This window comes from Carassius carassius, chromosome 17 (assembly GCF_963082965.1).
Source record: "Carassius carassius chromosome 17, fCarCar2.1, whole genome shotgun sequence".
Classification (NCBI taxonomy): domain Eukaryota; kingdom Metazoa; phylum Chordata; class Actinopteri; order Cypriniformes; family Cyprinidae; genus Carassius; species Carassius carassius.
The window spans coordinates 5,968,007-6,518,110 of NC_081771.1; the positions used below are offsets into that span (position 1 = coordinate 5,968,007).

At 37.5% G+C, this 550,104-nt stretch overlaps 18 protein-coding genes, 2 long non-coding RNA genes and 1 pseudogene across 32 annotated transcripts; 12 read left to right on the forward strand and 9 right to left on the reverse strand.

Moving 5' to 3' along the window:
• Positions 1-4,479: 4,479 nt before the first annotated feature.
• Positions 4,480-189,378, forward strand: LOC132160860 (metabotropic glutamate receptor 4-like). Of its 2 annotated transcripts, XM_059570572.1 has the most exons (12): positions 4,480-4,884; positions 47,389-48,282; positions 102,231-102,447; positions 113,619-113,754; positions 114,996-115,150; positions 115,817-115,957; positions 135,220-135,420; positions 141,235-141,371; positions 142,134-143,069; positions 155,271-155,520; positions 185,919-185,951; positions 188,094-189,378. In XM_059570572.1, exons 2-11 carry the CDS (start codon positions 47,755-47,757, stop codon positions 185,936-185,938), a joined length of 2,721 nt encoding a protein of 906 aa, XP_059426555.1. In that variant the 5' UTR covers positions 4,480-4,884; positions 47,389-47,754; the 3' UTR covers positions 185,939-185,951; positions 188,094-189,378. The 2 variants fall into 2 exon arrangements, with proteins under 2 accessions (XP_059426555.1, XP_059426554.1); XM_059570571.1 differs by lacking the exon at positions 185,919-185,951.
• On the reverse strand, positions 162,357-163,376 carry LOC132160859 (uncharacterized). Its single transcript, XR_009438079.1, has 2 exons — positions 162,921-163,376; positions 162,357-162,489 (listed from the first exon to the last, which is right to left on the reverse strand). It is a non-coding gene; the product is annotated as an uncharacterized LOC132160859 (long non-coding RNA).
• A 13,118-nt stretch (positions 189,379-202,496) lies between the features above and the next one.
• LOC132160861 (immunoglobulin-like and fibronectin type III domain-containing protein 1) lies at positions 202,497-232,246 on the forward strand. 4 transcript variants are annotated; one of them, XM_059570573.1, is made up of 27 exons: positions 202,497-202,619; positions 208,230-208,317; positions 212,053-212,082; positions 213,169-213,288; positions 214,162-214,301; positions 214,747-214,846; positions 214,964-215,005; positions 215,156-215,201; positions 215,400-215,583; positions 215,697-215,810; positions 216,578-216,746; positions 217,289-217,561; positions 218,605-219,507; positions 220,363-220,467; positions 221,746-222,120; positions 223,893-224,017; positions 224,101-224,245; positions 224,342-224,635; positions 224,733-225,029; positions 225,134-225,313; positions 225,394-225,522; positions 225,771-226,079; positions 226,160-226,245; positions 227,105-227,297; positions 228,135-228,431; positions 230,119-230,445; positions 231,670-232,246. In XM_059570573.1, exons 2-27 carry the CDS (start codon positions 208,269-208,271, stop codon positions 231,672-231,674), a joined length of 5,037 nt encoding a protein of 1,678 aa, XP_059426556.1. In that variant the 5' UTR covers positions 202,497-202,619; positions 208,230-208,268; the 3' UTR covers positions 231,675-232,246. The 4 variants fall into 4 exon arrangements, with proteins under 4 accessions (XP_059426556.1, XP_059426558.1, XP_059426557.1 ...); XM_059570575.1 differs by lacking the exon at positions 220,363-220,467; XM_059570574.1 differs by lacking the exon at positions 212,053-212,082.
• A 926-nt stretch (positions 232,247-233,172) lies between these two features.
• Positions 233,173-245,279, forward strand: igfn1.3 (immunoglobulin like and fibronectin type III domain containing 1, tandem duplicate 3). The gene is made up of 24 exons (XM_059570577.1): positions 233,173-233,324; positions 236,174-236,252; positions 236,338-236,460; positions 236,567-236,706; positions 236,802-236,901; positions 237,018-237,059; positions 237,174-237,222; positions 237,381-237,561; positions 237,842-237,955; positions 238,052-238,214; positions 238,804-239,076; positions 239,539-239,991; positions 240,442-240,566; positions 240,691-240,832; positions 240,925-241,218; positions 241,582-241,878; positions 241,989-242,168; positions 242,292-242,420; positions 242,584-242,892; positions 243,077-243,162; positions 243,256-243,448; positions 243,732-244,028; positions 244,136-244,462; positions 245,047-245,279. The coding sequence occupies exons 2-24, from the start codon at positions 236,204-236,206 to the stop codon at positions 245,049-245,051; spliced, it is 4,071 nt and encodes a 1,356-aa protein (XP_059426560.1). The 5' UTR covers positions 233,173-233,324; positions 236,174-236,203; the 3' UTR covers positions 245,052-245,279.
• Positions 245,280-267,468: 22,189 nt separating this feature from the next.
• Positions 267,469-269,677, forward strand: LOC132160864 (uncharacterized). The gene is made up of 3 exons (XR_009438080.1): positions 267,469-267,650; positions 268,247-268,537; positions 268,959-269,677. It is a non-coding gene; the product is annotated as an uncharacterized LOC132160864 (long non-coding RNA).
• Positions 269,678-270,882: 1,205 nt separating this feature from the next.
• Positions 270,883-274,729, forward strand: LOC132091021 (immunoglobulin-like and fibronectin type III domain-containing protein 1; annotated as a pseudogene).
• A 5,669-nt stretch (positions 274,730-280,398) lies between these two features.
• Positions 280,399-287,487, forward strand: igfn1.4 (immunoglobulin like and fibronectin type III domain containing 1, tandem duplicate 4). The gene is made up of 21 exons (XM_059497805.1): positions 280,399-280,510; positions 280,801-280,940; positions 281,074-281,173; positions 281,343-281,381; positions 281,480-281,531; positions 281,639-281,828; positions 282,091-282,204; positions 282,288-282,456; positions 282,543-282,815; positions 282,928-283,509; positions 283,640-283,764; positions 283,858-283,999; positions 284,109-284,402; positions 284,484-284,783; positions 284,870-285,049; positions 285,215-285,343; positions 285,417-285,496; positions 285,586-285,778; positions 286,041-286,334; positions 286,424-286,744; positions 287,483-287,487. Exons 1-21 carry the CDS (start codon positions 280,423-280,425, stop codon positions 287,485-287,487), a joined length of 3,810 nt encoding a protein of 1,269 aa, XP_059353788.1. The 5' UTR covers positions 280,399-280,422.
• A 3,526-nt stretch (positions 287,488-291,013) lies between these two features.
• On the forward strand, positions 291,014-299,231 carry LOC132091024 (immunoglobulin-like and fibronectin type III domain-containing protein 1). The gene is given in 20 exon segments (XM_059497806.1): positions 291,014-291,099; positions 291,192-291,310; positions 291,502-291,631; positions 291,853-291,962; positions 292,065-292,088; positions 292,202-292,247; positions 292,376-292,562; positions 292,662-292,775; positions 292,857-293,025; positions 293,239-293,511; positions 294,006-294,755; positions 295,381-295,677; positions 295,794-295,973; positions 296,102-296,476; positions 296,588-296,673; positions 296,794-296,986; positions 297,222-297,351; positions 297,353-297,516; positions 298,751-299,070; positions 299,187-299,231. Coding segments are annotated over 20 exon segments (3,798 nt in total).
• A 665-nt stretch (positions 299,232-299,896) lies between these two features.
• On the forward strand, positions 299,897-304,575 carry LOC132160865 (probable serine/threonine-protein kinase kinX). The gene is made up of 4 exons (XM_059570578.1): positions 299,897-300,322; positions 302,159-302,637; positions 302,769-302,916; positions 302,997-304,575. The coding sequence occupies exons 1-4, from the start codon at positions 300,059-300,061 to the stop codon at positions 304,215-304,217; spliced, it is 2,112 nt and encodes a 703-aa protein (XP_059426561.1). The 5' UTR covers positions 299,897-300,058; the 3' UTR covers positions 304,218-304,575.
• Positions 304,576-305,270: 695 nt separating this feature from the next.
• tarbp2 (TAR (HIV) RNA binding protein 2) lies at positions 305,271-310,666 on the forward strand. 2 transcript variants are annotated; one of them, XM_059570580.1, is made up of 8 exons: positions 305,271-305,507; positions 307,140-307,451; positions 307,549-307,618; positions 308,027-308,144; positions 308,231-308,358; positions 308,435-308,627; positions 309,603-309,754; positions 309,815-310,666. In XM_059570580.1, exons 1-8 carry the CDS (start codon positions 305,455-305,457, stop codon positions 309,818-309,820), a joined length of 1,032 nt encoding a protein of 343 aa, XP_059426563.1. In that variant the 5' UTR covers positions 305,271-305,454; the 3' UTR covers positions 309,821-310,666. The 2 variants fall into 2 exon arrangements, with proteins under 2 accessions (XP_059426563.1, XP_059426562.1); XM_059570579.1 differs by having other exon boundaries at positions 305,273-305,507; positions 309,603-310,666.
• A 323-nt stretch (positions 310,667-310,989) lies between these two features.
• On the reverse strand, positions 310,990-322,798 carry tespa1 (thymocyte expressed, positive selection associated 1). Of its 2 annotated transcripts, none has more exons than XM_059570582.1 (11): positions 322,568-322,798; positions 320,933-321,086; positions 320,148-320,190; positions 319,404-319,444; positions 318,683-318,736; positions 317,695-317,734; positions 317,496-317,594; positions 315,342-315,550; positions 314,299-315,251; positions 311,822-311,906; positions 310,990-311,425 (listed from the first exon to the last, which is right to left on the reverse strand). In XM_059570582.1, the coding sequence occupies exons 2-11, from the start codon at positions 321,072-321,074 to the stop codon at positions 311,355-311,357; spliced, it is 1,737 nt and encodes a 578-aa protein (XP_059426565.1). In that variant the 5' UTR covers positions 321,075-321,086; positions 322,568-322,798; the 3' UTR covers positions 310,990-311,354. The 2 variants fall into 2 exon arrangements, with proteins under 2 accessions (XP_059426565.1, XP_059426564.1); XM_059570581.1 differs by having other exon boundaries at positions 311,822-311,924.
• A 3,036-nt stretch (positions 322,799-325,834) lies between these two features.
• On the reverse strand, positions 325,835-330,393 carry oxtrb (oxytocin receptor b). The gene is made up of 3 exons (XM_059570583.1): positions 330,098-330,393; positions 328,537-329,607; positions 325,835-326,734 (listed from the first exon to the last, which is right to left on the reverse strand). The coding sequence occupies exons 2-3, from the start codon at positions 329,456-329,458 to the stop codon at positions 326,508-326,510; spliced, it is 1,149 nt and encodes a 382-aa protein (XP_059426566.1). The 5' UTR covers positions 329,459-329,607; positions 330,098-330,393; the 3' UTR covers positions 325,835-326,507.
• Positions 330,394-370,485: 40,092 nt separating this feature from the next.
• On the forward strand, positions 370,486-380,321 carry ptgis (prostaglandin I2 (prostacyclin) synthase). The gene is made up of 10 exons (XM_059570584.1): positions 370,486-370,642; positions 370,757-370,880; positions 372,695-372,870; positions 374,178-374,324; positions 375,034-375,158; positions 375,300-375,481; positions 377,468-377,606; positions 377,839-378,020; positions 379,380-379,531; positions 380,081-380,321. The coding sequence occupies exons 1-10, from the start codon at positions 370,578-370,580 to the stop codon at positions 380,223-380,225; spliced, it is 1,437 nt and encodes a 478-aa protein (XP_059426567.1). The 5' UTR covers positions 370,486-370,577; the 3' UTR covers positions 380,226-380,321.
• An 820-nt stretch (positions 380,322-381,141) lies between these two features.
• On the forward strand, positions 381,142-419,408 carry kcnb1 (potassium voltage-gated channel, Shab-related subfamily, member 1). 3 transcript variants are annotated; one of them, XM_059570586.1, is made up of 4 exons: positions 381,142-381,605; positions 382,215-382,264; positions 384,105-384,760; positions 416,946-419,408. In XM_059570586.1, exons 3-4 carry the CDS (start codon positions 384,185-384,187, stop codon positions 418,872-418,874), a joined length of 2,505 nt encoding a protein of 834 aa, XP_059426569.1. In that variant the 5' UTR covers positions 381,142-381,605; positions 382,215-382,264; positions 384,105-384,184; the 3' UTR covers positions 418,875-419,408. The 3 variants fall into 3 exon arrangements, with proteins under 3 accessions (XP_059426569.1, XP_059426568.1, XP_059426570.1); XM_059570585.1 differs by lacking the exon at positions 382,215-382,264; XM_059570587.1 differs by lacking the exon at positions 382,215-382,264 and having other exon boundaries at positions 384,108-384,760.
• A 3,571-nt stretch (positions 419,409-422,979) lies between these two features.
• On the reverse strand, positions 422,980-428,432 carry si:dkey-7k24.5 (somatomedin-B and thrombospondin type-1 domain-containing protein). Its single transcript, XM_059570156.1, has 5 exons — positions 427,868-428,432; positions 426,441-426,632; positions 425,881-425,956; positions 425,145-425,327; positions 422,980-424,268 (listed from the first exon to the last, which is right to left on the reverse strand). Exons 1-5 carry the CDS (start codon positions 428,148-428,150, stop codon positions 424,151-424,153), a joined length of 852 nt encoding a protein of 283 aa, XP_059426139.1. The 5' UTR covers positions 428,151-428,432; the 3' UTR covers positions 422,980-424,150.
• A 2,886-nt stretch (positions 428,433-431,318) lies between these two features.
• Positions 431,319-444,698, reverse strand: stau1 (staufen double-stranded RNA binding protein 1). Of its 3 annotated transcripts, none has more exons than XM_059570592.1 (15): positions 444,502-444,698; positions 443,055-443,395; positions 441,692-441,813; positions 441,450-441,606; positions 438,829-438,979; positions 438,525-438,696; positions 438,295-438,390; positions 437,972-438,184; positions 436,685-436,828; positions 436,341-436,487; positions 435,389-435,464; positions 434,970-435,292; positions 434,765-434,887; positions 432,397-432,476; positions 431,319-432,200 (listed from the first exon to the last, which is right to left on the reverse strand). In XM_059570592.1, exons 2-15 carry the CDS (start codon positions 443,242-443,244, stop codon positions 432,113-432,115), a joined length of 2,082 nt encoding a protein of 693 aa, XP_059426575.1. In that variant the 5' UTR covers positions 443,245-443,395; positions 444,502-444,698; the 3' UTR covers positions 431,319-432,112. The 3 variants fall into 3 exon arrangements, with proteins under 3 accessions (XP_059426575.1, XP_059426574.1, XP_059426573.1); XM_059570591.1 differs by having other exon boundaries at positions 434,970-435,295; positions 444,502-444,697; XM_059570590.1 differs by having other exon boundaries at positions 434,970-435,295; positions 441,426-441,606; positions 444,502-444,697.
• Positions 444,699-444,928: 230 nt separating this feature from the next.
• On the reverse strand, positions 444,929-461,520 carry pbrm1l (polybromo 1, like). Of its 2 annotated transcripts, none has more exons than XM_059570589.1 (30): positions 461,189-461,520; positions 460,456-460,592; positions 460,263-460,360; positions 459,729-459,876; positions 459,372-459,518; positions 459,150-459,266; positions 458,990-459,058; positions 458,376-458,474; positions 458,202-458,287; positions 458,037-458,128; positions 457,693-457,900; positions 457,453-457,594; positions 457,161-457,243; positions 456,774-457,053; positions 455,879-455,984; positions 455,091-455,754; positions 452,208-452,419; positions 451,860-452,054; positions 451,599-451,756; positions 451,142-451,384; positions 450,907-451,052; positions 450,663-450,820; positions 449,920-450,103; positions 449,556-449,763; positions 449,077-449,275; positions 448,171-448,251; positions 447,479-447,643; positions 446,917-446,984; positions 446,628-446,832; positions 444,929-445,735 (listed from the first exon to the last, which is right to left on the reverse strand). In XM_059570589.1, the coding sequence occupies exons 2-30, from the start codon at positions 460,579-460,581 to the stop codon at positions 445,572-445,574; spliced, it is 4,851 nt and encodes a 1,616-aa protein (XP_059426572.1). In that variant the 5' UTR covers positions 460,582-460,592; positions 461,189-461,520; the 3' UTR covers positions 444,929-445,571. The 2 variants fall into 2 exon arrangements, with proteins under 2 accessions (XP_059426572.1, XP_059426571.1); XM_059570588.1 differs by having other exon boundaries at positions 448,087-448,251.
• Positions 461,521-462,374: 854 nt separating this feature from the next.
• On the forward strand, positions 462,375-479,365 carry camk1a (calcium/calmodulin-dependent protein kinase Ia). The gene is made up of 12 exons (XM_059570157.1): positions 462,375-462,491; positions 464,463-464,573; positions 471,572-471,703; positions 473,306-473,380; positions 473,527-473,665; positions 474,120-474,246; positions 474,473-474,548; positions 475,417-475,529; positions 475,800-475,878; positions 476,003-476,090; positions 477,121-477,292; positions 478,013-479,365. Exons 2-12 carry the CDS (start codon positions 464,488-464,490, stop codon positions 478,102-478,104), a joined length of 1,179 nt encoding a protein of 392 aa, XP_059426140.1. The 5' UTR covers positions 462,375-462,491; positions 464,463-464,487; the 3' UTR covers positions 478,105-479,365.
• Positions 479,366-481,732: 2,367 nt separating this feature from the next.
• Positions 481,733-486,541, reverse strand: LOC132160875 (protein FAM107B). Of its 2 annotated transcripts, none has more exons than XM_059570594.1 (5): positions 486,319-486,541; positions 484,861-484,918; positions 483,767-483,965; positions 482,932-483,079; positions 481,733-482,681 (listed from the first exon to the last, which is right to left on the reverse strand). In XM_059570594.1, exons 1-5 carry the CDS (start codon positions 486,340-486,342, stop codon positions 482,565-482,567), a joined length of 546 nt encoding a protein of 181 aa, XP_059426577.1. In that variant the 5' UTR covers positions 486,343-486,541; the 3' UTR covers positions 481,733-482,564. The 2 variants fall into 2 exon arrangements, with proteins under 2 accessions (XP_059426577.1, XP_059426576.1); XM_059570593.1 differs by having other exon boundaries at positions 484,852-484,918; positions 486,319-486,539.
• A 435-nt stretch (positions 486,542-486,976) lies between these two features.
• si:dkeyp-67f1.2 (uncharacterized protein LOC556106 homolog) lies at positions 486,977-489,514 on the reverse strand. The gene is given in 7 exon segments (XM_059570158.1): positions 486,977-487,069; positions 487,199-487,328; positions 487,433-487,455; positions 487,457-487,510; positions 487,608-487,657; positions 487,821-487,879; positions 489,231-489,514. Coding segments are annotated over 7 exon segments (603 nt in total). The 5' UTR covers positions 489,425-489,514.
• Positions 489,515-497,385: 7,871 nt separating this feature from the next.
• On the reverse strand, positions 497,386-515,274 carry cfap20dc (CFAP20 domain containing). The gene is given in 18 exon segments (XM_059497807.1): positions 497,386-497,414; positions 497,602-497,693; positions 499,243-499,283; positions 499,286-499,306; positions 500,275-500,344; positions 500,865-501,037; positions 502,948-503,045; positions 503,048-503,282; positions 506,649-506,728; positions 506,731-506,895; positions 510,453-510,543; positions 510,545-510,585; positions 511,280-511,395; positions 511,545-511,722; positions 513,337-513,474; positions 514,278-514,399; positions 514,555-514,670; positions 515,050-515,274. Coding segments are annotated over 16 exon segments (1,602 nt in total). The 5' UTR covers positions 514,312-514,399; positions 514,555-514,670; positions 515,050-515,274.
• Between the last annotated feature and the right edge of the window lie 34,830 nt (positions 515,275-550,104).

Below are 550,104 nucleotides of genomic sequence, written 5' to 3' on the forward strand. Positions count from 1 at the left end.
ATGTGTGGCACCATCTGTAACGAATAACATAATACACTGGCCGTAAATGAACTGTGGACATCATACAACAAACCCGGAGTATACATTTTGGTGAAAGTATCTACACCTCCTGTTTCTGTTCTGTTTAGAAATGGGTGTTCTGTGGAGCATAAAAAAACAATTACTAAAGATTGTTTATCATTGTGCGCTATGTTATTATGAGAAGCTTGGGTGGACATAATGGAGATTGGTGGCAGAATTTTGAGATAAAACTCACAGGTTGAAAGCTATGCAACTATTGACTATCCTTCAAGAATAGTGGTAAATTACAGATTTAAATACTCATTATATATATAATGTTTTCACCTATTATGGCCAAAATGTTATCTCATTACCAGCAGTGTTTGCTGCACAGGATGATGGGAAAATATCTAAAAATCAGTATGATATAATTTATGATTCCATTGGTTTTAATGTAGTCATTTAATGAGCATGAGACCAAATTGAATCCACTATGAATCTGCCAACAATCTGAATGTATTTAAATGATTATTGATGATGATCTGCTGTATGGCTAAGGCTATAGTACACATTTTCTAGCTGTTATCTAACCAATGCACCGCATTAAGGGTTATGTGTAGACACAAATAACAGTAGAAAACCAATTTACTTAGGAGCTGGTCACAATTTCAGCCCTGCAGTTCACCCCAAGTTATTTAATGGAGTAATTTCTTACAGCCACTGTACTGCATGTTGTTCTTTCTTTGTCAATTAATTGTGCAGAAGTAGTTTGTTAATTAAAGTATACACTTTTGCAATAGACACTGATCAGATGCTGTCCCTCTGGGATTTAGAATTTTACTCTAGGATGTAAGGGATCAATTAGTTCAATATCACCAGCAACGATAGGCTTTTTTTTTTTTGCATTAGACTGATGTCACTATGATTATCGATTACTTACTAATAGATGATTATTGTGCTGGCAAGTCATTTGTGCAGCATTAAATTAAAGATTTGCCGTGTGTAATAGATGTATGTGTGTGCTCGAGAAAGAAATTGCTGAAACTGATTTGCATGAACCAGTCTGCCCTAGCCTCATCCTTCCTTTCTGTAGTTTGTGCCATTTGTTTTATTTATCCCCTCCTAGTGTGCTTGGTGATGTATAGGTTAACATAATATTAGCAAGGGACATTTAAATGTCAGTTAATAATTGTAGTCGACAATGAGCTCTGCTAAGTGTGAATTATTCCCTCTGAAGGGTCCTCACTATGATTCATCTTCTGGCTGTATATCTTTCTGTGCTGCCTGTCAAATATTCCCCTAAATCCAAGGCTTGTTTAAATGTCACAAAAAATGTAAGCCCACCGAACAACATCAAGTCTGGATATTTCTTTTATTTTAGTCCTACTTCAAGCATGTTGGAAAACAATATATAACTGTATTTAGTCTTTGCTTATCTTTTTTTCTCCATTCCCTCCTTCTGCTGCTTTATCTTCGGGCTTTGATTTGCAGTTGGTGCAAAGAGTACAGTTTTAAAAAGTTACTGTGAAAATGCTGAGAAAATCTTTTACGGTTTAAAGGGAGACTTTGTAAACTATAAAGTGAAAACTAAAAACTGTAAAAACTGAAACTGAAAGGGCCTTCCTCTCATGAATGCGGGAAAGTGTTGGGCCCTTAGTGCACATCACATCATTTTTTTGTGGATGCTCTTCTGACTGGAGCTTGTCAAGCTACTTGTTATTTAAAGTAGATCAATGGCATTTTTCAAAAACAACAAACTTTATCAGGATGACAGCATTTGAACGGATCAGTTCACTCTAAATACCATCAATACATTACGGAACAACTGAATTTGCACAGCTGAAAACAGCCAGACAGACAGCCATACAGATATACAGATAGATAGATAGATAGATAGAAAGATAATACTAGCTCTGTGCTAAAAGTGGTTGTGTTGCCAAGATGAGTAGAGACTCTGGCAGCACAGTAATTTGCCACCTTGAGGAGTTTATCAGTAATGTGCTGGCCAATGTTCCTACAGTGGCTTGGCAGCTTGGCTTCTGAGCAGTAAAGCTGCTTGGCTAGACACCAAAGAAGCATGGGCTCTGTCCGACAGGGACAAAACGCTGCTGCCGGGCTCTACTAAATCTAGCTCTGTTTGTGATACTTTGGTACTGATGATTTTTAAGACTGCTTAGGAGGAATAGACAGTAGGTGGAAAGATACTGCATGGATTTTACAAACCACCACCCACCAAGATTATTGGTGACTCATCATATTATATTCAGTGCAGTCACAGATTCGATTTGACCCCGCCCCCCCAGTTTTGTGTGTTTATAAATGTGTGTTTGTGCTACACATACATACCATTGATTTATTTATTTATTTATGAAAAAATAAAAATAAAGGGGAGAACAGATGCTTGCCATTTAGGTATGTGTAAATAGCAGTAAAAAAGACTCTGTTGTCCACAAGTAAGCATTTCTCTCCACTAGGGGGTAATATCGTACTATTTACAAAGTGCACTTATTTCTGCGATTTCCCAAAACACCAATAAAGCTCAGAATTTTTGGATGGTATAAAACCTAATTGGAGAATTAGCATTGACTGTGTCTGGTAATAAACTGTCTAAGCTTACTCCTGGAACATTCAATTATATCTGAATGGCACAAGAGGTAATGCCAAATGACCTCAGTAAAAAAAATAAACTAAAAAAATATTTATACTAATTAGCAGAATTAAATGCAGATGCAAGGAGCAATATAGTGATAAGAATGAAAAAGAAAAATATGATATATATATATATATATATATATATATATATACTGTTTATTGCTGTAAAAGATATACAATGAATATAATTTTGTCTCACCAGACTGGTCTGCAACTCCTCTGTGTCCACTGTTAGACTTTTAGAAATGACTTTACATCAGTTTTAGTAAATAAATTGAAAAATAAAAAATTGTCAGCAAACAACTGATATGTAGTACTTGTGAAGGGGGTTTAACCTACAATGTCGTTCTGCTTTTTTTAAGAATAGCATGAGCAACAAACTGTATAGGTTAATACTAGGAAGATACCAGTGTATTGTTCACACTACATTAGTAATCTTGTTATCATAATCCCCTGGGGAAATGGTTTGGAAGACACTGAAGTTGGAGACATGGATGTGAATAAATTAGAACTAAGAATTCATAATGAAATATCATGAGAGAACGCTCAAATATTACACTACCATCCAAATGTAGATGTTGCCTACCTTTTATTCAAGCCCAGATTTGTAGTGACGTGCTTTGTGACTAAATGTGTCCTCAAAAACAGCAACATATAAATGGGTATATTTAGCATTCCAAAAAAGTGTCCTTCAGGACATTCTGTATTTTTAAATCCTCTTTTGCTCACTGCATCGTGGTTATCAATGCCCTGAATCTTTATACTTTATATTTTACAACTTGCATGTACAAGATGTACAATTGTCTCCAGGACATTTACACTGCTTTTAAAAACATATTCAACTAATTTCCTTTCCAAAGTGAAGAATAAAGTAGATAAAAAAGCAATCCTAATGGGATCAAACAACACTGCTTTAAAAAAAGAAAAAATCCTACTGGATAAACTGAAGTGCTTTTTTCTTCTCAATATTATTGTTTGTTCAGTAGTAGTGGTTCTTTTATTTACAGTAAATGGTAAAATAGCAACTATGATTGCTGTTATTTAACTGTAAAACAATTACAGTGACAACATTTATAGGCATTACGGAATTCTTTGTGATTGTATATTTGATATAATTGTATATATTATATAATTTTACTATACCAATTTATCTGACCTGAAATACATTTGTTGTCCTTCAGGGTATAGTGGGAATGTTGATTTCTCCATAAATTATGATATTTAAATAATTAAAAATAAATAAATCATTACTCTGTGAGATATAAACATTGTATTGTTAAATATAATATTTGTATTAATAATTTAGAAGGATTTTTATAAAAATTTTTACATCTAAAAAATATTTTTTTATAGGGTACTCATTACCATATATTGGATTTATTTGCATTTCATGTAAATTACAGTGATTTATTTTATTGAATTTTAAAATATAAACCTTTACCATATATTGTAATGTAATATTCAGTCAACAATTAATAATTTATTCTGTAGCATTTTTCAATTTAATTTAATTAATTATTATTACATTTTTTTCTCATAATGTTTATCTCCAGCATTTTTGCACTAGTATCTCATCAATGTTGCTTAAATAATTATAAATGTAATTCTATAAGAATTCCTGCATGATTTTTCTTGAAGGAATTTCCTGTAGCCTTTATTAAAACATCCTTATGTGCTTTTAACTCCGTACATATGCAGATATACTGTAATAGAGAGATCAATCATTTATTTGTAGCTGCACAAAAGCTCTTTCATCAGTCAGTGTGTTTTCTGCGTTGTGTGAGTGTGTATGTGTGTGTGATCAAATAGAGTGGGCTATGTGGGCGTTGAACGCACTGCTTCGACTGAAGAGCACTGCCTACATCTCAGCACGGCTCTTCTCTCCAGTTAGGCTCAGTGCAGTAGCATCTCTTCAGGTATGAGCTCCTCACACAAGACGAACAGTATTTGTCAATATTGAATTAATGGACACGGAGACTTGGAGAAATGGAAAGTACTTCGTCTCCGAGAGCGTTTCAGCACCACTTTCACTGGACAGCGCAACAGCTTTTCCCACTTGGTATCACGCTTGGGGAGATTTGCGTGTGATTTCCGTACGTGGGGAATTGAGTTTGTCGTATTGGGGGCCATCGTACCTCAAGTGATTAACGAGATACCCAAAAATCTGCAGTCGACTGTGTTAAGGTGATCGTACTGGAGGTGTTTGACTACAGCGGCGGCAGACAGAAGAAGGTAAGTGCATGGAAATGGGTCAACTTTGAACATCTCTCATGGATTCCTCACGGTAAAGCGTCGCTCGATTCATTTCGTCGATGTTGATATCGTAGCGATTTTTTTTTGGTTTCCACGAAATAATAGCAGTAGGCACGATGTTTGTGAGACATTTAGAAGAGAATGTCTTCAACATATATAATGATCAGTGGTGCAGCACTTTGGCGAAATAGACTTTTCTTTGATCGTATTGCGCTTTTCTGCATTGCTCTGTGAATACAGCAGACGGAAGTTCTGCCCATCACTTTGTTCTAAACAACAGGTTTTACTGCTATGCATCAACGCCTCTTAGAGTGAATGCATATCACTGATTCAGGATTGAATGCTTTTATTAAGGTTAATTGGAGAAAATTTCTTTACAAGTTGGATAGGTGAGCTGCCTCACAATGAGAATATTTCAATGGGGAGTAATATTTCAGTCTGTCTGACATATTGAATCTCTTGGTCACTTGCCGCTACAAAAGTGAGATATTAAAAGATCGGTCAATGACATAATTATGTACGAGATAATGAGGAGAAATCTTTAAAAATGTCATTTAAATGCATGTGACAAGTCCATCAAATTAAATAAAAAATGCTGTTAAACCCTAAAAAAATACACACACACACACACACACACACACACACACACACACACACACACACACACACACACACACACACACACACACACACATATTTAATACGTTTTTAAAAGGTATGCATGTTTCTTTGCATATATACACACACACACATTTGTATATAGAAACATTTTTTTTTCGTTTTTTTCATATAAATTACAAATCGCCATGTCCAACACCTTAGCATTTTTACTTTAAGCACCACAGATTATCATGAATTGAGGATTTGAAGCCATATCTATTTTAAAAAATATTTTTGTGTGTTTTGCATTTAAATGTATCATTTAATAGATGCATTATGTCATTGACCCAGATATTGCCTGTGGAGGTCTGGAGGAAGCTCAGAGTTTTATCAGCCTTGCAGATGTCAATCCTTGAGGCCATCTGGACCAGATGGGCTAGTTTAGAAAGCATGTTAGATGGGTTTGTATAAACTTCTTCACATTCGTTAATACCATTAATGGATGTTTTGGCCATAGCTTTAGTCTTTGCTATCTAAATGTGTCCGTAATTGGCACTGGAAATTGCCAGAGACAAGTTAAATAAAACACCTGTAAGAAATAATGAGTTGGGAAGTGTCAGGCAGAAGGCTGCACGGATGTCTCGATGCCTTGACTTGTAACTTTGTACCACAATACTGCATGGCATTGTCAGATCTAATGAGTCAACTATGTAATACAAAAGCATACACCTACATGATGTGCTATAACAATGTGTGATGGAGTGCAGTGACTTTTGTAGTATGGAGAGGCTGTCGCAGCAATGACTCACTCCCTGGGTCTTTGTGAGAGCGCTACAAACCCATTGATCTTAAAGCACAGAGTACTGCATTTTCTTGTTTTGGCAGTGTTAAAAGAGTTTTCTGTGGCCGCTGGTTGGACAACATGAGGAGCTGCTGTGGAGACCGGGCGTATGATAGAGAAGCATGGCTCTCAGTGTATGCATAGCCAAGTGCGGTTTGAAGTCACTTCTCCAGACTTCATTAATCTAGAGAAGCTTTTAAAGCAATGGAAAGAGCTTTTGCTTGGAACGCTAAGGTCTGGCGATTTCAGGCTCCGCCAAGATGGCTCTATTACATAATTGAATGAGCTAATGAACTTTTCCATCACAGCGATAGGGAAGTCAGGAAAACTGGCGTGGTGCCAACTTGTAAACTTTTGGCCTGTGACAAATTTTGTACTTCTCTCTGGTCACTCGATGACATCAATTGATGAATTGTACATTTGCGCTCCTTATGAGTCTGATCACGCACCATGTAAGTTCTGCGCAGTAGAAACAACAGTAGGATTTATACATTATTCATAGGTTTTCTTAGGACTCTTGCTCTGTAAATGCCATTTGACCCTGAGTTTCCTCTGGGTTGAGAGTCTGTATCGGTTAACGTTGTTTACCTCTCTCGAGAGCGGCGGACAACTCAAGCAGTCTGAATTAACTAAATAAGTCATAATGCTCGTGCTTCACCTGTTGTCACCTCTCTGGTGTATAGGCAAGGGATTTCTGTAAGGGAAATGTATTTTGAATATCTGTTTATGTCAATGTTTGTCATTATTTGCAGCTGAATATAGTAACCAACTGCTGACAGATGGCCGAAAGCTGCTTGTTAGCACCTAAATAACTCAATTAACAGTTTCTGTTTTCTAAAGTCCTTGTATTGGGAACAATTCGTGACATTTTGGTGGTGTGAAATAGACTGGCAGACACCCATAAAGCTCTGCTCTTATTTGAGTTTACTTTTGAGTAATGGTGATGAGCTATAACCGATAATGACACTGCAATTAGATTCAGATTAAATGTAATTCAGATTGACCACTGATGTTAGAGGTTTGGCACAACACAACCTGAAATGATTATAATGACGCTTCTTTTTGGACTGGAACTCTTACTTGATAAAGAAATAGAGGATACTGCATTTGATGTGAAATGATAATGAGTATATTTTTTAACATTGCTGAGGGTGGTTAATGGAAGGCCTACTTTATACCAATGCACCAGTCAGGGGATCATGCTGTGATGTTATATGATGTGGGAATTCTGTCTTTGCGTTATCACTGTTGCTAGGAATGTTGTATTTTTAAAATCTGTTTCCTGCTGTTCAGGGCCAGAGCGTTGAATATCACAGTTTGGATAGGGGAAAATGTGACATGCATGTGAATAAGATTATTGTAATGTCTGGTTTCAGCTTTTGTGCGTGTGTTAAAGTCGCTATCGCCGGCTGGCAAATAAAATGGTCCTTTTTAAGATCAAAAACAGTAGCTTGAGGAAGTTCGACTGATATCACAACTTAATTACTTAAACCAACTGACTAAGCATAAAACCACATTCTGACTCAATTTAGTCATGTGTCAAAGGCTCTTGCTTATAGATTTTTTGTGCACATTATCTGATGACACCCTCTGGCACAGAGGGCTAGAAGAGGAGACAGTCTATTGAGTGTAGTGTGATAGCCTATACCAGGTCATCGCCTACATCTGTTTTTCACATCAGTACAGTTCAGAGTGGCATGACTTTATCAGATACAGACTCTCCCTCTCCTTTTCTTGCGCTATCTCTCGCCTCTATTTCTTGCCTTCACCTTCACAGGCCAGGTAAATAAAAAACGTGTGTGATGCAGACTTGCGACATGGAATTATTTAAATTAAGATCATTACCCAAATATTAACAAGCCTTGCATATTTAAAGCGAAGTAAGCTGCGGCATGACAGCTCAAGTCAGAAGTGTGTTAGCGGTGAAGATTCACAGCAAAAATTGCTGTCAGAAAAATATAAATAATCAAAATAGTGAGATTCATGGGTTATTAAAATCTAAATGTACCCTCTTGACACGTTTCTGGTCTTATTAGACACGATTTACCAGCGCACATTTTCCTAAAGAAAAGAATGTGTTTTTCGTAATCTTTAATTTACATGAATTTAATCAGCAGATTTTTTTATCTAATATGAATTACAAATACGGAATACAATGATTTGGCTTCAGGAGGAGATCCCACAAGAAGTGTTAGCAATGACATTTTCAAACATTGTTCAGAATAGCACAAGCAAGTTTTTTTGCTCTTTTTTTTATTTAAGTCGGCAGGATGCAGTTAAGCATGGAAACCAGTTTCTACGACAGAATATAAAAATAAAAAGGCTATTTGTGACTTCCACATATTGGACTTTTTTTCTTAAAATTCTTACTTTATATTTCACAGTTCTGACTTTTGTTCTCAGAACTGTGATTGCCATTTAACATCCCAGTTTATATCTCACAATTCTGTGTTTATATCGCATAATTCTAAGTGGATATTTTGCAATTCTGAAATTTTCTCTCAAGTTTCAGTAGTTGCTTGAAAATTGTCAGCATTCGGCTCTCTGTATGGGGTTAGTAAGATCATTCCGCCAGGAACAGTGATAGGAAATGTTCTTGAAATTGAATGAGCTAATTAAAATAAATATTTTCAGTTTCTGAAACTACTCATATAGGCTTTTGGTTAATGTTAACTGATAGCCAAATTGATTTTTTCTCCATCCTGGTATGAATTGTTCTCAACAGTCTAGTAATTTCCCAGAAGATAACATCAAATTTCAATCGTAAATATGTGACATTATGGACACAAAATAGGTTTGCGATTGAATGCCTTTTCATATTGAGTTTAAGACAAGCAATTTTCTTCTCAGTTAGATTCATCTTGGCTTAATGATGTTTAGGTACTTTTACATAACAGCAAGACCTACTGTAGATATTCATTAAGAAAGAGACCTCGCAGCCTATTTAAATAGAAAATAGTTCACTGCTTCGGTATATGATTGTGTAAATGTGTAATGAGACATATTAGGTCATATTGAGTGTCTTCATTCCAGACCATCTGCTTTAGGAGACCCTGGCCAACTGCTTGAAGACTGGGGGAGCACAGCACTAGTTGTCGCTGTCACCGACAGTGTTTCTCAATCCTCAGCATACACAGCAAAAACATTCCTGTGTGCTCTATTACCGCAAATGGGCCGTGTAGTGTTTTGGGTAAGAGGATCTGTGGCACAAGATCGTACCCCCCCAGAGGAACTCAATGGACTGTATGAAACAGAGAAGTCAGTAGTTTGGCTTGCGCTCTGCATCGGTTCATTTCAGAGCGATGGTTGCAGGGTATTGTCCACCTCTCTGGTGAGAGCCAACTCATTAGGCCGATTCTGCATGGGTGTCTGGATGCAAGGCACGTGCGTGTCTTCAGAACGCTCCTCTTTTTTTCCAAAATTTTCTTTTAAATCGTCTTTGTTTGCTTGACTGCACTCAGAGCTTGATTTAGGACTTGCTTGAAAAGCAAAAAAAAAAAAAAAGATATTTTTGGTACCTACAGTGATAAATGATGTGTAAATGGTCATAAGTCATTTGGCAGAACAGTGAGTTATGAAAAAAATAATGACGGGCAAATTAAGAAGAGGCAATAAATCATATGCTACAGTTTAAATATTTAAAATTGTCTGCATATAAATAGTGTATAAAGTATAATCTGTAAAAACAAATTTTTTTAAAGATGTCAAATGCGTACTGAAGCAAATTAATGTGTATATATATATATATATATATATATATATATATATATATATATAGTGGCTCCAAGTCTAATCCGAAAACATATAAAAATCTTAGAGTTTTATTACTTAAGCCTGAAAAGTTTTAGGGTTTTAATAAAATTAAAGCAAAGAAAATTAAAAAGAGGAAACATTTTCTTAGATACTGTACTGTTTCTGGATCAATAATCAAATCATGTAATATTTGAGTTTTTAACTTTGATCATGTGACCTTTTCAACCTTTTTCTTCCTTTCGCATTCAGAATATTTTTAGATCATGCTAGACAACATGGATCATTTGCACAGACCTGTAAATTGCATGTCAGCTTGAGTTCTGCTGTTGTTAAAGGAATATTTCACCCCCCAAAAAGAACTTGAAGAATTTGCTGAAAGTGTAATTTCAGCATTACATATCTTCCTCAACAATGGATCCTCTGCAATGAATGGGTGCCGTCAGAATAACAGTCAAAACAGCTGATAAAAGAACAAACAAATAAACAAACAAACAAACAAACAAAAAAAAAAACATCAGTGTCTCTCACTTCAAAGTCCACCAATATGATTGTTTGCACTTGTAAATGTAAATGGTGCTTGGTCTGTGCACATTTGTCTCCCGATTCAGGCAAGACAGGTTTTTTTTTTTTTCCACTGGAAAAAGCAATATTATGTCTAGAGGGCTCGTATTTTAGCTGGAAGCAACGGTTTTATAAAACACGCAGCTTCCCACTTTACAAGATGTTGACTGATGGACTGGAGTGGTGTGGATTACTTGTGGCTGTTTAAAATCTCGTTCTGACAGCACCCATTCACTGCAGAGGATTCACTGATACGCAAGTGATGTAATGCTTAATTTCTCAAAGTTTTTTCTGACTCATCTACGTCTTGTATGTCTTTTAAATTTTCAGCAAATATTCATTTTTGGGTGAACTGTTCCTTTAGCGGTAAGGTTGGCCATACTAAACATTAAGATATTTATAAAGATATTCTGAAAATCAAGTTAAATGCTCCTTTTTACCCTAATTTCTGCTCATAATACAATTTGTAATGCAAAAATTGGATTTCATCATAAAAGACTGCAAAATATAAGAATTATTCAGTCAATAGCAGTTTTTTACAACAATTTATCATCATCTGATTGATTGTATGCTGTAATTTTGCCTCTGGAGGGAAACTCACCATTAATCCACCTGAGGAGATTCTGTGCTGTTGTATTGATCTTTGCCCTTGCTACCCACATAGCACGAATTACCCTGATCAAAGATCTCTGTTAGCCCAGCCCACAAGAATCCCGCGGCATGATTTCAATTTTCCATATCCCTTCAAGATATTCAACAAAGCAATGCAACAGTGCAAAGTCATGCTGAGACTTTGTGTCCCCTATGTCACGTTAACGACGACCCCCGTATGAGCACCTCATGTGAAATGGTGTGTGAAATTAGCACATTTAACTAGCCCACCAGCATCATGCTCAGTCCTGGGCTGGGGCAGACTTACAGCCAAAGACTCTGTGTTCTGACACTGCCAATTGGATCATATTCTCCCTCCTATCTCACACCCCCAGATTATGTGTTTCCTTTTAGTCTCTGACTCCAGGGGCGAGGGGCCGCATGTAAAGGTTAAATGAAAATGATCAGCTCCTTGCCCACCATTTGAAGTGAATCTACGGTGACTGGGAACACGGACATCACTGGACGCTTTTATAGAGCAAGCAAGCTCCATTCACATTTGTGCTTTGAAAGCTGTAACTGAACTGTTGTGATAAGTGATTTTTTCCACATAACTTATTTGATGCATCTTCCCTTAAATGGAAGAAAAAGGTCTGTGACCACAAAGTGTGACCGTTATGAAATCACTGACCTACCTAGCAGAACACGACTAGTTCTGGCATTTGTGCTTATAGCCTTGAATAATTTTTCTTTTATGTATATATACTGCAGCAATTTTAATAGCAAGTTGATTAAATATCCATTGGCAGTATTTTAATTCCCTGTTTACAGTGCAAGTGAGCGGCACGACTCACTGCTAAAGTGAAGAATTCTGAGGGCAGGCAGTGAGTGAGTGTTTTTTCTTTCTCTTGCCAATGTTGTTTTTAATATCAACAAATTACTCACTTTGTATATATCACGGTTTATGCAAAATTCATGATGATTTTTGGACGTATTTCATTTCATTAGTGTGAATCCGATTTTTGTGAAAAAAAGCTCCAAAGCTGCAGTATAGGCTTTCAAACCTTTTATTTTTCAAAGATTTAAAAACTTAAATCTTGTCAAACTTTGCTCTTATGGTTTAAAGTTTTAGTTATAAGAATTTCTTTGAATTTCGGTTCGTTTTCATTTACTTCCCTACATTTAGATTTAATTGTACTTTGTTGCCTCATTTCAAATTCAGTTGCTGAATTGAAATTTAAAATTCATATATTTATATAATGTTATATTATATATAAACCAGCCAAATTTAATATAGGACTAAAAACACACCTAGAACGTGATTTAACAATACTTAAAAAAATAAATAAATAAAAAATCTTGGGTTAAATACAACCCAGTGCTGGGTAAAATATGGACAAACCCAGCAATTGGGTTGTTTTTTGACCCAGAGGTTGGGTTACTACCCAGAAGTTTGGGTTAAACATTTAACAACAACACAAACAACAAAACAAAACAACCCAATTCCTAGGTTTATCCATGTTTCACCCAGCACTGGGCTGTATGTAACTCAGCATTTTTAAGGATAGAGTATAGGGTAGTCAAGTCATGTTATATCTCTGATGTCTAAAATGGAATATGGGCTCGGCCCCTATTGTTCAGACTAGTCATGCCGCTGACCAACAACTAATTTCTTTGCATTCCCTCAATCTTCTTGAATTGAGCAACAGAGGCTGAGTCAGTCTCTCAAATTTGCCAGATGTAACAGAATGGCAGAAGCTGGGACAAAAATAATGAATGCAGCCCTTGAATGCGAGCCCAGCCCTGATGGTGTACAGTTTGTTCCCTTTCCCCCTCTGATTTTGCAGTACAGAACCTCAGTTGGGGAGGAGTTGACTCTTTCAAACCTAACATCTCTAACAATGCGAAATGGGCCAGCTTAGAGGCTCATTAAGGAAATAGAGAGGACATGCCTCCATACTAGAAACCCAAGCTTTGATAATGAGATGTAATTATTTACTTTGAGCTGCCCCAATTAATAATGCATGGTCTGCAACTTAGAGAGAAGGGCTGCGCTATAATGCTCCACCAGAGCTGTGTTATGAAGCCTGTTAATTGTCATGAGTGTACTAGAGGAAAAAGGCTTCTCTGTTAATGAATCCCTGAGTTTTTGTCTAGGCCTCCCCCTCTGCATGTGTGTGCACATCTGTAGACCTTAGTCAGGGTAGATGCCGTTTTTAATTTCACGCAATAGAAACCAAAATTGTGAGGGATAGATGTAGAGTCTCTTAAACAGGTTCTGCTGTATTAAGATTCTAAGGTTCTAAAGTAAATTCTTTGGAAAGATTTATTTTGCATGTAGTGCCAGTTGAATGTCAGCACTTGGATATGCAAGAGTACAAGCCGCTGAACACGCTGTACATCAGTGTTCCCTCTAAGCTGCGTGCATGTTTCTCCCATGCAAATCCACAGAAGGCAGGCTCAAAAATATGTGGGAAAAAGCAAGAGATTTCTTGAATCAGAGCTAAATGAATGGGCAGCATTTCAATTGGAGCACATCCGAATGTCCATTGATTTTTTTATTTTTTTTCTCCAACTGAAACTGGAGCTGTGAAAATGTCTGTATCCACAAACAGTACGAGAGATTCGAAGTGGTACATACGGAAGCTTGAAAAGGCATAATTTCCATCAATTAGTTATACTAATAATAAAAATTATTTTATTATTAGAATTTTTAATACAGAATAATTACGAACAGAATAATTTTTATTGATGTCAGGTAAGTTATTTTTTAATTTTCAGTATCTATTCTATTTTAAAGGGGTCATATGATGATTTCCTTTCTCTTTGGAGTGTTACAAGCTCTTGGTGCATAAAGAAGATCTGTAAAGTTGCAAAGATGCAAAGACTAAAGTCTCAAATCCGAAGAATTTAAAACTCTGCCATGCCCACTAAAACATCTCTACGTCACTTTGCATGAAAAATTATTTGTGTAATGCTGCCCAAATGTTCATGCAAAGAAGGTGTGGTTTCGGCAAATGCAGTTAGTGTTGAAGCATGTCAGGGAGATGCTGTGTGTATCTTGGCAAAAGCAAAAGCACTCTATTATAAAGTAGATGCATTTAGGAATCTTTAAGATTACTTACAGTTCAACAGAACAGCAATCCATTTTATGGATGATCAGAGGTGAGAGAGAGAGAGAGAGAGAGAGAGAGAGAGGGAGAGAGAGAAAGGGTCACAGTGGAGTCAGCTGTCTTAACCATCCGTGGCTTGTGTACTGCAAACACATACGAGCTTCATCACTGTGTCTGTCACGTGACTCTGTTCCCTGGACTTGGACTGATGGTAAAACTAAGGACATTATTAACTGTCTGTATATTTATTTTGAAAGATGAAGCTCGCGATTATGAAAAGGGGCGTTACATTTCCGACGAGTGTTGCGGTGATCGGCCAATCACAATGCACTGGGTCAGGTGGCCAATCAGAGCAGACTGCTCTTGTCGGAAGGAGGGACTTTTGTTTAAAACGATGTGTTTGAGAGAGACGGGGCATAGAGGACCTACAATAATGTACAATATTTGAGCAATTATGTGATTTTTGAACATTAAAGCATGTAAACCTATTCTGTAACACCAAATACAATGATCTTTAAAAAAAGCATCATATGAACCCTTTAAATAGCTTCCACAATAGTATGTGATGTACAGTATATCAATTTTATTGGTTTGAATTTGGACAGGTGCACTGACATGCTAATAGCAGCTTTACATGTAAGTTTTATTTATAATATTATCTTTATTCAGAAGAAACTAGTAAAGATTTAAAAGTAACATATGGTATCATGGCTGATTTTGTGAAAGGCTCTATAAGAAGCGGCAAAATAACCTCATTATTTTATGAAAAAGACTGTTTAGTTGCTGGCCCATTTCATCTACCCCAGGCATAAAGTTCAGTATCTCATATTTATATTTTATGAATGCAGTACCCATAGATTTGCGCATATCCACATAACCAGCACACAGCATATTCAAACACAAGAATCACTATTTTTATTACAGCAGTTACTAGTTAAAAATAACAATGGCACATAAAAACAATGGTGAAGACTGGATATCAGGAATGTTACATATTAAAATGCTCACTGTTCTCTCTCTCTCTCTCTCTCTCTCTCTCTCTCTCTCTCTCTCTCTCTCTCTCTCTCTCGCTCTCCCTCACACACACACACACACACACACACACACACACACACACACACACTCCAGGTCTCTTTCAAATCAATCTCCTCCAACACATTTTTGTGTGTGTGTATGTGTGTAATGGATGCTATACAGTACAATAAATTAGACATAATTAGACATAATACATTTTTAAAGAGCGTGGTTCTTTTTTCCACAATACTATACTATACTATACTATACTACATACTGTAATTCATTTTCCTATTTCATAGTGAACACAATTGTTTGTATTGTCTAAATATATAATACATACTAGATAGACATATAGATAGCATAGTGTATATATAAATTAATTTAGATTAATATTATTAATTAATATTAGGTTGTGCAGAGCAAAAACAAAAATTAGACGAATGTTGTTGCTGTACAGTGCATCATTCTGAGACACGTTTTAATTTGTCAAATTAAAGTTCATGTCTAACCAAGATCTATTGGGTCCCTTCCAAGGAAACTGAAGGAACATATATTTCATCATTATTAATATATTTAATTAATTTAATTATATTTCAAGATATATGGCTGTTGCATCCATGGGGCGTCATCCCATCACTGCATATATTACTCAACTCTTGCTTTGTTTATCAGTGTTTCTGTAGAAGCACAGCTTCAGGGGCTGTTCTCTGATCTTTTCCTGGCCCAAGAAGTACGTCAGACCTGTGTTTAGGGAGTCGTGGCGCTGTAGGTGAGGCCAGGTTGAGCATAATACTCTCACCTCCAGTGCATTCTGCTGGCGTCATCACACCTTTCTTACAAAAGCAAGCAATATATGACTATTCCATTCTTGCAGCCAGGCCTTGGTCCACACGGTATGAGAATCTAATGAAACATAAGGAGACATAAGAATGGAAAAACTCTTTTCGTTACTTCAAATATATTTTACACTCTTTCAGTCACAAATAGATAGAACCAGAAGAATACAAATTACCTGAGGAGCTGCACAACCAAAAGCAATAAAACAGAAAGAGATAAATCTGAGAGAATTTCAAAATCCTTATAAACCAAAAAAATACACCACTGTTCCTGCTCTGCATATCTAACAAAACCCAGGAGGAAATACCCCAAAATAAAAGGAAAATAAATGCTATCAGACTTCTTACCGGAGTCATTTTGTGTGGATTATTATATAGTTTAGCATTAGCAGTAATACTGTTAAAAAGGGCATTGATACAGCTAAATGCTGCTGTTCATCATCATGATAGTTTAAGTTAATAAATGATGGTATTTTCTAGTTTTATTGGCATTTTTGTGTTTTCTAATCTAATAATATATAATGCTGTCATTCTAATTGACATCCTTCTTGTTTTTTGTGCCAGAAAAATACTCTGATTCCATGTGTAGTGTTATGACCCTGTCTGTATATTTTTATACATGAGGAAAAAAAATCACAGCCAGCCAGTAAAGCACATGTTGACTACAGAATGTATTTTCCAAGAGATCCTGGTTGTTATTCACTGATCCTCATCTACTGTATATATTAATAAAATCAGGGTCGTAACACTACCCACATGCATTACAGTAAAACGGTAAACAAGTGCTTTACTCCCAGTCATCTTAAAAGCATGCATGCATTTCTGTTGAAGACAATGCACTCTGAATTAAAGAAACGCACTTGATGGAATGTAAATCAGAGCTAACAAATCGGAAAATCCTCAAGTCATTTACCATGTTAATGCATTTTTGTCGTATTTCAGAACATGGCTTACTCATTTGGTATTCAGCTCCCCCAGCTGCATGCTATCTAACAGTGATAATGGTAAAATGGCAAATTCCCCAAGGATATTAGATAGACATGCACACACGTTCCACACACACACACACACACACACACACTGGAGGAGAGGCAGTAAAATGAGTGATGTTTGAAAGCGTATGGCTTCACAACGTGGGTGTTTTCTCTTTGTCTTTCCCACGGGGGATGCTCTTGTTGTGTTGCGGGGGTAGCTTTAGCTCTTAGATGATTGAAAAGCACCATCTTAATCCATAAAAACCTTCTCTTTCACTTTCCCTCCCGTCAGGATATGCATACCAGTGGTTTGCCAGTGTCTTTGGCTTCTGAGCCATCGTGTGTACAGAGTCACAACTTAAAATGGCTGCAGGCACTTTGCTTCCTCCTGCTCCGAGGAATCCTTTCACATTTGTCACTGACAAACGGATTTGGCGGCACTTGTTGCGCAATGGGAAAAAAACCCAGAATATAATGTACAGCATGCCAGAGATATCCAGGCATAAACACTCAGTGGGATTCCAAACAAGGTTGACCACTGACTGAGTTAACTATGTGCTGTGAAACATCGGCAAGGCGGCAGTCTGACGCCTCTTGAATATGCAATTTATAACTATTACTTGGTCAAATGTCAGGGAAATGCTCGAGCTCATTGTGTTAGATAAGGATGTGAATGAAATCATTGTGCCATGGCTCCAGTGCAAAGTGAGACAGTCTATGTACATTTATTCTTATATTTGAAGCAATATACTCTGAAGCTGTTTAAAAGTAAATTATGTAATTTCTCTACCACAAAACTTTTTGCTCAAATTGTGTTATGTGAGCAAGTTGGATGCCTGTAAGATGCTGTGCTTTTGTGCCTATCAGCCTGCAATGGGTGCTCAAAGTGAGGGGTCAAGTTTTGGCTTGTTTACATGACCTCATTAGCCCCTGGTGGTAGATGCTGTACCTACACCATCTGCTTCCAAAAGGCTTTTTCCTTTATTCTGACTGAATACATTTATTTGTCCGGCTATATAGGGTAAGCTGTCTCAATAGAACCATAATATAGTTTTACAGCTATATTTATAGAGTAAAGAGTTTTAAAGGCAACATAAATGTAATAAACTATTGTTTTGTCCAAAAAATATTATTATAAATAAATTGTATAAATTGACTTTGTCACCTTTGAACTATAAGGTTCTGTCTACATTCTGAGTGGTTTTGAGAGTTTGAACTTCAAAGTTTTTGCACTCATTTTTCAACAATTTCAAATTAAGCTTGAAAAATGTCTGACAAATTTCCTTATCTGACATCTACTGAGAACAATTCATTAGCTGACTTAAAAAAAATACTGTTAAAGAACTATTGTGTACTATTGTAGTACTTCTTGCTATTTTGAATTTCTTTTTATAATTTCAGTTTTCATAAAATCTTTAGTTTGCCAATAATAATAATTTTATTATAATAATTGTATTATTATCATTTAAATTTTTATTAGATTTTTTTTATATATAGCTTTAATAATAATGATAATAATAATAATCATTAATATTTTTTAATTGTAATTTTAGAACTTTAACTCAAAGATGATTTTAGCTACTTTCCAAGGCAGAATTTTTAAATAAAATACTAAATATAAATATTACATGAAAAACTTCATTCAAATTTTTCATGCAGTATTTATATTTATTATTTTAATTATGGAAAACAGTTACCACAAATTTTTATTATTTTAATTAATTTTTGAATTATTTTGTAACTTTTAGTTGACAATTATAACACTCATATAAATGTGATTGTGTTTATCCAACATATAGATACATGCATAGATACACACCAAATTTATGATAAGTGTCCTAATTTGAGGAATTTTATGTTTGAAACCAAAATGCTAAATCGCAGTTAGACAAAAATATCTTTTGATCACAGAACCTCAGATATAGCCGTGACAACAGCCCTCATATATTGTGTTGTAGTACATGTTTCACCAGTGCCTGATCGTTTTTGGAGAGCTCTTAAAAGCATAAAATCGAGTTACATTTTTCCTGTCACAGCTGAGGATGGCTGCTAATGAAGGGCTTGGAACTGCATGTGTTCATTCTTGTTGTGCCATCAGACAATCATGATGTCAGCTTCATATCAGATTTCATACTTTCATAACTGCTGTTGAAATCAAAGGAAATGGTAACGGATAGCTTTTCTCCAGGTATTGAAGATGTCATGAGCTTAAACAAACTGATTGCAATGCCATGTGATTCTACTAGTAGCACAAAAATGCCACACTTAAACTTTAAATAATACTAAATGAGAGTCAAGTTTATGGAGGGTATGAAAACTTTTCTGAGGGCTTAGCAACACTTACGTGGTCACATGCTTTTATCAGAAAATGTATTCAGTCAAACAATATTTTTCTGTTTGAGTTTATTTGCATCTTGTAGCTGATTATTTTAGTGCCTGGGAGAAACAAGATAGATATTCTGCTCTAACCAAGTTGCATCACGCTTGTGGATTTCATTGTGCATATACTGCACAAAAACAAAGAGGCTGTCAGTGGAAGTTCTGCATCAGCTTTCTGAAAGTACAGTGAAACTGGGAAAAATAAAACATGGATAGAAAATTCATCTTTCTGTTCAGGTCAGTGGGAAATGTGTCATGGATGTCATTTAATTAAAACAAAGAGCCATATTGCCTGCGTTTAGCATTCACAGGTTTTTTTTGTTGCATTTTTCTGAGCATGTGCTTTTGTCCACTTTGGATATTTCTGGCTCTTGCAGAAGCTGAAATTAAGTGGACACCCAAAAGTTGCTGTGGGTGGCATTTTCTTTATCTCACTTTTCCAGATAATACGAGCTATAGAATACAGTTTACAGGTTTTAGGGTGGCGAGCAGAACAGCAACATTAATGCTGCGTGAACTTACTTTTTGAATTTATCTGTGAGAGGTTTTTTAAGAGACTCTTCTATAGTTAGGTTGTCAAATATCTTTAAATTCAGGGGCTCCATGCACCCATTTTTTTCTCAAGGCGGCACCAGTGGGAGTTTTGACTCACTTTGGTGCCTTAGGCGAGATAAGTCATCATTAAAACACTTTTTAACACTTTAATATGTCTTTTTTTAAGATTAAGATGTCTTGGAATCTTTTTTATTAGCTTGCAAGGGAGTTGTTGTGTATTGCAAGAGCAGGTTTGACCTAACTTATTCACTAGGAAAAAAGTCTCATCTTTTTGAACTTGAATATGAATTCTGAATTCTGAAGAGTTGGTAGACGATGACTGAAGGAAATGCAAATGATGCAGATGAAAAGTACTCAGTTGAAAACATTCAGAAAATGTATGCTTTCTGCATGTAAATTTTAGACAGACATATAGAATAACCATTCAACTTAAATGAATAGTTTACCAAAAATAAAAAAAAAGATAATTAGCTGAAAATGTACTCATCTTTGGGCCATCCAAGATGTAGAGGAGTTTATTTCCACATCAAAGTGAAATGACATACAGCCAAATATGGTGACCCATACTCAGAATTCGTGCTCTGCATTTAACGCATCCAAAGTGCACACACACAGCACTGAACACACACACACACACTGTGAACACACACCCGGAGCAGTGGGCAGCCTTTTATGCTGCGGTGCTCGGGGAGCAGTTGGGGTTTCGGTGCCTTGCTCAAGGGCACCTCAGTCGTGGTATTTAGTTTAGTTTAAATTTAAAAAATTTAGTGAAAAGGTCCATCCCCTGTTTTCCTCTCACATCAGTTTGATTGTTTTCATCTAAACATTGCTTAATCTGTGCATATTTCACTTCTAAATCAGACGAGACTGGGGTGGACTTGTGTCTTATAAATGCAAAACTTTTTATTTCACAAAATGTTATTTGATGGACTGGAGTTGTATAGATTATTTGAGGATTATTGTGATGCCTTGATCAGCTGTTGGAATCTCATTCTGACGGCACCCATTCATCATCCATTGATAAGCAAGTGATATAATGCTACATTTTTCCAAATCTGCTCTGATAAAGAAAAAAAATAACTCATCTACGTCTTGGACAGCCTGAAGGTGAGTCCATTTTCAGCAAATGTAAATTTGTGTGAACTGTTCCTTTAACCACTTGTTTAATAAATGTGAATGGTTGTGACATATTCTAATTTAGATTAATAACAAAAACAAGCTAAATATGCCTATTTGATGATTCTAGAAACGCTGTACACTTTAGTGATTCTGTCCATTTACTTTTGACATAATTTTTTATACAACCCATGCTGGTGTTGGCTTGATCAGAACTGTAGATCTATCCTGAACTCGGCAGCATTATTTTAAAATCCTCAGGTTTTTTTTTTTTTAGATCTGAGCTAGAGCCCTGCACGGGACTGTTTTCTTAAACCCCGCACCCGCACCCGCACCCGCCCGCTCCCGCTAAATGTATGTCCACTCCCGCCCGCACCCGCAATGTTTGTGTCCACTCCTGCCTGCTCCAGTGGACTTTATCTCAGAGCTTGTGGAAAATGTACACAAATAGGTACTCAGACTAAGTATTCGTTCAAGTTAACATCCAGAATAACAGATTTGAAACATAATTTAGTTTAAATAAAATGAAGTAACTGATGCTAAACCAAAGCACCACACATGACAAAAACATACGTTTTTTCTTTTTATTAGTGTTTTAAAACATCAACCATTAAAACAAAACCGCAACTAACGGCACCTCAGTTTTTAAACGCAGGCTAGGCCTACTGCATACATGCACCAAACGATTAACTAGGAAATAACTGTACCATTAAATAAGTAAACACAGAGGACTTTGAAAATACGCTAGATATAATTTTAACAAAAAATACAAAACAAAATAAAACAAAATAGAATGCTTTAAAAAAAATCTCACTGATTTCACATTCACAATAGCTTGCTTAACAGGCTATTGCAAAAAAGAAAATTAATAATCCCAGATTTGTGTGTTTTTCTTCCAAGATCTGCCCATACACACTGAATGCCCTCTCTGACAGCGCACTAGATGTGGGAATGCTCAAAGTAAAACGTGTGAATTTTGAGAGGACAGGAAATCGCTCTTCCCATTTTTTTTCAGTGACAAATGAGAATTGTTTCCAGATGTCTGACTTGCCTTGCTTTGCTTTTGTCAAGTAAACAGCAGCTTTAATTTTCTTCTCAACTTCTTGTGTTGATGCCATTTCTGCTACACACCACCGTTCCCCGCGTGTCTCCCGCGAAATTTTCTGACCGCTCACTTCCATTTACAGCAAAGGTAAAACCACCCACTCCCGCGAGATTTGCAGACCTCTGCAGCCCTCTAATCTGAGCCACAATAGACAATACAATAGCAGAGCAGCAACTGTGAACAGTTGAGAGCCTGCAGACAGGAAAGGCTGCAAGTAACCACAGTAAACAGTATCACAAGGCCAGGAGATGTCAGCTTATCAGCACTGTTCATGCACACTATCATGGTCCACTGACAGTAAAAGTTACGTCAACATTGCAGAAACTGCAGTGTTGAACTAACCATTTAAACCTGCAATGGCCTCCAAAAGTACACTTTTTGGACACTTACCTGTAGGTTTTACTTAAAAATTACAACCAAATATCAACCAAAGCAGCATCTGCAAGCACATGCAGCTAGAACTATTTTCAGATACATTTTTGCTGTTATTTTTAACCAGCTGGTCTCAAGGTGATTATTTTTAGATATATGAAATCAGTTCCCCACAGATTCACACTGTTTAGATTACTTAGCACTTAGCAGTGTAATCACAGGTGCAGGTAATGACATTAACTCTGAATATGACTCACATCTTTTTTAAACAACGTTATTTTTTTTCAAATACTATTTAATGTTGTTATTTATTTTGATAGCAGGCTTATATGACTCATCTAGTATGATAGGAGAATATGAAGCTAACACTCAAGTAGGAAAGAGAAAAAAAAAACATAAATTTTATTCAGAGGCCCCCAAAAATGTGCAATGTGATGCAGATATTATTTAAATTGTCAAAAAGTAAAATGAAATTCTGTTAACTCTGATACATAATATTTTACATATCAAAATGTTTATATTTTAAGTTTTCACTCTGTATCTCCCAATGTGTGTGTAATTGTGGGAAGCAACAGATACTTGAAATGCAATACAATAATTAATAAAATTCCATAAATTTTTCTCAAAAGCCTGTTGCATCATATTTGATACATTTTAATATGATTATGATCAAACATTTTATAATGCTCCAATTGAGTAAGTGTTCATCTTGAAAGGTTACTAACAATATAAAAATTATTCTTATGTTTACTTAATTATAATCATTAAAGATTTTGCAAAAGACATGCACCACACATTCCAAAATTGTACTAAAAGGCCTTTTGCTTACTTAAAGATATGATACAATGAAAATGAAACAATATGTTTTTATTATTTTATTTTAATATCTTAAAATGCTGTACTGTTAAATGCATACTGTACATTTTCAAGTGTAGCTTAAAGTTTCAAATGGAGGCCACTGTACTTTCTGAGAATTTTTATCTTTTTTTTTTTCTGAAATATTTAATAATTAAAGCTGCGGTCATGCTAGGCTTAGAGCATGCAAAGTGACTTGGACCCTGCAATGCTGTAAATCATGTAGCTTGCAAGTGTCTTCATTAAATTGAGACCACAGATTAATCTGTCATGTTTTGTATTGTTTTAGTTTTCTTTGCAAAAAAATCCTGTCTAAAGAGTCTGTGCTATGTTGGGCTGGTCAGCACTTTCAGATAAATAACACAATGTTTACACACTGCCACAAAGATGGTGTTTACTCTTGCTTTCATATTAATGTGCAATATTTTAACATTGCAAGATGTGCACACTCAGCTTTAAAAACCGAAGGTTATGCTACACCATCAGCTGCAGAGAATACTAAACAGACCAGCATAATCATCATTAAAGATGATTAAATATCTATTGATTCCTGCTGTATTTAACGCAGATGACAGCGACTGCTTAAAGCGATAGGAGCGCATGAGTCACCAGGTGTAACTGCAGAAGCCGTCGCGTATCAAGAATTCGGCCAAGCTTCCATTGTTCCAGCCCTGCCATGTCAGCACTTTTGGCCATTTCTAAGGCTTGCATTCATCACCAAACATTTCTCCAGGCTTTTAAAAGACTTGTAAAGGTCCCGACAAGAGAGAGAGCACGCGCCCTCCTCCTCCTTCCCCATATACTCCCAACAATCACATGCTTGTCAGAATGTCAGCTGGCATTATAGTAACCCCCTCATTCAGGCCTGTAGGAGCAAGACAGCCAGGGAACTGGAGCGAAACGGAGGCAGTCACTGGCACAGCTAGAATGGGAGCAGTTGTCTTCAGAGGCCCGACCTTTGATGGCCTCAGAGGGCTCGAGGAACAGGCCCTGCGTGGGCGGCAACACCGTGGTACAGGAAAATTTCTGTCACCAACGATGTGCGCCACAAAGGCTGATGGGAGTTGAGGGTTTGGACTGCGCAACGAGCAAATTCTAAGTCAGTTTGACTAGAAACAGAGCTGGACTTGATTTCAATCAACCCATCATTAAAATTTAATTAGATTTCGGATTTCTTAGCGAGGATGCATAATACTGCTGCTTCACCTTGGCAGTTGCTTTCATTTTTTGAGCATTTTTATTGGCTTATGAAATATTAACTCATGAAACATGCTTCAGAATGATGAAATCTTTCGACTTTTAATCTGTGGTGATCATCGCCATTGACCTGTGAATTTAACAAAATAGTAGTGTAGAGAAGCCTTAGAGGCATAGTTTACCTCAAAATGAATCATTGACTCTCCCTCATGTTGATTTAATTCCTTGTTTGGAACACAGAAGGACGATTAAGATTTTGAAGAAATCGTTCACGATAATGACAGCTGTTTGCATAGCTTCTCTGTGAACTACGGCTCTGTGTAGTAAATGCTGCTCCATCTGAAAGCACATGAAAATACCTAATTTGATAACGTTTTTACTCCAAACGTAGCCAAGTGTTTGAAATAAATCCTTCTGTGAGATAATGTGGCGTCTTACTCAGAATAAAGCACACAACATATTTCATAGTATTCTAAGTATGTCGATTAGCATTGCATTATAGATATACTTTATTATAATTAAAATTATAATAATAAGAACTCCGATAAACCATATATTGCCATAGCCGTGTGTATATTAGTCACGATGAATCAATGAAAGCATTTAAATCTGTTTATTCAGCAACCGCTATGGACCCTTTTCACAAGACTGTGATAAAGCGTTTAACAGTCATCAGCATTGTAAATCCTCGAAAGTTTTTTTTTAATGTATGTAAGTATTTTACATTATTCTTTGTTTTACATTACCCTTGCATCAAATCACAAAAAAACTAGTTTATGCTAATGTGTGATTTTTTCTAATGCAGCGTCTATGGGTGGGATGATAAATTGGACATCGTTCTCTCTTCTGTCTGCCATTATCAGTCTCTTTCAGTTTTTCCCTTCGAATGGAGATTTACTACTGATCACAGAACTGTGCTTCAATGAAAGATACACATGACAATCGCAGCTTCTGCCTAATCGCAATTTCATTTGGATTGGGTCCATTTTCATATTTTTCCCCATCACCTTCCTTCAATAAAACTTTGTTCTTTTGCAAAAATATTGTGTTTTTTTCTGCTAAATCTGTGGCATGCATTTCTTATGCAGGTGAACGCAAATGGTTTGTGCGAGAACACATTGTTCCTTCAAGAACTGGGGTTTGAAGTTTCCACTTCAAGCACTGGGGAAACGCATTCTTTGCAAAATTTTGTGAGTTTTGTGACCAAATGCAATGTTGCTCAGAGGAACGATAATTTTTTGAGAAAATGCAAATGCAAACAAATTAAAATACAAGTTTTCCTCCCATCTAACCCCCCCCCATCACCATGTTTGTTTAGTTGCTCCATATGAAGATGAGTAAATGACAGAATTTTCATTTATGAGAAAACTATCCCTTTTATTTGACTAGCTCAGTAAGAGGAGCATCGGTCAGCTCCAGTGTGCCCTGACCACCCACAAAAAAGCCTTTGCCATCTCAGTCACATTTCCCCTGACAAGGTGATGATGTTCCGAGTTACACCTCTCACTCTTCATCTGGACTCATGGCTTCCTCAGGGGTGGTTCTCTGAATGAAGTGCTGGGGAGTCGGGAAGATTAAAAACAGCAACTGAAAAGCCTGGCAGAATTCTTTGACACACAGGCTCTTGCAGGGGAGAATTTTCCTTTGTCCTATTCCCTTATTTATATTGTGTAAGCCCTGTTCAATTCTTGGAACACGTTTCGAAAGGCCTGATGTATGAATTTGTATGGAATAAACCCTTGGCAATGTGGTGCTGCCAAAGGCTTAGCTGTAGAAACTGTTGACTGGTTTCACCATTGCCAAAATTATTATTTTGATGAAAACAATCTCTTTGTGTGTGACATTTAAAGGATCAGCTGTTTCACAGTAGATGGCAACTTTGTGGTGAATCAGTGAAACATGGTGCTTGTTCATCATATTGTAGGTCCGGCTTAATCATATTCATTAATTCAGTTTCAACTTTCAGTTCCTCACATTATTATATATTACATATATACAATCTAAACTTTTAAATGGTAGTGTAATTCTGGTTTTAAAAACAGCTGAAATGTTAAAAGATATCCATCCATCCATCGTCATTTAATCAGTGATAAGGCCACTCTAATCTTGCTTTAAAAAACAAACAGATTAAAAATTGATTACAAATGATCACTTCAATTACTTCTAACTTGTACAACATAATACATCCATTGCATAAAGAAAAAAAACATTACACTTTTATTTTTACATTGACACTGTATATGGACCACCACTGTCTATACAGCAAATGTCTTCTGTGCAAACTTTAGGAAACGGCTCAAACTTTTCATTCTAGTATTGATTTGCTTGTTCTACTTTTCTAAATCGTTTTCTTGTTTTAGATTCACATTGTTCCTTGATTTTGCTCTCATTATTCTAAACACACAAGTGAAAACCTTCATGTATTTTTATATAATGTATGCACTTCAAAGTGTTTCAAAGCCTTTTTTTTCCTTCTTTAAATCCTGTCATCTCTATAGAGTACATTCTGCTCATGTTCATACATAATATAATATGTAATACATGTTTTATGATAACTTTAAAATCCTCATACCCATTTCTTGTTTTAGACAAAATACTTTTTCACTGAAATTGTATTTAGCTTAATCAGTATTGTCTGCATTTTCAGTTTTGGGCTGCTGCATTTGACAGCATCTGTATGCATGTTTTCATACAGTGTTCATGGAAGGATTTGCACTGTCAGTTCACATAACATGCATGGCTCCACATAAAACTCAACCACGTACGTTCTAACACGCGCTATTTCTATGAGCAATTTTGACACTTAAAACATTTTATGAAAAAATAAAAACATATGGACTAAATGTCGTTTTCATCATATATCAGAATGTGTTTAATAACATTCTGTGATGGAAATGATACTTGAAACACTTTTTGTCTTGCATAGCTAGTAGTAGTTGGTTTACATGTAGACTAACTTCTGAAAATAAATGCAATTGAATATTCCCAAAATAGCAAGTGTAAGTAGCATTGTTTATAATTAGACTTGATATGTAATTAAATGACACCACATGGCAGGCTTTCTCCAGCCTTCCTGGTAATGCCTATAAATGCTCATTTCAAATGAAAATTTTTTTCAGATGTGTTCTATCTTGCATCCATCTGATTTGAATATAGCTTAGATTATGTTAAATGAGTCATAGTGTCTTCATCAGCTGCTCTTCAAATAAAAATAATTTAGATAATTTGTACCTGTGTCCTAAAAGATCTATGAGTGATAGACCTTATTTTCTCTCTCCAGGGAGCTTGTGCAAATAAGATTTCTGAGAATCTCGCATTTAGAAGGCACTCATTTTCTCTCTCTCACCACTCCCTAATGCAATAGATTGATACGGTATGAAGACTTTGGATATCTATCATATCTGATAGAAAAATCGATGTATTCCTGTGGACAGTTGACACATTAAATGTTGATAAATCCCTGACATATCTCTAAACCGAGGCAACACGCTCTCTCTTATTTATTAATTTTTCTCCACACTTTGAGTCCACATGTTGGGAACAGAAAAACAACATCAAAGAAAATCAATGAATATTGCATATGTTTGTCGGGAATTTCACTTTCTACAAAAGTACATATCGCATCTGCCTTTTTTCCCCCCACACCCATTGTTCAAATGACATCAGACAGAAAAATCGCTCGCATCAGAGGCCACGAGCACATACATCATATTCATTGTAAATGTTTGTGGATGAGAGAGCATAATCCTGTTTTGTGCACCATTTCTGACAAGCCGCCATGAAACGCTGACTTGTCTACCATTCATACCCATCTCCATGACAACCAGAGACCTGAGTCTAGCATTGTGATCCATCACCCTGATATATATCCCCTCATTTCACTGAAATATAAGACCCATATAGTGGCGCAACGAACATAAAATGAATTATGCATCCAATAGACCGTAAGGACCAAACGTTTACAGTGAACACAAAAAAGAATGCGCAACCTGAATACGGTATCTTTCAGCATCAGGACCGAGAGAGAAAAATGAACAGGGAAATTAGCTAAACAGTGTCGCTTCAGAAACACAAGAAAACAAAGCACTCGTCAAGAAAACAAAGATCGTTTGCAGCGAAAACCCACGATTTTGCATTGGCACGCTTATTATTCAGAGCTTGTAAGAGGGTTTAGCTGCTGATAAAAATGAGAGCACTGTCAATTCCTCTTCACATGAGGCCATTTCCACAGAGGCGACACTCCAGACATTAAACTAGACCAAACGGGTTTATCTGACAATTTAGTCCCTTGATTAGTCATTCATTAGACATGTTATACGGTTCCTTGAGGGGTTTTTCCAGAGAAACAATCCCCATAAGGGACTCTGGAGTCATATTTTAATTAGCGGCTGATTAAGTAGAAAATTGTACCATCTGAGAGGGGAAATAATGAAAGACACGCAAGGTAAAGGTTTGTGGCAGAGGGCAGGTTACGGTTGGAGTCGCTAAGCTGCGCACAGAGCGATATCTAGATACTAAAATGGTTCCACATCAAAGGTTTTACACGATGAGTTGTTTTATGTGGATGAAGGGACTAAATCAAGGTCCGACCTAGCAAATGGAAAGGTTCGTTAAGAGGATAAGAACAAAGATTTTGGACGGGGACTCGAGTGGGATGCTGATTGGGTTGTGGAAGCACGTTGATTGAGGCAATCAGACCTGCTACAACAGTGAAAGCCTTTTTTTTGTCCCTCTCTGTTGTAGGCCGTATTTTCTAAGCAACCTTGGGTGAAAGATTGGATGAAACATGGTTGACCTCTACACAATCCCTTTTTTGTTTGCGTCAACATGCTGTGAAGTTCTGCAGTGATCGAGCCAGTTTTATTTCAGCTGTTAAGATTAGTGCGCTGATAGTGCTGCCAGATTTGTCCTCCTGTTTGGAACGTCACTTTGCTCACTGTTTGCAATAAAGACACAAAGTCTGTAGGTGCTTTGATGAGTGTGATACGATCTGTAAACCTGACAAGCAGTGTAAGCTCATCTATATATAGTCTCCACAGCTGTGACGGTGCAAATGACAGATGACAGCTGCTTCTATATTCGGAAGCACCAGCCAGGATACAGATGAAGGTCCCAAAACATTGACTAACAGCTAATAATTGTAAATAAACTCATAATTAACAATTTAATTATGTATAGTAGTGCTGTTTGGGTTGGAAACGATTAATTTTTTTTAATGAGTCACTCTCATTTAGTGTACTGGCTTCTAAACTGCCTCATATGTAAAGTGTGCCACTGATTTGTCTAATAATCATTGCAGCTTTATATGACAAGTTGGAAAGCAGCATATCACTTTGGAGTGGATGAGCTTAGTGAACAAATACAGTCCTTTACTGAACAAGTCAATGTTTTGGTATTTTATTTGACATCTTGTTTGTGAACATACTTAATGAACAAGTCATGCCAACGCTATCTCACGACCAGTTCATACGTATTTTACGAGGTGGCTTATTCGTACGAATGTGTATGACCTCACTCGTGACGGTTAGGTTTAGGGGCGGGGTTAGGTGTAGGTCATTCGTACAAATTCATATGAATTGTGCAACTCATAAAATACGTATGATTTGGTAAAAATCTTATGAATTTGTATAAGTGTGGTGGTACGAATTCTTACGAATAAGCCACCTGGTAAAATATGGTGGAATTGCCGTGAGATCAGGTTGGTCATGCCATACGACTCTGTCTTCAAGATTTGAATAAAATTGGCCAATGATAGGCATAATTGACTGAATTTTAATAATAATAATAATAAAAAAAAATCTATCAATCTATCGTTCAAATGTTTGGATCTGTGAGGTTTAATTTTTTTTGAAAGAATTATCTTATGCTTTCCAAAGTTGCATTTATTTTTATCATGAATACAGTAAAAACAGTTATTATTTACATTTAAAACAACTTTTTACCTTTAAAAAATTTGATTTGTTAAAGCTGAATTTTCTGCAGCCATTTCTCTTTAGTCTTTAGTGTCGCATCCTTTCCTTTCAAAATTGGTTACAATTTCTTTGCTCAAGGAAATTTTTTTATTATTATGTTGAAAACAGGTTTGCCTTCTCATTTTATTTTTCTGCAAATCCATGGTACATTTTCATGTTCAAGATTCTATGATAAACAAATAGTTCTAACATGAAAGTAGCTTTTCTCTGTTTTCTTTTTTATTTAATGTTCCTATAACGTTCATATTTCACCTACAATTCTGCATCATGTTTACTATATCTCAATTCAAATTAAGTTCTGAATACCGCACAACACTCTATCCAAGGTGACACTGACCTTTGACATTTTATATTTACAACCCACCAGTTCCAATAACTTCAAACACTTTTATTCTCAGTACTGCACTTGTGTTTTTTTCTTTTTCCATTCACAATGATGGCGTCTGGGTTGCATATTGAATCGAATGATGAAAATGAAATAAATCTTTATATATTTCAAGACAAACATCTGAGTCATTCTGATTCGGCTGGACTCTGAGTGGCTAAGCGAGACTTTCTTTCATTCACCTTGTCCTGGATCATTACCAGAGCCGCTGGTGTCGATGCCATTATCGAGAAACCAGCAGCATAGATACACTGTTGTGATCGCCCCATCCTCTCACAGGCTCATTAACCAACAGCTTTCAATCACATAAAGCCACTTCATCTTAATATGGTAAGGCACTGCGAGGACTTTTCAGCAATGCATGGGGAGTTAGCTGTAAAATATTCCTGTGTTACTTGGTATTCCAGTGAATGGCAGGGATTAATGTTTTGGATCATATGTTCTGAAAGGCCTGTCTGAATGTCATCTATATCCATACATTCAGAAAATGGATGACCATGCTTGCCCTTCGTTTGGACGGAACTAACCAGTCGAGATTGTGTTTGCGAGAAGCATCATTATTAAATCTGTTGGCATTATGTCTTTTAGCTGAGCTCTATTACTCAAGATCAAGATATTGTCATGCAAATCACTCACTTGCCATTTAGCAGATGCGTTTCATGCTAAGCCACTTAAAATAGTCTAATCGGCTAGAATTATGGTTCGTGACCTGTCTTTGGAAAATTCAGCTCTGGGTTTCTGTATGCTCTTTTCTGTAGCAACGCTATTAACTTTTTAGAAGTTTGAAAATAGTTCAAAATAGTGTAGATTTTCTAGTAACTAGCTAGTTTTTCCAATGAGTTGTAGAAATGTGACATAGCTTTTTAAAATGTCACATTTTTCACACATGCAACATTACTACCAGTGAACAGAGAACAAAAAATTGCATCTGCCTTTATGAATAGTGCATTAGCTCATTATGAATTATTGAACAAATTCATTCATATTAATTTTTTTTTTTTGGACAGTTCATGTAAAGTCATGATTCACAAATCAGTCCATGCATTACACTTTTTTTTTTCAAACATTATTGAAGAATCTCATTCCTTCAAGACAATTAGTTCATTATTAATTGTTTATTCATTCAAATGAATCATTTGTTTGGAAAGTCCATGTACAGTAAATGAATGATTCAAAAAAGATGCTTTACAAATTATATTTTGATAAATATTCATGTGCTTTTGTTCAGTTTTATGATTTTGACTCACATTTAAAAATAGAATGCATTCATTTTTTTTAACTACCCTATAGCTATATAGGTTTATGTATTTACTGTACTGTATATATCTATGTATATTTACCTATTAACCTAATTCATTTATATACAAAAAACAAAACAAAAAAAAAACATTGTTTTTGTGCCAAAAATCTAATTCGAAGATACATGTTGTCCGCTTAAATTGTAGCTTTTAGTGCTGCTTACTACTTTTTTTTGAATGGGTATCTTGAAACCTACTTGAAGTGTATCTTGTAGCTCGGCAAGCCACCTTCCCGAGTGGCTTCCCCAACACTGAATAAACATTGAGTAGAGTTTATTCCAAATAACAGGTTGAGAGTCACCATTTTCATGAAGAGCCAGCCGCTCTCATGGCACTTAAAGAACCTACACGACTAATGCAAGCAGATCAAGTCTTTCATTTATATTATAGCGTGCTGCTGGACACCCAGGTGACTTCCATTTCTGAGGTGAGTAAATTGGCACTCCATAGACAGGTCGAGGAGTCAGGAAGGTTGGTGACTGGTAAAAATAATAAAAAGGACCTACTGAGGAGAGCTGCCTCCCCTGGACCTGCTGGCTTCTAACTCGTCTCACATTCGCACCCTTTTATTTTCCCTCAGGCCTGTAAAGATGCTCATCTCTGCACTGGAGTACCTGAAACTGGGTCAGGGCTCTCCTCCCGTTTCATCTCATGTCGTCTGTACTGCACTGTCTTAATTGATTCTCTCAGTATCTGGGGTTTTGAAGTGCTGCACTAAAATAAAAGTTAGGCGTGTGAAGAGAGCGCTTCTTTTTCGCGAGAGGGCCTAATTAGCATACAGGGCCTGAGGTAGTTTGTCGCTGGCCTCGTCAGTATGTCTTGGGAGCTTTCTAGGATGAACTGAATGGCTCCATCTCCCCCAAAATAAACCAGCTCACTGTCTGACATGTAGCCCAGTTGAGAGTTCTATTTTCATAAGTGTTGCATTCATTTCGCCCAGCTCCTCGGGAGAATCTCAGCAAGGCGGCGGAGTGACTTGGAGTCTCTCACTGGTGTAGATGTCTTTCAGGCTGTATTTTCAGTTGACAAATTGCACCAGTGTTTTACTGAGTTCAGAGCCAGGGGAAATCAAACAGCTGCAGAGAGACAGATCATGCATAATATCACATTCCCTTCATTCACAGAAGAATTGTCCCCAACAAGAGAGTTAGCCATCTTTGTATTTAGTACACTTTACTTTCATTATAACTCATCAGCTACTCATGCATTTAAAAGGGTGATATGCTAAGTGATAAAAGGGAGATATTTATATTGTTTTTCTGCACCTCTGATGTTGTCATTGTGTTTTGCACTCAAAACATATTTAAAGAAACAGTTCACCCAAAATGAAAATCTGTCATTGTTTATACACCTTATTGCCATTCTTAATGTGCATTATTTTCTTTCTTTCATTTTTTGCAAAAAACTAATGCAGAATCTAGCTCCAAAAATGAACAAAAAACACCACATTAGTAGTCCATAAAATTTGAGGAAAAGGTTGAAAGTAATTATTCCGTAATAACCCTCAAACATATTTTGTGTTCAAATTCTGTACATGACAGCAATTATTCTCACAAGTCTAGTAACCCAAATGCACAAAATGTAATCTATGCATGTTTTATTGACTGAGATTAGGGCAACATTTAAATAAATTATAACCATTTTTATTTTTGAAATTATAATTTTGGTTTTGCATGATCATATTCCACCCCATCTCTGACTTTTAACATTCTCAGTTACATCTTGTAACCAACCACAATGCACCAAATTGTATGCATATTTGACTGAAAGAGATTTAAGCAACATTCAAGTAAAATTTGATAGAATTTCATTTTTTTAAATTATAATTTTATTTTACATCACCATATTCATCCCCATCTCTGGATTTTAGAATCTCGTATAATTATGTATCAATCACAATGTACCACATTTTAATATGCATATTTGACTGAATGAGATTTAAGACATTTGAGTAATTTCTGACAATTTTATATATAATTTTTTTTTATCTTTTCTTAATTGTACATGACCTTTTAGAATTAATCAGGCTCTTGCCTATATTTTAGGATGAGTGATGTGGGTGAAATAAATAACATTACTGACTCATACCGATTGTGTTTTTGATGCCAGATCTAATATTAGTGGTGGTGCCCTGTCCTTTTTGTAAACAAAACAAAACTGTTATTGTGTGGGCAGTCATATGTTAAATGTAATTTATATTTCTAAAGATCAAGAAACATGTTATTTTTTATTATTTTACCTTTAATGTGTAGACATTTAATAAAAAAAAATGTGATTGTGATCTTTGGAAGTCCCACTGATTGAAATGTTATTGAATGCATGTACTATTCTGATGGCTGGACATTCACATTGTTCACAAATGGCCTCAAGGGATTTGTTCCTCCATTGAAAAAAACAACAACAACAAAACAACAACTCTCCACTAGTTGTTACATAATTAGGTTAATTAATTTTAGGGTGATCACTTGGGCATTTAATTAGACTGTTCTGGTAAAATATTCACCTTGCTTTGCTCTTTTGCTCTCATTAGACCCATCCTATATTACCTTTGATGATTCGCTCTTTGCATCATTCCTTCATTAGTTGCCTTTTGCTTTAATGAGAGCATTCCTCTCTTTATTCTGATGCAGAGACTCACAGTAATTTGCACATCTTAAAGGCACAATTCGTACTGTTGGAAGTGCAACAACAAATGCCTTCAGAAAATAACAATGCTGTCCTTATCTTTCTGGATTCGTATTGACATTCAAAGGCACAAAACTTTTCTGTAGGCTCACAGCTAATTCTTAACGGAAAAAGCCAGGATGTTTTATCAGGTGCAGACTATGTGTAAAGGCGTGATTATCGGAAATGCTGGCTTTGAAACATCCATGTCGCTCGTACCTTGAGTGCAACAGCTGCTGCAGGTGCGTGCAGAAATGCAGCAATGTTGACCACCAAGCATTTGGAATTGTTTTCTCATCTTGGCATGAGACAAGAAATTGACAATTAAACTGAAACACTTTGTACCCAGTACACAGATTGGATACCGCCACTTAGAAAAAGACAGAGCGAAAAAATGCACCAGTCAGAACCACTGCATAATTGATGAGTCTTATCACGTTCATCAACATAGATTCTGCAGCCTGCATTCTGCATTATTGATGCGAGGGCATTGTTCTGCATGGCAGACCTCTAAGACTTTTGACAGATGAGTCAATATGCTCTGATGGGCACAGTAGTCTGCTTTGATTACCCTGTAGTGAAAATATTGCAGCTTTGTTTAAGGAACCGTCCACCAGAAAACAATAAAATAGCAAATGCAATATAATTAGTTCCTAGATCAACTGGTAAATGACTGTTTTGTCAGCTGAAGATATTAGTTTGTAATACATAATGAGTGTACTTTGTCTATTTATTTAATAAGTCTCGTTTAAATAAAATGATTCAGAAAGATCCACAATTCATTGCTTTTTGGGATGTTAATGGTAATCATATAATTGTGTCATCAAAATAAAATTAGCCTCAACTAAACTGAACTGGAGATTGGATTATGTAATGAGTATGCGGCTTGTCGAGAGGCTCTCAGAGAGATACATTGGTGCACTTCAGTGTAAATATTGAGGAAAATGACAAATCCAAAATGAATTCAAAACTGTAGTGGAAAGTGTGCATTTTGAAGTGTACATGACTTCTACTGTGATGTCTTAACGGGTGGGCTGTGACCCAAAAATTTGTTGCAGAATGCAAAAATGCTAATTCTAAAACATGACTAGCCATATAATTGTACATAGGGTAACAAAGCATAACAGTGAGAAATTTCTGCAAAACAAAACTCTACTGTATTTTGATGCAAATTCATCTTTTATGGTAACACGATTGTTTCAGGACATACTGGAGAATCATGCAATAGGCATGCAATAACTTTGTGTGAGTAGCGGACAAAGATAAATGTGTGATTTATTGATACGTTTCTCATTCATAAAAGCTAACTGGTGCATCAATTGCTAAATAGTAATGGTTTTGTGAATTAGATAGTCATAGATGGGGTTTCTGCAGACCTTTTTAGTACCAAGTATAAGACATTTTAAATAATAAATCGAAGGTAACAAAATAGAGCAATATGTTCTCTTAAAATGAGTTGTTTTAGCAACACTTTAAACTTCCTACCAATCTCCATTACTTTTTAAGTATTTAAGGCTCAGCTTCTAACCACTAGAATAAGAAAGTTACTTGTACTTTACCTTCTGATCACACTGCAGAAAATATATATTGTTTGATTAAAAAAGAACTTAGAAGAAAATAACTTTTTTTTCAAAGGGAAACCTATTTTTCTTAACCCATCCACCCCTTAGTGGAAACTGGACCTTTAGATAAAGTGTGACCATGTACTTTTCATATAACTTCAGTGTTTGATTTTGTGGTCCATGCAGTCTGTTTCCAGTAGTTGAACACCTCTATCTTAGACCTTTGTATTGTTCTCACTGCAGCATACCTGCGATCGAAGAGGCAGCTGCGGAGTAAATTAGTTTGTGTGTCTGGAGGTCTCTTCCTCTCTCCCTCCCTTTACTACTTTCCTGCTGTGCATGGCTCCTCTGCAATGAGAATGACAGAGCTCCTCCTCTTTTCCCCTGCAGAACAGTTCGAGAGTGAGTGTGGAAGAGAGAAAGAGAGATATGAGCATGTCAGAAAAACACATCTGCTTGATGTTGTTTCTTGTCCTCATTTGCTAGTTTTTTTCCAAATGTTGTGCCAATGTGTTGGGATCAGAGAGCCGACACGGCTTCCTTTTGAAGTTTAAATAGACGGTTGGTGGTTTCCCTCTTTTAGTGCCGCCGAAGTGTGACTCAGTGTTGCATGTTCTGCTGCATCTGAAAACACCAGGAAAGAAATGGGCTGCATGGCTGATCGGAAATATTAACGTGGGGGTTATACTTTATAACGAGAGTGCTACATGTGCTTTGAATGTAATTCCTTGCCTCTGTCACGGCAAAATTGTCCTCATTTGATATTCAGCTTGAAAGCATTTTGTAGTTCTCTTTTAATGGCTAAATCTTAAGGGATGTTAAAAGAGTGTTTGCTATAATAAATCAAAGACAACTAGATTTGCACTTCCTGAATATAATTCCACTGCTTTCAAGGAAGCAAAAGGAAAAGTGTTGAAGTTTAAAGTAGGTTTAAAGTTTTACAATTTGATTCTGTGTGTTAAAGCACCATACTTTCTGCTACAGTGTAAAAGGTCTCTCTGTGGTTGATGCTGAAAATGGAAGACCAATAACAATTCAGCATACAAAAATGTGTAAGATAGAAGACCAATTGGAATTTGTAAGCAATTAACTAAAGTCCAAAATAGCCACACCATTTTCTTAACCAGGCTGATATAACGAAGCAACAAGGAATTCAAAGCTATTTTAATGAAAGAGATTTCATTCATTTTCGTTTTTTGTCCTATTTCGTTTATGATAGGATTTTTCGTTTACTTGGTTTCTGTTTCTTTGGCATCATACTTGATACACATTACAGGATGTGTCTCATTTGTTGACATTAAAAGGCATTAACTAACATTAAATGAGCAGTACATTTTTACAGCATATATTAAACTTTTAAATTCTAGTTAGTTAATAAAAATATTAATGTTCATGTTAGTGCATTAACTAATGTTAACAGGTACAACTTTTATTTAAATTTTTATTATGCATTAGTAAAAATTGACATTAACTAAGATTAATAAATGCTTCTATGTATTGTTATTGTTGGTTCATGTTAATTAATGTCTGCTCGATCCGAATTAATGAAGCTCGATCCAAATGAAATTTCGATCAGATTGAAGGGGTGGTTTATTCCTCTTCTAATACGATTGAGCGTGCATGTAAACACTCGATCGGACTGAACCACGAAACTGAAAGGACTGTGCATGTGCAATGGTGCAGAAATAACGTAATGACGTATGACGCAGAAATAACGTAAAAACGTATGTTATGTGTAAACAGTGAGAAACTCAATTATCTATGTCACTTTCACTTTTACTATTTCAGCAGTGTGCGCATGTCTAAAAAAATCTATTCCGATTTGAAGCTTGTGACATATAAATGCGCACATCAACTGGATCACCTTATTTAGCGTTCATGTAAACACTACAATCAAATTCATCAATCGTGATAAATTCAGTCCGAATGAACCAAAAAGTGTGCATGTAAACGTAGCCAGTGAGTCCTTATTGTTACGCATTACCAATATCTCTATAGCAGCTTATATATTTACTGCGGCCTGACAAACTTGTATTATGTCGGAAAACACTGATTTAGAATAAAATTACTGATTTGTATTTTTTTTTTCAGTGTAGAATATGGATAAAATTATTTTTTATAAAAATGAATGGAGCCATTGCACTGAACAGTTTAGCCTGAGTAAATGTACAGAATTTTTGTGGAGTATACTTCAATTTATCAATAATCAACAAACAGGCCTTAGAACTACTTGACGATCTTACCACAGTATGTCCTCTTTTTTTTGTTTGTTGTTAGTCAGAGGAAAAAACTATTTCATAGCTAGGATGTGCTGTCAGAGTGCTTTAGACGATACAGTTGGAACACATAAAGTCACATGCAGTGCATGGATATTATGCCCTAGCATGCAAGTCAGCGTTTACATGACAATTCTAACCCAGGCAGGTGTTGTTATCAGTGCAAAGGTTAAGGAAATGTGAAAATGACATTTATCCCGTTCCCTATAGGATCTCACACCCAACCTTTAGATATCTGTTTATTCTCGCCCATGACTGGCCTCAGCAAACATGTGGTGATATTGCTGTGTGTGTTTGTACCGTGTGGAGGTCCCACAGCTGTCTGTGACATTTTGCCGCTGTAAGATATCTGGTTATTCGCTCCAGTCCAAATGTGCTCTGGAAGATATTTACAGGTTTAATTTTGTGGATTGACCGTTTTCCATCTTTCAGGAGGAAAAAAAGATCAGAATATTCAATTAGAGCATAGTAGTGCTCTTCTTTTCTTATGAAATGTCTTACTGTCTTCATGTTTTTGATCTCACAGTTCAAAATTTCAATGAATCTGATGGCACTTGCGTGGCTAGAAACACACTCGGTGCAAGTCCTATTGAGAATGTTGTATCCCCTCAAGGGGAGCAATGAGCATTAGTGCACATTGACTACAGTCAGTTTGTTCTCTTTCTCATACAGACCTGTTTCTGTCAACTGGAAAACAAAAAATACATTATACAAAAATTTTAATATATTTTATTTAACATTAAAAGGTAAGGTAAAATTAAATTGATTTGTGAAACTATGATAAAATATAAAATTTGGTCCATCTTTCTGAATAGGTTTGGTTTGAAGAGGATATTGTTGAGCAATTTAGTTTACAATAAACTATCTACATGACTCTCTGTAAAAACATGGGTTAAAAAAAATGGAACAACATTATTGGTCAGTCTTAACAATGCAGCAATAAATTTGAAAATATAAAATTTTTCAAGAGAGTCTTGCTGAGCAATTTAGTTAAAGATAAACTCTCTATATGATTAATGATGCAAATTATATATGAAAATATAATTGAAATATAAGACAAATGTATAGACTTTATTTGAATGTTTAATATTTTAAACATGCAGTCCATATTTCTGAAATGGGCTGGTTTGAAGTGAATCTTTTTGAGCAGTTTAGTTAAAGATGAACTGCCTACAGTAAACACAAATTTATATAACAATATGAAATTAAAATAGGGTACAAAATTACGGATCTGGCTTCAAATACAACAATAAATAAAAAGACAATATGTAATATTTTATTCAATTTATACCATATACTGAAACAGGCTGGTTTAAAGACAATCTTGTTGACTATTTCAGTTAAAGATAAAATGTCTTTATGACTGTATTTATATATGAATACAAAAAAAAAAAAATAACACAGGATTATAGATCAGGCTTAAAATACACTAATACTGTACATTTGATCATATTTAATACTTGACCGAATCAAATTTCGTCCATTTTTGGTTTCAAGGGAACCTTATTGAGCAATTGCATTAAGAATATAAGCTGTACTTATGACTCGGTGTAAATGTAAAAATAAATAAATAAAATACAGTACAAAACTATAGATCAGGCTTAAAATGTCACAATAATGAACACAAGTACGCATGTGAAGTATGTTCACCAGGGGAGCGCACTTGCAGTGTGTTTGCCAAGCATTTCTGTTCAGCGGTAGCATACGTACTGTAGAGTTTGTTTCTGACCCAGCAGTTGTGTGTGTGTGTGTGTTCTGATTAGTTGCTTGCTATGCAGTCTTGAAGCTTTTTCCAGACTGTGACATCCCACATTCAAGTTCTATCTTTGTCTTTTGGCCGGGTGCAAGCCCCATGGTACTCACTAGCAGCCAGCTAGTAAAATATTAAGTGCCTCGGCTTCTTATCTTCGTACAGTGTGCAGTTGTGTGTCCACTGTATTGTAGGAAGAGTGCACAAAGAAATCTGCATGGCTCAAAGAACTGTCAGCCAATCACGAGACAACAATAACAGCCCTTAAGGTCAGCGAGTCAACAAAATGCTTATCGTGGCAACATTTTAATGCCTGGGCCAAAAACTTTATGTGATATTTGCCTAAATCAGCATGGGAGCCTTAGGGAACTCTTAAACGAACAATATTTCCTGACGTGCTCTCTTGATCCCAAAGCTAATTTCAGATGTAGGCTGTACAGTTATCTGGATGTGATAATATGCTTTGTTATTCCACTGATGTGATGGAAAAGTTGACAAAGCTTTGTGATTTGTCATGTTGTGTTTATCTCATTGGTGTTTCAATTTGACTGAGTCTCTTTAGGCCTTGAGTCAACCAGGTGATTTTTAGATACAGGGAACTGATGTTTAAAATACATTGGATTATGAGGCTCCAAATTCCCTGATTGAATTATTTAGGTCCCAGCCACAATGAGTAAACAGCTCAACTAATATCAATAAATTCTGCACTGACATGATAATGTTTGAATGTCATTTCAACATGTTCTGTTTTCAGTCTGATATTTTTTAAACAATGAAAAACAAAACAAACATACACACACACACACACACACACACACACACACACACACACACACACACACACACACACACACACACACACACACAACATTAACATTGACATTTCTGGTCCATGCATTATACCAGAAGGAAATAAGAAATAATTTAGGACCAACATATTCATGAACATTCATTTGCATTTAGTACTCAAGTATACAAAAATATACCCTTCCATTCTTTTATAAAAGATTTTATGCTTTTCTTCTGAACCTCAGAATCCAGAAAAAACATTTTGTTTTCGTCCACATTAGCATTGAATCTGCTCTGTCTTTTGAGAAAAGGAGCAAATTAAAACATTATCTAGTGTGCAGCAATGTATGCACCTGGTTGTTGTCTCATTTGTAGGATTTTGCAGTGCCTTGTGTGCTTACTTGTGCCAGTATCTTCCCATCCTATAAAAGTCAAATAAAGCTAAAGTGTGTACATTAAAGATATATCTGCTTTATAGGCTAACAAAATGTCTACTCCAACCATTTCCACTTTTCCTCAAGGAATTTAATGATTGCTTACTTACCGGCTCTAATGTGCCTTTGGTTAGCAATCAAGCTACATGTGTGCACTACAGTCCATTGCTGGAGGGATTTTGGGACAATCAATGTGCAGATCTTTCAGAATGACATAAAGATGTAATTTAAAGTACTGATTAGATGAGTGCAATTTCTATTACCATATCTATATAAATTTGGTATTTACATGGTCCATATATTTAAAAAAAGTATATGGTCCCATAGCATTATGCAGAAAAAACAAACAAATATATATATATATATATATATATATATATATATATATATATATATATATATTTTTTTTTTTTTAAAGAACAGTTACTGTTTTGTTATTGTTCTGTAATAAATGTAATTAAGAATTTGAAGAGGACATGCTTAACTGTAGTAATAAATAAATAATTGGAAAATTCCTAATGTTCCTAAAAATAGACTTCAGATCCATTTTTATATAAAATATAATTTAAGATGCTCTGTTGGTTTTGGAATAAAATGTGACCCTGCACCACAAAATCAGTCATAAGGATAATATTTTTGGAAATTGAGATGTATACATCATCTGAAAGATGAATAAATAAGCTTTCCATTGCTGTATGGTTTGTTAGGATCGGACAATATTTATATATAAAATCGTCTTTAAAATTGTCCAAATGAAGTTCAATGCATTTTACTAATCAAAAATTAAGTTTGAATATATTTACAGTAGGAAATGTACAAAATATCTTGATGTAACATGTTCTTTACATGTCCTAATAAATTTTGGCATAAAAGAAAAATCTATAATTTTGACACATACAGTTTATTTTTGGCTATGCTACAAATATACCACAGCAGCTTAAGACTAATTTTGTGGTCCAGGGTCACAAATATGACCTTGACACACTTGACATCATGAAATTCACCCTGCTATTAACAAAATAATGCCAAACCATAAATGGATACCACCTTTCTGTAACCTTTCCAGTCTAACCTTGCCAATTTTTCTGAGAAATCAAACTCAATTAATGACTGGCTTTAGTAAGTATTGAAGGTACATCTCAGAATAAAAAGGAATGTTTGGTCCCACTTTATATTAAGTGGCCTTAACTACTATGTACTTACAGTTAAATCAGTTATTTGGTACAATGCACTTATTGTGTACATACATGCTTTTTACATTGTACTTATATTTTAAAAAATACCTGCATGTAATTACATCTGTAATTAGTTTATATAATTACATTTATAATTAGACTGTTGCCCCATCCCTTGCACCTTAACCCATCCTTAAACCTACCCATTCCACCCTGACCGTATATCCCACCTTGATAGCAGCCAGTGTTTTACAATACAACATGAACACAACAGGTACATTGTACTTATTTTTTGATGTTAGTCCATAGTATTTAAGGCCACTTAATATAAAGTGGGACTGCATAGGTTTTCATTTTCACATCAGTCTCTTCACAGTGTGTTTCAATGTCTCCATCGTCTCCTCTCTACTAATCACAAACACTTTATTTGTGTAAGCCCCTTATCTATTCCGAGACTCAAACTGAAGCCTTGGTTGAGCTTTGAATTGGAAAATAGGTCTGACCTTAGCCTGCCTGATTCACTCTACATTGATTAAACTGAATTTGCAGTGAATGATCAGGTCCAAATTACTTCTCCACTCCAAAGGGTGTGCATTGAACCCCCCATGTCACCTTCAGTCTTCTTACAAAGGATCTGTTCCCAGAATAAGAGCTCTTCCATGGCACCTCCTCCCATTGTGGCCCACATCTCTCCTGTCTAGAAGAGATGGGAAAGAGATTATTCCTTTAAGATCAATTACAGCTCTAACTGACTGAATGGTGTCAGCCCAAAATGCTTAAAGAAGCCCAGACAAGGAGGTGCTTTAAAAAAGAAAGCCGCCGTGAATGGCACGTGTGGGCGCGGTGTGATCCAGATTCTGCAGGTTTTTTTTGCATGTAACTTTCCCCGAATATGAATGCCGTAAAAAGATTCCCAGTGAGACTGCAATTTGTGCTTCTAATTTTGCAGTGCACGATAAGTAATTGTCTTTTCACAACAGCAGTGGCTTAGCATTAAGAGTTTTGGAGGTGGAGTCTGATATAAGGCTCCAAATATGTTAAGCATTATGAGAAACAGATAATGATCTCATTAGAACTATTTATAATTGCCATATCTAATATTTCCTTGAGCACAAACTTGAGTATGATATCAGATAGGATAAGAGGAACAATACAATTTCTGTGCGCCACACTGCACCAGCGAAGATTTATTAGCCTGTTGCTATGTGGAGGCTCACTTGGGCAGCCTGCAGACTAAAGGTTGGTATTCTACAGTATGCATACTATGTGTGCTTGCATTGTTTGGGATTGGATTATTATTAAGAAGCAGAGTGCTTTAGGCTTTTAATAAGTGTACTTAGAATGGCTAAATATTATTGGCAGTTACGAATTTCCAGTACAAATCTCTTTAAACTGCTAAGGAGCACTAAGGTGCTATATTGGGTTTTTAGTTTTTTTTTGTAATTGTGATTCTTTTGTTTTCATCCACATTAGCATTGAATCTGCTCTGTGTTTTGAGAAAAGGAGCAAATTAAAACATTATCTAGTGTGCAACAATGTATGCACCTGGTTGTTGTCTCATTTGTAGGATTTTGCAGTGCCTTGTGTGCTTACTTGTGCCAGTATGTGGATGTTGTTTTGACAATCTTCCCATCCTATAAAAGTCAAATAAAGCTAAAGTGTGTACATTAAAGATATTTCTGCTTTATAGGCTAACAAAATGTCTACTCCAACCATTTCCACTTTTCCTCAAGGAATTTAATGATTGCTTACTTACCGGCTCTAATGTGCCTTTGGTTAGCAATCAAGCTACATGTGTGCACTACAGTCCATTGCTGGAGGGATTTTGGGACAATCAATGTGCAGATCTTTCAGAATGACATAAAGATGTAATTTAAAGTACTGATTAGATGTGTGCAATTTCTATTACCATATCTATATAAATTTGGTATTTACATGGTCCATATATTTAAAAAAAATTATATGGTCCCATAGCATTAAAAACAAAGTTTTTTTCTACTCACATCGTGATATATTACCATGCTACTTTTTGTAAGTGTAGTTTTCAAATATAATTGATCCCTGCAAAAGACCTGGTGTGGATTTTTTCTTAAGTGATTTGTGTAAAGGTTGTGTTAATTCTACTAAATTAATGGCATCTTTACAGGCAAGAGCTAGATGTGAACTTCAAATCAAGTTCCAACAATTCAATTATTCTGAATATTCTACTGAATACACCAAAATGTTTCTAGCATTCCAGATCTGAAATAACTGAAAATTACCTCAAATAGAGAATTATTTTTTTTAAATTGCTGCTATCCACTATAGGTTCCAAGCCTATTGCTGATGGAAACTCACAGCGCTTATTATATCTCCATTACATTCTCAGACAGCCATGCAGTGTCAATTAACTTTAACTAATAAATTAAATTAACTTCTGTGGTAGGGCTGACACTCCCTGCAAATCACAGCAATGATCGCAGATCTTGCTGACAGCTTCATATGGGTCAACAGCCATCTAACAAGCTTGGCTTTGCCTTGAAAATCTAAGGGAGTTTATTAACCAGTGTTGGGGAAGTAACTTGGTGCTGTAGCTACTTAATTCAAGTTACAGCCAAACTAAACAAAAATTGTGTATACAATTTGAAAAAAATAAATAAAAAAAAAACATTAAATAACATTTATTCTTTTATTTTTTATTTTTATTTTTATTTAATTTTTTTTCTTCCTCTTTTTTAGGAAGAGTGCTGCAATTCTGGAAAAAGCTACAATAATGAAAAATGGGAACATTGCTACTTTTAGTTAGTTACTCCCCAACACTGTTAACAACACCTAACAGCAAATCATTCAAGACAAACACCTTTGAATCTAGGCTGTGTTCCATCTCTCATGTGTTTGGCAGTTTTTCCCTTAACTGTGAGCGTGGGAGAATGGAACATGTGCTTCAAGCCTTACCGTGCTCTCTCACACTAACTTTTTTTTTTCTCCAGAGGAAGGATTCCCCAGTTCACTCTTTAATATCAAAGCACATTTGCCAACATTGAAAAAGCATTTCAGAGTCGCTTCAGAGGCCCTGTTGTAATTCTTTGAAGTGCTTGTGCACAGGAGGAGAAGTGTGGAGCCAGCGTATAGTGTACTAATAGGGGAAGAGGTGGGAAGAGAGGATGAGATAAGGAAAAAAAACTAGATAGAATGAGAGCAGGTCAGTTAGATTTACAAAGGCATAAAAGAGAATTTCTGAGATTTTTCTGTCAGCTTGTAAATAAGTGAGGTGAACCAAATTGTGCAAAAAAGATTTGCTGAGATCAAGGCTTGAAAATAATTGCTTAAACTGCATCCACATTTAAAGAAATGCACAGGATTTAGTGATCATTTAAAAATATGCAGTACTGTACATAAAAAGCAATATAATGGGAGATTTTAATGGTATGTATAACTCAAAATAATAGATACATATGAATTGGCAGAGAAAATATATCTTCAGCATGCTGGAGGAGGTGAAAACAAGTCAAGCCGTGAATCATGATGTTGCATGATAACGATAATGTGTAGGCATTACAAATATGGCTAGATCAGTTTGCTGTATTTGTCACTCACCATTAAATCAACATTTCTGTTCAAAAGAACCAGCAGCTCAAATACATGCACATGCATACTGAAAACACAGAAGCCTAATGGAATATTCCAGTATGTAAATTTTTACCCAATTAGGCAGCAATTAAGAGAGTAATGATAACAGTGACTGTCAAAGTTGTAGGAAATAACTTGTCCTCACATTGAGATCAGTGTCATACAAATTAAATCTCGTTTCAAGTAATTAATGACCTTGAGGTTACCCAAATAACAATTCATTCTGAGAACTTAAATATCTCGCGGTGACTGTTGCGGCTAAAGATTAAAAGGTCTGCCTTTTGTCAGTATACGGTGTGTGCAGAGCAATTTTCATCAACCCAACTCATTTTCTTTATCAGAGCTTGCATTTCAGATGGGGGGGAAATGAAAACAGCTCATTACATAGATAATTCTCACTTGCTGGATCGGAGCTGTTCATTGGAATGCAGCTCCTTCATTCAGAATGTTGAAAAGAGACATGTGGGAGCCAAAAAATATTTATCTCGACCTTGGGAGCCCATAGCAATGTTTTAAATTCAAACTAAAGGGAGGGAGCATGCATGTGAGAAAAACCATGTGGGTTTTCAGTAAGGTGCTGCAAAGGAAAGTTTAAGGAAAGAACATAAATGCTGCAATGCCCATACTGACACAGAAACATCTGAATGTATAGCCTTTCTGTGGTGCTTACTCATTCTTTTCTTCATATCCTTTTTTTTTTCCAGGAAGGCTCAGAGGTGGGTGAGGCTTTGTGTTCGCAGCACAGGAACCCCAACCTCCTCCACTAGGAGACAGGGTGATTGAAAACCTAGAGGGAGCAAGGGACCAAAGACGTACGGTTAACCTTTAATCTCATCAAAGGACCCTAGAGGAAGTTCCTTGACAGGAGATAAAGCGGATTGACTCAGAACTGCTGCCGAAAGAACCTGATGAGCATTCCATTAAATTACAAACCCATCGCTACGTGACATAACTATGAACTTTAAAAGATTGTGCCCTGTGAAAGGGTGCCTCCATTGACCCATCAACTCAGTTGTGACACATCTCAGATCTAAAAATAGACACGCTTTGGTTGAAACCGGCTTGCTTCAATGTCTTCAGCCATGGGCAAAATGGTTGGATGGACCAATCGTCGCTGTCAGGGCTCAGCATTGGTCCTTCTCTACCTCTTTCTGATTGCTTTGGCTGCGAAGCCCAAAGGTCCAGGCCACACACATTTAAACTCTATCCGGATTGATGGGGATATTTCATTGGGCGGCCTGTTTCCCGTTCACGCCCGGGGTCACGAGGGCAAACCCTGCGGTGAGCTGAAAAAGGAAAAAGGGATCCATCGTCTGGAAGCTATGCTCTTTGCTTTGGACCGCATCAATAATGACCATGAACTGCTCCCAAACATCACGCTGGGCGCCCGCATTCTGGACACATGCTCGCGAGACACTCATGCTCTGGAGCAGTCCCTCACTTTTGTCCAGGCGCTCATTGAAAAGGACGGCACGGATGTGAAGTGCCAAGGTGGAGGATCGCCCATCATTACCAAGCCAGAAAGGGTGGTGGGTGTCATTGGAGCGTCATCCAGTTCTGTGTCTATAATGGTGGCTAATATCCTCCGTCTGTTTAAGGTAAACAGCATAATTATTATTCTATTTATTTATTTTCTGTGGATTTGGATTGAACCTGATCATGATGGATTTACTTATCTGCTTCCAAGTTCAAACTGAATTTCCATGCTGGTCCAGGCTGTTTTTCTGCTGGCCTTGTGAGACCAGCAAAAAAGCTGATGATTTGTTGGAGTTTAGAAATCTTTAGTATCCTCATCTTCTATTGTATTTATATATACACACACACACATATATATATATATATATATATATATATATATATATATATATATATATATATATATGGGATATGCATCTTCATGACTGAGTGAAGGTGAAAGTGACATGACATACAGCCAAATATGGTGACCCACACTCAGAATACATGCTCTGCATTTAACCCATCCAAGGTGCACACACACAGCAGTGAACACACACCCAGAGCAGTGGGCAGCCATTTATGCTGTGGTGCCCAGGGAGCAATTTGGGGTTCAGTGCCTTGCTCAAGGGCAACTAAGTCATGGTATAGCCGGCCCAAGACTCAAACCCACAACCCTAGGGTTAGGAGTCAAACTCTCTAACCACTAGGCCATGACTTCGATATGATACTGAGGCCGATACAATATGCATTTCAATGCATAGCCAATTATACGATACATCAAAATTACATTCTGTATGAAGCTTCTACCGATGCGATATGATTCACCCGTTATGATGCAGTGCGATCCAATTTCGATTTGATTCAATACAATGTGATTTGATGGAATATGATGCAATGGAAAAAATATGATCACTTCTAATGTCTCGAGGCCTGTTTCATAAAACAAGTTCATCATATAAGTCAGGCTTATTTCAGTTAGTCTAACTCACTGTTAAATGATTTGGTTCAATAAAGCAAATTTAACTTAGGCCTAGATCATGCTACTCACTGTGGCAACTTTTGCAGGGAAACTAACCTGGTCTAAAGTAGGTTAACTGTTAGACTAAGCTGAGTTCCTCTATCACTGAGCAATAGGAACACAATGATGTCTGTCTCGCATACACCCGATCCGTCGTCTTCTTTTTCTTCTTGCTTTATAACGGATAGCAGACTTATAAATGCATTACCGCCACCTATCTCTCAAATGGACCACTCACATGCTATCTACAATCTCAATTAGGAGTGTCAATAGTCCACTTGAGAGATAGGTGGCAGTAATACACTTATAAGTTTGTTAACCATCGTAAAGCAAGAAGAAGAAGATGACAACAGATCAGGCGACAGTTTCTTGCACAGACAAATCATTTTGTGTCTTTACACATCAATGTATCGTCAAAAGCCTTAGGGTTTAATTTGGTTTTGTTTATGTTTTTTTTTTTACTCTCAAAGCCGTGATTCCCATCCACTTCCATTATATGACTGATAGACTGCAACTGTTGGAGTTAAAATTCGTAATTTGTGTTGTAAAAAGTAGATGTAGAAGTCCCCTACATCTTCGATGCCCTGCGGGAAAGCAGATAAGCATAAAATTTTCATTTTTGGGTGAATTGTCCACTTAATTTGTTGTTTAGGGAACTGCTTTAGCCCCAATTGATTTGTTAGGTTATTTGAAGTTATTATGAAGTGATAAACAGTTTAGAGAGGAGAAATCAATCTACATATAAAATATTGGTAGCAGATTATTGGTCACTTTATAAACAATAAAAGTAAGTAAAGCGCATCCACTAGTAATTCTATATAATTAAATAGGTTTTTAACAGTGCATATATGTTAGAAACCATGCATTGCAATACAAATGGCAACTTGTACAACCCGAATTCCTGGAAAAGTTGGGACGTTTTTTAAATTTTAATAAAATGAAAACTAAAAGACTTTCAAATCACATGAGCCAATATTTTATTCACAATAGAACATAGATAACATAGCAAATGATTAAATCTCCTTTTCTTTTCAAAACAATGTGAAGACGTCTGGGCATTGAGGCTATGAGTTGCTGCAGTTTTGCTGTTGGAATTTGGTCCCATTCTTGCCTTATATAGATTTCCAGCTGCTGAAGAGTTCCTGGTCGTCTTTGACGTATTTTTCGTTTAATGATTCGCCAAATGTTCTCTATAGGTGAAAGATCTGGACTGCAGGCAGACCAGGTTAGCACCCGGACTCTTCTACGACGAAGCCATGCTGTTGTTATAGCTGCAGTATGTGGTTTTGCATTGTCCTGCTGAAATAAACAAGGCATTCCCTGAAATAGACGTTGTTTGGAGGGAAGCATATGTTGCTCTAAAACCTTTATATACCTTTCAGCATTCACAGAGCCTTCCAAAACATGCAAGCTGCCCATACCGTATGCCCTTATGCACCCCCATACCATCAGAGATGCTGGCTTTTGAACTGAACGCTGATAACATGCTGGAAGGTCTCCCTCCTCTTTAGCCCGGAGGACACGGCATCCGTGATTTCCAACAAGAATGTCAAATTTGGACTCGTCTGACCATAAAACACTATTCCACTTTGAAATAGTCCATTTTAAATGAGCCTTGGCCCACAGGACACGACGGCGCTTCTGGACCATGTTCACATATGGCTTCCTTTTTGCATGATAGAGCTTTAGTTGGCATCTGCTGATGGCACGGCAGATTGTGTTTACCGACAGTGGTTTCTGAAAGTATTCCTGGGCCCATTTAGTAATGTGATTGACACAATCATGCCGATGAGTGATGCAGTGTCGTCTGAGAGCCCGAAGACCATGGGCATCCAATAAAGGTCTCCGGCCTTGTCCCTTACGCACAGAGATTTCTCCAGTTTCTCTGAATCTTTTGATGATGTTATGCACTGTTGATGATGAGATTTGCAAAGCCTTTGCAATTTGACGTTGAGGAACATTGTTTTTAAAGTTTTCCACAATTTTTTTACGCAGTCTTTCACAGATTGGAGAGCCTCTGCCCATCTTTACTTCTGAGAGACTCTGCTTCTCTAAGACAAAGCTTTTATAGCTAATCATGTTACAGACCTGATATCAATTAACTTAATTAATCACTAGATGTTCTCCCAGCTGAATCTTTTCAAAACTGCTTGCTTTTTTAGCCATTTGTTGCCCCCGTGCCAACTTTTTTGAGACCTGTAGCAGGCATGAAATTTTAAATGAGCTAATTAAGTGGATAAAAGTGTAAAATTTCTCAGTTTAAACATTTGCTACGTTATCTATGTTCTATTGTGAATAAAATATTGGCTCATGTGATTTGAAATTCCTTTAGTTTTCATTTTATTAAAATTTAAAAAACGTCCCAACTTTTCTGGAATTCGGGTTGTATGTGATGCACACTTTTTAAATCGATGCATAGCATCTATCCCGATGCACAGAGTGAATTGGTGAACCTTCCCATCCCTGATATATATAAGTAATAAAATTATGAAAAAAATTAGTGCTGTCAAACGATTAATCGTGATTATTCTCATCCAAAATAAAACTTTGTTTACATAATATGTGTGTACTTCTCTATATTTACAGTACAATACAGTACAATACACTCATACAGTACAATATTTATTTATAATTTATATATATATATATATATTAAACATAACATATTTTTCCTAAATGCATACATGCATGTGTGCAATTCATCGTTTGACAGCACAAAAAAATAAAATAGAAAAAACAAAACTAAATTAAAGTAAATTCAACTAATTAATTAAATTCTTAAATAGAATAAAATAAAATTTAAATTGAATTTTAATTGAAAAAAAAAGAAAAAAAATGACTAAAAGAAAACAAAATAACAACAAAGTTTAAAACAAACCTTTAGCTGTTGATGCTTCCTGATCATTAAAGGGTTAGTTCACCGAAAAATTAAAATTATGTCATTAATAACTCACCCTCATGTCGTTCCAAACCCGTGAGACCTCCGTTTATCTTCGGAACACAGTTGAAGATATTTTATATTTAGTCTGAGAGCGCTCAGTCCCTCCATTGAAACTGTGTGCACGGTATACTGTCCATGTCCAGAAAGGTAAGAAAAACATCTTAAAACTAGTCCATGTGACATCAGAGGGTCAGTTAGAATTTTTTGAAGCATCGAAAATACAAAAACTACGACTTTATTCAGCATTGTCTTCTCTTCCGTGTCTGTTGTGAGCGAGTTCAAAACACAAAAGTTCAATGATATCCGGTTCGCGAACGAATCACTCGATGTAACCGGATCTTCTTGAACCAGTTCACCAAATCGAACTGAATCGTTTGAAACGGTTCTCCTCTCCGATAAGCATTAATCCACAAATGACTTAATCTGTTAACCTTTTTAATGTGAGATAAGATAAACGGAGGTCTCACGGGTTTGGAACGACATGAGGGTTGAGTTATTAATGACATAATTTTTATTTTTTGGTGAACTAACCCTTTAAGGTCTTACTGCTTTAACAAGCAAAGAAGCCTGGTTTAAACACCACTGGACCAGGTTTGCAAACAAAACAAATGCTGGAGACGGCTTTGCTGGTCTTTTCACGGGTTTGGAATGAATATACTGATGTGTGAGATTGGATTTTGTTGCTGTTGCATCTTTATCTTTCTTTCCCCTGTCGTTTGGTCTTCTCCTTTGGTAAGCAGAGTGGATAGCATTGTCCCAGTAAATGTATAATTGATAAGAAAGCAATCTGGAGGTTCTTACATCCACTTAGCCACGACCAAACATGGTCAGTAACATTCCTCATCTCATTCTGTGCAAATTGCGAGGCTCCTATCTGATAATGTTAACTTGGCCTATTTCCAAACAGTTAACAAAATATATACTAGGTCTGTGTATTACCACTAAAGTCATGATATGATACGTTTCCTTATACAGAGGCCACAATATGATACTTATCATGATATAGGACTGCACTGAATTTCACCTAGGTGCAGTTTAGTAGAATTTAGTAAAACAGCTGTTTATTAAACACTGCATACTATAGGGCCATTGCTACCTATAGGCAGAGCAGGCCGTTGACCTCTGCATTATGAAGGGCCTCCATAACTGTCCCAAAGTACAATATAGGTAATGCCGTACTATATGTTTCATGCTTACATGCTTAGGTCTCTTTATATCAGGCAACCCCAGTTGTGTTCCTCTGCGGCCAGATTAAAACTTGTTGAAGCCTGTATATATTGTGCTCTATTCATTATTTTTTTTAGAAACCTCACATTTTCTACTCCATTTTAAAAGTTGTTCTTGTATTCAACTTAAGCACTGTCCACTGCAGCACTCATGCCACGATGAGATAGAGGGCCAGCTATATTAATACTCATATCTTCAAATCTCTGTGACGATACATCATCATATCGATGTATCAAACACAGCACTTACAGCATTTAATGGATGAAGCCGAGCTAAAGAGATTTCCAACTTAGTATATAGCACTTCCATTCTTCAAGATCAGATTCTTTTCACTTATATTCACATTGTTATGGAGGGAGGTAATTTTTCATTTTGAATGTTTAATGGCACACTTTTACACTTTGATGATCACTTCAGGGGGAGATTCTGAATATGCAAATAAAATAGTTTTGCACCCGTGATTCAGTTAACATGCAATACGGGACACAGATAGTAAATGTGGATTTGACATGATGTATTGTAGCATGTCTTGTATATGTAATGCATGAATTGTTAATTGGGTCTGAATTGTGAACATCAACCTGACTATAAGAATTAGTGTAGCTCAAGGCTAACCAATAAAGACACTCTTTAGTGTCCGTTGATTGCTTTCAACCTAAGAGATCCAATTTCTCTCCATTTTACAGGGGACGGTGGTTATGCAGGAAAAAATTCTTTGGGTTGGGGGATCAGATTTGCATCTGTTCACAAAGCAGGTATATGAATAAGGCAGGACTTCGTGTTTAGCTCAGAATAGCACTGACCTGGCGTCAGCGAGGCCGATTCTCATTCATTCCTCAGCCAAGCTGCCCAGAGACAGATGCCCAACGTTTAATGGATATTTACCCTCTGAAACGCCGACTACATGGTGCCATTCATCAGCCAGAGAGTTGTGATCAAAGATAGATCGCAGGCAGAGGAAACTCAGCAGCGGCGAGTCGAGATGACAGGCCTAGAGAATGAGTGCTGATATAAGCGCATTTAAAGCTCACAGTTAAAACACTGGTGTTATTGAGAAAAAGAGGCAGCAGGTGCAATGACAGGGCAACTGGGGAGTCCTCACTGTGGGTGGAGCTCGTTTGCTCATAAATTTACTGAGGGCTTTTGTGCAAACCCTCTTATTAGAATCTTCAGATCAACAGTGCACTGATCTTTAGTTCAGAAGCACACCTCGGGTGTGGTTAATAAAGATGCACCTCACCGCACTGTTATGCACTCTATGCATACATGCCTTGGTTCCTCCCAATCATTTGCAATTTCCTCTACTCATGTACAACATGTACTCGTTCCATCCAGAGCCATTTTACCGGAAGCCTGAAAGGTTTCGGTTGAAGCTGATGTAATCTTTTTATAATCCACTTAGATAATGGCTTCAGCTTTGACCATCAAAGTACAATGTATATAAAAAAAGGACTGGTAAGAGGGATGTTTTCATTTGACTGAAAAATGTTGAATTAGACTGAGACTCTTCGCTGACAAAAAAGCACCATGGTATTATTACCGTGGTATTTTTTTGGGCATGTACCATAGCAATATCATGGTCTTCTTTGAAGTACCAGAGTGTGTAATCATTCAGTACTATGGTACAAGAAGTCCCTTTAAGGCAAGTCATTCCTCTGCCGGAATGTTAGGTAATGGAGGTAAGGCTCCAATATACTTGAATAGGAAAAGACTAAAATTGTTGCTTTTCAAGATTGCAATAAAATCTGAAAACTACACAGTAATATCATAAAATTGTTTTCTTTAGCAAAAATTGCACAAAAACGTATTTGTTGCGATATATAAAGTATTTGTAGGTATCATAAACATGATATTGCTTTGATACAGCAGCTCAATTTACATCTTTAATTACATTTACATTTTAAACAACACTGTGTCTTGTTTCAAAGGCCATGCCCTCCAGTCCATTTGTTGCAATTTCAGTAATTACACCTCACATGGAACATCAGTGTATTAACAGCTGCTTTTCTCGAATGAGACAGCCTCAATGAGGTGTGCAGTGTTTCTGGACGAATTAGTGTTTTGAACAACCAGGTTGAATGAATGAGTCACTGGCTATGTTTACATGCACCCAAATAATCCGTTTGTAATCGGATTGACGGCTCAATCGGACTGAAAAGCGTTCATAAACACTTTAATCGATCCGATTGAGCTCGATCTGAATAAAATTTCGATCAGATTGAAGGGGGTGGTTTAGTCTTCTTCGAATACGATTGAGCTTGCATGTAAGCACTCGATCGGATTGAACCACAAAACTGAAAGGACTGCGCATGTGCAATGTTCTGTCATTATAAAACTCTCCTTTCACTTGGCAACTGTGAAGTGGAGCAGGACAACTTTGTTTTGGAGACTCATCACCAGGCAACCCATTTTGGGCGCGGGGAGGGGCTTTTTTTTTGTGCGATAAATATGAGCAGCACAGCACAGCAGTTATATATATTTATCCATAAACGGGTAAATATTAAAACAAATAAAGAAACCGTGTAGGAGAGTGGTTATTATGTGCAAACAGTGAGAAACTGTCACTTTCACTTTTCACTTTCACTATTTGAGCAGTGTGCACATGTCAGAAAATCTATTCCGATTTGTAGCTTGTGACATATAAACCCGCACATCAACCCGATCACTTTATTTAGTGTTCATGTAAACACTACAATCAGATTGATACTAAACATGCTCTAAAGTATTTTGTATTCATTTTAATCAGACAATTTAATAATGTACCAATGAAAATGTTCCTCTAGTGAGGGGATAGGAAAATCCAACACTACAACGGCTCCTTCCTATACTTTCCCTGTTTAAAGCACCTTGGAATAATCATCTAATACCATCACGGTACTGCCTCAGTACTTGTGCGAAAGGTGCCTGTATGCATTACAGAGTAGAAAACTGTAAATATCTGCCACATCTGCTCAAAGAACTGATGTATGCTTACCCAGGGCAGTAAAAGAATTTGTGCATCAGCAAAAAGCATTTTTTGCTTCAGACAGTCTTACTGAATTTAACATGCTCTCTGACCAGATGCAGCTATTGGCCTTTTGCTTGCATTTCACTAGTTTTCAATTATGGAATCTGAAGCACTGAGAAACAGGAAAAATGCATACTTGCATATGCAAAATGCACATGCATACACACACGGGACTGTCGCCCACTACCTCAAACATGCACACACACGCAAACACCAGGGAGAAAGAAAACTGCATACTCTTGCAAGAACACCCTGCTCAAGATGGAAGGTCTGCCACCTGCATGCAGTTTAGGGGGTTAACAAAAAGCACTTTCCCTAGCATAGATTTGCCAGTCCTGAGCTTTTCACGATTAATATTTCACATCAGCATTACATAACAGCAGCTAGATGCATCAAATTACCCTTCCTAAACATCTATGTATTGAAAAATCTGACACAACATTCAGAGCACAGGCTGGAGTCAGAAAGAAAAAGCAACTCTTGTTTGGAGTTATGTGAAATTTGCCAGCATCATTTATCTAACAAGAGATTTGCGGCGTCAAACTCACAGCTGTCATAAACGTTATAGCCACACTCTTGCCTTCTCTTATTGTTAATATAATATGGAAGCTTGTTTTGGATAAATCACTGATTTTTCTGTGCCAGAAATTCTCGAAATGAAACTATCCAAAGCATTTTGGATTTGTGAGATGTTTACCAGCACTGATAATGTTCTAGCTATTACAGAGTCTCTTACTTTCATGGCTATAAAGCAAAACTACCCCTCTATCTTAGTAATAATGCAAACAGTTTGTTAAAAATTTATGTTATGGCAGACCATCAGAATTGCTATTATGGGTCATAGAACTGCCCTGGGTTCACAGCTATCCTATTAAACAATGGCTGACTATTTTATTTTAGTGATGATTTATGTACATCATTGACAAAAAATGGCATAGTCATTCATCCTTATTTTATTTAATTTTTTGAGTGTTAGAGTGTAAGTCATCATAAAAAAATAATCAAAATTTACCCCATTTACTTTCCTAATACAGGTTCTTAATCTTACTGTGCACTATTCCAAAGAAAACAAACAAATTTGTTTTTTCGCTTATAATTTGTCATTTCCCTACCAACATAAGACCACTTTTCACGATCCATGGATGATGTCCAACGGATAAAATCTGACCCCACCCAATACTTTTTCTCGTCTCGTTGAACATCCCCATTAACTCACAAATGCATCAGAATGGTTTGGAAAATGGCATTTTGTGTTGACATTAACAGAAGATCTGTACTTTCAATAAAAAAGGTCAGTGGTTTAAAAAAATGTTTAGGGTGAAAATTAGATTTAATTGTTTACAATAATCATTGCTCGCTTGCATTGAGTTTTGTATTCACGTACATCACTGATCAGTATTGTTGTGTTTTCAGCAGGCTTGTGAATGTTTATGCCGCACGGTTTGTAGCTGCGCCTGTAATTTAGCTATTAAATTGGAGGTAGATATAATCGTGCAGAGTTTTTACACCCCCATTTTAAACCATCATTCCCGCCCAGACATTTTGAGTAGGACAGTCAATTCATGATATAAACTCTCAATGGTTGTTTTGTCTGTGTGGATGTTTGATTGTTTTAGCACTATAAAGAGTTTCAGAGAGCCAGGGAAGGGTCGCTATAATAATTGTTAACACTCACTTTTAAATTGGCCTGTTTACGCTGCTGTCTTACTGCCTGTTTCCACTCAAATGTCTGATATATTGCTCTATTTTCCTCCATCTTATCATTTCTGGTCTTCCTGAGTCTTGCTGCCCAGGATTCTGACCTGACTGCTCTCACCAAGTAACTTCAAAAATCACTGCTGATGGCTATATTTGAAGTGATGTTGGAAGAGAAAGCAAAAAGAGCAGTTTTCATGTGAGGAAATATTTAAGCATTTAAACCCTAAAGGTGAAGTGTGAAAATGTATTTGGCGACAGGATGCTATTGGTTAAATAAGCAGATAGCCATGCCCTAATCTTAAGCCATTAAACTAGTGTTACTGGGCAGTTGAGATACTCAGTTTAACAGGACACTATTTTTTACTCCAGAATGTTTCACAGTAATTACACTTTTTATTTTTTTCCAGGGGAAATCTACCTGTTAAAGGTATACGTTTAGGTGTCTTAGTTTATATTGGGCTGGGAAGATGAATGAAAGTATTTTTAGCGTAAAAAAAAAAAAAAATACACACTTCATCTTTAATTTTGCAATTCAATGCTATTCTTAATTCATGTTCAGGGAGGCACTAGTCTATTGCTTATCAATCACTCAGTGGTGTTACAGATTTCCTTGCACATTTCACGAGAGAACAGATGCATGCATGCACAATGTTGACATGTAAAATGAAACATTGAATTTACCCCAGACAATGGCAATTGCTAGGCCAGGAAAATTGCAGTTAATCCAAATTGTTATGTGAAGCATTGAATCTTTTCATAAAATAACTGGTTCATGGTGAGTTTTTTTTTTTCAACATAGTAGGTCTCAGGGACTAATTTTAACAAACTTAATTATCCTTCATATCTTCTTAATTATTTGTTTGGAGTGCTGTAAATTGAATCATTTACATGGCAATGTGTCATATATGAACTTTCACAGATTCAAACATTCAAATGCTTTCAACAGGCCTCCATTTACTTTAATTTGCTTTCTTTTCAGTATAGGTTATGGCAAATAAATAGTCTCTCTTCCTGTGTGACAGATGGGGCTTTTACCCGTCAGCAGAAAAATACCACACTGTGTCTCTTTGATTTCTGAAGCAAACTTGCCATCATTTGAGTAGCTTGCTTAGAGGTTCAATTTGACATTGCCTTCCATCTCAATGAGGGTTACATCGTAATAGCTCTCCGTCTAAGAGCGCCTCCATTTTTCAATTACACCTACCCAACGTGTGATCATGTTTCTACCACCTTACAAACTAATTCTCTATTGCAAGGGATTGGAGTGACAAATTTAACATAATTTCCTATTCAGAGGTTCCCACTGGCTTTTCGTCTCAGGGTTTTTGAATTAATGTGTAATGTATTAGAAATGTTTGCGTTAGCCCCACTCTGGCCATTAAATGAGCCACTGGTACCATATTCTGTACACTGTGACCATGGCCATAGTCAGCTATGAGGTCACCGAATTCAGAATGTTTAGCATCTGTGGTATGAAAATGATCGCTGCAAGACGCTTCCGAAACGAACGAGTCTTCAGAGTTGTGAGCAAGTGAGAGGATGAGACGCAGCCTTTTTCACTTGTTTGTACACTAAATTTAACACTTTAGAAAGTTAGGGTCAGCGATAACTTTATCTTATCCAATTGATAAAATATTTGAAATCATTTTGGTTTATTTATTTATAGTTTTTTGTTCATTTTAATAGCAACATCTGGCAACATTGCATCGCCGGCATTAGTCTGGCAGTTATCAAAAAAGGCAGCGGCCATATACACTATGTAGTATATAGTCGGGGGTGCACATAAGTGGTCCGCAGGTCCGCATGTGCGACCAAAATAAAAAATGCGTAATATAAATATGTACTGACAGCGCATTTGCGTACCGACATGGTTGACAGCTGTTAATGCACAATTACCATTTTAGATCACAAACTGTACTATGTAAGTTTTATTTTCAACCTGAAAGCATAAAATTAGTCTATGCCTACCGTTTCAAAGCACAATACAAAAATGTGACATTCATCCACTGACACTCTTTAATCAGCAGCAGCGCTAAATCCGGAAGCGCGTATACTTACAAGCTGGCAACCCGCCAAAATAAAAGCCTGCTGATTTTAAGTTTGAATATGATGAAAATGCTTTTGTTTATTTATTTTTAGACGCTTTTTTCCAAAGCGACTTAAAATTGGGGAATACATAAAGCGATTCTTCTTAAAGAGGCAAACAAAGTAGTAGGAAATATTAGCATTTTATTTTTAAGTTTATTTACTATAAAATAAATGCATTTGTATTTAATACTAGGACTGCTTTTTATTTTTAATAATATCACACACTATTATTTAGTTTATTTACTATTATTTAATTTTTAAAAAACTAAATAAAGAGTAATAATATTATAACTATTATTAATTAATTTTTTTATAGTTGCATTTAATGGGCCACGCTATATGCAGTGTGAGGACCAAACCAAATCTCCAGGTTCTCATATGAGAACCAGGCTGAAAAAATTATGTGCACCCCTGTATATAGTATGTAGTGATATGCTATTTACACTAAGTATAAATATAATCTATAGATATTTGCATTATGTTAAAATAGCAGGATTTTCTTCTATTTATACTACTTACTGCAAATAGTGGCAATTATCTGCAACTCAGTATTGTAGTACATTATAAAACAGTATGCATTATTAACTTACTGAGTGTAAATTTAATGGATGCCACCTTTTTGGGACAATTAAGCCATCCCTACACCTACCCTTAACTTTTTGATAGCTTAATTTTCATTGAAAATAAATGCTTTTTTCATGTAATTTGAAATTTGAAAAGGGAGAAAAAAATTAGCCCAAGGCGGATTTGAACCCGGGTTGATCATGTCAAAATATGCATGATACACATTTTACCTTCTGCGCCACTGGAGCTGTTAGATGTTGTTCTATGTAATCTTGACTATCCAAAAATAACACGTTTGGTGGGCAGTAGGAGTGTTTACATGAATAATAAACAACTGATAAAATTATCCACCTCATAAATATAGTATTAACAAACTTTGATGCAATACATTTCTATCTCTTTTCAAGTGTTAGCGTATATAATTAGTTGTATTTATAGGGGTTATTATAGCACAATTCTATAATAAGGGGGTTATTATAGAAACCCCCTGAACCTCACTAATTTTCAAAGCCTGGCTACGGCCATGACTGTGACTATATGTTATTTAAAGAAACAATTCATCAAAAAATAAAAATTAAGTCATTATTTACTTACCCTTATCATTACAAACCAATATGGTGTTTTTTTTTTTCCATGAATTTCAATAGAATAATTTATCATTATTTGAACTCAAAAACAAATGAGAATTGTTCTTTTGAACCGAGTCTGCTCAGCGAACTACTTGATTTGGTTAAGAAACAGGACTGAACATTTCACTTAAAAGTTTGACTGATTCACTCACAAAACAATTTACCAATTTCACAAAAAGAGTTAAAATCTTTTTTTTTTTTTTTTTAATTTGTGAAGCTGACATCAAGCTTAATTCAAAGTAGCTGATAATGGATTACTCTTATGGTGCTTTTTTGGTGCTAAACAGCCTTGGCGTTACAGTATATGGATCATACCTGTCCACAGATGCTTCAAAATGTAGAATAGTATACTTATAGAAGAATAGAGGTCTTTCAAGTTTGGAACAATATGGGGTAAGTAAATAATGCTACTTGCTGTTTTCACAAAGGATGATAACTACTTAAGTTCTAATTAAATGAGAATCGTTGCATCACAGCTATTATGATAATGATTCAGAAGAACAGTTTACAAACAGTATTCGAGTCGCTTCTGTATGAACAATTAGATGATGTCAGTCATCTTTTGTGTTCTCCCCATATCTGTGAATATCACCTGTAATCAATGTAACAGTAACTGAAATAAATATCATATATGGCATTGTAAATATTAATGGATAGTCAAACCTGACGCGTCATGAGTGTTTTTTTACATTAATGAACCAACAGCAGTTTGAGATGGAGTCGCACGCAGGCCACGAAACTAAGGAGATTTGCATCAGTGGAAGACAGTGACTGGATCTTAAATTTTCAGGTGACACACTCATTTTGTTATATTTGTATGTTACCAGATCCACACATAAAAACGGAACATGGCTGTCTTTGTATAAATGTCGCACTGTATGACTCATGGTTCTTTTTACACAGCAGGTGTTCGTCAAATATACGGTTATGAATCCAGAAAATTACAAATGTGAGTTCAGTTATTGAATGCAGTTGTCACATTCCATAAACAGCCAGACCGGTTATGAATATAACTGCGTTAAGAGCTCAAATATATGTCTGACAACCATATTCTGCTGCTATGTGAACATCTCAAAATTGTCACAGTGCTCTTATTTGCCAAGGTACTGAAGTATGCAGTAAGAAAAAATATATATATCTGAGATTTCAATATGAAACCACAATATTTCTAGAACAAATTATCTGAGCCAAGTCAATTCGTGTAGCTCTGTACATTCACTATGTTGTGCCATTGCTTCCTTGTTGTCACTATTTTATTTTTCGTGGTAGAATCATCTAAAATGAAAAAGCAGCTTCTGGGCAATACTTTTTTTTTTTTGACTTTGTAGTCTGTAACATTTTGATGTATAAAGGCAAACCCTCAATAGCATAATTCATGAAATATGAAATGCATTAGGAAGAATGAACATACAGTATGAACTAGATTTTCACAATGCTGCAATACTGAAGCAGGTTGCTCTGCTTTGCTTGACGGTTTTGCACACGGTTCAATTTTTTTTTTCAAGTCTCCAGTGCATCCTTGTAAAAGTGAATTAGTGCAATTCTGCCTTGGGTGATATAGTTAATTCAAGGTCTGAATCATGTCTTCTTAAAACAAAACAGACTGATCTGCCCGTAGTCCCTGCCATGTTGAATGAACACAGAAAGTGTTCATGTTGTTTGGTAGGGAGCACATCAAGTGTGATTGCATGTAATGGCAGTCGGCTACCTCTTTTCTTCCAAATGTTGTGTGCTCTGTGTTTTTTCCCTTTTCTCTTTTCTTGCATGATTTGTTTACCTGTTGCATAATGCACATAATTCTCTTTGCTGGTTTGTGTATTAGCTGGCTCAGTGTGCAATGTGTAGCCCCATATAGATACATGCCCTAATGGACTTCTTATTGGGAATAATAGTGTAAAATCAGAATTGAAATGATCCCTGGATGTGCGGTCCTGTCTGTTTGCTAGTGGCTGGCTCTAAACTTGGGAAAACTCATTGGAGTGCCCTTCCCTTTAGGGATTTCTCCAGTATACTAGTCACGCCAGAGAAGCAGCTCGAAGATTGACTTCGACTTCCATTCCACCTCGCTTGTCAAGGTGGTCAATTCCCTCAAAGCATACTCGCCCTCCCCCCATCCTATTACTTTGTGCTTTTTCCTTCACTGTGGCACAAACAATACAACAAAGGCTAGAGGCTTACGCTCCTGTCTATACCTGATATCAAATCGTTTTCTTCATCTTTGAGATACCTACATCCAATCAAAATTCAATACAACCACATAACCTATTTCAAACATATTTTTTGATGTACGTATGATTACAATACGACTGGAACAGATTGTGGCAGCATATTTACCTGCATCATGATTGGATATTACCACATCACCAGTGCAGTTTGAATAGGATATTGCACTAGTGTATTTACTGTAGGAATCAAAAAATGTATGTGAATCTACAAAATATTTATTGTGGGGTCCAAAGGAAAATGCTTCTATTTTGTATTTTTCTTATTATCTAATACAGTATTTATATTATATTGTATTTAATTTAAATTAATACACACACACACACACACACACACACACACACACACACACACACACACACACACACACACACACACACACACATACAATGCTGTACAGTTTGGGGTGGGTACTTTTTAAAAATATATATATATTTTTGAAATTAATTTCTTATGCTCACCAATGCTATTTTTTTTAATCAAAGACAGTAAAAAACAGTAATATTACACATTTTATCACAATTTAAAATAACTGATTTCTATACATGTTAAAATTTAATTAATAAATGAAAATAAATAAATATTTAATTGTTTAGTTTTGTTTTATCATCATAACAATTTAAAGTTTTGTTATGTGTTTTTTATTTTTGCTTTAATTTACCTAGAAAAATCTCAAATGTTTTCCTTTTTTTTCCTTTCGATTTTTTCCTTTCAATCCTAAAACCTTGTTGGTTTCCAGATCTACCATATTTTCAGTGTGCTTTCAGACTTTTGGACTTCACTGCAGAGCTGTTGTCAGAAATGTTGAGAATGAAGATTAGCCTATGATGTAGTCTCATTGGACCCAGAGAGAGAAGAGGGACCCCACACATACGCTTTTCATCTCGGACCCCTGCCCTGCTGTATATAATAATGTGAACATTCTGCTAGAACAGAAGCCTCAGACTTCACATTCAGATTTCGCTACATTTTGTCTTGACAGGGCAGCAAATCCTCTACCATGACAAGATCAAAGAGAGTTAATATCAGTGCAAGATGTGAAGAAAACCTTTTAAGACAGAGAAAATGAAAGAGAAAATCTTTAACCGAAACTATAATGACTGTGTGATGCGTTCCCCAGTTGATGAGAAGTATGGGCATCACTGCTTACAAAGAGACTTGGCTTTGAGCAATTCATTCAAATTTCAGTTGAAGTAGCAAACCTTTAAATTGTGTGGCTCATCAGCCCTTTCCACTCTTCACTGCAAAGAATGTCTGGCATTCTGTAAATAATGAATAAATAAACAGATAATACAAAGCAAAAAAATGAAAAATCAATTCATTATTTCTCTAGTCTAGTGGGTCTCAATGTCTTCCTTGTTGTTGGATGAGTGGACAAGTTATTCTTTAGATGCAAATATTCAGGCTCACACAGGTAATGCTAATAGTGTAAGAAGCCAGTGAACAACCCCAAAAATGCAAAAGTCATAGATCACCGCAAAGTTTGTGCTGATATATGTGTGCATAATTCCTGACAATACAATTTGATTGCAAGCATCGCTTTCATTTATTTCGTTTGTTCATTTGTTAGATAGTTTTTTGCATGTCAGCACTAATTTTTAAAACAAGTCAACCTTTATCAGCGCAGCCATTTCTCTGAGCTGATTGGTATTGTTTGCTCACAGCATTGTCTTGGTTTACTAACAGCGCACACTGCAGAGGATAGACAACGGCGTGCATTATTTGAGTGGTGGGTAGATCTGAATTTCCCCTGACAACTTGTCATGATTGAGTAGATAGACTATGGCGCCTGATGAATTTGTCTTTGCTAAAAGAGTCTAGGCAATTGGTTAACATGCTCCTCATTAAAGTCTTAGCTTTCTTCCTGAGCGTGAACTTGAGAGGTAAAGCTTAGAACTGGGGAGCCATATCTATATTGATTTAACACCTCATTGGTGAAATGACAGCTGAATCAAGATTAACGCTCTTGTTCAGTATCTGCGTGCTGTGCCCATTCCTCTTCAACCCCATTAGTTGAGGGGTGATAGCCAAGCTGGCCAACAAATCTGTTTACACTGTCAAGTGCACTCAATAGCAAATGCACCAGCCGGAATGGGCCGCCTTATGAAAGCTTTTCATTTTCTCACTGCGGCGACGTTGATGGATAACCTCCATGCTGGGGTGTTTCTTTTTCACTATGCTCTAGTGTGTGTGTATAGCCATACGTCAGAGTATTTGTGCTACTGCACATTGGTTAATGGTCTGCTATAGTGATGGGGCCAAATGGAGCTGTGCAGGAAAGCGCTGGCAGAACTGCGAAGGGATGTCAGAAGTACCGGTACTACAGTAAAAAATGTACAGATGCCAGTCTTTCTACAGACTCAATGACAGACTGACAAGCAGCTGCTTTTAATGCTTATATGCAACTTCACGTGCATTCAAGGTAATGTAGCTGTTTGCCTGTATGGTCAAACGCACTATTTGAAACTACTTGGTGGTGTATAAATATAAGTATAGTTGGTTTTTCTTAAGTGGACATAAACAGGGATTTAAAGTTTTGACAATGCAAACAGGTTTTCTTTAAGGGGTAGGGTTAGGGGATAAAAAAGTTGTTTGGTCAGTATAAAAGTAATAGAAGTCTATGGAAAGTCCCCACAATTCACAGAAATGAACATATTTATATATAGTTTTACTTTTTACTGGAAAACAAAACAAAATGCATGAAGAAATTCATGTTTCAGAAATTCTGTTTATATTAATGTTTACCTCATAAACAAATAAGTTACACAGATGTTCAATAGCACATCAATTGCTAAATTTTGCAGTGGGATTGGAATTTATATTTATTTTTATGGCATTAGTACTGACAACTGAAATTATTCCATTGGGCCAACCGAAGAAGTGAAATGCTATTGAAATCTGGATGATTTGAAAGTCCTAAGGTAATAGATTTGGATTCAATTCAGTTCAATTCATGTGCCACTTGTGCAAGATGATGCAGCCTTGTTCTCTCGAAGCCTTCATTTTCTCCTTTTCTTCGAATCTAGCCTTATCTGAACTTAAAACCTTCATCAGAGTCTTTTCTTCTGAGGTTGTTGGAGGTCAGCAAATATGGTGGTATTGGTATTATTATAGAGACTTTCTCCACAGCCTTTGTTTCTGTCAACAAGGGCCTTTAGAGACTGCACTTTTTACCTCGCACTCTCCCTCTTTCCAATCTCTTTGGAGACAAATGACCAAGGGTAAAGTTGAGGGTTTATCTCTGTATTCCTTTCTTCACAGCTTCAGTTCATCTATTTGAGTTTGTGGCTAAATGTGTCAGGAAAAACGGGCTGGATTCAGTTGCGGGTTACACTGAGCTTTATTGAAAGCAGATGAAATAAGGCAGATGAGTATCGTTCCACAGTTTAGCTCGTTCGACAGCCGAATACCAGAGACATGAGCGCTGGAATCTTCTTGGAGTACTGCATTCATGAGAACAAGAGGCAGAGCAAAACAGCAAAAGACACTGGAGCCTGAAGACAAGACAAGACAAGGTGAGTACACAGACCAGCTCGAGCTATTGGCAAGAGTTACAACAGTCTGACGATGAACAGAGAAACACAGGGAATTATAAAGGGAAAAAATTAGAAGAGCATTGAGAACAGGTGGCGAACAATTAAGGTTAACAACGGAGAAACAAGGAGGGTGGGGAAAACTCAAATCAAACAGGTGTACGCAGTGAGTTGTCAAACCATCCAAACACACACTCACAACCCCAAAGGCAGGTGACTAGCCCCGAACCCCGACTGTACACCCCCTCCCAGGAGCATCACCCTACGCTCCAGGAAGGGGCCTACCTCTGTGAGTTTGACAAGACAAACAGAAACAACCTTTAAGGACACAGTGAAAAAACAGACAAGATAGCCCCTTCAGATGGCTGACAACTAGCAGGAGCATCCTCCGAGGGACTCGTCAGAAGCAGCAGAAAGCTGGTCTGGTATGATCTCGTGGTCGCAACCTCTAGCAGAAACAACCTCCGCAGGCTTGACAAGGCAAACAGGAACACATCTCCACGGCCATGACCCAACTGGCAAAGACGACCTCAGGACATAACCGAACCGACAGGAACATTTTACATGACCATAACTTGACAGGCAGGAACACCGTCTACGGCCTTGACCCAACTGGCAGGAATGACCTCTGTAGGTCTGACAGGACAGGCAGGAACACTTTACATGGCCCAGATGTGACCGGTAGGAACAACACTTGAGGACTTGACAAGACAGGAACAAACTCTATGGCCAAACAGACAAAGTAGGTAGGGGTAACCTCTGAAGGTGTGATCTCTGGACACTTGACAACATCTGTGGACATGACAGGAGTAATCTCTGGACACTTGACAACATCTGTGGACATGACAGGAGAGATCTCTGGACACTTGACAACATCGTCTGGACACTTGACAACATCTGTGGACATGACAGGAGTGATCTTTGGACACTTTACAACATCTGTGGACATGACAGGAGTGACCTCTGGACACTTGACAATATCTGTGGACATGACAGGAATGACCTCTGGACACTTGACAACATCTGTGGACATGACAGGAGTGACCTCTGGACACTTGACAACATCTGTGGACATGACAGGAGTGACCTCTGGACACTTGACAACATCTGTGGACATGACAGGAGTGACCTCTGGACACTTGACAACATCTGTGGACATGACAGGAGTGACCTCTGCACACTTGACAACATCAGTGTGGCTCGTCACCTCTCGCTGAAGGCTATCCAACCGTGTGAGGAGTTCGAAGACTCGGCACTAAGAGCGTCCACATCCTGCACAATGGTGTTGAGCTGGATGGCATGCTGACCCAATCAAACTCTCTGCTGTATGAGAGCCGAGCAAAGTGGATCAGATCCCGCTAAATCCATAATTGGCCAGACTGTTCTGTCAGGGAGAAACGGGATGGATTCAGTTGCGGGTTACACTGAGCTTTATTGAAAGCAGATGAGACAAGGCAGATGAGTATCGTTCCACAGTTTAGCTCGTTCGATAGCCGAATACCAGAGACATGAGTGCTGGAATCTTCTTGGAGTACTGCATTCTTGAGAACAAGAGGCAGAGCAAAACAGCAAAAGACACTGGGGCCTGAAGACAAGACAAGACAAGGTGAGTACACAGACCAGCTCGAGCTATTGGTAAGAGTTACAACAGTCTGGCCACGAACAGAGAAACACATGGAATTATAAAGGGAAAAAATTAGAAGAGCATTGAGAACAGGTGGCGAACAATTAAAGTTAACAACTGAAAAATAAGGCGGGCGGGGAAAACTCAAATTAAACAGGTAGACGCAGTGAGTTGTCAAACCATCCAAACACACACTCACAACCCCAAAAGGCAGGTGACTAGCTCCGAACCCCGACAAAATGAAGACTGATTCCACACTGGGCAATTGCAGCCATGTTGTTTTATCCCATGTATGTTGTTCTGTTTTTAAAGAGCATGCTTTTTAGCATTACTTGATGTAAAAAAATAAAAAAATAAATAAAAAAAACACACGTCACCACATCATTATGTCATGCAGCCATTACAGTTGATTCCATAAAGAGGAAAACTAAAAGAAAAGCTGGTATTTGTGTGCTCAGGAGAAAATCAAAACTCGCAAACCATCAACCATGCAGTCAGACCATGAGAGAGGAAACAACTGTATGTTATTGCTTTTATGTAGAGTGCCTCTTAAAGGTGCTCCCTGAGCTGGAAGAGTTCGTTTACTAGATAGATCTTGACAATGGACTCTTTTGTTTTTGAGCATTAGCGTGCTCTACTACAAAGCAGTAAAACCCTAATAACGTCCAAAAAGGGACTGGGCACTGACTCACTCTAAACATTACCTGTCTCCTCATCTCAGTGCCAGATACTTACCCAAATGAGAACCAGATCAGTGGAGCTTTCAAACTGGACACACTGACCAGAGGACTTACAGGGGTGCTGTAATGAGAAATTTAACAATGAGAGCTGTTTTCTTGATTTTGAGTAAATGGATGGCCCAATAGTGTAATTTATCCATGAGAACATTTATGTTTTGGTGTCAAATCACACACACACACACACACACACGCACACGTACACACACACACACACACACACGTTTGTTTTTGTGAAAAGTGGGGACATCCCGTAGGCATAATGGTTTTTATACTGAAGAAACTTTATATTCTATCGCCCTTCAACAACCCTACCCCTAAACCTAACCCTCACAGGAAACTTTGTGCATTATTACTTTCTCAAAAAAACTCATTCTGTATGATTTATAAGCGTTTTGAAAAATGGGGACTTGGGTTATGTCCTCATAAGTCGCCCTCTTCTTGTAATACCTGTGTCATACCCATGTCATTATACAGAGTTGTGTCCTGATGTCACAAAAACAAGAGCACACACACACACACACACACACACACACACACACACACACACACACACACACACACACACATATATGTTTTGTACATACTGCACACATGTTGTGGCATTTTTGTATCAGGACATAATAAAAAATAAAGGCCCCCTGTAGCGAATCCATGCATTTTTTAAGATAAATATCTAGATTTCAAATGTAATAAACATTTTTTTTCTCACTTCTGCAAAAGAGGCTGGCTGTTCACAGAGCTCTGTGTCCAAGGACATTAATAGAGAGGCGAAGGGAAGAAAAAGATGTGGTAGAAAAAAGTGTACAAGCAATAGGGATAACCGCACCCTGGAGAGGATTGTGAACAAAACCCATTCAAAAATGTGGGGGAGATTCACAAAGAGTGGACTGCAGCTGGAGTCAGTGCTTCAAGAACCACTACGCACAGACGAATGCAAGACATGGGTTTCAGCTGTCGCATTCCTTGTGTCAAGCTACTCTTGAACAACAGACAGCATCAGAAGCGTCTAAAGACAAAAAGGACTGGACTGCTGGTCCAAAGTTATGTTCTCTGATGAAAGTAAATTTAGCATTTCCTTTGGAAATCAGGGTCCCAGAGTCTGGAGGAAGAGAGGAGAGACACACAATCCACATTGCTTGAGGTCCAGTGTAAAGTTTCCACAGTCAGTGATGGTTTGGGGTGCCATGTCATCTGCTGGTGTTGGTCCACTGTGTTTTCTGAGGTCCAAGGTCAACGCAGCCGTATACCAGGAAGTTTTAGAGCACTTCATGCTTCCTGCTGCTGACAAACTTTATGGAGATGCAGATTTCATTTTCCATCAGGACTTGGCACCTGCACACAGTGCCAAAGCTACCAGTACCTGGATTAAGGACCACGGTATCCTTGTTCTTAATTGGCCAGCAAACTCACCTAACCTTAACCCCATAGAAAATCTATGGGCATATTGTGAAAGGGAAGATGTGATATGCCAGAGCCAAGAATGCAGAAGAGCTGAAGGCCACTATCAGATCAACCTGGGCTCTCATAACACCTGAGCAGTGCCACAGACTGATCGACTCCATGCCACGGCACATTGCTGCAGTAATTCAGGCAAAATGAGCCCCAACTAAGTATTGAGTGCTGTACATGCTCATACTTTTCATTTTCATACTTTTTAGTTGGCCAAGATTTCTAAAAATCCTTTCTATGTATTGGTCTCAAGTTATATTCTAATTTTCTGAGATACTGAATTTGGGATTTTCCTTAATTGTCAGTTATAATCATCAAAATTAAAAGAAATAAACATTTGAAATATATCAGTCTGTGTGTAATGAATGAATTTAATATACAAGTTTCACTTTTTAATGGAATTAGTGAAATAAATCAACTTTTTGATGATATTCTAATTATATGACCAGCACCTGTAAATGACTTTTGATGTCACTATCAATTGAATGCCTCCTTGCTGAATACTAGAATACTTACTGACCCCAAACTGAAAGATATAGCTTGTATCTACAATATGTATGTATGTAAATATAGTGTGTGTGTTTGTGTAGGACATGCGGTTTGGAAAATGGATGGATGTGTGTGAGTAATGTGTACTGCTCACTATACCAGGAAATTCAATTACTATTAAATAGGCCACTGCCTCCGTATAGTATGCTGTTTCATGTGATAATGGGCAGAGTGTGCTATTTAAGTGAGTTAGAAAGAATACAGATAGTAGATGCCAAACAGACCACTCCGTCTCAGATGTGATGCACATGATGGAGTTGAAACGATCCACCTTGTCAAGAGAATTCTGGGAACATGCTTTTTGTAGTGCTGTTGCAGTGAACAACATGCTGTTGCAGTGAACATGATGCACCTCATAAGCACCCTAAAATACATCATGATTGTACAATGTTCACAATGTTATTAGAGTTTCAGTACCTCAAGTCCTTTTCAAAAACTCATTGCTGTTGCTGCATCACCTGTCTGTGCATCTCACATAGGCAAGGGGAAATTGAATTAGACATCAACTGTAAATTGTTCAGAGTATTGGACGTGCTGTAATGGTTTGTGCTGTTTTTAAGTTGTGATTTTCTAAGATCACCAGCTTCTTTGGCTTACTTTACTGTCCATCGCCCACCCAACTTGCCAAAGCCAAATGCTTCTGTGATCGACAAAACATAGTTTTAGAAGAATTTATCTAATTTCAGAATGCAATATCCTTGTTTGTAGGATGTGAACTCTTTGGAACATCTTTGGGATGCCATTGATTGGTTGGTTCAATCTATGGATCAACCAAAAGGAAATGGGATGCAGTTAGGGGCATTAAAGCTGCGTTGGATCTAATACTTGCAGCATGCTTCTGACATCTCATAGGCTCCGTTCTGCGATTTATAACGGCAGCTATTGAGGCTAAAGGTTATTGAGGCTATTGATGTTTATTGGCGTGAGATGTTATATAGTTCCTAATGAAACTGAAACCTGCCAGTCACAACACTCAGTGTCCAAAAACATGTTTCATTTCTTCCAGCGTTTATTCCAACATGAGTCCTTCACCTTAATTTGCCCTATGAGGAAGTTCTCTTTTTTACATTCCTAATGTGAATTGTATGAACATTTTGCATTATATTTCTGTTTCATGTGATTTCAGATTTATGTTGTGCTAGAAAAAGACAACACAAGAGTATAATGAGCAATGTGTAAATCATGGTCATACATCACATCAGTCTTTTATGGCCACAAACCGTAAGAATGAAATCTCGTCATAATGCCTGTGGCCATAATCACATATTATGTTGGTGCAGTCTTCGTAGCAGTGTCTGAGGATGCAAAACAGAGATATATTGATTCCAGCTGGCCTCAGTCATGTCTGATTTAATGCTTTGCTGTTAGGTATAAGGTCCATTGAACTATATAATAGCAGCATTGCAGGTGGGCAGCGAGGGTAAATTATGAGTGTAGTTTCTCATTGCTTCAAAACTTGGAATAAGGAAGAAGGCAGTGGCATTATTTGAGACATGCTTTATGTATGCCCCAAATCAACTGAATAAATAAGAGTAAATAATTCTGTGATGTCCAAAAGTGTGGGACTGCATCGAAAGTCTGGAATCTAATTTAGACATGGAAATAAACATGGTTTATGAGTTGGAAAATAGTACAACAAAAAAAAAAAACAGTTATGTACGAATAAGAAATATTTAAGATTCTGTTTAGCTACTAAATAATAAGAACATTTCTTTCCAAGTTCCTTCCCCATTTTATTTGAATTATTAATGAATAATTTTGGATTTCATGGATCATCAGGTTTTGTTAGCTAAAGTGATTACAGAATTTTAATACAGTTTGTGTATACACACACACACACACACACACACACACACACACACACACACACACACATATATATATACATTTACAGTACATACATGTAAATATATATAACGTCAGCTAATTCGCTGACGTACTCCAGCATAAAAAAAGAAATACATTTTATATGTGAAAAAGTTTTATATATATTAGTTTTCTTAAATTAGATAGTATATTTTAAATACTTTTTAAAATAAAAAGTATTTAATGTTTATTTGCAACAGTTATGCTAACAACATACTTCAATGGAACGCACAATATATAGAGTGTATTCCTTCCACGCTGTTGCTGTTTTTTGTGTTGTTTTAATTATTCACATTCCCTCTGAAATATGTTAACATAAATAGGTTGGTTACATTATGGACATGAAACAAACAAACAGATTAACCCCAGGGCTTTTACAGTAAGAAAATACATCAAAATCATGAGTCATGTTTAAGCTGCTTTTTGTAAATGAAACATTTTAGCATTAGACCATTAGCTTGCAACTAGTTAATTATGGTGTGCATTTTTCTGTATTTTGCCCCTATGGTTTACCAAAACACTATTTGCATAGTGTTGCATAGTCTTCAGAATGACACATACTAAGTAGAGCATTTTGATGAGCTTAAATAATTAGTTTTGTCTGGATGGTTTTGTTTCTCTCTTGCGGATGTTCAGCATTTTCCATATACATCATTGAAAAGAGGGCACATTCGTTCTGAGACGAGGTGAACGTTAGAAATGCATTTAGGGTAAATGAGACACTGAAATTCATGGATCGATTGCATTTGGAGACGGTTTCCTAGCTGCTCACTCTTTAGGCCAATGGCTCAGAAGGATGAGGTTGCTGTGCACAAGACAGAGCCTTAATGGATCTGAGAGTGGGTGTGTGGAGAACTGGATTCAGATTTAACAGAAAAGAGGACTGCATAACCCAGAAACAGATGCTGAAGCACAGATAAAAATTCCCACATGTATGATATTCTTACGCTTCTCCTGCTATTTAAAATAAAGCAGCATTTCAACACCAAATCAATATTTTCTACACCACCCCCCTCCTCAATTTTCTTTATCACGCCTTCATCGCTTATAAACCCTGCTTAGGTGCTTGAAGGTGAGCTAAGCCATCTGTGAGCCTAGGTTAAATTTAATCAGAACAAATACAACATTTCAGTCCTTATGCTCTGACCAGACTTATTGTGTGCTATGGTTGTCTGGTTATCTCATACTGAATAATAAAAATTATAATAATAATACCTGTCTTAGAGGAATAGTTAATGTTCTCTGAAATATCTTCTTTTGTGATATACATGTGGCAAGAAGTGGTCAGGTGTTTAAAAATGACTAATAATAAGAGAAATCCTAGTACACCACCTGGAACACACCAGGACATAACAGCCCAGACAGTTAAACTATAACAAAACAGTTACTTGATGTTTTTCAGGCTTCAATTAAGATCACTGGAAACCACTGGACGTGCAATCAAACCTGATGGACATTGAACAGAAAGTTACTCAAAAACTCATAAAAAATAAAAATAAAAATAAACTGCATACATACCAAGAAAACTGTACAATGTTGCAATACTAACAGTCGCTCACCATGCAGGATTACAGCTACTTGCAGGCCATTGACTAAAAACAAACAAGGTAATAAGCCTCTCCATTTAACAGGCAAAAGGCATTTTTAAACCAGGAACTAACCTGAGAACTGGCCAACAGACAGCATGCATGACAGACTGGATGATAACCCAACTGCTAGCACTCATTCAAAGAGCCACATGTCAAAAAGGGGCAGTATCAAGGGTAATGCATCCCAAGCAGCCAATCACTTCCCTCTTTTATATTCACAACACAGGCACTAATAAGCTCATGAAACTTACCCAACTGACCAATCACAATGTAGTACAAACACTGATTAGTTCATGCCTCACTCTGCTACATTCAGAAGAAAGAAAACTACTTTTGCTTTAATTATTCCTTTAATTTAATTTATACATTTTTTCAAGATAATATCACTGGAATATTAATTTATTATTTACTTGTAAGTAATCATGTGATTACATTAATATTGATATTAAATCATAATTACATATTATTAACTATTCATATCAGTTAGTTTTCTGTGCTTTGATTTTGTGACATCCCAATTAATTTTGATTGTAATACACTATATATAACTCACAGTTTATTAAAATATAATACATGTTTTTTCTTGATTTCTTATTTTTTATGCAGTTGCAATATATATATATATATATATATATATATATATATATATATATATATATATATATATATATATATATATATATATATATATATATAAATCCCAGGGAACATGTTAGGAGAAAATTGATAGCCTGGATGCAATGTAAGTCGCTCTCTGCAATATAACTTTTCATACGGATGAAATATCCTTTTAAATAATATCTCCCCTTTTTGGCAAAAAACAGCCCTCTGGAAGTGACAAAACTTTGGATCGAAAACAAAAATCAGTTTTAGCAATGGACTGTCACTTGATAAATTATGCATTTTTGTGATATTACTTGGTTTCTTTCACTGTGCAACATTACACGTCCTGTTTGAAAATTTAACAGATTAATATGTACTATTTTATAGACAAGTTTACACCCTCATTTTATCTAACCTGCATTTGCACCGGAGAACTTTAGATTTTTATTTCCATCCTTCTATAGTCCAATTTCTTTATTTACTTACTGTTGTATTAATAATAAAGTTCAAAGTACCTGGACTGACCAAAGCATATTTCTGTCATATGTACAACAAAGGTGTATTATTTTACGCTTAAACGCAGCATTTTAGGAATGACCCCTGTATATTATGTGTAGTACACAGTATATATGGTGAAATATTGTTGGACTTTATGGTCATAACAAGCGTGCTCAGTATGGCTGGTGTCCACGGAGTGTTAACGCTGTCAGTACTGATAAACAAAAACTGCATCGTAAACTAAAGCACAGTGTCTTCTGGGAAATCTGGACAAATGCACACTGTACACAGCGAGACCTCGTCAGGCCTGTGGGGACTCACAGACATGGTGCTAGCCATTCCTTTCAGAGCACCGACTCATTTTGTGTAGAGCTAAATCCTAGGCAGACCATTGGATGCTGGGGGGGGGGGGGGTGCATTTCATGCAGTTCTGGAGCAATGTGAGTGATGAGGAGCTTGTAAATGATTCTCTTGTGCCTCATTCTCTCCACCAGCTTTTGCTCCCAACCATCCACAGAGCTTCTTCCAGCCCCCCACACTCGGCTAATGGAGCTGAGTGGATGTTAAGCCCACTCACTGCGGCGGAATATTCCACCCTCTGTTTTAAGGATGCTTCTCTGCAATGATGTAAATATTCATTAAGAAGTGTACTAGCATATGGGATAGCGTGTAAGATTGGCGAGGTTGCCTCACAATGCTTGTGAATAACCGTGAAAACAGGCAATGCCTTTTGATGTGGTGCAAACATCAATCCCTCATTTTCACTCGCTGTGTGATCACAGCACTCAGGCCGGCCAGCAGCACCGCTGAGTGATATCCCAGCCTTATCTATCCTATGACTGTCAAAGCTATCTGTAGGACCCACTGAATGTGTTATATCCCACACAACCTCCATAAAAACAAATCACAACCACGATGTAGAGAGTGTGTATATATGGCACAATGCAGTTTTTTTCAGGCGAGGATCTGACTTGCTTAATGGGATGTTTTGAGTGGTTATGACTGTGTTTGATAATTATTAAATGTCAGTGAGGAGCATGTAATTGGGCTTTTGATGGATTCATTTGATGGTGTATGGTTTCAAAATCCATGTGCATATGTCGGAGACACTTCTGAGCTGCCGCGTTGAAGGGCTTAAATTTTTAGATTTTTACTAAAGAAGTGATTTTCTTAGCCCTCATTTTAACCTCCTCCTGATGTTGAGAGCAGGGTAGTTCTCAGTCATCAACTCTGATGATTTCACTATGTTAATTAATTTTTTTGCACTTTATCTAATATGCAAAATATGCTAATTTCTTTTTGACCAAGCAATTGGCAGTATAATATATATATATATATATATATATATATATATAAATGATTCGGAGTGAGGGGAAGTAAAATTCATGTTCGTGTTTGTAATGTTTTTTTTTTTGGCTCCCTTAACATTCATTTTATTTAGACCTATTCGGTTTTTAAATTATTTCTGAAAGTAATAGTACAATGCGACTTACACACCGATGCAATTCTTGTTTTTCTCCCTGACCTGGTGCAACTTTCTGGAAAATATGGTACAATTTAGTATATTATGCTGTAGTATTAAAAACTACATATACAATGGGGACCATTTGCATCAATAAAACATTCATACTATGTTCATTCCTCCTTCCCACATTAAACTTTATCCTTAAACACTGTTATAATTATGAGTGGAACCTCTGTAAATCCTCTCCCCTGTAAGGGGTCCCTGGCTCCTAAAAGTTTGAAAAGCCCTGATCTAAAATAAAATAAAATAAAATAAAATAAAAAATAATAATGATGATGATAATAATAATAATAAAATAATTTAATCAGAATTCAATACAGCTAAGCTTAACCAAGAACATTTGTGCCTTACCATCTCACTTTCTAAAAAAATAAATAATAATAATTAAACATTACATTTCTGTCATTTACAATGGAATAAAATAGATTGGCTACCAATTCACTTCCACTGTAAATGCCTTATTGTGACTTGATTGTTTGATTGAATGATTTTAAATAAAAAGGACATTATTTTTTTTACATTTTTGCTGGGAAATATTGTTGCAAATGCCTTTGATTCAGTTTAACTTGTAATGAACCCAGAGTGTTGCAAAAATTACATTTTTGACTTAAGTGAAACCAGCAAATTCAGATATGAACCAGTTACCTCATGAACCCTGCAGTATGTAGTTTATGTACAGATATTTACTAAATGTATTCAAAATGTGCTTAACCTACCAGGAGCAAGCCACTATCTCTGACAATGCTTGACTATGTAGGTTAATTTTTGAGCTATTGATATTCATCCTTTTTATTGTTATTCATCTGCATTGGGCAACTCGTAAAATAGATAAATTGTGTTTTAGTACAGGAACCTCATTTTGTTCTTTCATTTAGCCATCTTGGTTCATCTACGGGTCTATCCAGAAAGGGAATGCAATTTCGCTCTGAGCCAAAGAACATATACATCACTACAGAAGAACAGAAGAGTGGTGATGGAAATTATTGTGTTGGGTTTTTCAAAGGCATGGGTCTACATAAAAAATGCATGAGCCTTCCATAGGGAGGCACTCGGTTGAACTCGGTCGTGATGCTTCCTCCATCTCGATCTGCTGAAATGGAACTCAGTCGCACATAGTTGCCCTGTGCTTAGAGATGAGGGAATCTGTCAGACGATGCTATTGAGAGCTACATTAACGATGGTTTCCGTTCAGCTTTGTTCACGTGGCACAGAAATGCTTCTGTCTTCTTCCTGAATCCTTGAGGGTTCTGTAAGAATCTCAGAGAGCTTTTGAATGGACTCGAATCTATCGGAAAAGCATGTTGCGTCAATGGACACACTATTCTGTGCTATTGGAGTAAAGGTTTGTTTGCCTTTATACAATCTCAAGGGAAATGTTCAACCAGAACCTTTCCACGTATCAAGACAGATTATGTTTCAGGATAAAAAGACCATCCCCTAACAAGGCGCCTCTCCACTTTACTTTCCATCTGATCCCCAGATTAGGGAGAAATTGAACTCAGTTTACATTAGGTTTGCACAACACACTGTTATGTCTACGGGTTAGCTTTCATATTTTTCTCAAGTGCATATCGGCTTGAATCTCAGGTCTGGAAGGACAGTTGTAGGCAGAGACAGCGATACATTGCGATATGTCATAGTTTTGTACAACTTTTCAGCTATCCAGATACTCTTATGAGGCTCTGTTACATTCCAAATAAATAGGAAAAAAGGCTAAACCCATAATTTTTAAAAATAGAAAAAAAACAAACAAAAAACAAGTGGTCACTAGTAAAACATTTATTGAAATAATTACAAAACAATAATCCGATAACAGTAACCACATAGTTTATTCATGCTGCAATGCATTCTGGGAACTCACAACCCCTTAACATTTCAGGAATATGAAATGCTTTGTTCAGATAACTGTGTTTGACTGGACAGCATTTGGGGGGAATTATCGTGGTTTGATACTGTTTTTTTTTTGTACATCCCAGATAATTGCATTTTTTTTTCTATTTGAAGCTTAAAAGGTTTCATGGACTGGAAAAAATATATAGTTGCATTTCCTATGATTACAGTGCTTATTAGTTAGTGTACTAAGCTAAAATATTCAGCACAACTTATATTTTTCATGCTGTGTGGTTAAAATATGTATTCTAGTAAATAGAGTATTCTCAGTGTACAGGACCAGCACATTTAAGTGTCAGTTTGTATGTTTATGATTATTTTCATGATTTTCTCTTTCTATTAATGTATTTAAAACAACAAACACACACACACACACACACACACACACACACATATATATATATATATATATATAAATACATTTTACATAACCAACAGTCAATAATGTCTTCAACTATAAGAAATCTCTTATATTATACTATATTAGCCACAACGAAGTTCTGCTTAATTCTGATAATTATGTGATTGGCTAAGGTGTGAAGATGTGACAGTGACTTTTAATCAGGCATTTTAACAAAGTCCCAAGCAGATCGGATTCCTCAGGACATTAAGGACGAATTCCAAATGGCGTCCCCCCCTTTCATTGAAGGGCATTGTAGAAAGTGGATGCTCAGAGCCATTAGTGAAGTGTACATATGATGGTCACTTTAACGAATGAGTCACTTTGAAAGCTGAGGTAGTTTAAAAAAATATGCAGACTGTCATCGTCTTTGTCATGCGCAGCACGTACGCATCAGTTAACGTCTTGAAAAACATGTTTTAGTGTTACATGACCTTCAAGTAGACAGTGGGGATTAGAGGTGGATCTGACCTGCCCTCAGAAAAATGGCAGGCGGTGGCAAGGAAGATGGGAAAGATTTGATTAGTTGGGACCACTGAAATGGTGACAGGGAAATTGAAGTAGGTGACACAGACAATTGCTAAAATGACAATGGGAGTAACGGAAAAGAAAGGCAAGAAAGCGGATGACGTACATTTTCTGAACAAAGTAGATTGTGATGGGCTAATTAGTGCAGATGGGAGGTTATCGTCCCCAAGGAGCCTTGTCAAAACTCTCATTAACTGATGTTTTATGTGTCTTTTTTCAGCCTGATCTCACAATCAAAACGTACATATTTAGACGTAAATTAAAACTGTCCAATACGTATGTGCCTTTACGTATTTACAGTGTCGTTTACGTATTATCTGGACGTAATTACAGGTTCGATACGTATCTAAATTTACGTAAAAACAACCTCAAATACGTACAGATAGAACGTGTTCTCTGACCAGTCAGTTATCCATAGAAATTTGCTCATGAAGCTGCTTTCAATGCGTATCTGATTATTTTTTTGTTATATTTATGTATATTTTCCCTTTTTATAATTATTTTTATAAATGTAAGATCCCTAAACCCCACCCGAACCTTAACCTACCCATTTTATAAAGAATGTTAAAAGAATAAAACATAATAAAACACCATTTTAGCAAAAATATAACATTAAAACGTTATTTTGAGCCACTAACGTTAATCCTACACCTAAACCTACCCATAACCATTTCTTAAAACTACATAATTTTACTGTTATAAATAAACAAATAACAGACAAGCAAATGTAACGTTAATCTTTTATTTTTTGCGAAAATATCAAAAGTGGTAGTTCAAATGATAATGAGTTCCATTCGCAGTCCTTTCTGGAGGTAAGTTTTTATAGGGTACAGAGCAGAATTTAATTTATTAATCCGTGAAATTATGTATCTGTCTTCTCTCCGTGAATACGCGCTGGCTTTCAAATGTCTATCAACTCACGGCATGTCGCAATCTGTGACGAATTAGGTTAGAACCAATGAGATTTCGATATCAGTGCCGCAAACCATGTCATAACGTTTCTCGAGGGTGGCGCACTGGCGCTATTTTCAAATTCAAATCATAACGAGCGCGGGCTTTGACTGTGACGGTCGCTGTTGCTGAGAATGAAGATGAAGATCGATTGATAAAGAGCTGAATTTGGATATGTTCCTTGCAAACATCTGGATTCTAAAGATATGGAGTACAGCAAACAAATAAAATGGATGTGATGTTTTATGCTGTGCTTTTGTGTATCTATGGTTGTATTGTCAGTCATTGGATAGGAGAAAACATTATGTAATCCCCCGAAAGGAGTTTGCAGCATTAAGTAGATGAGTAAACTGCTTTCAATAAATTCAATAAAAACATGTATTGATATGACCAATAAATACAACAGATTTTAATCATTAAAGCCACGATTTTAATATTAATACATGGGAATTCATATACATTCACACTTTACGTTAGATTATTTACGTTTTTTAGCTGCTAACACGTAAGTATTTGTACGTTTTACTGCTATAAATACATCAAAGTTGTACGTTTTTATGTTCACGAAAACGTAAGGAAATGTACGTATGGTAGAACCACATTTAACGTAAAAATACACACGTATTCTCATGAGATCACGTTGCTTTTTTGTATTGATGTAGTGGTATTTTATACACTTGCAACTTGCAGTCTTACTTGATGCAAGCGTTACTTTCCAACGTCGACTGCTAATTGAGCTTGGAAATAGGCTTAACAAAGGATTAAAAGATCTATGTTCCCTTTAATGTGACTCAGGTCCCTTAATAATTGTAGGGACCTGCTCAGCGACTCAGCAGGGCAGTCAAATGAAGAATTCATTTTACAGAACCTTAATTCACACACACAAACACACACCAGTGTGCTAATGTGCCTTGTCAGATAGACCAGCCTTAATACCAGTCTCCGTGTCTCTAGTATTCCCACTGCACCGGGTTACTGCTGTGTAATGTTACCCTTGGTGAATTACTCTAACTTTTAATGACCAAAATTCATCCCATTTTTTCTCACACCTTATGTACTTCCAACTCAATTTACTTTCCCCACACTTGTTCCAATACTATATGATTTTTTTTTTTTTTTGTTAAACAAGATATTTTGAAGAATGTTGGTAACCAAATATTTGACGGCAGCCATTGACTTACATAGTGTTTTTTCCCCCCTTTTCTCTGTAATATGGAAGTCAGTGGCTACATCAACTGTTTGGCTACTCATGTTCTACTTTTGCTACTTTTCTCAGGATTCTTTGATTAGAGTAATGTTCAAAAGAACAGCATTTATTTTAAATATAAATCTTTCATAACATTATACATATCTTTACTTTTACTTTTTATCAATTTAATGCACATGCTGAATGAAAACAGCAAAACAAAACAAAATAGCAAAATAGAATATTTTGGCCTATATAGTAAAATGGATATGCTAATAACATATATCTATTGTTAATTATAACAGGAACATTTTTCAATTAACTGGAGAAGCCGTAATCATAATCTTAATTAGAATTTTTTTTCAATTAGTTTTGCAGCTATAATCTACAGTTGAATGTTTACTGATACAAATACAAATACCTACTTTAATTAACACCTTGCATTTATGAAGACAGTTTATGTTCTAAACTTATTAAAAAAATGCCTAATACAACAAATATATTCTTTTTAATCTAGTATTCAAGGCAACATCATTCAAAAACTTAAATATATCTAATGCCCACAATGCTGCAAGTGTTGCATTTTTTTATCATTTAATATAAAGGCACAAGCCTTTATGGGGGCCTAAGCAGAATTTTATTTGGGGTCTCTTGGTGTCCCCAATACGTCTATAGATTATTGTCAATGCTTGATTATTCACACACAAATAACTCACCCATTATCAGTTTTATTTATTTTATCAATGTTGCTTACATCATACCAATGTTTTTACCTTTCTCTGAAAACCCACAAGAGTGGTCAGGTGTTAATTTGCACTTTAACATTTACACAAGTCTTAGAGTACTAATAATGTGGTGTACTGAAAAGTAGCTAAATACACCAGCAGTCAGTGCATTTACAGAAAAGAATGTTATTTCAACATAAATTATTACAACATAAATTATTATACACAGCAGCAAGCCATCTGTACATAAAAAAGACAACTCTTAATCTAAATTTAACTAATTGAGGCATAATGATGTTGGAATATACTAGCAAGGACCCCAAAGGTAGGCAAAGGTAAATAATTAAGCAGTTAAAAGTACCAAGTTTATGAAACAATTGTTTTATTACTAAAAATGCATACCCATGAAAGTAATTTTTACTGAGAAGACAAAAACTTTAATCTAAAATTCAATTTACACTGTAAAAGTAGCAGAATATTTCTGCTATTTATTGCAAATTATCTGCACCTCAGTATTAGTGAACACACACACACACCGTGAACACACACCCAGAGCAGTGGGCAGCCATTTATGCTGCAGCACCCAGGGAGCAGTTGGGGGTTCGGTGCCTTGCTCAAGGGCACCTAAGTCGTGGTATTGAAGGTGGAGAGAGCACTGTACATGCACTCCCCCCACCTACAATTCCTGCCGGCCCGAGACTCAAACTCACAACCCTTCGATTGCGAGTCCAACTCTCTAACCATTAGGCCATGTTAAAGGTTCTTTATGGAACCATTTAGACAAAAAGGGTGTAGTACATTATAAAACAGTATGCAATAACTTATTGAGTGTAAATTTTAGTTTTAATACAAATGATTAAATGGATGTCACCTTATTGGGACAATAAATCCCTCCCCACACCTATTTTCAATATTTTTGATTATACATTTTCTTTGAAAATAAATGCTTTTCTGATGTAAATTGAAATTAGAAATTTTGCTCGCTTAAAGGCGGATTCGAGCACGGGCTCAATCAAGTCTAAAATGAGTAAGTCACTCGTTTTACCACTAGAGCTGATGACTGCTGGCTGTCTTTTGTAATTTTCACTATCCAAGTCACACGTTGGTGGGCGGAGTTAACCTATAACCTAATTAACCTAATTAACCTAGTTAACCTAATAGCCTCTGCCAACAAGGTAAATAGATACACGAAAAAAATAACTATATTACTATTGGGGTACTATTGCGGGCCCCCTAGTGGCAACTGGGCCCTAAGCAGTCGCTTAGTTCGCTTATGCCTTGGGCCGGCTCTGTCTTAAAGCCCTAAGCACACTTCATGATTTTAGCAATCCTATAAGATCATTGCATGTCACACTGTGGGACATGGATCTAATAAACTTGGCTATGATGTGTGTGTAGACTGTACGATGATGACTCGTGGGCTACGATGCACGTTTCTATAGAAGAATGAAACGTCATCAGCATGCGCTAGTAGTAAACAAAAAGCATGATAAATCACACTTTAGCAGATGTATTTTGAAGTGGCTAAAGAGGAATGCATAAGAGCTTGAGGTAAGCAGTTTTATGTTTTAGCGCCATGTTGCGTTGATTTCTTGTTTCATTTTATTTGGTTGGTCAGTAAAAGTGGATCAAACCAGCAAACACACTGTGTTATCATCAAGCTGTATCGTAGGCTATCTTGTGATGGTCATGCTGTATCATAGGCTATCTTTGGTCCTAAGATCGTGACAACGGCCGTCTTTGAACCTCTCACAGAAATCACCATGCTTGTTTCACAATGACAATCTTTTGTCTGGGACAGCCGAAACTCATGCACTGTGTTTAGGGCTTAAGAGGGAGGAAAGTGTTTAACGAGGCCAGCGAGGTTATGCAAATCAGTTTTTCTTATTTTGCCCCCACTGATTTGTTTTTATTCACACTTTTGGGTTTGCACATTCATCTCTATACTGATTACAGCATTTACTTTAACAAATCTCAGCCTGAAACACAGCGAAGAAAGAGGTCAGATGTAACAAAAAACAAGCACAAGCAATAAATATCATTATCCATTAGAGATATCCCATGCACAACAAGATCAGAGCATTAGAGAAAATGACATTAGAACTACCAAGTTGTGACTGATCCGTTTAGAGTGAAAGCATTAGGAAGCCAAATTGAATATGGATTACCATATACACGTCAATTCACCTGCCAGATTCAGATGACAGCTGTAACAGCTTCAAGAAGTTCAAACATGATGTTGATTGACCGTTATGACAGTGAAAGCTGTGACAAGAAATTTTCTTGCAGGTGTTTGACGAGTGCGACCAATTATTTTTATTCAAGAGTGTACTGTAGGATCAAGATCAATATCGATATAAATGTATAGTAGCTTAACTATTCAGGTGGAAGCCGCTCTGCAACCGAATGAGAGTGTGTTTGCCCCATATTTTAGCCCTAATCACCTTGAAGACAGTTATGTTGCTATCAGCCGTGCTTTAGGACTTCTAGATGTAGACACGAACAATTTTCTACACAGACCAGCATATTTCAGTTGAGTGAGTAAGACACAATGAGAGCAATACTGAATCCACTGCCCTGGGAGAGGGGAGTCTATACTGTATCTAATTGAAATGGCAACCTGAGAGACAAATCAATGGTTTCAGGCAGTGTAACAGGAAATGCCGGCCACTGGGTGTTGAGTTTATTATTAGGTTACATCACAATCTGATAACCTCTTGCTTTTTGACTGTTCTATTTGCCTTTAAAGCCGCTACACGCTGGAGGCGATGAGTGTGTACGGAGATACCATACTTGAGCTTGTATCAGAAAAAACAGCTTCCACTAATGGATCATCAGACTGGCATCACCAACAAAAATGAGTCTTGAAAGAGCTCACGAAACCACAAAAAATTGATGTAATTTTTGGCTAAACTTTAAAGGGGTTTTATACCAACCACTGAATTATAAGAGCTGTGATATGGATGTTATTTTAAAACTATGCTTTTATTTTTTCAGACTTTGCTTCACTTTGGAGCCCCGTGGGTTTGTTGTCTTGTTGTGTCTGAAGCCCTTTAAGCAAAAGAGTGAATTAGGAGGAGTGCATTACTGCACAATAAGGTCTATGTTCCTTCTGAAGAGACTGACTGCATTGACTACTTCCAAAGGGATACTCCTAAAAAGGGCCACTGTCGTGTCTTTGCAGTTTTGTAGATTAGTTGTATATGATCGTAAGCTTCATGCTAAAATCAGGATCAATCAGTTGCATTCATCCAAAATGAAATTTCCTCTATATACAAGTTTATTGACAATTCAATAAGGGTTGTCTGCAAATAGGCCTCGATTCACATTGAATCTAGCTTTATTTTGTAAAAATAAAATATAAATTTAAAAAATCACTCAAGTTGTATACGATTAGGTTATTTGCTGGTGTGAATACATTTGGTGAGCAGCAGCAGCTTGTTTTCAGCCTATTGTCATAGTGCCATTGAGAAAAATTGCAACATAATGACTCTAGGGCCAACATTTCTCGTGTGCCATTTATAGGAGATAGGGACGTGCCAATAGAGAGCTCCAATTCAAATGTCAAAGATTGAGTTTTATATAGATTTTAGTGATTTAGACCATTGGCAGTTCTCATGCCTGATAAGGTCCATCGCTGGATGAATTTGAACTGTAATTGACCCCTGAATTTCATCTAAAATTGGAAGCAGATTCAGTCTTGCTTTTACTTATCTAATGATTCTGGTGATTGATAGTGGGATAATCAAGAGGCAGTTAGACTGAAGATTCGGCTTTTTAGTGTGCCTGGATAGCACACAACATCTGAACTGAAAATAGAATGATGCTTATCTGCATCAAAGTCATTCAACCAAAAATGTAACTTCTGTCATCATTTACTCCATTTACCCCAGTATGTTTTTTCAAATCTGCATGACTTGCTTTTTTGAAGAATGTACAAGTTTTTTTTTTCATGCAACTAAATGGACATGAGGTTTTAGGTTTCAAAAAGCATGCAAAAGCACCATAGATGTGGTCTTTGCAAATCATGCAACATATTTTTCAGTCTGAAGACGCATGCAACAAAGGCATTCTGAATTAATTTAATAATTTTACATGTAAAAGACAGATAATCTTTCACTAGCTGCTGCAAATGAATAAATAAATCAAGTTGAACTTGAGAATCATATCCAAATAATTTGTTCATGATTTTGACCTTATCAGCTTAAAAGTTTTAATGTTATGACTTAAAGAACGTACAGTATTTGAATGCACCTGTCCTTGTCCATTCTTCAGAATTTGTCCTTTCTGCTTAAAAGAAAGTCATACAGTTTTGGAATGACATGAGGGTGAGTAAATAATGGCAGAATTGCAATGTCAGGGTGAAGAGTCCCTTTAAATCCAGAATAAACCCATGATCAGTACAGAAGCAATGCTATGACAACAGGATTGCTAAGACATTGCATCTTGTCTCGTGGGAAAATGCATAAATAATACTGTGAAATCTTCTGTATTTTCTTCCTTTTTTTGAGAGGAAAAAATCTATAGCTTTAAAAGCTCCTCAGAGACGGTTTCTTAAAATATTTCAAACACGATGAAATCCATTACCGCTTCAACACATTTGTTACATTTTTGATCATTTTATATAATGCGGTGCAATTTTATTTATTAATAAATAACTTGGACCCACACACCTAGGTCTTACACGTTTAAATGCATTTTTATGTAAAATATTCATCGGGTAGAGCGCAGACCATAAGCTTTGCAATATTAAAATATTCACATTATAAGGCAAAGGAAAGGTTTGACCATAACCTACAGGACATTTATTTCAACTCTCTTTCTCCATGTAACAAGATTTAAAGTACTCATTCACTTCTAGAATTTGAATGAGTTTGCGCATAAAGGCATTATTAATTAAAATATTCCTATTTAAAAGCGTAGCCTTGCTGTTGCATAATAACGACTTGCCCTAACCCTTCTGATCCGTAGCAGGAACATGATCACTAATGAGCTTATGGAAATCCAAAGTTCCGGGTAAAAAAGTGCTTTCAGGTCTTAATGAATATACAGAGCTGAATTCTGATTTTTAAAAAAAAGAAGAAAATGCACCGGCATATATTCCCCTGCAGTTGATAAACTCTCGGTAACCTCTGAAATAGCTGCTTGGCCAGTCCCTTTCCCCTGTGTGTGGTTAGCAGCGCTTAGAATATTGGCATAACAAAGACCATTTATCAGATCCAGCATCTGAACGTTGCAGCCGCCAACGAGAGTGAACCGTAAATACTGTAGTTTTTGTGATAACAGTGATAAGCCAGCGATAATGCAAAGCTTTCACTGTGACAAAAGAGCACTGTTAATGCATAACAAATTACAGATTCTGCTTCACCGTACTCTTGATTGTTATGAATTATTAAAAGAGCCGTGACTTTTCTAAGCACCTATATTCATTTTTGCTGTCACAAGAGCAAATAAGCCAACAGTTTAGCTCTCTTTCACTCTTTCAACAACTGCCATCTATCATTACGTTGTGTGTTAGTTGGAGTGCCTATGAATCAGGGGCAGTTTCATGAGGCAGAGGAGCTAAGAGTGATCTGTGACACTGTGTCGAAGCCTTGCAGGCTGACTGTTAAGAGCAGGCGCTTAGCCCCTCCGGCGACTTGTGAACTGTCATTCCTCCTGATGGCCAGCTGCCCTCTCTCTAGTGATGAAGTCAACACTGATCTCCTGACTCGCAGTCGATCACCATCTGACTCCATATAGAGTTGCAGGGCAAAAACAGGCGGTTTTTTAACTACAAGAACATGCAGAGAAAATGTTCCAGAGCTGTTCTCCAAAAATGCCTGACAAAACCGACAACAATGTGCATGTGTTTGCAAATGCGCATGTATTTATGCTGCTGTTGACATTTAGAGGGCCATTTTAGCACTTGCTGTGGTGCTGAGATCTAAACGTGTCTCAGTTTGGCAGAGCAAAAGGGCTTGTGTGTTTTCCTTTTTTTAGAATCTGTGCTCATTTAAGATTTTTTGGGAGATGTTTTTACTAGGACTTACAGCAATTCTAATGCTTAATCTAGTTAATTGCATGTAAAGTTTATTAATTGAGGCTTAGAAAATATTGATGTATTACGTATATTATTAGCTGGGCTCATTTAATTTTTTTTTTTTTTTTGACATTTAGTTTTTACTAGGACTTTTAATCAACTATAAGTTTTAATCAAGTTAATCGCATTTAATTTCATTCATTTGGAGGCTGTTGTATTATATTATTGTGCATATGAAAACATCATCTTTGGAATTTAAATACTGTATGCATCAGACGGCTTGATTAATTGTTACTTTTTATTGTGTTGTTTTTTAAAATTAATTGCACTAAATTAATGTGTTTAAATGAACAGACCTCATACAATATAATGAATCTGTTGCACAGGCCTCTGTAGGCTCCACATTTTACATCTGTTTGTACAGAACGCGTAAATCACAAGTGAGTTGAATGGATGGATGGAGGACCCATTGAGAGAGCATTGCAGCTGTGTGAAGGTATATTACAGTTCGAAAGGTCTGTGACAAGAACACAGTAAAAACAATGATGAATTCAGCACACTAGGCAGTCTTTCCCTTTTTGCTGGGGAAATGTCTGAGGTGGCGTGACCTTCCATGAATGGTAATAGTTGTTCTATACCGAAGTGTAGAACCTGAGAAAAAGGCTAGCTGTGGAGGCACAGACTTAATTACCCATCCAGAGGTCGAGAAGGTGGAAGTGGCATGAAACAAATGTAAAGAAAATATGACTACAGGACTCTGGAGGGCAACCGAGCGGCTGCAGTATTTCAGCAGAGGCATTCAGTTCTCTCACATGAAATGTGGTAATGAGGGGGAGTGCCTCAACAAGATGAGGCAATCTCAAAAAGACAAAAAAAACAAAAAAAAAAACAACTACTTTAAGGTAATCTATATTTATATAATAGTGAGCTATAACTCAAAACAGTAATATTGTGAAATATTATAACAAGGTTAAAATAAAAATTTTCAGAGCCAAATGATTCTTCAGAAATCATTGTAATATACTGGTGTGCTGCTTAATTTTTTTTTTCTTTTTTTTAAAACGATACTTTTTTGTACGTTCATTTATTTAAAATAGAAATATATTATTTCCTGTCACTTTTGATCAATACTTGCATTCTAATCTGAATAAAAAGTTTAAAAAAGTATACTGTGCATAATTGTATAGAAACATTATGCAACAATAAATGTTTGCTACATTGTTGTGACTTCATATTTGCATTTTGAGTATTTGAAAAGATGCTTTAAATTGTCAATCTTATCTCATTTTGAGTTTTGTATTTTAGTATTTAATGTAGAATTTAATTTAACTTGACATAATGTATGGAATATAGAAGGTCAAGTTGAGTGCGTTGCATTGTGGGATTCAGTACCCAGTTATCGGTTGTATACTGCACTACTTCAATGCATTCCTGCAGAAATTACAGAAGTTGTTGTATGGTAAGATGTAGTAGTAATAGTATTGCTTCATATTTGTTTATGTATAGTATGTTCAAATTCCACTATAATTGGTTGAACCAAACTCCAACTGATCGTGAGATATTTATTTCATAAGAATCGGCTGTTTATGGTTTTTAAATAGTAGCGGTGACATGCTATTACAGTAACATCAACTCATTTCCGAGGGAAGATTTGACCCAGCAACAAATAGATCAGCAACAATCATGCTATTAATGCATCAAATAGAGTGGTTAAATTTGCAGTCAAATAGATAAGTAAGAATGTATGGTTTAGGCAGGCTGAGATGGCCCCCAAAGCTAATCACCATAATTAAGCAGGTGGTATTTTCTCTTGCCAATATTTCACCGACATCAGCCACTGAGAGCTCTAGAGCATCGAGGCAACTCTGAATAATTGATGCCGCTTGTGAGCATTTATAATTTACGCCTTTATCCATCTGAGAAAGATTGCAAGGCAGTGTCGTTGAGGAATTCTCTAACATTGGGTTTATCCCGCACATCTTGTTAATGGCAGCTTTTATTGCCTCCATGACCACCCTATTTATCAAAGGGCTTTAGCAACACCTCGCACCGCAGTAGCAGCAAAATGCCGATTCAGATGAGCTATATAAATTCACATTTCTTTGGGTGTCTTTCATTGGAATGGAGTTCACAGTCGACTCATTGTTTTCCGTCATAAGTCATGCTTTTAATGAAACTAAATGAGATTTTTCTTTAAAGGAAAAAATGGGGAAACAAACAAGAGCAGCTAACAAGTGTTTCCGACTATCGATTCTTCAGGGGGGTTATCATGTTGGCTGTTCCACCAGTTCTTATTCATTTATTTGGTGCAGCCGACTGTAAAACCATCACTCATCAATGGTCTCTAAACTCTGTGTGGATGATTTGATATTTATCACTGACAGTGCTGATTAACATATTTTCGTTGTTGAACGAGTGTTTCATTTCTTGATTAATGTTCTTTAAACAGAGGGGGGAAAGTGGATGAAAAAGCTTGTTTTTGAAAAATTTCAAGCACAACTGGTTAAAAAACAGCACACAAGTGCACCTCAAGAAAGCTTTTATGCAATATTAGATCCTAATGTTTTTTTCTTTCTTTCTTAAATGTGACCCAGTCAACATAAGCAAACTGCCTTGGAATACTATAAATATTTGCTTTAATAATTACTCTATTACATTTATTCTCACAAACAGGAGCTTAAACATAGATTTGAAACCTTTGTAAGGTTTTTTGTATGTTTTTTTATTTTTATCTTATGTCCAATACTTACATATAATCAGATTCTTTATTCAATCACAATCACGCTATATGTTTCCAATAAAATTTGTTCAAGATCAGCAAAAGCCATCTTTACACTAAAAAGGTGGAACAGAAGCTACATCAGACTGGCATTTATGTTTTTTTATGTATTCCATCAAAAATGACATAACTTAATCTAAGTAACCTATATATTAACCATAAACCAGGAACTTATAAGAAGGTGAAGATGTAATATCATGACAAAATCATTCTTCATGATTAATGCTCTTTGACAAAGAGTCTTTGTATTGTAATAATGATAATTAATGTCGTTTAATAGAAAGTTTTAATGGGGGAAAAACATGTTCTGTCTATAGATGAAACAATCTAAGAAACGTTACTGAATTTGTTTATCGTTTTCTATGGATTCGAAAATCAAGACTTCAATTGGTTATTTTTCAAACTGGTTAAAAAAAAATAATTACTCAGACTGGGAATAAATTATATAAAGAAAGGGAGCAAAGAACACTGAAGCAGTCCTGAAGTGGAGTAAGTTATGCCCTTTCACAAAAATGTCCTGTTATAATCTCTGAAGCTGTCTACACTGCAAAATGAATCTCATTGTTTCGGCACTTTGTTGTTTATGATAATGAGAGAATTCATGAATGCAGATTCAGAATTCGGTCAATGAGCGCATGCACGACAGAACTCTGGTGTTCTCTGTAGTAACAAATCAAACACTTCTAAAAAAGAAATCTGATGCAACGAGAGAAAATCTACTGTAAATGTAATCCCATTCTACATTTTTCATTTATTTCACTTTTCACTTTAATTATGAAAGTCATAATAGATCTAGCTCAACTGGGCAGGGGCTTTTTTGCACCCTTATCTTGAATTTTTGTTTATTTTGTGCCATTTTTGCCCTAAACTCGACTTTGGTCCCAAATAACAGATACTTCCGAAATCTGCCAATGGCTGTTCTGTCTTGTTATTGGTCTTGTGGGAAAAAACAAGCTGATGCCTAGAGTCGATTCTTTTTAGATTGCTTGGTTTCGGCTCTCCTGCGGTGTCTATATCCGAAACTTCTTTGAGCCTTTGCTTCGATAAGCTCCTCTCATGCTGTCAACCTTAACAAGTGACATGTTGATCTGCTTGAAGGAGATAATGAACTGACAAAGCCTTACTGTATACCTTCTCCAACTAGAGGTCCTTCCCAGCTCGTAAATTTTACCTCTGATCAGTAGTTTGACCTTTTCCAAATGATATTCCCAATTTCCAATTCATCACTGCGTCTGCCTGAATTACCCAGCGCTTCACTACCTGAGAGCCTCATTACTGTAGAAATATATAGAAGGATCAGTCAAGCATCGGGCGTTCAGTCCGAAAATGAATCCCATCATAATTTGATTGACCAAGGAAATGCCATAAGGAAGCCCTGTGTTGACAGTCTTCCCGGGAGAGCAGAGATGCTCAAGGAGATAAGCATGGCTAGATGCCATTTTCCAGTGTGCAAAGGAGCACTAAATCTAAAAAGGTCAGGACTGAGTGATGGAGATATTAAACAGAGATCTGAGGCATGCTGGGAAATATTATTCATGGTGAGTCAGTGTCTTCAGTTTAGGTGCAAGATCTGCTTATTAATGAATTACTTATTATTTGACGTAAGCATGATGAATGTTACATTTCAAAGGTGTGCCACTTAATTAACCACCTTTTTTCAAGCATACACACTTGTTTTATATAGAGCTTTACAGTTCATGAGGAGGATGTTGGAGGATGCTTATCAGAATTTCACAGAAGCATCAGGTGAATTTATTTTCAAGGTCAGTTGTTCTCAACTGGTGAGTCAAGTATGTTCTGATAAGGTCAAAACAAAACTAAACGTAAGTGATTAAATGCAACAAACCATATAATCGTGCATTTAGCAAAGGAAAGAGAGGGGAAAATACCTCTCGTTTATTTGGTTGTTGATGTCAAAGGCTATTTGTCCAGCCTCATCTCAAAATAATGTAGTTACCTTTTTGTATGTTTGGATACTTGCAGAAGTGTACAATATATGCATACTGACAGCATCTAAAACATATTTAAATACTGTAATTATGTACACCAAAATTTTTGAAAATGCTAATCTTGAAATCTATATTACTTAAATCAACATTTGATAGACTGACAAATAGTTTCATAAAAATTTGATGTGATCCAGGACGAAAAAAAATATATACAGCTTTATTTTTTTAATGGTTATTAGAATGAAAACTTAAAAAAAAAAAATTCTGATCATAAAAAAAGATCTTTACCTTAAATTTACCCCCCAAAGATTTACTTGGTTAGTTAGTCTAACTTAGAATAAGAATCATTATATAACACATAAGTAAATAAATATAATCATTGCAAAAGTTTTTACATAAATATGAATGAGAGTGGAACATTATTTCACCCGTATTTTGTCTTTTTTTTTTAAAACATTAAAATAGATACTTTACTTGCATTAAATATGCTTTAAGTATTAAAAAAAAAAAAAAGCTATAAAAATGTAAATTTTAAAATGAAATTTGATGCAGACACCAGTGTGGCACGTCTTGTCTTTGACCTGTTATGTATATGTAATAAACATGCAATAACATTTGTCCCAATATACGTTTATAAACATATTTCTACATGTATTATTATTACTAATATTTTAGGGAACCCAGCTGCAGGTTGATGTCTATAAAATCTGATGCAAACCAGTTGAGAACCATGTTTGCAGACAAAGCGAGCCATTTGTGAATGAAAGTCACTACAGAGACATGCCACTGATGGCAGAACAGACTGTCACTCTGTCAGACGTGAGGGAAGCTCGGCCAATACACCAGCAGATTTCTCAATTAGATTGTAGCCTTGAAAAAGAGAGGATTGAGTTTCTAAATGCCTCTGTTAGCACCAGAGATATTGCAGTTTTGTGAATGGGCTTGTCTGGGCATGTGGTATGGCTAAAGAGCCATTGATTCTGCATCATCAAAAAGCAATTACAACATTTGGGATGCAGTGATTTAAGTAAAAAGATATAGCTCGATGCGTTAGAACACCTTGTGCTTATGTCAATATACAGTGATAAAATATGCTCTCTATTTTTGGATAAAATATTGCTCCTTCTCTCTAATTAATCAGGCAAATATTCACCGAAAATTGAGTCAGGCTTATGAAATTGTTTCAATGGCTGACTGTAACACCATAGAGTATGTTCCAATCTGTTTTGTTCAATAATTATGCAGCGTTTTTTGTCATTCTGTTCTCACAGCTCAGCCATTTGCTGCCCTGTTCAGCTTGACAGTAACAGATGTGAAAATTGCATTGACTATCAGTGTAAACAACAGCTGATACCAGTTGAGAAGACGTTAGATATAGAAGAAGGATATTTGTTTCAAATTAGTTTGTCCACAAACCTCTTCTGTGTCGCCCGATGCCAATGGCACCAGATACAAATAACATATTTCTTGCATTTCGCTCATTTACTGACAGGTGAAATCGCAGTATTTAGTTGTTATTCAGCTAATTATAGCAAACTATTTTCTTTTGATGCACTTGATATAAAGGACTGCAATAAATTGACTTTGCATATGGCTATTTATTAGACAAACGCTAATTCTGACCTTTGCATATACTGTAGCAGTCTAACATAATTATGCAAACGCGAGTGCATACACACATGGCTCAGAGCAATGCATAGGGAAAGTCGCATTAATTTCATACAAAGCTGCCGCCTATGATTAGGTGCCTTTCACGTAGACTGTCTGTTTAATAAATCTTATTTTAAATTACTTCTGACATGCACATGTTAGGAGAAGCAACAGCTGTAACCTTTGGTTCTCTTCTCAAGAACTCCTCAGAGGTCTGGACACAAAGAAAAGAGATTCATCACAAACCTCTTTTGTACCTCGTTTCAGCATGGAATATTAAATAAATCTTTGTTAGAGAAATCAGCAGGGTGACTTGAACCATTTCAATGACATTTACAAATAATTCAGCGATGCCAAGGTTTGGTGTCGGGTCGAATTCAGCAAATAAACCAGATTTTCTTTTTTTTTTCAGTCCTGACTAATGGTTTCCTTAACATTAATGTAGAAATTATGATTTTACAGCTGTTGGTTTAGCAACAGAAAATAAAAGCCTTGAAAATGTCCTTGTGTCATCTACAGTAATGTCAGTCAGAATGCCTCAGCAATATTTTGAGTCTTCATTACTTGGTGTGCACACATCAGTCCGCACTTGTCACATTCGATGCCATGTGAGTTAGCTTCTTCTCTGTTGAGTAATGCATTAAGTTATTGGCCCTGACAGAATTCATATACATATATTTTAGCATATCCCTGGCTGAAAACATCAACATGTGCTGCAAATATATCAGTGTAACAGATCTTCTTGAAGGCGGTTCTTTGTTTTTAAGATGTAAATGTTTGCCTCTTCATATTAGTATTTTGCTTTTCACCATGAGAATAGACCTATTAAAAAATATATAATTAATAATTTTTTGTATATATTTATTTGTATATTTATCTGAAAATTTATTTCAGTACTTGAAACTGTTGTTAGATACCTGAAGAACTTAAAGCTCTCTTTGCTTCATAATTAAAAAAATATATATATTTATTTGGTACTACACTACCTTGAAGAAACTGTGAAGACTATATTCCATGTATCATTGAATTTGTTATGATTTATATTAATATTTTAACTTTTGCTGAGTAGCATATATATATATATATATATATATATATATATATATATATATATATATATATATATATATATTTTATTTTTATTTTTATTTTTTTTAATACAGATAATGTTTATATGAAATACAAAGACTTTGAAGTGCACATAAAGTACACTTTCTTAACACATTTTAAAAAGTGTACTTTGTAGTAATGTCAGATTAGTGGTTTTGCTTAAAAGTACATTTTAAATAGTTGTTTTAGTGTTTTTTTTTGTCATGCTTTAAATAAGAACACGCAATACTACAGCATGTGAGAAGAACTTGATTTGAATTTTTACTGTAGTGTTTTGCTATATTACAGCTTATGTTAAGGGGTTAGTTCACCCAAAAATGAAAATTATGTCATTAATGACTCACCCTCATATCGTTCTAAACCCGTAAGAGCTCCGTTCATCTTCGGAACACAGTTTAAGATATGTTAGATTTAGTCCAAGAGCTTTCTGTCCCTCCATTGAAAATGTATGTACGGTATACTGTCCATGTCCAGAAAGGTAATAAAAACATCTTCAAAGTAGTCCATGTGGCATCAGAGGGTCAGTTAGAATTTGTTGAAGCATCGAAAAATATATTTTGGTTCAAAATAACCAAAACTATGACTTTATTCAGCATTGTCTTCTCTTCCAGGTCTGTTGTGAGCGCGTTCACAACACTGCAGTGTAGTGATGTCCGGTTCGTGATGAATCATTCGATTTAACCGGTTCTTCTTGAACCAGTTCACCAGATCGAACTGAATCGTTTGAAACGGTTTGCGTTTCTAATAAGCATTAATCCACAAATGACTTAAGCTGTTAACTTTTTTAACGTGGCTGACACTCCCTCTGAGTTCAAAAAACCAATATCCCAGAGTAATTCATGTACTCAAACAGGACACTGACTGAACTGCTGTAAAGAGAGAATTGATTCTTTTGGTGATTGATTCTGAACTGATTCTGTGCTAATGTTATGAGCGCGGGTAAACTGAAGGCTTGAATGAAGGCCAATCATCGCCAATGACGTCATTACATCAAGCACAAAAGAACCGGTGAACCGTTTTTTTTCAACCGGTTTATTGAATAAAACCGTCCGAAAGAACCGGTTTGTGGAAAAGAACCGAACTTCCCATCACTACTGGTGATCCGAAAACCGATGCAACTGGTCTTTCGTTTATTATCTGTCTCGGCTCTGCGTTCACCTTCAGTTCTCTCTTCACAGCAGTTCAGTCAGTGTACTGTTTCAGTACATGAATTACTCCGGGATATCGGTCTGTTAAGTCATTTGTGGATTAATGCGTATTGGAGACGTGAACCATTTCAAGCGTTTCAGTTCGATTTGGTGAACTGGTTCAAGAAGATCCGGTTACATTGAATGATTCGTTCGCGAACCGGACATCACTACACTGCAGTGTTGTGAACGCGCTCACAGCAGACCCGGAAGAGAAGACAATGCTGAATAAAGACGTAGTTTTTGTTATTTTTGGACCAAATTGTATTTTCGATGCTTCAACAAATTCTAACTGACCCACTGATGTCACATGGACTACTTTGATGGTGTTTTTCTTACCTTTCTGGACATGGACAGTATTTCGTACATAATGACATTATTTTCATTTTTGGGTGAACTAACCCTTTAATATATTTTACATGTACTAAATTGCAACTTCATCATTACCATTGTGCACTTACAAATGTATGTAAATACATGACATAAATGTTTCAACAAACAATAATGTTTATTATAAATGTTTGTCAGTGTATTTGTCAAATAAAAAGTAATAAAAAATAGATAATATAAATATATATATAAATAGAGGTGCTGGTCATATAATTAGAATATCATCAAAAAGTTGATTTATTTATTATATTCATTCATTACACACAGACTGATATATTTCAAATGTTTATTTCTTTAATTGTGATGATTATAACTGACAACTAAGGAAAATCCCAAATTCAGTATCTCAGAAAATTTGAATATAACTTGAGACCAATACAAAGAAAGGATTTTTTGAAATTTTGGCCAACTAAAAAGTATGAAAATGAAAAGTATGAGCATGTACAGCACTCAATACTTAGTTGGGGCTCCTTTTGCCTGAATTACTGCAGCAATGTGGCTTGGCATGGAGTCGATCAGTCTGTGGCACTGCTCAGGTGTTATTAGAGCCCAGGTTGCTCTGATAGTGGCCTTCAGCTCTTCTGCATTGTTGGGTCTGACATATCGCATCTTCCTCTTCACAATACCCCATAGATTTTCTATGGAGTTAAGGTCAGGCGAGTTTGCTGGCCAATTAAGAACAGGGATACCGTGGTCCTTAAACCAGGTACTGGTAGCTTTGGCACTGTTGGAAAATGAAATCTGCATCTCCATAAAGTTGGTCAGCAGGAAGCCTGAAGTGCTCTAAAACTTCCTGGTATATGGCTGTGTTGACCTTGAACCTCAGAAAACACAGTGGACCAACACCAGCAGATGACATGGCCACCCAAACCATCACTGACTGTGGAAACTTTACACTCGACCTCAAGCAACGTGGATTGTGTGCCTCTCCTCTCTTCCTCCAGACTCTGGGATCCTGATATGCAAAGGAAATGCAAAATTTACTTTCATCAGAGAGCATAACTTTGGACCACTCAGCAGCAGTCCAGTCCTTTTTGTCTTTAGACGCTTCTGACGCTGTCTGTTGTTCAATAGTGGATTGACACAAGGAATGCGACAGCTGAAACCCATGTCTTGCATACGTCTGTGCGTAGTGGTTCTTGAAGCACTGACTCCAGCTGAAGTCCACTCTTTGTGAATCTCCCCCACATTTTTGAATGGGTTTTGCTTCACAATCCTCTCCAGGGTGCGGTTATCTCTATTACTTGTACAATTTTTTTCTACCACATCTTTTCCTTCCCTTCGCCTCTCTATCAATGTGCTTGAACACAGAGCTCTGTGAACAGCCAGCCTCTTTTGCAATGACCTTTTGTGTCTTGCCCTCCTTGTGCAAGGTGTCAATGGTCGTCTTTTTGACAACTGTCAAGTCAGCAGTCTTCCCCATGATTGTGTAGCCAACAAAACTAGACTGAGAGACCATTTAAAGGCTTTGCAGGTGTTTTGAGTTAATTGGCTGATTAGAGTGTGGCACCAGGTGTCTTCAGTATTGAACCTTTTCACAATACTCAAATTTTCTGAGAAACTGAATTTGGGATTTTCCTTTGTTGTCAGTTATAAACATCAAAATGAAAATAAATAAACATTTAAAATACATTTGAATGGAATTAGTGAAATAAATCAACCTTTTGATGATATTCTAATTATATGACCAGCACCTATATATATATATATATATATATATATATATATATATATATATATATATATATATATATATATATATATATATATTATTTTATTTTTTTTCAGACAGTGAAAAAAGAACAGATTCAAGTATTCAGTGACATCAGAGAATGAAGAAAATGTCAAGTCAGAAGAACATTTTTAGAGATTACATTTGCTTTTCTGTAACACTGTGCAGGCAGTGCTTATTGAGATGTCTTGCCAAACTAAACTGAAACGGTCATGTGGTGCTCTGTTTAAAAAGTGTGCTGCAAATATAACTAAAAATAACTGCACAATTATTCCAGAATTATATAGCCTAAGCATTTAAAATAAATTGTTCACAAGGGTAATGATGCAATTTTGCTTTTTGATTACCTATAAAATAGTGCAAATCTTAAATATATCTTATGTCTTATGTTTTATGTTATACATGTTATTTATACATTACATTTTTAAGAAATCCCAGATTTTCCATGTGGTGTCGGATGCTTGGATCCCAATGTAAAAGTTCTAACTGCAATTATGTAAAGGTAAATATTTAACTGCTGAACATATTGATCATGCATTTCTGCTGATGTCAGTCAGTTGCTCATGAAGTTGAACCAATGAACTTAACATGCGAAGGACAGCAGCCCTCATATTCACTCAATGAATGCCAACATTGTGTGACCTGCAAGGCAGTAAGAGATGCTTTACAGTGATTCTTTCAGTCTGTCTCTATTCCTCTGACCTGCAAAATTCTTGTATGAAAAGCAAGACCAATTGCTACCCAGAGGCAGTTCTAGCATGCATATTAACCTATATATAGCTTTACATTAGTATGCAAGATTTTTTTTTTTTACATTTATATTCCTGAATTATATTTCATGCATGATTTGATTTGATTGATAAATTATTGTGTAATACATTTGAAACTGTGACATAATGCTTAAAAGTTAAATTTAAGGCAAACTTTGGCCTTTAAACAACATTCAGCATTATATCTACTTTAAAACAACTGTAAAAACAAATGGTAGTTCAAGCTTAATTTTTTACATTCTCAATAAATATTACTAGCCGATATCAAGTTGGATGATCGACCTGCAGTCTGTTTGGATTTCGAAAGAGCCTCTCATTTGTTTATTGTTTTGACTGATATTTTGTTGTCCTCTGCGCAGATGAATTTATGATCCCTTTTAATGGAGCCATACCGCTGGTATTATGTCTGCAGAGAGTGGGCTTAAAAGCCAGAGTATGTTCACAATAGCCAAGTTAATAAACTTGTATAAATTACATTCTTGGTGGTGCAAGCCATCCATTATGTTATGTCTGACATTAGTTTAATGTATTCCGAGCATCACCAGCGATCCATTTTATGGTGATTGCTTAAGTTTCACATCATGCCTGGTTTGTGTGTCTGTTGTTCGGTGTAGCCTGTGTAGAAATTCTCAACACAGTTCAGTTGGGGAGATCCCTTAAGGGGTTAGTTTACTCATTTTTTTGTAAAAATTGACTCAATCTCATGTCCTATTTTTTTTCCTCAGAACTCAGAGGATGACATTTTGAAGGGCCTGTTTTGGCTGTTTTGAATTATTCAAAAACACAATAAAAGTGTCATAATGAATTTTTTGTTGCAAGATTAACTGTGTTACAAGCCCGCTGATTTAAGATGATAATCTGATATTCTTCCACTTTAGTTCACAACTTCTGAATCTGGATCATTCAGAACAGTTTTATGATGCGAATCAGATGATTCATTGAAAATATCTTACTCAAAATAATGATTCATTCACAGTTCAGATGTTTCTCATAAACTCTAGTAAACATGCCAAAGATAGCTATACTTGTAGATATTCTTCAGAAATGCACTTTTTGAATTCCACTGAAAAAAAAACACATTACTCTCATGTTTGAAGAGACATGAGGCTGAGTAAATAATGCAGAAAATTTCACTTGAAGTGAGCTATTCCTTTAAGAGACTCTCATCTCAATTGGGGTTCCTGTAAACCAGTCCGTGATAGTGTGGAAGTTGTTGACCAGCTTGTTGTTGCTTTCCACACATCTTATTTCTGAATGGACTGCACTCATCCCCACGGTCTTGAGTGTGCCACCTGTGGCTGTGCAAGAGAGATCTTGGTAGGGGATGTAGTCTGGCATGATGGAGCATGTTATAATCTGTCAGAGGTGAGCTCAGGAGCAGCAGGGGGTTTTGGGAATTGTGTAATTCAATGCCTGAATGGGATTTATGTTTTTGTCTCCTCCTATAGATTCCCCAGGTGAGTTATGCCTCCACGGCTCCTGAACTGAGTGACAACACCCGTTATGACTTCTTCTCCCGCGTGGTACCACCGGACACCTACCAGGCACAGGCTATGGTGGATATAGTCAGGGCCATGCGCTGGAATTACGTCTCCACGGTGGCATCGGAGGGGAATTACGGAGAGAGCGGCGTAGACGCATTCATCCAGAAATCTCGGGAAGAGGGTAAGAGTGTGTTTGCATGCACTTTGGGGATATCTTTGAAAGTCTTACTTAGCTTAAATTTCATCATGCAGCGTAGCCTGTTCTTCACTGTAGCTTTTCATGGCCAAGAATTGCCCACTCAGACAGGAAGAGATGGTGAAAAAAAAAGCGACCAACCACAGGATTTGCAAATTAGCACTGTCATTCCCTTGTGAAAAGAAGTGTGCATAATTGTATTGAATGTGCAGTTGAACTGTACTAAACAACGTTTTTATCAAAATATTGGTCAAATATCGAAGCTAGAGTCTTTAAACTTTTAATTGATGCACAGTTTGTCCAGATCAAGTAAGAGAGTGATGTTTAACGTGCTGTGAAAGTGAAACAATAATAAACTGGGGCCGTCTGCGATGTTTGCACGTAAAGGGGTTAAAAGTGTATATATATATATATATATATATATATATTTTTTAATACAGATAATGTTTATATGAAATACAAAGACTTTGAAGTGCACATAAAGTACACTTTCTTAACACATTTTAAAAAGTGTACTTTGTAGTAATGTCAGATTAGTGGTTTTGCTTAAAAGTACATTTTAAATAGTTGTTTTAGTGTTTTTTTTTGTCATGCTTTAAATAAGAACGCAATACTACAGCATGTGAGAAGAACTTGATTTGAATTTTTACTGTAGTGTTTTGCGATATTACAGCTTATGTTAAAGGGTTAGTTCACCCAAAAATGAAAATTGTGTCATTAATGACTCACCCTCATATCGTTCTAAACCCGTAAGAGCTCCGTTCATCTTCGGAACACAGTTTAAGATATTTTAGATTTAGTCCAAGAGCTTTCTGTCCCTCCATTGAAAATGTATGTACGGTATACTGTCCATGTCCAGAAAGGTAATAAAAACATCTTCAAAGTAGTCCATGTGGCATCAGAGGGTCAGTTAGAATTTGTTGAAGCATCGAAAAATATATTTTGGTTCAAAATAACCAAAACTATGACTTTATTCAGCATTGTCTTCTCTTCCAGGTCTGTTGTGAGCGCGTTCACAACACTGCAGTGTAGTGATGTCCGGTTCGTGAACGAATCATTCGATTTAACCCGGTTCTTCTTGAACCAGTTCACCAGATCGAACTGAATCGTTTGAAACGGTTTGCGTTTCTAATAAGCATAAATCCACAAATGACTTAAGCTGTTAACTTTTTTAACGTGGCTGACACTCCCTCTGAGTTCAAAAAACCAATATCCCAGAGTAATTCATGTACTCAAACAGGACACTGACTGAACTGCTGTAAAGAGAGAATTGATTCTTTTGGTGATTGATTCTGAACTGATTCTGTGCTAATGTTATGAGCGCGGGTAAACTGAAGGCTTGAATGAAGGCCAATCATCGCCAATGACGTCATTACATCTAGCACAAAAGAACCGGTGAACCGTTTTTTTTCAACCGGTTTATTGAATAAAACCGTCCGAAAGAACCGGTTTGTGGAAAAGAACCGAACTTCCCATCACTACTGGTGATCCGAAAAACGATGCAACTGGTCTTTCGTTTATTATCTGGCTCGGCTCTGCGTTCACCTTCAGTTCTCTCTTCACAGCGGTTCAGTCAGTGTACTGTTTCAGTACATGAATTACTCCGGGATATCGGTCTGTTAAGTCATTCGTGGATTAATGCGTATTGGAGACGTGAACCATTTCAAGCGTTTCAGTTCGATTTGGTGAACTGGTTCAAGAAGATCCGGTTACATTGAATAATTCGTTCGCGAACCGGACATCACTACACTGCAGTGTTGTGAACGCGCTCACAGCAGACCCGGAAGAGAAGACAATGCTGAATAAAGACGTAGTTTTTGTTATTTTTGGACCAAATTGTATTTTCGATGCTTCAACAAATTCTAACTGACCCACTGATGTCACATGGACTACTTTGATGGTGTTTTTCTTACCTTTCTGGACATGGACAGTATTTCGTACATAATGACATTATTTTCATTTTTGGGTGAACTAACCCTTTAATATATTTTACATGTACTAAATTGCAACTTCATCATTACCATTGTGCACTTACAAATGTATGTAAATACATGACATAAATGTTTCAACAGATAATAAAGTTTATCATAAATGTTTGTCAGTGTATTTGTCAAATAAAAAGTAATAAAAAATAGATAATATAAATCATTTTATGCTTAAGTTTATTTAAACGACCCCCCCCCCCACACACAGATTAAAACTAATTGTATTTGTATAAACTATTAAACTATTATTAAGAAATTAATTTAATCACAATTAAAGTCCCCATCCACTTTTGTATAATGAATTGCAATGGACTTCTTTCTGGCACCTGTCTATGTGTCTGTATTGCATATTGCTATTGATCTCTCTTCCTTTTTTCCTCTATCAAATTTTAGTTTATGACATTTTACCCTAAAACTTTAATGCTATTCTATTGCCTTGAAAACATTGATATTTGTTCCTGCAAATGCACATATAGTTGTTTTGTGAAATGAATCCTATACTTTAAGCTGATCAAAAGCAGCAATATCTTCCAAAGCTTTTCCTTCCCAACTGCATTTCCTTCCTGAGAAATGAAACTTCAAGTGCACTCCAGGGGGGAAGTGGTCTTGCGATTTGTGAGAGGAATACTGAGTTCAGCCATTGATTTCCTTCTAAATTTCTTCCCGAGTCTCCAAGTCTGTTACTGTAACTAGTGCTTTAGGTTAAGCTTAGCCGACAGGCTGGAACCAACATGTGGCCCAGGGTCCCATGTTTTTGTTACTGGGAAATATCTACAGAGTTTTGCATTGCACATAGATCAGGAAAATAGATTTTAATGCACTCAGTATGATTTGTTATAAATGTAAATTCTACATTAAATATTTAATATAGAATTAGTCATTCATCACATTATACAGTTATTTGGATCTTAAAAAGTTTACATAACCCTCAAGCTTTGGTGGATGCAAACAGATGGAAGCTAAAATTGTTCTATGAATAGTCTTTGTGAGCATACTCAAAACCGCCTAGAGGAAGTTCTGAGGGAGATGGAGTCATGCTCCTTTCTTTTCTCTAGGGTAACAGTGTCCTCCTCACATGTCCATGGTTTCTCCTACGCATTAAGGCTATCAACATCTGCTACTCTCCCATATTCTATGCTGAGAACTGGCTCTTCCTTATTAATGGAGAATCAGGGTGCTTTAACACTCTGCGCTAAAAGCTAAAGTTTGTTTGCTTGGTGTGATAGCGAACTCTTGAAAAGTACATCTGAGGTGTGGTTCTTGTGAACTCATGGTTCAGAGTTGGAATAAACTGCGGAAGTGAACCGCTGTTGATGACAAGTAATTACCATCTTTGCATGCTTCCAGTCACACTTACTATAGAACATTTCTTTCAGGATCCGTTGTAGAAAAACCCCACTTCCCTTCTTCTAACAAGCACAACAGGGCTCAAAAAGGTGTGCCCAAACACATTTTGCTTGAGTGTAGATGTGCAGTGTATAATGGATTAACTCATTAATGCATCAATTTTAAATAACGTGATCCAGAAAATCTTTGTTCTTAGAGCTGCTCTGGTGTTTCAGAATGGAGAGCAAGTTTCATACGAATGAATCAAATTGCGTTCGCCAGTAGGAAAGACAATCAATTTGGAAGAGAGGGAACATTTAAAAACCATGAAATGAAAAACGGCCTTGCATTTATAGAGAGTTGAATTAATAAGAAACTACTCTGTTTGGAATGTAATTGTGGAAGTCATATTCGTCAAAAGAAGAGCTTAGGAAAGTAGTCAAAAGTTAATTTTCTAAAGGTCATATTTACTGTTGCTGATAGAAAATCACATGTCTTTCAGAATTGTATCTATTTATAGTTTGTATTTAAAGTTATTTAGCTATGTAAAGTGTTATTAAATTAATGGATTAAAAACTAAGATTTGGTCTGTGCATTGGTCCGTTTGTTTGAGCAGCCTGAGACATCAACAGAAGCTGTACGCTTAGGACTGGTCTATGTCTAAAGAAAATTTTTCAGATGTAACATATACAGTACATTGCAAAAATTGCATCATATTTTACTATATGCTTTACTGGTGCCTGTTTGTTTATTTATATTTATTTGATTATTTTCATTTGTGAATTTTTTTAGACACATCACCTGTATATATATATATATATATATAATATTTTTTTTTTTTGTAATTATAATTGTTTAAGAGATTTTGGATGTAGTGAAGGAAAAATGTGTTGCATTTGGTGAAATAAAATTCCCAGGATACACACTACTCAGATTTTGGTATTGTGACAAATCTAGCTGTAATATGCTAGTATACAAAGTACTTCAGAAGAAAAATGTTAATAGCATCTCCAAGTTGTAACTGATTGTTGGTGGTTAGATATGGACAGAAGGAATGGTGACAGTTATGTGCATTTATTCATGCTTTATGATTTTATTCATACACCATATAAAAGTCCCCATTATGTAACTTTGGATATCCAGACCACTCCCACAGCTGTATTTAGAGGATGCTGGATGGATGGCGTGAGACATTGGGGGCCGTGATATGAATAACCATGAGCATCACTGCAGTGCCATGCCATCTCCTTATAGCTTCATGGGAGTGTTTGCACATCTGTCCAGGGCGTAGAGAAAGAGCAAGTGCCAAGACGAAAGAAAAGGGACAACAGGGAATGAGAAAGAAAGGCAGAGACAAACAAACAAAGATAATTAATAGCTTAAGTCTTGGCTGTGCGGGTCAATAGAATGTCTCCTATGGTGCTTTGCTCACATATATCTCCATCCATCTCTGAACTGCAGTAATACAGTAGATGAGGAGGATGTCTAGCTGAATAATCCTATTATATTGTCCCCATCACTTAGGAATAAAGTTTTTTAAGTATCAACAAAAGTATTTAACAATCATATTAGTTGCCTTTTTTTTTTTTTCAAAGAATGATCCCTAAGTGCAGGATCTTCAATTACAGTGGGAGCCAAATGTCTGAGACTTGTATTTATTTAGTTTTACTTTTATGTGTTTATTTGTTTGTATGCAAAACAATTTAGAGGAAGCATTTAATAAAAATATGATTTCCAGAATAGATTTTTTTTTTGTTTGTCTCATTTTTTATTTAATGACAGCAGCCGTCAAGCTAAAAAAAATATTTATTTTATTTTATTTTAAATTTGATTAGTGGCCTATAAATAGTACAGAATATCATCTTCATATTACACCATAATGTGTTTTCAATTCAAAATTCTAAAACATGTTTAAATAAAAGAAATATATACTTTTTTTTTTACATGGTCTCAGACTTTTGGGCTGCATTGTAGATGTTTATGAATTATGTTTGTGTAGCATTGCCTGCTTGGAGTAATTCCTTCATAATTCATGGCATCAAATGAATAAATAACGCAGACAGAGCAGTGGTGTACCAGAGGGGGCGAAGGGACTCAGCATGGTATCCTGCACCTTGTAGAATCTTTGCTAATGCGTGATAGGCTGATAAATAATGCTTACTTATTGTAATATAATATGTGATGTACAGCACACAGGATTCTCTCAGATATTCATAGAAATGAAATGGGGACAGATTCAGTGGGTAAAGTGCAGTGATGTGTGATGATCTTCGCAAATGAAGAGGCAAATAGTTTTTTCAGCATTTTAGGTTTACTTTTAGTTCAGTGTGAATTAATGTTCCATTTAATGTTTGCACAGTTGCTGGAATGAAAGCATACTGTATGGAACACCATTTACTTCACACTATCAACAAGCAACCAGTACTATATACTTATATGTTTGTGTTTGTAAACATCTTTGACATTGCTACAAAAATAATTGTAGTGATAATAGAGTGAAATGAATATTATTCATATTATTAAGAGTCACATTTTTCATACTATTGGTTAGCAAATCTTTGTTTTATTTTATTGCAATTTTTTGACACTGTTTAAAAAATAATACCTGCATTAATACAGAAAATGATTAATATTATTAAGTCATCTGTTATCCTTTTCTAGCTATTAGCCATTATGTTTTATTTGGTGTTTTTTTCTGTCGATTATTCTGTCTCTTTCTCTCTCGCTTTTTCTTTTTCCTTTTTATGTGAACAGAGGCACTGCCTCTGTATTCTCCTCGGAGAAAACGCCCCCGGTAAAGAGACCCTGTTATATTGAGGGTCTGTAGGCTATGGATGTTTGATTACAGTGACCATATCCTAACCTTAGCCCATACATTTAAAATGATGGACATGAAAAGCCGCCTCTTTGGCACATAATGTTTGATCATCTTATGATTTGTTCATCATTCCCTGCAGACTCAACAATACCTATGGAGCGTAAGACAGGGCTCTTCAATTCCAGGCCCGAAGGCTTTCCCGACTTCATTTTGTGTGTGTGTGTGTGTGTGTGTGTGTTACTGCCCTGACCAACACATGATTCAATTCAGTTCTGCCTCCAGGGAAAAAGCAGAAAAACACTATGTTTGTGAAACACCTCACTGTTTTTCTCCTCTGTCTTTCATGGGGTTTTCAAACGAGGGCTTTGTGACATCTTAACCTTGTATTAATATGTTATTTGCTTGTAATGTCTGTAACCGAGTGTGTGTTATCTAATACCACAGTAGATTCGCGGTAATCAAATTAAACAAGTTTGCGTGCGATAAGTTGTCCACCTTAAAAGAACATCCGAGGCATTGAGGGAAACATGCTGCACCGGTTCTCTTTGTTGACTCTCCTTCAAGCAGAACCTCATTCGATATTTTCAATATCTTCTGGGTTCCAGTAATGGGCCAAATTTATAATACGCCTGCTGCTAAGGGACCTTGAAGGGTCGAATTCTGAAGTGAAGGAATAGATTTGGTGAGTTTTGAAAGGTGACTGCCACTAGCATACATCACCATGGAAAATGGTCGCCCAGTGGTACCGTGGAGTTGACTTGGGCCACCGCTGAGTGATGAGCAATCTTCAGCCGCAGCATGGCACAATAACAAAGTAAACAGCCTATGCTGCTCTCAGCATACATAAATCTCCAATATTTGATAAATAAGATTTGCCTGCTGTAATTGATTCCATGTGGAGATCCAAATAGAAACCTTGGAGGCCCTGGTAAATCTAATCAAGAGGGAGGTTAGTCATATGGTGAGTTACCTAAGGCGTTGTAATAATGGATCAACGATTATAACCTTCATAATTACTGGAGACAAACATGCAGATTATTATATATAACGCATAAGATTCGATCTGACGTTTGCTTTCCTTTGTGATTCCTCTCTGACATTCTGCTCTCAAAAACAGTCCGTGCCTGATTCTGGGCGAGGTGCAAATGCAGCATGGATTTTGTTGATAAAAGTGCCCCGCTAAAAGGGATTTTTGAAATATATATATCTAAGTTAGATATCCCAGTTGATGCTGTGGATTGCTGGGGTTCTTTATCATGTTGAAGTCTGTAGGAGTTCTTGAGGAAAACATGACAGACATCCACTCACTCGTGAAAATGCGATGCTGTCGTCCCTTTTTAAAATCGAACACGGTAAACCCAGACGGAGGCATGAAGTCTCAAATCCAAAGACAAAACTTTTGCTTCAAGAAATGTCAACTCCCCCCCCCCCTCTGTTGTGTGCTACTTCAGAAATGTGTAGAATAATGGATCAGCTTCCTTTTCTCAAGTTAATTTAGACATTGCAACAATAGAAAATCTTTATGACTGGATATTGGCTATTTAAATAAATGGCTATTGAAGAAATTACACTTTTCATCATTTACTCATCTTTAATGAGACTTTCAGTGAATGAGAACTTTCATTTCAGTGTTTCTCACACAAAGGCTTCGGATAGCTTGAAATATAGCAGAAGCAATCATATACAGTAGACCAATTTTATGATACCTTTAGGGTGATTGCTTGTTCTTCCTTTGATGTTTATTATAATTGAATAGAAAACAGCCACCAGAACATTGTTCAGAATTCTTTTTCTTTCTTTTTCCCCACAGAAGATACAGGTTATAAATGACATGAGGGAGAATAACTGAATGCAGAATATTTATGTCTTAGGTGAACTGTCCCTTTAATTGTTACTGAAGACAGGCTGCTAAAACATATGGATGCTTTGTTAGTATCTTCTCTTCAGCTTTTTTTTTCACAATGTCTGGAAAGGATAATAATTAAGTCTGCCACAAATCAAAGGATCAACTTCTGACATCCTGTCACTTTGGGCTCACTCAGGGCTTGACTCTGAATGTGTCACTGCTATTAATAAACCCTTTTCACAACATTAGGTCATGGCACTTTTTCCTTGTGTATTTCCCTAAAGACCCTATGAAATGGTTCGACGTGCAATCTTCCTGCGCTGTTGAATTTAATTTAGGCAATAAGAAGTTATTATTATTATATATATATATTTTTTTTTAATTGGCATCATGGACAAATATATTTGTTTTAATCTAGATGGTGTAGTCACAGGATCTGCGAGCGAGCAGGGGCAAATTGGTTGATGTTAACCTGTCAAACCCCGACCCCTGGGTATTATAAAGATTCCCATTCTAAAGAACATTTAATCTCTAATTACATTATCAGATTTTTACTTCTACATGATTGGAAGTTTCTTAATACATTGTGCATGTCATTCATTTTCACAGTGGACAGAAAGAGCTCCTTTCAAAAATAAAGTTTTAGATATTGTTTCCAAAAAAAAAAAGGAGCAAATAAATAGAAAACTGACCTATTCACACAAATAACTCTTATAACTCAGTCAGTTTCTCCATCTTGTCAGTACCCATCTGTTCTCAGATCACCCCTCCTGCTGTTCATTATTTTTGATTAAGCATCAAATATGACCCTGCTGGAAAATGCTTGTGCATATATTGGTCAATTTGCACAAGACATGCTTACAGGAATGCATCAAAACACCATTTGTTCCTTTTAGAAAGCCATGTATTCCCATTAAAATGAATGTGCTAAATTTGATTAAAGTGAAAGTGAAGTGACATTCAGCCAAGTATGGTGACCCATACTCAGAATTTGTGCTCTGCATTTAACCCATCCAAAATGCACACACACAGAGCAGTGAACACACACACACACTGTGAGCACACACCCGGAGCAGTGGGCAGCCATTTATGCTGCGGCGCCCAGGGAGCAGTTGGGGGTTCAGTGCCTTGCTCAAGGGCACCTAAGTCGTGGTATTGAAGGTGGAGAGAGAACTGTACATGCACTCCCCCCACCCACAATTCCTGCCGGCCCAGGACTCAAACTCACAACCTTTCGATTGGGAGTCCAACTCTCTAACCATTAGGCCACGACTTCCTAGAAGATAGGATTCTATTACAACAGCTTTATGACCAGAACCAAACTGACACTGCAACCAGTGGTTCGAGCTTGGGACAGGGTGATCAGTGGCAAATGGGTTCAGGAAACCTGTTTGGAAACAATAATTATTTTTGCAATTGTCTGTCTTTATTTTTTGCAGTTATGTTTGCTAGCAATTTAACTAGCAATTTAACTAACTATTTACATGTTTTAACTACTTTAAAATACTTTTTGTCAAATATATTAAGACAGAAAATAGTTTAATACACACCCACCCAAGTCACTGTGACTTTGTCTGCTTCATAGCTGTCTCATTCAGTGACAGGTGGAGTTCTTACCTTGAGGCCTTCAGTCATTCAAAATATCTCCTGACTCAGAGTAGCATATGCACTCAGCAGAGGGCTGCAAGTGACTGCAAGACTCCCGCCGTTAAGAAGCCTCTCCATATGGCATCTTTGAGGGTTCTCTTTTCTGTCTAATTAATGCCTTTGATGCAGATCAGTGTTCCTCTCTTAGCGAGGAAAGGTCAAACGCTTTAAAAAGGCCCTCTCCTTGGAACGGCAACCATCGGTTTGTGTGGAAGTTTACAAGGGCTCTGTGTTTTCTCTGAAAGGATGTGAGAAGTTTAATGAGCCTATTATTATGCTTTTTTTTTTTTGCTGTTAATCTGCATATGACTATTTGCTGATATGACAGGAGGTCAATTCAAGGCATCTGTGAAAGAAAGATAGATATGTAACGGTTGGATATTGCGAAGATGAGACTTTCTAATACAAAAGATTACAACAAAAGAGTTAGGGCATTTATTAAACATACAGTAACGCACATGATAACAAAACAAAAAAAAAAACTGATAATGAGGACTGATGAAATTTAAGAACCCAGCAGAGCAAAACTTTCACACATTGGGGTTCCAAAGCTAAAGTTAAGTTTCTCTGTAACATCCAGATTTTTCTACCATTAAAATGTTATATTCATTTGATTTTTGCTCTTTTGCCATTCAGGATTGTTGAAGGTACTTGTTGTCAAGTGGGATTTTGGTAAAAGAAGCCAATAATCTGGTGAGAATTCAGATACCCGAGGCAAGATATGACATGGCCAAAACAGCATAATTACCCATGCGGACATCCTTTTTTTTTTGGGATAGTTTTATATAGAGAGGGAAGTAACAACATATATAAAACACATTTACATAATTGGCAGATGCTTTTATATACAGAAACTTCCATTTTTCCAAAATCCATAATTTTGTTTATCAGTTTTATGCATTCTCATTGTACTTTTACTGTTTGAGCTACATTACACAGTGTTAAAAAATTACATCTATAATTTTTATATATAAAATCAGATATATTTTACTTAGTATAATGAAGTTATTGATTAAGTGATTGAATGCTGCAATAAATTCAATATCTTCAATTTTTCAGTCTTGGCCTTGGTCTTAGGGGGTCTGGTATTGATCTCAGTCGGCTGTGCAGAGAAAATGATAAGGATAAAGCAAGCCACTTGACTTCAGTGTAGTGTACAAACACTGAGGTGCATTTAAAACATTGTTCTGTTCAAGTGCAATGTAAAAAGTGTTTTGTCAAGTAACCGAAAAATGTGGCAACTGGATTTAAGTCAAAAATATGATTTCATATATCTGAATAAACCTCACTACATTAAGTCACACTAACAAAAGTAATTTTTAACAGCCAGATGAGGTAGAAATAGCTCCTTAAGATAACAGTTGTCTATTTTTACAGCATATATTTGAGCTGCCAAACATAGCAACATCTGCCTCTACCAGTGCATGAGTGAGTTTAGACAGGACTACTCATAATAAGTTGTTCAACTGGGAGTTTTTCACTGTGTGATTCCATATTTTGCAGTAATGCCACTTTTTCTTTTTTCCCCCCACAGGAAGTGTGTGTATCTCACAGTCGGTGAAAATCCCCCGTGAGCCGAAACCAGGGGAGTTTGATAAGATAATTCAGAGACTGGGAGAAAATCCGCATGCAAAGGTTGTTATTATATTTGCAAATGAGGACGATATAAGGTGAGTAGCTTTTGTTGGTTTTAAATTAGCATCTATCTTGACGAATTATATAGTCTAAGTTATTTTATTGTAGCTACAGTCTAAACATCTAAGATACACAACAAGGACTTTGCAGAGAGGCGAACAACTCATTTACCTGACCTCTATTATAACACATTTAATTTGCCTTATGGGAACGTCTGAACGCCCCAGCACTGAGCACCTGGAGTACCTAATCAGAACTATTAGATCCTCATGAAAATTGACAAAAAGTCTTCACTTATATGTGCTATTAGACATCCACTGAATAATAATCGTTTTAATTTGAAGGAATAATTATGGTCAAACTTTTTTCATTTGTTGCTTGCTTAAGCATTCAGGATGACTGTTTAATCGTGCTTCCCTAATTATTGTTTGTCAGCCATTGTCCTTGAGTTCATAATGGCTTGTTTATCCATGTTCACATCGATGCACCTGTAATTCAGAAAGTATGCTTTTCTAATAAAAAAAAATAGAATCACTTGATTTTTTTCTTGATAACTTGAATATGAATTCAAAATTGACTTTAATACATATTCTTGAATTTATTGTGGATGCAAGTAATAACTTGTTTTAAGTTTCTTTTTCAGCTGATGTCACCTTGACCATGTAGACTACTGATTAATATTAACCAATAGCCAAATAGCTATTTGCATTTTTGTAGTTAATGCTTTATTTTGCAAGTAAAATGAGTTGTGAATGCTGTTTCATGTTTAATGTAGGTAAATAAATTGCAGTGAGGGCGTAGCTGGCAAAGATGTGGGTGAATTTATATGCAGTTATTAAAAATATTGATAAGTTACTGGCATATAAGCCCAGATAATGAATTCCACGGCTTACGGAAAGACACTGCGAGTGAAGGCGCTCTAAGTCAGTTCCTGTTTAAAAGACAGCAAATGATTTTGTGTGTGCTGCTTGAAACATACTTTATTGAGCCATTATTATCTTGGGCAAATGCTTTTGCTGTCAGTAGTGCATGACTAATTTTGACATCAATTGCTACCGTGCCAGACGGAGAATGCTTAGAAAAGTCAGCACTGAGCAGTGTCGATACTGACCTTTCAACAACATATTGATTTGCAGTTAATGTAAATGGAGAATCACCAAAGTACCACAGAATGCAGACAATAATTGCAAATATGTAATTAGAGTTGATGTTAGTCCTGAGCAAAGCCTTTAATATTTTCAATATTTTATGGAAACTGTCACTCATCTTTTAACAGGCGGCTACTGCAGGCGGCAAAAAAAGCCAATCAGACGGGTCACTTCCTGTGGGTGGGGTCAGATAGTTGGGGCTCGAAGATATCGCCAGTGCTTCACCAGGAGGAAATGGCCGAGGGAGCTGTCACCATCCTACCCAAACGACAGAACATCAGAGGCAAGTGACAAATTAAATCCTTCACTTATCAGTGGCTGCTCTTATCCATTAGAGACTAGTTCTGAAACTGTATATTTGACAAAAAATCCTATATTTTGTTGTAAATGAATTGATATATTTAGTATTTTGTTAAATCTGTTGTTAAATACAGCATATAATAATAAAATAAAATAAATAATTTAAAACTTACATAATATTTATTATTATAATTATTACAACTACTACTCTTAGAATTATATACAATAGTAATTTCATTCTTTCCAGTTAAAATAAATGTAAATTTATTGTGTTTAGTTATATGTGGGTTCTATTTTTATTTTGAATTTTTTAATTTTTTCAATTAAATGTTTTTGGTCCTTTTTGGAGCTTGACTGCTCCAAAACTACAAACTGTATCTAGGAATAGTTCTTCAAAAATTCACCTTTTGTGTTCCACAGGAAAATTCCAACTAGTTTGAACTGACACAAAGATGAGCAAATGATGACAGATTATTCATTTTTTGTGTGAACTAGTCATAGCAAAAATAGAACATTCTTGGTGAGACTAAAATTATGTTAGATGCAAATGTTCCGTCAAATCATGTTGCTCTCTGAAGTTCATTGGCTTAGAGCTTTGACTCTGACAAAGCCCATTAAAGTGACACAGATCTCATCGATCTACCCTCAGGCTTTGATCGCTACTTCACCAGCCGCACACTCGAGAACAACCGGAGGAATATCTGGTTTGCAGAGTTCTGGGAGAACAATTTCAACTGCAAGCTCAGCCGCCATGCCTTGAAGAAAGGATCCGGCGTTAAGAAATGCACAAGTAAGAATCTTTCCCTCTCCCTATGGCAACAATCCATTTTCAGAGCACCATAAAAGAGAGAAAGTGAGCAAAGGAGAAAGCCAAATCTACCGTAAAAGACTTGGCCTGCTGTTCTCAGATCGCCTAAAATGGGCTTTTGTTTATACCAGAGTCTGATTAGTCATACCACAGCAAAGCTGTTCTATGTCTGATAATTTCTGATGCACAGCAGCAGCATCCCTGCACTAAGCACACAGAACCAATACAATCCAGCCAATTGGATAAGAGATGATGATTTTAATTGATTCAAGACTTCTCTCGGGGGAAGAGCCTCCCTTGGCGGCCCCATCAGCTATGAGTCCAGCCCTGGTCAGAGCCCGTCCGTTTGGCCGTGGAGAAAGGTTGACTCTTAGCAAAACATTTCAGGTTTTGTCCAATCAGTGCGGCTTGTGATCTTATGAGGAGAGGTTTCCGCCAAGGGTTGCTACGGTAGCGCGTCTAATTCTCAGCATGTAGCCTACCAAGCATTACAGCGCTTACTGCACTGCACCAGTAAGCAGGGCAGGATATTAACCTCTCAGTTCGGTATCGGTGCGGTGACCCCCTACAGACGGCGTAAGTCAGATTATGTGCGACTGTGGCAAAGGGGCTCACTGTAACGTCTACAGCGTGCTAAATGTCACCATGCATAATCCCTGTCAGTGGGCTCACTTGTAATGGCTGGCCTTTAGTGAGCTGCAAGAAGTATCTGGCCTGAAACAAAATCCATCGCTCCTCCACAACATAATAAATCACTTTTTTTTTATGCTAATTGCTGCGCCCACGAGAAAATTAATCATTGTTACCTCACATTCTTGAATAGCCATTGGTGATTAAATGCGGTGCTTCTATTCACTTGATTAAAAAAAATATGGTAGGCTGTTTTTGTGTGCGTGAATGAGATGCAAAACATGCCACTCAGGACAGCTTTTACTTTCTTTTATGGTAAGTTTGCAGCCAAATATATTTCCCACACACTTTTGCTACACCCAAGGGCTCACATCTGAAATTTTGGCAGCTTAATTTATCTTTTAAAAATGTAAACAAATGAAAAGTTAAGGTACAACAGAACATTGCATTTCATTTTTATTTATTTATTTATTTAATTTTGTCAAATGAAGGTGCTGCATAGCAGATTTTGTATATTGTCCAAATTAATACATGGAAGAAAAATTATAATAACAATCATAATAATAATAATTATTATTATTATGCATTTAATCATAATTAGTTAATATAATAACAGAATATGTCCTAATATCCTCATGCAACACTTTTCCAGTGTATTATTATCATTATTGATTGTAATACTGTAATACATTTTTAATAAATAAATAGTTTTTTATATATATATATAAAATATATATATAGTACAGACCAAAAGTTTGGACACACCTTCTCATTCAAAAAGTTTTCTTTATTTTCATGACTATGAAAATTGTAGAGTCACACTGAAGGCATCAAGGGCTTTTTGACCAAGAAGGAGAGTGATGGGGTGCTGCGCCAGATGACCTGGCCTCCACAGTCACAGGACCTGAACCCAATCGAGATGGTTTAGGGGTGAGCTGGACCGCAGACTGAAGGCAAAAGGGCCAACAAGTGCTAAGCATCTCTCGGGGAACTCCTTCAAGACTGTTGGAAGAACATTTCAGGTGACTACCTCTTGAAGCTCATCAAGAGAATGCCAAGAGTGTGCAAAGCAGTAATCAAAGCAAAAGGTGGCTACTTTGAAGAACCTAGAATATGACATATTTTCAGTTGTTTCACACTTTTTTGTTATGTATATAATTCCATATATAATTCCACATGTGTTAATTCATAGTTTTGATGCCTTCAGTGTGAATCTACAATTTTCATAGTCATGAAAATAAAGAAAACTCTTTGAATGAGAAGGTGTGTCCAAACTTTTGGTCTGTACTATATATATATATATTGCAGGCAGGGTGTTTTTGTGTGCATGCATGAGATGCCCAACTCAGTACAGCCTTTTTTCTCTTTTATGGTAGTTTTGTGTTCAAATTTATTTCTAGCATGCTTTTGCTATACCCAAGTGCTCACATCTGAAAACAGGAGATGTGATAGTGTATGCGAGCAGAACTGCACATGTGCTGACATCAGGCTTGATTATTCGTGTAAAGAACAATTCGGCATTTGCCATGCACATTGTAGCAGATTTATAATGCCACATGGGAAATGAAAATGGTGTTAGACTAAAACGACCACACATTGAAATAAAATGCAGCCTTAACTGGGTCGCATCCTCTAACAGCTATGTCTCAAAGGGAGGATGTAATATTTGTCTGAAAGCACTGATTCAGAACCGAAGGCCACTATGACTGTGGCTTGCTAAACCTTTATCATTTGCTGTGGAACCTAGAGTTAGCATAGCGACAGTCTCCCGGGTCTGGGTGTTTTCGATGCTGTAATAACTGCTGACCGAGATTAACAGTCAAGATCTGCATGTATTTTCCATTAAGGTTTAGCTTGCATGGTTGAATTTTTATGATTTGTTTTGTAGTCTCCAAGGGAGCATGGCATAATTATTCGCACACAATGATACTGTGTAGTGAAAATGCTAAATGTAAGTCTCCTAGTATGCCACATGTGCTGTCCAAAGTAGACCTGTGCTTTCTGAGAACATTTTGAGTCTGTTTTGCACATTGTCATTGGCACAGTGAGGAGTTGTTGCTTTTTTCGTCATCTAGACAGACTACAGTGTAAATATAGCCTCAGAGGGACAATGCTAATGCATGAGTCAACAGGCACCCACAGATTTGCCTAAATTCCAGCTGACATTTTCGATAATGACTAATGTGATGGAGGATCTGTGAAACATATTTGGGGTATGAATCAAAGCTTGATTCTGTGACATTGCTGCCTTTCATCCCTTTCAATAGCTGTGAGCTGGGTTTTACATACAATATGCAGGGTATTATTTGCGGTATTTCAATCCAGTGGCCTGGATTTCAGGAAAATACCCTTCTCTACTATTGATTCATTTACTGATTAATTAATTAATTAATTCATTCATTCATGCATTCATGCACATGTGTATATATGAATGAATGAACAGAGAAGGGGCTTTTTCCTGAAATGCAGCCACTGGTATTTGACTGCAAATAATACCTTGCATATTGTGTGTGTGTGTGTCTTTGTGTGTATATAGACCTTAATTATTAACATTATAAACATATAACATATATTAATGACATTATTAACATATAACATATATAGCATTTTCTTTTTAGAATTGTTGTTTAGAAAGGAGCTAATATTGTGAAATATTACCACATTTTAAAATATACATTTTCTATTCTTCTATATTTTAAAATGTATTTTATTCCTGTGATGACAAAACTACACGTTCAGCTGTCATTATTTGAGTCTTAATTTTGACATCACCCTTTAGAATTCAATCTATCATTCATTTTTTTTAACTACAATTCTGCATAATATTGCGGCACTTAAATTCACTAAAATTACTATTTTTGCTGTTTTATTTTTTAGTTTATTTAGAAAATTTAATATTGTGTCAGCCATTTAAAAGTTATAGCATGAATATAATTGTTTTCATGCTATAACTTATAAATTAATATTAATATTTACACACACACATACACACACACACACACACACACACACACACACACACACACACACACACACACACACACACACACACACACACACATTTTTCAGTTGGTGCATCTATAGCTGTAATATTTTTGTATTTTTATATTAAATCCATTCTATCTTACTTGCAGCAGAGATGCAGCTTCAGTTTTACCTAGCTGAGCACTCGCTCACAGATCATTTCTAGCAGTTTGAAGTTTGATTGGGACGTGATTTGTTTGATGAGTTGAATGAGTTGTTTACTCTGTAATTAGTTAAACCTGTTCCATCAGTTTGACCCGTTGATGTGTATTTGTGCACTGATGGTGTAATCAACCAATCACAGTAACGTTTGGCAGTATTTTGCTGTTCCCTCCTCTCATTGGCGTCACGCTCTAGGAGCTCAGCGAGAGCACATCGAGCTCAAGGGAGATCCCCCGCTGAGGCTTAATCCGCCGATGTCACTGTTGGAGAGTCCTACTTTAGAAAAACCATTGATATAGAAAGTCATTTGATGTCATATTTTTCATTTAAATTGTGTTCTTTCTTTGCAGAAAGGTCAACAGTTAAAGCAAAACACGTCAGTGCACGTATATTTTTAACCTTAAGGCTTGTTAGCCTGAATCTCACCTTTATTGGCATGCTGTGTTCAATGGACCTCATTCATGAAACACGTGAAGGACAAATTTCTGTGTAAATCATTTGGAAAACCATTGCTACATAAGTTGTTTAGTTCATGCTTCATGTTTTATTGTGTGCATTTGGCCCCAGTCATGATATGGCCTTGTTGAAATTGCTTTAAAAGCTAAAAATACATCTCAGTAATGAGCTGTTGATGAACAACATTCAGTTGATCACACTTATGCATTACTGAAAGGTACTGCTAAAATCGACACTTTTTTTTTTTTTTTTACCATTAGTCCATATTGATGGTTGTTATAGTAAAAACACAGTTAAAGCTTTTAAAAGAGTTCCACATGTAATGCTCATTTTCATATTCAAAGAAATTAGCAAATCATATCAGTGGGTATTTACATTGAAATCTTGCAGTGGACACAAATCAGAGCATCCCAGTCAGAGGCTAAATTCTAGGTAAAAAAAAAAAAAAAAAAATTACCATTTGTATTTAAATGATGAACGTTTTTATTGAAAAAAACATACTAAGATTATAATTGCACCTCAGGAAATAACATACAATGCAAAAATGCATTGTATGACCCCTTACCCAAAGTATAATACAGTAAATACTGTAACAAATTTATTGATCATTGTTAATCAATAATAAGTGTTAACAAGATATTTTTCTTAAGCATCAAATCAGCTGTAATGGAGCGAACCAGACGGGAGACGTGCGGATCCATATGCAAAGCTGTTATTGACAAGACATTGTCAGAAACTGGCATAGATTAGGTGATGGCAAACAGATGTGTAGAAGGAAAGGCTAGAGCAGTCCGAGAAACAAGCAAGGGTCAGTCCACGACAAACGTAATCCAGCAGGGTGAGACAAGAGGGATAATCCAGGTACAAGCAAGGTCCAGGCAGGGGCAAGCAAGTATCCAAACAGGGCTAAACAAGAGAGGGAATCCGAGGCATTCATGCAAACAAAAAAGAACACAGGGAAACAGGCAAGGCAGGACTAAGACTAAACTTTAACCTCAAAAAAACCAGGCTCCGTAGGGTAGCTATCAGCTAATGAGTGATAAGTGCATATAATACTCGGCAGCCTGAAGGTGTCTGAGTGAGTGTTTATATAGTGAGTGTAATCAGCATATTCAGCAGTGTGTGTGAGATCAGTGCCTTCAGCTGTGTGTGCAATTAGTGCAATGGGTGATGGTAACTGTAGTCCGGGGTGAAGTGCAACAGTGGGTGTAGTGCCGGAGTCCATGTAGTGAGCGGCTGACCTCTGGTGGTGAATGGATGGAAGTGCATATACCAGATTCGTGACATAGCCCCCCACTCAAGGAGCGGCTTCCAGACGCTCCTACTTCACTATAATCTAGGAGGGTGGTGGAGCGGAGGTGGAACAGGGGGAGGGATAGAGGGCCAGGTCCACGTGGAAGTGGAGAGCACAGGGACTGAGGCAAGACCGGCAGAGCAGGGATTTCAGGGTGGAGCAGGTGGAACTGGGACCCACCGGGGCGGAGCCGGCAGAATTGAAGGCCACCGGAGCGGTGCAGAGAACCGCCACAGACGAGACAGAAGCCCACCAGGGCAGAGCAGAGGACCACCACAGCCGAGACAGAAGCCCACCAGGGCAGAGCAGAGGACCACCACAGCCGACAAGACGGGACAGAAGCCCACCAGGACGGAGCAGAGGACCACCACAGCCGAGAAGATGGTACAGAAGCCCACCAGGGAGGAGCAGAGGACCACCACAGCCTAGAAGACGGGACAGAAGCCCACCAGGGCGGAGCAGAGGACCAACACAGTGGAGTCAATGGCACAGGAGAGCAAGTTTGGTCAGGTGGGACTGAAACAGAGAACACAAACAGGTTAATTGCGGCCTCCGTGACTGTGATGAGATGATAGCTGGCCTCCGTGGCCATGACAGGGCAGGCGGTGAGTTCATGGAGGGCCTCCGTGGCCTAGACAGGACAGACGGGGAGTCGGTGGAGGGCCTCTATGGCCATGACAGGATAGGACGAGAGTTCTGGAAGTTCGGCTGAGACGTGACAAGGCTCTTGGAGTTTGGCTGAGATGTGACTAGGCTCTGGGAGTTCGGCTGAGACGTGATGAAGCTCTGGTAGATCCGTGGTGATTTGACTTAGTTCATGAAGATCAACTGAGACCTGACTTAGTTCATGAAGATCAACTGGGACTTGACTTAATTCATGAAGATCAACTGTGACTTGATTTAACTCACGGAGGTCAATGGTGACTTGATTTAACTCACGGAGGTCAATGGTGACTTGACTTTGCTCATGAAGACCATTGGTGACTTGACTTTGCTCATGAAGATCATTGGTGACTTGACCTTTACATGAAGATCATTGGGGACTTGACCTTGCTCTGGGAAATCAACAGGAACCTGATCAACAGGGACCTTACTTGACTCTTGGGTGTTAGAGGTGACTTGACCTGACTCTGGACGGTCAGCAGTGACTTGACCTAACCGTGGACGGTCAGCGGTGACCTGACTAGACTCTGGGAAATCAACAGGGACCTGATCAACGGTGACCTGACTAGGTTCTGGGAAATCAACATGGACCCGATCAACGGTGACCTGACCAGACTCTGGGAAAACAACAGGGACCTGTTCAACAGTGACTTGACTAGGTTCTGGGAAAACAACAGGGACTTGATCATCGGGGACCTGACTTACCCTTACGAAAAATAACCATGGTTGTATTATAGTAAAACTGTAGTAACCCATGGTTTTTTGGCGTGTTGACTACCATTTGTATAACCACAGATTTACTACAAATACCATGGTTAAACTATGGTTAATTTAGCAAAACCATGGTTAATTTGTGGTTACCATGGTTTAACTATAGTAACCATGGTTTTTTGGTTTTATTTGTAGTAAAACCATGGTTAATTTTCATAAGGGTAACTCTGGGAAGTCAACAGGGAACAGACTTGACTCATGAAGTTTAACTGTTGTTTTACTTGACTCTTGGGTGATAGTGGTGACTTGACCTGTCTCTTGATGGTCAGCGGTGACTTGACCTAACTCTGGACAGTCAGCGGTGACTTGACCTATCTTTGGACAGTCAACAGTGACCTGACTAGGTTCTGGGAAATCAACGGGGACGTGATCAACGATGACCTGACTAGGTTCTGGGAAATCAACGGGGACCTGATCAACAGGGACCTGATCAACAGTGACCTGACTTGACTCTGGAAAGTCGACGGGGACCTGATCAACGGTGACCTGACTAGGTTCTGGGAAATCAACGGGGACCTGATCAACGGTGACCTGACTAGGTTCTGGGAAATCAACGGGGACCTGATCAACGGTGACCTGACTGGGTTCTGGGAAATCAACAGGGACCTGATCAACGGTGACCTGACTAGGTTTTGGGAAATCATCAGGGACCTGAACAATGGTCCTGACTTGACTCTGGAAAGTCGACCGGGACAATCTTGTGCAGCGGCGCTGGGCTGGCGGCCATCTTGTGCAGTGGCGCTGGGCTAGCGGCAATCTTGTGCAGCGGCGCTGGGCTGGTGGCCATCTTGTGCAGCGGAGCTGGGCTGGCGGCCATCTTGTGTCATTACGTGAATAAGTCCGGGGTCGTGTGCCTCCGTGACACCCACAGTGAATGCGGAGCCGACAATCAGCAAAGCCCAGTCCATAAACTGGCCGAGAGATGAGCGGGGACCCTCACTGATTGATTGGGACTTCAGAGGTTCGTTTAATCCATCACAAAAAAAGTCTATCAATACACAGTCCGGCAGATCCGAATAATGAGCAATGGCCAGAAACTCTTGGATATAGCCTTCCAGTGATCATTTACCCTGTTTGAGGGCTAACAATATTCTTGCTGTGTCCAGGCCTGGCCAAAGTTCATCTGTGAAGCCGCTGGATCCTTGTTGGGCCGAGTATTCTGTAACGGAGCGAACCAGACGGGAGACGTGCGGATCCATATGCAAAGGTTTTATTGACAAGACATGGTCAGAAACGGGCAGTGTGTGTGACATCAGTGCCTTCAGCTGTGTGTGCAATTAGTGCAATGTGTGATGGGAACTGTAGTCCGGGGTGAAGTGCAACAGTGGGTGTAGTGCCGGAGTCCATGTAGTGAGCGGGTGACCTCTGGTGGTGAATGGATGGAAGATCATATACCAGATTCGTGACATCAGCGTATTCAAGTGATTTCTAAAGTATCGTTAAATACTAGAGTTATGATGGACTCCTTTCAAAATCATAAAAAAATCGTACCACCCCCAAACTTTTCACTGGTTTTGTGTGTTAGATTTAGTCCAAAAACACATCAGTTCATCGTGTTGAATTTAATTCAGATTATGCATCAGATAGCAAGTTAATGAGTACAGAAATGTATAGCATTGCTGGTTTATCAGAGAGAATGCAATGCTTTAATATAAAGACTGTGTTGACCCCCACGCTTATCGAAGATCCAGCAGCCAGAGATAGCAGAGAGCAGTACATCAATGCTGCGATTTTCCAGCCCTCACAAAAGCCCTCTAGTTACTGTTGGATTAAAAGGCTGGATATCTCAGCGTTCAGCTCTCTCTGCCTCTCCTCCTCTCTACCTCCTTCCAATTCTCTATCTCTCGCTGTCTGTCTTTCTCTGTTTGTAGCACTCAGCTCTTCTTTTATCAGGGTTGAACATACAGGAAATTCTACATGCAGAGAGCAGCTTGTGATTATGGATTGCACATGTTGAGATGGATCTCTGTGATATTAGAAGATGTGAGGACAAAGTTCAGCTTGTTGACATGGGTTTGCTGTAGCTTCTTGATTTCACTGCTCTCCTGAGTAAGGGGACATGCAATGCTTTGGAGTACCGTTTTCTCAGTGGTTTTGGTAGGTTGTGACCCAAAATAGCTACATAAGCGTGTATCGATAGGATCGGAAAAATAAATAGGCTTCGCAATTTATTAGAAAAAAACAATGCACTTTTGAGGACTGTTTATTTGTACAGTTTTGATACTCATCTTTGATTCTGGAGCATAACTGGTTGAAAACCACTAATATAGTTTGCTTGCTACTCAGCGACTTAATCAAATTGCATAGCACAAGTCTTATTCTTGCCAATTTTTTGAGTGCAGTACGCATCAGATCAATGAAATATCAATGTGCACATTGTCTGATACTGAGTAGCATCAGATTGACTGATGCTGGTGAATATATAGTAGCCCAGATATTGATTGTACAGAAAATGCCTCCTTTAACTAGATTCAAAAGGAACACATGTTAGGGAAATGTATTATCCCTTTGATGCTGGCAAAATTGTTTAATTTGATACATGATCTTTCCATTTACCAAATTTAAATAAACAGAAAAAGCAGTGCCAGTGCCAACAATTAAAGCTAATTGCTGGTTTAACCTAGAATTTTCAATCTGACTTATTTTTGCAGAATATACGGTGTAGTGGCCCAAATATTGCCCTCAAAAGTGCCATTTGAAGTATTTATAATAAATAATAAACTTTTATAAGTTATAATAAAAAGTCCTGGGAAATGGTTAGAGAGTAGGATTTATAATCCAAAAGGTTATAACTTCAAGTCTTGGGCTGGGAGGAAATGTAGGTGTGGGGAGTGGATGTTCAGTGCTCTCTCCACCTTCAAGACCATGACTGAGGTGCCCTTCTGCAAGGCACCGAATCCCCAACTGCTCCCCGGGCGCCGCAGCATAAATGGCTGCCCACTACTCTGGGTGTGTGTTCATGGTTTGTGTTCAGTACTGTGTGTGTGCACTTTGGATGGGTTAAATGCTGAGCATGAATTTTGAGTATGGGCCACCATACTTGGCTGTAAGTCACGTCACTTTTTATTTAAACTCGTGCACCACATAGGCATTCATTTCTTGCTATGTATGTCTCCTGTTACAAAGTAATGAATGATTCAAAACTCAGCTTCTGATTTAATTCAACACATTTAGAGCAAAACCTCATGCTTATGTATGTATTAAAGAAAATGCTCAAATCAGATGCAGTCATCTTCCAGGAGTGATAAAATTTAATTAATTATTCGTAACTAATTGAAAAGGCATTAAAACATAAGCTCTAAAACGGAAAGGTTGGGAATAGATGCACTGCTTTTAGATTTTTTCCTTGACATTCTAAGGGGAGTGTGTTTTTAACAAAAGCGTGGATTTCTTGGCTCATGAAAATTCCACTTGGGCTTGTTCTAAATTGCAGAAATTGCATTCTCCATGCAAAAAAAAATTATAATTTTGAAGTAACCATCAATGTCTAGTGCACACTTAGCTTTAATTGAGTTGTTAGTTTGGCAGTCAAATGGACCATTGGTCTGTGGAAACATCTTTTGTCAGCTGTCTGGATCAGTCTGATCATTGGTATTCATGGATGGAGGTGTGATGATGCTGTAAAGATGCACTCAGATGTGTTGTATTGTACAGAGCTGTGTCACTTAATGCTGACAATGATCCCTTTGATGGCTGCCTGTGACCTTCCCAAAATTATGAAAAATAATGTTGCAGTTCCACATTTGTTAAAGAAAATGGTAAGCAAGTTCTTTCAGTGATATGCTTCACTGCATTTACAATGCAAGAATAACTTGTCTTCACCAAGTATCTTTTCACAATTTTCACCTCAAATATCTAAACAATATAAAAACTGTAATTTAAATGCGTTGTTACTTAAATCACCTGTCTGGATGCATATGGAAATTATATGAAGATGAGGCTGTGCATAATAAGCTGTTTAAGCTTGTATGCACAGTGTTCTGCTAATTGGAATTAGCATGTCTAAGAGTATGTGAGAATGGTTTTATAAATCTAAAAAAGTATGTGTATATGCAAATTGCTATTATAACATCTCCTGTCCTGTATAAGTAGCACAAAAACTCAGCATGGAAACTCTCACTTGAATCTCCTGCAGTTAACTACTATACTTTGATAAATAACTCAAAATAATAAGCATAAATGCAGTTTATTTTACTAGAAAATACTATTTCAGTCTTTTTATTTCCAAATCCTGTTTAATTCAGTGTTCCTTTACATTTCTTTAATTATTTGTGAAATTTACTTGCAATTTCTGAGTGAGAATTGTTTCAGTGTAGTGAAGAATAGCATTTTAAAATGTACTGTATTTTTCTTTCCACACCATATGTAATCTATAGTGTTGGCAGGAAGCAAATGGAAGAAAAGGACAGTCACATCACAAACATTTGCACAGTAATTGCTTTTGAGCTAAGCAATATACAGCAAAGCAAACTCTCCATGTACCCCTTCCACAACCTCAACATAAGCTCTACTCATTGTTTGCCTCTCTTCAACATACACTCATTGGGGGTTGTAAGGCAATATCCTCTGTGAAAACTGCATTGGAGTGGGTGTTTTTTTGTGAAAAGTGGTATATAAATTTGCATTTAACATTTAATTGTAGACAACTTAAAAGTAATAAATAAATGAATTTAGATTCAACTGATAATGTATTCAGGTTATGGATATAACTATAGCGTGTAGAAAAAGAACACATTTTAAGTCTATTTTTAATTGTTCACAGTTTTTAGATTATATAGTACAAGGTGAATTATTAAAATTTTTATTTTCATTGTACTGGAGCCAAAGCAAATTATAAAAAAAAAAAAAAAACCATACTTTTTAAGCTTTAAACAAATAAATGGCTCCCATAATTGGGCTATTTTAAAAACAATGATGAGACACAAGACATCCTTGTTTTTATTCAAAAAGTGTTGAAAGATGGGGACAATTCATGGGATTTGGATTGCCAAGCTTTAACAGGAAAACTTGAGGTGCTTTGGTTCCCTATAAAACCTCCCTGAGGCTTGTGTTGCTCAGAGAGGAGTGGGAGAGTAGACGTCTTATGTCTTGAATGTTTTGCATGGGAGCGTAGATCAAAAAGCAGGACTCGTCTTTCATCCAGAAGGGATGTCTGATAAATGCAGAGGTGATGCAGATTCCATCTGTTATCACCATCCCTAAACTGGAATGTTGTTTCATATGGATTAAAGAGGGGGGTTTGTAAACAAAGGAATGTTGATTCGATCCCGAAAAACACACTTACCATAAGTCATCAACACTGTGCCCATGAGCTAGACGACGCTTTGTATAAATGCCAAAGTTTGACTTACAAACTAATTTAAATAGATTGTTAAATACAGTAGTTTATTTTGTTTTTTAACATATATATAAAATACCATTTAACATTTAGATTGTCTGCACCTAAGACGAAACGCCTGAAGCTTCTCAATAAATAATACCTGCATTATTTCTGAAAGGCCAGAAATAATTACCCTTCTTCTTTGATTGCTGGAGGGATTTTGAGGTCCGAGATCCAAAACTAATGTATGCAACATCTAAAGCAGTCATTCTGTCCTTTGAATCAATTATAGCAGCTATCTCTATGCTGAATATTTTAATTCATTCGCCGGAAGTTAATGGATTGCTTTTATACAGTAAGTGAATTCAGAGACTGGCACTCCTTGAGTAGCATGCACAGCCTGGCCATTTCTATAGACCCACTCACACTTTGTCTGAATCAAAAGCACTTTGTATAAAGTTTTTATTTTTTTTATTTTTTACCATTGTTGAGGTTAAGGGTACAGCAGAGTTTCCAAAAACCCTTTGAGCAGAGAATCACTTGTCCGAAACCACAAACAAGAGACTTAAGTGAGACAAAAGGCTCTGGAGATTTTTCTGTCAAATGGGGAGAGTCAGAGCCATTATTCCCAGTGAGAGCATTGCCCTCGGAGCAGGACAGCTAGTGTCTTTAAAGCATCGTGTGGTACTGCAGGTTACGTACGTGCTACTCTGTCATGTTCCCGTCTCTGCCACCTCAGCCTCCGACAAACTCTCTGAGATGCCTCCCTTAATTGGAAAGGATTCCTCAAAAGGTGCAGTGCCTGGCGGTATAGAGAATGTGGATGTGTTTAGAATGTAGGTTGAGGAGTTGGTGCTTGTAACTATGTCGGATCTGTAGGATTTTTTGTGTGCAGGCCAGGTGATTTATTGTTGTTGATGTTGATGGTTTTTTTGTTTTGTTTTGTAATTCATGTTTATATGCAGTGCAGAATAATTAAATAGAATTTAATTAACTTTATACTATATGTAAATATTTGGTGAGAAAATGCTTTGTTTCATTTATACAGAATCATTTTTTAATGAATTATATTACTTTGATGTCAGTATTTGGTGAGGAAATGCCCAGGGAAAGATAAAATATATATATACTTTTTATTTTAAATTATTTTACTCCAGTTATTAGTTTTTTTGCTTTGCTTTGTTTACTTTGTTTTGTTAATCAATTATTTTTAAGTATGCGTAATACATTTTATTTTATTTTATTTTATTAAGTAATATATTAAGTAATATCTGATATATTTGGTGAGAAAATGGCTCATATAAAGATATTTATTAGGTTATATACATACATACATACATACATATATATATATATATATTAGAGGTGTGCAATATATATCATCTGCGATAATATCCTAATTGTTGTTTTAACGATGTGCAATTTGACATTGAGTATTTTGCCAAAACCATTCAAAACACACCTACAGAGTGCATGCATGCATTACATAAAGTCTAGACTAACTAACAGTCTTGTTTATTTCCATCATTAAAAATTTGATTTTACAGAAGTTCAATAAACAAGAAGTGGACCAAGAACCCCAGTCAGACGATACTGTTCTTGGGTTTTGCTCTGGACTCGCGTTCCATGACGCGGATTCTCTCCGCTGCGGCGTGACTGTTCCGCTCAGAGAATGTCAGAGGATGCTGGGTCTCATGGCCTCAGCATCCCCGTTTCTGCAGCTGGGCCTGCTCCGCATGCGCCCCCTACAGTTCTGGCTGAAAGCGCGGGTACCGCGCGGAGCGTGGGTATCTGGTCGACTGCGCCTCAAGGTCAATCAAGGCTGCGTTACAGCCGTGAAACCCTGGACAGAGATCGACTGGTACCAATCAGGTGTAAGCCTGGGGACTTCCTCGACAGGGAAGCTGGTGTCGACGGACACCTCCATGTGGGGATGGGGAGTGCTGCTCGAGGGCAGACCGTCCTTTGGCCTGTGGTCAGAATGGGAAAAGCTCCAACATATCAACTGTCTGGAAATGTTGGCAGTGGAGAACGCGCTGATGCGTTTTTGTCCCCAAATCAAAGGCCAACACGTTTTGGTCCATTCGGACAACATGTCTGTGGTGTCCTACATAAATCGCCTGGGCGGTCTCGGGTCCCGAAACCTGTACAGGCGCTCGCTGAGAGCAGTGCATGTGCCTGGGCTACAGAATCTGGGGCCAGACAGGCTGTCCAGAAACAACATTCCCACGGGCGAATGGTCTCTACACCCGCACACAGTCCGGCTGTTGTGGGAGAGATTTGGCAGGGCGGAGGTGGACCTTTTCGCGTCCCACGAAAACACTCACTGCCCCGCGTTCTTTTCCAAGAATGAAAGCGCGCTGTCACGGAGATGGCCGTGCTGCCCACTTTATGCTTTCCCTCCCATCTCCCTCCTTCCGCAGGTGATAGAACGGGTGAGAGAAACGAGATGTTCCATACTGCTTGTAGCACCTTTTTGAAGGGTTCCCCCTTTGAGCCTATCCAATCGATTAGCCTCCAGCATCTGTCGTTCAAGACGGTATACTTGTTGGATCTCGCTTCAGTGAAGCGTGTGGGTGACCTGCACGCGCTCTCGGTGAGCCAGTCGTGCTTGGAGTTTGGGCCTAATGACTCTAAGGTCATACTCAAAACTAGGCACGGTTATGTGCCAAAGTCCCTCAACACGCCGTTTCGGGCCCAGGTTATTGCCCTGTCTGCCCTGTCGGTGTCAGGAGAGGATGGAGACTCGAGTTTTCTTTGCCCTGTTAGGGTTTTAAGAGCTTATGTGTCTCGCTCTGCTGTTTTTCGACAGACTGAGCAGCTGTTTGTCTCGTTCAGTGGACGTTCCAAGGGAATGGCTGTTTCGAGACAGACTCTATCCAGATGGATAGTCGATGCCATAGCGTTAGCTTACACTTCCAAGGGCCTTCAGTGCCCGCTGGGCGTCAGAGCACACTCCACAAGAGGCGTCGCCTCGTCGTGGGTGTAGTCTACTGGGGTCTCCTTGCAGGATATTTGTATGGCGGCAGGTTGGGCCACGCCGTCTACATTTATCAGGTTTTATAACCTGGAGGTTCCCGCCTTGCAAGCAAGGCTGCTGTCGGTGTAGCCGAATCAGGGCCCTGATGGGAATTCTGAGTTCGTGAGCGTTATGCGCTACCGACCGTTATATGGGCAGTATTGTGTAAGACCCGGATTGCCACATTGGTCAGGCCTTGCCTCGACTGTGTGATGGTTGTATTGCCGCATCTACGGGTGCCGCTAGATATGGGACGGAAGGCTTTCCCCCCCTCTCCTGTCCTGGGCTCTCTGTGAGTCCCTCGGGTGACTGTGCACTGTAAATCCTGGGCGTTGCTTCAGGTTTATTGGTGTGTGATCCCTGCGCGCACTGCGTTTTACATGGGGTTCCCGTAGCATCTTAGCGACGCAGTACTCGTTCCCTCTTCTAGAGAGAACCGAGGTTACGTAAGTAACCGAGTACGTTTTACTAACAGCTTGCACCAGCGCAAACCATCTTTTGGCATTAAAATTGTACTGTCAGGTTTTCCTAAAGGCACGCAGTGATGAATTAGCGCTGAAAAGGTGTGGCCACAGTTATTTTTGCACTTGACCTGATTGAATATGCGTTTGTAGGAGTTTCCCTTACAGATGGAAAATTTATGGGAGGAGAGTATCCAAATGAATCACTCAACACTTTTTACTAACATTTGCATTTGTGAAATCATTTGCGCCATTATTTAACGCCCCAAAAAAGCATGTCTTAAACTTTTGCGCTTGAAATAACTGCAATTATTGTTGCTCAGGCGCGGATTTATGGGTGGGCCTGGGTGGGCATGTGCCCACCCAGATTGACTGGTGGCCCACCCAATCAGATTAATAAAAACAATTAATTTTTTTAATTTTAAGAATAACGAATTAATAAATGATTTAATTTTAATAGTTTCCTGAGGACATTTAAGTACAGTAGCTACGAAAAATAGCTACAAAATAAAAATATGATGTCGGCATATCACGTGTCAGTCCAGTGATGCTATTACGCAACACAGGTCGTTCTCTTGTGAATTTTTCTTCTGCACGGGCCGGCCAAACGCTCTCCGTGCGCGCACTGACTTAAAAGTGGCGTAACGCCACTGTTACACTGTTACACTGTGAAACACACATACTCCGTGTGCAGTGCGTGACTGATCCACGGCTGTAGGCTACCACAAACACATACTCACTATTTGTATTTCAAATCCAGAAGTTATCAGAAACTTTTATTAAAAAAGCAAAAAAAAAGGTTTGTCAGCATTGCAATTCTCTTTGTATATATACACTCTTTAATAGTTGTTTTAACACAATTTAAACAACGTATTATTCAGCGCTACTTATATAGATTTATATATTAAGTTGCTCAAACAAGTGGTAAAATATTGAACCATGTAGTACTTATATTAAAATCACAAACATTTCAAATTAAAACTTAAAATTTACAAAAACAGCCGACTATCATGCCTTTTCTTTTTCATTTAAGTTTTAATACAATAAATATTGCAAGTCACAAAGAAATTGTTTTTTCACCTCCACCATGAATGAGACGAGAGTTGTTCATTATTTCGCCTTGTTGAAGTAAATTTAATTTTTCCTTGCTTTACCCCGGTCCTAAAGTAAAAAAAGATGACTGTGTAAAAGAGTATAATTAAATTAAATGCATTTATGGTGAGATTACTACGTTTTATTTCATTAAACGCATTTATGGTGAGATTATTATATTTTCATGTCAATCTGTGTTCATTTTAGACCAAGAACCATGCACTGTCAGCCTGTCACTTTAATTCAGCGCGTGCAGCACATCAGAAATAGACTCGGTGCGGAAACGTTCTCTGCACTGCACCGCACATGGAACGGATCGCCGGACCGCATCCGCGTGCAGTGTGAAAGCTCTATAATACGGAGCCCGGGAATCAGGTGTATAAGATTAAAAAACCCGAGGCCCCTCTGTATATTCACCAGGCCCACCTATTAATGACGTTCTGTATACGCCACTGTTGTTGCTATGAGAAAGCACCACAGAGAACAGAGAGCGTGTGGTAAGGGAGAGGATTTTTCCCACACCTATTTATTTATTTTGAATGCCAGGAGAACACATTATCCGAACATATCATTTGCCAAGACATGTTTTTTTTTTTTTTTTGATTCAGGAAATAAAAGATGACTTGGAACCCTCAACTAAGAGTCACGCAATACCAGGTCTATCTAAGCTTCTAGCAAACATTCATTTTTTGTCCTCCAGTTCTTTTCAGTGTACTGTTGCTTCTTTATTTCCTTATTCTTTATTTGCAACAATGCAAATTTGCACTGGGCTTGGTATATTGCGTTGGTCAATATGTAAACTAGATGTTGTGTCTGTGTTCTTTAATTTGCACATTGTTAGCAAATCACCCACAGAAATGTATTATATACTCACACCACATACATAAAAATATATGAAATAATTTAATTATTATGTCAATATTTGGAGAGAAATTGCCCCATATGAAGATAAAGTCACAGAATACAAACAGCATGTATGTGTGTGTTCATCTGCCAGTGAGAGTGCTAATGTGTTTGTGTATGCAGAGCATTAAGAAGTGTGTGGGGTGACCATCCTCTCCCAGCCGAGACTCTCAATGTTTTTTTGTTTTTTTTTTCAGGCAGACCCATTCACCCCCCCCCCCCCCCCCAAACACCTATAGTTATGCTTATGGTGAACACTTACACAAGCATAACCTGCCTCTTTAATTTAGGGTTTTAAAGATGCAAAGGGGCTGTTGAGGATGTTAAATTGCCATTGGCTTTCTGTTTAAGGCAAAGCTGAAGTCCTGGTGATTAGAAACTCTAGAAGAATAGGACAGACATTTTTTTTTTTTTTACTAACAGCAGCTTTTCAAAATAAAAATGCACTGGCTTTGTTTAGATAAGAAAAGGTTTGACAATGGATGGGTATGGATGGGTTTGTCTTGGGCAAAACAGAAAGGAGTATTGAGCAAAAGAGGAAACCAGCCTTTTGAAATTTCAAGCAATGATACAATACTGCACTAAGCGACATTAACCTGAAAGCCATTCTATTGTAAAGAGTAATGGTTGCTCTTTCAGTTTTTGCAGCTGGTTGATACACTGTAAATGTTCTGTAAATGCTGGCAGTAACCCAAAATGACAATGGCTCTGGCTTTATTCTGAAGAGTGTACCCTGCAATCTGCCAACCTGACATCTGACAGCTATCTCCATGGTTTGTTCTGGCAGGGTCATAATTGAAACGGCTCCTTTGCAATTAAGACCTTACAAAAAAAAAAAAAAAAAAAAACACAAGCTGAGCAACTCCAGCTCTAATGAATATACAGCTGTCTGGCATGATTATATGAGCGCTGAGAGATAATTAATCTTGCTTGCTGTCTCCCTGTCTATTATTCCACCCTCGTGTGTTACCAGACCTCTTTCATTTATCTGTGGCATGAAGAGCAAGATAAGGGACTTGGATTACTGAGCATGTGAGATGACAACTCGTGGCATATTGTAGATATTTGATTACCCCCCCCCCATTTAAATACAGTCTTTTTGGAGTGTCACATGTAACTAGTAACAACTGTTCCTCCATGTCCGGCTGATTCTTCAGTTTTCCAGCATCTTTTGCATATTTGAGTGACTGTATGATTTTGTGATCCATCTTTTCACACTGAAGACAACTGAGGGGCTCAAACACAACTATTAAAAAAGGTTCAAACATTCACTTATGCTCCAGAAAGAAGCACGATGCAGGTGGAGAAAACTTTTTTAATTTAAAGGTAAAATGTACTTAATTTAACTTCCGGGAAACATTGCAAGTTCTTGTTGCTTCCGAAGGGCAGTACTAAAAGAAGAGAAAAAAAGATGCAATGTTGATGCAAACTTTCTCTTTCGTCTGTTAGATCAAGAGAGGATCGGAAAAGACTCGTCCTACGAGCAAGAAGGAAAGGTGATGTTCGTGATTGATGCGGTGTACGCGATGGCGCACGCCCTCCACAACATGCACAAAGACCTCTGCCCTGGCAAGGTGGGACTCTGTTCCAGAATGGACCCAGTTGATGGAACCCTCCTGCTAAAGTACATCCGCAATGTCAAGATAGCAGGTAAGCGGTTTACCTTCTGCATTACCGCTCTTCTGTTTGTCTTTTGACAGACCTACTAGCACAGAGCAAACATCTGTTTATGGGTTCTTAAGAAAAGGGAGTTTTGCATAATTAGCCCTCTGACTGTGAATTTAAGTTTCTTTATTGCAGCATAACAATTTTCAAACGGCTCTCTCACAGGATACGTTTTTTGAAAGTTATTCAAAATCCTTTTACTAAAGCTCCACCCTGGCCATAAATTTTCAACAAATGGTTTTACAAAGATTAGCTGCTGGAATGGATTAGAGTTGTGAGAAACAACAGAAGCCCTGAGGAGTGACAGACTGCTCCCCAGAAAAGTATTTTGATATGTGTTTTAGAGTAACCAAGCCAAGGTTCCTCCTGAGCTATGTATGTGTTAATTAAAGCAGTTTGCAGTGGGCTCACAACACCCTTTGGACATGTTCTTCCTGGGCTATCAATGGCAGTATGACTAATTAATTTACTAAGTATTCACATTTACTCTGAGGACCATGATGATGTGGCCTACTGTTCTGAAGTGTAACCGGCTAATAGAATATGACTTTCAGGGTCATAAACTTTTTTTCCCCCCAACTGGGTCAACTGTTATGCAAATTGATCTGTCACATGGTTGTCTGACCAAGTGCCCTTCAATCATTAGTGCATTTGATAGAATGATTCTCTGCTGAGCTTTACTGTGCCAGTAGTGTCTGCTTTGGAATAGTCCAGAATGCTTTTTTTTGGGGGGGGGGGGGGGGGGTGCATATCTAATTGAATTAATGAAGTGCCTGACAATTACTGCGGGAATTGAATGCTAGTTCAGAACATAAACACTTGATCGAGGAGTCCTTCAGGAACCAGCAACTGTTTTTTAAAAACAATTAGGTAAAAGTGTTTGTTGCATTACAGGAATTTAATTCGTACAGTATATACAGTGGGGACAAATAACCACAGTCAAAATCTTTCACTTTGCATTTCTTTTTTCATAACAAATCATATTATCAACATAACAATTTGAGTTGAAAGCTTAAGCAAGACGTACATAAATTTCAGAATCGTCCTTTCACTCTTTTGCTTTAATAACAGCAGCATTTGAGCTGCATGAGCTCCACGAGTTTATGATCCTGCTTACAGCTTGATGATCGTGTTCTCCTGTATGAACGTCTGAGCTTTACATGCTCAATTTCATATTAGATTATATTTCTTGTTAATTCTTTTTACATTAATAAAAAACCTACCACTAATCCTGCAACAAAGTTCTCCGATTTTTTAATGTCAAGTCAAGTTGAGCTTTATTGTTGAGCTTACTTGACTTGAACTCTTTTATCATTACATACTGGGCTACCTATTACCCTATTTACAACAAAACAACAGCTTTTGTATTACTCAGTGTCATCTTATTCTGTTAATGAACAGATATGCTGATAACTATAATTGTGTTCAGAATGCAGTCAGTTTGCAACACTTCTCCTGCCACTTCAGAAGTGGCCATGGCAGACGTTTGCAGCAGATGAGCTGAGATCCAGTGTCTGGCAGCGATTTACCGCTATATAACCATAAGCCTGATAAAAAAGACTTGTTTTGCAAGATTTGAGACCTGCTGTATGTAGCCAAAGCTGTCTAGTAACCATTGCACGTTTTCAGTGCTACTTTTCACACTTAACCCCGTCCTCCCCTTTCCATGTGACTTTGAGTGAGGTTAGTTATTTTAGAGGCTTGAATAGCCTGATTGAACGAGGCGGCCCATCACTTTTCTGTTTGTGTAGCCATCACTCTTGTCCAGAGTGGTTTCTTCTTTGTAAGTTTACTGAGTGTGAGGCCTTTAAACTGCTGGCTTTGCTTCCAAAAAGTGGTGGACATAGTATACAAAAATCAAGTACTTGAGTTAAAGTACAAATCCGTATAATAAAATATTACTCCAGTAAAATTACACAGTTTTCAATTTTACTCGAGTGAAAGTACAATAGTACTTGATTTTTTTATGTACTTTTTAAGTAAAAAGTACCGATAGATGAATGTTTATTTTGCAGTTTTATATAGGTTACTTATATCATTTAATTTTATGTTAGCATATATTTTTTATAATCCTACTGCTCAAAATACCTGGGATTTTCCCAAAATAACCAATAAGGAAATAATGAATATAATAAGGAAAATATAATTAGATTTTCATAATGATTTTTTTCTGCTCAAACCACGTCTGTGGTGTAAAAACACCCCATGTCAAATGCCCCCAGAGGGCATCACGTCCCACTTTGATAATTACTGTAGTAACCATGTTCTGAACATCACATCCTTTCTTTTCCCCTTAGATTTAATCTATCTAGGTGGTTGAATAAAAATATTTGGCTTTTATTTTTATAAAATTACCTCAGCTTAGCACAATTTAACTAGACAGTTAGGCAGGACACTGACAACGGACAGCTTTGACCTAAATATGATAGTCAGTTACAATAATTAATCCTAAAATTCGACAATAGTTACTTACATTTAACAGCATCAGATGCGCATGCACTCATAAGATCTCCTGGTTCTTACTTGTCTATTCAGTTCACTGGAGACTCACACTAAACTGATCATTTGAATCAGTGAGTTGTTGCCTCGAGAACATCTGCAATCGGCTCATTCCAATTCATGAATTAATCTTTTGGTGCGATTTGCGAACCGATTTAACAAGTTTTTCATAAATCAGACACTGCTTCTGTGTCTTGGAGCACGTGATATATTATAAGGAATAATGATAAGTTTTATGAAATGTAGTGAAATACAAAGTATGAACTTATGCTTTGAAATGTAAAGTTACTCAAAATAAAATTACACCAGTTAAAGTACAGATACTTGAAAAAAGTCAAACTACTTCATTACTGTCCACCACTAGTCCCAAACTTCTTCAAATTGCAGGCTTCTTCCACATTGTCTTTTTAACAACATAAATTACTACCAAAATGGGCCTTAAAGGAACACTCTACTATTTTTTTAAATAGGCACATTGTCCAACTGCTCTAGAGGTAAACAGTTGAGTTTTACTGTTTTCGAATCCATTCAGCCGATCTCTGTGTCTGGCAGTAGCACTTTAGCTGTAGCTTAGCATAGATCATTGAATCTGATTAGACTGTTAGCATCTTGCTCAAAAATGACCAAAGAGTTGAAATATTTTTTCTCAATATTTTTCAAAAATGACCAAAGTGTTTCAATGAGTTTCTGGACCACTGGTGCAGCAGGCGCAATAATAGTAAGCAGTGCCTAAAATAGGCTACTGCTGGAAGTTAGCTGGGGACTATTTTCGGGCACTGCGTAATATCACTGTGGCTGCTTTACCCATGGTACAGCAGCAAAGTTAATTGATTATTATGTGGGAATGAGAGTATAGTTCCTAGCCATATCGGCATTGAAAATCTGAACTTTTCATTTTCTGTCGGTTTTAGTACACAATGTAACTACAGAAGAGTCAAGTTTTAAATATAAAAAAATATAAAAAATATTTGGTCATTTTTGAGCAAGATGCTAATGGTCTAATCTGATTCAATGATCAAAAATAGTGGATTGTTCCCTTAAAGTCCTGCTGATGGCTGGTGATAAAGCACAGAATGCTTTAATTTTCAGTTTCATTAAAGGAATAGTTCATCCAAAAATGTAAATCATATCATTAATTACTCACCTTCATGTCGTTTCAAACCTGCAAGACCTTTGTCCATCTTCGGAAAATAATTTTACAAGATAATACTTTTTTGTGCGCAAAAAATATTAAAATAACAACTTTTATTTAACAATTCTTCTCCTCTGCATCTGCCTGAGTGGCATTTTGGAGAGTATCATTACACATCTATCTATCTATCTATCTATCTATCTATCTATCTATCTATCTATCTATCTATCTATCTATCTGTCTATCTATCTATCTATCTATCTATCTATCTATCTATCTATCTATCTATCTATCTATCTATCTGTCTATCTGTCTATCTGTCTATCTGTCTGTCTGTCTGTCTAGCTATCTGTCTGTCTGTCTGTCTGTCTGTCTATCTATATCTGTTTGTCTGTATAATTATCATTCTATCTATCCTTCTGTTTATCATTCTATTGTTCTATGGTTCTATCAGTATGATTTTCAGTGGTCTTTAGGACAAAGACTCATTGTGATGCTGGCAGTGACCATGTGTCTTCTCTGCTGAATATTATGGTTGGAGAAGAATCTCTTGGCTGAGTGGAAAGCTCTGTCTCTGGAGGTGGAAGTCTACCTGTGTTTCTCCCTGATCCCATTGTTTGAAGTGCTGCACAATGTCTCATCAAGTGAACCTCAGAAGAAAACTCTCAACCCTTTGATGCTGTGGAGTACACTCACGGCTCTAATAAGGATATATGTCTGGGGACAGTTCACTGTTTAGTGGCATCTTCCTGGTAGAGTTAGAACCCCATACTGAATAACAAACAAAGATTTCATAACACTGGTACTGTCTATATCATGTTTAGTAACTAGATTTTGCAGTGTGGTTGCTAAAGTCTTGTGAGTAATATGTTGTTTCTCAGGTGTTTGAGAGGGTTACTAAGGCATTGCTATTTAAAAAATACTTAAAAATCTTAAATTTTATGATTAGAAACATAATACCACAGTGCTACTCACAAGATTTTAACCCACAAGATTTGAGCTATCACTCATATCCATAGCACAAATGTGTGGGACAAGTTGTGCACTGGCATTTAGTACATAGGCTCAAGTTTGAGCACTGCTGATGATAAATTAATATGGTAAGGTCATACGCCTGAATGAGTCAGTAACTGAGTGCTTACTTTGGGAATCTCAATCGTATGCACCCTCTTGTTTTGATGAATATTTTGTCCTTATGAAATTCTCATAATCCTTTACATCTGTCTGCTTTATATGGTGAACTGCACCGCCACCAAGCATGGCTGTAAAAAATCTTAATTCCCTAATCCAGAGCGGTTGACTCATCAGAGTTTGAAATAAGCCTCTTGCAGCTTCCAAGCCTGCACAAAGAAGAATGGATATTCATCACCAGAAATCCACCATTGCTGATAATCACCCTTAGATTTCAGTGAGAATTGTGCCTCAAAATAGTTATAACGCAAACACGAGTAGTGAAAACACAATTTCTTATGCTATTGTTCGGTAGACTCGGCTGCACAGGGTCCAGGGAATTAAGTTGGACACGGTCAGGTGCTTGGAATACAGATAGCTTAACCGAAACTTTAAAGCCTGAGACAGCAGGGTTTTCCACAGAATAAGACACCTAATCTAAAATGCATCATGGGATGCTGCACCATTGTTATCCTGTCCTCCTCGCCTGCCTCCTTCCATAAGTTATTGCTCTCGCAAAATAGAAATTGCACTCAACGTGCTTGAGGATAGATATCTGCAAAGGGAATTTCGACTTGTTTAAATGGAGCTAAATGAATATGCCCATGCATTTTATACTATAGTGGTAATGCAGGGTTTTTTTTTTTCAGATTTAAATGAGGTCCTTTTTTCTACTTTAGGTACAATGCTTATTGTTATATTACAAATAAGTGGTTTTGAAACACACATTGTTATTTACTATAGCTTAGATATAGTATTAAGTAACCTCCAAAGCAATATATTTAACAAAAGCTCTATTAAATTGACTGCTAGCACATTTAGTCAAGCTTAACATATTGCAGTTTCCAGCTCACCATCAATCTCAGGTAAATTTCGTTCACAGATATTGGACGCTGACCTGGATATCTCTGTACATGAGCAGTTACTCATTACTGTGAAGCTATATGGTGCAACACTTTTTGCATCCTATAATCAGATTTCTCTGCTCACATCTTCAGGCATTGCCGGCAGTCCGGTGCAGTTCAATGAGAACGGAGATGCCCCAGGCCGTTACGATATCTACCAGTACCAGATAAAGAACAAAACAGCTGAATACAAAACCATCGGCCACTGGACTGACCAACTTTACCTAAATGTAAGTATATATAAAATTCTTGTCTTGTTTTTCACCCGCAATTTTGTTATTATTTTTGTCCAACACAAATGTAGGCTTTTTAAAATAATCTATATCAGTTATTTCCATACGACAAGTTTGATAATAGATTTCAAACTGTAAACAAGGCAAAAAATAAAAAATTCTGTATGAAAATGTTTGTGAATTTTAAGTCATTGAATTGCTTTGTGTTACACACCAAAATGAATATTTTTATAATCTGAAGGAAGTGTCGAGAATAAAAAAATGGCATGTCATGTTGTACACAAGTGAAGTAGCCAGTAACACTTCTTAGTATTAGTATTATTTGTATAATAAAGACTTACAGTATGATCTTTTCCTTAAACACATGGCTGTAAAATTATAGAACATAAATCAAATAGACTTTTTTTTTGGGGCGTTTTACGAGTTCTTTTTGTCATTTTATAACGAGCTGCACAATAATCTCTGAAAAGCATTCTGCAGAAAAACAAGCAGCATATGGGTTTGGAGTGAAGTGAGAGTAAGCAAACACTAACACGGTTTTCACTTTTTGGTGAACTTGACGCACACGTCGCTTATGAAAAGGGTTTGAAGCATAGCCTTAAGGAACACTGCTTAAAATGGCTCCTTTGAGATCCCAGAGAATTCATTTAATGAGTCAACAGCTGAGGAAATTAAAACATTCATTTGAGATGTTAAACATTGTTTCGTCTTTAGCCGTGATAAATGGTAAATACTGTTTTTTTGTTTTTTGCAATTCAGATGCGGGCGATGCAGTGGCCAGGTGGAGTGAAGCAGGTGCCGACTTCCATCTGCAGTCAGCCCTGCAATCCTGGGTGGCGTAAAAAGATTGTTAAGGGCATGTCTTGCTGCTGGCTCTGCGATCGCTGCGATGGTTACCAGTATCAGCACGACCTCTACACCTGCAAGATGTGCCGCTTTGATTTAAGACCTAACAAGAATCACACAAGCTGCCAGCCCATTCCGATTGTGAAGCTGGAGTGGAGCTCACCCTGGGCAGTCATTCCGGTCCTGATTGCTATTCTCGGCATCATAGCCACTCTTTTTGTTGTGGTCACCTTCATTCGCTACAATGACACGCCGATTGTTAAGGCATCCGGACGGGAGCTTAGCTATGTCCTGCTTACGGGAATCTTTCTGTGTTACGCCACCACCTTCCTGATGATCTCAACCCCAGATGTAGGGATCTGTTCGCTCAGGCGAATTTTCCTGGGGCTCGGGATGAGCATCAGCTATGCGGCGCTGCTCACCAAAACCAATCGGATTTATCGGATTTTTGAGCAGGGAAAAATGACTGTGAGCGCGCCACGCTTTATCAGTCCGGCTTCACAGTTGGTAATCACCTTCAGCTTGATTTCCGTTCAGCTTCTAGGGGTGTGCATCTGGTTCGCAATGGACCCTTCCCAAGCTCTCATTGACTACGAGGACCAGCGCACGGCAGATCCCGAGATGGCGCGCGGAGTCCTAAAGTGCGACATATCAGACTTGTCGCTCATCTGCCTCCTGGGATACAGCATGTTGCTGATGGTGACGTGCACGGTGTACGCCATCAAGACGCGAGGGGTGCCCGAGACCTTCAATGAGGCCAAGCCCATCGGGTTCACCATGTACACCACCTGCATCATCTGGCTCGCTTTCATCCCCATTTTCTTTGGGACGTCGCAGTCGACGGAAAAGGTAAGAGCAGATGAGTGAGCGCAATTCCTCAAGACCATGGCAATCAAACGTTTTAAAGTAATGACAGCATTTACAGCCCCAGGTTCCTACAAAACATGCCATTCAGTGCAGTCCATTTTCAGCAAAAAACAGACCAGTGGGAACAAATTGACTTTGTTCATTTGGGCCTTACATCAAGCAGAGCGGTAAAACAGACAGTTCATTTCAAAGAGAAATCGAGAATCATGAGGTTTGGCGCTACAGTGCAGAACTCACATGGTTTCCTTCGAATATTGAAAAGGACATGTGCAGTTGGGAAAAACAAAGGCTCTCTCTTTTGCCCGTCAAGCACTGCGCTCTCAAAGATAAAAGAGACTTTGAAAATAGCAAGGAGATTGAGTGTCAGCTTTTTGTAGATGATGTAATCAATTGACAAGTACTGACTGACTTAGAATTCGGAACAAAAAGGCTCTTCATTTTGAGGCCGAATTATATATGCATCTACACGTGCATTGGCTGCATTACTCATTTCAGTTAGAAAACCTGGGACCTTCTGTTTGTGAAGCTTAAGATAGAGGCTTTCTCGTTTTTCAATCTGAGTTTTATTTAATTAGTGTATCCCTTAGCAAAACCTTGAACAAGCAATTTCAGCTATTTGAGTATTATTATAATTGTTGTTAGGGAGCCATTACTGCTTTAAACTCAGTATCCCACTGTGCCTTTTTAACCATCGTTTGAATGACTCGTTCAGATATAAGATTGTATGAACTGACTTAGGTAATTGCATTTTGCCTATGTCCTGCCTACACTGATCCCAAAGAAACAACTATGTTTCTGCTGATCAGAGAAAATCATAACGACGGAAACTGTAACCCTGTATCACATGCTCTTTCTTCTCTTCTCTTTTTTTCCCCCAACGTTTCCCAGGCATCTGATTCTTTCATCTACACCATAAAAGGTTTTAGTGTGAATTTACAGTATTCCTGGAAACTAGCTGACGTACTTTCACAGTCATTTTTACAGTAATTTTTCAGTGCAATTTTCTGTGAACAGTCTTTTAGCAATTTAGCAATTAGTGGTGATCGTTTGAGTGATCGGACTGCAGTCGGTCTCATTTTTATCTTGGAATTCATGCTTTTCACGATTGGATAGTAACAGGACATGATGAGTAAAAAAAAACAAAAAACATGAAGGAATGAAGTTATGAAATTAAAAATGTGAGCACTTGAATGAATGGCTTCCTAAAAACTGAGAACTAATTTTATGTCAGAAGATATCAATTCAGTGAGCTATTAAAAATCTTAATCAAGATGTTATGGACTACATTTTAGTCTTTTCTTGAGCAAGTGAGAAAATAATCTGTTACAGACCTGATCTAGAGGCTATTGCAGTATTGCAGTAAATTAAATGGTTACAGTTTTTATTTAGCTTTTATTTAGTTTTTGTTGTAGTAGAACAACAACAGTATGCTTTTTTAAATAATTTTTTTATATAGATTTCAAAGTAAAACTATCAGTCTTGTAAAAGGCTGGTAATTTTTAACAATATTATAGACTCAAATTCTATCAGTCCTCTTATGGTGTAATCAGGGCTTGAAATTAATTCTGCTCTGTACATCACAGGACTGAAACAGTTTTTTTTGTGCAGAAAATAAAGCATGCATCCTATGACAAAATCCCACCACTGTGTGTGCAACAAACAGTGTTTTCAGAGGGGAATTAACATATCAAAACAAGAGCACCTCACAATCATCCAAAGCTGGCAAGCACAATAAAGCCTGGCGAGTCAGAGATGACATGTCTTTTTAGAGCAATTAAATGCCTCACTTCCTCCTGGCCTGTGATTTACCTTATCTCTCTGCCTGTGCACTTGTCACACGATTTCTGCCAGACGCCTCATCAGCATGCCGGCTCCATCAGTTGTTTGTCATCTTATGTCAAAGTGAATAATGAATGTCTTTGGAGGCTTTCTGGAACATTTAAATGTGGGCAGCTGGTTTGGTCCCTTCTGAATTTGATCAGCCTGTCAAATGATTAATCGGAGGGTCATCTTATTGTGGTTTAACCAAAAGATTCTTAAATTAGCTAGTCTGGCAGGAAGGCCTCATTGTGGTCTAAGGACTTTAGCATGCTGCCTTCCTGGATTTCAGACGGATCCAGATGGATTTTTGATTGCTTTGTTGGGTAATCTTGAATGCATGTCAAATCTGACTATTGATAAAAACCTGTCTGTCTAAAATAAAACTGTTTACTTAAAAAAGAAGCACGATCATTTTCTGCATCTTAAAAATGAAAGTGTGGATTATAATAGATAAAAAAGCAATTGAATGCAATGCAATTAAGTAGCTTTTTTCCATCCTTAATATATTAAGTGCTGGCAAAATTCATCTTGAAAATTCTGTCATTACTCATTTTTCAATTTTTTCTCCTCTTTGTTTTAATTTCTACATTTACATTTTCAGTTTAAGTGGTTAATCAAAAAGCATGTGTAATTAATTGAAATTATTAAGCTTAAAATATAATTGGAGTATATTCGAGTATGTTTTATAAGAAAATACTATATTTTAGGCTTTCTACTTTGAAATGTCAGTTAATTAAATGTGTTTTTGCTGATTCTTTGTAATTATATTATGAATATGCATGATTAGAAATACTTTTCATATACGCGCAGTAATATCTGGATTTATTTGTCAGTATTTTTTTTCAAAACTTCACATTGATTTACATGTGCCAGATTATGTGAAGATGCCTTGATTTCATCTGATGTCCCTGTACAAGTTGATATTACAATTCATATTGTGCAATGAAACATTGTAAGCAAAACTTACAAATCCTTCTTTCTGTTGTTGGATGTTATCACAACCTCTTTCATGCTGGTTTTGAGAAAGCTTCAAGTCAAGTCAAGCATTTCGACTTACATGGACTGCAATTTGTATGCATCGCCGCCCTCCAAAACTGGAAGCTATCATTGCAGTGCCATCATGTTACCATGCCATAGGGTTCACTTGCAGGGGCTTTCCTCCTTTGTGTTGCTGACGGAGTAATCACTGTCTCTTTCTGAGCGAGGTCAACATCTCTTATTTACATACAGGTGTGTGTCAGCGATGTGACAGGTGTGGTAGCAGGGGGCCCTTGACCTCTGTTAAATGTCAGTTTCTTCGACATCCTGTTATTGAACTCCTTCAGTCTGTCATTCATTTGATGTCACAAATGAGTACCTTGTGAAGACAGATGCATGAGTGCATTTATTTCTGAAATATAAAAAATTGCTTCTCACTGATAGAATTTAATACTACACAGTGACTATTCAGACTGTACTATGCAGTGTAAGCCTGGAACACTCTGCTATGAAATATAATAAAGGAAAATGCAATAAAACATTGACTTTATAGTGTGCTTTTGGCCAGAGCTCAAACACAAGTACTTTTTTCCCTACTAACCTGTGAAGCATTACTCAGTCAAACAGGTGCTTGTGCTCCCAAACTCACATGATTGGTTGAGCCAGAAGTTCATAGGATGCAATAACTTGGGATCGGAGACAGTCTGTTAAAAACTAAAAAATAAAAATTTACTTAAAATTTACTTCCATTCCAGTTCCATTCTGCATTACAACAATGGATCCTCTGGAGTGAATGGGTGCTGTCAGTTTGAGAGTCCATACAGCTGGTAAAAACAAAACAATAATCCACAAGTAATCCACACTACTCCAGTTCATCAATTACTGACTTGTTAAAGGAAAATCTGTGTGTTGCAATTAACACATCCATCATTAAGACATTTTAATTAATTTAGCATTGCCTTTGACTAAAATATCAGTCCATAATCCATACTTATGCTTCCTCCAGTGAAAAAGTTTATCCCCTGATGTCCTCTCACATCAGACTCTAAAAACAGAGCATATACACAAACTCATTGAAGATAACCAAAACAATCCAAGGTTTTTGTTTAGCACAGTGGCTAAATTAACAAATTACCAGACGCCACCTGATTCAAATATTCCACCAACGTTTAATAGTAATGACTTCATCAAGCAAATGTAGATTCTACAGCGTCTAACACTTCAGTTTCATCCATCGCACCCAAAGATAAACTGCAGTGCTTTACAACCATAGGACAGGAAGAACTAAATAAACTTATCACTGTATCTAAACCAACAACATGTTTATTAGATCCTGTACCCACTAAATTACTGAAAGAGTTGTTACCTGTAGCCGAAGAACCGCTTCTGAATATCATTAACTCATCGTTATCTTTAGGTCACATCCCAAAACCATTCAAGCTGGCGCTTATCAAGCCTCTTATTAAGAAACCAAAACTAGATCCTAGTGTACTGGCAAATTATAGGCCCATTTCAAATCTTCCATTTATGTCTAAAATTTTAGAAAAAGTTGTGTCTGCTCAATTGAGCACCTTCCTGCACAAAAATGATCTGTATGAAGAATTTCATAATCCATACTTATGCTTCCTCCAGTGAAAAAGTTTATCCCCTGATGTCCTCTCACATCAATATCCACCAACATATTTGTTTAGGACTGTTTTTGCTTGCAAGCAGTTCTTGATCCGTGCATATTTCTCTCCTGATGACTTTTCACTGGAAGAAAGCAATACTATGGATGGAGATAGCAGCGGTTTAAAAAAGTCTTGATGGATTTGTTTATTACAAACATGCAGCTTTCCACTTCACAAGATGTGAACTGATGGATGTGAATTACTTGTGGATTATTGTGATGTTTTAATCAGCTGTTTAAACTCTCAATCTGACGGCACCCATTCATTGCAGGGGATCCACGAGCAAGTGATATAATGATACATTTATCCAAATCTGTTCTTATGAAGAAACATTCTTGGGTGACTGGAGGGTGAGTCAATCTTTAGCAACTTTTCATTTATGGGTGAACAAAACGGTATATAGAGTTAATTAATTCCAACATTCAGGGATGACCTGGATGCATGCTTTGATTGGACAAGATACTGGAAAAATGAAACCTATTGTTTCTGTGTTTTATTTTATCCAAAGCAGCATGTAATCCAACAGTAGGAATTTTTTTTTTTGGTGGGCATCATATTGAAGGATTTTAAATGTGGATAATGCATAGTTCATTTGAATGACAAATATTCACATCCCTTTGAGCTGTGTTTTTCACAGCACCACTTTTACCATGAGACCTACTTCTTTCTTAAAAAGCCTCTGATGTTGACATAAGACCTACTTCCTTTAAAAGAATGGCTGTTCATTTTTTTTGTTCTTTACCCCAAGAGATAATTTGGCAGCAGCAGGTGAAGAAGTGGCAGAGTGAGTTGTTGCATGATTAAAGTTGATGGCGTTCCGGTGTATGTTTTATCAAGTCATCATTTATATGTGGGAGTGCAATAACGGCAGCCTTTTTTTTTTTTACTTGTTGTTGCAATTCGAGGGCAAAAAAGTGGAACACTTTGTATGTGTTGAAACAACAGAGACTGTCTCAGAGGACTAACCCTGATTCACTGCCTAGTTCCCATCTCAGTATTTCTCACAAGCCTCATTAGATGCAGGTGTGCTGTCTGCACATACAGAGCCAGAGGCGGAGGCATTGATGAGATACCGCTATGAATCGTGTGCGTCATTAAATCCTCATTTTGTGACTCTAATTGCAACTTCAGTTTCAGCAAGATTAGTGAGATATTTCGACATATAGACCAAACCTAATAATTTCGGGCTGGTTTAATCACTATGTATGGACCGCTCGCTTTCCTTTCTGGTGATTTGTTGGACCCCTGCAATAGATTTTCTGGTTAAATTAGGAAATGTGACTCTGCTGACTAAGTGACCAAGGACTATATTGTACAATAGCTTTTGTCTGAGCCACGGCCATGTGGTTAGACCTCCGACATATTGACCGGTGACAAGTTACATATCTTGATCCCATCATTTACTGTCCTCTCTCAACTATGCTTTATTTCACTGTAGACAATTTGAGTGGTGCTTAAACTCTACAGTACTAGGGTGTTGTGGGTGTTTGCCAGAGCATTGCTTTGCTATTGTAATGTGTTCTGAATGTTTGCTTGGGTATTCTGGGTGATTGCTATATAATCGCTTTCTAGCCCAAGTCAAATGTAATTCTGTTTGATTTCAAAGCATGAAAATTAATGCAACATATTTTGTTTAACTGACAGGTGGCTGCTTTCCATGCCTACATACATGCATGCTCTGTAATCGGTACTCATGCCTTGTGGTAATATACTCAACGCATGAATGGTCAAATGCACTTCTTGGTGAAAGTGTCTTGGCAAGTATAAATGTTAACAAAGTCAGTTTATCATAAGTGGTTGTAAACTGGTGCTGACATTTTGTGTCAAGATTTTATCCAAGGACATTATCCAAATCATGTACACAGCCATGCATTGTTATTTTAGTATTATTATTTGGTTTTAGGTTTTGAATTAGCTTTTTTTTTTTATATATCTGCCAATAAATAAATAAGTATTTTTATTTATGTAATTATTTATAGATTTTTTTATCTTTCTATTTATCTTTAATATTATATATATATATATATATATATATATATATATATATATATATATATATATATATATATATATATATATATATATATATATATATATATATATATATATATATATATATATATTTATTTACTTTCAGCTTTATTTCAGTTGACAAAAACAATGTATTTTTTTGTTTTACTTATAGTTGCAGTCATATAAATCCAACACTGCCTATTATGTCATTATTATATATTGACACACAAACACGCACACAAAACACTCACGTAATTGGTTTCTTCATTTTATTACCAACTGCATTTAAAGGAGGATGGCATTGTTTTATATTAATGTTAAACAATTAGTCATTATATTTAAATATAATTAAAATATTTAAATAAATTATATTTAGATATAAATATGTATTTATTAATGAAGTATAATATTAATTATAGATTTAATATTTATATTAAATATAAATGTATTTAAATACTAATTATATTATTTTTATACATCTAGCATTACTAATAGTGGGTACTGTGTATATTTATTATGTATATATAAATACACATGCATGTATGCATGAAAATGTTATGGTTATATATTAAATACATTGCAAATATTTTCTAAATATATACTTCAAATATTTGTAAATAAATTTCAAAATATTTGTATTGATATCCATAATAAATATTCACAGCACACTCATATATTATGTAAACAAAAACCTTTATTTTGGATGCGATTAATCACAATTAATCGTTTGACAGCACTAATACAAACTAAATATTTTCGGATATTATTTTAATCATTTACTTTGGCTTTTAAATGTGATTTAATGGTGGAAACAACATAGTTTAGACTAAAATAGATCGAAATGCTGGTGTCGTGACTAACTTATAAGGACCTGTTTTTAAAGATACTGCACTATATTTCAATAGCACACTTTAGGATTGTCTATAGTGGCCAGTGCTGGGTGGTAGCCATCTGTCTCTTCTTCGAGAAGAGCCCCAGCACAGCTGATGTGGCCCTAACCCTTCCTGTCGACTTGTGCTGAAACTGCTTTCCAGTCAGTCTCTCTGGATGGAGATCACAGCAGTGAGTCACACTTAATCACAACACACAGAGGAGCCAGAGCCGAGGTCACGTCCGCCAGAGCCAAAACACACAGCAGGGGTTCGCAGCAGTGCTATGGAGTGGCTGAAGCCATTAGTGCTGGGGTGTGTGTCTGTTTGTGTGCCACTGAAAACATGTCACAAACAGAGCCCTCCAAGTAGTTGGTTAAAAATAATCATGATTACCCTCTCATTATTTAGGCAATAATGCCTTGCACTGTGTCCCACCCGGGCATGACGCAACAAAGCATCCAAGCAATTACTTGCAAGTTAATCCCAGTTTCTATGCTAACTAGCCAAGACAAATGACACAACAGTTTTATCAGTTGTTTAGTTTCTCTTTCTGTGGCATCGTGCCGGATAATCATGCTCACAGCTGCTCGTTATATACAGTGAATGGAGTCAAAAAACCTGAGAATGAAAATGGTTTTAATTATTATAATTATAATTTTTTTCAGAATTGGATTATTTATATGACTAACAATAATATTATTATTATTTATGTAATGCTATTTTTATATTACGAATTATATACAATTATATAATTATATATATATTATATACAGAAAAAAAGGTACAAGAGCTGTCACTTGGGCGGTACCTACACTTTTGTACCTTTTTAGGTTCTAATATGTACACTTTAGATACTAATATGCATCTTTAAGGTACCAGTATAGGCATTTACATTCATGCATTAACAGACACCTTTATCCAAAGTGACTTACAGTGTATTCAGACTATTTTTTTTTTACCAGAATGTGTGTTTCCTGGGAATTGAACCCACAACCTTTTGCGCTGCTAATGCGATGCTCTACCACTGAGCCACAGGAACATCATGTACCTTCTTTCCTGACAGATAGAGAGATTATATATATATATATACAAATACATATAGTATGTATTTTTATATATATTACCTCTCTATCTGTCAGGAAAGAAGGTACATGATGTTCCTGTGGCTCAGTGGTTATTTCTTTTTTTTTCTATTCATTTTCATTTTAGAGCAGACTATATATTAAACATCAAACATGGACAATGTGGCAATAACTGTAGAAGCTGAAAAACATTGAGCATTATTTACCCAAAAATACACATGGGCACTATTTTCTCTAATACATTAGAAGCTGTTGCCCCTATCAAATTGAAAAAGGTTAGAGAAAAACGTACTGTGCCATGGTATAACAGTAATACTCACTCTCTCAAGAAAGTAACTCGTAGTCTTGAACGCAAATGGAGAAAAACTAACTTGGAAGTTTTTAGAATTGCATGGAAAAACAGTATGTCCAGCTATAGACAGACTCTAAAAACAGAGCATATACACAAACTCATTGAAGATAACCAAAACAATCCAAGGTTTTTGTTTAGCACAGTGGCTAAATTAACAAATTACCAGACGCCACCTGATTCAAATATTCCACCAACGTTTAATAGTAATGACTTCATCAAGCAAATGTAGATTCTACAGCGTCTAACACTTCAGTTTCATCCATCGCACCCAAAGATAAACTGCAGTGCTTTACAACCATAGGACAGGAAGAACTAAATAAACTTATCACTGTATCTAAACCAACAACATGTTTATTAGATCCTGTACCCACTAAATTACTGAAAGAGTTGTTACCTGTAGCCGAAGAACCGCTTCTGAATATCATTAACTCATCGTTATCTTTAGGTCACATCCCAAAACCATTCAAGCTGGCGCTTATCAAGCCTCTTATTAAGAAACCAAAACTAGATCCTAGTGTACTGGCAAATTATAGGCCCATTTCAAATCTTCCATTTATGTCTAAAATTTTAGAAAAAGTTGTGTCTGCTCAATTGAGCACCTTCCTGCACAAAAATGATCTGTATGAAGAATTTCAGTCAGGTTTCAGGCCCCACCATAGCACAGAAACTGCACTTGTTAAAATTACAAATGACCTGCTTCTTGCGTCAGATCAAGGCTGCATCTCATTTATAGTCTTACTTGATCTTAGTGCTGCGTTCGACACCATAGATCATGACATCATAGATAGATTACAAAACTATACAGGTATTCAAGGGCAGGCTCTAAGATGGTTTAGATCCTACCTGTCCGATCGCTACCATTTTGTTTACTTAAATGGGGTGTCATCTCATTTATCATCAGTAAAATATGGAGTGCCACAAGGATCCGTCCTAGGTCCCCTTCTATTTTCAATATACATGTTGCCCCATGGTAATATTATTAGAAAATACAGAATTAGCTTCCACTGTTATGCTGATGATACACAACTATATATCTCAACGAGACCAGATGAAACTTCTAAATTATCTAAGCTAACAGAGTGTGTTAAAAATGTAAAAGATTGGATGACAAATAATTTTCTCTAATTAAACTCGGATAAGACAGAGATATTAATTATTGGACCATAAAACACTACACAGAATCTTGTAGATTACAATCTGCAACTAGACGGATGTACTGTTACTTCCTCTACAGTCAGAAATCTGGGTGTTATATTAGACAGCAATTTGTCTTTTGAAAATCATATTTCCCATGTTACAAAAACTGCATTCTTCCATCTTAGAAACATTGCCAAGCTACGAAACATGTTATCTGTTTCTGATGCAGAAAAGCTAGTTCATGCATTTATGACCTCTAGACTGGACTATTGTAATGCACTTCTAGGTGGTTGTCCTGCTTCTTCAATAAACAAGCTACAGGTAGTCCAAAAAGCAGCAGCTAGAGTCCTTACGAGGTCAAGAAAATATGATCATATTACCCCAATTTTACAGTCTCTGCACTGGCTACCTATTAAGTTCCGTATCAGTTACAAATTATCATTACTTACCTATAAGGCCCTAAATGGTTTAGCTCCTGCGTACCTAACTAGCCTTCTACCACGTTACAATCCATCACGCTCCCTAAGGTCACAAAACGCTGGACTTTTGGTAGTTCCTAGGATAGCAAAGTCCACTAAAGGAGGTAGAGCTTTCTCACATTTGGATCCCCAACTCTGGAATAGCCTTCCTGATAATGTTCGGGGTTCAGACACACTCTCTCTGTTTAAATCTAGATTAAAAATGCTTCTCTTTCGCCAAGCATTCGAATAATGTATCTCTTAAATTGTGAGTGTAGTTGCATCTGATCAAATGTGCATTCTTATTAATTAGCTTGGGTTAAACTAATTTTACTTTGTTGGATCAGCAGCTATGCTAATGATGTCTCTATTTTGTTTCTATGTTTTGTAACTAGGATTTACACAAGCTCCAGTCTGGATCCAGAACACCTGAGAAGAGATGATGCTGACCATCAGAGGACCTCAGATGATGCTAACCCTGAATCAACAAACAGAACTAACAAATATTGCTACAAGTGTGACTGCATCATATAATAATTATTAATTAATAATGTCAATAATGTTCATCATCTGGCTGACTACGTCTTGTATTAATTTTTCTAAAAATCCTGTCATACGTGCACAAACTGACGGTCACCACTTATAAGCTACTACTAAATATTGTAGAAACATAATTTTCTGTAAAGTTGCTTTGTAACGATTTGTATTGTAAAAAGCGCTATACAAATAAACTTGAATTGAATATGTGATAAATTTGTACAGTAAAGTCTATTATAACAAATGAAGTTCCTAAAGAATTCATCTTGTAGTTTTTCATTTGAACTGTGGGTATAAAGAGCAAAGAGCAGGTTGGTTTAGTCAGTGTTTTTGTATCATTGATATACAATTATAGTTTTGTTCTCATATTTTAAATAAGATTTTATTTTTGTGTTGTTTGTTTTTACTTACATTTGTGTAATAGTTTGTGTTTTGTCATTTTATAAAAAAAAAACTTATTTCCCCTTTTTTTAATAATTTTTTTAATTTAGTTTTAGTTATTTAAGTACTTTAAATAAAAATGAGAAATGTACTTTCCCTTGGAAACTAACTGAAATTAGATTTCTGAGAGAAATTATGTTTTTTTTTATGGTTTTAGTTAACTGTCATAACCTCAGTTTAAACACTTCATAATATCAGCAAATGCTGTCCGTCATCTGCCTGTTATATCAGGAATACTGTGTATTCTGACATTCTAGTCATTTGCATATTATGTAGCAGAGAATTACGCATATTTGAAAGTGGTGATGGTGCTTGGTGCTTTGGGCATGTTGAGTCACTCTCTGTTGAGATTTGACATATTGACTGTGTCAGTTAGATCAGGGGTTTATTATGTCAACAAGCCCTCGTGAGATGAAGGTCCCAGGTCATGTGAACAAATCTTCATTATTGCATAATGCACCCCTGATAGGTGAAGCAGAAGGCTATTGTGCCATCCTGAAGGGCTGTAGTTTGTAATAATGGCCTGAATTATCTCTTACATTATTCCATGGCAATCAAATAAGTAAATAAATGGACTTGAAATATTGATTTCAGTGAAAATTATTTGATTATGTGGGAAGAAATAGACCATGGTGTGATATAAAACTAGCACACTGCTGGGTATTGGTTGCCCAGCGCAACAGAAAAATATCCAGTTTCATTATACAAAAATATTTGGCCACAGAAAGCTGTGATTAACCAATTACGACACAGTATGGCATCTAGTAATGGCATTGTTTTCAGCGATTTCTAATTTTCATGTGCTGTGATTTTGTTTCGCAGATGTACATACAAACGACCACGCTGACCATCTCGGTGAGTCTGAGTGCGTCTGTGTCTCTGGGGATGCTCTACATGCCGAAAGTCTATGTGGTGCTCTTCCACCCGGAGCAGAATGTGGCCAAACGCAGCACTCGCAGCCTGAAAGCTGTGGTCACTGCCGCCACCATGTCTAACAAGTTCAACCCCAAGGCCAGCCTGCGGCCCAACGGAGAAGCCAAGTCGGAGCTGTGTGAGAACCTGGAAACTCAGGGTGAGCGGGTTTGACATCAAACACTTTTTGTTTGATTTTTATACGGCAATAAACTTGTTATTGTAATCTTTACAAATTTAATTCATCATCATTCCTTTGCTCACTTAAAATGATCTGAATTTGAAGAGGGTTGCAAAATGTCTCAGCAGTCTGGATACAGCTGCTTTAGATTTTACTTTCTTTTAAAGGCTGAATTCACCCAGAATCAACAAATCTGTTATTATTTACACCTTGATCATTCCAAACCAATATAACGTTCTTTTTATAATGCAATGAAGACATTTAATGGAGTCTGTGTGATGATCATAACAAGACAACCCGCTAATCGTCTGGCTCACATTGCGAAAGGTTTTTTTGGTTTCATTATGTTAGAATCTAAACATTTGGCATCAGATATGTGTTGGCGGTGTGTTTTTTAAATTATCAAGAGGCAAATCGGTTGAATCGGTACAACAATCCTTACTGAAATCCATCTCCTGCTAATTTAAATATCAATAAAACACAGCAGCTGATCAACAAGCTTTGTAATACAGCAGTAAATAAAACCCTGCTGCCTCAGCAGAAATAACTCGCATACTAGAACAGAAGCAAACTTGTAGCCTTCTTGAAAGAGAAACGAAAGCCTGAGTCTTTGTTCGCATAAATATGGCCCCTATTTACCAAGATCCTAAATAAATTATACTAATTTGCTTGCACTGTATGTCAAATTGTCATTAAGCATTATGGTTATACTAAGGGTAAATAGCCACACATGCACTTGTTTCATTTTATATAGTTAGGTTTTCAATTTAAGTTTGGTACAAAAAAAGTTTTCATTTTGTAATTTTTTATACACTTAGTTGCAGCATCTGAATAGGTACTGTCTTGCAGATGAGTGTGTTTTATATGTTTTAAGTTTGAATGTGACCTCATATGTTTTTGTGCTCTTAATCTAATGTGGTATTCATTTGCACACCTTTTCTGAAGTTTTGAGGAGATAAATAACTTTGCAAGAACTATTTAATTCATTTGCATTGACGTTGCCCTTTATTTTGCATGTCCCCAAATGACATACTTATTAAGAGAAACCTGCGAAAACAGACAAGAGGCGCTATCTTCTGGTGCTATATCTGGAATACAGAGTCCTCAGTAGACAGATTTTGTGCCATCTGGTTTGCATGTGTTATATATGCACAAAAATTTAGTAATTCACAGACTAAAAGTGTGCTTCACTGCCTATGTGAATGTAGCTACAGTACAGCAATTTTGAGACATCATTGATTGTGCCTTGATTCCCCAGACTTCCTCTTAGTCTACGATTTTTTTTCGAATAGCCTCTAGCATTAGCATTTTCATTACCTTAATCTGTGATGTGATTCCAAATGCACCAGAGAGGGAGAAAAATAAAATGCAAATATAAATCCATTTCACCCTTTCAGTAGACATAGTAAGACATTCGCCGAAATTAATTTAACACCAGTAAATGAAAGGTTTCATTAGGCCAAAATTTGAATGAATGATATTAATGTTGTCATTGAGCCAAAAAATGAAACCAAAGTTGTATAAACATTTAAATTACTGTTTTTTTTTGTCCCTTTGTTTCATGAACAGAATGAAGTTTGTACTCTTAATTTGTTGTTGAACTATAAAACAACCAATTGTATCAAACCTTTACAATTAATCAGAACGCGGCAGCAAGATAAATTTTTAATGAGCCAAAAAGAATACACGTCACACCTCTGTTTATCAATTTGCACTGGCTTCCAATAGCTGCTCGCATAAAATTCAAGGCATTAATGTTTGCCTACAAAACTACCACTGGCTCTGCACCCAGTTCTACACGGAGGCCTAGGGAGGCCCGTGCCTCTGTAGACATGTCCCTGGCCACCCCTGTGGCCACCCCCGTGGAGAAAAAAAAAAGTAATATGATTTTACACGCGAGCGCCAAAAGCGGAACTAATGTGACGCAACGTTCTACACGGGTAAATTAGTGCAGCGCACCCAAACACTTAGGAACTTAATCATATTCAGGGATGCAAACATCACGCTTTTCGGCGCCTCCCGTTTTTTTCACATAAGTTTGGGTGACTTGGGTCTTATTGTAATTTCTCAAAGTCATCTGAAGCAATTCCATAGCTTAATGTTATGGACAGAAGACTATTTACATCATTAAATTAAAGTTTACGGAAACCTTGTTTTCCCTCCTCTGCGGCTGTCAATCATTCTTTATTCAGTATTCAAATAGCGCGCACCTCGTCCATTTACAGCAGGATGCATGGTAAAACTCTCTCCAATATTATATACTCACATTATAATGCTTGATCTGTAGATAAAAAAGCTGTGGATTTGCATAAAATGACTTTATTTTGTGTATTTGTATTTTATGTTTGTTGCTGTTTTTAAAAGACTCGCTTGTGCCTGTTAGATCACACACGTTTTAAAAGCCGTAAACTTTAAAAATCACTTTGTGAGCTCAGTTTTGAAGCGTTTCATATTATCATGGTTTTGCGCACTGAAAGATTATTAAAAGCTTATTATATTTTTAGCCTGTACAATACATTTAAAATAAGCATAATTTAATTGTATATTATTTCCGTGTAGTGAAGTGTAAGCATTATAAATATATATATATATATATATATTAAATTGTGAAATGTATGATTGCCTGATTGAATTTTATAAGAGTACTAATAGTGATTTGTTTTTATTAACATGTTTAGATTGTGTAAAATTACTGTGTAGATTTTTTCAAGAATTACTTTTTGTATTTATTTGCATTAAATTTAAATAAAATATGTTGCCATTTTTAATGTGCCCCTCTGGTTAAACACTGGCCCCTCCTTGGCCCCCCTAGTAAAATTTGTCTAGAGCCGCCACTGTCTGCACCCATTTACCTAAATTTGTTACTTCAGACTTATGTGCCCTCTAGAAGCTTGCGTTCTGCAAGTGAACATCGCTTAATGGTGCCATCCCAAAGAAGCACAAAGTCACTTTTACGGACTTTTAAATTAAATGTTCTCTCCTGGTGGAATGACCTCCCCAACTCAATCCGAGCAGCTGAGTCCTTAGCCATCTTCAAGAATCGTCTTAAAACACATCTCTTCCATCTTTATTTGACCCTCTAACTTTAACACTCACTATTCTAATTCTATTCTTTAAATAAAATCTAACTACCTTTCTAATCTTTTTGTATTCTATTTTCTTTTCATTTATTATAAAATTGTATGTGTGTGTGTGTGTGTGTGTATGTGTAAAGATCTCACTACCTGTCACGTACGGTGTTACAGAAAACACAGGAGAGGGAACCAATTGCAGGTAAGTCCTTTATTTGAAGGGTAATCCAAAGGGGTAAACAGTCCAGGCAGGGTCAAAACCAGAATATCCAAACATAACAAACCAAACAAGAAGACAAGGCAAGGACAAGAACTGACGGACATGAATTAACATTCAACAAGGAACATTAAACAAGGACTCCGTCACACAGACTCAGACAGACCGGGTATAAATACACAGAAGGATAATGAGGGAACAGGAGACAGGTGGGGAACAATCAATTACTAAACAGGAGGAAGGTGACCAAATAAGGGAACAGGAAGTGATAAGGAGACAGACACCGTGAGAAAGGAGGACACCTAGTGGAAACCCAGGGAACACAACCCAGACACTGTGACACTACCTTGCTCTATTCTTTTTTTATTCTGTTTTCTTTTTTATATATATTATTTTATTTAAAATCCCATGCTACGTGTACTGTGTTAACCTAACTGAGACTTGTTATAGCACTTATATATCATTGCTCTTTTTGTTGTTTTTGATTGCTTCCACTGTCCTCATCTGTAAGTCGCTTTGGATAAAAGCGTCTGCTAAATTAATAAATGTAAATGTAATATAAATGCTGGCTGTAATAGGAACTTGTTTTTATTCAAACATTCAAACAGATTAAGTAAAATATTATGAATATGTAATATAGTAGCATCTAGTGTTCATTTCTTTGTAGCTGACTGATGACATTATGGACACTGAAGGGCCTTCCTGAGATAAATACAACACTACTTGACATTGTTTAGGAGCTGATTTATGGACTTCCCTACATTACTTGAGACATGATAAATTTCTGTAAGTTCTACTGTTACTTTCAACAGCCCTTCTGATGTTCATTCATGCTTAGATTATCAAAACCACACTTATTGTTTGTATTTTGGATAAAATTAACAGAATTTGAAAGCTGACAGTGTTTTATATTAAAAGCAAAAATTCAAGGCTGTTGCAGTTATTTGGATGGCAGATGCACTACAAATAATGTTTAGTGAAGTCCACGCACCAACAGAAAACAGCATAGAATAAAAGATCGATCTTAAGATTAAAGGGGTCATCTGATGCAATTTCAATTTTTCCTTTCTCTTTGAAGTATAACAAGCTCTTGGTGCATAAAGAAGATCTGTAGAGTTGCAAAGACTAAAGTCTCAAATCCAAAGAGATATTCTTTATACAAGTTAAGACTTGCCCACACCCCCCTAAAACGGCTCGTTCTAACACCTTTTATTCTCATTGTACAGTAGGTAGACAGCCTAATTGGTAACTGTAATTCAGCCGCGTGTTAAAATTATTCGCGAAACTACCGCCAGGTGGCGCAAAGGGATGGATTGCGAAATGAATGTAATTTTAAAATTAGATAAAAGGAAGAAGTAAAACAACAATAACATTATGATACAACATTGTAACGTCTTTAAAAAATATTCAAACATTTACAGTGAGTTAATTTTAAAACGTAAGATAGTCTTAGGCTACAGTCTACTCATCAAAAATTAAAAGAAGACCTTTACACAAAGGATCACATGCATGCTATTGTTATTAAACAGTAAATAAATATAAGGCCTATGTATGTATGTATGTATGTGTGTGTGTGTGTATATATATATATATATATATATATATATATATATATATATATATATACAGTGTATATATACAGTATATATACGGATAAAAAGCTTCATTTTCATTTCGGTTCATTCTTGGTTTAAAAAAAAATCTTCAGGTTCCATATGCAGAGCGAAATGGGAACGGTCCAGCATTTAGCAATAATTATTATTAACTCTGTTTTTATTCTTGATTTTTTTCAAACTACTAACACTTTGCATTTTTTAATTATTCCTTATGTGTGTCCAAAAATTTTGTATTTTCTGTTTCAGCTGTTTGATCGCGCTGGTGTCTCGTGCACATATTCACTGGAAACAGCAGTCATTCACCAGACATTCAGCGTTAGCAGCGGTCCACTTACTCCACACATGGGCACCGTATTCACCTTATTCCGCCCCGCCCACTTTTAATACTTCGCATTTCCGCATTTTTTCCGCATTAGCGACTTCCGCTAAACCGATATGGCACGTCCGGTTACTAGTTTAGTAGTTGTAAGATCCCATCCATCTTCGCTGTTAACGTGGGTAATGTTAGAGGATATGAAGAAGTGGCCAGAGTTAACCTATATATTTAACTGCCCTGCCAGAAGGAGTTGATGGAGCAGCAAGGAAAAATGATTTTTTTTTTTAAATGTACCGAGGCTTACCAGTATTTACATAGTGAGACAGTGGGTCATGTACTGTTACACAGCGAGGGTTTTTTCCTCTTTTTAAAATTGAACGCGCAACCAGCCAGTCGAGCAGTCTAAACCTCTCAGCATGGTGCTGGATAGTTTTGTGTGTGTGTGTGTGTGTGTGTGTGTGTGTGATGTTAACATACACAAAGTTATAAATGTTTAAAAGTATATTAACGTGTTTGATGACCATCATCAGACTAAGTATTTTGTCTAATAACTTAATTGTACAGTGGAGTAAGGTAAGTGAACGTTTATCAATTACACATTAAAAATGGAGGAGGCTGGAACTTGGAAGTGAAAAACGCTGTATTTCCAGGTATGCATAATTATTAGGCAGATTTTCTTTTAGAAATAAAACAAGCCAAAAAAAGATTATATATCACTTATAAAAGATTAAATGCAAAATTAATAGTTAAGATTGGTGTGGTTTGGAATTGGTAAATTTTACCAAAAAATATGATCAGAAAATCAACTTGCCTCTTAATTCTGCACAGTGTATATGCAAAAAGTAAGGTAAAGGTAAGATTTGCTAGGTGTACATTAAGCCTAATCAATGAATAATGTAGGTAAACGTCAAGTGTAATAATAATAATAATGAATGATTCTGAAATAAGACAACTGTAAAATCTTTGAAATGTATTTTAGGTTTGCCATGTTCTGTACAGGGCTGAGGACCTGTAAGCTGCTCATCTGGGTTCCATCACAGCAAGTTACATGTGCCACACAATGAGCAATTCTGTGCCAAGACTGTAGCTAGACTACAAACCTTTTATTTTAAGTGTATGCTTCCTCGTGTCAGATGAGTTTCAGGCAGGCTACCTGCTGCTTTCCACAAGATACTTGCAGCTTTGTAAATAAGCAGGAATGAGAATAATTAGGTTAAGGATAGGATATTAGGTAATTGGGATGGGATGTAGAGGATGTGGGTGAAGACTAACTATATGAAATAAGTTGTTTTAAATCAGTTGTGTTAAACAAGAGACAGACTTTGATTTGTTTTTTAGAACATGGATAATTTAATATAAGTTGTATAAAATCATTTGTGATTTGTTGATCAGTGTTTGTTGTTTTCAGGAAGCAAGAGACACATCCTACTGACCATCCTATAAAATTTCAACATTTTATTTCCATATGTAATAAACCAAGATGCAATTAACTTGCAAACTTGACATGACTTATTCCTTCAAATCAGAGATTAAAGATAAAAAAAAGATCAAATTAAGATAAATAAATAAAAACAATTTACAGCAGGTAATGTCAGGTGACACTGTAAAGGTTCATAAAAATAACTTATTACAGCAGGTAACTTCTGGTGACTTTAAGCAAGATCAGGGGCATGTGGATCTGATCACCCTCACAGTTGTCCACTGCATCACTGGCGGCCATCGATACATCTGTGGAAATAATTAAAAAATTTTAAATTAGTACTTACAATATATCATGAGTATTAATATATGATGGGACCCGAACTTAGAACTGTGTGTGTGTGTGTGTGTGTGAGAGAGATGCATTAGAAACAAAACAGTATACACACTCTTAACTGTAGTGTTCAAACGTAGGTCAGTATCTGAATGAGAAATGTAGCTAGCTGGCCTGCTATCACCTGCAATCTCTGTAGCAGGAATAATGTGAGCTATTGTAATGTACTATAATATCTTGTACTTCCGTAAATATTAAATAAATAGGTGGACAATGGTAATCATGGAAAATTTGTTGTACTTCGTTAACTGCCTGTTACTGATCTTATATGTATTCATAGAATGGACTTCATAAATCTAAGGTTAGGCGAGGAAACACATAGCTAGTTAAGTTAAGGTTAGCTTACCCGAATCTGACAACCTTTTTATCCCCCGGCGTGACCTCTTTAACGGAACATCGTAGTCGAGCCATTTCTCGGGGTAAGGGTGTTCGTCATTCGCCTTCCCGTCCATGAAATGGTACGAATACACATAAGAGCGCTTGGGTGGGCGCTTCAAATTTAGCGCCTTCATCCATTTCCTCAGGTGCTTCTCTTCTTTAGGTGGTGGGTGTAAATTGTAAAGTGCACCACAACACTCCGACCGCTTCACAATGTGTTCGCTACATCGTTGGTGCAATTGTTTTTTTTTAATACAATTGTTATGCAGCCCCTAACTAAGCATATAATACTTGATATATTGGCGTTCTGTTATCTAGCCATTAGCTTAGGTACGTTACGTCCGGTCCCTCAGCCGGAAGTAAGATGACAAAACGAGCGCAATGGCGGCACCGTTGTTGCCATGGAAAATAAGGTGAATAGGGGGGGAAAGTTAGAACAATTCCAAGGGCCCCTGGCTGACAGGGGGCCCAACAAATATGTAAAAACAAATGTAAAATGTGTATTATATTATACACTATATAAACCATCATCATTGTTGATATATTGGCGTTCTGTTATCTAGCCACTAGCTTAGGTAGGTTACGTCCGGTTCCTCAGCTGGAAGTAAGATGACAAAACGAGCGCAATGCATAGACAGTAAAATATAAACCATCATTATTGAGTATATTTCAAGTAATAATAAAATGAATGATGTCTTTGATTTTACTTATTTTGGAAATAAAAGTTAAATATAATTTATTAAAGATTTTCCAAATGTATTCATTGATTCAAATTTCTCATAATCTTAATTGATTTGGTTTAAAGAGAGAAGAATTAATGATTATTTTAATTTGAAAACTACATACAAATTAGCTACCACTGTGTTTATGACTTCGCATCATTCCAGGGACTCCAGGGAGGCATAAGTGCCTTTCACCCTGTTACAACTTGATGAACCACTGAAACGATTTTGGAAACATTATTTTAAGGTAAAAAATGTTACATAGTGTTGCTTTAAGGACATTTTTATGGTGGCTTTTAATCTTGCATCAAATAGTGAACTGCATACTGTATGCAGATTTGCATTTAAAAATCACCAACAGCCCGCCCATGCCCAATCATAATACTAGTACAATTTATTAATAATAATTTAGCCGTAAATAAAATGACCAACATGATGACCTTTCACCTGATAGACGACGACCTCATCCGAGCGGGACGATTCCTCACGCGCTTTTTTTAATTGCTAGATGATATTTTCAACACCGCAGCAGCTGGTAAGTGGTGTTTCATTCTCAGCAAAGTTATTATTATTTTACATGGACGATGTGATGTGAGAACATTCAGATATGTTGTTTATATTGCTGTGTGTAGCCTGTAGTGTAGAAGTAACGCTAGCGTGCAATTTGAGGGAGAAAAGTTTCACAGGCATCGAAGGGTCTGGTCATTTTATTTGACTAAACTTTTATTATATTATTATTTATTTTATTATATTATTATATTACAGTACTTATTTATTTTATAACATGTAGAGTGCCTTAAAAATAATTATCACAACACTGATCAGACTTGTTCAGATTTTCTGATTCTCTGAATTATCATTATAAAAATAAAAACAATTCAGAAATGAATTAAAATATAATTATATTTTAAATGTGACGCAATTTTTTTTTCTACAATAGCAAACGTGTTTACAACAGCAAGACCACTTTAGCCTGAAAACTCAATAATATCTCTCTGGAAATAAATGTAAAAATATCAATGTCAATAAAAAATGCATAATATACCTGAAATCAAAGTGGCGGGAACAGAGGATTCCGCTTGGTCTTAAAGCCTTCCGCAAACATCCACGATCACAAATAACAATGATTTTCTTAAAATAATGATTAATTATTAATTGATGATTTGTTATTATCATTATGGTCTTGTGAAAATAATAATATGGGCTGCGAGAATATAATGAATACAAAGAGTAGTGCTGCTGAACGTTCCTCAGAGCCAAAACACAGACCGAATTCTGTTCAGCTGGAGGGGGTTGGGTTTTTAGGATTAGTTATGTGTGGCTTGTGGGGGTCGAGATAAAGGTGTGAATTGCTCTTTCATATGGACAGTGTCTTATGAGGCTTTCAAATTTGCTGAACCGGTTTATATAGGACTGTTGTTTTGGTTATAGACTAAAAAATGGTCTGTCCACATGTATGTTTTTTCTAGTTCTAGTCGTTCATTTGTTATATTCAACTAATCAGAGGTTTATATTAAATTTACATAATCAAATCTTAATATATTCCGCGCTCAAGCACATGCATTAAGTTTGCCACTAAGTACATGCAGAAGTAGCCTAATAATTGTGAAAAATGAGACATTTTAATTATTTATTAATAAACAAATGTCTTCTTGTCTGCTGCAAGATGAAATTCACAGTGCTGGCTCTCTCCGACAGAGAAATGCAACATTCACAGATTGTTGAATGTTGAATATTAATGCGCCCTGTCATTAATGCGAATTAATAATTTTTGCACAAATACTTGCATATGAATATTAATTCACATTTGCATTACAACAAAAATTATTTTTTACATGCAATTATCCAAAATGAAACCAAACAAGATTTGTAATGAATATAAAATAAATAAGAATGAAAGCTGCACATCTACCATCACAGTGCAAGTGCAATTCTTGCACATATTTTACACACCTGCATTTAAATGCAGCTGCATTTTTTTTTCATTAAATAATATGAAAGCAAGAAGGGCTGAGTGATAAATCGATTTTATCAATTAACTCGAATTTGTAATTTACATCGGTTTGTTTGAATGAAAATCGGTTTTCTTTTTAACATCCACCGACGCACCACTCAGTTCTCCCGTAGTTCAGAGTGGCTCAACCCCCCCAATCCCCCCCCCCCCCGTGAGTCTGACAGAGACACGCTGCGGAGCAAAGGATGAGCGGAGCGGTGTGATTCTGACTGGAGCCTCCATCACAAGTACAATTCATGCCAACAGCCCGTAATATAACTGCATATTCAACAAGAATTCATGTTAAACATAGATATGGCTTGATCAGGTTATAATGACTGCAATAGTCGAGCGGGATGTTAAAGGCTATATGAGTTTGTCTGTTTCTTTTACTGATTATTTTTGGGTTAAAGCATGATTTAAACAGATAAAGCACATTCACACGCAATCGCTTTAGCAATAATGCATTCAAACAAATGTAATCTTACAGTGCTACTACATTATCAGTAGGCTATTTGATTTTGAAATCTTGATCTGTTTAGATAAAATAACTGACTGACGTCTATTTGCGAAAATGTGCTGTGATGAGCTTGTTTGATAACTTGTGGTTAAAGCGCCACTCGGCGGTCAAAAGCTGCAAATGCACTTTACAGACGCCGCGGCGGTAAAAAGGGCCTTTAGGCTGTCTACTTAGTATAGTGTTTTTGTACTGTCATCAACATTGCTTTAGTTTTGTTTTGACAGTCAGATAAACTCCCTTCCCTCACACAACTCTGAAGACAAGAAATTCGTTTGCCACAGGTTTAATGGTATTGGGTATGGAGTGAAACTACAAATAAACAAATGGACACATTAAATAATATTGTCAAGAAATGAACAAAACTACAGAAGCAAAATGACATTCACATTGATGTAATATGCTGTGGTGCTTGGAAATACACAGTCTTTCCTATGTAAATACACAATACAGCGATAGGACGCTAAAGTAGAATGTGGCAATGCAATAGCTCAGTGAAAATGACAATTCATTTTGACCTTAACAGTTTACATTTATATACAGGTATAATGAACATTAAAGCAAATCAGATCAATACTTACAAGCGATGCTGTTGCAAGGTTACAGATTACAGAAATATACGACAACTAAAGAGAGCCATCGTTACAGCTGCCCGCATGGAGCACTCACTACTTCCCGATTCACGTGAACACCAGAAATCCCAATTAAACGTAACATAAAACTTGCCACTAGATGGTGCTCTAAACATTAATAAAATGAATAGGAGAATTACTGTTATTAAAGATTTGTAATCAATAAACAATTAAATCTCTAATCAAATTAAACATTAAACATGGAATCTGTTTAAATCAAACATGTTCCAGCAAAATTTTTGTTGCTGCAGTTGTCGTGTTGTATAGATGCTGTGTGTTTGGTTGTGAAAGCGAAACTACTTTGTTTGGCCTTCCAAATGAGGACGATATCTGTAGTCCAGCCCGGGGTCGTCACATGTGGTTGCCGCAAGCTCCTTTGTAGAATCCACTTACCACATCATTCTCAAGCGGCTCACTTTAGGCCTCTAGGCCTCCAGCCTTCACTTACTCAAGCCTGCCGTGTGTGATGCTGTTTTGCTGAGAAAGTGAAACTACTTAGTTTGGCCTTCCAAAAGAGGACACGACTAGAAGTCATGTTTATATCATGGTTATAATGGGTTTTTATGTTTATGTCTCATGGCTCCGGCCGGACACAGCATCACAATATGTTAAGGGGCATAACATTTCCGTCACACGCTTGAGGTATTCGGCTAATAACAACGCACTGGTTAGCTGGCCAATCACAGAATACCTCGCTTTTCAGAACGATGACCCTTGTAAAAATTGACACGTTTCAGAAGGCGGGGCATAGAGGAGAAACAATAATGTACAGTATGTGGAAAATAATGGCTTTTTTTTAAACCTTAAACCGCATAAACACATTTCATTACACAAAATACACAAAATAATGTTATTTTTAGCATCATCATATCACCCCTTTACATAATCCATATCATTATCAGTAAAAAAAAAACGAAAATGTGATTAGTCAACAGTTTCGGCCCTTCAAAACTATTTCAGCCAAAACCAAAAATTGCTGTTTTAATCATATTTTTTGTTGCTGCAATTTTTTTGGTGCATCACTGTCTATAATATAGTAAAAAATGTATGCTTCATATATTATTTATAAAAACCCTTTCCCCCCAGAATACAGAATACACAGATCATGTTGAATTGTCGTCAGTGAAGCAACTTGTTTATTTGCAGGCAGATCACATCTACGATCAGCGGCTAACAGGGTCATGATAACCAACTATACTTTTACCCCTTTGATGTGGGAATGTTGTTCCATGCCAGCTGAAAAAGCATGTGCAGATACACACGTAAAAAATCCACAAAAAAAAAGAAAAAAGGTCCAGGCAGAGATGTGCAAAAAGAATATTAAAATTCATAATGATGTGAATTTAATGTGACATTTCCCAAGATATGTCTGTACATTCACTTGTTCTAGAATAAAATATCACGCTAAACCAATCCAAAGTATCATGTTAGACTAGGAAGGCACAAATGATCTGCTTCCAATACATTGCATTTGGCATTCACAGCAACGCACATCCACTCTGCTTTCATTATGTAGCATTTTATATTCATTTTGCAATGAAGCAGTACCCAGTAAATCATATTGTAGGGTTTTAATAACAAATAGCTCTGACATCCAGATAAATGTTTTGACAACAGAATTAAATTTGTGTAATGAGGGTTGCTACATAGATGAAAATTCGCCCAATTAAGCATGGCCAGTTAGCACACAGTGTTTTCAGCAAATATTTACTGCTGGTTGCATGACCGTACCAGACTGATACCAAACCCAGTGTGAATTTCATCTGCTCAGTTCATCTAGTACATATTCAGCAGCTCTGTATAGCACCACTTTGAATTCAGTGCAGTGGAACTATGTGCTTTTGTAAATAAGGTATTAGAGTCAGTGACTACATTAGCATGTGCCCTTTTGAAAGATCTTTCTAGAGTTATTTAACACAAGCAGTTGTTCTCTTACGAGAGCTCTCTCGTACTGCGTCTTAGCTAAGACGCTACGGGAAAAGTCTCTTTTCACGAAATACTGAAGCAAAAAATTATCCTTAATTTTGTATTTTTGTAAAGCGCATTTGCAGCAGTACACAGCCATAGGCGAGACGGCTCGTTCGCTCATTGGCTTGTTCTGCGGCAACTGCACAGCCTATCGAGCACAGGCTGATGCAACATCAGACCAATAAGGGCGCTTCGCGCCCTTCTTGCCACTTCCCGCCGAAACGGGTGTGGCCCAACCTATAAAAGGAGCTCGAAAAGGCTGACTCACCTGATTTTTCATCTCTTCAGCGAAGCTCACGCATCGCTGGATCACGGAGGAAGCAAGCGCCGTCTGAGAAAGCACATCAGCAGGACGAGCCATTCTGAAGCTGCTGGCATCGCCGCCTTCCATTGCCGTTCCTGCTGCGCTATCCGGCGCCTATATCCTTTCAATCCTGTTATATACAAGCTGTTCTTTATGTGTGTGTGTGTGTTCGCCCTGCGACACACACTCGTAAAAGAGCTCGCGTCTTTTTTAAGATGTCTTCCTGCGGCTCGTCAGAGCCCCACTCAGCGAGGGAGACCGGTACGTCATCTGTGTCTCCTGCCTGGGTGAAGATCATGCAGCGCTCGCTCGCTGACGGCGGATGCCCCCACTGCGAGCTGTTGCCATGGTGACTCTGAGGACTCGCCTGGCCTTTTTCTCTGAGCCTGCATTCTCCGCTGCGCTGAGGCGCCGTAAAAGCATCGCTTCCAGCAGATTCCGGAACCGTCTTCAGCTCAACCGAGCTCGCCGGTTCGCCCTGCTTCACCGGCCCCCCCCTGCATCGCTTCCCGGTGGGCAGCGCCCGCTGTTTGCCGGCGCGTCGTCCGAGGAAGTCGATCTCAGGGCCGCGTCGGGGGAAGAGGACACGCGCTCTCTGCTGGCTTCGGGCAGTGATGGCTGGGCGAGCTCCGAGGATCTCGCGCCTTCTGCTCAGAAGCCCAGCAGACGAGCTGACATCGAGAAGGAGCCGGGGCGAATGCTCGTGTTGGCCGCGATGTGTCTCGGCCGCGAGTGGTTTGCACCAGCGCCCCCCCCTCTCGTTCCCGGCTGGATGGTATTTCCCTTTCGGATGAGCGTACTTCTCAAAGCCCGCCTCATTTCTTCCTGAGCTTCACGAAGAGGTGGCGAAGGCTTGGAACGCTCCATATTCAGCACGAACTCGTTCGTCTGTCTCACTAGCATTCTCCACACTGATGATGCTAAAAACAGGAACTACCACTCTCTTCCGCCGGTGGAACAGGCGATAGCGACGCACCTTTGTCCGCCCTCTGCTGGACGGCGGCAAAAGCGGTGTTGCCATCTAAAGCCTCCTGTGTGACGCTGCGTCGGCACTACTAACGATGGCTGCTTCATCGAAGCGCAGGTGTACGAGTTCCGCTGTGGCCGAGCTCTCACCCAAGCGCGCCGCTGTTTCAGTTCCAGGAATTGTGACTGTCTCAGCGTTTTCTGCAATGCGCAAGCCTGCACAGTTGCCCGCTTGCCTGCACACAAAAGCCGTTATCACAACAGCTTCAGCAACGCAGCTCGAGACCCCCGTTCTCGCTCTACTGGCCGTCGCCCCGCGGGGACCGCGGCAGAGGATTACGGTGAGGCCGGGAGCCCCGAAGCCATCCTGGGAAAGCCATCTACGCATGCTGCATGACGCTGCGTCGGCACTACACACGATGGCTGCTTCATCGAAGCGCCGGTGTACGAGTTCCGCTGCGGCCGGGCTGTCACCGAAGCGCGCCGCTGTTTCAGTTTCCAGAGATTGTGACTGTTTCAGCGTTGTTTGCAATGCGCAAGCCTGTACGGTTGCCCGCTTGCCTGCACACGAAAACCGTTATCACGGCTACCCAGATATTTCCCGAAAAAGGTGTAATTTCTGGTGTCCCGGCCACGGCCGATGGTGCTATAAATGTAGTGATGATGCCCACTGCTCAGTGCCCATCTCCGCATATAAGCACAGCCCTTCACACAGGGCTCGCGCCTATAAAAGCGACTCAAGTCGATCACGCGCACTACATAGTAGACGTGCCCACTCCTCAGTGCCCACAATCACTATGTCACACGCGTCATGTGGTTTCTGTAAAAACGAAACCCGTGCACGTTCGTCCGGCCACGGCCGATGGTGCTATAAATGTAGTGACGATGCCCACTCCTCAGTGCCCATCTCCACATGTAAGCATAGCCCTGCACACAGGGCCTGCGCCCATAATGTCGACTCAAGTCGGTCGCGCACACTGCATAGTAAACGTGCCCACCCCTCAGTGCCCACAATTACTATGTCACACACGTCATGTGGTTTCTGTAAAAACGAAACCCGTGCATGCTCGTCCGGCCACGGCCGATGGTGCTATAAATGCAGTGACGATGCCCACTACCCAGTGCCCATCTCCACATGTAAGCACAGCCCTGCACACAGGGCTAGCGCACATAAGATCGACACAGATCGGTCGAGCGCGCCGCATAGTAAACGTGCCCACTTCCCAGTGCCCACATACACTATGTCACATACGGCGCGGGGCTTCTGTAAAAATGAGACCCGTGCACGTACATTCTGCACAGGCAGACAGCGAGTTGAAAGTGGTAAAAGTGCACACATGCAGCCCACGGTTACTCGCAGATATATCGAGTCCCACGGGACCCGCTCAGCCTCCCTCCAGTCGGTTAAGCGCCGGAACGGGGTCGAGGAAGAGCGATCTGCCCGCTGTGATCAGCGCGCTCCCCGCCTCAGATGCGCAGCACACTCGAGCGCCGCCGTTGCCCAGTCAACAGAGCGCGTTTCGCATCCAGCCCTTAGCCATTCATGCAGATGCATGGTCAGTGCTTCCAGGGGTTTCGGATTGGGTGCTAGGCATTATAAAGAGAGGCTACTCGCTACAGTTTTCTCGACGCCCACCGTGCTTTTCAGCGCGCGTCGAAACTACGGTCAAAACAGAAGTAGCACACATACTTCGGGCCGAAATATCAAAACTGTTGAGCAAAGGGGCTGTAGAGCCTGTGTCTCAAAGCGAGGGGGGGCTGTACAGCAGATACTTTCTGGTGCCCAAGAGAGACGGGGGTCTCCGGCCCATACTGGATCTAAGACAGCTGAACGGGCATTGACGAAACACAGTTTCAAAATGTTCACGACCAGGAAGCTCCTCGCGCAGATTCGCAGAGGGGACTGGTTCATGTCAATAGATCTGAAGGACGCGTATTTTCAAATACAGATAGCGTCAAACCACAGGCGATATTTGAGTTTCGCCTTCGAGGGCCAGGCATACCAGTTTGCAGTCCTGCCATTCGGCTTGTCCGTAGCTCCTCGTACGCTTACGAGGTGCATGGATGCAGCGCTCGCTCCTCTTAGACTCAGAGGCACACGAGTGCTGAATTATTCGGACGACTGGCTGGTTCTGGCCCGATCATGAGCGGAGCTCATGGACCACAGAGCCGTTTTACTCGATCACCTCGAGAAGCTCGGCCTCAGTGTCAATTGGGTGAAGAGTTCGCTGAACCCCAGTCAGACGATCCTGTTTCTGGGTATAGTTCTGAACTCGTGTTCCATGACGGCGCGGCTGTCACCACAGCGCGCGATGGGCATTCAGCGTGCAGCGAGTTCTTTCCGCTGTGGCGCGACTGTGTCGCTCAAACACTGTCAAAAGATGGGTTTCATGGCCTCAGCATCTCCGGTTCTGCGGCTGGGCCTGCTCCGCATGCGCCCCCTGCAGTTCTGGCTGAAGGCTCGGGTGCCGCGCAGAGCGTGGGCGTCTGGCCGGCTGCATTTCAAGGTCGATCAGAGCTGTGTTGCGGCTCTAGCACCTTGGACAGCGAACGGCTGGTACCGATCAGGTGTAAGCCTGGGGACTTCCCCGAGTGTGAAAATGGTGTCGACGGACGCCTCCACTTCGGGATGGGGAGCGCTGCTCGAAGGCAGACCGTCCTTTGGCCTATGGTCAGAACGGGAAAAGCTCCATCATATCAACTGCCTGGAAATGCTGGCAGTGGAGAATGTACTGACGCGCTTTTGTCCCCATATCAAGGATCACCACGTCGTAGTCCGTTCGGACAACATGTCCGTGGTGTCCTACATAAATCGCCAGGGCGGTCTCGGGTCCCGAAACCTGTACAGGCTGACGGAACGCCTCCTGATTTGGGCTCAACGCAACGTGCGCTCGCTGAGAGCGGTGCATGTGCCTGGACTGCAGAATCTGGGTCCAGACAGGCTGTCCAGAGGCAATGTCCCTACGGGAGAATGGTCTCTACACCCGCAAACAGTTCGGCTGTTGTGGGAGAGATTTGGCATGGCGGAGGTGGACCTCTTTGCGTCCCACGGAAACGCTCACTGCCCCACATTCTTTTCCAAGAACGAAAGCGCGCTGTCACGGAAATGGCCGTGCTGCCCGATTTATGCGTTCCCTCCCGTCTCCCTCCTTCCGCAGGTGATAGAACGGGTGAGAGAAACGAGATGTTCAATACTGCTTGTGGCACCTCTTTGGAAGAACCATCCATGGTTCCCAGATTTGATGCAATTAGCAGATGTCGCCCCATGGCCGGTACCGTTGAGGAGAGATCTCCTCTCGCAGGCCAGGGGCTCGATTTGGCACCCTCGACCGGAGTTGTGGTCCCTCCATGTATGGGCACTCAACGGTTACCCGCTGATCTCGCAGGGGGAGTGCTAAATACCATCACTCAGGCTAGAGCTCCGTCGACACGACGTCTGTATGCCTCGAAGTGGTCGGTGTTCTCCAGCTGGTGCACAGCTCGAGGTTATTCACCCCTTAGTTGTGAGGTGACGGAGGTCCTCTCCTTCCTACAGGAGCTGTTGGATAAGGGCAGAGCCCCATCCACGCTCAAAGTTTATGTGGCGGCCATCGCGGCGTTTTCTGAAACGGCGTCCGGTCAGTCAATAGGAAGGAACGATTTAGTCATCCGGTTCCTCAGAAGAGCTAGGAGGCTGAATCCTCCCAGACATCCGTCAGTCCCTATGTGGGACCTCGCGGCGGTTTTGGAGGCCTTGAAGGGTCCCCCTTTTGAGCCTATCCAATCGGTTAGCCTTCAGCATCTGTCGTTCAAGACAGTATTCTTGTTGGCTCTCGCTTCTGTGAAGCGTGTGGGTGATTTGCACGCGCTCTCGGTGAGCCAGTCGTGCTTGGAGTTTGGGCCCAATGACTCAAGGGTCATACTCAAACCTAGGCACGGTTATGTGCCGAAATCCCTCAACACACCGTTTCGGGCTCAGGTTATTGCCCTGTCTGCCCTGCCGGTGTCAGGGGAGGATGGAGACTCGAGTCTTCTTTGCCCTGTCAGGGTTTTAAGAGCTTATGTGTCTCGCTCTGCTGCCTCTCGGCAGACGGAGCAGCTATTTGTCTCGTTCGGTGGACGTTCCAAAGGAATGGCTGTTTCGAGACAGACTCTATCCAGATGGATAGTTGACGCCATAGCGTTAGCTTACGCTTCCAGGGGCCTTCAGTGCCCGTTGGGCGTCAGAGCACACTCCACAAGAGGCGTCGCCTCGTCGTGGGCGTGGTCTACTGGGATCTCCTTGCAGGATATATGTATGGCGGCGGGTTGGGCCTCGCCGTCTACATTTATCAGGTTCTATAACCTGGAGGTTCCCGCCTTGCAAGCAAGGCTGCTGTCGGTATAGAAGAATCAGGGCCCTGAGGGGAATTCTGAATTCATGAGCGCTAGGCGCTGCCGACTGTTATATGGGCAGTATTGCGTAAGACCCGCATTGCCACATTGGTCAGGCCTTGCCTCGGCTGTGTGATGTCATATTGCCGCATCTACGGATGCTGCTAGATATGGGACGGAGGGTTTTTCCCCCTTTTTTCTGTCCCGGACTCTCTGTGAGTCCCTCAGGTGACTGTGCACTGTAAATCCTGGGCGTTGCTTCAGGTTTATCGGTGTGTGATCCCTGCGCGCACGGCGTTTTACATCGGGTTCCCGTAGCGTCTTAGCTAAGACGCAGTACGAGAGAGCTCTCGTAAGAGAACGTACTCGGTTACTAAACGTAACCTCGGTTCTCTCTAGAAGAGCGAACGAGTACTGCGTTCTCTGCCGTGCGTACGATTCACTCTGGTTCGCTTCGGCGATGAAATAAATCAGGTGAGTCAGCCTTTTCGAGCTCCTTTTATAGGTTGGGCCACACCCGTTTCGGCGGGAAGTGGCAAGAAGGGCGCGAAGCGCCCTTATTGGTCTGATGTTGCATCAGCCTGTGCTCGATAGGCTGTGCAGTTGCCGCAGAACAAGCCAATGAGCGAACGAGCCGTCTCGCCTATGGCTGTGTACTGCTGCAAATGCGCTTTACAAAAATACAAAATTAAGGATAATTTTTTGCTTCAGTATTTCGTGAAAAGAGACTTTTCCCGTAGCGTCTTAGCTAAGACGCAGTACTCGTTCGCTCTTCTAGAGAGAACCGAGGTTACATTTAGTAACCGAGTACGTTTTGCACGTAAAGCAAATGCAAGCTAACAAATAACTTTTCCGTGGCTCAGGGATGTCTAAGATTTCATGAATGCATTAAAGGGGAAACAGGATCTCCTTGTTGATTCTATTTGATTTGTGATCCTCCTTTAAGACTTAAATTGCATTATGTAAAAGTGTCTGTTAAGTGTCTTAATGTAGCGTAATGTGATAGAAATGTTGCTATAAAGTGTTACAATTACTTCTAAATGAATTACATGATATTGAATTATTATGTAGCTCCTAATTGTATTTCTAGTCGAGCAAGGACTCATCAATCTGTGCGTGATATATGCAGTAATCATCATTATATTATTAGCATGATTGTGCTACAATAACATAGCTTTCAAGTAAAGTTGAATATATCTTGACTTTGTGCACATGACTGACCAGGAAAGTACCAGGAGGAAACTTAGTATTCTCAGTCTTATCTGACTTGTGAATGTTAAAAACAATGTGAAAGATGGCAGGGAGACGCCAGCAGTGAAGAATATGCATACATAAAACATAAATGCTGTATAAAAACTATATAATGTGTATTCACTTGCACTTATCCACTGTCCACATCATTCAAAAGTTACCGAGAAATATGTTTTGAAAGAAATGTATACATTTATTAAGCAATAAAGCATTCAATTGATAATTAAAGGTGACTGCATTTAGTGTTATTATTATTATTATTATTATTATTATTCAAATAAATGCTGTTCTTTTGAATTTTTTTATTAGCAAATCAGCATATTAGAATGATTTCTGAAGGATTATGTCACACTTGAAAATTGAGTTTGCGTTATAGGAATACAATATATGTCAAATATATTAAAATAAAAAACAGTGATAATATTTAAGTAATAATATTAATTCTTCTTCATTTCATTTATTTTTATTTATTTATATTTTGATCAAATAAATGCAGCTTTGTTGAGAATAAGAGACTTCTTTCAGACACATTAAAAACATCTTGCTGACCCAAAACTTTTTAGTGTCTAATTTAATTTAGGTATTTCCATATTTGCAGAATCATTCCCAGGTACACTTGAAAGGAGCAAAAAACACACTAAAATAAATCCAAATCACAATTATTTTCAATAAATATTTTATTTAGAAAAATACAGCTAAATACAAAATAGAGCTATTTTAGTTTTCTGGGACTAATCCTGAAAAAATATTCTATAACATAATCAGCTAAGATTTTGCACTAGACAATATTATACTTTGTTTAATTATTCATGCAGCCTAAAGAGACACATGACACATTTCCTGCCCATTGATTTTTCACAATTTTTAAGACTTTTTCACAGTCAGGTGACTTGTAAGTCTTCACCGACTTTTTTTTACCACATATGTGACGGATTTCACTCCGTCTTCTCTGAAGCACCTAAAGTCACACTTCTGAAGTCACACTTCTTGTCATCTCACCTACCGGTAGTTAAAAAAGATCTTGAACCAATCAAGATTGGACAAGACATGTTTTATGTAGCTATTATAATGTCGGCTCATATACCGTATTTTCCGGACTATAAGACTATAAGTTTCATAGTTTGGCTGTTCCTGCGACTTATAGTCAGGTGCGACTTATTTATCAAAATTAATTTGACATGAACCAAGTGATTTAAGCCTACATTTCAAAATTTGTGTCATAAAATTATATCGCGCATACAGCTCAACTAATGCAATCGTTATAAAGGTGTTTAAATAACAATAGACTTCCACTTGCATGTATTTGAAAATCAGAATATCAGATATTTCATTCCATAGCTAACACATTTGTGAATATGAGCCTAATCTAGGCTATCCAGGGTTGTTGTTGTTTTTTAATTGCATCTGAAAATGACTTTGTGCAGCGCATGTGCGCTCTGGCGCAGATCTGCCTCTCGCGATGCTCAGCTGTGAACGATTTAAAAATGGGTGCGTTCGACTTGAAGCACAACCTCAGACGGTGGTATGATTCACTCTTTTGTTGTTCTGTTTTCTTTCAGGATCAAAAATACAATAAATTATAGCATTTATCTGTATTTCCGACTGATGAGAACTATGCATATACATTCATAAATCAGTCAATTTTGTATTTTATTATGAGATATTTTATTCTAATGTGATCAGTGACTCAAGCACTGATAGACCAAAGAGCACGTATTTCTACATTTGCAGTAAAAACGTGAAATATAAATTCTCAGAAAATGCATTTAATACCAATATATTGAAACGTCTGTTTATATACTCCAATAATAAAGGAGTCCAGACATTGGAAAAATATCAGTCCACATGCGTTTTATATTTAATATGAGGGAAATAGACATGCATGCATGCATGACACAAAAAATCTTTAACTTTTAGCAAAATATTTTTTAGCAATTCTGTCAATTACACTAAGGTTATTACATTGTCTGCTATATATTTGCTTCTTATTTATTAAATACGGGCAATTGATTGATAAAACATTGATCAAAATTAAGATAAAATTTATAAAAAAAACGAATATCTTTTAAAAAGAGTTTTCCATAAAACAAAACTTAATAAAATCATGTTTTACCAAAAACAGCACCTTTGCTAGGAGGGCGCAAGCGCCTCTGCCTCGCCAGTGGATGATAGCCCTGAAGACGCCTAGCAATGATATACCTTTAGTGGTAGTATACCTTTAGTTAAGTTATACCTTAAGAGTCTTCGTATCGTGTTAAGAGACAATGTTATCGGGAAACGCAGCCCAGGTATGATGCGTTTCATGCGTAATGGAGATTCCAAAGAGCTCTTCTTTGGTCAGAACCATGGAGAGCGATCGCGAATAGGTCTATCCTATGCACCAAAACTTTTAACAATGCAACAAAATATTTAAAGAGCATCAAGCCATTAAAATCTATATTATGTTTACGCACAGATAAGATAACAGCAGGCTATATTAGTCAATATTTTTATTAGGTGAAGCAGTGATTGGATAATCGTATTTATTTTTTAACGTTTTTAATTTAAGGCCTGCCCACAATTGGTCTGGCCCATCCAAAACTGGAATCCTGGCGCCGTGCCTGGGCCACACTGAGCTGTGCGTAATGCCCACAGACGTGAAGTGAATCAGACAGATGCTGTCCTGTACTGTCTGAAATTGCTAACTCTGTGGTGAAGCATGTGCAAAACAGATTTAACTAATCATGAAGTCAATCAGGATACATAACACAGCCTACTATAGGCCTACACCCAACATTGTCTGATGTAGGCTAGACGAAATTGCCTTACTCAGTTTTGTGGTAACGTTAGCTATGTTCTTTATGTACCGGCTTTTTGACAGCTTTGGCTGAGGTTGTCCTTGTGTTAATGCCAAAGGCCGTGTAATAACTTCTGTATGTCCTGGCAATAAAATTTGAAAAAAGTGTGTCTAATGTGATTGGCCTAACAGATTTTATTTCGGGTGCGGGTCGGTGTCGGTTCTATTTTAAGCGGGTCGGGTGCGGATTTTAATTAGTGCTGCTCTCGGAAAACGGGTCGGATGCGGTTTTAAGCACTGCGGGTACGGGCGGGTGCGGATTTACAAAATCGACCTGTGCAGCTCTCTGCTGCTCAGTGCTCCTGTAGTCTACACTGAGCAGCATAGAGCGCCCTCTCGCGGCTGTAGACGGTAATGTTTCCTCTATGTTCTTGGTTCTAAATAAATGCGACTTATAGTCCAGTGCGACTTATATATGTTTTTTTCCTCATCATGATGTATTTTTGGACTGATGCGACTTATACTCAGGTGCGACTTAGTCCGAAAAATACGGTATGTGACATTATTTACAGTCATGGCGAGATGCACTCCATTAGTGCATCTACAAAAGTCAGTACTTGGCAAGCAGTTTTATCACTGATATAAAAGACACTTTAGGATTCCAAAGTAACAGTCCATCTTTGATATCATTGCAATACAGCACGTCTATAGAGTTTAGTAATGCATATAAACAAGATCAAATTGTAATGCGTGTGTGATGTTGCCTACAAAGATCATAGAAACTTGCCAAAGGTTGAGGATAAGAGGATGAGAATGACAAGGTCATTTGATCAAACTCATAGTTACATTCTATGAACATCAATAGGTTTTCTCATGTGTCCTTTAAGTTAAAGAGTTTTGCTCTTGGGTGAAATGTAAATATAATCAATATTAATATGAGTCTGCTTAACGTCAGCCGTCAGGATTTGTATGACTAAAACGATCAATGTAGGTCTCCTTGATATAGTCTCTCGACATTATAATGGTGCATGACCACCATACAGCTATACTGATGAATTCAAAACCGCAATAGCAGATTTTGCTGCCTTGGTTAGAGAGGTTTTTTTTGTTGTTTTTTACACTGGAAAATAATAATTTAATGCATAATAATTCTCAGACGCCTTGATCCTTGACCAGAAAACAAACAATGAGTCAGACTGTTACAATTTATTATCAGAAATATATTTTCATCATCATTTTTTTTATATATTTTGGCTAAACGAAGCAAAATTCTGAAGATATTGTGGAGCATACTTTATTATTTTTGTCTGTTAGGCGATACACATCTAAAAGGAGGCTTAAAGTATTTTTTTGTTAGGATTAGTTAATGTATGCAGCATATTCCTTCAGGCTACTTTTTAATGACAATTACATTTTTAATACCTCCTGAAAATTTCTGTGTAAGGTCATTTAATTTCAGGGCAGATTGAACCAGTGAGAAAGCACCTCTGCATATCCAAGTTCAATGGGCCCTAAGGCCAAATGGGCCCCAACAGGTTCAGTTATACCACAGAGTGTAACGTGCAATAAACCAATCAGAGTCTCATCTTCCATTCCCTTTAAGAGCAAGTTGCGCTGGTGCCATAATGGATTTGCTATTTACAAGGCAGAATCTTTCAAGTGCAAAGACAGAACGCGTGAAACGGAGCTGCTCGTGTGCGAGCAAATAGATAGCCTAATTCTGATACATGCAATGAAGATCCATTATGCCGCGTAGGCTTTTATATATATATATAAAATATATAAATAAATTGAATTAGCCTACAAAAAATTTTTTTATGCATTGCAATACTTTAATTTTTAATATTTGGCATGTTTGTGTGCTGCTGTGCGTCCCTGTGTTTAATAAGCAGTGTGTACGTGCATTGGTGACCCACCTATACTAACACGCTGTTTAAATAACAAAGAAAAAACATTGCGCCAGACAGAGGTTTGAGTTGGTCTATGGTGCTGTCTATTTTCAGCTCCTTAAAATAGCAATGCACCAGCAATGCGCCTGAACACACCTCTTTATTAGACCAGCACACCCATGGGCGCACAAATGGATGCAAACGCATTTGCTAATTAAACGACTTGGCGCTGGACAGGAAAATGCGAAACTGAAACTAGCAAACACACTTGCACTGCGCCTTGCATCGCATTGCGCCGGGTGTATTATAGGGTCCGGAGACTTTACATTGTAAAACTGCATTCTGTTAACCTGGATTTGGCCTCTTGTAGCACATTGCTAGAATTTTTGATTTAACTGCTCAGTTGTTTCATTAAAATAAATAAATAGTACTCATGAAAAATGCAAAAACACAAAATCCAAGTATGCGTTTGAAGAGTGTCTTTTTAAGAGCATGTTGGTGGTAGTCGCTGTGTGCATGTCATGATAGCTGAGCTGAGCTAAATGCACTCATGCATAAAAAAAGCAGTTCATAATGTTACTTTGAAATGTTATACTTTACTTGAGTAATTATTTTTCAGACGACTTTTTACTTCTACTCCTTACATTTTCACGCAAGTATCTGTACTTTCTACTCCTTACATTTTAAAAATAGCTTCGTTACTGCTATTTCCTTTCGGCTTGTTTTCATTCCGGCTTGTCGTCATTCAAAAAAACAAAAAAAACAAAACAAAAGAAACCTATCCAGATAAATCACGCCATCCGGATGAAGTGAATTGGATTGTGGTTGGATGAGAAATATAAACATATACTATTCCGACACCCTATTGGTTTGTACGCGATCCATCGCACCTGCACATGACACAAATCACATCACACTCCAGCAAGGACATAGCCAGTTTTGGGTTCGTTTATCAAAAAATATATTTCTTAAAAGTAGGGTTGGGTATGGAACCGGTATGCATATAACCAAATAAGAGGAAGCAGATTTCGGTGCCTTTTGTTAATGCCTGAGCGATCGATTGAAATTTGTCCTGGTTTCCAAAATCTACACAAGAAGCACGGACGTAGGCTTTTTTAGCAGGGCTGTATCATTTAGCTCCATAAACTACACAAATTCGTGATCACCTGAGAGTCAGACCCCTTAAATTTCATATGACACCGACACCAGACTGGTCTCCTCTCCGTCTTTCAGCGCGCTCTTCAATCTACTGACCGCGAGCGGAGCAGCGCGAGTGGACTCAAACAGAGACAGAGGACACAAGGTGTGTGTTTATCGATAGATTGTTAGAATATATGTATCTGTGCAGTTCTTTGTCATAAATACAGTTTACAAAAGGTCACGAAGGGAGCAGTCGGTTTCTCATCTTCTGTAAAGTTTTTGCTTGTCACCGCTCATCACTAAACAGCTGTTTCCTCCAGCGACAATCTAGCCCTTAACACATATGAACGAACACATACTTTATTTACACTTATTTAAATATACTTAATTTAATCATACGTACTTTATACATACACTAGCTACTGTGCAAAAGTCTTAGGCACGTTAGTATTTTCATTTAAAAGAATGGTGTTCGGCCAGTTATTTGTATTTTGCTGTAAAATATCAGTTTACATTTCCAAACATTCATTTTGCCGTTGTCAGACTGCTTGTGCATTCAAAATCGCACTAGATTATTATTAAAATTAATGGCAAACTGATATTTCCTTCTGACACACTACAGCAAAAGATATAAATAACTGGCTTAAAACCCTTTTTTGGGGTGAAAACACTTTTGCACAGTACTGTACTTTACAAACGACATTGTTGCTACTTTATAAAGAATATGCATACAGTAATTCACAGAACTGCTTAAAGACAGTGACAGACAGCACTCATCTTAACTAAATATCAGAGTGAGTGACAGATACAGTAGAAACATTATGTGTGGTTTTGTATTAAATAATGACCCAGATTGTGAAATACATTTATTAGTCTTAGATTAAGGGAAGCACAACTTGGGAAATGAGAGCATCCAAGGTGAAAGCTATGGATTTATTTTAAATATTTGTAATGCTCTTTAATGTTATCCATAGTTTTTTTTGTGGCTCTTGTTTTTTTAACTATCGGTTCAGGCACCGTTTAGGCACCGGTAACATTTTAAAAGTATCGAAATGGCACTGGACCCTACTTAAAAGTTATTATTTCTCACTACTGGTTCATTTACCAAATGGGTGCTTTCTCTTCGTCCTCCACAAATTAAGCTACTGTAGGTAGTTCGGTAGCGAGACGTTTGAATAAATTATCGTTTTCGATTGATGACGCGATTGACAATGTTGTGATAACTAGGCTATACCAACTTTGTAACTCGTTACCCCCCAAAACTGGACATAGCAGACATATGTAGCGAATACAGGAAGCTATCAATCAAGAAGGTATCAGGATTTATCAGGAGTTATTTTTCATTTTTAGTTTTTGATTATTTTATTTTGACAGCACTATAATGTTTATTGTACAGTATATAGACAACCAGGGTAATTGTTACTAAGCCTGCACCAATGTTCTTGTCCATTGCCATCACGGATTCCTGCAGCTAAGCTTGGATGTACATTTACATTTCATTAAAGGTTATTGATGACATGGCTCTGAAGTTTGACTTTTTGCACCATAACAATACTTATAGGCAACTAGTCATCATATCTTTAGTTCTTTAATGTATTTGCATTGTACTAAAGTCCGTTCATTTTCAATGGGCATATATGCGGCTGAAACAGGTAGCCTAGTGCATCCCAAATTTTTCAACATTAACATTTTAATATAACATTATAGTCATTATGGCCTATGGCCTTTAGAAAAATGTTTTTTTGAGGAGGTGGGGTAGTGCACAATAGACCCCTGTGGCACGGCCTAAGCTTTTGTTCTTAATGGCATTTTTCTTCCTTACATTACTTTAACTTTTATACTTTAAGTAGTTTTTTTAAACCAGTAATTTTATACTTTTACTTGAGTAAAAAGCTTGAGTTGATACTTCAACTTCTACAAAAGTCTTTTTAAACCCTAGTATCTATACTTCTACTTGAGTAATGAATGCCAATACTTTTGACACCACTGGCAGTTAGCCAAAGTTCAGCTATCCATTTTGTGCCTAAAATCATTTATTTAGACATGCGTGTGCAATGACAGTACTCTTAATGTCAGGGATACACATGTTCATAGTTGTAATATGTGCTGTATCATTATTATTTAAACATAACAGAACATGCACACATAACACCCAACCTGTCAATCAAATACTGTCGGTATAACTTTGAGCCATTTTTCAAGGCATGCTAGGTAGGACAGACTTATTTTTCCCTAATTCAAACAGTATATAAACTATATATTATATACATATTTTATATATATATATATATATATATATATATATATATATATATATATATATATATATATATATATATATATATATATATATATATATATATATATATATATAAAATGCAACACTTTTGTTTTTGCCCCCATGTTGCAAGGATCTATACACAATTGCTTAAGCTGAAAACATTCTTACGTGGCCAGCATATTCACCAGACATGTCACCCATTGAGCATGGTGGGATGCTCTGGATCGGCGTATACGACCGCGTGTTCCAGTTCCTGCCAATATCCAGCAACTTCGAACAGCCATTGAAGAGGAGTGGACCAACATTCCACAGGCCACAATCAACAACCTGATCAATTCACTGCGTGAGGCAAATGGGGGTCACACCAGATACTGACTGGTTTTCTGACCCCCCCAGGACCACCCAGTATAGTAAAGCTGCACATTTTAGAGTGGCCTTTTATTGTGGCCAACCTAAGGCACACCTGTGTAATAATCATGCTCTCTAATCAGCATATTGATATGCCACACCTGTGAGTTGGATGGATTATCTCAGCAAATAAGAAGTGCTCACTAACACAGATTTAGACATATTTGTGAACAATATTTGAGAGAAATAGCCCTTTTGTGTACATAGAAAAAGTCTTAGATCTTTGAGTTCAGTCAAAATGGGGGCAAAAACTAAAGTTGCGTTTATAATTTTGTTCAGTGTATATTAACAGATTTCAGAATGTACTGTCTTTTGAAAGTCGTGGTACTCGGAATTGGTGCTCTGCATTTAACCCATCCAAGTGCACACACACACACACACACACATAGCAGTGAGTAGTGAACACAACATGAACACACACCCAGAGCAGTGGGCAGCAATATATCCAGCACCCGGGGAGCAACTGGGTGTTCAGTGCCTTGCTCAAGGGCACTTCAGCCATGGGTATTGAGGGTGGAAGAGAGCACTGTTTATTCACTCCCTCCCACCTATAACTCCTGCCAGCACCAAGACTTGAACTGGCAACCTTCGGGTAACTAGTGCAAGTATCTAACCATTAGGCCACAGCTGCCCCTGTATAATATACACTTTTTTTTTTAAGCTTGGTGAGATTTCCAGTAGCTTTCAATGTTACCCTGCCTTGCAAACACATTCACATTTTTATTTTAAAACTGTTTTGATATAACTTTAAGTTTGGAAACTTCTTAGCAGAGATAAAATGCTGAAATTAGCTTTTTGCATAAGAATCCTGTCCCTGCATAGCAGACGATACCAGTTTACACATATGGAAAACAATTGCCCTGATGAGGACACAATTACCTCACAATTGTGCGCTGCCCATGAATCATTAAAATAATGACCACGTTTTCTGGATTTAAAAAAAAACAAAACAAAAAAAGTAACCTTATTTAGATTGTGAATATAAAGTACATCTTCAAGGTTGAGGTACTTCAATGTGACATAATCAATAAAGAAAATGCTTAAATCTCTGTAAACATGTTGAATGCAACATTATAAATGAACGTAATGCACATACAGCTGATACTTTTCTTTTAAAGATAGCACTTGGGGGTTGAAGAGCATTTAAAAATAATCCAAAGTATGCATAACATTAAAAAAATTGGAATGGCCATATGATGTTATATTTTGATGTTATATACAAACATGTTATATTTTGCAGTGTGATTCATTTAAATGTAGTGCAAAATCATGAAGTCAAGAAGCAAATATCTGTTATTTAAACTATCATTTTTCAGTCATTCTTTTTGATACAGATGCATTAAAATGCTGTTAAATTATTGTAAACAAAGCATGACTAAAGGCCCGTTCACACCAAGCACGATAGCTATAAAGATAACGATAAAGATACAGTTCTAAAAAAAGTTCTCAATATTAAAGAATAGCGGAGTCAACACCACAACTATAACGATAAAGGCAAAGAGAAACGATATCGTTGGAATCACTTTCAGAACGATTTTTTTTTTCTGATGAACGATAAAAACATTGCCAACCAATCAGAATCAATCCTCCTGTAACGAGCTCGAGAATTTAAAGTACTGTAGCAGACGCGCATCCGCTTAGAATACACAAACAATATCGTTTGCTGGTGTGGACGCTAATATCGTTATCTTTATAGTTATCTTTGTATTTTTCATTCTTGGTGTGAACGGGCCTTAATACATGTATCCACTCAACCTGTGTTTCAGGATATGTTGATGATAACTAAACAATGAAGACAGGTAAACACTTTAATTATTGGTTATTGCTTGGCTTACTGTTGGACCTAATTGTTAAACTCAATCATGTTCCATTTAGCTTTAATGCTTAAACTGTGCATATCAATTAGCTTATAATAAACAATGCATTGCGCTGACATTTGTTAGAACTGCTAACAGACACAAAAAGCTTGCATGCCACATTGTTTTTTCAAATCACTTGTTTGCACAGGGCTTTGTAGGTGAGAAACTCTATACCGGGGAAAGAACTAAAGATAGCAACAAATTTGTTTTTATGCATTTTTCAACAAACAGAGAGTAGGTATGAAAACTTTCAAAACAGTGCATGGCCTAGATTGCATAAACAGGAACACAAATTGGGGTAGCAGACTCAAACAGAACAGTATACACCTAAGCTAGATGAAATCAAGCACCTCCAAAGAAATTTTTATATAGAGAAAATTTAAATTTGCTTTTTGTGACAACGTCCTTCCAATTAAGCTGAAATGGAGCTATTTATCTGACAGTACCTACGGGTCAGTGCTCCATTCGCTGAGGGATATTCCAGAACAGATAACCGCACCAGTAGTGTTGGGTCAAATATCACCTCACCTTACTTATTCCAACGGCTCTGCATGATTGCATGAGGTAACCTTTTGATCTCCATATAACGATGCAATGAGCTTGAATTTTCCATTGACCCTTCTTCTTTGGCAAGGTTATTACATGAACAGCTGAAGGCAGTGTCACTCATGCAATCTTTGCTGATTGTTTGCACAACACGGCTATTGCGAGATGGATGTCAAATGACAGGATTAAGCTGCTGATTACAGGTTTTTGTTGAATGATTGCTTTAATAGCAGACTTGCCACTGTTTGCAGGTAACTTGCATGTTTTTGAAGATATTAAAGATGGTCAGAAAGACAGAGTCTGATATCAAACAAGACCTGCTACTCCGCTACTTGACTTCTGGCAAATTAACTGTCTCCACCTTCAATACCACGACTTAGGTGCCCTTGAGCAAGGCATCGAACCCCCAACTGCTCCCCGGGCGCCGCAGCATAAATGGCTGCCCACTGCTCCGGGTGTGTGCTCACAGTGTGTGTGTGTGTGTGTGTTCACTGCTCTGTGTGTGTGCACTTCGGATGGGTTAAATGCAGAGCACAAATTCTGAGTATGGGTCACCATACTTGGCCGAATGTCACGTCACTTTCACTTTCACTTTCACTTTCACTTAATAGAGATATCAAAGAATTTGTTGTCACATTGGAAAAGGACCTGATGAGAAATGAAACATGAGGTACTGCGTCAAACCACTCTGGTTTTGATGAAGATCCCTGTGAACTTGTATCTGGTGAATTACCTCTCGTGTTTCACGTCGAAAAAGGCTAATAAGGCAACAGTGTTTATAGTTAAAGGAATAGTTCACCTAAACATGAACATTTGCTGACAATGTATTTAACCTCATGCCATCCGAGATCTAAGCAAGTTTGTTTGTTTATCGTAACGGATTTGGAGAAATGTAACATTTCATCACTTGCTCACCGATGGATCTTCTACTGTGAATGGGTGCCGTGAGAATGAAAGTCAAAAAAGCTTATAAAAACATCACAAGTAATGCACATTATATAAAGCTGCATGTTTGTAAGAAACAAATACATCATTAGTTTTTACCTTTAAAAGTACTACTTAATCTATAATATTGCTTTCTCCAGAGAAAATCTGTTCTTGAGAGAAATATGCACAGATCACTTTACAAGTGAAGCAGTCCGAAACCATTTTAAGCAAATATGTTGTGGATTTTGATGTGAGAGGACAACAGGGAAGAACCTTTTAACTAGAAAAAGCATTTATGGATTATGGACTCGTATTTTGACCAGAAGCGTCCACTTAAAGTTACAATTACGCATCTCTTCATTTAACAAGACAATGATAACTGGATTGACTGGAGTCATGTGGATTATTGTGATGTTTTTATCTGCTTTTAGACTCTCATTATGACGGCACCCATTCACTGCAGAGGATTTACCGCTTTCTTTTCTTCGAATCCGTTCCAACGAAGAAAACGATTTTTGGCTTTTCATATTTTCAGCACATTTTCATTTCCTTTGAGCACTCCTGAGACTCAAACGATCTATTTTTATCACATTCTCTCTTCCTCTGCAGGACTCAGCCCTAAACAAACGTACATCAGCTACAGCAACCACGCAATCTAGGTAAGTGATAAAAGGCCACTACCAAATCCCAGAAGTGACCCCTGGAAGACAGCATTTCAAGATAATTCACTCTCACGTTATGTCACTTATGGAAGTGAGATAGCAGATGGTTGGAAGACCCCCACAGACATGTTTCCATTAATGAAGCTTATGTGAAGTCACACAGGGAGCATCTGGGGAGGCCGAGACTGTTGAGACGGTGTGTCGGAATGACGGTCTGTCACCCAGACTATTCCATTACAGCTTGCTCTATCTATTTCAGATGCCATTGTTAAAGTGATACACACTAATTAAGGACAACATGTCAGTATCCGCTGTTTCATTGATGCTAACACTATGTGGTGGCTAAAAAAATAATACATTCATTGGAGCTTTTTCCTCTTTTTTCCCTCTTGTTCCTCAACAGCAAAGACAGTGACCATTGTTTACAGATGTTAAGCATGCTGGTTTTGACATCCTGTGCTGTGTTGTTTTTTCTTTCTTTCCTTTTCCTTTTTTCAAAAAAAAAAAAAAAGAACCTTCTGGAATGCTGTTGAACTATGTTGCTGTAATGTTACCTCACCATGGGCCTTGTGAAACTGTTGAAGATGTACGAAGTGCTCTTTGGAGTATAATGTTTGATTGTGCATAAGTATACACCTTTGAGAAACTCAAATTTGCCCTGTTGTCAAAATGTGCTAACTGTCACAGTCACCTGTGCAAATCTGAAATCACAATTTAGAAATGGTGTGACGTTCGTCGAACACTCAAGATATCGGAACCAACTTCCACTGGAACAGGGCGGCACGAGTAAGTCACTTTCATACAAATACAGCTATAAAAGACTCTTGTGGAAATTGGAAGAATCACCACTATCAAGTAAACCGATGGTTCTGAGAAGCTCTGCTGATGGAGCAGATGACTGTATTCATATCTGGAAATGTCAGGTGATAGACAGAGACAAGATGATTTGTCTCTTTAGATGTTTGTGAATTTAAGTTTCAGTTCTTATGATTTCCCCTCTCTTCTTTGTTTTTGCACTGTTTGTGCTGCAGAGTAAAATGTCTATGTTGACCGTGATAAATGGCAACTTAATGTGTGTTCTTGATTGCTAATGTTTGCTTTTCATCCTAAAAGAGAGAAAAAAAAGTCAGATATAGTGCCTGAATTAAAGTATTTGTAAAATAAGACATGAGGTATGTGAAGCATGTTAATTTTTATACATAAATAATTTCTAATAAAGAAATTTTTCAAAACTCATTGTTTTCTGAAAAATCATCTCTGCCATTTTTGCAAAGCATCAGATGTTTATGTGAGATGTGGCTTGGGCACACTGCAATTTGTTTGCTAGGTTGTTCTGGGTGGTTGCTAGGGCATTGCTTGGCAGTTACTATGGTATTGCTTTTAAATCTGTGCGATTTTTTTTTTTTTTTTTTTTTTTACTTGTTTTTCCACCGTCAAGCAAAATCCAAAAGTCGGATTGCTTAAAAAAGTGATAGCGCAGCTCTTTCCTATAAACCACAGTTTTTGAGTGAAGATTCAGGTCTTTAGCTCAAACTTGTCTCTTTTTTTCTTCTGCAAATAGAGAAAAATAGAACAAACAATAATACTTAATCCTTACCCTAAGTAGACTCAAGTGTAATGCTTTTTAATAAAAACTAACAAAAAATAAATAGATCCCTTTCGTGCATTTAAAATTTCCTTAAAAAAGGCACTTTTAGTCTTGGAAGCTTAGGAGACAACGTGACAAAAGCACGGTGGAAATTAAAAGTAATGTCATTTGACTGAAACATTTATTTATTTATTTATTTTTTACAACAGGCAGCCATCTATCATAATGTGTATTTCAGAAGGCCCATTATTAAGTGTGAAATGTATCTGCTATCAGTGGCAATAGCGCAGAGGAAGACAGGTGCTATGAAGAAAAGCACCGGTGCTTTGACTCTGTGATGTATAACGGGGCAGCTACAAGACATAAATTATAGGCCATGTTAGGCTTATTTAGGTCTGTCTGGAATACAGCACATAAAACAGGGACTTGATTGGAATGCTACTCCATCTCTCTGACAGTGCTTAGAAACTGATGGAAAGAGTGTACAGTGAAGGGTGGATCAGGATACTGTGCAAAGGAGGTCATGTTCTCTGAGATCAATACATCTGTGTGTGTGTGTGTGTGTGAACATAGTAGTCTGTTAGCTGAAGAAGATTCTTCCTTATTTATGAGTTAAACTTTCATAAGCATTTATTTATTTAAAGTTTAATAATATGATTACTGTTTATTTATTAAATATAAACATTGTTAATGTATTATTGTTATTATTTAATTTAAATAAATATTTTAAAGTACTAATATTATTTAGTGTGTGTCTGTGTACAGTATATACAGTATATTTATGTATATAATTGGAATATTTATATTGGTGCTTTAATAGCGAAATATGATATTTTATTGTGTCAACATGAACTGTACGTTATCTTGATCATTACACAGCTACTGAATAAAAAAAATAAAAAAAATAATATATATATATATATATATATATATATATATATATATATATATATATATAAATAAAATGGAAACATGAAATATTGATGTGAGTTGAAATGAATTTTATATGTGAGAAGAAAGCGATCATAGCATGCTATGAAACATGAAACAATGTAGGAAAGCGGTTGCCAGGGACAACAGTCAAATATACAGTTTGGTTTATATAACCAGAGAATGTTGTGACTGACTAATCAGAATCAATTATTCCACAGAGGTATGTATTAATTTATTAATACTGCAATAATTATTCTACATTAGCTCATTTAACCCAGGATTTTCAGGAGGCAGTCTCTTAAATATTTACTGTAATAGCTGTTCATTCACACAGCAGTCTATTCACATATTTCTATGTTGGCTATAAACTTTAAATGTAGTCTCAGGATTTTGGATCCCACTGTGTGCACATTTACAGTATATGTTTTACTTCTAATTCATATTTGCAGTTTTTACATTTAATCCTTGCAGATGCTAGGTCTATGTTATCATGTTTAACTGTTTCATTTGCTGATAATTTACACCATTATAGCACAGACTGGGTTGTGTACGAATGTACTTTGTTAAAAGTATATTCATTATTTTCTTCATATAAATTTTTTTTTTCATGTAAACTGAGTGCACTGAAATAACATTTTATTTGGATTATCATTGGTGATGCGTCTGATTATTTTGCACATTGCTACTAAAGTCAATTTGGACAAGTTGGGGCTAAACAATTTCAAGAAATTGAAACAAACAGCTGCTCAGGTAGATTTCAGTGAAACAGCACCTCATAGTGGCACTCCGTGGGTGTGTGTTTACGGTGTGTACTGTGTGTGGTCTCATATATCACATTCTGGAGAGCTGCGCAAATACTGTAAGAACAACCCTGTAGCTTGTCATCATGCAAAATAGACACTAAAGCTATTTAAATTCATTTTGCAGCGCTAACTCTACCTTCTGCCTGAAAGAGGCATTCACAAACACGTAAGGATAAGGGGTTAGGTTTTGTAAATGTGTATTTGCAGGCGTACGTACATGTGTTTGGTTTTGGGAAAAGCCTGTGATGAAAAGCGGCTTTGTTTACGGTTCCAGAGGTGTCAAGTTATAGCCCGGCCAAGCAATTTGTACAGAGCCTCAATCTATCAAAATGGCAGCTGCACCAGGTCCTTAGAGAATTCTCCTGAAGAAAGTATGCTTCATTTGTTCCCTTTATATTGTTTACTGTGTCTTATAGTTAAAATGACAAAAAAAGCAAAGATCATGTCAGCCGTCTTTGCAGGTTGAACTCTAACATGCTTTTCTCAACATGTCAATTACAGTAGGTCCAATTTGAATGGCTGACTTCATGCAGTGTCTGAGTGTCACCCATCTGTCTAGAAACATAGGCATGTTTTCCAAGTATCATGTTGATGTAATCACTGCATTTACCCAGGTTTGCCATGTTGCTCAGTTTACATGTCAGTTAGACAGTCCTTTCTTCTCTAATTAGATATCTGTGTCCAGAACAAGCTGCAAAGTGGACTAGACTTTACACAAGTGTACTCATACTGTAAACAAGACCAGATTTAAACAATGGATGGAATTTAAATGAGTAAAATACAACTTAAATGTGATCTATTCCTTACATTATATATATAAACCATTTAAAAAATATGAAATATATATATATATAAATATATTGCAGCATATAGACTCATATAGATATATGTATTACCTTTATGGTACATTTTGCCCTTATTAGCTTGACAGCCACTGGTCACCCTTAAGAGCAGCTTGGATATTTGGCTAAATAACAGATATTGCAATCCATAAACAAATCAATATATTAAAATTTTAATTTTAGGACACTGGCTCCAACACATTTGGTAAACTTTAAAGACCAGGCACTTAAACAATGGTGAACAAAGAATGAAAGAATCCAACAGGATCATAAAATACAGAATTAGGTCAAGTGTACTGTATTTGCTGGATTGTCTCTTCCTCCCAAAGCATAAATTCACTCAGAATCTTCCCCCAGTTCTGCATAATAAACTACAGGCTTAGCAGCAGAGCAGATCCCAGAGCTGCTGAACTGTGGATGTGGTCTCAAGTGTTAGTCAAGTCACGTTCTGCTTTATTATTATTGTGCTCTTGAGGAAGTCATTTAACCCTAACTTGCAGTGTTGCTCCAGTGGGAATTATCTGAAGTCGCTCAACACAATAACTGTGCTCTGAAGTATCCACTTTCTAATTCCTTTGAATCTAAATGATGGGCTTGTAAAAAAAAAAAAAAAAAAACATTTGTTCTTATAACATTTTGCTTTTTGAGAAGTTTGATCAGAGGGCTTGTGCTCACGGAGGTGGCCATGAGATACAGTCCAAGAAATAAGTGCTTATGAGTGCTGATTTTAGTTGTGTTTACATATCTGTCTAGCATTTTTTCTTTATTTTTCTTTCTTTATTTATTTTGAGGTCAAGAGAACATTTTCATTGCTGAACATATGAAGTTCAGTCAGTAAGTCTGGGGTCAGAAAGATTTAATAAAATTTTATTATTTTATAAAAAAATAAAATAAACAAATTAATGCATTAAAAAGACATGACAGAAAATGAATTAATAATGTTACAAAATATTTATATTTCAAATAAATGCAATTATTTCCACAAAAAAAAAATAAAAAAAATAAATTAGCAGCACAAATGTTTTCAACATTGATAATAAGAAGAAATGTTTATTGAGCAGCAAATCAGAATAGACAGGAGTAATGACTCTTCAAACAATTCAGCTTTTCATTAAATAATAAAATTACTATTTTATTTTCATATATAAATGTTCCTTTTTTGGCAAAATTTTCATTTGTCAGGTTTTTTTTTTGATACCAGATTAGCATAAATAAAACCAATTTTTTTAACGTAATTTTTCAAATAAATGCAGACTTTTTAAGCATAAGGGACTTCATGCAAAATCATGACAGACCACAAACCTTTGAACAATATTGAGTATGGCTGTGTATATGTATTCTACAATATGTGCAACCACTTATCTTTAAAAATGAGTTAAATCAAATAGCCATGTTTTACACTTCGCAGCATGTGTCTAATGTAATTATATTCTGCATCAAATGCCAATGTTGTGAGCTAGATGAAGCAATAAGCACTGTCAATATCACATGTTTTACCCTATGGGGAATCCAGAATACACTGCTGTGTCAAAACCCTGGGAGGCCAATGCGCTCTCCACTCAGAGCCTCTGGGTAAACGTGCTGCACAGCTGTTTGATTGATTACGAACGAACCACAGCTGCTTTGATTAACAGCCAGTCTCTAGCTTGTCACCAAAGTATATCACTTTTTACTTGTCAGCAGATTGAAAGTGGGTAATTTTGACCAGTGCACTTGTCGCTGGTCTTATGGGGATATAAACGGTAATCACATCTCGATTAGGGAGCTGTACACGGCAAATTACTCCATGTTGGTGTTGTGACAGTGTTCATTTACGCAAGTTGAAATATGGAAATAGGATGTTCGAGTAATGTGCAAAATGCAAGATACAAGCCAGCAAGCGGCCAAATTAGTATAGTGTAATTAAAAAACATTTGTTTTCACAGATCATTTATGCCTTACAGTTGAGTACAACATGCAAAATGTCAAAACATGTGAATCAACTGAATCCAAAAAGATCATATAGATTCTAATTACAACTTTTTCTGTATAAATCAATAAACATCATAAGGACTAGAAAGCAAAAAAAGCATTTGTGATTGTTGACACTGACAAATTAATATTATTACAGCATTTAAGGCTCTCAAATTTGAGTATTAGGCCTATATGCAAAAAAAAATTTTTGGTCATCGTTTTAGCTCTTTTCACACATTGGCCATTCATAATGATCCCATCTGTTAAGCTTCAAAAATGAGTCAAAACAGCATCAGAAGTCCATAAAAATACACCACACAAATGGAAGAGTCATTATTCATTGAAAATTTCCACTCCAGCGAGCTGTTAAACACCACCAGATCATTATGTGAACAAATCGTTCTTTTGGCCTGGTTCTTTACAAAAAAACAAAAACAAGAAAAAAAAAGGTTGGTCTGGTTCCCAAAGCGGACTAAATTCTAAATAAGAACAGCCTAAATGTATTTGATGGATATATATTTTTTGTTTTTGAACCAAATAAAAATAAAATAAAAAATATATCTGAAATATTATATTTTATATACTTTTATAATTATCAAAAATGTAAATATACATTTTACATATATTTTTGAAGCATATAAAATACTTTTTTAACACAAAAATCTTATCTAACATTTTGCAATAGTACATTTTTGTAATTGTATCTTTTATATAGCTTAAATTATATATATATATATATATATATATATATATATATATATATATATATATATATATATATATATATATATATTATGAATATACATTGGTAAATCATTACAGTAAATAAAATTATGTTGGTATGTAAAAACTAAATTGAAAAAAGCATTTATGACTCAAAATAGATACTGTATGTGTTTCATAACAGCTAATTTATCACACTGTTATGCAATTTCTTAGTCACACAGTAAATTTATCATGTTACACTACAATATTTACAGTACATTCATCATAAAGTCTATTTGTCATCTTGTCATGGTTAGTATATATATCAAAGTTGAATCTTAAGCCCCTTGAGGTTGTCCACTGGTTTCCAGCACTGCAGACTTCGACTTTCCAGGCTAAGGCTTACTACACTCAGGCTGTCTGCTTTTTCACAAGACCGTGTTGATACCCCTCTGTCATGAAGCCAAGTCAGGTCCCGGTGATCTTTCACCTTTTAAAAGTATTTATTCACAAGATCTAGTGCCATTAACTAGATACATCACGAGCGACCTAAACCTTTTCACAGACCTAAACAATACACAGTCCACAGGCGGGATCTTTATGGGACGGCGATTGGTTTAGCCTTCTATAGAGATGGAAAGAGAGAAAACAGAAATTAGAAAACACATGGACACTGAATATCAGAAGGAAACGGGGAAACCGTGTTGCCTAATGGGTAACTCGAGAGTGTACGAAAAATCACAATGAGCGCGAGGCAAATAGCTCGCCAATTAGCTGTTGGCTAGGGGTGAAAAATGAAGCATATTGACTGCAGCTGTACTGTAAATAGAGATGTCTCAGTTTTCAGTGGCCCACCCCCACCCGGCTCAACCTGCACTCACTGATCACATGACGTGCAAAAAATACCATGCAGGCCACCCACTCGCGCTCCCCTCCCTCTGTGGAAGACTCCTCTGATAGTGCTTCCAGGTGGATTTGATTGACGACTGCCACACTGGAGGCTTAATATATCTAGCACTTAATACGTGCATATAGTTGTTCATGTGGAACTCGTGATATGTCATTGCTGTTAGTAATATCTCAGGCTTTTTGGGCTGTGTTCAAGGTTGGGATTGTTCTGGTGTCAGATTTCAACGTGAAGATCAGTGTATTTATCAGGATTATACAGTTGAGCCAATACAATTGCTCCACCCACCTTGGTTACTGTCAGTCACCCGGAGGAGCTTTGCAAGATATTAACAGTTAAATATAGGCTACTCATAAATTGACCAAAAAAAGTAATGTAGTACAATTTAGTACAATGGCCTTCCTCTCGCAGTTTATGCACTGCTTAGGCATCTGTGAAACAGTTATATGATAGTTTCACATCTGTTGGGAATGAATGTAATAGACTTTGGATGAACACGAAAGGTTATGAGCCATAATGTTTATTGCACAGAAAAATATATTTTACGTTTATTGCAAAATATGTATATATTAATTTTCAAATATTTTGGCTAGGTAGCAATGAAAAAAAAGGATAATTATAAAACAATAGGTTTAAGTTTATCAAACTGTTGAGTTCTCCATCCATTATTTCAATATATTGTATGTGTATTGCATTATAAAATACTGTGTATATATATGTACAGAATTGTAGGTAGTCTGAGATGAAGTCTTTGACATGATTAATATTGAATGTTATTGATAATATTGCAGAAACAAATTGTGTATGATTAGTCAGTATTGTGTTTGAAGGCAGGGCTATAGTTAAATTTGCTGCTCTGGTTTCAAATATTATGGCAGTTTTCTAAGTTTACTGCAAGTGCAGTTGCCGTTTTCAAATAGTGTGAATGTTGAAGAATGTAAAACAGTTGTAGCCTTATGATTGATTTTGGAAACCATTCATTTCTTCACACACAGTTACTTCAAATGAGTCAGGCTTTGACCTGCTGGAAGCCTTCTAATACCCTCTCGCTGGTTATCATTTAGCCATGGGAGAGCTGGTTAATAGTCTCTTGAATTAGATCTCCAACATAAACATGCCACTGAGAAGTTAAGACAGGCCTGAATGCAAAATGTAAAAACAATTTTCTCTGCAATATAGCTTCTTGCTCAACACATTTGCAGCCTGTTGGAACAAATGAGAAAGCAATTAATCCAGTCTGAAAGACCAGAATAAGATTGCAGGTTTGGAAATTAATTGATACTGAAAATATTTACTGCTGCTAAGCTTGTATATACGGTATTGTGTTTGTGATCAAAATCATCAGTTGGTTATGCAGTAAGATCATCATTTATACAGAAACAGACAGCACTTGTATTTACAGATTATCACGATGAATCACATCTTATTTGGAAAGGAATATTTGCATGCGTAACATGACATATTTATAACTGCAAGATGCAGCAATTCCCACTGATTAACTTTGCTATCGCTCTAAAAATGTATCCTCGCGAGCTGAAATTCACAGATAAGCTGTTGACATTTCAGTATGCACATATGCTATTTTCTCCCCAAAGACTGTGAATTATCCTAAAAAATAAAAATAAAACTTCATTACCATGTCGGTGTGCTAAAACACTAAGTTAATATGCTGTTTCTTACCAAAAGGGCTTAGAACAAAAGCTTTATGTATTCTCAGTCAAGTCACAATCTCATTAATGTTGTTCATAGAAAGGTTTTCTTGGTCCCCACAAAAAGATCAGTCATCTCTGAGATGGTGGTAGTTCTGCAAACTCCTCTACTGTGCTTGTAATTTGTAATTTTGGAGGTGAGGTAATGTTAAAATATTCTTAAAATTATAAACATTATATATACCTATGTTGAAAGCATTTTGGAAATACCCTTCAGCATATACAGCTCTAAACAGACCAAGGAAAATGTTGTTCAAGTCAGTACACTTGCTAAATGGAGACAGAATATGCAAACTGGATCAGACAAAAACTCGCCTTGAGCATACATGGATGGAATAGATTTATAAACCAACAGCCAAAAATTTATTTTTTGCATCAAAGGTGCCAGAATGCTGTTCTGGATCATTGCGGCCCAATTTGACCCCTGCTGGTCCTTGTTGAACTGCCAACCTCAACCTGGTACTAGAGCAACATCAAAATGATTGTGAGGTAAAATATAAGCTAAGCATATCAGGATAAACCTTAGGATACAAAAAAATAAAAATATAAGTATTAATTCATAAATTCTAAAAATAATAATTGCATGTTTGAAGTGTTTTATATATATATAAATAATGTATTTTTTTATTATAAAGTAGGAATTTTATTAATCTCCCATTAATTTACATAAATGGGCAGCAAATATATAAATGTTCCCTCAAAGACAACATCATGGCGTGTCAACAGATTCAGATGATTTTGACGCAATGTCTATGTGGGAAACTTTTCCCACCTTCCAGTACCCTCTTCACAGCCAGTCATTTAATTAGGTCTTCCCTAAAAATAACATTCTGTCTGGAGTTGTGTTCTGTACATGCTGTGTTGGAATGTCTGTCCTGAAGGTGCTGTAAATTTGGAGTCAGTGGGTGACCTTTTGCCACTTGAAGGGTTCAAGAGTGATGTCACCCTAAGCGTTGCTTACAACTCATCAAGAGTCGCCACTCTAGACGAGGACTAACTAGAAAACCAATTGCTTCCTGTGGAGCATGAGCCATGCTACCATTAGCTATGAAATAAAGGAAATAAAAATAAAGCTGTGAAGCATAGATTGGCACAAAAATAAAACAAAACAGAAAGCCTCATGAGTGCGAAATAATTATTTTAAGTATAATTGAGTCCTAGTTAGCTCAAAATGATTACAGCTAGTGAGAGAAAAAAAAATACTGTTTAGCTATTTGTTTAGCTCTTTAGCAGTCTGGATGATGGTACAAATGAACAGGGTTATTTTATCTATTTTTATAGAATGGGGGTTGGGATGTTGATGTTCAAAAATAAACAAATATGGGAAATTACTGAAGTGACAGTGTTGACAGGTTGTCACATTGGGAAAAGTGCAAATGATGAATGAGAGAATGTGATGGAGGAGGAATATAAACTTCACTTGGATTCACAATTGAGAAAAACTGCTTTCTTATTATTAAGGCAAATCAATAGCTTTTCTAGTTTAAGTATACAATCTGACTATTTTCTCTAGCAAAAACATACTTTAATCTTTCTGTAATATTATTGAATTCACTTTGAAAGGATTACAAGATATTTATGTTTTTGTAAATAAGATTATCAGGGTCTAGACATGCAGACAAATGAATCCTTCAGATATGAACACTGCATAAGATTTAAATATACACTTCAACCACCATCGCATTTGTTAGATTGCTCAAAAATAGTAAGTCTTGACTCATAGCTTGCCTGATTCCATCTTCAGAAACAGATTTTAACCATCATATTTATAGTTCACACATATTTGTCTGCACTGAAATAACTTTGTTGGCTGCAGGATTGTAATAACTCCATCTTTGCCATTTCATGCTGATTTGGCTAATCACTTCATTTGCATTTTTCACCATTGGCTAACACCTTGAAATCAGACTTTTTCCACTTCCTCATTTGCATTTGCACCACAAATTAACACCCTGGAAAAAATTATTGACTTGTTCACTTCCTACAGATGTTGTAATTAATTAACAAGTTAGGCAGCTTAAGATAGAGAATAATGCCGGCATGAGACAATTACAAGTTGCATATTATGTTGAGGTCTTGGTTTTATTAATTAATTAATGCAGAAAAGCTCATCAGTTTTATTTCCTTAAAATAATAAAATAAAATAATATAAAATACAGCATTTAATGCATAACAAAAGTACTTCTCAGGATATGTATTCTCAATGCTAATGAGCATGAATCATTTAATGCAAAAGTCTGTATATTCAGCTTGATCTTCCAAATGAAAAATGATATAGCGTTCATTTTAGTACTTCAAGACCTTTTGAACTTAAGAAATGATGACAGCACAGAAAGCAATTCCGAATGACATTACAGTCATGCAACTGGCATTCAGTGTGTCTGGCAATGCCGTAATTCTCTGAGCATTGTTCATTTAGTACCAGGGCCACCAGCTGTGTTCACTTGTTAGAGATTGTCATATATAAATGGAAATTTGTAAAACAAGTACAAAGCTTCACAGAAGGTGCAAATATCCTCTGAAGAGCTTTAAGATGAATTCATTTTCGGGCCATCTGTATGATTTTCACCTGCTGTACTGTGAATTGTTTTTGAATGTCACTTAAATGTGATATAAATTAATTTAATAGTGGTTCTATCCCATGCACATTTTAGCAGATGAAGAATATACATTAGTTAAATATTTGTATGTCATATAACTGAATGCAGCTACTGTTCAGCTATTGTATACAATATGTTTGTTGCTCATAACACGACTGGCTCCAGGTAATAACAATCAATCAGTCATCGACAGAGAACAGGCTTCGTGGCTTTAGGCCTTCCTTACATAACTTTGCCTAATGCACATTGCAGCCTAAGCATAAAGGTCATGGTACGGTTTAATGAGAGGGTAATAAAAACTTGTGACCCAGTGACCTTTGTGGTCTAAGAGGATTAGCCATCTTTTCTCACATCTTACCATGAGTGCTCCAGGTCAGCCTTCATGTGATCAGGAGAAATGATATTCTGCTGAGTCATTTCAGATGCAATTCGATGGTTTATGTGTTGGGTTCAATTCCAAGTACACAGGAACTGAATGCACAGAATGTCAAGGAGATTGCAGTGAAACACAAGTATCTACAAACTTACATGGATAAGCTAATGCACACTACACTTTTTACATCTTAAATGTGGCCATAAACACATGCGGATAATTATGAAAGAGATTATGTTTATGTTCTAACACAAATTTTATCTGGCTGAAGTGAGAGGAGTGTTGCTTTCCTAACACCTAAATGCAATCCTTGCTGTACTCCGTGATTGTAATCTAAATGATAAACGCATAAACATAATTGCCCAGGGGATTGTTTACTGAATGAATTTAATTATGTAAAATAATAATGTCATGTATTTTATGAATGGATATTTTCTCAAGGCTTTTTCATGACGTCATGGGTACATGGATACAAGGCCAAAAGTAAAAAAACACATTGAAAATCTACGATATTTTGTCCATTTAAAAAAAATAAATAAAAAAAAAATTGCATAGGTGCTCATTCTGTTCTATAGACTCACTGTAAAATAAGAATATTGTAATATTAACTAAAACGCTTGAAAAAATGTTACATATAAATACTGTTAATGGTAAGTTCCCTTATTATATGGGGAAAACCTGTAATAGATTCAACTCGAAAAAAAAACAAAAAACAAAAAAAACAAATCATGCATGTTTACCACTGTACCTTTTTTAGAAGTAAAAATGCATGAATATTTTAACACAGTGAGAACTGTAAACTGATATTCCCAGAATTCCCTGGATGACACTTCACATTTGATGGTATTTTGTTTACACAATTATGTTTTATAACAGTTTTTGACTTATCACTTATATATTAGGGTTTTAGATAACAGACTCTTTACTTAATGTTTATTGTATTGTTGTGGTTTCATATTTGTTACTATTATGGCACTTAGTATTTGTGTATTTGTGTCACATGACACGTAAACATTTTAACATAAACATCTTGTGATGAACTTTGATTTGTTAATGTGTCGCAAAACACAATTTAATAGTAGCGTTTTGTCAATATGAGTTTTGAACTGTAGAATTTACAGGTTTTTCTGTGAATATGTATTACATTTTTATTATACTATTCTGGTAATTATTCTGAAAACCACAGCTGCTGTTTTTTTCTTTTTGTAAAAATACCAAGATTTTTCATTTATTTATTCCCAGTGCTATTAATACATTAAAAACATGGGAAAAGGCAAATTGTTCAGCAACAGTAAATGTGTCTTCGCTTTCTTATAATGGGTTTTACTGCTTAATATACTGCAAGATCACTGATGATGTTAGAAAGCAGACAGAAATATGACTTTGCAAAATGTGAGGTAAAATCTGTGATTAATCTGACAAACCACCTAGTGGATCAGTGGTGCTTGTAATGGTAAATTCCTTTCAGAACACTGCTTTTTTATTTGAGGTCCCTTGTTCTCTGTGCAGCTAAAGGTACATAAAATGCTTCATTTTATCAGTGACATAAAATCAAGTCAGTTGTATTGCAAATGGTTTCTTTAGTTGCTTTGTTTTAAGGGAATTTAAGAACATAAATGTCAAACATTTACAGTACTGCAGAGACATTAAAGTTCTCTTTGTTGTTTTTGTAATTTCAGAACTATTCAGTTATGCTGATTGTGGTAAATAAAGCCAATTCCTTAATTAATTCAGGTTTTTGACTATCAATATGAAGTATGACTAAGTGTACCTCTAAGAATACATCATGTCAAAAAGTCATTTGATAATAATAAGGTGTCAACAGTATTGAGGTGTTCTCATAGACCCTCCCTTTAAACAGGAAAACTTTCTTCGGAAGCCAAGGTTGAGTACATGAGAACAGTGCACACACACACACACACACACACACACACACACATACACACACAGAGCTCAAAGGATTTATTACCTTGGACAACTTGGAGGCAGCACTCAAATATCAGAAGAGGACAGAGCACTTTGACAAGAAGCAAGAGCGGAGCACAGAGAACTGTGAACTGGTAAGGATTTTATTTTTTAGCCTTTTTGTTATCGTTCTATCAGAACTGAGAGACATGCACAAAGGACAAGAAAACAATAAGAGCTTCATATCTTTGTTTTGTTTCAAAGTTTCTTTCATCACACTGTGTACCTTGAACAGACAATTGTATGTTTTCTACGGGACACAAATAAAGTGACAAGTTTCGCACTCTGTTGGGTGCAGTGAACTATGCATGTACTTTAATATAGCGGCTGTGGAGTTTTTACAATCCAGTTCTGACAATCTCACCTTATTTTGAGTTCTGAAACCAGAGACTCTTAAATGATCTTGTGCTGCTTTATAGTTTTACTCCCTGTTTATAAACTTGCCTTATACTATCATTATTATAACATTATTAGTCTTAACTTGGATGTTTTAAATGCAGTTTCTTACAGCTAGTTGGGTGGTCACACGTCAAAACCATATGAGTCAGTCTTCCCGATTTGGGTTTCAGGGTCTGGAATCTGTGAGAGCGGCTATTAGTCAGGTGGCATGAAATCAAATCAGAACAGTTGCAAGGAAGTTCTAACTATAGATATGGCTATCACATCAAATGAAGCTAATGAACGTGAAGTATTTTGAATCAGGGGGAGGACCTATCTCGATACTTTTTGTGTGTGACAGATGTGTCATGTAACACATCGGTTCTCCATAAAATAATAAAAACAATCTTATTATTGAGGGTTTATGAACTGATCACTTTTAGCTCTGGAGTTTTTAATTTAAACATGAACAAGTCATGTAAAAGTCTATTATAATGAAAAAATGGAGAAGCATGCAAATAATGGTGTTCAGGTAATATAAGCATAGTGATATATATTATATTATATTATATTATATTATATTATATTATATTATATTATATTATATTATATTATATTATATTATATTATATTATATTATATTACATTATATTATATTATATTATATTACATTATATTATATTATATTATACACAATTTATAAGAATTGTAAACCTACATTTATGTACGTAGGTACACTTTTCTTGGGTGATGATAATGAAGCTGTGTACAAAAAAGCAACAAGACCTTATATGGAACAATTAATTATTAATGTATATTGGAGTTGCTTTAAAATATTTAGTGTGACTATAAAGTGAATTCACAATAACTCCTCGTGTTGGCATATGCATTGATGCTTTACAATGCGGTGAAGTGCTAAAGTGAATCTGAAGGTTTAAAGCTGTTCTTGAAATATAGAAAAAGGAAATTAACAACAAATTGTCTCCAAGCTTGTCACTAACAGTGGCCTTGTGTTAATTTATCTTTAAATGTCTTCTGGGAGCCACAGATTTTATCCTGCACACTGAGAGAGGTTAAGGGGTGCATGGGGACATTTGAGATCCCTGGAGAGTCTATCCACTGGAGCCATTTTAAGTGGGTAAGGCTGACAGGACAGAGGAAGAGATTTTATCGCCAATCAGAGAAATAGGAGGGCGATAGACTGAGCAAAATTGGCTTTGCCTATTGCAGAGGGTGATTTTGCTCACTTAAACACCCTGTGGAATCACATCTTCCATACTCTAAATAAATTACTGACAAGCAGGCTGATTTTCAACACAGTCATTTCCTCACCTAAAACACATGTTGCTTCAATTTAAGAACTAAAGGGGTCATTGCCAGCCTTCCCTAAGAGGAAAAGTGGAATTAATGCTTTCATCGATATTGAATTTAGTGTGTGCTTGGCTAGTGGGAAACTTAGTTATGCACCAACATAATTAAGCAATTACTAAAACAATCACGGCTCTGGAAATGAGACTCATTTTTATAAAAATAAATAAATAAATAATAATATCTTAAAGCATGTTGGCTAAATCCTCAAGAATGTGTCTGAATGAAAATGAGAATGTAATTTGAGATATTTCAGACTATTTCCTATTGAAAAGGCCCTTTGGTTTCAGCCGAAGGTAGAACTTACCCACTGGGTTCACATAAATGTTGCCTAATGCATTGTATGCTAATGATAAATATGCTATTAATCCCTAAATGTCTCTCTTTTTGAACTTCACCAGTTTTGAGAAATGGAAATAACTAGCACCAACCAAGGCTGTGCTAGGCTGGTATGATAGCCCTATCATTTGACAAATGACTGTGTCCTACTAAACATGTCAGCAGGGCAATTCTGAGAGAGGAAAAAAAGGTTAGCTGTATAGTTTAAAACTTGAGCATGTCATTAGACTTGCTTTTCATATAGTCGTGTGAAGTGATAGTTTACTCACTGTTATTACTGCTATACAGTGCGGCCTGCTGCTGGCATATAATTATGTTATGAAGCATAGCTCCAGGTTCTCAGCACAATGAAAATGTATCCTTTTATGCAGCAGTTCTTCTGATCTGAGATACAGGTGGAAAACCCTGGTAGCTAATACAGGTGCATTTTTCACAATAAACTACAAATTTGTTAAGTAAGATGGGAATATACTGTACCTTCTTGTACTTGGAGAATACCCAAGATAGCAGTGAGATGGAGAGCTTTCTTGTCCCCATATAAGCATGTGATTGCGCTGAGTGGTGTGAAGCTCAGGTTGCGTGTAAAATGAAGACCCTCAGCTTGGCAAGCTTCAGTCTTGGTATATTTTGCTCAGGAGGGTTAGATTGATCATTTTTCAAAATGAACAGAAGCCAAGACCTGCATAGGACATGATACAAACCAGCACGAGTGTGCAAATAATTTTTCATTCTGAATACCTTTTGCTGTAATCAGAGAATGTGTAATAGTGTTTCTCAAATAATCTTGTTTTGCAGCCAGATTTTGAAGTGGGCATGTGGTGACCCAATGACAAACCGAAACTGTCTATCAAATAAAGCGAAGGGAAACTGATCATTTTGTTTTGCAAAAGCAGCTTGAATTTTGATAGTTTCATGCTCAACAAATTGTGGTTGGCACAAACCATGTTTACTCTTGCTTGAAGTAATCTGTATTTAATCTAGTCTTGGTCCATTTTGTTCTACTTTACATGATATTGTTCATGGTTTTTAGGGATGATGTGATGTGTAATGTCACAAAATGAAGTGTTGGCATTCACCTAATTTGGCTGCTTCTACCACAAAACAGAAATATATTTGTGCTATAATAAAAGCACAGCTGTTGAATAACAAAACATATGGGAAGTATATTAAAAACTGACAAGGTTATTTATTGTGCAATTATATTGGATCCTAAAAGTTTGTTACTTAGTTTATTATTTACATTTAGCATTTCATTTTTACCTCTTGCAGTCCGCAACCCTTTTAGATTCAGAACAGACCTGAAACCCATTTTTGAGTTATGACCAACAGTTGAGACCACTGGTATAATAGCATAGATAACACAATTTTAGTCAAATGTTCGATTTATAACATTAGTTTATGCATTAGTTTTCATAAACTAACAATAAGATGAACTTTACAGCATTTATTGATTTGATATTGAATTAATACTGATATTAATAATATTAATACTAATATTAATATTAATACTAATATTAATGTTAATTTACTATTGTTCACTGTTCATTTGATCATTGTTAACAACATATTTTATAAATCTTGAACTAATGCTAATTTATGCTACTTGTAATGGTATAAATGTATGTATTAATATACTGTATGTAGAAAAAAAACATTGATCTAATAAATGCTGTTCATTGAATAGTGCCTAATGCCTTAACGAACGTAAATGCATTAAATGTTATTTAACTATAGTGTCACCACTTCATTATATGGTACATGCATTTACTTGATTAATTTAAAGTTTATCATTATTATAAAAATTTGTACTACTATCCAAAGCAGTAATAAAACTGCCATAGTGTTATTCTCAATGATGCAACCAATTGAAATAATTACTGTCAGGTTTTACACCAACTGAAATAGCAAGCCAAACCATGCATAATGATGAGTGCAATGATTCACATGCATGTTGAAGGATGACACTCAAATGTCATATTTCAGCAGCTTGTGATCCACAAAACACTTGCATTTATATCTCATTATGCTCTGTGCAGTGTCTCTAAGAGACCAATCAGCATGCTATTGTGTATGGAATATGGCACTCGGTCAGATGACTGATGTAGCATAGAATGCAATTTCATAGAGTTATTTATTGAAGAAGATAGCCACTGTATAAAGCAACCTTCTTCGCTCAGGATCTGAGATGAGACTGAGACTACCATTAGCAGGAGTCAACAGCAAGAGTGGTACAAGAGTCAACGAGGGCCCTAGACTACGATCATTTCAAATAAACAAGCTCTGAACAAAACCTAGTCAACTGCCTACCTAGACAGCTTTTTCCCTCATTTGGGCAAAATTATTGCACTTGTCCTTAAATAAGAAAATAATCCTGTAATGTATGGAAGCCTGTTTCAGACACAAAATAAATAATAAAAAAGGTAATTGCAACTTTTATTTTTAATTTTAGAATTCAGACTTTTCATCTCAGAATTGTGAGTTTATAAACTAAACTGGGAGATAAACACAGAAGTGCAATTTCTTAGTAAAGCAATTCTGCATGCATATCTCACAATTCTGAGTTTTTTGAGAATTTTGAAACATCAACTCTCTGATTCCACAATTCAGACTCTTTTTTTTTCCCCTGGCAGAAATGGGTGTTCAGTGAATTTTTAATTCAATACTTATATATATATATAATTTTTGCCCAACATTTATGTGCTATGACTTTTTATGCTTGTTTGACTACTACAATGTGGTTTTGGTTATATGCTAACTCAGTCAATTGCAGAGCACTTATGAGGTTTCATTTCAGTTAGGATGCTGCCTTGGGGTAGTTCACACATGTTCTTGCTTTCAAAAAGAGCTAGCTAACTTGTCACTGTGTCTTAAAAAGCAGTGCACATGAATCAAAGATCTGTCTACCGTTATCTGTCATCTGTCTACAGAAAAACATTTAAAACAGCACAAATGGATGCATACATTCCATGTGACATCCCCTGTACTAGACAGCACACTAGGTTTTGGAGCAAAGCTAAAAATCTCAAACACATGCTCACTAAAATATTTTCAGTTCTCCTCCTCAAAGCCAATATGTCTCCCTGCAGGGCACAGTTATATCCAAACATGTCAAAATCCCATATTAGTGCTACGCTAGTGCTAGTTTACTAGTGAGGACACACTGACTGGATCTGAACTGTATATATGAGTGGATTTGAAAAGATGAATGACTAGAGCCTTGGAGGTTTTGCTGACTAGGCCCAAAGCTTCTCTAATGGAACATAATGCACTGCACTGTCACACTGCATCACATCCCAACAGATGGGATAACCATCGTCCTACTTTGCTCCATCTTGGTGCCTATTTCACATGAATTGCTCTTTTCCCCTAAACTGTTTGGACTTAATTGGTTATTTAAACGTGCAAATGCTCAGTGTTACCTATTTTGAGGTGTCTGCTTAATGAGGATAAGTGCTGCAAAACCACACAGGATGAATATCCTAGACAGACTGATTTATAAAATGTGCTTTTTCATACATCTTCTAATTGCATCTTGTATCGTGCAAACATTTTTAATCTATCCAAATGTTTAATAAGACTGAAATTGAATTGACCTTTCATATTGCTTTTCTCACACCCAGAGAAGCTTCTGAATTCTTGAGCCATTGGACTGCATCAAGATGATGAAAAAAGCCAAGGTTTTAGATCCAACTGCTCCCGGGCAAGGCGGTAAGAACAATATAATTGTTCTCTCTCCCATATGGCAGGCTGACACCGGCACCGAACCTTGTCCAACTGCTCTATTACTGAATTACTGAAACAAGAAATCCAGCCATGTTCTCCATGAAGACCGGCTAGAGAAATACACGGTGGAAAAAAAAAACCCATCCTTTTTTGTTTTGTAATTTGTTCTTTCTATTTCTTAATGGTCACTATTCCCAGAAGATGTCATTTAGTTAATCAGTTTTCTTTGTATTCATAATGATGAGAGTATAGCAATGGAATTTGACACGCTTGATAGGACATGGGTCTCATTTAGAAAACTTCTACCACAGTAAGCAGCTGCGTTAAAATGCAATGCCGGATTTTCCAGATAAAACCTAATGACCACCTCTCCATGGTAAAGTGAATAATATATCTGTCCCTGAGGGGTTAGAAGAGCGAGATAAAAGCAAGCGTTGAGTCTAACCTAGCCACACAAATTTATTTAAACACATGAATGATCAAATAGCTGGTTAAAGTTGTAGGTTGTGGGCAGTGTTGGGAAGGTTACTTTGGAAATGTAATAGGTTACAGATTACAAGTTACCCTGTTTAAAATGTAATAGTAGTGTAACTTTTTCAATTACTTTATTAAAGTAATGTAACTAATTACTTTTGAGTACTTTTGATTACTTTTCTAAATTTGTGAAAATTAAATAATAATAAATAAAATCATATACATCAACTCAAATACAGTTATCTAATAAGCATGTGACGTATTCTGTGTAATAAACTCCTGAAACATTGGTGTTTTTTTTAAACTGCTGTCTCTTTGTATATGATGTGATGATAGTTTTCTCAAAATAAGTAAAATGCACATGAAGTGACACAGAGCAGTTCTAGAAATTATGTGTATGTGTTCGTGTACTCATATATTGAGATGGCAGAGGTTGAAAACACTGCGAGCTTCAGCAGGCCTATGTGTAGAAAATGAAACCATGTCTTTGCCATTAATTTACAGGAGGGGCGGACTGGGAAAAAATTCAGACTGGAAAATTCAAACTCATACAAACAAATTAATGGACAAAACTATTTTTTGTATGGACCTGACATAAAAAAAGGTTTAAATCTTTAATTTGGGGACATGCAAAATAATTAAAAGTTCTCTCCTGAACTGCACCTTCACTTCCATTTTTCTCTTCAGTCTCTTTATTTTGCCCCATTATCCATCTCTCTCATGACTTTAATACTCAAGATTGAACAAAACTATACTGTACAATACAATACTCTACAATACTACAATATATTTATATAAAAATCCTAATACTGTACACGAGTCATGTTTTTCCCTTACAAAAATTGACCATGCTTTTATTAGCCTATATAAAAAGTACAATAACCTTGTTTTGTTTTTTGTTCTGCAAATGGATTTCTATTTATTTTTAAATAAATACATTTGTAAAATAATTTTTGGTTACCACATTTAAACAATAGTAACCATGTTCTCTGGATTATTAGTAAAATAACAAAACTTTAATTTTCGTAAGGGTTGTGTTGTTGTCTGTCGTAGCTTCCACAAAAAATCAGATTATTTTTCAGCTAAATTACTACTGTAACATTACAACAGATAATAATGATGTCCTTTATATAGTATTTTGAGTGATGACTGATGAGCAACGTGCTGCTGCTTGATTAAATAAAAAAAAAAAAAAACAAAGACAAAAAAAAGCATCTTTACAGATGAAACTGACCTGAAACCGTGAACAGTAGTTCAGCTTCTCGGCTCCAGCTGTGCGCTTCCACAGTGCACTCTTTTCTCTCTCTCGCATTGATTACTCTGAGTCTGATCCAAACCGTTTGGCGGAAGCGCGGAGAGCGCGCGAGTCACGAGATTTAATTATCAAATGGCGGATTCGCAAATGATCGCTTTATTACATTCGGCAGGCAATTATACAATAATGATATTAAAATAGCGGGCCAAATCGGTTCTCCCGGTGTCCAGTCCGCGCCTGATTTCCACAGACACACAGAACGTGCAGGAGTCATATGTTGCATTTTTGGGGCTTAATATTCACAGACACTAGTCCATGTCATGTTTTGATTCAAGTGTACTGACCTACTTTTGATTTAGTCATCCAAAATGTGGCACATTCCGTCCGCGTTAGGCATTCCGTTTATATGACTGGATTCTACGAACCAGACTGTGTTTCCGCATCCCGGAAATTATTAGGGCGGTATGTCTCAGAATAGTCAGTGCAATTTGGGAAATAAATCAGTTAAATCTGTATGTGGGTGTGTGTAAATATTCAAATGTAATCCCCTTTGTAATCGTTAAAAATTTCATAAGTAACTGTAATTTAATTACTAATTTTTTTTTAGTAACTGTAACTAATTACAGTTACATTAATTTTGTAATTAGATTACGTAACGCCGTTACATGTAACTAGTTACTCCCCAACACTGGTTGTGGGTTTGGAAACTAGCCACTGTGCACAAGATGCAAATGAAGTGGAGGCTGTGAATGTGGCTTATGCAATCAGAGCCTTCATCAGTGTATAGTGCGTCCTTCATGTGGAAGCTCACTAAACAGCCCTGTGAGCATTTGCCATCATTCATCGAGGGTTTCTTTGAATCGTGTAACCATGGATGCGAGGGACAACCATCAACCCACCAGAATGTGAAGTGCCTGTGATGTGAAGGACAGTAAATAAAACTGGACCAGGCTGGAGTCGAACCTGTATGCAGAACAACTCTTCATTTCTTAAACCTTTTTATGAAAATCCACCCACTTAACATTTATTTTCTTTGTTTATTTGCATTTTTATTTATTTCTCACTTGCTTTATTTATTTAATTTCCTTTGAGGAGGGGGTTTATTTTACCTTGTTTAATTATTAATTAATTTTTCCTCTTTTTTTTCTTCTTCTTATGTTTATTATGAACCCCTCCTTTTTTACAGTCATGAGTGATAATACAGTATGTGTCCCCAAATGACTAAATTTCTGCCCATTTTGGCCTGTTTCATACCGCAAATTTTAGCAGAGTAAAAAAAAAAAAAAAGTTAAATGTATAACTTAAAACTTCTGATACGAAAAAATAGTTCTTTGGAATGTATAAAATAATCAGACGAAAGCTGCAATAATGTTAATATGTTAAGTGCTCTGAGACGATTTTCTCTGCAATCGATAACTGTGACGCACATTGAATAGTATGCTAACTGTGAAACGTACATCAAGACCGGCTTTCATCTTTTCACGAGGTTCACTCATGTAAATTATGTTACCTCCAAAATCGCATATTCAAAATTACTGTGTTTCTAAATTCGCCTATCATATAATTTCACCATATTTCCTTATGGTTTCAGTACGCGTACAGCCAACATGTGTGTTTAGCAGAAACTCGTAGCTCCACAAGGCAGCAGTGTGAATAGCCTACTGTAACCAGAATAATCACCTTATAATGTATGCTGTGTGAAACAGGTCTCAAACTTTTATTTCTTTCCCAGTTTGTCTGCTTTTTCTTTAGTCTTGTCTATTGTAATTTCACATTCAACCACTTAATGGTCTGAATAATTATGTTTTATTGGTTTGACCTCCCCGTCTTTTCCCCTGTCTGTGTTTTTGGTTGTATTTGTGAGTTATTTTGTCTCTTGTTCAAACCTGACATAGAAAAAAATGCCAGGATTCACAATTTTGTGTTCTCCTTCTTTGTTTCCCCTTCCTTCGTTGCTGTTGTACTGTAATGTTGTGTCTATACTGTACTAGGACTGGAAATTCTGCCTCTCAAGAGACAAGGTAAGGTAATCGAATGACAGCAACCTGAACATCTGCATGCATGTCATGATAACCAGTATTTGTTCATATCATATCATATCATATCATATCATATCATATCACATCCTAACATAACAAATCATATGTACTACATGTTACATCATAACATCAAGTAATATATCATATCCATCATATCATAATACCCAGTTAAATAAGCAATAAGAATTCAAATCAGTGTTCTATTTATAAAATTAATGTTCAGATTGCTGTCATTTAAAGGCACAATGAAAAAATCTTGATCAATTTTCATTTCAATGTTGATGTATTGAAACATGATGTGATATTAAGAAAATCTTGTCCCTTTAAAATAACCAATAGATGGTTTATAATATAATATAATATAATATAATATAATATAATATAATATAATATAATATAATATAATATAATATAATATAATATAATATAATATAATATAATATAATATAATATAATATAATATAATATATCTGTCAGTGGTTTAAGCAGAGGTGTTTGTTGGGGCAAATTGTCACATAAATGCTAGGATTTAGCACAAAAAAGTATAATATTTAACAATTTACTGACAAACTTTTTGTGTGATGTTTCATATTTTTGCTGTGTCGTGTTTTTTTTGTTTTTACTCTCAAAGCTGATATACTGTTTATTTTGCTGTATATGCCTAAGGAGTGTGACAAAATGGCTTAACATGACAGAAAAAAGTTCAAGTGTGATCTGTAATAATGGTGTAAATTTAGGACAAAAATAAACCTACTTTAAGAAATATATTCACCAGAGTGAACACTGTGACAACTGACAACTAGCCCCGGTTCAGTCCTCTGTTTATAAATTTAGGAATGTTTAAATCGGCAAAACATGAATCTGCATATTTTAAGTAAATCAATCATTGTAAGTAATAGATCCCCACTTAAAAATATCTTATCTGTTGTACAGAGATTGTTAAATGTTTTTCAATACATAGACTACAGCTGTGCAGATGTTTATTCAGCATATGTTACGTCACTGTGCACCTGCTGTGCTGTTTCTCCTGATGTTCTGACACTATACCCTGAATGTGAATTCTCTCAGGCATCAAACGGAGATCTAAGGTTCCCGGTGTTATGATTACACAGTACATTGAGGAACTTCCAGAGGGGATGACAACTCCTGACTTCACACGTAAACCCATCGCTTTAACCATTCAAGAAGGTAAGCACATTAAAAGAGAAGAATCTATAAAAGTGAAAGCAAATATGATTAGAGGCGACAGTTGAGAGCTAAATGATCCTGGATGTGAAATTAACAAGCTAGGAGCACGTACAGAGGATTATCACACAGATTTACTGCCCTAAATGTCTAAGCTGTGCAGCTACACGACTTAATTTACGTAGTACATGAGTGATTTATCAAGTTCTCTGGTCGTCCTCCAGCTTTAACATGTGACCACGGCTATATATGTTCCAAGGGAAAGAAATCAAATAGCATATATCCCATTTCGTGCTAGTTTGAAATGCACAGAGTCAGATCGCAAATGTGTAATGTATGTCTTGTCTTCATTTATGTTTTTAATGACCTTTCAAACTATGTTTTTTCCCCCCTTTTTTCTGCCTGTATCTAAACCATTTGACTTTGCCAAAATTGTCTTCTGCAATACAACTAAGACTGTCTCTTGGAAAACAGAACAATGTCAGCAATGTTAACCATGTTCATTTCTAATAAGAAATAAAGAAAATATGGTACGATTTTACAATAAAGTACCATAAGTTAATATATACCACAAGCATATACCATAAACATTTTTCAAAATGAAGATAAATAAATTCAGTTAAGTGTATCCAAACTTTTGAGTAGAGGTGCACTAGAACACATTCTCTGGTAAATATTCACATAATTTAAAACAAAAGTTTACTGATTATTGTAAAAAAATTACTGTTAAAATCTGCAATTAACAGCCCGAAACACATGTGAAACACAGCGTAACAAGAACAAGAATTTCAAGGCACAAGAATTCCTTTTTTGAAAGTTCTACTTAATAAAAATGTATTTCTCAAGTCTATAACAACTTGAATTTTCATAATGCAGGAAAACTAGCCATTTTTAAAGCCAAAGTGATTGGAAACCCAGAACCCACTGTAACCTGGCGTAGAGCAAAAGGAGAAATGAATGATCCCCAAAAGTTTCAGAACAAATATGACCCAACAACTAATGAACACACTTTGGAGGTAAGCTCAGGCTTTTAGCTTCACATTAAATCTTCTACTTAACATGTAGTGAAGGTGAAGTGTGTAATGGTTTAATTTTAAAATACCTTCTCATATCCCAGCTTAATGGGAAGAGAATGTACATAGGATGATTCAGAAAGAAAAGTGTAAACTCTGTTGCCCTGTGCCATCAAAGCATTGCTTGCATCAGTTGTTTGAGCAGCCCTACATAGCATTATCATCACAACCAGCACAATTTTGGGGCGGGACTTCCTGTTCGCTGGCCAAATGGGAGAGGGTGGTGGGAGTGGTCAAGAAACCTGTTTGGAAACAGTCCTTACTAACTATTCTCTTTAGCAGCTCAGATATTAAACACTTCACCTTTAAATGTTCATCTCATTATCTCTGGAATTCAATTATTGCCCACGATTCATCAACACAACCTATTTTTCATTTAATTTTGCAGATACCTAAAGTGAGCAGTGCTGAAGCTGACACTTACAAATGCTATGCCTCAAACGAATATGGAAAAGCTGTTTGCACTGTTGTCCTAAATATAATTGAAGGTAGGGCAGACACATCTTAAAAGCTCTACTGGTTTGTTACTTTCATTACAAAGTTTTTATTCTATCCACACATTCATACATGAAAATAGCTGCAAATTATTTTCTTTTTCTTTTCAGTTGGATTCAAAAGGGACAAAGAATTGCAAATGTCTGAAGCAGGTAAGATTATTGTAACCTTTTAGTAGCTGATTTTCTTCAACTTAGCATGGCAGTTGATCATAAAGGAAAAATATTTAAAGGGATACTTTGACAATGAATATGGCACACATAAGCATTGGCTTTCTTCTGTTTGTTGATTGCATTTTGAAGCTCCAGCAGCTAACCCAAGAGAGTTAAGAAAGATGCTCAAGAGAGGGTGAGACATTTGTTTCCATTTCATTACACATTAATGCTATGTCATCAGCAGTGCAGTTTCTCTTTAGGCTCTACTTATGCGTCTGATTCTTGCCATAGTTAATTAGCCCATCTCATATTAAAACACCAGTCACGTTAACCCAGTTAAGTGCTAGCATTTGGCCTGAAGTTCATAATGGTCATCACAATCTTCTTAAAGTGCTGGCAAAAAAGTTGAGGAGAAAAAGGAAGGTGACATTGACGACTCTGTATGGGAATTGCTGCTGAGTTCTGAGAAGAAAGACTATGAGAACATTTGCATCCAGTATGGCATCACTGATTTCCGTGGCATGCTGAAGAAACTGGCCGAGATGAAGAAGGAAAGAGAAGAGGAGCAGGCACAGGTAAAGTGCTGCCAAAATGACAGAAGGTTTCTCAAAAAACTGCTTTCACATTTTCATGGCTAGATGCACAAATCTGGAGACCAGTTGTCATGTTGTTTGTTTCACTGCTATAGTTCATCCAATATCTCAGTAATCTCAAGCCCATTGAGGTGAAATCTGAGGATGCTGCAACATTTGAACTGGAAATGGATCTCAAAGACCCCAACAGCCGCATTTTTCTGTATAAGGTGAGAACTGCGAATCAGAGGATGTGAAATACCAGCGAAAAATAAGTGTAACTGGTACAGTAGATCAATGATAGTTACAAAGCAAGGCCTGTTATTGAGCTCTCATCCTATGTGATAATCAGTAAACAGCCACTTAAAATTGGTTCATGTCAGTTGTTATCTATTATAGGTTTTTTTTTTTTTTTTTTTAGTTTTAATAATTTTGTTGTCATTTGTAAAAGTTTAAATAAGTTTAAAGTTTGTTCAGTTTTATTTTATTTCGGATAATGTTTATTTGAGGGTTTTTTTAAGATTTTGCTTTGAATGTTTTTCTTTGATTGATGCTTCATATTGTACACAATAATATGTGGAAAAGAACCCCCATATTTAAGCAAATTTTAACAGTAAAATCATAGTGGACATGATTATACTCCATCCAGCGCTTCACACTTCAGTCCAGTAGGTGGCGTATTATTCAATTATTATGACATCAATTACTTTGTTGAATAATGACATATTAGGGCACAATAAGAAAATAATTTACTAAATTTAAATTACTTACTATAACTAAAAACATGATGTGTTAACATGCATTTGCATATGGGTATGAAGATTGATTTTATCGTTACTATACTTGACTGTGACATTGCATATTTTTCAAATGAAAAATACTCAGAAGATACTGCACTAGTGCTACCTATTCAGCCATCATAATTTAAAGAACATTATTTTCTATATGCATATATATCATGAACATTCATCACAGTTACTCTTTCCCTTTTGATCAGGACGGTGTCATGATTCCATTCAGCAAAGAAGCTGAAGGCGAAATTAAGCACGGTCTAAAACAAGTTGGCAAGAAGTACATCTTCACTGTTAATGGTCTCAATCCAGAAGATGCCGGAATCTATCAAGTGGATGTTGAGGGTGTCAATATCTTTTCAACGGATTTCAAGAGTACGTTTTTTTTTACAGCATATTTGTCTATTTGTCAGTTAACCTACTGCTGAGAAGACCAGCACGAATTCCCATGCCTGTCTAAGCAGCATTCGTGTTTCTCTGGCTGGTTTGCCAACATAAAAACACATCTACACTGGATGTGAGCTATGTGCCGTTATGCCCCAAAACTAAATCGATCCCATTATAATCAATAAAGCTGTCTAAACTGGAAGCATCTGCTGGGAAGCACACTTGACAGTTACATCAAAGTCAGCGTGTGATGTTTCTGGTCTACTAATATAAATTGTCTTTTGCTTCTAAACATGTATACACAGTTGTAGCAACACCGACATTATAATAATATTTATATGCTAATTCAGTTTTTAACTAATGTCTTTCCATTGAAAATCAAGCAAGTCATGCTGTTTAAGCTAGTTAAGAATCCAAGTGGAAGCACATGAATTTAAAACCAGCTTTGCTTTTAATCTTTTCAGCAGTGCTTTTACGGAATGCATAATGCCATGGATTGACTGAGGTGTGTTTATCCATATTTAACACAGTTCCCCCTGTGGAGTTTGCCCTGAAGATTAAGGAGGTGACGGCCCAAGAGAGAGAGGATGCCATCTTTGAGTGTGTTTTAACTCAGCCCGTTAGTAAGATTACTTGGACCCTAAAAAATACACCCCTCTCTAACAATGAAAAATATGAGATTACTTGTTCTGAAGATAAACTGGTCCACCGTCTGAGAATTATTGATTGTATGCCTTTGGATGCTGGAATCTATGCTGCTATAGCTGGAATTAAGTCTAGCAGTGCTTGGCTGATTGTAGAAGGTAAGTACAACTTTTATATGTATATATATATATTTTATGTATATATATTTAATTTGTATATATATGATATATTAATCAAATGAAATGCATCATGCTGATTAATTAAATTCATTGCACATTTATCATATATCAATTAATTGCACATCATATATACAACACCTGTATGCATTTCTTTTTTCTCCTGAACACAAAATAAGATACTTTGAAGGATGCTTCTGGTCGCCATTGACATTTTTTTTCATACTATGGAAGTCAATGGGGAGCAGCAACTGTTTTGTTACTTACCTCGTCTCATAGCAAATATGTGTCTCCAAGTAAATTTCTGCAAAACTGAAAAAAATAGGTAACTTGAAGCGACACTTCCTAGATATTTGCATTATGACCCACTGCAATACATACCTGAAGCAACGTTATAAAAACACAGCAATACATGCCAATATCAACGTAACAAAAGGGTCACATATAGAACCTTCATGGACTTTTCAGTTTTAATCTGCCTTGAAATGTGCAGTTAGGTATGTAATAATGGTGTTGCAGAAACATACTATAGGCACGTATTTCTTATGAGACTACGTTGACAGAATTTTCTTTTTTCAGTGAACTATTCCTTTAAGTCAGTATATTGTTTTTATTTCCACATTGCTTTATTTTTATTACAAATAGTTGTACTAAATTAAGAGACTAAAATAATTTAATTGCATGATACACTGATTAATTAATCAATTACAAATAATTACAGCCCTTTTATTAGAAAATAAGGTTGTCAATTAATTAATCTAATTAATTATAATTTCCTGATTTGTATTCCGATTGATAACAAATTGTAGCAATATACTGTCCACAAATAAAGGACTCCCTTAATAACATACATTTTTAAAAAGCCCACAAATAAAGACATTGCAAAATATGTCTTTAAAGTCATTATATTGTGTTACATTTCTGTAATGTATTATTTTAATGTATATATTTGTACTACATCCTGTAGTTTTATTAACTTGCTTCAATTCAATATGAGTCTGTTTGTATTATTGTTTCCACACTAGCTGACAAAGATCCTGCAACAAAGGGAAAGAAGAAAGCCCGTAAAACCACTCAGGCAGGTGGTGGTAGTGAAGACTTGCTGAAGATAGCTGCTGAGCAGGCAGAGAAAAACAAGAAGGAGATAGCAGAAGCTTTGGAGGCTGCTAAGAAACTCCAGGCTGAAAGAGAGGCATTAGAAGCTGAAGCTAAAGCCAGAGCTGCGGCTGAAGCCGAAGCGGCAAAAGCGACAGCTCAAGCAGCAACAGCTGCTGCAACCGCGGCTGCAGCTAAAGCTGCACAGGATGCACTTGCCGCAGCTAAAGCCAAAGGTAAATCTGAGGCTGAAGCTAAAGCCGCAGCAGAAGCAGCTGCTCGGGCTGCAGCAGCTAAAGCTAAGGCCAGTGCTGAGGAGGAGGCCAGGAAGCAGGCTGAACTCAAGGCCTTAAGTGAAGGTCTGAGTGCTGAGGAAGCCGTTGCGGCAGGGGCTGCGGCAGCTGCTGCGATGAATGCACAGGCAGCTGCTGTGGCAGCAAGTCTTGGGAAGGCTGGTGCTGCAGGTGGTTCTGCAGTGGCGGTAGGAGCAGTATTTGCTGCAGGAGCTACAGGTACTGGAGAAGCTGGGGGAGCTGGAGGAGCTGGTGGAGCTGGAGGAGCTGGAGGAGCTGGTGGAGCTGGAGGAGCTGATGGAGCCGGAGGTGCCGGTGGAGCCGGAGGGGCTGATGGAGCAGGGGGTGCTGGTGGAGCTGGGGGGGCTGATGGAGCAGGAGGTGCTGGTGGAGCTGGAGGAGCTGGAGGAGCCGGAGCTGCTGGTGGGGCCGGAGGAGCTGATGGTTCTGGAGGAAGCGGTGGTGAGGGAGGAGATGGAGGAGGTGGAGGAGACAAGAAGCGTCATAGAGCAGGACCTCTTGTACCAGAGACTGTTGTAGGTAAGGAACTATACAAGGAGACATTCTTGCTTTTATTTTTAATTAAAAAAAATATGTAATGTAACATTTCAGCATTGATTGGTTCTTACAGAAAATATACAGCAGGCCAAACTTTCATACAACATATATAGCAAGATTTTTTATGTTTTTGAAAGAAGTCTCTTGACTGACTAAGGCTATGTCTGCATTTATTGGATGCAGTAAAAATACAGTAAAACTAAAAACTAAATATTTTTTACAATTACACAAAAAAAGTTTTCTATTTCTTTTCTTTCTTTCTTTCTTTCTTTTTTTTCTTTTTTTTTTTACTTATTCCTGTTATGGCGAAAACTGAATTTCCAGAAAACCCAGTCTCTCTGCATTTTGTGACATAGCTATGGTTTTCATGGTTTTGCCACTTAATATTTGCATAGTTTTTATTTGCTTAGTATTTATTTGAAGTTGATTTTTATTTTAAACAATTTAAAATTAACTTTTGATCAATATAATGCATCCTTGGTGTATAAAAGTATTAATTTCTTGGTGAGTAGTGTGTGTATACAGTATATGTACACACACATATGAACTCCATTCACCAATAACAGTTTATTAACTGTTTACCTTTACTAAATTTATATTATGGATACCTTTTTATAAAACTTATTGCCTTTTTTTTGAAGTGTCAACAGATTTTGTAAAATAGCTTTATTTTGTGCAACATCCTCACACAACTTTCTGTTTACACAACACATCTCATCACAACACACATCCTAGAGGTGTTTTACTGTAGCTCAGGTGGGAAACAATCACAACACAATCAAAGCATTGCTCATCCTATGCCGATTAATTAACAGTTTACATCAAAAATCATGATAGGAAACTCAAACACTCCCAGCACAGTTCCAGATGTGTGCATAGAAGGGGAAGCCGAGGGCCGTTCTCGTGTAAGACAAGGCCCACTGATACCAGACACAGTGACTGGTAAGAGTGTGGGATGAATACACTAAATATATATTAAAATCATTTGATGTGATTACAGAAACTAAATAGTTTACTAAACTAAAAAGTGTCTTTTCCATTAAACATCAACAGTAACACAAATAGCTTTTACTTGAATGATTGATAAAATATTGATAATGAGAATATTTCAAGTTACATTAACAACCTATTTTTTAAATAAACACATTGTTTAAGCATGATTATTAATTTTCAGTGATCAACATGTATATTTAAATAATAATACTTTTAACATGGGGGGAAACATAAAAGTGCTTAAAATAATCACAATATCACATACTAAAAATATCACAACTAATGCAATTTGCATTAATATGAGGTCATCAAACGAAAATATTTTTTTAATAATAATTATAATAATACATCAAATAATCAATCTTTTTTATTTTCTCTATCATTGAATGTTCCATAAAATCCATAAATCTTTTCAGCTAAATGTGCTATTCGGTTTGTCTGTCTTTAATTGTTTGTCTGTGTCATTTATTTGTTGTTCATGTACCCATTTTGTGTGGTGTTGGTTTGTCAGTGTTTTTCAGTGTCAGTGTGTAAGTTTTAAAAAAATCAATGTGATTTTTTGGTTTCCATGTTTGTGGTGATATGCTGGGTAGCCCCTCCCACTGTGAAATTTCATTGGCCTTATTGAGTTCTGCATAGTTGTATATTAAACATCATGTTCTAAATGGTTGTGCAGCGGAGTCATGCAACATGCAGAAACTTTAAAAAAATATATATATATAAATAAAAAATAAAACCTTAATCATACTATGGTACACAATTCTTGATCTGGATAGTATTATTTATAATATACACAGCCATACCAAATTATTTATAATAGGAAGAAAAACTAAATCACTAGAATGCTGGTATCATATTAAATGCATTTTCCATTGTCTCGTAAATAAATAAAAAACAAAAATGGTGCACAAAATAACAATGTATGCAAATCAGAATATTTGTTGTTTAATACAGAGCTTTGTGGAGCAGGATTTTTCAGGCCATTGAGATTTTATTGTGGGTGGAATTACCCAGCATGGCACAAAAGCAACAAAACTGCAGATCCAGCAGAGGCACGCCCTCGAAAAATTGCTTGCATTTTTGTGTTTTTTTTTGTCAGTTTTCTTAAATGTTCTTGTTTGTTTTAAGTGTTTTTATTTTTATTTTACATGTTCTTTCCAACCTCTTTATCATATTCATGTCAATCTTCAAAATTCTTCACCGACTGACCGAACGGCATGAATGAAGGTGGAGGTAACCCATCAGATAAAGAAAAACCAGCAGGGTCTGGCAAACCATCAGGTTCTGGTAATCCATCAGGTTCCGGTAATCCATCAGGTTCTGGTAATCCATCAGGTTCTGGTAATCCATCAGGTTCAGGAAACCCGTCAGGTTCTGACAACCCTTCAGGTTCCGGTAACCCGTCTGGGTCCGGTAGCGCTTCAGGTTCTGGGGACCCACCAGGCCCAGGGAAGCCACCAGGTCCCCGAGGCCCATCAGAGGGCAGCACTGAAGCTACAGAAGAAGAAAAAGGAGCTGAAGATGAAAAAGACGAGTCAGCTAAATCTGGCAAGCGTTCAGGTCGTAAAAAGCAAGACCCACAGGTTCCGGAGACAGCTGTTGGTAAGAGATGTTTGAAGTTGCACTAAATAATGACATTGCGTCCATGCATATGTCAAAGTCATTCTGTCATTCACAGAATAACTGTGCAGTTCCTTGTAGGAGTTCTTGGTCTAATTAAATCAACAAGTACATTGTTAATCAGAAAACCTATTTAATTGGGTGGTTGTAAAGCAGAAATAAGTGAGGAATATATTGGGCAAGGCGAGTTGAAATCAGTAACTTTAATAACCTCTTTAATTAGTTTATTTGAGTAAGAATTTATTTCACATGATGCTGGTGGGCGTTGGATAACTTTGTTTATTCAAGTTATAATTCAGTCAAAATTAAGAATTATGTATTTACATGTATTTATCCTCATCCAATTCCAAAAATGTATTTTATTTTATGTTTTCCTCTGGATAATAATAATAATAATAATAATAATAATAATAATAATAATAATAATAATATATTAATAATATTCATTTTACTTTTTTATTTTTTTATTATTATTTTACAGTATATTGCAGATTTTATTTGTTTGTTTGTTTATTTGTTTGTATAAAAGAATCATATGGTTTAACTATGCTGCTCGTGTTGTGCTTAACAGCCTGTATGAACTGTCATATAAGATCTATGTAAAAACCTTTATAAATTAAATTTCAGAATTTACCAAACAACAACAATATACAGGTTTGGAAGAACATCTCGGAGTAAACTATTCCTTTAACTAAAATAAAGAAAAAATCTCAGTATGTAATTGGAGTGAGGACCAACTCTTTGTGGAAAAAAAAGTTTATGTTTTATTATTAGATACAACAATAAAAGTATTTTTTTTAAATAGTATCCACACAGTCTTTAATGTGCCAAATATTTCTTATGCATTGTGTGTCTGCTGTTTGTGTAGATCAATATGAGCTTTTTTTGTCTTCACCAAGCTTGTTTGTATTGCTAAAGGCCAATCACCTCGCTCACTAATCAGAGGAACCATGACATGATAAGATCTTAATAAATGCAGCCAAATAGGACTTCATAAACTTTAATTACGAGAAGACGAATTAAAGATTGTATATGCCTCAGAAGTCATTTCAGCAAGATCTTTAATTGTCGAAACACTTGGGGTTGCAAGAAAGTGACTCAATCAGCATTTATCTGGAGATTTTAAAGCAAATTCTGCGCAAGAACCAAATTGCATTTGGATGGTATCCAAAGACAACATGAAATTGTAAAAGGGGGGAATATACTTATTAATCTAATATAACAGCAACATTATTTGGTAATACCACTAAAACAAGAAGGTTTGCATAATTTGCCCATTAGTGGTGAAGCTTAATTAGAGCGACTACTAATTCAGAGAATTATCTCAACTGAACAACTTCAACCAAGAGTGATAATTATGTGCTATTAGAACAGAAAGAATGAATGTACAATGCATTTCTAAAATAAGTCAGGTTAAATGTGTACTGGCCATTCAGAGATAGTCTTTATCATCATCATCATGACGGATTCTAAGAAGATTCGGATTCTAGGAAGTCAGCACTGAAGACAATGGCAAGATATCATACACCTGATATTTTTTTTCTCACACATATCTGTTGACTTTCATTTACATTTAAATGAAAGCTAATGCATTTTAACACATGCTATAAAATATGTATATCCATATAATAGTTACTAAGTGTACAAGTGTAGAATTGCTACAGTAGGCCTCAATTAATGTGTGTGGACTACAACTCAAACATCAGCAAAATGATAACTGTGCTTGAATTATTAATTACTAATTTTGTTCACAGATCCTGGTGTTCACTTTTCTGCTGGGCTGGAAGACCACAAAGCTATTGTGGGAGAGGCAGCTGAACTGGTATGCAAACTTAGCAGTGCTGACTGTAAAGGTGTCTGGTCCAAAGATGGCAATGAGGTATAAAGAAGCCACAAGTATATATAATATGATAAATGGTATATATGGTGCATGTGTAAACTGTTCTTTAAATTTCTCTGTAGATTACTGCCTCCACTGAGGGTATGACTATCAGTAAGGACGGAGTGGTCCACAAACTGAAAATTGATAAAGTAACAGAAGAATTTGCTGGAAAATATCGATTTGAGGCTGATGGGCGTAAAACCGAATGTGTGATTGCTGTTGAAGGTTTGCTTCTGCTCATTTGCACCAACACATATACAAATGTTTCATATTTCATGTTTAATTTTTTTCCTTTTTTTCTGTTTGTGTGTGTGTGATAAGATCCACCAAGATTCAGTGCCAAGGAAATTGAAGCATTTGCAAAACCGACTGTGGTCAAACACAATCATAAAGCCACCTTCAAAATTCCATTTATTGGCCGTGAGCCATTCAAAGTCCAGTGGTACAAAGATGGTGAAGAGCTCATGCCAGACTCTCACTGCAAGATTGAGATTTCAGAGACTGAAAGCCGCCTGCTTCTCACCAAATTACAGCGTAAAGACACTGGGGAAATAAAAATCAAAGTCAAAAATGAGTTTGGCACTTCTGAAGCCATTTCTAATCTAGTTGTACTTGGTAAGTACAAAACGTGAACCAATTAAACAGGTTGTATTTTTTATATGAACGCAATAAAGTTGATAACAAACTTGCTCTCCATTTTTATCTAATTTAGATAAACCTACCCCCCCACTTGGACCACTGGAGATCGTTGAAGCATCTTCCAACTGCATTGAGATCAAGTGGAGACCACCAAAAGACAATGGTGGTTGCCCTATTAAACATTACATACTTGAGCGTAACCAAATTGGACGCAACACATGGAAAAAGATAGGCCAGATCCCAGGTGAAACCCACTACAAAGACAGTGATGTTGACCATGGCAGAAGATACTGTTACCGTATCAGAGCCGAGACTGATGAGGGCATCAGTGAACTGATGGAGACTGAGGATGTGCAAGCTGGCACTAAAGGTGACTTCCTAAAAAAAAAAAAAATCTCTCAGAGCAGCCTTGTGCTAGTCAGTCGCTATACAGATTTGTCTTATTATAAACCTCTGGATTGTCTTAATTTCCAGCATATCCTGGTCAGCCATCTGCTCCTAAAGTAGTCAGTGCCTTTAAAAACTGCATTAACCTGGCATGGACTCCTCCGACCAACACTGGAGGAACAAATATTTTGGGTTATAACTTAGAGAAACGCAAGAAGGGCAGCAACTCGTGGGGCCAAGTCAATCCACCAGATCAGCCAATCCAAGGTCTGTATCTCACATTTTTACACGAGCTACTTTAAAGTATTACCTGCTAGTAATGTTTACCTCTTAATTACCATCCACAGCAAAGAAATATGAAGTAAAAGATGTAGTTGAAGGAATGGAGTACGAGTTCCGTGTATCTGCCATCAACATATCTGGAGCTGGTGAACCAAGTATCACCTCAGAATTTGTGTTTGCGAGAGACCCCAAAAGTAAGTCCTTTCTCAGGATGCTCATTATCTTCAAAAGAGAAGAGGAATTCAGCATAAGAATTTTCAAGGCTGTACATTTCGAAAAATGAACCATGGCCTCCCCTTAAAAATTATGCAAAAATAGCAGATTTAGGTCAGAATTTTCTGGGCTTAAAATAACAAGCTAATTTGAACTCCTCTTGCACTTCTCCCTATTTTCTCTTGCAGTGTTTTTTCATTCAAATGCTTTCATCTCAATTTTCTCTCAGAACCCCCTGGTAAGGTCATTGACCTTAAAGTGACAGACTCCACCTACACTACCTTGTCCTTGTCTTGGACTAAACCAAAAGAAGAGCCTGGTTTTCAGGATGAGGCCAAGGGATACTTTATTGATGTCAGGCCTGCTGAGAACACAGAATGGGATCGATGCAATACAAATGCCATCATCATGACCTCCTACACTGTAAAGGGACTGAAATCAATGGGCATGTATTGGGTTAGAGTGATCACCGTCAATGATGGTGGAGAGGGTGAGCCACGGGAGCTGGACAACTACATCTTGGCTATGCCTCCTCCAGGTGAATCACCTTATCTACTGCCTCCCATTTTTGAAAAAAATTGAACTGGCTACGCCACATCAATGTCTTGTTTTTCTTAGTGAGACCGAGATTCACAGATTCTAAGATAAAGAGCTTCATGGTGGTCAGAGCTGGTAATTCTGCACGATTCAACATCAACTTTGAGGTAATGTGCATTACTAAAACCATACAGGACTTTTGGAGACTATACCAGTGGTTTAGATCTTTTATCACATAAAGTTTATCACTTTTTGGGAGACAGTGATTATATACTGCATGCGGTGAGAAGGGATGAAGTATAACTGCTGTCCAAAGTCCTTAATTCCTTTATCAAAAATGTAGTGCCGACTTGCATCTGCAAATCATAAACAGGCTAAAAGTCTGGGTGACATCTTGGACAGTACTTAACAGCATTACGGGGAAGTTGTGGCCTAACAGTTAGAGTGTTGGACTGCAATCCAATCCAATGGTGTGAGTTTGAGTCTCGGGCCGGCAGGAATTGTAGGGGGAGTGAATGTACAGCGCTCTCTCCACCTTCAATACCACGACTGAGGTGCCCTTGAGCAAGGCACCGAACCCCCAACTGCTCCCCGGGCACTGCAGCATAAATGGCTGCCCACTGCTCCGGGTGTGTGTTCACGGTGTGTGTGCACTTTGGATGGGTTAAACGCAGAGCACGAATTCCGAGTATGGGTCACCATACTTGGCTGTATGTCACTGTCACTTTCACTTTCACTTTACTTCACATTACTCATTCTGCATTTTTTCATTTGCAAAATATCAATTGCCAACCTTGTATATGGTGTCCTTGAGTGTCATGTAAGGCCTATAAATAAAAAATATATAATAAGATTAATAATTTGGGACTTCTTGCTGAATATTACATCCCCTAATTATTATCCATGAGCCAGGCTATATCATGCTCCCTTCCCATAAACTTTTCAGATCATTCCTACTCACCTCATTTAAATTATATTTTGCATTGGCCACATGTCCGATACTTGTCCTATATTACCTTTTTACAGGCTTCCCCGTGGCCTGATGTCATCTGGCTTAAAGATGGTGTCCCTGTGTCCAAACGTGTCACTATAAGCAATGCTGAGGGAGGCTCTCAGATCCTGATCCCATCTGCAGTTCGCTCTGATACAGGAATCTATACCATTGTAGTCAAGAACGTTGTGGGACAAGAGACCTTCAGTATTGAGATTAGAGTTACAGGTAAAATGAGGGAACCAGTGTATGTCTGTGGATCCGTCGTCAAAGATAGTATCGTAAATGGTATCACCAAATAGAATTGAAAAAATGTGTTCCAAGATGTTGTCCGAAATAATTCCAGTCTCTCAATGGTTGAAAAACAGATAGCCACGCCCCCAACTCACACTATTGGTTAAGCCATGTTGCTATGTTGGCATAAGAAAGCAATGCTTTGTTAGTATTGTACCACAGAGCCAAAGTTCTTGTACTTTTTGATGAAATCATCTCATGAATAGCTTATTCTATTATTAGGCCTTATTATATTAGGCTCTACATATTAAGCTGGGACAGTAGAAAGTATTTTCTGAAATTTTGTGTTTTGAAAAACACTAAGCTTCTTTTAACTTATTCCTGTTTTCATATAATTAATAATGTCATTTATTCTCGTGATGCCAAAGCATTCTTCAGCATCACATGATACTTCAGAAAATCACTTTAATATGCAGATTTGGTGTGAAAAAAGAAAATCGTATTATTATCAATACTAAAAACAGTTGTAACGCTTAATATTTCTGCAGACATTGTGATGCATTTTTATTATGATTCTTTGATGAATAGAACGTTTAAAAGAACATTTATTTGAAATAACACAAATAAAAAATTTAACTGTCACTTTTGATTAAGTTAATGCATCCTTGCTGATTAAAAATATGACTTTCTTTCAAAAAATGTTTTTGAATGGTAGTGTAGATTTACAGTATACATGGATATACTCAACCAAGCTTGCTCTGTAGAGGAATGTATGTGTAATAGGCTTGATCTGTCAGTCCTGATGTACTACGACTGATTGTTTTGGTGTAGACGAGCCAAAGCCCCCAGGCCCCATAGAGCTGGATGAGAATGTTCCGGGCACAGTGACAGTTTCCTGGGAAGCATCCCCAGATGAGAAACGCGATGATCGCCTGCATTACATGGTGAGCAAGAGAGACTCCAGCAAGAGGACCTGGCACACTGTAGCAGACCGTATCTTCAACAACCGTTTCACGGCCTGTAACATCATGCCAGGGAGAGAATACCAGTTCCGTGTGTACTCCAAAAATGACATTGGCCTGTCTGCCCATTCGGAGTCACCAAAATGGCTTATCCCATGCAAGAAAGGTTTGTAATACAGGGGTGTGATAATTGAAACTTCTAGTATTATTTACATTCTGTCCTTATTTCTGGCAGCAGCTATTTACACTAAGTGTATGAATGGTGGATTCTGTCTCCATTTAGTATAAATAGTGATATATAGCGTCTTGTGACAGATTGTGCAAATTTTGACAGATGTTATTGACACAATTCTTAGTAGAATCCTATTTGTACTAAAGAGAGAGAAAAAAAAATATCTGAGCAGTGATGGGTGGAGTTAGCTATTTGGATTCAATGTACATTAATTAAAATGTTGGTTTTCAACTGGTTTTTGATTCAACATCTAGATTTGTGCTTCAACTGCTGACGGAACACCAAAATTGTTATTATGTATTATGTTTATATATAAATGTAACAAAAAAGCCCATAAATTCAAACATAAAATGTATTATTATTATGACTGCAATTTGCTAAGCCTAAAATATTGGGCCAATTATTATACCACTAGTATTTGTAATACTTCACAATTAGGTTCAAATTTTTTTACAAAACTACGAAAAGTGGAAGTTAACTAACATTAAAAAAAACAGTTTCATCATTTATTAATACATTAATTAAATCAAAAGTATCTGTTAATATTGTATAACGCACCTAAACTAACACAAACTAACAATGAACAGCTGCATTTTATTATAATTTTATGACAAAAAATATGCATTTACTAACATGCGATACATGCGATCTTCAGCATTCAAATGAAGTTTATCATAAATAAATATTACATAAAGTGCATAATAAAATAGAAACACTTTTTTTTATCCATCCTACAGTCTTGTAAGTCCATTAACTGATAGTCTTTCCCCCGTAATATGTGTACATAATTATTATTATTAGCCTATTATTATTGGTTATATATTTTTATTTCATTTATATTAATTTTTTTGCTTCAATTTCGATCTCTTAACGTTTTGAATACTTTTGTAAATAATAGCATACTGTAAATGCTCGACATTAACATAAAATATCATAACTGCATAAAATGTAAATGCATAAATTTTATATGTATAAATAATAGAATATTTTCTTAATTCTAAATAAATTATTAATGATTCCATCACTGATTATCCCGGGTTGCTATGGTCACACAGGTTTGTTTACGCATTAAACTCATGGCCACGAGAAAAACATGTCGTTCCCTCAACATAAGAAGATGTGTCCACGAGAAATGGATGTTGTTCCCTCAACATAGCTTCTCGAGGCCACGACATAAGGATGTCGTTACCTCGACAAAATGATCTCGTGGCCACGACATAATATGACGTTCCCACGAGTTAATATGACGTTCCCACAAATTAATATCTCGTGGCCACGACATATTATCACGTTCCCACGGGTTATTATTTCATGGCCACGACAAAACTAAGTAAACCGAACAAGTCACTTTGCGGGCACCGTAAACAACAAATAGCATGGGAAGCATTTTTTTTTTTTTTTTACCCAAACTATACTTGGTTACATTATATGGGTTAGTTTCATTCTATTATTTGCATTTAACATTGTTTTTACCCTGCTATTGTAACCAGACCTTTTGGATTGCGACCCAGGTCCTGCCACTAGGGGTGTCTGTTTACCCTGCTTGGGTGTCCCACTGACATGTCAAGTACACAGCCTCAATTAATTGTGTTTTTTAACCAAACCCCTTCAATTCTTGCAGAAAAATTCACACTGAACATCCCAGAGTCAAAGACCTGCAACTTGGAGAGTCCTCCGAGGTTTATGGTCCCCCTGAAAATCCACACAGCCCCGCAAGGCTACGAGTGCTACATGAGCTGTGCCGTGAGGGGCAACCCCTCACCCCATGTCACCTGGTACCACAACAACGTCAGCCTCAACACTGACACCAACTACTACATCACTAACACCTGTGGAGTGTGCTCCATGCTCATTCTCAGGGTTGGAGCCAACAACATTGGAGAGTATAAAGTCATGGCTGACAGCCCGCTGGGAAGAGCAGAGTGCACCACCAATCTCACAGTGAGAGGTAAGGGTCCACATGAAGAACTCGCTTCACTCGATGAAAGTTACAGTACACCATTAAGTACCTGATGACAGCGGTGTTTCTAAGTACAATTTTAGAAGTCGTACTTTATCTCTAGACAAGTTTCCCAAAAACATCATCATCTGCTTAGGTACTAAATAAAACCATAAATAAATCCTCGGAACTCTTTTACTATTAAAAACTGTATCTTTTATGAAACTCTGCCTCACCAAAGTGCCAGGCATTTTTTTTTTACTATATCCAGTAATGTTTAATAACTTCCATGCCTTGACAAGATAACATAATGTATTCAGCAGCACTTTCAAACTATTTTCATGTTGGGGAGACAAAATTGAAAAGATACTGGCAACCAGTGTGGTCTTTGGACCTGATGGTAACAATGCATTTACTGTACATTTTACTTAATAACAAGCAATTTGTGTATTGGTTTTGGAAACAAGCATTGATCTATCCATTTATGGGATGATCTTCCATGATCCACAACACTGTTGGGAATCCCAGCAAATGCCACTCAGAAAAGTTATTAAATGACAAAATGAAAACATCTAAATGCTTCTCAATCCAATTTTACAAGGCATCCTACCAATGCACAACTAACTAGCTATGTGCAATATAATGTATATAATACATTTCTAAATATATCTTCAGAAATTCTAAGAATAACTTGGTTAACACTTCTATTTCAGGTATTTAAACGTGTTTACTCATAAAAGTTATTTACAAAGTAAATTCAAGTTTAGAACATTTCATAACTACATTAATTAACATGAACTACCAATAAAATAACATTTATTAATCTAATTTCATTTTAATTTCAACATGTATAAATACATTATTAAAATCAAAAGTATCTTAATATTATTTAATGGACCTTATTAAAAGTATTGTTAATTGTTCGTTAATGCATCAGATAACAATGGCACAGAACGAAAACATCTTAATGCTTCTGAATCCAGTTTTTCAAGACTTTCTACCAATGCTCCACTAATTAGCTATATGATTTATAATGTTTCTACTGTAAATATATTTCAAACTACAGCTTCAGACATCCCTAGAATAACTTGGTTTCAAATATTTTTATGTCAAAAAGTCATAAATGTTACTCAAAGTTAATACAGAAAGTTTAGAATGTTTTCATACATAACACTGCAAATAAACTGAATCTAACACCTTAACCATATTATATTTTCTTTCTTTGTTTTTCAGAATAAAACCTTGACATGGGGAGGATGTCAAATCGTTGTTTTTTGGGATTTTAGGCCATTTGTAGAGCTACAGCATTGAGTATTTTTTTGCAGAAAGATGGCTCATGAAAACGTTACACGGTGTGGCCTCATGAGACAGAAAAATGGTAGAATCAAATGCATGCGGAAAACTTCATATAGTCTTACTGTGTTTAATAGCACAAAAACCTGAAAACATGAAGAAAAAAAAACTCTGAACTGTAACGCTTGGGTTGCTGATGCTTAATATGCCATGCTTACCTAATCCTGTTTGGCAATGATTTTACTTCAGCTTAGTTCAGGTTTGGTGGTTATTGTTCTTGTACGCTATTTGTTAATTAATTTATTCTTGGCTTTTGTATAAGTATGCTGCTATTTCACACTTTCACAAATTCAATTACAAAAAAAAAAAAGTGCTGATTTCTTGCATCCATTTTATCTTTTTGCTTGTCTGGAAACGCTAAAGTGTAAAAGAAGCTTTTGCTTCTTCAGATATGCTTTATCAGCAAAAGTGGTTTGGTGTAAATAAAAAAAAATATTCAGGTTCTTTGAACAGTGCACTTGTGTATCAACCATTATTTTACCTTATCATTACAAATGATGTACATAAAGTAATGTACGTATGATTTAACAAAATATATTGATCCGATTATTTTTTTCAAGAACCTAAGCTTAGAAAATGCATCTAACACATCCATTCATAGAGAGAATAAAATGAGAGAAATAGTATACAGACGTACCACATAAATGCATGCAGATGACACCATGAAGTCTCAATTACAATGCTGTATAAGTAAAGCCTGAACATGATGTCCTTGTTATATTTGGAGTATTTTACTGCCAATATTTTTTTTAAAACAGCGTGACAGGGTCCAGCACATGTTACATCAGTATGGTGCTCCTGTGGTGTGGTTATGTACCGTATGTGCTCATGTGGAGATGTCAGACTTAAGAGTCAATACATCATGATGATTTATATCCTATGTCTCTTCTGATCCAAATATGGGCCACAACTCCCTGGCCTGAGCATACCAATGTAACTTCAAACTCATATCCAACAAGCACAGGATTTTCATTCTTGCCCAATTAAAAGTTTATACGTCCCATAAATCATTAAGTATAATTTATCTCCAAAGCAATGTCATATATTTACATTGAACATAAACATCACGTCTTCTAAAGCTTAAAATGAGAACCGTTCTATTTTGTTGATATAGCCTAGATTATTCTTAAATGACCCACATAGAATTTTTAATATGGTACTCACATATAATGACAAATAAAACATCAATATCAATATGTTCAAAGCTTCTTCAGATCATTTTGAGAAGCACAAACTTACCTTTCTCACATCAGGAGGAAGCTGCTCCCTCCGCTGTCACTGTGCGTTTAGTCCTGGAGTTTCTTATTCAGTGGATAGTTCATAAGCTTCATTCTCCAGCCTGGTCCCATATCTAAGGGAGGAGTCACAGTTCCTCATCACACACATGTCCTTGATCAGAACGCATGGCTAAGCCTATCCCACAGCCAACACCCTTGAGGAGCAACGGGACACCTTTGAGGACCATCTCAAGTTGGGTCGCAAAGGTGAAGTCTGCACTCAACGCTGAACAAAGAGCACGGGGCACAAGTCACAAAGTAAGTAGCCAATCTTTAGTATTTACACTATTCTGATACATTACACCAGGAATCTTCATGAGGAGTAATGCACCTGGCCAATCAGAATAGGTTGGAGTTGTCTGACATGATTCATGAATGGCCCTGAATTACTGCATGTCAGTAGATAACAGACTACTTTCAATAAAACTATTTACTGATTTTAAGCTATTTATGTAGGGAAAAGATAATTTTGAAAGCATGTTCAATTAATTTACATACAACATTCTTGGAATGCATAAGGATTTTTGAAGGGGAAAAAAGAGCAGTACTGATCGTGCAATGATTTTTGTAGCCAACAGTAAAATAAGTTTTTATGTTATTTCACTGATTGTTGTTTCGAAACACAAATGGAGATGAAAATGTTTGATTCCCATCGGAATAGTGTCAGAAAGATGAACAGAGACATCTGTTGGGCCAAAAAAATGTCTCTGTTCCTTTCAAAGTGGTTTCCTATTATCATGTCATGATGAAAGGATGATACACCATCTGTTTTCTTAGTTTGGAGCAATGTGTGTGACATGCAGCTTTTACATTGATCTATAAATGAAAAAAAGTTTATTTTAGGCCATTGTGTTATTTTTATTGGTCCCACATTACACTCCACAGCAAGCAGCTCTGGTCAATTATACTGGAGCACAATTACTTCTAATGGGTTAGGGAAAATGTTATCATGAAAATTAAAATGTATGGATTACTGAGAAAAAAAAAACAAGTTACATATTCCTAATATAGGTCATTTTATTTAATAATTCTATATTGTATTTCATAAAATGAAATAACAAATGTTCAAGTAAATATATATCAATGGATAATGATGACGAAGATCATTAATTAAAAAAAATATGCTGTTAACATGCAGGTCAATCCTTGTAAAATCCTTAGGCAATCCTACATGCAAGGAAAGCAGGGTAAGGGAAAAGATAATTTAATAAGTCATAAAATCTGACATAAAAATTGTCAAAGCAGTAAGAGAAGCCTTGCTGCCATTAATGGGGGGTTGACATCTTAGGACACAAGACCCTTTCCAGGCCTCCTTTGGGCACATTTATAAATCAATCATATGTCTCAGTTGCTAGACATGGCTATTTTTCATCTCCTACAAATATGGTTATCCCTGATAAGAAGCTGTCTGCAGATAAACTTATCTTGATGTACTGCTTACACTATAAATCAGCACCAATTTTATAGTTGTATGATTATCACACAGAACACAACCTCTATGTTTGTGTGTATGTGTGTGTGTGTGTGTGTGTAATACTTTCAAACACACATATATATGTATACATTTTTTTATTATCATTTATTATTTGGATGCACATATATATGCAACATATCACCTAGCCAACTGCTACACATAAATATTAAAAGGAAACCAGTGGCATAGTTTATGAAACCTTTCAATGTAGCTTTTATGAAATGCATTTTGTGAATATTATTAGAATCATAGGAGATTTTGGAGGAATAGAGCACTTGAAAAATGTTGATACTCTGCATTTAAGATGAGAGTGTACGTCAAAGGGTGTTTTGATGGATAGTTTTATGAGGTATGTGACCTATACCAGACAAAAACACGCAGGGCTACTTGACTTACACCAGTGGGCAAGCAAAGTCCTCAATTTACTGTCGCTTTAAATTACTACTCTAAAAAAATGTTGCAATTTCTGTGAGTCTAGATTCAAGCAAATCAATTTAGGTGCTTCAAACTATATACATGGCTACAAGTCCTGTAAGGTCACCACCACTCATCAGTTCACAAGAAATACAATTAATGAAGCTTTTAGAAACTTTAGAAACCATTCCTGCCTCAATAAAAACCCTAGTTGTAATTCAATGAAAGCATAATTGCTGCATATTTCTTGCTAACAATTCACAGCCACCACCTCCAGACACAATTATTGTCTCTATCTTCATTATAAGAAACCCATCTAATAGAGACTTCAGGAGGTATGAGGTTTACTCGAAATGTGTCAGCATTACATTTCCAGTAGCAGACATATTGCTTCAATCCCAAGGTTGCAGATTGGTGTAAGTGAGAGTGTGGCCAGCTTTTTTTCCTTCCTGTGACTTGCCCATGAATTACTTTCTAGACAGTTGGAGTGTTCATGTTGCTGCAGAGAAAAGCTGACAGAAGCGCTTAGCTTAGCCCTGCTGCTAAGCTCCATGCTCCCAGCCTCAGGGAACAGAAATGATCATAGTCAAAAATTCTTTATGCTTGCTCATCAGAACCAAGTCTAGCCCTTTTTTCAAATGCAACAAATTCTTGAACTTCACCACCCCAGTCTATTTCTTTCAAAAAATACATTTCACAAAAGACATCCATAACATTTATAGGAAAGAATCCAAATCTGAATGTCTTATTCACTGATAGTCTTGAACTTCAATGAGGTGAATTTGAGTACCATAGATAAAGTGAGGTTCAGTGGTTCCACAAATTAGTCCAAGTTTGAGAATGAATCGTTTAGACCGATTTCTGAACCAAATCAATGGTTCAGCGAGAAAAGGAGAGAGAGAGAGAGAGAGAGAGAGAGAAAAGGCTAGCTCAAAGGAACAATTTGTTCTCTGATCCAATTATTGAGTTCAAATCACTGACTTAATGGTCCGGTAACAGCAGTTCGCAAGTTAACAGAGTATACAATCGAGTAAAACCTTTCTTTTTCAAAAACACTTCAAAACATCTAATCTCATCTTTTTCCCATAGAGTAAAATAAACTATAAGGATATAAGTATGAGTACATAATGACAGAATTTTCATTTTGTAAATTATTTTTTCAACTATTCCTGCAAAACTGCTCAAATTTCATAGCTGTAATGATTTTTTGATCCCACAGGACTGAGTTCCCTAAATCCCACATGCCAAGATGAAATTTACAGAAAGTAAGGAAGCGGAGCCCACTGCTCCTGGGCAAGGTAGATCTTCACTGAGAACCTTTTCAAAATCCATTGATTTCTCGTATGAAGTATCAGCTTTTAAAATTCTCTTTTCATTCTTCAGTGGCCATTAAGAAGCGATCTAAAGTCCCAGGAGTAATGATCACACAGTTTGTGGAGGAAATCCCAGCAGGAAAAAGTCATCCTGACTTCTCCCGCAAACCCATCGCCTTGACTATTCAGGAAGGTACCTGTACAGTACAGCAGCTCAAAGCATCTGTAATGCTCAAAGAAAAGACATAATGGCTGTGTTTCAGAAGTACTCACATGACTTCGTTAAACCCACCTCACAGGAAAGCTTGCCATTTTCAAAGCCATCATCACTGGAAGTCCAACACCAACTGTGACATGGGCTCGAAACAATGGAGATGTATCTGATCCTGAAAGATATGTTGTTTCATATGATCCAGTATTAGGAGAACATCAATTACAGGTGCCATACTTGCTAAATTGCATTCATTTTTCATTAAAATGTCATCTTATCCATGTATTGTTTCTAATTCTAACATAATCAATGTTGCCCAATAGATGCCTAATGTTGGAGTTGATCAAGCCGATACATATAAATGTTATGCAAATAATGAATATGGACGTGCTATAGTCACAGTCACACTCAACGTGATTGAAGGTCAGTACAAAGCCTCCACCAATTGTACTTGGGAAATTTATGTTAAGCAGAAAGTACAAGTAAAACAAGTGAATCAATTAACTGACTTGGCTGTGCTAAAAAAAAAATTTTTTTAGTTGGGTTCAAGAAGACCAAAGCAATGCAGGAAGCACGATTAGGTCGGTTTGCATTCAAGTCCTGAGTGAATCACTAAAGCAATAAACATCTAAATATTTGAAATACAACCTCTCTTGCAGAATAAAGATGAATAGCACAATTATATTTATTTTCAGACCAACGAGAGAAAGCAGCAGCCGATTTAAAAAGGACCCTGAGGACCCGGTAAGTTCTTGCTGATCATACCAATGATGGTTGTAGCACAACTTGCATTCTGAATGGCCTGTTTATCTGTTTTTTGAAATGCAAAAGCAGCCGCATGTGTCCAGCCTGACCCTGGATGTCCTGGGAAGGGGTGTTCATGGTGTATTGTGCTTTTGCAGATCTGAACAAAAGGAGGAGAGGAAAGATGGAGAAGTTGATGAGAAATTTTGGGAACTGTTGCTGAGCGCTGATAAGAAAGATTATGAGCGCATCTGTGCTGAATACGGGGTGACGGACTTCCGCTGGATGTTGAAGAAACTGAACGAGAAGAAAAAAGAAATAGAGGAGCAGCAGTCACAGGTGAATTTTCAAATGAACAGTAAAAAATCATTACTGCATGTACTGTTTTTGCTAAGGCTTAACCAAATCCATCAAACTAAATAATAAATGTCATAGTTTTCAACATATAAATACACCAGCACTGGAAATGAATGTGATGTGTGAAATACCTCACCGGTCTCTATTACTGTACTATTTTTGATCAAGAAGTGCATGTGCTAAATTCCTCTGTAAATCTAGCCTCTGAGGTATCTTTTCAAAGTTTTGAAAGTATATTTTTAACTTGCTTTTCCTCCAACAGTACATTGAACACCTGAGCAACCTGAGACATATTGAAATCAAGACGCCTGGATGTGCCGAATTTGAATTTGAGATGGATCTCAAAGATCCCAATGCCAGAATCTTCCTCCTCAAGGTTAAGCAATAGACACATTTTTGATTACTTCTTTTTGCAGTTAAAAAATGAAATGAAATTCATTTACAAAACATTTCTGCATTTTGTTTGTCTCAGGATGGTGTTATGGTTCCATTTAACACTGATACGGATGAAAAGCATTCTTTGCGTCAAGTCGGCAGGAAATTCATCTTTAGCGTACATGGTCTGAATGCAGAAGATGCTGGATTGTATCAAGTCGATATTGAGGGGGTCAATGTCTTCTCAACTGACTTTAAAAGTGAGCATTAAGCATATAGAAAGCTACATCTATCAATTAAATGTTATGAAATTTATAGGATAGACAAAAATGTCAGCATTTACTCAACCTCATATTTTTCCATCATGTTAAGGAATCTCAATTCTTTTGTGCAACACAATATTTTAGAAAATGCCTTAACTTTCCATACAACTGGATTCAAGTGGATAACGATGTATGATATATACAGTATAAGACGTGTATGAAATATAAGAGGTATGATTTATTTGTAGAACAACCTGAAACTTAAGTAATTATAACATTCAAATAAAGGGAACATTAAACGTCTACATTACTTTAAACTTCTGTACTTGGCATGCATTTTCATGCAAAATGTCTCCTTTTGTGTTTCATAGAGAAAAAAAATGCAATCAGATAGAACAACATGAGTGTGAACATGAATTTTCATTTCAGAATGAATTTTGTCTTTAAATGAAAGTAATGAAAGTAATTTATGTAGCACTATTAAAATATTTATTTGACTTGAATAAAAACAATTAATTTATATGTTATCACATAAAGTACAGTTTTAAGTTAAAGCATGCTTTTGTTACTGTCTCTACCTTCACAGTTCCAGCGGTAGACTTCTTGGTAAAGATTCAGGAAGTGAAGGCTGTGGAAAGAGAGGATGCCGTGTTTGAGTGTGTCCTATCTGCTCCACTCCCTAAGATCTCCTGGCTAGGCAAGAACGTTTCTCTGGAACAGGGTGAAAAGTATGACATCTCTGTCTCTGAGGACATGTTAATCCATAGACTGGTGGTGAAGGACTGTATGCAAGTGGACAAAGGCATCTACGCAGCTGTGGCTGGAATGAAGTCTTGTAACGCCTGGCTGATAGTGGAGGGTAAGATTAAATTCAGACATCACCCACATTTAGTTGATCAATTGATCAACATGTTAAAATATGCTGATCCTCGCATATACAGTAAAAGCCATGTGAGAAATATTCATAAATTGATATCATTGCAATTGACACATTTAAATGATCACTTCATTGATTCAGAGCAGATTTGATTAATACATTCAAAATTAGAATCTTTTGTTATAATGAATGAATAATTAAATGAAAATTGATTGCTGCAATTACACAGTTTCAGTATGGACAGACCATTTCAAAATTGACCATTTCAATAAAATGTTTTAAGCAAAAAAGAAAACTAATTGCATTGTTCAAATGGCCATTAATATCCATCATATCATTGAGAGCAGAATGTACGTGTGCAGTGTTATGTAGACATCCAGCAAGTTTTCCACTCAATGGCCAGAATATTAACACCTCATTCCTATGTTGGAACCCTTGGAACAGCTGACCCAGATCCGAACCAGAGGGGCAAGAAGGGTGCACGCAAAACCACTCAAGCAGGAGGTGGAGGCGCAGACCTGATCAGGATCGCAGCAGAACAGCAGGAGAAGCTCCAGAAGGAGCGCGAGGAGAGGATGGAGCAGCTGAAACAGATTCAGGCTGAAAAGGCTGCTGCCAATGAAGAAGAGAAACCAGCAGAAGAAGAAAAACCAGCAGATGAAGGAAATGCTGCCCCTGAACCGCCAAAACCAAAGGCTAAACCTAAACCCAAACTCAAGCCTAAACCAGAAACCAAAGCAGACTCTGAAGGCAAAGCAGAAGAGCCAGAAATTGAGCCAGAGGCGGAGGGGAAACAACCAGAATCAAAGGAATCTGCTCCGCCACCAACAGAGGCACCCAGTGAGGAGCCAAGGAAGAGAGTGAGAACTGGGCCCTTGGTCCCAGACACCATTATTGGTAGGATTACTGTACTGGTTTACCATTTCCATTAGCTGATATTTTGACTACGTGTAAGTTTAACTACACAATAAAAGTCACACAATAATAGTGATGGTCATGCAGTATGTTCATAATACGCAAAAAAAAGCCAGTTTACATACATCAATAGCTGAAGTTTAGGCTTTAATAGTCATGCTGTTATGTTTTTTTAGTTATTTGCTTGAGACTTACTTAGCCGTGCAGCATTTTTCATGCTGAATAATAATGCTGGCCTAGAACCACTTTCAGAATATTTTAGGAAAGTGTACCATCTGCATCAGCAGAAAACTGCATATGAAACAACTTTACACACCATCCCCCCACCCAACCTTATTTTTGGAAGGTCTTGCCTATGCATAATTGTTTCTAATGATATAAGTGGAAGTTTAATATAACCTTTAAACTGTGGTCAATGTACCTGTTGTTCAGATCCAGGAGTTCACTTCACCAGTGGACTTTCAGATGTTCATGCCATCATTGGTCAGTCAGCTGAAATGGTGTGCAAACTCAGCAGTGAAAAGTGTGATGGCATTTGGTATAAAGATGGAAGAGAGGTAAGCACAGGTTTTTGATGCTCAAAGTCCCGGTGTAATAATTAACAATACCCAAATAAATAAATATTATTAATTGAGAACGGAGATTTTTGTAAGTAATGATTCTGTTGAAATATCTGTATAGATAACAGCCACAGATGAAATAAAGATCGTCAAAGATGGAGCAGTCCATAAACTGACTGTATCAAACTGTACAGAGGATGACAGTGGAAAGTTCCGCTTTGAGGCAGCTGGACGTAAAACTGAGGCGATGTTGGTCGTGGAAGGTAATAAGCATTATATGTACAAAATACAGAGTTGCATTTTCTGGCAAGTGAGAAACTTGAAAAAGGAAACTCTCTTGTGTATTCTGTTTCAGACCCACCAAGGATGAATCAAGATGACTTGGCTAAATTCTCAGAGCCTGTGATAATCAAGGTTGGCCAAAAAGCAACTTTCAAAATGGACTTTGTAGGTCGTGAGCCAATGAAAGTTCAGTGGTACAATGAGGGTGAAGAGATGCTTGAGGATAATCACATCAGGATTGAGAAGTCAGATAGTCACAGTAGCCTTCTACTTGTGAAATGTCAACGCAAAGACAGTGGAGAAATAAAGCTGAAGCTCAAAAATGAGTTTGGAACCATTGAAGCCTTTTCAAGACTCATCGTTCTAGGTTGGTACATGAAAAGCCATGTAACATTCATATGTAATAGTAAAGAGAAATGTATATAACCTGTTCCCAGTGGAATTTACAAATATAATCCAATTCATAATCCATAAGACATTGGTATACACCACCTTATACAAAGACCATCAAGATCCCAATATTTCTTTCTTGTAATAAATGATACAGTAGGTGGATCCTGTTGCAAAACACACACACACAAAAATCCACATCAAGGCACTCACATAGTAAGCAAAATAAAAGGCCTTCATTCTAAGACAGGGCTATATATATATATATATATAAGGACACCTTAACGCGTATCAGGCCAAGCAGGTCTTCATCGGGGTTCATTTCTTTCTTGTAATTCAGATAAACCCACCAACCCAATGGGTCCTGTTGAAGTATTAGAAGCCTCAGCATCTTGTGTGGAGTTCAAGTGGAGATCCCCAAAGGATGATGGTGGTTCTCCTATAAAAAACTACTATATTGAGCGTAACCAGATTGGACGTAACACCTGGATGAAGATTGGAAATATCCCTGGAGAGCCCCATTACAATGACTCTGATGTGGACCATGGGAGGAGGTACTGCTATCGCATTAGGGCCGTGACTGCAGAGGGTATCAGTGATGTTTTTGAGACAAACGACATCCAGGCTGGCACCAAAGGTGAGGTTACATGTGTTTAGATCTTAAATAGCATCACGATGTCACTGAAAATGTCAGCAAACATGCATGATCATAGGAGCTGTTACATATAAAGGTCTAATTTGTTCCAGCATATCCTGGACCACCATCTACACCCAAAGTGGTCAGTGCCTTTAAGAACTGCATCACTTTGGCATGGTCATCTCCCACCAACACTGGTGGAACCAACATTGTTGGCTACAATATGGAGAAACGCAAACGGGGCGGCAACATATGGGGTCAAGTGAACCCCCCTGATGAGCCAATCAAAGGTTGTCTTTATGTTTCGTAGATCTCAGAGTTCTAATATACTTTTTGAACTGCCATTTAGTGAGTTTTTTTAAAACATGCTAGGCTTTTGCTTTACACCTATTTCACTCATTGTCTTCTCCAAGGCAAACAGTATGATGTGAAAGATGTTATTGAAGGAATGGAATATGAATTCCGTGTGTCAGCCATCAACTTTTCTGGTGCTGGAGAACCAAGCACACCCTCTGAATTTGTGATAGCCAGAGATCCAAAAAGTAAGTCAACAACACTCAAATATTTATGACATTAACATATTTTATAACCATTTTTATTATAGAAAATCTGCTGGAATAAATCACAAAGGAACAAGAAAAAATATATAATTCTACAACTGAACTACCTTCCTTGACCTTTTTGTGCTTCAATTTGGGATTTCAGAACCCCCTGGTAAAGTCGTTGGCCTGAAAGTCACAGATTCCACCCATACCTCTTTGTCTTTGAATTGGACTAAACCGAAGGAGGAGGAAGGTGTCCAGGATGAAGCTAAAGGTTATTTTGTGGAATTAAGGCCAGCTGAGAACACAGAATGGGGTCGCTGCAACTCAAACCCGCTCATTGCAACTTCTTATACTATTCTTGGCCTCAAGTCTATGGCTATGTACTGGGTCCGAGTGGTTGCAACCAATGAAGGAGGTGATGGGGAACCCCGAGATCTGGACAACTACATCATTGCCATGCCTCCACCTGGTATATACATTTAACGTACATACATTCTCAAAGTCTCTTACCCAAAGCAATTCTAAGGCTTTTAAGTAGTACTGATAAAAAATAGTATGTATCCAAACTTTTGACTAGCTGCGTAGTTGCAAGTATTTGTTAACATTATTGTTACATCAGCATTAATTTGCTACTCCTCAAATCTCTTTTTCAGTAAGGCCGAATTTCACCAATCGCAAAATGAAGAGCTTTATGGTTGTAAGAGCTGAAAATTCAGCTCGGGTCAACATATATTTTGAGGTATTCCAATGCTATAGAACGAAATGGTGGCATTTTCCCATCCTCAGATGTCTTATCTACTGAGTGTAATAAAATATTAAATCTCATATCCAGGCATCCCCAATGCCAACTATAATCTGGCTGAAAGATGGAATACCAGTGTCCAAACGTGTAACTGTGAGCAATACAGATGGGATGTCCCAGCTCCTGATTCCCAGTGCCGAACGTTCTGACAGCGGGATCTACACCATCATAGTCAAGAACATAGTGGGTCAGGAGACGTTCAGTGTTGAGATCAGAGTGACGGGTGAGAGAGCCAAGCTCATCAAGCCTGAAATCTAATTGCCTACTGCAATTTTGCATGCAGAATGTGTCTCCAGATAAACAATCTTGTTCATCCTGGAACAATATCAACCACTCTCTAGACTTTGTGCAGAGCCTTCAGCAATTATTCAACCATTTCACGTGGTTGTTATTATCTGATCCAGGCCTAAAAACTTGTTTATCAAAGAACACATCCTACTTAGCAAAATCTCTAATATTATATTGAGGGAAATTATAGATTGTGTTGATACCTGGCATGTTTGCAGATGATCCAAAACCACCTGGCTCAGTGGAGCTGGAAGAAAATGTCCCTGGCACATTGACAGTTTCTTGGGAACCATCTCCTGATGAGAAACGAGACAATCACTTGTACTATATGGTGATGAAACGGGACTCCATCAAACGCACCTGGCAAGCAGTCGCTGACCGCTTGTTCAACAACAACTTCACAGCAGTCAACATCATGCCAGGAAGGGAATATAACTTCCGTGTGTATGCAAAAAATGACATAGGTCTCTCAGAACCATCTGAGTCCCTGACATGGGGAGTTGTAAGGAAGAAAGGTGAGCTGACTAGTACTTCTACCTCTCGGTCCACTCTCGATAAATAATATAAAATCTGCTCCTTGAAATTCTTTGTTCCATTTAGCACGCTTTCTTATCTCCTGCAGAAAAGTTTAGCCTCAACTTAGCCCCATCCAAACCTTGCAACTTTGACTCTGCTCCCATTTTCACGGTTCCCCTGAAGATGCACACTACCCCGGAGAAATATGAGTGCTACATGAGCTGTGCGGTGAGAGGCAACCCCATACCTCATGTCACCTGGTACCGCAACAACGTCAGCCTCAACACTGACACCAACTACTACATCACTAACACCTGTGGAGTGTGTTCCATGCTCATCTTGAGAGTCGGTGCCAAAGCCAACGGAGAATACAGCGTAGTGGCAGAAAACTCTTTAGGCAGTGCTCAGTGTAGCACACAGCTGACAATCTTAGGTATGTTGTCAGAATATGTTTGAAACACTAGCTGTAGTTTGACTTGGTGTATATGTAAGTGTACTACTATATACTCTATATCTATAAATACATTTGTGCATGAACGTAAATTAAATAAATATGTACTATATACACTGTTGTTCAAAAATTTGTTCAGTAAAACAACATTTTTAAAGTAGTCTCTTTTGCTTAACTGCCTTTATTTGATAAAAAATACAATTGTAAAATATTATTCAAATTTACAGTAACCGGTTTCTATTTGAATATCGTTTCAAATGTAATTTATTCATGTGGTGCAAACCCTTTTCAGCAGCTATTACGGCAGTCTTCAGTGTCACATGATTCTTCAGAAATCATTGTAATGTGCTGATTTGCTGCTCAAGTAACCTTCCTTATCATCAATGATGAAAACAATGCTGCTTAATTTTTCTAGAAACCACAAAGAATATTAAAAATACACAAAAATATACAAATGTCTTTATTATTATTATAATATTATTATTAAACATTCTGCTGGTTGGGAAAAGTATTATAATTATTGTATCCTTAAGCTATAATTTAATGTCTGTTTTTTTATTTTTCAGAGTGAAATATCTGTGTGACATCTGGAAGACTCCTCTGACTCATCTTCAATTTATAAATGTAAACATAATTGAGCTTGGGATTTACATTTATTAATATCAGCTGCAGATGTTTGACTTAGTTTTAAGTCAAGTACAGTATTTTGTTTGTTTCAAAGCATTTATGCTACTTGTTTTGTCAATTGATTTGCCAACAATGACTGACATCACTAATAAAAAGGAGTGAATTAAATGTATCTATTGCCACATATTTACTTTTGATAAAACTATATAAAGCCATATTTGTGACAAATATTTGTCTTCAAATTTATCCTATACAATTATGTTGTACATGACCCCACCAGGGCAAAGGTTATAAACACTTAAATGTGAAAACAAGTAACATTTGCTCTTAATAGCTAGTAAACCTGCTTGCAAATGTCAGTGCCGTGCAATAACTTTCCCTGTAAATATTTAAAGTTGGCCGTAAACCATGATCATAAAAAATCTCTCCAGCCAGTGAAGATTGTTGAAATCTCCCCAAAGGTAAAAGCATTTCCAAAATCAGTACAAAATATGTTACTCTGAGGCATGTCACCAAATGCAAGAAATAAATAAAAAAAAAATGCATAAAAGTGTTTTATTTTTCTAAGACCTGGCCTTGGTTCTTGCTTTATAGCTTTCCATTATTAACTTTCCCCTACAGGGACGAAAGTGTGTGCTGGTAGTAAATGGGAAATGCATATAAACCTGGTGGCAGATGTCTGGGTTAGCATGTACTGGGGTCAGAGAGGGACTAAGTCAAGTGGACATATGGCAGTGCCTCTGCAGACAGGGAGTGGCCGCTTATAGTTTGAAGACCTCTAAGAGCACATACATGTATATGTGAAAATCTGTCAACAAGCAACGAGAAGAAAGCATACACAATCTAGTGCTTTTATGTCAAATGAAAGTATTGCCTGGAGCTTGACGGGGCAATGAATGCTTTCAAAGACATACTAGGCTTGACTAAGCACTTAAACTTATGTTACCCTTCCTAAAATATCTGTCCTTCCAACTGCATATGCACAGTATGTACATATTCAAGTGTTTATTTAAAACAAATGGAAATAAGTCTTCAAAATAATTGCAGGACAGATTAACTTTGCCATGTGGATTCTGGCTATAATTTGTAAATGGATAAACAACACACAACAGATAACTGTAGTCAATGGATCAGAGAACTGACCAAAGCTAAACTAGACAGTTAACTGCGCAAATTAACAGTAATTAACTCAAGTGCGCTTTATTGATGCTTAGAGTTGTTTGCCTGGTTAAACACATGATATGAACTGTCTGCAAAACTTGTGTGTTATTAACAAAATTAAGTAGTTAAAACACATAGGAATTCTAATTTAATCATGGTAAAAAGTGCATTTGTATTATGCATTCAAGAATTAAAGAGTATGAACATTTCCTAAAATGTGTATTATTATAAAATTTTTATCAGACATTACTGTAGAATTCAGGGTGACATGATCCTTCAGAAATCATGCTGATTTAGAAACCGTTGCACTGCAAATTTTTTGGCAAATTTTTAAAATATATTTTATATATATAAATTTTATATATATATAAAAAAGTTTTTTAATAATTTATTCAAAATATGAATCTTTTGTAACTATACACTACTATTATATTTAAAAAAAAAAATTAAATTAATACTTTTATTCAGCATGGATACAGAAATATAATTGGTTAATCAAAGTTGATTCTTTAATAGAGCAGTGTAATAAAAACCTAGAATTATTACCAAAGCAAAAACAGCAACAACTACGACAGTAATGGCATAAAAATAATTTCTGCTGGCCAGTTTTTAGCAATGACATGGATTTTGAACCTTGCTGTGATGAGGTGATTTGACATTAACCTTCTTAAGTCAACATATAGGGTTAACTACCATGGTCAAGGGTTCAGCTATAATACTTCAGCTTGAAACTCAGAGCAGATTTCTATTCCTATTCTATACTATTCCTATTCCTAGTTTAGAACAAATTACCAGATTTGGAAGTACTATAATACTCTTTAACTGCAGATGTGTTTTGTCGATTTGTAGTTGGCTTTATTAATTAAATTCTATTTCCAGAACGTGAGGCACAAATGAATAACTTCCCAAAATGTATTACTGAATAATACACAACATCAGAGACTCAGACTGCTTGCCTCTTTATTTTGGAAATGACTAATTTAGACCACTCATCATAGAGAGGTCAGTTGTTATTTACATAATAGGTGTCGCAGTGTTCACGGCTGCCATAATATAATTTATTAATAAGCCAGTCGGAATCCTCAGCTTGTGTTTATGAAATGGATTCTAGAGATAGTTCCCTTTTTGAGCTCTAAATAAGTTACATTAAATGTATGGTCATATTCATATTTAGAGAAACATAATTTATCCTCATATTCTCAAGGAATATATAAATATGTATCTCACCGATTTAATACACCAACTAAGAGAAATCTATTACTTCTCCGTGAGGATTTAGGGAATGTTATATTATGCAAACAGGCTTGACATTTTAATAAATAGCAGAAGATCTATAATCTAGAAGATCTACTTATAATCCCCCTATTCTGTCCATTTATTTCTATATTTATTCAGGTTTGTAGATATTTTTCTCAGCGTTTTATCAGTATAGAGCACAAAAGATTTTAAAAAGCTGTCTCTCATATATTTCAATTTTCAGGTCGTTTCTGTATTCTTATTCCTTGTGCTGCGCATCACACCACATATAGATGTGCAAAAATCTCTTATCATCCTGAGGACTCCGTTTTGGCCCCCAAGGTGTCCTTTCTCAAAAGCGATGTTCATCCCCGCCTGACAGCGGTCAGAATGTATTGGTGTTCTTTCTGGGGACCTTAAAAATACTTGTCATTATTTCTCATAGTCCCTAGCCTGTGGTAAGAATAAAATATATTCAGTTTCACTGGGAGGAGTTTGCAGCCAATCCCACATGTCCTCTCATGAACCCGGTGCTTGGCATCTTATGGGCAGTTTAATGAAATGAATATATCGGATTTTCTGCAGTGATTGATATGCTACATCCAAATGTAAACCATAATCTACTCTGCTGAAACTTGGACATCAGCAAACCTGATTTATTGCAGGTACTTAAAGAAGAACTTATTGCACCTCTTCCTTCCCATGAAATTATAAAATGAACTTTTTGGATGTCAGCCATTATAATTGCCGGCACTGAGAGACTCCAAAGTGGCAGTTAAAAACAAACTTAAAGGAAGAGTCTGTCGGCAATGACCTTGAAGGGCACGAAACATTGGCTAACCCCGCTGTTCTGAAACCACCGACTGGTTAAAGCAAGTTGTGTCACGGTTCGTGAACGCACCGTCTCCAGCTGTAGTCATGTTATGTCATGTTGATTGGTTCATGTGGGTGTGGCCACTGATCGCCTGATCAGCGGCAGGTGCATCTCATTCCACCGCCTATATAACGCCCTGTCTTTCGTCTCCTGTTTGTCAGATCGTTGTTTGAGGTCCATGTATTGATGTCTGTTCGTGCTCCTGTGTTCCTGTCCTTGCCCTGTTTCCTGTTCGGTCTACTTTGGATTATCACAGTCACTCACGGATCATCACCACGGATCACCGATCTACCACCACCGTCATCTCTACCAACGCACTCAAATCACCTACCCACCTGTCTGTGCTGCCATCGTGGTTCCTGCGTCACTCACCAGCATTCATCCATCACAACTCCTGTCAATAAACTACCTTTACTTGCATCTGCCTCCTGTCCTCCATTGTTAGCGTCACAGAACGATCTGACCCACATGGAGGCAGCGAGTAACCAACCCTCCGCTCTCGAAGCTTTCCTCAGCGCCAGTGTTCGGAGGATGGACTCCCAGGAGCGGACTCTTAACGACACTGGTCGCGCGGTTCAGGCTTTAGTGACGCAGGTGTCCGAGCTCACCCAACAGTTCCAGCTATTGCGAGCTCCCACTGCGCCACTCACACCGCCTGTTCCACCAGCACCATCGGAGGCCCCCTCCCAGCCGGAACCACGCCTCCCGATTCCGGAGGCTTACTCAGGTGAACCCGATTATTGTAGAGCTTTCCTTAACCGTTGTGATATGCATTTTGCCCTCCAGCCTAGAACGTTCGCCACTGAGAGGGCCAAGGTGGCGTTCGTCCTGACCCTGCTCTCTGGGAGGGCGGCATTGTGGGGAACAGCGGTGTGGGAGAACCAGGACCCATGCTGCACCTCGTTCCAGGCCCTCTCCGCCGAGATGAGACGGGTCTTTGATCGGGCCGCCGCAGGACGGGAGGCGGCCAGGAGGCTGGCGGAGTTACGCCAGCACGAGAGATCCGTCTCGGACTATTCCATCGAGTTCCGGACCCTGGCGGCGGAGTGCCATTGGAACGAGGAGGCGCAGTGGGACATGTTCCTGCATGGGCTGGCTGACCGCGTCCAGAGGGAGATCTACGCCCTGGACCTTCCCCCGTCGTTCAATGGACTTATTGAGCTGGCCCTTCGGGTCGATGCACGTCTGGCACGGATGGAGAGGAGGGGGCTACTCAACACCCCATCCAGGGGACCGGCAGACGTGCGGTTCAGCGGCAGGGACGTGGCCAGCCCCGTCTACGATCACGAGCCCATGCAGGTAGGGCGAGCTCGGCTTTCCCGGGAGGAGAAGGAGAGGCGGAGGTCCCTGGGCCTTTGCCTTTACTGCGGGGGAGCCGGACATCGAGCCCACGCCTGTCCGGTAAAAGGGCCAGGCCCGGTAGTACGCATGAGGCTACTATCGGGTGGGATCTCCGCCGAGAAGACCTCATCATCATCATCATCATCACCATCATCTTCTACGCTCCTCCCGGTATGGCTGCGGTGGTCAGCACAGACACATCACTGTCAGGCACTACTGGATTCCGGGGCTGAGGGTAACTTCATGGACAGCACATTAGCCCACAAGCTCCACATTCCCCTCAGACCTCTTCCGCACCACATCACGGTTCACGCCCTCACTGGTCAGCAACTTCCCACCATATCATACATCACTGAAGACATTACACTCATCACCTCTGGCAATCACTCTGAGACCATCTCTTTTCACATCCTTGACTCTCCCCTGGCACCCATTGTCCTCGGACACCCTTGGCTCCTCCTCCACAACCCTAGCATTGACTGGCTCTCTAACTCCGTTTTGTCTTGGTGTAAAAGATGTCATGAGTCTTGTCTAGTGTCTGCCTGTCCGTCTGTGTCTGTGTCTGTGTTGCAGGAGGAGGCGGTGGATTTGTCTAACGTGCCCGCTGAGTACCTCCATCTGAAGGAAGTGTTCAGTAAGTCTCGGGCTGCTTCTCTTCCTCCGCATCGTCCTTACGACTGTGCCATAGATTTACTATCAGGTAAGTCTCCGCCTAAGGGCAAACTCTATTCACTTTCTGTTCCAGAGAGGGAGGCTATGGAGAAATATATTTCTGATTCTCTAGCTTCTAAATTCATCCGCCCTTCCTCTTCTCCTGCGGGGGCGGGGTTCTTTTTTGTGGGAAAGAAGGACGGATCTCTGCGACCTTGTATTGATTACCGGGGACTGAACAACATCACGGTAAAGAATACTTATCCTTTGCCGTTGATGTCTTCGGCCTTCGAGAGGTTGCAGGGAGCGTCAATTTTCACAAAACTGGACTTACGCAATGCGTATCATTTGGTTCGGATCAGGGAGGGGGATGAATGGAAGACCGCTTTTAACACCCCCAGAGGGCACTTTGAATACTTGGTTATGCCCTTTGGGCTCTCCAACTCCCCAGCGGTCTTCCAGGCACTTGTCAACGACGTGCTGCGAGATATGATCGATCAGTTCATTTATGTCTACCTGGACGACATATTGATTTTTTCTTCTTCTCTCCAGGAACATGTGCAGCACGTCCAACGAGTGCTTCAGAGGTTGCTAGAGAATGGGCTTTTTGTCAAGGCGGAGAAATGCGAATTTCATGCACAGTCAATTCCATTTTTGGGGTATATCGTGTCGACTGAGGGAATACGCATGGATCCCGAGAAGGTTAAGGCTGTGGTAGAATGGCCAAGCCCAGATTCCCGTAAGGCCCTACAGAGGTTTCTGGGGTTCGCTAACTTCTACCGGCGTTTTATTCGCAACTTCAGCCAACTAGCCGCACCTCTGACCGCCTTGACCTCCGCCAAGACTGCGTTCAGGTGGTCGGACACAGCGGAGGCTGTGTTTGCCAAACTGAAGAGCCGTTTTACTTCAGCCCCTATTCTGATTACCCCTGACCCTACACGTCAGTTCGTGGTGGAGGTCGACGCATCAGAGGTGGGGGTAGGAGCGGTGTTATCTCAACGTTCTCCCTTAGACGACAAGGTCCACCCTTGCGCGTATTTTTCATATCGTTTATCTCCGGCAGAACGAAATTATGATATTGGTAACCGAGAATTGTTGGCAGTTAAGATGGCATTAGAGGAATGGCGACACTGGTTAGAGGGATCGGGGGTTCCTTTTATAGTATGGACTGACCACAAGAATTTAGAGTACATTAGCACCGCCAAGAGGTTGAACTCCAGGCAGGCTCGGTGGGCACTTTTTTTCGGACGTTTTGACTTTACTATCTCGTACCGCCCGGGTTCCAAAAATATCAAACCCGATTCTTTGTCGCGTATTTTTGACCATTCCGAACGCCCGTCCACTCCCGAGTGTATTTTTCCTGAGACATTAGTGGTCTCCACTCTCACATGGGAGATCGAATCGAAGGTCAGAACGGCCTTAGAAGGGGTAACGCCTCCGCCCGGGTGTCCACCGAACCGTTTATTTGTGCCGGAGGGATTAAGGTCCAACGTTATCCAGTGGGGACATTGCTCGAATGTAGCTTGCCATCCAGGGGTTAACCGTACTAGATTTTTAGTCAAGCAACGATTCTGGTGGCCACTTATGGCTCGCGACATTCACAGTTTTGTTTTGGCTTGCTCTGTTTGTGCCACTGGTAAGACTTCCAATCGGCCCCCTGATGGGTTACTCCAACCGCTGCCGGTTCCTTCGAGACCCTGGTCCCACATCGCTCTAGATTTTATTACCGCCCTCCCACCCTCCCAGGGAAACACGGTAGTTTTAACCGTGGTGGACCGGTTCTCGAAGGCGGCCCACTTTATTCCCTTGCCCAAATTACCCTCAGCCAAGGAGACAGCGTTGACCGTCGTAGACCACGTCTTTCGTTTACATGGCCTCCCGATAGACGTGGTTTCCGACAGGGGACCCCAATTTGTGGCTAAATTTTGGCAAGAATTCTGTAGACTACTGGGAGCGACTGTAAGTCTGTCCTCAGGGTTTCACCCCCAGAGCAATGGTCAAACCGAGAGAGCCAACCAAGATTTGGAAAGGGTGTTGCGATGTTTGGTCTCCAAGAATCCTTCCTCCTGGAGCCAACAATTGTCTATGGTGGAGTACGCCCACAATACCTTACCAGTATCAGCTACGGGCCTATCTCCCTTTGAGTGTAGTGTAGGTTACCAGCCACCTATTTTTCCCAGTATGGAGTCCGAAGTTGCGGTCCCCTCCGCTCACGCCTTCGTCCAGAGGTGCCACCGCACTTGGACCAGAGCCCGTGAGACTCTACTCCAAGCGGGGGCGCGCACCAAGGCCAAGGCCGATCGCCACCGGTCTAGGCCTCCCGTATACGTCGTGGGTCAAAAGGTGTGGCTTTCAACCAAGAATATTCCTCTCCGGTCCGTATCTAATAAGTTGGCTCCCAAATTTATTGGCCCGTTTACTGTCACCAAAATCATTAGTCCGGTGGCAGTCCGCCTTAAACTCCCTCCTACGTACAGGAGAATTCATCCCGCCTTTCATGTGTCCAAAATTAAGCCCGTATTTCATTCTCCCATTAATCCGCCTACCCCGGTCCCTCCCCCGCCGCGTCTCGTAGATGGGGAGACCACCTATTTGGTAAATCGTATTCTGGACTCTAGAAGGAGGGGACGCGGATTTCAGTACTTGGTGGACTGGGAGGGTTACGGTCCGGAGGAGAGAAGTTGGGTACCTGCCAGGGACATCCTGGATCACTCCCTTATCGATGATTACAATCGACAGGTAAGAGATTCTGGGGACGCCAGGAGGCGTCCTTAGGAGGAGGGGTACTGTCACGGTTCGTGAACGCACCGTCTCCAGCTGTAGTCATGTTATGTCATGTTGATTGGTTCATGTGGGTGTGGCCACTGATCGCCTGATCAGCGGCAGGTGCATCTCATTCCACCGCCTATATAACGCCCTGTCTTTCGTCTCCTGTTTGTCAGATCGTTGTTTGAGGTCCATGTATTGATGTCTGTTCGTGCTCCTGTGTTCCTGTCCTTGCCCTGTTTCCTGTTCGGTCTACTTTGGATTATCACAGTCACTCACGGATCATCACCACGGATCACCGATCTACCACCACCGTCATCTCTACCAACGCACTCAAATCACCTACCCACCTGTCTGTGCTGCCATCGTGGTTCCTGCGTCACTCACCAGCATTCATCCATCACAACTCCTGTCAATAAACTACCTTTACTTGCATCTGCCTCCTGTCCTCCATTGTTAGCGTCACAAGTTGTCTGTGATTGAAGGATGCGATTAAAGATTGCTGGTTTGAAGAAAAACATCTATGCCACCCTGCCATGTCTGGAAACAGTTTACACTTTATTTTAATCACTGTTGACTCATTGCTGAGTCATTGTTTGATGTAGCAAATGAGCAAACCAAATCCATAATAAATATATTTTTCATAAACAACATTCCATGTTACAGCACAGAAGTGATTTAACTTCATTCAAACACCTGACATCACTTCTATAATTATGGACTGTGACAATAGAGACAACAAAATTGGTGCAATGAATCATGTTAATACGAAGGAATTTTTCACCAATATTTTAGCTGCATTTATCTAAAAATAAGCTGTTTAGCTCTTCGGCAGTGAAAATTATTAATTGACTTACTACATTTTTAAGGTAAGTGGTTGCAATCAATTTAGCTAGATTTAAATAAACACATTTCTTGAAAGCTACTCAGCTAAATGTATTTAAATGTGGCTCAGATAAATTCATTGCAACCATTTACCTTAAAACTATTTAGTAAATTCAATGAATCATTTTCAGTGTAGTTTACTGTACTGTAATTACTTTCTCTAAAAAGTATTGTATTCCTTATAAAATTGCATAAATTAATATTGAACTGAGGAAAGTATTTAAAGGGAGGTTACATAAAAAAAACATTTTCACATTAGATGTTAAATTATGATGTTAATCCACTATTTTGTTTATATAAATAATTGTTCTAATCTATACAGTATTTAAAGAAATTACATCAGCAGTATTGTAATCAAAATACAGAACATTTAAAGGTGCAATGGGTGATTGTCTTCAGAAACATTTTTTGTTATGATGGTTGAAAGTCTTTTCACATCCCTACAGCAATCATTAAGTTAAGTGGTCTAAACGTATTTATCTGTATTTATATATTCTGTGGAAGGCGTAAGACCAAGAAATGTAAGTCCAATCAAAGCGAGTGTTTTAAATGGCTTTCCTACTTGCCTGTTAACGTATGTATCTGCATACCTCAGTGCACCCTGTTCAGGCTGATGGCATACATGATCAGCGTGTTAATGCACGTTGTGTAGACAGAGCAAGAATGGCAGACAAACATAAACAACTTGGTCTTCCATCCCGGTATTGTAGTAGGCCTACATTTAAAGTTTTTTCACTGGGGATGGGCTAAAGCCCAGCGATTCCCAATTCCAGTCCTCACGCACATATTTTGCATGTCTCACTAAATGAGCTATTTAAATGAACTGTGTTCTGATCGATATGATCCCTACACCGTGTTCATTGCTCCCTACTGCCTGAGCAGGGGTTTACTTCACTTCGGAACATTGACCGGAATTGGGAACCGCTGATGTAGCCTACTGTAGTAATGTTATCTCTGGTATTCTGGTCTGTGAGAATAAATGCGTTCAAGGGGCATGGCTTTGTATGACGACTGCAGAGAGAGTGGACATTCGCTTTCAGTGCTATCAGGCTAATGTTAGCATTTTCCAAGATCTCCTATTGCAGCTTTAAGTAGTTGAAAATAATCCTTTACTTTTTCAAGGGAAAAATAATTTAATTACAGTAAATAATTACTTACTAATGCATTACATCCAACACTGTGGATTTGTATGTACACACATAAAACTGAAACTATATGTATTAGATTAACTTGGGGAAAGTCGTGGCCTAATGGTTAGAGAGTCGGACTCCCAATCGAAAGGTTGTGAGTTTAAGTCTCGGGCCGGCAGGAATTGTAGGTGGGGGGAGTGCATGTACAGTGCTCTCTCCACCTTCAATGCCATGACTTAGGTGCCCTTGAGCAAGGCACCGAACCCCCAACTGCTCCCCGGGCGCCGCAGCATAAATGGCTGCCCACTGCTCTGGGTGTGTGTTCACAGTGTGTGTGTGTGTTCACTGCTCTGTGTGTGTGCACTTTGGATGGGTTAAAAGCAGAGCACGAATTCCGAGTATGGGTCACCATACTTGGCTGAATGTCACTTTCACTTTCAACTTGTAACAACAAACTCTAATGCCCAATTAAGAGTCCTAAGTTGCCATTTTTTCACTATTTTAGTCATTCACTCAAAATATTGAAAGATAAAAGAATATAAAGACATAAAAAGGTTTGCTTAACTGTCCCAAACAGTCTTTTATTTCAAGAACAAAAAAAAAAACAACAACATTAATTGGTATCTTGTTGCCTCAATTAAAACATGTTTTTGCTTAGCAGGGTTACTTACGAGTCACGGTTATTTGTCATTGGCCTTTTTAGTAATCTAAGCATGAAATATTTAATTTTGCTGTCACTCAGGTAAATATGAATGTGTCTTCTTCAATTACCACAAGATAAAATTAATATTTCATTGTATAATTTCCTCCCCTCACTCTAGAGGGAACCACGTCACCAAGCTTGAAGACTCTTCTTGGCAGCTACTGGGTAGTTAAGATTGTGATAGAGGGACATTGATATTAAATTCCTTTAATGATTTTATTATCTTTTTGAGACACCGTACCAGACTATTAAGCAGAGCTTAGAGAGAGGAGTTCACTTGGCTCTTGGTAAGTTAATTGCCAATCTACTGTTGCCCTGGACATGGTGGAAAATAATTATGCTTTTGACAGCTGGTCAATATCTTAATCTGCTTTGGTCTTTAAACTCTCAAAAATCCAGTTTAAGCTTTACCATTTGGATTCTCAGTCATCAGCCTACAAGTAAACTTCTTTAACGTCATCTCGAAGTAAACAACACATTAAATGTAAACATGGTGGAGTAAAATTACTTTGTGTACAAAGTTGATTTGCACATTAGCAGATCAATTTTATTTTGCTGACGCTGGGTTTGTTTCTCTTAATCAACCGTTTATGTGTCAAAGATTTGTTTGGTACTAATCTTTGATTTGTTAGCTCTGATATGACTCACACTGTACTGTTCAGACAAAACATAGACGTATGTCATCTTTATGAGACACCTGGATGTGTATTTAACCTTTTACTAAGCTCCAAAACATTTTCCGCCACATGCTCTGGTACGTTCTCATTCATTTTGTATCCTATGAACTCCTCAAATGGTCGTTGTTTAATGACGTAAGTTTATGGGAAACACAAAAATAAATACATTTAAATAATCATTAAATGACTAAATAAATACTATTAGAATTAATTGAATGAATTGGTTAATTTAGCACAATTAACTATACAAACATAAAGTGGATAGCTCAATAATTTGCAATCATTTTGATATATCACTTTCTGCTATGTCTGCTTAATAATTTTTTATCTGCCACAGTAATGTCTTCTTATTGTTTGTGGTAAAAACTTATATATTTGGTTAATGGTAATTAATTAATCAGCATGCAATAATGCAATCAATTCAATAAAATTTTTAATCCAGTTGATAGCCCTAATTATTAAATTATAAAGATTAATAATCTTCTAAAAAAATTCCTATTAGCTGCCAAAGACTGTTAAGCGAATTATACTTGCTGCAGTTGTAGATGTCCTTGCTAAATGACTTAAGTTTAATTAAAAAAAAAAAAAATATATATATATATATATATATATATATATATATATATATATCTGTATTATCCATAAAAAAGACAGGGGATTCAGTTGCTAAGAGGATCCAAACTGACTCATTTTGGACTTCAAAGTCATTCTCCAAAGCATTTTACATTTTTAGTTCATGTTGGCTGAGTTCCCAAACTCAGTGAGCTGGTTTGCTGTCTCTTAAGGCAGCATCTTAACTGAAATAGAACCTCAAAAGACCGTTTTGGATCGCTCTTTTTTTGGCAGCATTGTACAAATAGCACTTCCCCCAACATGCATAGGAGATCCGACTTACAATTTTAATAAAGTGTTGCCATGTTAATAACCATACACAATACTGAGTAAACCAGTCCATATTTAATTTGATTTAACTGCTTTGTCCTTTATCTTCAAAATATGTTTTTTTTCACTGAGCTTACTGCAATGCATCATGGGATTGTCCATGCAAAGCTGCCTTAGAATTTAGCCAAACAAAAGGTATTCTTGGCACCATAATGATGCTTTTGAAACAGCCTACGTAGTCAGCTCACGTTTTGGAACACAGCCATTGTTAAGTGTTTTTGTACCTTCGGTGCTTGATCTCTATACAGCATGCTTTGCTTTAAAAGCTTTAATGTTCCTGCCAAAGCCAAGAACATGTGTGGCAGGTGTCCGGATTTAACATTAGCATGCTTGGAGGTCAGCATGGCCCATAAAAACTAACTCCACTTTGCATCAGACATCTGATCTCAGTGAATGTAGCACAGGCCCACTTTAAATCACGCTTCCAAAGCCAGGAAAAGAGCAGGAGTCACGGGCCAAATGTCTGACCACGTATATTTGACCAACCAAAGATTAACACTTTATTAACAAGATTAACATTATTCACTTGCTACAACATAAATACAATGTTCACTTCATAATGCCAGAGCTTTTTAATTTGGGAAGATTTTTGAGAGCTGTCACTGTCTTTCAGCATGTATTTTCATTAAAAAGGGCACCTCTAAAAAAACAATTTCCACTGTCGAGGAAATTTACAAGGTGCCTAGTTATTCATCAGAATATCATGACATACACAATGAAATGTTCTTGTTTATATGTGACATGTTACCTATCAAGTGACTATGTAACCTGGTACAAGCCTAAAAAAGGCCAGTCTGGGGAACCCTATAATGTCACACACATGTACACCAGGTCATTTCAGATTACTTAAAATGCATAAATCAAAATCCTAATATATCTTTATTAGATATTCCTGAGAGGTCAAAGGCCATTTAGGGTACTACTGTAATTAACATATAAGATTATTGAAACTGAACTACAGCAGTAGATCAATGTTTTATGTAACCAATATATTTTTTTAAGGAATAACAAGAATTTGAGAGGTTTATTATAAAAATCAACGATTAATAGCTAGTTCAAAAAAAAAAGTTTGTCAAAAAAAAAAAAAAATTATTCCTTCAGATTGATACCAGCCTAAAATAAACACAGTTTACCCGCAACTTAATTTTTTTCTTTTTGAGAATTTCTGTGAAAGTTTTGACTGCGTTCTACGCTGAGAATTTAATTTTTATTTTGGAACAATTATTAAATTCAACAAATAATTACAAAGAAACAGTAACACATTGAATCAAATAGAATATTTGAGTAGAAATGTTCTCTTATGTTAATTTACAACCTCGAAAAAATCATTTTTTTATTGTGCACTGTGCACATGAGAGAAAATCTTTAAATGACGACATTTCAACCTCGCTTAAAGTGTTCCCTTGGGAAACATCTCATTTGTTTCCTGACCCACGTTTCAAAGAAAGTGTTTCAACTCAGCGAGTCCAGAGATCACTCAGAACATGTCAACATTGCATGCCGCAGTGATATGTGTTGATCTCCATTTAATGCTTGAGACAAAAATATGAGTGACACCTGCTGACTTCTCCCATCATACACGACAAGGCTAATGATCGGAGACAGACGGGCTCCTCTTTAACTCAATGTCAATTTCTGTCACCTGGCTCAAATCCTTGTTAAAAAATATCTGACATCAACAGGGATATTTTGCATTCCCTTTGAGAACACTGTTAAAAGAACATACCATACACTGTCTGACCGGACTCATGACCGCTCTTGAGTCCTGCTGAGATCGGCCCCATCAGACAGCGTTTGGAATCTGTTCAAGAGATGGGTGATATTTCAATGAATCATCTGCACAGCAGGGGTTTTAACTACATTGAAGTTGCCAGAAAAACATTGTCATCAGCTGTAATTCTTCTAAGTGATGCTGGGACTTAATGATCAAGTGATCTTAAGAGTCTCTAGAAATGCAAGGTGAATGATTTACAGACTGAGAACGTTTGATTAGCAGAGTCACGGAAGGCAGTCGGCACGTTGTGAGGTTATGATATTAAGATTAGCACCTTGTTTACCTGCTTGATTAACATGGTCAAGTTTGAAAGGCATACAATCACTTAGAAACCTTGCAGAGGGCACTTCGCATATATTTAGATAGATTTCAAGCACTTGTGGTCTGAAGCGTCAAGGCCAGCAACTTCTCGACATTTATAATATTAAATGTGTATAAACACTTCATTGTAGGTTAACAATTAACTGCAACAATTAACTTGCTCAGATCTGATTAACGTTTATCAAATCAATTCATAATGCAGGTTCAAAAAAGGAGAAAAAAGCATGCATCTTAAAGCATGTGTGCAACATGCCAAGTTGTAGAATAATATTTCCTGTGACCACAAGTGGTCTTATTCTGTGGACTGATGGTTTCCGATAAAAGAAAAACCTTCAATCAACCTTTACGTTGACTCCGCCTCAACAATTCTTTCAGCGAAGCCACGCTATTATCCCGCAAAGCAATTTCTGGTATGACAGTGGTACTGTTTCAGAAATTACAGGTCATATAGAGACCAATTTCTTTCTTGTCACCAGGCAGATCCCTATCTATCCATGGTCAGTATGAGCATGGTGGTTATTCGGAAATACAAATTTAACACTAGATTAAAATACCAAAATATATATATTTTTTCCCCTAATAAGTCACCATCATCCATTAATTTAAATGATCAAACAACTCAAACCTCATTCTTTTTGCATACACAATTTATTTTCAAGGCCATTGTAGTAGGTGATCCCATCCCTAATGTAACATGGGCCAGGAACAATGGTGATATTTCAGATCCACAGAAATATTAAACCAAGTTCGACCCTAATTCTGGTGAACACACTATTGAGGTGAGCTGAATTTCTGTTTCATCCCACAAATTATATTACTGAATGTATATTCCTAGTTAGACACTTCACCTTTTTAGATGCCAGATGTTCCTCCAGACCAAGCAGACACCTACAGATGTTTTGCTACTAATGAATTTGGAAAGGCTATGGTCACTGTTATGCTGAAGGTATGAAATTCCATTCCTAACGCAGCACTTCATGACCCCAATCATTTGCAATGTGGCATTTTCTATTCAGTGGGAATCAAGAAGAACAAAGAAAACGTACTCGGTTACTAAACGTAACCTCGGTTCTCTCTAGAAGAGCGAACGAGTACTGCGTCTTAGCTAAGACGCTACGGGAAAAGTCTCTTTTCACGAAATACTGAAGCAAAAAATTATCCTTAATTTTGTATTTTTGTAAAGCGCATTTGCAGCAGTACACAGCCATAGGCGAGACGGCTCGTTCGCTCATTGGCTTGTTCTGCGGCAACTGCACAGCCTATCGAGCGCGGGCTGATGCAACATCAGACCAATAAGGGCGCTTCGCGCCCTTCTTGCCACTTCCCGCCGAAACGGGTGTGGCCCAACCTATAAAAGGAGCTCGAAAAGGCTGACTCACCTGATTTATTTCATCGCCGAAGCGAACCAGAGTGAATCGTACGCACGGCAGAGAACGCAGTACTCGTTCGCTCTTCTAGAGAGAACCGAGGTTACGTTTAGTAACCGAGTACGTTCTCTTACGAGAGCTCTCTCGTACTGCGTCTTAGCTAAGACGCTACGGGAACCCGATGTAAAACGCCGTGCGCGCAGGGATCACACACCGATAAACCTGAAGCAACGCCCAGGATTTACAGTGCACAGTCACCTGAGGGACTCACAGAGAGTCCGGGACAGAAAAAAGGGGGAAAAACCCTCCGTCCCATATCTAGCAGCATCCGTAGATGCGGCAATATGACATCACACAGCCGAGGCAAGGCCTGACCATTGTGGCAATGCGGGTCTTACGCAATACTGCCCATATAACAGTCGGCAGCGCCTAGCGCTCATGAATTCAGAATTCCCCTCAGGGCCCTGATTCTTCTATACCGACAGCAGCCTTGCTTGCAAGGCGGGAACCTCCAGGTTATAGAACCTGATAAATGTAGACGGCGAGGCCCAACCCGCCGCCATACATATATCCTGCAAGGAGATCCCAGTAGACCACGCCCACGACGAGGCGACGCCTCTTGTGGAGTGTGCTCTGACGCCCAACGGGCACTGAAGGCCCCTGGAAGCGTAAGCTAACGCTATGGCGTCAACTATCCATCTGGATAGAGTCTGTCTCGAAACAGCCATTCCTTTGGAACGTCCACCGAACGAGACAAATAGCTGCTCCGTCTGCCGAGAGGCAGCAGAGCGAGACACATAAGCTCTTAAAACCCTGACAGGGCAAAGAAGACTCGAGTCTCCATCCTCCCCTGACACCGGCAGGGCAGACAGGGCAATAACCTGAGCCCGAAACGGTGTGTTGAGGGATTTCGGCACATAACCGTGCCTAGGTTTGAGTATGACCCTTGAGTCATTGGGCCCAAACTCCAAGCACGACTGGCTCACCGAGAGCGCGTGCAAATCACCCACACGCTTCACAGAAGCGAGAGCCAACAAGAATACTGTCTTGAATGACAGATGCTGAAGGCTAACCGATTGGATAGGCTCAAAAGGGGGACCCTTCAAGGCCTCCAAAACCGCCGCGAGGTCCCACATAGGGACTGACGGATGTCTGGGAGGATTCAGCCTCCTAGCTCCTCTGAGGAACCGGATGACTAAATCGTTCCTTCCTATTGACTGACCGGACGCCGTTTCAGAAAACGCCGCGATGGCCGCCACATAAACTTTGAGCGTGGATGGGGCTCTGCCCTTATCCAACAGCTCCTGTAGGAAGGAGAGGACCTCCGTCACCTCACAACTAAGGGGTGAATAACCTCGAGCTGTGCACCAGCTGGAGAACACCGACCACTTCGAGGCATACAGACGTCGTGTCGACGGAGCTCTAGCCTGAGTGATGGTATTTAGCACTCCCCCTGCGAGATCAGCGGGTAACCGTTGAGTGCCCATACATGGAGGGACCACAACTCCGGTCGAGGGTGCCAAATCGAGCCCCTGGCCTGCGAGAGGAGATCTCTCCTCAACGGTACCGGCCATGGGGCGACATCTGCTAATTGCATCAAATCTGGGAACCATGGATGGTTCTTCCAAAGAGGTGCCACAAGCAGTATTGAACATCTCGTTTCTCTCACCCGTTCTATCACCTGCGGAAGGAGGGAGACGGGAGGGAACGCATAAAGCGGGCAGCACGGCCATTTCCGTGACAGCGCGCTTTCGTTCTTGGAAAAGAATGTGGGGCAGTGAGCGTTTCCGTGGGACGCAAAGAGGTCCACCTCCGCCATGCCAAATCTCTCCCACAACAGCCGAACTGTTTGCGGGTGTAGAGACCATTCTCCCGTAGGGACATTGCCTCTGGACAGCCTGTCTGGACCCAGATTCTGCAGTCCAGGCACATGCACCGCTCTCAGCGAGCGCACGTTGCGTTGAGCCCAAATCAGGAGGCGTTCCGTCAGCCTGTACAGGTTTCGGGACCCGAGACCGCCCTGGCGATTTATGTAGGACACCACGGACATGTTGTCCGAACGGACTACGACGTGGTGATCCTTGATATGGGGACAAAAGCGCGTCAGCGCATTCTCCACTGCCAGCATTTCCAGGCAGTTGATATGATGGAGCTTTTCCCGTTCTGACCATAGGCCAAAGGACGGTCTGCCTTCGAGCAGCGCTCCCCATCCCGAAGTGGAGGCGTCCGTCGACACCATTTTCACACTCGGGGAAGTCCCCAGGCTTACACCTGATCGGTACCAGCCGTTCGCTGTCCAAGGTGCTAGAGCCGCAACACAGCTCTGATCGACCTTGAAATGCAGCCGGCCAGACGCCCACGCTCTGCGCGGCACCCGAGCCTTCAGCCAGAACTGCAGGGGGCGCATGCGGAGCAGGCCCAGCCGCAGAACCGGAGATGCTGAGGCCATGAAGCCCAGCATCTTTTGACAGTGTTTGAGCGACACAGTCGCGCCACAGCGGAAAGAACTCGCTGCACGCTGAATGCCCATCGCGCGCTGTGGTGACAGCCGCGCCGTCATGGAACACGAGTTCAGAACTATACCCAGAAACAGGATCGTCTGACTGGGGTTCAGCGAACTCTTCACCCAATTGACACTGAGGCCGAGCTTCTCGAGGTGATCGAGTAAAACGGCTCTGTGGTCCATGAGCTCCGCTCATGATCGGGCCAGAACCAGCCAGTCGTCCAAATAATTCAGCACTCGTGTGCCTCTGAGTCTAAGAGGAGCGAGCGCTGCATCCATGCACCTCGTAAGCGTACGAGGAGCTACGGACAAGCCGAATGGCAGGACTGCAAACTGGTATGCCTGGCCCTCGAAGGCGAATCTCAAATATCGCCTGTGGTTTGACGCTATCTGTATTTGAAAATACGCGTCCTTCAGATCTATTGACATGAACCAGTCCCCTCTGCGAATCTGCGCGAGGAGCTTCCTGGTCGTGAACATTTTGAAACTGTGTTTCATCAATGCCCGTTCAGCTGTCTTAGATCCAGTATGGGCCGGAGACCCCCGTCTCTCTTGGGCACCAGAAAGTATCTGCTGTACAGCCCCCCCTCGCTTTGAGACACAGGCTCTACAGCCCCTTTGCTCAACAGTTTTGATATTTCGGCCCGAAGTATGTGTGCTACTTCTGTTTTGACCGTAGTTTCGACGCGCGCTGAAAAGCACGGTGGGCGTCGAGAAAACTGTAGCGAGTAGCCTCTCTTTATAATGCCTAGCACCCAATCCGAAACCCCTGGAAGCACTGACCATGCATCTGCATGAATGGCTAAGGGCTGGATGCGAAACGCGCTCTGTTGACTGGGCAACGGCGGCGCTCGAGTGTGCTGCGCATCTGAGGCGGGGAGCGCGCTGATCACAGCGGGCAGATCGCTCTTCCTCGACCCCGTTCCGGCGCTTAACCGACTGGAGGGAGGCTGAGCGGGTCCCGTGGGACTCGATATATCTGCGAGTAACCGTGGGCTGCATGTGTGCACTTTTACCACTTTCAACTCGCTGTCTGCCTGTGCAGAATGTACGTGCACGGGTCTCATTTTTACAGAAGCCCCGCGCCGTATGTGACATAGTGTATGTGGGCACTGGGAAGTGGGCACATTTACTATGCAGCGCGCTCGACCGATCTGTGTCGATCTTATGTGCGCTAGCCCTGTGTGCAGGGCTGTGCTTACATGTGGAGATGGGCACTGGGTAGTGGGCATCGTCACTGCATTTATAGCACCATCGGCCGTGGCCGGACGAGCATGCACGGGTTTCGTTTTTACAGAAACCACATGACGTGTGTGACATAGTAATTGTGGGCACTGAGGGGTGGGCACGTTTACTATGCAGTGTGCGCGACCGACTTGAGTCGACATTATGGGCGCAGGCCCTGTGTGCAGGGCTATGCTTACATGTGGAGATGGGCACTGAGGAGTGGGCATCGTCACTACATTTATAGCACCATCGGCCGTGGCCGGACGAACGTGCACGGGTTTCGTTTTTACAGAAACCACATGACGCGTGTGACATAGTGATTGTGGGCACTGAGGAGTGGGCACGTCTACTATGTAGTGCGCGTGATCGATTTGAGTCGCTTTTATAGGCGCGAGCCCTGTGTGAAGGGCTGTGCTTATATGCGGAGATGGGCACTGAGCAGTGGGCATCGTCACTACATTTATAGCACCATCGGCCGTGGCCGGGACACCAGAAATTACACCTTTTTCGGGAAATATCTGGGTAGCCGTGATAACGGTTTTCGTGTGCAGGCAAGCGGGCAACCGTACAGGCTTGCGCATTGCAAACAACGCTGAAACAGTCACAATCTCTGGAAACTGAAACAGCGGCGCGCTTCGGTGACAGCCCGGCCGCAGCGGAACTCGTACACCGGCGCTTCGATGAAGCAGCCATCATGTGTAGTGCCGACGCAGCGTCATGCAGCATGCGTAGATGGCTTTCCCAGGATGGCTTCGGGGCTCCCGGCCTCACCGTAATCCTCTGCCGCGGTCCCCGCGGCGCGGGGCGACGGCCAGTAGAGCGAGAACGGGGGTCTCCAGCTACGTTGCTGAAGCTGTTGTGATAACGGCTTTTGTGTGCAGGCAAGCGGGCAACTGTGCAGGCTTGCGCATTGCAGAAAACGCTGAGACAGTCACAATTCCTGGAACTGAAACAGCGGCGCGCTTGGGTGAGAGCTCGGCCACAGCGGAACTCGTACACCTGCGCTTCGATGAAGCAGCCATCGTTAGTAGTGCCGACGCAGCGTCACACAGGAGGCTTTAGATGGCAACACCGCTTTTGCCGCCGTCCAGCAGAGGGCGGACAAAGGTGCGTCGCTATCGCCTGTTCCACCGGCGGAAGTGAGTGGTAGTTCCTGTTTTTAGCATCATCAGTGTGGAGAATGCTAGTGAGACAGACGAACGAGTTCGTGCTGAATATGGAGCGTTCCAAGCCTTCGCCACCTCTTCGTGAAGCTCAGGAAGAAATGAGGCGGGCTTTGAGAAGTACGCTCATCCGAAAGGGAAATACCATCCAGCCGGGAACGAGAGGGGGGGGCGCTGGTGCAAACCACTCGCGGCCGAGACACATCACGGCCAACACGAGCATTCGCCCCGGCTCCTTCTCGATGTCAGCTCGTCTGCTGGGCTTCTGAGCAGAAGGCGCGAGATCCTCGGAGCTCGCCCAGCCATCACTGCCCGAAGCCAGCAGAGAGCGCGTATCCTCTTCCCCCGACGCGGCCCTGAGATCGACTTCCTCGGACGACGCGCCGGCAAACTGCGGGCGCTGCCCACCGGGAAGCGATGCAGGGGGGGGGCCGGTGAAGCAGGGCGAACCGGCGAGCTCGGTTGAGCTGAAGACGGTTCCGGAATCCGCTGGAAGCGATGCTTTTACGGCGCCTCAGCGCAGCGGAGAATGCAGGCTCAGAGAAAAAGGCCAGGCGAGTCCTCAGAGTCACCATGGCAACAGCTCGCAGTGGGGGCATCCGCCGTCAGCGAGCGAGCGCTGCATGATCTTCACCCAGGCAGGAGACACAGATGACGTACCGGTCTCCCTCGCTGAGTGGGGCTCTGACGAGCCGCAGGAAGGCATCTTAAAAAAGACGCGAGCTCTTTTACGAGTGTGTGTCGCAGGGCGAACACACACACACACATAAAGAACAGCTTGTATATAACAGGATTGAAAGGATATAGGCGCCGGATAGCGCAACAGGAACGGCAATGGAAGGCGGCGATGCCAGCAGCTTCAGAATGGCTCGTCCTGCTGATGTGCTTTCTCAGACGGCGCTTGCTTCCTCCGTGATCCAGCGATGCGTGAGCTTCGCTGAAGAGATGAAAAATCAGGTGAGTCAGCCTTTTCGAGCTCCTTTTATAGGTTGGGCCACACCCGTTTCGGCGGGAAGTGGCAAGAAGGGCGCGAAGCGCCCTTATTGGTCTGATGTTGCATCAGCCCGCGCTCGATAGGCTGTGCAGTTGCCGCAGAACAAGCCAATGAGCGAACGAGCCGTCTCGCCTATGGCTGTGTACTGCTGCAAATGCGCTTTACAAAAATACAAAATTAAGGATAATTTTTTGCTTCAGTATTTCGTGAAAAGAGACTTTTCCCGTAGCGTCTTAGCTAAGACGCAGTACGAGAGAGCTCTCGTAAGAGAACCAGGGGAGACCAGTGAGTATTAACAACATGTGTAGTACCGTATGTTTTTTTTTAAATAAATCAGTGGTTTGATTCTTCGCTCATGCATTTTTCAGCTGCAATATAGATTTTAGGCAATCTCTGTGACTAATGCATTAACAGTAATGCATCTTTGTTTTCATTCTAAGATATGAACTGTTTTGGGGAGATGAGGAGACATGGTCCCCCAAAGCTTTAATAAAGTTCTGTGGTAGAAAAAAATATATATTGTAAGAAATTAGGTTTAAAAGTTTTATATCCTTTTCAAACCCTTTCCCAAAATAAATCCCATATCCTATAGCCATACCTTTTCCTTTAATCAACTGTGAATTACCTCTCAACCCTGCAGTAAGGTTCGTCCTGAAAACCGAAGCAAGGAAAGATGGAGAAATTGTCCCAAAGTTCTGGGAGATTTTGCTGAGCGCCGATAAGAAAGATTATGAGCGCATCTGTGCAGAATATGGGGTGACTGACTTCCGCTGGATGCTGAAGAAACTGAATGAGATGAAAAGTGAGAGAAAACAAGAGCAAGCAGAGGTACAGTTTTGATTTGTTTCGATGTTTTGTTTTATTTATTTTTTTAGATTTTTACATTTTCAATATGTAATGATATTTTTACTCACAGTTTGTCAAGAGCATTTCTAACCTTAAACACATCGATGGATCAGCTTCTTTTGAACTTCATCTTATTTTTGATCTTAACAATTATGACATCACTGTGTCCAAAGAAAAATTTGTTCACAGGTCAAAAATCATAAAAAAAAAAAAAAAAGTTTGAAATAATTTGATTAAAATAAACTAAAAATCAATTGCAATAAACAAACCTCAAACAGTACAGTCCTATAGTGTGTAGAAAAAATAATTATAGTAACATTACAAATTATTAACAATTTGGAAATTATAATTATTTTCCAGGGAGGGTTAGGGCCCAATTGTATTATTTAAAAAATAAAATAAAATAATAATCAAATATATAAATAAAACTTTCTGTAATATAACTTCAGTGTTGTTAACCACAGTATCCCCAACACTGTTAAATTTAACATTGCAGCAATTTATCTAATAAGACTTGTATATTTTGCTTGTCTTGTTTTGTTTTGTTCGTGTCCTGTATGCCATGTGCAATGAACCAGCCGATAACAATCTAGATACTAAGGGCAAAAAGGAACCCCGAAAAACAGCCCAAGCTAGAGGGGCAGGCTTGACCTGGCAAAGATCGCTGCAGAACAGCAGAGATGAGAGAATTGCTGCTGTCAAAACAGCCATTGCTGAGGAAGAGGCAGCAGGTGCAGTGGACAGCTGTAGTTCTGCATCTTCTCCTGGAGATTGTTCTCGAGCAAAAAAAGAGGTCAGGAGAGATGGCTCTGGAGACATTGGTCCAGCGAGGAGTGTAACAGACACTTGAGAAAAGACACAGGGGAAGTGTTACGATCGGAGACCCAGGGAAACACAGGAGACAAGAGATCCAATCGCAGTGTGGGTTTTATTTAATGGGTAATCCAAATCAGAATCCAAAAAGCAGGGGTCAAAACCAGAAATCAATCCAAACAAACAACAAATAGGGAAAGGTACAGGAACCTCGGAAGACGAGGAGACTCTGAAAGCGAGGAAACTGGGTGACGGAATGAAAGGACTCCATGAAGACAAACAGAAAAGACCGGTTAATATAGGCAGGGTAATGACTATCAAGTGAAGACACCTGAGTGCAATTAACAGGAGTGCAATTACTGTGATGAAGGGACAAGGCTTTGTGGGAATTGTAGTGCCTACGGTGAGGTGCCTATGGGGAAGTGAGACCACTAGTGGAGACTCAGGGAAACAGAGACCAGACAGCATGACAGGAAGGTAGGAGAACCGCACAGGTTCATTAAATAAGAAAAATTCTATCTTCATCCACATAAAGACACCACAGTTGCATCGATATTTCTCATGCAGTGACATCTATACATTTTTAGGCGTGACATGAGAGTCCAAAGGCAGAAGTAATATCAAGGTGAATGTCTGTATTCATGCATACAAAGGATCATTTTTTAATGACCGACAGGATTTTCAGGTGAGAAAATGTCAGAAACTGAAGGTGTGACTACAGGTTCGGATGAAGCCCTGCTGTCTGGAGACTCAGACTGTTTGATGGTGTACTTAACATTACATGAGAAATAATAACTGATCAAATACAACAGCCATTAATTTCCTCATTAGTGCATTGACTCCAATTAATATGAGTTAAGTGTAGCGCTAACATTTTTTTTCAGTGCCATATTTACATTAACCACAGTGTGGCACTCTATGAATGACACTGCCCACGATCAGCCTGGGGGAACAGTTGACAAGATGAATGGTCCTTACTGGCAAAGATATGTAATTTAGGCAGTTTAGGCAAGTGATTTATAAGTCAAATATAATTGAGCTAGTCAACTATCTTAATAAATTTCAATTTGGTAACACTGTGATTAAGCTTTAAACTTGCAAACTTGCAAATTTTTCATTGTTCATTATTAATTTAATATTTTATATATAATTTTAGTATTCAAAATGCATCACATTCTTAGTCCCTAGTAATGTAATCAAAAGCATTAATGCATGGAACTATGGATTTTTGCAATGAGATTTAACCTGATATTACAACGTGTGGTGTTAATACTAATGAACACTATAACTGCTGTTGATACTAATAAACAATCTTTTAACATTTCAAGCCCACATAAACTTCCTTGCTAAACCTGCGTTCTTCCACCTCCACAATATTGCATTTCACCTCCCACTCCTAAGCCCAAGACACTGAATCTCTAGACTATGCCTTCGTAAGCGCTTTCCTCCACTGTTTCAATTCTCTCATAATTGGTCTTCTATCTTAAAAATCCCTGACAGATTGCAATTCAACAGTTGTCACCCACACCAAACAATCTTCCCACATCATCCTCATATTCTCATATCATCATATAATGGTCTTATTTGCTACAAGGTTCTTCTGATTTCTCAATGATCTCAATGGTCTTGAAACATCTTATTTCCAATTTTTTTTTACACCATTTTTTGATGTGATGTTTCTTGTATAGAAACCCTTTTCTGACTCGGACATAAAAAAGGTAATGGTGAGATAAAGTAATAGTTGTATAAAATGCACCATATTATACATTAACATTTCTCTGGATATTATAGGTATGGAATCAGCAGACCTTCGTGGTAACTTGAAAGCCAGCAAATCCAGGAAGGATGGGAAGAAGGTGAATTGATGATAATATAGTATACACACAGTATTGATTTATTAATTGCTCTAAAAAGTCTTTAAGTGTAGCGCTAACATTTTTTTTCAGTGCCATATTCACATTAACCACAGTGTGGCACTCTATGAATGACACTGCCCACAATCAGCCTGGGGGGAACAGTTGACAAGATGAATGGTCCTTACTGGCAAAGATATGTAATTTAGGCAGTTTAGGCATGTTTCTTGTATAGAAACCCTTTTCTGACTCGGACATAAAAAGGTAATGGTGAGATAAAGTAATAGTTGTATAAAATGCACCATATTATACATTAACATTTCTCTGGATATTATAGGTATGGAATCAGCAGACCTTCGTGGTAACTTGAAAGCCAGCTAATCCAGGAAGGATGGGAAGAAGGTGAATTGATGATAATATAGTATACAAACAGTATTGATTTATTAATTGCTCTAAAAAGTCTTTAAGTGTCTTTGGTAATTGCTCTTTATATTGCATCTATCACTTTTGCTAGTTGTCTTCTAAAGATAAAGCAAGCATATCTAAAGATGGAGGTACACAAAGCAATAGAAAGCAGCAAAGATTCAGACTCAAAACAGTATCAGGCTGAAGTTATGGGGTGTGAGACTGATGCCATGACAACAGCTGGAGGTATTGTTGGTATTTCTTTTTCATTTCAGAAAACAATATATTGCTATAACATACAAATAAATATTTGTATTTTACATAGAGAAAATAGACTCATGATTGAATCGGTGATGAAAACATTTTTAAATATTACAGATCTTCCTAAATTCGACCCTGATGACCTTCAAAAGTTCTCCAAAAATGTGGTAGTTAAAGTTGATCAGACTGCTTTCTTTAAAATACCATTACCTCCTCAAGACCCAGCAGAGATCAGCTGGTTTAAGGATGGCACTGAGCTTTTTGATGGTGGCAGCATAAAAATAGTAAAGGAACTAAACTAGAGCCGTCTTTAGATAAAAGACTGCCTGCAGCCTGACTCTGGGGAAATTAAGATCCAGCTTAAAAACACTTTTGGTACTGCAGAGGCCTTCTCTAGGCTTATTGTGGTCTGTATGTTTCTACTCCACTGTGTATTATATTGAATGTATTCTGAAATAAATATGTATAAACCTTCAGCCTTTTACATGTAGACTCATACATTAACATTAAACTGACACATTAAGTATTTCAAACAACTTTGTACCCCTGCAAACAAGCCAGGTCCACCACAAGGTCCAGTAGAAGTGACTGGCAACTCATCTTCTGTCATTGAACTAAAATTGAATCCACCAAGTGATACCGGTGGCTGTGAAGTGACCATCTACCTAGTCGAGCATCAGCATGTGGGAAGAGTATGTGGAAGAAGGTGTGGGATAATTCAGCCGACCGCCTGTCCTTTCAAAACAGAAACGTGTCCCATGGCAAGTACATATCTCGAATCTATGCTGAGAAATCTTGAGGGTATCAATAATCTTCTGGAGACAGAAGGCATCATGGCTGGAACTCTGAGTGAGACACTGCATGAGTGCTTATGATTAACAAACATCAATTATGCATATTATAAATAAATAAATAAAAACTTGACCAAATGCTCTGACTGGAAACATTTTTCCACTTAAGGTATCAGAACTTTCTATGATGCAGTTTACCCTGGTCAACCCACCCCTCCTAAGGTGGTCAGCGCTTTCCAAAACTGCATCAAGCCAACATGCACCAGAGAAAGATGGAGGAAGCAAAATACTGGGCTACCAGCTAGAGAAACGCAAGAAAGATACAAACCAGTGGGTGAATCTAAACCCATCTAAGGAACCTATTTCAGGTTTTTGCTTTTCTAACATTTCCCAAAAAACACTTACCGGTACATGTCTGTAAAAATCCAAAAATGTACTCTTACATACAAGGGCTGCTTATACAAGGGTCTGATTTTAAATTACAGTTTATCGCACAATAGTGTGTTATGATCTCAAAACACTTTAGTGCATGATTTGTAAACTGCAACATTTTGATGCTCATAACCAGATTCATATGTATGGATTTTCTGACATAGTAACCTTGCCCTGTAACTCACTCTCTGGACATTTTACTTTGAAAGTGTCACAAAACATACAAGCAAGGTAATATCATTTTACATAAATGTCACCTCAGGTCAATTTTTTCCAATAAGTCTGGGTTGTTGTTTTTTTTTTTTTCCAGTTACGGAGAACTTCACTTTCAAAACCAAAGGGTTTCTGGTTCATCTACAGTTAGACAAGAGTTACATGCTTTAATAAGCCACTCAACACTTCTCAAACCCTACCATTCAGCTTTATATAGCTGTTCAAGTAAAAATGAAGAGTGGACATAGTTAAAGTGACAGTAATGCAATGATCTTTCGAGCTGGTGAACCCAATGAATGTATAGCTAGTGAATTCGAAAACTTTTCGATTGTAATTACTGTGTATCTTTAGGTTACAATTAAACAAGAATTATAGTGTTTGAATCCCAGAGAGAGGACATTCATTTGAAGACAGGAGCAAGGTTAAAAGTAAATGGAAATAATTTTTCTGTACTTTTAATCTATGTAGTTAAGAAACAATAGTTTTATGATTAAATGACCTCTAATTCAGATAAAAATTCTGATTATTAATACAAGAGTAGCTATAGGGAGAAATAAATGCCATGGAAGAGAGGGTCTAAATATTTTATATGACAATAACATATTATTTCTGACTAAAAAGTATTTAATCTTCACATAAGTACTGTAGCATTTGTAAAAAAAAAAAAAAAAAAAAAAAAAATTTGTATATATATATAGAAACATATACATCTACACTGTAAAATGTCGAACTGTGTTGTAAATTAAGTCAGTTGATGAAATCTAATGTGGTCGGGCTGATCATGCCATATATTATAAATAACACATAAAACAATATTTATGATTGTAATAAAACTAGTTCATTTAGATGGTTTCAGAGAGGTAGAAAACTTTCACTTAACAGAAAATTTTACAGTGTTCTTAATCCTGAGGTTAGAATATTCTAATGCTTTTCATATTCTTCTGTGTGATAAATATGTAGCATTTTGTAACAGTGTTTCTTGTAACTTTCTAGCCGAAAAACACTTGAGCACATCAAGTTGCATCATGTCATCATTACTTCAACTTTTGACATGAAATTCTCCATAAAAACTGTAATTATGCAATTTCTCTTCACATTTGCTGAAAACTGGCTACAGTAAGGTATCTGAGGGTATTTCACTCTGAAACCTCCATACCAGACATTTAAAAAAAAAATTACATTAAGTTGCATTAAGTATAATCATTCCCTCTAGTCAGTGAGAAATAGGCACAGACACATCTGCTCAAGGCTCTCAGACGTATGCTCTATCTCTCATCCAATCTCTTGCCCCCCGAGTGATATCGACCAAATGTGTTATGGTTATTGATATATTCTTTTAATTTATTGGGTGCATTTACAAAACAAAGTCAATGAAGCAAGACTCAAACCTGCAACTCTCAAAGCAAGACATATTTCTCGGAACCAAAACAACTCACGACAAGGTAAGCGTTTCAGACCCCCTAATACTGAAATCCTATAATAGCCCCTGGTAAGGCTTTAAATGGTTTAGCACTTTACCTGAGGCACCTCTTATGAATTCTCACAGAAACTTCCAGTAATTTTCAAGAGCTTACCGCCTCTCCATTTCCATCATATTTCCCAGCTGCTTGACCACCCCAGAAACCAAACCGCTGTCTCTCATAAACCAACAATGTCTCATTAACTAGAAACATTTCCTTCTCCTTCCTTCTTCCATCTCCTAATGGAATTAACACAATTTTATAATTAAAGAACCGTGTTTGATTTCCTTTGCTACGTACTCATACCATCAGCTGACAATTTCCTCTAATAATAATCAAGATATGCAAGATTCAAACCAGTTTCTTAATGAGCACAACAGCCCAATATGTCATGGCTCTGCCAGCAGATAACAGTGGACTAATTATTCATCTCCAGACATGTTGGTTATCAAGTCACTGGCTTTACTTGATATACTACTATGACAATTAAAATAATCTGCTTTGCACAGCTTTAAAGTATGCAGTGAAGGATATCTCTGAGGGGTCAGGGTATGAGTTCAGAGTGTCGGCCATTAATATATCTAGGCCTGGAGAACCCAGAGCTCCCTCTGCGATGGTTTGCGCTAAAACCCCCAACAGTAAGTTCTGTTCATAATAGTTTCTTAAAAGAGAATATAAATGTACAACTTTGAACTGAATTGAACATTTTGTCTTTCTTCCTACTTTCCATCCATTAATTTTCAGTCAGGCCCCGTTTCAAAGATCCTGAAGGCTTCATGGTTGTAAGAGCAAGAAATTCTATAAGAATCAACGTCGATTATGAGGTACTTTGATTTATTGTGCATGCTGTGAATTAAACTGTGTGTCAGGCCTCATTCCCAAATGAACATATCTAACATTAGTAAGAACATGTAGACTTGCCCCAATGTAAATTAATGTTAATAACTTGGTAAGCGCTCACAGTTTCAGCTGTATTTAGTCATGCTACCACATAATTTAACAGTAGATAAAACTGGCCCAGATTTTCAGGAACTAGCATTGACTTGTTCAAACTGTAAATTTGAGCAAAAATCATACTTTCCAGTCTTAAGCAAGCAGCAATAACCAAGGGGTGGGGTGGGCTTACTAAAGCAAAGGTCAACTAAGCTGAATATTTTTAATCAGTCATAATTTTTATTCTATAATTTCCTTTCAAACATGGCAACGGCTCACCACAACCTGCCATATCAACAACCTCCTTGCATATCCTGTATGTTCAATATTTCAAATCCTTGCCTTAAGTAGCCTCAATAAATTATGCAGAGAGCAAAAAGCAGACCAAAGTACATCACTACTGTGAATTTGACTACAATGTCCAGTTTATAACACTAATATTTAGGCCTTGCTGCATGCAGAAGCATCTCTTAGTAGAGGCGGTGTCCTTATGTCAACAAGCACCTTTCAGTGACCCTGTAAATTCATATATAATCAAATAGTTTTAATTAGTCTACTTTTTGTAAGGCTGTTTAAATGGCTTAATAAAGAATGTGCCCAGTATGCACCACTATTGGCTGTAATGTCCTTTGGGGTATACAATTTTCATTGAATCCTTCATGTGCCAATTTATATAGCAATAATATTAACAAACAATGACAGAAATTTAATTCTGGCCTGAACTATTCCCTTTTCTCATATCTAGTGCCACTAGTCACAAGGTCACCAACCATGATAACTCTTGAGAGGCCACCTTCCATCTTGGTTCCACTGAAAGTCCACAGTCCAGCATAGGGCTTTCAGCTGTACATGACCTGAGCTGTCTGTGGCATCCCCACACCACAGGTTGCATGATACCTCAAAAACGTCTGCATCAACTCCAACAACAACTACTACTTCACAAATGTATATGGAGTCTGCTCTATGTACATCATCCGAGTTGGGCCAGAACATAGTGGCAAGTAGAGTACAAAGTACAAAGTGTTGGCGGTCAACTCATTTGGCAAAGCAGAATGTTCCACTAAACTAATAGTGAGAGGTAATCATTATTACCACATTTGAATATGTTACTGCTACTATGAAATGCAATCAAAATGACATTTTATTCTGACTTTATTCTCTTTTCGATTAATTTACAGATTGAAATTCAGGACACTGAATTAGCTTGTGTACTGCAAATCAATGTATATTGAATTATTTTATGTAGCTCATTAGGAATAATATGCACTGCAAATGCCAAGAGATATATTGGTGTATCACTGTTTTGTGATATTTTATTAGAAAAAAATAAGAATTATTAACTGCATATTAGTGCTATTATAGCTATAAGAATCAAACGTGAACATTGTTTATTGAAAAATTAATAAATAAGTAAACAGTTTTCTGCTCACTTCTCTGGATGGTCACTTTCCAAACCAAGCATCAAAATAAGAATCTTAGCAAGGGTTTTTACACTGTATTTTCCCCTTATTCAACAAAAGATTGTAGATATGGAAAACAAGGCATTTTGGATCTCATAAAAGATTTAAGTACTTTACTACACCAATGCAAAGATCACCTACCCTGGGCCAATTACAATAGACTTTGTACAAAAGTGATGCAAGTTATCTACGACTCTACTGGAGAATAAACACTCATTTTGCTGCTTACCTTGTGGCTTCAGAAAGTGTTTCAGGTCATAGGATGACGTTTGTGTTTACTCAATTTCCTGAAGTCCAGAGATTTCTCCAGGCTAACTCAAGCACAGGTCCTTGCAATTTGCCTGGGCCCAGACTTTGAGACAAGCTGTCTGGGCACGTCAAGCTTGGTAAACCCCTGTCAATGTAAAATGAAACCCTCTCTCAGGGCTGTGAAGGGAAATATGCTGCCACATGAATATATTTATTTTTTTACAAGGCCTACGTTAATAACAATATGAGCCACTGATTATTATATCTGTAAAGGCTTTATATTTAGACATAATCAAAATGCAATGGTCAAAAATCACCTGTAATAATTACACTCAAAAAACTCTTACAAGCAACTAATGCTTTCATTTTAAGAGCCATTTAAGATACACTTTAAATGTCCAATAAACATGCAATATGTTCGGTCATGTTACAGGAGAACATCATCCTACTGTAAATGGCAAAGCCTGTATAGGGCAAGTGTCTACATTTAGGACACATGTATGACTTTAATGCTAAACTCACTCGGTTTTTTGATTGTAATCATAACATTTCTGCAAATAAGTGAACTACTGGGATGGAGTTCATAATCAGTTTGGTTAAACAATGACAGTTATAAACAATGTCTTGTTTGTAGACACTTTCTTCAGCCAGACATTGAGATCAGCAGATGAACATCAAAATAACATGATAAACATTTTTTTTTTTTTTTTTTTGCAATGCCTGACATCACACGAAGCAATAAAGTTTTGCTTTACATTCAGTCACGATCAGAAAATGATACATGTATATGAATATCTGCTTCATGGGTTGGACATCCACCCCAGCTTCTCAAATGAAAGCTTTAATGTGACAGCTGATTGATTCAACTGCATGGAAGGTTTCCATTCGGTCCACCAATGTTCTTAACTGAACAAGCAGTGTTGACGCAGAAGCTGAAGGAGCAGCAAGATTTTAAAGGTGAGATTTTCTTTTCTTTGACATGCAGCACACCATCAGGAGCAATTCACCATTCCTATTCACAGCTCACCCATAGCTGAATTTCAATAGTCCTTGAATTAAGAATAAATAATGGAAACAAATTTGGAAATAAATAATGGTTTTGAGCACATGATTTTATTATCACAATGGGAAGACAGCTGCACATGTAAAACAGAGGGGAAAACCACTGAGAGCAATATGCTACACCAGCAGTGGTTTTTCCTCTTAAGAGTTAGCACAGATGAATATGTGGTCATCTACTGGCATACATTATTAATCTCGGCTATGAGAATCATTCCTATCCATGCTATCTCTTGTCTTAACTTTGTTTATTATGTTTACCAGAAGATGTGCCATGCAGAATTATACAAACTTCTATTTGAAAATGCATGCCATTTTTCAATTCAAACTTTCGTTAAAAATATTTGTAATAAATCAATAGCTTCTTTCATCTTATTTTCCAACAAAACATCCAAACCTCTTGTACATCTTATGAGATCTGGTAATGCAAAACACATTTACTTAAGAAGCAAAGATAATACAACTTGTTTTTCTTGTTTTAGACATAACTCTGACAATATTGCATAGTTCATCTCATGTCATTCCAAACCTCAGTGACTTATTTTCTTCCATAAAAGACAGAGTTGTTAAGCAGAGCAATAGTAAAGAGCAGCCTTGGTCACCATTCACTTTCATGTGCATAAAAAGAAAGAAAATGGCAACTGAGGCTGTCATTTTGCATTTTGCCATTGGTCCAAGTAAAATAATCATAATTAAAGGAAAAATCTCGACTCAGAATCTTAAACAAATTTGCTTCTTGAGTGCATTATTCTTGTTTTGATGCATTTCATTTGGCTTTGTTTCACTATTTTGTTTGGTAGGAGATAAAAAATGAGACAGACAGACTAATAAAGTGAAAAGGGGAGGCTTTTGGATAGACTATACAGCTTGACACCAGATCGATTGACAAATGTTGAGGAAAGATGAGCAATCTGAATGAAAGGTTAAGGTTGGGACCTCAGAACAGCATCATCTCTGCCTAATGGTGGAGAACCATTGCTTCAGCCACTAAAAAATGTCATTTCAAATTAATTTTCCCGCAGCAAGAGACAGATACTAAGCATCGGACAATTGTGTCACATCTTCTTGGTTCTAAGCTAGGCAGAAATATTCATATACGGCTCACATAATTTCGTTTTATTCATGTGTGATCTGTCAAATGTTGGATAACTGTTTCTTTCCCCTTTGGCCTTGTAAAAGCATTGCTGAGGATCCTGTGAATCGTGGAATGCCAATAAGTTTTTTTACTGCCAGTCTAGTATTACGCACCATGTGATATGTATCAAATCAAATCCTTAATATATCTTTATTGGTTAACTTTTTGAAGGTCATGGCCTGATATATCTTCTTTAGGGCCATTAGGGGAAAGAAAGAGGAACATCTTTAAATAAAGTCTGGGGTTTAGGACTTGGCAGTTTCATTACTTAATCTATCCTGAAAGAAAATCATGATTATTTCAGTAGGTTTTATTACTAAATGATGGAAATTATGAAAGTTCAAAGCAACAGTTTTATGAATAATAACCAATAACAAGACCTATATACAGACAGTTTTTTTTTTTTTTAGTTTCCCACAAGTGCATGGGATCATACGCAAGTTATATAGAGACTCTGTATCACATTGAGTGTACAGTATTTTTTAAAGGGGTCATATGATGCGATTTCGATTTTTCCTTTCTTTTTGGAGTGTTACAAGCTCTTGGTGCATAAAGAAGATCTGTAAAGTTGCAAAGACTAAAGTCTCAAATCCAAACAGATATTCTTTATAGAAGTTAAAAGTCAAACACGCCCTCCTAAAACGGCTCATTCAAACATGCCCCCACATGTCTACAGCATGATGTAGAAGATTTGCATAATGCCGCCCAAATATTCACCCAAAGAAAGAAGGCATAACTTTTATTCTCGCTGTTGCCGCTGGCGCCATGTTGTGGAGACGCTGTGTGTTTCGTTGTGAAAGCGAAACTACTTCGTTTGGCCTTTCAGAACAAGGAAATGTGCAAAATAATGTGTTTTTGAACCTTAAACCACATAAAAACATTGCATTACACAAAATAATGTTCTTTTTAGTAGCATCATATGACCCCTTTAAACGTTTTTGTGTTCTACTAAATAAAGGACAAACTTGTAGCAGCTGGTTGTAATGATTATATATATATATTTATTTCACATACAGCCTAATTTCTTGACAATTGGAACAAGAATAAAACACATTCTGAAGATGCCACAGCCTGCAAAAGAGATTCCTGTTGGTCAGGGTAAGTTATATTTGAATCAAAACATTATATTTGCAATGGTTTACATGATTAAATTACTTAAAAATACAAATGTATGTCCCAAATAGAAAAAAAGGCCTAGGCATATTGTGTTTAAAGGCTTCTAGCACTACAAAATCTCAACAGCTGCTGAGTTATCAACCTGCCATTTTAAAAGCCAATCATCAAGAGAACACTCTGAGTTTTAGTTTTGACACACACACACACACACACACACACACACATACATACACACACACACATAATAAATGCACCACCAAGCCTAAATAATTTATGGTAGGTTCATAGTGGTCGCTTATCCTTTATTTCGGTACCTACTTATTTGTTTTGTTCCTAACTTCCAAGTTAACATTGCCCTCATGTGGTTATATGGATAAATATCCAATGACGGCAATGGAGCTTGCACATCAGCTCTATTTTGAATAACATATATGGCATATGTGTGTTTCATATTTCCAAAAACAAAACATTCAGTGTTTAATAAAGCACACAATGTAATGATTTATGCAATTTAATGATTAAAGCACATATCTTTAAAGTGGAGATCAAGAAGAGATCTAGAGTGCCTGGTGTTATGATCACCCAGTACGTCAAGGAACTGCCACGTGGAAAATCTACACCTGATTTCACCAGAAAACCAATTGCCTTGACAGTTCAAGAAGGTATAATAATAATAATAATAATAATAATAATAATAATTAATAAGTGTTGATATTGTTAAGAAAAGTCAAAATATATTTTTTCAGTATTTAAAAGACATGTTCTTTTCAATAAATGCACACCAATAACTGATATATTGTCTAATAGACTATTCTGTGGATTTGATTAAACATTTATGTGTTAGTTGAGCAGTCATTTAGCTATAATGAAAAAGTAGTACCTTCAGGGTAGTAGATCCCTCACTAGCATAAACCTCAGAGATGATGAATGGATTGCCTTTCTGTAACTGCAGGCAAAGTGGCCATTTTTAAAGCGGTGGTGAGCGGAGATCCAGCACCAACTGTAACATGGGCTCGCAACAAGGCTGACATTTCTGATCCAGAAAAATATAAGCCGAGATATGATGAAAGGAACAGAGAACATGTTCTAGAGGTAACATAACAATGCCAAACATTTGGATCTGAAATTACAACATTATCATACAGTACAGCATATTATGATGATGGAACCTCCTATAGTCAAATTATTGTTTCATTTTTTTTCACTGTTTGTTGCATTCAAACAGATAGTAAATGTGCAAGTAGATCAAGCAGATACGTACAAATGTTTCGCAACAAATCAATTTGGAAAAGCCATGTGCACAGCTGCATTGAGTGTATTTGCAGGTAGGCAATATATATTTTTATCTGAAAAAGCACAATATTCAAGAATATTATCATAGTCAAATCTGTACATTCAATGAGCAGAACTAGGCAATAAGATCTATTGTATAATCTGAATGCATGCTCACATTTATGCAATGTTCTTATGGTAGTTCCTTTTTCTGTCTTTTAGTTGGATTTAAGAAAAAGTCAAAAGATACATCACAAAAAGGTAGATATGTTAATCCTGAAATATAAATTATTATAAAGAGGGACATTTACATGCCGTATTGTTAACGTATGATTTTTTCTTCTGTTTTGTTTGATAAGATGACCTAAGCAACGATCCTGAGGACTTCAGGAAAATGCTTAGAAAAACCACGTAATTGCTTAACTTCTCATTTTTCAGGGAATCAAGTGTTTAAGAAATGTCTCTTATAAATCATAGTTACTTTTTTCTTTCCTCAAAATGAAAAACCTTCTGTCTAGAATTGTCAAGAAGAGAAAGGAAAAACCCAAGAAAGAGGGAGAGATTGATCCAAAATTCTGGGAAGTGATGCTAAGTGCCAAAAAATTGGATTATGAGCGCATCTGTCATGAATTTGGAGTCACTGACTATCGGTGGATGCTAAAACAGCTCAACCTGAAGAGAAAGGAGAAGGAGGATGAACAAGCAAAGGTATATGTTAGCAATTTAATCATCTGAAGCTGGTGTCTCACAGTAGATTTGTCAGTCAATTTCCAATCATTTTGAACCGAGACTGTGCCTCGAGACACCCTTCTGCAATTGCAACAGCCAACTTCTCTAATAATTTCTAGAGTTTTTTTAAAAGGATCTTCATTGAAGCCAACTTCTCTAATAATTTCTAGAGTTTTTTTTAAAAGGATCTTCATTGAAGTCTTAAATTAACTTCTAAACTCCCATTTTTTATGTCTTATAGGTGGTTGAAAATGTTGACAACATGAAGCCGATTGAAGTGAAGACAAGTGACAGAGCTGAGTTTGAGTTTGATATGAAGCTTAAGGACACCAACAGTAAAATTTATCTCTTCAAAGTAAGTTCAAATGGTTTTTACACAGAAAAAAAAAGTCATCTAGGACAAAAAAAAGCATATTTAAAACCCTTCACTCTTTCCAGGATGGTCAAATGCTTGATTATGGCAGTGACACTGATGATTCCTCCAAACACAATATGAAGAAAACTGGTGACAAATACATGTTTAGCATAAACAATCTTGGCTTAAATGATGGTGGACTATACCAAGTGGATGTTGAAGATGTCAACATTATCTCAACGACCTTAGCAAGTAAGAAATCATTTCATTTTTAGCATTTCAAATAAAATACTTCGAAGTACATCTCTTCATCCATTTTATTAATCATTTCCCTACAGTTTTTGATGTGGAATTTGATGGTATGCTAAAAGATGCTAAAGTGGTTGAGGGGGAGGATGCCATATTTGAGGGCATTTTTTCTGGCCCTGTACCTCAAATCACTTGGTGTGTCAATGACATCTCTGTTGAGCATGGAGACAAGTACAATATCACAGTCTCTGAAGACAAGCTCACCCACAGATTGGTAGTAAAGAATTGCAAAAAAGAGGACAAGGGTGTGTACACTGCAATTGCTGGGATTAATTCATCCAGGGCCACCCTCACTGTTGATGGTAAGTCTTCAAGAATACTAAAGAAACATCATATTTCAGCATAATTTTACACTTATGTATTGCAAACAGCCCAATAAACTAGTGTTGTTTGTTATGCTCTATGCCACATCAGAGGACCCTAACATCAAGGGAAAAGGTCAAGGTGGTTCAAGTGATGGAGCAGATGTTTTTGCAAGACGTCTGGCAGATGAACAGGCCAGACTGCAAAGAGAAAAAGATGAAGCAGCCAGGAGAGGCAAGGGAACAGATGGGAGAGGTGATGGAGCGGATGACCGTGGTAGTGCAGCGGATGGTCGTAGTGATGGAGTGGATGGCCATGGTGGTGCAGCGTATGGTCGTGGTGATGGAACGGATGGCCATGGTGGTGCAGCGGATGGTCGTGGTGATGGAACGGATGGCCATGGTGGTGCAGCGGATGGTCGTGGTGATGGAACGGATGGCCGTGGAGGACTTGGTGGAGTTGGAAGAGAAGGATTTGGAGGAGATGCAACAGGAAAGTATGGACAAGGTGGCCTTGGAGGACTTGACGGAAGTGGAGGGAATAGACTTGGAGGAGATGCGACAGGGAAATATGGACAAGGAGGAGATGGTAAAGATGGAAGTGGGAGTATTGGAAAGGTTTCTGGAATGGGTTTGGGAGCAGACGGACTGGGAGGCCAGTCAGCTGTGGTTGGATCTGGTGGTGATGGTACAGGTATGTTAATGACAAAATTGTACAAAAACTCTGTCAGCAATTAACATTGCTTATCATTTAATTTCAATGAAAAACTTACCACTTAGTCTTAGACAAGTTATTGTAATTCATTCAAATGTATTCGTTCCAGATGATAAAGTGCACTTTGCAAGTGGCTTAACAGACAAAAATGCTCTCCGTGGCAAACCTGCAGAGCTAGTGTGTAAACTAAATACTGACAAAATTGATGGTGTGTGGTATAAAGATGGAAATAAGGTATGTTTGTGTGTCGTAGCAATATGTCACTGACTGATCACTTTTCACTGACAAATACAGGGTTTGATATTGATATAAATCTTTTCTCATCAGCTGGCTTCCAAAGATGGAGTGGTGATCTCTAAGGATGGTTGTACACATAAGCTCATTATCCAGAATTGCAAGGATTCTGATGTAGGTCTTTATCATTTTGAGGTAAATGGTTGCAAGACAGAGGCCATGGTGAGAGTTGGAGGTAATCATATAAAATTTTCATTTTTACATTTGGCTAGAATGAGGAAATTACTGTCAGTTTGGAAATTACAATAATCTTTTCTGCTGTATATTGCTTCTATTTTTCCCAGACCTTCCAGAATTCGATCCTGATGCTTTCCAAAAGTTCTCCAACCCTGTGATAGTGAAAGCAGGCCAGAGTGCATCTTTTAAGATGGCATTTCCTCCACAAGCTTCATTGGAGATTAAATGGTTTAAAAATGGCTTGGAGCTTCTCGATGGTGGTTCGGTGAAAGTTGTGAAGGAATTGAACCACAGTCGTCTTCAAATAAAAGATTGCCTGCGATCAGATACTGGTCAAATCAAAATCCAGCTAAAAAATCCTTTTGGTTCTATTGAAGCTTTGTCAAGCCTTACAGTACTAGGTGAGTACAATATCTGCAATTAAACTGTTACCAAAACAAACAAACTACTATATAAGTAACACACATCTGCTCCCCTGATAGACAAGCCAGGTCCACCACAAGGCCCACTAGAAGTGAATGAAAGCACATCCTCTGTCCTTGAACTGAAATGGAATCCTCCGAAGGATGAGGGTGGCTCAGAAGTAACCAACTACATAATTGAGCGTCAACAGGTCGGGCAGGGAGCCTGGAAAAGGGTTGGGGATATTTCAGCTAACCATCTAACCTTCAGAGACAGAAACGTGTCTCTTGGCAAGAGGTACATCTATCGCATCTATGCTGAGAATCTTGAGGGCGTCAGTGAAGCGATGGAGACTGAAAAAATCATGGCTGGCTCTTTAAGTAAACTTCTTAAGTATTTACTGCTAAATGTATCATATGAGAAGCGCTGAAGTCATCTAATATTCATATCACATATGTGTTGGCAGTGTTCCCTGGTCCACCAGGCACGCCGAAGGTGGTCAGTGCATTCAAAAACTGTATAAACCTAATATGGACCCCACCAGAGAAATATGGAGGGAATAAAATCTTGGGCTACCAGCTAGAGAAACGCAAAAAAGATACAAACCAGTGGGTGACTCTGAACCTAGTTAAGGACCCTATCCAAGGTCATTTTTTTATTTTATTACAAAGCTCCATATAAATGAAAGGCACGGATTCCAGCTCTACTAAATGTTGAGTCTGGAAAACAACTGCTATGACAAAATCAATAAATAACCATTAGCAAGCCACCTAACCTCAAAATACATATAAGTGGTCTCTACCTCTTACAGATCTGAAGTATGCAGTAAAGGATGTGTCAGAGGGGTCAGAGTATGAGTTCAGGGTAACAGCCATTAATTTGTCTGGGCCTGGAGAACCCAGTGCTCCTTCTATGATGGTCTGCGCTAAAAACCCCAACAGTAAGTCGTAGTCATGATTAAGAAATCAAGTTAAGTTTAAACATCTTTACTGATTTCAAACAATCATTTTCAGAGAAGCCACATTTCAAAGATCCTGAAGACTTTATGGTTGTGAGATCAGGAAATTCTATCAGAATCAGAATTAATTATGAGGTAAATATCCACGTCTACATATCCAAACGTATTTACCTTCTAAAATGTTTTTTTTTAATCTAATAAATATATTGATATTATGCACACAGGCCTCTCCACCTCCAGACATTACCTGGCTTAAAAATGGGGAACCTGTATCTCCCTGGAACAAGATAATTCATGCTGATGGCACTTGTACGCTTGTCATACCCTCCTCAAGGTACTCAGATTCAGGAGTGTACACCATTGTGGCCAAAAACTCAAGTGGGCAAGCCAGCTTCGACATAGAGGTCAGAGTAACAGGTAAGCTACATTTGATGTAAATGATATAGCAGTCAATCACACAATGTTAACAAGTCAAGTACCATGCTTCATACAATCTGTTGCCATATTCATTCATTGTTCAAAGTAATTGTTCATGCTTTAAGCTTAGGTGAGACCACCCCTTCAGAGACAACAAACCAGAAAAGAGCATGTCAAAGAAACAAAGAGTTACCCATAAGTGAAAGAAACTATTGCATACATATTCTATTCCTATAAAATAATCCTCTTTATGTGACTACAGATGAACCCAAGCCCCCAGGCCCAGTGGAGCTAGAACAGGTGGTTTATGGCAAAGTCATTATCACATGGAGTCCATCTCCAGACCACAACAAAGACGACCGACTGCACTACATGTTGGAAGAATATAACTCCAACACACGCATTTGGCGCAGAATAGCAGACCACCTTCTCTGTACTACCTACACTACCAGCATTCAACCAGGTCAAGAATATCACTTCAGAGTCTATGCAAAAAATGATATGGGAGTTTCTGATCCTTCAGAATCACCAACTTGGGGCAAAAACAACAATAAAGGTAGGTAGCAGGACCACTACCGGTTTAGCTTATTGTCTTGCACAATGCTAAGTACTTAGGTCTTTTTTTCTTTCCTTCCTACCAACTAGTTCCAATGTTCTCATCTGTGTCAGCTGTCGTCACTTTGGAAAGGCCACCATCCGTCCTGGTTCCACTGAAACTCCACACTCCACCAAAAGGATACCAGTGCTACATGACCTGTGCTGTCCGCGGCTGTCCCAGCCCATACATTGCATGGTACCATAACGGGATTTGCATCAACTCCGACAACAACTACTACATCACAAACGCATCTGGCATCTGCTCTATGTATATCCTCAGAGTTCGGCCTGAAGATAGTGGCGAGTACAAAGTGGTGGCAGTCAACCCATTTGGCAAGGCAGAATGTTCTTCTACATTAAAAGTGAAAGGTATGACAGCTGCAGTGTTCATTTCAATGCTTCAGAAGTGTTTACCACAGTCACTTGATTTACTTGATGGTTTGTACTTTGTGAACAGTCACGTTGCTAATAATTTTCAACATGGTTACGTAATGCATATGGGCAACTGCTATGCCAGAGTTTGTCAAAAAGTGACCTCCAGGGCATATGTGGAGCATCAATCATTTTTATGCGGTCACAGATTGATTTAGACAAATTAGCTGCACTTGATGCATTAGAGCACTTTCTGTGCAAATATCTATGGTGAATTCAGAAGCACTACACCTAAAAAAAAACTACACCTAAAACTAATTGTATAAGACAGATCACACTAATGTTCTATACGGTCCCTTTTGACAAAGCACATTCAGTGTGTACTTGCACTTGCATTATCAGTTGCAACATGCCTTATTTTGAAATTCAATAACACACAAAATTAAGGCAGAGTACCTAGAATGAGATCTGCATAAAGTATGTTTCAGTCATGAAAATGAAAGTGCTAGGATCTGACAATTACTCAAAAAAATTAACTGTCATTTGGATAATTTGGTTTCTAAAAAAGTAGATGAAAAGCCCTGGCCAGTGCATTACATATGTAAATCAAATTACATTTACAAACACATTTTTCTATTCAGCTTTTACAGAAAAACTAAGGTTTATCACAATAACAAAAAAAAACCTCTTAAATATAATTTTATTCTTTTTCTTTTTTTCTACTGTGTATTTCAGATTGATCTGTACTCCACTGGACGTGCTGGTTTTTGCTCCGCTTCTGCCACAACTAATTTCCTGCATGCATTTTAAGCTAGGACAGTGCATGAATATAAATGAACATATTTATGGTTGCAACTGAGAACTCATAGAATTTACTATTATACCAAGGAATGTGTGGCCCGCTACTAAAAACAAAAGAAATTGGAAAGTATTTAAGTGTACGTATATGACTACACAATATGCAAATAAACATTTTCTGACAAGCATACTTTCTAGCATGTTATTCTTTGAGCCTTTAAATTTTATCCCCAATGATCCAGTTACATATGAACTATAGTGGACTCTACTGGACATTCTTCTTTGACATGGTTGAAAAAGACATTTATTCTCACACACATTCCCCTTCTCATTGAAATTACAGTTTAGAATATTCCAACAAGATATGCAGCCCTCAGCAGTACAGTGACATGACATCCATGTCTGTGATAGCGTGAGAACATGGATAGTACTGTGTTTCAGATTGCAAAGTGAATAGTTCCAGTCTCAGCATGGTTCCCCACAAAACCAACTCCAATGTCAGGCATCCCTGAAACTGAAACCACTATCAAAAAAGCATATTATTACACTTCTTGTACTCCCTACTGGATACCGAGATCCCCTGTGCAGTTACTGAGCGTTCTCTTGGATTTACCTTCCACACTAGCAGTTATATCCAAAGACTATAGAATACCCAAGACATGTCACTCTACAGGCTGCATCCGAAAGTCTATGCAGCGGACTTGCTGCCTCACTGCCTTATGAGGCAATGACTTTGCAGGCAGATGTGCTAAAACTTGATTCTAGGTTTCATCGTACAAAAAGATGTCATCCCTGCAGCACTCTGTTGGTATCGGGGCAAAGTTTAAAGTCATAAGATTATCTGTGTTTTATTGGGCCCAGATAATGTGACAACTAGTTTGTGAGAGTTGCTAAGTTGTGTGGGATGCGTAAAGTGCGATCAGCTCCTGTGCATGTGAAATGACACCCTCTGTGACTACATACCCAGCACATAAGTCATAATATAAAAATATTTGTATTTGTGCATCACTAAATTATAAATAGCACATTCCATTAACAGAATTTAACAGTCTCTCAAATCTGAAGGAACATTACCAGACAAAATATATTGCACTACTGAGATGAGTGCTGCTATTGTGGAGTCTTTCAATATAACTTATCTTAAATCTTATTTTACACATCCTTATGTAAGGTCATTGCATAGACGTGGTGTTAAATAGTGTAGCTAATGACTAGATCAAAAAGTGCAATAAAGCATTAATGAGATCCTGTTTTCTGACAAAGGTGACATTAGGCTACATCTTGTCCCTGGCAATGGCAAATGAACAGTCATCACCAAAAAAGCAACTTGAATGTCACTCTCACTATTTAGAGAATAAGTATGACCATGAACCACAGACAGGGCCTCTGTCCCTTTGCCGCTGTAAACCTCACCCAAATAACAGATTTAATGTAACAGCTAATAAGACTGCAGTGCTTGAGAGGTTTCAATTTGGCCCACTACTGTTTTATTGCTGAACAAAATGGAGAGACTGCAATAAATTGCGGGAGTCAAACACGGTTGTGTTGACAGAGAAAGTTAGCTACACGTGAAGGTGAGTTGCTTCTCCTTCTTTCTTCTTTTACTTCTTTTTTTTTCAGACAAGAACATTGAAATATACAATATTACACATTCATCTTTATTAGTAAATAATATGGAAAGCAATCTGAAGGCTTTTTAAAAAATATCAGATTTCAGGTTTGACTTGTAGCCTATATGAGAAGATGCCCAACAACCACAGATCTGATTCTAAGCATTGATGCATATTAAATTTGTGTCCTGTGTTAAATTAATACTTTAGACGCCATCAAACAATGTTAAAGTGCTTTCTTACTTGTGATTGCCAAAGTCAGGCTGAATGAGATCGTTTTATAAGAACTTAATGTAGCAAAGAGTCTGTAGTGCTCTACTAAAACACACTGATCTTTTAACCATATTCTGCTTGTTTGATGAGTGGTTTATCAGTGAAAGGGCTTTACTTTTTCACATACAGCAGTTCTCCTCATATTCTCTAATTATAATAATTCAGTATGATTTGCTCTCCTAAGCTAAAGCGTAATTGCTCTTGTAGCACATCTCTGATAAATTTATGAGGTATGTGACCTATCAAAAGCAGGGGTAAAATGCTTGTAAAATGATTGGCAAGGATCATGTACCCTATCATGGCATTAAAAATAATTTATGTCAGTCTTGTGTTACTTTACATGCAAAATGTATAATATCACCTCCCAATATATCTTTAAATTTTTAATTAAATTACATTTATGCATTTAGCAGACGCTTTTATACAAAGCAACTTACAGTGCATTCGGGCTATCAATGTTTACCTATCATGTGTTCCCGGGGAATCGAACCCCCAAGGAACACTTTTAATCTTTAATTTAATTTTTAATCTTTTTTAAATCTTTATTGGTTCATTGGTTCTGTTACTGGCATAGTTTTTGTTTACTGACTAGACAGTAGGCATCAACACAGTAAAATGGTATTCTATATATATATATATATATATATATATATATATATATATATATATATATATATATATGTGTGTGTGTGTGTGTGTGTGTGTGTGTGTGTGTGTGTGTGTGTGTGTGTGTGTGTGTGTGTGTATATAGCACTTCCCATGTTGTATTTCTACATAGGGCATATTGCTTGAATTTTACCATCTCGTGAAGGGATGTTCACAAGGTGGTATGGGACAGGTGGCTGCAGATAGTTTATTATATATTATTATAGTCCTTATATACACATATCAGCCCTTTATCAGGGTTAAGACCTTATAATCTTCTCAATGACAATAACAAAATTCTGTCTGTATAACAAGAAAAAGAAATGCACCTCATAGAGTTAATCATATCTGTTTGCTATGGTGACACTTTATACTAATTTGTCCCTGGCATTCTTTTAAAAAAACACAAATCCTAATTTTTCTGAACTTTTCTAACACCCTGGTTGCTCACTTCTGTCCAAATATTATATGACACACCCCCAAAAAATGATGTCAGAACTAAAGAAGCCCTTCTGTGTCATGAGGTCTTCATTTAGGATTACATTACGGTTGTTTTAATAAAGATATTTAAACATATTTGTCCCACTTTAACCTGCATTCACCATTAAAAAAAATAATAACAACAATAAAAACTGATTGCATGTGCAATATTCTGATTTTTTCCCCTCTCTTCTCGATTTTAGATAATATTAAATTCAAATTTTGAATTAAAGGACAGTCTAGCATTGTGAAGATGCCAAAGCCAGCAGAAGGAACAGGCGGTAAGTTAAAATCATGACAATCACTGTATGCCAAATGAAAAAATTCTTAAAACCATATGATTAATTTATTTTGGAGTTGCTTTGTTCCATCACCCATGACCTCATTCTTTATCAAGCAGTTAGTAGAAGTGAGGATCAGGAAGAGTTCATTATCAAGGCTGTGATTAAACATCGCCATCATGTGGTCAACAACAAATTCACAGCTTCAAACTCTGAAGATCATGAGACATGAATACCCCATTTCATATTTGATGGCCATGTTTCTGTATAGTTTCAAGAAAACATATTCCATTGTTTTACAGACCTGAACATCATGAAATGATACGTTTTGAAAACATTTTTTTATATATATTTCAGTGGCAGGAAGAGATCCAGAGTGTCTGGTGTCATGGTCACACAACACGTTGAAGAACTGCCACCTGGATCTTCTACTCCTGATTTCATCCGAAAACCCATAGCCTTAACTATACAGGAAGGTAATAGTTTTCTTTTATTTTAATAGTTAATTTTATTTTATTTTATTTTATTTTATATAATTTTATTTTAATATGGTTCATTTGGATCATATGGATCATAGAATATCAGCAGTATGATTTCATTTAAATGGAAAAACATCCATCTATCCTTGATCATAATATTTAACATCACAATTATGTTTAATCTTCAGGCAATCTAGCCTTTTTCAAAGCTGTTGTGAGTGGATATCCAGTACCAGAAGTTTCCTGGGCACGTAACAAGGGAGATATCTATAATTTTACAAAATATGTTTCACGATTTGATGAGAAGAATGAAGAAATATATTCTGGAGGTCAATTAAATTTTCAGCTGTGTGAAGAACAATGTTATCAGCCGTTTAATTTCCATTAATGTTTAAATAATATTACTAAATATTGGTAATATAAATTATAAATAAATTATAATATATAAAATAATAAATACATTATTTTTTTATTTAATGTATTTATAATCCACCCGTGTTTTGTTTTTCTTTAACAATATGTGGTATGGCTTTTATTTCCATTCTACAGATACCAAATGTAGCTTCAGATCAAGCAGACAAATACAAATGTTTTGCCATAAATCCATTTGGAAAGGCGGTTTGTACTGCTGCACTGAATGTCATTAAGGGTACCAAATTCTTGAAGTCCATTTGAATATATTGATCTATTACTGATTAAAATAAAAATGCTGTATCACATATAGCCTTAAATAAGTTTCTCTTCTTTTCAGTTGGATTCAAGAAAAGAGCACCAGGTATTTATGTAACTCAAAGCTAATGGCACTTCAGATTAAATAAACTGTATTGGAAAATATTATGTTTGTTAAAGAGCATTAAAGTGTCAAAATAACTATGTCTAATTTTTCAGCCCCCAAAAGTGACCCTGATGAGTTCAGAAAAATGCTGAAGAAAACGTCTCTATCTCTATTTTTATATTAGTATTTATTGTACTTGTATAGAGACATAGAAAACCATAGTAATAGGCCATTTCTAAGTAACCAAAACAACCAGTCTGATCTGTAATCATACTAAATGCATTTAGGGTTGTGAAGAGAAAAGAAAAACAATGCAAAGAAGGAGAAATCGATCCGAGGTTCTGGGACGTGTTACTGAGTGCACCGAGGAACGATTATGAACAGATTTGTCAGGAATTCGGAGTCACCGACTTCAGACGGATGTTAAGAAAACTTAACCAGAAGAAAAAGGAAAGAGAAGCAGAACAGTCCAAGGTCTTGTTTGCTTTGAGTATCATACTCATTTCTTCACCACTGTTTTTTAATACACATACATTATGAAAAATCCACACTCTTGATTTTTCTGTGTTCAAGTATGTCGAGACAATCCACAGCTTGAAACAGATCGAGGTAAAAACGGATGGCACAGCGGAATTTGAACTTGACATGAAGTTAAAGGATCCTAACAGCAAAATCCTTCTCTTCAAAGTAAGCGCCCTCACTTAAACAGCCCCAGTGTCATCAACAGAACTACTCTGAGAGTAATGAACTTCAATTTACTATTACCAGGATGGGGAAATGCTTGAATATGGAGATGGAACTGATGAGGCCACAAAACATAATATGCAAAAATTTTATGAAACATAATTGTTCGGCATTAGGGATGTTGGCCCTGAAGATGCTGGGTTATATCAAGTGGATGTAGAGGAGGTGAACATGTTCTCAACGTCCCTAATGTGTAAGTAGTTATAATATCAATGCTTTTTATGTTTGTTTGTTTAATTAAGATATTAGAAGTAACTATTATATTATATAGTATTATAAATGTTACAGTATTGCTATTAGGCAACAAGCAATATTTGAAGGTTAAAGAACAGGCTAGTGAAGTGATTTTTCATTAAATTTTTTACTTTTTATATATAAATGTTCAAGAATTGTTGTGTGCCTTCAGTGCCTGGTGTGGAGTTTAATACAACACTGAAAGATACTAAAGTGATTGAGGGGCAGGATGCAGTGTTTGAATGTTCCTTATCGGACCCTGTACACCAAATCACCTGGTGTGTCAATGACATCTCTGTTGAGCATGGGGAAAAATATGACATTACAGTGTCAGAAGACAAGCAAGTCCACAAACTAGCAGTGAAAAACTGTAAAAAAGAGAACAAGGGAGTCTATACGGCTATTGCTGGGCTCAGGTCAAGCCAGGGGACTCTGGATGTGGAAGGTAACTCATTTTTTTCTCTCTTAGGTGAATTGTGTTTACATGCACTTTAAATGCATACGTATACACTACAGGCCAAACGTTTGGAATTATTACGATAATTAAAAAAAAAATGTTTTTGGAAAACCAAGGCTGCATGTATTTGATCACAAATACATTTAGCTCTGCTATCAAAGAAATGAATTAAAATAGAAAGCAGTTCTTTCAAATTGTAATAATAGTTCACAGTTTTACTGTTTGCATTGTATTTTCATCAAATGAATGCAGACTTGATGAACATGACAAAAACATCTTTCAAAAATTATTTCAAACTTTTGACCTCTAATGTACATATATAGACCCTGGTGAAATAACAATTAATTTTCCAGAATAAACTTATTAATACACTGATAAATGTTCTCTGATCATGTCTATTTTGTTGCCAATTTTACAATTCAGAATTTTGTCTGATCATGTATATCACTTAAAGTATATACTGTAACTGATACTGATTTCAGATGATCCCAGTGCCCACGAAAAAGATGATTGTGCAGATGAACTAGCCAGACGTTTAGCAGAAGAGAAAGCCAGACTGCAGAAGGAACAGGACGAGGCGGCCATGAGGGCACAGGCTGAAAAAGATGAAGCAGCCAGGAGGTCCCAAGCTGAAAGAGATGAGGTAGTTAGGAAGGCCCAGGCTGAAAAAGATGAAGAAGCCAGGAGGTCCCAAGCTGAAAGAGATGAGGCAGTGAGGAAGGCCCATGCTGAAAAAGATGAAGCAGCTAAGAAGGCCCAGGCTGAAAGAGATGAAGCAGCTAGGAGGGCACAGGCAGAAGGAGATGAGGCAGCCAGGAGGGCAAAGGCCCAGCGAGATGAGGCAGCCAGAAAAGCTCAGAAAGAACAAGATGAGGTGGCCAGGATGGCCCAAGGTGAAAGAGATGAAGATGCCCGTAAAGCCCAGGCTGAAAAAGATGAGGTGGCCTATTTAGCCCAAGCTGAAAGAGATAAGGCAGCCAACAAGGATGAGGCTGAGAGAGAAGCTGTTGAAAAGATGGCAGCTATGGCAGCAGGAAAAGGCAGTGGGGGATCTAACCTGGAAGATGCGAGTGAGGGTGATGGAACGCGGAAGAAAGGAAAAGGAGGAGATGGTACCTTGGTAAATGGATTAGGAGATGGGAGTGGAAATCATGGAATAGGTCATCGATTGGATTTAGATGGATCAGGTGGCGACTGGTCAAGTGATCATCGTAAGAAGCGGATAAGAGTCGGTGAGCTTATTCCTAATAACATTATAGGTATGCGTTCATGTCTGAAACTACCCATTAATATAAAGTCACCTGTTTCTCAGTGCTGAGATGATGTAATCTGACATATTTCCTATGCACTTTTATCCTGTGACAGTTGACGTATGATGCTGCTGACATGTTTTCTGGCGTGCCCAATAACAAAGATAACACGTCAGCAGCGTTGTACGTCAACTGTCACAGCAGTCGCACTCACAACAGACCCAGAAGAGAAGACAATGCAGAATAAAGTCGTAATCTTTGTTATTTTTGGACCAAAATGTATTTTCAATGCTTCAACAAATTCTAACTGACCCTCTGATGTCACATGGACTACTTTGATGATGTTTTTATTACCTTTCTGGACATTACCTTACATACATTTTCAATGGAGGGACAGAAAGCTTTAGGTCTAAATCTAAAATATTTTAAACTGTGTTCCGAAGATGAACGGAGGTCTTAATGGTTTGGAACAACATGAGGGTGAGTAATTAATGACATAATTTAAATTTTTCGGTGAACTAACCCTTTAAGCTTGGTTGTTGGATGTCTAATCAATGGTTCTACCTTTGTGACCCATCAGTACTCTATATATTTTTTGTTTCTCCAGACAGGCCAACTCCACCACAAGGACCTGTAGAAATCGTAGAAAGCTCCTTGTCTGCCATTGCATTTAAATGGAAACCCCCAAAGGATGATGGTGGTTGTCCAGTGACTAATTACAACCTGGAGCGACAGCAGCTGGGACGGAACACCTGGACTAAAATAGGAGACATTCCTGGACAGCCTACCTACAGAGACACAAACATAGATTGTGGCCGAAAGTACTACTACAGAATCCGGGCAAAAAATGTTGAGGGCTTCAGTGAAGTCTTGACAACTAATGATATTGCTGCTGGCACTTTGGGTGAGATTCTTGATTTCTTACTGTATTTTGATGTAGTAAATTATCAGTTGTTAGTCTTTAAAAAAAAAAAGGAAGTGTGGTTTATACATAATAAAATGTGTTCTTTTTGTTCTCAGCATTCCCTGGCTCTCCTGCTCCTCCTAAAATAGTCAGTGCCTTTAACGACTCCATTAACTTGGCCTGGCTTTCTCCCTCCAGCACTGGAGGGGGCAGTATCATTGGATATAACGTTGAAAAATGCAAAAAAGGTAGCAATTTTTGGAGTCATGCAAACCCAAAAGATGATCCAATCAGAGGTACTGAAAATAAATTTACATATAATTTGAATAAAATATTACAAATATTAATTTAATTTAATTTTAAGTAGCCAATTTGACTCTCATTTAAAATACAGCACAATTAATTTTTTTCATTTTATATTTAGACAAAAAATGTGCAGTAAAAGATGTAATCGAAGGTGTGGAGTATGAGTTCAGAGTGAGTGCTATTAACACATGTGGTCCTGGGGAACCAAGTGGGCCGTCTGAATGTGCAATTGCAAGGGACCCCAAAAGTAAGACATGCTCAACAAATTTATACTCAATACCACAAATTTATACTCAATATTTTGTGGAAATCAGACCCACAGACCAACTTGAGTGGAGCCGTTGCAATACAAACGCAGTGATTCAGACTTCCTTCACTGCTGTGGGATTGAAGTCAATGACCATGTATTGGGTTAGAGTGATCGCAGTCAATGAAGGAGGAGAGAGGCTTCCACAGAGCTTCGACAATTACATCATTGCCATGCCTCCTACAGGTAAAGATGTTTTTTTGTTGTTGTTGCTGTTGTTGTTGTTTTGAATATCTTTACATTTTTGCTTTAGAGTTCACACAAAGATAAGTTAATTTGCCTTATTTTACTTTTTAGTAAAGCCAAAGTTAAATGACAAAAAAATGAAAAGTTTCATGGTTGTTAAAGCTGGAATCACTGTTCGTGTCAGTGTCAGTTTTGAGGTAGGGTATCAAAATAAATCTTATTTTACCAAAAGCATATTCACACGTGACAAAATATGAACACTCTTTTTGTATAGTACTGTATATCAGGACTGAGTATTTGTTTTATTTTATCCACAGGCCTCTCCTTCACCAGACATAACATGGCTAAAGGATGATGTTCCTGTAGCCAAACATGTGACAATTACTAATTTTGAAAAAGTTTCTCAGCTATTTATTTACACCTCAGAGCTGTCTGACACTGGCATTTATACTGTCAATGTGAAGAATATGGTGGGCCAGGACACCTTCACTATTGAAATAAGAGTAACTGGTAACCAAACTTTTTACATTTCTTACCTAAATCTTAACTAATGTTTAGGAGATGTCATTTTAGTAATATTTCTAAATATTATTTCATATTGTTATAAATGGCAACAATATATCAAATTAATGTAATAAATGAAAAATAAATTAAATTTCTATGTGAATATCAAAACTAATGGTATGGTTCTCTACAGAATAATATAGGGATACTGTATGCATACCTGTTTATTTTTCATCTCCAGATCATCCCAAGCCTCCAGGTCCTGTAGAACTGGAACAGCATGTCCAAGGCACTGTGACTCTGTCATGGACTCCTTCTCCTGATGAGAAACGAGACAACCATCTGCATTACATGGTGATGAAGCGGGACTCTGCAGCAAACATGGCTTACACTGGTTGACTGTTTGTTCAACAACAAATTCACAGTCATTAACATCTAGCCTGGAAGAGAGTACAATTTCAGAGTGTTTGCCAAAAATGATATAGGTCTCTCAGAGCCCTCGATGTCTCCAGTTTGGGGAATCACAAAAAAAAGAGGTTTGTGGATGATTTGTGGATACGTTTTATATATATATATATATATATATATATATATATATATATATATATATATTAAAAAGAGCAGATGACATGAAATAATTTTTAAATCTATTTTAAACAGCACTGATTGTTTCATTTTTACTACAGATTTTAAATGGATAGTTCACCGAAAAATTCATCATTTAATCACTCTCAGGTTGTTCAAACCTGTAGTTTCGTTCTTCTGTTGAACTCAGAAGATATGTTGGTAATGCTGATAACCAACAGTTGATGGTAGCCACCAACTTTCATAGTATGGGAAAAAAAAAATTACTATGGAAGTCAATGATTCTCTCTCCACCTTCAATACCACGACTTAGGTGCCCTTGAGCAAGGCATCGAACCCCCAACTGCTCCCCGGGCGACACAGCATAAATGGCTGCCCACTGCTCTGGGTGTGTGCTCACAGTGTGTGTGTGTTCACTGCTCTGTGTGTGTGCATTTCGGATGGGTTAAATGCAGAGCACAAATTCTGAGTATGGGTCACCATACTTGGCTGAATGTCACTTCACTTTCACTTTCACTTTCATGGATTTTTCATTTTTGGTCCAACTATCCCTTTTTGACTGCATTGCCTCAGAGACATTTAAATGTCAAATATATTAATATACATTTCAATCTAAAATCTTGCTAGTGATGAAAAAGAATCCATAGTCTCATTATGCACACACTACCCAAATAAATAAGCCTGAAAACAAATTAGGTTTGAACACTCAATGGTCTCGGCTGCATTACAACCAGCAGTGCAGTGGTCTAGGCTACTTGCCATTTAACAGACACTTTTTCCCAAAGCAATTTACAGAACACTAATTGCAATAAGTCCCTTGGAGAAGCCAGAGATAAGTGTCTTGCTCAAGGGTGCAGTGATGATAGAAGATCTATGAAACTCTATTCATGGGTCACCCTTATCCAGGTTTATACTTCTGGGATTTGTGATGCTGTCCCTGACACATCACCACTAAACTATCTCCTCCTTCTTCTGAAAATGTTGTTCCTATTAAGTTGACTGCTGCAGTACATGGTGGCCTATTACATTAGCTCTGGATAATTATTTTGCCAGTGATGGTGTGCACTTCATATGCTTCATAAATTTCTCACAGCCTTATATTGAACCTTCATCTGGGCCAATGAACAAATTAGAAATTACTAGAACTAAATAATCACCTTTTTGCAATGTTTTCATCTCTTTCAGAAACATTCACATATAGCATGCCTGTAGCAAAGACCATCGACTTCCAGGCAGCCCCAAAATTTATTGTTCCTTTGAAACTTCACACTGATCCACCAGGTTATGAGTGCTATATGAGCTGTGCTGTGACGGGCAACCCAACCCCACATATTACCTGGTACCATAATAATGTCAACCTCAACACAAACCCCAACTACTACATCACAAACGTGTGTGGTGTTTGTTCACTGCTCATCCTGAGGGTTGGACCCAAAGACATGGGAGTGTACAAGGTTGTAGCTGAAAGCCCTCTTGGTCATGATGAGTGCTCCACCAAACTTACAGTCTTCTATTTTAATATTAACCTATTTTGGTTAATGTTTTAGATATGAGGTTTATCATTCATATATGAATAACTTTTATGCAACAACTACTACTTTTCTGTTTTCTTGTTTTACAGAGTGAAGAAACTTCAAACAACACAGGCTGTTATCATATTTCTTGAAAGTGAAATAAATGTAATAATTGATGTGATCTTAAATAAAAATAAAAAGGAATAAAATAAAAAGATATCTCAACATATATGTATTGAATGATCTGTCTGTTTGTCTACCTACGTATAGCTAAGCCATATCAGCTAAGAAAATCCTGTTTCATTTCTTTAGAAGCATCAGGTTACCTTGAGATGTCTCAAAAGTTAGAAGCCATCTCTGGCAATCTAGTGTATAAAGTCACAACAGGCAAAGATATCCAGCCATTAGTTATGTTTACATTCAATAAAACTCAATTGATAGCCAGATGCAAAGCTTCATAGCATTCATCATTGTAAAATTACACAAGTTTGGACCCACCAAGACTCCTGGAGCCAAATAAATAGTGCAATATAATTCTCATCCTTGAACGGCCTACCAAAAGTCTTCGTACTGTATGTCTGCTGTAAATCTAAAGAGAGACTTCATCATCAACCTGAAAGTTTTAGAGATTGTGCAAAGCAGAGTAAGAGAAAAAAAAATTAAACTGCACAATGTTCTTGATATTTAAGCAAATTATTTTATAAAAGGCTAAGGATCAGGACAGACAGACAGACAGATAGATATATCTGAAAAATTCTGAAGGTAGGCTAAGTTTGTACGTGGCACACACCACCATGAAAGTGAGACCGCCTCCAGTGCACAACGCCCCCTACTCACGCTCCTCGTGCTTGAAAGTTCTCTTTTGATTTTCCCCATCGTTGTGGCCCAATACCGCGTTGAGGTCGGATAGAGCGCTAACCAAATCACTGAGTAAGGGGGAGTGTTACAGTCTACAGTGCAGATCATCCGCGAAGCCAAGATGACCAAGCGCAAAGGAAAAGGTACCAATAAACAGGACGACAGTTTGCTGCTCTTGGAGACGCCATCTGTAACACCACCTCGGAGATTTAAAGAATATGCGGTCCCTGCCATTGTTTTCTTTATTTTCGCTGTCGGGGGATCAACGGCAGTCTGGTTCTGCAGCCAGCAGCAGCAAACCATCGACAGTCTAACAGAGACAGTCAATGCAATGCAACTTAGGATAACAAAGTTCCAACAGCAGTTGGGGATGGGTAATGCACAGGTATTCGATTTTGAAATACTTTAGGATAATTAACGAGTTATAAAAATTGCATTGTTTGTTGTTGCAAGTTAACTTTTAAATCAAATAATCCAGTTCATGACTTTTACGCACAGGAAAACACACTGTATGCGCATTGGAACATTATGTACTTAGCGCATTCTTGCTCAAGTTTGTATATTATGGTCAAATTTTGAATAATTTGTAATGTGATTGTAAAAATACATAATGCTAACGGGTTTGAATGTATGAGACCATGTGTCATTTGAATATTCCTTTCGCTGAATTGTGTCATGTTGCTCCCAGGCCATTAATAGTCTGGTCGGAGAAGGATCGTGTTTCCTTTTGCCAGGCTGACCTGTTTAAAGGACATTATCCAAATAGTATCCTAACCAACATGTAAAAGTAAAGATAAATAAATACGTAAATTACGCTTTCATTTGAAAGGCAGTCAGCACTGCATTAGTGATCAGAATATTATGTATAAAGTAACCCTTTCATTTAAAATGTCAAACATTTTTCCTTTCACTGGTGATTTGTAGAACTGTAGTATTAAATGTTGTCATTCACATTAATACGTCTTGTCAAATCTACAGCCAATAAAACAGTACACCATCATTCCATTAACTTTGGGTTAAATTTCTCATTTCCAATAAATATAGCATAAATAATGTTATTGTAAAATAATGAAACATTTAGTATAAGTAGTACTTTTATTTTATCAAATGTTATTTGAATTTGAATTAAAAGAAGTGTCTCTATTTTAAATGTCAGTGGTTTTACAGCAACTTAAACTCAATAGGCCCCTTTGTGGAAAACATTCTAGGAAATCTTTCCAAGTCATTTGCTGTGAGGGGTTAATAGTAACCACATGTTGTTGTTGGGTAAACCAGCTTTTGCTCTTGATGTTTTAAAATGCCACTGGTGTTGGTGGTGTTGGTGTTGGTGGTGGTGGTGGTGGGGGGGGGGGGGGGGGGGGGTTGGGTGTGGGTGATGGGGTGGAGCAGGGGAACGCAAGGCAGGATTAAGAAACGCTGCTTTAGAACATTGATTTTGAAACTTGTGAATCCATTAGAATCATTAGAACACAGAATCATGATTTATATATGAATAGATTTTCTTCGTGCACCCCTAGTTTTGACAGCATGGCAACAACTCTTCCTCATCTCTAAAGCAGTGCAACATGGCATGTCAGGTTGCATGTTTTGGGGGCTGGGGTTTATCAGGGTTTGTGACATCACAAACCCAAGAAGTAACTCATTGTAGTCCCTACAAGCCATTTTTGTAGGCATTAAACTGCCATAATTTTAAAAGATGATATCTTCGTTTGCATTGAACTTTCAGTGTCATAACTGAAACTGCAGATATTTTTTATGCTCAAACAGCAAAATTACACACTTACTAATGTAAAAAAATGTGAAATCAACAACCCCTTTAAGATTATAATCAAATTATGATAACATTAATGTATGTATTGTCATGATATTTCTTTGGTAACTACCTAATACAAAGATCATTGCCATCGTTTTTAAAATACTTTCCTCTTCTGAATCAGTTGAATCACAGAACTCATTTCTAGTGTAACTACCTGCCAACACCACTGACGAGAGCATGTCATGAACAAACTTATACATTTGGTGTAAAAAGTGGACTTGTGTGAAATTATTTATTAATTACTAAACACTGTAGATTTAATGTATGATTGATGAATTTTCAGATGTGAACTGCAATTGTAGATGGACATGAAAGTGGTTAGGTTCAATAAGTATCTAAATTGGTGAAATGCTGCATATTGGTCAGAACTTCATTGCAATTAAAATATTTTGTTCATATATCTAGATTGCCAATGTGGGTGTTTTTGAAGAACGTCTACAAGCACTGGAAGAAGCCTACACACAGGCCCAAAAAAAGGCAGATGTTGCACTGGCCACTTCAGAAAAAATTAAATCTACTGATTTTCAAAACCAATTCTGGTCTCTTCAGTCTGAGATGAATGGCAAACTTTCTGAACTCCAGCAGGAATCTGTTTCCACTTCAACATTGAATGCTGTGGTCAAGAATAAGACAGAAGAGATAGAAACACTGAAGCAGAGGCTTAATTCTATCCTTACTGCGAACTCTGAGGTAGCTGTTACCATTTCTGGGCTCACAGACACTGTTTTGTTCACTAAATCACGTCTTGACGAGCAAGTGTCCACTATGGATGGTCTCACATCTGAGTTGGAGGAACAAAGAATGGAACTTTCAAGTCTGAAGGAATCCTTTATCAGCAATAAGAAGGCTCTTGAAAGAAACCGACAGAAGGTGATGGACATCAAGTGAGTAACCTGAAGGACTGTGTAGAATCTTAGTTTATGGTATTCTCTCTAGAATTTCTGGTCTTTAGCGGTTCGGTTTTGTTACTGATACAGATTATTCTTAATTCATCTTTATTTGTTCTTTCTGCTAGAGACCTCCTGGAGATGGAACAGGCAAGAAGATCCCAAGTTCTTGAGGAGCAGCTTATGGCAGTCCATAGGAGTCTGGAGGACCATCAAAAGAGTACTCATAGTCTTCACTCTCACCTTGCTGCCCAAATTGAGATCATCCAGAGTCAGGTATAGTCCTAACTGTTTCATTTTTTCCCACATATGATCATTTTGACATGTCACATCCTAATGTCCTTTATATGTTTCAGATGTTATCTGAAAGCCAGCAGTCCAGTTCAGAGGAAAATTTTCCAGTAGAAGAGCAGCAAGTGGAGCAAGCAGCAACTCAGGAGGAAGTTCCGATCAAGGATGAAGAAGTAGAAACAAAGGAACAAGCAATTACTGAGGAGGAAACGGTAGAGGAGGTTCATGATGAAGAAGGGAAGCGAGTAGTACCTGAGGAGGACGAGACAGCTGAGGATGTTCAGGTTCATGGGGAAGAACCTGTTGAAAAGCAAACCAATGAGAATAAAATTCCTGTGGAAGCTGAAGTCAAAGAAGATGTTGCTGAAGAGCAAGCAGTAACAGAGAATGAACAAGCTGATGAGGTTCCATTCCACCAGGATATTATTGAGGAAGCAGTAACTCAACAGGATGAAATGGCAGAGGAGCTACAGGTATCTGACAAGGAAGTACCAGCTGAGGAGGTTCAGGTCCTCGGGGAAGAAGAATCTGTTGAGAAGCAATTAGTAACTGAGGAGGATGTAATAACTGAGGAAGTTGAGATCAGTGATGGATATGTTATTGAAGAGCAAGCAGTAACTAAAGGGGATGCGATATCTGAGGAAGTTCAGGTCAACGATGAAGATGTTTTTGAAGAGCGAGCAGTAACTGAAGGGGATGCGATATCTGAGGAAGTTCAGGTCAACGATGAAGATGTTTTTGAAGAGCGAGCAGTAACTGAAGGGGATGCGATATCTGAGGAAGTTCAGGTCAATGATGAAGATGTTTTTGAAGAGCGAGCAGTAACTGAAGGGGATGCGATATCTGAGGAAGTTCAGGTCAATGATGAAGATGTTTTTGAAGAGCTAGCAGTAACTGAAGGGGATGTGATATCTGAGGAAGTTCAGGTCAACGATGGAGATGTTATTGAAGAGCGTGCAGTAACCGAGGGGGATGAAATAACTGAGGAGATTCCAGACCAAGAAGAAGAAGTTGTTTTTGATGAGGAAGACCCAACTTCCATAGAAGAAACAGGAGCTGACAAAAGTGTGTCAGAGGCTGTTGACAACTTCTCTGAAGATCAGGTAGTTGAAGATATCAGTCAGGAGCAGACATCACAGGAGCAATTAGAAGAAACTGAGAAGCAGAAAGACTTGGAAGAATTTGAAGAACACGTGCAAGACTCTGAAGAAGAAGAAGAAGAAGAACCTACTGAGGAGATTGTGGAAGAGCTAGATGAAAAAGCCATTTCTATCAATGGAAGTTAAGTTTCTGAGAGGATGATGGTTCAAAATAAAATACTTTTTCTGAGGACTTGAAATGATCCAAAATGAATCATGTGATGCATAGTATTTCACATTTGTTGAAATGTTCCTCAGTCTTACGTTGTATACCCTAAAATGAACTTTGAACCTAGCAATGAATTTTTCAAATCCAATGGTGAATTTGTTTTTCTAGTGATATCTCTTTAAATGTTGAAGTGCTCTGTTTACACTGAAATGTAGAGTGTGTGGATGTTGTTGTACTAGGTTACACTAAAGAATTGATGTGTTTTTCATACAGCAGTTTGCCAGCTAACTAACCTCAGGAGTGTCACTTGAATAAACAGCTTTTTATCTTTTTTTTTTTACTATTTCCCTATCCCAGCCTCTCTCTCATCTGGTGTTTAGTTGTCTGTTGAAATGGGACACATGCTGTGTGTGTGTATATTTGCAGCTCTTAGGTCAGGGGTTCAGGAATGTGCTGCTGGTCCTGGACACTGGGGACATGTGTGTCCCATTTGTAACTATAGTGCTTATTTAAGCTCATCAAATGCCTGAAAGACGAGATGTGTACCTTGTGCCCTTCTCAACCAGACCACAATTTATACTGAAACCAAGTCCCAATAGTGCTGTTCTAGGGCAAGCAATGTTGCTAATTAAATTTGATTATGTACAGCTTTTCTCTTTGTGCTGTTATGACATAAATTAACAGGAACAGAAGTTATAAAATATAATAAATTAATAATCGAGAATAATATGTAAGGGCAGAAGACTTTGAAAATCATTTTACTGAGAAAAAAAGAGAGATTTTGTTATGACAAGAGGTTGCTTGGCAAAATTTGTTTTGAATGTTTTACTTTTAAATTTGCTTATTTGTAATTCTTATTATCCTCAATGGTCAATTTTGATTATCATATTAGTTTTTAAATTATTTTTAATGCGTATTATTATTATTATTATTAAAGGTGAAATTTGACCCGGACATGTTTTTGACAGGCTTTGTGGCATTTGTCAATGTCGAGACTTTTATTATGAAAGCTAATGGCAACTCTTTCGGTTCGCTTCATAATTCCGTCCGGTTGTGTTGTGTGATGCGGGATGGTGTGAGAGAGTGGGGTGTACTGTCTCCTCGTGCCTCAGTCATTCCCGCTCGGAAACTTATTAATGATATCAGGGGGATTACAGTCACCTCGGGGGGTTTCTGCAGTCCGAAACAAGTCGGCTCTCTATCTGTTATTGGGGAATGAACGACGAGAAAAGCCCGGATAACGGCAAGAGAAACTCTGGGTATACCAGGTGAAGATGAATCACCGACAGACTGGCTGTAAACTCGTTAAATGACCACGACAAAATCATTCGAATCATTGTCTAAACTGTTAAACAAATGATCTCTATTGACATTTGTATCACTATTTAAATGGAAGGTTTAAAGTAACGTTACTTCCTAAATCGAACGTTAGAATCACTGTCCAAATTTAACATTTGAATACCTTTTGATTCCAATCGAAAGTTCGAACGGTCTAAATCGAAAATCGAATTACATTAACATTAGATTCGACTATGCCCAAAATGCGGCTCACTAGGTTTTAAAACAAACAAACAGATACAAAATTCCTTGAAATGACTTTGGATCTTATTCTCGTTGAAAGTATGGTTTGATAAATGACATTCACTTAAGATTGTAGGTGATTAAGATTAGTGGTGGACATAGATTTTTTTTTTTATCTAGATTAATCTCACTGTAATCTTGGAATTAATCTAGATTAAAATGGCTCATTTGAATTCTGCCAAAGGCATTCAGAATATATGTGCTACCCAAATAAAATAATGACTAAAAGTAACGTTAAGTCTTTTAGAACGGGTTTCTCAAGCCAGGTGGTGCATTAGACCAGGGGCTCATGTCCTGTTTCCAAAATGTATCACAAAGTGCTTGAGAAAGCTGTAAACTAATTCCACATTGCACAAGGTGCAAACAACCTTAGCCTGTTTCACACATACTCCGTCTGCAGTGCGTATGCGTTTCGTATTTTTTTACGCACCCATGTTAACTGATTCCAGCATTCACGCGGTTGCGGTCCATCAGTGCATTCCAGGAGCGTTGCATCTGCAGCAGTGCAGCGATTGTTCACGTACCGAGTAGCGGACTGCAAACACGTCCTGTGTGAAAGCACAATGAGTATGAGTCCGTTCTGCTTCTGCACAACACACACAATGCACACGGACTGCATACGCACTGCAGACGGAGTATGTGTGAAACAGGTTAGGCAATTCGGTTAGGCATACATCCGTGCTAAAATATCAAGGTGAAAGTCATCATAGATTGCCTAGTATAGACCCAGCTCTCAACCCAACTTTGAGAATAGATTAGAGCCGATATTTTTTTTATCGCCCGATAAGAGTCTCCCGTTAACGCAGTACGTTTACGCCGATAACTGCCCACCACTAATATATATATATATATGTATATATGTATATATGTATGTATGTATGTTTATTTGTGACACTGACATTTGAAGAAATAAGCTTTCCAATGATGTGTGGTTTGTTAGGATAGGACAATATTGGCTGAGATACAATTATTTGTATATCTGCAGTCTTAATATATGGGTATGTGTATTGAGAAAATTGCCTTTAAAGTTGTCCAAATTAAGTTCTTAGCAGTGCATATTACAAAAAAAAATATTACGTTTTGATATATTATGGTAGTAAATTTACAAAATATCTTCACGGAACATGATCTTTACTTAATTTCCTAATGATTTTTTGCATTAAAAAAAAATAATTTTGAACCTTATAAGGTATTGTTGGCTATTGCTACAGATATACCTGTGCTACGTGTGACTAGTTTTGTGGTCCAGGGTCACATTTAGTCTGATTAGACCGCAATATCTAATCCTTCTCTCTGTGGCTTTGTTTCTCTGCTCACAGTATTGAGCAAATGCTGGCTGTGAACCCCGGGAAGACGCCCATCAGTCTGCTGCAGGAATATGGAACGCGGATAGGCAAGACTCCAGTGTACGACCTGCTGAAGGCTGAGGGTCAGGCCCACCAGCCCAACTTCACCTTCCGCGTGTCTGTGGGAGACATCAACTGCACCGGCCAGGGCCCCAGCAAGAAAGCTGCCAAGCACAAAGCTGCCGAAGCTGCCCTGAAAATGCTGAAAGGAGGAATGCTTGGAGGGATCGGAGGAAATGGGATGGAGGGAGAAGGGTTTGTCGGGATTGATATGGAGGGAGAATGGTAAAGACACAAAGATCCATTTTCTCAAAACTGAAGAATTAACAGAGGTTTCTGTCTTTATATAATTTGTGTGTGTGTTTTCTCAAATCTGTTTTAGCCCTCAATCAGAGATTAAATCATCCAGTTCAACGCAACAAGCTGAGTGCAATCCAGTTGGAGCTTTGCAGGTGAGTGGCCATAACTCCAGGCTGGAATATATTACATAAATATGACTACATGTGCAGAAACATGTGCCTCATTTCTAGAAAACATATGATTAAGCTGCAGATGTTGTGTATGCTTCATACTTCATATTAGATTACAAGACTAAGAAAAGTCATTGATGATGCTTTTTGATGTGGCAATTAAGCATGAATTATATTTACTGATATTAGCATTTTTTTTTTTTTTATCTACATCAATCTGTGTTGGCCAATATTGGAAGCAGATATTGTCTGTGCTTGTAGTTTTAACTGTGTATATAGTTTCAAATAATATTATATATATATCCATGATATTGTTATCGCTTAACAAATATATTGTTGATTCAAATATCATGAAACTTATATTTATTGCTTTAATTGCGATTTCCACAGGAGCTAGTGGTGCAAAAAGGCTGGCGTTTACCCGAGTACACAGTCACTCAAGAATCTGGACCTGCACACCGCAAAGAGTTTACAATGACCTGTAGGGTGGAGAGATTTGTTGAGATAGGTACAAACTTGAATTTTTTCTATAGTGGTTATTTTTAAATATGCAGTCCATTCAAAGTAGTGAATATCTTTAATCTTGTTCTTAAGGTAGTGGCACATCAAAAAAGCTTGCTAAAAGAAATGCAGCAGCAAAGATGCTCTCTCGTATCCATGATGTTCCTGTGGACATGCGCAGCAGCCATGAGACCGAAGCAGAAGATGACACCTTCAGTATGGTAAGACGGGCAATATTTACTAAGCTGTAAATGCAGTTTTAGGGTGGACTAATGTAAATTCATCTTTTTGCAACAGCAAACGGGTGGCAGACCAGAGGGGGGGAAGTCTAAAGGTCTCGGCTGCACATGGGACTCTCTGCGGAACTCCGCCGGGGAGAAGATCCTACAGTTGCGCTGTCATCCTCTGTGCCAGCCTGACTCCAATTTCTGTTCTCTTCTTAGTGAGCTTTCTGAGGAACAGCGCTTTGACGTCAGCTACCTGGACATAGGTGAGATACAAAGTTAGTCCAACATGCCCATTAAAGTAATTTAAGTGCTTTAAAGGTGTTCTCTGATGTCCTCAGAGTGTGTATGTTAAGTTTTATCTCAAAATACACCACAGATAATATGTTATAGCTTCTTGAAATTGCCACTTTTAGGGTATGAGCCAAAACGCTCTGTTTATGTGTATGTCCTCTTTAAATGAAAATGAGCTGGTGCTCCCGCCTCCCTTCCGGTGTTGCCAAGTCTGTGGTTTTCTTGCGGAATTGGTCTACTTTAACACTGTTGCTACGGGTTGATTTTCATGTCCGCGGGAGGGTTTTGTTCAGGCAACCCTGATCCCTTCTTAGAAAAGTGCGAGCTTCAAGAGCTCATGCTTGTGGGCGTACCAGTGTTACGGTGACCACGTTACTGACCTCACACATTGCTTGCAAACTCAATTTCAATTTTTAATTACCACATTCCTATTCACAATCATTCTGGGTCGCACGTGAAGGCAGCATTAGTAAAAACAGGCAGAGACAATGGTAGCTTTAGCAACATTAGCCTTACAGAAAGCCAGGAAGCTTTTTTTGGAAAACAAAATATGATGCATGAATCTTACTTTGTCTTGAGTCTAGACGTTTGCGCACGAAGTGTTGGTATCGATCCCTCTTTCAGAAGCAATCTTTGCACAACTCCAGCGCTGAACTGAACTGATCCTCGTTTGTGAGGCAGTCCGGTGTAAAATGTTAGCACAAAGTATAGGACTTTTCAATTTTTTTTTTGAAAAAAGGAAATTTAACCACTGTGTCCTCAGTTGTCATTGGTGCATCCCAACACATGACCCTTTAATGGCTCTTTGGCGCTGACATTGTATCTCCAGCAGCTACAGCAAGAGAACTATTGCGGATGCAGCTTCTCACTCAGGGCTGTGTATATGCTAATAGGGCAGAGAGCGATTTCTTAAAAACTAATTTTTTCTTTGGACTTTGTTCATTCAGAGGAGCGCAGTTTGAGTGGCCTTTACCAGTGCCTGGTGGAGTTGTCCACGCAGCCCATTACCGTTTGCCATGGATTTGCCTCTAGCCTGGATGCCGCACGTGCCAGTGCTGCCCACAATGCCCTTCAGTACCTCAAGATCATGGCAGGGGGGAAATAAACCACACTAAGAGCTCTCCTGTAACATTAATTTTTATTTTTGCTTCCCAGAGGAAAATAGGAAAATCAGGTGAAGCTTACCTCTTCTGCCCCTAGTTGTGTAATCTGAGGGGCTTGTTTGTTTGACGCAGTAGGTGCACTATAATGGCCTGCAAAGCCCTTTTGTTTGAGTCCCTACTGCTACCAGCTGTGAAATCAGTTGGAGAACATACTGATTGCCTAATTTTCACCTTGGATATGACACCAAAAGCATGTGCCCTTGCTCTTCAGTGCCTCCAAACAAAGTCAGGGGACACTATTAATTTGAAACATGAGGGCAAAGGTTCACAGGTGTTCAATGTGTGTGAATTTTTCGCTGCAATTTATTTGGCAAAAGTTGTTTGTATTTTTTCACAAATAACTGAACTTTGCCCGGAACTGTTGGTCTTTTTAACTTTTTTTTTTTCTCCATTTAAATTATGACCGTTCATTTGCTCTGTGACTTTGATGAATTGATGAACCTAGAACAGACTAACATGACTTTTTTAAACTGTAAATATTTCACTTTTTTACATTTTTATTTTCATTATATTTTAGTAATATAAGTTATTTGTAAACATTTATTTTGCTTCATAGAACATATTTGTGAAAAAAAAATGTTTTTCCTCAGCCAATGAAATATAATTTTTAACATAGACCTGACAGTTTGTGGTAAATCTCTACCTCTGTGTTTAAGTGTTTCTGTCTCACAAGCTTCATCATTACATTTGGACTGGCAAAGACTGAAATGTTCATATTCAATATAATAGTATAGGACCAACAACAGTAGTACGTGACTGTGTGACCACTGATGTCTTTTGTACCAAATTGGTGAATCTGTAATCAATTGGATATTTTATCTTGAACAATAAACTTGAAATTGACATTATCTTCTACTTTTTGCTTTTATTCATTTATTATTTAGCAAATTCTATTCATCCTGTTTGCATGTATTGCAAAAATGCAGTCCTGTTGTTCTTATTTAACCTTCCTCAAGATGGCATCAGAATTAGCTTTTAATGTCCGTAGTTGACATGAAGAATGTTTATGCAAATATAGCATGCATTTGCAGTGTGGCATGAATTGCTTTCTAGCAAAGGCTAAAACAAACATGGTTCACATACTTGGTTTCATTTCTGTATTCAAATCAGAGTTTTGGGTTCGAGTCACCTCTGCATTATAAGACACGTTTTTAAACCAGTCTACCAAAAAGAAATAGTTCAAATAAATTATTTATTACCATTGTGGAATGACAAATAAAGGCAATATGTACAGCAGTTTATCCATCTGACCAAGAAGAACAAAAAGTGCACAAAACCAGATTATATGCATCATTCTAGGCTGCTAGTTTTCACATTAGGGTAATATAAAAGCAACAATCATACATGCTCCTGGTATTATTGTGCATGACTTATCTGTGCAAGCTTTTCCAAAGATAAAGTCATTCCCGATGGACAAATACACTTAGAAAGATAGGTTTGCAAACACCATTTCATTTTGACTTGAAGGACATTAGTAGACGCAGTTTGTGCTTCATTAGCCTGAAATTTGATGATGTTTTCTCTGGGGTTAAGAGGTTAATGGTGCACATCCTCATCAGCATATCCACTGCTGTCTGACTGAAAACTGTCCCCTCGCAGTGGCGATGCTGGGAAAGAGAAACAATGGTTACAAAAGTTGATGATTTTTAGATTTTCAAAGCACACAATTCACTTTCAACTGTTTCTGTGAACCAAAAAATCGATAGTGTGCAATTTTTTTTGTAACTTCCTGTTAGGTTGTTCCCCTGAAATGTGATAAGGCAGACAAGATCAGCCGGACCCAATTTACCGCGTACAATGTGTTTTTAACAAGTCAGCAAAACACCTCCCTTTATCGCCACATTAACACATGTTGCTTTCTGTGAACTTGTAAAGCTGACTTAGCTGATTATCAGCTGTTCAGCTGAATTTATTTTACTAAACTGATCAAGAATTAGTCAAATTAGTGGTTAAAATTTTCCTCACGAGTCCTAATCATGATAAGGACTACTCATGTTACTTACATTTGTGGTGATGCGTCGAAACAGACAATGTGACTGTGGAGCAAAATTCTGATGAAGTGGCTTCCTCTTCCTCTTCACTGTGAACCTGAATTGAAACCCTATTCTTCATGATCATGCCACAAAACAATGCCACAGTATAGAAAACTAGATCATTACATTGCCAGAGTGATGCTTTATTTTACAAAACATTGTTTTAGTGTGCTATGCATTTGCTAATGTTCTTTTTGTTTTTTAGCATGTTGCTTACTGGCCAAGTCAAAGTTTCTATGATTCTGCGGTCATTCATTATTGATTAGGGGAAAATTGTGAGTGTGAGGCATCATTCATGTCCGAAACAAACATGGTGGAGATGAAGTACATGCCACAGGTTGAATCCTTACAGGGACAGTTCACCTCTAGGACTGTATGAGGTTCCATTTGTGCCAAAAAATGAACTTACTGCTTTGTGCTTTGTACTACTCATGTCCTTGTCTGCAGACATTCCCTACTTGTTCAGATAATTTTGTATATTTCATCTGTTTATGTCATATTGCTCTGTTAGTTTTTGGTTCTATATTAGCTGCGTATTTGATTAGGCTGCTTAAGGGACCATCTGCCAATTCCACTCACAGTGCAAAAACATAAACAACGTCCAATTGTTCATTCAAATGAATAATTATTTTACAAGGTTATAATAACCAGCTAGTGGACAGACTTGACTATGTGCTTTTGCCAAATATCTCATTTTATACGTGTAAAGTACTTGTTTTAGGTGGAAAAGCTGTAATTCACCTAAATTATATTTTCAAATTCCAGTTGCTATATTCCTAGTGATATTTTGCCAATACCTCGCTTCATAAATGTTCAATCCAGTATTATTTTTAGAAAACATCCATTTATACAAGTACAGTACACTATTATTATAAGAAAGAAAAAATATATCTCCCTTCATATATGTATATGTACAGTACAGTATTATTTTGGGAAAAATACGGTACTTCACAGAAAGTTTTATTATTTTTTTCCCCCTCAAAGGTTGTACTAGTGACCAGACTGACAATACAGGTGAAGTTTTGACGATACTTTATATATATATATGGTTATGGTTAATGATTTATGGTTAGAAAAATAATATAATTAATATATGAAATTATGTATAGGTAAAATCTTATCTATACTAAGTCAGTCTGGTCACTAGAAACATAATACAACCACTGGAACATGAGCAACTCTTTACTATAGAACCTTTGAGAAAAAATTTTTTTTTAGTTAAGTACAGTAATTTTTTCTAAAACAATTGCTTTACAGTCGGCGATTAAAGGGGCAGGGTCTTGAGCAACCCCCAACACCTGTGCATGTCTTTACTGTCGTCTTTCATCAGAACATGAGTAAAGACAACAGTAAGGACACCAGAACAATATTGCATGAACAGAGGACATATACATCAACATATACTCATTTATCTGAACAAGTAGGCAATGACTGCAGACAGGGACAATTTTGAGGTAAGTTCATTTTTGGCTCAAATGGAACCTCACCCAAATGTGCAACTTCCATCGTTATTTTCTCTGCCTCATGTCAATCAAAACCTATATGCCTTTTTTCCCCCAGAACACTAAATATATTTTTAAGAATGATTTAATGGGTCCTATTATGCTTTTTGATTGGTTGAGCTGCACTAGAGAAGGCACGAACTTTATCACTTTGTCGGCAACATGCTAGCTTTCCCAAGGTAGACTAAATTAGAGTGGTTATAATCATCCGGGTTTAAATCACGTTCAAATTGATTTGATTTTGACGCAATATTTCCCCTGAAGCTGGTAGGGGGCATGACATTTCCCAGGCACCAAGTCCTGTCAATCACAACACACACTGGCCTAGCGTATTTCAGAAGGCAGGACTTCATTTGATACAGGAACTATTTGTGCCATTCATGCCAGACTGGGGAGAGAGATGTTGTAATAATGTGAAATGTGAAAAAATATAATATGTGAAAAAATAATGTTCTTTTCAAACAACCTTGTATGAGAGCCTGTTCTAGTACACCCCAAAACAAAATCAAGACTTTGTTAAAGAGCATAATAGGGCCCCTTTAAATGTTTTTGTGCATACAATGAAGCTCAGTGGGGACCCACTTTCATATTTTTCACTGCTTGTCAGACATTTTTAAAATATCTTATTTTATGTTCTATAGAAGCTCTGGAACTATATGAGGGTGAGTAAATGATGACAGAATTCTCATTTTAGGTCAACTGTCCCTTTAAGGTTTGGGATTTGTTCAAATCTCTAATCCAAAGTATGAGCAACTGTAATTGTGTAAAAAGTTATATCACGAAAGCTTGCGGTATTATAAATAACTAGTCACATTAGAATCTCTTTGCAGAGGTGGAATGCAAAGAGGGAGTTTGAAGGTGGATTCATCAATAAAAAGCTGGATAAATCAGTGTGGGCAACTGCTCTTGGCATGAAATGCATTAAAATGACAAGAGATGGCATACCTCTTCCAGCTCGAAGGAGTTGCCTTGTTTGCTCAGGTTTAGTGGTTTTACCGGCCTTAGAAACCTCTTGATGTTCGATGAACTCTGCTCATGAGTGTCTCTGTTGGAGAGGGTAGTGTCGTCCTCCCATCCAGTGATTGTGATCTGACATAACTGTTCTGACTTGGGTAAATTATATGCATTAGATTGTCTTACAGGAGATTTATTAGTTGTCTGGTGTGCAAATGGTGAGTTTTTGATATCCATACGATTTGTGTGTATGGAGCGGTAAGGTGCCTGATTCACATATTCAACAACCTGAGGGCATATGATATCATGGGCAATGATAGGTACAGGTTCCATGGTAACGCTGGAGCTATTTGAAAGCACAGAACGCAGAGTACAACCTTTGGACTTCACGTCCATGTCTGTTTTTGGCTCTAGGCAAGGTGTACACTCTGCTAATGCATGCCTGAGGTTGTGTACATTTTCATTTGTCGTCTCGGATAGTGATTGACAAGGCATACACTCTGAGGAATCAGTCCTTTCGGGGTTTCCCCCATACGACTCCTCATCGAGTTCTTTCTTGCTCTCTATAAACCAGTCCAAGTCTTGTTCCAAATCATCTACTTCCATTTGAAGACATAACTCTTCATTGTCATCTTCTGCACTCTTCTCAACTACACCTGACAGACTGCATTTACGCTTACGAGGTGAATTGCTTGGAGACGTGGAGTCCGAGCCGCGGGATCCCGTATATAAACACATTTTGGAGATAGTGTCTTTTAGTCTTTCAACAGGGGAGCGCGGTTCACTGCGGACACTGGTTCGAGACATAGTCCTCTCCACAATTGGGGAGCTGAAGGTTAACTGGGGCGGTGCAAGCTTCTGAAGAGGTGTTCGGGACACATGGGAGTACAGTGAATAGAAGGCATTGGCCATTGCCGTCAATGCCTCTACTTGTCGGAAACGACCTGCACAATAAAGAGAGACGAAGGTGAGGGAATGTGAAAATGTTTCTATAGTTGTATTAGCAGCAACATTTGAAACTCTGAATTCCTTACTTGCTAATGAAAGACAGGGGTCTTCCTGGCGTATCCTGGAGAGCTGGGATTCAAGAAAGAGGCGGAAGTTGATGCCTCTGAGCTGGGATGGGAAATTGAAGAAGCGGACTGGGATACGGGCAGTGACCTGCGGTTCCTCGCAACCGAAACCCAGCTGGAAAAGGGTCTCTTCTGCATCTTCAGCACGCATTTGGAGGACCTCAGACACGCTGGGGAATTTTTGAGATGTTATGAAGAGCGAAAGATATTTAAGAAACTAGAGATGTTAATTTCGGTTATTTTTTCTAACATTTTTTCTAACATTTGTTTCCCAGGAATGAATTTTACATGCGCAACAAACAACAGAACATAAAGATTCACATTCTTCATATCACATCACACACCTGTAGCGCTTCGGCAAGCTGAGAAAAACATAATAAAGCTTTGCTATATATAGCGAATAAATAGGACTATACAAGAAATATATTTTAACTTGAATAATAAATTACAAAAATGAATGAAAAATGCAGTTTCGGTTAATTTTTGTGCTGTGCGAAAGGGAAACAGGCGGCAGAAAGCACCATTCTATTTTTCTTTAGTCTTATTTTATGCACAAAGATTTGTTTTGATTGTGAATGTACACAAATAAAGGCAAAGCATTTACAATTCCAATTATCTTAATGACTAAAAGGAGAAGTTGCTTCCACTGTTAGAAGGAAAAAAAAAAAGAAGTGATTGCACTGGCACTGCATGCACGCACAAAGTTAAGCTTTGCTACTTGGACAATGTTGCTATAACTTCTTATAGGCTATTTTTTAATCTTGTTCTTTTTTAAAAAAGGCTACTGTTAATTGAAAGGATTTGTTGTGGAGTGAGGGGAACTAAAATAGCATAGTTATGTTTACAGTGCTTATGCGGTTTAACCGGTTAAAATGAACATCCCCGTAAGAAACCAAACTAAAGTATAGATTGAACTCAGGTAGACAGAATCTATGCCCACGGAATTCCAGTGCCTGTCATTCACAAAGACCTTAGTTCCTCATATATTTATTTGTTGATTTTTTTTTGCATAATTTCATGCTTTCAAATATCAATTTGGGTATAGTATATCAGTTCAAGGAATTTTGTTTTTGTTAGAACTGAACAATGTAGAAAATGTGAGAAATAACTGAGCGGTTTGGGTGATGGACTACTTTAGTGAGGGACACATTTATATTACAGGGTCTTATTGTCATACAGGTTGCATAAATTTACTACTTTATTATGCATCACTCTACATTTGCAACAAGCACTCTGCCTAGCTTAGCTCTGCCAAAACTATTTACAGTATGACTTCAGACGCACAAATCCATCTTGAGCATGAAAGGAAAAATGCATACTGCAGGAAAGTGTTTTGGCTATAGACGGTTTCATCGGGCGCACGCGCCTGGACCTAAGTTAACTTCCGGTCTGTGTTGTGTATATCGGTCTGGCTGTGGTGCCTTCTACAAACGCAGTTAAAGTCAAGGTGATGAGTACACTGAAGTTGGGGTCAGGTGGTTGTGCTGCGGGATGTGTTTCCCATACATTAATTTATTTTTGGAAACTCGCCACAATTTTAAAACTGATCGATTTTCAAAAAGGCTTCATTGAATAAACATGAGTAACGTTACGTACTGCACGTTTAATAATAATAATTCCTTACATTTATATGTTTAAATATCAAAACGAGGCACAGGTGTTTTTATATCGCTGTATTTCTGAAGGAAGACTTGCATGTTGTATACCTGATAAAGCAGCGTGTGAGCGTACCAGCTCTGCTTTGTTTACAGCTGTTACTGGGGAAACCTCTATTTCTCGCCCTTTATGTCTATGCTTTAAAACATCTCCTGCTGGCAAAGAATGAATTTGCATTTTCATTAAGTACGCCTGATCCACGCGGCAAACATATTTTGTTTGTTATCAAAAAATTTCTACTCTAGAGGGACTTGGCTGTTGTTATTGATTCTATTTGGAAGTCTACCGGAAGTTAAGTTAGGTCCGCAAAAGCGCGCATGCGCAGTAACTTTTGTTTATGTTGTTGCCGTTGAAACCGTCTTTTTCCTGCCAGGCACTAAGTGGGGAACCTTCATCCAGCAGGTCAGTTAAATGTGGTGCTATTTGGTCCAGTGTGTTCTGCCTTTCCCATGCTCTTACCTGGAAACAGTCCTGTTGGTAGTGGTTGAGAAGGCACTAGATGCAACGCTCTGCCCCATGCTTAATAAAGCCAGGTTGAGCTTGTGTTGTGGTGTGCTGCTGGTATACAAATACAATGAAATGAGGAATTATGGTAGGATCAGATTTAGAAACATAAATGTGTAACTCAACAGTAAAACTAAATCAACCTATTCCTTACCTAAACTGTGGTGCACCTGATGCATAATGTAATGCAGTAGCTGTAAAATAAAGAATTCAGGTTGAAATAAATGCTGCTGATGTTTACAAAATTATGTACACAAATGTTTGCGGTCACTTTTTTTTTTTTTAAAGAATTTAGTACTTTTATTCAGCAACGTTGCATTAAATTTTTCAAAAGTAATTGTAAAGACTTCGATTGATAGTTTTTTATTTTTTATTTTTATAAATACTGTTCTCAATACTGTTTTCAATATTAATATCAGCAAGAAATGTTTCTTGCGTGTCAAATCAACATCTTTAATAATTTCTGAAGGATCTAATCCAAAATCAGCTTTGCCATCACATGAATTAATTACATTTGACAATATATTTAAATAGAAATGAGTTATTTGAAATTGTATTAAGTAAATGCTGCCTTGGTGAGCATACCTTATCAAAATCGTATATATCCCAAACTTTTGAGAAGTACTATACCTTACAATAAACACTCCTTTTAAACAATTAAAAAATAAATTCATACATAAAAAAATATCTCATTTACCTTATCACTGTCTTAAAACACTATTAATTTATTACTTGCATAATATGTGTATCTGTGAATCTAACATTGTGCATGTGTGTTTCTGGCTGCAAGAGTGGCTCAATATGATATGCAGCACTTAAGATGTTATGCATGGGGGGGGGAGTGAGGGGAGGTTTGCTTTCAAACATAAATGCAGTGCTGCTTCGTATAATATATATTCACCACCATCATACTGATTATGAGATCCTTATTAACTAAAGAGGTCTGTCATCATAAATAACCAATAATCATTCAAAATTCATTACAGCGGCACAAGGGTCTAGCACAAAATAGACACTTTTAGACTCTACAAAACAGAACTGTTTGATAAAGGTGATATGCATGTTCTTGAACAATTTCAAAACAGCTGTCACCACTTCTCAATTATTGCTTAGTTACAGTTATAATTGTTGCTTCTACTCACCCTCTGCACCCAGACTCAGATCATCCTCAAAGCTGGTACCTGTCTTCGAAGGGCCTGTAGAGTTACATTTTGTAGTTTTATCAGGAAACAGAAATACAGTGAAGGTCCATTGGATATTCTAGTCATTAAACACTCACTGTTAAGCCTGCACAGAGGCAGAGTCTCCAAAATGAGAATTTTGCAACGATCTAATGGCTGTTATTCATCACATACATTATAGCATGTGCATCGGGTGGTTTCCTCCACGAAGTGCGTTTAAAACCCTTTGGTTCATGGCAAGCCATTGACTATCACGCCTATCCCAAGTTTTAGACAAGTAAGTACTAGTATTTGACCGGAAGGTCTCTGTGTGTGTGTGTGTGTGTGTGTGTGTGTGCATCAATTAAAGCAGCGGATTAATATGAAACAGTGATTAAACTGACTTGGAAATTCCTGTGCATTAAATGGTTTTAATGCATACCTGCCAGTCAATAAGAATCCAGAATTCGGACAGACCAAAAAAAAAAAAAAAAAAAAATGTGTATATATATATATATATACAGCCCAAAGAATTCCATAGATTTTACTTAAAATGTGACAGAAAGTCTATGAAGGCCTACACAATTGCATATGTAAAAATGAGATAATTTGTAATTATACTCTTTGTTGCACTGGTTTTATGCTTCAACTCAAAATCTTGAACTTAATCGTAATCCAAAAACTTGTTTTTACCTCAACCTACCTATTGTTAGGTGACTGCTTTTGGCAGGATTGGCTTCATTCCTACAGAGATGAAGAAAAGAAAAAGAAAAAAAAAAGAAAAATGCACTTTTATCAAGTGTGAATCAGCAAAGGTCTGTGGGTGGGATGCGGGCATGCAGTAAAATACTGTGATAAAAATAGAGACACACATGCACACAACACATCTTTCAATTCTTGTGGCAGTATGTACTGGTAGCCCTTATTAAGCAAATGTCAGAAAGATATCTTGCATCTTGTCAAATATGGTCTTAAGAAGCCAGAATTTTGCACGCTTTACAAGCACTGTTGATTCTGTTGGGACTGGCATCTGACTACCGCTGCTAGGAATGTATTTAGATATATAATTTATAGGCTTTGTAGAATATATTTCCAATGTGTAAAATGTGTTTATCTTTTTTCCACAAAATTTGTCTGAAAACACTTTATTCATGACCCCTCTAACACAACTTGATGTTGCAAAACCTGCACGGTGAGAAACAATAACAAAAATGTCAAGATTTGTGAAAATGAAAATTTGAAAACAAAATCTATAAATAGAGCAAAACAACGTAGCTTTCGTGTGAAGGTACTTTGTGAAAACATTGTCCATGATTATTTTTAACCTGCATGACCTTCAACGAATAAACCCAAGAACATTTGTGGTTTTCCACTCACTTGTTGTTATTGTATTACAACTGACACACAATGTCTGTCATTTATAGAAAGCATTCATACAAACACTTACCCACAACCTTGAAGCCAGGTTTCAATTTTTCCAGCAGAGCATCCTGTGGAAACAAAATAAAGACGCACATTGTGATCTCAGCCTGTCTATTTGAGAATGGGTGTGTGTGAGTGATAGAGAGAGAGAGGTGTAAATGAGCTTTCTGTTTTGGAAATAGGGTTTATCTGGAGGTAACCATGCACTGTTTGTGGTCTGTCATTTTTTTCTGATAGTAGCAGTTATAATATAGTGAGCTAAACTTAAAAGTGACCTGATTAAGCTGTAATACACTTTTTTTTCCTTTTATTCCAAACTATTGTCCAACATATATATATATATATATATATATATATATATATATATATATATATATATATATATATATATATATATATATATATATATATATATATATATATATATATATATATATATATATATATATATATATATATATTTTTTTTTTTTTTTATCTTAACTGTGTTTTGCTTCAAAGTATTTTACAAAATAAAATAAAGCATTCAATGCTCCCAAAAAGCATTTGGGTTCCTAAAAATGCATTATTAAAACCAAGTGGGGTTTTATTTAAACACGGATTATACAAGTGCAGCTTACAAGCTATATATTTCCAAAATTACAAAAGAAAATGAACTAAAATATTTAAAAGTGAACCCATAAAAGACCCTGATTGCATTAGGTACTGTAGCAGCAATTCACATGCTTAAGAGGAAATGAGATATGCAGCTTCTTTCCATATTATCAAACTATTGCCACAGCTGAACTTTAAACATTAACCTGATGCTCACCATCCACAAAGACATCATCTTGGAGCGAGAAATGAGACTGATGTTCTGCTGTTGGGCTGCGGTGTTTTGCATCTTTTACGGTAAACTTGTGGCGGCTGCTTGCCCACGCTTGTCGCCTCTCGATCTTAGAAGGACTCTCCATGTCTGTGGCCACCTACCACGAGAAAATACTTTGCAGGAATATTTAACCAGAACCGGGGACTGACTGACAAACAGTATTGCATAAAAAAGCAAAGTTTATGCAGCAGGATAGACTGCAAAATTAAAAAGTAACAAATATTAAACATCACTCTCAAATGTAAATTCTGGCAAATGTAGGCCTCTATATATAGTTAGATTTTGTTATATATCAAAATAATTCTTAACACAAACTCATGATGCTAATGATTACAATAACTTAATGCTTAATGAGTTAAAACCTTCTGATTCATACCAGTACTGTCATTTAAAATGCAAAATCGCAAATAAATTAAGCCATATGTGACATTATTCTTTCATTGCAGAACTATTTTGTACAGAAACTAACAACTTATTAATACAGACACATCAGGAGGGTTTTGGTCATGTGTTAAAGTGTTTTCACTCCTCTGTGGGTGATTTCTAATGTTTAAGTGATCAGTGTGTCAACTGTAAATGTACTCGCAGGGAGAACATTTTCAGAGTGCGACTGAAATTTCTTGCAATTTTTTAATTCATTTTGTTCAGCTGTCAGTGTAAAACTAGAATAAAATGATAGTAGCACCATTTATTTATGTTTGGCCGATGCTTCTATTGAAAATCCTGTAGCTATGTTGACCTTCTATAAATGAAAATAAGCTGTCAGAAATCATTTTTACACAAAACACATTTTTGTCCTTTATAAAACACATAGGCCTACAATTAGCTAAGTAATAAGTAAGTAATAAGACAGTGTTTTGACAATGGCGCCTGATGGTTATAATCCTAACTGAAACTATTTGTCTGCATTGAGGTTAACGTTATAGCCTACTAAATAGGGTGACGCTATTTCTGTCACCCAGCGTTTTTTTTACGGAAGGTGAAAAAAGTTAAATGTGACAAGACTGCAAAAATGAAACCGAGAATAAATATGGAAAGCACAAAAGAAATGTAAATACATCTAACGTTATTAGTCTAAAATTACTCGAGCGCTGTACCTTGTAACGGTTACTTTTACAGCGGATTACTGTTCACGAGCGTCTTGATGTTATACCAAAGTTCAACATAAGCCCCCTGACTAACTTTTGTACTGACAAAAATGTTTAAAAGCTCAATTGAAATGCATCTGTATGTAAAAATTAGCTTATTAAACCCATCCAACTTTCACTTTTGACTTCCTGGGCCTAAATTAAAGCGTTATACCCTCAAACCCTCCATCACCCTGCTGTAATCCATACATTAAGCTAACGTTACTTACAGGACAGATTGCGTTATAAAGGAAATCACGCGCAAGCGGCAAACACACGTTCAATACCACCACATTTGCCATATCACTTTCATTTATAAAAAATGTCGCGTATTATAGGCTACACATAGTCGAAAGTGACTTAACATAAATCAATACGCAAGTTGAAAATAATTAAACGATCTTTTCTTAAGGATGGAGGGTTCCATTGCGCCTCACGCTACATAGCCTACCTTTAAAAGTGCCTCGATCAGTCCATTCTCACGGCAACGGCATTATTCACCGCTCTTCTGTTCTGCATCCCGCTCACACTTACATCTTAAAGGATGTCCATCGCATGACTAAAAATAACACACGGGAGACTCAACCCCTTTAGCTTAAAAACCACGATCGATTGTTGAGCTGCCCGCCAACGCAAACTGTGGTGCTACAGTCATGACGCGCTGTAACTGACGGAAGCTGTAGGAGGAAGATGTGCTGCTGTGAAGAGCAGAATGACAACTATGTTGTGGCCACACACTGTTATAGGAAATACTGTTACACACAGTTTACACAGCAAGTTTTGGTGGTTGAAGCATAACAGACATGAAGATATCGCTCCATAAACGCACAACGTGTCTATAGGTTTATTTAAAAACAAAAATTGTTTTGTGTGTGTGTGTGTGTGTGTGTGCGTGTTTAAATCTAATACTCTGTTATAGTTTACTATTTTAACTCTTTTGTCATAGGCTGTCTGTTATTATGGATTTGTGAATTGTATGTTTGACATTGGCTTGCTTTACTGTAAAAGAAGTGTTACATTTGAAGTTAGCTATCAGTGAAACTGCCAGTAAACAGCAACTGTCTGAAGCATATGATCATAGAGTGTCACAACCCTCACTTTAACCATTAACCCAGTCAAATCTTCTCACCCTGTTTCACTTCTGAGAACCAAACTTGTAATTCAGAGAGAATTTGACAACTGTGAACTAAGAAGCATCAATTTGGTGTGGTAAAGACAGGGCTGACCTGCTCTCTTTCACTGTGAGCTTTGCAATATTAAAATATATAATCTTGTGTGTTTTTTAAACTTTGAGGGGGCAACTTTGATATTAGAAAAATAGTGGAGTGGGTAGTAGAAAAGGACAGGGAATAGGAGGATGAAGGGAAGAGTGGAGGAGGGAAAAGAGATGAAGAAAGAGAAATAGCAGAGATGTAGGAAGAAAAGAGCGGAAAAAGAGTGGTAGGCACTGAAAGAGCAAGAGGAGAGGTAAGCAGAAAGGAAGGATGGAAGACGAATGTTGAAAGGGAGCAATGTTGAAGAGGCTCAGATGAGAGCTGCTCTAAGTGATCATGTTATGAAACAAGGTCTATTTATGAAAGAGGCCGAACAGAGAGTTTAACCTAATGTGGGCAGATTTAAAGTAATTGTTCACATATTGTTCATATATATATATATATATATATATATATATATTTATATATATTATACTTTTTATTATTATTTGACAAGGATGCATTAAAGTTATAAAAAGTGACAGTAAAGAAATGTATTATGTTACAAAAGAGTTACGTTTTAAATAAATGCTGTTCTTTTGATCTATCTAATCAGCAAAGAATCCTTTAAATAATCATGGTTTCAACAAAAATAATATCAAGAACCACAAATGTTCTCAACACTGAACATAATAAGATTTATTTTCTTCTGAAAAAAAATTATATCACTGTTAGCAATTGATGTAATTTTACAGTACATTTTACAACAATACACTGTATTCATGGTTTTTATTGTAAATGCAAATGCATGATGGGAAATTGATGGACAGTCCTGTAATATTATTGTAACCACACTGTAGAAGCATTGTTTTACAGACACCACAAAGCATTGTGGGATAGCATTAAAACTGGTACTTTCATATTCTTTCTAACATAAAAAAGTCCAGTTTCCATATTAGTATAATGTTATTTTAAGGTTAGTAAAATGTTCCTGCAACATTCTCTCAGTCATTCAAACACCTGCTGTGAACAAGCAAGAAAGAAAGAGAAATAAGAACACAAACTACAACTTTCTTCAGCCAGAACTCCACAAACAGCATTACCAGCTTCACTTATAATATTAACCAGAATGATTTTATTTCTGTCATGCATCTACAGAAATTCTTATTGAGAATTCACAGAGGTTAAGATGTTGATGTCTTATTGAAAATGTTTTTTTGAGATCACCATCATAGAGATCAGGGTTTGCTTCAGTTGTGCTCTTGACCCTCAACTTTTGCTGCAAAACTTTTTTTCTGCAGCAGTTGCAGTTGTTTACAGAAAAAATTACTGCATATATAAAGCAGATCAACAAGTCCGTTTTAAAAGCAATCTGACTGCACTAAAATGGTTTAAGTGACCCAACTGTTGTGGTTCGTACACTGATATTTAACAGTGTATAAATATTGTCTTTGCTAACTTTTTGTTTAAAACATGTTTTAGGTTATTTATACACTCACAGACATCAACATTTGGCGTATGAAACACAACAATGGTGACATGTTTCATGCCAGCATACAAAACATGTTCATGGCTCCCAGCATGCATTGCTGCAATTCTGTTTTTCGGGATTGTCACAACTGTTGAGGATTGTACGACAACAATACAAAATACAACATTTTATTGTATTAATGCTACTGTAATCACAGCAACTCTGCTGTATAAACACAGAGTTTTATTGTATTAAATCAACAGTATATTTATTGTATATTACTTGGTGTAAATTCACGGCAATTAGTTGCCAGGAGTTTCCTGTAAAAATACAATACATTTTTAACAGTTGATTTTAGATGTCCATTTTCGTTTTAGTGGAAATCGCGAAGATAGTGCTATGAATAACTGAAGAACACTTAATAGCACTCTTTTGCTGTAAAGTTGTAATGAAACACTAGGTGTCAGTGTGTATCCATTTATATCCAACGAGTTTTTCGGACACTACTACTGGGATTTTTTTGAGTTTGGAAATCATATATACTGTGACAGATTTATTATTTGGCTGAAGAGGCTAATATCTGTCAAACAATTTATTATATTGCTTAATCTGATTTTCGCCGTGAGCATTTTTTTTTATCAAAGGAACTCTTAAACATTTTGAACATTTGCATATTTATAATAGATTTAATATGCTTCTATTCCCAGTTAGATGTTGAAGATATGACTGCTGAGTCTGTATGAAGTGGTTGTATTTAATTAAGTTATAACTTATAATTAAAATTCTCTCTGTTCATGGACCAAACATTAAAATAAAATAAATGAATAAATAATTGGATTCATCCTGAGAATAATTGACTCTTATTTATGTGAGCTCACATCTTCGCATTGGTCATAAAGAAAACTTGGATGTCTTCTTTGCTTCTAGCATTGTCTGGTTAGAAATTTGAAATTGATTGTTTTATCTGTGTGTGTTCAATTTCTCCAACTGCAGTTGATCATGTCCATTCATATCCACAAGCACAGTCTAATGCATTTGTTAGAACACAAAAAAGTTTAATAAATAAGATTACATTCAAGTGACTCACAGCCTTATTGATCTGCTGTGTGAACAATATTTGCAGTATATTTCTACAAAATAACAATTAAGGAACATCGCTGGGACATCAAAACCACTGAAAAGTCACTAAAAAATGAAAATCATTTACTCACCCTCAAATCCAAATCAGTATGACTTCTGGCTAACTAATCTTTGAGCTGCTCTTCTTCTAAAAAGAAAGCACCATGTAAGTCCATTCTAGCACAACGCTACAGGAAACTCAGATGTCTTCAAAAGATTTTAAGCTGTTATTTAATGTAACTCTTGTAGTCCCTATGCATGGCTGCAAAAGAATATAACATTAGGTTACTCTTTAAAATCTTTAATACCATTGATATGATTATCAAATGGGTTTAGAACAACACGAAAGTGAGTAAATTATCACACAATTTGCACTTTTGGGTGAACAAGAGATGGGTATAAATACCTCCTGTATCAAAGACAGCTACAGGTCAAGCATTAATTTAGTAAAGATACAGTTTTTAAGCTGAAGGTGATTGTAGATTATCCATGGCTAACGTATCTGAGGTCTGCACCACACCTGTAAAAATCATATGAAATGATTCCTTCGCTTATGTTATTTTATTGTTCTGTTCAATAATACGAACTGCATGTATTCCAACTTTCTCTCATGTAGTAGAGGACTGTGTCACACTCTTCTGGCTGCTGGTGCTCCTCACTGCACCTGTCCCTGAATGGCTCTTAGATCTCCATTGCCTCTTACAGCCGCAGTGTGATGCCATAAGACAGCGCTGCATGAGATCCCGGAACAGATGACCAGCGAAAAACATGTAGATCCAGGGGTTACAGCAGCTGTTGAGACTGGCCAGAAGCATCGCAATAATGAATGCCATAGCTATTAGAGACAAGACATAAAAAAGTTAGAGACATACGGGTTATGTGACTTTTAAACAGGATGATTACATATCTATGCACTGTCCACACACTTTGCCTAGATAGATAGATAGATAGATAGATAGATAGATAGATAGATAGATAGATAGATAGATAGATAGATAGATAGATAGATAGATAGATAGATAGATAGATAGATAGATATTTTCATAATGCTACTGGCCAGTAAATTTAAATGTACTGTAGGCTAGATCAATTATGGTCATTTAAGTCTGTGTATTCATTACATAGTAGATATTCTGAAAATCTTCATTGAAACAGAGACAGCAGGATGTCAGGTCAAGATGTACATACATTTTCCAAAAAAAAAAAAAAAAAAAAACACCTTAATGACAAGAGCTAGAGCTGTCTCTAAGAACAGTCTCTGTCTCTAAAATAAGTATGAAATAAGGTTACATGATGGACTGATGATGTGCACCTTGCTATATTAAAAGAATTTTTCACAAAAATAAAAACTGGTCCATTTTGCAGCATGAAACCAGGGTCACAATGAACTTTCATTAGGGAAAAGAGTTGCATGCAGGTTCTTAATAAAATATACTTTTGTTTTCCACAGGAAAAAAATAAATAAAAACAGATTTTAAAAGACGTGAAAAAAAAGATAAAATATGAATTTTTGAATGAACTGCTTGACGTCAGATTGTAATATCTAAACTTAATCTCTATTGTCCTTTCAATGTCTTATTGCTGAAACTCCAATTAAATTCAATTTGATTTTTTCAAATGCATTGCTCTAATAAATTAGATTAGTCTAGACCGTGGGTAGTCTCTCATTTGTTTGAATAAACAGGGTCTGAAATATCTGTACTATTCACTTGTAAATTACAGTGACTTTAAAAAGTGTTAAGACCACTAGTGAAAACTGTCTTTAAATCTATTGTGCATTTCTATCTTCCATTCCTTTAATAAAATTAAATAAAAACAATTTTAAAATAGTTACATTTTTTTCAAATAATTCAATTAAAGTTTTTAAGTTCAAAATAAATATTCTATTTTTCAGTATGGTCTCAGTCTTTTGCAGCCTACTGTATACACATTTGGCATTTATCTTGATGAAGTAACCTTAATTGCACTTTTATTGTGGAGGAGTAATAATGAGCAGGGGTGGGAAAGGAAATGCGTAGCAGATGGATTCCTTGCAGTTGTCTTCATTTGGGCCTTGTGGATTTGATAACAGCACAGGACCTCCTGATCAAGACAGGATAAAGAGGAACCGTTTTGATATCATGCAACATTTACTTTACCAAACCCACCCCGAGGGTGTCTGAAATGCTGTTCAGACTGTCATTTCATCTGTCTCTGTCTGTATTCTACTCTGTAAAAAGTTTTTGGGTTTATGCAACAATCAGTGGGTTTTAGAGCACAATTTATATAAAGTTAAAAAGAGATGACTATAGAGGAATACCAAAAGAATGGAGAGCATAAAATTATTTAGGTACAATTTTATATGTGACTGGACTAAGGTATATCTTGTTTTATTGCCATAATAGATTTCTTATTTCTTTTAATAGACCAGAAAGAAACATGACCTGCAGATTAAGGACATAAATTGTTTGTATTACTATCTTATATTAGCTTTTATTACGATAAATCGCCAAATTTGAACCAATTATATCAATAATAAACTTATTTTGTGACATATATTGCTTGAAAAGTTAAAGGAATTAAACATGATTATGCACTTGTATTATAGGCTACACGTTATGGCATATTCATCTAAAAATCTTTAACATCCTGTATTACCTTCTCTTGGAGCCATTGGATCCCAGGCGGACCACATCTGTACGAAGAAAAACGGCGTCCAACAGATGATATAAGCCAGGACGATCACAAACGTCATTTTCACCGTCCTGATCTTAGCTTTGGAGATCAACTTGACGCTGCTGACGCGGGAGAGCGCGGTGCCCTTGGCTGGCCGCGGGGTCAAGGACAGACTCTGGTCGCGCCGGGTCTTTAGCTTAAAGTTTTGCCATATTTTATAACTTATAAGTCCATAACAAACACTTAAAATGGCTACAGGAATTATGTAGATTGTGAGACTTATCCACGTAACGTAAGCCTTTGCGCCCCAGGGCTGAACAAAATCCGCCCAGCAGTCGAAGACCCCGTCGCCCACCTCTCTGAGGGAGAAGATGTACACCTGTGGCAAACTGAAGAGCAGGCTTATAATCCAAGAGGCCAGCACGAAAAAACGGTCCTTTCGACGGCGCAGAGATCGCAGAGGCTGCCATATAGCCAAACATCTGTCGATAGACATCAGCACGAGCATGTAAGTGGATGCAAACATGCCAACCACCTGTAGGTACTTCACCAGGCGGCACAAAAAGTCTGGTCCATAAAAGCGAAAGGTGATGTCCCAGATAAGTTGAGGGAGAACTTGAAAAACCGCCACCACCAGGTCAGCTATGCTCAAGTGTTTCATGAAATAGTACATCCGCGACTGAACGTGTTTACTTGTCTGGATAGCCACAAGGACGCACAGGTTGCCGGCGAGCGCCAGAAGCAGAATCAACACCAGGACGGTTACTTCGACTTTCGCCACTTCTTCGTTGCGCTTCAGAGGGTTTACGGTTTGGTTCAATCCTCTAGTGTCGTTTTCCTTGCTTGAATTTGTCCAGGAATCGTTGTAGGGCCAGAAAATCGTTTCTTTCAGCAGGCTCTCCATCGTGCGTAAAATGCGCGTCCGAGCACGCTGTATTGGCGGGGTTCTGACGACTCACGCGCTATAAATCGTTACACATGCGTGGAAAGATGCCGTTAGGATGTGCATTTAGCACCATATGTTGATGATGTAAAGAAAATGGGTCCCGTTCACTGCAAAATAAAAATTAAATAATTTCAAGACGGTTTTTTTTTTTCTCTTTCATTCAGTTATTTTCAAATCACTAGTTGGTACGTGATTATTTGCAATATGAAAAGTTATAATAACAGCAGTGTAGTTTTCAAGTTTTTTCAATGTTATGACTGATTAGGATCTGTTGCTATGGTTACCTCCTCGCACGCGATTACTGTTCGCGCGCGTCTATTTCGCGCCCTGAATAACTTTCGTGGTAAATGAAATATTTGAAACCCCAATTAGAAAAACTGCATATTTGCAAACAGTATACTTAATAAAAACAGCCTTTTCTTTTGAGTTCATTTTTTGCAAGTCCCTTTAGTCAGCGTTTATTCTTTTTTCACAGAGCATAACCAATAATAAACAATACTAACTGTTTAATTGTAATTTTAAATACCGGTTGGCTATATAATATATTGATTAAAATAATTAATTTCAAATATTCAACTGTGAAAAAAAATCACTTACCCTTAATGTATTTCGAAAGAGATCCATTCTGTATGTCTTTGGTTTGAAATGAAGCTATCACTGATGTATAGCGTTGACTTTCTCCTATGAGTGCTCGGATACAGCAGCTCTGTCTGCTCAAATCTCAAAACGAACACAGTTATATGAGGGTGCACTGGGTGGATTTGTCCTGGCATGCATTTACACATTTCTGCCACTGAGTGCCATGGTGCTGTGCTGGAATATTGAATGTATTTTACCATGATGATATTTATAGAAACAATCAACAGCTAATGTGCGACCCAGTAGGAGAGACAGGGTCTAGTTGTCAAAAGCAATTTCAGCTAGCTGCAGATTTCCATTGTGGCAACTAACCCCATATACTTTGACAGCATGCCCCAATAGCAGGTTCAGTGTGTGTCAAAAGAACTTTACCCTATCTTCTTTTCCTGAACAATAATGGTGGAAAAGTTAAAATGCATGCCTATATAGAAACTTTCAAAAATGTAAATAAATAAATAAATAAACTATGAAAGTAGACAAAGATTTGCTTTTTATTGTGCAGTGAATGGGTGCCATCAGAATGAGACTCCAAACAGCTGATTAAATTCCTGAAGTTAAAGACATCTTAATGATAATTTGGTTATTACAAAGATCTAAGCTTTTCACTTGACAAGACGTTAATGGATTTTATCAGCTGTTTTTATCAGCTCTCATTCTGACAGCACCCATTCACTGCAGAGGATCCATTTTGGTGAGCAAGTGATGTAATGTAATGCTTAATTTCTCCACATCTATTCAGATAAAAAAACAAACTCAGCAGCTTAAATGGCCTAAGGGTTAGTAAATTAATGGAATCCAAAAAAATAAAAATAAATAAAAACTTGAATTTCCATTGCACTAAATATTTGTTTCCATTGTTTCTGACTAACACTGACATGGTTAACTTCTTTTAGGGGCAACATCCTGCCCCATACAACATCCTGCCCTGTCAGGTGCAGAAAGGAGTATGCCAGCTGAAAATAAATCCATTGGAATGGAATGAGAACTGTTGCAATTTCCACTGTTTACTTGGGTCAGACTTTGCCACAGCCAGTTTGGCCATGATTAACCGTTCATACATATTTTTGCTGGGCGAACCCAAATGGTGCTGGACAATCAAGTTGTTTTGTATTGGCACCTCAGGATGCTGATTTGGTCTCTATTGCAAAGACGAGCAGCTGAATTTAAAAGCAGGGAGGAAAAAATGTCCAGAGAAACATATCTGGTTGGGTTACTGGAGCAATAAATAAATATTTATTTAACAATGCAACTCCTTTATGATTATTTAGCATAGTTTTAGAAGCTGAACATTGTTTTTGCACTGAGAACACAAATTCAGTTCACACACAAACAGTTTCAATTTCAAATGGAGGATGTGACTCATGCTTTTGTCTGGAATCCACAAAATAAACTTTCTTTATTTTGTCATGTTAGTACAATTACAAATACAATATACTGAACCAATTCAAGCAATTTGAAATAATTATGAGTTACACTGAGAGAAGTTATTATGATGTCACTCTCGCTATGAGCCTTGACAAGGGGAACACATTTAAATAAAACCACTGATTAGCACTATTACCTATGACTGCACCATCATCCTCAGTACCCTATTGAGACCACACCAGCATGAATTTCCAACAGGATGATAATGTTTGAACAAGGAAGTAAACTGATTAAAAAGGCTGGTGGGAAACCCAACACATGCTGGAAACTAGCTATATACTGTATGTATCTTCAATGCACAGTTAAAGGCAGCTAGCTGACTTGAAACAACTCTGTTTTGGTCGGGAGAGAGATTTAACACCATTTAAATGTTGTATTTGAATACACTATTTCTGGGTAACTGCTTTCCACTGATGTACTTCCACTAATGTGGCTCTGAAAGCATGCAGTGTGAGAGGGCAGCGCAGGAGGATAACAATATATGCACCAACATTCTTCAAAATATCTTCTTTTTCTGTTCAGTGGAAGAAAGAAACTCATACAGGTTTGGAATAAACTTGTGGGTGAGTAGATTTTTGGGTGAGCTATCCATTTAATGTGATTTCCAAGACCAAACTAAATGTATGTTTTTATATTAAAACCAAGATTATATTTAATTGTGAATCAACCAGCCTGCCAATAATCCAATACAGTGCTCTACAATTAGCATAAAATCACATGCATTGCTTACTAGGTTGTGTTTTGAATTGTTCTTTCATAGAACATAAGAGCATAAGAGATTTCTTTTAAAAAAATAAAAAATTTTAAATATTATCAACACTGCCTTGAACTGTATTTTGTTGGTCAATTTAGACAAATCACCCCTGACTTTTTGCTGCAACAAAAATTTATCTTTTTGAATCATGTGCTACCAAATCCTTGACCCCTTACATATTTTACCTCTATTTGAAAATAAATTGAAAAGAACGGAATAACTTAAAGTAAAATACAAAACATGCAAACCACATTCAGATTATAGAAAACATTTCTTCTAATACTTTTCTCAGCAAACAAACAAAAAAATTGGTTTGTTTACATTGGTTAATGCCAAGATTTATAGGCACTGTTAGTCTAAATCTTCCTGTATACAAAAAGCGCATGTACTGCAATCAGGATTTGCCCTAGGCAACAGCAGTTTGGGGAAACCACTCGTCTCAGAGGAAAAAGATTTTTCCTGTAGATAAAGAGGTTGAGTCTGCAATAGTGCAGGAGTTGTGTGAACCATTCTGCACATTTGTCCATTTAATATCCCCACAGCTTCACATGTCAAAACCAGTTTTCATAAAAATTGAATATTTGTCAAATGGAGCAATATGGCTTTTAAATGCTCCATCTCTATAAATGAATACAAATGCAAACCCAGATGCAGAGAACTAAGAAACGTGTATATTCCTGTTTAGGAGAGTTGTTTATTGCTGTAGACTACAGAGTGAATACTAATCAATGTAATGCTGGGTACACATGGTGCGCTCAATCCCCTGAAAAGAAAATAGACAGGACAAGATGACAACATAGGATAATTGCACCTGTGTGACTATAATCTACTGAGTCCTTTAGGTTCCTGATAACCATAATTTCCTAGGATCTTACGTAGCAAACACATTTAAGAGATAGAAGACACAATGGCAGTGATTTTCAAAGATCAAACTGCTGCAAGCCTTGATGATTCAGTTCAGTATATTTCTATCAATGAATCTGTCAGCATTTGATCCAGAATGGTTTGGTACAGCTTGTATCTCACATGTGAATGAGACTGACTTAAAAACATTGGTTGCAATCTGCCCTCCGTTTACAAGAACATTAGTGACCACTCACATAGTAGGCAGCACATCTTTGAGTGACTATATACTGTATATTCCAAGACCTAATTCAAAGCCACTGCACCACAGGAAACAAACAGTCTTCCTGCAGGAAGCAGCCCTCATCACCTGAACTATACCTGCATAAAAACAGCTGCACTTTGATCATCAGAAATCCTTTGTATATTCAGCACCTGCATACAGAATCATTCAAATACATTCAGACATCCAGCAGCCCACATGCTTGCATATGTGACAATGCTGACATGTACATTGTAATCCAAAAAGTAACTGGACACAGTAAAATAGGTGAATATCCTTAAATTCAAAGAAAAAACTAAATGGTCACATAAGCACAGTTTAAAACTAAAACTATATACAATAACTATATAATAAAATATTTTATTTCATTTCTTGTTGTCAAACTTTTTAATAGGAGTTGTCCTAAAGTACAAATTGCAAAAATCACTAAGAAAAAAACTGCAGCATCATGTTTGTTCTTTTTTTTTTTTTTTATGTTATTTTAAATATATTAAATTAAATAAACTATCAAATTATATTAATATAGTATTAGTATTATATGTATTAATATTGGGCTATATTTAATATAATAATAATGCTGAACATTGAACATATGCTATTGGATGTACTGTAGTGTATATATTTTACATTGTCACAGATAAAACAAGCTGCTCATAGAGAAAAATTATTATATTTGAAAAATGGCCAATAATCTTCATATTGCATTCTGACTACATTTGCAGACATTTCTGGTGCAGCAAACTGTTGTTTTCAAGAAGGTCAAAATCAGTGGCCATAAAAGCTCCTAAATCACATTAACTTAAGAGAAAACATCTAACCTGGCGCAGAACACTCTGTGAAAAGAACATATGCCTGATCACATCAGATTTTTTACATTTTATGAAGGATCCTGACTAATGTTAGGGGGTCGATATACAATTTCTAAGGTGCTCTGGTTGGTTGGTTGGTTGGTTAGTTGGTTTGTTAGTTGTTACTGCTGTGTGGTTCTAGGGTTTGTCATACTAGAAGACATCAAAACAGCTCATCTGCATGCACATATGATTTTCCGGTCCCTAGATATGGTTTGTTGTTTTAGTTTTGCATGTTATTGTCCACCAGGTTAAAAATTTAACCTCATGAGGAAAAAGCATTAATATTCACTCCAAATCCTACCCATCAGGGATGTACTCAGATCATACAAAAACATATGAATGAAACGGCACAAATAAGGCACCAATTTACCAAAATGTAAAATAGTTACAAACTGCCATGAGAGCATGCTGTAAAAATCATATATCTGAGAACTTCAAAAGCTTGAAATATCATTCATGATCATTGAGGGAGCAGTTACACACCAAAGTTTAATACTTAAAATAAGGGGCTTTGAAATATCTCAGACAAGCACCACTAATGACAGCGATAAACCCTGTTGAATTTTCAGAATCAAAGCAATCAGATTCTGTGGTCTGTATCCTGCTGGACCAAATCTGTTCTTCGTTGTCCCTTTTAGCTCTGGTTTTTTGTCCATGCTTGTGAGATTATTAAAAGAAAAAACATCAGGAATGAAATTTTACCAAGCTAGGGTGATTATACATCACAATATGTCATGGGAAAAGTGTCATGCATTCATCGTATCTGAGAAACTCTGCTGAAGCTGGACAGGACAGGTCCATCTGGGCCTCATTTCATGCGTGTGGATTTCTTTTTGGGGTTTGAGGAGTTCTGTTTTAGATTGTACAGTATGTACGTTACAGTCGCAAAGCCACTGGATCAATTCATGTGAAAACAAGAACAACCAAGCGCACTCGTTCCTACAGTTTAGGGTGACAATTTGGTGGGTTTTATATTACTATTTGTCAAAGGTAAAAAAAAGAATTGCAAATAAAAAGAATCTAGCCTATATACATGAGACAAATTAACTTACTTTAATATACTTACTATTAATATAAATGCTCATCTTTTGAACTTTCTATTAATCAAAAAAAAAATTAATATGGACTGTTTTTAACATTGATTATAATAAAAAAAATGCAGCCGTTGTGCGCATAAGACATAATTGACCTCTTTTAAAAAAGAGAATACAAATTTTACCAATCCCAAACTTTTTAGTAGTAGTGTGTTTAAATCTACAGACACTCTTGTGTTTAACTGAATAAGCTTTGCAAATAATAAATATCCTGAGAGAAAGAAGGAATGAGGAGAATTTGACCTTTCCAAAAACATTTTACATCATCTTCATAATCCTGATGGGTTTAGGTAGTTTTACTGTTGCTCTACAAATCATAATTCAATCAGTTAGATAAACGTAGCCTACAGTGAAATCAGCCAGCAAAACCAACCTGAAAAGAAAAAGATTTATGCTTGAAAAAGCTTGTGGGAGCCCCATGATAAATGTTATTTTGAGAAATTAAGTCTCTGATTGAGTGTAATGCACAGATCTGAAGCTGAAACACATACTGTGCTTATTGGATTAAGCTTAAAGTTTAGCAGAGACTGTTCAATGAGTGTGAGAGTTCAACTAGTGCACCAGAGCTGTGTTGATGTGCAAGTGAGCAGTAAAAGCTGTAGATGGTGTCCACGTGCAGACTTTCACACCTGTGTTCTTCTATCCACAATTACGCTCATTCACCAAGGAACAGCACAATCAGCATCCATTTTCCTATAATGGATAGTCAATTTCAGTCGCTCTTTTTTTTCTCTCCCCACAACCTATATAAAAAAACACAATGCTCCTTGTAAATACCAAAGTACAAGTCAAAATGCAATCACTGAATCAGAGTTGCAAGATTTTTATGGTAATGTGTCTCTGTATACTGACAGAAAATGTTTTTCTAAATAATCCCACTATTGTTAAAGACTGATCTCGGGTGACTCATACAACTTGAGTGTTTTAACATATTACATTTTATGGTACAAATCACACAATCCAAACACAGATTTATGCGATCTGAGGTTTTGTCAGAAAACAAGCATACAGCCATTCCCTAAATTAACAAAAACTCATTTCCATTCAGTGTCTCCCAGTGGATGTCTGGCATACGAGTGCATTTGTAATCTTAATAGTTTCTGCATTTTTTGACACATCTGTGCTACTTATTTTCACCTGGTCAGCATTCTTTTTTAATCTGTTGAAAGAAGAAACATGAGCAGGCACTAGCATCTGCTCAGAGTAATGGTGGACAGTCATCTCTTCTGGCCATCTTAAGTGCTGTAATCTATTTAAGATCCATAAATGTGTTTCCTAACTCACATGAAGAGGTAACAGTCTGACCTTTTGCAAATGCTATCTGTAGCTGCAGGTAATACTTTCCAAAGAAGCAGGGTTTAAAAATAAGTATTTTGCATACATATATACATACGGTACAGAGAGAGCGAGAGAGAAAGAGAGAGAGAGAGGGAGGGAGAATTTGGTTACGTATTGCAACTTACAGCATTATTTTGAAAACATCAAAATATGAGAAAATATTAATATTATTTATTTTCATTATTTTTTTTAAATAATATAATAATTAATAAAAATATATATAATCTATATATATATATATATATATATAAATCAACTTAAATATTTTTGATTTAGGAAACCTGTCTGTAAAACATTATTACTTTTGCAGTTCTGACTGTTGCCACTAGAGGGGCAGAAAACACCACACAGTTTTAAAGCAGAGTTTGCTTTACTGTTTTCTTTCTGGCCTTTTTTTTTATGGAGAGATCATTTGTCCAGGAAAGCCTTTTGACTTTCATACCCTTAGTATGATAGCTGAGAACCCAAAAGGTCAGCAAAAATTATATGGATAGGTAATGTAAAATATAATATTGGGAAGGATCAACACTCCTTAAATCCTAAAAACTTGTGTAAAGATCACCACAGTGTAAACTTTGAGTCCGTGCTTAGTCAATGTATGGCTTATCCACAAAACTGGCTAGAGACCAGATGTGAAGCTGAGCACTGTCACCTGAATAAAATCAGACTTCACTTTGATTATTAAAAGCTTTGATGTCCATTTAGACCTTGCAAGCATTTGCATTTTTACACGTACCTCATAGTACAGGCCTCCAATTAGATTTCAGTCCACTTTTTTAGCTTGTATTACAGAAAAAATGAGACATGGAATCAATCTCTTTATTTCCTGCCAAGTATCTAAAATTAAAATCAATACGGATCCTCCCGTACTTGTCTACAGAGACATTAAATCAATCTTCTTGGAGATTCATCATATGAGATTTGCATCAGACATTTAGACAAACAGACTTCAAGCAGTCACAACACTTTCTCACAGTTAAATGTATTGGAAAGGAAAGAATGTGACGTGTGGCCAAGTATGGTGTCCCATACTTAGAATATGTGCTCTGCATTTTACCCATCCATGTGCACACACACAGCATTGAGTAGTGAACAAACACACACACCCGGAGCAGTGGGCCTTGCTCAAGGGTCTTACCTCAGTCGTGGTATTGATGGTGGAGAGAGCACTGGATATTCTCTCCCCACACCTACGTACAATCCCTGCCAGAACTGAGACTCAAACCCGCAACCTTCATGTTACAAGTCCGACTCTCTATCCATTTGGCCATGACTGGCCCAAAAATGAAGATGTGTGTATTTCTGTCAGAGTCTAACAAAGTAATATATCTTCCCAATAGTGAGTTAGAGAAGGGAATGAATGATGCCAAACAGCAAACGACAAATTGACAAATTTCATACTGCACATGAAAAAAATGAAATGAGGAAGATAGAGGAAAGCATTTGTAGCTGTTCCCAATACTGATTTGAAGAATCTAATCAACAGCCAACAAACAACTAGTTGAAAACAAATAATATCTGGGTGATTCTATACCGAGCTGTCAAAAAATCCTTCTGTACCTTGCTATTCTGTTTATTAGATGTAATTCAGCTCCTCTTTAAATTTCAAGACCAATTATAAGCACAATTGTTCAGAAAAGTAATAGCTTGCCTCCTCATCAAACATAATTGGAGATATCAAAGCACAAACAGTGCCAGATAAGCATGCACCAAAGCACTGCTTCAAACTAACAAAGGATTTTAACAGTTTCATTCAATGTTAAACTCACAAATTCCTAAATTTGACATCCCTCGTTGTCTCCACAGAGCTGCCACCCACACAGAAATGCGTAGCTGGTTCTTTAATCATAAACAACAAAGCAGTTGATTGATTTTAGACCTAAAAAGGAAATACAAGCTCATATACATTTAGCACCTGTACAGTTCAAGATTGAAATTAGCTGTGCTTATCTGACTACTCCCTGTCATGAACAGACTGTTCCTTGGAACAGAGAGTTCCCAAGCCTTTCTAATGCACAAAGAATTAACATGAGAAAGACTTCTGAAGCCATTCTGAGAATCTGCTTATTTGCTGAAACCTGATATACTGGTATAGGACAATGGGTATTGATAAGAGAAGAAATTCAAGGCCAAGGCCAAACCCAAATTACCTCAGTTTAACATATTGGAAGTAGAAATATATATTTACAAATTAATAGTTTACCAGAACTGCAAATTTAATCACTCTCAAGCCACTCAATTTGGAGTTTTTCTTTATTGGAACAGATTTAGAGAAATTTAGCATTACATCACTTTTATCAGCTGTTTTGGACTCCCATTCACTGCAGAGGATTACAGAATATATTGATTCACACCTGTATTTATTTAGCAGTGTCCTCATGTGACCCAAGATGAGGCAGAGAGGTAAAATGTGAAACTATAAGAATCCCACCAAGGAGCTTCTCATTCAAGATTATTTACATAAGCATTGAAGGGAAGAGGATAGATTGCCCCATTTGAACATGATACACAAACAGTTTGAAGCTCTACAATGGATAAAGGCAGAGATGGTTGTTGAGACCTGCTGGAGCCTGGGAAATACATCTTGGCAGATGAAGGCTTCACCACCAAGGGGATTTTTTTTTTTCAGTGGAAGAGCAATACTTATTATAAATGGGTTTAAAAGAACCCCAGAGTATACTGAAAATTCATAGAATAAACAGCCAAAATTAGGCTTTTTTGAATAAGGGTCAATTTTGTATCTAATAATACTACAGTAAAGAAAACCTCACATTGCCCATCTTAGTTCATTGTGCGCACATCAAGCGAATAAGGGAATCAATTGACATTGTGATATTTTCACTACCAAACATGGTTCATTTGTGTAAGAGAGCCTTTTTTTGTTCAGTGTAAATTCAATCCAAACTCAAATCACTCTTGATAAGTATAACAAATCAGTCATGTAGCTGCCATCTGCCAGCAGGATTTTGGTCATGGTGGTCTGACGATTTACAATGTTTAAGAGATGTGTCAATAGATCTGATTGATATGCGTGTTTGGATTCAGGGCCAACTTTAAACTGTATAAAAGTTGTGTAAAACATCTTTGTCATCATCACATTTGATTCAAGCAATTTATCATTTAGCCAAAGGCCAGTTTGATGACTCACTCTGCCCGATGAGTAATGCTACACTAAGAGTGAGATGAAGCCAAACTTACTTCAACAGAAGACATTTCTGACAGCTCTGGTTCAATTACAAGTGAAAAAATGTTACCTGGAAACCAAACATCACTGGGATGGCTAGAAAAATCTTCTAGCAGGCAAAACAAGTTAGTATTCTTTAGACAGCAAAAATAAAAATAAAAAAATCCATGATTCTGGTTTAACTTTTACATATAAAGACTGAAATATTATTTTCTTGTAAAATGTACTCTATAATATTTTAAAGCTTTGAATCCCTATTTCTTTTATTTATATTTAACTGCTACCCTTGAGACTACAGGGTAAAATAAAATAAAATAAAATAAAATGGTCCTGGGACACAGCAGCATTGATCAGCCTGATCAGCCCCTTAATCCATGTTAGGGGAAAGATTTTCCGAAATTGCATGCTCTTCCCAAAAGTAAAAAAGGGGAATACTGAATTTTTCTTCCCATACTCTACTGTACTCCTCCCATGATCTATTTAATCTTTTGGGCTTAGCAACTCACCCATTTTTTTTATTTCATTTTTGGCTTTGAGACATTGTCTCAAGTCTGTAATAAGTAATATGTGTACTGCATTGAGATTTGATGTAGACTCAAGGCCAACAATTATTACTTCCTGCAAGTTTTCAAAGATAAAGAACTAGAAAATAGCTCCTTGCTGTTTACATTTGAGAAGGCAATCAATACAAACAGAATGGTTTTAGAATACTGGAAGGCTAAAACATAACCATCATAAGGCATGTTTTGTAACAGACAGTTTGGCTAGACATATTTGATATCTAAAAGCTTGTTCTGTTCTGAATGATCGCTACAAAAGTGGTGCTATAGTGTTTTCAGCTGTAATTTAGTACAAACCTTAGATGAATTTGAGGCAGCCATAGACTGTACACCATTAAAAGTGCTGCAAACAGTCCATTTATATTACTTTGTTGTGTCATTTAACAGACTCAAACAATTCAAAGACAGTTCCTTTTTGGCTCAAGGGTGCAATGACATAGAGAGGAATGCACCAATATTGTGATGGGGGCACTGTAGTGACAGCCGATGCATGTGGGATAACATAACAAAATGTAACGTAACAAAAAATAAAATAACCACGGTGCCAGTATAAGCAAATTTGCCAGGTGACCAAGGACAAATCCTAAACATTATAATTAAAAACACAAGGACATGTACACTTGTTAGTGTACTAGTACATATTCAGTGAGGTGCAGAGCTAGTAATCCTGTACCTCGGAGGCTGTTCCTCCTTTGTAGTGCAGTAAAAGATAACCTTGCATGCAACCCTTATGCTGTGCAAATAGACGCAGCGTTCATATTTCTCTTCTTGCTAATTGGTCTCAGCTGCAGATGCTATCATCCAAGATGCTCTGTTGTCAACAACTGGGGCTGAATATTAATGAAACAAATTAATGTCCAGGGCTAATTTAAAATGTTATCATATGCAGCATAGTACAGTTTATTCATACATTAGCATTTTTGCACAGTATGTGAGTCCTTCAGTAATTGGCTTGTTCCCTGAGGAAGTGTTTGCTTATCATTGCAGTAAAATAATTTGCTTACAGCACATTGATTTAAAATAAATAAATAAATAAATAAATAAATAGTAATAATAATAATAATAATGACATACAGACTGTTAAATTAGTCAATTTCCAACTTCTTTGGCGAGGTCAAATTAATTTTGAGACTAAGGAAGATTGCTGTCATGTTTAGAAATGGGCAAACATTTTAAGATGCTAAAGGTTTCTTTAGGATTATAATTTAAATGAATAGTTCACCCAAAAATGAAAACTCTTATCATCATTTACTCACCCTTATGTTATTGGAAACCTGTGAGACTTTCTTTCTTTCTCTATCTCTTTCTCTTTCTGTCTTTCTTTCTTTTTTCCTTTCTTTTTTCCTTTCTTTCTTTCTTTCTTTCTTTCATATAAATGAACATATTCTAAAGAATGCTAGTAACCAGTCAGTTTCAGTTCTTATTGATGAAACTGTTTGGTACAACATTTTTCAAAAAAATTTTTTTTACATTCCATAGAAGAAAAAAGTCATACAAATTTGGAACAACATAAGGGTTAGTAAACAATGACAGAATTTTCATTCATCTTTAAAACAAACAAACAAAAAAAACTAACTACTGGACATTTACACTGTTACAGCCCTGAAATAATTGGAATTGAACTACTGGTTTCGTCTGGTCAGAGGAGAACTGGCCCCCCAACTGAGCCTGGTTTCTCCCAAGGTTTTTTTCTCCATTCTGTCACCGATGGAGTTTCGGTTCCTTGCCACTGTCGCCTCTGGCTTGCTTAGTTGGGGACACTTCATCTATAGCGATATCGTTGACTTGATTGCAAATAAATGCACAGACACTATTTAACTGAACAGAGATGACAAAACTGAATCCAATGATGAACTGCCTTTAACTATCATTTTTGCATTATTGACACTGTTTTCCTAATGAATGTTGTTCAGTTGCTTTGACGCAATGTATTTTGTTTAAAGCGCTATATAAATAAAGGTGACATTGACATTGACATTGACAAATATAGAAACAGTAATTAACTGAGAACACACGTGGACCCAGTTGTGGAGAATTTGCCATTTGGAATACTTAATTCTGATCGGTCAGTCTTGGCATTCAGTAATTTATGCTTTTCTGCCAGAGAATGCATTAAGCATTACAATTAATATTCTGGGTATGTATTACTGAATGTGGAATTACTGATGGTAGTAGAATGCATAATTTTTCTTATCATAGAAATTCCCTTTTTCTCTCTTCTGATATATAAGAAATGATATTTGGTATGCATGTAGGGACTGTTACCATTAAAATGCAAATGGAGTCATCTTACAGTTCTCACTCAAAGCCTCAGATCTATGATACATTGCGCTGCTTTAAGGCGATATCATCCAGCTGTGATGATACATGACACTATTACTAACATCGCCTAAAGGAAAATAAAGATCTGAATGGTCAAATGGAAGTCCGGCAGCATAGTGAAACATGGGAAGAAGAATTAACAGATATGTGATTTACTTTTATAACCTGGAAACAACCTAAAATTACATACTTAGTTTTTGTTAAAAAGGAATTGGTAAAGTGCATTGGACGTATTAATATATCACGTCAGTGTTTGCTATGGTTGCTAAAAAGTTTTTTTTGTTTTTTTTTCTCTCAGTATGAGACTCAAATACAGGGCTTGGTAAAATGGTAAAAACAGCATTAAATCCTACACAATCTGACTTTTAATCTCAGCAGACAAACTACTGTAATATGTATTAGCACATTTGTATGCAAGTTACTTTTGTAAACTGAACTAAACCCTTAAGAGGGCAGACACATTAAAAGCACATTAAAACTCTGGAAGTCTTAACATATTCCCATTAGGCTCAAATCATGCACAACTACCTCAGCATAACAAATTAAACTTGCAATGCTATGAATCTCTTGCTAATAAATATATTTTATACATGGTAAATTGCATAAATAGTAAGATCAAATTGTCTACTTTTGAATTTCGGTAAAATAAACACATGCCACAGTATTCTGCCACAGCCTGTTAAAAACCTTTGTACCAAAAAGGGGATTACTTAAATAATTCATGGTCACCAAGAATAGCTGAAAGATGCATCTTCATGGTCACTATTCAAATGTGTTTAAGCAATCGTCTGAATATCAATCAACCAGATTCCATTTTCAATGAGTTTGTCTCTTCTGTCAAAGTAATCTTACTGAGGCCATTCTTCAAAAACGCAGCATAAATACAAAAAGATATTTAGAGAATTTTAAAACTTGGACACCTAGCATACAGTACTATTATGCAAATCATGCACTGTTGAAATGCTAAATTATAATATATGTCATTATTCATTTGCCATCATAAATAATTTATCTCCCTTATTATCACACTTTTCAGAAAATGTATCATTTATCATCAGTTAGATCCTAAACATTTTTCATTTTGAGTTGCAAGGAGGATTATAAGATATTGTATGGCAAAAAATAATGTCTTGTATCCTACTTGGCTATTTCTATAATATAGTGAGCAAAACTAAAGAAAAAGTGCACGCTGCGCCCTAGATTTTAATGAAAACTTCATCTTCCATTTGCAGGTTTCAAACAGGCTGAGTGGAAAGGTGCTAGAAGAATAGAGCTGGGTCTGTCATTTCTCTTTCCCATCCCATGGCATCAAGATTATCTTGTAATATTAACTGAAATATCGTAATGAATGGAAAAAAAAAGCAGGGAACTCACTGAGTTTATTCACTCAATCACACACATACAACATGAATCTTATACTTAACCCATACGAAAGTGGCTTCTAAATGCTAATGTGGCACTCATCTTCAATTTTCACCTGTAATTTAAAAAGCCTATTTAATGGCTGGAATCCACTGAGAAAATCCCCACAACCTTATGCGCCACTATTGGGGCATGTTGTCACATTACAGCAATTTTTCATTTCCGAGCAATATCAGTGGTAGAAAAGATTTGTGCATCCTTAATTTCCATCTGTATCATATAAAAGGAAATTTAAAAATATGTTAAAGTTACATTTTAAGACATTCTATACTATTTAGTGACACAGGAGAAAAAGGCAATTTATTAATCCATACTTTGAATCCATTTGCATAAATGCATCTTTCTAAATGCATCACATTCTTCTCTGTTTCTTAAATGTGTGTTGTTGTTGTTGTTTTATTACATCTGTGCTCTTTACTGGTCCTCTCCAGTGGTTTGAAAAATAAATTAATAATCATAATTAAATGAATTAACTTAAGCCAAAGCTAGTAATGATTCAGAAGAGAATCCTTCTTCTGACTCATGAAGTCAATACTTACTTTACTTTTTCTTCTATGGCAAAACCACAGATTTTAACCTGAGATGTGAGTGTTCAACAATCAACTTCAAATGTCAAGAGCCTATCTTTCCTCTTCTGCAAATACTCTACGTCATTCATAACCTTCAGTCACATTGTCAAAGTGTGACTCATATGTCTTTTTTTTAAAGCACTTCTCAATAATCTGCACTTTTCCAACCTGCTGTTTGATGTTCCACTTGCCTTTATCTTGATTTATATGGACAACACCTCAAATGAACACCACCGCACCCACAAGAATCTCAAGAAATCTTACAGATTATTCAAAATGTCTCGTGTCGATGGATGTCATACAAATTGTGTGGCTTAGATAGATCAAAATAAATACCTTATTTAGATGGCCTATGTTTAGTACTAAATATTTAATAGATAATAGATCAAGTAGCTAAAACTTCATTATCTGCTTTTTACTTCATTATGTGACTTGTTTTATCTGCTGTTAAGTGTTTGAGCATGTTTGCCATTCTCAAACATAAGCGTGAGGTCATTCTCACCCTGCTTCTCTCCCTCATGCTGTTCCACATTTTGATTACAAGAAATAACTTATTGAGTGAGCAAAAGTCTGCACTCTGCAGTTTTTCACTTTACATCCATCAAATAGTAAAACAACTGTTTATTTATCAAATCTAATTGAAATGATCACAAGCATACACATAAACCAAGAGTTCCATCATGCTGATAAAGAAAGAAATGTCTACTCTACACCTCATTTTATTGCAATTGTTTATCTTTGGAGATGCAAGATGGTTTAAAATGTGGATTAATGTAACTCGACTGGTAAAAGTGCAATGCAATGTTTATGGTAACTTCAATGGTAAAATCAATTTCAAAAAATAGCAAATCTCAAAACTGAACTGCAATGGCCAGAGTGGGCAACACTGCAGGTTAATTTAGCGTGACCAATGAAAAATAAATAAATAAATAATAATAATACACAAATATAATCATTTATTAAAAACAGAAATATTTTCAAATTATATGATATTTTAAAAATTAATTCCCCTACATATAATACATAAAAAAATATGCAGCATGTAACAAATTCATGTCCATTTAAAATTTAAAATTCAGTTTTTGTAAGAAATTATGTTTTGTTAATAACATTGCATATATACAGTACATATACATATAAAATATATAATTATTTATTTACAAAATGTATGTACTTTGTACGACGGCCCTACAAACCATAGCCGTCAAACTCTTACTCACTTTGAAGTAATCAGAGTAATGAAGAACACACTTCAGATGTTTAAAATACAAGCAGATCACATAAAATACTGATCTGATTAACCATCTGCTATTCACTTAAACCACATCAGGCTGCTCACAATGCTTTCTAGATTTCAAATCCTGTTTTAAGCCAGTCGGTTGTGCTCAGACACGTTGAAATGTACATGGCCTATGATGTAAAGATCAAACGAGAAGTTTGTGTGTTATAAACCATGGTAAACTGAGCAAGAAGGGAACTTTGCTTGATCTCGGAGGGTAGTGCTGACACCGCATATCCAAATTAATTCCAATACTTGACCTTATAACATGCTGCTTCATTGGTGCATAAAGGCAATCAAGTCAAATTGTTCTGGAAGAGTGAAGATATTCATATGGAAAATGTAATGAGCCAGGAAATCATGGAGCTCAGACAGCTGGTCATCCCTACATGGTGGCCAAGGCCTTGGTCCAGTTCACCACTTCTGTAATTGACGTTTGAGCTGGAGCAACAGTTGAGCAGAAATAACATCTATTACCTTTATAGAAAAAAAACTTGACTTGATTAAAACTTTTCATCTGTTTTTTTTTGTTATTCCTCCCACCTTGAAGTGTGTAAAATCCAGAACTGCATCACATTCTGATTTATTATTCCTTTTTTATTAAAAAGAAAGTTTTGATTTAAATGCGAAGCCTTTAAAATGAACAACAACAAACAGTCTATGGTTAGGCTAGGTTTTATAAAACAGACAATATGCATCTAAAAAATATTGAATATCATGGAAAAGGTCTTTATTTTTTGTAATTTAATTTAAAAAAGCAAACTTTCTTATATTTTAGATTCATTGCACACAAATGGAACTATTCCTAGAGTTTTTTGTTTTGTTTTATTTCTGATGATTATGACTTACACCTTAAGATATTTTTCAAAAAATAAGAATATTCTATTTTTGAGCTTGATTAGTTTGATTAAGTTTGAGTATAAATACTGGGTACCACCTGCCTACAGTGCCAAAACCACTTCCAAGTGGTTTGCTGACCATGATATTACTGTGCTTGATAGGCCAGCCAACTCACCTGACCTGAACCTCACAGAGAATCTGTGGGGTATTCATGAAGCGGAAGATAAGTACTGTAACATCTTACAAACAATATATAGGAGCTGAAGGCCGCTATCAATGCAACCTGGGCTTCAATAACGCCTCAGCAGTGCCACAGACTGATCGCCTCCATGCCACGCCGCACTGAAGCAGTAATTCATACAAAAGGAGCCCCAACCAAGTACTGAGTGCATAATTAAACCTGCTTTGGAGATCTTGAACATTTCTGGTTTGTATTGATTTTTGAGAACATATTCAATTGTTTTGAGATACTCAATTTTTTCCCCTAAGCTGTAAGTCATAACCATCAGAATTAAAACAAAAAACTCTTGAAATATTTCAGTTTGTGTGCAATGAATCTACAATATAAGAACTTTCATTTTTTTATTAAATTACAAAAAATAAAGCCCTTTACCATGATCAAATCTTTATAGATGCACCTGTATATAGATGAAAAAAAAACTACAGCTACTACCACTTAAAAAGATAAATATAAGCAAAAAAAAAAAAAAAAATATATATATATATATATATATATAAAATAGTAATGATAAATAATAGTAATAATAATTCTTATTATTTGTTGCAATTTATTGAACATTTACAAAATGAGCTGTGACATAAAATGCAGCAGATGGAAAAAAAAAGTGACTGAACTAACCATCCAAACCCTGACCTCTTATTCTCCCCTCTCTATAATCTACTCTATATTGGCAAAAGACAATTAATAAATGAATAAATAAACTAAGCAAAAACAAACATTTGCTTAAAACACTAACAAGTTTTTAGACTCTTGCTGTTAAAGGTGGCTTAGGAACATTACTTTGAAAGAATAAGTTCATTTAGTAATACCTTATCACCCTTTTGCTTTTAAGCAAGCCACCTAACCCATGTTTCCAAGCAGAGCAATTAGTTTGCTGTAAGTTGTTCAGAATGCAAAGCATCTGCTAAATGGTCACAGCTTTTTATAAATTTGTAAGTGGAACCCCACGTGGTTCTGTAGAGGATGAAATATGTAATTCAATTCCTCCTCAGTCAGTTTGTGTTCACTTAGTTTGTTCACAAGGGGGTAATTTGTCTTGGTGCCATGGCTTTTTTTTTTTTTTTTTTTTCAAAGTAATAGCTTTTTTCTCGTGTCGTGGTTACTTGAATTGCAATATAACTAACAATATACTAAACGAGTGAACACAAGTGAAAGCCTTGACGTGATGTCATACAACACTGTTCATAAACTTAAAACATAAACTAAAAATAATCTTAAAACACTGATCAAATTGCTGTCCATTGAAAATTAACAAACAATGACTATTTTACAGAAAACAAAGCAAAATGTATTGCTTTGTGGACATATTTTACTTGCCACTCTGTGCTTCAATACAAAAATCAGAATATATTTGAAAGATATGATGCCAAATCCAGCAACGTGTTCTTCAAAAGAGCTATTTTTTTTCAACCCGATACCTAGTAAACACATCTTTATTTCTATGGATTCTAGGCTGTTCATGCACATGTTGTCTGAAATGGAGACAACGTTTTGGTGGGGGGAAAAAAATGAGTACAGTCAACCAAAAGAAGGTAATTTTGAAACACTATGAAATGCACCAGAGGGAACATTTCAACAAAATATCCTCCATCCATCTGTGTTTGTAAATAAACAGATTGCCTCAGATGTATTTAAAATAGCCTACCCCTTGCCTTGTCTCTGTTTCACCAAGAAAGAAATCAGTTCATAAGCTGTGTTCTAACACATGGTTGATATTTATGAGAAGCCTTTAGCAACAATCTATTTGTTAAAATCCTTAGAATCTGTTTAAAACCTAGTGCGTTTTTGACTTACTGCAAGATCGCCTTATTTGTGAAAGGTATCTAAAAGTCAATATGTGGCCAAAACATCTACACTCTTAAATATAAAGGTGCTTCACGATGCCATAGAAGAACCTTTTTGTCTAAATGGTTCTATAAAGAACCTTTAATATCTGAAGAACCTTTCTGTTTCACAAAAGGTTCTTTGTGGCAAAAGAAGGTTCTTCAGATTACAGAAAGGTAAGAAAGAGATGGTTCCTTAAAGAACCATTGACTGAATGGTTCTTTGTGGAACCCAAAAATGGTTCTTCTATGGCATCGCTTGAATGACCTTTTGAAGCACCTTTATTTTTAAGAGTGTATATGATGCTCTCTCACATTTTTTTGCAAACACCACCAACCGCAACTCTCGATCATTATTCCCAGATTCTAATCTCAACCTGGTAAATTGATAATACATGGCACTCTGTATTAAGAACCTTTTTGTGCACAAAGATTCGTTTTAAATAAACTGCAGGGCCTTCCCTCCCAGCTAAGCTCTCCTTCAGACCAGATTGTGATCCTTTTTGCACTGCTCCTGTGAGGTAATGCCCCACACGCTTCATTTTTGCAGTCATTTTCATAAGATTTCAGCATCTTTGTGATCTTTTAAAAGCTTAGCATGCAAAATTGGAAAACTCTGGAAAACTTGAGCCAGTAAATACACAACACTCACATGGGGACCCATTTATTTAAATCAAGATGGGATTTGAGAAGTATTTGAGAAGCATATCTGTTTTTTTAGGAGATGTAGAAACAACTAAGATGTTATGATATGTATTGCCCTTCATTTGCGTGACAAATTTTTAGAAAACAACAGACCATCCGCAGTACGTTTGATGAAGTTTAAACCTCCTGGGAAATAGATTTTCATGTGTAATGGGAAACTAGGCAGGCAGCAGTTTTCTCATGGGAAGATAATGATGGGCCGCTGTTTTCATCCATGTAGGGGAGAATGAGCAAAACATTTGGCAGAGTTTGCTTCCCAGTTGTCAGACATATGAAGTCTGAATTCTAAATGTTGTAGGTTTCACAAAAAGAATAATTGGAACCATTTTTTAATAAAAAACAACAACAATGGATCAAATACTACAATTTTTTCTTTTTTCTCTTGGAAATGCTAAAGGATTTATACACATCACTAAATAGCAAATAAAAACAACACCACTTTCCAAGACACATGCCATGCAATAATGATAATAATATTAATAACTTAAATAACACTAACATAATTGTATCCATATATATCACTTTTGAAAATTGCATATTTATGTTGCAAGTGAGAATCACCTGTTGTCATAATAATTATTACTGTTTTAATTATTTATTTGAAATTAAATACTTTTTGAGACGATAAACGGTCCATTTTCTGTTTTTCAGTAAAACAGAATGTAAAAATATGTTTGAGTTTAAAAGCCCCCTTGTTTCATTCATGGGGAAAATGTGCCCCTTATATAAAGTCTTATTGATTTGTTGAGAATGATGTACAATATGGCCCCACTTTGTCTGGTCCAATTTCAATGGAGATTAACTTGTGAAATAAGATTGTATAACACTGTATCTCCAAGATATGCACTGTTTGCTTATAAAAAACATAACATCGAGGAGTTTGTTAAAGAATGCTTGCTATGGCATGAAATTATTAAAATAAACAGAAAGTACTGCACATGCCTTTTCTAAAGAGGGTGTGTTGAATAAGCAATTCGTGCTCCAAATTCTGCACTAACATAAATGAACCCACAACATTTTCTCAATATATCACAACAGGCATACGGATATATATCAAATACAGAACTTGTTGCTATAGTGAACAAAAATTAAATGCAATAGCAGGATTGGTTCCCCTAGGGCAGGGTCTTTGTGTAATTGGGATAAATGAGATGCAGTGGCTACGAGCTCATCAGTCTTCCCCACCATGCTGCTTGCCCTAATAGAACGTCAATATACGGCCGAATCAAGTCACAGGGACGGCAATGGATTTAATCTCCAGACCTAAACCACTGCCGTCGGGCCTCTCATTGCAGGACAGACGGTGGATGTGACAGAACCGAAGCCACACACACTCTACAGTACCGGCACGCTCTCTTGCAACACAAAGTGATGCATTTGATAGATAAGCATTTACATATCTTTGCTGACTAAAAGAGCTATACATATATAATTATATCTCATCATCAGATGCATTACACGGATGATCAGATGAATGCTTAACATTCACTAAAGACTAATCCTACTGCATACAGTTTATGAATTATACATATACTCAAATATATTCAAAACAGTAGACAGTGACAAATGAGAGGGATTATGAAAGTGACTTTTAATATCTAATAATATCAAAATGAAAATTTCGTAGTCGCTTAATCACCCCCATGTCATTCCATCCTGTCTCATATTATTTTCATTCCACTGTAAAACACAAAAGGTGAAACACTATTTTATGGGGAAGAGCTTCTGTTTTCCCTGGCGAGGACAAAGAAATGCACCTTAAAAGTATCATAAAAAGCAATCCATAATACTTGTGCACTGTATTCAGATTTTAAAGTGTTTTGAAGGTTTTGAAATGTCCTAACGTGGAAAAAAAAAATGAATTTACTGTATTATGTGGAATGTCACAGTGTGGTATTTGGTGTTTTTTAAATGTCTAGAATCACACTATGAGAAAACTGCACATGAAATTCATATCCAAAGCAACAGAGTGCACTTCATAAACATTTTACTATTTCATTTGATACATCTATTGACAGATACACACAGAAACTCAGACGTGAGTCTGAGATCACATCTACAATTGATCTTTTTGTGAGGAACAGATCAAAATCCCCTCTTCTTAAATCTCATTTCTGGTCATGTTTTTGAAATGTTCTACATAATCATTTGACAGAGCCAATGTGTTTGCCATAGTGGCATCAAGGGAAGTGTGAATTTAACTGGAGAGGTCCCACAGAGAGGAAGATTATCAGTGAAAGGCTTAAAGGTAATGTACTTTTTTCCAATTTTATAATAATCTCTGTAATGTAAATGATCTCCAAAGAAACAGCTTGACAGGCTTTGCATTTCCTTAAAGGAACAGTTCACCCAAAAGTGGTTCACCTCATATCAATTCAAAACCTAAATATTTTGAAGAATGTTTCAACTGTTTTTGTCCATACAGTGAGAGTTAGTTTTTGTCCATACAGTGAGAGTCAGTGGGTTTGGAAACCCCACAGACTCTGAAATGATTCTACTGAACACTGTATAAAAATAAATAAAAATCTACAGCTCATACTGCTTTAAAAATGAGAAGAGGTGACTGATTTTTGGCCTTTGACATTGACTTATGTTTTTAAAAACCGGGATATTATACCTGGGGTACCCTTTTTCTAACCCGAATATTTGGTCTTGTAAACGCGTTTCGGCATATCCCCATCAAAATGTGTGTTCTGCGCATGTTCTATTCGCAAGGAATTTTGGTCTTTCGAGTAGAGACGGCGCATAAAAAAACCCCGCGTGCAGTATAGAGGCACAGTAGTGTCAAGTGCTGCTGGTGGATCAGTACCAGCGCCAAAGCGCAAACAAAGACTATCGCTATCTGCCCCAAACTATTCATTATCCGCCTGCTGCTGCTGTTGTTGTTGTTGTCTTTTGATACAGGAAGAAGAATCGGAAATGACGCATATTGCGTCTTGTTGTCCGTACGTCCAGACGCTAACCGTGCGTCGCCGTTTACATCGGGATTGGTGACTGATTACACATTCCATGCATACAGGAGTAACTCTCTCTGCTCACGCATGTAAATGGGTTATCCCGAATGTTTCAGAAACCCGAATAGTGACCTTAACCCGACCATAACCCGAATTTTAACAGCATGTAAACGTAGTCATTGTTTTGTACAAAAGGTGACTCTTCTGCCAGTTTATCCATCAATGATTGCCACAATGCCACAATGTTCGGCCACCTAAGTTGTTGTTTGTTTATTAGGCTATTTTGTTTGTATCACATAAATCAGTACCAACCTGGGTGATCAGTCTTCCTCTTTAGAGAATGACTTGCATATATTCAGCACTCAGATACGATCCTGAGGCTGGAATACTCAATGATCTGGCACAAAAACACCAATACAAAACATTTTACTAATGTGTAACTGCTATTTGTTACTGTGTGACATCAGGAAGCTAAAACCCCTTAAACTTACCGTTGCAATACATCATCCCAACTCTTATCCCAAAAGGCCCAAAAGAGTTCATTCTCATTTTAATGACTTTGACAACTCATTAATTAACTTGAAAACAAGTGAGAGGTCAATGGACAAACATCTCACTGAGAGCTGAACTACTCACAAGAGCCTCTCTGTCACAGAAATACTCAAAGTTAAGCCCTGTTTAGAATGCAAGACATCTTGGATGAGCCTCGGCAGCCAAAAAAACAGATTTTATCATCTACTCCTTATCTCTGTCCATATCTATGAAAAACAATCTCCGCTGGCACTTCACACCATGGGTCTTTTACTTGCAGGAAATGAAAAAGTGCCGAGCCGGTGTTAAACAATGTGACCCATTCACCTCTCATTACGATCCATTCCATTAACAATACATAATACCACATGCGAACGACCAGAGGTGCGCATAATGATTTTCTCAATAAAGGTGAACAGAATGTCTTTCTGCAAATTTACCTTATATAAATAATACGTTCTAAAATACGTTAGCCTTCCCAATATGTCTTATTTTACATCTGAACAGAGGTGAAACCATCTCTGCCGCCTAATGCTTATCTAATTTACTAGTTAGCAAAATAATTTTAGTGCCGTTGGCAATCAGTCTAATTGTCAATAACGAAAGAGTTACACTTTGTTTTCTTTAAATGGTAATTTTTATTTCTTCCATTTGCTTCTGCTAACTGGCTAATTATCTATTGTATCAGATTAACTAATTTAATCTGTGAAACAAAAGGGCCCACATTATGTAAGCAGATAAAGAAGGCTATGTCAATCAATAAGGGTGTATGTGCATTTAGCGAACAAGAAAATCATTTTTAGATGTAATCAATGTCCTGTATAGTGGTCTGCATTATGGTTCATCCCTGTTGCATAATCATTTTAAAAACATTTTTTTGAAGAACATGAAAAATCAACCTGTATTAAGTTTGAGTAATTAGTTTTAAAATTCAATACACGGCCAACCCTCTATCCCACTGACTAATCCAATAATACATGGGGTTAGATTTGAGTCTTTCAACATCGGTCTGATGAAGTAAAGGTCATTCTACAACAATTGGAAAATGGCTGATTGTTTTAGAGGTGAACAGACAGAGAAGTGAGGAGAGGAGGAGAGGGATGTGTCATCTTGCTGTGTGCTCCTGATAGCATTACTCTGGGCAACAGCAATCACCAATTACACATTCAAGCATGGCTGGCTTGAAAACACCTGCACGCTATCAAGAAAAATAAATCCATCTTGAAAAACTAAAAGTACAGACCCCATTTAAACTTTGTGTAGAAGCTCACAGCGTTACACTGTGTCCTAATGAGTTTAGATTCCACCACCTGCAAGCAATTTCTCTCGCCAAACACCAAAATGGGATGTAACAAAACATAATCACACAACACAGCCAATCAGAAGACTTCTCTCTGTTTGCGCTCATACTCGCAATACAGCGTGGCACAAAAATGCAGAAGCATCTCAATAAATTAGAATGTTGTAAAAAAAAATTTTTTTTCAGTAATTCAACTCAAATTGTGAAACTTGTGTATTAAATAAATTCATTGCATACAGACTGAAGTAGTTTAAGTCTTTGGTTCTTTTAATTGTGACGATTTTGGCTCACATTTATCATCTCAACAAATTAGAATATGACATCCCAATCAGCTAATCAACTCAAAACACCTGCAAAGGTTTCCTGACTGGCCAGCAAACTCACCAGACCCGAACCCGAGAGAGAATCTATGATAAACTGAGAAACAAGAGACCAAAAAATACAGATGAGCTGAAGGCCAATGTCAAAGAAACCTGGGCTTCCACACCACCTCAGCAGTGCCACAAACTCACACAAACTCAAACATCACTTCCATGCCACGCCGAATTGAGACAGTAATTAAAGCAAAATGAGCCCTTACATTACATTACATTCATCAAATGGAAACTTGAGGTAATTGTCATATAATATGCAATTCTTAACTTTGACAATCAGAGTTATCGATGTCCACGAGTCCATGACACTGCTTTTTAACATGTTAGGACTATTTGTGTATGTTCTGGCCTCAAAGAGGCTGTAAGAAGTGCAGATTAAGATTTGAAACTCATAAATCAAAGTGAGATGTGTTTGAGAATCCTGCACAGTGATAACAGCTTGTTTAAAAAGGCTTAACTTGCTGGTTTTGTTCTCATTTAAAGTAATATGTGCTATTTGTAACCATTTCACAGAAGAAGAACTCGATGATGCAGTGCTGTAATTATGAAGTAAGAAATGTTCACTCCTTTTAACTGAGAGATGAACTGTTAAAGAACAAGCAATTAGCATGGTTGTTTAGCTGATTGGCTTCTGTTTGAAACAGGTTTTCTTTCATCGCCTGTTGAATGTAAAATATATCAAGAACGAGATAAATGCATGGGTGTGGGAGAAAAAAAAAGTGAAAAAACTACATCCATCTTTTTCTCAGACGAGCTACTCAGTAAGTGGGAAAGTTGTGGAATTCAGATTAAAATAACCATCCCATGACTACAAGATTAACTTCCAGATGACTAATCAGATCTAAATGTATAAATGAGATTATGTAAGGTGCTCACAAAGAATATGTAGAGTCTTTATCATTACAAAGCCCTATTAATAGGATAATCAAAAGAGGTCAGCTAGGGGCATTTGATAAGATAGAATAGTGAAAAGAGCTTAGAATAGTTAAGGAAATGCTTTTTGTCCATCATAGTCAAACCATTAAAAGTGAACATTCAGAATGTACTCCTCCTCATTTCATTCTAAATCCATATAGAAGAATGTACTAGATGTGCTTTTATGTACAGTTTAACAACAATGAACAATTTTAAGTTTAATAATGCTATTATATTTGTTCAAAGCCTAAACATGCCCTTTTTTGTTATTAAGAGCTGTTCACAAAATTCAGAATAAATGCTGTATGAGCATAAATATTATTAGAAAAATACCCATGGGATTAATATTGTGCATGTTTACATATACCTCCATGGTTACAGTAGTAGTTAGTCAGCATCTCAGTCTGTGTGTGTAGATGTGTATAGCAAGCATGTGCGTCTGCGACTACTGAATCACACAAAGTAAATCTTCAGCTTCCTTTTTCAAAGCTGTGAGACTAACAACTCATCAGTCTCCTCAGGCCTGGCAACACAGGAAAAGAGCCCTCTATGACAACAAGACAAACAAATAAATATTTCTGTAAGCGTACAGATTTCCCAGTCTGATGTGGGAAAACAGCAGGGTCATCTGCATTTGATAACAGAGAGAAAATTATAACCAAGAAATGAAATGGCCATCTTTGGCCAATAACAAGGCCTGTGGACCCTGGTAAAAAACGTACTCGGTTACTAAACGTAACCTCGGTTCTCTCTAGAAGAGCGAATGAGTACTGCGTCTTAGCTTAAGACGCTACGGGAAAAGTCTCTTTTCACGAAATACTGAAGCAAAAAATTATCCTTAAATTTGTATTTTTGTAAAGCGCATTTGCAGCAGTACACAGCCATAGGCGAGACGGCTTGTTCGCTCATTGGCTTGTTCTGCGGCAACTGCACAGCCTCGCGCTCTTCTTGCCACTTCCCGCAGAAACGGGTGTGGCCTCAACCTATAAAAGGAGCTCAAAAAGGCTGACTCACCTGATTTATTTCATCGCCGAAGCGAACCAGAGTAAAACGTACGAACGGCAGAGAACGCAGTACTCGTTTGCTCTTCTAGAGAGAACCGAGGTTACGTTTAGTAACCGAGTACGTTCTCTTACGAGAGCTCTCTCGTACTGCGTCTTAGCTTAAGACGCTACGGGAACCCAATGTAAAACGGCGTGCGCGCAGGGATCACACCAATAAACCTGAAGCAACGCCCAAGATTTACAGTGCACAGTCACCTGAGGGACTCACAGAGAGTCCAGGACAGAAAGGGGGAAAGCCCTCCGTCCCATATCTAGCAGCATCCGTAGATGCGGAAATATGACATCACACAGCCGAGGCAAGGCCTGACCAATGTGGCAATGCGGGTCTTACGCAATACTGCCCATATAACAGTCGGCAGCGCATAGCGCTCGTGAACTCAGAATTCCCCTCAGGGCCCTGATTCGACTATACCGACAGCAGCCTTGCTTGCAAGAACCTAGAACCTGATAAATGTAGACGGCGAGGCCCAACCTGCCGCCATACATATATCCTGCAAGGAGATCCCAGTAGACCACGCCCAAGACGAGGCGACGCCTCTTGTGGAGTGTGCTCTGACGCCCAATGGGCACTGAAGGCCCCTGGAAGCGTAAGCTAACGCTATGGCGTCAACTATCCATCTGGATAGAGTCTCTCTCGAAACAGCCATTCCCTTGGAACGTCCACCGAATGAGACAAACAGCTGCTCCGTCTGCCGAAAGGCAGCAGAGCGAGATACATAAGCTCTTAAAACCCTGACAGGGCAAAGAAGACTCGAGTCTCTATCCTCTCCTGACACCGGCAGGGCAGACAGGACAATAACCTGAGCCCGAAACGGTGTGTTGAGGGATTTCGGCACATAACCGTGCCTAGGTTTGAGTATGACCCTTGAGTCATTGGGCCCAAACTCCAAGCACGCCTGGCTCACCGAGAGTGCGTGCAAATCACCCACACGCTTCACCGAAGCGAGAGCCAACAAGAATACTGTCTTGAACGACAGATGCTGAAGGCTAACCGATTGGATAGGCTCAAAAGGGGGACCCTTCAAGGCCTCCAAAACCGTCGCGAGGTCCCACATAGGGACTGAGGGAGGTCTGGGAGGATTCAGCCTCCTAGCTCCTCTGAGGAACCGGATGACTAAATCATTCCTTCCTATTAACTGACCGAGCGCCGTTTCAGAAAACGCAGCGATGGCCACCACATAAACTTTGAGCGTGGATGGGGCTCTGCCCTTATCCAACAGCTCCTGTAGGAAGGAGAGGACCTCCGTCACCTCACAACTAAGGGGTGAATAACCTCGAGCTGTGCACCAGCTGGAGAACACCGACCACTTCGAGGCTTACAGACGTCGTGTCGACAGAGCTCTAGCCTGAGTGATGGTATTTAGCACTCCCACTGCGAGATCAGCGGGTAACCGTTGAGCGCCCACACATGGAGGGACCACAACTCCGGTTGAGGGTGCCAAATCGAGCCCCTGGCCTGCGAGAGGAGGTCCCTCCTCAACGGTACCGGCCACGGGGCGATATCTGCTAACTGCATCAAATCTGGGAACCATGGTTGGTTCATCCAAAGAGGTGCTACAAGCAGTATTGAACATCTCGTTTCTCTCACCCGTTCCATCACCTGCGGGAGGGAAAGCATAAAACGGGCAGCACGGCCATTCCCGTGACAGCGCGCTTTCGTTCTTGGAAAAGAACGCAGGGCAGTGAGCGTTTTCGTGGGACGCGAAGAGGCCCACCTCCGCCCTGGCAAATCTCTCCCACAACAGCCGGACTGTTTGCGGGTGTAGAGACCATTCGCCCGTAGGAACATTGCCTCTGGACAGCCTGTCTGGACCCAGATTCTGTAGCCCAGGCACATGCACTGCCCTCAGCAAACGCACGTTGCGCTGAGCCCAAACCAGGAGGCATTCCGCTAGCCTGTACAGGTTTCAGGACCCGAGACCGCCCTGGCGATTTATGTAGGAAACCACAGACATGTTGTCCGAACGGACTAAGACGTGGTGATCCTTGATTTGGGGACAAAAGCGCATCAGCGAGTTCTCCACTGCCAGCATTTCTAGACAGTTGATATGATGGAGCTTTTCCCGTTCTGACCATAGGCTAAAGGACGGTATGCACTCGAGCAGCGCTCCCCATCCCGAAGTGGAGGAGTCCGTCGAAACCATCTTCACATTCGGGGAAGTCCCCAGGCTTACACCTGATCGGTACCAGCCGTTCGCTGTCCAAGGTGCCAGAGCTGTGACACAGCTCTGATTGACCTTGAGATGCCGCCGGCCAGACGCCCACGCTCTGCGCGGCACCCGCGTCTTCAGCCAGAACTGCAGGGGGCGCATGCGGAGCAGGCCCAGCTGCAGAGCCGGAGATGCTGAGGCCATGAGGCCCAGCATCTTCTGACAGTGTTTGAGCGACACGGTCGCGCCGCAGCGGAAAGGACTCGCTGCACGCTGAATGCCCATCACGCGCTGTGGTGACAGCCGCGCCGTCATGGAACACGAGTTCAGAACTATACCCAGAAACAGAATCGGTTCAGCGAACTCTTCGCCCAATTGACACTGAGGCCGAGCTTCTCGATGTGATCGAGTAAAACGGCCCTGTGGTCCACGAGCTCCACTCGTGATCGGGCCAGAACCAGCCAGTCGTCCAAATAATCCAGCACTTGCATGCCTCTGAGTCTGAGAGGAGCGAGCGCTGCATCCATGCACCTCGTAAACGTATGAGGAGCCACGGAGGACTGTAAACTGGTATGCCTGGCCCTCGAAGGCGAATCTCAAATATCGCCTGTGGTTTGACGCTATCTGTATTTGAAAATACGCGTCCCTCAGATCTATTGACATGAACCAGTCCCCTCTGCGAATCTGCGTGAGGAGTTTCCTGGTCGTAAGCATTTTGAAACTGCGTTTCATCAATGCCTTGTTCAGCTGTCTTAGATCCAGTATGGGCCTGAGACCCCCGTCTCTCTTGGGCACCAGAAAGTATCTGCTGTACAGCCCCCCCCCTCGCTTTGAGCTTGAGACACAGGCTCTACAGCCCCTTTGCTCAACAGTTTTGATATTTCGGCCCGAAGTATGTGTGCTACTTCTGTTTTGACCGTAGTTTCGACGCGCGCTGAAAAGCGTGGAGGGCGTCGAAAAAAACTGTAGCGAGTAGCCTCTCTTTATAATGCCTAGCACCCAATCCGAAACCCCTGGAAGCGCTGACCATGCATCTGCATGAATGGCTAAGGGCTGGATGCGAAGCGCGCTCTGTGGACTGGGCAACAGCGGCGCTCGGGTGTGCTGCGCATTTGAGTCGGGGAGCGCGCTTATCACAGCGGGCAGATCGCTCCTCCTCGACCCCGTCCCGGCGCTTAACCGACTGGGGGAAGGCTGAGCAGGCCCCGTGGGACTCGATATGTCTGCGAGTAACTGTGGGCTGCATATGTGCACATTTACCACTTTCAACTCGCTGTCTGCCTGTGCAGAGCGTACGTGCACGGGCCTCGTTTTTACAGAAGCCACGCGCCGTATGTGACATAGTGTATGTGGGCACTGGGGAGTGGGCACGTTTACTATGCGGCGCGCTCGACCGATCTGTGTCGATCTTATGTGCGCGAGCCTTGTGTGCAGGGCTGTGCTTACATGTGGAGATGGGCACTGAGGTGTGGGCATCATCACTGCATTTATAGCACCATCGGCCGTGGCCGGACGAGCGTGCACGGGTTTGGTTTTTACAGAAACCACATGACACGTGTGACATAGTAATTGTGGGCACTGAGGGGTGGGCACGCTTACTATGCAGTGTGCGCGATCGACTTGAGTCGATGATAACCGATTTAGCCGTGATAACGGTCTTTGTGTGTAGGCAAGCGGGCAACCGTACAGGCTTGCGCATTGCAAAAGACGCTGAAACAGTCACAATCTCTGGAACTGAAACAGTGGCGCGCTTAGGTGAGAGCCCGGCCACAGCGGAACTCGTACACCGGCGCTTCGATGAAGCAGCCATCGTGTGTAGTGCAGACGCAGCGTCATGCAGCATGCATAGATGGCTTCCCTAGGATGGCTTCGGGGCTCCCGGCCTCACCGTAATCCTCTGCCGCGGTCCCCGCGGCGCGGGGCAACAGCCGGTAGAGCGAGAACGGGGGTCTCGAGCTGCGTTGCTGAAGCTGTTGTGATAACGGCTTTTGTGTGCAGGCAAGCAGGCAACTGTGCAGGCTTGCGCGTTGCAGAAAACGCTGAGACAGTCACAATTCCTGGAACTGAAACAGCGGCGCGCTTGGGTGAGAGCTCAGCCACAGCGGAACTTGTACACCTGCGCTTCGATGAAGCAGCCATCGTGAGTAGTGCAGCCGCAGCGTCACACAGCAGGCTTTAGATGGCAACACCGCTTTTGCCGCCGTCCAGCAGAGGGCAGACAAAGGTGCGTCGCTATCGCCTGTTCCACCGGCGGAAGTGACTGATAGTTCCTGTTTTTTAGCATCATCAGTGTGGAGAATGCTAGTGAGACAGACGAACGAGTTCGCGCTGAATATGGAGCGTTCCAAGCCTTCGCCACCTCTTCGTGAAGCTCAGGAAGGAACGAGGCGGGCTTTGAGAAGTACGCTCATCCGAAAGGGAAATAACATCCAGCCGGGAACGAGAGGGGGGGCGCTGGTGCAAACCACTCGCGGCCGAGACTCATCGCGGCCAATGCGAGCAATCGCCCCGGCTCCTTCTCGATGTCAGCTCGTCTGCTGGGCTTCTGAGCAGAAGGCGCGAGATCCTCGGAGCTCGCCCAGCCCTCACTGCCCGAAGCTAGCAGAGAGCGCGTGTCCTCTTTCCCCGACGCAGCCCTGAGATTTTTTGCTTCAGTATTTCGTGAAAAGAGACTTTTCCAGTAGCGTCTTAAGCTAAGACGCAGTACGAGAGAGCTCTCGTAAGAGAACTGAAGCGTACGTTCTATGAAACTCAATCCATGTGTCAGTTACTTACAATTATTAATTATTTTACAGTTATTTTGAATTCTCTATGATCCATGACTAACAAGTACAATTTGTGTCCATTTGACTTAAAGTTACCGAAACCAAATGATATCCAGGATTTTTGTCAACCATATGATTCCACATCTACATTTGGGCCTGAATAATCTAGGATGTTGTTCTGATACCTACAGTATGGTTTACAACAGGAAATCTTTATTTCTGTTCATTAAACAATTCTATTTCCTCTCTGCTTTTTTTATTGTTTATTTTGCTATCCTAACAACCCATGACAAATATATTTTTTAAATGGTACTGTTTATTATTTGTGCACTGGTTTGCATTGAATCACTGATTTTTAGGTGCTTAAACTAGAGAGGAAGCTTTGATATATGTCAGCATTATTATTCCAGCAAAGCAAGTCTTTCAGCGGGTCGCACAGGCAAAGGGCTCAGTTAATTTTCTTGCCGGCAGTCCAATAATGACCCAGAGGTGACTCAACTGTGTGTCGTCCTGCTTCAAAGGAAGTAACTGTCAGGTATATTATTATAGTCATTAACCATACAAGACCTGGGACTGATGGAGAAAATTGAGAAAGCTGAGGAAAGTTACTGTAGTAGGAGAGGAAAAGTGAAGTTTGCGAAAGTAAATATGAATGAATAGGGAGTTATAATGGATTAAATGTCTGTAGAAAATGCGATAACAAAAAAAGTTGTAATTTAAAAGTCATAAAAGCTGTAGCAGAATTTTTTACATCTTCACAGAATCTCTTCAGGGTAAAGAAAAGACCACGGTGGTCCACCATCACAGAAGATAATACAGTCTCCGTTTTTAGGCACCTGCAGGCATGTAAACTATGAATACTAGGCTTGATTATCTGAACATTGCTTATTAATTATAGTACTATAAGCTTTGTGGCATTCTCTATATTGACACTAAATGCTCTTTATTTAAAAGATTTCAATAATTTAACTGAAGGAACACTGGTAAGAAAATAATTTATGTAAAAAGGACAGTTATGTCATTATTTACTCACCCCCAGTTTGTCTCAAATCCGTGATTGACCTGTAATTTAGCTGTGAAACACAAAAAGAAAATATTTGGCCAACAATAGTTTATAGCGAGTGTGTCTATCATCCTATATAAAAAAAAAATAAAATCTTAAAATTAGTAGAATTTTCTTAAAAAAATAAATAAAAATCTTGTTTTTATTAAAAAGTGTTATGTTAGAAACCGAGGATATTTTTTTGATGGATTTTTTTATTTATTTTATCCTAGGCGTTTTGTGCTAGGAACTGCATGAAGATTTTACTGTTGTGTTCTATGGAAAAAATAACCATATACAGGTTTGGAACATCAATAATAAAAAAATTTAATTTAAGTGAACTGTTCCTTTAATGATTTCTACAGACTGGTCTTTCGTCCGTGATAATCTAAAAACCGTGTGTTTATACCAAAGGAGACATGCTTTGTTTTTTTAAACAAAGCTGCACAGTCAAAAAAAAATTGCAATTTGTTGATGACAACTGGCAGTGCTTTACTGTGAAATCACTTATTTTCGTCTGAGGCTTTTTATTTTATTACACGAGAAATATCCAACAGAAGAAGCTGCTACATTGCTTACAGAGTGAAGTGCAAGCAGTGGTAACTTGAACTGCTGGGTGAGTATTAACTGAGCCAGATTTCTGAAATTGAGAAATTATCGCAATATATCAGCATAGCAATCTTGGAAGGAATACAGAGCAGGCGAGTTTTACATTTTACACTTATTTTTTCACCCATCATCCATTGTTGAAATTAAGAAGTGACTACAGCACATTGCCAGAGAAACTCAAAAATCTCATATCTCTCGTCCACAGCTTACTGGATATCCAGAATGATTGGAGAAGGTGATCTTTGTGTGTTGTTGTCTCTGTGTACTGGAAGCTTATGTCACTAAAACAAATTCCTTGTATGCGCAAGCATACTTGGCAATAAAACTCTTTCTGATTCTGATTCTTTGGTCAATGATAGAAAAGCTGAGAGAAGATGGTTCTACATGTTTGTGATTAGAGGAGCTTTTATCATGGAAAAAGATACGTTTTTTTTTTTTTATTCTATTTATTTTGGGCAGGCATGTGATCAGCTAGGAAAATCTGACCACGCCTACAAGTCACACCCCAGCACTCATCATTAAAAATATATATTTTAGCACATTAAAAGATATATCTTATATTGTAAAAATAAATACAGTCATGTAAAAATAAATTGCATTTAATAACCATGACAACAAAATAATAATATATTATAAAGTACTATAATATATTAAAGTATATAGAATTGGTATTATTAATAAAGTACCTGCCAAAAGTTTGGAAACATTACAATTATTAATGATTTTGAATAACTATCTTCTGCTCATCAAGGCAAAATAAAGTAAAAAAAAAAAAAAAAAAACGAAATATTGTGAAATATTACAAATACAAAAACTTTTTAAATTTTAATATATTATAAAATTTAATGTCATTCCTGTGATGCAAAGCAGAATTTTCTTCATCTCTACACCAGTTTCAGTGTCACATGGTCTTTTAGAAATCATTACAATTTATTTGACTCTCAAGAAACATTTCTGATTATTATCAAAGTTCAAAACAATTTTGCTGCTTCATGTTTTGTGTGAAAATGATGATGCACATTATTTTTCTGGATTTTTTGATAAATATAAAGTTTAATGAACAGCATTTAATTGCATTTATCAAATATATTAATTAAATGTGTTAATGCGTTTATTAAATATAAATAATTTTAAATGTCTTCAATAAATACGAAATACGAATAAAATTAGTAATTTCTCTCTTTTTTAAATATTTTACAAATGTTTGAGGGGTATCAGTTTCCACAAAAATATTAAGCAGCAAAACTGTTTTTAACATAGATAATAATCAGAAATTATTCTTGAGCAGCAAATCAGCATATGTTACACTGAAACTTCTTAGTAGACAAAAAAAGATTTATAAACGTTTCTAATGACGAATGTTGCATTCCCAAATGCAAATTAAAGTGTCACAAAGCACAGGCCACTAACAATGAATCGAAACTAAACAGTACTGTATCAGCAGACATGTAGCTCGTCACACTGCAGCCTATTATATAAATACATCACAACTGTTGTGAATTTTATAACAGCACTACCAATCTAAAATCCTCACCGCCATTCATAAAAGGTCACGGGGTCGAGTAACACGTTTCCGCGCTGATTCTGCTCGCGTTTGGCACTTTGAATCATTTTATCCCTTTGAACTGTCCTGCAGATGGCATCACGAGCTCGTGCAGCGCTCTCAGGTCCATTCCGTCCATGATGTCTGCATGATTGTTGGGGGATAGAAAGAGATAAGTTTTATTATTTTTTATTTTTATTTGGCAGTATGGGAAACACTATGTAAGTAGCCAAGTATATATATATATATATATATATATATATATATATATGAAGAGTTCAGATGCAAAAGCCTCTAATTGCCATCTAAAATTTTAATCTAAAATTAGGATTTTTATCAAGCTCCTATGCTTAGGTTGAGCCGTTTTACTTTAATGGCAATGTGCAGGTCCTTTTCAAGGCTATTAAAGTGAAATAACTGAACATACATATAGGAGCCTGATAAAAATCCTAATTTTAGATGAATATTTCAGATAGCAATTAGAGGCTTTTGCATCTGAACTCTTCATATATATATACAGTACAGACCAAAAGTTTGGACACACCTTCTCATTCAAAGAGTTTTCTTTATTTTCATGACTATGAAAATTGTAGAGTCACACTGAAGGCATCAAGGGCTATTTGACCAAGAAGGAGAGTGATGGGGTGCTGTGCCAGATGACCTGGCCTCCACAGTCACAGGACCTGAACCCAATCGAGATGGTTTAGGGGTGAGCTGGACCGCAGACTGAAGGCAAAAGGGCCAACAAGTGCTAAGCATCTCTCGGGGAACTCCTTCAAGACTGTTGGAAGACCATTTCAGGTGACTACCTCTTGAAGCTCATCAAGAGAATGCCAAGAGTGTGCAAAGCAGTAATCAAAGCAAAAGGTGGCTACTTTGAAGAACCTAGAATATGATATAATTCCATACATAATTCCACATGTGTTAATTCATAGTTTTGATGCCTTCAGTGTGAATCTACAATTTTCATAAAATAAGGAAAACTCTTTGAATGAGAAGGTGTGTCCAAACTTTTGGTCTGTACTGTATGTGTATATATATATATATATATATATATATATATATATATATATATATATATATATATATATTTAAAGTCATTCAACAATAGGGTAAAACGGGGTACAGTTTTCTTACAGAATAGGTCAGGTTAGACATTCCCCACTATTTCTTGTGTCCACTGATTTAATTAGAAGGAATTAAAGAGCTCCTCGGGGAGTCTTCCTACCTAGATCTCATGAGGAAATGTTCTTTCACGTCCACTGAGGCCTAGCTGTCTGAGTGTGAATGTGCAGTGGGTGAACTTTAACATTAACATAATTTGCTATCATCAGTTTTGGAATAAAATTGTTTGATTGCTTTATTGCAGCATGCTGATTTCAGTGCACAATGTGGTGATGTTTGTAATGATGTTTTAATCTAACTTAATTAGCATGGTATGTGAGCTGTTGAAGTCTGTAGCTGCCTCACAGTAAGACAATCAAAATGAGTATTCATGCTGTGTTACATTTGAGGTACAGTATAAGAAATAAATTGCCTCAAAAGTTACAGCAAAGTCCAAACTACTGAGGATGCATGTCTGAAATTTGCGTACTTAGTATTGAGAAACGCGCGCAGACCTACGTCACCAGACTATTTGCTTAATCTTCACGGTACTTTAGAAGCTGGAATCGCAGAAGGCAACAGGTCTGGGGGGAAAATAGTTCCCGGTACAATTGTTCCGGGTAATTTTGGTGGAAGCGCGGCATAATAGTCCACCCTTGAACAGGAAAATCAACTATGGCCTCAACCTTTGCTCTGACAGGAAGTGAGAAGCTGTGTGTTTGTGAGGAACACATTTAAATTAAATGATTTTAGGCAAAATATCAGCCCATAATCCATAAAAATGCTTCCTCCAGTGAAAAAGTCCATCCCGTTATGCTTTTCTATCAAACTCCATTAAACATATTTGTTTAGAACTGTTTTAGCTCGTAAATGGTGCTTGATCTGTCTTAATGATATGCTTTTTTACACACATACAGCTTTTCACTTCACAATATGTTAACAGATGGACTGGAATGGAGTGGTGTGGATTACTTGTGGATTGTTGTGATGTTTTTATCAGCTGTTTAAACATTCTGATGGCGCCCATTTACTGTACAGGTGTCTAACTGGTGTTCCTGGAGGGTCACAGCCCTGAGGAGTTTAGTTCCAACCATGCTCGAAAAATATATCATGTAGTTTTCAAATAAACCTAAATGACTTGATTAGTTTGACACCCCTGCTATAGAGGATCCATTGGGAAGCAAGTGATGTAATACTAAATTACAAATCTTGAATGGCCAGAGGGTGACTACATTTTCAGCAAATTTTCAATTTCAGTGAACTATTAACTCGAACTAGAGATTATTTGTTTAGATTATTATAGTTTTTTAAGGTCTGGTTTGTCTTCAAAAATAGAAGCCAATATAATAAAATATGGAAAAGCACTGGACAAGGCTTAAAGTGCTAGGGGACTCAACAACGATAAGAAGTCAATTACAGAACGTAGACATCAACAGGATTTCTGTCAGGCTGCGATTATGTGCTCCCCACCCATGACTTCATGTATTGTCCTTATTGAAGAAAACAAAAACACGAAGAAGGATGATGAAAGACAGGAGATAATTTATATTAATATAATAATTACAGATTTAAAAAATTGTGTTGAATTGCATAAAACACTATGTTCGTTGAACTGAACAATTTAGCTGTGGACAGTAACAAATTTACTATGTTAATCACTGATGTGCTGTTCATAGATCTGAAAAAGAAGAAAAAGAAAGAAAGTAACATATTTACCTATCTGTATCTTGGATCTAGCTTTGAATGCTTCATTGTGACGAATACAAATTACTTCATTTCCTATGAGATGCATATCTGCCAGTTCTTTTGAAATTAGCTTTTTGAGGCAGTGGAAATTCTTCCGTGGAAAGTTAAGAGGACACTTGAATAACTAAAGTGGAACTTCTGTATGAACAGGAAGTAAACATGCCAGCTGAAAGAGTTTATTTACAGTTCTGCAGGCTGTGAATGTGTTCCACCATGGATATCTAAAGAGAAAAAAAAAATAAGAGAAATTCGTGCAGGTTTGAATTGAAATGACATGAGTGCGAGTAAATGACCAAAGCTTCATTTTTGTGTGAGCTATCCTTTAAAATGTATAATTTTCTGCATAAGAGTTTACCGAGACTGTCTGCTCAAACACTTTCTCTCTGAAAAACAAATGCTGAACATCATTAAAAACGTTCAGCCAACAGTCCATTAAAACACACACTGCCTCTTTCCTTAAATTATTCTGTCAAAACTTTTTACCTTAGTTTAGGACTTGATATTCTGCCATGAATTAAAATGCATTCATTTATTTTAAGCGTGGTCAAAAATTGTCAAAGTGTGGCCAAACGCTATTTTGAAGCCAGAAAATAGAGACATCATAGTTTTAGACACAAGGTAGTGAGTATCATAAGGGGTGCCAAGATTTGAGTCTCCTTCTGCTTATTCACTGGGAAATTATTATCATTTATATATTTTTTTTCTTTACAGAGTTCACAGCAGTCAAACGATGCCTCTGTCATATCGATTAGTGCCGTCCTGTGCATAATGCCTCATTAGTTTGAGTGGCCTTTGACCTGCTGGGACCAGATGACATTACAGTCCATCATTGCACGAGTTGCCCAATCATTTTTGGCTATGTAAGCCAAGTTATAAATCTTATCAGACTTATCTGGCAGGCAAGATGAGAATTAAGTATGAAATACTGAGCAATATTCCATGATGAGTTCCATAATGTGAGAATGTGGGAATGAACATAATGGTGTAGCCTGCATTATATATAATCAAAATTTACTAAGGATTTCTTTGTTTTGTCACTGTCTGCTCTTGCTTTTAGGGCTTTTGATGTCAAATAATTAATATGGCAAATTAAATGACTCTTTAGTGTTATATTCTTAAATGCCTATTACACTTAGATAATAGCTATTGAAGTCTGACCACAATGTTTATTCTTTCTTCATGTTATGTAACTGACACAATGGAATTCTTTCCAATACAAATTCTCAAATTACAAACCACAAAACAATGTTTTAAGTGGTGCAGAAATAAAACCTACATATCTCAACAGCATACACTGCAATGTAATCAGCAATTTATAATTCGTAAACCTCTGAGAAATGACATTGTATAACACTAGAGTGTCTAAGAAGCTCAAAATCAGTGTGTCTCAGTCGCCACCTTATGGACTGTTTTATGCAACAGTCTTACAGCTCATCTCAGCTTACTGAAATGAATAGACATATTTCTTACTTAAAAGCTTTTGACTTCCCAGACAATGAGTTTTGCTACAAATACTCTTGGCATAGAATTCAGCCTCTTTTGCCAAGATGTAGGTGTGACATATAGACAGTCAGGAATTGGCAAGCCTATATTATAATTTACACTCTAAATGTGTACTTATATTTATTGTTTTGTTAATATTTATAATATATTTGTAATATATACAGTATTTATTGCCTTAATTAATTTTTGCTTGCTTGCTTCAAACTTTCATCATTATTAATAAATCTATATACCCATAAAGCAAAATTGTGTATGCTACATCAGCTCCCTTTTTACATTTAAAGTTAATTTAAATCAAGCTGAATAGTTTAAATTCCCCACCTGTCATTTAGCAAACACATCTACAATGATGTACACTTTGTCATCAGAAATGTAGATAGAACATGAAGACATCACACACACACACACACACACACACACACACACACACCCTTAATCTCTGAAAATGGCTGAGCAATAAAAGATACACCTAACATGATTCATGTTAAAAGATCGCACACATTTACTGAGTTCACTAGGTCTCTGAACATTCTTATACAGGCTTCTAATTCCAGAAGTAACATATATCAAACATAGTTAAACAATGTCTGTCAGAGTGAAAAAAAGGGAAGTAGGCAGTTGGTAACCAAAAAGTTGATGGTAGACAGACTTCCACATAGTATGGAAAAATGGAAGTTAATAGCCGTGAACTTACCACTTACCAGCCTTCTTTAAAATATCTTCTTTTGTCAAATAAGTATGGAACAACGTGAGATTGAGTAGGCCTAAATAATGACAGAAGTTTCATTTTTGGATAAACTATCCCTTTAGGGATCTGTATCAGACGGTATATTTGACTAAAAGCACTATCAACCGTTTTTTTTTTTTTTTCTTAGATTTGCATACATCACCAACGGCCTTTGTTTAATATTGTAAAAGGTAAAGGCGCCAAAAGACACATTTTGTGCTGAACAACACCGCTCCTCGAATTCACTGAGGAGATTCTTTAAAACTCTGACAACTCGCAGGTCATTGCATAATTCGCACACATCGTATTTTTCAGATTGGTTTCACTAAAAGTAGGTTTTGATGTGACTTATCACTAATCATCATGACGAATCGTCATGTTGTTTCCTCAACTAGGCTAAGCCAGAAACTGCAAAAAGATGACATTGTTAAGTCATATTCAGACATTTACACGCCCACCACTTTTGAGTGCAGTTGTGAATTTCGTAATGAGATGTGACGTCTGTTAGTGTGTCAGTTGAGTATTTAACTTCTGGAAAGCAGGGCAGGAGAGTACACACACTCGTACACACACTCGTCATGATGTGGACTGCGCTTCTCCTGCTGGGGCTCGCTGTTCTGTTGCTGTGCGCGAGACGCACGAGGTGAGTCTAGACCAGTCCGACCAGCTCCTGAGTCTGACAGACGACACTTACACTTTACAGATACGTTTAAACAATTACGAATTAAACTTAACTTATATTATATATTTATTGCAGACGAAGAAATGAGCCTCCTCTTGATAAAGGAATGATTCCCTGGCTCGGTCACGCGCTTGAGTTTGGCAAAGATGCTGCTAAATTCCTGACACGAATGAAACAGAAGCACGGCGACATTTTTACAGTGAGTTCATGTTAGGTCACGTTTTGGTTAAATAGTATCATTAAATCAGCAATCTGTCATAATGTTTAGTTTTTGCTAATGGGTAGTTGAGAAATATAGTTATTTTAAGCCAAATTTCATTTGAATGTGTAAATAAAAAGTGAATGTTTTTCTGTTGTGACAGGTCAATAAGTCTTTTTCAATTCAATTCAAGTTTATTTGTATAGCGCTTTTAACAATACAAATCATTACAAAGCAACTTTACAGAAAATTGTTTCTACAATATTTAGTAGTAGCTAGTAGTTTGTGCACGTTTGACAGGATTTTAGAAAAATAAAAATAATAATAATAATACAAGACGTAGTCAGCTAGATGATGAACTATCAATATTATTAATTAATAGTAATTATAGGATGCAGTCACACATGTAGCAATAATTGTTAGTTCTGTTTGTTGATTCAAGGTTAGGATCATCTGGGGTCCTCTGAGGGTCAGCATCATCTCTTCTCAGGTGTTCTGGATCCAGACTGGAGCTTGTGTAAATCCTAGTTACCACGGGATGTAAATCCCGTGGCAAAACATAGAAACAAAATAGAGACATCATTAGCATAGCTGCTGATCCAACAAAGTAAAATTAGTTTAACCCAAGCTAAAGAATAAAAATGCAGATGCAACTACACTCACAATTTAAGAGATACATTATTCGAATGCTTGGCGAAAGAGATGCGTTTTTAATCTAGATTTAAACAGAGAGAGTGTGTCTGAACCCCGAACATTATCAGGAAGGCTATTCCAGAGTTTGGGAGCCAAATGTGAAAAAGCTCTACCTCCTTTAGTGGACTTTGCTATCCTAGGAACTACCAAAAGTCCAGCGTTTTGTGACCTTAGGGTGCGTGATGGGTTGTAGCGTGGTAGAAGGCTAGTTAGGTACGCAGGAGCTAAACCATTTAGGGCCTTATAGGTAAGTAATGATAATTTGTAACAGATACGGAACTTAATAGGTAGCCAGTGCAGAGACTGTAAAATTGGGGTAATATGATCATATTTTCTTGACCTGGTAAGGACTCTAGCTGCTGCATTTTGGACTACCTGTAGCTTGTTTATTGACGAAGCAGGACAACCACCTAGAAGTCCATTACAATAGTCCAGTCTAGAGGTCATGAAAGCATGAACTAGCTTTTCTGCATCAGAAACAGATAACATGTTTCGTAGCTTGGCAATGTTTCTAAGATGGAAGAATGCGGTTTTTGTAACATTGGAAATATGATTTTCAAAAGACAAATTGCTGTCTTCGAAATTTTTAGGGATTTTGGAGTTTGCTTGAATAGTTAAAAGTATTAAAATATTAGCATTTTTAATTATTTAACTAAACTCCAAAATCCCTTACATGTGTATATTGTTATTGATAAGTCGATAATTAATCAATAATCTTTATGACTTTTGTCTACAATGATGACTTATAACTTTCTTCTTGCTGCAGTTCCGCATTTGTGATTTCCATTATTTGTACTCTGACTTTATTTGTTCATACTTGCATCTAAGATTTACAGCTATAGCTGTTTATAATTCTAATGGTACATTTTACTGATGCAGTGCAGTTATTCCTGGTCCCTGGGCTGCATTTCTCTAAAGCATAGTGAGCTAAGTTGATTGTAGTGACCATGGGAGGCAATGGTACCTACCCTTAGTTGGCTGTTTTCTTAATAAAACCTTATCTAGAAATTGCAACTGTAAATGAGAGTTTAGATAACAATCTTGTTCTCACATGACATTTCCTGTGCCAGCTTCCTTTCACTTGTTTTTAGAACTAACCACACTCATCTAATGTGAACCAGGTGCGTGCAGCTGGACATTATATCACTGTTCTGCTGGACTCAAATTGCTATGATGCTGTCCTGTCCGATGAGGTCTCGCTTGACCAGTCAAGTTATGCTCAGGTCCTAATGAAGAGAATCTTCAGCCTGGATCTGCCAAATCACAACCCTGAATCTGAGAAGAAAAGAGCAGAAATGTAGGTTTCTAAAAATGTTAAATCGCTCTGTCATCTTGAGAATTTACTTTAAATGTTTTTAAAGAGTAACTAAACCCTAAACCAACTTTTTTTAGTTAATGATCTGTAAGAATGGGGCTTTATTAGTGCTGTTCATTGGTTTGAGTAACTTTTTTGACATTTGAGTATAAAGTGTTTTAATTCTACAATATATGGTGTAAAAAAGTCTGCGAGTGCTGCCCTCTTCAGGTTGAACGGTGGCTACTGCAGTTGATTTTTCCTATTGGATGTGGGGATGGCAAGTGACGTAAGCGGTGGCAGGTGGCGTATGCAGTTTCCAGCTCACCACGCCCCTTTGGTCCAAGCTACCACGCCCTTTGCAGTATAAAACCATTTTGTTCCGTCAAAATTACTGTAGTGAGTCAGTTGGAATTGTGAGTATTGAAAGCGACCAGGATAGACTATTATAGCATCTATTTAGCATAGCGTTTATATACTTATTTAGATTATTTAGTGTAGCCTATGTAGTTAATTAGCATAGTTGGTAGTGTAACGTTAGTATTGTTAGAAGCATAGTTAGTTAGTAGCATAGTATTGCATCAGTTAGGATAGCTTCAAGTTGGCGTAGATTTATCTGTATTTAGTACAGTGGTCAGGATGGTACGTAGGTGTAGTGTTGCTGGTTGTGACAGCACTGCTGGAGTGCATAGTTTTCCAGCAGACTTGAAAATCAGGCGCCAGTGGTTGCATGCACTTGGCCTGGAAGACCGCGAGTTCCCGCCTAGAGCTGGAGTGTGCAAACTGCATTTTACGCGGGACTTACTTCTCCAACGCAATGGAGGTGGAAATTGTCTCCACACAGCTCGCGTTGAAAAGCGACGCGGTGCGGGAGTTAAGACCGCAGTTTGAGCCAGCGGCTCGAATTGATATGGCTCAGGCCACAGACACCTCGACATCCTCCACTTCAGGTGAAGGTGGGGGAGAAAAGTCCTCTACTTCAAATGAACGCTCTGTTGCAAAGCTACTTGCAACACTACAGTCACTCTCCATTTTAGCGACTCTGACAGCAGCTGTCAATTAATCCGTCACTGCGGGTCTCAGGTTCACGCCCCACGCACTCAGCCCCACCCTCGGTTCATCCCCTCTATCTCTGCTGTGCTCTGCCCACTTTTCAGCATTTTTCAAATATTGCCAGTGGGTGGAGTCAGGCTCTGACCAGGGGTTTAGTTACCCTTTAAAGATGTTTTTCAGATGCTGAATAGATAACATCAAAGCTGAAATATCAATTAATCTGATCAATATATATGTGTTTGTGTGTGTTTGACTAGGCATTTTCAGGGGTCCGCTTTAACCCAACTCCGCAGCTCAATGCAGAACAACCTCCAGCACCTTTTGACCCCTTCAGAAATGGACCTGAAAGTATCTGAGTGGAAAAAAGACAGACTCTTCAATTTTTGCTACAGCTTGCTCTTCAAGTATGCCAATCTCTAAAATCAACATAACTAATAACCCTCTGAAGGCTAAAAGACCTTTTTCTCACCACAAGCATAAACACTGATATTAAATTATTAGCAGGTTTCAGAATTGACCGCAGTCGGAAGCAAAGCTTCAGCGCTTCACACTTAGTAAGCTGAACTTAAGTAAGCTGATCAGAAAGCATGCATTATAAAACTAAAATGTGATGATTAATTTCATAATAAATCTCTGGGGTCACTTCCTGATATCCATTTCATAATTTATGGCTGGTTTTGGAGCAAGTACGTACTATAGAGCCATAACATATATTCACCAGTCACACTGTCATTATAGAAATCAAATTTTTAAAAATCTAATTTCATTATGCACTGCTTGAGTATTGTAGGCTTAATACTTTATTTGGCATTCATTCTGTACCTATCAACAAGAAGAGACTGTCCCACCCAAACGCTGGTACATCATAATTATCTCTCACTATTGTACAGATAAGACCTGTTGACATGCCTCCACAAGGTGCAGCTTAGTTATCTCATGAATGCCTTAAGGTCATGCTGTAAAACGTGGTATTTTGTGACAGTTGTTCAAATTAAAGGCTTGAATGTTGTACTACAGATTTTAACAGTCTGGAAAAACCTGATTTTGTGGAATTTTTTTCCAATACTGTATATCCTCATACCAATCACTTTCTTCCTTTCTTCTTCTCTGCAGGACCGGCTATCTTACTGTGTTCGGCACAGAGAAAAACAACAGTGCAGAACTCGCAGAAATTTATGAGGAGTTTCGCCGGTTTGACAAGCTTTTGCCTAAACTGGCTCGTACTACTGAAAACAAAGGTAACGCGGTTTCATTTGAAAGAAATTGCTTAGAGAGACAGATGTTCTTTCTTCTGTTACTATTGTATTCTTCTAAAAATGCATTTCATCAGACATAATTTATTTAACTAACCTGTGGTTTTTTATGTAATCATTCATTAGAGGAGAAACAAATTGCAAGTTCAGCACGAGAAAAGCTGTGGAAACGGCTGACTCCATCACGTTTAGACAGAAAGCCAGAACGCCAATCATGGTTGGGAAACTATGTACAGCACCTGCAGGATGAAGGAGTTGATGCTGAGACTCGGAGGAGAGCCATGCTGCTACAGCTTTGGGTCACACAGGTGAGTTTCCCTTCACTTAGAGTAGTTGTTCTTTCACAACACATACTTGCAAAAAATAAAAATTATGGATTGCGAAAAATATGTTTCTAAAAGACATTCTGTTGTAATAAACGTACATCATTCAGAAGTTCAAGCTGGTAAGATGTTTTTAAAAGAAGTCTTTTATGCTCACCAAAGCTGCATTAATTTGATCAAAAACATAGAAAAACGGTAATGTTGTGAAATGTTACTGTTTTCTATTTTAAAGTGTCATTTTCAGCAGTCTCACTGACCTGGCAGTATAACTAACCATTTATTTTCATTGTATGAAAGATCTCTTTTTGTATTTTACTGTGAAAACTGAAAACTAATATAGGATTGAAACAATATGAAATATTTGTTAAAGTAGTAGTTCATCATTATGAGCATTTTGTCTGATAGCATGCTTAATCACTCAAAACTACATAGTGGTGACACAGTGATACATCGAAGTTACCATAGCGATAGGCTGTTTTGCACTCCTGATCTTACTGTAAACAAGAGAGCCTGTCACCTCTGGAATGTTCGAGTGCATGATTTCACTCGAGTCTTACAGAACAAGAACAAAGAACCTGACAAGCTGCCCAAAACACATGAGACACCATAGCCTGAGGCCAAACAACACCTACTGAATGAACCCTTTGTAACTGAAGGAAATTAGGTAACGCAGGTGTTGAAGTGTCCCTAGTGTGTACAATCCATTTGACAGAATTATTACATGCATATTCAAGCTTGTTTACACAGTCACAAATTAATTATCTAAATAGACGCAATTTTTGCACAATTGATTAGTTCACCCAACAATGACAATTATGTCATTTATATACGCACCCTCATGTTGTTCCAAGCATATATAACTTTCTATGGAGCACACACACACACACACAAAATAATGGTTGAATTGCAACTATTCCTTAGCTGTTTTTTTGGTGGTGTTGTTTTTGAGTATAGATTTACATTTCCTAAGGCATCATGCAGCAGTTCTCTTCTTTAACCACATGAGAGCAGTATAACTACAGATAAATAGCTTCACTGCATAATTTGTGATTCTTGCTGATATGATTGCTAATATTGCTCATATTTAAGGTTAGGGATTTGAACAAACCACTAACCATACATATTAAGCTTTGGCACAGAATAAATTGACAAGAAATCAGGCTTAACATTTTTATCATATATTAAGAATATTATAAAGACTTGAGCCAGTAAGAAGTCACCCAGAGCACTCTAGTAATGTGCTAAAACCACTCAAATTTTCACAAAAATGTAAAACTTCCGTTGGAAAAGTTTGGTTTGAAATATAATAATATTACTGTTTTTACTGTATTTTTCATCAATTAAACGCAACTCTGGTGAGCATAAGAAACTTTTTTCAAGAACATTAAAACATCTTACTGACCCCAAACCTTTTAACAGTAGTTTAGTTTTTTCATGAATTTTAATGTGTGATGAAGCTATGTATAAGTCCAGTCCTAAGCTAAAAAAAAATAAACCTATAGGCTTTATCATGCATAATGTGTTGTCATAGTGTGACACAGCATCTGATACTCTTATAAAAGCAACATGTGATGCAATTCTTTAGCTTTGTCATGCTATCAGCAGGTTTATTGACATACAGATTCACATCAGTCTGTCTGAGAGTCTTCACCCCTCATTGACCTTGCCTGTCAGTGAGGAGTCCCCCTGAACCCACAGCAATTGTTGTATGACAGGTTTAACTGCACTGCTTCACACGCACTGACAGCAATGTTGATATAAAACCGTTTAAGGAGAAGCAATATGCTGTAGGTTAGACCATGCTGTATATTTGTATGAAATGTCATAAATCTTCTGACATATCAATGGGTGTCAGTTCACTCACACTTGTTTTGCAGTCAATTAATGTGTCTTACTAGATTTAAAGAGTATAAGTGTCAGCCTTTTTAGTGGTTTGTTTGACGGTAATTTATGGAATGTTTCGGTCCTCAGGGAAACGCGGGCCCCACTGCATTCTGGGTACTGGGCTACTTACTCACCCACCCTGAAGCTCTAAGGACTGTGAGAGAGGAAATCCAAGGTGGGAAGCACCTCCGTCCAGAAGAGAAACAGAAAAACACTCCAGTGTTTGGTAGGTCACATAGGAAAAGTGATTTATATCATTATTATTTACAGTATATTAAAAAAGTCTTATGTATAAGCACATATTTGTGCAATAAGTTTTCCAACATTAATTCCTGAGTATGTGTGTGTATATATATATATATATATATATATATATATATATATATATATATATATACACACAATTGAAAAAAAATTCACTGAAATTAAAACAAAACTTCTGAAATCTGTTTTTACAGATAGCGTTCTTAATGAGACACTGCGTCTAACTGCAGCCGCTCTCATAACAAGAGAAGTGAAGCAAGATAAGAAGATTTGTTTAAGCAATGGGCAAGAATACTTGCTCCGACGGGGTGATCGGCTGTGTGTTTTCCCCTTCATCAGCCCTCAAATGGACCCACAGATCCACCAACAGCCAGAGGTGCACTTTCAAATTCCACTTCCATCTTAAACCCAACCAAGCAGAGAGATGAGATTCACTTGGGAGAGAAATCATTTTATTACTTGAAAAATCTGGGCAGATTTTAGATAAATTTGAAATATGTATTGATTTTCACTTTGTCAAAAATAGGTGCAATTGAAATAGACTCGAGCACTTGCACTGCGTTATATAACGGCCCAAAAATACAACCACATAGCAAATCTCTGGAACCATGACTTTTATATATATAAAATAATAGACAATATATTTAAATTAAATTAAATTAAATGTAACACCTTAGCAATCAGAGAATAATAATAAGAAAAAAAAGAAAATGAATTATAAAAAATATAATGAACTTTTTACACTTTAACCACCACATAGTTTTTAGTTTTTGCAAATAATTTTGACATTTTAAAAACTTATACATATAGCAATTTAAATTTCAAAAGTTAAAAGAAAAATTCTTCAAATTTAAACTAAAAAAATTACAAAATTATATATTTAAAAATCACAAGCAAAAAATAAAAATAAATTAGTGTCGCTATGTAATGCTACATTTCTTTTCTTTTTTGCAAATAATGTATTGCTTAGTACATTGCTTTATTAACACACATCACTTATTGATAGCCTAAACCTCCTTAGCTTGAACTTTATTGACGTCCACCATTATGATCAAGCTTGGATTACATTCTGCACAGGTCCAATGGCTAATCTAGTGAGATATCTGGGATTAGCTATTCAAGTGTTGTCATTGGCACAAAGACAAATAGGGGGAAGGGGGGTCACAGTTTACAGGAACTGCTGCTGCTCATACTATTTGTGAGAAACAGATGCTTGCACCATACACAGTGCTTTGTTGGCCAAAATGCTGACGTTGCATACTGTAGTTCTGTGTATTGGCATTGTGAACTAAAGATCTGATCCAAGCTTCCATGTCAAGCCCACTGATAAATAGTAAATTGATTAGCTGCACAGCATGATGTTGTTTTCGCAAGCAAATATTGCATGCATCTCACAAACGTCCAGTTTCTTGCTTTACTCTGTTTCATCAAGACAATTTGATGTTACAAATATTAATATACATTAACATTTAGCTGACGCTTTTATCCAAAGCGACTTACAATTGCTATATATGTCAGAGGTCGCACGCCTCTGGAGCAACTAGGGGTTAAGTGTCTTGCTCAGGGAGACATTGGTGTCTCACAGTGGATTCGAACCCGGGTCTCTCACGCCAAAGGCATGTGTCTTATCCAATGCGCCAACACCACCCTCACATTAAAATATAATGTATTACTTTTCACCCGAAGACACAATAATAAAAATTCTTATTCTGCTTGTTTTCTCCTCATGTTACAGATGTTCCAGTTTGACCGCTTCCTCAATGCAGATGGGACGGAGAAGAAGGACTTCTTTAAGGAAGGGTTGAGGGTGAAGAATCCCTCTGTGCCCTGGGGGACCAAAGACAACCTGTGTCCAGGACGCCAATTTGCAATTAGTGCAATTAAAGAGTGAGTATAATTGCATTAACCATATAAGGTGCAGTCACATTTACCATTGCAAAATCCAATTAATTCAGTTGGAATCTATAAAATTGATTCAGCTCAGGTTCAAGTTGTTCATTCAAATTCGCTGCTTCTTTTGTGTGAGCAGTGCTTCATACATTTCTACCCCATTGACTATAGAACTTAAGCAGGTTAGATGCCATCTTGAATTTAACACGGATGAAAACGAGGGATAAACTTGCAGTCTTTACAATACCATGCACTGTAAAAGTCCTAGATCATTTTCAAAACTGTTGTATGGAGATGTTTCATCAGCTAAACAATTGGTATGTTGCTGAAAACAAAAGTACAGTCCATCGATCGCACTGTTCTTCTGTCCCTCACAGCCTCATTTTCATTCCTGTCTAAAGAATCTTCTTGTCTATGAAATTACTGCCAAAATTTCACTAATGTGACCGCACCTTTAGTCATTGTATTTAGCTTTAAATTGATTTTAACAAATGTTATGCTTGTGTCTGTTAGCAACTATAATTATCCTTTTTCCAAACCCTTTAGGCTTGTATTCACGATCTTGACTCGATTTGATCTTGAACTGTGTGACAAGAATTCCAAGATGCCATTGGTAGACCCCAGCCGATATGGCTTTGGCATTCTCCAACCAGATGGCGACCTAGAGATACGCTACAGAATAAGATCTTAATACGCCAAGTCGAATTAAAACTGTACAGATATCAATACCATTTTTTTTAACCAGTGTCTTGAATACTTATTGCAATAATAAACATTGTATTTTTTTTTAACTCTGATGTCATGTGGTTTTATTATCCTTACTTTTCTGCATTCAAGGCCTCAAAAAACATACAAATTCTAATGCAATTCAACATGTTTTAAATCACATGAAAAATTCATGATCAAACACACTTGGTTTATTGTATTTTTGCTTGTTAGGGCCAAAATGATGGGAAACAAAAGTAAAAGTGCTACTATAGTAGATAACACATTTTGGAAACATGCATGCCTGCTTTGTTATACAACAAAGTTAAAGCTTCGATCTGTCTGTAGTGTTTTGACTAGGTCAAAGGCACATAAAAAGGCACTTTTGATTTTTTTTTTTTTTTTTAAACACCAAAACACTAAACTGCAACAAGCACCACCACATCAATTTCCTAAACGTCTTTTTCCTGAGAAATTGAGAAGTCAATCCATTATCTGCAATAAAAAAGTAAAATTGTATACAATTCTAAAATACAATACACACATTTATAATATATTACATTTATTCTGAGACACACACAAAAGGCATGTGTGTGCTGTGTAAATGGTAACAAATTATGCCTGGTCACTACTGCAGCTGTTTCTACACCACATGACTGTAATTTAAAATACAGAAAGGTCAGTCTCAACAGATCAGAAAGGTTCAAATTCAACCTTAAATAATTAGGATAGATCATCTCTATTTGCTGAAATTCACTATAAGGGCTCTGAAATGTGATGACTGGAGAGTGGAGACCAAAGAATGTGAGAATCTAAGTTCAGCTGCTGTGCTTCACCATAGTAAAATATTAAATGAAACTAATATATTCAAGGAGCTGCCGCTATGGCTGAACTGACTCAGAGGTTGCTTCGAGCACTGCTCCAAAAAGCGGATGCGTTTCGCATATGAAATAAGAGACTATCTTCTGTATTGCCCGCTCTTCAGGCGCCATTTTTACACAGGTTACTCGTAACGACACAGAAGGAGCTGCTCCAAGAGCCTCTTGGTGCTGGGTGGCAAGGGTTAAACGCGCCGTCTCTCTGCCATTGGGCGGTGAGACTACGGAGAGCCAGCCATCTGCAAGGAAAGCAGCTGTCGCCTTCACGCAAGAGACGTTAGACATCAGTGAACGAAAACAGTGTGGATTCACCCCAAGACCTGTTGATATTTTTCCATAAACAAAAAGCGGAGCGCTATTTGTATGTTTGGAGAAGAAGAACGAGCTGCTGTCTACTGGCTTTATTTAAACGGTGACATTCCTGTGTTTCCCCTTATTTAAATGCTTGATTTCACACAGCTGTCAGCAATGAGTCTTCACAAATTAAGGTGGGTGTTTTTTGTACATTTATCAGTCTAAATAGATATTTTAAATATTTTACCGCATGCTTAGGTATTATTGATCGTACTGGAAATTTATGCTGAAACCCTAATGGGAAAAGTGTGACATGGTGTGCAGATAAGCTATAAGGTTTTCCTAAATAATATTTAATTGCATTTACACAAGCCATACAAATAACTACAGTTACACTGAGGTTGTAATGTTGTTTTTTGTGGCGTTGTTACGTCTGAAGATGCATTTTTTTCCATGCATGATGCAGGTTCAATAGTGGATGTCACTCCTACAGCGTTTTAATTATATTTAATGTCTTTATAATAGCACTTTCATGTTTTGAATATGTCCTGTCTTATATTCTCCGCTTTGCTTATTTAACGTCACTTTTTCCTTCAAGTGTACAAGATGATCAATGAAATCACATCATGCTGCATTGATACATTGATGTCAGCGATGACCGCCTGATGCAATTAATAACATTATATCCAAGAAAAGACGTGCGATGCTCATAAAAATCAATTTTAATTAGCTTTGCAGTGGCTGAACAAAATGTCTATCATGTCATCATGTTTTCCTCCTGTTTTTGCATGTTGTTGCTGCAGCTGTACGGTCGGGCTCCAGCCGACGTTACACTTAACTCTTTAGTTGCAAGGTATGGAAATTCAATATAAGATTTTAGTCTTTTACTGAAAAGTTGATGGAGTCTTTTAATCTCTTGTTCAACAACAGGGATATTGAGAGTTCTCAAACGGTAGAGGTAGCATTCTGATGTTGATGATTAGACAGTATGTTCCTTTTAGTGGATTACAGGTGTATTGCGTGCGTTCCAAAATATATCGATTTAAATGTTGTTGTTTTAACTTTTGGGAGTTTATAGAGACTTACGGGCGTTTAAAAAAATGCCCGTAGGGACAGCAGCAGGCGATTCAGCACCACGCTAGTGGACAGCGACTTCTCCGGCTTCTTCTTAACGATTCGGTCTCCTTAAAGTTTCATTTAGTACTTCAGATTTAAAAAAATATAATATGCCCTTAATGCGATTATTTCAGATACGATCAGGACAAATATAACAATTTTATTTCAAATCTCAGTTCTTTAAAAAAACAAAACAAAAAAAAAGTGATGTGGCGGGCTGTATGTTTTGAATTCACTAAAAAAGAACCAACCGGCTCAGAGTACATTGGTTGTGCTACGTTACTGAATCACAGAAAATAACCAGTCAGTCATTCGTTTAGGATTCGAACTATTTTAGTCGTGCTTTTTAATATGATTTGCTGAAAAGAACCGGCTCATGAAAGTCATTAGTTCGGGAAATCCGATTACACTTGTGGTTCTAACAATGATCTCTTTTATAGATCTGCATGGTTTTGATTCACTAAAAAGAACCGACTCGTAAGAGTCATTCGTTCGGGAACCGAACAACACTGGCTGCGCTGTAGATTCGATGATTAGTCCGGCGTAAAGTCAGCAGGGCCTATAGATGCACGTTCAGAATTATCATGCAAATCAAATATGATCATTGCAAAGTCATGCAAAACACTTTTTTTTAACTGAACCGTTAAAAATATCAAATGCCTTTGTGTGATGACATACTTAAAATGTGCTTCTGCTAGTCAGGGGCGCCCCCAAGGGGCCACCCCTGTATAAACTCTGGCCACCCCTAGGATGATTTGCAGTGGGTACTATTAATTTTAATGCAGAATGTAAATTCAAAATAGTTTAAGAAGTTAAAAAAACATGCAGCACCCGCTGCAGCCACAGCTTTGCGTCTCTGAGCAACATTAAAGTGTTTCGTTCCTGAATGAATCAACCGTTTAAATGATTCGGTTCAATCGCAATGACTCACTTATTAACAGTGACTCTCTGCCACCTATTGGCGGTTTTAATTTCACATTTTAGGTACCTTTTCATTTTTAAAATAATTTCAAACATCAGTTTTCAAAGTTTTATCTTTAAAATATCAAAACATTATTTATCCATTTGTAACTGCAGGTTAAAGTATTCCATGTTCCACAGTGTGTAAAAACATCTAAATGGCACTTCAGATGCAGCTTCTGTTTTCTCTGCATTGCAAAGATCAATTTTGTTGATACTGATTGCATTTGATTGGTAACAGCCCAAATGCAAGTATTTCACCTAAAAGATGGTGCACACTTTTAGAAACAATGGTGTAAAGGTAAAAATAAAAAAATCAGGAGTCAGCTGTCAGCACAATTAGAAATAAGACATCAGCACAATAACACTCAGCAAAATAGTCTAATTATCATTATCAATAAAATCACAGAAATCACAGAGATATAACCTTTTGTCTATATTGCATAACCAAAATTTACTGTGGCCTCATCTGGCCACCCCTGTTAAAATTTTCTGGGGGCACCACTGCTGCTAGTGACTTGTTTAAGAATTTGTTTGTTTTGCAGGGATAAACTTAGCAGGGTACTTAAACATAATAAAACATGCAACTCATTTTTTGTTTCTCCTTTCTTCTTCAGGAGCTCAACTAAAATGAAACAGCTCGGAGAACCACTGGTTACAACGCCAAATTCATAGGGTAGTGTGCACAAAAAACAAAATGGATAAACCATCCGCAGGAATAAGTAAAGTTGGCTCTCGCTCGACAGCTTCTCTGCCCCCGGATCCTGTGGACATAATCCGGAGTATGTCGTGCTACCGGCGTGTCAAACTGAATGTAGGGGGTCTGCCGCACGAGGTCCTGTGGAGAACCCTGGACCGACTACCGCGCACGCGACTGGGCAAGTTACGAGACTGCAAAACCCACGAATCACTCATGGACATATGCGACGACTACAACCTAGAGGACAACGAGTACTTTTTTGACCGCCACCCCGGGGCGTTCACTTCTATACTGAACTTCTACCGCACTGGAAAGTTGCACATGATGGAGGAAATGTGCGCCCTGTCCTTCAGCCAGGAGCTGGACTACTGGGGGGTGGATGAGATCTACCTGGAGTCCTGTTGCCAGGCGCGGTACCATCAAAAGAAAGAACAGATGAACGAGGAACTGAAACGGGAAGCTGATACTCTGAAGGACCGGGAGGGTGAAGAATTCGATAATACGTGTTGTTCAGAGAAAAGGAAGAAACTGTGGGACCTACTAGAGAAACCAGGCTCGTCTGTAGCAGCCAAGGTATAAATCACTACATACACTGACAGCATCTTATCAGACTGATAAATATTCCGAGATTTAGATATAAACACAAGTTTACAGAAGACCAACTTACACAATGTCATGCATTACTTCAGAGAGAAAAGGAGACTCCTTCTTAATTTATTATAAATTGCACAGACCTGCATCTGGAAAAAAAGTCTGCTGAGTTGCAAAAAAAAAAAAAGGACTAATATCACTTAATTTGATGATGATATTAAAATTTCATAGAACCGTATATATATTTAAAAAAAATAAAAATTAAATTTATATATCAGGTTTAATGCCCATAGCAAAATAAAAAAGTTTTTTAATGACAATAATAGTATTCAGAAGGTATAATTTAAATAACAATCTGCAAATAATAATAATAATAAAATAAATAAGTTAAAATACTTCTTTAAATGTCTCAAAAACTCTAAACTAGAAACTCAAGTTCACTCACCATTTGGAAGTAGTAAAACACCCACAGATGTAACCAAAAACATCTGGGTAACAGTCATAAACCATAATTCTAACATTAAAATCAAGATTAGACATAAACGTTTTCCAAATTATTCATGTGAAAATCGGCTGAGAATTGAAAAAAACAGATGTAACCTGGCTCTGAGAATCATAGGAATCATGCCTTTGTTGCAGTATTTCTGGTGATTAAGATATAAAACAACTTCTTCATCTTACAAAAGGTTGTCGAAAGCAAAAATGCTACGAAATGCACATATTTAGTAAGTTTGAATCAGCACCCCAAAATGAGTAATAAATCTATTGGATTTAATACAGCGAATATGATGTAGGGCAGTGTAATGACACATGTATCATAAACAACAGCTTTCCAGCAGACATCCAGCATTCAACGTTGTGTGTCAAACATCTTCATCAGCCAAAGAAAAAAAAAAACAACCTCCAGATAAGCATATATCAACACTCAATTAGCTTAAAAGGGCAATGTAAAAAGTGCAGTTCAAGCTTCTGGACTCTAACCAAATTGCGTCTAATCAATCACAACATAGTGGCACTCTCGAGCTTCTCACATAATTTCAAACGTAGTATTTCCATGTAAACGTTCATCGATCACAGGTGCAGGTATGACACTTATGTGTGTCTAAAATGGTTTTTGCTTGATATCTTTGGTCTCAGATCAATAGGAACAGAATTTTGGTAGAATGGTATTGCTAGAGCTGCAATGCCTATCTGCAAACTTCTGTTTTCCTTCTCCTGTGGCTGTCTATTTTACTTGCTCTAATTCCATAATTGTGTACCTGTGCTGATATATAGTCACATGGGATTGGGAGGGACAGTTCAGTGTAAGACTGTCCTTCCTGTTACCAGGCAACAGAGAGATGACTCTATCACTTTAAAAGAAAGGACTATAAGTCACTAAAGGACAAAGTTAGCTTTAGAGGGTGTTTGAGTGGCCGAAGTGGACCATTGTTTTGGCACACATGCATATCCTACTTGTATTCAAATAAGAACCGAATAAAGAGTCAGGCTTCGCTTTGGCTTTTTCCTCTTCCATCTCTCCCTCCCTGTATCTTGAGGCTCCTTCACTGCACCTCTGGCTAAATGTCAGGGAAATGTCACATTAATTATCCTCCATGAGACTCTGTGTCCCATTCTGTTTTCAGCCCCTCCTATCTCTCCAAATTCTCACTAGAACGGGCTCTGTCTACATCTGTCTCAAATCAGATTTTGCTGCATGGCCCTACCACACAATAAGATTTTGTCAGGCCACTGTCATATCATTGCAAAATATTGGTCATATTTCATAGCTAGACTTCATCTTCTTGGCATTCACTATTTAGTGGATACTAGTAGTGTAGTAATTAATAGTGTTTACAAGATAGAAGGTGGCATTTGCTTTAAGTTAAGCACCTTGTATTGAAGCCTCATGCTCAAAGCTCTGATGCTTCAGTTGAGGCATGAATGCTGAGGTAGTAAATGTTGTTTTTAATTAAACTGTACATGTAGTTTATCACGTAATAGGCCCTACCTTGATTCAGTGCCATTTATAACCGGTACTGACAAACTACACTGTAAATCTAGGTTATGGATCTATAATCTATACATTTTAAGCACAGGCCTTCAAATTTGAGTATACGCGTAGATAACATAAAATGTATAAACAAAGTTAAAAAAAAGAAAGATTAAATGATATGTTATAGTGGTATGATATGATGGCAGTCTGACATAATCTTATTCTATAGTAAGGCCATGCGGTGAAATCTGACATATATTTCCCATTTAAAAAATAATAAGGATTTTAACCGAAATCTTAGAATCTGACAGCATACAGTATATTGCACCTGGAGGAGACAGACAGACTGCTGGTATTAGAATGTGAGAAATGACAAATCATCTAAGATTAATCCCAGTTAAATGTGATGCTGTGAGTTCAGGCTATAAGCACGAACAGGTCATGACGGAGTAATTAGCAAATGTTCTTTTCAAAGAATCTCATTTATGATTTAGCCCATCACGTATATTGAAAGCCTGTGCCTGAGGAAGTGGGCATTTCCTGATTCTCTGAGATGTCACAAAACACCAGTCTTATTTACTGTCTCCATTTGGTATAAAGGGAAGTAATCACTTACTGGATGTGGTTATTTACAGCCATGTCCTTCCAGAAGCCCTTGCAGCACTGAGATAGTGGCAGTTACCCTCTGGTTTGCAAAGCCTTCCGTGATACTTGATAGTTGATACGAGACATTTTCACAGATCTAGATAAAATATTATCATGTCATGACTCATGAGATTATTATCATGACTTTGATTTATTAAAAAATGAAAACATCATATGGCACGTCAAAAACGGCTGAAGGTGACCCTATTTATTGTGAGAAAGACAACCTTTTTCCTGTTCTAGTTAATGCTACTGCAATTTTATTACTATTACAGTATGTTCAAGGGACATTAATTCTTATGAGAGATACAGATAATAAGCCATCCATTCTATCAATGCAACATTTATGAGGATATCTGACTAGTGCCTGTAAAGGTGTCTAATGTCAGGATGGCTAACCCAAAAATAGAAAACTACGGAAAGACTCCACTTTTGTAACCAAGGCTAGGATCAATTCCTGTGCAGTTTATCTCACTGTATGAATTGATAGGACTGGATGAGGTGAAATGAATCTGAAATTGCTGCTAATATTTCTAAAGCTCCTCCCTGTCCATTAATCCTGCAGTCAAATAATGGCAAAAGAGTAATTTGTGTAATTTATTACACTTCATTGTTAATGTGTAAGTGATTAATTTAATAATAGATGGTTTCAAAATCATAACTATAGCAGGTACAATGTAACACTATTTGTACACTGCTGGAAGTGATAAATGGTAAGAACAACAACACATTGCAAATATTACATATAGTTTCAAATTCAGATTTAACCACAAATAAAGCATGACGTAGGCCTGTATTGAAATACCATTTTTGGAATTCATAATAATAGCTCTGCTTAAAATTATCCTTATTAAATGAAATAGGATAGTACTAGTTAGAGAACACTTTTTAAACAACAAGCTAAACTTCTATAAAAACGAGTTTTAACTGTTTTTGCAGAAGTTAACTCATAGTCACAATATTACCAGAAACTTTGCTGGTCCAATGAAAATAGTTCCAAATGAAGCCGAAGCACAACCATTGCAAACAGAGATATATATATATGTCACACCCAGGGGCTGGCTATGCTTTAACTAAGCCACACCCCTTCTCAACTTCCACCTCGAGGAGGTCCCCAAACCCGACCCAATGGCCAAACAACACGAGAACAAGTAAGTGATAAAACAATCTTTATTTAAATATTTAAAAATAGCTTGGGGAATAGGGAAAGGGCAATTAAAACTAAACTCTGACTCGGCCCTCCAGATGGGCTATGGCCGGGAAGAGGTCAGGGAGCAAGGGGGCCACGGGGATCCGGGGCGTAGGACTCGGGCCCCGGCCTGAGTCTTAGGTATCCGTAGCGCCCTCCTTCTTCCTCCTCTTCGCTGAATACAGCTCACGGTAAGTACTGGTTCACACAGTTCGTTCTCGAGGTGCTCACTCTCTTTCTCTTCCTCCACAGGCAACGGGCTCTTTCTCTTTCTCCACAGGCAACGGCTGGGACACACAGGCACAGTTAATTCAGCTTGGTTTTGCTCTCACCTCTTCGCTGATTACAGCTCACAGTAAGTACTGGTTCACACAGTTCGTTCCTTGGGTGCTCACTCGCTTTCTCTTTCTCCACAGGCAGCGGCGTAAGTACAGGTTTCCTCAGTCTCTCCTCGTGTTACCCACTCTCTCTCCTTTTCTCTCCACAGGTATCAACTTGGGCACAATAGCACAGTTAGTTTGCTTTGAATGGCTCTCACCTCTGGGCTGGACACAGCGTACTGTAAGTACAGGGTTCGCTCTATTCCTCCTCGTGTTATTCACTCTCTCTCTCCTTTTCTCTCCACAGGTATCAACTTGGGCACAATAGCACAGTTAGTTTGCTTTGAATGGCTCTCACCTCTGGGCTGGACACAGCGTACTGTAAGTACAGGGTTCGCTCTATTCCTCCTCGTGTTATTCACCTCTCTCTCCTTTTCTCTCCACAGGTATCAACTTGGGCACAATAGCACAGTTAGTTTGCTTTAAATGGCTCTCACCTCTGGGCTGGACACAGCGTACTGTAAGTACAGGGTTCGCTCTATTCCTCCTCGTGTTATTCCCTCTCTCTCCTTTTCTCTCCACAGATATCAACTTGGGCACAATAGCACCGTTAGTTTGCTTTGAATGGCTCTCACCTCTGGGCTGAACACAGCGCACTGTAAGTACAGGTTTCCTCTGTTTCTCCTTGTGTTACTCACTCTCTTTCCTTTCCTCTCCACAGGTATCAACTTGGACACAAAACACAGTTACTCTGCTTTGGATGGCTTTCACCTCTGGGCTGGACACAGCGTACTGTAAGTACAGGGTTCGCTCTATTCCTCCTCGTGTTATTCACTCTCTCTCTCCTTTTCTCTCCACAGGTATCAACTTGGGCACAATAGCACAGTTAGTTTGCTTTGAATGGCTCTCACCTCTGGGCTGAACACAGCGCACTGTAAGTACAGGTTTCCTCTGTTTCTCCTTGTGTTACTCACTCTCTTTCCTTTCCTCTCCACAGGTATCAACTTGGACACAAAACACAGTTACTCTGCTTTGGATGGCTTTCACCTCTGGGCTGGACACAGCGTACCGTGCTATCTCCGGAGATCTGAAGCACGCTCACAACATATACTGTACTGAACTAGGCTAGGACCAGCAATCTCCTTGTCCTCCCACGCCGAAGTGCGTGAAGGCGGGGGTTTATCTGACAGGACACACGGCAATACACAGCAGCCCACAGCAATATACAACACCACGTCAAAATTATAGGTTTTCACAGCACGAAGACTCACCCACCACACTCAGTGTACGGAAAGGACACCCGTCTTCCTTCACTTCGCTTGGTTCGGATCTGGCGATGGAATATGCGGCCTAGCTAGTGATGTCGTCGTTGTGACTACTTCAATAAGTATTCCTTCGGCTCTCCCACCACACTATATTAGGGGTAGGGCCGCCCTCCTCCTCCTGGAGAGATCTACACAACGCCAGGTCAATATACAGGGCACTTTCGACTGGCTCTTAGTACTCACATCAATGCCACTTCCAATCCCCTTTTTCACGTCGTCTCAGTTCGCCGTATAATCTGTTCACTTCTCAACCTTTAAGGTTCGCGATGTCTTCACAATCATACAATTCCAGCCTGAGGGAGAGAGAGAGTTAGACAGCTACCAGCCGCGTACCAAGACGGGCACAACCCAGTGCTTCACACACACCAAAAAGAGCTTCCCAGACTGGGAAATAACTTGGCCTTAAGTACTGCCTTGTCCAGCGTATCCTCCAATCACCAACCGCTGTCCCTAACTAGGCACAGGTGCATCGAATTCCCTGATTTTCCTTCTTACGGCGCTACCGGAAGTTCCGGTGTTCTGTTTTTCCGGTCCGGGCGGAAACGCTTCCGGGCGGAACCAAACTTCCCGAATTTTGGTTCCGCCCCTAAAGATCGTCACCTTGTGACATCCTCCCCCGCCAATCCGTTCTAGTCCCTAGAACGTCCTCGGGCTGTCCACTCCCCATAGCGGGCAGGGGGTCGGCCTCGGTTCTCTCGCTGGGATCGTCTCACTGGTGAATCGGGCTCAGCTTGTTCAGGGGCTGCTTCTGGTTCTCTCGGGGCGATCGGGGGTGGTGCCACCACGGGTCTCCCTGGTACCACAGCCCAACCTTCAATCCAGGGGGCCGCTGGTACAGGTTCCGTGGGGACTTCTTCCACGGCTTCAGGGTAGTTAGGGCATGGGCGAATCATGTTCCGGTGCACCACACGGTCGGGGCCTGACTTCCCTTCTGGCCGGATGGTATAGACCGGCTGCCCCGGCCTCTGCTGCCGGCAGACTACATAAGGGGTGGCCTCCCAACGGTCACTCAGTTTCCCCTTCCCCTGCCGCCGATTATCTCTCACCAACACCCTCTCTCCTGGCAGTAGAGGGGCTTCTCTAGCAGTCCGATCATACAACCGCTTACTTTTCTCTCCTGCCGTCTGTATCCTTTTTGACACCTGCTCGTAGGCGAAATGCAAGCGCTGGTGATGGCGCCCCACCCACTCCGTTACACTTGCTTCCTCTTGGTCGGCTATCACTCCTAGGACCAGGTCAGTAGGCATTCGTATGTGTCTGCCAAACATCAGGTAAGTGGGAGCGTAACCCGTAGTACTATGTATACTGTTGTTATAGGCCTGTAGGAGGTTTGGCAAGGCACTCACCCAATCGTCCTGCCGTTGTTGGTCCAAGGTCCCCAGCAGCCCCAATAGGGTCTGATTGAATCTCTCACAGCCGCCGTTCCCCTGAGGATGATACGAAGTGGTGTGAGTTTTCGTGCAACCGTACAACTGGCATAGTTCTCTAATTACCCTGGACTCAAAGTTGGCTCCTTGATCGGAGTGCAGAAACTCCGGGCATCCGAACGTCTGGAAGACGGCCCGCCATAAAACTGTAGCGGTGGTGGTTGCAGTCTGGTCGAGGGTGGGGATAGCCCAAGCGTACTTTGTGAACAAATCCGTTATTACCAAGATGTTCTGGTAGCGATCTCGTGGTCGGCCCAGTGTCAAGAAGTCCATAGCCATGATATGAAGGGGGGCCTTCGCATGGATGGGTACCATTGGCGCTCGGACCTCCCGTCTGGACTTAAACAATATGCATCTCGGGCAAGCTTGAATTAGGGCGTGCACCGATGCCTCTAGCCCGGGCCAAAAGAAGAATCTCCTAAGCAGGGACACGGTCCTCTCCTGTCCCTGATGCCCCAACTGGTTGTGGTACGCCGAAACTAAAGCCGTTACCTCATCTGCGGGTACCACGATCTGGCGTACTTCTTCGCCCAACTTCGGGTCACTGACCCTTCTGCACAAAACGCCATCTCTCAGCTCCAGCCTGTCCCATTGCCCCAGCAGCCTCCTCCCAGTATCCGTCTGGGCTAACCTCTCCGCTGGCGTCAGCCGTCGGCCCTGTTCCAGCCATTCTCTTACCAGCCGCACATCTTGATCCCTGGCCTGTCTCTCCCTCCACCGACGGGGATCCCATCCCCAGTTCTCAGGCACGGCCTCTTGTCTGCTGCCTGGTGCCTCTACTGCTCCTACCATATAGCCCTCCTCCGGGCTGGCCCCTCCGGGGCTTTCCGCTTCGGGCAGCCTTGAGAGGACGTCCGCGTTCGTGTGTTCACGCCCTGGTCGGTACTGTAGTTGATAGTCAAAGTTGGCCAGTTGGGCCACCCACCGCTGCTCCACGGCTCCCAGCTTCGCCGTCTGTAAGTGTACTAATGGGTTATTGTCTGTAATGATCGTCACCTTGGCACCCCAGAGGTAGTCTTTAAATTTCTCACTTAGGGCCCACTTCAACGCCAGCAGCTCCAATTTGAAAGAACTATAGTTCGCATCGTTCCTCTCGGCTGGGTGGAGGCTCCGGCTGGCGTACGCGATGACCCTCTCAACTCCGTCCTGCCGTTGAGCCAACACCGCTCCCAGCCCGAGATTGCTGGCATCTGTATACAAAAGGAATGGTTTTGTGAAATCTGCGTATGCCAAGATAGGGGCCTGTAGCAGCTCCTGCTTCAATGTCTGGAACGCCGACTCACAATTTGCATCCCAGTCTACGTTGGGCGACCCCCGGCCCCGGTTACGACCTGTGCCAACCAGCAACTGATTAAGGGGTTTAGCAATTTTTGAAAAGTCCTTTATGAAACGCCTATAGTATCCCACAAATCCTAAAAAGGATCGCACTTGCCTCACTGTCCTCGGGGCCTTCCAGTCCTTCACGGCCGATACCTTTCCAGGATCTACGGACACTCCAGCCGCACTGACCACGTGGCCCAGAAAGTTGACTTCTCTCCGTAGTAAGTGACACTTATTGGGCTGTAGTTTCAATCCGTACTTCTCCATGGCCCGAAAGACTTCCTCGAGGTGCCTCAGGTGTGAATCAAAATCTGGGGAGTAGACAATCACATCATCCAGGTAAACTAATACTGACTCCATTAACTGACCTCCCAAGCACCGCTGCATCAGCCGCTGGAAGGTGGCCGGAGCGTTACAGAGCCCGAAAGGCATCCGGTCCCATTCAAATAGTCCAAACGGGGTTGTAAAGGCAGTCTTCTCCCGGTCTGCTTCGGCCACCTGCACCTGCCAGTAGCCACTGGCCAAATCTAGGGTAGAGTACCATGCCGACTGCGTGAGGCTGGCAAGCGAATCTTCGACCCGTGGCAAAGGGAAAGCGTCTTTCTTAGTCACGAGGTTCAGCTTACGGTAGTCCACGCAGAATCTCCAAGCCCCCGTCTTCTTTTGCACCAGCACTATGGGGGCCGCCCACGGGCTGCTGCTTTCCCTAACAACTCCTTGCTTCAGCATGCCTTGCAGGAGTGTACGTACCTCGGTATACAAAGTGGGCGGAATTGGGCGATACCTCTCCCGGCTGGGCCCTGCATCCCCGGTAGGTATATGATGTTGTACCACCTGGGTGCATCCGTAGTCTTCGTCGTGGGTGGCGAACACATGCTGCCATCTCCGAAGGAGGGCCTGTAACTTCTGTGTCTGTGCTTGCTCTAAATCCTCCCCTTGTAACGACTCACCCGCCAGGTGGCTCGGCACACTCCTCTCCATACCACCCCATGGGGTGTCTACTTGTGTCAGGGCCACCTCGATGACAGTGGGGCACACCTGACGAAAACTAATATCCCTCTCTTCCCTTACTTGGTGGGATGTAACCGTTGTCAGACGGGCTAATCGTTGGTGCCGATGTAGTTGCACCGCGTATGGATGTACATTCCGTATCCTCACGGGGACTCTCCCCCGCCGGACCGTCGATAATCCTCGTGCCACTTCCACTTGTGGACAATCCACATGGGGCTCCACCAGCACCCACTCTTCTGGGCCCGCTCTTCGGGGCGGTACTCGCGCCCACACAACAGCCTCACTTTTTGCGGGGACAGACAAAGCAAAACGACACATCACTCTTCCTACCTCTTCCTGTTCCCTGCGGACTTGGCTCATTTGCACCCTTCGACAGTCAGCTCCCACACACTCCCACTTGGGCCTCTCTGCAGGTGGTATCTTCGATACGGGCCTAGCCCGAAATAGCTCTTCCCAGCAATCAGCGAGGACATTCATGCCCAACAGGGCTCGATGTGCACCCAGACAATGGTCTTGCACGATAATCACACCTTTCTGGGGGACCATCACTCCGTGAACCTCTAGGTCCGTCAATCGGTAGCCAATATATGGGATGTCGAGGCCGTTTGCGCCCTTCAGAGTAAGCCAGGGGGCCTCCGCCCCTGGTGCCCCTTGTTTCCCAAACACTTCTTCGGATAAACTCTCAGCAAACAACGTCACTTGGGAGCCTGTATCTACCAGGCATTGAATCTCCTTGCCGCACACTCTCACCTTCGCCACGGGGCTACGCCCAATCATCTGGCTCCTAGAGCCATATCCTCTTCCAGGGTCTTCTCGAGGGGTCCCGGCCACACGACCCACAGTGGCCGGCCGACCTAAAAACCCCCTTCTGACGCCCTGCGGGGCCCACACTGACGGCTATAGTGACCTGGTTTGCCACAGCGGTTACAGATGGGTCGCCCTTGCTCGTCCCATTCGAAACGGGGCCGGTTAAAGTGGTTCGGGCGCCTGAACGGCTCTCGGCCTCCCTCTGAGTACACTCGGTCTCGGGGCGCCGGCCGTGGTTCCTCCCGCGCCCGTCCTTGGCGCAATTCTCCTACGAGGGCTTTAGACAGTTCAGACATCTGATCGCGGACATCTTTCAAAAGTTCAGCCTTCAGTGCTTGCTTCCAGTCAGGGCCTCCGGGTTGTGCTGGTGCTACTTCACTGACAACCGCACACACTGGGGAACCACTCACCTCAGTCTCATCACCTTCCAGGGCCAGTGCCTCTTTCTTCAGATCTTCGAACGTAAGACCCGGGTCCCTTCGAAACTGGATACGTAGGCTCTGTCTCACCGGACCCTCCTTCAACCCCAGAAGAAACTGGTCCCGCAATAGAGTCTCTCCATCTCCCAACCCGTGGTCCCGACGGGTCTGTAGTCGGGCGAATTGCTCTCGCAACCTCAGGGCGAAAGCTCTAATCGGTTGGCGGGGGCCCTGCTTACAATTGAAGAACTGGGAGCGAAGGACAGCTACGGGGGTGTGGTCACCATACTGTTCAGTGAGGAACTGGAACACGGTTTGGGCGTTGGCTCTAACGGCTTCGGGGGCGGCATGCACCTCTCGCCGCGCTTCTCCATCCAGGGAGTTTAACACAAATTGAAGCCGCTGGGCTGCACTAAGGCCCTGTAGGTCGGCCAAGTACTCTAGTTGAGCCTTCCATTCAGACAATCGTACCTCGGATTCTGTCCCCCCATATTTTTGAATCCAGGGGCTCCCCATAAAAACGGGCATGGCACGGGGTTGGGCTGAAAGCCCCGCGTTGTCGGTCATTGGACGACCTTGGTTACTCAACTCGAGGTGGAAATCCTGCCGACTACGCCAAATCTGTCACACCCAGGGGCTGGCTATGCTTTAACTAAGCCACACCCCTTCTCAACTTCCACCTCGAGGAGGTCCCCAAACCCGACCCAATGGCCAAACAACACGAGAACAAGTAAGTGATAAAACAATCTTTATTTAAATATTTAAAAATAGCTTGGGGAATAGGGAAAGGGCAATTAAAACTAAACTCTGACTCGGCCCTCCAGATGGGCTATGGCCGGGAAGAGGTCAGGGAGCAAGGGGGCCACGGGGATCCGGGGCGTAGGACTCGGGCCCCGGCCTGAGTCTTAGGTATCCGTAGCGCCCTCCTTCTTCCTCCTCTTCGCTGAATACAGCTCACGGTAAGTACTGGTTCACACAGTTCGTTCTCGAGGTGCTCACTCTCTTTCTCTTCCTCCACAGGCAACGGGCTCTTTCTCTTTCTCCACAGGCAACGGCTGGGACACACAGGCACAGTTAATTCAGCTTGGTTTTGCTCTCACCTCTTCGCTGATTACAGCTCACAGTAAGTACTGGTTCACACAGTTCGTTCCTTGGGTGCTCACTCGCTTTCTCTTTCTCCACAGGCAGCGGCGTAAGTACAGGTTTCCTCAGTCTCTCCTCGTGTTACCCACTCTCTCTCCTTTTCTCTCCACAGGTATCAACTTGGGCACAATAGCACAGTTAGTTTGCTTTGAATGGCTCTCACCTCTGGGCTGGACACAGCGTACTGTAAGTACAGGGTTCGCTCTATTCCTCCTCGTGTTATTCACTCTCTCTCTCCTTTTCTCTCCACAGGTATCAACTTGGGCACAATAGCACAGTTAGTTTGCTTTGAATGGCTCTCACCTCTGGGCTGGACACAGCGTACTGTAAGTACAGGGTTCGCTCTATTCCTCCTCGTGTTATTCACTCTCTCTCTCCTTTTCTCTCCACAGGTATCAACTTGGGCACAATAGCACAGTTAGTTTGCTTTGAATGGCTCTCACCTCTGGGCTGGACACAGCGTACTGTAAGTACAGGGTTCGCTCTATTCCTCCTCGTGTTATTCACCTCTCTCTCCTTTTCTCTCCACAGGTATCAACTTGGGCACAATAGCACAGTTAGTTTGCTTTAAATGGCTCTCACCTCTGGGCTGGACACAGCGTACTGTAAGTACAGGGTTCGCTCTATTCCTCCTCGTGTTATTCCCTCTCTCTCCTTTTCTCTCCACAGATATCAACTTGGGCACAATAGCACCGTTAGTTTGCTTTGAATGGCTCTCACCTCTGGGCTGAACACAGCGCACTGTAAGTACAGGTTTCCTCTGTTTCTCCTTGTGTTACTCACTCTCTTTCCTTTCCTCTCCACAGGTATCAACTTGGACACAAAACACAGTTACTCTGCTTTGGATGGCTTTCACCTCTGGGCTGGACACAGCGTACTGTAAGTACAGGGTTCGCTCTATTCCTCCTCGTGTTATTCACTCTCTCTCTCCTTTTCTCTCCACAGGTATCAACTTGGGCACAATAGCACAGTTAGTTTGCTTTGAATGGCTCTCACCTCTGGGCTGAACACAGCGCACTGTAAGTACAGGTTTCCTCTGTTTCTCCTTGTGTTACTCACTCTCTTTCCTTTCCTCTCCACAGGTATCAACTTGGACACAAAACACAGTTACTCTGCTTTGGATGGCTTTCACCTCTGGGCTGGACACAGCGTACCGTGCTATCTCCGGAGATCTGAAGCACGCTCACAACATATACTGTACTGAACTAGGCTAGGACCAGCAATCTCCTTGTCCTCCCACGCCGAAGTGCGTGAAGGCGGGGGTTTATCTGACAGGACACACGGCAATACACAGCAGCCCACAGCAATATACAACACCACGTCAAAATTATAGGTTTTCACAGCACGAAGACTCACCCACCACACTCAGTGTACGGAAAGGACACCCGTCTTCCTTCACTTCGCTTGGTTCGGATCTGGCGATGGAATATGCGGCCTAGCTAGTGATGTCGTCGTTGTGACTACTTCAATAAGTATTCCTTCGGCTCTCCCACCACACTATATTAGGGGTAGGGCCGCCCTCCTCCTCCTGGAGAGATCTACACAACGCCAGGTCAATATACAGGGCACTTTCGACTGGCTCTTAGTACTCACATCAATGCCACTTCCAATCCCCTTTTTCACGTCGTCTCAGTTCGCCGTATAATCTGTTCACTTCTCAACCTTTAAGGTTCGCGATGTCTTCACAATCATACAATTCCAGCCTGAGGGAGAGAGAGAGTTAGACAGCTACCAGCCGCGTACCAAGACGGGCACAACCCAGTGCTTCACACACACCAAAAAGAGCTTCCCAGACTGGGAAATAACTTGGCCTTAAGTACTGCCTTGTCCAGCGTATCCTCCAATCACCAACCGCTGTCCCTAACTAGGCACAGGTGCATCGAATTCCCTGATTTTCCTTCTTACGGCGCTACCGGAAGTTCCGGTGTTCTGTTTTTCCGGTCCGGGCGGAAACGCTTCCGGGCGGAACCAAACTTCCCGAATTTTGGTTCCGCCCCTAAAGATCGTCACCTTGTGACATATATATATATATATATATATATATATATATATATATATATATATATATATATATATAGTACTAGTTCCTTACTGAATGAATCACCGTTTTTGAAAGAATCAGGTTTAATAAAGTAATTTTCATAATTTTTAATATAATGACAAGACTGTACAGAAATGTTTAGGTTTTACAGTATTTTGCGATGTACTTTGTATATTGGAGAAAGGGGTGAAAGTTTTGGTCAGCTTCACTGTATTTAGCTCTAGACCTTGATGGTGGTATTTTAAAACATTAATTTAGCTACTTCATTAGCCATTCTGAATCTGTTCTTCCGTACGCCATTTCCCTGAATTTGCTGAAATTCTTTCAGCTGAAATTCAATAATGCCAGATAATGTGGCCATTAAAAAAAAATTAGTTTAAATATATTTGTCACATCTGTAAATTAGCTCAGTACTAACAGCATCTCATTTTACATTAAATGTTGTAAGCTTAGAGTAAGAGTTATGAACAACGTGCATAATATGAAATCGTTTTGCAAAACAGCCTGTAATTATGCATTGTTATTGTAACCACAGTTAATTATTTTGACATGTAACTTGAACACTTGTATTATTAGAAGGTGTCCTGCAGTTTTTGCTCAGCCCTCGGCAGCAGCTTTACGAAGCCCTTCGTGGTACACGGGTCTTAACCTGTGGTTTGCTGCGGTTACGATAGCCTAATTACCTGTGACACAGAAGTTATAATGTGAACTTTTTCTTGTGAATCACACACTCATGAATCATAACAGTGTTATATGAATCATCTAATGCTTGGTGAGATTTGTAACTAAACGCTAAAAGTCATGTGGCTTGTTATTGTGCAATCAGTCCTAATCGCCTTTCTGTCGCATCTCATTCACCTTATTTATGAAAGTGGGTCAGGAAAGTGTCCTTCGTTGTTGAACTGGACACTTCTGGGGAAGATATAATGTGGCTTGATTTCCTAAAGAATAACACATGAAACTGCTGCCAGTCCGATTTATACATTGCCGAGCATTGAGAGTAAAAATGTGGTGTTTTCTTTTTTAAGTAGATGACATTCTTTGAAGCTTGGGCCCCATCTTATTAATAACAGCCCATATTTCTGCATATAAAATTAATCATTCTTTAATTAAACCTCATTAGGAGGTGATTTGTAGCATTTAGGAGGCTAGGCAGTCTTGGAATCTAATGAATAAAGAAGTGTAATTATTTTTTCAGACCCATCAATGTAAGTTGTTGAAATGAGATGTGACTGCAGAGATCTAGAGAAACTTACTGTCATCCACCAATAGCTTATCTGTGCAAATGATTCAAAAGGGCGCTTTCAAGCTCGGCTATGTCTCGCTCTTTTCGCTCATGCACACAGCTACCAAAAACACGCCGCAAGTCAGAAATACAAGTCTCATGTCAGTGTCTTGGCATGAACAGAAGCGACTTTTCTGGAGCAGTGTGTCTGGCTTTGACATTAAAGAACAGGTTCGTGCTACAGTTAAAGAAAGTTCATACAATGTATTTTTTTTTTTGTTAGTTTTTTTTTGCCATCATATAACTGAACTGTAAATTCTCCTTTACGATCATATGTGTTTGTTAGCCTTTATTAGGCACAATCAAAGCTTTCTCATTTCTTCCCTATACACTGTGGGCGCTTTCATCCATATGAAAAAGCAGCGAAATAGCTTTTAAAAAACGAGACATTTTGCCATAAGTTGTTTAACTCTCGAAAGGTCTACATACAGTAAGTGTTAATCCATCCCTAATCACAGCATTCCCATTCACCTACACAATTGGCAGCAGAGCCTCTGTTGCCATGGCAAACTCCATCGGTTTCCAGGGCAATGGCTTGTGTATCTGTGTTGAAGTAAGAGTATGTAGTGTGCAGTGAGTACATAATGAAGCTTACATTGATTTCCTTATTGAAACTTTCAAGTTTGACAAGCAGACTCAGAAATACCGTATCGTGTATGAAATACCACCGTCACATGTTCCTTTCTCTCTAGTGTTTCCATTAGTGCTAATGGAATTTTGGGAAAATATAAGTGTATAATTTTCTTGGTAGATTATTTATGACTCATTTCCCATTGCAGTCTTGATCCTTAGGTACTGTAATGAATCATATTAATGCACCTGTTCCCATCTCTAAATGATTAATACATTATACATATAGGTACTGACCCCTTCTACATAGTCACTAACCTAAGTGCTTACTTCTGGAAGATGACTTAGATCAATACAATGTCTATGTATTTTTCCACAGTTCATCCTAGATCCTATATAACCTACAGCATGCACTCATTCAGCTTTCTAAATTTCATATACTGGGTCATAGTAATTTTGAAATTCAAGGAGCTTCAAAACGAATAGATAACAGAGTACAGGCTTGTACACTTGTTTATCTTTGTAAAAATATACCAGTACTATTACTTTTTTCTATAAAGTATTGATTGCTACACATGTGATCACTACAATACAAAAAACTACAGAGTTTTCACAACATACACATGTACAGGGTATTGATACTGTGCTATATAGCATTGTTAAACCAACACGTAACAAATTAAGGAAGACTGAGTCGGCAGAGGTTCATGTTCACAATCGGCCTGTGTTGCCCTGTACTGAGTGTCCCTAGAGACAATATGTCAATACTTTACTGTCTCAATACTGTGCTATCTCTGTCGACTGCTGGGCTCACAGTTTCTTTTTTAGCATTTGCAATGCCCAAGGACAACACAACCTGGTGAGACCTGGTGTTTCCAATACTGCTGGCTTTTTTCCTCTCATTGAGTAGCAAGTTGAGTTAGTACCGAATGCGAACATATGGACTACTGTCTCAGTCATTTGTCTGTTAGTTCGCATGATGCATCGGCTAACATTTAACACTCTAGTCTAATTTGACACATATCTTTTTCACAGCAACACTGCTGCGCTTCCTAGTGCATGTATTAAACTGCTGACAGCTGAATGGTTGCAAACAAACACATGGCACTCTATAAATTTTTCAAATAAGGTTCTACAAGAGATTTCGCCAGGCTGACTTCATCCACACTCCCGAAAACGTCTCAAGGTTACGTATGTAACCCTAGTTCCTTGAAGGAACGAGACGCTGCGTCGAAACGCTTCGAAGCTTTTGGGGAACGTCCCTGACGAGACCGACTCTGAATATCGTGTGCAATCAGTCCATCGGAAAGGCGTGACGTCACGGGCGGGGTGACGTAGCGACCAGGAAGCTATAAAAGCACGTGCCGTGCAGCTGGCTTCAGCTTCGAGTAGGGAAGCAAGCGCCGGCAGGGGTGCCGGGAGTATGGCTCTGCGACGCAGCGTCTCGTTCCTTCAAGGAACTAGGGTTACATACGCAACCTTGAGACGTTCCTTTTCAGGAACTCGAGCTGCGTCGAAACGCTTTTGGGGAACGATGTGCCCACGCTGCCAGACTTCCAAATCCCTGCCTAGTGTGTAGTCAAAAGAGCACAGCTAAGACGAGAGAACAGAAGAGCCCGGCGTGGCTCGCATGTCAAGATCGTAAAATCGGACAAATGTGGAGGGCGTGGACCACCCGGCAGCGTTGCAGATGTCCAAGAGAAACACACCTGCTGAGAAGGCCTTGGAGGCCGCCATACCCCGAGTAGAGTGAGCCTTGGCCCCCAAAGGAGGGGGAAGACCAGAGGACTCATAGGAGACGTTGATAGCCTCGACTATCCAACGACTAAGGGTCTGCTTGGTGGCAGGAGAACCCTTGTTAGAAGGACCGTAGCAAACAAGCAATTGGTCTGATTTTCTCCACAGGGCAGCTCTGTGGACGTATGCCTCCAGTGCTCGCACTGGACACATACAGTTTAGCTTCTCTTGGTCTGGCTCCCGAAAGGGAGGAGGACAGAAGGCCTGCAGTACGATAGGTTGTGGTGTAACAGAGGGAACCTTCGGAACATAACCCGCTCGAGGGTATAAGAATGCTTTGGCCATACCAGGGGCAAAGTCTAAGTAAGTAGGGGCCACCGAAAGGGCCTGAAGATCTCCAACTCTCTTTAGTGAGGTGATTGCCAGTAACAGGGCAGTTTTAAGTGTCAGATGTCTATCTGAGATATCTTGTATTGGCTCGAATGGAGCTTTACAAAGAGCCTCTAGAACCACAACCAAATCCCAGGGGGGAACACGGGATCGTACTGGAGGTCTCAGCCTCAGCGCACCGCGGAGGAAACGTGTAACTAGGGGGTGTCTACCCACTGACTGACCATTGAAAGGGACATGGAAAGCAGCGATGGCCGCCACGTAAACCTTTAAGGTGGAGTGGGATAACCCCGCAGAGAGCCTGGCTTGCAAAAACTCCAGAACTGTACCAACTGGGCAGTCTGCTGGGTCAAGCTGGCGGTCTCTGCACCATGAAGTGAAGAGCTTCCACTTCAGGGTGTACAGTTTCCTCGTAGAGGGAGCTCTGGATTGGAGTAGGGTCTCAACAACCTCGGTTGAGAGACCAGCTGCTAACAGCTGTGCCCCCTCAGGGGCCACACCCACAGCTTCCACAACTCCGGGCGAGGGTGAATTATCATGCCCTGCGCCTGTGAGAGTAGGTCTGTCCTGATCGGTATCTCCCACAGAGAGCTGTCGAGGAGCGAGACTAGATCTGAGAACCATACTCGGCCCGGCCAGAACGGGGCTACTAGTAGTAGACGGGCCCCGTCCCGGCGTACTCTCGCCAGAACTCCCGGGAGCAGAGCGATAGGGGGAAAAGCGTACAGACGAAGCCTCGGCCAGGTCTGTACCATAGCGTCCAGTCCCAGAGGAGCTGGATGAACTAGAGAGAACCAGAGGGGACATTGCGATGTCTCCTGAGTCGCAAAGAGGTCCACCTGGGCTGTGCCAAATACTCTCCATATCTGCTTCACCACCTCGGGGTGAAGCATCCATTCCCCGGGCCTCGGCCCCTGTCTCGACAGTATGTCTGCTCCCACATTCAATCTCCCAGGAATATACACTGCTCTGATCGAGAGGAGTTTGCCCTGGGACCACAGAAGGATCTGGTGTGCCAGCTTGTACAAGGGGCGCGAACACAGACCCCCCTGGTGATTGATATAAGAGACCACTGATGTGTTGTCGGTGCGCACCAACACATGGTGACCTCTCAGGTCTGGGAGGAAATATTTCAATGCTCGATAGACCGCTAGTATCTCTAGGCAATTGATGTGCCATGTTAGATGGCGACCACTCCACAGACCGCGGGCAGGGTGGCCACTCATGACCGCACCCCGACCGGTGAGGGACGCATCTGTCGCTAGCGTTACACGGCGACAAGGAACTCCCAGCACCGGGCCCTGATTCAAGAACCAAGGTTTCCTCCACATGTCTAAGGCACGAAGGCACCGCCGCGTGACCTTGATAACTCGAAGTGGATTTCCCCTCGGGGAAAAGCCCTTGGACTTGAGCCACCACTGTAGGGGTCTCATGTGCAGCAGGCCAAAAGGTATCACGTTGGACACAGCTGCCATCAGCCCTAACAATCTCTGAAATTGTATGACAGTGAGTGACTGGCCTTCTTTGACTCTCTCGACTGATGTGAGGATCGACTCGATCCGAGCAGGAGACAAGCGTGCCTGCATCGTGGTCGAATTCCACACTACGCCTAGATAGGTGGTTCTCTGAACTGGAGAAAGTACACTCTTCTTGGCGTTTAGTCTCAAACCCAGCTCCCCCATGTGTGCGAGGACGACATCTCGATGTCGAACCGCCATCTGCTCTGATTGAGCTAGAATCAACCAATCGTCGATATAGTTCAGAATGCGGATGCCCTGCATACGGAGGGATACCAGAGCCGCATCTACACATTTCGTGAACGTGCGGGGTGAGAGTGCGAGGCCAAAGGGAAGTACTCAGTATTGGTAGGCTTTGCCCCCAAAAGCGAACCTCAGAAACTTCCTGTGTTGTGGAAGGATGGATATGGAAGTATGCGTCTTGAGATCTATTGTGACAAACCAGTCCTCGGATCTGATTTGAGCTACAATCTGTTTGACAGTGAGCATTTTGAACTTCAGTGACATTACTGAGAGGTTTAGATGACATAAGTCTAAGATCGAACGCAACTCCCCATCCTTCTTTGGAACTATGAAATACCGGCTATAAAACCCGGACTCCCTGACTAGAGGAGGGACCACCTCGATGGCCTCCTTCCTAAAAAGGGTATTCACTTTTTTGTTCCATAACCAGAGCCTGCAGGAGGCCGACTATTGTCTTTCCACTGTGCGCAGGACCCATTGAGATACATTGGCAGTAGTTTCCACGCTGCTAGCTAATGTACTAAGGGAATCAGTCTCTCGAGACTGATCTCTGGAGTAAGAGGCCCCCGAAGGGGAGGCGAGCATCCCAGCTCCGCTACGCTCACGGGCGGAAATAACTGAGTAGTGCTCGCTGGAGGCCGCTGCACCCTGAAACTCCGGCAGGGTTGGCAGACCCACCTCCCGAGGGCACTGAGGTGAGACGGGCACCGTGTAATGAGGTGGACACCGCTCTACCCCAGTAGGGGCTGCCCTCTGTAGTCGTGACTGTTTGTACGCGGAGGGGGCTGCTCCCGCCCAGCAGTCCCTCCAGTACATCTAACTTCATGAGTCAAATAACTGTCATTATATTCCTCAGAATTTAATGAAATCAAGCAATCAGACAAGTAAATACGGTCTGGATTGTGATACAATACACATTGAAGTGATATATTGAACTTCTCGAAGTTAGATAACAGTCATTAGATTCCTCAGAATCTAATGCAATCCAAATTCCTCAGAATTTAGTGAAATCAAACAATCAGACAAGTAAACACGGTCTAGATTGTGATAAAGTACACATATAGTGATATATTGACTTCTCAGAGTCATATTCCTCAGAATTTAAAAATAATCAAACAATCAGACAAGTAAACACGGTCTAGATTGTGATAAAGTACACATTGAAGTGCTAGAACCAACTCCTGCTTATTAAATGGAGTTAAAATAACCAGACACGCGGTCGGGTATGGAAAAATTCACATCAAAACTGAAAATGATGTAATACACGCGTTGCCTCGACAGCGCGCGAATAGCTTAGTCACACAAACAATATTAATCCCCTCGGAGATTAAATAGCTGCTCACTAACGCTGCCCGTATAATGACACTGTTTGTTTTATACTGTGCTTATGCAACTTTGTTTGTGCAACTACAAGCTCGCCGACGCCCTCCGTGTCAATCTCCTCGGAGAAAGAAAGGCAGAGCGTCAAGCCCGACGCTCGGGGGGAAGAGCCGAAGCTCGGGCTTCCAAACCCCGGAATCAGGCAGATCTGGTGGGAACGTAGGAGATAAGGACGTGCCCGTCTCCATACCTTCCAGCAGATCGATCTGCGAACCCAACGAATGCCGGCGCGGCTTCGCCTCGGCGAAAGCGGAACCGGCATCGCGAGGAACGCTTGCGAAGGCTCACTTCTCGAAGAGAGCCCTGCGGGATCGAAGCGTCCGCATTGGCATTCGTTCACAATGCGGGCAGTCGGCCCCCTCGAGAGCCGACTCAGCGTGCTTCGATCCCAGGCAAGCCACGCACAAACTGTGTGTATCCCCACTCGTAATGTAGCGAGGGCAGGGAGGAACACACAATCTATAACGTGGCTTGGAATCGCCCTTCATATGTTAGGTCTTTTGCTTTTGTTTTGACATATTAAGCCGTTTTAGCGATCTTTTAATGGCTAAGGGACAGACAACAATAAATAGGACCAACAGGACAGACTTTGACATGCACACACAGAGCGCTTGCTGACAGATTCGAAGCTGAAGCCAGCTGCACGGCACGTGCTTTTATAGCTTCCTGGTCGCTACGTCACCCCGCCCGTGACGTCACGCCTTTCCGATGGACTGATTGCATACCGATATTCAGAGTCGGTCTCGTCAGGGACGTTCCCCAAAAGCTTCGAAGCGTTTCGACGCAGCTCGAGTTCCTGAAAAGGAACCCTTGTTTCATTGACATGTCAGCTGATGCAAGCAACCCCAAAAGCTCAACGTGACAGGCAGAAGGTTTTTTTTTTTTGGCTAAAACAAAAACAAAACACAGGCCTCCACCCAGACGATGTATTGCTGTCTACAGAGTCACAAAGACAGGTTTGATTTCTCAAAACACTCATTCGAGTGATAACTGTCAGGTAGAAGAGACAATTTATGCGTGGCATTCTAAATAAAACGCCTACAGCATACGCCTTTAATTGCCTTACAAAGAACTATCTGCCACCTCCAGAAATGTGAGCACTTGCATAATGCATATTAGAGCTTCTTTCATAATGTGTAAATCACCTATGAAAATAAACAGAGCCAGCAAATCCGATACAGATGCACAGCTTTTAATTAACATGATTTGATGAGTAATTTTCTGTGCCCTCAAAAAACTATATTACTGTCAAAAGCAATAAGTAATAGCAGACCTACAATAAAATTAAAAGGCGTTAAAAGGCTCAGTGCTCTTTATTTAATGTGAGCTGGGTATATTAGCAGACAAATCTTGTATGTAAGCGATTATGAAACATTGAGAAAGTTCCGGCATACAAGAGAAGGCTAATCTAGGGAGAGATAATCAAAGATGGTTTCAGTCAGCGTATCACAGAGGAGCATGGCGTCTCATTCTATTGAAGTCTTTCCCAGGCCATTAATACTCCATCGAGACATGAGCTTGACTGAAACAGGAACAGACTGAGAGTGTGTAATAAACAGAGGAAGCTGTATGTGTGTGTGTGCTCTTGAAAGAATCCAATGAGAAAATAAGTTTGTATTGAAATGTGTCTTTTGATTAAAGCATTTGGTATATTAGCTATTCTGAGCACACATTACTGAGGTCAATTATATACTTAAAAAAAGTCTCCATTTAGTCTCATAATTGGAGAAACAAATGATATTAGTACTGTAAATTTAACATGCAATTAATTGTTTAACATAATAATAATAATGCAATATAACAAATATACACATTTAATCGTTCCCCGAACTTTGTGGATATGGAAATAAACAATATTCAGATTTTTAAGTACTCTTTTGTAAAGTATATTTAGTGTTTTACTCAACTGGCACAATAATATCGGTATTATTTATGATTCATTGATTTTCCTAATTGGAATATATTATGAACTCTTTAGTGTTTACTGTTTAAGAAAATCCATGAATTTATTTTCCTCTTGCACAGAAATTCCATTCGAATGAGCAGCAGGCTAATAAATCAGAGGAATGGCAAATAGAAAGGGAGTGGGGTTCAACAGTTTCCCATGTTGTCATTTCATTCTGTCCTTGCCACTTGGCTTGTCATGTTTATAGTGACAGGTAGCTCTCACAGTGCTACGTTATAGTCAGGGCAATCAATAGAAACGACCGTAAAACACACTACACAAGGCCCACTGAAGCACGGAGGGCATCTTTAGTGCAGACCCTTCTATTGGTGTCCGAGATTGGATTGCCGTTGGAATGGATTTGACAGGGAAGCAAAGGCCAGGGGTACAAAACAAATGGCACTCAAGGATGGGAAAAGTTCATCAAAACCAGTATGTGATTCTAAGGCGGATGCAGGAGTGAGCAAGAGAGAATGACCCTCTAAGTCTTGCTTATGAAAGAAGGACTTCATATTTTACAACTGCTGGACCCTGTAAATCCCTTTCTCAAGAATGAGGGCCACTTGTGCCACAGTTCAAAATGTTTTGGACAGTAAGATTTTTGTTGTTGTTGGTAATTATTCAAAAAGGATGCATTACATTAATCAAAAGTGACAGTAAATACTTAGTGTTTGCTTTACATGGTTACTAAATAAAATAAAAGCTGTATTGAATTTTTTATTCAGCAAATTATCTCAGATAGAAATTATCATAGTTTCCACAAAAATATTAAGCAGTAAAACTATTTCAATAATAATAATAATTATAAAAATAATACTTAAGTACCAAATCAGCCTAAAGACTGTAGTAGTAACTGCTGAATACTCAGCTTTGCCATCGCAGTAATATATTACTATTATTAGTAATAATTATTTTAAAATATAACAAAATAGAAAGTCTCTTTTAAACTGTTAAACTGTGTTCACTTTATTCTGATCAAATAAATGCATTTATAAAAACATCAAAAAATTACTTGCCGACCCAAAACTTTGAAATAGAAGTGCATACGAAAATAGTAATAGAAAATATTACTACTGAACTTTCTTAAATAAATACATCAGAAAGTTTTACATAACATCAAAAAGATCCAACCATTATCTTTTAAAGGAGGAACACAACATAAAATAAAAATAAGTAAAAAGACAAAAACAAATTCTGAATTTTATCATGTAAACTAACCTGAGAGTGCATGTTTCATGCAATTGCAATTTTTTCTCTTTCTTTTTGTACATATTCTTTAAAAAGCACTGATAGTCTGATAATAAATAGATATTATATTGATTTACATTTTATTGCACTAAATACTAAAGCTATGAAATAATGTGACTACATTCAGTATCCTGTAAATGATATACGAAGTCAGTAAATATGAGAGTTTTTCTGTAAATGAGCCTTAGCTATGCTTGTAACCACTAATGTAGGTTTCATGTGGAAAATAGCCGAGACTAATCTCGGAGATACATTAAAAAATAATGTGAATGCTGCAGTACGCCTCCCTTAATTACCTTTTCCCTTGACCTAAGTGTAAACCCGAACACTATCTCTTTGCTACATGGTGTCACTGTCTTTAAACTTTAAACATTCAGGTTAAGAGTCAAATTACATGATTTGTTGTGCTGCTAGCTGACTTTTGGGGGGGTACGTGCCTACGGCACATATTAACGTCATGGGTTTAGTCTTTTTAAATTAAGATGTGTTGCTGCTCTCCACGCCTGAACTTTTCATCTTTAGCTTGTTGAGTTTTTGTTTTCGTACATGCCTTTCCCACTGTCTGCTTTTTTCACTGACACACATGCACGCACACACACACACACATGCATTCTTTTCTCTCTCCCATCCCTGCAATGTTATAAAGCATGTCGTCATTGTCACCAAAGCAACTGTGTCTTGTGCGACGCCTGAACACACAGCTGTCTCTGTCAGGAAAAGCAGCGGTGTGTATATGTTCCTGTGCGTGTGTTTACTTTGTGTACCGCTGTTTTTTTTTTTTTTGTTTTTTTTTTGTGTTTGATTCTTTGTGTCACCGTCTTATGTGAAATATATGAACTAGTTTGTGTGGTCGGGTGTGTCTCAGAGTGACAATTAAGTGTCACTGATGCGTAAATGCTTTTTTGTGACAGATATGTGTCTGATTTTTCATCATTTGATGTGCTTGAATTTCATGCAAATAAGAGGTGAGATATAAGGGGCAAAATGATAAGATCAGGGACCTAACTGTTAAAGGGAAAATGTCAATTCTGTCATCATTTAGTCACCTTTCAAACCTTCCTGTGGATAACAAAAGAAGATATTCTGAATCATATTGTCAGCCAGACCAATATCAGAGGGAACTGAAACGATTTGGTTAGCAACATTCTTCAAAATATCTCTGATGCTTAAAATATTTCAGCTTAATGAGGAGAGGTGTGCTACCTAGTTTTCAAAGCAATCATGGGGCCCTGTGATTTCTGCAATGTGGAAAAAAGGAACGGAATCGTAGAATCCAGCCATAAAAATGGACTTCACTGAATAACGCTGAATGTTACGGAATTTGCCAATTTTTTTAATAATAAATCAAAACTAGGTCAGTAGACCAAATTCAAAACGCGATATGGACTAGTGTTTGTGAATATTAAGCCATACAATAATATTTACGAGACCTGCATGTTCTGCGTATCTCTGTGTGAATGAATGGCACAGACATGTAGTTGGTTTTGTGTACAACACACACAATGAAGCGCAAACATGATGCTTGTGGTGTTTTCAGCCTCTGCCGCCTCAATATATGAGTACATGAACATAATTTATATTAAATTATAGTTATACTTAATTATAAAACTGCTATAATAGTCATTTCATTTTTTTTTTTTTTACTGTTTCTTATGAGAAAATTTGTCATCATATCATTTAAACAGAGAAACTTGAAGGTCTTCAAAGCAATCCAAAAAAAATAAAAGTTTAAGGTTTAACTTGAAGAAACTGTGACAGAATGGTGGTATTGATAGATTGATAGTATTGATAAAACATTATATTTTAACGAATAATTACCAGGAAATTTTTTTAATAAGATGTAATTAACAGAAAAATGTAAATACACAATAGTAAAATCTATTATTTAGAGATGCGTTTGTATATTATAGTTTAATGGAACAATTTAAATGGAATCCAGACAATTAGTGGAAGTTTAGTAAAAAACTATATTTGAGAAAAACAAAATGTATTTCATGGGGCCTTAAAAGTTACATTTTTGTTAAACTGTAGCTGATAAGTTGCGTAAGTTTCATTATTTCAATAAAGTAAACATACACAAGCCAAATCTCATAGCCTCCCAGTGAAAAAGGAACCAATGTCAAATGTAGTGATCTGAACATCACAGAGACTTGCGAGTCAGTAAACAGCCACCATGCAACTACCAGAACATTCTAGAAACTGCATAGTAACACATTAAATACCACTCAGAACACTTTAGCATTGACCTGGAAATATCTTGTCATCGTGGAAATGACAACAGAAAATGCTGAAATCTTCTTGTTTTTTCTAATTCTATATAATGCAACAATTAAAGCATAAAAATTGTAGCATGAAATATTGCCACATGCTGTCCGCTGGATCGTCCTCTGAGTTGTGTGTGTGTGTGTGTTTGTGTGTATTCTAAGCGAGCTCTCCTGTAGGATCCCAAAGCTGCCCAACTGGAGCTATTAATAACTATGTCAGGGCCTGGGCAGGTTTAAATATAGACTCAGCAACTGGATTTTCCCTCTCATTGCAGACAAATGAATAATGAACGAAAAAAAAATAGGGCTCTGCCAAGGACCAGTCACTCAGGTCATCTAGCTGTGTGTATGTATGTGTGTGTGTGTATGTGTGTGTGTGTGTGTGTGTGTGTGTGTGTGTGTGTGTGTGTGTGTGCACACTGCTGTTGCCTATGTATCTCAAGGGCTTCACAGATACAGCCGAACCTTGTCTTCTAACTCAGGTCAGAGCTGTTCCAAGAGACAAACGGAAGACAAGGACAATTCTTCAAGGGTTTTGAGGGTTCTTCAATATCAATTGTTTGGCATTGATATTCATGAGAATGTGTGCATGCGTTTGAGTACTCTTTCATGCCATCATTTGGTGGAAAATGTAGAAGACATGGTCTCTTCTGGTAACCATGGTGACAGTGTCACTTTCAGAGGGACGTGAAGGCGTGTTCGGCAACACTATCAGAAGCTCATCTCTCCCTGCTCTCCTTACGTCAACCCATAACAACAGCAAGTCTGGGTCAGTCTGGATTCTTACTTCGTTGCATTTTTTAAATGATCGCTTACATTCACATAAATGATAATGAAGGAATGTAGCTAACTAGAAGCAAAGCCATGATGCTAGGTCGTTGTAGGTGGTTGCAAAAGCATTGCTATCTAGTAGCTAGGGTGTTTCAGAGTGGTTACTTATTATGATTCTGGGGCTGTATTACAGAAACATCCTAGAAATCTATCTTATCTACAAAGCCACTTTTGGCCATTTTAATGCAGCTTCAATGGGCTCCACATGATCCCAGCTGAGGAATAAGGGTCTTGTCTAACAAAATGATCGGTTCGACATAAAAAAAAAAAATAAAAATAAAAACTATTATCATAAAAATCAAAACAATTATATATAATTCTGCATTTGTGACGTAGGTGGAAGTATCAACCAACACAAAGCGAACTTGCAAAGAAAGTCAAACGCCCTTTACACAAAAAGGTAAAGCAACGATGTTGGACGGTTTTGAAATCAAAGGAGAAAATGAGATGGAGATTTTCGCCCTACCCTACCTTTCTGAACTGAAGTACACAGACAAAGAACTAACCATGCATTACCTTTCCTAGGTGATTACGTAATTGCAGAGCTATTGCAAGATGAGCATTTGTGATGTATATATTCTTAAGAAATTACCGATCAATTCGCTAGATAAGACCATTATTCCTCAGCTAGAATTGGGTAGACCCCTCTGAAGCTGCACTGAAACTGCAATTCGGACCTTCAACCCATTGACCGCCATTAAAGTCCACTGTATGGAGAAAAATCCTGGAATGTTTTGCTCAGACACCTACATTTCTTTTTGACTGAAGAAAGAAAGACATGAACATTTTGGATGACATGGTCCCTCTTTCAATATTGGTATTTTTACCTGATTTAGCATCTGCTAGAGGGAATCAAAAGTCTGATGGCCTGTAAAAGTAATATCATACTTTATCATAAGTTAAGCAGAAACGGTACACAGTGAGTTACACAAGTACTTAAGGTTAAGGGGTTGTTCATATACACTCAAATTCAACCATTGACGCATATATGATAAACTGTTATTGAAGCCATGGCCTAACAATTATTGCACATGCTCTAGTCTAGTACATTAAGTAGTACAAGTTGAAATCTGTCTTTTGACATTTTCCGATTCTGCTCCACATCATTACCCGTTCTAGCTCTAGTATACTAACTACACTAAAGGCCAAAAAAAGAAAGAAAGAAAGAGCAAAGACTGTTAAAGCTACCATTCAGGCAAACCCGTAAACTTAAAATAAAGATTTACGAATGCACCTAGTATGAAGTACACTTGCAGAATCTATTAGTACAGGAGTGGCAGCTGTATGTTTGTATGAGGCAACCAGTCTAGGATGATGCTGATGCTGATGAAAAGAGGGACAGAGACATCTACACTTTTCAAACAAACCTTTTCATGTGACTGCCTCCTACCGAGCTTGAAGAAGGTTGCCATGACAATGCTGCAGTTGAGTGGTCAAGGTCAAAGAAGTTTTCACTGAAGAGTCACAGAAACATCTGCACAACGAGTGTTATGCAGGCTTATATTTACAAATGGTGATAAATAATATATAACGAGAAACGAGTATACGGTCTAGAAAAACACTCAAGGCAATTTTGTCTCTGAGTTTTCATCATTATTGGCTCTAAATTGTTAAGTAGGAAACTAACAAATGAAGAGGAAGAACTTTTTTATTGTACCTAGAGTACTTGGGTTTGCAAAAATTCTCTTTAAAAAAATTAATTATTCACACATGCCGACATATTTGAATGATAGTATACATTTTTTCTATGATTTACAGTTAACTCATGTAAATGTTTTAAGTCAGAAATATTTACAGTACGCTTTTAGGGAAACGTATTTGTGTATTTCTCATTTGTGATTATTCTTTCCTGTGAAATTGCACGCAATTTAAACGCCTTTTATGGAATGTCCTGCTGTGCACAACAGCTTTTGGAGCCTTCACATGCTTGGTGTGTGTGTGTTTGTATCCTTATGAGTATATTTATTGTGTGTCTCAGGAGATCATAATTTGTACTTGCTCGTAGGAGCACCCCACTGGATGTGATAATGAGCCGCTCACCTGAGATGATGCAAAGATGCAAAGGATTTCTCCCTGTTCATCCTTAGCCATCTCTACTCAGGGAGTTGACCCTGTTATGCCTTCCTCAGTTTGAGTGTGTACAGACATTATTTACAGATTATCACTTGTTCAGTGGCTCAACTGAGTGCGCTCTGAGAATTTTTGCTGAACCCTTTTAAAATATATTCCCCATTTAACATTCATTGTCACAGTAGTGGACTGTCTTTATTTTAGTTGCCCTTTTCATTAAGAATACATTAAGAATACTTTGTAGCGCACGTGTGCACACACATGTTTGCCGTAAAAGGCCAAGTTTTTCAGAGGTTGCTCTTTCATAGCTCAGGAGACACAATGAGCATGCCAGTTATGTTTCTTTAATTTAGGTATTAAATTGGTCTCCATTTGAAACAAAACATACTCAAATATCCAACTTTAGACTGCAAAAATATGACAATTTCAAGGTCTGAAATCTAAAGGAAGCATATACGATTACTGGAGTCTTTTTTTTTTTTTTTTTTTTACAAATTTTAGTATTATTGCTCTGTAGGATAAAAACTAACATCTCATTTGTCATTTCTCTTATGGGAATTAGCATGTTGTTCTACTCTAATTGTTTGTCTTTTATAGAGGAGTTTTAATGACCAGAACTGCACTACTAACCACTTTGGACCAATAAAAAACTTTATATCTCTATTCTCTAGCAACAGAATGTACACTGACATTAAAAACATTCAGCAAATGTTTCAGAACAGTGAGGTTAAAACAGAACGGGGATAGGAGCTTATGTGTGATTTAGAGATTGTGGTTGCTGATACCGGTGTGTAAGTAATGCTGTTGAAGCTCTGGCAAGCATATAAATAAAAGGCTAATCTTTGCTGTTTATAGGTTATGGGCTGTTTTTAATCTTATTACCGTTTCCAACTTACCCTCATGACTCACGTGACTGCAGGGTATCATCTCTTCTTAGACACATTAATACACACAGAGAAACACCTACAAATGCAATGAGTCACAAATGATTTTCCATACTATTCATATGAAGGCGAGTCATCTGATAATACTGTCAAAGAGAGATTAGCAAGCTAAAATAGAATATAGAAGAACAAGTTAGGGATTCATAATTCTGTTATGTCTTGGCATCACAACAAAAGCGTGGTTATATAGATGACCACTTTCTCCTTCCCGAACAGTGTATGAGACAACATTTATGCATACTTTAGTGTAAATGTGTTTTTTTTTTTAAGCGCAATACCCAAAACTGATTCATCTTAGGAATCCTGAAATATGTTGCCACCACCATGCTTTGGTTTAAATTCCAAAAAGTTCATTAGTCAACAGTAATCTTACTATATAATATTTTTAGCACATTGCCTATTGTGAACTGAGTTGCTCCAGGCTTTGACCAGAAGTGGACTCCTTCTTTCTACTCCCCCAAAGAGTCTATAAAGAGATTTTTGAGAGTTTCTTTGTCCAAGTTTCTCTTATCTCAGCCAAAGAGCTCTGCAACCTGGTCACTGTTCGGGTCTTGTTCATTTCTCTGACAACTGTCCATCTTATTGAGTTATTTGGTACAAAAGCCTCTGTGTAGGCTTAGTAGTGTTAGGATTGTGCCACAGTTTTGCCATTTTTTTTTTGTAATGGACTTTATGTTCTGTTCTGACAGAGGTTTAGAGCTTTAAGGGTTTTTTTTCTGGAAAGTTCCACAGGGTACCATTCTGCATTTAGACAGCAGATCTTATCTGATGATTTAGTTGAGAGACTAACACAAGTGTTCCAATCTCTAAAGATAATTAAGTACCCAATTTAGATGTTTAGTTGAATTTATTAGCAAGTGATTTTATTACTAGGTGTTTTAGTGTATTTTTTTTTCCAATAAGTAGACTTTGTTGGGGATTTAAAGAAGCGTTTGTCTTACAAACTTCTTGTTTTGCTGGTTATTGCATTATGCATTACTACTTTATACTGCAATATATATATTGTCAGTCGCTATGATTTACCAAGACCTTACTTACTATTTTTTCAAGCTCATTCTCTGTTGGCCTCAATTTAATTAATCCTGACTACGCACCTATAGTGAAAATTAAAGAAGAAATCCCTTAGTGGAAACTTTGTATTCAGTACCACCATACATTTTATCAGACATTTCATTCAGCTGTCTTGGTTTAAGCACCAATGTTGGGTTGTAGCTACCACTACACTGGTGTATCCAGTGTTTTTACCAATATGTAAGCAGTGTTGTGCCTGAACGCGTTCATTGAACGATAGTTCATGAACTCGTTCATATTTTGGGCGAACGTGAACTGAACGTGCTGTATTAATGCCTGATGAACGTTACTGTGAACTCGTTCATTCTGGTGTCTGTGAACGGCACGCTCTCTCAGGTTAACTTCGTTCAATAGGGTGCCAGATTTCTATAGAGCCTTCCAGGCGAAAACCCGGCTAAAACACACCGTAAACGGGTCTTAATATGTAGCGGAAAAACACCCAATCTGGCAACACCAGCCACCAGTGTTGCACTGCCGTCCACCGCATGCGTGACGCGTCATCAAAAAAAAAAAACAGCAACCGACAGCAGCATGTAGCAAGAAGGCGTATGATCATTTAAAAGAATTTTATGATGTTTATGACAAGGTCGGTGAGAATGGGAGACAAACCATTAAAGCAACAATGGGGAAATGCTGTCCCCTCAATGCTAATGTAAACCCTGGTAGGATAAGGATTCAAAATTGGATATGAAGATGAAATCTGACGCATAGCTTCATTGTTAAAACTGATAAAATAATTGCTGTCTGTGATTCTATATGGGCTGTGGCAATAATTTTGAAAAATAAAAGCTAGCTGCAACGTATGGAAAAAAAGAACTATGAACTAGTTCATTTTTGGAACTGTGAACTTTAGTTCAAAATTTTGTAGTTTGAACTATGAACTGAACTAGTTCATTTTAAAATTTGTGAATTGAACTTTGAACTAGTTCATGTAGAAAGTGAACTTTTCCAACACTGTATGTAAGAGATCATGAGACACAAACCTCAGTATTGAAGGTTTTTCCTGTTTTCTAATGGTGGATTTTTTTTGTTTGCTTTTTTGCCTTTCAGATCTTGGCAATCATTTCTATTCTATTCATCGTGCTCTCCACTATCGCTTTGTCTCTTAACACCCTCCCAGAGCTGCAAGCGACAGACGAGTTTGGTCAGACAACTGATAATCCCCAGCTGGCCCATGTGGAGGCGGTGTGCATCGCTTGGTTCACCATGGAATATCTTCTTCGCTTCCTTTCCTCACCAAACAAATGGAAATTTTTTAAAGGTCCCCTCAATGTCATCGACTTGCTGGCCATCCTACCATATTATGTCACCATATTCCTGACCGAGTCCAACAAGAGTGTGCTGCAATTCCAGAATGTGCGGCGGGTGGTGCAAATCTTTCGAATCATGCGGATTTTGCGCATCCTCAAGTTGGCACGTCACTCCACAGGGTTGCAGTCACTGGGCTTCACGCTACGACGGAGTTACAATGAGCTGGGTCTGCTTATCCTCTTCTTAGCAATGGGGATCATGATATTTTCGAGTCTAGTTTTCTTTGCTGAGAAGGACGAGGATGACACCAAGTTCAAGAGCATCCCTGCCTCCTTCTGGTGGGCCACTATTACCATGACCACTGTTGGATATGGGGACATTTACCCCAAGACACTTTTGGGTAAGATCGTTGGTGGACTCTGCTGCATAGCTGGAGTGTTAGTCATTGCCCTACCCATTCCCATCATCGTCAACAACTTCTCTGAATTCTACAAGGAGCAGAAACGGCAAGAGAAGGCCATAAAGAGACGGGAGGCTCTAGAGCGAGCCAAACGCAATGGCAGCATAGTGTCCATGAATGTTAGAGAGGCATTTTCCCGTGGAGCAGAGCTTCTGGATGTGGTGGTCATGGACAAAGGTGAGAGAACCCAGGACAACCATCTCTCACCCAGTCGATGGAAATGGTCATCCAAGCGGGCAGCTTCAGAGACCAGTTCTAATCGCTCCTTCAATCCAGACCAAGGTTCACCTAGCAAGGCGGGAGCTTCTAGTCCACAGAGGCTTAATGCACAGAAACTAGAAGAGATGTATAACCATATGGCAAAGACTCAGTCACAGCCCAACCTGAACTCCAAAGACAGAGGTTCATCCCGAGCAGGCCATAGAAGGGATGAAATTGAGCTGGGAGCTTTGCCAGGTCAAGGAGGCGACCCAATGATTGGGGGTCGTGAAGGGGTGGTAGATTTGAAAAGTCTGTCAAGCATTGACAGTTATATCAGCTGTGCAACAGACTTCCAAGAGAACCCACGATTCCCCTACAGTCCGGCAGGAGGTCTATCCCTCCCAGAGAGCTCTCGGTTCTCCCACAGCCCTGGTTCTGGCCTCTCTGGGCGGGTCAGTGCTAATCCAAGTCTGCAGACTACATTGGAGCATGAGACTATGCTCAAACCACCATGTTCTGGTTCTAGACCTCTCAACAGTGAGGGTTTGCGGCAACAAGGACTTCTCGGAAACTCTCATAAAATGCATTCAGTTAGGGTGAATCATCGTAATTGTGGGGAGGCCAGTCCATCAGGTGGTCCTCTATCTGACAGCTCTATTCTTTCTGACCACTCCATCATAAGCCCCGAGGTGTCTGTCTATACAACAGCCAGCAGCAGGACTCCACCTAAGACACCAGAGAGAAAAGCATTCACCCCTGCAGTCTTCACTTTTCATGATGCATCCATCAGCAAGTACATTGATGCCGACACAGATGACGAGGAGCACTTGCGCGAAGGTGGCCCATCGGAGCGCCTGCTGGGTGGCCTGAGCTCCAAGCCTCGGCCCAGTGGTTACCAGGGCACCGTCAACCACTTGGAAGCTGCCCAAAGGCTGCTCGGTCAGAACTGCCTATTCCCACTGAGAAGTAGCCCAAGTGTTGGCCATGAGAACCATGTGGCTTCAGAGAACTCACGAAAGCCTAAAGGGGACAGGGGACATTCCAACGCATTTGATAAGGGCCTCTGAGTCCTCAGGGTCATAAGTTGGACTCCAAAGGGAGTCCAAGAAGGGAAAGAAGGCCCAGTTCAGTCAAGGACTGACTAATGTACAATGGAGAATCATTTTACGGGCATCTGACCAGGGGGCCTACCTTGGTGACTTTATGCGGGAGAGTTCACTGGAAAACAGTGGTCATCATGTTACATCATTAAGGAACATGATCTTGAGGATGTACTACTGCCTACACCTTTTGCTCTTTTTCCTCTTCTGTAAACAAGCCTGCATCGAACGGCTAAGATAAAGCCAGAGCCGGTCTGGTCTACAGTTGTTTGTGAAAAGAACAGAATGTATTCTAAAGCTTAATTAGTTTTAGACTAAACACTTACCAGACATTTAAATGCAGATGTGCATTGTAAATCAAGGGGGACAGTCCGTCACTGCCCACGTCAGCAAGTCACTGTCCAGAGCCCACCTTAAAGATTAGCATTAGAAACATGTTATACTCTGTTTACTAGTGCACCCTTCCCCTGTCCCCTAATAAACTGGCCTTACTTAACTGCAGTTATGGGTCTGCATACAGTATGAGTGCTTGTTTGCAAGTGTATTTGAAATAGGGAGGGCTGATGGTATGATAATGTGCACGTATAAAGTAATTAACATTCCTGCACACAAGCTCACTCTCCACATCATGTTTGATTCTACTTGATTAATTTATTTTTATATAGACGTGAACATTATCTGTAGAAGTCTGTCTGACATATTTCTTGTCACATATTCACCAGTATAAGAATAAACCGCTAATTGTTTCATCAGAAGAGACCAAAATCTGTTTAAATTTACCTCCCCTCATTTACTTGTGTGTCATCTTTAAGATTTTTTTTCTTCTGATTTGGCAGATTTTAAAAGGATAGCTCACCAAAAAAAATGAGAAAAAAAAGAAAAGTTCTGTCATTGTTTACTTTGTCTCAAGTCATTCCTTTGTTCTATATTTTCTCTTTATAGCACAAATAAGGATTACATTACAGATTACACAGCCAATGGGGTCCGATGTTGTTTAGACCCATATATTCTTCAAAAATATTATTTTTAGTGATCTGCATAATAAAGAAATGCATACACGTTTAAGTGGGTGAGTAAATGATGACAGACTTTTCTATTTTGGGTTTACTATCTCCTTTAAAAAAGGTGTTGTTATTTAAGAAAATAACTGAAGATACGCTTCTTGCTGTGCTTACATGTGTAATATTGTCTTTCAAAAAGCCCATGTTTATGACTGCTTTTTGTAAATTATGTACAAAAAAACAAAACAAACAAAAAAAAAACAATTACGTAGCACATGCATATTGGCAGCCCAAACAGAAGCAACAATGAGAACAAATGGACAACACATACCTCGCCCTGTTGTTACCAGACATAAGTAAATGATGGAAGGCTAGAATTAAATCTGAACAAGATAGAAACTACTGAAAAACTTCAGGTCAATTTAACATTTCACTTAGAATTACCAGTTTCATGGCAGTAGATGCTGTCTCAAACCAAAATATTTCTGAACATAAGAAAAATTTTATATTTCTAAAGTATTTTCTAGATGATCATAGGAAGTGAGGGAGATGGTCTCATACTTTTGCATTGCCGGGGAGAATGTTTATTTTAAAATATATGATTTAATAAAAGGTTTTATGGGGCCTTTTGTGTCCTCAATTGTTATTCAGGCGCAACATACACAGTGTGACCAAGATGACCACCAGTTAATCCCAAACATTTATCCTTTTTGATAGCTAGCTCTGCAATACGGCACATAATGCATGGCCATGTTTACCTCCAAATTAAATACAATCCTTTCATACTGCACAAACTTAATATCCTTAAAAGATTAGATCCTTATCTCCAACATTGCCATCCACACCATTCTGTAACCACATGCATACACATAGTCCAGCATGTATTCACAGGTATGTAGACAATGTCATGAAGATGACTATATCTAGTTTCCATGGTGACCACAAGCCCTCCCTGCTATAATGCTCAAGTCCTATTTGAAAACCGGGCTAGTGAGGGCTAAATAAGATCCAAATCATATACTCAGTTGCATCTGTGTCAACAAATAGCATCACTAGAAGTCCCATTGTCAGAATTAACAAGTCTTTAAGAATATGTATGTCTGTGCATTTGTTATCAGGGGAGTGCGAAGATAATGGGGGGAATCTCGGCCTCTCCCGAGACTTGTGAGTGTGTGTACGCTTCCATCCTTGTCTCAACGATTTTGAGTTGAACTGAGGTGTGAACGGAATACCAATTTTCTGCAAGAGAGTGGGAGGAGGGTGTGATTGGGAGGGAGATTAAAAAAAATCTGCAAATGAGAGGGATCTTCCCTCTCTCCTCAAAAAAGAATAATTTATGAATGCAGCGATGTGTACTGCTTACTGTACTGGTGGGAAAGGAAGCTGCTCTCTGAGTGCTAAGGTCCCTTGCCCCACTTGTGGCCTTTTATGTGGATATTATATAATATCCATGATCTGTTGGGTGTATGCTCCACATTTAATGCCCTATTCATTAAGTAGATTCATATGGAGAAAACATAGCACTAAAATGTGACATTACTGAAGCCATTCATAACTCTCTTTCCTGTCTCTGTGTTAGGCTGTGCCCTGAAATCAATGTCAACTCTGGGTTTTTTGTAATGATCCATGGGTGAATCTCACAAAGAAATGTCTGACAAATATCCCCCCAAAATCAAACAAACCATTATTTAATATGGTTATTTTTTATATATACATATATATATATATATTGAAAGAGTCCCCCCCATAGATATATGGGGGATGTAAAATTAAATATATGATTTTTTAGACCAAGTGAATAATTATATATATATATATATATATATATATATATATATATATATATATATATATATATATATATATATATATATATATATATATATATATATATAATTTTACGTTTCCCCCCAGAATTTCAGAACCACAATATGTCTTGATGTTTTGCTTTTGAAAACATGCTTTTTTCTTTTTTTAACTGCATGCTAAAAATTTGAAGTTGGACTAAAAATTAGAAAAACTGCATTAATATAATACATATACATTTAAGGGGTGAAAATCAGAGGAAAATGTTTTTAATTTGTCATGTATAATGTAAAAAAAAACTTACTGGCTCTTAATGTGGCTCTTATTTTCTTTATGCAATATTTAATAAAAAACTAAACAAAACAGAATTTCTGAGATTCACCACCATATAGTCCATGTTAATTGCTCAATCAGAGATGTCAGAGAATAGCACATGTTGTATTATTGAATTATTATATATGTCTCACAGGAAAACTTGCAGTGCAGTGTGCATAGAGCATTTACAAAGATTAGAGTGAATTATATATGGGAATATGAATTATATATATATTATTTTGGGGATATTTTTTGACACCAGTCTACAAACAGTGATGACAATCAGTAATTTGAGTCCAATGTCAGTGTCTTATTGGATGGTTTGATGGCATTAAAGGTGTTTTGTCTAAAATACCCACCCACACAACAGTGCAAGTTGCAGTTCATCATGGTACATTTCTAAAATCCTTCAAATTAAGTGGTATTAAAACTTCTCGGAAACGTGTCAAACTGTGACGACATGATGAAGCTTCCACCATCAACATGGACGCTGTTTGAAAATTAAATATGATTTTGTTCTTTTTGGTTTACAGTAACATTTATTAGATAATCTGCACTTTGACTTTTAATTCAGTTGATTATTAATAAGAGGGTTTGTGATGATTTATGTACTTAATTTCTCATACAAGAAAGCACAACTAAGATTTATTTGAAATTTCTTGTTTTCTTATGAAATTGTACAATAACAGTGGTAACTAGAAGTATGAAATTTAGGAAGTATCTCATGATTTAAAGAAATTACCGTAAACATCCATGTAGAATTTCCAGGGAACTAAAAAAGTGAGCACTGTTTACAATCCCTCCCTTGCCCTAAATCTTCTACAATGTTGTTTGTAGGTCTAAAAGCTGTTTGTTTTGTAATCTTTCTACCTGTTAACTTTCTATGCCGTTGTTTCTGTATGTGTGTTATGTTGTTTAATGCATGTCGTACCTCTGGAAGCTGTAACATGTTCTGTATGTGACAAAAAGCCAATTAATTGTCTTGTATAGGAAAAAGAGCCAAAAATGTGTCAACATGTCCTGAAATCTTTAGATTTCTTTGCAGTATGAAGAAACATACCCTCCCCCCTTGGTTGGCTGGAAATCAAATAAATGATACAGATTATAAATTTTACCTATTATTCTGTGTTGTCATTAGAGTTTACACCCATTAATTTGAATGGCATATCCCTACATACTCCTAAAAAAGTAAAAACCTTAATCACACTTAGAAGTCATTTGCTCTAAATAAAAATAACAAAAGCAATCTAATATTTGTATTTAGTGCTTTTAATATATTACTGGTTAAAATTCATTATTGGTACTGAAAGGAACAGTTCACCCAAAAATATATTTGGCTAAATTTAGCATTGCATGACTTGCTCACCAAAGAATCAACTGCAGTAAATGGGTGCAGTCAGAATGTCCAAACATCTGATAAAAACATCACAATAATCTACAAGTAATCCACACGGACTCCAGTGCATAAATTAATATTGTGTGAAGTGAAAATCTGTGTTAGAAACTAATAATTAAGGAGTTTTAACTGTAAACCATTGCTTCTGGCCAAAATACCAGTCTATTAATATTCTCAGTTCATAATAACACTTCCTCCATTGAAAAAGTCCATCCTCTGTTGTCCTTCGACATTAAAATCCACCAACATGTTCACAAGAAGTTAACTGATGGACTAGAGTCACGTGGATTTCTTGATGTGATGTTTTTATTAGCTGTTTGGACTCTCATTCCAACGGCACCCATTCACTGATGAGGAGGTTACATACACGAGCAAATGATGCAAAGCTAAATTTCTCCAAATCTGATAGAGAAACAAACCCATCTACATTATAGGTGGCCTGAGGGTGAGGGAATTCTCAGCAAATTGTCATTTTTGGGTGAACTGTTCCTTTAATTGTAATATGATGGCCATTAGCATCAGTCTTTTATGTATAAGTGGAATTAACTGTGACTAATATTGAATCTTTTCTTGATAACATACTGTAATGAGATATCAACTGTATCATTTGGCATACAAGCCTAGAGCTGGTTTGAGCTACCAATATAGTCTCTGCACATTCAACTGTCACTTCTTTAAAAGTGTGAAATTTCATGACCCCGTTTAGGCTGACTGAAGTGTGCGAGTTAGATGAAGAGAAAACTGTGTACAGTAGGACAGGAACAGGAGTCTCGTCGACGGACCCGTCTCCACAGCCCTCTGCAGCGAGAATTCCCCACGGCCTGCCACTGCAGAGACAAGCTCCTAAGAGTGAGAGAGTGAGAATGTGATGGAAAAAGATGATAGAGGAAGACAGATAGAGTGATGGCGGTTGTCCTTGAGCTAGGTTAAGAGTTACAACCCTACCTTATGAATAATACAAGCATTTTTTTGTGTTGGCTAATATAAAATATAGTATTCTTAAAAATACTTCATATAAAAATACACCAGCATCACTAGGGATTTAAATTTAGCTCAGATTAAATGGGCAATTGCTCTCTTTTTATTAAAAAAAAAAAACATAAGGCTCTAGAGTGCTCCAAATGAGTGCACAAGTCTTAAAGCAGTACAGGATGTTTTATACACTAGCTTTTGAATATTTAAAGATGTGTCACGGTTCCCTCTAGTGGCCAAGATCTAGTGTCAATAACTTGGAAATACCTGGCCTAGTTCATGTCAGAAGACCATATTTCTTAAAAGATTGATCAAAAGTGACACTAGTAATAAGAAATGTTTCTTAAAGCATCAAATCAGCATATTAGAATGGTTTCTGAAGGCTCACGTGACACTGAAGACTGGAGTAATGGCTGCTGAAAACTCAGCTTTGCATCACAGAAATAAATTGCATTTTAACATATATTTCACAATATTACAGTTTTAACTGCACCTAGTATATATAAAAAAATGTGTTCTTCGAGTTGTAAAGTTGTCTATATGCTCAGTTCTTGGTAGGATTGACTTCTGGTATTTCCTGTCAGTGTTTTTTGCTCTATGAAAAGATGCATTTTATCACACTAGTCTTATGTGAACATGTATAATGTCTCAGGGCAATACTTTTGAAACAACTATTTAGACATTTCTAATTCTAATGGGGAGTGTCTAAATTATTGCACTTAAAAAAAAAGGTTTCTCTGCACTTACCCATCCTGTCCCATGTTCTCCCCGTCCCCGGAGCAGAAACGTTGGCCCTGGGCCAGTGCTGGTGGCTGGCACTCCACACACACCTGATGTCCCTCTTTCAGATAGCGCATCCAGCGAGTGTGTGGACTGAAACTGTGTTGACAACCCACAGTCAGGGACGTGAGTCTGAACTCCACACAGTAACTGAAGTGTGCACATACAGACACAAATACAGTAAAAACAGTATATAAAAACATACAAGTATGATTTTTTTAATTTAAACATTTGACAAGGATGCATTAAAATAATCAAAAGTCATCTTACAAATATAAACATATTATATTTCAAATAAATGCTGCTTTTCTGAAATTTATATTCCTCAAAGAATCCTGAAAATAGATATATCATGGTGTGCACAACAATATTAACCAACACAACAGTTTTTAGTGTTCATAATGATAATAAATGTTTTTTGAGCACCAAATCAGCATATTAGATTGATTTCTGAAGGATCATGTGACACTAAAGATTGGAGTAATGATGTTGAAAATTCAGTTTTGCAAAATCTTCAAAATATTGGAAAATTATTTACATAAAATCTTAATGTTGCACAATAATACTATATTCTGTACTGTTTTACTGTATTTTTGATCCAATAATTATAGTTTTGCTGTGATTTGTGAGATCTTACATATGTTATAAAAAATAAAAAAGGACATTTTGTTACTTTTATTAGTCTTGGATTGTCAAATCTTACCTTGTGATATTGTTGTCCAAAATCTCCCTCTTTTTCCTTGCATTCCCATAGCCACCTGTGGTGATGAGAGCTGGGACTGCAAAATAATGAGACGGAGGAGTAGGAGAAAGATTAAGGAAGAGAGATTTTAATGCATATGTGCCCCCATCCTTCACCTGCGGCCTCATAAGAAGGTTCAACTCATTTTCAAAAGCCCACGGTTGCTCAGGATAACAGGCGACATTTAGATTGCTGCTTTAGTGCCACTGATGAAGATGATTACAGTTCATCATTTGATTACAGTCAGAACCAGTCTGTGCACTGATAATGTGATTATATAAGATAAATATTCACTCAGATAAATGGGATGTAATGTGTACTGTGGATTCCATTCAGGAGTAACAATTCAATGGAAAAATAATGGTTGTATAAATCATTTTAAATACATTTCAGATGCTTTTATTATGGATCATAAGGGTTGACCTCAGACCTTTTGAGATACTATCCATTTTTGTTCTTGATATGTGACATTTGTGTTGATGGATGGCAAATGGCTTTGCTTAAGCTTTAGATTTCCTTACCTAGTGACTGCAGACAGGGGCCATGCTGGTCGTGGTACTCTGCGCAGCCTGCAGTCTGATATAGAGAGGGACAGGGTTCGCCTCCATTATGTGCTTCCCGAATCACCTGTCTCTGCCTGGTGCGCAGTGTGGGTTTACACGGCTCCAGACAGCCAGACCACACGCTCCATTCACTCACTACACAGGATATGGCTAAAACACACATAGTAGATGTAGAAACCAACGCATTCATAACCACAAATGTAATAAACAGCAGCAGCAGCAACAGAATTTTTTTTTTTATATCATATATTTTATCTTTTTTTTTTGTGACCATTTTCCACCCTCCTTCTGAAACTTCAAAGTACACAGGCTTTTTTTGCTGTTGTTGTTATTATGCCTTTAAGGCTTGTTATGAGGTTTAGTGTCTCCAGTGTAGTTTTTAACTGAACCATTACACATTACACTGTGACAGGATCACACACCAATCTGCAATGAAAAGATGTTTGAAAGCTTTTGTCCTCCAGTGCGTTAAATAATAAAAAGCGGAAACATTTGTAAAGTACAACAGTGAGAAGTTTTCAAAGGCCACAGAAATTTGGTTTTGTATGGATGCATGCAACAATGCCTGCTCACTACATTTTTTATTAAATGCACAATGCTGCTGCCAATTAAGATTTACTTAAACATACATTACTCAAGAGATTCATTTGGAGCATAAAGTAAAATGTGAAACAAGAGATAAAATATAACTTTTATTCAGCAAGGATGCATTAAATTGATTAAAGATGAGAGTAAAGACAATTGTGTTACAAAAGATTCAATTTTAAAACAGTGCTGTTTTATATCTATGTATCATGGTTTCCACAAAAAAAAAACCTTAAGCAGCACAAGTGTTTTAAAAAAAACAGTGATACTGATAATAATATGAAATGTTTTTTTTTTTAATGTTTTTTTTTTTGAGCACTAAATCAGATAATTAGAATGATTTCTGAAAGATCATGTGAAGACTGGAGTAATGATGCTGAAAATTCAGCTTTGCATCACAGGGAAAAAAAACAGTTATTTTAAATTGTAATATTATTTTACAGTATTACTGTTTTTACATAATTTTTTTTTTCAAATAAATGCAGCCTTGGTGAGCATTAGAATCTTTCAAAAACATATATCACACTTTTATATATATATATATATATATATATATATATATATATTATTCACAATATTTTAAACTCATAAAAATCTTGATGTTAATAAAGTGTTCCAAATATTTTATAACTATCATATATTAATATTATTGTTATTGTTTCTAGGAAAAAAAAGTATTTAAAACATAGCTCTGGATAAAATCTAATAAAATCTGGCACCCATTACTGACATGGCCTATCCGTTGAATCGGTTTTAGAATTTTAAAATATAAAATCTGAAAAATATAAAATTCTAGAAACCTGGACAGGCAAGGTCATAGTCGTGACAACAGTCCAATGTGGTCTTGCATGCCTGGTCGCAGTAACATTCCCCATAGGAGCGATCTTTCCTCCAGTCTTCAGTAATACATGACTGGTTTTGTCCAATGCAACACAGTCCCGTATCCTGACAACCTCCTTCACTCTGGGACACCAGTGTTACCAGCAGAGCAAGGTACAAAACCATCCATGAGCGTCTGGAGCTGCACGCTGACATGATAATGGGAAGCCTGAATATGTCGCTCTCCACATCTGAAGAGCTCATGCATGTAATTGACTTCTACATCTTGCTGCACCTCTGAGCTGGACTGTGACATTTACTGTGCCTGTTTTAGATGACACGCTTCTGTCAGTCAGAGAATTTGGTTTTAATTTTTTTTGTCTCATGGCACTTAAATGAAAAGTTTACCCAGAAATGTGCTTATAATATACTTATACTCAGGCCATCTGAGATGTAAATGTGTTTCTTTCTTCAAAAATGTAACATTACATCACTTGCTCACTATTGGATCATCTGCAGTAAATGGGTGCCGTCAGAATAAGAGACCAAACAGCTGATACAAACATCAAAACAATCCACAAGTAAGACTAAAGTCCATCTATTAACATATTGTGAAGTGAAAAAAAAAAATGCAGGTTTGTTAGAATTCATCATTAAGATGGTTCTAAAGAAAGGGGACTTCAAAAATCACGGCCTGTATAAATGACAAAGATTTAAAGTAATGAATGACCTAAAATATTTTGCACTTAGCCAATAAAATGTATATAAGATCTTATGTATGCAAGTTTGTTTTGCATTTACAGTTGTTAGATGAGTTTTTCTCTGGCTGACAACCCTCTTCAATGTTTCCTTAGTTGGCCAGGATTGCCCACTGATGCTGAAACATGTGAAAAGAGAGGATTAAATGAATTCCTGTAGCTAGAGGCTATTCATACAGAAAGAACAATACCATAGGCACTGTTGTAATGTAGGGCCTCATATATTCACATTCCCTTGTCTTATGTGTAAAGACAGAAGGACTTAATAGTTTTGTGAGGTAAATGCACATGCAAGGGCATACATGATGTGTTTGTAAAATAAATGGAGCTTTGATGTACACATAAAAAGCCATCATGTTTTGAGAATTTGTTTGGGTGCATTTTTGTCTCAAGTATTATTCATTTATAGTCCAGTACATCCATTGTGCTTAATATAAAGCAATACATTTGTTCTCATTTTTTCCCTTATAATCTGTTATCATAAAAATTTGTAGTAGTAGTCTTTTTGACTACTACTAGTAATTTGATATCGACAGGTTTGAAAAGCAAGGTTAACTTACTGAGTTGTTCAAATGTATTTTTTTGCGCAAATAGGCACAGCTTGGACTAATATATGCGGTTTACGAATAGTTTTTATCTATAGTTTTTTCTTAAATTGTTTTTATTATCAAAAAATTATCTTGAGTGAAAGTACAAAGGAACATTTTCATCATATCATTTAGTCGTCAACTGCTGCAGTCAGATCAGTCAAATTAACAAATAATTGATCGCTTTAAACTATTTGTAAATTGGACAGAGCTAAAAAAAAAAAAAAAACACAACAACAAAAAAACTAATAATACTAATAATAAGGTTAATAATACTGTACGTAAGTAGCCTATGCACCTAGGCTTTATTTGATAGAAAACACAAAACCATTGAAATGGGCTCAATACTCCTTTCATTGAGCACAGCAAAAGAAGTTGAATTTGTTGCTCCAAATATCTTCCCCTAATACTGAGGACAGGAGTATTTAGTATTTAAACAGCCTCTGAGGGGAATAGCATGGCTAGTTCAGAAACAGAGCAACCTGCTTGGCTGTCTCACTCACACACAACACTACATGAACATCAAGATCTTCCTAATGGATCCAGAGATGTTGTGAACTGGGCGTAGTGTTCTTCACCCTGCACTAGTCGTGCTGAGACCACGTACGGAGCCCAGAGACGGCAAGGTGGTGCTAATTACCGGCTCTGGAGGAGCCCTGGGTCGCCTTTTCGCCCTGGAGTGTCTAGGCACGATGCAGAATTGGTGCTGTGGGACATCAACGGAGAAACTAATAAGGAGACAGCAAAGCTAGTGAGGGCGCAAGGGAGGCAGGCACACACCTACATGGTGGATGTGACACAGCAAACCAGGTGCGGAAGGAGGTGGGAAGAGATGTGTCCTACTTGGGGATCAATTAACGCCGAGGTGATGACTGACGAGAGACTTCTAGACTGTCCTGATGCCATGATGGAGAGAACTCTGAAAGTAAACTGCCCCTGCTCTCTTCTGGGCAAAAAGTTTGAAATAACATCAGAAAAGGTATCTTCAAAGTTCAAACAAATTATAGCCTATAGGCTAGTCATTTTTGCAATGGTTTTTACTGGTCGCTATGTGATTGTTGAGAGTATTTTTGGAGAACTTCACCCGAAGAAGAAAAATTGCTAAAAAATTACCTACCCTCAGGCCTTCCAATATACAAATGAGTTTTTTTCTTCATCAGAATAGATGACAAGAAATTGGTATTACATCACTTGATCACCAATGGATCCTTTGCGGTGAATGGGTGCCGTCAGAATGAGAGTCCAAACAGCAACACAACAATAATCTACAAGTAGTCCACACGGCTCCAGCCCAACATCTCATTAGAATCAAGAAATAAATATGCTTAAATCGCGTCAAATAAAACAAATATTCAGTGGAGAACGATGAGAATTTGTAAAATGGCATGTGAACATTGTGTGCTACATTCTGTATTCATGCCAAAGCTTGACAAATAGATGGATTAAAAGTAAATAATGCTGCTTTCATTGTATTACTTGATATGCATAGAACACATGATGTGGAAATTACCTCATTTTATCCCTTTAGCTTATTTACAGGCCTTCTCTGACTTAAACATATTATTCCCACAAGAAAAGTCTCACGTTGATCCGCTTAATGCAAATAGCCGTGACCATGTATGAAGTGGATTAATGTTCACATTTAGCAATCTTTACACTTTGGGCTGATGTGTGCACTGGATGCCAACCAGTAATGGTGACACTATGGCTTCTTTGCATTTATATATGTATTCAACAGGAGAGCATTTTTTTTATCCAAGGCAGCTTAAAGTGCATTAACATTTTTTCAGTGCATTTGTTCCTAGAGAATCAAATCCATGGAACTGAAATTACATATGAGATTTTGATTTATCATTTGAGCAGTATTTGGAGAGTTTGATTTATTATTTTATTGATTTATCTCCATTACATCTCCGTTTACTCATCCCAATGCCATCCCAATTATGTTTTGTTCGTGTGGGAAACAATCTGATGATTTTGGAAGAATGGATTATGAATAGCTGCATAAACAATGTAATATATTTAATGGTTTTCCATAACACTGGAATCCCTGAGATTAGTATTTACAGCACACACACACACAATGCTTTTATTTGTGCAAGAAGCACATAATTTTTACTCATATTCCATGGTAGAGAGATGGGTGGGGTCAACACTGATAGGAGAATGCATAGGTTTAACTGACATGGCTGAAGATTATCGTGCTTGAAACAAACATTTACTTGATCGCTTCCATACACAACAAAAAACACCACCACACACTCTACACTGAAGTCACAACATTTTCCCAGACCTACATGAAAATGTAGACAAATTTAAACTTTTTTTTTTTGTGTGAGTGTTACCGTCGTCATTGTAACTCAAAGCACTGGAGAAAAACCACCACAGCAGAGACGTGTTTGAGAGCTTCACCATATCCTTCAATGGGGTTTTATACTGCACTTCACAACAGCGCTAACACAACTCAACTCGCTGGGTTCCTATAATACAACGTTAAAAATAAACCAAAAATAAAAGCGAGAACAAAAAGTCATGACACTGAAAACATGACGTCCTTGGAGCAACTAAAAAAAGCCAATCTACTCGAGTCAAACTTCACGATAATAGTTTTACAATTTAATAACGAAAACAAAACCACCACTTCACTGGATATGATGAGGCGACTTTTCTAAAGCCTTAGCGTTTAAAAATGTATCACTGCGTGTGAACCATTTAACAAAATTAACATCTCTTGACCTTGTTTAACTGTTTTGAAAACTTTTTTTAAATCTAAGATCTATTAAGAATTACTCAAAAGGCCTTTTTGAGCAGCCAATCAAAACTCTGCGTCTGACTTTTCTCTAGTGTTTCGCAAATAAAACGACCAATCAAATAGTCAGTTCTATACTGTGCCGTCCAGAGTCTTTCTGATGGTGCTTGAGTTAGCCGGTTTTAATAATGCATCACCCTCGAAGTCTTGTTTGTTGCACCTATAGAGAGGGAGACACGTGAGAAATGAATTGCAATGTTTGCAGATACTGGACTCTTATCAGCTCTATCTTTAGCTGTGCGTGAAATAACTGCCACTTAAACTAAACATTGTTAAATGACTTTGTAAGGCACTTACAAAGTTCATGTATGGTAACATATTGTAAAAATAAGACCTTTTTAACATTTGAGACTGACCCTGTCATTGGTCCATTAGCTGTGCGCTCATTGGACTGCTGGTCAAGTTCTGACAGGAGCTTCAGGATGTTCAGAGCAGCCTGTTTAGAGACAAAAATACATTGCCGTAAACAAGATTCAAGCCGATACATAAATACACACACTGTCTAGAAGGACATGAAGAAACAAAGCAAACCGAGATAGACTAAATCCAGGAGAACCGTGGCAATGTCTCCCAGATGTTTCAAGAAACCTATCTGCAAATCTACCTGAAAAACTATGCTGAAGTGCACCGAGGGCAAAAGCTGCTTTGATGCAAAGGTTGGTCACACCGAATGTTGATTTAATTTAGTTAACAGAAGTTAACTGATAAAGAAAATCTATTTATGACATTATTTTTGACAGCATCCTGTAATCCATTTACAGCATTTTTACACAAGTGCCTAAAACCTGTTCAAGGTCTTGTTCGGTCCAGGCTGGACTAGTGCAATGCCCTCTTGGCAGGTCTTTAAGGTCAATTAATTCAGAACGCGGCAGCAAGATTCATTTTTAATAAGCCAAAAAGAATACATGTCACACCTCTGTATATCAATTTGCACTGGCTTCCAATAGCTACTCGTATAAAATTCAAGGCATTGATGTTTGCCTAAAAAACTACCACTGTCTGCACCCATTTACCTAAATTTGTTACTTCAGACTTATGTGCCCTCTAGAAACTTGCGTTCTGCAAGTGAACGTTGCTTGATTGTGCCATCCCAAAGAAGCACAAAGTCACTTTTACGTACTTTTAAATTAAATGTTCCCTTCTGGTGGAATGACCTCCCCAACTCTATCCGGACAGCTGAGTCCTTAGCTATCTTCAAGAATTGGCTTAAAACACATCTCTTCCATTTTTATTTGACCCTCTAACTTTAACACTCACTATTCTAATTCTATTCTTTAAAAAAATCTAACTACCTTTCTAATCTTTTTATATTCTATTTTCTTTTCATTAATTATGCAATTGTATGTGTGTGTGTATGTGTAAAGACCTCTAACACTAGCTTGATCTATTCCTTTTTTTATTCTATCCGTTTTCTTTATATTATATTATTTAAAATCCCATGCTAGGTGTACTGTGTTAACCTAACTGAGACTTGTTATAGTACTAATATATCTTTGCTCTTTTTGTTGTTTTTGATTGCTTCCACTGTCCTCATCTGTAAGTCGCTTTGGATAAAAGCGTCTGCTAAATGAATTAATGTAAATCTAATGGAAATGTAAAATGTAAAACGTTAAACAGTGCTGTAGTTTTGCAGGTAGGTTTCTTGAAGCATCTTGGAGATGGTGCCACAGTTCTTCTGGATTGAGACTGTCTCAGTTTATGTTTCATCAGGTCATTCTAGACAGACTGGATGATGGTGAGATCAGATCTCTGTGTGGAGCACTAGCTGCTGTCAGTCTCCTTGTGCAAACAAAAATCTCACTGGATTACAATTAATGGCAAAATGAATGTTTGGATATGTAAGGTGATATTTCCTACTGACACACACTACAGCAAAGATAGAAATAACTGGTTTCAACCATTTTTAGCAGATGAAAATACTAGTGTACTTTATTTTATTTGTCCTGTGGTGGTAAATAGATTTTTCTTTATTATAGATATTATTATATGATAGGTATACACATACAAAACCATGACATTCTGAAATCTATTTAATATATTAATATATTTTAAAATGTAATTTATTCTTGTAAAGGAAGTGAATTTTCAGAAGCCATTACTCCAGTCTTCACAATCAGGATTTTTAAAGTGAACTAAAACCCATTAATTCTGCTAATTTTAATAAATGTTAACTAAAGTATATAACACTTAAACTCAGTTTCCAAGGCAATATTACTCATTTTCATTTAGTTTAACTTGATTTACTAAACTGACTAACTGCAAAAACTGAATTTACTGACATTTAAAAACAACAAAAACTAATAAAAATGTCAAATAAATAAATAAATATATATATATATATATATATATATATATATATATATATATATAATGAAAAAAAATCTGTATTTAAATGTTTAATAAAATCTACTATAGTATCTCAATGAAACTAAAATAACTCTGCACAAGATTCTTCAGAAGAAACATTTCTTATTAGTATCAATGTTTAAAACTGCTTAATATTTTTGTGAAAACCGAGATACAGTTTTTTAGGATTCTTTGATGAACAAAGTTCAAAAGTACAACATTTAATTTAAATGTATCATTTTATTAACACTTTGATCTATTTAATGCATCCTTGTCGAATTTTTATTTATTTATGAAGAAAATATGTGTACCGGTAGTATGATATGGTGAATATGTTGTTATTATTATTATTTTTATTATTAATAATATACAACTTACCATGTCATGGCAGGACTCCACGTCCTTGCTGATGCCGTGGCTGATGAGAGGAGGCTGAGAGGAACAGTTGATCAGAGACACAAACTCATTTTTGTTGTTTTTGGGAAAGTCTTTGTATTCAACCTGTACAAAAACCAAAAGGTACTGATTGGTTGAGCAACATCACTGGGGTGGATAAGTGTGTGATCACTGTTAGATTTAATACCTGTAAGCCCTGTATAGTGGCCAGGTAGCTGAGCTGTTCTGATGGTCTGGTAAGGGGTCCGTGGGGTCTGTGTGCCAAGCTGTTGTTGGTCTTCAGTATACCCTCCGCGGTCGGGGACGTCCCGGCGTACAGCAGTTCATTGGCAATCATGGCCGTTACCGTGGCCTTGGCAGGGTTGGGGGCAGCTGTGTGACCGTAGCCTTTGGCATGGGGTCCCTGGTTGGCACCCACTGCCTGTGCCACCTCAGGCACCATGGGTAAAATGCCAGCAGGAAGCTGCTGATGGCTGAGGAAGGGAACTCGGAAATTCTCCTCCTTATTGACTGCTTTGAGAAACACATAAATCAATTGCATATGACAACAGTCACATGAATAGGATATTTATGATAGAATATGAAAACTGACTACAAAACACATACCAAGACCGGCCTTCTCCACAGAGCCCGGCTCAAAGAAGGTCACTTTACGTCCATCGCCAGGTTTCTTAGCAGGTGCCTTTACAAAGATAAAACAAGTTTATAACGGTATACAAATGCAAATGATTCTTGGATATGTATCTTATGAATGTAGTTTTGGAAGATTTGGAACAACATGAAAATTAGTAAATGTTCCTTTTTTGGTGAACCTTTTGATGGCCAAAATATGACATTCCCCTTATGAGGGATCCCCTTCCAAAAATAGATAGGAATAAAATATTTTACATTTTTTTGAAAAATATTTATGTTAGGTGATAAAATTATCAGGGGCAACGTCATAAGACAACAAAAGGTTATTTATTATTTTCCAAATTAAATACTTGGCTTTTATATTGTTATACTAAATATTTTTCTTATACCTTTTTTTTTTTTAAACAAAGTTTTAAAGTTATCTAGAAAATGTTTTACACTAAACTATATCCATATTGTTTTATTTGCTCATAAAAAAAAAAAAAAAAGATAAAAACAAATCTGACCATTATTTACAAAGCTGAAACAGTAATCAAATTTTGTGAATGTTATATATATATATATATATATATATATATATATATATATATATAATATATAAGTATAATATATATAAGTGCTGCATTAATAAGTACACACCTTAACTTTGGCAGCTCTGAAATAGTAATATTAATCAAATTTCGTGAATGTCTTAAAAGAATCCTCCCCCCCAACACACACACACACACATACACACACACACACACACGCACACGCACATTACATGAAACATGTTGCATTAATATATATTAAGTGCACACCATAACTTTGACAGCCATAAAAAAATAAATAATAATATTCAGCCCTGGACCCGTTTTAAATCTCCTGAAACTGCTTCCAACATGTTTCAATACAAAGGAAATGCTGATAATAAGCAGGCACTCACCTTCTCGTCTGTTTTCAGTGCGGGTTTGGGTGGTTGTGGCTGAGGCACTTTGAAGCCCAGAAGCTCCAGCATCTTCTCGGCTGCATTTCGCTTGGCCACTTTTTTACTAGGTCCCATTCCCTCTGCATTCTGACATCCAACTGACACCTGAGTGAGAGGTAAAACAGAAAGTAATGGGGCGGGGGACACATTTCTTTTTCAAGGAACATTTCTGACAAGAAGCAATTATGCAGGTTGTACAAGAAAATGGTGGGCAGAAGAAGAGCATGGCCTTCACACAAAATGTGCACTGAACTATTATAAAAATGCTGAGTCAGAGAACACTCTTCTCTCTGAGGGAGTACCTGCATGACAAACTCCCTGCGTCGAGGCAGTCCTCTCTCTGTCACTAAAGTGTACTCAGGCTCTTTTTCTTTCTTAGCCTGCTGGATCTGAGCCAGTCTGCTGATGGGGTTCATGCCCTGACCGTACTCAGGGCTGGTCTGCAGCTGAGAGCGGGGGCAAGATTCATTAAGGAAATAATAATAATAATAATAATTAAAACACTTCATCAGAGCATTTAGATTGAGAATCCGATGAAAGGACATTTGACATTCAATGAATGGCAGCCAATGTCTGTGTTGGTATAATCACTCATTTCCATTACTTAATATCAATTAAGTTATAAATATTTCAGTTACACTGTCAAGTTTGCCTTAATATTAAAAGGAATAGACCTCTTTATACACTACCTTTCAAAAGCATGGGGTCAGTAAGACTTTAATATATAAAAATAATATTTAATAATAATAAAACTGAAGTTTATTTAGCAATGGTGCATAGAATTGATATAAAAAATAAAATAAAGTTGTCCTTTTGTAATTTGTATCAAAGAATCCTAAAAAATAATGCATCACAGTTTCTACAAAAATATTGCCCAACACAAATGTTTTTAAAATTCATAATAATAATAAAAGTTTTTTGAGCATCAAATTAGCATATTAGAATGATTTCTGAAGGATCGTGTGAAACTGAAAGGTGAAAATAATTCAGCTTTTCCATCACAGCAACAAATTATATTTTAAAATATAAAAACACAAAAGAGATATTTTAAATGGTAAAAAAATGCAATATTAAATGTTTTTACTGTATTTTTGTTCAAATAAATGTGCCTGGTGAGCATGATAGACTTTACAAAAACATAAAAAAAAAAAAAAAAGAATCATACTAACCCCAAACTATTGATTGGTAGTATATCTGTATAGAGAAAAATAAATATAAAAGAAAAATATAAAACAATACAATGATAACATAATATGTACACAAAATGAAAACTATGTACCACAAATATTTACACAAAGACAAAATCAAATATATTGAAATAATATTTAAATATTTTAAAAACTGAATTACAGACTGAATTATTCATCCAATGAATTATTCATCCAGGCAGTTGATAGTCATTTTGCTTTGTTTGTTTTGCTAACTGGCTAATCCAGCACAATGATATAATCGCTTAATGAGATATAATGAATGCAAACACTATAAAAAGATTAGTAACTTCCCAGGCTGAACTACTATTAGCAAAGTTTCTGTATCAGGCTAACACTCTACCCATCAAACTAACTCAGCCAGTCTAAGCCATCTTCTACCTTAATAATGGACTTGCTTTTCTTTTTAATACGTAGTGGTATCTTGTCAGTGACAGGTAGTTGAGGCAGTTTGCGGAGCTCCTCCAGGACAGCGGTGGCAGCTAGTTTCTTGGCGATCTTCTTGCTTTTGCCTTCACCCTCCCCTGAAAACTCGCCCACAGTTACCCTCACCACAAAACTCTTCATGTGGGGAGGCCCAGCCTCTTTTAGCACCTGTATATAGTGTGGACAGTAAAAGAAAAGTCATGCACGATCAAGAAGTTTTGCTTAATTATAATGTGCATTTTTAGATATTTGTAACCTATGAAAAGATCACGAAATACCTCGAAATTCACAGACATGTTGCGCTTCAGTGCAATCTCAAACACTTGGCTGATCTCGGATTTGTTAAGGTTTTCTTCTTCTGGCTCTTCGTCCATCTACAGGATGAACATGACATGCTTTTTATTGTCACGATTTAATAATACAGATAAGATAATTGTATTTTGCTTGAATTTTCTAGACTAAGATCTACCGATAGCCCATTCATCATGTTAGTAGTATGAACTTTCACCTCAGCTAGCTGCTGCATTATTGGCTCTTTCTGCAGATATTTGATAGCTTTAGCCGCAGCGTCATGTTTGGCTGCTTGACGCGTGCGGCCCTTGCCGTGGAACTGTTGTCCACCGATAGACAGCTCCATATGATACAGTACTGGCCCCACAGGAGGAAATGGGTAGTAATAACTGATCAAGAGAAGAAAAGCAAAACACTAAATAATATAAAATCAATCACATTCAGTCACTCTCATATCAGCCAAAATCTCTATTATGCATCATTCAATAAGCAAAAGCAATAGATTAAAAGAGAGTGCATACTTCTGCATGGAGCGTGCATAAGGGTCTGGTGCTCTGATGTTGTAGTTGAACGCTGGTCTCATCCCCTGGTAGGCATCTATAGGTTTGTAGATGGGCTTCTTGCCCAACTTCATACAAAGTGCATTAAGCTCCACAGTGTGGGTTACGTTATCTACATGAGACAGAAACATGTCAAACAGCTGACTTCACTGCTAACATTCATGAGGTTCAACCTATCACACATAAATATCGTTAAATATTATTGCGGTTACTGCAGTGGACCAAAACATTTGTATTTATTAACCTCTGTTAGTTAATAAAAACACAACCGATCACTGTTAGCTTGAGTACATTAAATAATATTAGCAAGTACACCTTTTGACTTTAATCATGTATAAGTAAATGTTCAAATTAACATTTATTAATGCATTTTAAAGTATTTTTCATTGTTAATTCATGTTAACTAATGAATTTACTAAAGTTAACAAAATGACAACTTATTGTAAGACATAACCTAAAAATCCTCTGTAACCCTGTAACTGCCTTTACCATCACTTTAGATCAATTTAAAGGGTCCTTGCTGAATAAAAACATTAATTTATTTTTACCAAGCGGCGAATGATACTGTAAAAAACTAATTATGATATACTGTACAGTACATCATAAAGACAAATGAACCCCAATGGATGTACTCAGGGTTCAAATAGGTGCAAAGATGATGTTTTTTTTTTAATTTAAAGGAACGGTTCACCCAAAATTTTAAAATCTACAGTCGTGGCCAAAAGTTTTGAGAATTACATAAATATTAGTTTTCAAAAACTTTGCTGCTAAACTGCTTTTAGATCTTTGTTTCAGTTGTTTCTGTGATGTACTGAAATATAATTACAAGCACTTCATACGTTTCAAAGGCTTTTATCGACAATTAAATGACATTTATGCAAAGAGTGTTGGCCTTTCTTTTTCAGGACCTCTGCAATTCGACTCGGCATGCTCTCAATCAACTTCTGGGCCAAATCCTGACTGATAGCAACCCATTCTTTCATAATCACTTCTTGGAGTTTGTCAGAATTAGTGGGTTTTTGTTTGTCCACCCGCCTCTTGAGGATTGACCACAAGTTCTCAATGGGATTAAGATCTGGGGAGTTTCCAGGCCATGGACCCAAAATTTCAACATTCTGGTCCCCGAGCCACTTAGTTATCACTTTTGCCTTTTGGCACGGTGCTCCATCGTGCTGGAAAATGCATTGTTTTTCACCAATCTGTTGTTGGATTGTTGGAAGAAGTTGCTGTTGGAGGGTGTTTTGGTACCATTCTTTATTCATGGCTGTGTTTTTGGGCAGAATTGTGAGTGAGCCCACTCCCTTGGATGAGAAGCAACCCCACACATGAATTGTGTCAGGATGCTTTACTGTTGGCATGACACAGGACTGATGGTAGCGCCCAGCTTTTCTTCTCCGGACAAGCCTTTTTCCAGATGCCCCAAACAATCGAAAAGGGGCTTCATCTGAGAATATGACTTTGCCCCAGTCCTCAACAGTCCATTCACTATACTTTCTGCAGAAGATAAATCTGTCCCTGATGTTTTTTTTTGGAGAGAAGTGGTTTCTTTGCTGCCCTTCTTGACACCAGGCCATTTTCCAAAAGTCTTGGCCTCACTGTGCGTGCAGATGCGCTCACACCTGCCTGCTGCCATTCCTGAGCAAGCTCTGCACTGGTGGCACTCCGATCCCGCAGCTGAATCTGAACCTGAAGCCTTCTTTACAAGAATTGAACCTCTTTCCTTGAAGTTCTTGATGATCCTATAAATTGTTGATTTAGGTGCAATCTTAGTAGCCACAATATCCTTGCCTGTGAAGCTATCTTTATGCAACGCAATGATGGCTGCACGTGTTTCTTTGCAGGTCACCATGGTTAACAATGGAAGAACAATGATTTCAAGCATCACCCTCCTTTTAACATGTCAAGTCTGCCATTCTAACCCAATCAGCCTGACATAATGATCTCCAGCCTTGTGCTCGTCAACATTCTCACCTGAGTTAACAAGACGATTACTGAAATGATCTCAGCAGGTCCTTTAATGACAGCAATGAAATGCAGTGGAAAGGTTTTTTTGGGATTAAGTTCATTTTCATGGCAAAGAAGGACTATGCAATTCATCTGATCACTCTTCATAACATTCTGGAGTATATGCAAATTGCTATTATAAAAACTTAAGCAGCAACTTTTCCAATTTCCAATATTTATGTAATTCTCAAAACTTTTGGTCACGACTGTAGGATTAACTACTCACCATGTATGAAAGTAAGTCATGTGACTGTACATTTCAAGTTTTGAAGGCAGATGAAGCAAATGCTGTTTCTGGACAGTTCAGTTCCAACCCTGCTCCTATACACCTGCCTGTAATTTTCTGAACATCTTTGTTGATGTGGTTCAGGTGTGTTTGATGAGGGCTGGAGCTCAACTCTGCATGACACTAGTTACTCATTCTCTACAGTATACAGATTTCTTTTACAATATTTTTTGCGTTTTTAGGGTTCGACCACCCTATTCTATAGAATCCAGGTTCTGCCACTGAAAAAAAAAAAAAATGTAATTGTTTTAGCAAAAGTTGGACATACACTCTGAGCCCTTGTAGATCCCACCTGGGTTCTTGCCTGGGAGGCGGGGGCTTCTGTGACTGGGTTTGGGGAGAGTGCTTTGGGGGAGAGCACATGTTGCTGCTGAGTGCTGGGCTTTTTTGATACTGGTCCCCTCGGCATCCCAGTGCTGATCCCCCAGAGTTAACCGCACTGAGAAAATCTGACCACACAATATCAGAAAGTTCAGGCAGGCGGGATGAGACAGTTTTGTGTGTTTGTGTATGAAACAAACCTCCAAGTCTTACCTTGGAGTGGGCTGGTCCTTGTTCACTGAGTAGCTTGTATTCAGGTTGGATCTTATTGTAACGGGCTAACTCATTTACCAAACACATAGGGGTCTTCTCTTTAGGGTTTGCCATGTTAGATACTAGGGGAGAACATTAAAAGATTAAATCAAGAAGGAAACATTTTAAAACTCTAACAATCCCAGAAATTATTTTTGTCATGTCATAACCAGGCCCAGATTATTCAAAAGATTAGGTTTAGTAATTATATATATATATATATATATATATATATATATATATATATATATATATATATATATATATATATATATATATATATATATATATATATATATATTTCTTTTTTTTTAAAGACTTTTATGCTCACCAAGGCAGCATTTATTTTTGATAAAAATAAATAAATTTAACAGAAACACTGTGAAATATTATTACAACTTTTCTATTTTCATATATTTTAAAATGTAATTTATTCTTCTGATGGCAAAGCTGAATTTTTTTAGCAGTCATTACTTTAGTCGTCAGTGTCACATGATCCTTCAGAAATCATTCTAATATGTTGATTGGCTGCTCAAGAAACATTTCTTACCATCAGTTGTGCTGCTTAATATTTTGGTAAACATTAAGTTAAAAAGCATTATTTTAAGTTAAAATAAACATTTATTTAAAATATAAATTTTGTAGCATTATAAATATATTAAATGTAACTTTTGATTACCGGTAATAATCTTAAAAACAAAATTACCAAAGTTTCAAACTTTTGAACAGTATTTATTTTTTTTTCAGCATGTCTGAGATAAAAAAAAGAAAATTTTATACCACTGTTATACTTTTGTCAATTTTGTAAAACACTATTTATTTAAAATATAAATCTTTGGGTAACACTGGTGTCTCTGTTAACATGTGCTTACTATTATGATATCAATAAATTATGCATAATTACATGCAAATAACCTTAAGCCAAACCCTAATCCTAACTATATAGTAAGTACATGTAGCTTATTAATATTACCCAGAACTTAAATTTTTAAATGTTAAATTATACTGTAACAAGGACACCTTAATAAAGTGCAACCATCTTTTGTATTACTGTCAAATTTGATAAATGTTATGCATTCTTGCTGAATAAAAATATTACTTTCTTTCAAAAATAAACCAAACCTTACAGACTACACATTTTAAATGGTAGTGTATATATTTCCAACATGTTCTGAGATAAAAAGCAAATTTTATACGACTGTTGTCAGATTTTATTGCTGAATGGAAATGTTAAAAACCTTCATTAAGATTTCTCTATGGGCCTGGGCATAATTGCATATTTCAAATGTACAAACTTTCAAGTCCTATATAATGCATCACCCACCTGTGGGGTTGCAGAAGGGCGTGGCGGAGGCAGAAGGCAGGGCAGAGTTTCGGAGGGGGTGACTTGCACTCTCTGAGGGTAAAGGAGCGGCGCCGCAGGGAATGCTGAACCCAGGTTGAGGCGGGGCCAGCTGTAAAGGGGCGGCACTGGGTGCAGGGTTGCCAGGCGCCTGGAATTGAAGCTGTGACATTCTGATTGGCTGGTAGGAAGGTGGGTTGTTTGAATGACCAGGTATAGACTTTGCAGTCAGGTAGGAAAAGAACTTCACAAAGAAGGGTTCTAGGAAAGAGAGAGCGCCACAGTGAGGGTTTGTGGAATGAAGGACGACTGCAAAGCTTTACCTGCAAGAGAGGAAAAATTAAAAGGGTTGTAATTATCTCCCAGTAATATGTCTTATTTAGGTAATATTAAAAAAGCTAATAAATGCACTTTTTATTTTGGTAGGAAGAACCTATAATGCAATGTAATACAATGACGACAGAGATCTATCTACTAACAGAATGTTTTATATATATTATATATATATATATATATATATATATATATATATATATATATATATATATATATATATATTATTATAAATATAATTTTCTTAAAACAATTATGCATGGATAACTTGAGTTGCTTTAGTCCAGTAAATTTTCGTCTTGAAATATTACTAAGAATATAAAAAGTTATTATTACGTTTAGTTCATAAAAATTATTAACGAAACACCGTGTACCACGAACTAAAGGTGGACATTTTTATACTAAGAGCCTTTTACTTGCTAAATAATTCAGCTGTCAATCAGACGATTTAAGGCAGCAGGGTTTTGATCATTTCGAGAATTCAAAAGCCTTAGAAGTGATAAAGCTTACAGGCTTTATGAGGTTAATATTATAATGCTAAATGTCAAAACGGAAAAACATCATATTACAGTAACATGGCAAAAAGCTCTTATTGTCTGACAATTCCTGGAAACCTGTTTAACAACTCAAGATCAAAACACATCGTCCTTGCAAAAAAGTTGTGGCAAAATGAAACGTCAAGGCAGTGTAATTTAGATTAAATCGAATATTTTACAAATTAACATAATTAGTATATACAATATTATCTGACCTACTGCACTTCCGCTGCAGTCAACTGATTTATTTATTTTTTTACATTTAAAAGAATAAACGAACGCACAAGCTGAAAATGTTGACAGAAAAATAAATATCAGCTGTCAAGGCTCCTCCTACCCTTACACAAGTATCAAAGACAGCGATATCCACACACTAGAGCTATAATTATAAAATGCATGGCATTAACAAATCAGGCCAGTTTCTATAATGTTACGTGTGTTTTTCGTGAAAAGCCGCAATGACAATATGCGATAAAATCCACTGAGATCAATATGAATGGCTCGAGCTAACACACTAGCAGCTCGCGCATCTCCACAAACGCCGGCTGAATAAAGCTCACCTCGGTTTATTTCTCTCCGGTTGTGATTTACTCCATGAGTTACGATGTTAAAGTATAGTGTCTGTTCGGTTTCGTCCTGTTTTAGGGGGTTCTGGACTGGTTTAGTATGAAAATACGGGGAAGAGGTAGAGACGGTGAATGTAGACAGGGCAAACACTAAAGAGAATAGCCCGATATTTTCCGCCCCTGCCAGGAAATGACGTGACGCCAGTCATTTGTGCGGTAAAACAATGAAAAAAAGTGTTTTTATTAATCGATTCCTACATTAAATTACAATTCAGCTTTTCTTATTAGGCGTATTTAAATAATCTGCATCTGCAGAGGTTTGTGGCGTGGTTAGGCGGGCCTTATGTTACAGTGGTATGGTGGCGGAGGGGCTGGTAACCCAATCCTCTCACAAACATGTTTTGGACATACTTGAAGCACATTTTATCCATTTGAAATGCTGTTTATTGGTTAAATTGAGACAATTTTGTCATTCTTAATGCAACTGTGTTCAAGCATTTCTCACAGGGTTTTTTTTTTTTTTTGCAGGTACACAATGAAAAAATAAATTACATTATCATTAAAATAAAGAGGAACTTATCAACTTAATTTGCCTCTGTATATAAAAAAAGAAAATATATATGTAAACTGCTACTGTGTTCTTTTACAATTTTTGAAACCTTTTTGTATACAGTGGCCATAGCCAGGGAAATTTGTGAGGATTGATGGGTTTTAGCAATATAAAAATGATGTGGTTCAACATCTTTAATGCACCCAAAATTCATTTAAAATAACAGTCAAAGTGACATATTTCAAATCCAAGTCAGTAGTTATAAATTGATGCACGAGTGACTTAATTCCAGTGCTTCGTATGTAACTAAATGTGGCTAATATTTCTCTCTCTCTCACACACACACACACACACAAATACACAAATACACACACACACAAATACACACACAACTTGGAGATTATTGCTGAAGTTTTTCCAATGGTACACAATACTTTATCACATTGTGATAGGAAAGATTTGGTAGAAGTCTTGCATAAATAAGAGTCCTGAGAGTTGGGGATAAAACAAAGGTTTAAAGGCTGTACGGCTGTCGGATATTGAGCGTGTCTTTCATCATCAGGTCTCTGAGTCTCCATAATGCGTCGGCCATCGTGGTGTGAGCGCCCTTGCTTTTCAGCCAGTGAGTAGGGAGACGGCTCTCTTGCTCCCTGGTGAGCCGGCAGTCTTTTCTTTGTGCTGAAGGAATGAAAATTAGAAAGAAAACCTTTTTAAAACATGCATCATTTGGGACAAGGCCACTAAAACGGAGCAGCAAAAATGGGTCATTCAGAAATGTTTTGGCTTTAACCTTACAGAAGTAATTTACATACAGAAGACGTAATGGTGCAGCCTTTTATATGAAAACAATACTTTAAATTACTAAATTATAAATGTTTTATGGTGCAAGACACCATATATGTATATGTGTGTATGTAGCGTTTATAGTTCAAATGCTACAGAAGTGTTTTATAAGGAAATGTAATAAAACACTTGCTTAAACAATAAAAATATTTCTGCAATTATTTAGTATATACTACTTTTCAAATGTTTGGTGTCTGTAACATTTAAATGTTTTTGAAAGAAGTCTCTTAATTCACCAAGGCTGCATTTATTTAATCAAACCTACGGTAAAAACGGTAATAATACTGTGAAATATTATTGCAATTGAAAACAACCATTTTCTGATTCAACATTTTAAAATGTAATTTGTTAATCTGAAGGCAAAGCTAAATTCTCAGCAGCAATTACTTTAGTCTTCAGTGTCACATGATCCTTCAGAAATTATTCTAATATGGTGAATGTTTGAAACAGCTGTGCTGTTAAGATTTTAATAAAAACCATAGAACATTCAAAAGAACAGCATTTATTTGAAATATTCTTATAAAGAAATACTTTCTATTATTATATATGTCTTTACTGTCACTTTTGATCAATCTAGTGCATACTTGCTGAATAAAATGAATAATTTATGAATAAATAAGATAAACCTAGCTGACCTCAAACATCTAAAGATTAGTGTAACTGTATATGACATCAAAAGGAATACATAAAACAACTCATTTCCAGTTCGCATACAAATCATCTTTACCCTTAAGGCTCTGGTCCCACTTGCTAATAGTGGAGGATTCTGCACTTAGGCCCTCAATGTACTTCAAATAAGCTTCTGAATGCAGAAGACGCTGAGGTTTTGGAGGCGGGGCCACAAAAATAGGCGGGGTTAGCTGCTGCTGGCCTGGTTGACCTTGACCTGGATATGGTGGTGGAGCTTGCTGTCCTGGCCCATATCCACCCATCTGAGAACACAAGGAAAAGACAGAGATGACAATCTGCATCTGCTTTAGTGTCACCAGTGAAAGCTGCATGAACATGTTCTTCACCTGCATGCCATAATGGTTTCCAGGACCAGGACTTCCAGCCATGCCGTTCATTCCTGGGCCCATCACACCTGAGTAGAAAACCAAAAATAGTTTAAATCTCAACTCCAACAGATAAGGTTGCAAATAATGTGCACTGACTGAATAAAAAAAATATTGTTTACATAAATGTGTGTTACATTTCCCCCAAGCAAGTGGTGTTTTTATAATACAATGATTCAGTGAAGTCAGTGGAAAAGTGAAATGACAAATCATGTGTAGAAAATAGATTAAGAAAGTGTGAGGTGAGATATTGAGGAAAAAAAGCATGTTAGTGGTGTTGTGTGAATATTTCCAACTTATGAATAAGATGCAACTAAAATTAGACTTTGCAGAAATACAGATATTATAACAATTAGCTCTGTTTCAAAACCATATAAGCTGCCTTGCTGTCCAGGCAGCTCACTAGTTTTTGGAACAAAGCCATGATTTCAAACCGAGAGAGAGAAAATTATTATTTTATTTGAATTGGAGCTGGTCAGAAGATCTTCAGATGTGGTTTCTGTCTGATCGGGGTGCTTCTTACCCGAATGGGGCATACCAGGGTACCCGGCCATGCCTGGTAGAAGGTAGTGCTGGGAAGGCAGCTGGGGCACCCCCATGGAATGAGGTGGTGTGCCACCCATGCCCATCATGCCCTCAGAAGGACCCTGCATAGGCATGTAGGGCAGGCCATAATTTCCCATCATGCCTTGGGTGAGGAGGAGATAGCACAAAAAGATCCATGCATTGATGACATGCAGTTGTCTAACAAGTCATGCAACTACAAAATAACAATCATATCAATGTCAAAGAAAGTGTGAATTTTTAAAAGTGGTAAAAAAAGAGCTCTACATATTAACAGATTAATAAAAAAGGTTCTCATGCAAAAAAAAAAGACAAGTGTAAACGTGAAAAAGAATGTGACAATATTCAAAAACACAAGACGAGACCAAAACGTTTGCATACAAACAAAAGGCATTCAGTGAAATGAATTGAATAATCACTAATGGGGCACACTTTTGGTACGGGGAAGATAAGAGACATGACTGATGAGTTGAGGTTTTAGATGGTTTAAATAGATGAGAACTGTCGGAGAGTGCCCGGATGCTGCATCTGTCTCTTTCAGCAAAGGTGGGGGCGATTTGGCGTTACATGGCACAGGTGGCATGGACTGGTTTAACATCCCCATAGCGCTTGGGGTAGGTACCACCCCCATCATTGAGCCGACTGGGGTACCTGCTCTTGGAGAAGCCTGCTGCTGCTGCTGCTGAAGGACCCTCTCCCGTTCCTGCTGCTCTACCAGTTTAGCTGCCCGTTCTGTAAAAACATTGATAACTGAATTGAGACTCTTTAGCATGTGGTTGTGTTAAGCAACGCTGTGAATAAGAAAAACATTTTCTGTACAGAAATGGTGTTGAGCAAGGAGGAAAACTAATCCTGGTTACCATTGTTATTCATTTCTATGGGGAAATAATCTCAGCTGCAGACATGCAAACATTCAGATGTGAGATCCCAAATGCATCTCTTATCTTGTGACTGAATTGGTTGTATTCAAAGCAGTGTCTTGTAAAAATGTTTAGCTTTATTTGAGATATGACTGCATATTTATCATAATGGAATATTTTACCTTAAAATGAAAATTTGCTGAAGATGTACTACTCTTTTCAATTTGAACAAATTTAGGAACAGGTGCCAGAGTTCAAACACTTGATCATCACAGTAATTCACAAGTAATCGACAACCAATCAAAATCATTTGCTGTCTTGTGACATGAAAATCTGTGCATGCTCAAGTAACAAATCCATCATCAAGGCATTTTAAGGCATTCAAACCATCACTTCAAGCCAAAATCCAATAATAATGCTTCCTCCATTGAAAGAGTCCATCCCCTATTTTCTTCTCATATCAATATCCACAGACACATTTGTTTAGAACCATTTTGGACTGTTTTTACTTGTAAACAGCGCTTAACCTGTTTGAACTCTCATTCTGATGGACCCCATTCATTGCAAAGGATCCATTGGTGAGCAAGTGATGTAATACTAAATTTCTCTAGACCTGTTTCAATGAAAAAACAAGATCACAAGGTGAACCTAAAGTAATCAGGGCTAGAGCAATTCTCAGGAAGGGTTGAGAACATACCTTCATATTCCACTTTCTTAGAAGCTTCCAGGTTCCTCCATTCTGTGCCCACCAGGCGGCTTAGCTCTCCAAAGGAGAAATCAGGGTGACGAGCCTTAATAATAGCCCTCACTTCACTGCTAAACAGGATGTAGCCACTCATGTTGATCTTACGCTTGGCTCCTTCCTTTTTGGACATACCCTTAATCTTTGGCGTGGACTGTGCATAGCAAACAGTGGTGTAAAGAAAAAGTCAGGTACTGTTAAATATGAAAAAAACTATGGAGAATAAAAGTTGATCAACTTAAAACTAGACAGTTTAAGATGTATATATAATTCCATATTGAATATAATAACTCAGAAAGCAATGGATTTCTGATGGCAATAACTATGTAATATATTTATTCATGTTTCATTGTTTCCTGTTTGCTAAAAAACTGCTTATGATGCACACCTAACTGGAAAATGATTAATATCTGAATATTGGGAGACTGGAGTACCTGTGGTGGTGTATAAGGCATATCCATGTCACTTGTTGTGGATGCCCTACTGGGTGGCATTGAGGGCGTCGCTGCTGCTTCATCGTCATCTTCATCCAGGTCATCCATATCTTCATCCAAATCTTCCATGTCTGCAAACTTAGCCTCTAGCTCCTCAATCTTCTTATCCAGCAGTGGAGATGGCACCTTCTGGGGCACGATGGGTTTTCTGAAAATTAAATTACAGCATCAGATAGTCGCTAAACCCAATCAACCATTTCGAGCCTTAGTTGAAGTCTGGCAAATTAATTATTAATAAAAGCAATAAGACTCTGGCTGTTACATATATTGCCCACTAAAAGTAAGGTAGGAAAGTTAAAAGCACCTAAAGTAGAAGATCTCGTCATCAACGACCTTGGCTGAGAGGGAGAAGCGTTTCAAAGCTTTAAACTTCTTCATCTGCTTTTCACTCTCAATGTAGCGACTTTCAAACAAGAGAATGTCTTCTTCTGGACATTCAGTTGGTCTGCAGGACAGGAAGTCCTTAAAAGAGGAGACCACACATTTCCCTGTGAAAAGAAAGGGAAAGGCTTAAAATATGGTCCATAGTAAGTTTTCAACTGAGTCAGTTTTTTTTTTTTTTTTTTACATACAAGGTATGGATCCGAAGAAGAGAACACTGGAATTAAAATGAAAATGTTCAAGTACTTAATCAGCTGTATAAATCCCATTTGTGGGAATACACTGTCAACATGATATATATGCTACTGGATCTGCAATAATTTATTGCACTTTTTGTTCTTAATCGAGCCAAGTGATCCCGCACTGATTCAGTTATGCATTCAGGGTTCTGAGGTGGCTGGTTTTGTACTATAAAATCACTGCAGACTTCCGCAAGAAGTAGATCTTAATTGCATTTCCAGTGTCTTTGTGAAATTAAAAGTCTCTTAGAATGTTAATGATCCCAAAGGCACCATGTGCATTTGACAAGAATGGTTGGCAAAATTTCTATCACAGCTTGAACACCCACAAGATTGGTTAGTTGTGGGTTGTGGATGGATAGCAAACTGATATGAAAACTAGGATTTTATTACAATTAGATAGAATTTATTCGCTCAGTGCCCATACCTAAGATGCAGGCCATAGGACAGTTCTCCTCCAGGCTGCTGAGGAACACCTCACGTTTGTAGAACATCTTTGTTGGCTCATGTTCCGTTTCCTCAGGGTGGATGAAAATGGGTCCAAAGAAGAATGCTGTTCCATCCCGCAACCACATCTTCTCGATTCTGTCCACATCAACCATAACAACTCAGACTAATGCTGTGGGCTTATATTACTATAAATTGTGTAAAAGAAGTATGATTTTGCCCACCTGCCAACTCGTGGTCGCACCAGCCCGTGGGAGCGTATGTAGACACAGTCACCCAGTTTAAGCCACATGTCATTGTAGTGGAGCTGTTCATAGTACTGGCATCCTTGCTCCCCATTGGCCACTTCAACTTGAATGTCTTCTCGCTCCTGTAATGAGTGCAAGAGAGTATATTAAATGCTTAATTTAATTTAAGAAAAAAAGAAAATGTACTCAAAATCAATAATTTCCTTTATACCTTCTCGATGAAGCCACCACTCTCCGCATCAGGAAGATCAGCCGCTTTGTCTTTTGCACTGACAAACATGGAGGCAACTCTGACTACAGGCAACAGAACGTCTCGAGAGACTAGTTTGACAGAGCTTGGCGGCATGGACCATACTTTGATCTTCTTGAAGGTTTTGGTCCTGGCAGTGTAGCGGGATTCACAGACATAGACGTCTTCAGGTTTAAAGCCTTCTGGTTGCAACTTGAAATACTCCTAAAACAACAATCCCACATTCAAGAGAATGAAATGCTAAATTCTTCAAGAGCCTGTGAGGAACATATTGAAACAAAAGTAAATTAAATAAGATATATACCATTAATTTTACTTTCACTGCAACACATAGCCTCTTGTGGCTTATGGCTTTATTTTGTGAACCTCTTGGTCATATAAATGTATTATTTAATTATATTTGCCTCATGTTACTCACCTTTACAAACAACACAACACATTTCCCCAAGATCTTGCTGAAAGGAACATGGTTGTAGTAATCGCTCTTGAATACCTCCTTTTCCAGAAACTTGCGAGTTGCCAAATGGAAAGTTTCCCCTGGACGATAAAACCAACATCCGTACATCCACTGCTCACCTGCAGTCAACAAACACATCCAATTGCTAATACAAGAAAAAAATTATTTGACAAATGGAGGAGCATTAAGCAACGACAATAAAGAAAAAGAGAATGTGCGCACCAGCTTCGTCCTTCCAGAGTTTCTCAATGCAGACAATGTGAGGTTGCAAATTTGCTTCTGAAGGCTGAACATACACACAGTCTCCCACGCTGTAGGTGTTGTTCTCAAAGTTGCAGTCCTGACTATATGAGCTTTGAGGACCTGACGGCCACTGGCTTCCTGCAGTACCCTCTGCTTTGTTCTCTTCTGGAAGAGCTATTAGTCATGAAAGCAAAGCGCAGATTATTACATTTCTGTAATAGACACACATTATAGCAGCAAGACTTTAAAGGGTATCCCAAGGTGTTTTATAACTTTGAAAATGCTAGAAGCAACAAGCAATTTCTGAAAACATCAAGAGCAAAGAACCTTTTCTGTCTTCTTCCCGTTTCAGCTGGTCTTCCTCAATTTCTTGGGGCAGTTTCTCTCGCTTCTCTTGATCTATGTCGGCATGCAGATGTTTGGATGTGTAGCTCAGTGCTGGGGTCAACAAGATTTCGCCATTCTTGCATAGTTCGTCACGGATCTTCACAAAGAAATGCTGCAACTCCACAGAATCCTCAAAGATCTCAGAATCGGTCCTGGAAACACACACCAGCTGTAATGAATTCTCAGATTACCGGTGCTAAATAGAACTTGATTTCTATTTACATTGACTCTACCATCAAACTTCACTGTGTTAGAATTGAACAGAGCTTAAAGGAATTATTCATGAAGTTCTTTTCATCATTCACTCACTCTCAGATCATTCCAAAACCTGTAAATCTTTTTTCCCCCTATGGGGCTATTGCTATTATGTTGCCAAATAATGCCAAATTATCATAGCTATGTCAGAGTTTAATGCAAAGCATTTTATTAAGTCGGACAAGTTAAACTACAGGATTATATCTAATACACATACACAGACAGCATACATTTTAAAAACTTCAAAATCATATATTTCAAGTTTTAAAATAATATTGTTACCGATTACATTTGTAATAGTATATTATCAATAATGGCAATAACTTGCATATTGAATATCTATAATAGTCATTCAGTGGTGTTAAATGATCACTTTTCTTTTACTATACATACTCTAAACATCAAGATAAAACACGGATAATTATTTTTGTTTTATATATATATATATATATATATATATATATATACACACACATTTTATATAAATTAGAGCCCGACCGATATATCGGCCGGCTGATATAAGCTAATTGCATTTAAATCGGCATCGGCATTTATAACGGCCGATGAAACATGAGAAACAGAGTCTCATGCTTCACTCATGTTATGAGTGTTGCATAGTGTGCCCACCAGAGGGAGCTCTGCAGCTCCAGAGTTAACAACAGCGCCAGAAGTCCACTACAGAAGAAAGCGATCAGCCAAGGAGATGAAGGAGATGTAACTTACTGTTTTGACGGTGAGTCTGTCGTTCGTCATGTGAAATGATTGTAGATTTAGTTCATACCCTGTATATAAAAACTGTATGGTAGTTCTAGCTAACGGTCCTATCATTATCACTTCTAAATATTCTGTAACATCACTTACAGCCGCTAATGCATTGCTATATTAGATAAGCTAACAAGGCTAATACCATGTTTATCAGTGGAAGAGCGCGAACGTTAATAGGAGGTCAAACTATAACGTTAGCGTTTAACTTATTCTTATTCTATTGCGGTGTTTTCCACATAATGACCGCGTAATTGGGCTTTCACACAGGACGCGGTATCCACGGCGCTTGCCGCGTTGCCCTTCAGATACAACGCGATTTGCGCTGCGCTATGGCATAGGCGGAGTTTTAAAAACGTTTAGCGGGAGCTCTTTCATAGTCTGTTGTTCCTCCTTTCGGTCAGAAGCCAACATGTATCTGTCCCGTTGTAAGAAGCGAGCGATAGCGCTAGTCCTGCTGTTGAGAATTAAGAGTGAAGCAAGGAAGAAGAGGCTACCCTCAGGTCCAGAGAACAATTTGGTGAATTCAGGCTGGTTACGTTACTCTAACGCTAATAGCTTCCTTTTTAGCAGGCCCCTTAAATGTTTGCTATTAACTTGTTTGAAGGTGGTTCTTCTCAAAATTGACAGCGGTGTGTTCATGACACTAACGTTAACCATTCAACTTCGAATTGATTCCGTAATCTTCCGGAAATAGTAGGCAAGACGATGTTCTGTGAGAGCAAATATAGTGTAGTTACAGTAACTACAGTAGGTGCGTCAGAAATGATTAAACCAGAGGGGACATGTAAATAAATGTGAGCTGAACTAGCGCTTTTTTTTTTTTACATATTGTTTCAAAGCAGCTTTACAGACATAACAGGAAAATGTTGAAGTAGGTAATACCTATTGCTTGACAAATAAAAAAATATATATATATTTCTCATTTTTGCCTATGTAGGAGATCCCAGTTTATTATTATTATAATTCTAATGATGACATGAGTAATGATACATGGTGATATTATTAATACACATGCTTATTCTTTCTCTGTCTCTCTTTCTGCCTACAGATGGCTGAAAAAGGTGAATGCTGTAGCAGCAAAGTGTGGGACTACTTCTGCAAATACTTTAACTTTAGTATTATAATTTATTTACAGTACACACACAGACTGTTAAAACCAGCTTCAACTGGGAGAAAGTAAAAGTGTTAAATGTTTAAAACCAGACTGTTTTTTGATCATTAAAAAATATATACTTTTGATGTGCAATTGTTTAGTCATTGAGACTGTAATCTAAGGCTTTTTTTTAACATAATCCATTCTGGAAAATGGTTTATACAGCCCACATACATAGAACAGGCAGATATTTTGCTATTGAATGTTGTGTAAGTGCAGTTTATAGGAAATGGGTCTAATATCCAGATTATTTTTAAAATCAAAATATCGGCTTATAAATCGGCTCTTTTCGAGTTAATATCGGCATCGGCCCCCAAAAATTCATATCGGTCGTGTGTATATATGTGTAAATGTGTATATATATATATATATATATTTTTTTTTTTTAAAGCATCAAAAACATCTCATAAAAGTGGTCCAATATGCTAAATTGTGGAATGAGGTTTGAGAAAGGCACAATGAGGGGAAAAGAAAACACTGGCAAATAGAACAAGTAATAAAGAGCCTTTTATGGTGGGATTTTCTTTCCCCGTCATTTTTAAAGCCTAAATCCATTCCTGTTCATTTTATAGAAAGTGGCATCTTTTAAATTCCAGTTTCTTTAATGGTGACAAGAATAGCTAATTTTCACACTCTTCCCTGCTGCTTACCTGTTGAGACGTCTTGCTTTCTCCAGCACCTCAAACACATGCTCCTGGAACACATCCAGTCTTCGATAGCGGCCGTGATCAACATTATTACGAATAATATCTAAAGTGAGGGGAGGGTCCTCTGGATTAGCGGGGTCGATGGCGGGAACCTCTGCCAAAGAGTCACTATAGCAGCGGCCTTCATCATCCTGGTAGCCCATCATTGAAACGAAGAGGTTCCTGATGAGCTCACGTACGAGAGAGGCAACCGACAAACCACCCAGTCCACCTTCGTCTCCCTCCTCTTCATCTTCAATTTGTCGACGGGCTTCCAGGAAGGCTCGATGGAGCAGCAGTGCATCTCGGTATATCAGAGACTCTGGCTCGTTGTAGTTGCAGGCGTTGTTGAACATAAGGATGAAATCTTCTGCTAACGAGTCAATATCTTGATAGCGTCCCTGCACCATGTAGCTACGTATACGTTCCATGTCAATAGGACGCTTAATGGCAGCATAATAGTCAGGCAGCTCAGAACGCGATGGAAGACGCAGGAAGACGGCACTGAGACGTCGGCCACGATTGTCTGTGAAGTTGCGAACTGCTTCGTAGAGATCAGTAAGCTTCTGCTGGAGTGGGGTGGTCTGGGTGCGGGCCTTTTTAGGGGAGGCAGCAACTCCACTACGGCCTAGAAAAAAAGAAAGGAATTTAGTAAACCCCCCTCCCCAAAAAAAAGTTACACCTAAAATTTGGTTCTTAATTAGTGCGTTAAAGTGTCCAATTTTAGCCAAAAAAAAACAAAAAACACATACGAAGCTTGAGTTTAGGAGAGCCCATGTCATCTTCCTCAGGAGGAGGGCCAAGCTCCTTCTGTTTATCCTTTACTATCTTCTCCAAGATGTTTGCATCATTATAAACCTGCAGAAAAAAAAGAAATGGCAAGCATACATTTCAAGTTAGATTCTTCAAATTAGGTCTTTTCAATTTAAGACACTATATTCAGGTTTGAACCCACAAAATGAAATACTGAAGAAATATTATTTCTGAATGAAAGTTTCCTTTAACACCACTGTCATCATATACATATTTGTAAAAGATAACAATGAGCAAATAAATATAGAAAGTTTGGGTTAAGACTTTTAATGTTTTTGAAAGATGTTTCTCATGAATTTTTTTGTGTGTTAAAAACCAGTTACACAATTATATCATGAATTATTATAATGTTAAATAACGTTTTTAATATATATATACACATTTTAGAATGCAGGTTAATCCTGTGATAGCAAAGCTGAATTTTTGGGCTGTCATTAATCCAGTTTTTAGTGTCACATGATCCTTCAGAAACTATTTTAATATGCTGACTTGGTGCACAAGAAACATATTATTAATAAAATAATATTCATATTATTATTATCATCAACATTAAAAACAATGTTTAATTCTACATATTTTTTGTAGAAACTGACATTTTTCAGGATTCTTTGAAAAATAGAAAGTTCAAAAGCACAGCATTTATGTGATTTTGCAACATTATAAATGTCTTTGTCATGACATTTTTTTTGTCTTCTTGATCAATTTAATGCCTCCATGCTGAATAAAAATATGCATTTCTTTCAAGAAGAAAAAAAAAATCTTACTGACCCCATATTTTTGAACAGTAGTATATTACAATTTAGCATTCAGCTTGAGTAAAGTGATGATGCTCACGTGAGATCCCTCCTCATTATAGTGGCGGGCATTGCGAAACATTAGCTTCATGTCATCCATAAGTGCTTCCTCATTGTTATAGCGCTCAGTGCGGATATTGTTCTCGATGGTACGCAGGTCCATTGGGTCTTGGATGATCTGGTAATAGTCTGGGTAATCCTTCTTAGAGGGCTTCACCATGAAGAGATCACAGAGGCGGCGTCCAGTGCCTGTCTCACGTGCTTCAGTCACTGCAGCATACAGCATCTTCATTCGGTTTTTCTTGGTGTTCTTCTTGTGGCTTTAAGGACCAGATAATGGCAGCATTAAACATTTTTTTTAAAACATTTTACTGACTGCAAGTCATATGGGTAAAATACAATGAGAGTGACATCATTTAAAGATTACCTTTTCCTTTTACTACTTCCCAAGTCAGAATTTGCAGTAGAGACCTCTCCTTCATCGTCACCTCGAAGCTCTCTTTTCTTTTGCTACAACACACATTCAACCAAAAAAACAACAATTTTTTCTAATTTTCCTGAAACACTAGGACATTCTTGGAATAGGTTTCACACTAGGTTTTGGAGAAACCTAGTACACAGTACACAGTACTTTTTGTACTGTGAGCCAAAAATGTGTTGTTGTTCACCTGTACAATGATAATAAAGATATTCTAATTCCAATTCTAAAGCAGAATTACCAGCATTATTTGCTGTAACCTCTGAGCACGTTTGTAGATGGTGGAGTTGGGCATGTTGTAGCATTTAGCATTCTCAAACATTAACGTGAGGTCAGCCTCAATCTGCTCGATTCCTTCATAATCCCCATTCTTCAATTTATCCCTATAAAAAAAAGAAAATATGAAAAGAATGTGTAAATGCTGACTGCTTTCAAACATCACGATTCAAATAAGCAGATATATCACATGGGTTATCCACACCTGATCTGTTGCAGGGAGATAGGGTTTTTGATCTGATGATAGTAGTCCGGGTATTCTCTTCGTGCGGGCAGTTGGAGGAAGGGTTCAGCGAGAAGCAGCCCCTGAACACTTCGGGCTCCTCGCACTGACTGGTACAACAAGAAGATTGGGTCACTTGCACTGAGACCACAATCTGCCTCCGATTCTCCAGTGTCATAACGTACAGTGCCTGAGAAAAATAACAATCCTTCAGCTATATTAAGCTGCAGACATTGCAAATGTATTTTTGAATACGACTGTCGGCAGACTCTCTCAGATGGATTGCTATAGAGTTATCTTGGACAAAGGGAACTGTGGATATGTACCTGTCAGAATAGAGTCTTCATCACTTTCGGACCCAGCCTGAAGAGCCATAGTGATGACAGACAGCCGGTCACCCTGAGCAGACCTCCGATTTCTAGCAAAACACAGCATGTTACAGACTAAAAGATGCATCTTCAAAGCAACCAGTTGAGGAAAAGAAGAAATACCTGATGCGGAGGCTAGATTTAGTGGGTTCAGCCTGCTCAATCTCAGTCCTTCTCTGGGCAAATACCTTCTTAATTGCGTTTGCATCCTTTACAAAGACAAAAATATGTTTACGTTGTATACAAGGAGTTAAAATTTTTGGATGAATAGACAACAAGGGTATAAAGTGTACAAACCTTAAAAACTTGTGACCCTGGCTCATTGTACGTTTTGGCATTTTTTGTCAAAAGATCAACGTCCTTGGCCATGGCACTGATGGATCTGTAATGTCCTGCCTAAACACAGAACAAATTATTACTATTATTCACCTTATTTTGCAACACAGGAAGTAAACCATTTCATGTCGATGTGAGAGATAACTAACTACAAGAATAAAGTGAAGTAAACAGTAAAACTATTTGCACTACAAATTAGCATGTTCAAAATAATAATATATTATTAATAATAATATATTATATATATATATATATATATATATATATATAATAACAACAAATACCGGTTTGCAATATCAAGCAATGTAACAGACTGTTTTTGTACAGCTAAAAATAAATAAATGAATGCACCTGACACTGGAAGTTATGCACATAAGTTACAAATATAATTATTATAAAACTCTTGCTAAGTAAATAATGGGCATAAATATAATATGAACAATTACATGAGATATACATTACATCCGCCTTTAACAGTACTGTCACGGTTGAAATTATTATAACAGCTCCAAATACACACCACTACACATTTTGATTGCTATAGTCCGCTAGCGTATTTTCAAAGCACCACATACCTGGATCTTCTGAGCCACAGTGCGCAGATCTATTGGCTCTTTTATTATGGCATAGTAGTCTGGATAATGCTGGAAAAGAAAAAAAGGGGATGGGAAAAGTCAGTTTTAATTATTTAAAATAAAAACTTGTCATGATTATCCACACTGCAAAATGACCAACCAATTTGGAGGGAAGTTTTTGGAATAGCTCGCTAACAAGCCTCCCTGAGGAATCAGTGCATGATACTATGGCTTCCAAGAGCTGCTCCAGTATGGCTTTTAGATAGCTTGGTGGTCTCTGTTTGGCAAAGGAGTATAGAGGAGAAAAACCGATATCAGCCTGGATGTGCAAATTAATAATAAAAACTTTTTTATTAAAAAAAAAATTGTCAAATGTTTTAACCTCCTCTTCCATGGAAGTACTAGGGTTTTCCCCATCTTTACCATCCTCATCATCCTCTTCTCCTTCGGCTCCCTGTAGCAGTTCATTCTTGGTAGACAGGAAGACATTTAAAAGCCTACAGGCAGCTTTGTACTCTGCACTGTCAGCCTGTAGTAAGAGACCCACAGGTGTATTAGCATTTCTGAGTTAACGGTCAGTGGGTGTGATGCTGAACAGTTTTGCTTGTGCAATAGCTATGTTGACTGCATCTACTGCAAACCAGTCCAGCGGTCTAAAATAACAGACAGACTGAACTGATTCATGTGCTAGAAATTTCAATATTATGTGTGAATGCAAACGCAAACTCTATCAACTCACTTGATAGTAAGCTTTGGTGTTATTAATAAGCAGATGAAAGTCAGCTGAGAACTGCTCTACATCCTGGTATTCCTCTGCCCTGAGCTTCTGCTGTATTTTCATCATGTCTATGGGCTGGCTTACCACTTCATAATAGTCAGGCTGATTCCTAAAACAGGAAAAATAAGAATTGAGGTTGAAGTGTAGGTTAGTGTATGTTGCATGCAGTAAACTCAGTATGGTTTATTTCATCACATTGTGAAATTCATTTAAAAAGAATGACACAGAACTATTAAAACTACATGTGTGATTACTACTTTTACTTTTCTACTATTTTATAAAATGCATAAATTGAGCCAGTGTTATTTTAGTATCAATGAGACACTATTATTTTATTTATTAATATTCTGAAATAGAATTTCTTTTGATTTTACCTTTTTTTGTCCTTTACTCCATTTAGAATGGTGTGTAAAATACTATGTATTTAAAAAAGAAAAAGTGTGTCCAAACATTTGGCTGACAGTGTATATTAAAAGACAAAGTATACACTGATACCTCCTCTTTGGTGCACGAACAAAGAGCTCACAGATCTGTCTGCCTAGGTCATCTTTGTAATCTCTGACAGTGTTGTACAACTCATGGCACACAGCAATCTAAACAAAAGATCAAAGTCAATCTAACAAGATCATTTTTATGATCTAAACCACTCTTACATTGTTTTAGTCTATATTAAACGCCATGTACTCACTTGATCAACAGAAGGAGCAGTGGTAGCTCTCCTCCTCTTCCATCCACTGACTGGGGTGGATGAGGTGGCATCATCAAAGTCTCCTGAGCTGGAGGGAGAGGTGGCTCGTCTTCTCTTAGAGCCCATTGAAATGGTACCTATTCACCAACAAACATCCTTTCAGACTCAGGGCTTCCAGCACTAATTCATTTCCATTCCATGACTCTTCAAGTTGTATTAATAAAATAATGAGGGCTCTCAGAATCATTTCAATGGAGATAAATCTCTTTTGTATGCCAGGTACCAATACTTAATATCTATACATTTGCATGGTTATATTTTTACTGAAACAAATGTCACAAGTTAAACCTAAAGCGCCTTCACATCTGAATGTAATAGCTGAATAGCGCAAGACAAAGCAGAATACTTTAGAGTACAATATAATAAGAACCTTTACGATAACTATCGCAGATTTTCACGATTTAAATTTGGTATTATATATATCTGTACTAGATTTTGTGAATCACCATATGTAATTTCCCCATAATAAATGTTGTTTACAATTCCTATGAGCTACTTATCATAAACAAACCACAGTTGACCTGCTTAATGGAGGACAAAAGAAAGTTTGGACATTAATTCATCACTCATATGTGCATTATTTCATACCACCTGTTACGTAAGCCTTTAACAGAAGCGATTATGCTTTGGACTATATGCATGAAACGTTACAGTGTTATGTGAAATAGCACACTTAGCCGCGTGTTAATCTTCCGGTAAACAAACCCTAAACGCCAACAGCCAATCGAAGCTCCGTGTTTCAGTCAAACAAAAGAGCGGTCTCGTAGTATGTTCTCGTACTCACTCACTTCTCTAGAAAAGTGCACTTCGGTTTCTTTGTTGCTGAACTTTATAAACGTATTGGGGAACGAAGGTTTTTAGAAGTACGCCGACCTACCCGAAATAAAATCTCAACTTTATTGGCGTAGTTAGGAATTACCTTTCAGTAACAACACAGCAGCAACTGTTAGCCAGCAAGTAACGTTAGCGTTGATGGCTAGCAAAGTCCAGCCTCCTTTGCGAAACGAAACCGGAAGTACATTGAAGAAGTCCCACCTTACATCCGAAATGTAGAATATTTTAAATATTAAATATTATTTTCTCCTTGCTGAAAAATTAATACAAACGCTATTCGAGATAGGATAAACATTTACATAAAATGTTTTATTTTATGAAAAGATTTAATTATTTAATTAATCTATTTTAAAGATTGCAGCGAATTAAGAAGGACGAAATATAAATATAGATATAAAAGCAAATTAATGGAGCAAAATAAAGAAGAAAATCAATTAAACTTAACATATTTATGATTAATAATAATAATTAAAACTGCTACTTTTATAGGCCTACTAAATAATTGCTATTAACAAAATTACATATGCAATTACATACATTACATCCATTTTTTCATTAATTAATTACTTTCAAAGAACATTTAGAACGATTGTAATAAGATGCTGCATTCTAAACACTTAATGAAAATTCCCAGGGAAGCCCATTATTTGCTTAAAAACGCTAATTCTCTTTGCGTTTTAGTTCATCATTTATTAAAATAAGATTTAGCTATAAGACATAAATTAATTATATATATAAACTTCAGACTTCAGAAAATTTAAAATGTACAAAAGGTGACACAAATGTACGTGTTTTAAATAGTTTTGAGAGGATATTTATTTACTTATTTGTTTAATGTGGCCTATTGACTGTAATTTTTTAATGTCCTGCCATTGTGATCCAGCAAGCGTTTTCAAAACACATCTACGTACAAAACTTAATAGTTTAAAAATCTATAGTTTATTTATTTATTTATTTATTTGGCACTCGGGAATAGTATCATAGTGTCCGGACTGTATCGTTATATTGTCAAATGAAAGACACCTCCTCCAGTCGCTGCTTGACGTCAGGGTAGATCCGCAACTATTGCATCGAAAGAGAATTGCAGATAGATAAAGAGGCAGAAGAGGACCATCCATCCGTCCGTAGGAGCAGACGATCAGGTATCGCATTTATTTTAAGTTTTCCTCGAAGTTAACTGTTAAAGTGTATGAACTGATTTAATATAGTATCAGAATCTTCTACAATGCCACTGCAAGGTTTCATGCATGATGTGGTTAATACACAAGTCCATGTTGCATATTAGAATTCTGTGTAAAATAACGTCGATCTGTTTTCAGTCAATTCATGGTAATGCTTCGTTGTCTGTTCTTAAAAGATTATTAGTACAGGTAGCAACAGACTCCTGCATGCGCATCTATGCGCAGTGTCTGAATACACACACACACTCATACACGAACAATATGCATCCACTGGCACAGCGCATTGCTTGTTTAATGACTCGAGATGCTGAGCACTACTGATAAGGGGTTTTGTGCATTGCATGTTTACAATTCATCTGTGGAACAGCTGTTCATAACAGATGATTTTTTTTTCTTTTTTTTTTGTCGTATGTTTATTCCTTTGGTAAAAGTAATTAGGTAGCCTACTGCATGGTCTTGAATGATTGTCATATTCATATTCCATGATATAGCATGGAATTACAATACATGTTAAAACACACATTGCTTTGGTACCAGGTCCAAAAATAATACAATAAAATTACTTTTTGTAATTTGTTGCACAGATATAAAAAATTTAAGTTGTACTTTAACTGAATGTTGACTGGATAAAAGTTATGTTATATGCATGATATATTTAATGTAAGTACAAGTTCCAGAATTACAACAATCAGACGTATCATGTGACCAGTGCTTATCTATTTTAAATGTCTTTAAAGATGACTGTAATAATAAAAACTTCGTATTCATCCGGAAGAAGGAGGCGGGAACCGGCGGACAATCAAATGAAACTTTAATAATCACAAAATAAACACAAAACATAAACTAAAGCCCAGGCCTGGTCCTCTCTCGTCCTTCACTGTCGTCGCTCCAGTTTTATATCCTTCCATCTCCTACGTGGGACTCGAGACCAGTTGTGGGTCGCAGGTGTAGCTCATCTCCAATCACTCCACCGGCCTCACTCCTCGTTCCCACGTCCCTCGGCCCCGCCCCACTCGTCACAATGACATTATTGATTTGACAACAGATTATAATGAATAAGGAATGACCAAAGACTGATATAAAAGCAAGTCATTTTAATTGTAAGTTAATAAATTGTAGAATAACAGATACATAATACATAATAATGAACAAATTTGCCATGTATAATAAAAATACATGACTAATCATAATTACAGAAAATTATAAAACAATAGGAGCTTTGTCATGATGTACAGTACTATGTCATGTGATTTACCCTAGAGCTTGTTGGAAACATCAGTAAGTGTGTGTCAATTAAACTGAGTTGAGGAGCATTAATAGTTGTGTAAATCACAGTTATGCTTTTACTCAATAGTTTCATGTGAAGGAAATTCTTGGGGATTTAAGGTAAGACTTGTGGAGTTTAGAATGGCTAATACATTAGTTTTAAACAAATATTTTTTGTATCAAAATAGTTTCAATGTTTTTTTTTTTCATGAAGATGTGAATATGCATTACTTTCTCTTTTTTTTTTTAATAAGATTTTAATCATCCTGATAACAGAATCAATATAGTTTGCCTATAAAAAATGTATCTCAAAATCTATAAATAGTAAAACTGGTCACTGGCTTACAGATGACAATGTGCTCAAGAAGTCCCTGCAGATGCTTAGGCTAAATAAAATGCCTTATTCAACCACAAACTATTGGTTTGGCCCATCTTCTCCTGCACTGAGAAGACTAACAGGTACCATGATGATGGCATTCACACATGCAGGCTTCAGTGGCGGTGTGATGTTGTAATACACACCTGAACAATGCCACACTATTGCAGTAAGATTTAATAAAAACCATGAAACCAGAAACACTTCTTAAATACAGCCAAGTTATTTTTTTTTCTGTTTCTATGTATTTTATTGATTTATTCATTGATCTCTACTTCTGTTTTTTTAAGTTCCTGAGTGGAAATCAACTATACAATGCCTTTAGGAGAGGATGAAAATGGATGGAAAAAGAAGACCTCTGACATCAAGGAAAATTATGATTTCAAGGAGGTCTTGGGGACGTGAGTGTTTGATAAATTAATTTGCTTGATTTACAATGAAAGTGTCCAGAAACAAGTGTTATTTTATTATTTTTATACTATTTTAGTTTTATTCATATTTTTAATTAGATTTTATGTTTATATTTTCAGTTTTCATTTTATTAATTTTGATCTGTGCTTTCATTACTATTTAGGTTTAATTTATTTTTATTTCAGTTTCTGTTTTAGTCACTTTTGTGGTTTTTATGCTCCAAAATATTTTATTTTAGATTTATTTCAATTAACAATGATAATTATCTTGGTTTGAGTGATTTCATACACTAGGAAAAGGACATTTAAACCACACAAAACTCATGATGACAGGAAAATCAGGTCTTCACAGTGTTTTAGTTCTGTATGGAAATCATTCTACCATCCGACGTTTTGCAACTACTGTATCAACAAGTATTCTTATTCCCAATCTTCTTTTGTAGCTCTGTAGATCCCCTTCATTTGTTTTAGTCAATTGAGAATAACAATATGTCATGTTGGCATTATGAAAACAATATTCAGATTATATTGGCACTGAGTGGCATCAGAAACAGATCTCATCCATGTTCTTTTGGAGCAGTTGCTTTTTTTCTCACTTTGCCGGGTGTGATTAATGACACCTCGGTGTGGCACGCAGCAGGGCTTTCATTATCCGTCAATATTGGGAATTAGTTCAATTTACATTAGCATTTATATTATTCCCAGATGCTTTCCTACAAAAGCAACAACAACATTTCTGTTTTGAAGTGATGTAGACCTGCTTCTATTATTCATGAAGCCAGTCGTAGTAGAAGACAAGAGAGTGCTCGTCGACCCTAAGTGCACTAGCCCTTTTATGTTCGCAGATATATTTATAGTGCGTGGGCAGAGTGTGTACATTTTACTGTCACGTTCGGCGCATCTTGGCTGACAAGGCTGAGGATGGGAGCCAGGGAGAGGGATAAACAGATGGACAGACTGATCTGCCATGCCGAATCTTAGCGACACTCACGCAAGATCTTTCACGAAGCACGTGAGAAGCAGGACGGCGAATGCTGGTTAGGAAGCACATCGCCAACCTCCAAGGCACTGCTGAGGGGAAAGTCACTACTAGAGCTGTGATGAAACCTTCAGACATGCACACACAGACTCATACACAAGCATATAATATTCATCAGGGGGTTGTTATGAGTGTCTCTTCCCTCCTGAGGCCAGAATGACTGCTATTTCAGATGGAATAACATAATCATTTGGGCATGCTTACTTCAGCTTGAGTTCACATGGCCAGCCTCATGTTAAATCCACTTCTTCGGAGCCATGCATGCTACACGATCACCAGAGATACATTCTTAGCATCACTGTCGAGCAATTGTCAGTCTTGACCTTTGTTGTACCAAAACCTCAGCCCTTTATACCTTCAGCATAACGTTCGGACCCCTTTGCAGCCTTTTCTGGCAAATAAATGTCTACTTAAACAGACGGAGACCATTTTAATGGTGTAAAAATTGGCCAAGTGCAGTTTTGTTTAGAGGTGGATACCTTGTGGAAAATTGCAATGCCCTTTAGTTGAAAGATCCCACTTTTCTATTATTGTAACAAATTTTTTCCAAAAACTTTAATTTCCCTTTTAATACGAGTACGCTTTTTACTTTATATCTATTAATTGTAAATATTATACACTGTACTGTTCAAAAGTTTGGAGTCGGTGAGATTTTTTTCCTTGAAAGAAATTTATACTTAATTTGACATTTAACTGATCAAAAGTCACTTTAAAGAAGACATGTAGGCTATAATTTTAGAAGATTTATTTTTGAAATAAAGTTTTTTTTTTTTTTTTTTCATCAGATAATTTTTTGCAATTTCCTCAAATATTAAGCACCTTAAATAATGACAGAATTTTCTTTTTTGTGTGATCTGTTCCTAAGGTGACTTGCAGCTTCGACACTTCCAGTGCTGACTGCCTTAAGCAATGTGACGTCTGTCACTTCTATTGTAGACACAGTGTTACATAAATTGTTGCACTGAATTGAATGTGACAATTTTTTGTAGAATGGTTTTACACAATTCGTTTCATAAATGAATCACGTTGAACTTTGCAAACATGACTTCTTTCTTAGCAATCTGATTCTCAGAATTTGCATAGTATTACTGTACATGACATTTATATATAAACATTTGGCAGACACTTCCATCCATCAGATGGTCAGTGAACACACTATAACTATAGTTGTATTAAGTTGAATGAGCAGTGCAGTTAATTGTAAATGGTACAATGGAACTATCAATGTCAATAAGCAATTTTAGCTTTGTGCAGGGAGGCAAAGTCCATGCTTGTCTTCTTTTGTTGGCAAACAACGAATTCTACAGAGAGCTGAATGAACTGAAGCGGACTGTGTAGTAGGCAAGATTGCTGCAACTGGGACCTGTCTGCCCCATCAGCAGAAATAAACAGAGAGAAAGAGAGTGATGAATCATGGGAAACTCCAAAACTTCAAGGAGACCTTTCTTGAGGAATGTTGTATCAATAGCAGTGCATAAGCAACTTGTAAATATTGTGGGAAAGGTTAGCCTGCTGATCTTTAGCAAGATGACTCAAAAGATTTCTGTCAAGAAGTGCTCTATGTCTGTTCTGCACAATTAATCTTGCATTAATGCAACTGTAGATAGAAAATGGAACGGTTTCTCTGCATAGGCAAATCTGTAACCTGTCTTTGTTTTCACAGTGTCATGCGGTTTTGACTAGTTTGCCAGTAAGGCGTTGTTCAGAGGATTTAACTGTATATGTTGACAGAAAGCCTCTTTTCTAAAGTAGATTATGGAATTGGTTTATCCGTGAATTTTTGGAGTGGAGTCAATTGATTTATTCTGGGGAAATTGTATCTGCTTTGGCTTATCTCACTGCAGACCTGGATTTTGATTAAAACATGAAAAACATTTTACAATTGGACACTACAGACTTTTTAATTTTAGTAGACTATTCAGGATTTGCTACAGTATATCGAGAGACTAATGTTTGGGTAGGTGGTACATGTGTGTTTTGGAGTAGCTATAAAAAGAGATAAGAGTTGTTAATCGCAAAACAGTTAATTGCAACTGTAAGCATTATCCATTCTGGTTGTTTTCCATATTGTAATTTATGTATTTTATACAAATGTACATGGCTGTTAACATAATTAAGAACAGGTGGTACTTTGAAGACTTTGTTATGATATGTAATGAGTGCTTAAGTCTTTGCTCTAACTAATATATATAACAGTTTGCTTATCTTGTTTTTGTAAGAAGAAGGTCTGTTGACAAGAGGTTTATAGTTGAAATTTGTGAAATTTCAGTGTTTTATCAGAGTTGCTGTCTGAAAACAGTCATATTTGGGAAACAAAATGTGACTGTTTATATTTGTGTTCTTTCAAAGCTTACAGAATTCAAACATCACTTTGACTTTGATTTTTTTGTTTTAGTCATTTATAGTGTTCATCATATTTACAAAGTGGGCAGAAGAGGTCAAAGGATACTGTTTGCTATGGTGACAGGATATGTTTTTTTTAATTATATTTTTTTTTTATAAAGGTTTATGTTTATGTGTGTGTCACAGAAGTAAGATGAATGAGAATTCAGAGCTGTTTTTTTTTTCAAAGGTCCCTTTGTTGATTTAAACTCCCAGTCTTCCTAAACAAAATGAGGTTGGTATGATGTTTTTATTTATTTATTTATTATTTTTGCTTTTCTGTCAGTAGTAACAGACAAATCTATACAGCTTTCTAAGGGAATCTAAAACTACAGAAAAACCTCCCCAAACAACCTTCTCTTTTAGAAAACATCCATAAAAAAAGAAAACAGGGCCACTCATGCTGAATTTTTATTCAATTATTAGTGACATCTTGTTAAAATATGTGATTCAGAGTGAGTTTTTAAATTCCTTTTACAAGGGATATCAATCAATTTTATCATTATTTGCAGAGAACAAAAATGTATTTAATCATTTTAATGTAACAAATTAAACTGATAATTTATTGTGGCAGACAAAGGCATGCTAGATAAAATGCTGAGTTGTTTCTGGAGTTAACATCATAATGAGAGATGTCTCGTGTTCCGGCACTAAATCTTTGAATGACTGGATTATTGCTTCACAGATTATTTTCCAGGTCAGGTACAGTGGTTAAATGAAATGCAGCATCAATATTACTTGAATAACTCTCCTAGACATTGTAAAAAATCATAATATATTTGTGCGTGTTTTTGTGTATATATGTGTGTATGTGTAGAGAGAGAGAGAGAACAGAGAATTCAGAGGCTTAAGCTCTTATTAAATAAATTAGATTTAAATTACTTATATTCTTATAGTTATTGAAAATATAAGAATTAACAGTAAGTATAATGCAACACCAAAAAAAAAAGTTTATTTTTATGTTTTATGATATCAGAAAATGGACATATAATGACTGGCCCCATACATTCAGACAAATTTCCCGTAATTTATTGTTCCTCTTCACACTTAAATATTTTTAGCTAATCTAATAATGCTTTCAAATTAAAAGGAAGAGTCTCTCAACACTGCTGTACCACATTTTATGAAACATAAAAAGTGTAATGTAATATAAGCATTGTATAAAGCTAATATGAATATGAACGTTTATAAATTTTCCTTTCATGCTGTTGATGTTTTTTTTTTCACTTTTTGTTGACATGTAAACTATAATATCTCCATGATTATGAAGCTCTCACTAGACCAACACTTTACACCATGAGCATTTTTTTTAATCTATTTTAGTGTACAGAGCTGCTGTTGGAAAATGATTGGCCTTGTTACATATGTAAGGCATTCCATCAGCTATATGTCTCTGCTAAACAATTTCCTTATTTACAGACCCAAACACCCACATCGACTGTCTTGTATAATTTCCTAATCTCCATTCTGTCTCCTCTCTTCCTCCTCCTTTACCCACAGGAAGCCACGGGAGGCCTTAATTACCCCATGTCTCACGGCAACAGCACAGCTCTCGCTCTCTTCATTTCCTCTCTATCTCTCTTTCTTCCCTTCATTCTTTCTTCGCAGCCTCCTTTTTGCCCCCTGCACCTTCCCCTTTCCACTTAAGGCAGTCTGAGAAGTCTTTGATACGAGTCCAGTAAAAAGTTTGTTGACAGCTGAAGCATTGTTGAGCTGCTCTCTCTCACTAAATGACCCTGCTGTGATCATGACTCATGATCATGACTACAGCATGGCTTCCAGGTCATTGGAGATTTCCGATTTATTTTTATTATCTCAACAACAACATATCATAAGGTCCTTTTAATTGAAATCATCCTCATGGAAACTATCCTCATTCGCTACAAAGAACCTTTTGTGGTTGTAAAGGTTCTTTATGGAATCGTTTAAAATCGTGAAGCACCTTTATTTTCAAGAGTGTATTTTTGTTAGCTAGGTATCTGTATTTATGTGTAGGGGATGTTGTTTTTGAATTGTATGAGACATCTAAAATAAGACTGAAATCATAATTAGGATTTTACCACTATATAAAATTTAGTCTTGGAAGTGAGGAAACAAAATTTCCGCTACTGTCCATTTATTCTCTGGCTTGTTTATTTCTCTTTTCCTTAGTGGCAAATTATATGTTTAATTGCTCCCTCTGTGATTAAGAAGGGAGTTTAGGGAGTGTGTGTTTGGGACAGATAGATTATACATGACAGTGCTTGTTTTAACACACAGGCTTTGTGTTTAAGGAAGAGAACGAGAATGAATGTGCTTTGTCTAAAAACCTGTAAAATCCTGAAAAGATGATCGAAATGGGAAAAAAACACACACCCAGATGCTTAAACACATGGAAACATTCCTTGGATGATTAAACAGCTTGTACTGTTTGTCTTTTTCTGGCACTAGTACCAGTGTCCCTCTGGAGGATGCAGACGTACAGCACACTGTTTCATCTTTCCCCACCTGAAGAGTCTGGCCTGATAAAATATCTGCCGCTCACAATATTTCTGTTGTGCAAACAACACACACACAAAAAAGAGAGCTACTCTGGAAAAGGCATCAGTGCCGGTTACGTCCCTTTTGTGTGTGTTACACAACAAAGTCAGAGTTGAATGACCTCTGAAGGGTAAAAATGCATCAGTGCATTTACTTTCAATCCATCAGTAATGTAGAAAAACTTATGTGCATTAACTTTTTAGAGTTACACAAGGCCTACTGAGTTTTTTTTTAAAGAAATTAATACTTTTATTCAGTAAGGATGCATTAAACTGATCAAAAGTGACAGTAACTACATTTATAGAGTTACGAAAGATTTCTTTTTCATTAAATGCAGTTTATTGAACTTTTATTCATTATAAACTTAATTAACTTGATCTGTAAATCAGCATATTAGAATGATTTCTGAAGGTAATGCTGACAATTCAGCTTTTTATTGGATGAGTAAATTACATTTTAAAATATATTATATTAATATATATTTTTCACAATATTACAGTTTTTGGTACATTTTTTGTATAATAATAATAAATAAATAATAATAAATAAAGCCTTAATGAGCATAAAATACTTCTTTCAAAAACATCAAAAATCTCCAAACCTTTGAAAGGTAGCATATATGTTATTTTATGCTGTTTATTCCTCGTTGTTATTCTTAACTAAATATTTCTGGCAAACTCCAGATTTATATCATATATTGGTGGAAAACATAACACACAATAATAATTGCAATTGCAGCTTTTATCATGTACTGTTTACAATAAATATTTAAAATTCTTTAAAACTTTTCAATGTAATCAGTGGTGTTAATATTTACAATTACCATTATCAAAAATATATATTTATTAAATAATCAGATTTGATTATGCTTACTGACTGATGTTAATTATCTTGAAATATCGATCAATTAATTTGATTGTAGAGGCCGTGGGTGCATTTACTTTTGGTAAATGCAGCTCTGGTCAATATATTAGCTACAATAACTTAGAGGTCCACTGGGGGAAGTTAAAAATCAAATAACACTAATTCCATCTTTTCTGTCCTCCAGAGGTGCGTTCTCTGAGGTGTTCCTGGCTGAGGAGAAGAAGACCCAGCGACTTGTGGCCATTAAATGCATCCCTAAGAAAGCTTTGCAGGGAAAGGAGAACAGCATTGAGAATGAGATTGCTGTGCTACACAGGTCAGAACCGGCTATTACAGCATAAAAAAATAAAAATAAAAACCTAGCTTGATAGTCAAGATGGACAGCTTGCTGGCAGATAAACAATCTAAACCTGCTGAGGACCAGCTTGGCTTTAGGCTGGTTTAATCTGATAATTAATTTTTGTATTTGTTAATTCAGGATAGCATATATTTATCATACATGGAGAAAGCCAAAGAGAAGGAACCTGTAGTCTGCAGCACACCTTTACCATAGTATTTGGGACTGAACTCTTTACAGATAACAGCACTGTTTGAGATCAAGCGAAACCATGTCATGATTTATGTGCCGATATAGGACGGATGCAGTCGAGAGCTTGATTCTTTGTGAGGTAGTGTTAAGGATAATTGTCAGTCAAGATGCTGAAAGGTCTCTTCCTTTTCCTCTTAAAAGCCAGATTGCTCTTTGAGAGAAGAAAAGCTCTTGTGAATGCTGTCTGTGCCACAAAAATGTGCTTTAGCTTTAGAGATCGTAGAAGTGTGTACCAGAAATGTCAAGAGTACTGGAGATAGTCCTATTTTTAGTGAATCTGTTGCCAGGGCAACAGCACACACAGAGGCTGAGATGGTATGGAGGTTCCCCGCAGCAGTATTGTGAAAGAGAGAAAGAAAGGGACCAAAGAGGAGGAATAGGGATAGAATTAAGAGAGAGAGAACCCCACCATTGGTGTGAAAAACTGTAGTCAAATGGAAGGCAAGAAACCAAAAGAGTGGAAGTCAAATGGGGATAGAGCGAAATGTTATTAATGTCTGATCTGAGTATAGCCGGTGTAGTTTCACAAAAGAGAACGAGAAAGCGCATTAAAAATAGTGAAGAAGGAAGGAAAGCAATCATGAATAGAGTATAAAAAGATCTTTAGAGCAATGCAGTGACTTTCACATGCATATTACATTTCCTCACAGTAGTGCTGTTATTGTTAACAAAAGCTATTATTTTTATTATTAACATAAAATAGTTTTCAGTATTTAAAGAAATTTGAAAATAAATGATAAAAATCCAAAGAAAAGAAAAAAACTAAAACTAAAATTATTAAAAATATTTTCAGTAGATACGTTTGAAATTAGATGATAAAAATCATATAATAAATATATGATATATTATATTTAATCATGATATATTATATTAATCATATAATAAATAAATAATAATAATTAATAAAATAAAATAAATGACAGAGATTCACCGTGTATTTGTGCACACATGGCAAATATAATGTATTTATTTATTCATTCATTCGTTCAATTGTACATTCATTAATTCATTCAAAAACTGAAACTTAAAAAAACATAAATATTATGGAAACTTATTGAAATAAATAAGTTGTTAAACTGAAATTCAGTTAAAGTTACAAATATTTTTATTTTATAATAGTATAAAAAATAATACAAAAGTAACACTGCCTTATAGTGTAATAAATCAACATATACACAATGTAAAATATCAATCTGCAGGTTGTGCAAGTTGGATCCTGCAAGTTCTGGTCCCTAATGTAAGGATCCTAAGCCTTTTTACTGTCCATTAGCTGAAATAGTAAGTCTGATTGCCAGTTTAGATTCTAATCATTGCTGTTTTCTTTTTCAGAATAAAACATGAGAATATTGTTTCACTGGAAGACATCTTTGAAAGTCAGTCGCATTTGTATTTGGTCATGCAGCTGTGAGTTTTTCTCAGCACTCGCAACCACATCAAACATAAGTATAAAAGATACAGGCTGATGCTGGTTTAATTTTCAGTGTCAATTGAACGCTTGTGGGATTATAGTAAAGGTGCTAATTGTAGTTTGTTTGTGTGGGTCTTCACAGTGTATCGGGGGGAGAGCTCTTTGACAGGATTGTGGAAAAAGGCTTCTACACAGAAAGAGATGCCAGCAAACTCATTCGGCAGATTTTAGATGCGGTCAAGTATCTGCATGATATGGGCATTGTGCACAGAGACTTGAAGGTAATGCTTACATATTCTTTCCATATAATTACACACTGCCTTTCTAACCAGGTGTAAATCTGAAAATTATTCAGTATGCAATCTTTTTTCTGTCCTCACTGAAAGCCAAATGCTGCTAGGAAGGGACAAAATCATTGACAGAAGTATTTAATTTTTAATATTTAGCTGTGTGGAGCTGAAAATCAGACCATTGAGATTTGACAGTAGGCAGTGCAATGTAACTTGACAGAAATAGGCTGGAACGGAATACAAGTGTACAGTACTGCACAGAATGCTACCTAAAAACTAAGGTATATGATTTATCAGTTGTCAAGTCTGATTATAACACAGTGTTATGCATATGAAAAAGAGTGCACCAATGGATGTCCATAAATGTAGCAAGGTATGATTTGATTTAAAGTGATTCGGGGGGAATTACATTCAGCTGATATTTGTTGACTCTCTTTCTGTGCAGCCAGAGAATCTGTTGTACTATAGTATGGAGGAGGACTCCAATATCATGATCAGTGACTTTGGCCTGTCTAAGATCGAGGACTCGGGAAGTGTGATGTCAACTGCCTGTGGAACACCTGGATACGTAGGTACGAATGAGGGCTATTTTTCCTGCCTTTTTCAATCTATTTTAGCAAGGGTCAGTAATTTATTGGTTTTTAGAGACTCGCAGTCATATGAAATGCTGTGCAATGTCAAGTGCTAGCATTTTAAAGTGCCTCTTTGATGCTGCCCAAGCTCAAAAGGGAAGTGAACTAAACAGAGAAAAAAAAGAAACACTGAAAGCTTCTCTGTCTCTCCCACCCTCTCAATCAGCTCCAGAGGTCCTGGCACAAAAACCGTACAGTAAAGCTGTAGACTGTTGGTCCATAGGAGTGATTTCTTATATTCTGTGAGTATTTCTTGATCTGTCATATCACCGAAATTTTGTGATTGATTGTCAGTTTTATAGGAATTTATTTGGTGTGATTTAATGTATGAAATGTGTTTAATTATTTGTATTTATGGTCAATCCTCATTTATTCATTGATTTATTTAGAGAGAAATGTTTAATAAATTAGCATAAATCAATATTTCAATCAAAATCTATACTTCATATTTAGTTATTTATGTATTTGTCATATAAGAAACATTTAGTTTGTGCATATTTATATATTTACTTATGATTTATTTAAATCATTTAATTATTGAATAAATTTTTATAATTTCTTTATCTGTATGGTCAGCTCTTTGGAAGCCAGGTTACGCCACTAAAATAAGAAATAAAAAACTAAATCTCACAATTCTGACTTTTTTACTCAGAATCACATTATACGAATTCACAATTCTGACTTTTTTACTCAGAATCACATTATACGAATTCACAATTCTGACTTTTTTACTCAGAATCACATTATACAGATTCACAATTCTGACTTTTTTACTCAGAATCACATTATACGAATTCACAATTCTGACTTTTTTTTTTCTCCGAATTGTGAGATATAAACTCTATGCCAGAACTCCAAGATAAAAACATGAGAAAGGAAGTCAGAATTCAAGATATAAACTCATTTCTCACTTTTTTCCTCATAATTTCATTTGCATCTAGCAAATCTCACAAATTGGATTTTTTTAGTTTTGTTTATATACCTAGTTCTTGAGAAAAAAAAGTTTATATCTTTCATATTGATTTATTCGTTTGTTTATGATTGGCCAACTAATAAGAGGAGTAATTAACAGTCTGTTTGGTTGTTATTACAAAACGATGTCTTTTGCAGTTTATGTGGCTACCCTCCGTTTTATGATGAAAATGACGCCAAGCTGTTCGAGCAGATTCTCAGAGCAGAGTATGAGTTCGACTCTCCGTACTGGGACGACATCTCTGACTCAGGTACATCTTCAGTCATGCTAATGGAATCATAATCCAGTACCATCATTTTGACCAGCTCTTGATACAAATGACTCAACAGCAGGTTTTTAAAAATAAAAATACCATTGGTGATGTAACAATGTTAAACGGAGTTCATTTTTATAGAATGCGACTTGTCTGTCAATAGTGAAGAAAAAGCTTCTCAGAGCTACTGATGAGCTCAGTCCTGGGCATTTTCTTAATGCTTGAATATTGTCTGACGAACATATTATCGTTCATATCCCGTCCTAGCCAAGGATTTCATCAGTCACTTGATGGAGAAAGATCCGACTGTGAGATACACATGTGAACAGGCTTTACAGCACCCATGGTAGGATTAACTAAAAAAAAAAAAAAAAAGTGTTCTTTTTTTTTTGACTTAGTCTACGATCATAATATCCTTTTCCTCTTTTAAAATGCATTAGTCACTCATCCCTCATCTCCAATTTTTGAAGGATTTCTGGAGACACGGCTCTCGACAGGAACATTCATGAGTCTGTCAGCGCTCAGATCAAGAAGAACTTTGCCAAAAGTAAATGGAAGGTGAGAATCCCATCAATTTTTTCACATCTTGCATTTCAAGCCCAACTGTTTTTTGAAATATGGCTTACTTGGTTTGCCAAGAATAAATTGCTATAAACCGAGTTATGTTTTCGGCCTCTGCAGTCTCACTATATGACTACAAAAAACTATTGTTTAATTACTTAAACACAGAAACTTAAAGGTCTTCACAGTAACCCGTCAAAATAAAAGTTTTCTTCAAGTTGAAGAAACTGTGACAGAAATATATAATTGTACTAAAGAATGGTTGTCTTAATGTAACACTACTACTATTACTAATAATACAAGTATTATTTAAACGTAATTAATTAATTTTCTTTTTTTTTTCTTCCACGATTTTAACATGAAACCTCTGTTGTGTAGCACTTTGTTTGACAAAAACATGAAAGGGTTTGTATAATATTCATTTGATTTAAAGATGATGTTTCATGCCTTCATTTGATTACCAGAAAAAAATGAAAATACACATAATTTGTGAAAAAAAAGGGAACTTTTTGGGCCTTATTATTTTAAATAATTTAATAAATTAAGTTGTTTATATGAGTTTAATTAATTAGATATGTTTTTAATAAAACCATTCAAATGGAACCCAGAAAAAATTAAAATGAACACAGAAACTGAGAAAATAATAATAACATAGATTTCATAGGGCCCTAAATATGTTATTTTTGTTAAACTTAATAATCATAATAATAAATTACTGTTAATTATTATTATTATGATTATTATTATTTTGATAAGATTTTGTTTAACCATTAAAAAGGAGTACAGAAAAATTTTAACTGGAAAAGAAATTGAATCCAGAAAAATGGAATGGAATAAAAATGGAATTTATAAAAAATAAAAACAGGATTTGGGTAAAAATAAAATGGTTTTCATGGGGTCTTATATATGTTTATATGTGTATACAGTAGATGGTAACAGATTTCTTCGTTAATCTCACTGAAATGTTCTTAAAGGTACTTGTAAACATATTTCAGAGACCCGTTGTTTCTTGTTCTTGTCCCTGTAGCAAGCATTCAACGCAACAGCAGTGGTCAGACACATGAGGAGACTGCAGCTGAGCACCAGCCTAGAGGGGCCGAGCCAAATCAGCAGCACCAGCCCCTACCACAGACACCTGCTCCTGCCCGCCAAAGAGCTGGACCGCGAGGAGGACGAGGATGAGGAGGAGGACCACAACAGTAAGCCTAAGATCATTCTCCAATAAAAGTCACATACTATCCATCATAAATGATAAACTGACAATTTTATTACATACAACCTGTTAAGTAAACAAAGGAAGCGAAGTTAGTGTCAGTTTTCTTCTTGGATTTTTTTTAGTTTAAGAAAAATGACCACAGCATGATAAGATCATACATAATGAGCAAGGTCATGTTATTGTCATGAATTCATTTGAAACTAAACCCAGTTCTGCTGTAGCTTTTTAGGTAATATTTTCGTTGACAAAACTGAACAAAAACCCACAATAGTGTTTAAAATATACCACAATATTAACTTCTTATTTACTGAACTGTTGTATAAAATCACATTTGGTCTCGTGTTCTTCGTGACAAAAATAGCACTCCTGTGATATTGCTCTAGTAGCTGGTGTGATATGTTTATATCATATAAATATGAGACAAAAACTCATACAGGGCCATTTTCTTTTTTGCCCCAATATCTTGAATTTTAGGGAATAACTGCATTTATTGTTGTCCTGCATCATATTTGTCAACAGTCACCTGTATGAAATGTGAGATGACATACAGGTTTGGGGGCGGGACCTGTGTGATAACTGCCTTTCAAATTTTTCATAATTAATTAAGTTAACGCATTAAACAGACAACCCTAATATATATATAATATATATATATATATATATATATATATATATATATATATATACAAACTATTCTGTTTAGGTTCCTCGAGTGCGGATGGGCGTCGAGGCAGTGCCGATCGGGACAGTCTCAGAAGCTGTACTTATTGCTGCCGACCAGCCAGTAGGATCTGAAGCAGAACTCTGAGCCCAGCAGAACCTAGAGGAACCCAGAACCCATGCACGTCCATCGCACCAGTCTGACCCGGAACACAGAGCTTTCCTGGTAACATGCACTAGATGGAGCCAGTGCTGCTGGTGGGACGTGAGAGGAGAGCGTAATTGTTCCAGACATTCAGACTTGGGTATATCATAGACAGATAGTTACTCCTCTGTCGTTTTAATTTGATTACTATTTCTGTACCCCAACCAAAGACAATAATAGGTTTAAGTTGTATGTTTATGGAAGGTTTAATTATTTATTTGTTTATTTTATTATCATTCTTTTTTTTAAGAAAAAGTTCAGGTCTGTACCCCGTAGCAATTTGGACTTTCTTGGAAAGCCACTAGTTATACAATGTCTCAACAAATATTAGTGTCTTAATAAGCCCCACTTGCTCAGACGAGAAGTTCATGAAAAAAAAAAAAAGATAATCATATTATTTTTAAGCCTTAATCCATTGTGGTTTTGCTTTGTAAGGTCTGATGGGTAGAGGTGGTGTTGATTTTGTGATCTGGTTCAGACTGGTACAAAACTGCATATGAAGTCAGGGCAGGAGTATTTCCAAGCTGTATTTCCAAACGGAGATCACAGAAACTTGTTGTGGGTATAAACCTTCATTTGAAGAGTCTGGACAGAACAGGGCTTAGGAGAGTTCACAGTCCAGATGCTTTTTTTACACCCAGATTAAATGCAATACTTGGATAATATCCACCAATAAATATTTCTAATTTTAGATTTATGGGGCAAAAGTAATCTGTAGCTCAGTTCCAAAACCTACATTAAAAAAATAATTGATTTAGATCTTAATTTAAGATGCATGTTTTTAAATTTGCATATAAAATATCCGTCTATTTGAATTACAGTTTTAACATGAAAATTCATGCATATTTGACAATCATACATAAATGAAAGAAGCAAGATTTCTGTAATAATATTAAGAAACCATGTTTATATTTTTAATGATCAATAAATCAGATTTTTTTCATCGAATGCATATTACTAATTAAATATTGGTTGTTCTAGAGCAAGCCATATTTTAACCATGTTCTTATTTTATTTTAACTGAATAAATTTGATTGTTTGCACAATAAATAGATTAAGACAAATTCGAAGCATTTTTAATAAACTAATTTTGACAAATGAAACAGGTGAGAATTTTTGCAATAATACTAATGTGTTTTAAATATATAGTAACCAAGCTTTTTATATATTTACCACCCATAAATCAAATTAGGTCAAATTAATATATATTGAGTGCATTTTAGCTAACCATATTCATACTTTTATTTTAACTGAATAAATTTAATTGTTTCCACAATGAACAGATTTTGAGAATAGAATTATTTAAATAAAATTCCATAGATGCAAATAGTTCATAATAAACTATGCCATGCTTTTTTTGTGTGTTGTTAAAAAAAATCGTATCCATTTCATTTATTCATGACTGACGAATATGCATTACATTAAGTTTATTAGTTTGTTTACACTAAGTCTGTGGAATTCAAATAAATGGTAATATTACACAATTCAAATACATAAATCTTAAATGTAAGCCCAAGTTTAGTGAGAAGGATTCAGATGCACACTCCTGGTCCAAAATATGTCTTTTAAGACGCCTCATAAATCTAAGGCAGATTGTATCCTTTGCTGTGAAAGCAATCTCATAAAGCAGTGCAACAAGCTCAGTAAATATATATTAAAAATAATGAATAAAACACTATTTTAGACAATATTTGTGAGAGCTATGTGGATTTATGCTTTTTGGAGTATGCTGGCATCAACTTCTGTTGCAGTTGTGAGTCGAGTGTCGTATTGCGCTTCACATGTGAGGCACTATTTGTTGTAGATTGTTTCAAATCAGTTACTTATAAGGTTCTGTTTAAATTATTCTGCCTAATCTGAGGGTTTTGGACCAGATGTTGATTAACTACTTTGTCGCAACAGTGATTTAGTTCTGCAACCAAAATGATTTATCTGTCCATGATTATCAGTTATTCTATGTTTTGCTTGTTGTGGGAGCTGATTGGTTGATTGGTTAAGGTTCTTTTGTTTGGGTTGCTGGCCATAATCAGTACTGTTCTCCTGTGAAGAAGACGTCTAATGTTTGCATGACCTCGTAAAAATATGTTCACAAGAGCGATGATCAAAATAGAAAATATACATAAACATATTCATATCTTTAAAATACTAATCATAAAATAAGACATACTATTTCTGTCACGAGTCATTGGGAGGCACAAGAAATGTGGACACTTAATCTATTTCTTTATAAAATATACATATAACATTATCTTAAGAACTCAATACTGGCCTCATTTTAAAACTGGATTAATAAAAATAAAAAAATCACCTTGTTAATCGATATATAATATCTATGCCAATTTGCGCATATTACAAACTTGAAGCCAACAATGATACAAATAAAAAGTTTTTGTTTTTTGCTAATGGATACCTAATATTAAAAACATCTTTAAACCATGAATGATTACACACTCCGTCTGTGTGATGTAACTGTATTTATCATTTATTTGCATAAAGTAAATTTCTAGGTTGTCTGAACAGTGTTGTCAATGCAACAGCATTTTTATTTTCAATGTAAAATGCTTTTAATTTTAATGGAATATTTATTCATTTCAATGAAATTCTAAAATATTAAGTACATCAATAATTAAAATATTATTTGAATTGAGAATTGAGTCATACCCAAGTGCAATCATCGATTTAATTAGTATAAAATTGCAACGGTCTAACGAGCAGTTCAGCAATCAGTTCATTATGATAATTATGCAAACTGCCTCAGAAGGGCTGATTAAATATCATTAGAAATCATCTGCGACTTACTTTGGCTTTTGGAAAGTATACATCGCAGTTTTTGGGTAGTTAATTCCTCCCTTGATCATTTTTTTTTTCATATAGAAGTGCACACACTTCAGGAAGTGAAGAGGAGACACAAATACAGTATGTGTATTATACATAAAGACGATGTATACATATATTGTATATCTTTTTTGTAAAAGCTACAAATATATGGATGCAATGCATCATGTGTTATCGATGGAGTTATAAAGAGCCAATGATTTGTACCCTTAAAGATATACAGGTAGTAGCACGTTATGAATAAACACTCCTTGTCTATGCATTGTGTGTGTTCAGTAAAATCTTTGTGTACAGTGCAAATAAAGTTCACATCAGAGTGCTATGCAAAGGCAGGTTGTGGTTGGTACTTTCAGATTATATACTCCAAACTGTATGGCATGTCAAAATCCCTTTATTTAAAGATCATTACAAAATGTTGTGTTGTTAGCCGAAACATACATGTGACATCAAAATCGAATGAAGTATGATGATAACATTATATTAGTGGAAAAGCTCTGACAGGAATAGTTCACTCAAAAATTTAAATGGACTCACCCTCAGGCCATCCAAGACTTAGAGGAGTTTGTTTCTTCATCAGAACAGATTGGAGAAATTCAGCATTACATCACTAAGCAGCAAAGAATCCTGCAGTGAATGGGTGCCGTCGGAATGAGAATCCAAACAGCCGATAAAAAACGTCACAGTAATCCACACGCCTCCAGCCGATTTAAAATTAAAACATCTTGATGATGGATGTTTGATACAAACAAGCAGCTTTTCACTGCAAAGGACCTAATTGATGGACTGAAGTTAAGTAATGCTCATTCTGACGGCACCCATTCGCTGCAGAGTTTCAGTAGGTGCTCAAGTGATGTAATGCTAAATTTAACCAAATCTGCAATGGAAAAAAAACATCTATTTCTTTAAATAAAAAAGTCACTTATACAAGAATCTTAATTGTAAAAGATAACTTTGTTAAAACAAAATGCATGTGGGAAAAAATAGCTATGCCTGCCCAATCAAATAGTGAGTCAAGAAAAAGAGATGCTAAAATTTGCCTCGCCAAGCCTAACACATGGCATTATAGGATACGTTGTCCTTTTCTTTTTGTACTACATATTTGGTTAAATGTAGTAGTGCATGATATCCCAAACTAGTATGCATATGTGAACATATCAAACGATTCAAACCATAAATGTAGAAAAAGTGGAAATAATTGGCGTCTGTTCATAAAAGTATATAATATATAAATATGGCAGGCCAATAATTTCTATACTCAAACACTAGATACAGTTCCAGTATACTGGAGTTATTCTGTTCTTGTGTGTTTCTGTAACTGGTGCAAATTACAGTCCTGTAATCAGCAATTACAATGAAATCTCATTCGACCATTACAAGTGCTTAATATGACATAGCATTAGCCCATATTTTCAACATTCTTGTCCTTGTCAACAGGTTTTTCACATTCTGTGATCGCGTTCAAAATCCAAACCCCAAACTTTCTAAATAAAACTAAGAGGTGTTCGACTCAGCAGCTGGAGGAGTATCAAGATCAGTGAAGTAATGTAATGTGTGATTACAGCTCTTTCTCCACAGCACTTGTGATCGTCGTCCTCTTTAGGCTCTCTTTGACCCTGATGAACTCGGGCGCGCACTTCGACATTTCTCTCTGCTCTTCGACTTCTCTCTCAAACTGAGAATAAGAATTATTCAAGTTAAATCATTTCTAAATGAGGTTATAGTACATGGTGTAGTAGGCCTATATATTATGACTGACAGCACATTTTTTTGGAACCCGAGATCAATGTGTTCTGAATTTGAGATTAGAGCATTCTGTGCATTTTGGATCACTTCCCAGCCTTATTAGTGCATTTCACACAATACTGTCCATTCAACACACATTTCAGTATGGTTTGAGGAAAGTTTTTTTTTTCCGGTTTTACCTTCTCTAACCTCATCTGTCTCTTCAGTAACTCCTGCTCCAGTGGCGATTTCTCTTCCTCCTGTTTTCTGTCTTGTTTCAGAACTTGAGCTCTGTTTCTCTGTTCCAGAACTCTCCGTAACTCTGGCTTCTCCTCAACCACTGCTCCTCTGATAAATAAAATAAGTCTTATTTGTCTATATTTTATAATAGAAAGTATACATTCATTGCAATTAAATGGAAAGCGAAAACAAGGATTTGGACGCTTAAGGTCAAGTTCATGCATATGTTAACATATGTTAACACTTTTGTATTACAAACTATGTTTAAATCATTAAACTACTAAAAATAAGGTAACACGTTTCCTTTAGTTAATGTATAAACCATTGTAAACCAACATTAACAATGAGCAATACATTTCTTACAGTGTATAGCCAATTAATCTTTGTTAATGATAGACAATAAAAATACAAAACTGTTCATTGCATTATGCATATTATTAACAATATGTATTGATGGATCGTTCACTATACGGTGTGTGTATTAATACAGCAAATAGGGTCGATTTTGATTTCTGTTGTTTCACTTCAAAAAACATCCCATCTAGCGATAATTTATGATAAAATGACTTTTAGAAGAGGGCTCCACCACGCCAGAGGCTTCAATTTTGACTTTACTGCCATCTGTTGGACAAAACATGTACATGCACGAGAGCCATAAACTCAGCAGTCCCTGTTTGGGTACGTTTGAAGTGAGATTAGAAATTGGGTCAGGTGATAAATTACGGCCGCTACTAAGCTTGTTCATGCCTCAAAATGTGAACATGCTTTCAACTCAAATACTGGGTCAGTTTGCACCTTTTGTGCGTAATAATCAGCTCTCGCTGGAGCTCCCGGTGGCTCTTGGATGCTTTGATGGGATTGTGGAGCTTTTTGGGCCTGATGAGCTCTTCATAGTAGCCGCTGTCTGTTTGCTCAGGAAGCAACTTGCTCTGGTCTAAATCATCTTCTCTGCCCCACCTTTGATCAGGGTCTATCACGGCTCCAAGATCAGAGACTAAATCTACGAGTGGGAAACAAGCAAAAGAGAGCATTCTATAAACATTGAAAATTTCCTGAAAAGTCCTGTTAAGCAAATTCAGAGCAGCTGATAAAAACATCACAATAATAATAATTAACACGATTCCAGTCAATCATTTAACATCTTGTGAAGCAAAGGATTGATGCATTTGAACTTCAAACCATCCCTTCTAACCAAAATACCAGTACATAATTCATAATAATGCTTCCTCCAGTGAAAAACTCTATCTCCTGTTGTCTCTCACATCTAAATCCACTCTCATATTTGTTTAGAACTGTTTTTGCTTGTAAATGGTGCTTGATCTGTGCATATTGCTCTCCTGATTCAGACAAGATGTCTTTTAAATGGAGAAAGCAATACTGGTTTCAGATGAGGAAGACTTCAGCTAGAATCAAATGTTTGATATTAAAAACATCTTATTGATGAATTTGTTTCTTACAAACACCCAGCTTTTCACTTTACAAGATGTTAACTGATGGACTGGAGTTGTATGGATTACTGTGATGTTTTTGTCAGATGTTTGGACTCTCATTCTGACGGCACCCATTCACTCCAGAGGATCTTTTGGTGATGTGATGCTAAATTTCTTTAAATCTCTTTCGATGAAGAAACAAACATTTACATTTTTGATGGCCTGAGGGGGAATCTTTCAACACATTTTCATTTTTTGGTGAACTTTCCTTTAAAAACAGCCAATATCACCAACAAGGAGAAAAATTTATTTGTATGGAAAAATAATAGGACACCTCACATGACCATAGCACCAAATGCACCTTTGTTCAAGAAAGCATGATTGATAATAATGAAAAGCATTATCAATCAGTGTAATTGCATCAAACAATATGAAAGGAACATAGAAAACCTGATTCACCAGGTCCAATAAGTGGTTGAGCACAAGCAGAGTTGTGATTTTGATGATTATGATCTGCCTGTGAAAGAAAATGGATATGAGTCATTATATTTTAACCACAAGACAAAATACAAAAATGTTATTTTCATTATTATTTCCCCCTCTGTATTTCAGAGTGATGTGCTATGTAGTGATTTCATAATACCATGGTACTGTATGATTAACATATTTACTATAATAATACCATGGTATTACCATCATAGTGTAGAAAAACCATACTATCACTATTATCATGTCCAGAAAGTATAAAGGGACATTGCACTTATCTGTCATCCAAACGATCTAAAATAATCTCCAAAGCTGTTGATGAACAGCACAATAGCCCTGTGTGTTGAGAGAAATTTGCACTAACACAAGGGAGGCATTGTGTGTGTGTGTGTGTGTGTGTGTGTGTGTGTGTGTGTGTGTGTGTGTGTGTGTGTGTGTGTGTGTGTGTGTGTGTTAGCACCATGCTGGGTTGATCATATTGGACTGAAATGGTTTTGGGACCAGCTGGCATTTAGCCACCTCATTACTGGCCCTGCCAAACAAACTCTCCATTTTTTCCTTCATAATCTGTTTGCGGTCTAGTATGTGATTGTCTGGAAAGTCACGAGGAGTCCTTGGACTTAATCAGAAAAGAAAATCAGAAGGGAACCAAAGTATTCAAATGAGGTTAATGTTACAGGTGGCAACTAAATATGTACATTTTTACACTGAAAAATAACAAAATACATGAAAGCTACAGACAACAGGAGTTGGGAAGAAGGCTGTCTCTCTGTTAACTGAACTAAATCATACACACACATATACATATATATACACATTATATACATATATATGAAATGTTACTTTGGCAACTAATAGAAATTTAAGTTGAAACACCATCATTACTAACTGGAAATAAAAACTAAAACTAAACTGAAAGTAAAACTAAAATAATATATATATATATATATATATATATATATATAAAACTTAAATCGAAATTAATAATAATGAAAATGTCTAAGGCACATAAAAATATTTCCAAAAAATTACCTAAAAAGAAACTGAAAATATAGAAAAAAAAACTAATTCAAATGATTAATATTTATAAAAAATATTAATAAAAACTATATAAATAATACTAATAACACAACTGATGCTGCTTGATTCCACACATATTCCTAAGAACTGAAACTGAATTAACTTAAAAGACACTCAACTCATAATAAGTATATTTCAGCTTAGAATAAATGTATCAAACTCAAACCACATCAAATTAAAGAAACCGTCTCACCTCATAAATTTCAGTATTTTAAACCTAAAACACTGCTTTCCATTTACAATCATCCATTTGCGTAAGAGTTTGAGTCCTGTCAGATCTTTAGGGGAGATTTAGAACTTACACTCGCAACATACAAGTTCTTCAAACTGGATTAAAATAACCTTACTTACTTTCTTTCCATGGGCCACTCCCATGATTCCAAAAGTGCAGAGCGCTGAGTGCCTCAGGATTGTTCCACAAACAGATTCTCTGGGATTCCACCTGCTATTTTCATGCAGTGCAAGGGTAGAAGCAGGAAGGGGGATGTATATCCCTCCAAGCAAACCCACACACACAAACACACACACACCACACACTTTTACAACCCGGAGTGCATACAGTGTCCTAACTGGTACTACAATCCAATACAAGGAGGGGAGTGAATAAAGGGACTGTGTTAAAGTGATGTCACTTTCTCATTTTCAACTCTTCATTGTTAATATCAACAGCAACAGTGTTACCTTAAGAACCAGTATGAAGGAATTCTGTATGAGAACAGAATCATCTGTATTATCTTTCAAATGCATTTTTGTTTTAGAATATTATCATAGTGACAGAATGTTGCTCTTCTAGTATTTGGTAAAGATCAGGGTAAATATATGCACATTTTTGGCGAATGAGTTCCTTAGAAAGAAGTCCTATGGATTTGAGCAATGCGAGAGTAAACCTCAAACCTTCAATTTATTTGCTTAGGGAGAGAAAACAGTTGTTGTTTTCTAAACTACTGTGTTGTTAATGTCCTATTTTCAAATGAACCAAATGTGGTGATATGAGGTTGGCTACTGTGGCTTATTCAGTCTCAGATATTCTGGGACAGCAGCCAATGATCTCCCCCATCTCTGGCCAGTCTTCATACGCGTTGCTCCTCACATCATTTTGAATGAAATAAACATAACAGAGAAAACAACCATCTTAAAACTAAAAAAAAAAAAATTTCATTCACTGAAATGAAACCTAAGTAAAATGTAAAAATTGGATTAAAAACTTAAACTTAAAAAGAAAAAGATGTCCCAACCTTTCAAAAGGACTAGCATCATTTATTCCATAGGCGCCTGTGAATACCCAGCCATACCTGGGCTTCAGGGATTTGACCACTGTGCTGCCCAGTGCACTGAATATAGCTCTAATCTCATCAGTCAGCCTGGAAAAGAGACGGTGGCAGTGGAAGTGAGACAGGAATGAATAATTCAACTCTAATGCCAAGTTAATCATGTTGATGGTGTGTGAAGGCTGTCACATTTTTACTTTGGTGTAGGGTCGATGTGTGCGGGCCACAAGCACTATATGTCCTCGTTTTAGTGTCTTTAGATAGACAAGTAATTCCTCGCGATCTTGAAGGAAGAACAAGTGGTTCTGTACATCAGGATAGTTTTACTTCACATCTTGTTAGATTTAGAACAATTTCACTAAAAGACCTAACTTTAGATTCCAGGTTAAAGTTCTTATTTCTTAAAACCTCACCGGTTGCACCTAAGAAAATAAGAGTCAATTAATCAAACTGAATTTGATTTGCATATATGAATAATTATTAGGACTTGCATAAACAAAAAGTCAAATATTTGTAAAGAAAATATGAAAATGATTTCAGATTTAAAAAATGTAAATCCTGTCTAATTGTTTTTAATAATCGAACCGTTTGCTAGCACAATGTTCAGCCCTTGTCCTGCATTATTCTTAATGCCACACATGATGCTGTAGAAGAACATTTGCACTCATTTAGCATTTATACTATTTAATTAAATATTTCATACAAAAATTAAAACTGCCATCATTTATCTCTATAAAACTTACAATTTGTGCATATTCATCAGTTATACATAAATGAAATGAGCATAAATGATTACTTATATAGTACTAACATACAGAATGCACTGTAAGTCGCTTTGGATAGGTTTATTTATATATATATATATATATATATATATATATATATATATATATGTAAATAAACCTATTATATATATATATATATATATATATATATATATATATATATATATACACACACAGTACAGACCAAAAGTTTGGACACACCTTCTCATTCAAAGAGTTTTCTTTATTTTCATGACTATGAAAATTGTAGAGTCACACTGAAGGCATCAAGGGCTTTTTGACCAAGGAGTGATGGGGTGCTGTGCCAGATGACCTGGCCTCCACAGTCACCGGACCTGAACCCAATCGAGATGGTTTAGGGGTGAGCTGGACCGCAGACTGAAGGCAAAAGGGCCAACAAGTGCTAAGCATCTCTCGGGGAACTCCTTCAAGACTGTTGGAAGACCATTTCAGGTGACTACCTCTTGAAGCTAATCAAGAGAATGCCAAGATTGTGCAAAGCAGTAATCAAAGCAAAAGGTGGCTACTTTGAAGAACCTAGAATATGACATATTTTCAGTTGTTTCACACTTTTTTGTTATGTATATAATTCCATATATAATTCCACATGTGTTAATTCATAGTTTTGATGCCTTCAGTGTGAATCTACAATTTTCATAGTCATGAAAATAAAGAAAACTCTTTAAATGAGAAGGTGTGTCCAAACTTTTGGTCTGTACTGTATATATATATATATCACATCAATAAATCTGATTTGTTTTAATTTCATACATTTAAAAAAAACTGGATCTTACTTGTTTTGCAGCTATCTTTAAACGTTGTTCATTGTTTTCAACTTATTAAATGTAATTGTTTTCACAAAGAACAGATTTAGTACTGAACAAATGCTTTTATTAAATCATCACAGAAAGTCATTTTGTGGATTTAAAAGTAATCTAAGTAATCCAAGACTCTTATTCTACAAGCCATACAACAGATTAGCGTGAGGAACAGAGAAGAGATTTGTTGTTATTCACGAAAACATTTAAATATGTGCAAGCTATATCACTGTAAGATTTGAAAAGTATGGACAAGCAGCATAAACGTTCGGATGAATATCTCATTTTGCATTCATATGGATGAGTAAATGATGACAGAATTTTATACAATTAATTCAAATAACCACTGTGTTGTCTGTCACAAATAAGCTACAGCATGTAACAATTCTTACATTGTATTGTTAAAGCAGGTCTTTGCAGCCACCACATTGGCTACACTGCTGTGAATGTGGAAGGGAAAGTAGTTGATAGGGCACCGTTTATGTGGACAGCAACCAAAATGAGGATTAAATAGACCTGCCCAGAAAAAATAAATAGGTTGCCTGAAAAAAAAATTCAGTACTACAAGCACCCTAATAAGCTCCATCTCCACCTCGTCCACTACGGAGCATATAAAATAAGCTTACCTAGATCTTCACATTCCGTCACAAAATCATTAACTTCATCTGGAATACAAAACAGCCCCTATCTTAGCCAAACTAAAACATAAAAGTAATAAAATAGTTCCTCTTCAGGAAATCGAGCTGCGTCGAGAACGAATGGGGAACGCGTCCAGCGTGGCGTTTCTGAATAACGTGTATAATCAGTCCAATGGAAGGGCGAGACGTCATAGGTGGGTGACGTCAGAGACCAGGAAGCATAAAAGCATGTGATGCGATGCAAGCCTTTGCTTCACTCTCAGAAGGCTCTCTTTGAGGAGAGAGCTTTCACTGGTGTTTCTCGCGGTGCCAGCCCCGTTTTCGCCGAGGCGGAGCGGTGGTTGTGCTCGCGGGATTCGCTTTCGGATTTGCTGGAAGGAATGTAAGACGGGCAAGTCCCTATCTTCTTTCTTAGCCACCAGATCCGGCGCCCGCTCTCGGAGGTCGGAAGCCCGCGTTTGCGGTACTTTCTCCCCGATGAGAGGGCGCGATGCTCTGCCTGTCTTTCTCTGAGGAGATTGATGTGGAAAGGTGTCGATGAGCTTGCCAGTTGCACAAGCACCAGTCACACAAGCATTTTATGCCTAATATTAACATAAGCAGCATTAATGAAGAGAGGAGCTCGCGCAGTCAGCTCTCGGGGGGCTGATTGTGCTTTTCTCGCTGTTAAGCACTCCGCTCTCGCCGTTCGTGCGATCTTGCGGTCGCGGTCTCGCTGGTGCTGAGGCACGGCGGCGACCGCGATAGCGGGAATCGTACATGATCTGGCGAACGGGTTGGAGACGGCTCGTCCTATCTCCACCCGTGTTCACTAGATCTATAGCTCATTCTCGAGGCTTGGAAACCAGCGCTGCGGTTTCTTCGCCCTCAGAGACAGCTCGCTGCTGCTGCTGCTGCATGCTCTCTCGCCGGGCATGCTCCGAGGAGTGTGTCCGTGCATGCGATCTTGCAGTTGCGGTCGCGCTGTTGCTGAGGCACGGCGGCGACCACGATAGCGGAAAATCGCACATGATCTGGCGAATGGGTTGGAGACGGCTCGTCCTATTTCCACCCGTGTTCACTAGATCTAGAGCTTGTTCTCGAGGCTTGGAAACTAGCGCTGCGGTTTCTTCGCCCTCTGAGACAGCTCGCTGCAGCATCCATCTTTCTCTGAGAAGATTGATGTTGTTTGTGTGACTGAGTAGCATAAAATAATATATATATATATATATTGCCGAGGCAACACGTGTATTACATTGTTTCATTTTTATGTGAGTTTTTTCTACACCAGACCGTGTTGACTAGTCTGGTTGCTGACTACATTTAATTCTAAGGAATAAAATGACATATTTATCTGACTATGTGAAGTTAGATGTACAGGGGCTCTAGGGATGTGATTTCTTGTGTGAGAACACATGTGTACCACTCTTCCTCTGAGGAGGTTGAGGCGGTCAGGGGCTGCTGGGCGGAGCAGTCCCAACCGTTTTCCATCCCCACGTGCTGGGGGTGTCACTTTTGTACTCCGCAGACGCTAGAGTCAAAGTGGCGCTCCCAGGCCGAAGGCTTCTAGTTGAAAGCAGAGCTACGGACCGTTGTTTTTGCTGGATAGCCTTCATCATAACGTCCTGACGCCTAGGCCTAGGATGTTTTGAAGGCCAGCTCCCTCTGGGGAAGAGTGGTGTACACCGCATTACACGGTGCCCGTCTCTCCTCAGTGCCCTCAGGAGATCGTTCTGCCAACCCTGCCGGTGTTCCAGGGCGCAGCGATCTCCATCGAGCGCTTCTCTCAGTTACCGCCCGGAAACGTAGCGGTGCTGAGAGGCTCACTATCTCTACAGAGGTCTCTAGAGCAGCTAGTACGGTCGTCCCCTGCCGGTCCACCGCTTCAGGGCACCGAGCTAGTGGCTCTAGGCGCACCAGAGGCCAGTCGCGAGACTGGTTCCCTTAGGAGGTCACATGGCGGTGTGGGAGCCCCTGCCAAGTGTACTTCACGGGGTCCTGCCCCGAGCAGGCTCTGGTCTAGTCTTCCTAGCAGACGATGTGGGTCTGAGGACCGTCGTTTTTAAGAGACTTCAGCTACGAGAGTCCTGATGCTGCGGCTCAGGACCTCGGAGGGCAGGCCCCTCTAGGGAAGAGTGGTGTACACCGCATTACACGGTGCCCGTCTCTCCTCAGTGCCCTCAGGAGATCGTTCTGCCAACCCTGCCGGTGTTCCAGGGCGCAGCGATCTCCATCGAGCGCTTCTCTCAGTTACCGCCTGGAAACGTAGCGGTGCTGAGAGGCTCGCTACCTCTACGGAGGTCTCTAGAGCAGCTAGTACGGTCGTCCCCTGCCGGTCCACCGCTTCAGGGCACCGAGCTAGTGGCTCTAGGCGCACCAGAGGCCAGTCGCGAGACTGGTTCCCTTAGGAGGTCACATGGCGGTGTGGGAGCCCCTGCCAAGTGTACTTCACGGGATCCTGCCCCGAGCAGGCTCTGGTCTAGTCTTCCTATCAGACGATGTGGGTCTGAGGACAGTTGTTTTTAAGAGACTTCAGCTACGAGAGTCCTCCTCTCCTCTGTGCCCTCAGGAGATCGATCTGCCAACCCTGCCGGTGTTCCAGGGCGCAGTGGTCTCCAGCGAGCGCTTCTCTCAGTTACCGCCTGGAAATGTAGCGGTGCTAAGAGGCTCGCGACCTCCTGGGAGGTTTCCAGAGCAGCTAGTTCGGCCGTCTCCTGCCGGTGCGCTGCTTCAGGGCACCGAGCTAATTGCTCTGATGCAACCAGAGATCAGTCTTGAGAGGCTGATTCCCTTAGTAGACTATATTGAAGCGTGAAAACTACTGCCAAATGTCTCAGTGGTTCCTGCACACTGTAGTGAGAGGCCACATAATCCAGTTCTGGTGGGCCCCAAGCAGGCTCTGGTAATAGAACAGAAGTAGACTCTCTCTGAGGACAGAGACCATCAAGGTGGTCCCTCCTTGGGTTGCAGAGTCCGGGTTCTACAGCCGGTACTTCACTGTTCCGAGGAAGGATGAGGTGTTGTGTCCTTTTCTAGATCTGTGCTTTTTGAACCTCTCAGTCAGGGGACTTAAGTTTAGCACGCCTGCAGAGGTCCAATCTGAGGACTGGACACGATCTATCAAAAGATGCACTTATCTCCATCCTTCTTCATCGGAAGTTCCTGAGGTTTGCTTTTGGGGGCAAAGCCTACCAATATGGATCTTCCACTGGCCTTGCACTCTCACCCCACACTTTCACGACTCAACCACATTGACGATTGGTTGATAGGAGCTCAATCTGAGAAGATGACGGTTCGGCACCAAGGTGTCGTTCTCGCTCACATGAAAGAGCTGGGGTTAAGACTTAACGCCAAGAAAAGTGTGCTTCATCCAGTTCAGAGAACCACTTATCTGGGCATGGTGTGGGATTTGACCACGATGCAGGCACGTATGTCACCTGCTCGGATCGAGTCGATCCTCACTGCAGTCGCGAGAGTGAGAGAATGCCAGTCACTCACTGTCAAGCAGTCACAGAGATTGCTAGGTCTGATGGCAGCTGCGTCCAACGTGAATACTATTGGCCTGCTGTACATGAGACCCCTACAGTGGTGGCTCAAGACTCTCAAGAAGTGGGAAACCCACTTCACATGCTAAAGGTCACGCAGCGCTGCCTACGTGCCTTGGATATGTGGAGGAAGCCTTGGTTCTTGTCCCAGGGCCCGGTGCTGGGAGCTCCTTGTCGCCGCGTGATGCTAGCGACGGACCCGTCCCTCACCGGCTGGGGTGCGGTCATGAGTGGCCACCCTGCCCGTGGTCTGTGGAGTGGCCGCCATCTGACATGGCACATCAACTGTCTGGAGATACTGGCCGTGCTTCGTGCACTTCGTTATTTTCTCCCAGACCTAAGAGGTCACCATGTGTTGGTGCACACCGACAACACAGCAGTGGTCTCTTTCATCAACCACCAAGCTCACTGCAACCACTGCACTCACGCCGTTTATACAATGAGTGTACCAGATCCTTGTGTGGGCCCAGGACGAATTCCTCTCGCTCAGAGCAGTTCACATTCCTGTGCATCTTAATATGGGAGCAGACATCCTGTTGAGGCAGGGCCTGAGGCCCGGGGAATAGCGGCTTCACACTGAGGTGATGAAGCAGAGTTGGAGATGTTGGCCAGACTCGGGTGGATCTGTTTGCGACTCGATATACATCGCACTGTCCCCTCTGGCTTCCTCTGACTCATCCAGCTCCACTGGGGCTGGACGCCATAGTACAGACATGGCCAAGGCTTCATCTGTAAATTTTTCCCCCGATTGCTCTGCTCTCGGTAGTTCTGGAGAGAGTGCGCCAGGACGGAGTCTGGCTGCTGTTAGTTTCCCCGTTCTGGACGGGCCGGGTATGGTTTCTGCGCCTGATTTCTCTTTTTGATGGCACTCCATGGGAGGTTCCCGTCAGGAGAGATCTCCTCTCGCAGGTGGAGGGTGCACCCCTACATGGAGATTAGAGGCTGTAAGTGCTGTCTCTGAGGAGGCACAACTCTTAGCTTCCGGTCTCTCAACCGAGGTTGTAAGAACGTTCTCCAATCCAGAGCTCCCTCAATGAGGAAACTGTATGCCTTGAAGTGGAAGCTTTTCACTTCTTGGTGCGGAGACCGCCAGCTCGACCCAGTTAACTGCCTGGATGGTACAGTGCTGGAGTTCCTGCAGGCTCTCCGCAGGGTTGACCCACTAAGGTCTACACACTTCCGGCATCTCTGGCCGGCGCTTGCTTCATCCTTTGAGGCTGATTACCGGCTTAGCGTCTCGTTGCTTCGAGGAACCAGGGTTACATACGTAACCTTAGACGATTTTTAAAATAATGTTACAGATTAAAATAATTAAATAATGTTAAATAATAATTAAAATAATGATACATATTTGATCACCATGTACATTACATAACCGTCTGGCAGCTTCTTGGAGTTTTGACCAGTTGATAGAGAAACACCATATTAAGCTGATCAGCATTGTCGTGAGAACATAAACGTGATCTGAAAAACACAAGTAACATATGCTCAGTATACACACAAACAGTCATACAAATTAATCAGAAAAGCTAAAAAAAAAATATATATATATATATATATATATATATATTTACCTTTAATTCTCATTTTTGGTAGCACAAAATAATCTTCTGGGCTCCTCAACAAGCCTGATGCAATATAATAAAATTGTTTAAATTTGTTTGTTTTTCTTTCTCTAGTACTTTGGAGTTGTTACCTGTTTGAAAGTCCCCAGGACTATGGTGGTGTGTGAAACCTGACCCAACAGGATCTACCTTAAGGTGTGGTAAATGTGCACCATTAAATCGAAACGAACCTGTCAGCTTAAGACAGATGAGATGAGATGTTGGTGCATGCAAACTGATTTTACAGTTGTGTAATGCCCTCTTGTGGCTATCTATGAGAAAAATGCATGCAACCACACAAGGAATATTAAGTTTATCATTTTATTCCTTCTCAGTTACACAAACTGTTAAGTTTCAGTAGTCAGTATAGTTCAGTCTCAGGTAAGAAAGAGTGAATATGAAAATCTAAAGATACAGAAGACCATCATCAAAAATACTTCCCAGCATGAACTGAGCACAAAGAAACACCATTATTGGAGCTCTGGACTGTACATAATAATTCTCGATCAACATCATCATATTAAAATAGAGGTGAAGTCAAACACTGCCATTAGTTAATACCAATGCAGCATACAAGTGCAGATTATTGTTCAAATACAGAGTTAACAGATTTCAGTAAGGCACTGAAATGCAAACTCTACAGCATCATTACAATTGATGAGACCGGTTTACAGTAAAATGCTTATTCAGATGTGCTTCTGGTGTCGGTGGCACTGTTCAAAGTATCCAGTGGAAACAACCCTGAGATCATAAAGCTGTTTTACAATCAAGAAAAAGTCAGGCACAATAAATACATCATTTCAACAGACTTTGGTACAAGTTGCCTTGCATTGAGAAATTCAAGAAAATACTAAACAAGTTCTTCAAGGAGTGCAATTAAAAAGTAGTTCCAATATTGACCAAGTATTAAGCAATGTGCACAGTAACAATAACAGCTCTGTTCATAAGTTATTTGCCTGCAAGTAAATCACAGTAACTTTGATCTCAAATGAGCATCTTTTCCCCACACTTCTACTTCATGTAGGGGACCTTATCCTTCCAATCCTGCCAAATTTAACCAGCTAATTTTAACTGGTTGGTGGATATATCTGTGCTGAAAAATGGTGGAACAGATATAAATATTTTAGAAACTCCTGGTGGTTTTTAAATGACCCATGTAATGCTTTTGGCCATATAATGTCACATCATTAAAAAGGAAGAGAAGCGGCAAGGATAAATTATGCTACATGATTCACTCCAAGAGGTCCTGTGGAAAGAACATCCAGAGTAAGAATAAAAAGTAATTAAGTATATATAAGGCTATTATTACTAATTTTAAAGTGCCATGCATAGGCCGACTAACCTCATCTGAATCATTGTCCTCTTCTCTGGCTGCATTTTGTTCTTCCATTTGTCGCAGCTCTGAGTATCTATATGTTACATTGCTGGAAATAAAAGTCTAAATTTAGTTGTCACTTAGTAGGGACAAATTTGGCAACACATATGGGTTTAAAATGATTAACTTTCCTATAAACTGTTGCAAACATTTTTTTCCGTAGAACAGGAATGAAAGGTTATGTTGCACTGTCAAATAAAGCACTTGTTGCACATACCTCTGCAGACAGCAGTATTTCCGGATAATGAAGACAGCAGCTGCTATTGCAACCACAATAACGATCACAACAGACGCGATTACTCCGAAATGGAGTCTTAAACCCTACGAAACAACAGACCGTGGATAGTAAATAAATATGCAAACTAACAGAGACGAAACTGGCGCAAGAAGCTCGATAACGAACCTGTTGAACATTTGGTGCCAAGATGGGTTTCTCCAAACTCTCTGACTGTCTGGATTCGCGAAATGACGGAAAGGCGAAGGCGAACTCATTAAAAATACTAAATAAAATCACATTTAGTAACATATTCGAGGAGTGGCTTAACTTGAAGGTCTTTCTCGCCATTATAGATGTTTACTTCCTAGTGAGCAGAGCTAGTGTGCTACCTGTCAAATGACGTAAAGGAGTAACTGGTATATGATTGGCCGATCGTGTGTCAACGCGATGACTTCCGTCAACAGGAAAACTGTGGGATCACTTTAAAAAGTGAAATTTAAAACATTAATTATATAGCATGTATTCTATAATTTTAGTTCTTTTTACATAATTTTCTAGGAACAACTTATAAGTTTAAATAAAAAAGTTTGGAGGAATAATAAACACTGAAATGGATTTAACAATACGATTTTATTCCTTGCTTACTGAAAAATTTACTTATATTATGAGCTCAAACAAGATTGAATGTGAATATATTACTAAAAACCGATATTACATTAGAAACAGTAAAAAATAAAATAAACTTTAAATCCCAAATTTCCATTACAATTTTTAAATGTTATGAAGGACAAGACACTACTCTATACATGTAATTGGCAGTATTGAATAGCATGGCTGTGTAACTCATCTCGGGATCAGAGCGGTTCATAATATTTCCCAGAATATGTATCAAAGTAACAGCTGAGGCAAGAGAAACTCTTCTTCTCCGCTGATGTTGTGCAACACAGACCATGTGGATGGCACAGAGAAAAAAAGTTATGAGAGAGGTTATATATATATAGCAATTGTTTTGTGTCTCAATACTGATTTCAGTAAAAGCCATTCAGAAGCTTCTAATAGGCAATTTAACTGAAGGTTTTCATTTCTCATAGAGACAATTTACCCCATAAATTGTTCATAAAATCTTTCAATAACAGTTAATATGTTTTCTAACAAAGACTTTCAAAAATAATCCTGCCTTTAGAAATACTCAATATCCTGAAAACCCTGATAACTCGCCTACAGAGATTTTAAGAGTCTTGTCACAGAAATATCACTGTGGGTTTTAGATGAAGAAGGAAAAATCAATCATGAATGTAATTATACCAGTTCTTCTCCGTCCAAGAGAAATCTAGCTCACAATTTATTTTTAGCAACAAAGGGTTGAGAATATGAGCCCAGGATGGGGATTTTTCTGGTGTCATACCTCTGGGTGAGACCTTGCCGTGGTCTCCTTTCCCATCTGCCATCTGTTGATTTGGATTAACTATTGGAAGGCTGAGGACATCCATCCATTCTCTACAAGAGGTTTAAACTATATACTCATTCAAATATAGAGTATAATTAATAATATTATTTTTTTTTTTAATTGGGAGCCAGGGTTTTAATGGTCCTAAAAATAAGTTATTCTGCTTATGATTTATAGTTTAATTAAACTAAAGCTTCTGGAATCATATGAAACTACATCAAAGCCCATTTTCAAAATTCCTGCTCTGTCACTAACATGTTACCTCTTGTTGTGAATGAAAGACCCCCCTTCTGCATGTCTCTTTCTTTCATATCCTCTCATTTACATGACACTTTTAAGGCACCATGTGGTGTTGATGGACGGGCTCCCTGGTGAGACGGGAGGGAGGTGGATGATGACCTCCCAGCGAGCTCTGCTGCAGCGGTGACAGCTAGGTGACACATGCAAGCCTCTGAGCACATGCATAACTCCCGCTTATTCATTGTCCCTGACAACCATGCTTAATTAATCACCGAGGCGTGGCAGTGTGGGCAGCTTCCCTTGACAGGAAAAGTTCTGCGTAGGAAACTAGCCATAGTTATGCTGTGTGTACAAAAACAACTCCATAAATTATTTTTTGATCGGTTAATTTATATTTAAAGGTCTACTTATAAACGCAGAATCAGTTTACAACTAAAATTAAATTATGTTTAATTATCGCAGTGTATATTTTATTTATTTATTTGCGTCTTTCATATACTGCTGCTGCTACTACTATTAATAATGTTACAATAATTTATAATAATTCTGTTTATGCAATTCATGCTAAAAATACAATAATACTAATAATTATTGTTTTAATTGTCATTATTATCATTATATTTTTACTACTATTAATAATAATATTTTTTATAATAATACACATTTTATCATCATTATCATGACCATTTGACATAGATATTATTAGTAGTAGTGTATAAATATGATATAAACATTTTAACTCGTTATTCATATACTGCTACTACTAATTATTGTCATTATAATTAAACTATATTTTAAATAATAATATTAATGGTGTAAATAAAATTATATAAACAAAATAGTATTAAATGATGATGATGATTATTAATATATTACTAAAGTCAAAAACTAAGGGAAAAAAAGGAGACAAAAAAGAAATAAGGTGCTCCGTAATGTAGACAGTCTGAAAGGTTTGTCATGAAATGAATGGCAAACAAATCTTTTGAAGGTTGGCATAAAATTTAGAGGAGCACACCACCTGCTCTCTTTTTATGCTTTGATGTTCAAAAGTTCTTTTTAGTATCCTGGAGCCATTGGATACAATTGTCAATGGAAACTTCAAAATGTTCAGTGCCCAAGCTATCCCGATCATATTTTCTTACCACTTTTCAGAAGTCCAAATTCTTGAACGTGCTTGAGCCTGAGGGCTGACGAGAGTTCTCTTATGGACTCGCATGATAAAGTTCTGAAATGACTCATTCATGTCTGAGCCTCAACACTTAAGATACTGACAGGCTTAGCATAATGGCTTAGAGTTATGCCTCACAGACTTACAGAGGCTAAAAATCCTGTTTTTCTTTTTTTTTTTTTTTTTCTTACCTGGGATTAGAGTGAAGAAGAGGGTACATTTCTTCCTGATATAGTGCTGGCCTTGATCCACTGGCTATGAAGCACAGAGAGAATAAGCACTGTACATTTACAGTCGGGTTCGGGGGCCATATCTACCCACTATTAGCTCCAGTCTAGTAGGGGAAAATATAATATGTTCTGGATAACTGCATTCCTTGCTGTAAAATAAGGATTTAAGCCTTTATAGTTTGTAGCAGTGATTCTTAATCGGTGGGCCATGAATCAAAACTGAGTTGCAGGTCTTTTCTGATAGAGTCTAATATTAATGCTGTTCCATTAACTGAAAAAAAAAAAAAAAAAAATTTAGAAAGCGATTCCACTGATATCATTCCTCACGAATCCTCAGTGACATTGTTGTGGATAATGCAATTTTTGGTAATTTATTTTTTATTTATTCAGAATGATTTTTAAAACTATATCTTTGAATATAAATTTGACAGTTTTCCTTTACTTCTGCATGATAAATGATTTGTTACTTGGTCGTTTCGCCACTGGATGTCTCATGTAAAATCTGGTTACCTGAGGCACAACTTGAAGCACTTAATGATTGTGCATGTTTTTTCTCACCTGATGGGGGCAGTACTGCTATGTTTTCACAGTCGGTACAGTCCACTAATTTGCAGTTTCTCAGTATCAGGCCACCAGGCATGATTAACAGTTGCAGCATATCTTTCGAATCAACAGACAACAACAGCATCAACAACTGATGGATAGGGTCTGATATTGAAATGCCATGGGTGTTTATTTCACTCTAATTAGTAGGTTTTTATATAAACTGTTTGATTGCCCTTCTTTATAGGAAAACAGTTTTAATATTCTCTCTATTATTTGCCTGCTAGCTCCAGTTCATCCATACAAAGCACCCTGTGCAACTGAGGAGCCTAATAATGAAGGAATTCATGCCTTCCTGCGCTGCGCTCAAGTGCGGCAATGTGCTTGACTTCTGTAATTATAACTGCCGTAAATGTCTGTACAGTGTATGTGTGTGGTTTGAAAGCCCACCAAAGGTATACACTGAGTCCAGTTTGAGGTGTCATCGCTGCTTGCACTCAGACTTATATTGCAGTGCGCTGCAATAAAAAAACTTGACAGAAGATAAAAGTGTTTATTTATGGTATGGTCTTTTTATATTCAGACTCACAACACCTGGAAAGAACATGTGTTTCATATGGATCAAGTCAGAAATATTTTACTATCCATGTTGAATCCTATATACTTACCAAGGCATTACCATACCATTTATCAAAAATACTGTAACATTGCAAAATGTTAGTTCAGTCTAAAGCATCCATGAGTACCATTAAACATTTGTGCTGCTCAATATTTTGTGCTAACTTTTTCAGGATTACTCAAAAGAATAGAAAGACAAACAATTATTTGACATAAATCTGTTGTTCAGAAATGTTCACAAATGTATTTTAAAATAAAATAAATACAAAAATCCCACTGACCCCAAACTATAGAACAGTAATGTGTATATAAAAATATCTGAAATATTAAAATAAAAATAAAAAAAGTGTAATATAGTTGTATATAATTTCTTCATTGCTTTCTTGTTTTGATTTAGGCTGAAATATGAATATTAATTTCCTACCTGTGATGCACTAAGGCCCGGGCCACCCATGTCCATGTCTCCTTCTTCCTCCTGCTCTCTCTTCAAACTGGCCAACATTCACAGCTCATCTTCCTCATCCTCTTCATCTTGACTTCTCCTCAGATCACACCTGCTGGAGCCCAAATGTTGAACCCTCTCATCTACACTCACCTGTAAAGCCCTAAAATCTCATTTCTTCATCAGTGCTACTTTGTAATAAGACTGATCATTACTGGGTATAGCTAATTAGCAAGCAATCAATCAAAGCTTGCAAGCTAATTGGCAACCCCATTAAGGCCAAGACATCAGCAGGAAAGGCTGCCTGCTGCTTAGAAATCCACTTATATGAAGTCCTACCTGGATCTATGAGCAACCTTCCAGATAAGCTCAGCAAACTTCACCAGCATCAAATATTTTTAAATGGGGAAAGTAGTGTTTTGGGGCATCCATAATGATCCTCAGTAATTCCCACATCAAACTAGATTTAAAGTATTTAGTTAATGACCGTTTCAGACCTGTGGTGAGAGTCTGCGGTAGTTGTGCTAAATGCTTAGACCCGTATTAGTCCAAACGTGTTCCCACCTCTAAGAGAACGCTAATGAGTTTTCTTTGATATCCCAGTCGTTCGTAAACAATGAGATGAAATGGAGACTTTGCTGAAGGCTAACGCTTCGCAAGTTTATTCAAACAATTCTGTCATTTTGCCGTTCTGATATTTTAAAGAATGTTTCAGCAGTTTTTTTCCATTCAGGTGAAGTCAAAAACAATACTGTTCCCCATTGACCTTAATTGTATGCTCAACACAGGAAATTTGTGTGGATATTCTTCAAAATAACTTATTTTGTATAGCTCTTTCTTGCATGCATCTGTAGTGAAGGTTATTTTGTGTACATGATTATTTCATTTTCATTTATTTATTTTCTCAAAATATCTTTGCGTCTTGCAGAAGAAAGAAATGATTTATATTAAATGAATATTTTTATTTTGGGTTGAATTATCCTTTTCAAGTAAAACTAAAATGCAATGTATATGATTGTGTACACACTGAAAAAAATTGGAGTAGGATTTACTTTGAAACTATTTCTATTTAGAAATTGCTATTAAATTTCACAGTTAATTACAAAACAATGGCAACACGCACATTTAAACATGAAATGTAGAAGTTAAAAGACAGAAATGGTAGTTTCATGTCAAACATACTCTAATTATCTTTGCTTTATTTACAATGATGTTTTTATTGTCTTTGGAATGTAAACATCACTAATTTGTGTCTATATAGGACAGATGTACACGACAAAGTAATTTTATTGTAATTTTGCCATTTGCGATTTCCAAATGCATCAGTGATGCAAGGGCACAAACAACTCCCCTCAATCTGAATGGATTCAGATTAAAATATCCAGCCTGGGGAAGATAAGAACCACACCAGTTCTGAAATTACAATAAGAACAGAGGCCCTAATAAACAAGCCACTCTGCCGGAGTGCACCAATTCAGCTGAAGTATGTGCTTGATTTGATCCCATGCATGCTTGCTACGGTTAAAAAAACATTTCATCCACATGAACACAAGGCCATGTGATTGGTGTGGGTTCACTCCACAAAACCTAAGTGCTTGTTTATACTATTCTGAATGTCTTTTCTCTATATTACATCAATTATGCTTGCATATTTCTCTCCTGATTCAGATTTGATGACCTTTTGAGGGTTTAGTATATATTTTGAGTGTCGTTTCTCTATCTTACATAAATTATGCTTGCAAATTTGTGCTGATTACTCAAAGGGATTATTCTGTCATCTTTACTCACTTTGATGTTGTTCCAAACGAGTTTCTTTCTTCTGCTGAACACATAAGAATTTTGTCTTGATTTTTGCTTGAATGCATATTAATTATTTTAATTACAATTACAATTATTTTATTTTATTTTAACCCTTTGACTTTCATTGTATAGACAAAGACAATAAGACAATCTTAAAAACAACAAACAGAAGAAATCCATACAGGCTTAAAAGGATTTGAGGGTAATTAATTGATAATATAATTTTCTTCTTTTTTATCCCTTCAAAAGGTAAACTGGCTCACTTTTTGGAGGCCATAATTCTTCTGTGAAATTTCTCACCCAGATGCTCTGTTGATAGATATCCTGGTATCTCCATCAGGCAACGCTCTGCCAGCTTTGGACGATCCAGTCCGCTCCCTTGTCTGGTATTGGGTGAGAGGCAGTGGGCTGGCGCTATTCGCAGGGGTTGATGTCTCTTTGGTCCTTCAGAGACATGCTGGACTGTGGAGGCCTGAGTCTTAATTGGCTCACAAAAGAACTTGGGTAGGACTGTGTATTTTTTAACTGAAGGAGGTGGTGGGGGAGCAATAATGGAATGGACTGCACATCTCTGAAGGAACTTGGTATGTTTTTCATCCTGTGAAGCAAAACGAAGCAATTAGTGTTAGAAACAGTTTGAATGAAAACTACATTTTTCATTTCTACAATTTTTTTTTTTCTGACAATGGTAGTGTGTAGTGGGTTGTTGCTAGGATTGTTACTAGGAGATAGTTTAGTAGTCTTTATTATATTCTAGTTGCCTTTAATTAGTCTATGGGATTTTCTGCTTGTTTTTGGTTGTAACACAAAGGACTTAGTTCACACAAAAATTTAAATTTGTATTTTAGATGGAAGTTGTGTAGATTATTGTGTTATTTTTATCAGCTGTTTATCCTCTCTGATGGCACCCATTCACTGCCAAATAATGTGTTTTCTAAATGATTTCTCCAAATCTGTACCGATGAAGAAAAAAACCCATCTACATCTTTGATGGTTTGAAGGTGAGTAAAATCTCAGCATACTTTTATTTTTGGGTGAACTACTACTTTAAGGAACAGTTGTTTTTGTCTCTCTTTCTTTTTCAAATAAACCTCCTTAGCAAGCATCACTAATTATGACATATCAAAATGAATAGCGTCACTACGCTTAATCATTTTCTTTCAGCCTGGGCCATTAACATAAGGAAGGAAATCCGTTGATATATCAAAATTCCCCCTAAAACTACAAATATTAAATTTATCAACAAACTTGTGATGGAGTCATAAAGAGAATGATGAAATCTCTTGCAAGGGTCTCGGAGCCACGAACGCCAACGCTGTCACAGATGAAACGCATTAATAGCCACAACGCGAGACAGTCTGGCGCGGGCGGAGTAACATCAGAGTTACCTGTAATTAATCAGGGTGACACTGTGCCCGGAAAGTTGTCTGTCTTTGCTCTGTTTTGGAAAAGATAAGGTCTTTAAACTAGTGAGGCTTTGATCTACACTAATGGTCTTAAACAGCAAGCTTCACACTAATGATGACAACCTCACTAAAAGGGCACGGCCAATCGAGCCATCAGATCAGCCAGAGTTTTGTCTACTTTCTTTCCACCTTCATATCCCCTGAAGGGACCAGTTTTAATATATCAGCTTTTTATTTTTTTGATAAAAAAAAAGTGTCATCTCCTCTCACTATGTGAAATGCTGACATTCGGTAAACACACATCAGCCTGGCGCGACTCTATATCTATTTACAATGAATTTATTTAGACTGGTCAGGCTCTCTACGAAATTCAATGTGTTTAGTGGTTATTACGCTGGGTTGCAGATGAGTTTCAATATGTTACTGCTTCATCCGTCTTCCGATGACAACTCTGTGGCATTAATGAAAGTCATTAGGCGAATATAATCACCTCTGCTTCTAGAGGAAATGATTTACACAGGAGCAAGTTATAGAGGTACAACATAAACATAATGTTCAGAATACTCAAAGCGGTCATTATTTCTTCTTTTTTTCATCTCCCATTAGTAATAAGAAGACAAATGCAGACATCTACGTTTTTGGAGAATACAGATGAAAAACAAAGAAAAAATTACATGAAAAGGGAATTTTTCAAGGACGGAAGGGGAAATAAACAACAAATAAAACTGTCAGCGGTATCAATCACAAATGTCTAATTAAGTGCAGCAGAACATATGTATGCCAAAGATGAGACTGATTTCCCAGGAGGAGACGAAACAGACTGCGAGTAATAAATGATGTTCCTCTCAGTGGACACAGAACCCAAAAGCATCGTAGAGCTCAATGCTGTCTCCTCAGAAATGAACTGAACTGAAGAAAACTACTTTTTTTCTATGGATTTAGCTGAATGGCAGGGCCCCTGGGGGCCTCAATCAGGTGGTGTGTGTGTATATGTATCATTAACAGATGACCCTGCTAGATTTTTCCACTAGATTTTTCACTAGACTCCACCACGTATTTCCTTGAGAAGGGAACTTGGAAAGAAAACAATGCAGGCAATGTGTTAAGGAGATGGGGAATTGTTGATGATGTTGTGTTTGCATATTTCTACAGTACAAGCATCTGTAGCGATAAAGGAGAATTGATTTTTTGACAGGTGTCTCAACAAATGTGTATAATTTGAACAAAATTAAAGGATTAACAAAATGTAAAGTACCTTTGAATATACACTGATTATTTCATTTAATTTTATTTTATTGCTTAAAATTTTTGTCGTAAGGACATCTTTTATTTTATTTTATTATTTATTTAATGTAATTGTGAGGATATTTTCAAAATATCTTTTATGTTCCAAAGAAGAAAGAGATGCATGCTAGTTTGAAACATCAAGGTGAGTAAGCAATGAGAAAAATATATTTTATATTAAACTCTTTAAAAAAATACTTTTATTGTTTTATTGTAATGTTTTAAAATATCTTATTTTTTGCTTTACAAAAGAAAAAATGCATTCTGGTTTAAAACAACCTAAAAATGAGTAAACAGTGACAGCATTGTCATTTTTTTTTATGTTGATGATATTGGAAATACTTTTTTTATTTTTGTGTTTTGTTTAGTTTAGTTTCATTTTGACGTCATTGAAAATAAAAAAAACTTCAATATTACTGTGAACCAACATCGTACACACAGTTTAGAAGATGGATGAAATACATTTTCATTAAAAAAAAATTATTATTGATTTATTATTATAAATTAAATGACTGCTAAAAATCCCAACTTAAAAAAAGAAAATAAGGCATCAGCCCTGCCTAAGTGCACTCATTCTTTAAAAAAAGCACAACTGAAAAGGAGGTCTGATGGAAATAATGTTGAGAAAACGATTTCTACTTTCTTCAGCTGACTTACTGTTTCAATAAAGATCAATAATAGAAATCTAAATACTAAATATAATGTTGCCTTTCATTTTTTATAGTGACACTCATGTTTCTCGCCTGCATTCATTTTAATGAGCATATGCAAATAAATGCAGAAGCACAATCCTTGAAGATTAAGATGAATTCTACTACGCTTGCCAACTGAGGGTGAGAAGGAATTTATAGAATTCATCCAACCTCTTTCATTTGATAACTGCAGCATTATGCTTTAATTACACCAACTTATATTCCTCATGAAATAATAATATCATCCGACTTATCCAATCTGACAGAAACAATGCATTTTCTCTTAGTGATTTCATACGAAGATTTGATTACAATAGGACAAGACTAAGAGCTTACTTAATTTTGTATGTCTGTTTTGTCCACAATTTAGCTATAATTATCTATTGTGCAGCTGTACTAGCCACTTGATAACCAAATAGAGTAAACGCTTATACTACTCTAGTAACATTCTGAATGTCCTCAAATCTGTTAATTAGATTTGAGAAGCAAGCCTCAAGTCCTTTTAATCAATCTATGTCAAAGCCATACATTTATTACTGTCTCTGCATGTTAAAGTATGTGTATGTTGTCTGCGTGCCATACCTCTTCACTCTCACTACTGACAAAATCATCCTCCAGACGAGCATCTTTGCGCTTTCCTTCTGTTACCAGCTTGTGACCTTAAGGCCAAAGGTCAAATCCTCAACAGGGTTGCAACTAGCCTGATTCTGTCTGGCAGAGTGAGGGCATGAGGAGAAAGTGAAGACTTCTTCTTCGTATTCCTCTTCGCTGAGAGAGAACTCAGTTTCTGTGTCACAAAGGTCAGCATCATCTGTAGTCAGCAGACGCTCTGGAGGTGAAGCAGCACATGGAGGCTTGAAGGCTGACCCAGATGTATCTGCACTAGAAGCACAATCTGCAGAAATATGACAGGAAGATTTACAGGTAATATCACCATTTTTGCCATCTAAAATGTGCTGTACTTTGTATATGTTAGTATTTTGTCTTGTTTATAAATACTGTCTGGCTTTATTTTGACTGATTGACAAGTCATAGGCCACACATAAAAATGTATAAATATCTGTGTACTGTATAACAAACACAAAGTGGCATTTACAGTATTTTAATGAAAAATGTTTAATCAACAATTTTACAAAGAAGTTTGATAAAACAATAGATGTATTGTTAAAAATTTAGACAAAAAATAATTGGACACTATCTAATTGTGAAGACAAGTATAATGCACAGAAATTCATATATTTGTGTGTGCCTAAGTATCAAAAATAGTCCCAATACTTTTTTAGCAACTATGTTAACCACCATTCAAAAGTTTATGGGTTAGTAATTTATTTACTTATTTTTAAGAAATTACTAGTGTTATTCATTAAATTACAGTAAAGATGTTTCCATTGTTATTAAAAATTAAGAAATGTTGTTCTTTTGAACTTTCACAGTTTCCACCAAAATATTAAATGGCACGACTGTTTTCAACATCGATAATGTTAAGCACCAAATCAGCATTTAGAATGACTAAAATATGAAATGATTATTTAAATTGTAATATTATTTCACAAAAATACTGTTTTAATGCATTTCGAACAAATAAAATTTATGCAGCTTAGGTGAGCAAAAAAGACTTTAATAAAAAAATCTGACACCAAATCTTTAAATGGGAGTGTAAATGTAATTTTTAGAAATATTTTTAACACTTACATTGGCAATAACAGTAGAGACGATACATAAAAATATTTAAGGAGAGAGATTTTGCTTTTGTTTATTTGCCAAAGTGCACCATTTCTGTGAAAAAAGCTGTTGAAAAAAAGGCCTGATGGTAATAATGTTGAGAAAACAACTTCTACTTGGTTCTCTTTCTTCCACTGACTTACTGTTTCTATAAAGATCAATAATGAAGATGTAATTACTAAACATAATGTTTCGGCTTTCATTTTTTATAGTGGCACTCGTGTTCTTTGTCCGTGTACATTTTAATGAGCATATGCAAATAAATGCAGAAGCACAATCCTTGAAGACTTGAGATGAATTCTACTACGCTTGCTAAATGAGGGCGAGCAGGAATTTATAGGACTCTTCCAACCTCTTTCATTTGATAACTGCAGCATTATGCTTTAATTCCGCCTTAAAATATACATAAATGGGGAGACACATTGAAACGATAATTTAAAGATGTAGATGGCAGGAATTTACATCTGCGGTCCAAGGGGAATAACGGAAAAATAACATTAACTTGCTTTGTGTGTGTGTGTGTGTGTGTGTGTGTGTATGGGTTCAGGAATCGGGGAGAGGGTGTGGGGACTTTCTGGCTTTCCCACTGACACAAAAACAGCATCATTAGTAGATAGGGAGCAATGGTACAGTAAGATCATAATTCAGACGGGGCGATGTGTGCCTGTGGGGTCTGCATGCCCTCATACTAAAGAGAAGACACCCAGAGAGCAGGGAGCAAAAGACACCGCAGAGACCAAGTGATGAATTTTCTGTGTGAGTGTACAGCGCTTTGATCTGCTTCAGCAAAATGCACAGCAGCAAAAAGTCTAAACCGCTGTGAACTGTGAACCTAAGCTGTACTTTCTCGTACTTAGAGACAAGGACAAAGAAAGGGCATTGGAGATCCAAACAAATTGTTTTTTTGCTTTAGATAACTCTGGCTGATGACTGTCATCGTCCCCCACCAATCCACAGGGCATTTTGACGACACTACATTTGGCATAATGTCATGTGAACTATTAGATCATAGCATTTAGATTAATGTTGTAATTTTACTGCAAATATTTTTTTTTATTGCTCAGTGGTTGCTCTTTTATAGCTCATAAGACTTCTCAACTATGTTTCATTTAAAAGAATATTTTACCCAAAAAATGTCACTTTGCTAAAAAAAACATATGCTCAGCCTCAGGCCATTCAAGATATAGACAGAGTTTGTTTCTTTATTGGAGCAGAAAGAGCATTTTATCACTTGACGTCAGAATGATAGTACAACAACTACAGTATGTGTCTATAAGAAAAGAAAAACATAATTTGGTGTTTTAACTTTAAACTTCATCATTTATGGCCAAAATACCAGTCCATAATCCATAACAATGCTTCCTCCAGTGGAAAAGTCCATTCTCTCATGTTCAAATCCACCCACATATTTGCTTATAACAGTGCTTAATCTGTGCATATTTCTTTCCTGATTCATGTGAGATCACTTTTTCACTGGATAAAGAAATGTTATGGACAGTGGACACGTATTTTAGCTGAAAGAAACAGTTTGAAATTAACAAACATCTTAACATCTTAATGATGGAGTTGTTTACTACAAACACTTTTGCTTTACAAGATGTTAACTTGTTTTGGATTACTTGAGGATTATTGTCATGCTTGGACTCTCATTCTGACGGCACCCATTCATTGCAGATGATCTCTTGGTGAGGAAGTAGTGTAATGATTTTTTTCTTCTTCTTTCATTTCTGTTCCAATGAATACACAAACTCATTTACATCTTAGGTGTCCTAAGGGTGAGTAATCTTTCAGCAAATTTGTATTATTGGATGAACTGTGCAAAGACTTTCTGAGATCACTGAAGTCTTTTTCACATCACAACCTATACTTCGACCATCTCCATGTTTTTCTCTATTTAGTTTTATTGCTGTCCAGCTAAGATACAAAGATCTCATTTGTGATTTCCTTTCCTATGGGCTGTTTTGAACGGCCTGTGTTTTGTTCTGTTTGTTTTGCTTACATGCATGGATCATAAAGACATTATCGGCTAATCAACTGATTACATATTAAAATGAAATAGGAAAACAGCAACATAATAGCCATGTCAGATAAAGTGATGTAAAGGCTCTATTAAGCTCTTCACAGAGTAGCGTTTCATCTAATTAAAGCATGCACGCTCACAGAGCACCTCTCAAGAGCTGCCTTCTCTCTTGCCATTCTGAGGGGTTTAGCATATTTTGATTCCTGGCACGTTTTTGAACAGCCTTATAATGTAATCACCTTTTCTAATTGCGCACAGTGCAAGCTTGCCTGAACCCAGGAGACTTCTTTTTGACCTACACAGTGTACTTAATGTCCCATTACCACTAATGAACTCTCTTTCCTCTGCTAAAGGGAAGTTCGAGTTAGACCTACTCCGCAGGAAAGGATTGTTAATGTGGAACAACTGCTCATGTTCTCTGTGCCGGCGTCGAGACAGATTCCAGTATCACTCATTTGGAATGTTTGCTTTGCTAGACCTTTGGTCAAATCATCTTTATTTATATAGTGCTTTATACAATAGAGATTGTTTCAAAGCAGCTTCACATACAGATTTAAACAGAAAAGCAAAAGAATCAATGATGCCAACTTCATAAAATATGGAACAATACTATAACATGTGAGCAACACATAGTAATTACTCACCTCGTAGAACTGGATTGGTTAGTTTGCCTTCTACTGGTAAATCAGATCCCAGAATGTGAAGTGAAGATAATGCAATTTTTCCTTGAAGCTGCAGGTCCCTCTGGGTCCAGGCTAATTTTGCTACTTTCTTCATCTTTGAGAGTACATATAAGACCAAAATAAAATACAATGACTTTGTAGTAGCAGACTTCAAAAGTCAACAAGGAATTAATTTCAAGAGAACTCGTGGCATGAATCTCCAGGGGGAAAGTCATCCGTCTGATTATTATTATTTTTTTTAAAAACAAGTGCAAGATTTTGATGGCCGAAGGCAAAATATCAGTACTGAGCACATGAAAAGTCCTGTTTTAATCAATAATCAAAAAATAAATAATATAAAAATAAAAGTGATTTGTAATGACAGACATAAATCCTATCATTTACTGAAAAAAATACTCTAGCTTTCAAAAGTTTGGTGTCAGTATGAGTATAAAGAATTTGGAAAGATAATTTGATTAAAGGTGACGTTTATTGATGTTTATAAAGACCTTTATAATGCTACAAAAATTGTATATCTCAAATAAATGCTGTTTTTAAAGAATCTTGAAAATGTATCACAGTTTCCATGGAAATTCCAAGAAGCACAACTGCACAGCATTTTAGAATGACAATAAAGATTGGACTAATTGCTGTTAAAAACAATAATTTGCAATAATAATAATAATTCACAATATTATGGTTTTATTGTATTTTTTACCAAATAAATGCAGCATTGGTGCACATAAGAGACTTGTTTTTACCAACACCAAACTTTTAATCAATATATACGGTGTATTTAATAAACTCGCCTGTGTTTGATTATTCTCTCCTCACATTCTGGATTCTCTGTGGTCTCCTAGAGCCCATTTTCTCAGCGGATGGCCTTTCAAGTGGAGGTCGTGGCTGTACATTTTCAGTTCTGCCAATATTCGGGAAACATAATAAAGTACTACAAAGATAGCTTTACCCAAACTACATTCCTTCTAAAATGTAATTTTGTACCAAAATTTTAATTAACCTCAAAATAAACTATAATTTTATGTGTCAACAAAATAAACGAATGTGTATTTGCCTGACGGTATGCTGAGGCTCAGTTCAGACTTGGGTCTTTCTTCTTTCCTGTTTGCAGATGTGCTACTCTTCCTGGCGGTGTGCAGAGGGGGTCCGAGAACTTTTGACCCGAAAGCGATATGGAATGAGTCCCGCTGTGTAGGACCCCTTATGAAGAATGCTTTGAAACCACCTGTCGTTTCTAGTAAACAGACATGCACAAAACACTTACAAAAACTTAGCTGATATAACCCTATAAAGCCCCATTTAAATTTGATATGCACATTTCTAAGGTTTCTGAATTATATAAAAAATAATAAAATAAGTTTTAAATTGTAAGTAATATTTAAAGCTACAGAGCCTTGGTTATAAAACTAAGCATTTAAATATCATCTTACTATGAAATATTATTGGGCGAAATAAAGTGATTACTAATATTTACATGCTTTCTATGTAGTAGTTTGCTTTACTATAAAAAATTTCACTGATTTACAATTTATCACAATTTTATTTTTAGTTTTTAGCCATATAAATAATAGCAAATGTATCTAATTGCACATTTGTGCTTAGTTTTTTGCCTTTGAATAAATTTGAGGTGCCCCCCCCAACACACACACACTTATTTTTGGATGAGCTCCATATTCTAACCATATCATACTATATGGACCAATAAAAGCATGATCTATCAAATATGATGCTCAATAAAAAAGCATACTGGATGCAAACTTGTTTATTTATTTATATTTTAATTATTTTAAAGAGTTTTTTCTAGAGGTTAAAAAAACGGCTCATTAGGTTCTTAAAATCTTTAGATATTTAAAAAGAATTAGAGGTAAGGTAATGCTAAATAAAAAGAAAGAAAGAAAGAAAGAAAGAAAGAAAGAAAGAAAGAAAGAAAAAAAACGAAAGAAAGAAAAAGATGGATTGTTTCGGCCCATATTAATCCCTGAGTATTCTAACATCTGCCATTCAAGTGAAGTGATGATGCATTAAAACACATAATATTTGTATTTAGACTAACAATATCATGACATCCTTTAGGACAATAGACTGTTTTCATGTTCATAATCCTTGTAATTGTGAGGCCCTTGCCATCTGTTCGTTTGCAAATTATTTTCAATTGTTATTTAGCGTAATGCTGCAAGAAAAAGCAGCGTTAAGGTCATGGCAATCTGGCAACAAAACACAAAATACTGCCATTTGTCATTTCAATGTAACAGCCAGCTCAGGATCCAAGCTTCATCTACACGGTTTCATACACAAGGCCCACGATGTTTTTATACGCTGTTGCTAGGTGATGAAACAGGGAAAAAGGATTAATGTAGAACGAGAGACTGTGGTCTTTTGTTGCAATATTTGTATATGTAGAAACATTTTATATGATCTCATTACAGTCCAACACCTCTCGTCAGTGATTGACCTCTTGTTATATTAATATCTTGCTATATCTACACTATTTGAGTCTTTTTCAAGAATCTGAATCTGTGAGATGACAGCAGTCTGGCACTGTGATATGAGGCCAACAGATGTCTGGATAAATAAAATCCGTAAGAACAGCTATGAAGGTCTCACTGGGCTGGCAGAGTGGACAGGTATGTGACTAAACAGAGATGATTAGAGCTCTCTTGGCAAGAGGTGTTTCTCGTCTCAAACTAACAGACAGCAAATAGCAGGAGAGTTCTGCAGAGGTTCTGACCTTCTGTTTAGCAAAGAACAAAAGGCAAAAACACAAAACTTTGACTCAGTTAACGAAATGCAAATCTACAAATAGAAACTAAGCAAAGAAGGATTTTTGTTGAACGATAAAGTAACTGACTGACATCTGAGTTCGCAGATTCACTCTTTAAATCAGACTGTCCCAAAGTCTTCATGATCACCAGCTGGACAACATGCTGAACTTCACCAGGAAACTGAAAGTTCTGTAGAATCTCTTCTTTTGGACCGTTACTTATTACTAAACATTGAGTAAAATACAAAAAGTAGACGGTTTTCAGGCAATGAGAAAACAATGTTGTGAAGATGCTTCACCAAGTAAATAAACAGATCTAAGCTAAAATGTCAAAAACTGAATATTAAGGCGAAGCATTTGGCACTTTCCATTAATTGTTTATCCTTTTCAACAAACGGTCAGTGAAAAGACATGCTCAACTTTCAGACATTCAGCCAAGGTCAAACAAAACATTTGAGAAGCTTTTGTGTTTTCTGTGAGATATGCAGTTTTCTGCACCTCTGTTGTGTGAGTTTGAAAATATTTTATGAATGTTTGAATTCAGTTTAACTACAGTATACTTCATTTAATTATTATTATTATTTGTTTAATATATTGTATAATTAATATTAACAAAATGTTTTTAAATACATATTTGTTTATAATTTATGTTATTATTATTATATTGCAAATGTAGCCTAAATGAAGCTAGGGAAAAAGTAGTTTGGGGTCAGATGATGTTTGTATATATTTGCAAGCTACATTTCTCACATTGTATCATATAAATATATTTTATGGATTTGATTTTAATTTTTTTTTTTTTTTTTACATTAAGAGGAAAATCATGCACTTGCACAACAAAGAATTTAGGATGCACTAAGCATTACATTTATGATCATCAGATAATAGTTTATATAACATATCCAATTATCTTAATAAGATCAGTTTGTGAATGCTCTAATTAAAGTAATGGGACACTAAAGTGAACTCAAAAGTGGGCCACAAAATAGCATCCATAAAGTTAAGCACAGGATGCATTTTCCCCTAACCTCCATCCAAGCAGTCTGCAGGTTCATCCTTCATCGTGAAGATGCGGCGGAGGTGATGATGCCATCCAGAGACAGCAAGCGAGTCCCTCTGAATATCTCAGATCGATACACAGATCACACCACTGCACACAGACAGTCGTACCTTATCTTACTAGCGCAAGAACATTTTTCAGGTCATTTTTGTGGTCATGTTACAAAGTGTCTCACTAAGCTAAGATCAATTGATCTGATGGCTCATTTGCAGATAGTCACAGAGATTGCAGCAGTCGGGACTTACAGTATTGCGTTTGAGGCACATTAGAGGTATTCTCGCATGCAAAGGGGTTGCTGAGAGCTCTTTGTGCACAGTAGACAGGTAGAGTTTCTTCTTTTATATGCTCTTCGTCAGTGGCTCTGGAAGACAGCATTGAAAAGTTAACCAAATTACTTGCTCTGTAGGGCAGATGGAAAGATTTGTGTGTGTGTGTGTGTGTGTGTGTGTGTGTGTGTGTGTGTGTGTGTGTGTGTGTGTGTGTAGAAGAATGTGTGGGAGTGGTATCTGCATGTGTGAAAGTGTGAATTAATTTACCCTCCATGGTAATAAACCTTCTACACTTTCTCTGAATTTCAACTATATCATAGCAGCACAACAAGATTGTTTTCAGATTGAAAATAGATGTCGGAAGGAACCTGTTAACAATGACAGTAAATTTGAAAAGAATTAAAAAAAAAAAAAAAAAGCTGGGACTTATAAAAACTTAGTAGAAAAATTTCTTTCCAATGGAGCGTTTACCTGTAGAATCAGGAACTTCTGAATCAGACCAACTGTAGGAACGTGAAACAGGAGATTAGATGTGAAAGAGATTTACAGACACATAAAGCATAAATCGTGATTCAACCTTATACTCAATCCTTAAATGCATCCCTATGGCAATATTACATTTTTGTTATGAATCTGGCTTTGAAGATGTTCAAATAATAACAACAACAACAACAAAAATCTATAGGCCTTAACAAAATGGAAAATTGTATTCATCATTCATTATTGTTAAATGTCAAATATGTGCACGTTTTCATTTTCCTGTCAAAAAAGTGCACTACATTTGATTACATAGATTATATATTAATGAAAGATTAATGAAATATATTATTTATTTATATATTAATTAAAAATATATTTAGTTGTAACCTTCATATAACAAAATATATTTCAAAATGTATTGAAGGAGAAATAAAATACATTTCCAATCTTACAGTAAGCCTACATTTAGACTAAATGCAAATAGGGATGGAATAGCCTACTTGAGATCAAACCTAGATTTATAATGATTTAATAAAATAAATGTTTTATTTGCTTTAAAAAATGCTCCTCAGTAGTTAAATATCTACCTACAATATCTAATGAAAAAAAACAAACAAAAAAAAAATACTGCACATACTGTTGCGTTAAAGTTACAAGCTATTTGGGCTGCATGCATTAGTGGTGTTCATGATATTGGTCAAATTATTATTTTTATTATTTTAAAATTTGTTTGGCTTCTAGTCAAATCATCTTTCAGGTATGGGAATGTAAAATGATAACCATCATAGTTCTATCTGTGATTATTTACAGGGCAGATTCAGCTATACAAACTGTCTCTAAGAATCTGTATTCCTTTTTACGCCAGTGAATACTGTTTCTAAAGTTTTTCAGCATTAAAATCTCTAAGGTTTTTCTTTTATTCTTACATTTATTTCTGAAGGCCATCTTCTTTATGACATGCTTTATAGAGTTTTGTATACAAAAAAAAAAGAAAAAAGAAAAGTTGAACAGTGTCACCATTATTGCCCAGTAAATAAAGATATTGTTAATTGAACATGCTGAATTTGTGACAACATGCCCCATTAGTGCGTCATGTTGTGACACTGAGGTAAGTTGTCAAATGGGAGGCCTGTTAAAGTTGTTTAATTGCCTGTCATAGTCTTTTAAACTAAATTTAGAAAAAAAAAATATATGTATATATATATATATATATATATATATATATATATATATATATGAATCACAGCGAAATATGACGACATTGAAATTTATGCATTTAATATTTTTTCTAAGACCAGTTAAAAACAACAACCTGTTTTATTATGGTAAAATCTGTCAATACTGAAACATACTTTAGTTATTCAAGATTTCCTGCCATAGTTTCCATTTCCTTGTGCACTGAAGATGTTAACCGTGAGACCCCCCCTCCCCCCACACACACACACAATGAGAAACACTGAAAAGAACTGCAGATACTTAGCAAATCCTAAATGCTAACTGTACCTGACAATCGTTCCTGAACATTCTTCCAAACGATTGAGATATGAAAAAGACTGATATATGAAGGCTGCTTTATTTTCAAATTCCACTGCCGCATAATACTGACGGTTATATGGAACTATCAGGTAGCCTAACTGTAGCACTTTTTTAATAATATTAACTAACAGACTAGTGCAAAACATATTTAACCACGTTCACCGGCAGCTAAATGAAAATCTAAAAGTCTCAGTCCATTTAGTAATTTATTAGTTGTAAGAGCTCTTTATTAATTAAAACACCCATGTTGTTTAGCTGATTAGTTAAAACCAAACTATTATTGCATATAATTGCTATGTGTAGTTTTATAAATATATTGTTCTAAGTATGAGTTGCCTATCTATCTATCTATCTATCTATCTATCTATCTATCTATCTATCTATCTATCTATCTATCTATCTGTCTGTCTGTCTGTCTGTCTGTCTGTCTGTCTGTCTGTCTGTCTGTCTGTCTGTCTGTCTGTCTGTCTGTCTGTCTATCTATCTATCTATCTATCTATCTATCTATCTGTCTGTCTGTCTGTCTGTCTGTAGAGAATGTGAGAGGATAAATAAGGCTTCAAAAATAGTCCTGTTTTGTTGCTGAACGTCTGTTGGACTAATAAAACATACTCTTATGAGTGAACTGAACATTTTTTAAATTGAATCTTAATGTAAATTCTAATTAGATATGATATTTTAGAATTAAATTCAGTTACAGATTTGTTGATGCATATACCACACCCCATATGCAGTATGTAATAAAATTGTTATTATAATTTTTAACTTTCTAAAAGTATGTCCCATAATACTGAATGTTTACCATGTTCATGTGCTATAGTATAGTATAGTAACTTGACATTATTACTGTGCTAATTGTTAATTAACTTGATTTTAACTGAACTACTCTATGTCATGGTTAATATGCCTCTCTTCACTCATGCAGAATGTCTTAATATTGTAGGCACAGAAAGCAGACTAGTACATTTTGAATGACAGTGCAATTGCATGTGTTAGAAATAACATCTTCCTCAAAGTCTTGCAACACCTTAGGCCCACTGCTTTAAGTGCATTGTGAATCATTCATCACAGTTGAATGGTGAATGTCAAATGCATGCGTTTTTGTAAGTCAGAGTTTAAACTTTCAGTATTTTTTCCCTGTGACTCTGGAGATCGGCATCAACAGAGAATTAGTATTCATTGTGCAATGTGCAAAAAAATGAAATATTATCTGCTGAGTTCCTATCCGTGATAATTTGGAGAGAGTAGCGTGTCTTGCATTTGTGTGTGACAAATGTTTAAATACTTTGAGCAGATGGTGGGTCTTTACATGCATTTCAATACTAATGATGCAGCAACTGCAAACTGCTCCCCAAATTGGATTTTGGAAGGTTTTTAATAAGTCTATTATTAAGCAATGTAAATTAAGTTCATTTTCACTGAAGGTCAAACATGTAATTTAATGGTTGCTTGGAATATATCTGAATAGACACAATCATACAATAAATAAGCTAGCGACACTATTCAAAACTACAAAGGGTACCAATTCATAATGAATGCAGGCAATCTGTTGCATATATAAAATTATGACCCAGTTTTCTGTAATTCCCTCAGTTATAGGTGACTGCTGAGCTGTCATTTCAGATCTAACAGAAATGCATTATGTAGCCCTATAGATGCAAACAGACATTTACATCATCTTCTGTCTAAATACATTTGCAGAGATCATATTATGTTTTTTACTGAATGCATACAGCACAGTTAACTGTGCACTTATAATTACTGCTGTTGCCAATGTTAATTTACCTTAGCATACTGTATACAGTAAATAAAATTGTGCACAAAGTGAATTATCAGCTTGTTTTGATGTAGATCTGTTTACATAATGTTGAGTTGTTTATTCTGTAATTAATTTTTGCATATTGATTTTTTAAATCTCAATATTTCATTTTTATGAACTATTCCTTTGAAAATAACTTGGCCTTTTTTAAACAAATGCATGCCTTTAGCATTGAAGGAAGATTTATTTTTTATTTATTTTTTTATAAATACAGTAAAAGCACTTATAAAAGAAACTGTCTACTATCCAAAAATCTTATAGATCATTATTATGACTACATTTTAATATCTATAGGAACGCAAAGGCCAATCTCCTGTTCGGTGTAAGTTTGATTTTATTACTTTGAAAAAGCTGAAATGTCTTAGAAGGCCAAAATGTTTCTATATTGGGGTTGTAATTTTCAGGACCACAGAAGGCAAAGATAACAAAAAATTCACTGTAATGGTGATGAATCCAGTCTATTTGCTATTATTTTGCACTTAAGCATCTGTTGTTTTATCTTTGTATCTATTTAAACATGTTTCTTGAGGTTCAGTTGGCTGCCTGAGATGCAAACTGTATAAATATATCTGAAATATTGTCTTTGCTCTAGAGAATGTCCTCAGCAATTAACCTATAAACCTTTGCAACTTTGCAACCATCATTCCACTGTCACGGGAATGTGACAGGAACCTCAAGATTTCTTTGTGTGGCATCAACTTGGAAACTTTTCAGAGTATACATGTAACAGCTTTTTTTTTTTTTTGTTCCAAGCAAAGCAATTATAGGGAAAATAATTGTGCTGTAAAACTATTTTACATTGCCCGTCCCTGGTGTAGAGATAGTTTTTTCATGTGCCATACACACATAAACAAGCTGCTAATAAACTGCAAATTATTCACTGACAGAAAGGCAAAAGGAGAGTGGCTCAACAGGGAAACAAGTCCCTTCAAACATTTAATGACTGTCTTGTTTTTCTGATTGAGGTATGAAATGTTCCTCTAATTAAATGATGAGAATATTTTTCAGACATCTGGTCCTGGTGACCTGTATGTAGAAAGTAACGTATTAGTCTTTTACAGTATATTTTCTTACATATCTTGAATTGTATTCAGAATTATTCTGGTTTGCAATTTCATGTGTCTGCTCAGGCACATACACTTGTTTCAATTTTTAAAAAAAGTAAGTGTTCATGATTGACTTGAAATTATAAGTTTAGTTAACTTTAAGTTCAGTAGTATTTAAACATATTATGGCATACCTTTCGAAATTTATAGTTAGGACCATAGGTGGTGGTGAAGGACTGCCTATTGAGTCATTCACTGAATCATTATTCAACCGATTCACTCTCAAACACCAATTTATTCAGGAAAAGCCATCCATTCAATTTCAATGAATCATTGAACCATTCACTCAACCGATTCATTCCAAAATAATTTTATTCAGGAGTTTACTCTACCTTGACTCTGGGACCATTTCTGTGGGAGGAGCAAATATTTTGACAAAAAAATAAGTTAGTTATGTTATGGTAGTTATATTAACAGTAACGTTTTATTTAATTGTAATATAAAAGCAATTTGGCAATTGTCCTGTTGGTCTGAAAATCAAAAAGGCTACCTCATCGTTTGTACGTAACATCGCATTTTAAACACCACTTCAACCCGATAGAATGGGATTTTACGTTCTACCTTGCTGCTTGTTTTTTTTAGGTAAACTGTTTAGACAGACTTCCCTTATGGTCGTGTCTCAGAGTAGATTTCATGTCAAAGTTAAGAAATTGAAAACACTTGAAAAAGCTTGAAATTCCTTCTAGCGTTTCCTAAAATTATTAACCAGTATGAGCACCAAGTTAAGAAGATAGTATTTTACTAGGCCTACGTGATATACTACTTATAAACGTATTACTCTGTGGTCACTTTCGAAGCTTTGTATTGGTAAAAGGTTTAAAAAAATGTTAAAATTGAACAAACTTGAATCCGAAGTTGGATAAGTGTAACGTCATAAATCACTTACGCAAAATTCCCAGTCGCGTATATGTGTCTGTTGACACGACTGCATTCTGCCTGTGGATAATCGCCACACAAATGTAAATGTGACCACACTTATTATACTAATTTGTTTCCAAGTGTAGAAGTTCAGTTGAAAACTGTTATAAAGGAAACTCAGATCTAGAGACTCAAGTAGTGCTGCTGCTAACTAGTATTAATGAGACGCTCTTCTACATCACATCTCTTCTGATTCCTCAAGCATACATTGTTCCTCTTTATCAAAAATGACCTAGTTATGTCTGGACATCTTATAGAGGAAAAGATAATCAGCATACTCTGTTTTATATGGTATGTGATTTGCTCGTATTGATTTAGCTTGGTTCTAAATTCAAATTAAAAGCACAAGATAAAAGCTCTAATATTACTGCAGAATATTCATATGAAACCCCATTAATTTGTAATATCCTTATTCTTGGTCTTCTTTAAATAAATATGAGCATGTGTTGGTACGCCTACTGGTAAGGGAGCTGCAGATCTTCTTTTCTGCAAATGTCAAAAGTTCAGTCGAGTGGAGTGAAACTCGGAGGCCAAAATACATTAGAAAGCTCTCCAAACAATCTGCCTTGACATGCAATGTCATAGTGGCCCTGCTATGAATTGTGACACATGTCATGGACATTGTTCCTCACTGAGTGAGTGTGTGATATTTCTTTGTTATGACAATACCATTACCGCATGTCCAAAAGCATGAGCTGTGGAGGGCTTATGGAAAAGTAAGCCATCTATGGATGTCTTTTACACTGCCTAAGGGTTGTTACAGACTTATAGGTTTGCTATAATGCATATAAATAATTACACATTGACAAATAGGAACATTTCACTTTATTTTACAGGGCATTGTAAACCTGCCAATAAGGTGTCTTGAGAGGTTTTTCCGCATATAGTTTCTAGGGTGTTTTCGAGGAAATTAATAGAGGATATTAACATTTCTTATTGTACACGTTTAAAACTTTTTTTAAAATCACTCCTTAAAAATGTCAATTTTAGAAGACATAAAAGTGTTTTACCTGGAATCTATTAAGTGAATATGCAACGCTTCATCCAGCAGAGTAAAGTGCTCTGGATTGCCTCAGTGTTAGCTTGGTCTGCCAAGCACAGAAAATCAATAAACAGCTTCCACTTCAGTTTACAGTCATTTAGTATAGACATTATGTTTGCTACTGTTCATCAGATGCATTAAAATATCTTCATGTTTTAACTATATGTGATGCGTAAATAGCTGTGGGTGATGATGTCTGTAGTTTATGTCTCTGCAATGATTCTATATGTATCTCTGAATCATTATTTCAACCGATTCACTCTCAAACACCAATTTATTCAGGAAAAGTCTGAAAATCAAAAAGGCTACCTCATCGTTTGCATATATATATATATATATATATATATATATATATATATATATATATATATATATATATATAGGTTTCTGTAAGTTGAGAAGCAGTGTATCTGCTTGACAGATGGCAGAGTAACCTTGTATAGAAGAATGTTTTTGTACAAGAAATAATGGGATTTATAACATTCAGATTATAAAGACACCACTTATATGCAAGAAAGAACAATAAATTCACCTCATAGTAGCATCCTAAAATAACTCGTCCTTCCAAATGGAAAACTAGAACTACAAGAATGTTTCTCCATTTCAGAGGAATTTTATGTATTATTAACTATGGTACATAAAACCTGAGGTAGGAAATGTGAAATTTGAATTGCTCACGCGACAGTTCGAAGTACAGAAACAATGGTAAATTTAAAAATAAAATTTAGTTATTTTTTTTCCACCAGTTAATAGATACAGCAGGTTAAACTGCTATTTTTCAACAATATAATGGTTTAATGAATGACAATAAATGGCTTTTAACACAGGTGCAAAAACTCTAGACCAGTTGTTGGTTTGAACAACCTTTGTACAGTATTGAGTGTCATGGGAACACTAACCAGATGGTAATGATTTATTTAGTTTTTAAAGTTATTTAGTTCAGCCCATGAGCCTCTTACTTTGCTTTCCTATAGAAATATCAATGCAAACTTCTTGTTGCACAGAAAGTGCTAATGTATTTTTAATTGGTTAAAACACCAGTCAATAGCAAGTAACTTTACCGAAGCACATAAATGTTGCAAGGTATTGTTTTTTTTTAGTAATAGGCCACTAAATATAGGATTAATTTCATAAATTCCCAAAATAGGACAGGAATGGTCGCAGAAAAACCAATGCGGGGAAGAGGACATTAATCATAGATTTCTCAAGGAGAATTAAACCGATCTTTGGCAGGCCAGGAACACATTAAATTTCTTGCTCACTCACATTAAATATTCCGCAGTAACAAACTGTTCTCTTAGAGGGGAATGTAAATGGTAGAATTTACTCAAGGATATTTTTATACAGTGTTTTAACAATATGATTGACCCCGATTTATCAATGCACTCAGGAATAAACTAGACAATTATAAGCATTTTTCACTTTGTCTTTTGCAGTGTTTGGGAGCAATAAACTAAAAATATTTCTCAGTAGTGAGATAGTGGCTAATTCAGTTTTTGCATAACATTTCTTAGTGTTTAAATGTGTATATTTTTCATTTTATATTTACACATTGATTTATTTAAGTTTTATTAAAGGTAACAAAAAAAATGTAATAGTTTTGGGATATTTTAGTAGATTTTAGAAGGAAAAAAATGAAACTTAAAATAACTTTATGGCTGTTAGTTTACAGATTTTAGTTAGTTTCAGATGTGGACTGTGCATAAGTTACTATATTATGTTAAAACATTATGAAAACAATTATTGTCTTCTTCTGATAATGAGCACTGATTAATGTGGGCGATGCTAGCTGAAACCTTTATTGAGACAGTAAATTAAATGTACCTTAGTCAACTGATGTTTTCGTTACCTGTGGAAAAGTTTCTACCAATAATGCACAGCCTTTAAAAAAAAGCGCTTTTAAAGTACCAGTAAGTGAAAGAAAAAGTGAGTGAATTGTTTTGTAAGTTGTGTGAAATAGGATTTCAGTTTGCTGGAGGCTTGTATCATATCTCTGCACTCGTCCACCTTAATTAAGCAGGCCGGCAAGTCCATCACTCTAATTCTCTTCCATTCTCTGTCTCGCTCTCACTGCTATCTCCCCTGTCCCCAACCCCCCAACCCCCCCTCCCCACTCATCTTAAAGAAGCTGTCGAATCTGACTCCCTCCCTCACTTTCGCTCTCGTATAGCGATGACTAATCCCTCTGTCTGGAGCCTCAGGCTTTGCGACGGCTCCCGCTCACATACTGACCTTTTCTCGCTCCCCTGGATTACTGTACACTTTTAGATTACAGTACAAAACAGAAGAGTAAGAGAGTGCCGACTGCTCGAGGACCTTTGGCTTCGCAGTTAATGAGTTCCGCTTGTGTTTTCCTAGTAAGTTGGTGATGGAATATAAAGGTGAAGAAGCAAACAAAACATTTGTGAGATGCAAAAACTTCTTTGGAGTTTGGAGTACAGGGTTGTGTGTTTAATTATTTATCTCCACAAAAGCAATGGGAATCACTACTCTTAATTTCATAATGTCAATCTTTATAATCATTCAAGTGAAAATTCTTTAAATTCAACATAAAACAGTATTCATATCCCGTTTTCACTTCATAAAGCAGCAAGCAAATAAAAAAGCATTTGACATTGGAACTCTATGACTCAAAGTGATAGAAATTTCCATTATAAGCACATATCTGTTTATTTTCTAAACTGAAGGACAAGTGGAAAGTATTTCTTTTAGTGACTGACAGCATGTCATGGATGCGGTCTGTAAAAAAATGAAACATTAGTATTTTAGACTGTCAGTCTCTGTACTGGTAGGAGTTTTCAGTGTCTCTTTCTGCAGATCATATTAATATGCTAGTAGGGGGCAGCAAGTAAAAGTCTTTATGAGTGACTCATTGGGTCCTATCATACACGTGGTGCAATGTGCCGACAGGTGCGATGCAAGTAATTTTTGCTAGTTTCAGATCGACGCAGTTATCATTTTCATGTTTTAATAGCAAATGTATCTGCGCCCATTTGTGCGCCCATGGGTGTGTTGGTCTGAAAACAAGGTGTGTTCAGGCACATTGTTGGTGCATTTTCTTTAAGACAACTGAAATAGACTGCGCCACTGACCAACTAAACATTTTTTTTTTTTTAAGAGCGTATTAGTAATATGTGCCTATAGGCATGTGCACAACATGCATACACTCTGCTTATTACACACACACACACACACACACACACAGGGACATGCAGCAGCACACAAAAATGCATGTCATAATGGATAGTCATTGCACGTATCAGAATAAGGCTACCTATTTGCTTGCACACAAGGAGATTTGTTTCCTCTCTGGAGACGTGTTCAGTCATTTCGCTTGCAAATTCTGCTGTGTAAATAGCGAATCCGCCATGGTGTGTGCGCAACTGGCTCTTAAAGGGACTGGGAGATGAAACTCTGATTGGTTTATTGCATGTTATGCCCAAAACACACCCATTACTCGTTAAGAGAATATAGACAACCCTTTTAAACCCTGTTTCATCCCAGCGCCGACCATTTTACAACTGCGCCATGTGCTTCAGATCATGCGCATAGATCTTTAAAATAGGGCTCATTGAATCATTCACTAAAAATGATTCACTATAGAATGTTGATTCATTAGTCATTGAATTATTCATTCAACCCATTTGTTCAAAAATGGTCATTTATTCAGGATCGAAATAAGTTTATAAATGGGTCATTAATTAATTAAATCCAACTGTTCAAATTAAATAGTGAAATCAACATATTAATTTTTAATAATTGAAGGATTCATAAACATTTTTTTCTTAAAGTCAATATGTTTATACTTCAATGTTTCAATGTCTATGCTCACATACAACACGGTAAATGCGATTACTAATGAAATCACGTAAAATTGTATTCAACCTGAGACGTTTATTTTAAGTTGTGTTTTTGTTTTTCTAAATGAAATGTAAAAGTCAGCCCATGTCCTATACTGTACCAGGAACTCCCATTAAAAGTAGTCATTAAAGCACACCTCTCTGTTAGATCATTTATCTGAGGAGCACGCATGATGGATACACCAGCTCTCTTAGCCATGATGCATGTTTCTGACCTCTAAAGGATTACATTATCAATAAGAGTTATCTGCCGCAAGGCTGCCGTGCATGCAGTTCAGTGCACTGTGAGCTGTAGATCTCATGAATAACACGTTGGCAACTTTGAGCACTCACTCAGCTGAAACACAAGCTGTGTGAAGTCCTCCTATACATCTATGCTGTGTACCTCTGTCAGATTTACAACATTAATGTGTGTTTTTTTTCAGACAGAAAATATAATATGACCAAATGAATGGCAAAATAATTGTGTGCAAGTTTGACTAAGATGTTAAAACTCACTTATAAATACAGCTCTTTATTTAATATTCTGTTTCGTTACGAGTTAGAGTTATTATTTATCTAATAATGTTTATTTATTTGCTTGGATTGGTATTGAATCTTCACCCACGCTGTTGTTTGAAGAAGTGGTGAGGTGTAATTACTGTTTATGTATGAGGTAAATAAAAGCCAGCTCTAAATGCCATTTGAAGGCCACAGTTGATTGTTTGTGCAATTGCTACAAAATTGGGCTGAAGCAAAACATTAATGCAGAGAAAATGTGCTGATAGCTATTATGTGTTCTTCATTAATTGACAATGAGTTACGAGAACAACATCATAATTCAATGCAAAGCCAATATTTAGCTTGGCAAAATCTATTTGTGTTGCAGATAGGCGCAGAACAATCATATTGTTAAGGGAATATGTCATCAAATAAAAGCAACTGCTTTCACAAAAGAATGCCAGGTTTCAGCAAATGAACTTTTCACTTAATTCATGTGTTTCGTTTTTGTGTAATCTTAGCAAGCTTTAATTAAAGAACTAAAGTACTTGTATCATTTATATGTCACCAATTCTGAATGAGCATTGAGATATTTGATTGCAAGTGCTTACATTTACACTTACATTCAAACACGCGCACACACACACACACACACACATATGTATACATACACACACACACATGCATACAGTGATGGTGTTGGGGTTAATGCATTACACTGTAAAATCCAATAGTTTACCTTACTTAGAGTTAATTAGTTATCTTTACTTAGTTGTTATACTTACTAGGTTTTATTAAGTTTCAACTACTTTCAAGGCAAATAAAACAATTTACTTACTGTTTTGAGTGACACTTACTTAAAATATTCAAGTAGCCACAAATGAACCAATTACATTAATAAACCAGTGAGAGGCAGCGGTGCACTAATATGTTGCTAATTGCCGGGGGGGGGGGGGGGGGGGGCAAATAAAAACAACAACTTTAAAACAAAGAAACTGCATAATTTATTCTGCGCAATGCACTCTGGGAGTCAGTGAGTAGCTATACTAAGTCATGAGTAAACCTAAATGAAAGGATCAAGTACCCCGTACAGTTCTTTTTTAGTTACTAGAACTCTTGTGTAAGTTAACTATACTAACTAAGCATTTATCAGTACAACATACTATTCCTATTTCACTTTACTTAGTTTTTTCAAGGCAATCAGTTTGCATGCTTTTTTTAAGTAAGCCCAACTTATTAGATTTTACAGTGTACTAAGTCATTTATTACTGTAACAGAATTACTTTTCCCTTGAGTAAGAGCAAAGAATTACTCTTAATTTTTCTGTCATTAAATTACAGTTGCTTCTGATATAATTGCATTAAATCTACAGTTCTATATAAAGTAGTGGGTTTAACAATAAAATTTAACATTTAATGTTAAAATCATAAAATGTATGTTTTTTTCTAACCTTATCCCTTTTTGGTATTATCAAGAAAATGTATGCAATTTAATATAATTATTTGAAAGAATGAAAAGCAGTATTAATTTAGAAACTAAATAAGAAATTAAAGCACTTTGATGACTATCCTTGTATTGTTCATCGAGACGAGGCTGAACATTTTTTGTATATTTCTATTAACATTTTCATATAGAAAAGATGAAGATGTGTGTTACTGCCAGGTTCATGTGAGTTGAAATTTAATAAATAATTTTGCCTGAAGCTACTTTTTGAAACATCTTTGAGGAGCGGCTTTGTTCCAGTGCAAAAGCCTTTTTGTTCTGGATGTGACGGTTGAAGGCCATGTTTAAGTTCACCCTTGAGCATCGCGATGTAACCCAATGATGTCACTTCTGCTGTTATTTGCTAGTTTGTTATAACACTATTCATTATATTATGGCCTGTGTGATATCATCCAAATGGAAGATATTTTCAGTGGTGAAGCAAGATATTCTATTTTGATGAAAGCTTAAGACCTTTTTCTTTGAAATAATAGAGTGCTCGAGAAGCAAACTGTGAGAAAAGGCCATTGTGAGTGTCGTGTCGCTTTCTCATTGAGATGTCTCATAGACATGCTCTTCTGTCTCCTCATATCTTGGCACGCATGTTTTTGTTCATCAGCATGCATAATTACCCATCACAATCTGTCATGCCAGATTTTGTGTGAAGGAGACTAATTAAGTGCAGATTGATAACGAGCCTTTGGTTTTTATTTAGCAGCCCAGTAAGAGGTGTAGGGTCAGCCTGGAATGTGCCCCAACCTGGAATGACACAAAATTGAGATTTTTTTTTGTTTGTCGGACTTGATAAAAATACACTGAGATGTTTTTTGTGGAGATTTAGTTTTTAACGTTTTAATTTAGTGTGACTGAAAACATGATAAAAGTAAAGTGATAGGAAATAATGAACCATTCACTCTGTCCTGTACATATTCTGCAATAAAAACAGATTGATTATTACCATTACCATCATTTGAATAATTAATCTGTATCATGTATTTAATATTGTATATGTATATGTAATATATGTATATAAATATCCATTATTAGAATTTAGAATTAAAATATCAATAATTGTCTATAATAAAAACTAAAAAACCGAAGGACATGAAAGCCCATGTTATTGGAAATGTAAATTTGCTTTTGCTTTTCTGTGATTTGGATTTTAATAAAAAGCCTCTCAAAGGTTGTTACTGTGACCATTTCAGATAATGACAGCCGCATCCCTGCTAATTGCTTTTTATTTCAGTGGAGGTACTTGTATGTAGCACTACAACTTTACAGTATTTCTACAATTCAATTAAATCATTAAGCTGAGAAACAGCATATGTCAAGAACATAAATGTACAAGCACAAGAGCTCTCTCTGGTACCAGACAATTTTTAATAATTGTGTGCTTTCTGTCATGATCAGACCGGCAAAATTACTTCACCCCATAATACTATGATTAAAGCCCTTACTAAAAAGTACTGACTCATAGACTGCCTTGTGCCTTGATGGGCTTAGAGTTTATTGGAACATTGCAATAGACTATACCTCTCTTGTGAATTTGCAATTAGTATTCAGTTTGTTTATGATATGTGGATTGCTGTAATAGGAAAAGCACTGATGATAGTTGTCAATATAGTTTTCAACACATAAGTAAAATATGTCCCTCATGTTGGACGTACCCTTCAAAGGGTACATACATAACATACACAGTTTCACCTAATCTCATGTTAATCTTGAGTACCTATAGAGTAGTACTGCATCCATCATATATCCAAAAAGTCGGTAGCACTTTATTTTACAGTCCTGTTCCTCATGTACATACTATGTACTTATTATAGTAATTACAATAACTATGTAATAACTAGGTACTAACCCTGAACCTACCCCTAAACCTAACCCTACCCCATGTAGTTACCTTGTATTACCAGAACTTTCTTAGATAAATACATTGTAAGTACACTATAAGTACATGTTAGTACATGTACTGTAAAATAAAGTGCAACCAAAAAGTCTTTAGTTTTACCATATTTATAAAATAAAATTTCCGATTCTCTCTGGAAAAAGCCGAGCTCCTGGAGGCCTGCCAGTAAGCGGAGCTATAATACTGATGTTTCGTGTTGTTTCTATTAACATATATTCACTTATGTTCTGATTTCCAACAAAAATACAGAAATCTGATGAAATTGTACTTACATAAATGGGGTCTTTTATCACAGGGACGGCTCCATGTTTTAATAGCAAATGATGTGCAAATCCAGCGTCGACTTGGGCCTTGTTTATAAAACATTTGTCACTCAAATGACCAGAACACACAAACGCACTTGATACACTCCGTTGCTACCTCGAAAAAACAAACTGCATCCACTGTTCTTGGGGAAGCTGAACACGGTAAACTTTCCCTCACATCAAAAACTGCACTTATTTGGAGGCATTCTCGAATTATCGTATGCAGCGCTGCCAACTTGTACCAACCCGGAAGTAAGATTTTCGGCAGAGAAATTCTCAGTCATTCTTCTAAATTATTTTTTAAAACTTTGGCCATGTTTAGAATGAGAATCCATCTCATTAACACTGTGAACTACTCTGAATACACGAAACACCATTGTACCCCCCTTTAACTTAAAGGGATAGATCACCCCAAAACTAAAAGCATACCATCATTCCACTCTCTCATGTGATTTCAGTATATTATTTAGTGGAACAAAGCAAGAGATTTCAGAGAAAAAGTTTGTCTTTTTCTTATAGTGAAAGTGGATAGTGACTAGGTTCTGTCAAAATCCAAAAATCAGACCAAAAAAAGAAGGAAAAAAAAAATACGTAAAAGTATCATGGTAGTCAATACAACGAATCTTATTTATTTATTTTAACCCACATGATAGCTTTATGTGAAGAAAAGCCCAAAACTATGTTTGATTATTTTGTCTATAAAAGCATCATTAACATCATGCTAAAAATCGTATTTTGTGTTCTATGAAAGACAGTCATACTGGTTTGGATTACATAAAGGTGACTTTAATTTTTTTCTTCATTTGTTTTGCATTGAAGACACTGGGAATATTGATATGGAACAATTTGAATAATCTAATGCAAAGTCTGCTTCTTGCAGAGAATTATACTGTTGGTTGCTTATCTTTTCACACATTTTAGCTCAGGCTTCGTTTAAGTTTTCTAGTACATAAAAATGCTTTTAGAATCACACCTTCAGTCTGTGTTAGCTGTAAAATTAAGTTTAATCAACCTGTTTTCTCACATTTTATCATTTCCTTCTTAGTGTATTGTTAGTCTTGCCAGGTCAGACTAATAAACAATAAGCAAACTACATTTTGCACATTATTAATTTTACAGTGGTGTGACAGGCAAGCTATAATGAACCCAAAAACCAATTTTATCCATGCGCTTGAGGATTCCATGGTTTTTTTTTTTCACCACTGTAAAAGCAGCAAATCAAATGCGTACATGGAATGTATTCAAATATATTTAAATTAAGTCAGTGTATTCAAATGGCAACAGCAATGGGTGGGTAACGCTGACTGCATTATGTGCTGAGGTATAGCTTACTTTTCTTGTTTTGATGAATGCTGAAAAAATGAATAGGCTGCACATATTCAGCTATCCAACATGTTGTCTCAGAATGTTTCACACTAGACAGATTACAGAAAATAACTTCACTTTAGAATGTCCACAATATTATCATGTAAATGTATCAGGTTTTAGTAAGTTTTATTATATAGAAATCCCAAAGATTGTTAGTATACTAAGGCACCAGGTTTCTTTTATCCCCGTAAAGTCTGACTTTATACTATATATTAGAAATTCAACAGTTTATTTACAATAAGGTATTTTCTCTTTATGCCATATGCGAAAAAAAAAACTCACTCACAGAGGACCAGACTGAGCAGCAATTATATATATATATATATATATAGAGAGAGAGAGAGAGAGAGAGAGAGAGAGAGAGAGAGAGAGAGAGAGAGAGAGCAATTTACCCAGCACTCTTCATAATTTTGTTTTGGGAAAAAAAAAAAAAAAAAAACATTTATATCGTACCTACCAGCAATGAACATGTGCTAGAATTTTCTATTAATTTGACCAATTACCTAAAAATTAAATAAAGATTAATTTGAACTCTAAGTATTACATATAGCCATGATTAAAGAAACGTAGTGTTACATATTGCCCCAGTTTCCCATACTTTGTCTGTGAATGTAACAAGGAACACAGTGAACAAGGAACCCATTAGAGCTAAAACACATCAGCGCAGGTCTCTGTTGCATGTCCTACATGGGTCGCAGTCACCATCTGCATGCAGATAAATCATTGATTACGCTGATCCATGGATCGCTGGGACCTCTGGGAATTGAGCGTCAGTGGTACCAGGAAAGGAGTGAAAGAATGAAACAAACAAGATTAATAATAGCTTGATGCTAGAAAGCCCTTTGGGAGCTGACTACTAAGTGTTGTTGACAAAATGCAGGGTTGTAAGGCATAGATGAATAGTCTTCAGAAGTGGACACCATGGGGGAGTGCTGTATTGTTGTAGTAATAGAAAAGCAGCCAGTGGAGCACCTGTCTTTAGAGTCCAGCTGAGGATGGCCCACACATGAAAAATCACATCCTTCCTTGAGTCCTCTCAAATATTCACTCACCTAAAATAAGTGCAGCAGAGGGGGCCAATCAGTTATGGAGGAATTATTGAGTCAGATTATAAACTAAAAGTCTAAAACTAAAAGTCTTAAACCAAAACTAAAAATCTAAATTTGAAATTTAAAGTCCAAGTCGAAAATTAATTTGGTAATTAGGATTGGGCATTTGGTATTTAGGATAGGGCATTTTCTATTTAGGGTTGGGCATTTGGTCATTTAGCCATTTAGGATTTAGGATTGGGCATTTGGGCATTTAGGATTGGGCATTTAATCATTTAGCCATTTAGGATTGAGGATTGGGGATTTGGGGATTTAGGATTGGGCATTTGAGGATTGAGGAGAGTATGCAAATTAGGGGGCGTGGCCCAAGTACTGTAGGCTGGGTTTGAAATGGCTGGTGCGCAGAGGCACCTTATGGACAGCAGAGGGAGCTCCCAGTGCTAAGGAGCACACTGTAATGAAAGTAATGTAATTGTAATGTAATTCTGTTTCTGTAATGAAAGAGAGCGAGTGAGCGGCTTGAGCGAGGACTGTGTGGTAACTTCAACTTAATGACAGCTTTGTAACATTTGTGGCCTCAAACACAAAGTCACCAGTGAAAGGAGTGCTATCGGTCTGACGACGAGAAAGCAGCAGACAGTGCAGCAGGTAAGATGCTAACATTAGCTACTAGTTATATAAGCTGATATTGCTAACATGCTTTAGTAGGGTATTATTATATTGGGACATGCTGTTTTGTTTTTTAAACTGCGGTTAACCCCTCTGACATTAGTAGATACACTCCTTTCACATTGCAACTAGATGGTCTTGTTTCTGTTTTTTTTGCTATATAGCCTATATATATTTTATAAAGATTGTGAGAGAAAAGAAATTAGGTTTGTTCGACTTGAACCGGCGCTGCACACTGCAAGACTGATCGGTTTATGACATTAAAGTACTGTGAGAGCGATTCAGAAGCATAAGGAGCGTCTACTTTTTTTGATGTCATATGTCGTGTGTGTATGTAGTATATACTCAGACCGGCCCGTCTGGCCCAACAACCATGCCACGCACACAATTGCTTAAATCACCTTTTTTTCCCATTCTGATATTCAGTTTGGAGTTCAGGAGATTGTCTTGACCAAGACCACAAACACCTAAATGCATTGAAGCAACTGCCATGTGATTGGTTGATTAGATAATTGCATTACTGAGAAATTGAACAGGTTTTCCTAATAATCCTTTAGGTGAGTGTATATATACATACACACACAACATGTGACATCAAAGAGAGTAGACGCTCCTTATGCTTTTGAATCGCTCTCGCAGTACTTTAATGTCATCAACCGATCAGTCTTGCAGTGTGCAGCGCCGGTTCAAGTCAAACAAGCCTAATTTCTTTTCTCTCACAATCTTTATAAAATATATATATAGCAAAAAAAAAAAAAAAAAAAAAACAGAAACAAGACCATCTAGTTGCAATGTGAAAGGAGTGTATCTACTAATGTCAGAGGGGTTAACCGCAGTTTAAAAAACAAAACAGCATGTCCCAATATAATAATACCCTACTAAAGCATGTTAGCAATATCAGCTTATATAACTAGTAGCTAATGTTAGCATCTTACCTGCTGCACTGTCTGCTGCTTTCTTGTCGTCAGACCGATAGCACTCCTTTCACTGGTGACTTTGTGTTTGAGGCCACAAATGTTACAAAGCTGTCATTAAGTTGAAGTTACCACACAGTCCTCGCTCAAGCCGCTCACTCGCTCTCTTTCATTACAGAAACAGAATTACATTACAATTACATTACTTTCATTACAGTGTGCTCCTTAGCACTGGGAGCTCCCTCTGCTGTCCATAAGGTGCCTCTGCGCACCAGCCATTTCAAACCCAGCCTCCAGTATTTGGGTCACGCCTCCTAATTTGCATACACTCCTCAATCCTCAATCCTCAAATGCCCAATCCTAAATCCCCAAATCCCCAATCCTCAATCCTAAATGGCTAAATGATTAAATGCCCAATCCTAAATACCAAATTCCCAATCCTAAATCCCCAAATGCCCAATCCTAAATCCTAAATGGCTAAATGACCGAATGCCCAACCCTAAATAGAAAATTCCCAATCCTAAATACAAAATGCCCTATCCTAAATACCAAATTAAATTTTGACTTGGACTTTAAGTTTCAAATTTAGATTTTTAGTTTTGGTTTAAGACTTTTAGTTTTAGACTTTTAGTTTATTATCTGACTCAATAATTCCTCCATAATCAGTATGCAGCAGTATGCTTTAAAAAAAGTGTTGTTGCTAGGAGCGAGGCAGCCAATTTGAATATGTTGATTCTGAGGCAACAGGTGAGCATTTGCGAATGTACCTAACATTGAATGTAAATGAAGTCTCTGCGTTGTTGGCATCCAAAGCATTTTTTGATTAGTATTTAAATCATTAAATATTTCATGATTAAAAGATTTCAATCATAAAAGAAGAAGAAGAAGAAGAAGAAGAAGAAGAAGAAAAATAAATAAAAAAGAGAATTATGACTTTTATCTCAAAACTGAATATACAGTAATTTTACCACATATAATCTTTTCATATTTCAGAAGAAGGTAAGCTGTACATTTTGAAAAAAAATATTTAAATCTCACAATTGTGATTTTTTTCTCTCTCTCTCAAAATTTGGAGATCTATGTCCAGAATTGTGAGAAAAAAGTCAGAATTGTGGGATATGAATTTTACATCTTGCAATTCTGAGTTTATATCTCACAGTTACAGGATTTGGCACTTCAGATTTTTGCAACTTTTTATATCACAATTGTGACTTTTCTTGCAGTTGTGAGTTTAAATCACACAACTTTTACATCTCAAAATTGTCACTTTATGTCTCACACTTCCGACTTTTTCCTCACAATTCTGAATATCCCAAATTCAAGAAAATGAAAGACACAATTGTGAGATTTTAATTCAGTGTTGCAACAGAAAAAGTCAGAAGTGTGAAAAACTCACAATAGCCTTTTTATTTTTGTGTCCAATTTTAAAAATTTTCTTTCAATTTTGACAGATTAATACTAATTAAATTAAATTGTCTTGTTTTGAAATATAAAACATTTATATTTGGTAAAATATATGTAGAATCAGGCTATACAGTAGATCATAGTATTGAATTTAAGAGTATTAAGAGAGCAATTTTACCACTTGAAAATGAATGAATATATATTTAAAATAAGAGCACAGCTCAGAGCAATATTATAGTTTTAATACTTAAGAATTTTACCAAATATTTTTTCACCTACATCGGCCATATTTTATAAGTTCACTCATATTTCAGCAGGTGAAGATTTGTGAATATAACAAACATAGAATATGGTTGAAGTCTCCATGTTTTTAGGATCTGCAGCAATTTTGTAAGGTTTTTTTTTTTTTTTGGCTTATAAAGGAACTGTTGCATATTTGCCCATGGGCGTGCTTGAACCAACCTCGGCATTTCCACTAAACACAAGGGAAGTCTTGTCTCGCCACCTGCAGACATTTATCCTAGAAAAACACACATTAAGCGGCTGAAAATGATTGGAGCGTGACCACCACTCCCCCGGCCCGCCTCTTTAAGGCACGGCCTTAATTGGATTTTATGAGCTGTCCCTTCAGGCTCTAAAATGTCCCATCAGTCCATTTGAGAGGGTGTAGAATGTGTAGAATTCAGCAGAAGCTGCATTCAAATAGGCCGATTACATCAGTCAACGGCCAATATTACATTTCTGTACCATAGCGAGGGGGGTTGTTCTAATTAAATCTGAATATGGATAATGCAACTGACCCTGTGCATTCTGGGACTGTACATCCCAGCCTGTTTTAAAACTCTTAATTTCTGGATTCCGGTGTAGATGATGCTTACCAGGGTTTTGTGGTCTCGTTTAAACAGAAATGCAAGAACAAAATGTTTCTGACCTCAGATACCTTCTGTTCCAGCCAGCTGCTTCACTGAATGCCAGCACGGCAACATTTCGGTCCATTTGACCTCTGGCCTTATGTAGCGCCCATTAGGGAAAATTTGTTCCTTAATGATTTCTGCATAGCCTTAGCAGACCATACTTAGCATAAACTGGCATTTGGTGTCATATATATATATATATATATATCCATATTTCCATTGCGTGGTCTTGTTGCCAATATTTTATTGCAGACTTGCTCTTGAGGTGTGATAGATTTTATAAACTAACATTTTGAACTGCAAATTCAATCTCATGGGGCTCCAGGGAATGAGATGTTCATGGTCTGTTATTTCCGTCTCTGCCTTATCACTTTTTAAAATGCAATATATGTCAGTGTGTTTACTGCTGCCAGATATATTATTAATGGTCTCATTATGTCACTCATTTGCTTTATTTTGAGCCGAATGTGGATCGCAGTGAACTTGTGATTTATATTCGCAATATTTTGTCTTGTGAAAACATTTCCTCACAGTTTGTATGCACCTTAGGAGATAATGCTCTTAGATTCAGTGCTCTATGCCAGAAATTTCAGAAAATAACTCAGACTGGAATATGTAAACAGATTGAACAAGATTAACAAACAATTAACTGTACATTTGGCTGGGTATGAAACGCTTTCAAAGAACCAAATACTTGAACAAAGACACAACTGCAGCTCATGGTGTTTGGAAATGCTATATTTGAGAGTAATCTGTAGATGACTGGCAGCTAGAGTGATTTGAGAGTATCTGCCCACCTCTCTTTGAGGCTTATTGTAAAATATGTGCAGAAATTGTCCTTTGATCAGAACTGTATGCGGCAATGATGCGTACTTTGTCACTTTAAATTAGTGAAGCAAAAGAACTGACCAAATATTTCAACCCAAAATTAGTTATTTACAAATTTCAGCTCTTTTTTTCACAAATTTTGATCTGTTTCTCACACAGAGGTTACTTGTATCAGATGACTTAGAATACAGCACTCCATTGTATGGGTCACTTGTGATACTTTTATGGTGCTTTTTCCATCTTTTTGAAGCTTAAATGCCTCACCCAGAGGAAAGAAAAATCAAAAGTGAGATCTTTTTAACATCTCAAATATTTCTCCTAGACATAAATGAGGTTCCTTTAAGACTGAATGGAGATATTTGCTTCTCAAACCTGTCTCCTGACACAAAAACACTAACACTCTCACAATGGTCTCTTTTAAAGTTTTAGAAGAGATCTCATAATCATCACACACTGTGCTCAGATTGTTCTCCTTAGGTGGAGACTCTGATGCTCACACATTTGTCTCCTTTAAAGCTTTAGAAGAGATCTCAACAACATTACACACTGTTCACAGCTTTTTCTCCTAAACTAAAGACTCTGGCAGTCTCATATTTTTCTCCTACAGTCTCCTGAGCTTAGAAAGAGCAACCACTGAGCAATAAAATATTAAAGTCTTGATAGAGATTGCAACAAGGCTATGTTTCTTCCACCACATTCTCAGTTTGGACTCATTTTGACACAGATATTTCTCATTTGCGTCTGCTTTTATATCTGCTAAGGAGTTTTAGGAGAAAGGTCTGAAATGTTGGTGATACTAAAATGAGAGATAAATTTGAAATTTGAATTTGACAAAGTCTCTTGAGTTAGGAAGAGCAACCACTGAGCAATACATCTTGCACATTCATTGTAATTATGTAGAAAATAGTTTTTTTGTGTTCACTGGTTTTGGAACAACATGACATAATTTTAATTTTTAAAAGTACTTTTTAAAAGAAAATACGTTTTTTTGAAAAAGGTTTTCAATAATTATTTTTTATGCAGTCTGACATATGAATGCAAGCCATTCAATTCTAGTTCATAAAACATTTTATTGCTGCTTTTCGATCAGACAATAACTTGACATTCCTTTCATGAGAACACAATTATGAAAGACCTTGGTTTGGGAATGCAGCTCTGCAAGAACTAGATCAAGAGTCCTTATTTGTTTTCAGGAACTGTTTCGCACTCTAATTGCTTTGCTGATGCCCCATATACTGCCTTTGGATTTCTTCACCAACGCATTTGATCAGCTTTAACACAAAGCTCTCACAGCTCATGGTCATTCCGGTAATGAGAGTTTTCTTTTGCTTCATTTTTTTCCAGCTGTACGCAAGAGCAAAAATACACGCCGCGTTAAACTCTGAGTCATATCAGTGTTATTTTTCAGAAAAAACATATTGTGTTTTCAGCCTTGACTAGAACATTTAGATAAATTAATTTAATAATAATTCTAGAAACTTATTAAATTTAACACAAAAAAGAGAAATTAAGTGTTATTTTATTTATTATGATACTGATAACAATTTAGTTGACCTGTAATCTTTGAACCCCTCTTTGATTACAGAACTTTGATTTATAAGCATATAATTTCATAGCCTCTTCTAATACATGATCTTCAAAGGTAACCTAAAAAGCACATATTTTTGATAGACTACATCCATCACTGTATGGAAGTCCTGACATTGTGATTTATATATACATATATATATATATATATATATATATATATATATCTTGTCAGCTCTTTTTGATATAATGAATGGAAACGGAGACTAAGGCTGTCAGGCTTGCAGGTGACAACAAAGGCACTATATATATATATATGAAGTATCATACAAAGCTATTGTATGGCTTTAGAAGATGTGGAGTTTTGCACAAAAGATGTTTGGACTATTTTATGGTACTCCCATGGTGCATTCCTTGTGATTTTTAGAGCTTGGCAGTCCTAGTGTCATTTCACTTTTATTACACATCTAGGATATTTTTCAAGATGGAAGATGTGTATTTTTTCTGTGGCATGAAAGATAACCCCAACTATATTTTTTAGTAATTACTTTACAAAAGGAATGCAAAAATATAAAAATGCAAATTTTTTAGGGGGCAAGATTTATTGTGTGTCATTTTCTGCTATAAATAATCAGAATTAACTGTGCTGTTCTAATTCAGGGCTTTTTGAGAAAAGACCACACAACAGAGGATTTGTCAAAATCTTAAGGAATAGTTCATCCAAAAATAAAAATATACTGAAAATTTACTCAGGGCATCTGAGAAGTAGATGAGTTTGTTTCTTTATTGGAACAGATTTGGAGAAATTTTGCTTTATATCACTTGCTCACCAGTGGATCCTCTGTAGCAAATGGGTGCCGTCAGAATGAGAGTCCAAACAGTTTGTAAGAAACAAATCCATCTTTAAGTTTTATTTTTATATTTTTAAACCATCACTTCTGGCCAAAATATTCACAATCCTTAATGACACTTCCTTGAGTGGAAAAGTCCATCCCCTGTTGTTGTCTCACATCAAAATCCACTGACATATTTGTTTATTGAGGACCGTTTTTTTATTTTTTGGCCGAAGACAAAGGTTTAAGGATTTGTTTATTACACAGGTTTTGCTTCAAAAGATGTTAACTAATGAACTGGAGTGGTGTGGATTACTTATGGATTAATGTAATGTATTTATCAGCTGTTTGAACTCCCATTCTGATGGCACCCATTCACTGCAGAGAATACATTGGGGAGCAAATGATTTCCAAATTTTTTTCAATCATGAAACAAACTCATTTACATCTTGGAAGGCCTGAGGGTGAGTTATTTTTTGGGTGAGCTATTCCTTTAACAGGATTAATAATGGTTAGAATGTACCAATCTTTTAATTCTAGCAATATTCTGCATTAATGGTGGTCAAGTTTGTATTACTAAATGGAAAATAACTAACCTCTTATATTACCTTTAATATTCTAAGGGTATTTTGGGAATAAAAAAAAACCCAGCATAACTGTAATTCATCAGCACACCTGTTTTAATGAGCTCCTCATCCTGAACAGTTATTTTTACATCAAACACTTTGTTCTTTGACCCATTTTAAAATGGTGGTTATTTGTGAAGCTTGTTAAAGTAATTTATACACAGCATGTTAATATGACCACTGGGATGCACAGCCTCTCCTTGCACAATGCTGATTACAATTCCACATCTAGATGTTATGTCATAATATTCTGCCTGCATGCATTTTACAGATCATTAAGTGAGACATAATTTCTGTGATCAGTCATCATAAATAAGCATCCAGTGTGAAGAAAAGTGCACAGTGAGGCATTCAATAACCATATCGCAGTCTCAATTCCACTTGTTGACATATATTTGACACAGTAGATCTGGAAAACAATCTTCTGCTATAAGCTTTTTCGTTGCGGCTCCACGTCTAAGAAAGTAAAGTCTCTTCTTGAACCGCCTTCAGTTTTTCTGTGTGACAACCTCATAATTGCCACACTGACTTGAGGCAGAGCAAACATCTCATCACCAAGTGCTCACTGTGAAAATCTAAACGGACAACAGAACAAATACTCCCACATTAGCTGCCTTGCTGATGCAGAACGGAGGACAGGCTGAAGACGAGATGATGACGCACTCTCTCTTTGTTATTTTAGGAATTGTCTAATTACACACATCGACACTCGTCATTTTTTTTCTATTTATCTTATTTAATTATTATTATGTACTAGGGAGATCTGTGCTTTTGCCCTCTAAACCCATGCAGGTGTTTCTCAAACTAACAATTCATGACTTGTTTGCAGATAGAGGGTTTTGTTTCCTCTGCATCAGAAAAAGATAAGTCACATTCATACGTCCTCAATTAACACCAGTCTTGATATACAGTAATCCATGCAATTAATTCCGCCCCGTGTAAGGGAAGCCTCCAAGTCAAATTGTCAATAAAGCATAAAAATGTACCTGTACGTTTGTGACATGGTCTCATTTATTACTTTTCCTCGCCGTGTTTAATGTCCTCAAGCTCAGCTTTGGTCTCTCACAAGCTTAGTTGTGAAAACAAGACAGTGCCTCTCTATGGATGAACATTTCTGTTATTCATATCCTTGAAAATAAATTGCTTCTTTCTAATCCTTTAATGACCATTAAAATCCATCACTTAGAGCAGGATTATAGTTCCCTGCTTATACCTGAAGGAATTTGAAATTACAAGTGTGACAGTCTCTATCTATCTATCTATCTATCTATCTATCTATCTATCTATCTATCTATCTATCTATCTATCTATCTATCTATCTATCTATCTATCTATCTATCTATCTATCTATCTATCTATCTATCTTATAGCCTACATGTCTTCTTTAAAGAGACTTTTGTTAAATTAAATGTCAAATTAAAATAATTTATTTTAAGGAAAAATTCTCATTGATCTTATCTGCAGTCACTTAATAAAATTTGGGGCAAACTTTTGAAAACTATGTTGCTATTGTCTTTGTCTAAACTAAAAAATACAATACAAATGTTTTAGGCTATACATATGTGCACAGATGAAATCACTACAAAGTGACATCACCAACTACTGGCCTGGCATGCATAATGCAGCATTTCTAGACATTTTCATTAGTTGTGAGCAAGGATTGCTTTGACAACGTCTGTCTGTAGGCAAAACTTGTCAAAAAACGCAAAGGAATCACTTTTCTGTTTTTAGTCCACGGTAGTCATGTAAACACACTCTTAGTGACATCCCTAACAACCACCCCATAATTTTCATCTTTGTGAAGTTAACTTGAACATTTGTTTCTTGACAAATTTTGCTTTTGTAGTTTCATGGTTGTTGTGCAGCCAAAACGGTGAGTGTGATTTCACCAAGTACAACATGTTCCTGGATCAACATCCTTGTTGATCCTGGAACAACATTCCAATCAACCAATCAGAATTGAGATATAACTTTTCAGGAAATATATGTTTCAGACTTAAAATCAGGGTAAGTTGCTTCTACACCATTGTTAATCAGCTATCATTTCCCTCTGATTTTAGGAATAAATTACGGGTAGGGTTAGGTTTAGGGGTAGGGATTGGGTTAAGTCAGAATTTTTGGACAATAATGTTGATCCAGGATCATCAGAAGATGTTGATCCAGGAATATGTCCAACTTGGCAAAATCACGGCGACCCAGCAAAAACATAAGCACAAATAATCTACATTTGGCCAAAAAAACAAATATTCTGTAGAAACCAGTTTCACTCCTATTTTTCAGGAATCAGGTTTAGAACGTGAGTTGACAAGGCAAAGGCAGTTGCACTCAGTGAGGGTTTTAGAACTTTGCTGACCTACACTTTCGGCAGTAATCAGTCTTGTCCACGTAAGGGAATTAGTTTTCAATTAACTGTTGCCACCTCACATGAACGACTCTGTGTAATTAAGAATGATGATGTAATCTTGGAAACCAATTTTACTGCCGAATAACTCTGAATGCCATCAATCAGAATAAGAACCGGAGAAGATGCCCAACATTTCAGCCATAGTAATAAACATAAGTGGGGTTTAGATAGAAAAGTTCAGTTAAGTGTTAGACATATATTGCAATGGTAAGAAATATAGACTAAAATAAGATTTTATAATGATAGCATACATTTTATGAATTTAGGCCATTCAAAAAGTTAACAGAATCATTACCTATCAATCCACCATGTGTTAAGGACAGACTATAAAACTCGCTGGCATCTTTCATCTTTCATAAGCCTAAAGGTCAGGTGTTTCAAAACACAATATACATATCAGATCAGCCATAAATATTGATTTTATGCTAGAGTTAACAAATGCAGCACACATAGCAAAACTGAATGGTTTTCATGTCAAGTAAAAACCTTTTCTAAACCATAGCATTTCAATTTTTGTCATTGTAATATACATTTTCATGTACAGTATACTCCGCTTTAATAATTAAATCAAATGTCCCAGATAACTTAAACGTGTTTTGATTATTAAAATGTGCTTATGCCGGCAAAATTCCTGGCACATTCAGAGTAAGCAAAGGTTCTAATTAAGGCATGTTCATAAATCATTACCAGCGTGCTGTGTCAGCATATCACAAACTTCAGCGAAGACATTGAGCTTGTAGAATTAGATTAGCATGAGCTGGTGACTGAGGAGCAAGGACATTTAAAAAATCTTTGGGAAGATTAGATACAGAGGTCTATAGACCACTATCCAGTTGACATGGGCCAGCTCAGCTCCATTAAAGCTTCCCAGAAATCTGTGCATGCTTCCTCGCGTACAATTAAAGTCTGTTGTGACACTTTTACATTATCCAAGATGTTCTGCTTCACTCAATAACTAAGCAGTGCATTTTTATATAATATACATTCAAGAATGTTTTCAAGTCTTAAATATATAATGGTTCTTGAGACTTGGGGTGGGCTCTTTAGGTGGTTCAGCTGGTGAAAAGTAAAAAGTAAGTCTTAATGAGTGAGTCATTGAGTCTATATGATCAAACATGCTGATTCATTTAAGAATGAAACATTTTGAGTTAGTGAATCAATCACTCAAATACATTCTTTCAGAAACTGTGATTTACTCAGGAGCAAACAGGCAACTGTTTTTATGAGTGAGTCATTCAATCACTTACTCAACTGATTTCTTTAAATAATACTGATTAATTCAGAAACAAAACATGCAAATGTTTTATACGCGAGTAAATGAATCACTCAACTGATTTGTTCATTGTGTGAATTAACTGTGTTCGTGTTGCTAGTAAGAAATATAGACTTACATTTCTATTTATTTTTGTAATGATATCATGAATTTGATTTATTTAAATGACTCAAAAAATGAACAGAAGGTTTAGAGATGTGCTGTTAGAAATAAACTTCCATCAGCACATTTTAATCGTCAAAACATTGTCTGGGACTCACAGTTCACAATGTATTCAAATGCTCTGCTGCTCTAGCAGTGTAATGGACTCAAAAAGGGCAAAAGCAGCAGTCAGAAAAATAAGGTTTAACAATCCATTTAAATATTAAAACTGGTTGGACATGAATTGAAGAAAGATGTGATTAACAAACCATGACATATATGATAAAGTGGCCCTCGTTCAAACAGAAAGCCAACTGTCATATGTAATTGAGAGTCTGGCAGAAATTAGATGATTAAAAGATGGGGGTCGAGGGGAAGCGCTCCACTGTTGGTTTAAAGCTAGAGGGAAATGTATAGCTTTTCTTTTCTCGCCCACCCATTTGCTCTTTTGATTCATTCTTCATTTATAGGTGGCTAAATTTCAGCATCTGCTTTACAACAAAAGTAAAACGTCAGATCAATGAAATGAAACGGTGTACTTGCACCACATCAAAAGTAAAGATCCTTAATTTAATCATCTTAATGGCAGGATAATGATATCACATTCTAACAGCAATATTAAAATGCTACATGTAATCATTCATATTTAACAATGCAGCACTGATGTTAAAAAGCAGGAGTTTCTGTTAAGCATCGCCTTGGTTTGAAGCAGAGGAAATATGGCTGCAAAACTTGAAGTGTGATCTGGTTTCAGTGATTTATCATCTGCCATATGCCTGCGTTAATACAATATGCCACAATTCACTAATCAATTGATTCAGAACAGACAAACACCATTCATTATAATTATAAGCTTATTGAAGAACTGCCATGGCTAATGTTCAGAGATGAACAGTTTATCTTAGAATTTGTTGGCCCACAAAAAAATCCTATCGGAACAGGTGGTGCATTTTCTCAAAGTAAACAGGCAGAGAGTTTTATAATTAATAAAGTGAATGGTGGGTAGAACATAGTTACTGCTAACTGCACAATTTCCATGTAATGGGGCCAAAAAGCTCAGTTCTGCAAATAAACTAGATGTTTAAAATCCATCTATCCATTTTCCAAGTCACTTATCCTAGAGTATTTTCAAATCTGGCCACTTGTACATGTCATGGTGTATGGGGAATTATTGTCATTATAAAGTTATTTTAGCCTGGTAGACATTAAAACAGGAAATCGGTTTGTTTATGGATTCAGTTGAACTGGTTTGAATCATTAACAAACAGGTTATCGAGTTAGAACCAATTGGAGTGTTAAAAAAAAAATACCTCACTTATTTAAATGATTCAGTTGAGCAAGTCTTCCAATCTTCCTCTTAATTGCAGACACTGCCTGGGATATAACTGTAGCTGTTAGCATAAAACTGAGGCTGTTAAGGCTCGTTCACAATGAGGACAATAACGATAAAGAAAGAATTGTAAAAATCCATATTTATAGCTTAAACTTAAAACCCCTTTGAAATGTAATGGAAATGGAGTAGGCAAATTTTATACAGGAAAATAGGGAGGGACATACATACTTGTTAAGATGTGTTGTTCATTTATGCAAGCCTCTTCCTAACCATAACATCTTATGGATTAATGTCTTTGCAGGAAAAAGAAGGATGTTGGTCACAGACAAATCACAGTAAGCAAATAAGCTAAAGTGAAGAAGTATTTATGAAAATCAGTGGTGAGTGACGACTATCCCTCAGGCTATTTTATTCTCATCTCTGCTTGAAGTGTTAATTGTTTTTAGTGCCATTTATTTCCAATGAGGGATGCAAGTACAACATCCATTATTCATTTTCTCCAAGTGTAGTCATAAACAAATATAGATTAGTCATTAAAAAGGCATGATGTCCTAGGTTCCAAAATATCATAAAAATGGCTTTCCTAAACTCTCTTTTAGGTTTGTTTGAAGGAAAAAGTTCTGACGGTTTGATCTGACCTTGTTTTTCAGGTCAGGGTGACGTTGGCAGGTGTTCCATTCAGTTTGTCTTAATACGCTGATAAAGTGGAAAAGGCTGGGTAAAATGGAAGAGTTTTTCAGATACAAGATCCAATTCAGTCGGGCAAATCACATAACATCACACCATTGCAGATACGGAGTTCAGTGAATGAAAAGTGAATTATTCAAATGAATGATTCATCTTCATGAGTTCATTCTTCTATAAATCATGTTCTAGTGAATATGGTCATACTACTTTACCAAATGATGTCTGTCATGATATACTGTAGACTGGGACATTACAGTCTTTTGTAACATTTTGACCTAATTTCAATTTTAGATTCACTGTAATTCACTGAATTATTTATTTTCTCATTTCAGGCTATTGTTCTAATAACATACAAAAATGAGCGTTCTATACATGGTGCAGATGTACAGATCTAGAAAAATGACTGAAAGGACTTTCTGGGTTGTGGCTAAGGCCCTCTTGTTGTATATCAAAGGTTTGGTCAAGCAGTCACATGCTATTAAACTGATTTATAGTGGCGTTGTATCATATGCCCGTGACTCTTTAAATGGGCCATTTTTCATCAGAGTGTGTGAGCTGCAGCTTTCATAATGTACAAGTGTTAATGTATTTCTTCTCCATTTACATGCATATTGATTATTTTTATTTTTTTTGTGTATCACTGCATTTCAAGTTAATAAAATGAAATCAGCTCAGTGTTTTTGATTATGCATTCAACAGACATTTCCTTTGATGATTCTGATGTAGTCTCAAACAGTATAAGCCCCAGCGGGCCCATTTGGCACAGCAAACATATTGAAATCTCAATTCTGAGTGTCCGATCAGAGGACAGTAAAGGGAATTTTCTGGAAGCTAACAACCTTCCGGCTTTTAGCTGCCTGCCGCCATCAGCATAATAAGGTTGAGCGGCAGCATTTGACCCTCCTATTCACATGTCCTTGGAAGAACTGATGGTTACAGATATTGACAAACAGAGAGATTGCTTTAGGGGTGTCAAGGGGTGAGAAAAGAGAGGAAAGGGTGTTCGGAAAAGATGACACTGACAGAGCTAATAGATTCATGGGTGTCCCTCCACTCATGAAACCTCAGACGCGTATCCGCGTTAATCGACTCCAGAGGGTTCAAAAGGGCTAAATATGTTCTGTGTGAGCAAAGCCTTTAGTATGAAGAATAAAACACACAATCTTATTTTAATTTTATCACAGTTGACTATTTGCTAAAGCAATTTGAATTGGTCCATGGTGGGCTGCCAAATGCTTTGTACATTTACTTGTTTGGCAGCAGTGACTTGATCGGCAGTACCATTATATCATGAATCTTTTCAGGAATTAAGCTATTGTATTGATTAAATAGTGGGATAGTGTTGTGAAACACTTAAACGTTACACTTTCTTGACTATATTTTAGTAATAAAGATATGTACACAGTATTCCCTGGCAGCTGTTTAGAACATGCAGTATCCGATTTGGGAATGAATGAGTCTTTTGAACTGGTTCTTTTAGTGATTCAGTTAAACTGGTCTCAGATTCTTCATGTAGCTTGCCCAGTTCTGTTTGGCAGATGTTTTTATTCAAAAAGACATGTGGTGCTTTTGAGGTAAATGTTGTATTAGTCCACGTATTCACTGAAATCAAACGCATGACCTTGGCTTTGCTATGCTGTTCTCTATTGTTTGGACTACAAGAATGTTTGCTGCAAAGCTTGTTGCATTGCTAGAAAGACATGCCAACACACAGCTTCAAAACTGACACAGTATATTACCATTCAGTTTACAAGTCATGCTTTCTTCTATTGGTCAGCCTCTCTCTATATGATATCAGAACTTCGACTAAGTCTGGGAGCCGGTACCTTCTAAATGTTTAACTCACACTGCCTAGGGCTATTGGCACATTGAAGCAGAAATGTAAAACAGTCTTGGAACAGCAGTGGCGGAGCAGATTTTTGCTGAAATTCAAATTCCCTAATCCCAAAATGGCCTAATTATGGGCTATGGCTTGTGAAAGCAGAGGAAAAGCTCCTATTCTTATCTCCTGCTTATTTTGACAAGCCTCCTCAGGTTAGTGTCTCGGGTTGTGGATGCCGTTCTGATAAGTAGATTTTCCTGCGGATTGAATGTTCTGGTGAGATGATGTAATACGTTAAATTGCATATATATGCAAATGCAGCATTTATTGTACAAGCTGATATGTGTGCATATCTCAGACCAGAAGAAATGCATATTGTGGCCGTGATACCTTAGGCTTTACAAATAGGCTGCATTTTTTGCAGACATTTTCACCCGCAACTACGCTCTTTACGAAGTTTACAAATAATGTATGTCAAACCTTGGTGACAAAGCATCCAATTTGCATAAATATCCCTCTCGGAGTTGAGGCAGACTGATTGCCAAGATACATTCAGATAAGTCTTTAATAAGGGTTTCACGTCTGTTTTTGATTAGTATCAGCACTGAGGGAAAGGCAAGATAATAATTCATGGAAAGAGGAAAAAAAAATGCAAGCAGCCCCCATTTGGTTTCAGAATCATCCGAACATCATTAAGAATATTCTAACGTGCCTTTCTATTAGGGTGACTTGAGCCATTTCCAATTGTATAATGACCTTAGTGTTGAATTGCTGTGCTGATCCTCATAAAATGCTCATCTTCAAAAGGTTCTCTCTGTCTTTTTCTAGCTTTTTTAGCATTTTAATTGCAGACCACATTGCTGTCAAGATGAACAGACTACTACGTCTTCTTTTTTTTCACGGCCAAGCTCTTTTCTTTTTCTCAAAGCCAATGCTGCATGCAGTTTCTTTTGCGCTATAACCCTTCGATAAACAAAGAAATGTGTCTACCAGGAATTTTTATCAATACATGCCATTATATTAGGTGTATGAGGCGATGAGGTATCATTTCATTCCAGTTGGCCCTTGATTTTTTTAGCACTTCCTGTTTGACCTCAGTCTTTAAATTTTTATGAATGTCACCAAATCCAGAGAATCACTTATATATATATATATATATATATATATATATATATATATATATATATTTTTTTTAATGCTTTCCACGCTCTGTGGCATAAACTCTGGCACAGGACCCCTTTGGGAAGAATTATTTGCTGTACATTACAGTGAATTATGACTATGTCTGAGATTTACAATGCACTGGGTTGCACTGATTCAATGAATTTCACATACTGTATAGTTGTTGTCTGAATAAATGCTACATAATTGATGCACTCTTCCATATATTATGCAGCAACTGTCAACATGTGAAATCAACAGAAAAAATTATAAAGAGTTGCTATATAAAGGATAGTGTGTGTGTGAGAGAGAAAGCGATAGAGTGCTGAGAAGTGAATGAGAAAATGATTTCTTTCCTTTTTTGCAGGGGTCACCAGAGAGCGCTCCAGAAGTACAGGCAGATGGCTCACACCCTACACGCTCAAAACACTGTGACAATCCCCAACAGCTCCTCTGAGAGAAGGGTAATTAAATACCGAATTTAATCAGATTCTTCAAATTAAAGTCCAGCTGGGCAGCTCTCCCAAACTCCCCTGCTGTTCCCTGTCCCGTAGCCGTTTTTGTGGCTGTCTTCTGAGAAAACCGGAGATTCACACAAACACACAGGCTTTGAGGACTGGTGAGAAAACCTCGGAGTGATAATTGGCGATAAAGTATTCAACTCACAGTTCTGACAGGGTGATGGAGAACCATTGGCCCATGAGAGCCTTCTCAGATCTTGACCTCACAACAAGGACGATAACGTTAATTCATTCTGATATTATTATTATTAGAATTTTTTTAGATGAGATACCATAATTTTTTTATTTTATTACATTTTTAAGATGTCATTAAAATTAGTTTTTGATGTATAATAAAGAAGTCCTAATCTACTGCTCAAATGTAGAGCTAGACTTTTATAGGTGACCTTCAATTACATTAAATGTGGTAACATACAAATGAACTGTTTTTGTCAAATATTTTAAACATTAGGTAATACCAAATGAAAGAAAATTTAAAGGAATAGTTCACTCAGAAATGAAAATTACTCCACCCTCAGGTCATCCACAATGTAGATGAGTTTGTTTTATACAAACAGATTTGGAGAAATTTAGCATTACTAAATTCTCTCTCACTAGTGGATCCTCTGCAGTGAATGGGTGCCATCAGAATGAGAGTCTAAACAGATGATAAAAACGTCACTATAATCCACAGGTAATCCACACAACTGAAATCCATCAATTGACATCTTGTGAAAAGCTGCATGTTTCTATAAACAAACCCATTAAGTACATTTTTAACTTCCAGCTTCCAGCCTATTGCTTTCTCAAGTGAAAAAGTCTTCTTGTCTGAATCAAGAGAGAAATATGCACAGAGCAGTCCAGGGCTGCATTTCCCAAAAGCATCATAAGTACATTGTCACACACCCCTTGAACTGTTTGGTATAAAAGTACAGCATGAAGGATGAGGATGAAACTTTTCACCGCATAAAATTGTTATAATGTACTGGTATTTTGGCCAAGAAGTGAAATAGCTTATCAGTTCACAAGACATTAATTGAAAGACTAGACTCATGTGGATTACTTGTAGATTATTGTAATGTTTTTGTCAGCTGTTAAGGCTTTTATTCCGATGGCACCCATTCACTCTAGAGCAG

Bases quoted from the DNA above. Each gene is read 5' to 3' on its own strand.
- kcnb1 (XM_059570586.1), top strand. From the start codon at position 384,185: ATGGATAAACCATCCGCAGGAATAAGTAAAGTTGGCTCTCGCTCGACA. The intron at 384,761-416,945 runs GTATAAATCACT...TTTGCCTTTCAG, and splicing joins GCTCGTCTGTAGCAGCCAAG to ATCTTGGCAATCATTTCTAT.
- camk1a (XM_059570157.1), top strand. From the start codon at position 464,488: ATGCCTTTAGGAGAGGATGAAAATGGATGGAAAAAGAAGACCTCTGAC. The intron at 475,879-476,002 runs GTAGGATTAACT...CAATTTTTGAAG, and splicing joins CAGGCTTTACAGCACCCATG to GATTTCTGGAGACACGGCTC. The intron at 476,091-477,120 runs GTGAGAATCCCA...TTGTCCCTGTAG, and splicing joins TTGCCAAAAGTAAATGGAAG to CAAGCATTCAACGCAACAGC.
- pbrm1l (XM_059570588.1), bottom strand. From the start codon at position 460,581: ATGGGCTCTAAGAGAAGACGAGCCACCTCTCCCTCCAGCTCAGGAGAC. The intron at 460,361-460,455 runs GTGAGTACATGG...TCTTTTGTTTAG, and splicing joins CTGCTCCTTCTGTTGATCAA to ATTGCTGTGTGCCATGAGTT. The intron at 459,059-459,149 runs GTTGGTCATTTT...TTTCTTTTCCAG, and splicing joins AAAAACTTCCCTCCAAATTG to CATTATCCAGACTACTATGC.
- ptgis (XM_059570584.1), top strand. From the start codon at position 370,578: ATGATGTGGACTGCGCTTCTCCTGCTGGGGCTCGCTGTTCTGTTGCTG. The intron at 370,881-372,694 runs GTGAGTTCATGT...AATGTGAACCAG, and splicing joins AGCACGGCGACATTTTTACA to GTGCGTGCAGCTGGACATTA. The intron at 377,607-377,838 runs GTAGGTCACATA...CTGTTTTTACAG, and splicing joins GAAAAACACTCCAGTGTTTG to ATAGCGTTCTTAATGAGACA.
- oxtrb (XM_059570583.1), bottom strand. From the start codon at position 329,458: ATGGAGAGCCTGCTGAAAGAAACGATTTTCTGGCCCTACAACGATTCC. The intron at 326,735-328,536 runs GTAATACAGGAT...TGTCTCTAATAG, and splicing joins TCCAATGGCTCCAAGAGAAG to CTATGGCATTCATTATTGCG.
- LOC132160865 (XM_059570578.1), top strand. From the start codon at position 300,059: ATGACCAAGCGCAAAGGAAAAGGTACCAATAAACAGGACGACAGTTTG. The intron at 302,638-302,768 runs GTGAGTAACCTG...TCTTTCTGCTAG, and splicing joins CAGAAGGTGATGGACATCAA to AGACCTCCTGGAGATGGAAC. The intron at 302,917-302,996 runs GTATAGTCCTAA...TATATGTTTCAG, and splicing joins TTGAGATCATCCAGAGTCAG to ATGTTATCTGAAAGCCAGCA.
- si:dkey-7k24.5 (XM_059570156.1), bottom strand. From the start codon at position 428,150: ATGAGCTCTTCAGATGTGGAGAGCGACATATTCAGGCTTCCCATTATC. The intron at 426,633-427,867 runs GTTTCTAGAATT...TGTGTGTTTTAG, and splicing joins CTATGACCTTGCCTGTCCAG to CCATATCCTGTGTAGTGAGT. The intron at 425,957-426,440 runs GTAAGGAAATCT...ATTATTTTGCAG, and splicing joins CCCCTGTCTGCAGTCACTAG to TCCCAGCTCTCATCACCACA.
- LOC132160860 (XM_059570571.1), top strand. From the start codon at position 47,755: ATGTCTTCAGCCATGGGCAAAATGGTTGGATGGACCAATCGTCGCTGT. The intron at 113,755-114,995 runs GTGAGTAGCTTT...ATCTTTTAACAG, and splicing joins GCAAATGAGGACGATATAAG to GCGGCTACTGCAGGCGGCAA. The intron at 141,372-142,133 runs GTAAGTATATAT...TTTGCAATTCAG, and splicing joins CTGACCAACTTTACCTAAAT to ATGCGGGCGATGCAGTGGCC.
- LOC132160875 (XM_059570593.1), bottom strand. From the start codon at position 486,342: ATGGGAGTGGCCCATGGAAAGAAA. The intron at 484,919-486,318 runs GTAAGTAAGGTT...TTTCTTTCACAG, and splicing joins GAGTGGCCCATGGAAAGAAA to GCAGATCATAATCATCAAAA. The intron at 483,966-484,851 runs GTTTTCTATGTT...TCGTAGATTTAG, and splicing joins TATTGGACCTGGTGAATCAG to TCTCTGATCTTGGAGCCGTG.
- igfn1.3 (XM_059570577.1), top strand. From the start codon at position 236,204: ATGAAATTTACAGAAAGTAAGGAAGCGGAGCCCACTGCTCCTGGGCAA. The intron at 239,077-239,538 runs GTAAGATTAAAT...CCCTTGGAACAG, and splicing joins CGCCTGGCTGATAGTGGAGG to CTGACCCAGATCCGAACCAG. The intron at 240,833-240,924 runs GTAATAAGCATT...ATTCTGTTTCAG, and splicing joins GGCGATGTTGGTCGTGGAAG to ACCCACCAAGGATGAATCAA.
- tarbp2 (XM_059570580.1), top strand. From the start codon at position 305,455: ATGAACGACGAGAAAAGCCCGGATAACGGCAAGAGAAACTCTGGGTAT. The intron at 307,619-308,026 runs GTGAGTGGCCAT...CGATTTCCACAG, and splicing joins ATCCAGTTGGAGCTTTGCAG to GAGCTAGTGGTGCAAAAAGG. The intron at 308,628-309,602 runs GTGAGATACAAA...TTGTTCATTCAG, and splicing joins CGTCAGCTACCTGGACATAG to AGGAGCGCAGTTTGAGTGGC.
- LOC132160861 (XM_059570573.1), top strand. From the start codon at position 208,269: ATGATGAAAAAAGCCAAGGTTTTAGATCCAACTGCTCCCGGGCAAGGC. The intron at 220,468-221,745 runs GTAAGAGTGTGG...GCATGAATGAAG, and splicing joins GATACCAGACACAGTGACTG to GTGGAGGTAACCCATCAGAT. The intron at 226,246-227,104 runs GTAATGTGCATT...ACCTTTTTACAG, and splicing joins GATTCAACATCAACTTTGAG to GCTTCCCCGTGGCCTGATGT.
- igfn1.4 (XM_059497805.1), top strand. From the start codon at position 280,423: ATGATCACCCAGTACGTCAAGGAACTGCCACGTGGAAAATCTACACCT. The intron at 281,174-281,342 runs GTAGGCAATATA...TCTGTCTTTTAG, and splicing joins TGCATTGAGTGTATTTGCAG to TTGGATTTAAGAAAAAGTCA. The intron at 283,765-283,857 runs GTATGTTTGTGT...TTTTCTCATCAG, and splicing joins GGTATAAAGATGGAAATAAG to CTGGCTTCCAAAGATGGAGT.
- tespa1 (XM_059570581.1), bottom strand. From the start codon at position 321,074: ATGGAGAGTCCTTCTAAGATCGAGAGGCGACAAGCGTGGGCAAGCAGC. The intron at 318,737-319,403 runs GTAGGTTGAGGT...GTAACTCTACAG, and splicing joins AAGCAGTCACCTAACAATAG to GCCCTTCGAAGACAGGTACC. The intron at 317,735-318,682 runs GTGAGTAGAAGC...TTTATTTTACAG, and splicing joins TCTGAGTCTGGGTGCAGAGG to CTACTGCATTACATTATGCA.
- stau1 (XM_059570590.1), bottom strand. From the start codon at position 443,244: ATGTCACAGCTTCAATTCCAGGCGCCTGGCAACCCTGCACCCAGTGCC. The intron at 438,391-438,524 runs GTGAAAGTTCAT...TTCATCCTGTAG, and splicing joins TAATGCAGCAGCTAGCTGAG to ATGGACGAAGAGCCAGAAGA. The intron at 434,888-434,969 runs GTATTAAATCTA...GTTTTTGTACAG, and splicing joins CCACTATACAGGGCTTACAG to GTTGAATACAAAGACTTTCC.